Source organism: Rhinoraja longicauda, chromosome 1, assembly GCF_053455715.1.
Source record: "Rhinoraja longicauda isolate Sanriku21f chromosome 1, sRhiLon1.1, whole genome shotgun sequence".
NCBI lineage: Eukaryota > Metazoa > Chordata > Chondrichthyes > Rajiformes > Arhynchobatidae > Rhinoraja > Rhinoraja longicauda.
Window position 1 is genome coordinate 45,320,891 of NC_135953.1, and position 576,716 is coordinate 45,897,606.

Sequence of the window (576,716 nt, forward strand, 5' to 3'; positions counted from 1 at the left end):
CAGGTGATTTTTATTCAAAGAGAAGCACAGAATACCCCCACCACAGCATTTCATATCTACAGGGTATTGCTGTTTCATTGCGAGAATAATTTTCTTCTGTGGAGAAAAATAGCTTGAACCCACACATTCAACAGTGAAATAATTCACATTCACAAGGTTTTCAGTTGCATTGAAGCAATTCCGTGCAAAGTGCATTTCTAAATTTGGCTCGATACCTCATTAATTTTTTAACATGTGGTGTGAAGGAAGTAGTTCATGATGACACACGGTGGATAATTAATATTCCATTCACAGCATTGGTCATAACTAGCACATATCTTTATTTCTAGAGTTATCACTATTCGAAAATATTCGGCTGGTGGCTGGTGTACGTAGAGATTTGGTTTTTGTTTCTAAAATACGGGTCATTCATTGTTGTTCTTGAGACAATTGTGGTGAGATGCCTTCTTGAACTGCAGTAGAAGTACTTGCTATGAATTCCAGGATTGTGTCCCAATAACAAAGCATAAAAGCATTTTTCCGAGTGAAAATTATACGCGCTTTGGAGATTTATATTGTCCCTAAGGCCCTACCACTAGAGGTAACAGAATTAACTGCCTGTTATAAAAGAAGCCCTGGCAGGTTTTGGCAATACACCTTAAGCACATAGAGGTGCAATATGTCAATAGAAAAATGAGTGAATGCTTCAGATGGATCATGCAGTGGGTTGCTTAGCCTAGGTTGATATTAAGTTTCTTGAGTGTTGGTGGAGATACACACATTCAGCCAAGGGGAGATATCCAATACGGTGTACATTCCTGATACTACCTTCACAGATGACAAATAGATTCAGGGGAGTCTTGGGCGACACAATGGCACAGCAGTAGAGTTGCTGGCTTACAGCACCAGAGACCCGGGTTTGACCCTGACCTCGGGTGCTGTCTGTACGGAGTTTGTACATTCTCCCTGTGGGGTTTTTCCTGGCGCTCCAGTTTCCTCCCCCACTCCAAAGATGTACAAGTTTGTAAGTTAATTTGGTAATAATAAGGCTTTGGTAATAATTGTAAATTGCCCTAGTGTGTAGGGTTGTGCTAGTGTAATGAATGAATGAATGAATGAATGAATGAATGAATGAATGAATGAATCAATAAATAAGTTTATTGGCCAAGTATGTGCATATACAAGGAATGTGCCTTGGTGCTCCATTCACAAATGACAACACAAACATACAGTTAACAATTAAGAATAAAGCATAAATACATCAAAACAATAAGGATACAACATTACGGTGTAAACATGTGGGTGAAAATAAACCAGAACAAAAAAGAGACTACAGACTTTGATTATTGAGTAGAACTACTACTCATGGAAAAAAGCTGTTTTTATGTCTGGCTGTGGCTCCTTTGACAGTCCGGAGTCGCCTTCCAGCGGGAAGTGCTTCAAAGATCTTGTGGCCAGGGTGAGAAAGGTCAGAGATTATCTTTCCCACTCGGTTCCTGGCCCTTGCAGTGTACAGTTCATCAATGGGGGGAAGGTTGCAGCCAACAACCTTTTCAGCTGTGCGAACGATCCGTTGCAGTCTTCGGATGTCGTGCTTGGTGGCTGAGCCAAACCAGACCATGATGGAGAAGGTGAGGATGGACTCAATGATAGCAGTATCGAATTGAACCATCATTGCCTGTGGCAGATTGTGTTTCCTCAGTTGCCGCAGGAAGTACATCCTCTGTTGGGCCTTTTTGACTGTGGAGTCGATGGTGGCCCCCCATTTGAGGTCCCTGGAGATGATGGTTCCAAGGAACTTAAATGACTCCACAGATGCGACTGTGGTGTTGTTGATGGTGAGTGGGGGGAGTGGAGGGGGAGATCTTCGAAAGTCTACAATTAGTTCCACTGTCTTAAGAGCATTGAGTTCCAGGTTGTTGCGATGGCACCAGGACGCCAGCTGTGTTACTTCCCGTCTGTAGGCAGATTCCTCCCCATCCTGGATTGGTCCAATCAGGGTTGTGTCATCCACAAACCTGAGGAGCTTGACAGAGGAGTCTGTGGAGGTGCAGTCATTGGTGTAGAGAGAATAAAGGAGAGGGGGGAGTACGCAGCCTTATGCCTATGCTGAGGGTCTACGGGTCCGAGATGTGCTTTCCCAGCCTCTCATGCTGCTTCCTGTCTGTCAGGAAGTTGATGATCCACTGATAGAGGGGTTCAGGCACAGTCAGCTGGGAGAGTTTGTAGTGTAGTAACTCTGGCACAATGGTGTTAAAAGCAGAGCTAAAGTCCACAAACAGAATCCTGGCATCGGTCCCCTTTCGGTCTAGGTGCTGGAGGATGAAGTGCAGGCTTTGGTTGACTGCGTCGTCCACCGATCTATTGGCCCTATATGCAAACTGCAGTGGGTCCAGCAGGGGGTTTGTGATGTTTTTCAGCTGGGCCAGCACAAGTCTTTCGAAGGTCTTCATGACTACAGAGGTAAGTGTGACAGGCCTGTAGTCATTAAGACCAGTGATTCTTGTCGTTTTGGGTACAGGGACAATAATGGAGACCTTGAAGCAGGCAGGGACAGTGCAGGTTTGCAGGGACTGGTTGAAAATGTCTGTGTAGATTGGTGCCAGTTGTTCGGCACAGAGCTTGAGAGTAGAGGGGGAAACATTGTCCAGTCCTGGAGATTTCCGGCTTTTCTGTTTCCTGAATAGCCTCTCCACCTCCACAATTGTTATTGTTGGAGATGGAGAAGTGGTCAGCCAGACTGATGTTGGGCAGTGGACGAGGGAGGGCCCAGTCTGGAATCAGGCTGTGAGTATGTGCAAATTTGTGTTTGCAGAGGGATGATCATTGGTCACTGCAGACTCTGTCGGCCAAAGGGCCTGTTTCCACGCTGTATCTCGAAAGTCTAAAGGATCAGAACGTGAGACCCTTGCCAAGAATATCCTCCCCATTGCCTTCTTTTCCAGAATTTAAGTGAGGGGTCCAGTTAATCAATAGTGATCCCCTCAGGCTCTTGTTGTTGATGATGATGTTAATGCCATTAAACGCCAACAAAACATGGTTATCTATATACTAAAACTCTCATTTGTTTGTTTGTTTGTTCCTGAACTACAGCCAAAACGGTACACGATAGTGCAACAATTTTAGGCCCACCTTACTCACCGTCGTCCCTTTGGTGCTAATGGAAGAAGTTTCATTGAAATCCGTGTTATATTTTTTAAGTTATTCACATTTTAAAGTTTAAATCTATCTCCTAGGGCGGGAGGGGGGAGGGAGAGAGGGAGGGGGTGGAGGGAGGGGGGAGGGATGGGGGACGAGGGAGGATAAGGGGGATGGAGTGGGGGGAGAGGGGATGGAGGAGGGGGAGGGGGGGTGGAGGGAGGGGGGTGGAGGGAGGGGGGGAGGGGAGGAGGGCGAGGGGGGAAGGGGAGGAGGGCGAGGGGGAAGGGGAGGGGAGGAGGGCAAGGGGGGAAGGGGAGGAGGGCGAGAGGGGGAGGGGAGGAGGGCGAGGGGGGCAAGCGGGGGGGGGGAGGAGAGGGTGCTGCACCAATGAGAGGGTCCTTCACTGTTTTCCGGGCGGACAGAACGAAAGAATCTGGGAAATCCAAGGGCGGAGGAGTCTGCTTCTTGACCAATAATAACTGGTGTAATCCTGGGAATATTAAGACGCTTTCTCGTTCCTGCTCGCCGGACCTGGAACATCTAACTATCCTATGCCGACCATTCTACCTACCCCGGGAGTTCAGCTCGGTGATCATCACAGCCGTCTATATCCCACCGCATGCGGACACCGACGTGGCACTGTCCACCCTACACGATGTGTTGTGTCAACACCAAAACAAGAACCCTGATGCGGCTGTGCTGGTGGCTGGAGACTTCAATAGGGGAAATCTCAAAAAGGTCATGCCCAACTTCTACCAACACATCACGTGTGTCACCAGGGGGGAAAGAACTTTGGACCACTGCTACACGCCGTTCAGGAAAGGCTACAAGGCCGTTTCTCTCCCTCCTTTTGGGAAATCTGACCACGCTGCCATTTTCCTGCTGCCGGAGTACAAACAACGGATAGTACGGGAAGCGACAGTGACGAGGGACGTAAAGCGGTGGGCTGACCATTCAGAGGCCATGCTGCAGGATGCACTGAGCGAAGTCGACTGGAACATGTTCCAAGCAAGTTCCAGAGACGTAAATGAGTTTGCGGAAGCGGTTACGGACTTCATTGCCACAATAGCCGATACCATCATCCCCACGGTAAGGGTCAGTATCTTCCCTAACCAAAAACCCTGGGTGGACAGGTCTATTCGCGTGGCCTTGAATGCTCGCACCGCTGCTTACAACTCCGGCCTGGCATCCGGCAACATGGACGACTACAAGGGAGAGTCCTACCGACTGCGAAGGGCAGTGAAGGATGCAAAAAAGAGGTACCGGGACAAGATGGAGTCACAGATGGAGCAGCAGGACACCAGGCGCCTTTGGCAGGGGCTACGGACTATAACTAGCTACAGGTCCAGCACCCCCTCAACCGGAAGTGCCGGCTCCTCCTTAGCTGATGACCTGAACTCTTTTTACGCACGGTTTGAGACGGGTAACACCACCAGCTCGCCGTCTAAAAACAGCACCGAAGGGGCGCTGGCTAGCGAGGCTGGAGGGGGATCCACCGCCGGGGATGTGCACACATTCTCGGTGTCCGAGCATGAGGTGAGGTGGGCTCTGACGCGTGTGAACACGAGGAAAGCTGGAGGCCCAGATGGTATATCTGGGCGAGTACTAAAGTCTTGTGCTACTCAGCTTGCTCCAGTGCTCACCACAATATTCAACCTCTCCTTGGCAAAGTCCGTGGTCCTTGCATGCTTCAAAAGATCCATCATTGTACCGGTGCCAAAGAATGCCTCTCCAGCATGTTTAAATGACTACCGACCGGTGGCCCTCACCTCGGTTGTCATGAAATGCTTGGAGAGGCTAGTCAAGAAGCACATCTGCGCCCTCCTTCCTCGCAACATGGACCCACTACAGTTCGCATACCGTCCGAACAGGTCCACGGATGATGCGGTCTCCCAGGTTCTACACACCGCTCTCTCTCATCTGGACAGCCAGGGGGGCTATATGAGGATGCTGTTCATTGACTTTAGTTCAGCATTCAACACAATAGTCCCCAGCAGACTGGTTGAGAAGCTGCTGGAACTGGGGCTTAGCACCCCTCTGTGTGCCTGGGTCCTGGACTTTCTCACTGCCAGGCCCCAAGTGGTCAGGATGGGGGAACACACATCTAGCTCCCTCACCCTGAACATAGGATCCCCCCAGGGCTGCGTCCTTAGCCCCCTACTGTACTCCCTGTACACACATGACTGTAGGGCCAGGTTCAGCTCAAACTCCATCATCAAGTTTGCTGATGACACTGTGGTGGTGGGCCGGATCTCCAACAACGATGAGAAGGCCTACCGGGAGGAGGTGGCTGATCTGGCACTCTGGTGTCAGGACAATAGCCTCCTCTTGAATGTCACTAAAACAAAGGAGCTGATTGTGGACTTCAGAAGGGCTAAACATCCAAGGACGTACACGCCACTGGAGATAAATGGGTCTATTGTGGATAGGGTGAGCAGCTTCAAATACTTGGGAGTCCGCATCGCAGAGGATCTGACGTGGGCAACGCACATTGCCGCACTGGTGGGTAAGGCTAAGCAGCGCCTTTACCACCTTAGACAACTGAGGAAATTCAGAGTGTCGCTGAGGATCCTTCATTGCTTCTACTCTGGGGCTGTAGAGAGCATCCTGTCCGGCAACATTACAGTCTGGTTTGGGAACAGCTCTGCCCAGGACAGGATGGCCCTGCAGAGAGTAGTGCGTTCGGCAGAACGCACCATGGGAACTACACTCGTCCCCCTGCAGGACCTATACATCAGGAGGTGCAGATCCAGAGCAAGCAAGATCATGAGGGACCCCTGCCACCCCAGTAACGGACTGTTCCAGATGCTACGGTCAGGCAAACGCCTCCGCTGTCACGCTGTGAAAACGGAGAGGATGAGACGGAGCTTCTTCCCACAGGCCATCAGGACTGTCAACTTTGATAACCCCAGAGACTAAATTTTTGTCGACACTTTTTGTGCTATGTTTAGTAACTTATTAACTTTATTTATATGCTGTAACTGTAATTATTTTTGTGCACAACCCGCAGGCATTGCCACTTTCATTTCACTGCACATCGAGTATGTGTATGTGACAAATAAATTTGACTTGACTTGACTTGACAATGCAGGAGAGGTTTGGGCCCAACAATTTTAGGCCCACCTTACTCACCGTCGTCCCTTTGGTGCTAATGGAAGAAGTTTCATTGAAATCCGTGTTATATTTTTTAAGTTATTCACATTTTAAAGTTTAAATCTATCTCCTAGGGTGGGAGGGGGGAGGGAGGATACTTGGGCTAATATCATTTATTTTTCACATTTTTTTAGTGGTGGTCAAAGCTTAGCAATTGTTATGTGTTACTTATTAGCCATTGCCTGAGTGTAGTTAAAGTCCTAGTATGTGTTGGGCACGGAATACTTCCTTGTTTGAGGCATTGGGAATAGAATTAAACATTGGACAATCATCAGCAAATGTCCAACTTCTGACTCATCGATGAAGGGCATTGATGAAGCAGTTGAAGTTGACTGGGCCTCAGTCACTGCCCTGAGGACACCTGCAGTGATGTCTGGGGGTTGGATTAATCGCCCACCAAAAATGGCAACAACCTTTGTGCAAACTTCGACTCCAACCTGTGAAGAGGTTTCCGCATCAATTGCAAATTTAGTAGGAATTCTTATTTCCACATTCAATTAAAGACTGCCTTAAACTCAAGGACAATCATTCTGACCTCTCCATTGAGCTTCAGTTCTTTTGTCTGTGTTTAGACAAGACTGTAATGAAATCTGGAATTGACTGGTCATGATAGATGCTCTGAGCATCAGTAAGCAGACTACTGGTGAATCAGTGCCACTTGATAACATTGACAGTGCCTTCTATCACTGACCTAATTAGTGAGTGTAGACTAACAAGGGCAGTAATTAGCCTGGCTCAACTTGTCCTGCTTTCTGTGGACCGACCATACCTAAGCAATTTTCTATTAGTCATGTAAATGCCAGTTTTGTAGACCTACTGAAATAGTTTGGTCAGAAGTGTGACTATTTCAAGAGTCAAGCGTCAAGAGTGTTTTATTGTCATGTGTCCCAGATAGAACAATGAAATTCTTACTTGCTGCAGCACAACAGAATATGTAAACAAAGTACACTGAACACAATATAATAAACGAGAGAAACAAAAATTCAGTGTGTATATTTACACGTACACACACACACACATATATATATATGGAAAACAAACAATAGTAGCATAATAATAATAATAATAATAATAATAATAATAATAATAATAATAATAATAATAATAATAATAATAATAATAATAATAATAATAATAATAATAATAATAATAATAATAATAATAATAATAATAATAATAATAATAATAATAATAATAATAATAATAATAATAATAATAATAATAATAATAATAATAATAATAATAATAATAATAATAATAATAATAATAATAATAATAATAATAATAATAATAATAATAATAATAATAATAATAATAATAATAATAATAATAATAATAATAATAGTAGTAGTAGTAGTAGTAGTAGTAGTAGTAGTAGTAGTAGTAGTAGTAGTAGTAGTAGTAGTAGTAGTAGTAGTAGTAGTAGTAGTAGTAGTAGTAGTAGTAGTAGTAGTAGTCTATTGAAGTTAAGAGCTTATTTGAGGTTATAGTGTTTAATAGCCTGATGGCTGTAGGGAAGAATCTGTTCCTGAACTGTGACGTTACAGTTTTCAGGCTCCTGTACCTTCTTCCCGATGGCAGTGGTGAAATGAGTGTGTGGCCAGGGTGGTGAGGGTCTCTGATGATGATGGCTGCCTTTTAGAGGCAGCGACTCCGATAAATCCCTTCAATTGGGGGGGGAGATCAGAGCCAGTGATTGGCTGGGCAATGTTCACAACTTTTTGCACTCTTTTTCGCTCCAGGGCGTTCAAGTTGCCGAACCAGGCCGTGATGCAACCAGTCAATATGCTCTCTACTGTACACCTGTAGAAGTTCAAGAGAATCCTCTCTGACATACCGAATCTCCATAATCTTCTCAGGAAGTAGAGGCGTTGATGTGCTTTATTTATAATTGCTTCAGTGTGCTGGGTCCAGGAAAGATATTCAGACATATGCACGCTCAGTAATTTGATGTTTTTTTACTCTTTTCACCAAGGTATAAACAGGATTGTGGGTCCTCATCCTTCCTCTTCCAAAGTCCACAATCATTTCATTAGTTTTTAGAGGAATCTTGGTCGGCATGGACGAGTTACTCTGAAGGACCTATTTCCATGATGTAGTACTGCCTCTGCAGTACAAAGCTGATTCCATGTCAGTGAACAGAAAATTAATTTACATGAACAGAAAGTTACTGACCGGACGGAAGTCCACAATTTTCTGAGATGTCATCCATCTGAAAATTAATTTAGGCCAGGATTTCCTGCATTAAATCTCATCTTTGCTTTTAATCTTCATAACGTATACCAAATTCACTCCTATATTTTCAAAGAAAACAGAAGAAAAACTTAAATGTGTTCTGTAAAACCTTTAATATTTACTGTATATTATAAGATGCAAATATCGGTTATGTAAATATTAGTTTAATATTCTAACATTTTGATAAGTTCAGAGCAGAACTGATTTTAATTCACTATTTAATAGTGCAGATCTATTGGAGGAGATGGAATAGGGGAATATTTGAAGCTGTGATATATACATTGATGATCACAAGGAATAACCAGATCGTAATCATTAGTTTTACTAGCTATCCATGACGGCAGGCTCCGTCACTGTGATTTGTGAATAGGGGTCACCCCTCCTGGCTACGAAAAATGCAAAGAGAAAAATACCCCTTGAGTCTGCGAGAGCGGGGGCGGAAGATGACTCATCGGATGATAACCCGGTAAACGACCCTGGCTTGAACATGACGACGAATAAGATAATCGGCACGACACTTATAACATCAGCGGCAGGACAAAAACTCCAAGTGTGTAGCTGCGGCTGGTCCAAGGTGACATCCATAAGAGGACTGAAAATGCATCGAGGGCGGATGAAGTGCTTGAAGGAGGTGAGGCCGGGACCTCGCATTGAGCAGTATTTCCTGAGGAAAAGGTCAAATCAGTCGAGTGAAGCTCAGCGGAAGGATACAACCCACAGTCCAACTAGCATCAATACCCCAGTGGCCAAGGAGAGTAATTCAAGCACAACATCTGAGAACCCAGAACCCAGGCCGAAGCCGCCTGTCTTGGAGAAGAACATGCAAGGCCGCAGACATCATGTGAAGTGGCCAAAGTCCAGCAGCAAGAAAGAGTGGGCAACAATCGACGCAGACCTGAGTATGATCCTAGACGGACTTAAAGGAACAGTGGAGAAGAAACTGGAGAAAATGTGTGATCTAATCTACTTCTATGGGGCAGAAAGGTTCGGAACCAAAAAGAAGGAAACAACAACCCATCCCAAGCTCGGAAGGCAGCGAGAAATCGAGCGTCTAATCAAAGAGAGAAGGGACCTGAGGAAACGGTGGAGGAATTCCTCAGTGGAGGAAAGAATGGGCATCAACCTCCTGCAAGCAGATCTAAAGGGACGCCTGGGAAGACTTAGGAGAGCAGAAAACCTCAGAACTCAACGGAAAGGGAAGGAGAGGGCAAGAACATCATTCTACAAGGATCCCCTCAGATTTGTGAAAGGACTCTTCACAAAGGAAAAGAGCGGGACACTTAAGGTGTCAAAGAGGGAGTTGGAGGACCACCTGAAATCAACGCACAGAGACATCCAAAGATTTGAGCAGAGGGGGATACCCACTAGACATGCCACCCATTCCTCGACCGGAACACCAGTTGGCCGACAGCCTCCCAAAGTGGAACGAAGTCGAGAAAACCGTAAGGAAGGCAAGAGCAGCTTCAGCTCCAGGACCAAACGGAGTTCCATACCGGCTGTACAAAAATGCTCCAAATGTCCTACGATTCCTATGGAGGCAAATGAAGGTGGCATGGAAAATACAAACCATCCCAAAAGCATGGCGAAGAGCAGTGGGGTGGTAATCCCCAAGGAAAAGGATGCCTCAAACATCGACCAATTCCGGCAAATCTATCTCTTGAATGTTGAAGGGAAGATCTTCTTTAGCATTGTAGCTCAAAGGATGATAACCTACCTGAAACAGAACAACTTGATTGACACGTCGGTACAGAAAGCTGGTATACCAGGCTTCTCTGGATGCTTAGAACACACAAGCATGATATGCCATCAAATCCAGTCTGCAAGAAGGGAAGGAAGAGATCTGCACGTCTTATTTCTGGACCTAGCCAATGCTTTTGGATCTGTTCCCCATTCTCTCCTCTGGACAGCCTTCGAGTTCTTCCATGTGCCAAAGACCTTTACAAACCTTGTCAGAAACTACTTCCAAGATTTGCAATTCTATATTACAACAACAGAATGCACAACATTATGGCAATCACTGGAAGTGGGAATAATGGCAGGTTGCACCATCTCCCCGCTAGCCTTCACCATGGCGATGGAAGTGATCATCCGAGCTTCCAAGTGGGTCGTAGGAGGAGAGCGGCTGCAGTCTGGGCAGCGGCTACTTCCTATTCGCGCATACATGGATGACATGACCACCCTGACCTCAACCATTGCATGTACCAAGCGCCTGCTGGAAAAGCTTCATGCGAACATAACATGGGCCCGGATGAAGTTGGATAGTGTTAATGTATGGGGATCACTGGGCGGCACGGACTTGGTGGGCCGAAAAGGCCTGTTTCCGGCTGTATATATATGATATGATATGATATGATATGAAACCGAGCAAATCCCGGAGCATATCCATCATTAGAGGAAAATCGTAGACCACAGATTCCTCATTGATGAAACACCCATTCCGATGTTGTCAGAGCTGCCAGTCAAGAGTTTAGGGCGATGGTACAATGCAAGCCTCAAAGACTCACACCAGTGTGACCAACTGAGGGAAGAAACCATCAAAGGCCTTGCCAGCATAGACAAGAATACAGATACAGAATACAGAGCCTTTAATTGTCATTCGGTACCGAGGTACCGAACGAAATTACGTTACCAGCAGTCACACAAAAAAAGAAACACACGACACATAACCCCAACACAAGCACCCATCACAGTGACTCCAAACACCCCCTCACTGTGATGGAGGCAACAAAACTTCCGCTCTCTTCCCCACGCCCAAGTCCCCGCGGCCGAGCTGCACCGGGCGCTGAAACATCCCACGGCCGAGCCGTGCTTGAAGACCTTGCTTCCTGGCAAGCTGAAACTGTGGTGCCTGCAGTTTGGATTGCTCCCCCGTCTGATGTGGCCTCTGACGGTCTACGAGGTCCCCATCACCAAAGTCGAGAAGCTGGAGAGAACTGTCAGTTCATACATCAAGAAGTGGATTGGACTCCCGCGTTGCCTCAGCAATATCGGCTTGTATGGACACGGCGCTCTGGAATTGCCTGTCTCTGGCCTCACAGAAGAATACAAATGCACCAAAGTGAGGCAGGACATGACCCTGACCGAGTCTCAAGATGATGCGGTACGAGCGGCTGCTCCCACACTGGCAACTGGGAGGAAGTGGACCCCATTGGAGGCTGTACAACAAGCAAAATCTGCTCTCAGGCACAGAGACATTGTAGGACAGGTGCAGCAGGGAAGAGGTGGGATTGGACTCGGGACAAGTCGACCCGCATGGCATAAGGCAACATCCATCCAGAGAAGAAAGCTGGTAGTTGCTGAGATCCGTCAGCAAGATGAGGCAAAGAGATGCACAAAGGCAGTCTCACAGTCCAAACAGGGCCAGTGGACTACCTGGGAAAACCTGGAGCATCATAGGCTTAACTGGAAGGATCTGTGGGAAATGGAAGGAAGCTGTCTTAGCTTCATCATCAGAGCCACCTATGATGTTCTTCCCACACCCAAGAACCTGAACCAGTGGTTTGGAGAAGATCCATCATGTTCTCTCTGCCAAACCCCAGCAACATTAAGGCACATCCTCACTGGTTGCAAAACCAATCTTTCACAAGGCCGCTACACATGGAGGCACAATCAGGTCCTGCGACAACTGGCGATTACCTTGGAAGGAAGGAGAACTACCACCAATGCCCACCCTCCCCCAAAGCCTGGTTTCTTGAAAACCACCCATTTTGTAAGAGCAGGACAACTTCCAGAGAAGCCATTTGCAAGAAAGGAACCAACCCTCCTGGACACTGCCCAGGGCTGGAAAATGCAGGCTGATCTAGACCAGAAGCTCGTATTTCCACCAGAGATCATCACAACTAATCTCAGGCTGGACCTGATCTTGTGGTCAACCTCACAGAAGTCCCTGTACATCGTGGAGTTAACTGTGCCTTTGGGAGGCTGCAGTTGGTGAAGGAAGCGCATGAACGAAAATGCCTGAAGTATCCAGACTTAGCAGCCGAGGCAAAACAACGCGGCTGGCGTGCCCATGTGCTCCCTGTAGAGGTTGGTTATAGAGGGTTTGTAGCCATGTCAACAACCAGACTCCTGAAGGGAATGGGAGTTCGAGGACAGGCCTTCCGGCAAGGTCGCTGTCAGAGGCTGCTGAGCGAAGCAGCAACTGGCTGTGGCTGAAGAGGAAAGACTCCAACTGGGCTGCAAAATGACCAGCAACAGGGGTAAAAACGGAGGGGAGCGCACCTGGGACGCCAGGTATCGCTGTTGAGCCCTCTGGGGGTGTCGTGGGCCTATCAACGAAACACCAAGGAAGGAGGGTGCCCACCTGATGACCCCAATTAAGTCTTTACCCCTATCCCCACTCAGGAGATTAAGAAGGTGCCGATTACAGTAGGGATTGTAATACCAAGTCCTATAAGCTCAACTAAGACTGAGAAGGAAGTTAAGATTTTTCACTTCAGTGCCGTTTTCCTGCTTTTTCACCATATTTATCGATCTCTGTTTTGAATAAACTCATGACTGAACTTCCACAGGCCTCTGTGATAGAGTTCCAAAGATTCCTCACCTTCTCAGTGAAGAAATATATTCTCATTTCAGTTCCAATGCCCTTCCTCAACACTGCCCACATTCTCCACCAGTTTAATAACAGCTGAAAACTTTGAAATGTCACGTTTGTTCCCCTCAGCCAAATCAATGACACAGATTGTGAATAGTGGGAACACAAATGTTGATCACAGTGTATTCCACATCACAACTTGCCACCATGAGAAAGGCTAATGTATTCCTACTCTCTCTTTTCCATCTCATCCACACAGGCCTACTATCCCAAATTCCTATACGTACTTACCTTGTTCACCATCTTCCTACAAAAAGCTTTCTGACAATCCAAATGCACTTCATCCACTTGTTCCCCTTTATCTGGATTGCGAGATGCATCTTCAATGAATTCCAATAGATCAGTTAAACAGTCAAAAGAGAGCTGGATAGAGCTCTTAAGGATAGCGGAGTCAGGGGGTATGGGGAGAAGGCAGGAACAGGGTACTGATTGAGAATGATCCGCCATGATCACATTGAATGGCGGTGCTGGCTCGAAGGGCCGAATGGCCTCCTCCTGCACCTATTGTCTATTGTCTATTGTATTGTAATACCCTTTCATACATCCATATTAATTTTGTTCAATCCTATTATTATTTTTATTTTCTGTGTATCTTGATACCACATTCATGATGATAGATTTTTCCAACTACCAAAGTCACAATAAACATTGGAATCCTTTTTCTCCTTATCTCCTTGCATCAAGAAGGCATTTCATTTTCTCCAACTCAAAGTGGAAGCCCTGACACCTTTCCACAGTGGCGGCATGGTGGAGCAGCGGTAGAGTTGCCATCTTACAGCGCTTGCAACACTGGAGACCCGGGTTCGATCCCGACTACGGTTGCCGACTGTACGGAGTTTGTACGTTCACCCGTGACCTGCGTGGGTATTCTCCAAGATCAGTTTCCTCTCATACTTCAAAGACGTAGGTAAATTGGCTTGGTATGAGTGTAAATTGGCCCTAGTGCGTGTAGGACAGTGTTAATATGCGGGGATTGCTGGTCGGTGCAGACTCGGTGGGTCAAAGGACTTGTTTCCGTGCTATATCTCTAAACTAAACTAAACTAAACTGTCAGCCTTAGTTTTAATCACTCACTTAATCTCCTCCTTTTGTAACTTTCTGCTCCTGCACAGAAAACACACTATGCTTCTTACGTTGTCTCATTTTGATGGAGGGCCTCCAACCTAAAACATTAACTCTGCTCCTCTTCCCACGGATGCGGGCTGATTGACAGAATATTTCCAGTGTTTCCTTTTATTTATCTCATCGCTCACTTTATTGACTGCATGGCATTGAGGTCACCTTCCTCCCATTGCTTGCTGTGAATCCGCAAACCTTGTCCTCACGCTCTTCCCACACATTGTTCACCTTGCAATGAGGTTTGCTTGAATGCTCATTTTCTAAAAACATGCAGCACATAATGATGGAGGAAATTGTTATTCGTTCAGGAAGCCCTCGAATGCCTTGAATGCATCAACTCTGAAAAGCAGGTGATTAAAATGCCATGGGGTAAGAGCATTGCAGGTATGCAGTAGTGAGTACACTATTGTTATTCTAGCCATCCCGAGCCCTCTTCCTGCTGAGTGGTTTACATTGAAATTCTGGTTTAAATTCCTATATGGGTCGTAAGAATAGAACCAAAATGTATTCAATTTTATACATTTTTTTAAAATTTAATTGTTATATATGGTTTATTATATTAATATTTTTCCAGAAGTGCTACATTACTGAATCCAGTAATGGTCCTATTTTTCATTAACACTACAAATCTGATATAGCTATAAAATAATGATGGAAACTGTATGTGACCTAAATGAATCTTAAAAGAATTGCTGTCCACAAGGAATGAGAAATACTTTCAGATTAATCTGTCAACATTTTGAGTCATTCACTAAATCACAAGGTGGACCAGACAAATGAGTAGTGACCAAGAAGAAATTAAATGTCATGTAGGATTTGGTTTACATGTGCAACCAACCAAAACTGAAGCTACTGGTAGACCTAACGTGATTATTTACATTTTTGCTTTAGTTTTGTTGTGGTTGATTTAGCATTGTAAGTCTTACATATATTTTTCAGCTATTAAATACTATTTAGAAAAGCAAATCTCTTGCAACTAATATTTTAAAGTAGGGTACCGTTTACACAATCTGCTCGAGTCTTAGGTTCAGTTTTCAAGGAAAAACTAAATTAATGAGACATTTCTTGATGTTATCACATTTCTGCCGAAGAATCTGTATTTGTTTCAAATTATATTCCTTCTGAAAAGGTTTTGGTCTGTTAGGCTGCTCTCTTTCTATGGAATCCTTGGAGGAATTCACACCCGGAACCTCTTTCTATTCGGTAGAAAGAGAAAATTAATCAGTTTCAGCATAGCAAATGGAAGCTGAACTTGCAGCCAACAGTCACTGAAGGCAGATTAAACTGGTGAAACTTTCTGCTATATAAACAGAAAATGCTGGAAACACTCGGCAACTTAGGCTGTATCTGTAAAAAGTGAAACAGTTCACATTCAGTTTATGTAAGAAAGAACTGCAGATGCTGGTTTAAATCGAAGGTAGACACAAAATGCTGGAGTAACTCAGCGGGACAGGCAGCATCTCTGGAAAGAAGGAATAGGTGATGTTTCGGGTCGAGACTCTGAAGAAGGGTCTCGACCCAAAACGTCACCCATTCCTCTTCTCCAGAGATGCTGCCTGTCCCGCTGAGTTTACTCCAGCATTTTGTGTCTACTTTGACATTCAGTTTAGTTTAGTTTAGCTTATTGTCACGTGTACCGAGGTACAATGAAAAGCTTTTTGTTATGTGCTAACCAGTCAGCAGAAAGACTATACATGACTACAATTGAGCTGTCCACATTGTGCAAGGGAGTAACATTTAGTGCCAGTAAAGTCTGATTAAAGATAGTCCAAGGGTGTTCAATAAAATAGATAGTAGCCCAGGACTGTCCTCTAGTTATTGGTAGGAAAGTTCAGTTGCCCGATAGGAGCTGGGAAGAAACTGTCTCTGAATTTGGAGATATGTGCTTTCAAAATTCTGTACCTCTTGCCTGATGGGAGAGGAGAGAAGAGGGAATGACCGGGATGAGATTCGTTCTTGATTATGCTGGTGGCCTTGCCAAGGCAGTATGAAAGGGCTCTTCCTTTGTGGTAAAATGTCTTTGACCTGATGTATTAACTCTGTTTCTTTTTTTCACAAATGCCGCTTGATCTGCTATGCATTTCCATCATTTTCTCGTTTTGTTTCAGATTTCCAGTATCTGGATTTATATTTATTTTCAGAAGCTTTCAACATATATGCTCACTGTTCCAAGTAATCTGTAGGCATCTTTATCAAGTAAGCTGCAAGCTGTGGCAAAATCCATGACTGTCCTGGAACCTCGGTGCTTCTTACACTACTGGTGCGTGTCCTACAATCTTGGTCAATACCCCCTCTCATTTTGTGCTTTTTCTCATGCTGAGAAAAGAAAAAGAAACAAAAAATATTGAATAGTTCTTGGGAGCATAAATTGAGTTGTGAGTGTTGTGAATTTAGTGCATAGCTTGGCATAGCAGAAGGAAGATAACGTTTGGGAACAATAAATGGAAAATCAAGTGTGCGTGTAATATGAAGGGAAGAAAGATGATTGGGTGAAAGTCAATTTGTGAAGAGAACAAAAGGATCTGTTGAGATGCTTGGAATAAAAGGATCGCATGTGAAACATTGTGATATAGAGGGATGGATTTGAAAGTAGTGTGGAGGGGGGATTAAAAGGATTCTGATGTGAGAGCTGCAGAGCTGATAAGCCGTTCTCACCTTATGAGACGTTCCTAATTTTTCTGACTGCAAAAATTGTGATGCTGTGATGGTGCTAACCCTTTGGTCATTGTTGTCTAGCCTGGTTCACAGCAGAAGCAAGGAACTGCAGATGCTGGTTTACAGAAAGAGACGCAAAGTGCCGCAGTAACTCAGTGGGTCAGGCAGCATCTCTGGAGAACATGGAAAGATTAAGCTTTGGGCCAGAACCCTTCTTCATACTGGTTCACAGTGGTTTGCATTAACTGGGAAACTTTTGTTCCTTAGACACAAAACGCTGGAGTAAATCAGCGGGATAGGCAGCATCTCTGGAGAGAAGGAATGGGTGACGTTTCGCGTCGAGACCCTTATTCAGACCCTTCTGAAGAAGGGTCTAGACCCAAAACGTCACCTATTCCTTTCACTCCAGAGATGCTGCCTGTCCCGCTGAGTTACTCCAGCATTTTGTGTCTATCTTCAGTTTAAACAGGCATCTGCAGTTCCTTCCTACACAAATTTTGTTCCTTTCATGACCCATCCTGTTTGCTTTGCAAAATCAAAAAGCAGACTACAAGATGCCACAATATTTTCTGCAGTGCATCATAAATGATGACAGGACATGCCACATGACTTTAAGCGGCAAATCATCCTCTAAACAGCTCCCAGGCAGACCACAAAATATTGGTCTTCAGCCTGATTCCCTGTTGGATCTCAATGGCAGCCTGTCAACCAGATAGGAATGACACACAGGGAATTACATCATGTAGTCCTCAAGCTTATTTGACTGCATGAACATTCCTGTCTTCCTGACATGCCAACTTATAACCTGTCCAACTGAATCCCAGGATGGATTCTGAAGGCTTATTGGTGTTGCCTTATTACAAAAACATCATTAAAATTTTTGGTTAACAAATTAAATGCTAGACTGATCAATCAAATGTGAATGTTTCTCTGACAGTTCAAATTCATCTTATAATTACAATCTGTTTCTCCATTTCTCAGGATACTGCTGTATTTCAATGATTATGTAATAAATCTGGATATTATTTAAATTTAGTTTAGTTTAAGTGATGGACAAAGGATTATTGGAACTCTAGAATAATTTGGTGCTACTTTTAAATTCAGGTACATTCAACAATCAATGAAGAGAAGTAAATCACACCTGAAATAATTGTTTGCAGTGTGGTTGCCTCCTTCACCCATGCAAAACTCGTTGATTTCATTAAGCTTACCACCAACTTCCACCCTGCCCTCAAATTAGCTAGCAATATCTCTAGCATCTCTCTCCTCTTTCTTGATCTCTCTGTCTCCATCACAGGTGACAGACTATCGACTGACGCCTACTACAAACCTACTGACTCCCACAGTTATCTGGGCTATACTTCCTCCCACCCTACATCTTGCAAAGACCCCATTCCTTTACTATCAATTTCTCCATCTCCACCACAACTGATCCTAAGATGAGGCTTTCCACTCTAGAACATCTGAGATGTTCTCTATCTTTAGTAAACCTGTTTGCCACGTTGATGTCATAGATTGACCCCTCACCCACATATCCTTTCTATCCCACAGTTCAGCTCTCACGCCCCTTCCATCCAGATGAAACAAGGAGTTTGAGTTCCCCTGGTCCTTGCCTTTCAATTCACCAGACTCCGCATCCAACACTCTGACATTTCTGCCATCTTTAATGTGATCCCGCTACTAGTCCCATCTTCCCATCTCCACCCCTTTCTGCCGGGACTGTACCTCCTTGGTTCACTCATCCCTTCCCACCCAAACCACCCCCTTCTAACATACTTTCCTCTGCAACTGCAGGAGATGTACCACCTGTTCCAATATCTCCGCAGACTTTCCTGTTGAGACAAAGATTCACATGCACCTCCTCTAACCTCACCTATTGTATTTGGTGCATCGAATGTAGCCTCCCGTACATTAGTAAAAACAAGCATAGACTAAGTGACCGTTTCGCCGAACACTTGCGCTTGGTCGGTCAAGGCATGCTGGATCTTTAAGTTGCTAATCATTTTTACTCCCCTTTGCATTCCAATACTGACTTTTCTGTCATGCACCTCCTCCATTGCCTGAATGAAGTTACACGCAAACTCAAGGAACAGCACCTCATATTCGCTTGGGTAACTTACAACCTAATGGCATGAACATTGAACTCTCCAATTTTAAGTGACTAACCTCCAATATCCCTTTTCCCTCCTTTTTCACCTTTTCTTCCCAATGCACTTCCTGGAAATGCACTCAATAGTCAATTTATAGTCAATAGTCAATTTATTTGTCACATACACATAAATGTGCAGTGAAATGAAAAATTACCCGCAGTTCAACAATAAGACCAATAAGAATAATCAATAAAAATGCAATAACACATACAATCATAAACCAACCAAACAAAAGAAACATCCATCACAGTGAGTCTCCTCCAGTCACCGTGATGGATGTTTCTCCTCACTGTGATGGAAGGCCAGAATGTCTTTTTCTCTTCCCTGCCGTTTTCTCCCACGGTCAGGCTGTTGAAGTTGCCATGTCGGGGCGGTCAGGGCTCCCGACATTGAAGCCAACGCCGGGCGGAGAAAACCCACGGCCTATTTCAGGCCGCGCCAGACGGTGAAAGGTCCGCGGCGGGCCGACCCAAGCCCCACGATTCGGGGCGGGCGAAGACACTGTCGCTGCCACTGCCGGAGCTCCCGATGTCGGCCCCCACCCAGAGAAGGGGCCTGTGGGCTTCCGACGTCAGTGCCGCAGGTGGTGAGTCCGGGCCGCGGACTCTGCGAACCAGAGCCCAGGTGGTCCCAGCCGAAGGCTGCCAGCTCCAGGTGCATGGCCGATGGTAGGCCGCAGCAGGAACGGAGACACAACACAGAAAACAAAGGTCGGGTCTCCGTTCGGGAGAGAAAATGTTACAGTCCCCCCCCCCCCCCCCCACATAACACACAACCGTAAACACTACATCATATTTAAGCTACACTTAAGACAAAAACAACAAAAAAACATAAAAGACAACGGACTGCAGGCAAGCCGCAGCTGCGAGGGCAGCGCTGGCTCCTCTTTTTCCCTTTTCACTTCTCCCTTTCCCTTTCCACTGGTCCTCTCCCACCTTTATTCTGTCCTCTGGCTTCGTATTTCACACGTTATCTACTCTTATCACTTTACATCACGCTCTTTGTCTTTTCATCTCTGGCCTTTGTCCAAACCACCTGCCAATTAACCCCCCCCCCCTCATCTTTATCCACCTATCACTTGCCAGTCTTTGTCCTGCCCTCACCTCTTTTCCAGCTTACTTCCCCCTACTACAGTGAGTCTGAAGAAGCATCCCAACCTGAATCGTTGTCTATCCATGTTCTCGGGGCATGCTGCCTGACCTGCTGAGTTACTCCAATATTTTGTGTCCTATTATAATTTGATTTTGACTCCTTCCTCTCCATTAATTTATTTTCCAATTAAAAAGATGTCCTCAACCATTTTTGTAACTTTACTTTCATCAAATATTCTAGCCAAAAGCCTGTATCCGTGTGTTCATTTTACACAGATGTTAATGTGGTGCCTTGGAGGCAATGGCAATAAGATGGTTACTTCAAATTGCTATTCTTAAAGTTGAAGCAGAGATATCCTACCCATCATTATAACGCACACCATTAAATTGTCTTTATTGCAAAGAGCAATAACATCTTTGTATGTGTGGTGTGTCCAATATATGGCAGCGCATTAATCAAAGTTCTAGAGCAAGTGTCATATCCAAATAATGGAAGAATGATGTACAAATAAACGGTAAAGCCCAGCAGAATGAATAGCTGGGATTGGTATTGATTTATTATTGTCACGTGTGCCAAGAAACAGTGAAAAACTTGCACCCGGCTAGGAAACCAGACAGTCAAATCAAACAATGTGCTTTACAGAATCTTCAAGAAGACTTCGAATTTTCAGGAAAAAGTTTTAAAACAAGTTGTTCCTCTGCTAATATAAATTTATCCCCACAGTCCAGCACACATAGAAATCCAAGGGAGGCATCAAAAACACAACTATCATTCTGTTAACAGTCTTGGGAAATCAGGCTAATTTAACTTCACAGATTGTACTTCAGATACATAAATATTCAATATTCACAACTTTTGCACCAAGGCCTGCACTTCAATCTGCCTCTTCAATGCACTTAGCAGACTTTGGAAATTGTACAATGATACACCTGTGGCACATGGATACCTCTGGCAGGTCCCTACAGTTTTGTGTTCATAAGTGATAGGAACAGAAGTAGGCCATTCATCCCATCAAATCTACACCACCATTCTATCTTGGCTGATTTATCTTTCCCTCCTTACCCCATTTTCCTGCCTTCTCCCCATAACCCCTGACACCCCTGCTAATCCAGAATCTGTCAATCTTCGCCTTAAAAATATACATTGACTTGGCCTCCACAGCCCTCTGTGGCAATGAATTCCACAGATTTACCACCCTCCGAGACATAGAGGGAACATGAAGTTAAAAATGTTTAGACATGTAATAGAAGAGTCAAGTCGGGTATATGCCCAGGTACGATGAATCTGCCTCAACCATCAAGATGAGCTGCAATAACCTATTTATATCTTTCTTTCGAATCTTCAAATTATAGTTTATGTCTGGAATTGGTATGACCTTGAGTTTTGGTTTTTGTGCTTCACTTCCCATTGCATGAAGTTATATGGCATGATTCTGATAGGGAAAAAATTGATAAATGTCACATTTGATTCCAATAATCTTAATTCTGAATAAGCCTAATGCTGAGATTTCTTGGCATGATGCTAAAATTACCTAAAAATAAAAATGTAAATATTATCACTCTTGATTATAGGGTGCTAAAGTGACTAATGATGGCAACAAAATGGTTGTTGTCGGAGAATGATATTCAAAAGATCTGAAAAGTCTTGTGGTATATTGCAGTAACATGAGACCAATCTTCAGTGCATGGTAATATCTTTTGCCAATATGAAAATGTTTTGAAATTTATGGTAGAAAACAGAGTTTGCTAAGCTATATCAGTACTTTGTAGGTTTATTAATGGTGACGAAAAAATTATAGTTCATGCTCCAAAGACATAGTAACAGCTCAGATGTTAATCTATTGAATAATTCTTAGCATAACACCATTCTCGCCATTACGTATCAAGGGAGGAGGATACTTAACAGAAAAAAACAATGTAAAATAGGACTCCTTTGGTAAGCAATGATTCCTAAATATGTAGTCATTTACAAACCATTTTATTTAATATGACATCTTTTTTCATTGTACTTGTACCTCAACTTACTTGGGCATATGATAAGAAATTCATCTTGACTTGACTCGACTGGAATAGAAACATAGAAACATAGAAAATAGATGCAGGAGTAGGTCTTTCGGCCCTTCGAGCCATTCAATATGACTCAATTGAATTCCATTCAATTGAATGGTCAATTGGAAACTGTTTCACTAACATTGGATATGCTTTTCATACAATTCTTATAGGTTTAGGTTTATTATTGTTATGTGTACCAAAGTACAATGATCAGTACAGTGATCAGTCTGAAGAAGGGTCTCGACTGATGTCAAGGGAGGCGTTTCGGTTCGAGAGCCTTCTTCAGACTGATGTCAGGGGAAACGTTTCGGGTCAAGACCCTTCTTCAGACTGATGTCCCCTGACATCAGTCTGAAGAAGGGTCTCGACCCGAAAAGTCACCCATTCCTTCTCTCCTGAAATGCTGCCTGACCCGCTGAGTTACTCCAGCATTTTGTGTCTACCTTTAGAATATTGTTTTCAGTTCTAGGCACCATGTTATAGGAAAGATATTGTCAAGCTTGAAACGGTTCAGAAAAGATTTATGAAGATGTTGCCAGGAGTAGAGGGTGTGAGCTATAGGGAGAGGTTGAGTAGGCTGGGTCTCTATTCCATGGAGCGCTAGAGGATGAGGGGGAATCTTATAGAGGTATACAAAATCATGAGAGGAATAGATCAGGTAGATGCACAAAATCTCTTGCCCAGAGTAGGGAAATCGAGGATCTGAGGACAGAGGTTCAAGGTGAAGGGGAAAAGATTAAATAGGAATCCGAGGGGTACCTTTTTCACACAAATGGTGGCGGAACAAGAGGAGGTAGTTGAGGCTGGGAATATCCCATCCTTTAAGAAGCAGTTAAGACAGGTTCAGACATGGATAGGAAAGGTTTGGAGGGATATGGACCAAGAGCAGGCAAGTGGGACTAGTGTAACTGGGACATTGTTGGCCGGTGTGGGTAAGTTGGGTTGAAAGGCCTGTTTCCACACAGTATCACTCTATGACTCTATATCTCTCTGACTCTATGACACATGGATAGGAAATATTTAGAGGAACAAGCCAAATTTAAGCAATGGGACGAGCTTAGATGGTGGATTTTGGTCGGCATGGATGTGTTGGGCCATAAGGTCTGTTTCTGTGCTCAAGGACTCTATGAGGCTCATTAAACCAGTCAGATCAATCGAAGGTCAGTGCAAGTTTATCTGCCATAGGTGTTTTCTTAATCACCTTCATTAACTTCCCATGTTGCTGAAGATCAAATTATTTCATTCTAACTATTCCCTGTTGTAAATAGCTTCATATTTGGGGGGGACTATGTATAAACACAGCTGTAATTTCTACATGGTGAAACCAAAATGTTTAAAAATAGCCTTTATTAAAATCTGACAATGTTCTCTTTAACCACATGTGATTTTTTCTATTACAAATTTCAAATTGTGGAGTAGAGAGGCAAATAAATAAATGATGGGCCTTTGTCCCAAACATTATGGAGGGTACTGTATTCTCCAAAGTCGTCAAGTGGCTAATTCTTGTGCTATTTAAGGGATAGTTTGGCTGCTCTGAAACCAGAAGAGCCAAACAATGCAGTTTTCCATGAAGGTCGGAGAGCAGCAGCAGCAAGAGTGAGTATAGGCGGCAAGTAGGTGAGTCTCAGGCAAAAAGGATTTTAAAAGCGCGCCAAAGGCCCAGTTGAAGTGTTTTCCGTGAAGGTCGGAAAGAAGCAGGGGCGAGAAGCAGTGAGGGCGAGTATTGACTGGAAATAGGTGAGTCACAGGCAAAGCAGATTTAAGACATACCTTCAAGTTCGGCAGAGGAGCGGCAGGTGAAGGAGTGAGTGCGGGGATTGGCTGAGCAATTATATTAGCAAATTGGTAAGTCAGCTAATTAGTCAATTTAACAGCTAATATAAGCAAGGCTTGCTCAAGGGGAGCGACCTGTCAGGGAGCAGCCTTGTCGAGGGAAGTGCGAGCCTTTGGCGTGTGAATCTTCGACGAGGAGGCCACGCCAAAAGGTGGAGAGGGTGAGACGCTGCAAGGAAATGACAGGTAATCTGAGTCACTGTGATGTTTGCAGTATGTGGGAGGTCAGGGACACTGCTGGTGCCTCTGGCTGCTACACATGTGGAAAGTATGTCCAGGTTTAGCTCCTGAAGGACCATTTTGGGGAACTGGAGGGGCAACTGGATGACCTTAGGATCATCAAAGAAGGTGAGACATTCCTAGACAAGACCTTCAGCGAGATTGTTACACCAAAGGTACCGGAAAAGAGAAGGTGGGTGACGGTGAGGAAGGGAAGGAAGCTTGGAGTACAAGAGACCCCAGGGATTGTACCTCTTGAAAACAGGTGCACCCTCTTGGAAGTAGTCAAGACAGAAGATACAGCCAGTCCGAGCGGCGGACAAGTCTGCGAGGCAAAACGTGGCGCTGAGGCAAAGCCGAGGAGACCGACTCCATCGTGAGAGGTACAGACAGGGATTTCTGCGGCAACAGGTGTGATTCAAGGAAGGTGTGTTACCCCCCTGGTGCCAGGATCCAGGACGTCACGGACCGAGTGCAAAGCATCCTCAAGGGTGAAGGTGAACAGCTGGAAGTGGTAGTGCATGTCAGCACAAACGACATCAGGAAGAAGAGGAAAGAGATTCTGCAGCGTGACTTTGGAGAGCTCGGAAGAGGGCTGAAAATCAGGACCTCCAGGGTGGTTATCTCTGGTTTGCTTCCAGTTCCTCGTGCTGGTGACGGCAGGAACAGGGAAATAGAGGATCTGAATGTGTGGCTGAGGAGCTGGCGCAGGGGGCAGGGAATTAGATTCTTAGACCAATGGGATCTGTTTTGGGGTAAGGGAGAATTGTACAAAAGGCACGGGTTGCACCTCAACAGGCGGGGAACCAGGATTCTGGCAGGCAGGTTTGCCACTGCTACACGGGTGGTTTCAAACTAAATAGTGGGGGAGTGTGTCAAATGGGATAGTCAAGGATGGAGTTAAAGGGAAAGAGAGTATAGGAAAAGTTAAGAAAGACCCCATAATTAACGGAACAGAAAGTTCACGAAGGGATAGGAGAGTATGGCCAAGTGTAATAGGAATCGATGTGAAAGGTGAGATGTAATGGATTAAAAGTATTATATATGAATGCACGAAGTATAAGAAGTAAAGTGGATGAGCTTGAGGCTCAGATAGAGATTGGTAGATATGACATTGTGGGGATTACAGAGACGTGGCTGCAGGAGGATTGGGACTGGGAACTGAATATTCAGGGTTATACATCCAAAGGAAAGGACAGGCAGGTGGGCAAAAGAGGTGGGGTAGCTCTGTTGGTGAGGGATGAAATTCAGTCCCTTGCGAGGGGTGACATAGGGACTGCCAATGCAGATTCATTGTGGATAGAATTAAGGAATTCTAATGGGAGTTATCTACAGCAGTTATCTACAGCCCCCCAAACAGTAGCCCGGATATAGGGTGGAAGTTACAGCAGGTTAAAACTAGCATGTAACAAAGGTAATGCCACTGTGCTTTTGGGGGATTTCAATATGCAGGTAGACTGGGAAAATCAGGTTGGTTCTGGATCCCAAGAAAGGGAGTTTGTAGAGTGCCTCTGAGATGGATTCTTAGACCAGCTTGTACTGGAGCCTACCAGAGAGAAGGCAATTCTGGATTTAGTGTTGTCCAATGAACTAGATTTAATAAGGGAACTCAAGGTAAATGAACCACTTGGTGGTAGTGAACATAATATGATTAGTTTTAATCTGCAATTTGAGAGGGAGAAGGTTAAATCAGAAGTGTCAGTGTTGCAGTTGAACAAAGGGGACTATGAAGGCATGAGAGAGGAACTGGCCAAGGTCGACTGGAAAAGGATCCTAGCAGGAATGACGGTGGAACAGCAATGGCAGGAATGTCTGAACATAATCCAGAAGATGCAGGATCATTTCATTCCAAAGAGGAAGAAAGATGCTAAGGAGAGTAAGATGCAACTGTGGCTGACAAGAGATGTTAGGGATGTAATAAAACTAAAAGAAAAGATGAATAACATAATAAAGATTAGCGGAAAGCCAGCGAATTGGGTAACTTTCAAAGGACAACAGAAGGTAACAAATCGGGCAATATGGGCTGAAAAGATAAAGTACGAGGGGAAGCTGACCAAGAATATAAAGAAGGACAGTGAAAGCTTCTTTAGGTATGTTAAGAGAAAAAGATTAGTAAAGACAAATATGGGTTACTTGAAGGCAGAAACGGGTGAAATTATTATGGGTAACAAGGAAATGGCAGAAGAGTTGAACAGGTACTTCGGATCTGTCAGGAAGACACAATCTCCCAGATGTACTAGAGGACATAGGATCTAGAGAGAGAGGAACAGAAAGAAATTTGCATTAGGCGAGAAATAGCATTGGGTAGAATGATGGGATGGAAGGCTGATAAATCCCCATGGTCTGCATCCCATGGTACTCAAGGAGGTGGCTTTAGAAAGTGTGGATGCATTGGTGATCATTTTCCAATGTTCTGTAGATTCAGGATCAGTTCCTGTGGATTGGAGGGTAGCTAATGTTATCCCACTTTTCAAGAAAGGAGCGAGAGAGAAAATGGGGAATTATAAACCAATTAGCCTGACATCGGTGGTGGGGAAGATGCTGGAGTCAATTATTAAAGAGGTAATAACGGCGCATTTGGATAGCAGTAAAAGGATTGGTCCAAGTCAGCATGGATTTATGAAGGTGAAATCCTGCTTGACTAATCTTCTGGAATTTTTTGATGATGTGACAAGTAAAATGGTGCAAGGAGAGCCAATGGATGTAGTGTATCTAGACTTTCAGAAAGCCTTTGATAAGGTTCTACACGGGAGATTGGTGAGCAAAATTAGAGCATATGATATTAGGGGTAGGGTGTTGACATGGATAGAGAATTGGTTGGCAGACAGGAAGCAAAGAGTAGAAATAAATGGGTCCATTTCAGAATGGCAGGCAGTGGAGAGTGGAGTGCTGCTCGGTGCTGCGGCCGCAACTATTTACAATATATATTGATGATTTCGATGATGGAATTAGAAGTAACACTAGAAAGTTTGCAGGTGACACAAAGCTGGGTGGCAGTGTGAACTGCGAAGATGATGTTAGGAGGTTGCAGTGTGACTTGGACAGGTTGAGTAAGTGGGCAGATGCATGGCAGATGCAGTATAATGTAGATAAATGTAAGGTTATCCACTTTGGCAGCAAATACAAAGAGGCAGATTATTATTTCAATGGTGTCAGATTAGGTAAAGGGGAAAGGCAACGATACTTGGTTGTCCTTGTACACCAGTCACTGAAAGTAAGCATGCAGGTACAGCAGGCAGTGAAGAAAGCTAATGGCAGGTTGGCCTTCATCACGAGAGGATTTGAGCATAGGAGCAAAGAGGTCCTTCTGCAGTTGTATTGGGCCCTGGTGAGACCATATCTGGAGTATTGTGTGCAGTTTTGGTCTCTTAATTTGAGGACAAACGTCCTTGCTATTGAGGCAGTACAGCGTTGGTTCACGAGGTTAATCCCTGGGATGGCGGGACAGTCATATGAGGAAAGATTGGAAAGAGTAGGCTTGTATTCACTGGAGTTTAGAAGGATGAGAGGAGATCTTATAGAGACGTATGAAATTATAAAAGAACTGGACAAGCTAGATGCAGGAAAAATGTTCCAAATGTTGGGGGAGTCCAGAACCAGGGGCCACAGTCTAAGAATAAAGGGAAGGCCATTTAAAACTGAGGTGAGAAGAAACCTTTTCACCCAGAGAGTTGTGAATTTGTGGTATTCTCTGCCACTGCCACAGAAGGCAGTGGAGGCCAATTCACTGGATGAATTTAAAAGAGAGTTTGATAGAGCTCCAGGGGCAAGTGGAATCAAGGGATAAGGCGAGAAGCCAGGCACAGGTTACTGATTGTGGATGATCAGGCATGATCACAATGCTGGCTCGAAGGGCCTAATCGCCTCCTCCTCTACCTATCTGCTATGTTTCTACATTTCTAGTATACCCTCCTCCATATCTCCCTCTTAGATATACTTAATCACAATCACTACTCTCATTCAGTGGGAATGGAGAATTAATTCAGTGCTATGTTCCTGTATGTAATTGTTGTATTTCATCCCTGGAGCTTAAAGGGAAGATTTGCTCTTGCAATTTGTATTGCAAAATATGCTTATTATTTTGCACTACATTTGTACAATGAAAATCATTACTGTCATTTTAAGAAGGTATGTTTCATTCATGTTGCTCACAAAGGAACAGCTTTTATTGTTCTCTGCATAAACTTTTACAATCTCTTCGCAATCAATTATGTTCCCCTTTCTTATACCTGCTTAAGTATTCAGGTTGCAAGGCAGAATGAAGCTTCAGAAAATAAACAAGTGTTACAATAGACAATAGACAATAGGTGCAGGAGTAGGCCATTCAGCCCTTCGAGCCAGCACCGCCATTCAATGCGATCATGGCTGATCACTCTCAATCAGTACCCCGTTCCTGCCTTCTCCCCACACCCCCTCACTCCGCTATCCTTAAGAGCTCTATCCAGCTCTCTCTTGAAAGCATCCAACGAACTGGCCTCCACTGCCTTCTGAGGCAGAGAATTCCACACCTTCACCACTCTCTGACTGAAAAAGTTCTTCCTCATCTCCGTTCTAAATGGCCTACCCCTTATTCTTAAACTGTGGCCCCTTGTTCTGGACTCCCCCAACATTGGGAACATGTTTCCTGCCTCTAATGTGTCCAATCCCCTAATTATCTTATATGTTTCAATAAGATCCCCCCTCATCCTTCTAAGTTCCAGTGTATACAAGCCTAATTGCTCCAGCCTTTCAACATACGACAGTCCTGCCATCCCGACATTTTTGTTTTTTCCTTCTCAATTTGGTTTCCATCTGTGGGATGGTATCTCTCATATCATTTCAACCCTGACCATTCTCTCTTGTCCCCTCTCCTGTCGGGCAGAAGATATGTAACCTTAAAAGCACATACCACCAGATTGGGGAACAGATTTTTCCCCCCTGTTACCGGACCACTGAATGATCCTCCCATAAGGAAAGAGTGAAGTCCCGATTCCCTATCCTACCTCATTGCAGTCTTGGACATTATTTTATCTGCACTTTCTCTTTAGCTGCCATGCTATAAGACTGTAACACTATTTTCTGCAGTCTGGTATTTTTCTTTTTGATCGACCTATAGAACTTGTGTGTGGCTTAATTGTGTTCTTGTACAGCATAAATGAACTAAATAGCACAAAAACAAAGTTTTTCACTGTATCTTGGTAGCATACTTAACAATTACATACCAATGAAAGGAAATTCAGTTTAGTTTACTTTCAAGAAACAGTCCCATTGGCCCAACATGACCACGTTGACCATTGATCACCTGTTCACACTAGTTCTGTGTTATCTCACTTTCTCATCCATTCCCCACACATTAGGGGCATATTATCATGGCTGATTAACCTACAAACCCACACATCTTTGGGAAGTGGGAAGAAACCGGAGCACCTGGCCGAAATCCATGCGGTCACAAAGAGAACATGCAAACTCCACACAGACAACACCCAAGGTCATAATTGAACGCAGGTTTCTGACGCCGTGAGGCAACAACTCAACTAGCCGCACATACTGTGCCACCTTGATGTGTTGAAGAAGTATACCAAATGTAAATTGAAGTTCAGAATGAATACGAGAGTTACTGTATCCACCAATGTGTCATCAAAATGAGAATGGTTATAATTCACCAGTGAGCACAACATGAAGCTTTCTCTTCTGTCAGTTTTCAAAATAGCCAAGGAGCTATAATTTACCAAAGAGGTCTCTTCAATTACACTCAACCGCAGCTACACCCTGTATTAGTGTTTGTACCTTCAGGAACAATAGACAATAGACAATAGACAATAGGTGCAGGAGTAGGCCATTCAGCCCTTCGAGCCAGCACCGCCATTCAATGCGATCATGGCTGATCACTCTCAATCAGTACCCCATTCCGGCCTTCTCCCCATACCCCCTCACTCCACTATCCTTAAGAGCTCTATCCAGCTCTCTCTTGAAAGCATCCAACGAACTGGCCTCCACTGCCTTCTGAGGCAGAGAATTCCACACCTTCACCACTCTCTGACTGAAAACGTTCTTCCTCATCTCCGTTCTAAATGGCCTACCCCTTATTCTTAAACTGTGACCCCTTGTTCTGGATTCCCCCAACATTGGGAACTGCATGTACCATGTAGTATGGCATTTCAAGTATTTTTGGAACTTGATGTTTTAACTGCTTTAAATAAAGGACATCAGTTTAATATCTTTCTCCTTTACATTTGCCTCAGTGGACAACAAACAACAGAACTTACTGACAACACATTACATTTCATAACATATGGGAGGGGTGGGGGGAGACATTTTGTATACATGAATTAAAAGAAGGGAAAAATGAAAGAAAGACATTAACACAGGAGATATGTTATGAGATAGCTTTTCTCGAACTGGATTTGGTGCAAGTTTAATATTTTGGAGTGAATAGTAAACAAAGAGAAATGATTATAACCAAGGCATTTGGAATTTTATTTTCTGAGGACAAATATATATTCCATTTTAGTCTCCATAATAACGGTGGGTCCACTCCCAGTTACAGGAAGAAAACATTCATTTTTAGTTCTGTATTTACAAATAACAAACAGGAGATTCACATTCAGTGGTCTCATCATTTCAGTTATTACTAAAGATAGCACTCTCACGTCATTCTTATATTCATTCCAAATGTTCTCCTACTTTAACGTCAATTGAACTGGCCAACATCATGCTCTTCTATAATATGTTTGCATAAATACATTGAAAATGATCTGTAAATGTTAGTGCTAAATTCTATTCAAATTCGCAATTGAGAGATTTTTAGGAGACAAAACATTGGCATTTTGGGGTTTGATCAGGGATTTCATGACAACACAGATCAAAATGATGCTTGAATTGTAATTCTACTCAGAGATGAAAAAAAAAACTGTGGGAACAATGTGTCTTTCTCCTCAATTATTGCCACAACTTTTAAGTTATGCTACAGTCGCCAAAAACTGCACAGGGCACTCTAACTGGGACCTAACCAATGATTCGCAGTAATCTATTGTTGTTTGCTACTACTTAGTTGATTATTAACAATCAAGGGTTCTGAATTTGTCTTGGAGAAAACATATGATTAGACACAATCAATGAAGGTATACCACACAATCAGTCCTCGAGCCAGCCTTCTTCAATATAAATACCAATGACTTCTGACCAACAATGTCTATCATTTAGCATTTGCTAATGAGCCAGTCTTGGCAGCGGAGGGTAAAATCCAGCTGGTATCAAACCACTACACGATGACGATCTACATTCCATTGAGTCCTCTTTCCAAATCCAATTAAAGCCTTAATGTAGTTTAGTTTAGAGATACCACGTGGAAACAAACCCTTCGGCCCACCGAGTCCGCACCGACCAATGATCCCCACAAATTAACACCATCCTACACACATTAGGGACAATTTACACTTATAACAAGCCAATTCATCTACAAACTTGTATGCCTTTGGATTGTGGGAGGAAACCGAAGATCTTGGAGAAAACCCTGGCGGTCACGGGGAGAACGTACAAACTCCGTACAAACAGCACCCGTAGTCAGGATCAAATCCGCATCTCGTGCACTGCAAGCTTTGTAAGGCAGCAACATTACCACCACCATGCTGCCCCAAATGATCCAAAAGAGTAATCTTAGTCTTCCATTTGAGCAATGGTAAAATCTGAGAAAATCTCATTGTCAAGTCAAGTCAAGTCAATTTTATTTGTATAGCACATTTAAAAACAACCCACATTGACCAAAGTGCTGTACATTTGATTAGGTTCCAATAGAAAAAAAATGAAAACATACAGTAGCACGCAAACAGTTCACAGCGCCTCCTCAATGAGCCTCAAACGCTAGGGAGTAGAAATATGTTTTGAGCCTGGACTTAAAGGAGTCGATGGAGGGGGCAGTTCTGATGGGGAGAGGGATGCTGTTCCACAGTCTAGGAGCTGCAACCGCAAAAGCGCGGTCACCCCTGAGTTTAAGCCTAGACCGCGGGATAGTGAATAGCCCCAAGTCGGCCGATCTGAGGGACCTGGAGTTAGAGAGGGGGGTTAGAAGATTTTTGATGTAGGGGCAGTGTCCATTTAGGGCTTTATACATGAATAGGAGGAGCTTGAAGTTGATTCTGTACCGTACAGGGAGCCAGTGGAGAGAGGCCAGAATCGGGGTGATGTGGTCCCTTTTACGGGTACCCGTCAGGAGTCTCGCTGCGGCGTTTTGGACCAGTTGCAGGCGGGACAGGGAAGATTGGCTGATCCCAGTGTATAGGGAGTTGCAGTAGTCTAGGCGGGAGGAAATGAAAGCGTGAATTATTTTTTCTGTGTCGTCGAATTGGAGGAAAGATTTGATTTTAGCTATGGTTCGAAGTTGGAAGAAGCTGGCTTTTACCACAGCGTTGACTTGCTTATCAAATTTTAATGCAGAGTCAAATATCATGCCGAGGTTTTTGACATGCGGTTTGACTAGGCAGGATAGGCTTCCAAGACTGCCTGTTATCCCAATCTCGTTGTACCCCTGGGTACAATGACAATAAAGATATATTGTATTGTATTGTATTGTATCAATTTGATGGAATCGGGGGGGCCGAATAGGATGACCTCAGACTTGCTCTCATTTAACTGGAGGAAGTTCTGTGCCATCCAACATTTTATGTCCTCAAGGCAGTGTGAGAGGCTGTTTAAATTTGACAGGGGGAGGTAAAGCTGAGTGTCATCGGCATAGCAGTGGAAAGAAATGCCGTGCCTTTGAATGATTTGGCCAAGGGGGAGCATGTATAGAGAGAAGAGAATGGGGCCTAGGATGGAGCCTTGTGGAACTCCGCAGGAGAGGCTAGCTGGAGCAGAGGAATAACTGCCTATGTTGATGGCGAAACTCCTATCTTTGAGGTACGAAGCGAACCAGCTCAGGGCAGTGCCATCAATGCCAACCGCGTACCGGAGACGGTCAATAAGGATGGTGTGGTCCACTGTATTGAACGCTGTGCTGAGGTCGAGAAGGAGCAGGATTGCACAGTCGCCGGTGTCGATGGCGAGAAGCAGGTCGTTGTGTACCTTCAGCAAGGCAGACTCTGTGCTGTGGTGGGCTCTGAAACCTGACTGGAAACTTTCCAGGATGGTGTTTTGGTGCAGGTAGGGCACTAATTGGTTTAGGATTGCCTTTTCAAGGACTTTTGACAGGAATGGCAGTTTGGAAATGGGTCTGTAGTTGCTAGGCAAGGTGGGGTCTAGGTTAGTTTTTTTCAGTAGGGGCTGGACCACCGCGTGCTTGAAACTGGTTGGAACAGTGCCAGTGGCCAGAGAACTGTTGATAATAGAGAGGATGCTGGGACCGGCTATTGCAATGACATCCTTCAGAAGGGCAGTGGGAGCAGGATCAAGGGGGCAGGTTGCAGGTTTCATAGCGGAGACAAGCTTTGCAAGGGAGGATAGAGTGACGGGTTGGAAGCAGTCCAATTTAGATGAACAGACTAGTGAGACAGCTAGGTCACGGGTGGGAGGGGAAATGTTCATTCTAATATTCTCAACTTTGTTGGTGCAAAATTTAGCGAATTCTTCGCACTTAGCAGGGGACCCAACTAAGCTGGTACTGGGGGCGGAACATATGACAGAGGTAATTGTTCTAAATAGGACCTTGGAGTTATGAGAGTTTTTGGAAATAAGGTCGGAGAAGTATTGTGCTCTAGCAGACTTTACTGCTTCCTGGTATTTGAGAAGATTGTTTCTCAGAATTTCGAGTGTGAGTGTGAGACACTGTCAGTGTGAGACACTGTTAAGAAATGACAGGTGATGAGTCAGTGTGATGTTTGCAGGATGTGGGAGGTCAGGATCACCACTGGTGCCTCTGGCTGCGACAACTGTGGAAAGTGCGTCCAGGTTCAGCTCCTAAAGGACCGTGTTAGGGAACTGGAGAGGCAACTGGATAACCTCAGGATCATCCGAGAAACGTTCCTGGACAGGACCTTCAACAAGATTGTCACACCGAAGGTACCGGAAGAGAGAAGGTGGGTGACGGTGAGGAAGTGAAGGAAGCTTGGAGTACAAGAGACCCTGGGGGTTGTACCTCTTGAAAACAGGTTCACCCTCTTGGAAGCTGTCGGGAAACAGAAGACACTGCGAGTCCGAGCGACGGACAAGTCTGCGAGGCAAAACGTGGCGCTGAGGCAAAGCCGAGGAGACCGACGTCAGGCAGAGCCGTGGTAATAGGGGACTCCATTGTGAGAGGTACAGACAGGGGTTTCTGTGGCAACAAGCGGGATTCAACGATGGTGTGTTGCCTCCCTGGTGCCAGGATCCAGGACGTCACAGATCGATTGCAGAGCATCCTCAAGGGTGAATGTGAGCAGCTGGAAGTGGTAGTGCATGTCGGCACAAACGACATCGGGAAGAAAAGGAAAGAGATTCTGCTGCGTGACTTTAGAGAGCTCGGTAGAGGGCTGAAAATCAGGACTTCCAGGGTGGTTATCTCTGGTTTGCTTCCAGTTCCTCGTGCTGGTGAGGGCAGGAACAGGGAGATAGGGAATCTGAATGTGTGGTTGAGGAACTGGTGCAGGGGGCAGGTATTTAGATTCTTAGACCACTGGGATCTGTTTGGGATAAGGGTAAATTGTACAAAAGGGACGGGTTGCACCTCAACAGGTGGGGGACCAACATTCTGGCCGGCAGGTTTGCCACTGCTACACGAGTGGGTTTAAACTAAATGGGGAGGGGGGGTGACAAATGGGATAGACAAGGATGGAGTTAAAGGGAAAGAGAGTATAGGAAAAGTTAAGAAAGACCCCAGAATTAATGGGACAGAAAGCTCACGAAGGGATAGGAGAGTATGGCCAAATGTAATAGGAATCGATGTGAAAGGTGAGGTGAGTAATGGATTAAAAGTATTATATATGAATGCACAAAGTATAAGAAGTATAGTGGTTGAACGAGGCTCAGTTAGAGATTGGTAGATATGACATTGTGGGGATTACAGAGACGTGGCTGCAGGAGGATCGGGACGGAGAACTGAATATTCAGAATTATACGTCCTATAGAAAGGACAGGCAGGTGGGCAGAGAGCTGGGGTAGCTATTGATGAGGATGAAATTCAGTCCCTTGCGAGGGGTGACATTGGGACAGACGATGTAGAGTCACTGTGGATAGGATTGAGGAATTGTAAAGATAAGAAGACACTAATGGGAGTTATCTACAGAACCCCAAACAGATGATGTCAGGAGGTTGCAGGGTGAATTAGACAGGTTGCCGGAGTGGGCAGGTACATGGCAGATGCAGTACAATGCAGATAAATGTGAGGTTATCCATTTTGGCGGCAAAATCATTATCTCAATGGTGTCAGAATAGGTAAAGGGTAAGAGCAATGAAACCTGGGTGTCCTTGTACACCAGTCACTGAAATTAAGCATGCAGGTAAAGCAGGCAGTGAAGAAAGCTAATGCCATGTTGGCCTCCATAATGAGAGGATTTGAGTATAGGAGTAAAGAGGACCTTCTGCAGTTGTACAGGGCCCTGGTGAAACCACATCTGGAGTATTGTGTGCAGTTTTGATCTCCTAATTTGAGGAAGGACGTCCTTGCTATTGAGGCAGTGAAGCGTAGGTTCACGAGGTTAATCCCCGGCATGGCGGGGCTGTCATATGAGGAAAGACTGGGCTTGTATTCACTGGAGTTTAGAAGGATGAGAGGGGATCTTATAGAGATGTATAACATTATGAAGGGACTGGACAAGCTAGATGCAGGAAAAATATTCCCAATGTTGGGGGAGTCCAGAACCAGGGGGCACAGTCCAAGAATAAAGGGGAGGCCATTTAAAACTGAGGTGATAAGAAACTTTTTCACCCCGAGAGTTGTGAATTTGTGGAATTCTCTGCCACAGAGGGCAGTGGAGGACAATTCACTGGATGAATTTAAAGCCGGATAGAACTCTAGGGACTAGTGGAATCAAGGGATATGGGGAGAAAGCAGGCACGGGTTACTGACTGTGGATGATCAGCCATGATCACAATGAATGGTGGTGCTGGCTCAAAGGGACAAATGGCCTCCTCCTGCACCTATTTTCTATGTTTCTTATCTAAAAGACTGGGTGTTCTGTTTTCTTGACAGCGATGTATGTTGTTCAACCTGGTTTCAGTGTTTCCATATAATTACGATGGATGTACAACTACAGGGAACCACTAGGACAGTTTGTGAATATCAATCCGGCTTGTGCCTTCAATATTAGACAACAGACAATAGACAATAGGTGCAGGAGTAGGCCATTCGGCCCTTCGAGCCAGCATCGCCATTCAATGTGATCATGGCTGATCATTCTCAATCAGTACCCCGTTCCTGCCTTCTCCCCATACCCCCTGACTCCGCTATCCTTAAGAGCTCTATCTAGCTCTCTCTTGAATGCATTCAGAGAATTGGCCTCCACTGCCTTCTGTGGCAGAGAATTCCACAGATTCAAAACTCTCTGACTGAAAAGGATTTTCCTCATCTCAGTTCTAAATGGCCTACCCCTTATTCTTAAACTGTGGCCCCTGGTTCTGGACTCCCCCAACATTGGGAACATATTTCCTGCCTCTAACGTGTCCAAACCCTTAATAATCTTATATGTTTCGATAAAATCCCCTCTCATCCTTCTAAATTCCAGTGTATACAAGCCTAGTCGCTCCAGTCTTTCAACATACGACAGTCCCGCCATTCCGGGAATTAACCTAGTAAACCTACGTTGCACGCCCTCAATAGCAAGAATATCCTTCCTTAAATCTAGAGACCAAAACTGCACACAGTACTCCAGGTGCGGTCTCACTAGGGCCCTGTACAACTGCAGAAAGATATCCATGCTGACTCCTTTCTTAAAAAGTAGGATAACATTAGCTGCCCTTCAATCCACAGGAATTGATCCTGAATCTATAGAACATTGGAAAATGATCATCAATGCGTCCACAATTTCTAGAGCCACGTCCTTAAGTACCCTGGGATGCAGACCATCAGGCCCTGGGGATTTATCAGCCTTCAGTCCCATCAATCTACCCAACACCATTTCCTGCCTAATGTGGATTTCCTTCAGTTCCTCCGTCACACTAGGACCTCTGGCCACTAGAACATCTGGGAGATTGTTTGTATCTTCCTTAGTGAAGACAGATCCAAAGTACCGGTTCAACTCGTCTGCCATTTCCTTGTTCCCCATAATAAATTCCCCCGCTTCTGTCTTCAAGGGACCCACGTTTGCCTTGATTATTTTTTTCCTCTTCACATACCTAAAAAAGTTTTTACTATCCTCCTTTATATTATTGGCTAGCTTACCCTCGTACCTCATCTTTTCTCCCCGTATTGCCTTTTTAGTTATCTTCTGTTGCTCTTTAAAAGAGTCCCAATAAACTGGCTTCCCACTCTTCTTTGCTATGTCTTGTCTTTTATTTTTATGCTGTACTTGACTTCCCTTGTCAGCCACGGGTGCCTCTTAGAATCTTTCCTCCTCTTTGGGATAAATTGATCCAGCAACTTCTGCATGATTCACAGGAATTCCTGCCATTGTTATTCCACCGTCTTCCCTGCTAGGGCCTCCTTCCTGTCAATACCCGGGGCGGCGGCGGCGGCGGAGAAGAGACACACCAGGGGGAGGCGCCGGGGACGCACCCAGGCCCCGCTGCTGCTGCCGAGTGAGTGCGGGGAGTGAGGGGGGGTGGGGGAGGGATGGAGGGGGGCATGATGGAGGGAGGGGAGGGGAGGGGGGGAGGGAGAAGCATCGTCACGTTCACTGAGTCATTCAATGGAGGAGGGGGGGCATGAGGGATGGTAGGGAGGGGGGGGCATGATGGAGGAGGGGAAGAAGCTTCGTCATGTTCACACTGAGACGTTCAATGGAGGAGGGGGGGGGGGGATGGAGGGAGGGGAAGAAGCCTCGTCATGTTCACTGATGGAGGGGGAAGGATGGAGAGAGAGAAAGATGGAGGGGGTCATGAGGGGGGGAGGGGGTCATGAGGGGGGGAGGGGGGGGTGATGGAGGAGGGGAAGAAGCCTCGTCATGTTCGCACTGAGTCATTCAATGGAGGAGGGGGGGGATGGAGGGAGGGGAAGAAGCCTCGTCATGTTCACTGATGGAGGGGGAAGGATGGAGAGAGAGAAAGATGGAGGGGGTCATGAGGGGGGGAGGGGGGGGGGTGATGGAGGGGGTCATGTGGGATGGAGGGGGGGATGATGATGGAGGAGGGGAAGAAGCCTCGTCATGTTCGCACTGAGTCATTCAATGGAGGAGGAGGGAGAAAGAGGGGGGCATGAGCAATGGAGGGGAGGGGGTGTGATGGAGGAGGGGAAGAAGCCTCATCACGTTCACACTGAGTCATTCAATGGAGGAGGGGGGGGGTGGAGGGAGAGAAAGAGGGGGGGAGAGACGGACGTGGTCATGAGGGATGGAGGGGAGGGGGACATGATGGAGGGAGGGGAGGGGAGGGGGGGATGATGGAGAGGAGAAGAAGCCTCGTCATGTTCACTAATGGAGGGGGATGGATGGAGGGAGATGAGGGAGAAGGGGGCATGAGGGAGGGAGGGGGGATGATGGAGGAGGGGAAGAAGCCTCGTCACGTTCACTGAGTCAATGGAGGAGGGGGGGTGGAGGGAGAGAAAGGGGGAGGGGGACATGATGGAGGGAGGGGAGGGGGGGATGATGGAGGAGGGGAAGAAGCCTCGTCATGTTCGCATTGAGTCATTCAATGGAGGGGGGGTGGAGGGAGAGAAAGAGGGAGGGGGACATGATGGAGGGAGGGGAGGGGGGGGATGATGGAGGAGGGGAAGAAGCCTCGTCATGTTCACACTGAGATAGTGTTAATGTACAGGGATCACTGGGCGGCACGGACTTGGAGGGCCGAAAAGGCCTGTTTCCGGCTGTATATATATGATATGATATGATATGATAATATTGTCACGCCTTCTAGCTTCCTGGCAGTCACCCAAAATAAATCTTGCATGAAGTGTATTATTGGGTGGGTGCAAATGGGGAATTTCCAGTTCAAAATAGATGTATCATATTGTGGTCAATACTATTTAGATACTTGATGACACAAGAAACTGCAGATGCTGGAATTTTGCATGGAACACAAAATGCTGGAGTAATTCAGCAGGTCAGGCAGGATCTCTGCAGTACATGACATTTCAGATTGTGACCCTTAAAATGTAGTGATGTACACACGTGACTACATCTCCACCTGATGTACAACATGTGGCCGAGTGCCAAGACCGCAATCCATAATCTGGTACTCGGTCCAAGTGTTGAAATTATTCAGTGTGAGCATTAAAAATATTAGTCTGCCTTAAACTTCCAGAGAATGATTCATGGGTGCAATTAGAGTTATAGAATACACAGCACAAAAACAGGCTCCTTTTGGCCCACCTTGTCCACGCCAACGAGGTTGGCATTACTGGGCAAATATTGTCGGCAACACCAAGATTGCTGGAGTTGCGGACTGTGAGAAAAACTGTCAACGTTTTCCGTGGTTATGGATTAGCTACATCAATGGTTGGAGAAAATACAGATGGAGTTTAATCTGTGTAAGTAAGAGGTATTTCAGTTTGGGAGGTTGAATGGAAGGGGAATGTATACAGTTAATGGCAAGACCCTGAACAGCGTTAATGTACAGAGGTATCTTGGGGTCCAAGTCCATTGCTCTCTGAAAATGGCAATGCAAGTATACAGAATGGTAAAGAAGGCGTATGATATGCTTACCAACATTGGTCGGCCATTGAGTCAGGAAGTCATGCTGCAGCTTCGTAGGACTTTAGTTTGGCCGCATTTGGAGTATTGCGTGCATTCTAGTCACCCCATGATGGAAAGGATGTGGAGGCTTTGGAGATTTACCAGAATGCTGCCTGGGTTAGAGGGAGACAGATATGATAGTGACATTTGAGACTTTTTGAATAGGCACATGGATATGCATGGATCGGAGAGGTATGGATCATGAGCTGTCCGATGAGATTAGTTGAGTTTGGCTTCATGTTTGGCACAGGCAATATGGGCCAAAAGGCCTGTTCTAATGCTATACTATCCTATTGAGAAACACAAAAAGCTGAAGTAACTCACCGGGGTCAGGCAGCATCTCTGGAGAAAAGGAATAGGTGACGTTACAGATCAAGACCTTTCTTCTGTACTTTTCTATGTTTTTCTGGCAATTTATTCCAGATATGAACTACTCTCTGAGTGAAAAAGTTGCTACTGAGCTCACGTTTAAATCTCTTCCCTCTCCTCGAGTCATAGAGTCATAGAGTCTTGGTTCTTGGTTCTTGGTCCTCCAAAATATCCCAAATGGAATTTAAACTGGAGGTGGTGTCATAGAATCATCGAGTCATAGTCATAGAGTGATACAGTGTGGAAACAGGCCCTTTGGCCCAACTCGGCCACACCTGCCAACAATGTCCCAGCTACATTAGTCCCACTTGCCTGCGCTTGGTCCATATCCCTCCAAACCTGTCCTATCCATGTTCCTATCTAACTGTTTCATAAACAATGGGATAGTCCCAGCCTCAACTATCTCCTCTGGCAGCTTGTCCATACACCCACCACCCTCTGTGTGAAAAAGTTACCCCTCGGATTCCTGTTAAATCTTTTCCCCTTCACCTTGGACCTACGTCCTCTGGTCCTCGATTTCCCTACTATGGGCAAAAGACTGTGTATCTACCCGATCTATTCCTCTCATGATTTTGTATACCTCTATAAGATCTCCCCTCATTCTCCTGCGCTCCATGGAATAGAGACACAGCCTACTCAACCTCTCCCAAAAGCTCACGCCCTCTAGTCCTGGCAACATCCTCGTAATTTCTTTCCAAAACCTTTCATGCTTGACAATATCTTTCCTACAACATGGTGTCCAGAATTGAACATAATATTCTAAATGCAGTCTCACCAACATCTTATACATCTGCAACATGACCTCCCAACTTCTATACTCAATACTCTGCCTGATGAAGGCCCAAGTGGCAAAAAAAATTTTTTGACATCTTATCTATCTGCGACTCGACCTCCAAGGAATCATGCACCTGTACTGCTGGATCCCTCTGCTCTACAACACTCCCCAGAGGCCGACCATTTACTGTGTAGGTCCTGCCCTAGTTCGACGTCCCAAAGTGCAACACCTCAAACTTCTCTTTATTAAACTCCATCAACCATTCCTCCGCCCACCTGGCCAATTGATCCAGATCCTGCTGCAATCGTTCACAACCATCTTCACTATCTGCAAAACCACTCACTTTTGTATCATCAGCAAACTTGCTAATCTTGCCCTGTATGTTCTCATCTAAATCATTGATGTAGATGACAAACAGTAACGGACCCAGCACCGAACCCTGAGGCACACCACTAGTCACAGGCATCCAGTCTGAGAAGCAACCTTCCACCTGTGTTGTTAGGTTTGTGTGCTATTGTACGTTCTTTTTTAGTACCTGCACTGACATACAGCACTTTGATCAACGTGGGTTGTGTTTAAATGTGCTATACAAATAAAATTGACTTAACTTGACTTGACCATTACCATGGAGCCAATTTGCTATCCATTCAGTTATCTCTCCTTAGATGCCATGCGATCTAACCTTCCAGAGCAGACTACCATGCCAAACCTTGTGGAAGGCCTTACTGAAGCCTATGTACACAACATCTACAGCTCTGTCCTCGTCAACCTTTTTGGTCACATCTTTAAAAAAATCGATCAGATATGTGAGACAAGACCTACCACGACATCCGAAAACCATGCTGACTATCCCTAATCAACCCTTGCCCATCCAAATGTCTGTATATCTTATCCCTCAGAATACTCTCCAGTAACTTACCAACTACAGATGTTAAGCTCACCGGCCTATAGTTCCCAGCATTTTCCCAGCAGCCTTTCTTGAAAAGAGCCAGAACATTTGCCACCCTCCAGTCTTACGACACCTCTCTTATATTTAAGGACGACTCATAAATTTCAACCAGGTCTCCCACAATTTCCACCTCCAGTTTCCAACAATGTCCTCGGATATATCAGATCAGGGCCCCGGTGATTTGTCCACCTTCAAACACGATAGTACCTTCAGTACTTCTTCGACAGTAACCCTGACTGCTCCCAAGACACTTCCAGTGACAGCTCCAATTTCCTCGGTCCTAGTCTTTCTCCTTGGTAAATGCAGAGGAGAAATACTCATTTAGGACCTCCACACAGAGGTGACCACTTTGATTCCTGAGTGGTCCCACTCTCTCCCTAGTTACCCTTTTCTCCCTTTATGTATTTATGTATTTTTATGTATTTATAAAATCTTTTGGAATTGTCCTTAATGCTACCCGCCAGAGCTATCTCCTGGCCACTTTTTGCCCTTCCGATTTCCTTTTTAAGTTTACTCCTTAATTCCCGAAATTCCTCCTGGGATACACTTGATCCCAGCTGCCTATACTTGTCCCATGCAACCATCTTGTTTTTGACTAACGTCTCAATTTCCCTCGTCAGCCAAGCTTCCTTACGTTTGCCTGCTTTGCCCTTCACTCTAATGGGGGCGTACACATCCTGAGCTTTCTTCAGTACACTTTTAAAAACATCCCACTTAGCCGATGTTCCTTTTCCCTCAAATAACCTGCTCCAGTCAACTTGAGCGAGACCTTCTCTCATATCCTCAAAGTTAGTCTTACCCCAGTTGAGCATTTTAACACATGGACCCTCTTTATCCCTATCCATAACTGTCTTGAACCTAATCGAACTGTGGTCACTGGTCCCAAAAGGCTCCTCCACACACACAACTCATTAACTTGCCTGTCCTAATTTCCTAATACTCGATCCAGAGTTGCCCTCTCACATGTGGGGGCCTCCACATACTGGTTAAGAAAACTCTCCTGAACACTTTTGAGGAATTGCACCCCATCTCAACCCTTCACGCTATGATTTTCCCAGTCTATATTGATAAAGTTAAAATCCCCAACGACAACAACCTTATTTGACCTGCAGCTGTTGGCAATCTCCCAGCACACTTCTTCTAATACCCATTGACTATTCGGGGGTCTGTAGTACACTCCCACAAGGTGTAGGAAAATAACTGCAGATGCTGGTACAAAAAATCGATGGTATTACAAAATGCTGGAGTAACTCAGCAGGTCAGGCAGCATCTAGGAGCGATGGAATGGGTGATGCTTTGGGTCGAGACCCTTCTATTAGGAGGGCAGAAATCCCAGAGGGGGAGCAGCGAGAGAGCATGTTGCTAAACTCTCGTCGAAGAGAGGAGAACTTCTTCAAAGTAGACATACTTTGAGGAGAAATTGTAGTGGATTCTTTTTATTTTGTCCTTTCTTTGTCCTTCCTTGAACCTTTCTTTGTTCCATCCCCCTGACGTCAATCTGAAGAAGGGTCTCGACCCGAAACGTCACCCATTCCCTCTCTCCTAGATGCCGCCTGACCTGCTGAGTTACTCCAGCATTTTGTGATACCCCCAACAAGGTGATCAACCCTTTCTTGTTCCTCAGCTCCAGTCATAACAGCCTCACTAGACAAACCATCCGTAATGTCACCTCTGAACACAGCCATGACATCCTTCTTCACCAACAAAGCAACCCCCTCTCCTCTTTTTCCCTCATCCCTGTCTCTCCTGAAGCTCCTGTACCCCGGAACATTGTGCTGCCAGTCCTGCCCCTCCCTTAACCAGGTTAAACTAACTCTTCTTCCTCACTCTCTGCCTTTCAGCTGCCTATTCTGTCCACTAACCTTTCCCACACCACCTCCGTACCAACTTCTAGCCTCTCACGTGTCTCTGTCCTGCATGAGATCCCACCCCTCTGCTAATCTAGTTTAAACCCTTCCGTGTAGCATTAAATCTTGTCCCTCTCACCTTAAACCTATGTCCTCTGGTTCTTGATTCCCCTATGGGTAAAAGATTGTTGAATTCACCCTATTTATTCCACTCACGATATTATACACCTCGATAAGATCACCCCTCATCCTCCTGCGCTTCAAAGAATAAAGTCCTAGTCGACCTAACCTCTCCCTACATCCCAAGCTCTTAAGTACTGGTAACATCCTCGTCCAAGGTCAAATAATAAGTATAAATAATAGTAAGATGTATTGCATCAAAAATAGATGGTTTTCCACCATCCAAACATCTTACTGTTCAGAGATGCAGTATGTACATATCATATCATATCATATATATACAGCCGGAAACAGGCCTTTTCGGCCCTCCAAGTCCGTGCCGCCCAGTGATCCCCGTACATTAACACTATCCTACACCCACTAGGGACAATTTTTACATTTTACCCAGCCAATTAACCTACATACCTGTACGTCTTTGGAGTGTGGGAGGAAACCGAAGATCTCGGAGAAAACCCACGCAGGTCACGGGGAGAACGTACAAACTCCTTACAGTGCAGCACCCGTAGTCAGGATCGAACCTGAGTCTCCGGCGCTGCATTCGCTGTAAAGCAGCAACTCTACCGCTGCGCTACCGTGCCGCCCGTACCGTACACTTTGGGAGAATTATTGGAATTGCAGGGATCACATAAAAAAAGTTGGTGCAAAAAAGAGAATCAGAATTCTGAACAAAATGACGAGCTTGATAACCTCAGAGAAAGCACAAGGCTCATTTCATTCATTACTTCTGATACATGTATTATAACATCTAACTGCAATCTGTTTATCTAGTGTGTGATTTACATAGGCAAGCACACCTTTCAAATCAAGTTTTATGGTATTTCACTGGTAATGACAAATGGATTGCTTCACTGTGGGTGTAGCTGTGTAGGAAAAAACTGCAGATGCTGATTTAAATCGAAGGTAGACACAAAATACTGGAATAACTCACGGGGCAGGCAGCATCTCTGGAGAGGGAAGGAGGAATCACAGAGGGGAGCAGTGAGAGAGGATGTTGCTGAACTCTCGTCAGAGAGAGGAGGAGAACATCTTCAACGTTGACATACCTAAAGGAGATTTCGCAGTGGAGCGGCAAAATGTGTAGGAAAAAACTGCAGATGCTGATTTAAATCGAAGGTAGACATCAGATTGTGTCCATGTATGCATAAACATTGAATGGAGCCACATTCTAACAATGAGTAAATATCACACCTTGCAGACCTTTGAAATTTAGTCACTGTTGCATTGCCATGCAGCACAGTGGAGCAGCCCACACTCCAAAGACGTACAGGTTTGTAGGTTAATTGGCTTCGGTAAAATTGTAAATTGTCCCTTGTGTGTAAGATAGTGTTAGTATGCAGGGACCACTGGTCGGCACGGACTTGGTGGGCCGAAGGGCCTGTTTCCGTGCTATATCTCTAAACTAAATTAAACTAAACTTTGGCACATAATTTATGCACAGCAAACTCCCAATAGCAACAAAACAGTAAAGTAGGTGGTGTAGAAGGTTATGAAGCGTTACGGTGGGAACTTGATCTGCTGAGAAAGTGGCCTGAGGAATGATAAATGGGGTTTAATTCCAATAAGTGCAAAGTATTGCAATTTAGGAAGTCCAACCAGGGTAGGACTCATAGTCAATGGTAAGGCCCTGGGAGTCTTGTAGTGCAGACAGACCTCAGAGTACAAGTACGTGACCGGAGCCTCTGGGTGCAACCGACAAGTTTCATTCACTGCAGAAAAGAGACACAAGGCATTGTTGCTTTGCTACTGTACAATGACGAATGTGCTGTGCATTTGTGTGCATTCAAGGAAACCAAGCGCACATCAGGGAACGTGGCGACAAATTTAGTACTACTGCGAACTGATTGAACACCTTCCAAAACTCACAGAATGTGCTGCGACTAACAGGAAGTGTGTTCAACATGCTCAATAGTGATATTACTGGCAACATTCCAGTAACACCCTTTATGGCCAGCGCCTGGCTTGGCCACTTGCAGTGCCAGCAGCTGCTGTACTACTGTGAATTATCTGTGCATAATGAAGGATGATTTTTAATCCTATAAGGGGCACACTCTGAAGATGCTAATGAGTTCAAAATAACATAACATGCTAAGAATCAAACAAACACGAGCATTGATTTTTCAGTAAAATAGCATAACCTTTGGGCAAATAACGCATGGTCTTTGTTACATTACTTTGTATACGGGTTTGATGTCGTTATGCCAAATTATATTGCCCCTCCTTTCGTCTCCCTCTTTCCCAACCCCGAATCCCCCCCCCCCCCCCCACCTACCCCCCACCCCCTCTCCCCAACCCCACAGCTGTAGTCTGACTGCTCCTTCACCTTTGATTCTAGACAGATGGCTTTCATGGCCCACAACGTGCTTTCACCAGAGATGGTCCTGATTCAGGCTCCTGCCCAGGAACAAATGGGAAGCCAGTTGGTTGGCTGTTGGGAAAGGGTGAGTGTTTGTAACGTTTCTGAGGTGGGATATCAATGTCTGAACTTGCACATCAGACAGCCAATCGAGGGACTATGCAACCAATGGACCAAAGATCTACTGAAGCTTTGAGTGCTTTGTATTCTTTCAACCTCTAGATCTGGAGTTGACTCAGTTCATGAACCCCAAATCAAAATTGTCTTAACCCTACTATCTATACCCTATGTGCTCTTACCAGGACCCTGTGATGAAAAGGTGTTTGAATAGAGAAAGATGATGTCTTTGTTTGTAGAATAGAGAAGAGTTCCTGTGAGGCTACCTCTTTGCTCTGTTGCAGATTGGTCTGCTCATATGCAGCATTTTGTTCTTCATGGAGAACAACTACTTTCTGACATGTTGAATGTGTTCCTCACATGTTCTCCCAAGCAGAGTATCAAACTTCAATTGATGCTCAGTGAAGAAAAAATAATGCTTCCTGTTGGTGTGTAGCTGTTACTACAGAATGTTTTCCTGTTCCTACAGAAACTGTACAGTATTTTAAAAATCCCAAACCAGAAACCATCTGTCCTACACTACCTATCACTGGACACTGGAATTTAGAAGGATGAGAGGGGACCTGATAGAAACATTTAAAATTCTTAAAGGATTGGACAGGCTAGATGCAGGAAAAATGTTCGCGATGTTGGGGGAGTCCAGAACTAGGGGGTCACAGTTTAAGAATAAGGGGTAGGCCATTTGGGACTGAGGTGAGAAAAAACCTTTTCACTCAGAGAGTTGTGAATCTGTGGGATTTGCCACAGAAGGCAGTGGAGGCCAATTCACTGGATGTTTTCAAAAGAGATTTAAATTTAGCTCTTCGGGCTAAAGGAATCAAGGGATATGGGGAAAAAGCAGGAACGGCGCACTGATTTTAGATGATCAGCCATGGTCATATTGAATAGCAGTGCTGGCTCGAAGGGCTGAATGGCCTACTCCTGCACCTATTTTTCTATGTTTCTATGTTTCTATCATGTGTTTCATTCATTTGCGCAGCTTCTGATATTTTTGTCCAACACACAGACAGAAAATTTGTCAGAGCTCCTGGCATTTGAGAATGTAAGAGTAGGAGGACCAAAGAGAAAAACATGTACATTCAATGATAAACATTGATGAGAAACATTCAGTATATTTCAAGAAATGATTTAAAAAAATAGGTAATGTTAATACCTTCATCGTTAATTATCCCTATGCTGTCATATGTTTTCTCACTTGATATAAAATGATAAATTAATGAAGGTAAATAACCAATATATTTTTCAGCAATAGAATATCTCACTCTCAACTGCCTTTCCTAAGTCAAACTGGGGTAAACCTGCTCTCGTAAAGTGAGAGCAACTGGTTTTAGGCACTTGAAGACATGATTTTGCTCCAGAGCAGTACAATATATTTTTTAAATCATTTAAATGCAACACTGGAGTTAACCAAGTTTAAAAGTCTCTGAGGACCCCTCCTTGTATAAAGCAGCTGAGCCTTTAAAAGTATTAAGTAAAAGATAAATGTCTACAAATTGATTCCCAACTGGTAGCGATATAGTCGAGTCAGACATTGGACCTCCAAAATTCATTGCATTCAACTGACAAGGAATGAATTTCCATTTGTAGGGTTTTTTCAACTGCTGCCATATTTAATATTACAAATAGCACTTATTTTGTTGATTTCTATAGCTATAGGAAAGATTTAGATTTATTTAGATTTAGAGATACAGCACGGAAACAGGCCCTTCGGCCCACCGGGTCCACGCCGCCCAGCGATCCCCGCACATTAACACTATCCTACACACACTAGGGACAATTTTCACATTTTGCCCAGCCAATTAATCTACATACCTGTACGTCTTTGGAGTGTGGGAGGAAACCGAAGATCTCGGAGAAAACCCACGCAGGTCACGGGGAGAACGTACAAACTCCGTACAGACGGCGCCCGTAGTCAGGATCGAACCCGAGTCTCCGGCGCTGCATTCGCTGTAAGGCAGCAACTCTACCGCTGCGCCACTGTGCCACCGTGCAAGATTGGATCACACAACACAGAAAGAGGTCCATCAATCCACTGTGTCCATGACTATCATTAGGCATCCATCTGCAATAACCCTACACAAAAATCACATTTTTATTCTCATTTTCCCATCAACTCGGCCTGTATGCTCCTGACAATAAACTGAACTAAACCTTCAATTCACAGGAATTCACAGGAGTCACTTAAGCGAACAACCAACACATCTTTGTAATGTTGGGGGAAAGTGGAGCACCTTGCGAAGGAGTCTACACATTAATTGAGAGAAAATACAAATTCCACAAAATCAACACCCAAAGTTGAAGTGAGTCAAGTAGATGACTGGTAAATGCTTATCAGCTGTCAGTAAAGGTGAGTGCCACTTTAACAGGGTGTTATGGGTGTTAACAAAATAAATTAGGTCCAGTTCCCCCCTTCTATTTTAAACAATAGACAATAGACAATAGGTGCAGGAGGAGGCCCTTCGAACCAGCACCGCCATTCAATGTGATCATGGCTGATCATTCTCAATCAGTACCCCGATCCTGCCTTCTCCCCATACCCCATGACTTCTGAAGAAGGGTTCTGACCTGAAACTTCACTCATCTTTTCTTTCCAGAGATGCTGCCTGACCCGTTGAGTTACTCCAGCATTTTGTGTCTTTCTTCGGTATAAACCAGCATCTGCAGTTCCTTCCAACACACGAGAATAGGTCTGTGGTGAGTATCTGATAGGTTATGAAGGGCACTTCTCTCTGTAGGTTTTAAATGACGCAGAAGTGCTGTTGACACAATAAAAGTGTACACAATGGATAATAGCAAATTGTATGGAACAATTAAACTGTATATAATGTATGGATGAACTGGTGATGCATCATGGCTGCTGCATGGAGGAGCTCCTAGTGCAATCCAGAGCAGACATGATTACTGTAATTTAGATGAGCTAACAACCAGCAAATTCTTGCTCAGAGCCACTGAGCTGGAGACCAGGGTGAAAGCTCTGCACCAGATCAGGGAGGAACAGAGTTACTTGGATGCTTTATACTGGGGATCACAGCCTGTGAGGATGGTGGTCAGGAACAGGGGAATGTGACAGTAAGTGAACACGCGAGGAAACCCCTAAGGGTATGAGTGCAGAACATTGGCCTTTATAGTAGCTCAATGGATGTAAGTTTGAACAGCTGCTGCCTCACTGCTACAAAGCCAAAGGTTCAATCCTGATGTTAAGTATCGTCTATGTGGAGTTTGCACATTTACCTTGGGGATTTCCTTCAGGTGCTCGAAGTTCCTCACACATCCCAAAGATTCACGAGATGGTAGGTTAATTGTCCACTGTAAATTGTCTTCAGTGTGTGGGTCAATAGTGGAATCTGGGGGAGTTGTTGAAAATATAGGCAGAATAAAAATAAAATGATTAACGTAGAATTAATGTGGTTGACAGTCTTGGTGGGACAAAGGGTCTGTTTCCATGCAGTATCTCTATATGAATCTAAAGGGCCTGTCACACTTAGGCGATTTTAAGGGGACTGCCGGCGACTAGGCTGTCGCCGACAGTTCGCCGGAGTGTCGCGGGCATGATCGTGAGGAGTCTTCCAAGAATCGTAGTGGATTTCAGCGCGTCGCTGAGAAATCAACTGGAATGACATTTCTCAGCAACAGCTGGCTTGTCGCCAGGTATCGTTGCTTATTGCGGGCGCTGTCGCATGTTGTCCGCAGGTTTGCTAGGTTCTCTTAGATGCATTTAGAAGCACATAATATTAAAATAAGTAAAGTCATTTCAAGATACCATAAAATACTTGTGTTTAACCAATTTGTTTACCGTCAGGACATTTGACAGGTAGATTGGAGGTGACAGTTTGACGGTCAGGTAAGCGTGAGAATTTTTGTAATGTTTATGGCCATCAGCGATCATATTTAAAGTAGGCTCCCAACCCAGATATGCAACCCAGAAACAAGATATGCATCTCCTGTACATTTTCAAAGAATGCCCAAACACTTTTCACAAAAATCCATTTAACCACTTTAAAAATTAAATTTCTTAATGCTCCTATTAGTAAACTGGAAGTCAATCCAGTTTATGCCTTTTTACCGTGAAGCTTGGTTTTCATGTAACCCGGGCAAGATGTTATATTTCAAAACTCTCAAGTACTTAACGACTTGTCAGTGTCAGGATTGGCTATTTTTTAATTTCGTTGTACTCGTTGCAATGACAATAAATGAATATTATTATTATTATTATTATTATTATTATTATTTCAGCGAAAATTAGGACGCCGGAGAAGCATTGACAGCGTGGGAATTTTGCGATGTTTCCGAAGACGGTGTAATCTTGACCTGACTCAGCATTGTTGTGGTCATTGTCGTGGTCATTGTCGTGGTCATTGTCGTGGTCATTGTCGTGGTCATTGTCGTGGTCATTGTTGTGGTCATTGTCGTAGGGTAAAAGAAAATTTTGGCGATCTACTATGACTTTGACAGTCGCCTAATAAATCGCCTAAGTGGGACAGGCCCTTCAGACTCTAACTGACCATGAGAATATGGTACAGGAGATCAATCAAATAGTGGGGAGCATTCAGGAATGTGGTAGTCCAATAGGTTGCATGCAAAAACATTGCATCAGTGATCAAAGGGTTGCATAATTAGGAAATCAGAAAGGGGTTTAAGCTAAATGGTGGCTTCAAAAATAAAAGCTACAGTTATGTTTAAATAAAGGAGAAAGGGAAACGATAAACAGCCTGTGACAAGGACAGAGAAAGAAAACCAAAGATTAGGTTGGAGATGACAATAAAAAAGATGAAATGACAAAATGAAAAGCTCTATATCTAAATGTGCCTAACATTCAAAATATAAAACAAAACTAGGAAGAGGTGTAGGTGTGCCTTTATTAATTAATGATGTTCTTGGAGAGAAGGAATGATTTGAGCTCAGGAACAGAGTGTGGGGCGCTTGGATGGAGATAAGAAATGATAAAGACAAAAGGTCACTTATGGGACCAGTGTAGAGACCCTCTGACTGTAACCACATGGTAACACAGAGTTTTAAGGAAAAAATAATGGGATCTTGTCAGAAATGGACTGCAATAACCATGAGGTGTTTCTATGTGTATCATGGAAAAGTCAGATGGGTAAAGTAGCCAAAATGAAGAGTTTACAGGGTTTGTGGGGGCTAGTTACTCAGCATAGCACTTTCTGGAACTAACCACACAACATAGTTGAGGTTAGGGCTATATTAGATCTGGCATTGTGTAATGAGATAGGAATAATTATTGGCCTCATCATGTCACTACTCCTATATCATCAGCATTAAAATATGATTGAATTTGACATTCAGTTTGATAGAGAGAGAGTGGGTTCAAGATTTGTACTTTACATTTAAACAAGGGCAACCGTGAGGGCACGAAAGCAGAGCGAGCTAAAGTGAACTGGCAAATTAGCTTAAGGAATCTATCAGTCAGTCAAGATGCAGTGGCAGAAGGAATCTTTCACAATGCACCAAATGATGCATTCCAAAGATAAAGAAAAACTCCAAGGGGAGGCCATGATCTGTAGTTAATTAAAAACATTAAAGATTGTATCAAACTGAAGGAAAAGGCATAGAATTGTGCAAAGGTAGGAGGCAAGTGAAAAGATCAAGATCTATAAAAAAGGATTTAGATGCAAAGAGAGTGCTAAATAAAGAGAGCTAGAAACATAAAATAAAGATGGTAAGAATTTTAAAATATGTTTAAAGAAACATTAGCAATATGAGTGTTGGTCCGAGGGAAAGTAAGGCTGGGGAATTAACTTGAAAACATGGAGATGACAAGTGGCAAATATTTAGCATGTGTTGATTATAGAGAACATGAGTAACAACCTGACAATAACTGCAAATTAGGAATTAAAAAGGAGGGAGGAACTCAGGAATATTGTTGTTCCACAGAAGGCTGTGGAGGCCAAGTCAGTGGATATATTTAAGGCAGAGATAGATAGATTCTTGATTAGTACGGGTGCCAGAGGTTATGGGGAGAAGGCAGGAGAATGGGGTTAGGAGGGAGAGATCCATGATTGATTGGCGGAGTAGACTTGATGGGCTGAATGGCCTAATTCTGTGCCTATCACATAATTTTATGATTACAATCACTGTGAGATGGTGCTGATGGCAATTGATCTGACGATTTTTCTAAAGTGGTTATATGTCATTGGTATTGACACTGGAACAATGAAATTCCTACTTACAGGAGCATAACAGGCATGCAGCACAACACTCTGCTGACATTAGTCTCTGATCCTGATGAACTTTACCTTTGAATCTTAAAATTAGCAATGTATTGATTTTACTTTTCCAAAGTTCCCTAGATTTTGGATTGGTAAATAGTAAATGTAACTTTATTCAAAAAGAGATCTACAGACCTGATAGCTTAAGATTTAACATGTGAAAATACTACAAGCTATTACTAAAGAAGATATGGTCAGATATGTTTAAAAATTTAAGATTATCAATCAAAATGATTAATGTATTGAGGTTTTTTGTAGAAGTAACACGTTGAAGTATTAGTATTTCCATGGCATTTGATAAGGTGTCCCATCAAATGTTATTGTGAAAAATGGACGTTTAAAGTGTCGGAATTCAAATATTAGCAGGGATGGAAGTATAGCTGGTGAACAGAAAGCATGCTTAAATATATTGTTTATTGGTCAGCAAAATGTAACCGTGATATGCCACAGAATTTTGTGCTCTTGCCTCCGCATTTTACAATTTTGATAAATGACTTGGAAAAGGTCGCCAGAGGTATTTGCAGACAGCACAAAAATTGGCAAGAAAATAATTTGTTAAGAGGGCATAACAAAGCTGAAAAGGAATATAGATGTTTAAGTGATAAGGTGAACACATGGCAAATGGAGTATAAAAAAAGCGTATCTAAATGGCAAGAGATTGCAGAGCTTTGAGACACAGAAATGTCCTAGTACATCATTTGCACCACTATTGTGGTTCTGCAACTAATTCTGAAAACTAACAGAATGTTATATATACTTTCTTGTGAGTGGAAATGTTCTCTTAGGAAGGCCATTTATTCACAAAATGCTGGAGTAACTCAGCAGGTCAGGCAGCATCTCAGGAGAGAAGGAATGGGTGACTTTTCGGGTCGAGACCCTTCTGCATGCTTCTTTTATATTGGATATTCATAAGATTGTATTTGGCAAATTAAATCCTACATTTAACCTATTTAAGGAAGGAAGCTAATATGTTGGAAGCAGTTCAGAGGAAGGTTTACTGGGTTAATACCAAGAATGTCTTAAAAGGAAAAATTAAGGCTTGAATCTATTAGAATTTTAAAGAATGAGTGGGCACTTGATGGAAACATAGAAAATCTTCAGCGGTTTTAATAGGGTTAAAAACAGAGAGAGATGGTTCCTTTTGTGGGGAATCTAAAACTTAGAAACAATGTTCAGAATAAGTGGTCTCCCATTTAAGATGGAGAAGCTCAACCTACTAATTACTCCAGCAATATTTTGGCTCCAGATTCCGGCATCTGCAGTCACTTGTAAATCTGTGAGGCTGGGTTGTTTTTTTTCCCCTCATTGGGTCTTGAATCATAGTCATGGAGACATATGCTCATACAGAGTGGAAACAGGCCCTTCAGCCCAAATTTCCCACACCAACCAACATGCCCCATCTACATTAGTCCCACCTGCCTGCGTTTGGCCCATATCCCTCTAAACCTATCCTATCCATGTACCTGTGCAAATGTATTTTAAACGTTGTGATAGTACCTGCCTCAACTACCTCCTCCAGCAGCTTAATCCATATACCCACCACTGTGTGAAAAAGTTGCCTCTCGGGTTCCTATTAAATCTTTCCCCCCTCATCTTAATCCTGCGTTCTCTGATTCCCCTATTCTGGACAAATAATTCTGTGCAGTTACCCTATCTACTCCTCTCATGATCTTATACACCTCTATATGATCACCCTTCATCCTCCTGCACTCCAAGCAATAAAGTCCTAGCCTGCTCAGCTAGAGCTCAGGCTCTTTCCGGGTTAACAAAATCTTTCCGACAACAGGGGGACCAAAACTGAACACAATTTCTTGTTCAACTGTAAAATGACCTCCCAACTTCTGTACTCAAAACTGTTGAAGGTCAATGTGCAGAAAGTCTTCTTGACCAGCCTAAATATCTGTGATACCACAGTCAAAGAACAATGTACCTGCACTCCTAGGTCTCTCTGTCCCATAACACCCCCCAAGCCCCTCCATTTGCCCTTGTTAGACTTCCCAAAAAATGCAACACTTCTCTATATTAAATTCTCTGTTTGTTATATATTATCGGCATGTATTGCAGTTTCAGGTCTGTTATGCTGCTGCAAGTAAGAATTTAATTATTCCGTTGTTGTAACATCTGACACTTAAACACTCTTGACTCTTTGTCATTGAATGTCAAAGGTAAGTGGTTAGAGTTCCTCTTGTTGGAGATGATGGTCGTATACCACTTCTGTTGTGTGCATATTTCTTGCTATTTAGAACCTATGCCTCAACATTGTATAGATCTTGTTGTATGTCGGCTTAAACTGTTTCAATAGACAATAGGTGCAGGAGTAGGCCATTCGGACCTTCGAACCAGCACCACCATTCAATGTGATCATGGCTGATCATTCTCAATCAGTATCCCGTTCCTGCCTTCTCCCCATACTCTCTGACTCTGCTATCCTTAAGAGCTCTATCAAGCTCTCTCTTGAATGCACTCAGAGAATTGGCCTCCACCGCCTTCTGAGGCAGAGAATTCCACAGATTTATAACTCTCTGACTGAAAAAGTTTTTCCTCATCTCCGTTCTAAATGGCCTACCCCTTACTCTTAAACTGTGGCCCCTGGTTCTGGACTCCCCCAACATTGGGAATTTTCCTGCCTCTACCCCTTAATAATCTTATATGTTTCGATAAGATCCCCTCTCATCCATCTAAATTTCAGTGTATACAAGCCTAGCCGCTCCAGTCTTTCAACATAGGACAGTCACGCCATTCCGGGAATTAACCTAGTAAACCTACGCTGCATGCCCTCAATAGCAAGAATATCCTTCCTCAAATTTGGAGACCAAAACTGCACACAGTACTCCAGGTGCGGTCTCACTAGGGCCCTGTACAACTGCAGAAGGACCTCTTTGCTCCTATACTCAACTCCTCTTGTTATGAAGGCCAACATTCCATTGGCTTTCTTCACTACCTGCTGTACGTGCAAGCTTCCTTTCAGTGACTGATGCATAAGGACACCCAGATATCGTTGTACTCCCCTTTTCCTAACTTGACACCATTCAGATAATAATCTGCCTTCCTATTCTTACCACCAAAGTGGATAACCTCACACTTATCCACATTAAACTGCATCTGCCATGCATCCGCCCACTCACACAACCTGTCCAAGTCACCCTGCAACCTCATAGCATCTTCCTCACAGTTCACACTGCCACCCAGCCTTGTATGGAGCTGCTGAGATGCAAGAAAAAATTTAGACTTGATCTGACAATAAAGTATTATCGTATCGTATTATTTGTGTTCTTTCAAAAATCACTAGAGGCAGGAGTGGTCCCGGAGGATTGGAAAATTGAAAATGTCACTCTGCTGTTCAAGAGGACGTGAGACAAAAGAGGGAAAACTATAGGCTGGTTAGCCTGACTTCAGTGGTTGGTAAGATTTTAGAGCCAATTATTTAGGATGAAGTTTCTAAATACCTCGAAGCACATGATAAAATAGGCTGGCAGTCAACATGGTTTTCTGAAGGGGAGATCTTGCCTGACAAATATGTTGGAATTCTTTGAGAACAGAAATAGCAGGATAGACAAAGGTGAGTCAGTGCATGTTTTTTTTGTGATTTTTAGGCCTTTGAAAAGGTGCCGCACATGAGGCTGCTAAACAAGTTGAGAGCCCATGGTATTGAAAGGAGGTTACTAGCATGGATAGAAGGTTGGCTGAATGGTAGAAGGCAAAGAGTACAAATAAAGGCAGTTTTTTCCAGTTGGTTGCCAGTGACTAGTAGTGTTCCACAGGGAGCCGTTGCTGGGGCCACTACTATTCACGTTGTACTTAAATTATTTACATGGTGGAATTGATGGCTTTGTGGCCAGTTTTGCAGATAATACGAAGTTAGGTGGAGGGGTGGGTAGTGTTGAGGAAATAGGGAGGCTGCAGAAGGAATTGTTCAGGTTGGGAGAATGGGCAAAGAAGTGGCAGATGGAATACAGCATAGCAAAGAGTGCAGTAATGTATTTGGGTAGCAGGAATAAAGACGTGGACTATTTTCTAAATGGGGAGTGGATTCAGAAATCGGAGGTGCAAAAGGACGGCAGTGCTGGTGCAGGATTGCCATAAAGGTTAATTTGCAGGTTGAATTGGTACTAAAGAAGGCAAATGCAATGTTAGCATTCATTTCGAGAGGACTAGAATATAAAAGGAGGCATGTAATGCCGAGGTTTTATCAGGTGCTGGTCAATCCGCATTAGGGGTATTGTGAGCAGTTTCCAGCCCCATATCTGAGGAGGAATGTGCTGGCATTGGAGAGGGTCCCGAGGCGGTTTATGAGAATGCACCCTGGGAAGATTGGATTAAATATGATGAGTGTTTGAAGGCACTGGGCCCGCACTCGCTGAGGTTTAGAAAGATGAGGGGATCTCAAACTTACCAAATAGTGAAAGGCCTGGATAGAGTAGATATGGAGATGATGTTCCCACTAGCAGGAGAGTCTAGGACCAGAGGCCACAGCATCAGAATAAAAGGACGTACCTTTAGAAAAGAGATGTGGAGGTATTTTGTAAGCCAGACTTCGGTGAATCTGTGGAATTCATTGCTACAAACAGCTGTGGAGGTCGTCTTTCGGTATTTTTAAAGCGAAGATTGATAGGTTCTTGATTAGTAATGGGGACAAGGCAGGAGAATGGGGATGAGAGGGAAAGTCAGATCAGCCATGATTGAATGGCAGGGTAGACACAATGGGCTGAACGGCCTAATTCTACTCCTATGACTTATGAACATGAATTGAACACAAACAGGGAGAAGAACACGGAAACAGCTGTAACTGGAGAGCGAGCTGACAGGTGAAGGGCAGACCGCTCAGTGAGTGAGTCTGATCGAGTCTAGGCAGAGGTCCCAGCTCTGCTTGTTGCAACATGTTCATACATACATGAGTCCATAAGTCAGGTGTTTGTAACCCAGGGAGTGCTTGCAAGGGGAGATCAGATAAGCTGGGTTTATTCTCACTGGATCGTAGGAGGCTGCGGGTGACTTTATAGAGATATATACAATTAGTCATAGAGTCAAACAAGGTGGAAACAAGCCCTTCGACCAAACTTGTTCATGCTGACCAAAGTGCGCCATCTAAGCAAGTCCTATTTGCCTGCGTTTGGCCCATATCCCTCTAAACATTACTTATCCATGTACATGCCCAGATGTCTTTAATGCCCTTGCACCTGCCTCAACTACCTCCTCTGGCAACTTATACCAATGACCCTCCGAGTGAAAAAGTTGTCCCTCAGTTTTCTATTAACTCTTTCCCCTCCCACCTTAAACCTATGTCTGCTGGTTTTTGATTCCCCTAGTCTAGATAAGAGACTGTGCATTTACTCTATTTAGTCCAATCGTGGAGTATTTATGAGGATGTTGCCAGGTCTAGAGGGTCTGAGCTATAGGGAGAGGTTGAGCAGGCTGGGACTCCATTCCTTGGAGTGCAGAAGGATGAGGGGTGATCTTATAGAGGTGTATAAAATCATGAGAGGAATAGATCAGGTAGGTACACAGTCTCTTGACCAAAGTAGGTGAATCAAGGACCATAGGACATAGGTTTAAGGTGAAGGGGGAAAGATTTAATAGGAATCTGAGGAGTAACGTTTTCACACAAAGGGTGGTGGGTGTATGGAACAAGCTGCCAGAGAGGGTAGTTGAGGCTGGTACTATCCCAACGTTTAAGAAGCATTTAGACAGGTACATGGATAGGACAGGTTTGGAGGGATACGGACCAAACATAGGCATTTCCAGGTATGGGCAAGTTGGGCCGAAGGGCCCATTTCCACACTGTATCAATCTGTAACTTTATCCACTTCCATAAGATCAACCTTTGCCAAAAGCCCAGGCCCTTTAAAATTATCCCTGGCAATATCCTCAAAAATGATCTCTGCACTCTTTCCAGCTTAACAACATTTTTTCCTATAACAGAGTGACCAAAACCAGGAACACAATACTGCACCCTCTCCAACCTCTTTTGCAACTGCATCACAATTTCTCTATACTCAGTACCCTGATTAAGGCCAATGTACCAAAAGCCTTCTTTACCATCCTATCTATCTATGATGCCACTTTCAGAGAATTATGCACATGCATCCCCAGATCCCTCTGCTCCACCACTATCTCCAGGGCCCTGTTATTCACTGTGAATGTCCTGCCCTGGTTTGACTTCCGAAAATACAGCACCCTGAACCCACCTGCATTAAACTCCATCAGCCAATGTTAGTCTACTTGCCCAGCCGATCAAGATGCTGTTGTCATTTTTGATAATCACCGTCACTATGTGTGATATCAGCTACATTAATGTCATCAGCAAACTTATCTAGCATGCCTTATACATTCTCATCGAAATTATTGATATAAACCACCAGCATAGGGCCCAGCATCAATTCCTGAGGTACGGCACGAGTCTCAGGCCTCCAGTCCGAAAAAAAGATCTTCCACCATCACCCTCTGCTTCCTACCATGAAGCCAATTGGGTATCCTGTTATAAGGATCATTGATAAGGTAGATAAATAAAGTATTTTCCCCTGGGTAGGGAGTCTAAAACTGGAGGGCAAAGATTTAAGGTGGCAGGGGTGAAATTTAGAGGAGATATGAGAGTCCGGTTTTTCACACTTTAGAAGATGGTTATATGGAACAAGCTGCCACAGGAAGTGGCAGAGGCAGATAAAATTACAATGTCGAAAGGGCATTTGGACAAGTGCTTGGATAAGAGATGATTATGGGCCCAATGCAGGCAAACAGTATTAACAGAGACAAGCATTACGATCAGCATGAAGGAGTTGGGTCGAAGGGGTTTTTCCATGCTGCATCATTCTATAATTCTACAACTCTATTGATTTATCTTCCTCGCATTCAGCTTTTAGTTTTGTATTTGTATCCACTTTCTCTGTTTTGATTCACTGTTTGGTTTAGAAGATTGAGGTTTTACTCCTTGAGTAAATTTAAATATGTATTCAGTAAGCCACCGCCAAGTTTTCAATCATCAAGTCTGGGCAGGCAGCAACATTTTAAAATGACCCTGCTTGCAATTCTTCACAAGGATTGCTTCGAAAGGACCAACTGGGATATTTTTGAGGATCATGACTTGGAGGAGTACACATCAACTGTACTTTGCTACATCAAAAACTGTGTTGACAATGTCACCGTCGACAAACGCATCCGGTTGTATCCCAATCAAAAACCCTGGATGACAAAGGATGTCAGGTCTCTCCTCAAGGACCGTAACACCGCCTTCAGGTCTAGTGATAGAGCTCTATACAGTGCTGCTAGAACCAACCTGAAGAGAGGCATCAAGGATGCCAAAGCGTCCTACAAGAGGAAGATTGAGGACCACTTTTCCAACAATGACCCACGGCGGGTATGGCAAGGCATCCAGCACATCACCAACTACAAGACCAGCAACCGCACGACTGCCGACGGCGACGCCTCGCTGGCAGAGGAACTTAACTGTTTCTTTGCTCGTTTCGAGGTGAAAGCTACAGTGGCAGACATAACACCCTCTCCAGCACCTGACAGCAACACCTTCACTGTGCAGGAGTATGATGTTAAGCGCGTGCTCAGAGCAGTGAATCCCAGGAAAGCTGCAGGCCCCGATGGTGTGACGGGCAGAGTGCTGAGGGAATGTGCAGACCAATTATCTGAGGTCTTCACAAAAATCTTCAACCTGTCCCTTTTAAAATCCACCATCCCTCCCTGCCTGAAGTCCGCCACAATCATCCCACTGCCGAAAAAGTCTGTCATCAGCGGTCTTAACGACTACCGTCCGGTAGCACTCACACCGGTCATCACAAAGTGCTTCGAGAGACTGGTCCTGCAGCACATCAAAGCCAGCCTCCCACCCACCTTCGACCCACACCAGTTTGCCTACAGAGCAAATAGGTCTACAGGGGATGCCATCGACACTGCTCTTCACACTGCACTGACCCACCTTGAACACCAGGGGAGCTATGTGAGGATGCTCTTCCTCGACTTCAGCTCTGCCTTTAACACGGTCATCCCGAGCAGACTGGTCACCAAACTTTCCGACCTTGGATTTTCCCAAACCATCTGCCAATGGATCAAGGACTTCCTGACCAACCGCCCCCAGACCGTCAAAATAGGCTCTCACCTCTCCTCCACCATTACACTGAGCACCGGCTCACCACAGGGCTGTGTGTTGAGCCCCATCCTTTACTCCCTCTACACTCACGACTGCGCCCCCACCCATCCCACCAACACCATCATCAAGTTCGCGGATGACACGACTGTGATTGGACTCATCTCAGAAGGAGATGAGACAGCCTATAGGGATGAAATCCAAAGGCTGGCAGCATGGTGTTCAGTGAACAATCTGGTCCTGAACTCCTCCAAAACAAAGGAACTTATAATTGACTTTAGAAAAACCAGTGGAGATTACGACCCACTCTACATCAATGGGGTCTGTGTGGAAAGGGTACCAGCTTTCAGGTTCCTGGGTACGCACATCGCAGAGGATCTTACCTGGTCTACCAACACCATCACCACAGTAAAGAAGGCACAGCAGAGACTCCACTTCCTGAGGATCCTCAGGAAAACCAACCTGCAGGAGAAGCTCATGTTGTCCTTCTATCGCTGCTCCATCGAGAGTGTGCTGGCATACTGTATAACCACATGGTATGCCAGCTGCTCAGAAAAGGACAGGAAGGCCCTTCAGAGGGTCATCACGACGGCCCAGAAGATCATCGGCTGCTCACTGCCCTCCCTGGAGCACCTGTTCAGACTACGCTGCCTCAGTAGAGCAGGCAAAATAATAAAAGATCCATCCCACCCCGGCCACCGTCTGTTTGTTCATCTGCCCTCTGGTCGACGTTTCAGGTCGATCAAATCCCGAACAAACAGACTTAAGAACAGTTTTTACCCCAGGGCCATACGAGAACTGAACACTACCTTTGCACTAGGCAACACCGTTAAAAAATCTTGTACTTAATATAATTGTATTTAATTGTATTTATGTATTTATTTGTTTTTGCATTTATTGCATATATGTTTGTACGCACCGTCAGGATTGGCTATTTTTTAATTTCGTTGTACTCGTTGCAATGACAATAAATGAATATTATTAATTAAAGAATAGTTTTACATATCTAATAGTTGTGCCTGGCACTGTGGCTGAACAGAGAAAGACTCTCGTGGCAACGTTGCTCTCCTCATTTTGAACATCCAGTGGTATGTGCAAGCATTTATTTCGAGAGAGCTTGTATACAAAACCTGGGTTGTAATGCGCTGGTCAGGCCGCATTTGGAATATTGATGAGCGTTTAACGGCACTGGGCCTTTACGCGATGGAGTTCAGAAGAATGAGGGGGAACCTCATTCAAGCATACAAGATAGTGAAAGGCTTGGATAGAGTGGATGTAGAGAGGATGTTTCCACTAGTGGGAGAGTCGAGGACTCGAGGTCATAAACTCAGAATTAAAGGGCATTCTTTTAGGAAGATGAGGAGGACTTTCTTTAGTCAGAGGGTGGTGAATCTGTGGAGGCCATGTCAGTGGATATATTTAAGGCAGAGAGAGATATATTCTTGATTAGTACAGGTGTCCGAGGTTAAGGGGAGGCAGGAGAATGGGGTTAGGAGGGAGAGATAGATCAGCCATGATTGAATGGCGGAGTAGACTCGATGGTCTAATTTTGCTCCTATCACTTATGAACTAATGTGGGAATGGCCATGCTTGTTCTCACAAGCATCAGGACAATTACTTGTAATGCAGCAGTTGCTGTAACCATGAATATCAATGTAGTAGGTCAAGTCAGGTCAGGTTTATTGCCTCACAATTAAATTGACACTGAAAGGCTGAGATCCCTTGTTTCTGGAACCATATTTGTTCTTTAGCAGATAGTGAGAGTTTATGTGGAGCAGAAGAAGAATAAGGGTTGCCTTGCTACAGATGCTCAAAACTGGCTTGTAACAGCATCGCATTGACTGAACAAAAAAGGAACCAGCAAACAACTGAAAACAAAATATCAATCTGCAATCTGTAAGATGTGGCCCTTTTGACAACATTTAGACTCTATTAAATTGTAAGCATTTAACAACTACTGGAGATAGTGTTCCAAAGTTCACTGTGCAGAATTATTTTTGAGATACAATGTGGAAACAAGGTCTTTGGCCCAACAAGTCTATATCAACCAGCGATTACCCATACACTAGGTCTATCCCACACATCAGGAACTATTTACAGAAGCCAATTAAACTACAAACCTGCATATTTTTGGAATGTGGGTGGAAACCGGAGCAGCCGGAGAAAACCCACATGGTCACAGTAAGAACGTAAAAACTCTGTACAGACAGCACCCATGGTCAGGATCGAACCAGTGTAAGGCAGCAACTCTACTTGGTGATACAATTCACTGGAATTTAGAAGGATGAAAGGGGATCTTATAGAGACATATAAAATTATAAAAGGACTGGACAAACTAGATGCAGGAAAAATGTTCCCAATGTTGGGGGAGTCCAGAACCAGGGCCACAGTCTTAGAATAAAGGGGAGGCCATTTAAAACTGAGGTGAGAAGGAACTTTTTCACCCAGAGAGTTGTGAATTTGTGGAATTCTCTGCCATAGAGGGCAATGGAGGCCAAATCACTGGATGAATTTAAGAGAGAGTTAGATAGAGCTCTGGCGGCTAGTGGAATCAAGGGATGGGGGAGAAGTTGGGCACAGGTTACTGATTGTGGATGATCAGCCATGATCACAATGAATGGCAGTGCTGGCTCAAAGGGCCGAATGGCCTCCTCCTGCACCTATTTTCTATGTTTCTAATTAATAGACCTGGTGCACAAGCTCAACTTTGCCCCTGTCTCTTCATCCTTGAGCATCTGTAACAAGGCGTACCTTGATCTTAAGCTCCACATAAACCCTCACCAAAGAACAATACGAACCAATATGGTTCCAGACTACAAGGTAGCTGAACTATTTAAAAATACTAATAAATGGAGAACATCTCAATGGATGTAGTATTGTTATGCACCATCTTCCAGGCTGACTATCAATCCATATCCAATTACATTTGTCCTGTCTGTCTGTGGGTCCCACAAGGGCCTCATCGGTTACTTTAGAACCCACAGAGCTGGGATGGAACATTTCATTCTCAACCCCAAGGGACCATTTATGCGCTGTTTATTGTAGGTCTCCATTATTTCTATTTAGACAAATATGTTGCCACTCGCTATATTAAATTCCACAACATCTGCTCAAAACAGCAGTCCCAGACACATTGGAAACTGTGCACAGATGGGAGTATAATAAGGTTTAAACCCATGAAATAAAAGTGATGCTCCACAAGTCACTACTGTAAATCCTCGATGGTTTGTATCTGTTTGTTGTACACGTTTGCTTACCAATTAGAAGAGTCGGAAATAGAAACATGGAAAAATAGGTGCAGGAGTAGGCCATTCGGCCCCTCGAGCCAGCACCACCATTCAATATAATCATGGCTGATCATCCAAAATCAGTACCCCGTTCCTGCTTTTTCCACATATCCCTTGATTCCTTTAGCCCTAAGAGCTAAATCTAACTCTCTCTTGAAAACATCCAGTGAATTGGCCTCTGCCTTCTGTGGCAGAGAATTCCACAGATTCACAACTGCGTGAGTGAAGACGTTTTTCCTCAACTCAGTCCTAAATGGCCTACCCCTTATTCTTAAACTGTGACCCCTGGTTTGGACTCCCCTGACATCAGGAACCTTTATTCCTGCATCTAGCCTGTCCTAACCCTCAAGAATTATATATCTTTCTATAAGATCCCCTCTCATCCTTCTAAATTCTACTGAATACATGCCTAGTCGATCCATTCTTTCATCATGTCAGTCCCACAATCCCGGGAATTAACCTGGTTAATTAACTAAGCTTCACTCTCTCAATAGTAATAATGTCCTTCCTCAAATTATGAGACCAAAATTGCACACAATACTCCAGTTGCGGTCTCACCAGGACCCTGTACAACTGCAGTAGGATCTCCTTGCTCCTAAACTCAAATCCTCTTGCCATGAAGGCCAACATGTCATTAGCTTTCTTCACTGCCTGCTGTACCTGCATGCTTACTTTCAGTGACTGATGCACAAGCACATCCAGGTCTCGTTGCATCTTCCCCTTTCCTAATCTGACACCATTCTGATAATAATCTGCCTTCCTGTTCTTGCCACCAAAGTGTTTAACCTCACATTTATCCACATTATACTGCATCTGCCATGCACCTGCCCACTCACCCAACCTATCCAAGTCACCCTGCAGCCTCAGAGCATCCTCACCGCAGCTCATACTGCCACCCAGCTTTGTATCATCCGCAAACTTGGAGATGTCACATTTCATTCCCTCATCTAAATCGGTAATAAATATTGTAAACAACTGGGGTCCCAGCACCGTGCCTTGCGGCACTCCACTAGACAAGGCCTGCCATTCTGAAAAGGACCCGTTATTTCCTATTCTTTGCTTCCTGTCTGCCAACCAGTTCTCTATCCATGTCAATACCCTACCCCTAATACCATGTGCTCTAATTGTGCACAATAATCTCTTGTGTGGGACCTTGTCAAAGGCTCTTTGAAAGTTCAGATACACCACATCCACTGGCTTTTCCCTTATCCATTCTACTAGTTCCATCCTCAAAAAATTCCAGATGATTAGTCAAGCTTGATTTCCCCCTTCATTAATCCATACCTACTTTGACCGATCCTGTCACTGCTTTGAATTATTGAGAACCACTAATCTTTCTGTTATTAACTATCTGCCATCACTGTATTAAAAACGAGGCAAGGTTGATTAATTGTCAACAGTAACTTGAAATTCAAAACAGGAAAGCAGAGTTCTGTTGATAACTAAATTCCAATAAGAAACAGTTTGTATATTACCCAGAATAAAAGGAGACCAATTTGAAGACAACAATCGGATAATGCAGAATACTGTCTCTTATACAATTACACAGCTACCCCCCCCCCAAAAAAAGAATAGGTGAAACAACAGTGACCATCGGGAGGGGAACGTGGGGAGTGGGGAGTGGGGGAGAACGTGAGAGTGGCTGGGGGTTGACTCCATTCCCGGAAGCTTACTTTGAACCCCAATGATGCAGCTGTAAAAGATCTGATCAGACCTGACCGTAAAATTGAATCCTGTAATGTTTTCAACACTCCATTCAATTCAGTTCACGCAACAACAACAAAAATGAAAACCCTGAACGAATGGAGGAGGGTGAACATAATGAGAATTAAACTGCAGGTCGCGCATTCAATTTCACAATGGCAATTCCCTGGAAAGGGAACCCGTTCCACGTGACTCCAGAAGCAGGATGTGATTTTGAATGAATGCTTTTGTGCACCTGAAGTGAATCGTTTATTCGGAGCTTCAAGCGATCCACCAGCGAAGAACAAGGCAGGCAGGCAGCCCGCTGGCGCTGCTCCTGTTCCCAGCCCTAACAGGTCCCTTCCCAGCTATTTATTGTATGGCATCTCTGATAAGTCTATTATCGACTGCCTTTTAATTCACATCCTTGCACAGAATAGGCATTTCTAGATTTGGGTTGCCGGTAAAATTCCCTCAAGGTAACGATAGAGGGTTAAAACAAAATCCCATTACGCTAAAATTTAAAGGCTGTTAAATGGATCACATAGTGTTTTCAGAATGCTATCGATGAAGTAAGATGCATTCTGCCACCTTGCTACACGATTTGTGTGTGGCTACGTTGGGGGGTTTTAATGATTGCTTTCAGAATAGACATTAGAAAAGAAATAGTGCAATTAATACGACGCGTTAATTGAATCAGACCACCCACTTTCACTTTCACTCCCCTCCACGCAAACCCCCTCCTCGCCGATACCCCACCCTCTCGCTCTCCCACACACACACACACACACACAACCCCCGCAACTGTTATTTATTGGTCCCGAGTTCTGTCAGATCCGCGCTGGGCATTAGATATCTTGGTAAGAGTGACGCTGTCACATTTCACCCCATGAACTGATGTGTGGCATCTTTTGAATTCCTGCGTTCAGTCTAACACTGGGTAAGAATACCGTGCGGCTTGCACGCTCGCCTGGACCGACACACACACACAGACAGACAGACTGACTGCCCACGGGTCGGATGTTGCCGTCCTCGAAGGAAGAACAGAATAAAAGGCAGAAGGAGTAATTGATGAAGAAATCGGATTGAAAAAAAAAAAGGAAGCAGCAGCGGGCTGACGTTTTTTTCTGGTAGCTTTCGAAATCGCGAAGCCTTGTGGAGCAGGGTGTGTGCATGTGTGTGTATGTATGTATGTATGTGTGTGTGGAGGCTGCGGCGCCCCGTAGCACACAGCACATCCCCAGTCGGAAGAGCAGCTGGATTGCTATTGTCATCTCGGACCAGCTGAGATAAAGCAGCTGCGGCATCGTCCCTGGGATAGAAGCAGCAGACCCATCCATCCAGCCATCCACCCACCCATCTCCCGGCCACAGCAACCCCGCACCGTCTCCCAGTCGCACCACACTGGGGACTCTGACCTTGGGCTGGCAAGCGGCTCGGTTCGCAGGTTTGCTTTTTTACTGGAAAAGCGGGGACGACAAAAGGGAAGCCAAACATTTCTCTCTCTGTTTACACTTCATGGGGATGTGTTCAAGGCAGGAGCGGATACAGACAGACATAGACAGCGTACTCCAGAGGTGCAAGGCGGACAAGGACTGCGTGTTTTCCGGTAAGAATTGTTACAAATAAAAATAAATGCATTCTAAATTATATTTTGCTGCGTTATGTTAGTGTTAAAATGTCCACAGGAGCTGTCATTTGGATTTACAATGGGTGCATTGATATAACACCTGGGAAATGTGAAGTCAATTCTTCTGTTGTGTATTTATTGTATTAATTTTCAGCATTTGGGATGGGTTTGAGACAGTCGTGACTAGATATGTGAGCGCGGCTGTAGCTGGTTTTTTTCCCCTGTTAATTTCCATTGATCTGTCCATTTGCATCGAAAATTTTGTTGTCGCTATGGAAACACTTGTTGCAGAAAAACGTACTCTACTGTAAATGGCCCGCTCCACGAAGTGCTCCCTTCGTAGACTCGGAACTGCAATGTGATTGTTTCACTGAAACTGGATTATCTCATTAATCCACATTGGGCCGATTTCGCCTAACAGTATACAATCCTCTGGTTCGTTTGTTCATTTCCTGTTGACGCTGATTTTGTTCTGCTCTTAGATTTCAGATATTCCGATTCCACGTTCACCTATACATACACAAGAGGCTCGAAGAGGTAGGGGTAGAACTTTTTTATTTTACAGCCACTTTCCCTACTTAACATCCGTTTTTGTGTGCGGTGCTATTAAAGTAGTTCCCCAAACTTGCACAGTAGCTTCCGCATCCCCAGGCTATTTCTTTCAGTTCAGTTAAGTTGAAGAACAATGAAAGGTGGATGGTTTTGGTCAATAAATCTTCATGACAGTACAAGGAGTGTTCTGATTTGCAGAGTCAGCCTTGCTTTTAAATACAAAAAAATAATAAATACAGAAGGAAGTGTATGTGCATCTATTATGCAAAATGTAATAAAAAAAATACCAGATATGACATTATAAACATAATGTTAATATTGTATCAATGTTCTAGTATTGGGGCTATTCATTTATTGATTTGCGTTTATGATGCTATCTTTGAGTAGGATTTATAGGCCTGTTATGCTGTGCAAGTAAGAATTTCATTGTTCGGTACATGTGATAATCAAACACCGCAGCATGCGAGTCCAGATGCAGAGGGGAGCCCGCCATTCATTTTAATGACAAATCGATACAAATGCCTGGGCCAACAAGACAATTTTTGAAACCAGTGAAAACCTATGTTGTGATATTTGTACCTGGTTCCTCTGTACAACTTTTCAACATTGCATCAAAACGATACAGAATTGCTGTAGAATTTTGAGAACTGGAAGACCAGGGCTTGCAAGTCTTGCAGTTTTAACCCACACTGCATGCCCTATGTTGGAGCTCGTCATTTACCTCTATAGTTGTTGTTATTATGTGCCCGGAAGCCCAATGTGATGATCGAGCAAAATCTCCGTTCTCGTGATGGACGCAGAAACCAAAAGTTGGGAGAGAATTTGCTTAGGGTCGGGATTTCGTTTCGGTTTAATGTAGGATAAGAAGCTGCGTTGTTGTTTTTGAAGGGATTATTTGCGATTGGTTTTCGACTTCAAGTTGTGCAACCGCAGAGAGGAAACCAGCTGAGGTCAAAGCGCAAATAGATTTTGAAACACCCACGTTTTAACACTGAAATTGGCTTTAGACAATGTGCCAGTAGCGTCAAAGAGTGCGCAATCAAACGAAACAAGAATGAAGCAAAAAGCGCTGAATCCTCGTATTTGCTTGTATCTTCCTGAAGGTAAATAAGCTATAAAGGCTTATTTTAATGAATATGATGCCAACTCTTCCAATGCATTGTGCCTTTCGGTCAGACAATGGCTGATCGATGTCGCGGTTCCATTTACCCTTTTCTCTTCCCCATCCGTCGGGGGTGACTATCAAGCAAAAATACCCATTGAGCTCAGTCTTTAGAGTTTCAATTCCTCCAAAACATTTTTAGGAGGGAGTTTCCAGAGCACACTCCTCTTTCCACCAAACATTGCTTCTCAATGTTGCTTCCAAATAATCTAATTCAATTTGGGATTCCCTCACCAGTGGAAATAGTTTCCCTGCTTCTCCTCTATCAAATTCCTTTATTTTCAAGGCCTTGGATCACTATTTCGCAAATTTAAAATAGGATAAACTTCACCACACTTTACATTTTCAGCCAATATATCATTCAAATATATTTACATCAAAAAATAAGTATATTTCTTCCAAGAAGGGTCTAGATGTGAAACATCATCTATCCACGTTCTCCAGAGATGCTCGACACAAAAAGCTGGAGTAACTCAGCGGGACAGGCAGCATCTCTGGAGAGAAGGAATGGGTGTCGTTTTGGGTCGAGATCCTTCCTGCCTGTGTAGCTGATTTACTCCTGTACTTTGTGTTCTTTTGTGTATTAACCAGCATCTGCAGTTCTTTGCTTCGACATCTCTAGTGGGATCAAAGTTGTGCCGTCTTTCTTGAAGTTGCTCAATAGATATACAAAAGAAGTATATTCACTTTTCCTTTAACAGTTTTCTTGGGATAAAAGGAAACATTCCAATTAGAGAATTATATACAAACCTAATTTCTTGCCTCCTAACTAATATCTTTATGAATTTTCTTTTGTGTATAATGTTTTGAAATGCCTTCTGGAAGTACATGTAGGGTGGGAAACACACCAAACTTTTCTCCAGCTATTGGAGTAGATCAAATCAAATTGACCTTAATGTCCATGCACAAATCCGTATTGACTTTGATCAGCTTTTGTTTCTGAAAATCTGCAGGCAGAAGCCTTTTATCTTCAGCATTTTTCTCACAGTTTACGTTAAGCTGACTGGACTTGGTTTCTCACATTGGCTATTTTTAAGTTGCCGAGTGATAGTTGTAATTTTAAACGCTAGTTGTAGGCATGGTGTTCTGCTCCTGGTAGGTAAAGACGGGTTGAAGATATAAAATTATGAGAACTTAACTTTGCTGCCCATTGTGGTGTTACCTGCATGGCTTTAATAGGTCCATTGTCTTTGTCATGTAGAGAGAATGAAAATGTTGCAGCTTTGTACAGCCGAGTAACCCAGTGAACACAAAACTCCTTTGTAAAATAAAATGCTATTCGGATTAACTAATTTCGACCTAAACGGGTATATATTGTCCATTGAATGTTTATTTAAAAAGATAATTTCAATAACTAAATAGAAACTATTCACATTCCAGACTGGCAACTGATTAAAATTTTAATTATAACTGAATTGATAAAAGCAGTATCACAGGTCACAGAAGCAATTAAAGAAAGGCTGACATCGCCCTGGGATTTATTTCTGGGGGCAAAGGATATAGAATTCAAAAGTAATGAAGTTATGTTACATTTACATAGGACATTTGCAAGGTGATGATTAGAGTACTGTGCACAGTGTGGTCTATAATTTAATAAAAGGATGCTTGTGATAGAATCCAAAACCAATGGGTCAAATTGTTGCTCATAACCCAACAGGAAATAAGGGAGAATAATTTTGTTTCACAGTGATTGTAATGCGGAGCTCGCTACCACCAAAATTGGCTGAGGAATATAGTTTAAATACTTTAAAAAAGAAATTAGTGAGTACACAATAGAATAAAATATAGAAAGATAACCTGAAGGAGTAAATTTGTCCAATAGAATGGGAAGAGACTTGCGTTGATAATTGAGACCAGCACAGACAGACCTGTAGAGCTGAATTACTTGCTTTTGTGCTGCATATTTAATGCAATGTATTGTGCTGAAGATCACTTACCCAGTTCACTGTACAGCATAGAGTTCATTATAACCGAAATTAGTGCCAGCTTTTCCTCCTTTGCAGCACCCTCACTTCTTCCTGTAGCAGGTCCTAAATATGTTCCTCTTTGGGGAATGATATGTCATAACAATTCTGAGGGAGTGTTGTAATGCCAAAGTTGAAGATGTAAGCCCCCCTCTGTGCTCTGGGTAGATGTAAATGCTTATATGGTTCTATTTCAAAGATGTGCAAAATTATCCTTTCTGTGCCCATTTAATTATTCTTTTTTGCCAATTGCATTGTTAAATCTAATAACCAATCATGAATCTCCCTGCTGTTTGTGGATAGGGAGGCACAGTGGTGCAGAGATAGAGCTGCTGCTTCACAGCGTCGAAGACCCGGGTTAGATCCTGACCTTCAGTGCCGTCTGTGTGGAGTTTGCACATTCTCCCTGTGATTGGGTGGATTTTCTCTGGGTGCTCCGGTTTCTTCCCATGCCCTAAAGACGTGCAGGTTTGTAGGTTAATTGGCTTCTGTAAATTATCCCTCGTGTGTCGGGTATGAAAGTGAGATAACAGAATTAGCATGAAGGGTGATCATTAGCATGATTAGCATGAAGGCGTGATCTTAGTAGGCTGAAAGGCCTGTTTCCATGCGACATTACTGAACTAAATTACAATATTGTATTTTTGCTGTAAAGCTCACAAACAGCCTGAAGTGCTATAAAATGTTTTTGTTCCTTAAAGATTACCTTAAGCTGCTTGTGTGAAATAGTGTGGACCTGCTCTGGAAATGCATGTGTTTGGCTAAATAATGAATAATCCCAATGGCTATAGGGAGCAAGTTCAATATTTTAAAGGATTTGGTGTAAAACCATGAATAGAAAGTTAAAATTATATTTATACAATATGTATTTTCATAGTGTGTTCGGTGTCAGCCAAGGAATTGGCGGCAAAAATGGGCATATAATTCAGTTCAAACCAGCCAACTACAGAGCAAAGACAATTTACATAGAGAAAATAAGTCTATTTAAAGAGCAGAGTGGAAAAAGCAAACATTGGGCATTTTCTTTGTACGTACTAATTTATTTGTTCGAAGAGTGATTTTGCATCCTATAGATTTGGATCCAAAGCATAAATATATTTGTAGCTTGTCGGATGAATCAGAGTTGTAACTTAAGAATGCAGAAAACACTTAGGAAGGAAATAATGGATTTAAGGTATTCTTGTGCAGAGTGTAGGGAGAAATCTATTATGTAGTGGAAACAGAAATTGCTGTAAATGTTGTACAGGGCAGGTTGCATGTGTGGAAAAAGATGGAAATAAAGTTTCCTGGTGAAGACTGTTTATCAGAACTGCAAAAGAAGGAAGTTTTAAAATCATTTTTATCTGCATCTGATTTGGTTGATAAATACGTAGTGTGAGAATTTGAAATAATATCGCTTGGTCCAGTGCTGACAAATTGATGCAGACTAAATTTACACACAAAAAACCCTCCATTTTCTTTTTGTGAAAGGCAAAAAAAATACCGAGTTGGCTTTTACATGGGTTTTTGATTTAGTTAATGGAAATGAGAATGCTTTAACCTGTAAGTAATAGATTTTTTTTTTAAAGGTTTGTTATGAGGAGAAAATTATAGGACATGGGACTAAAAATACATTAGATTAAAATGACTTTGTAGTAAAATGTAATTTGGTGCAACAGGCCCTTGTTGGCTCTTGCATGAAACTGGGGATCCGCGTTACTTCATCAATCCCCACCCACTCTCCACTATCATATTCTTTCATTTATTCTCCTTCCTTTACTTATTTAACTACCCTTTAAGTATATTTATGCTATTTAACTTTGGATTTCCACAGAAAAGGAGCAGTACTTGAACCATTACCACAAAGAGAGGGTGAGGTCACAGCTTTGGAATAATTTAGGGAATTACCTTAAGCAATGCTGGGAAATCAGAAGTGTTTGTATTTTGGATGGGCGAAGTCAAAATAAGCTGTAGTTCCCCTGATGTTATCTAGTGACAAAATTCTTTGGCCATGTTTGACCTCTAGCCTTTGAAGTCTTCAATTTGGTGTAATCCCTTGATCTGAATGAATTTGGTTTGTGCTGCTGTTGAGAATAAGCTGATGACTTCTGTTAGCTTGTTTTCAATTTTAATTGGATTGGAATCCTTTGTATATGTTGTTCCACACAGATATTGCTAATAAAACCTGGCTCACTTTATGGATCAAATGTATTTGGTGGTTATCAGGTTAGAAGCTATCCCACCTCTGAGTCACTAGGTTGTGGATTCTAGTTCCCATCCAGAGACCTGAACGCCAAAGTTTGGACTGGCAGTTCAGTTGACTGGTGAATAAGTGTTACATTTGTACTGTCAGTGGGAGAACTAAAGATCCCACATCACAGAGTTTGAAAGAGGCTTGGCAGATGGTAGCTACTCCTGTGATTTAACTTACAAAGTATTGTACATTTTTGTCTTGTTTCTTTCGGGTTGGATGGGAGTAAATGCAGCCCCAATATTTAAGGAGGGAGAGGGAAAAACAGGAACCTAGTGATATGTTAGCCTACTGTTAATGGTAGGAAAATTGCCAGAAGCTACAATGGAAATTGTAATAACAAAACACCTTGGTGGGGGTAAAAAACTATTTCATGGAACCAATATGGACTTATGACCAAAAAAAATGTTTGACAAGTCTGACCTTTTTTGAGAATGCTAGAATAAATGAGGGGACATCAACAGATATCGTGCATTTGAATTTTCAGAAGGCATTTGGTAAAGTCTGCTCTGCTGGTTGGTCAACAAGGTCAGAGCTTGTGAAATTGGGGGTAATCTATTACATGGATTGAGAATTGATTATCAGACAGAAAGCAAAGTGTGGGCATTAATCTATCTCGAGTTGATAGGCTTTGACTAGGGGAGTTGTGCAGGGATGAATTGCTGGGGCAATTCACAAACTATGTTGATGGTTTGGCTGAGAGGAGAATAATGTTGCAATTTCGCATTTGATGACTATATTAAACTAGATGGGACATGGAGGAAAATGTAAAAGGGGCTTCAAGAAGAAATGGGCAAACAAAAAAAGTAGGTGATACCAGCCAGGACAGTGTGGAAGAAGAAAAATTACTCAGTTCAGGACACATAACAGAAAAGCAGAGTATTTATTAAATGGTCAGATTGGGTATTGTTGATGATGTTAGGAACATGGGTATACTTAGTCATAGATAGTCATAAAGTGATACAGCGTGGAAATGGGCCCTTTGGTCCAACTTACCCATAGTGTTCAACATGTCCCAGCTACACTAGTCCCACCAGCCCACATTTGATCCATACCCCTCCAAACCTTTTCTGTTCATGTACCTGTCTAACTAATTCTTAAATGTTGGGATTGTCCCAGCCTCAACTACCTCCTCTGGCAGCTTGTTCCATACGCTCACCACCCATTGTATTGAAAAAGTTACTCCTCAGATTCCTATTAAATTGTTTCCCCTTCACCTTGAACCTATACCCTCTAGTCCTCGATTCACCTATGTGCATCTACTTGATCTATTCCTCTCATGATTTTATCCACCTCTATTAGATAACCCCTCATCCTCCTGTGCTCCAAGGAATAGAATCCCAGCCAACTCAACCTCTCCCTATAGCTCAGTCCCTCGAGTCCTGGTACCATCCTCGTAAATCTTTTCTGTACCCTTTTCAGCTTGACAACATTTTTCCTATAACATGGTGCCCAGAACTGAACGCAATGCATCCTCACTTTTACATTAGCCACTGAAGGCAAATGTGCAGATAGAGCAAATGGTTACGAGGACATGTATACATGGATTAGCAAACATGCATGCACATATTGGTGAATTGAATGAAGTTCTGGTCTTTTTTTCGAAGGAAAATATATACTTGTCAAATAAATAGTGCAGTGAAAATGCACCTGAATGGTTTCAGGGATGGCAGATTTTCCAAATGAGAAGAGATTGATTAGACGGACTGGAGTGTCTAGTGATTTGAAGAATAAAAGGATCTCACAGAAAATTCAAAATCCTGAAGATCTTGACAGGATAAATGCTGAGAGGATATTTTTCTTGGCAGAACTGCTGAGGAAGAACCAGCACAATTTCAAAAGTTAGTGGTCGGCCATTTCATGTCAATTCCAAAATGAGGATACATTTTTATACTCAAGAGTGGTAAGCCTTTGGAATTGTCCACACAGAACACTGTGGAGACTCGGTAATTTTGTTCATTCAAAGTAGATCATTACATTTGTGCAGTTGAGAATCAAGAGTAATTTGGATATTGCTGCAAACGGTATCAAGATGGAAGATCAACCACCATCTTAATGATCGGTGAAGCAGACTCAAAGATCCAGAGGACCAATTTCATGTATGTTCCTGATGCTATTGCAAAGAAGAGTAGGAGAATTGTCATGGAAAAATTACTTTCTCTAAATCTCTACTTTTAAAACACCAGTGCTTTTTGTGGCACTCACCGTGTAAATATTGGTTAAATTTTTCCTCGCAGTACGACAATGCACTTAATTGTTGAAAAAACACATTAAGGTGTTATAAAATGCACGTCTTTCCAAAGCTGATTATCCAAAGCTCGTGGAAAATTTGTTAATTATTGATATACTTTCTGCATATGAATAGTAGAAATAACTTTCCAAAGTATGAGAAATCAAGCTACCTTTTTATAGTAATCGTTTTCAAAGGACAAAATAATAATCTTGCAGCAATTCTTGTGTTAAAGTTGAATAATGACAAGTTCTTTGCTTGTTTGAGAGTAGCCTTCATTTTCCTGTCTTTTGGGGAAGCCACACATCTTAGTTTTCAGTGAATACTTTTAGTTTAATTTAGGTTTATTCTTATGTGTACCATGGTACACTGAAAAGCTTTTGTACATACTATTCCATTGGATTAGATAATACAATCAAGCCAAACGAGTACAATACAAATAAAAGTACAAATTGAAGTATTGTGTTAGTTTAGTTTAGGGATACAACGCAGAAATTAGCCCTTCGGACCACCGAGTCCGCGCTGACCAGTGATTCCCACACACTAACGCTGTCCTACACACACTAGGGACAATTTTAAATTTATACCAAGCTCATTAACCTACAAACCAGTATGTCTTTGGAGAGTAGTTCATTAAAAAAAAATTAAGTCTGCAATAAAATGTTCTGAGAACAATCTATATGACAAAATTTCTACTAGGTCTGCACTGTCTCCCCCATCTTTTTGATTTTACTCTTTCAAAATTATTTATAAATTATTTCTTATGAGCAAATTCTATTAAATCTCCTCATCTCCATTTGATACAGCTGAGTTATCTTGGTCTCTCTTCATAATTAGAGCTTTTCTCCCCTTGCTCTCCAAACTCTCTGGAAATCATCCAACTGTCTCTGCAATACATATTCTCCATGGTTTCTCTTTCACCGTACCAAAGAAGGACCTTCAACCTGAGACAATAACTGGTCTCTTTCCCCAGATGCTGCTTGGCTGGCCCAGTTTGGCCAACATTTGTGTTTGCTCCATAGCTTTAATGCACTTTCTATAATAGAACCCTCACAATTTGTACAGAATACATCGTGAAGAAATGTTTCATGACAATTATTTTGATAACTTGTCTTTGTTTCTGGACCCAGTAATAGTCTTTGGCGTTCACTACGTTATTCCAGCAACATAAAATTTCCTAACTCTTGTTTACTCTTGTACATCAATTAATCGTCAACAGATACAGTTACATTACATGCTTGAATTTTCTTTTAAGGGTCTTCTGGGACACCTTATTGATCGTCTTGTGGAGTGCCCTATAAACCAGACTATTTTTTCTTTCTCCAGTCAACCAGACTTGTAAATGCATTCTTCTTTATTCTTTTGTTCTTTGTAATACTATACATCAATTTTGTTTTCTTCTATTCTAATTGACCCCCTTTACTTTTTTTAATCCTTTTGGCATTTGGCCTTTTCAGTAATTTTAAGAAATGTAATATTGAAGATAGGATTTCCAATAATAGACATGTATCCATCCATGAACTGAAGAATAAAAATAAAGCTGGCTAAATGTTTAAGACTTTGTTTATTTAGATCATGCCATGCCATTTTCCATCAAATCATGAATAACATGGTGTGGCCTACACAACACTGAACTTTATGTGAGCTTTCTGCACTTAATCTAAAGACATCTTAAAATTATGACTAGATTTTTATTTACAGCATAAACTAGTCATGGTTATCGTATTGCATTTCAGGTTTTTGGGTGTTTAAACCCTGCCCGTGAAACCTGCTCCACATTTTGTTTCTTTGAATGCATTGTCCCTACAAAAGTCACATTCAAATTTGAGAAACAGTCCCTGATTGTAGGTTGCTGAATGTTTCCGATGTTTCCGACAGGCAATGACTAGATGGAATGAAATTTTAATTGTTGTGTTCAAAGATACTAGAGGAACAAGATAGACCACTCGACCCTAAAAACCGTAGTACGTCATGGCGCCATTTTAGTAAGCAGAAACTTGCAGAAACATTTAAAAATAAAAATAACAAAAATCTGTGAATTGATAGATGAGATATATTCTGCATTGTAATGGTATCATCACACATACTGTTCCCCCAAAACACTGATTACACTGCGAGAGGCATGGCGAACGGCGGGTTTTGCCTGCTAAAATGGCAGACGTTATGCTCCTTTGCGTACTACACTTCAGTATAGGCGATTTCAATGGAGTGATCCATCTTGTCCCTCTAGTATCTTTGGTTGTGTTTAAGGAAGAAAGCCTGGGCTAGTGAAAGTGAGTTACCTGAACTTGTTTTATAAAAAAAACTCTAATTAGGCCACAAATGAAGGCGAACATGTATTTCTGGTCAACTAACTGAAGCAAAGATTTTCGTGTATGATTCCAGGCTTGGCAGATTTCAGCTGTATATTCCAAATGGAGAAGTTGGAGTAAATTTCCTGGTGGCAAAAAAAGATGAGTTAACAGGTGCACATGATCATGGCTTGTTTAGACAGAGTAGATAGATGGAAGCCTTAAAGAATGTTAGAGTAACTCAATGGGTCGAGCATCATCTATACGGAGGAAATAAATTGTTGCTGATTTGGGCCAAATGGAAGCTGTATGCTTTATGCATGGTTGAAGGGTTAGGAATACTTTTAAAATTATTGATTTAAAAAAAAAGGTACATGTAAGGAAAATGTTTTAATGTAAAGATTGATCATTATCATGAACTTGCATCCTGCAGGAGTGGTGGAAACAGAATGAAAAGGGGTTTGGATAAGCACTTCAAGAATAATTTGCAAGGCTATAGAGAAATAGTAGGGTAAAAGGAATTATTTGAATTAGTATTTTAATCTAATATGGAAGGTTGGCTAAATGTCCTCTCTCTATACCGTAACATAAGCTAATAGAGTATAGAAACAGGCTGTTCATCCAACCATAGGCCAACCTGTAGGCATGCATCCATATTAATCCCGTCTATCAGCACTTAGCCCATAAGCTTCCCTGACTAGGTAATTTAAGAGCTAGTCAGGACCCTCAAATGCTGTCAGCCGCTGCCCCCACCACTCTAGAATGAACATTTCCCCTCCCACCCGTGACCTAGCTGTCTCACTAGTCTGTTCATCTAAATTGGACTGCTTCCAACCCGTTACTCTATCCTCCCTTGCAAAGCTTGTCTCCGCTATGAAACCTGCAACCTGCCCCCTTGATCCTGCCCCCACTGCCCTTCTGAAGGATGTCATTGCAATAGCCGGTCCCAGCATCCTCTCTATTATCAACAGTTCTCTGGCCACTGGCACTGTTCCAACCAGTTTCAAGCACGCGGTGGTCCAGCCACTACTGAAAAAACCTAACCTAGACCCCACCTTGCCTAGCAACTACAGACCCATTTCCAAACTGCCATTCCTGTCAAAAGTCCTTGAAAAGGCAATTCTAAACCAATTAGTGCCCTACCTGCACCAATACACCATCCTGGAAAGTTTCCAGTCAGGTTTCAGAGCCCACCACAGCACAGAGTCTGCCTTGTTGAAGGTACACAACGACCTGCTTCTCGCCATCGACACCGGCGACTGTGCAATCCTGCTCCTTCTCGACCTCAGCGCAGCGTTCGATACAGTGGACCACACCATCCTTACTGACCGTCTCCGGTACGCGGTTGGCATTGATGGCACTGCCCTGAGCTGGTTCGCTTCGTACCTCAAAGATAGGAGTTTCGCCATCAACATAGGTAGTTATTCCTCTGCTCCAGCTAGCCTCTCCTGCGGAGTTCCACAAGGCTCCATCCTAGGCCCCATTCTCTTCTCTCTATACATGCTCCCCCTTGGCCAAATCATTCAAAGGCACGGCATTTCTTTCCACTGCTATGCCGATGACACTCAGCTTTACCTCCCCCTGAAACCCAACAACCAGTCAAATTTAAACAGCCTCTTACACTGCCTTGAGGACATAAAATGTTGGATGGCACAGAACTTCCTCCAATTAAATGAGAGCAAGTCTGAGGTCATCCTATTCGGCCCCCCCCCGACTCCATCAAATTGATAACAGGCAGTCTTGGAAGCCTATCCTGCCTAGTCAAACCGCATGTCAAAAACCTCGGCATGATATTTGACTCTGCATTAAAATTTGATAAGCAAGTCAACGCTGTGGTAAAAGCCAGCTTCTTCCAACTTCGAACCATAGCTAAAATCAAACCTTTCCTCCAATTCGACGATTCACGTATAAAGCCCTAAATGGACATTCCCCCCCCTACATCAAAAATCTTCTAACCCCCCTCTCTAACTCCAGGTCCCTCAGGTCGGCCGACTTGGGGCTACTCACTATCCCGCGGTCTAGGCTTAAGCTCAGGGGTGACCGCGCTTTTGCGGTTGCAGCTCCTAGACTGTGGAACAGCATCCCTCTCCCCATCAGAACTGCCCCCTCCATCGACTCCTTTAAGTCCAGGCTCAAAACCTATTTCTACTCCCTAGCGTTTGAGGCTCATTGAGGAGGCGCTGTGAACTGTTTGCGTGCTACTGTATGTTTCTTTTTTTTCCTTAGTACCTAATCAGATGTACAGCACTTTGGTCAACGTGGGGTTGTTTTTAAATGTGCTATACAAATAAAATTGACTTGACTTGACTTGACTATCAGGCAGCTTGTTCCCATGAGAAAGGTTGCCCTCGGATCCCGTTTACATCACTTGTCCCTTGCCCCAAAGCTATGTCCTCTAGTTTTATCCACTTCTGATTTGGAGAAAAGTTCTTCCAGCTTAACCTATCTATATCCTTCATAATTTTATGTACCTCTGTCACCTCCACTGCAGAGAAAACAGATCTAGCCATTTTGTCTCTTCATAACCAAAACGCTTTATCCCTGGCAACATCCTGGTGAATCTCCTCTGCATCCTCTCCAGCAATGACAGTTTTCCCACAGTAAAGTGACCAGAACTGCATGAGCTGAGATCTAACCAATTTTTGATTAAGTTGGAGTATAAGTGTGGTGCAGTGGGTGGAGCCCCGGGTTCGATCTTGATTATGGGTGCTATCTGTGCGGAGTTTGTACATTCTCCCTGTAACTGTGTGGGTTTTCTCCAGGTGCTCTGGTTTCCTGCCACATTCCAAAGATATGCAGGTTTGTAGGTTAATTGGTTTCTGTAAACTTATTCCAACTTGGTGTGTAGGATAGAACTAGTGTATGGGTGATCACTGGTCAGCGTGGACTTGGTGGGTCGAAAGACCAATTTCCACGCTGTATCCCTAAATTAAACCTCCCTTCCCTTATAGCCTGTGTCTTAACTAATGAAGGCCAGTATCCCATATGCCGAATTAACCCCATTACTGACTGGCACTGCCAGCATCTTTGACCTTGAACACCAATATATCTATATTCCTCAATCCTCCTTATGATCCTACTATTCGTGATGCGTTTCCTAGCCTCAGTTGTCACAGTCTGTCCTGTTAACTCACCTGCCAGCCACGCCCACCACATTAAGCCAACTCCCCTCACCTGTTCACTCACCTGCTCCAGATCACCAATCAAGCCAGTATATAAACCCTTCCTGCACACACACTCTTTGCCAGATTGTTCTTAGCCCTGATGCAAGAATCTCCAGCATTCTCTCTCGGACTGATTTCCCGTTGCCGACCCTGCCTGCTCCTGGCCTTCATGCTCTTCGTCGCCCTGGTCAACGCCTCAGTCTTCTGTCCTCGAGTGGACGGGGGGGGGGATTAGGTCACTTCCTGGGTCATTTCCCTTGGGTCAGGTGGTCTGGGGCTATAAAGGGCTTTGGGTGTTTCGACTCACGAGTTTTAGCGCGGTGTGAGTGTTCGTTGCAGAATAAAGTATTGTTACTACTTACCTGGCGTCTGGCCTGATTTCTGTGGCGACCGCGCCCACTACACTGGTGACCCCGACTTTCCTTCGCAAGTCGCGATGGACCTGAACGCTCCACTACCCGACTCTGCCAGTCAGCCGCCTCTGGACCCTGCCGACCGCGCCGCTCTCCACGCCGTGGCGGTGAGGCTGCCTCCCTTGTGGACCGACGACCCCGACTTCTGGTTTGACCAGGCCGAGGCGCAGTTCGCCCTGCGGGGCGTAACTGCCGACGACACCAAGTATTTTCATGTAGTCGGCGCCCTCGACTCGGCCACCGCGCGCCTGGTCCGACCCTTCCTCCGCGCCCCCCCGGCGACCGATAAGTACGGGGCCCTCAAGACCCTTCTCCTTCAGCAGTTCGGCCTCTGCGAGGCCAAGCGGGCAGCCCGGATCCTCCGGATGCCGGGCCTGGGTGACCGCCGCCCGTCGGTACTACTGGCCGACATGTTGGTGCTGCTGGGCGAGCACAAGCCCGACTTTCTATTCAAACACGTCTACCTGATGCAGCTGCCGTCTGATCTCCGCCAGCAGCTCCTCCACGACCCGTTCACCAACATGCAGGCGGTGGGGAGGCGCGCCGATGAACTCTTGATGGCCCGTCAGCTGGCCCTCGACGCGCTGGAAGTCCCTCCGACGGCCGACGATGATCCGCAGGTAGGGGCCTCGATCACCCGCATCTCCACCGCTCCCCGACAGCCTTCCCGACGGTATCCGGCTTCAGCAGCTCACCCTGCCGGCGGCGCTTCTTTTTCGCACGGCCCGCCTGCAGTAACAGTTGCCTTTAAGGTCTGGCTGGGAAACACATGGAAGGCCTTGAAACTGAACAAGCCTCCTGTCAGGAAGCAGAAGCCAATAGTGTTTCTCAATGTTCTTCAACCTGAAGATGATTCGAATTGGGGTAATTTGGGAGTCTGTTTTGGTGCAAGATTTATCGATTTTATTAAATTACCTGAAGATAGGCAGAGGAAGCACGATTATAAAATTGCAGATGACACAAAATCTGACTCGGTTCAGCTTCTCAGTTTTGTAGATAGTCACAGTTGACTTCAATGTGATGCAGATTGGATGTTGAAAAAAAGACAGAAGTATGACAGATGAATTTAATTTGAGGAATAGAGTGAAGCATTGCATATTGGGAACACCAAAAGAGATAATCGTTAAACCATAAATAGGATGATTATGAAAAGTGCAAATGATCACTTTTTTGGACAAAGTCCAATTCTGGGCAACACCCATCCTTTACCCACCCCTTTTCTTTCCTGTGCCCTCATCCCAATCCACACCCAATTGTCCCACCATCTTCCTACAAACAGTCTCCAACCCCTCCCCCAATCCCCTTCAACCTATATTCCTCCCTCTGGCTTCATATTTCACTCCTTGACACCTTTTTGTCTCCATTTCATCTCTCTAACTTTTGTTCACCCATGTGCTAATTGTTTTAAATTTTAATCTCACTGGCTTCCACCTCTCACTGGCCAGACTGTGTCCTGCCCCATCTCTTTTCCAGGTTTCTCCTCACATTACGATTAGTCTAAAAAAGGGTCCTGACCCAAGGCATCGCCTATCTTTTCCCTCCACAATTGATGCCTGAACTGCTGAGTTACTCTGGCACTTTGTGTTCTACTCAAGATTCCATCATCTGCAGTTCCTTGCATCACCTCAACATTCTTGATGGCCAAAGCACAGATTTTAAGTTGATAATGTGGACTTAAAAGGACATTATAAATAAATAGAGGTCGAGGGGGATATAGACTGAAATATCATTATTTTCTAAATAATTGGTTGGACCCGAGCTAGAATGATATGGACGATTCTAGGCAGTACACCAGCAAAAGTTGTGAAAGGTTAACTGGGTGATTGACAAAATCGTCAGGAGATGTCGGGCAGGCATGGACTTTCCTTTTTGGTGCGCAGGAGGCAGAGGGGTGATCTTATAACATCATGACGGGAATAGATAGGGTGAATGTACAGTCTTCAACCTGCAGTAGGGGAATCAAGAGATAGAGGACATGGGTTTAGGTGAGAGGGGAAAGATTTAATATGATTCTGAGGGGCAACATTTTCACACAGAGGGTGGTGGGGTTATGGAATGAGATGCCTGATGTGGTTGAGGCAAGTTCTATAAGAATATTTAAAAGATATTTGAGCAGGTACATGGATAGAATAAGTTTGGAGGGATATTGCTGAATGTGGCAAGTGGCACAAGTATGGAGACAGCATCTTGGATGGCATAGGAGTGACTGGAATGAGGATGAGCCAATTGGAATATGAAATTGGAAATCAATGGTGGAGGGCATTTGTGGATTCATGGATGTAAATGGGAAGGGACTGCGTGGGATACAATGGAGTTGAGATAGGAAGAAATACGTTTGATGGGACAAATCGAAGGTATCACAAAATGCTGGAGTAACTCAGCAGGTTAGGCAGCATCTAGGCGAGAAGGAATGGGTGACGTTTTGGGTCGAGACCCTTCTTTGATTGGGGAAAAAGGTACACTGAAACAATGGCTGTGCTTGGATGATCTAGGCTGGGTGAATGCAGTGGATTGAGCATGTGCAAATGCGCACATGGGAATGGGTGTTTCTGAATGGGCAATGGTGGGCCCATTGACTCTGTGCACTTGCTTGGACAGGATAGAAGGGCTCTTGCTGGAATGGCTGTACCAGAATGGATGCATGTCGATGGGTGGCATGATGGAGCAGCAGTAAAGTTGCTGCCTTACAACACTTTCAGCGCCAGAGTCACTGGTTCGATTCCGACTATGGATGTTGGCTGTATGGAGTTTGTACGTTCTCCTCGTGACCATGTGGGTTTTCTCTAAGATCTTTGGTTTCCTCCCATACTCTAAAGACATACAGGTTTGTATGTTAATTGGCTTGGTATGAATGTCAATTGTCCCTAGTGTGTGAGGCAGTGTAAATATGCGGGGGTCGGTGGGGACTCGGTGGGCCAAAGGACCTGTTTCCGCCCTGTATCACTAAACTAAACAATGACAAACTGGTATATGTGTACCAGAAGGAGCACAACAAATTGGGTGTTGCAGATGGGCCAAGAGAATGGGGAAGCGGGAATGAGAGCACTGAAATTATACATCAGCATGAGTGCATTAGAATGGGCATGTTTCAGTCGAACACTGGAAAACATGCACAGAAATGGGTGCATACTTGGGTCTAATCATCTATTGCATCTGAGGATCTTATTTTTGGTTATATGGAAAAATAGTTAGGCCAGATTTTGTGTAGTAAAACATCTATCCAATGTGATCCATGTGAGTTTCTCAGGTTTCTTCTTTTCCATCACTCATTGAATGCTTGCCCTGGCCAAGTCTCAATCTAGTTCACATGCTTTGATATTGACATTGCCTTCCTGAGTGAGATGTGATGGGCAGGAGAGGTCACTTTAAAGAACATGTCAAGCTGCTTCTATGAAGCGTAAACCAGATGAGGAATTCTGTTTTCATAACGTCAGCTTTGCTATGCAAAATGAGCTCGACTGGCTATCTCAGTGACTCACTCTGAGGAATTAATGAATGCTACAGTTATTAAAGGGAAAGTAGGCGTATAGATTGCTTGCCTTTAACATTGGGGGCATTGAACATGAGTCATGAAATCACAATGCAGCTTTGTAAAACTTTGGTTTGGTTGCTTTTGGAGTATTTTGTGTGGTTCTGGCCACAATGTTTAAAGGACTTTTAGAAGGCACACTTAGATACAGGGAATGAAAGGATATAGATAATCTGCAGGTAGAAGGAATTAGTTTAATGTGGCATCGTATACAACACAGATATTAAGAGCTAAAGGGCCATTTGCTCTGCTGTGGCATTGTATGTTCTGTTCTATTGCAAGAATTATCCGAAGGTTATTGGCTTGATAGGTAGGGTGAGGACATAGAGACACTCATCAGAGTGGGTGAGTAGTCAAGGTGGCATACAATGGGGGAATGTGAGTCAGTATAGCTCAAAGATGAGAGCACTTCTACAGTTAACTGAATACTGAAATGTTAATTGTATGCTAGCCAACCACTAATTTTACAGGGAACAAAGATCCCAATGGATTGCTCTGCACAAGGAGCTGGCATGGATTTGATGAGCAAATGGCTTCCTTCCACATGGTATGATGTTATAACTTGTAATTTATTCACTCGTAAAATGACAAACTCTTGACACACTTAGTACAATGAAATTCCCTTTTTTCTTACAGTTCAGTAAACATCTTACTATACGCAGGCACAATCATAGGAGTGTAAGAGTGGTGGAATAGTGGATTAGACTGAGAAAGTCTACGAGAGTTTACATCAGATATTTCTGAAAGTGAGCAATTCTGTCCCGAACGCAGCGCCATGTCAGCCTGAAATGACGAGCATCCCTTTTTGCCTCCACAGATGCTGCCGGACCCATTAAACTCCTCCACTTTTTTTCTTTTTTTTTTTTGCTCGTTGATAAGCTAAACTAATTAGTTGCTGTATTTTCGAGGATCTTGCTGTGCACGGGTGGGTGCCTCGTTTGTCTGCACCAAAGTAATTGCTGTAATTCAGAACGATCCATGTGAAATAATTTAGGATGCCTCTGAGATTCGATAGGGTGAAGTTTTACAATAATTAATCTTTTATTTCCAGAGATGATAGTTAATGGTAGGAGAAAGAAAACTGCAGATGCTGGTTTAAATTGAAGGTGAAGAAGGGTCTCGACCCGAAACGTCACCCATTCTTTCTCACCCAAGATGCAGCCTGACCCGCTGAGTTACTCCAGCATTTTGTGTCTACCTTTGATACTTAATGGTTGTATGTTGGAGCCATGGTTCACAATACCAATTGGAGTTCCTGTGAAAGGTTAGTCGTTGTTTTGAGAGCAATTGGGCCCACTAGGATAAGTTAGAAGCCAAAGATGTAGGAAAACCAAAATGGTGGCTTAAATTGCTGCAAACACTCAGTGGGTTAGGCAGGTTCTGCAGAGAGAAGCAGACTTAACAATGCAGGTCAATAAGTTCAAACTGATGAGTATGTGTACCAATATTTGCTTTTTGTCCTGAGGAAGCACTGTATTTTGAATCTTCTGCTTGCATGATGACAGAAAGTACCACTTGAATTTGTTGATTTTTTAATTGATTTTATTGCCCCCCCCCCTCCCAAGTTCCTTTTAAAATATGTTTTCTGCCTGTTAGGATTAATACACTGAAGGGAGTAGTGGGTTTTATTACTGAGTAGCCCTCAGTTTGCTGTGATGATAATTAGTTACATTATTTCAAGGATTCTTGAATATTCTGTTTACAAGAGTGGTACAATTGGATACACAAGTGTGCAATTGGCATAATGTGCTTATTCCCATCTGGGGCCCAATTAGCAGTCAGTTAATATTTTAATTAACATGCAACATTGAGAGCTAACCTTCAATTTACCTGAATAATAGTTTAGTTTGGAAATACAGCATGGCTACAGGCCCTTGGGCCCACCGTTTCCACACTGACCTAACGATCACCCATACCCTGGTTCTATGTTGTCCCAGTTTCACATCCTGCACACTAGGGGCAGTTTACAGAACCCAATTGCTTTATTTGTTTTGCTTTGAGTATTGGTACAGTAGGCAATACCAGCATTTGCTGATCATTGCTCATTGTCTCCCTAAAGGTAGCATTGGCTAACTTCCTGCACCACTGTAGTGGGTGTGGTGAAGATATTCCCAGTGTGCCGTCAGGGAAATCTCGTGATTTTGATGAAGTGGGAACATGGATATGCAGGGAATGGATAGGGATGTATCATGTGCAGGCAGAGTAGATTTGTTTAATTTGGCATCATGTTTGGAACAGCCATTATGGGTAGAAGGGCCTGTTCATGTACGGTACTGTTGTGTTTTATGTTGTCAAACAGTGATTAATTTCCAAGATAGGTTGGCGTCCAAATGGAAGCTTTTTGTTCCCATGTGGCTTCTGCCTTTTCCCTTCTGAGACGTTGTATGTTTGAAGGGTAGGTCCTGTTGCTGAAACTTAACGTATGCAGAGTGTGCCACAGATGAAAGGATTGAATGTTTAGAGTGGTGGATGGGGTGCTTCTCTGACCTGGTTCATAGATCTTAACTTTGGTGGAAAAACCTAATAAAATTGTGCCCATGACAATTTGCTCAAACATGTACTGCATGGGTACCATATGCGGATTCGTTTTTTTTCAGTTTTGATAATGCACCTCCATTGAAAAGCTATTTGAACCATATGAAATCCATATGTAAATATAGAAAATAGGTGCAGGAGTAGGCCCTTCGGCCCTTCAAGCCAGCACCGCCATTCATTGTGATCATGGCTGATCATCCAAAATCAGTGGCCGTTCCTGCTTTTCCCCCCATATCCCTTGATTCTATTAGTCCTAAGAGCTCTATCTAACTCTCTCTTGAAAACATTCAGTGGATTGGCCTCCACTGCCTTCTGTGGCAGAGAATTCCACAGATTCACAACTCTCTGGGTGATGAAGTTTTTCCTCATCTCCGCCCTAAATGGCCTACCAGTTATTCTTAAACTGTGACCCCTGGTTCTAGACTCCCAAAATCGGGAACATTTTCCCTGCATCGAGCCTGTCTAATCCTTTAAGAATTTTATGTTTGTGTAAGATTCACTTTGGCGGCAAGAACAGGAAAGCAGAGTATTACCTGAATGGTGGCCAATTAGGAAAAGGGGAGATGCAACGTGACCTGGGTGTCATGGTGCACCAGTCATTGAAAGCAAGCGTGCAGGTGCAGCAGGTAGTGAGAAAGCGAATGGTATGTTAGCATTCATAGCAAGAGGATTTGAGTATAGGAGCAGGGAGGTTCTGCTGCAGTTGTACAGGGCCTTGGTGAGACCGCACCTGGAGTATTGTGTACAGTTTTGGTCTCCTAATCTGAGGAAAGACATTCTAGCCTTAGAGGGAGTACAGAGAAGGTTCACCAGATTGATCCCTGGGATGGCAGGACTTTCATATGAAGAAAGACTGGATAGACTAGGCTTATACTCGCTGGAATTTAGGAGACTGAGGGGGGATCTTATTGAAACATATAAAATTCTTAAGGGGTTGGAGAGGCTAGATGCGGGAAGATTGTTCCCGATGTTGGGGAAGTCCAGAACCAAGGGTCACAGCTTAAGGATAAGGGGGAAGTCTTTTAGGACCGAGATGAGAAAACATTTCTTCACATAGAGAGTGGTGAGTCTGTGGAATTCTCTGCCACAGAAGGTAGTTGAGGCCAGTTCATTGGCTATATTTAAGAGGGAGTTAGATGTGGCCCTTATGGCTAAAGGGATCAGGGGGTATGGAGAGAAGGCAGGTACAGGTTACTGAGCTGGATGATCAGCCATGATCATATTGAATGGCAGTGCAGGCTCGAAGGGCCGAATGGCCTACTCCTGCACTTATTTTCTATGTTTCTATTCCCTCTCATCCTTCTAAATTCCAGTGAATACAAGCCCAGTCGACCCATTCTTTCATCATCTTTCAGTCCCGTTTTGACCAGAAAGCATCAATAATGAACTTGCAACAGCAAAATCACACACATTTAGTCAGAGGGTGGTGAATCTGTGGAATTCTTTGCCACAGAAGGCTGTGGAGGCCATCAGTGGATATTATTAAGGCATAGATAAATAGATTCTTGATTAGTATAGGTGTCAGCGGTTATTTATTCACAAAATGCTAGAGTAACTCAGCAGGTCAGGCAGCATCTCAGGAGAGAAGGAATGGGTGACGTTTCGGGTCGAGACCCTTCTTCAGACTGTGTCAGAGATTATGGGGAGAAGGCAGGAGAATGGGGTTAGGAGGGAGAGATAGATCAGCCATGATTGGATGGCAGAGCAGACTTGATGGGCCAAATTACCTAATTCTACTCCTATTCCTTATGACTTTATTTACTACCATATTGATAGTATGTTAGCTTTTATTTGGAGTGGATTGAAGTACAAGAACAAAGATGTCTGTGCAATTTATAGAATCTTGGATTCGTAGACAGAGTTGCACAGCATAGAAATGGACCCTTCAGTACACCAGGTTCACACTGATGTTTTTCTCATCTATGTTAATCCCATTTGCCTCTATTAGGACTATATTCTTCAATACCTTGCCTCTTTGTCCCCATTTAGACATTTCCTAAGCATAGTGATTATATTTGAATCCCACTTTCTCTGGCAGTGCAATCTGTGTTGATTTAAAAAAAAAAAGTTTTATCCCTCAGATCCCCTTTAAAACGCTTTCTTCTCACCTTAAACTGCCCTCTTGCATTTGATCTGCCCTCGATGAAATGAACTGAAGTATTGTGCATGGTTTAGGTCTTTTTTGTGAAAAATTAGTATACTTACCATAGAGGGAGCATTGGAAAAACTCATTAGACCAAATCCAACGATGGTGGCTTTGAAATGAGGAGAGATTGAAAGAATAGGCCAGGCTGTTTTTTTCTAGAATTAAGAGATCATATAGCATGGAAGCGGGCTATTCGGCCCAACTTGCCCACACCGACCAAGGTACCCCATTTACACTAGTCCCATTTTCCTGTGTTTGCCCTATATTACACTAAATCTTTCCGATCCATGTACCTGTCTTTTAACTGTTGTTATAATACCTGCTGCACCTACCCCCTTTGCCTCAACCCCCTTTGCCTCAGTGGTGGGGAAGATGCTGGAGTCAATTATAAAAGACGAAATTGCTGAGCATTTGGATAGCAGTAACGGGATCATTCCGAGTCAGCATGGATTTACGAAGGGGAAATCATGCTCGACAAATCTACTGGAATTTTTTGAGGATGTAACTAGGAAAATTGACAGGGGAGAGTCAGTGGATGTGGTGTACCTCGACTTTCAGAAAGCCTTCGACAAGGTCCCACATAGGAGATTAGTGGGCAAAATTAGAGCACATGGTAGGGTACTGACATGGATAGAAAATTGGTTGACAGACAGAAAGCAAAGAGTGGGGATAAATGGGTCCCTTTCGGAATGGCAGGCAGTGACCAGTGGGGTACCGCAAGGTTCGGTGCTGGGACCCCAGCTATTTACGATATACATTAATGACTTAGATGAAGGGATTAAAAGTACCATTAGCAAATTTGCAGATGATACTAAGTTGGGGGGTAGTGTGAATTGTGAGGAAGATGCAATAAGGCTGCAGGGTGACTTGGACAGGTTGTGTGAGTGGGCGGATACATGGCAGATGCAGTTTAATGTAGATAAGTGTGAGGTTATTCACTTTGGAAGTAAGAATAGAAAGGCAGATTATTATCTGAATGGTGTCAAGTTAGGAGGAGGGGGAGTTCAACGAGATCTGGGTGTCCTAGTGCATCAGTCAATGAAAGGAAGCATGCAGGTTCAGCAGGCAGTGAAGAAAGCCAATGGAATGTTGGCCTTCGTAACAAGAGGAGTTGAGTATAGGAGCAAAGAGGTCCTTCTACAGTTGTACCGGGCCCTGGTGAGACCGCACCTGGAGTACTGTGTGCAGTTTTGGTCTCCAAATTTGAGGAAGGATATTCTTGCTATGGAGGGCGTGCAGCGTAGGTTCACTAGGTTAATTCCCGGAATGGCGGGACTGTCGTATGTTGAAAGGCTGGAGCGATTGGGCTTGTATACACTGGAATTTAGAAGGATGAGGGGGGATCTTATTGAATCATATAAGATAATTAGGGGATTGGACACATTAGAGGCAGATAACATGTTCCCAATGTTGGGGGAGTCCAGAACAAGGGGCCACAGTTTGAGAATAAGGGGTAGGCCATTTAGAACGGAGATGAGGAAGAACTTTTTCAGTCAGAGGGTGGTGAAGGTGTGGAATTCTCTGCCTCAGAAGGCAGTGGAGGCCAGTTCGTTGGATGCTTTCAAGAGGGAGCTGGATAGAGCTCTTAAGGATAGCGGAGTGAGGGGGTATGGGGAGAAGGCAGGAACGGGGTACTGATTGAGAGTGATCAGCCATGATCGCATTGAATGGCGGTGCTGGCTCGAAGGGCTGAATGGCCTACTCCTGCACCTATTGTCTATTGTCTATTGTCTATTAACAGCAAATCTGAGGCACTTTTGCCCTGCTGACTACCAGCCTTGGGAATGGTAATGTTATTGCTTGCTCAAGAGAGAGTTAGCTTTAGCTTTCAAGAGAGAGTTAGATTTAGCTCTTGGGGCTAAAGGAATCAAGGGATATTGGGAAAAAGCAGGAATAGGGTACTGATTTTAGATGATCAGCCATGATCATATTCAATGGTGGTGCTGGCTCAAAGGGCCAAATGGCCAACTCCTGCATCTATTCTTCTATGTTTCTATGTCTATGCTCCTTTGTCTAATGTTATTTCTTGGCCCTAAATGAGTGCTGTGATAATCTGAGGGATTGAGCATTCCCAAAATATTTGAATGAGTACTGACCTGGAAAATTACAGCAAGATCCTTGCTCTTTATTTCAGGAGTAATCAGTGTTTTGCCTTGTCACTATCAATCAGAAAATCATAGCTGTGTCTTGCACATATGTACAGAATGTTGTACCTCACCGAGTGAACTGGTATCTTTTGAATGCCAGGCAGAGTATGTTATTCATGGTATTACAGAACACATCCCCTGTAATCTTTTGATCATTTAGCTTGTTTGTTACAGACAAAGAAAACTGGAGTTCAGAGACTGAGCATGCATGATACTAGAGCAGGGGCATTTACTGGCTGTGACAGTAAAAAAAAAACAAATGGTATCGATTGACAATGAGGAATGGTTTCCTTTGGGCATAGACTTTCAACCAACCTGAAATATGGATGTCACTGTTGTGGCCTGCATATGTCATCCTGCATCAAAGACACCGAGCTGTTGAGAGTTGATGTTTATACTAATAGCTGAAAAACTGAGCAGAACAAAATAAAACTGTTGTGTACCGTAGGATGGGAATGGCGCATGTTCAATATTCTTTTGGATGCCATTGTGTGAATTTAAGACTCTAATTCAATTGTGGGATTTATTTTGTTGTGTGTTGTGGATCATGATTTTAAAACATTGAATCTAATGCCTAGATTACTGCCTTCTAGGCTCTCAGCTGTTCATAATTCTTTATAAAACATAAACTTTAATATAATGAAGGACCTTGCAATCCCATATGGGTTGTCTTCCTGAGAAAGGGAAAGCTCTGATTTATTTTAATTTTATATTCACAAGTGTAATATTTCTGCAGCAATATCTGTTTTGCTATCCAGTCTCCTCTGTTTATTGCTTTGTGGGATCTTGTTAGTTTCTTTCTTCACATCAGAAGCAATGCTTTGACTATAAATCCATTTTGTCTCCCTGAAGCACTGAGGTCCTTAGATTGTAAACTCAGTTTGTGAACGGGACTATGTAACCTCCACGTGTATAAGATCATGAGAGGAATAGATTGGGTAGATGCACTGAGTCTCTTTCCCAGAATAGGTGAATCGTGGACCAAAGGACATAGATTTATGTTGAAGGGGAAAAGATTTAATAGGATTCTGAGGGGTAATTTTTTCACGCCAAAGGGTGGTGGATGTATGGGAAAAGCTGCCAGAGGTGGTAGTTCTGGGACTATCCCAACATTTAAGAAGCAGTTAGACAGATTTTTTTTTAGATTTAGAGATACAGCGCGGAAACTGGCCCGTCGGCCCAGCGATCCCCGCACATTAACACTATCCTACACGCACTAGGAACAATTTTTTTACATTTGCCCAGCCAATAACTGTACGTCTTTGGAGTGTGGGAGGAAAACGAAGATCTCGGAGAAAACCCACGCAGGTCACGGGGAGAACGTACAAACTCCGTACAGACGGCGCCCGTAGTCAGGATCGAACCTGAGTCTCCGGCGCTGCATTCGCTGTAAGGCAGCATCTCTACCGCTGTGCCACCGTGCCGCCCTGGTACATGGATAGGACAGGTACATGGATAGGACATGTTTGAAGGGATATGGGCCAAATGGTAGCAGGTGGGACTAGTCTAGCTGGGACATGTTGGCCGGTGTGGGCAAGTTGGGCCAAAGGGTCTGTTTCCACACTGTATCAATCTATGACCCTATGTAATCCTGCATTCAATTGAGATTTTGAGGATTACCTTAAACAATGGCCTGGATGTTCCACTGCTTTTGGAACAATACAACCTCGGGATACTTTTTGAACTACTTTCTGTTCATGCAACCTCTATTTTGAACAGTTTTGATCAATGTTAGTGGGAATCATTGAAGCAGTGGTGATGCTTTCTCACCATTTCTTTGTCAAAAGACACTAAGTCAATGGAATAGGTTATTTGGTGATGGCATCCTGTTGATGCATCACCAATGTGGACTTCTCCTTTTTGGGCCCAAATATTTGCCTGCAATGTTGCTGATAATAGACAATAGACAATAGGTGCAGGAGTAGGCCATTCAGCCCTTCGAGCCAGCACCGCCATTCAATGCGATCATGGCTGATCACTCTCAATCAGTACCCCGTTCCTGCCTTCTCCCCATACCCCCTCACTCCGCTATCCTTAAGAGCTCTATCCAGCTCTCTCTTGAAAGCATCCAACGAACTGGCCTCCACTGCCTTCTGAGGCAGAGAATTCCACACCTTCACCACTCTCTGACTGAAAAAGTTCTTCCTCATCTCCGTTCTAAATGGCCTACCCCTTATTCTTAAACTGTGGCCCCTTGTTCTGGACTCCTCCAACATTGGGAACATGTTTCCTGCCTCTAATGTGTCCAATCCCCTAATTATCTTATACGTTTCAATAAGATCCCCCCTCATCCTTCTAAATTCCAGTGTATACAAGCCTAATTGCTCCAGCCTTTCAACATACGACAGTCCCGCCATTCCGGGAATCAACCTAGCGAACCTACGCTGCACGCCCTCAGTAGCAAGAATATCCTTCCTCAAATTTGGAGACCAAAACTGCACACAGTACTCCAGGTGCGGTCTCACCAGGGCCCGGTACAACTGTAGAAGGACCTCTTTGCTCCTATACTCAACTCCTCTTGTTATGAAGGCCAACATTCACTGCCTGCTGTACCTTCATGCTTCCTTTCAATGACTGATGCACTAGGACACCCAGATCTCGTTGAACATCCCCTCTTCCTAACTTGACACCATTCAGATAATAATCTGCCTTTCTATTCTTACTTCCAAAGTGAATAACCTCACACTTATCTACATTAAACTGCATCTGCCATGTATCCGCCCACTCACACAACCTGTCCAAGTCACCCTGCAGCCTTACTGCATCTTCCTCACAATTCACACTACCCCCCAGCTTAGTATCATCTGCAAATTTGCTAATGGTACTTTTAATCCCTTCATCTAAGTCATTAATGTATATCGTAAATAGCTGGGGTCCCAGCACCGAACCTTGCGGTACCCCACTGGTCACTGCCTGCCATTCCGAAAGGGACCCATTTATCCCCACTCTTTGCTTTCTGTCTGTCAACCAATTTTCTATCCATGTCAGTACCCTACCCCCAATACCATGTGCTCTAATTTTGCCCACTAATCTCCTATGTGGGACCTTATCGAAGGCTTTCTGAAAGTCGAGCTCCACTGACTCTCCCCTGTCAATTTTCCTAGTTACATCCTCAAAAAATTCCAGTAGATTTGTCAAGCATGATTTCCCCTTCGTAAATCCATGCTGACTCGGAATGATCCCGTTACTGCTATCCAAATGCTCAGCAATTTCGTCTTTTATAATTGACTCCAGCATCTTCCCCACCACTGATGTCAGACTAACTGGTCTATAATTACCCGTTTTCTCTCTCCCTCCTTTCTTAAAAAGTGGGATAACATTTGCTATCCTCCAATCCACAGGAACTGATCCTGAATCTATAGAACATAATGGAGACTAAGATTGTGATTTTCTGGTATCTGCACAGCAGTGAGTTAGATCACGTGAAGATAATTGTCTTATGTATAAGTACAGTTCAGGCAAAGGGTGGTTGGGTAAATGGAACAAACTGTCAGAGGAAGTAATTGAGGCAGGTACAATCTATATATTACTAAAACTCTCATCTTGGATGTATGTTACTTCCTCCCGTGGTGTAGCGTGGCGGAAGAAGAGAAGGTGAAAGTAGGTGGCCGCCAACAGGATGAACATATGGCAGCAGCGCCTTGCGGCCGCTCTCCTCCTGCTGGCTGCTACGAAGGCTGCCCGGGGTCGGGGTCAGTGGCTCCCTCTCCTCTCCCCTTTCCTCTCCTCCCCCTCCCGCTCCTCACAGACCGGTGCCCGCATCCGCCCGTTGCCGTGCCCCCCCGGCCTTCGGCGAGGGGGTTGAGTCGGCGGCCATAGGCGTGCAGGGCTTCCAGGAGTACATGGAGAAACACTGTGCCAGCGCCGTGGTGCCGGTGGAACTGCAGAAGCCAGCCCGTGGCAGCCTGGTGGGTGGAGGCCGCAACCTGCCGCCGCACAGCCCGCTCCGCCTGCTGCTCAGTTACTAGTGCCTTTCGTAACATCAGGACCCAACGGGTCCACGGGCCCTCTAGTGACATTTAAAAGTCATTTGGACAGGTACATAGATCTGAAATATTCAAGGAGATTGGGCTAAATGTAGGAAAATGGAACTACATTAGGTGAGACATCTTAGTCGGCATGGATGAATTGGACCAGTTTCCGTGTAAGACTCTTAAGTACGTTGAGGTGACAGAAACAATTAACTTGGTCGTAGAGTTCAAACTATAGCGACTTATGGCATGCAAACAGGCCATCGAGTCTACATCAACCATCAAATGCCCATTTTTATGCTAATCCTACCCTAACCAAACTTATTCTCCCATATTCCCATAAATTTTTGCCTAAATTCCACCACTTATCTACACAGTTGGGGCAATTTGAAAAGTCTAATCTATAAACTGCACATTTTAGGATGTGGTAGGAAACTGCAGCAGTTAAAGGAGATATGTGTTACATGGAGAACATGTGAATTCCGCACAGACCACACCGGAGGTCTGGTTTGAAAATGAGTTGCTATCACTACGAGGCATCAGCTCTTAGTGTTGTCGCCCATCATTTTCATTTATTCTCATCCGAACAGAATGAAGCCCAAGTTCTTTCAATTTGGCTAATTTGTCCTAATTCTCCATATGACTCAACACCACATCTCAAAGTTTTACCTTTATATGGGTCATCTCAGTCAATCCTTTGGGATCAAGGGTTACCTTCTACAAGCAGATGAGGTGCCGGAAGACTGGAGGGTGGCAAATGTTGTGCCTCATTTCACGGTGGGCTGCAGGGAAAATGATGAACTACAGGCTGGTGAGCTTAACATCTGTAGTTGAAAAGTTACTAGAGTGTATTCTGAGGGATAGGTTATACAGGCATTTGGATGGGCAAGGGCTGATTCATCATCATATCATATATATACAGCCGGAAACAGGCCTTTTCGGCCCACCAAGTCCGTGCCGCCCAGCGATCCCCGTACATTAACACTATCCTACACCCACTAGGGACAATTTTTACATTTACCCAGCCAATTAACCTACATACCTGTACGTCTTTGGAGTGTGGGAGGAAACCGAAGATCTCGGAGAAAACCCACGCAGGTCACGGGGAGAACGTACAAACTCCTTACAGTGCAGCACCCGTAGTCAGGATCGAACCTGAGTCTCCGGCGCTGCATTCGCTGTAAAGCAGCAACTACCGCTGTGCTACCGATTAGAGATAGTCAGCATGGTTTTGAACATGGGAGGTCGTGTCTCACAAATCTGATTGACCTTTTTGAAGACGTGACCCAAAAGACTGAGGTCAGAGCTGTAAATATTGTGTACATGAATTTCAGTAAGGCATTCGACAAGCTTCCGCATGGTAGCCTGCTCTGGAAGATTAGATCGCATGGGATCCAAGGAGAGATAGCTGAATGGATAGCAAATTGGCTCCATGGAAGGAAGGCCTGTGACGAGTTGTGTGCCTCAGGGTTCGGTGCTGGGCCTGTTACTGTTTGTCATCGACATCAATGATTTGGATGAGAACATACAGGACGAGATTAGCAAGTTTGCTGATGATACAAAAGTGAGTGGTTTTGCAGATAGTGAAGATGGTTGTGAAAGATTGCAGCAGGATCTGGATCGATTGGCCAGGTGGCATGAGGAATGGTTGATGGAATTTAATGCAGGGAAGTATTAGGTGGTGCATTTTGGGACGTCTAACAAGGGCAGGACCTGCACAGTAAATGCTAGGCCTCTGGGGAGTGTTGTAGAGCAGAGGGATCTAGGAATGCAGGTGCACGGTTCCTTGAAGATTGCGTCACAGGTAAATAAGGTGGTCAAAAAGGCTTTTGGCACATTGGCCTTCATTAGTCAGAGTATTAAGTATAGGTCATGTTGCAGTTGTATACGACATTGGTAAGTCCGCATATAGAATATTGTGTTCAATTCTGGGCACCATGTTATAGGAAATATGTTGTCAAGCTTGAAAGGGTTCAGAAAAGATTTATGAGGATGTTGCCAGGACTAGAGGATGAGCTGTAGGGAGAGGTTGAATAGGCTGGGTCTCTATTCCTTGAAGTGCGGGTGAATGAGGGGTACAAAATCATGAGAAGAATAAATCGGGTAGATGCACAGTCTCTTGCCAAGATGTAGGGGAATCAAGGACATGGGTTCAAGGTGAAGGAGAAAAGATTTAGTAGGAATCCGAGGGGTAACTTTTTCACACGAGGATGGTGGGTGTATGGAACAAGCTGCCAGAGGTTGTTGAGGCTGGGACTATCCCATCGTTTAAGATGTAGTTGAACAGGTACATGGATAGGACAGATGTGGAGGAATATGGACCAGGTGCAGGCAGGTGGCTGGGACATGTTGGCCTGTGTGGGCAAGTTGGGCCGAAGGGCCCGTTTCCACACTGTATCACTCTATGACTCAATGACTCTCTAAGCAGCTTTTTGGCTTCTGAGGTGGTTGATGAGGCTACATCTTTCATAAACGTGGCAGGAGTTTCCCGATGAGGCAGACAAGTGACAGATGGTGCAGCGGTAGTGTTGCTGCCTTAAAGCACCAGAGACCCAGGTTCGATCCTGACGATGGGTGCTGTCTGCACAGAGTTTATACATTCTCCCTGTGCCAGTGTTGGTTTTCTCCTGGTACTCCAGTTTCCTGCCACACAACAAAGATGTACAGGTTTGTAGGGTTAATTTGGCTTCGGTAAAAATTGTAAATTTTCCATAGTCTGTAGGATAGTGCTTGTGTAAAGAGATCGCTGATCGGCATGGACTCAGTGGGCCAAACGGCCTGTTTCTGCACTGTACCTCTTATCTAAACTAAAGATAATTTTCGAGGTAGGTTTGCTTCTGCTTCTCTCTGCACTCTCTCTCTCTGTACATGGCCTCCAGACTCTCAATACCACCCGAATGGTCTTTCTCCACTTTGAGTGGCTGTATGCCAGAATTTTGCAGGAAGCAGTGGGGAAGTTGCATTTCTTCAGTGCAGCTTTGAACGCAACTTTGAATCCTCTGCCTGATTCACCTCCCAAGACGGAACTTGGAACCGTTTATTTTGAAAATCTGGTAAAAGACAAACCTCTCCAGTGTAGCTGCCTGAGAGAATTTTTGGGCATGGAAGGTGGCACTGAAGAATATTTCATTACGCTTCCAGCGAACCTGGAGGCTTTAGATAGTATTAGTAATATTTTCCCATGTCTTGAGATGCCTGCTGTAAATAATCCAGCTCTTGAAAGCATCTTGTAGGACATGAATCATTGTTGCGCAGCAGAACATTTAATTTAGTGTCAGGTCTGAGATCCTGATCTTCTTGTCCAGTTTTCCACGATCAAAAAAGGCTGTGCTGATGCATTGAAGGGGTTGTGATTTTTTTTCATCGATGTCAACCTTTTCTTTGAAGTGGCTCCCAAGATGATAAATGGGCCAGGTTCCAGGTTTTCCAGAGTCTCATTGTGTGATTTTTATGACTAGACTTTGTGCTAAAACAGGGCCAGGTTAGTCAAACATAGAACATTGAACAGAACAGGAACAGGCCCTTCTGTCCAGTATCTGTGCCCAAACATGGCTGCAAGATAATCTCCTCTGCCAGCATGCCATGCCTATCTTTCCCTATGAGCCTCTTGAACCTCTATTTAAATCTTATATTGAGTTATAGTACCGCCTCACTTATCCCCTCTGCCTCAACAGCAAACCTGAGGCACCTTTTGTCCTGTTGACTACCAGCCTTGGAAAAGATAATGTTATTCGTTACTCCTTTGTCTAGGTTTGTCTAACATGGTGTTTCTTGGCCCCAAATGAATGCTATGATAATCTGGGGGATTGAGCATTCCCAAAATATTTGAATGAGTACTGACCTGGAAAATTACAGCAAGGTCATTGCTCTTCATGTCAGGAGTAGTCAGTGTTCTGCTTTGCCACTATTAATCCAAAAATCATAGCTGTGTCTTGCACATATACGTACAGAATGTCATACCTCACTGAGTGAACTGGTATCTTTTGAATGCCCTTGACCGAGTACTAGTTTTCCCTCTCTGACCTTATAGCTATGCCCTCCACTCTAGGACATTTCCACCCTGAGAAATAGGTTCTGACTATCTACCCCTCAATCTCTGACACTCCAGAAAAAATAATCGAAATTTGTCCAACTCTGGCTAATGGTCTCTAATGCAGGTAGCATTTCTGTAAATGACTTCTGCACCTTCTCCAAAGCCTCCACATCCTTCCAGTAATCAGGTGACCAATACTGCATACAATACCATAAATGCTGCCTATCCACATTTTTATATAGGTGCAACATGACTCCCTGGCTCTTATACTCAATACCTCCACCAATGAATGCAAGCATACCATATTCCATCCTTATCACTCCGTCCATTTATATTGCCACTTTTTGGTAGCCATGGACTTGGTCCACAAGATCCCTCTGTACATTAATATGCTGTTAACTCCTCAATACTTCCTCTGAAAGTTGCCCTCTGAAGCTGCCCGCAGTGTGGATTCCTTCCATTTACAAGGATCTGAGCAAAGAGTTTCTTCGTGGAAGATCGAAGAGAGATCACTATCTTGTTGCCATGGTCAAACCTGTCTACTTTCCTAAATGATAATGAGAAATTTCCATAGTATAGAATGTTAATACCAGATGCTAGTTTACAAATAAAAGACACAATGTTCTGGAGTAACTCAACAAGTCAGGCAGTATCTCTGGAGAGCATGGATAACTGACATTTTGGGTGAGGAACCCTCTTCGATTGATTGTGGTGATGGGGGGGGGGGGGGGGGGGTGAGGTGGGGGGGGGGGGTCAAGGGGGAAGAAAGCTGGAAGAGAAGTGAAATTTGATCTTCATTGTGTATTGGACTCAATGGGTGCAGAGAACAGCACTGGACCATGCATTTTTAACAAATCTCGCAAATGTCTTTAACTCCATTAATTGGGATTTAGAGTGAGAGAGTGAGGGTGGGGTAGGAGACTGTGGAACACACGCCTCCAATTTGGGTCTCGCTAAATACCTGTCTCCATTTTATGCTTGCACCATGATGCCATTACTTGCATACCATTAAGGCACTACAACAGGGTAAATCTCTGAAGACAAATGTCAAATGGGTCTCATAAAGCAATTACATGGAAACACCTTTTTGTTTGATAGTAAAGGTCAATGTGCTTTTAAAGCAGCATCTTCAAGCAGCACAGTGGCGCAGCGGTAGTAGGGTTGTTACCTTACAGTGCCAGAGACTCCGGTAGGATCCTGACTACGAGTGCTGTCTGCACAAAGTTTGTACGTTCTCCCTATGACAGCATCGGTTTTCTCCGGGTGCTCCAGTTTCCTCCCACACTCCAAAAACATATAGGCTTGTAGGTTAATTGGCTTCTGTAAAATTGTAAATTGTCCCCAGTGTCTAGGATAGTGCTAGTGTATAGGGTGATCGCTGGTCGGCATGGGCTGAAGGGCCTGTTTTCATGCTGTATCTCTTAAGTCTAAATTAAAGTCTAGCATGCTTGTCTTTGACTAATCAATAGAGAATGTGCTCAGCAAGTTGCACAGTATCCAGTAGGTACAAGGGAGAATGGCTGAAAACCCAGTTTCCTCTATTCTTGAGGAAAGTTATTCACAAATGTTAAGACCAGAATTTATTATATTGTTTAAACACTCTTTAGCCTATTGAACAAGAACTCAGTGAGCACTTTTACTCCCATTTTCCTTCTTTGTCTTTAGCCCAGCTATTTGGGTGTGGTGGTAGAAGCAGATATGATACTGGCATTTAAGAGGCTTTTAGATAGACACATGTATATGCAGAGAAGGGAGCCGGGTGAGATTAGTTTATCTTGGCATCATGTACGACACAGACATTGTAGGCTGCAATTGCTGTATCAGGTTTATTTTGCCATTGACCAACACTGAGGTAATTAGCAATAGACATTGTTCCTAACATCTTAATTCTCAGGATGTGGGAGGTAACCGACACAGTCACAGGGAGAAGGTACAAAGTTTGTACAAACAACACCCAAGGTCGGAAATGAGCCCAAATTTGTGTTTGTGGAGTTTGTATGTTCTCCCGGTGACCATGTGGGTTTTCTCTGGGGCTCCTGTTTCTTCCCACATTCAACAGATGCGCTGGTTTGTAGGTAAATTGGTCTCTCTAAATTGCCCCTGGTGTGTAGGATGCAAAAGTGGGATGATATTGAAATAGTTTATGATAATCGCTGGTCAGCATGGACTCAGTGGGTCAAAGGCCCTGTTTCCATGCTGTATGTCCAAACTAAACATATGCAGGTTTACACCAAAGATAGACACACATGCTGGAGTAACTAAGTGGAAAAGCAACGTCTCTGGATAGAAGTAATGGGTGATGTTTCGGGTGGAGACCCTTCTTCAGAAGGAGTCAGTACCTTTTTGATTATAATTTATTTCTACACAGTCACCTCTAGAGTATTGAAGGATTCATTGTTGTTCACTGCTTTAGTTTATTGTTTATTGTCACGTGTAAGGTACAGTGAAAAGTTTTTTTGTTGTGTGCTAACCAGTTAGCGGAAGACTATACATGATTACAATCGAGCCGTCCACAGTGTACAGATACGTGATAAAGGGAATAACGTTTAGTGCAAATTAAAGTCTGATTAAAGATAGTCCAAGGGTCTCCAATGAGGTAGATAGTAGCTCAGTACTTCTCTCTAGTTGGTGTCAAGTGGGTTCAGTTGCCTGATAACAGCTGGGCCAAAACTGTCCCTGAATTGGGAGGTATGCGTTTTCACACTTCTGTAACTCATGCCTGATGGGAGAGGGGGGAAAAAGGGAGTGATCGGGGTGAGAATCATCCTTGATTATGCTGGTGGACTTGTCGCGGCAGCGTGAAGTGCAGATGTAGTCAATGGAAAGGAGGTTGATTTGTGTGATGGTTTGGGCTGCGTCTGCAATTCTCTTCATCTCCATTTAGCTCTTGTTAACAACAACAAGCAATCGATCAGCACCCACTCCATTTCCCTTCGTCTGCCTCGAACCATCAGGTTGGCTGCCCACCAAACAAGCGCTGAATTGATCATAGTCGTCTGCAACTCTGCTTCGTAAAGATTTCAGTACCAGATTTGAGGCCAGAAATTCTGATCTCTTGCCACTGATTTCGACTCCTTCCCAGCCACATTGAAAAGCAAAATCAGACCATGGTATCGATTTTGACAATGAGATGAACCGTATGATCCTCTGTATCAATCTCTTTGTTTAAACCTTTGCAAAATTATTCACTCCTGCCCCACTTCATCCTATTACTGCAGAAATCCATATTTTTTTTGTTGCCTCTAGGCTGCATTCCAATTTGTCCTTAACTAAAGAGTGCTCCTGCTGCATTAACTGCCGCATGCCCACCCAAGTTTACCACAACATAGATTATCCATGTTGGCTTGTTGATTTCCAATGTATTGAACTCTTGTCTCCAAGTTACCACTAAGCCCTCCAGTTCATCCTATTACCATAACCTTGTATTCTCTCACACTCTCTTTAGTTGTCTGTTCCTCGCTTTTGTTTATTTGTCTTTCTTCCCTACCGCTGTTGATATAGCCTGTGCCCAACTCTCCACCTATATGTGTAGGAAAGAACTGCAGATGCTGGTTTAAATCGAAGGTAGACACAAAATGCTGGAGTAACTCAGCGGGACAGGCAGCATCTCTGGAGAGAAGGAATGGGTGACTTTTCGGGTCGAGACCCTTCAGAGCTTCTCTCTCCAGAGATGCTGCCTGTCCCGCTGAGTTACTCCAGCATTTTGTGTCTACCCACTCTGCTATAGCGTCTGAGTATTTAATCAAAGGGCTATATGGGTCTGAAATTTAATTTTTAAAGAAAAGAATTGTCCATTGTACAAAATAATAATAAATAATTTTAAACTGAATTATTCTGTGGCATGTAGCTGGCCATTCCTGGTGGAAGGTTAGAAGCTTGGGGATGTATATCTATTATGCGGCATTTCTGCCTTTTGATTTTCTTTTGGTTTCTCCCACCCAATAATTTAAGACCATTTATTCCACTGTCCAATTATTTAGTTTAGTTTGGAGAAACAGCATGGAAACAGTCTCTTCGGCCTCCCGAGTCCACACCAAACAGTACACTTGTTCTATCTCACAGTCTGTGGATAGTTTTCAGAAGCCAATTAACTTACAAATCTGAATGTCTTTGGAATGTGGGAGGAAACCGGAGCACCCGGACAAAACCCACCTGGTCACAGGGCAAACGTTCAAACTCCGTACAGATGGCACCTGTAGTCAGGATCAAACCCGGGTCTTTCTCGCTGTAAGGCATCAACTCTGCCCCTGTCACTGTGCTACTCTAAGGACCACAAAAAGTTTTGATTTCCATTAAGTTTCTGCGCAGTAGAAAACGATTAGACCTCAAACTACTTAGGCAAAAATTGAGTATATTCAGAGAATTGATTCTGAAACTGCTCAGCTATTCCCAAAATCTGCATGATTGTTAATGCATTCAATTGTATCATCATTGAATTTTGTTTTGTGTTACAAGCTGTGGTAGTGATTCCATGCAGGGATTTGGAAGGGAGGGGAAAAATACAGCCATCATAGAGATTGTTGAGCTGTACATTCCCCCCACCCCTCTTCCTCCACTAAAAGTCAGTTAACCAGTTCCACCGTTTGCAATTGTTTCTCACCATTCACAGCCAACAATTGACCAAATCGGGGAACCTGCCTGCTCATCTGTTGCTGGCCATGATTTGTCCAGGTCTTTTCATGCTTCCAGTTCTTTCCCCTCCCCCCTACAATCAGTCTGAAGAAGGGTCCCGACCCGAAACATCACCAGTCCATTTTCTGAGGAGACGCTGCCTGAAATGCTGTGTTACTCCAGCACTATGTGCCGAAGTAAGCTCACTAGTTGCTTGCCCTTCTTCCAGTGTGGTCCAGAGTGGATTTCACCTATCGAAGGCCAGCTGCCAACTTATTGACAAGGCCTGTAGGGGATTATTTCAATATTAGAATCATCTGCCAATACAAAGGAAGAGGAAGAGTTGAAGCCCAACAATGTGGAGTGTAGATGATGCGATGAATGAGCGAGCAACAACTGTGATCTGCTGATAAGAAAAGGGAAATAAGTTGGTGATAACAATGGTGATTGAGAAGTCGTTGACTCATAAGCAAGAAGGATCATATCATAGAGTCATAGTCATACAGCATGGATCTATTGTGATCAGGAGCTGTTTTCCTTTTGCTCTCCAACCACTTTTTTTGTTTTCTGCACTAATATATTTGATTACTACAGTTGTTACCATCCACAGGACTTCCAAATGTAAGAAACAATAGCTAAATTGGCATTCTCATTGAGACAAACCATTAGGGGTCTGGTTGATATCAGATTTGGACTGAGGCACAATGGCGATAAAATATTTAGTTTTACAAAGGTCATATGCCTCACTGTATCTGACCAATGAGTCCTTGATATTCTCAAAGGATTGAAAACGTTTGGATAATATTTCTCTAAATGGTTGAACACAAAGCATATAAACTTGTTTACACTTACTTTGATTGCCTTTGGTTGCCTTTACCCATCACCAGCAAGCCACTGTGTTTTCTTACATTTTATGAAATTAAGTTCTAAATGAAAGGACAGTATTACAGGTTAGGCACTAGTTTACTGAAAAAAAAATAGAGCAGTGATAAAGAAACAAACAGTGAAACAACAGACAGGCAAAGTCATAAATGAAAATGTGACCAGTTCAGATTTTATGTACTTTAGGGTCAAAACTTGATAACTCTACATCTTTAGTTCGAGGTGTCCACATATTTGCTTTATCTTATACCAGCCTGAAGGATGGATTTTTTCAATAAACAAATTGGTGGAGATCATTTCCATTATCTTGCCCAAGCTGGCATTTTGCAGAGATCTAGTTTATTCATTTCCACTGCAAACTGAACCTCCCAAATTTACCTGCAAACTTTGATATTTACTCGTTATTCTCCTTTGGTTGAGTTTAGAAATATAGTGCAGAAATGGGCCCTTCAGCCCACCGAGTCCAGGCAGTGACCCCTGCACACTAACACTATCCCGGATCTCTGGAGCTGTAAGACAGCAACTCTGCCACTGCACCATTGTGCTGCTATCAAGTCATGGTTGAAATATCTAGTCGGACAAAAAATTGTATTAAATTCCTTACCGAGCAAAACTGTAGGGCCGTTCTTTCACCACACTGATGTTGAAAAATAAAGGGCCAATTGAACCTTTCAGAACTGAAGTCAATACATTTGGTTTTTTGACTTTGATCTCATTGAATTATACAATGGGAATAGTGTGTTCCTCTTCCTATCCCATATTTGAAAGCAAAATTGCCAATGGGTTTGCTATGCTCACTCAGTTCTATATAATGCATGGACTGTGTATTTTAAATCTAATTTACTCTTGAATCAGTGGATAGAACACTATGTTCTAACACCAATATTACTGAAGCTTTTTTCAGCTTTGGAATTTCTGCAAATATTATCAGATTTTGAATAGTTGTACATTTTCTACATTGTTTTTATGATTTAACTTCTGGAAATGCAATCCATGAAATGTAAGTGGGTTTGACTATATTTATAACTCCTTGCATTCTATCATTGTCAAAAACAATTACATTGCTGAGAGCGCATTGTGTACCATTTCTGCACACGCTTCATATTTACTCACTGACTCCATGATTTCAAGCTGCATTTTTTAAATTTGGAATTTGGTGTTATTAAAAAAAATTGATTTGTTATGAAATATGTCAACTATTGAGCAGATTTGTTGAAACCTTACTGAGTGATTAAGGTCGCTGCCTCATTTAAGATGCTCATTAAAATAGTTGAAGAAGGAATCTCTTGAATCAGTAACCAGCTCATTTAGGCGGTAGATTAAATTTCAAATAGAAAATGTTTTGATTCTCATTGACAGTATCAGGCCGAGCTAAAGAACATAAGTTACAATACGGAGCTACATTCACGATAAACACTAGGAATGGCTCGCTATAGACAGTGAAATTATCCCACCACCAACAAATCTGGCAAATGCTTTTCAGGGCCTGCTGCATTAAGTTGTGAATGATAGTTGAAATTTAAACAAATAATAAGGAAAGAGGAGGCTCTTTGAACATCTTCAGTCTGAATCAAGGCACCATTCAATGCACAATGCACAATGCACAATGCACAAGTCACAGATGATTGTGGTGATAATAGACAATAGGTGCAGGAGTAGGCCATTCAGCCCTTCGAGCCAGCACCGCCATTCAATGCGATCATGGCTGATCACTCTCAATCAGTACCCCGTTCCTGCCTTCTCCCCATACCCCCTCACTCCGCCATCCTTAAGAGCTCTATCCAGCTCTCTCTTGAAAGCATCCAACGAACTGGCCTCCACTGCCTTCTGAGGCAGAGAATTCCACACCTTCACCACTCTGACCGAAAAAGTTCGTCCTCATCTCCGTTCTAAATGGCCTACCCCTTATTCTTAAACTGTAGCCCCTTGTTCTGGACTCCCCCAACATTGGGAACATGCTTCCTGCCTCTAATGTGTCCAATCCCCTAATTATCTTATATGTTTCAATAAGATCCCCCCTCATCCTTCTAAATTCCAGTGTATACAAGCCTAATTGCTCCAGCCTTTCAACATACGACAGTCCCGCCATTCCGGGAGTCAACCTAGTGAACCTATGCTGCACGCCTTCAACAGCAAGATTATCCTTCCTCAAATTTGGAGACCAAAACTGCACACAGTACTCCAGGTGCGGTCTCACCAGGGCCCGGTACAACTGTAGAAGGACCTCTTTGCTCCTATACTCAACTCCTCTTGTTATGAAGGCCAACATTCCATTGGCTTTCTTCACTACCTGCTGTACCTGCATGCTTCCTTTCAGTGACTGATGCACTAGGACACCCAGATCTCGTTGAACATCCCCTCTTCCTAACTTGACACCATTCAGATAATAATCTGCCTTTCTATTCTTACTTCCAAAGTGAATAACCTCACACTTATCTACATTAAACTGCATCTGCCATGTATCCGCCCACTCACACAACCTGTCCAAGTCACCCTGCAGCCTTATTGCATCTTCCTCACAATTCACACTCCCCCCCAGCTTAGTATCATCTGCAAATTTGCTAATGGTACTTTTAATCCCTTCATCTAAGTCATTAATGTATATCGTAAATAGCTGGGGTCCCAGCACCGAACCTTGCGGTACCCCACTGGTCACTGCCTGCCATTCCGAAAGGGACCCATTTATCCCCACTCTTTGCTTTCTGTCTGTCAACCAATTTTCTATCCATGTCAGTACCCTACCCCCAATACCATGTGCTCTAATTTTGCCCACTAATCTCCTATGTGGGACCTTGTCGAAGGCTTTCTGAAAGTCGAGGTACACCACATCCACTGACTCTCCCCTGTCAATTTTCCTAGTTACATCCTCAAAAAATTCCAGTAGATTTGTCAAGCATGATTTCCCCTTCGTAAATCCATGCTGACTCGGAATGATCCTGTTACTGCTATCCAAATGCTCAGCAATTTCGTCTTTTATAATTGACTCCAGCATCTTCCCCACCACTGATGTCAGACTAACTGGTCTATAATTACCCGTTTTCTCTCTCCCTCCTTTCTTAAAAAGTGGGGTGACATTTGCTATCCTCCAATCCACAGGAACTGATCCTGAATCTATAGAACATTGAAAAATGATCTCCAATGCTTCCACTATTTCTAGAGCCACCTCCTTAAGTACCCTGGGATGCAGACCATCAGGCCCTGGGGATTTATCAGCCTTCAGTCCCATCAGTCTACCCAAAACCATTTCCTGCCTAATGTGGATTTCCTTCAGTTCCTCCATCACCCTAGGTTCTCCGGCCCCTAGAACATTTGGGAGATTGTGTGTATCTTCCTCAGTGAAGACAGATCCAAAGTAACGGTTTAACTCGTCTGCCATTTCTTTGTTCCCCATAATAAATTCCCCTGCTTCTGTCTTCAAGGGACCCACATTTGCCTTGACTATTTTTTTCCTCTTCACGCACCTAAAAAAACTTTTGCTATCCTCCTTTATATTATTGGCTAGTTTACCCTCGTACCTCATCTTTTCTCCCCGTATTGCCTTTTTAGTTAACTTTTGTTGCTCTTTAAAAGAGTCCCAATCCTCTGTCTTCCCACTCTTCTTTGCTATGTTATACTTCCTCTCCTTAATTTTTATGCTGTCCTTGACTTCCCTTGTCAGCCACAGGTGTCTCTTACTCCCCTTAGAGTCTTTCCGCCTCTTTGGGTTAAATTGATCCTGCAACCTCTGCATTATTCCCAGGAATACCTGCCATTGCTGTTCTACCATCTTCCCTGCTAGGGCCTCCTTCCAGTCAATTTTGGCCAGCTCCTGCCTCATGCCTCTGTAATCCCCTTTGCTATACTGTAATACTGACACTTCCGATTTTCCCTTCTGCCTTTCCATTTGCAGAGTAAAACTTATCATGTTGTGATCACTGCCTCCTAATGGCTCTTTTATCTCTAGTCCCCTTATCAGATCAGGATCATTACACAACACTAAATCCAGAATTGTCTTCTCCCTGGTAGGCTCCAGTACAAGCTGTTCTAAGAATCCATCTCGAAGGCACTCTACAAACACTCTTTCCTGGGGTCCATTTCCAACCTGATTTTCCCAGTCTACCTGCATGTTGAAATCTCCCATAACCACCGTAGCATTACATTTGTGACACGCCAATTTTATCTCCTGATTCAACTTGCACCCTATGTCGAGGCTACTGTTTGGGGGCCTATAGATAACTCCCATTAGGGTCTTTTTACCCTTACAATTCCTCATTTCTATCCATACTGATTCAACATCTGATTCTATGTCACCCCTTGCAAGGGAATGAATATCATTCCTTACCAGCAGAGCAACCCCACCCCCTCTGCCCACCTGTCTGTCTTTTCTATACGTTGTGTACCCCTGAATATTCAGTTCCCAGCCCTGGTCCTCTTGTAGCCATGTCTCAGTGATCCCTACAACATCATACTTGCCCATGTATGTCTTCGGCTAATTTGATTAAATTTGCAAGATAGTAAGAAATGTGTAAAGATTTTTACAGAGCAAAAAGCTGTGGGTCTTAACTTGAGCTTGGGGTTATGTTGAAGATTTGAGCACCAGAACTACTCGGCCAAACCATTTGAGCACAATCAAAATACTAGCACCTACCTGGCAATCGAAGTTGCTTAAAAATATATTTTCCATAAAGCACCAAAAAAAAATCCAACCTAACGATTATTTGTCTGACAATCATACCCACAATTAGTAGCAAATTCATGGTAGCTATTATCTTCATTCTTGCCTTGTGTGATATTCAGGGAAATAATATGTGTTCATCAGGTCGTGCAAAAAAAACCCAAGGCAGAATATAGTAATGCTGATTTTTAAAAGTGCAAAGATGACATTGGGGTAGATTGCGAATATATATCAGTGGGTCCATTCAGTAATGTGAACAGAGTTTTTCAAGAAGCTGTTCTTGAATCTGCTGGTACAAGCTTTCAAGTTTTTGTATCCTCGTCCTAATGAATGATGGGAGAAGAGAGAATGACTAGGGTGTGAGTGGGCTTTGGTTGTTGGCCACTTTCTGAGGCAGTGTTAAGTGCAGATGGAATCCATTGATGGTGGGGTGGGGTGGGGGTGGGAGGGTGTGGGGGGGGGGGAGGAAGGGATGGAGAAACAGCAGTTTTCTAATTGAACTGGCCTGAATTCAGAACTCTCAATTTCTTACCATCTTGAGCAGAGCAGTTGCTGTACCAAACTGTAATACATCCAGATAGAATGCTTTTTCTGGTGCGATGGTAGAAATTGGTAAGTGTATTTGGAGACGGGCTGAATTTCCTTAGTCTTGAGGGGAAGTGGCAGTGTTGGTATGCTTTCCTGCCCAGAGCACAATGTTGTTGGATCTGGACAACTTGTTGGTGATATTTACACCTGAGAATTTGTTTCTCTAAGTCATCTCCATTTCAGCACCATTGATTATAGACTGAGATATGTTACCTACCCTTCTATGTGTAATTATTGACCAACCCCTTCATTTTACTGGTGTTGAGGTAGAGGTTGGTGTCTTGACATTATGTTAATAAGCCCTCTCTTTACTTCTAGTGCTTCATTTCATTGTTTGAGACCTGGCCCACATCACTGATGTCATCTACAATCCTGTAAATGAAATTCAAGCATAATTTGGCACCACAGTCATAAGTGTATACAGAGTATAATAAAGGGCACTGAGAATTAACACAGAGTATGTTTTACCATCTACCTTACTGATTGCAGTTATGGGTCACAAATTCGAGGAGGTGCTGAATCCTTGTGTGCAGGAATTGGAGAAGAGTTTGAAATTTGGTGTCAAGGGGCAGTTACACGTAAAACAACTCACCAATGCAGAAGTTAGGTTTGCCAACCAAACAACACCACAGCAAATGAAAATAAATATAAAATGACAATGTCACTAATGTAGACTTGGTGAAGTAGACTAGAGATAGTGAAAATTACTGTTCTTAATGTCAAGACTGTTTGACTGAGTGTGAGATTAATGATCCCAAATAATTAGTTAATTGGGATCTGTTGCAAGTCTTCAGTGGTCAGAGAGATTGCAACCAGCCATCTTAACATTCACAGACATTACCATAAACAAGTTCCTGAAGATGTGCCAACAACCTAACAGTCAATAGGAACAGTGACATGGCTACCAGGAGCAGGTCAAAGCCTAAAACTATTGTGGTGGCTATAGTCATTGCCTTGTTTTCAAAACATTCCTCCACTAGTGAGGAATACGAAATAATATTTTTCATGGATGTTGAGAGGACGTTTCCCTCTTTGGGAAATATGGAACTGGAGAGCATGGTTTCAGAATAAGTAATCACCTAAAATGCTATAATGCTGTAACATGATTCTCTGCACGCTGTTATTTTTATTTCTGCTCTACCTGCTGTATGGCTTGATCGTATTGGTGTTGCATCCATGCAACATTTTTCAATGTTTCTCTATGTACCCTGACAATAATATACCAATATCAATACCTATTTATCAATGAAATGGCAGAGTCTTAAATCATCCAAGTTGAAGTTTTGGTCAACAATGACTGAAATTAGTATCATGTCAAAATGGACGGACACTAATTACATGGGTTTAGGCTTATTAGTGTAACATGTGTTGAGGTGCAGTGAAAAACTGTTTTGCATTCTATCCATATAGAATATATATAAATTCAAGTTAGATGTACACCGTCTATAAATAAAGTCAAGTCAGACATGTATATATAAACACAATCGTCAAATTCAAATACAATAGATGGAGCTAAGGAGAAGATACAGGGCACAGAATATAATTATCAGCGTTTCCATAGACAAATGACGAGTGTAAAAATACGTTTGATTTTGGGTGCTTTTCCAAGGCAGTGTGAAGTGTAGATGGAGTCAATGGTGGGATGTCTGGTCTGCATGATGGACTCGGCTACATCCACAACTCTGTAATTTCTTGCTATCATGGACAGAGCTCTTCCCAAACCAAGTGGTGGTGCAATCCAACAGTATGCTTTCCATTCTGAAGAAGGGTCTCGACCCGAAACGTCACCCATTCCTTCTCTCCCGAGATGCTGCCTGACCTGCTGAGTTACTCCAGCATTTTGTGAATAAATCGATTTGTACCAGCATCTGCAGTTATTTTCTTATACTACCAGTATGCTTTCCATGGTGCTTCTGTAGATGTTTGTGGTAGTCACTTGACACATGTTGAATTTCCTCAGGAAGCAGAGGCGTTGGTGTGTTGCCTTGGTTGTCGCATCATTGTGGTTGGTCAATGAACACTTCCTTGGTAATATTACCACCAAGGAACTTGAAGCTCTCAACCATTTCCACTTCGGCACCATTGATGCTGATTGGGGCATGTACTCCACCATTCTTGCTGATGTCGAAAACTTGCTCCTTCATCCTGACATCATGTTGTTAAGTTCTCTATCTCTATCTCATTATAGATTGTGATTTAGCGCATCACACTGGTGTCATCTGCAAACTTGTTGGAGTTAGAGATGAGGAACTCCCTGCGGAGTTCCACAGGGCTCGGTGCTCTTCACGTTGTATATTAATGATTTGGATGAGGGGATTGAAGGCTTTGTGGCCTATCAGCACTCCCAAGTCCATTGGCAATTCTGATGTCTGGATTCTCTCCCCATTTAGAAAATAATCTACGCCTTTATTCATACAACCAAAATGCACGACTCCACACTTTGCTGCACTCTATTCCATCTGCCACTTCTCTGCCCACTCCTCCAACCTTTCCCAAATCCTTCTGCAGAGTCCCTGCTTTCTCCACACCACCTGCCCCTCCACCTATTTTCGTATCATCCGCAAACTTGGCCACAAAGCCTTCAATCTCCTCGTCCAAATCATTAATAGACGACATGAAGAGCACCGAGGGGAGTTCGGTGACGAAGGGAGGGAGTTCCTCATCTCTAACTCCTACAGGTTTACTGATGACACCACTGTCAGGACAATCACCCCTCCTTCAATGTCAGCAGGTTGGAGGACCCGGTGTGGGAGGACCCGGTGTAGGAGGACCACCGTGAAGAACAATGGAGGACCCGGCATGGGGGGAACCGCTGTGAAGGACGGTGGGAGAACAAAGGGGGACCCGGGGAGGGGGGGGGGGAGCACTCTAGTTTTAGAATCCTCTGCCCAGGGGATAAGCCTGTGTTCGTTCATTATGGTTAAGGCACTGTGCACACGTCAGCCAGCCAACAGTCCCTTGTCTTTTTTCTTCTTTTCATTTTTAGTTTAATATTAATTTCAAGTTTTCTTGTACCTTGCTGTGTGTTATGACTGTTGGCAGACCAACTTCCCTCCTGGGATGAATAAAGTTCTATCGTATCGTATTGTGCTGGTGCAGGATTTCAAAAAAGTTGATCTGCAAGTCTAATCGGTAGTAAAGAAAGCAAATGCAATGCTAGCATTTATTTCGAGAGGGCTTGTATACAAAAACAGAGATGTAATGCTGAGGCACTATAAGGCGTTTGTCAGGCTGCATTTGGAATATTGTGAGCAATTTTTAGACACCATATCTGAGGAAGGATGAGCTGTCGCTGGAATATATTTCACCAGATGGTGGTGAATCTGTGGAATTATTTGCCACAGAAGGCTGTGGAGGCCAAGTCAGTGGATATATTTAATGCAGAGATAGATAGATAGATTCTTGATTAGTACAGGTGTCCGAGGTTATGGGCAGAAGGCAGGAGAATGGGGTTAGGAGGGAGAGATAGATCAGCCATAATTGAATGGCGGACTAGACTTGATGGGCCAAATGACCAAATTCTGCTCCTATCACTTATGATCTTATGATGAATTTGGCCGTACAGTCCTGAGTGTACAGGGAGTATAGTAGGGACCGAGAACGCATTCTTGTGGGGCACGAGAATTATTGTGGAGGAGGTTTTGTCATCTGTCCTCACTGATTGTGGTCTGTGGGTCAAAAAGTCGAGGCTTCAGTGAGAGGGGGTTCTGATTCCTATATCCAAGAGTAAAAGTGTTGAAGGCAGAGCTATGGTCGATAAATAAGAATGCTGCTCGTATAGGTGTGCCAGAGCTGCGTTTAGTGCCAGGATGGAATTATGTGCTGACCGTGAGGCATCTGTTGCTTAATCTTTCCACATTTGTGATATTGCCACTGACAAAGATAAATTCATGGCTTATTTTATTCACCCTTTGTGTACATAATTGGACATGTCCTCCAGAGGGCCAAGCTTCTTGCCATGTACTGTATATTATACACATGAATAATGTACAAGAAGGGACCATCTTCATGATCTGCAGAGAAAAAAACAATAGGCCGTGCACAATTTTAGCAGTGGTGCAAAAATTAACGTGGTAATTGAAATGATTGTTGTAATATTGGAGACCAAGCTTATTTCTTTAAAGTGACCACTCCTCCTTTCACTAAATTATTTGGACTATAGGAAACTGTTGACAGCACAGGAAGCCTTCCTACTCCATTGTGTTCAGTCTGCAGCCATTGCTTCACTTGTGACACACAACTTTCTCAATTATCTGATTTACTCAGAGATGTTTAAAGAAGCAATACTTATAAACAAAATCGGCAGGTATGACTGAAATCCATTTCAATCAACTCACCTGGGTATCATAATAGCATTTGAGAGTTCTATTGTTTTTGCTGTTTTAGTAAGGAAGGCACCAGCTATATCTCAGCAGTCAATGATCCTGCCTCTGAATCAGACGACTTTTGGGTTCAGATAGCTCTCCAATGCACCAGTTCATGTAATGGCCAGTGAGCTGGTTTGCTGAAGTTTTGCTGGTCTCCTGTACTGAGATGAGATTGTTTACTTTAGAAATACAGCATGAAAACGGGCCCTTCGGCCCACCAAGTCTTCGCCAACCAACGATCACCCGTACACTAGTTCTACCTTGCAAACCTACAAACCTGCACATCTTTAGGATGTGGGAAGAAACTGGAGCACCCGGAGAAAACCCACATGGTCACTGGGAGAATGTACAAACACCGTACAGAAAGCACCCGCAGTCTGGATCGAATCCGGATCTCTAATGCGATATAAGGCGGCAACTCTACTGCTACGCTACTGTGCATGATGAACAAATAGATATTCTTCTCAGCTTGGTTCTGGACTCAGTTTTCCATGGGGACTTTGGTTCACAGTTCCACTGTGAGACTCAGCACAGTGTAGGTTCTCTCAGTGACCAGCTCTACCCCTAAACGACTTTGACAGCCAGTGAGGCCTTGTCCCAGGTTCACCAGCTGTCCACTGCCTCGGTCGGGCAATGTGATTTAAAGCAAATGCCTAAATTGTCCATTTATATTAATTAGCAGCAGTGAGAAATTGTGAAGGTAATCCAAATAAAAGGCTCATTCTTCTTTCACATTCACATTTTCTCCCCCCAAGAGACAAGAAGGGAACAATGCTATTTTTTTAAAAAGACTTTTTGTTTGGAACCTATTTATTTGACAGTTATCTTGAATATAGTGGGCCAACATTCTAAGACAAAGTGGAGACTAGCTCAATGGGTCAGGCAGCATCTCTGAAGAATATGGCTACGTGAAGTTTTGGGTTGGGACCCTTCAATCAGAAGAGAGGAGGGGCAGAACAAAGCGTGACAGGCAATAGGTGAACGTGGATGGGGGGGGGGGAGTTGATAGGCAAATTGTGAAGCCAGTGAGGGATGTAGGGGGGGAGGTAAAATGTGTGCAAGTGCAGGTGGAGGGGGGGGGGGGGGGGAATAGAGGTATGTGGGGGAGGAGGGGAGGTTGTTGGAGGTTATCTAAAATTGTGGACAATATTCATACCATGGGATTGTAAGCTACCCAAGCGGAATATGAGGTGCCATTCCTCCAGTTTGTGTGTGGCCTCACTCTGGTAATGGAGAGCCCCAGGACAGAAAAATCAGTATGGAAAGGAGAGTTCAACAGCATGTTGGACCAACATTCGGTCTGGTTTTATTAGCACTGTGTATTGCATCTCAATAAGACCCACAGAGTGGCATCGTGTAACATTCCTCAATGTGGCCTTTCACATGTTATACCTACGGCTCTTGATGATTGAAACATTGCCCTTTAGCTTAACTAAGTGGAAGTGGACACATACTAGATCATCTGAGCGCTTGTATTTACTGGGAGAATGATACGTGATTGTGATACTTGCACATTTTCCTATGTCCTGATCAGAGAACAATTGTGAACCTGCAGCGGACTTGTCACGTTAGATTAACTGAACACAGCTCTTTTAAGATCTATCACTATTTTTGAGGTGACTGGAGTAATACTGAGCAAAGCCTGAGTAATTAGTGACAGTGACAAAAGTGTATTGATCCATATAAACACTTAACTGTGTGTTCCACCTTCAGTCCTGTTTTCCCACTGTCCCTCGTGTGTCTTGTGGTCATTGTGCTGTCTGGAGCATGTAACAGCTCCCTGGAAGATGCACTATTGGAGTTATGGTAAAGTGGAAACAAACTGTTTTGTATATGTTTGTTTATTTCCTGCTGTCTAAATATTTTAACACAACTATACTTAGCCCAGTTCATTTCATGGGTAATAGAAGTACTCAAGGAGAAGGTTGTCAAATAGGTTTAGGTTTATTATTGCCGGGTGTACAGAGTGCAGTGAAAAACTCTGCTTTTCATGCTATCCAATCAAATCAGATAAGACGATGCATAAATACAATCAGGCCAAACTAGAGTATGATAGGTAGAGCAATGGGAAAGATACAGAGTAATGAATATAGTTCTCAGCACTGTAGCACACCAGTTCCAGAGACCGTCCAATGGGATAGAGGTGAATCAGACAATACCCTAGTATACTGAAGGTCTATTCAGAAGCCTGATAAGGGAGGGAAGAAATTGTTCCTGAGGCAGGTGGTGCATAGAAAGATATAGAAAAATAGGTGCAGGAGTAGGCCATACGGCCCTTCGAGCCAGCACCGGCATTCAATATGATCATGGCTAATCATCTAAAATCAGTACCCCGTTCCTGCTTTTTCCCCATATCCCTTCATTCCTTTAGCCCTTGGAGCTAAATCTAACTCTCTCTTGAAAACATCCATTGAATTGGCCTCCACTGCCTTCTGTGGCAGAGAACTCCACAGATATGCTTTCAAACCTCTATCTTCTGGCTGACAGGGAGAGGGAGAGGAAGGAATGACTGGTGGGATGTGATATGTTGGCTGCTTTTCTGAGGCAGCATGAAGTACAGATGGAGTCAGTGATGTGGCGTCTGATCTGTGTGATGGACTGGACTGCATCCACTCCTCTTTGCTATATCTTGTAGTCTTGGACAGATCTGTTCCCAATGATGCAACCCGGCAGAATGTAGAAGTTTGTAAAAAATCTCTGGGTAAATTATGAATTTCCTCAGTCTCCTGAGGACATAGAGGTGTCTGTGTGCCTTCTTGGCTGTTGCTTGAGTGTGTTTGGTCCATGACAGATCATTGGTAATATTAGCATCAAGGAACCTGAAGCGCTCAAACGTTCTCCCTTTGGCACCACTGATGCTGATTGGGGCATGTGCTCCACCATGCTACCTCAGGTTTCACTAGTTCATTCATCTTGCTGAAGTTGAGGGAGAGATTGTTGTTCTGACACAATGTTACTTAAGCTCACCATCTTCCTATACTCAGGCATATGAATTTTCCGCGGATTTTCACGCTTTTAAAATCCATTTTCTGCACTTTTTGCACTATTTCCGCGTTTTTCACTTTGCCAAATAAATAGAGAAATCGTATCGAATAAATGAAAGAAAAAATAAATAAACGATGTATAAACTTGTAATGAACACTAGGGCTCCGCTAGAGGTCGTTAGGGGTTCCGCGAGAAATCCTCCCGCGCGCCCTGGAAGTCTCCCTGAAAATGTGGCACCTAGGCCGGGCAAGGCAGCCAATCTCAACCTCATCGGGACTTCCACGGCCGATCGGTGAGTTGAATTTGCAACCTGCGGCCGGGGCTCTGGAACTCCAGCCCAGCTAGAGCCAGAATATCTATCCCCATAGCCGACTTCCTTAGCCAGCTGGATAAACCAGCAAAGCTCTGGAACCAAGAGTGCCAGAAAATCAGTGGTGGAACTATAATGAGTAAATATTAAATTTAAGTGCAAGATTATATAACTAAATTAATTAAGACAGGGTTAAAATATAAAACACAGCAGAAGGGCCAATTAACACCTTTTTGGGCTGATTACCAATTAATGTGCGAATTTACTTCAAAATGTTATTAGTATACCATGACATATTCACATTATTTTGTAATGTTTTTACTTTGAAATTAACTAAAAGAAGCTTGAAACTGTTAATTTTGTGTGTAAATTTTCCAATTTTTTGACCCCCGCTGAACACCTCACGTAAGCGCTCGTCTCTTTTCCTCTTTCTTTACCTCACTCACATGCCTGTATACTCCATCTCATAATTGTTCATGATTTGGCCCACTGCAGTAGTAACATTTTCAAACTTGTAGATGGAGTTGGAGCTGAATTAAGCCACACTGTTGTGAGTGTATGGGGAGTATAGTAAGGGGCTGATAAGGCATCCGTGCTGTGTTGAGAATTATTGTGGAGAAGGTGTTGTCACTTATCCCCACTGATTTCGGGCTTGAGGATTAAGAAGAGCAGTTCTGAATGGCACCAACCATAATTTATCTGTGAGCTTGAGGAACTTCATTGTATCCTGGTGTTTATGACGAGATACTAAGCTGAAGAAAAATCTAAATTTGAAAGCTCAGATTTCAGAAAATGTCTTCCCTACTTCTATCAGACTTCTGTACTAATTACCTTGTGCACTCTCCCTTCCTGAAGATGCTGCCATATACTCTCACTCTTAACACTACAGGTGCCTCATTGTTATTCTGTTATTGTCCTGTGCTATTTCTTGCAATGTCTCAGATTGCACTGCAAGTTTGCACCATTCATCTGTTCTGCATTTAGACACAAAAAGCTGGAATAACTCAGCAAGACAGGCAACATCACTGGAGAGAACCCGAAACTTCACCCATTCCTTCTCTCCAGAGATGCTGCCTGTCCCGCTGAGTTACTCCAGCTTTTTATGTCTATCTTCGGTTCAAACCAGCATCTGTAGTTCCTTCCTATACATCTGTTCTACGTTTGTTGCATTTATGTTTACTGTGAATTTTCATGTGAACAAAGAATTTAATTGAACCTTGGTGTATATGACAATCCAATCCAAATGTGAACTGTAAATACTACTCTAGTTGTAACAAGTTTGATTTCCAATAGTCCACCCTTCACCTGATGACCTTTTTAAATTCTAACTCTAAGCTGCAAGAAACTCCCTGAAACTAGTGATGTTACAATAATGGTCACAATAATGTTTTACCATGTACTCTACCCACAAGACCTATTCATGCAAATAAACGACACTGACAATGCTTTCGATGACGTTGGTTCAAGGCAAATTGGTGATGTTGGGAAATACCGCTGGTAATTTAAGAGGTCTGGTCAGGCAAGCAACACGGCACTAATGAAGTCAACAATTTTATGATATTGTCTTGAGCATAAATGCTGGCCATTACAAGGGGCGAAAAGTAATTTCCTTTTACTTTGAGTATCAGGAAGTTTGCGCAGCCTATCACAATAGCTAGCTTTTTGTCAGAACCCACAAACAGCTGTAATTTGAACACCAAATTCAACTTGTGTGATGGTATTACAGGGGAAGGAGGAAATTTACAATGCAAGTAAGAAAATTTAATACTTTGAGCTACTGACTTGACGAGAGCAGACAGGAGAAATTATCAAAGACCGAATTTAAAATGTCTGATTTTAACTATTGATGACAGGCGGAAATAAGATAACTGCAAGGGTGTGTGTGTGTGTGTGTGTGTATAAATGTGTGTGTGTGTATATATATATATATTTTTTTTTAAATTCCCTGTTAACGAAAGGGTTCCTTTACAAATGTCCATAAACTGATTTTGACCGTCAGTGGGAAAATACACATCACTTGATCAGGTAACCATACCTCCACTGTAGTGTAATGAATGGCATCATAGGACATAGAACAGCATAGAAACAGGCTCTTCGACCCACAATGTTTAACACAACGTCAGGTTAAGCTAAACTCCTCTACATACACATGATCCATATTCCTCTATTGCTTCATATCCATGTGCCTACCTAAAAGTGTCTTGAATGCCACTCAGTCTCCAGTGCTCAGAAAAGACAACCCAAGTTTTATCAAACCTCGTATAGCTAATACCCTCTAATCCAGGCATCATTTTGATAAATCTTCTCCAAAGACTTCACATCCTTCATGTAATGGGACAACCAGAACTGCACGCAATACTCCAAATGCGGCCTAACCAAAGTCCTATAAGGCTTCATCATGACTTCCTGACCCTGACACTCAATATCCCAACCAATGAAGGCAAGCATATCATATGCCTTCTTTACCACTCTAACTACTTGTGTTGCTGCTTTCAGGGACCTGCGGACTTGGACCCCAAGGTCCCCCACCACGTCAATGCGGTTAAGGGTCTTGCCATTAATTGTATTTTTTGTCTTGCATTTGACCTCGAGTGCAGCACTTCGCACTTGCTTGGATTAAGCTCCATTTGTCCCTTTTCCACCCATTTTGTAACTTATCTATATCCTGCTGAACCCTTCCACAACTTCCAAAACTTGCCAACTAATCCAACTACATTTACATCCAAGTCATTGTAAACAGCAACGGTCCCAGCACAGACCCCTGTAGAACTTCACTGGTCACAGACCGCCAGCCTCAATATTGTCCTTACACCAGAACCCTCTGTCTCCTATCGTAAGACAGTTTTGAATCCATACGACTAAGTCACTATTCATCCGGTGCATCTTAATCTTCTGGGTCAGCCTACCATGGTGGACTTTATCAAATGCCTTACAAAAATCCAAAAATCCACTGATCCAGTGGATCAGTGGACAAGATCCACTGCCCTACCTTCATTGTTCACCTTCATCACCTCCTCAAACACAGACTGTTAGCCATGATAACTGTGCACTTTTCGGAACAAGAAGGAATGAAAATGAACCTTAACCCATGGAGGAATGTTCCGGCCTGCACAGATCCATGGTGTAGAGGCACTTCCAATCCTACATTAAATGTATTGCTTCTCCCCAATCCATGTGTGAGCCATATGAATTATTCATATCTCAGGCGCTACACTGTAGATTCAAAGGCATGCATTGTTCAGCAGCTGGCAAGTCAGGGATATTAAATTGTGTTTGTATTCTTATTATGGACTTATTATGAACAGTGGGTATATTTGTTGTTCCCAATGCCAGGAAGAACAAAACATTAATTTTAAAGACGGAAGGAAGCAAATTCAACTTTTTGATTTAAAAGGGAGATAGGACCATTGAAACAGATATAATAAACTAGTTCATCTAGAATTAGTGGAGAATAAAGTATTGGGTGATGTGCTGATTAGATAAGTTTGTAGGGAGAGTTATTTTAACAAAACAGATTTGTCTGGTCTTAATGGCATTTCCCCCTCTCCTAACTTATTATGTGCAGGATGCTTTGATGGTTGATCACTAGCCTTTCTCAGCTTATGACTGATTCACAAATTGGGAGATTAAATAGGTCAACAATCTATTAGAAAAATGTTAATCACAAATCTTTATTGAAATCTAGTCAAGCGGTAAGGAAGGTTAGAAGGGAAGAATTGAAATGTCGTATCTTGGGGTGACTTTGCATATAGATAGGAATGTGCAAACAATCCAATTAATCATGCTGGATATCCGTGCAGTATATATCAACAATTGTATCTCCTTCCATAACTGCAGCAATAATTGAATTTATATAATGCGTTACCACACTGAAATGTTGAAAGTATAATTGAAATGCAAAGATTTTTGTTAAGTAACTTTCCAGCATGTAACTTGCAGGGATTAAAAATCTTAACTTTCAAAGGTATTTATTCACAAAATGCTGGAGTAACTCAGCAGGTCAGGCAGCATCTCGGGAGAGAAGGAATGGGCGACGTTTCGGGTCGAGACCCTTCTTCAGAAACGTCACCCATTCCTTCTCTCCCGAGATGCTGCCTGACCGGCTGAGTTACTCCAGCATTTTGTGAATAAATACCTTCGATTTGTACCAGCATCTGCAGTTATTTTCTTATATTAACTTTCAAAGGACTCTTCTATAAAATAATAGTTATTGCTGTGATGCTATATGTACATACGGAGTTTAAAATATACAATGTTTTGTAAGTGACTGAGCTTGGAGATGCCAATGGAAATAAAATCATAAAGTTATATGGCAGGGGAACGAGTCCTTCAACCCGACCTATCCATGGTGAGAGTGGTGAATCTGTGGAATTCTCTGCCACATAAGATAGTTGAGGCTAGTTCATTGGCTATATTTAAGAGGGAGTTAGATGTGGCCCTTGTGGCTAAAGGGATCAGGGGGTATGGAGCGAAGGCAGGTACGGGATACTGAGTTGGATGATCAGCCATGATCATATTGAATGGCGGTGCAGGCTCGAAGGGCCGAATGACCTACTCCTGCACCTATTTTCTATGTTTCTATGGTGATCTAAGTACCTGCACCCCAAAAACTCTATTCATTAACACACCACAGGGTCTTGTCATTCACTGTACATGTTCTGGTCGAGCTTAACTTCTTAAAATGCATCACTTCAAACTTGTCAGAGTTAAATTCTGTCTGCAATTCTTTGTCCATTTTCTTGTTGATTTGTGATCCAGTTGTACATGGAGGCAACCTCCTTCACTGTCCGCTGTGCCACTAATTATGGTGTCATCCGTAAACCTACCAACCATCCAACTTACAATCTCATGCAAAATGTTAATATATATGACAAACGGGGTACTTAGCACTGTTCCTTGTGGCACACTACTAATCATAGGCTTTCAATCCTCCACTAACATTAAAAAGACATGTGGATAGATGACATTGGGCTGGGACCCTTCATTGGTAACCCAGGTTCTGCAGCTCCTTGTGTCAACATTGCCTATCAATGTTCTCCAGAGATGCTACCTGACTCTGGGTTACTCCATCACTTTGTGTGTTTGGTGGTAATCTGCAGTTCCTTATGTTTCAACTAACATTCTCTGACTCCGAACACCAAGTCAAACCCATTCTAGATTCTATGGGATCTAACCTTCCAGATCAGCCTAACATACAGGGCCTTGTCAAAGGCCTTGCTGAAGTCCATGGAGATAACAGCTACTGCCCTGCCTTAGTTTATCCTCTTGTCACCATTTCAAAAATAATTTTATCAAATTTGAGAGACACTATTTCCCACAAACAAAGCTATGCTGACTATCCCCAATCAGCTTTACAAATGATAACTTTCCCACCGGAGATTCTGCCTGTCCCGCTGAGTTACTCCAGCATTTTGTGTCTACTTCCCGTGTAAACCAGTAGGGGTTCCTTCCTACCATTGATGTTAGACTCATTGGCCTGTAGTTCCCTGGCTTGCAGCCCTTGTAAAATAAAAGCACAATGTTTGTCACCCTCTGGTCTTCTGGAATACAAAAAGCTGAATTCCTGAGTTAATGCCTGCATTCAGCTAGTAAAATGTCCCCCCTATACACATGGGAAATTGCCAGCCCACGTAAGCACAGCTTTTGGGAGAGGTGGAAATTAAATCAACAATGAATTATATATGCCTTTATTGGTCAGAGTGGGTGGATGCACATAATAATTCAAATTTCCTTCACAGTATGAAATAAAATGTGGGATGCCTGAAATAATGTCAAAGAAGATTGAAAGTAGTCAGCCAGTCAGGTAGCATCTCTCAACAGAATGATACATGTCTGCTGAAAGAACATTTACCTAAAATATTAATGGTTTCTATTTAGTGGGCAAAATTAGAAATTACCATCCATGCCAACAAGGCTTACTTTAGAGACACATCATGGATACATTGCTGAATGGCCTCCTCCTGCACCTATTGTCTATTGAAACAGGCACGTTGGCAACCAGGTCTGCAGTGACCAGTGATCATCCCGTACACTAGCACTATCCTATACGCTATGGACAATTTACAACTTCCATAAGCCAATTAATAATCTACAAACCTGTACGTCTTTGGAACATAGAGCACCCGGAGAAAACCCCTCGCCATCACCGGGAGAATGTACAAACTCCGTACAGATGGCACCTGTAGTCAGGGTAGAACCTGGGGCTATGGTGCTATAAGGCATCAACTCTAGCACTGCGCCACCGTGCTGTTACATAATTCTTAGTTACACACCTAATAATTCAGCTGCGAACTCCAAGAGAACTGCAACGCATTTGGAAGTGCATAAATATGCATTGTTTTCCTGTGGTCTCGACAATAATTTGTGTTACAATACTTTGGCTGCTGAGTTCAGTATTTTGTCAATACGTTTTGATGCCAATTTTATATGTTGATGCGAAGGATTCGATTCCAGAACTGTAAGAGACAATAACTATTAGCCATCACCCCACAGAAACACAACACTAATGCCTTTCTGGTCTTTGGGGGGGGGGGGGGGGGGAAGACAGAGACAAAACATTTAGGGTCAATGAGCCATGCAGCTTAAAAACCAGCATGGGCACTCCATCATATTAATCCCATCTTCCAATAGTTGATCCATGGCCTTCTATGACTAGGCAGCTCACAAGTTTGTCTAGATACTATTAAATGTTGTAAGTCGCTCTGCATCCACCACTCTTATCTTGGCTGTGCATTCCAAGTGCTCTCAACAATACAAGTGGAAATGTCCCCTGAGGATCTCCTCTGAAACTATTGCCCCTTGAACTAAATCTAGTTTTATTCATCTTTGAGGAGGACACTCTCCTGCAGAATACCCTTTCAATATCCCTCATAACTTTATATACCACAATCTTGTCCTCTCTTAACTTCCGCTGCTCCAGGGAAAACAGACCTAGCCTCTCCAGTGTCTCTTCATGTTTGTGGCCATGTGACCAATTTCCTTTCTACATTCTCCAACACTTAATTTTAACAAAAACTTCCTGCGTTGCACCTTGTCAAATAGCTCAAAGCTACATTCAGGATCTACTTCCTCAACACATTTATAGTCATTGTTATACAGTGTGGAAACAGGCCCTCCTGCCCAACTTGCCCAGACCGATCAGCACGCCCCATCTACAAGAGTTCCAGCTGCCTGCGTTTGGCCCATATCCCTCTAAATAAATCCTATCCATATACCAGTCTAAATGTATCATCATTGTTGCAATAATATCTGTCACAAATATCTCCACTGGCAGCTCATTCCATACACACACCACCCTTTTGTGTAAAGAAAGTTACCCTGCAGGTTTCTATTAAATTCTTCCCCCCTCACCTTAAACCCTCTGCCTCTGGTCCTCAATTCCCCTACTCTGGGCAACAGACTGTGTGCATTTATTTGATCTATTGCTCTCATGATTTGTTCACTTTTATAAGATCACCCCTCCTCTTTCTGCACTCCAAGGAATAAAATCCGGGCCTGTTCAACCTCTCCGTATAGCACATACCCTCCAGTCCTGGCAACATCCTTGTAAATCTTCCCTGCACCTTTTCCAGATTGACAACATGGTTCCTTAACAAGGTGACTAAAATGGAACACAATACTCTAGATGTGCAAGAAGGAACTGCAGATGCTGGTTCAAACCAAAGATAGACACAAAAAGTTGGAGCAACTCAGCAGAGCAGGCAACGTCTCTGGAGAGAAGGAATGGGTGATGTTTCAGGTCGAGACTGAAGAAGGGTATCTACCCGAAAAGTCACCCATTCCTTCTCTCCAGAGATGCTGCCTGTCCCGCTGACAATACTCTATATGTGGTCTCCCCAACATCGTAAATAACTGCAACATGACCTCCCAGTCTGAAGGGGTCTCGACCCGAAACGTCACCCAATCCTTCTCTCCAGAGATGCTGCCTGTCCTGCTGAGTTACTCTATTTTGTGTCGACCTCCCAATTTCTATTCTCAGTACTCTGACTGATGAAGGCCAATGTGCCAAAAACCTTTTTGATCACCCTGTCCAACTGTGGCATCACTTTCTAGAAACATATTCTTTGATCATGCTGCTGAAACTAAGGTTTTCAATATGTATCAAGAGAAACCAAATTGGTAGAACCAGCTCTGAGGAAATTCCTGGTGAAAGGATCTGACAAACACCATGAGCAATGACAGAGGAAATGTGCTGACTTTATAAACAACATGTGGCTAATTTCTGTGGTAATTATATTTAACATGGAACTAGGAGAATGTTAGAAATTGTTGAATTCCTAATTGTATTCCTTTCTTATCTGGGCAATCAGCAGCTGCAATATGACCAATTTTATTCTGATAGCTTTTGAATCAAAATCTTAGCACATTGATATTGATAATATTGGAAATGTTAAAATGAATGAGTTAGGAAGGTTTTTTCCTTGAACGATTTTATGGTATGGGTCTTTGGGTGGCCACAACATATATTGGAGACAAGACAAAAAAGAATTGTTTTCTGCAATTATTCTAAAATGTATCAACATTGTCCCACCCCCACGGGGTATGATTTTAATAGTCCAAGGAGATGTTATGCTTTGTTCATGGCACCGTAATGTGAAAGCTTTCTTGGTGTTGAGGTCAGAGAGATATGAATATAGTTGTATCCTGACCGAAGGAAATGTTGTCTTCCAGTCAAAGCACCGTTTCGTTGAACACTAGTTATCGGTCCACCAAGGGCTACAGGATCTCTTGGTTGCTAGCTATTTTATCTCCTCTTCCCATTCCCATACGGTGCTTTCTGTACTGGGGCTTGTCCATTGCTAGAATGAGGTCACACGCAAACTGCAGGACCAAGACCTCGTTTTCCGCTTGGGTAGCTTACAATCCAATGGTATGAACATTGAATTATCCAATTTTAAGTAACTACAAACTTTCCCTTCTTCCCCACCCCAATGGTTACTCCCCTGTGCTCCACCTTGACTTACACCTGTCACCCTTACACATGGGTGATCATGTTCGGTGGGATGCTAAATCTGTTTCCATGCTGTATCTCTAAACCTGCCAGGCTTTGACCTGTCCCTCCTCTCGTCTAGCTTTCCTTTCCCACCCCTACAATGTCTGAAAGGTCCGGACCCAATGTTACCTATCAATGTTTTCCTGAGATGCTGCCTGACCTGGTGAGCTACTCCAGGTCTTTATTTGTAAACCAAAAACTGGAGTTCCTTGTTTCTCCAGAATATTAGTCCTTTAATCCTTAATGCTGAGTTTAACTTCGTTCTCAAACATCTCAAAGATTTTTATCATTCAAGTTTTGGAATGTTGTTGCGAATGGCAGGATCGATTTCTTCATACTGTTATATTTACTGTACCCTCCTCTGAATTCTATATTATCACTGACTGCTCCAGCCAGAAGTCAATGAGGAGAGATTAAAATGAGACCAGTGCATCAAAATGTGCCAGGCCTCCCAGTCAAGGAATAGATCAATTCATCTTGAATGAATGAATGAATGAATGAATGAATGAATGAATAAGTGTATTGGCCAAGTATGTGCATGTACCAGGAATGTGCCTTGGTGCACTGCTCACAAATGACAACACAAACATACAGTTAACAATTAAGAATAAAGCATAAACACATCAAAACAATAAGGATACAACATTACGGTCTAATCATGTGGGTGAAAATAAATCAGAGCAATAAAGAGACTACAGACTTTGGTTATTGAGTAGAACTACTACTCGTGGAAAAAAGCTGTTTTTATGTTTGGCTGTGGCTGCTTTGACAGTCCGGAGTCGCCTTCCAGAGGGAAATGCTTCAAAGATTTTACGGCCAGGGTGAGAGGGGTCAGAGATGATCTTGCCTGCTCGCTTCCTGGCCCTTGCAGTGTGCAGTTCGTCAATGCAGCCAACAACCTTCTCAGCAGATCGAACGATCCGTTGCAGCCTCCAAATGTCGTGCTTGGTGGCTGAGCCAAACCAGACCATGATGGAGATGGTGAGGACGGACTCAATGATAGCAGTATAGAATTGAACCATCATTGCCTGTGGCAGATTGTGTTTCCTCAGTTGCCGCAGGAAGTACATCCTCTGTTGGGCCTTTTTGACTGTGGAGTCAATGGTGGCAACCCATTTAAGGTCCCTTTCACTCCCATCCTGCCTCACTCTGACAGTGAAGGAGGCCCAGGACAGAAAGGTCAGTATGGGAAGGCGAGTTAAAATGTTTGGCAACTGGCAGGTTGTAAGGGCCAAGGTGGACTGAGCCTGTGTTCAGCGAAGCATTTGCCACGTCTACACTTGGCCATCTTGGAATCTTGGCAATATTTGTGATAAATGAGGAGCAGTGTCCACAAAACTTTAATTTTTCATGTCCACAAAAAAACTGTTGCAGGAAATAGCGTGGATCAGTCATATTGACTGACTTGATCGTGTCTGTGCTCTATGATGTATACCTAGTTCCTGATCCAGTCTGGGTTTTTCTATATGCTAACCAGCTGTTGGTTGGGTGGGATTTAGTCACCAGGGGGTCAGAGGGAACTAGGAGCGGAGACGTCAGCACGATGTATTGTATCCTCTGAGCATTCACGCAATAATGAATTTATGCTTCAGCTTGACTCATGGTGATTGAATTGGACAAGAACATGATGTCAGAAGTGGGATTCGAACCCATGCCTCCAGTTGGAGACCAGAACGTGTCTTCGAGGAAGAATACGATTTGTACATGGATGCAGCGCATCATGATAAAGCCCCACGGATCCAGGCATCTATTTTCCTTAACTTGGCTGGCTTGGAGGCCATTGGTCGTGCAAAGCTGTTCGTTTATGCAGCAGCTGTAAATGATGTCACGGGTGGTGTGGTCACCCCAGCAGAGTTTAACCAAGATCCGGTATTTTTTTAAAACAAGTTCAGACAACTTTGTGACCCACAAACCAATCGCATTATGGAGCGCCACAAGTTTTTTTGTGCGTAGCCAAAACCAAGAAGAGCCTGTTGAGGCTTACATAAACTCGCTGAAACACATTGTCAGCAAGTGCAGGTTTGGTGATCTTTGTGACGAGTTCATAAGAGACATTCTCAATGACAAGGTGAGAATGGGACTTCTGCGTGATTCGGAGCTGACTCTGCTCACTCGGCTGTGCAACATTGTCGTATCCACGGGGCAACGCATACACACTTTAAGGCTGAGTTTGGTACTGCATACCACTTATGATGTGGATGCTGCGGGCACGTATTTCAGGATGCAACGCCAGCCAACGAATGTGCCTGGTAGGTTTGGTGCTCCATTTATTAACAGATGTGCTAACTGTGGAGGCTTGCACGCGGCCATCTGTGAACAGTGCCCGGCATTTGAGGAAATTTGCCACGGTTGTAAGCGTAAAAATCATTTCTTCAGATGCTGCCGTTCCCGTGTGAGACAATGAGGTCGGAGACTAAACAAGCTGTGCACCTGCTTCAATCCGAGTCTTTCCACGAAGCCTCTGACAACTCTCCTGTAAACACTGAGGAATATCTGCCTGCAGTAGATGGAATTAGTCTAAACATACATTCCTTACTGGAGCTGTCGAATAAACACCGCGATCCCATTGTCACTCTTCACGTCAACAATCGGGCTGTTGTTGCCAAAATCGGTACTGGTGCTCGCTGCAATGTTTTATCATTGTCTGATTTTAAGGGGCTTCGGAATGCAGCGACTATCAAAGCAACCTCTGCCACGCTCCTTCCCTATGGAGGTGGCGAGGTGCTCCCCATCAGAAGAGTGGAGTTACAGTGCCGCCTGGCTGCAAGGCCCAACAAATTGAATTTCTTTATCATCGGGGAAAGGTCGTCCCTTTATCGTCACTTACTCAATCTCCGCCACGTTTCCCGGGGCTCTGTGTTGGGGTCGCATGCACAACGCCTTGTGTCTAGGCAGACACGCGTGACGCTTCCCGTTGCCAAACAACTATTAGAACCATAGGTTCGTGAACCGTGTGCAGGCCAGGTTACAGCAGAAACGCGCCATTCAAAAGCAGTGAAGACCAGCAAATTCCTCCAGCCACTGTCTGAGGGTTGGGTGGTTCGTCTGCAAACGGTGAAGGGCCACATTCGCCTGGGTGTGGTGGGTGAGACCTGTCCAGAACCGCGGTCCTACCCGGTCAAGGTGGATGATGGTGTTTACAGACGCAACAGGAGGCATATCCTTCCAGTGCACGAGCCGGCACCCTCTCAACAGTATCCACAGGACTTCACTTTATGGCCCAGTGGTGGCAGTTCGTGGAAAGCCAGCTTCCAGCTGACCCCCGAGTTGGCTCAGCTACCAGCACTCGCGCCGCCAGGTTTAGTGACACAATCACCAGCGAAGCCCGTGGTGTCGTCACCTGTGAAGTCCCCAATTAAACCACTATCATCTATACCTGTACCGGCGGTAAAGTCTCCTGAGAAGGGAGAGAATGTGGGTTTGCACCGTACACGTGCGGGGCACACCTGCAGGCCTAACCCCAAGTACAGGGACTTTGTCAAACATTGACAGCGGACATTGACATTTAACTGGTTCACTGATTAATGCTACACATTCTAGTTGCTTGTTATATGTGTATCTTCCGGTGCGTAATTGTAGTTTCTAGTGCTTACATCTGTATATTATGATGTTGTAGTTTATATATAAACATAGCACAAAAAGTAAGGAAATTTGTGTTTGGTAGATTATTTCTTTGTTGTAACAATGCTTCTTGGCAATAAATCTTATACCGTTGGAAAGCCTGTTTATTTCCCTTTTAAATGGTGCCACATTTGTAAGAAACATGCAATTGTGGGATGAGCAGCAGAGCTGAGTATGTGGGTTGCGCCCATGAAATATCTGCCAAATCTTCTCTGCCAATGCCAAACAGCTTATTCTGCCATTGACTCTTGTTCGGTGTTGTTTGGTGGATTGGATGATTGAAGTCTGAAGAAACAAGACATATTGGCAATTTAACAATTTATTCATTTAATAAACAGGAGCCTCAGTAGCGTGTGGAAGAACCATACACAGCCACAACAGCCTGGCACCTCCTCCTCATGCTGGTCACCAGCCTGGTCACACACTGTTGTGGGATGGCATCCCATTCTTCAACCAGCATTTGTCGCAAGTCAGCCAATGTGGTTGTGTTGGTCACTCTGGAACGAACAGCACGCCCAAGCTGATCCCACAAGTGTTCAATGGGGTTGAGGTCAGGACTGCTGGCAGGCCATTCCATCCTCTCCACTCCCAAATTCTGGAGGTAGTCTCTGAGAAACCCTGCTCTGTGGGGGAGAGCATTGTCATCTTGGAGGATAGAGTTCGGTCCCAGACTGTGGAGATATGGGATTGCCACTGGTTGCAGAATCTCATCTCGATATCTCTCTGCGTTGAGATTGCCTTCAATGATGACAAGCCTCGTTTTTCCAGTGAGGGAGATGCCGCCCCACACCATCACACTGCCTCCACCAAAAGATGTTACTCTATCGGTGCAGCAATCAGCATAGCGTTCTCCGCGTCTTCTCCACACTTTGACCCTATGATCCAACTGCCGTAGGCAGAATCTGGACTCATCACTGAACATAACGTTCCTCCACATGTGGGACGCCCACTTCGCGGCCTGTCTCTGACATCCCCCGTTATATGGAACTTGGCCTTCACTTTGGAGATGGTACTAGGGCTCACTCCAAATAATGACGCAACTTGGTTTTGCGGAACACCAGCTTGAAGTTGCCCTATCGCACGGGCCCTATCCAGATCAGTCAAATGTGGCATGCCGATTCTTGGAGCAGACACCTACTGACCACTGTAGCAGGGCCCATGCTCACAGATGCTGCCAATCAGGTGCCAATCAGGCACCTGATTGTCAGCACCTGGGGGTACCAGAAGCTCAAAACAAGAGTCAATAGCAACAGCAGAATAAGCTGTTTGGCATTGGCAGAGAAGATTTGGCAAATTTTTCACGGGCGCAACCCATATACTCAGCTCTGCTGCTCATCCCACAAATGCATGTTCCTTACAAATGTGGCACCATTTAAAAGGGAAATAAACAGGCTTTCCAACAGTATAAGATTTATTGCCAAGAAGCATTGTTACAACAAAGAAATAATCTACCAAACACAAATTTCCTTACTTTTTGTGCTATGTTTATATATATATCGTTAATCGTAAGCTTAATTCTAAGAGGGAGGATGTGGATCAATCATATTAACTGACTTCATCGTGTCTGTGTTCTATGATGTATATCCGGTTCCTGATCCAGTCCGGGTTTTTCTATATTCTAACCAGCTGTGGTCGGGTGGGATTCAGCCACCAGGAGGTCAGAGGGAACTAGGAGCGGAGACGACAGCATGATGTATTGTATCCTCTGAGCATTCACGCAATAAAGAATTTATGCTTCAGCTTGGCTCCCGGTGATTGAATGGGACAAGAACAAATAGTAGAAGGACATTTGGGAAAGATTAAAAAAATAAGAACATTGTTATGAATTTAAACTTGAAAAGGTAACATTCCAAGGTGTAGGCTGGAATCTGGTCCACAGCAACTACCACATTTAAAAAAATGTAGGTGTGCAAGGCATGAGTAGAAATTCTTCAAACATGAGGTGTTTTGGGTTCAAAATGAAAGGGTCTGATTGGAAAGGTAAACATACCACAGTTAATATCGTTAATAGGGATTTTTGGAAGGAATTTAAATTGGATGAGGCGCTGGAAAAAACTAGGTGTCATGTTGTATGCATTTAAAGAAGCTGGGATGGAGGAAATTATCAACACGCGAGTCTATTCCATATGCAATGCTGCTGCAAGGTTTTGGTTGTGTTCAGAGAGGCCTAATGGAGACCATCACCCCCAGGCATTGGTTGACACTTTTGGGTCCTGACCTGAATTGTGGCTGCCCTACTGATCTCCTGGGTGCATTTTGTTGCACCTGCCAAATTTTTCTTAAAATAGCTAATATTTCCTTTTAATAATAATAATATGCCTTTATTGTCATTGTACGCAAGGTACAACAAAATTAGAAGTGCTACAGCTGATAACAGTGCGACAGTGCATATCTTTCAAAGACAATTGCACAGACATACGAACCAACACAACAAATACCAGTATCAATAAAAAAACAATTTAAAAACCTAATAAATAATGAATGAGTTTTACACCTAAAATTCTAAAAAATGTTTCTTTTTAAAATATGTGACGAAAATGAGAGTAGTCAAGTCATGTGCTTCCATTCACTGTTCTTATGGCCCAGGGAAAGAAACTGTTTTTGAGTCGATTTGTTCTGGCCCTTAGGCTCCTGTAGCGCCTCCCAGAGGGCAGGAGAGCAAACAGTTCGTGTCCTGGGTGAGTGTTGTCCTTGATTATGTTTCTGGCCCTGTTCAGACAGCGCGAGCTGGTGATGTCCTTTAGAGAAGGTAGTGGACAGCCGATGATTTTCTCTGCTGTATTGATGATTACACATTGAATTAAATGTGTAAAAATGTATTGTAATAGTGGGAAACCATTTTCTCTGCTTTCGTATAAAGATGAAAACAAATGTGTTTAATATCTCCAAAGGATACGTGTTTATCTTTGTGACAAGCCCATAACTGTTTCCTAGATTATTGATTCCACAATAGTTTAAAATATGATTTATGGCATTTGTTATCAGTTACAAGCATCCACAAATTGTTTTTATAATTTATTCCTGTAACTACAGTGGAAAGAAAGGGAATAGCATGATGGAATAGTTCATTCAAGGCTGACCACTACTGTACTCCATCCAGTACAGTATGATTCTATGATAATGCAATGTGTTTTTATAAAGGAAGAAATTATCTTGTGAGCAAGCTGATTTTCAGTCATTTTGTGCCTCAGCTTGCTTGCTGACGTGTGGATCTTAGAGAAACATAAGATTCTTAAAGGTTGGACAGGCTAGATGCAGGAAAAACGTTCCCGATGTTGGGGAATCCAGAAGCAGGGGGTCACAGTTTAAGAATAAGGGGTAGATCATTTAGGACTGAGATGAGGAAAAACTTTTTTACCCAGAGAGTTGTGAATCTGTGGAATTCTCTGCCACAGAAGGCAGTGGAAGCCAATTCACTGGATGTTTTGAAGAGAGTTAGATTTGGGTCTTAGGGCTAACAGAATCGAGGGATATGGGGAGAAAGTAGGAACGGGGTACTGATTTTGGATGATCAGCTATGATCATGTTGAATGGCGGTGCTGGCTCAAAGGGCTGAATGGCCTACTCCTGCACCTATTTTCTATTTCTAATTACTATTCTAAACGAATACCAAAGACACTTAAGCAATGAACCCTGTGAAGGAAAATGATTTCAGGCGGGTGCGAGTCTTGCTTATGAATATTGATAGGTTGGTATCAGTGCTCTCTGCCTTCAACCTTAGTTATGTGAAGGCCTTAGTTATGTGAAGGCCAACTGTGCAATGTTCCTGATTCACTGTTTAGTTATCAAATAGCTGATTCACTGTTTAGTTAGAGTATCAGACTGAAACCTTCCTGTTCTGTCACACACCATTCAACATGCTTCTTCTCTGAACTGTTCAGAAAGTTCAATCTGCTTCTGTCGACTTAAACCTGTCAACCAGAGATGCAGATAGGCATGGATCTCTTGCGCAGATAAAGGATGGTTAATGAACTAAGTTGACATAGTGTACCCCAAGCGTTTAATCTATTATTTAGACCACTGTTGAAATCTGCCAACACATTATGCGATTAAGATGATTGTAGGGTCTCTCAGGCTTCATCTTGAGAAATCTGAGATGACATTCTGGTGGGTCGTTAAATTAAATGAAGTGATCAACTTGTACTTCCATACAATATACATTTGTTATTTTGAAAATGTATCGTTTCATCTCTGTTTTGGCCAGTGATTTGACTGTGAAATGAAGCAAAGGAACAGTTTCTCTGGACTTTGCTCATTAGCCTTTACCTGCTTCTCCTTCCAAGTGACTTGGGAAACACAGATGTGAAAATACAATATGACAATTTTTGCTTCTGCAGACTCCTTGTGAAATTTGTAGTAAATCCCATATATCTCACATTGGACTACATTGCATTTAATTCAATGCGAGTAGACTGATCGGTAAAGCCAATGAACACGAAGTGTGGATAGGTACGTGTGACTGGGATGTTATAACTATTCCTGAAACCTGGCTAAGGGAGGAACAGGGTTATATTACAGCTTAACATTACAGGGGCTGCAAGCGAGATAGAGGTGGGGTAAAAGAAGGGAAGAAATTGCTTTACTGATTAAAAAGAACGGCATGCCGATCGTCCAAGATGATATTACTGAAGGTTTATCTAGGAGGCTATATGGGTGGAAATGAAAAGGGGATGATCACCTTGTTGGGTGTTAACTACAGGTCCTTAAATAGTCAATGGGAATTAGAACAATATCCTAGGAGATTGTAGGCAGCTGTCAGACTAATAGGGCTGTCATGGAAGGGGATTTTAACTTTCCCAATAAAGACTGCGACTGCCATAGTGTCAAAGACTTGGATGTGGTAGAATTTGTTAAATATGTTCAGGAATGTTTGCTTAGCCAATATGTAGAGGGTCCTACAAGGGAGAGGGCAAAGCCTGACCGATGCTCAGGAAATTGGGAAGGACAAGTGACTGAGTGTCGGTAGGTGACCCTCTTGGGACCAGTGACCACAATTCTATTCGCTTTATGGTAGTTATGGATAAGGACTGGGCTGGTCCTCGAGTTAAATGACATAGAGGATAGCTCTGGCAGATTAGAATTCAAAGATTATTTTGTACATTAAGGGAAAGAGGGTAACTAGGCAGAGATTGGGGCCCGTCAGAAACCAAAGTGGCCATCTATGTGAGGAGCTGCAGGAGATGGGCAAGGGCTTCATGTATTTCTCCACAGTAAAACAGGAGAAATACTCATTGAAGATGGGGGGAACTTTGGGCAAGCAGTGGAGATGTCTTGCTGACAGTCCGTATTATGGTCGAGGAGGTGCTGGATGTCCGAAGGAATATGAAGGTAAATAATTCTCCCAGGCCTGATCAGAGATTTCGAGGACTCTGTGGGAAGCTAGCGAAGAAATCGCAGGAGCTTTGACTGATATATATGAAACATTGCAACACATGGTGAGGTGCAAGATGACTAGGGGGTGGCTGATGTTGTTCCTCCATTTAAGAAACCTGGGAACGCTATATCAGTGAGCCTAACATCTGTCATGACCGTTAATGGAGAGTATTCTGAGGGATAAAATACAAATGCATTTTGATAAACAGGCTGATTAGGGATAGTTGGCATGGTTTTGTACGTGGGAGATTTGTCACATGAATTTCACTTTTTTTAAGTAACCAGGAAAGTTGACGAGGGGTTGGTCGAAAATATTGTCTTCAGGGGCAATATTTTAGGGAAATATGGACTTTAACAAGGCTTTTGATAAAGTTCTGCATGGTAGGCTGTCCTGGAAGGTTGGATCACATGGCATCCAGGGAGAGCTAATGAATTGGATACAGAATTACTTTCAAGGATGGAATTAGAGGATGGTGGCAGTAGGATGTTTTTTTAGATTGGAGGCCTGTGACTAGTGGTGTGCCTTGGGGATCGGTTCTGGGCCCATTGCTGTTTGCATTTTATATTAATGATTTAGACAAGGCATGATTAATAAGTTTGCAGATGATACGAAAGTAGATGGTACCTAGGAGTGCCAACTATCTCACTCCCAAATAAGGGATAAGGTGGCATCACCGCCCCACACCCCAAGTGACCTCACCCAGCCAGCGGCCACGTGCTCCTACTCCACTAATGATGGTCGCCCGGCTGGGAGGTGGGGTGCAAAGCAACCTCTGTTAGGCGGCTCCCGGGCCTCCGGACCTACACGGTGCGGACCGACACTGTCCCGAAGGTAGACACAGATTTTAACCAGCAGTTTTTTTTCTACTACACTGTGCGGACCTACACTGTCCGGGCCTAATATGGGACAAGGGCGGTCCTCTACGGGATAAACCAATTTAGCCCAAAATATGGGATGTCCCGGCTAATACGGGACAGTTGGCAACCCTAGTGGTATCATAGACAGTAAAGTAAAGATGGTTATCAAAAATTACAGCGGGATCTTGAGAAGCTGGGCAAGTTGGCTGAGAAGTTTAATGTAGACAGGTGTTGCTTTTTAGGAAGTCAAATCGGGGCAGGCCTTTCACGGTGATGGTGGGGCCCTGGGGAGCATTGTAAACCAGGGATCTAGGAGTGCAGGCACACAGTTCCCTGAAAGTGGCATCACAGGTAGATAGATTGGTAAAGAAAGCTTTGGTACATTGACCTTCATGAGTCAGAGATACTGCATATAGAAGTTGGGACGTTGTCTTTCAATTGTACAAAACTCTGGGGATGCCATGCATGGAACAAGCTACCAGATTGTGCACTGTACGCGATGACTCTGACTATCTCGTGGCCAAGAAAATAGAGAGCTGTCCTCATCTCAAGGATCCATCCTTCATGGTGTGCTGGCCATTAGCAATGCCTGACAATAAGGACTCATCATATTCAGGAGTCTCATCATATTTCTCCCTTATGGTCCAATGGTTAAATTACTGGATAAGTAACCCAGAAGGATGAGTTCAAATCCCCTCATAGGAGCTGGGGAATTCAATGACAACCGTAATTAGAGACTCATAATCATACAGCACAGAAACAGGCCCTTTAGCCCAACTTGTCAATGCTGACCACGATTATCTATCTGCACATGTCCCACCTGCCTGTGTTTGGCCCATCTCCTTTAAAACCTTTCTTATGCACAAACCTGACGTTCATGGAGGAAATATGAAAACTACTATCTTTATTTGGCCTGCCTCAATGTGGCTCCAGGTCCACAACAATATGAATGGTTGAGTAGGTCACTCTGGGATGGACAGTAAATGCTGGGCTCACCAGCAATGTCCACACCCAGAAAAAATGAAAAAACAAAGTGCTGATTTGTTGTGTCTTTGGCAAATATGCCATTAACTAGGCGATGGGTTTTGTGATTCATAACAATCTGCACTGAGGGATTAGAATGCTTTGTTGATCATAAAATGGTGTATGTTATTAAGGAGGATCTTCATGGACATGTAAGTGAGCAATATCGGAATCCTCGTCTCCTTTGATCTCTCGTTTTCACACCTTACCCTTCCTTATCACACGTTTCCCTCCCCCCTGACTCTCAGTCTGACGCAGTATCTCGACCCAAAGCATCACCCATTCCATCTATCCAGAAATGTTGCCTGTTCTGCTGTGTTACTCCAGCATTTTGTGTCTATCTTTAATATTGGAAAGTCTCAGTGCCCAAGATAGACAATAGACAATAGGTGCAGGAGTAGGCCATTCAGCCCTTCGAGCCAGCACCGCCATTCAATGCGATCATGGCTGATCATGGAAGATCAGATGCCATCTGAGCTTCACCAAAACTGTCCCTGAATCTGGAGGAGTGCGGTTTCACATTTCAGGCGTGTACAGAAGTGTGAAATTGTACACCTCCAGATTCATGGACAGTTTCTTCCCAGCTGTTATCTAGCAACTGAACCATCTTATTAACTAGGGAGTGGACGAGCTACCATCTACCTCATTGGAGACCCTTGGACTATCTTTGATCGGACTTTACTGGACTTTATCATGCATTAAACATTATTACTTTTATCATGTATCTATACAATGTGGATGGCTCGATTGCAATCATCTTTAGTCCTTCCGTTGACTTTGAATATAAGCCCAGTACTTTAAAAAAAATTCTCTTTTGGCGTGTGGCCATCACTGGCAAGGCAAGTACTTGTCCATCCCTAGAGGGAAGGGGACTACCGCTAAATGGATTGCTAGGACATTCAGAGAGCATTTAAGAGTTAACCATGTAGGATAGGCTTGGAGTCGCATTTGGTTCATATCCTGTAAGGATAGTAGCCATCAAAGACATTTAATGAATCTGATGGATATTTAATGATAATCTAGTTCATGGCTGCCCCACACGTTTTTAGCAGAGATTTTGAAGATTTATTTTCTCTCTGACAGAAGACAATCCCTGGAATTCTCTGCCACTGGGATGTTGGTGGTCAGGTTAGCAAAAATATTTAAGGTAGAAATAAATACATTTTTGAAAGATCGTGGGATTGAGGCTTTCGGAGATCTGACACAGATGAGGCCAAGATAGATAAGCCGTTATAATTTTGAAAGGGGGAGCAGACTTGAGGGGTTTTGTGGTCAACTCCGGCTCCTTTTCTTGTGGTTTGTGGTAGTATGCATGGGTGTCATATTTAAGACTGTCATTGTTCCCATTGTTCCACCTGCCAATGTGTCCCATCTACACTAGTCCCACCTGCCTGCAATCGGCCTATATCCTTCTAAACCTGGCCTATCCATGTACCTGTCTAAATTCTTCTTGAACGTTGCGTTTGTACCTTCCTTAACTACCTTCTCCAGCAAGTCATTCCATATACCTAAAACCCTTTGCGTGCAAAAGTTACCCCTCTGGTTTTTATTAAATATTTCCCCCTCACGTTAAACCTATGTCCTCTGGTTTGCTATTTCTCACACTCTGGGCAAGAGACTCTGTGCGTCTACCTGATCTATTTCTCTCATAATTCTGTATACCTCGATGAGATCACCCATCCTCCTGCACTCCAAGGAATAGAGTCCTAGCCTGCTCGAGTCCTGGTAATGTCCCCATAAATCTTCTCTCCACCCTTTCCAGCTAGGCAACACCTTTCCAATAACTTGGTGCCCAAAACTGAACAGAATACTCTAAATGCAGCCTCACCAACATCTTACACAACTGCAACATGACCTCCCAACTTCTATACTCAATGCTCTAACTGATGAAGGCCAATGTGCCAAAAGCCTTTTTGACCCCCTATCTACCTGAGATGCCACTTTCAACAAATTATGTACCTGTACTCCTAGATCCTTCTGCTCTGCAACATTCACCAGAGCCCGACCGTTTACTATGTACGTTGTGCCCGTGTTAGTGCTCCTAAAATGCAACACCTCACATTTCTCTATTCTCAAGCCTCTAGATTATTAACCCTGAGCAGTGGAAAGCTGCTCTGGCAACTTGATCGCTGCCTTGTCACCATGCACAGGGCACCAGTCATGCAGCATCAAAGTGAATTGTGAGGCAGGTCTGATGTTGTGACTGATTGAGGACATATTATAGTGAAGAAGAATGGCCGATATGCTCTTGACCTTCCTGATGGGAGAGGTCCTAGCCTGAGATTGTGGGCAAATGTCTTCCTACAAAATGTCATTGACCTCGGTGATGACAATGTTGGGGACATATTGTTCATCAGGGAAGGCCAGACAAGGTGTGTTGGTTCTTAAGGCTCTTTGATATAGGTTATTTATGTGAGAGGGGTGTCTTGAGTTTCTCTGACATCTTGGGTGCCTTCCAATGACATGTCTATTCATGGAGTGGGTTACCACAGAGGAACTATTGAATGATATCTCGGTTACTTATTAGCACACTGTGTGTCCGAGCAGGCAACAATGCCTTTAGTTTATTGTCACATGTACCGAGGTACAGTGAAAAGCTTTTGTTGCATGTTAATAAGTCAGCAGAAAGACAATACATGATTACAATCGTGCCATCCACTGTGCACACAAATACATAATCAAGGGAATAATGTTTAGTGAAAGGTAAAGTCCGATTAAAAGATAGTCCAAGGGTCTCCAATGAGGTAGATAGTAGCTCAGGACCACTCTCTGGTTACAAAGCTGCCCAGCCAGGTGACCTGGTATCTGCAGAGTGTAAATAAACACCTGGTGAGCACAATGTTCTCCTACTTCCACTGGGACTAATGATCCGGTTTATATTAGTACGGGCAGAAGGGCATCATTGGAAATAATTAGGTAATTTGCTGTTTACCCGGCTGCAGGATAATGAAACAAATGAAGTGCATAGTTCATTTGTGAACCGTGTACTGTTTCACCCGGAAATTATCTCCAGTGCAATCTACTTCAAGCAAAATCAAAATTAGATCACATTGCACCTTAAAATCCACACCATGTAATTCAACATCTGCGCTTTAGATTTTTTTTTGTGTGGGAGTAACTAATATGATCAGCTCTATGAACGCACTTGTGAGGAAATCTGTACACAAGATTTCAGATAACAAACTGGTCATTGGCCACTCTGCTTATTGGGATTTGCTTATTTTTTAAAAATTCAGTCTGGAAGTGTTACTTATGAAATCAAATTCACATTGAAAGTACGAAACAAAGACTAAAGGGATTTCAGCAACCGGAACCTATGTAGTAGTCGCTTCCTGGGATTGTCATCTACCCCTTGACAGGAATTGAAACTAAATGAGGGTGAAGTGAAAGCTACCGAGCAACAGACCATACTTTAGACAATCTCTCATTTTTAAAACTAGTCAAAACAATTGATTACATGGCAGATGAATGAAGAAACTCAGTGAATGTCATCTCCCTGGTCCTAAACTCATCTTTGAAACACCTAGTCAACAAGGATTTCTATATTGGACTATATCGTCTATATCGACTATAGCTCCACCTTCAATGCCAAAATCCTATACATACTTCTGGACCCAGAAATCAGCACCTTCACACCCCTCACCCACTAACACTGGATCACTGATGTTGTGACCCACAGACTGCAATCTCGGAGCATAGATGACAACATCATCTCCACAACCATTCTCAACACTGGCGCCCCGCAAGGATGTGTTTTCAGTCCCCCGTTACATTCTCTGTAAACTCGGGACTTTGTGGCCAAATTTGGCTCTTCCTCCATCGACATGTTTGCAGATGACACTACTGTGGTGGTCTGCATCATGAATAATTAAGAGACGGTGTACAGAAAGGAGACAGAGAATTTAGTAATGTAATGTTAGAAAATAAGCTTTCCCAGCACCTCCATTTCTTGAGGAGAATGAGGAGATCTGGCATGTGTCCAATGACTCTGACAGACTTCTACAGATGCACCATAGAAAGGATACTGTCAAGTTGCATCACAGCTTGGTTTGGGAACAACTCTGCCCAAGACTACAGGAAATTGCAGAAAGTTGTAGATACAGCCCAGTCCATCTCACGGACCAAACTCCTCACCATTGACTCCATCTACACTTCATGCTGCCTTGACAAAGCTGCCAACATAATCAAAGATTTGTCTTGCTCCGGTCATTCCTTCTCCTGCTTCTATCTGACAGAAGCTACAGTAACTTGAAAGCATAAACCCCTCGACTACAAACTTGAAAGCGTCCACAACCAGACTCTGGAACAGCTTTTTTACCTCCGTGTTATCAGGCTTCTTAAAGGTTCTTCCATAAGTTCTGGTGCTGTCCAATTCACCTCTACCCCATTATGGACATTGTACTATGTCTACGGAACTGTTGTGCTACGATTTCAGTATAGGAGTAAAGAGGTTCTTCTGCAGTTGTGTTGGGCCCTGGTAAGACCACATCTGGGGTATTGTGTACAGTTTTGGTCTCCTAATTTGATGAAGGACATACTTGTAATTGAGGCAGTGCAGCGTAGGTTCACGAGATTGATCCCTGGGATGGCGGGACTTTAGTATGAGGAAAGATTGAAAAGACTAGGCTTGTATTCACTGGAGTTTAGAAGGATGAGAGGGGATCTTATAGCGACATATAAAATTATAAAAGGACTGGACAAGCTAGATGCAGGAAAAATGTTCCCAATGTTGGGCGAGTCTAGAACCAGGGGCCACAGTCTTAGAATAAAGGGGAGGTCATTTAAAACTGAGGTGAGAAGGAACTTTTTCACCCAGAGAGTTGTGAGTTTGTGGAATTCCCTGCCACAGAGGGCAGTGGAGGCCAAATCACTGGATGAATTTAAGAGAGAGTTAGATAGAGCTCTGGGGACTAGTGGAATCAAGGGATATGGGGAGAAGTTGGGCACAGGTTACTGATTGTGGATGATCAGCCATGATCACAATGAATGGCGGTGCTGGCTCGAAGGGCTGAATGGCCTCTTCCACCTATTTTATATGTTTCTATGATGCTGACAACTATATTCTGCACTCTGCATCTTCCCCCTTGCTCTATCTATTATTCTTGTGTTTGACATAATGGTATTTATGTATAATATATCTGATCTGGTTGGATGGGCATGAAAGAGGAAGCTTTTACTGTATCTCCGTACACGTGAAAATAATAATCCTAAACAAGTGCAAATTCTAGAGTGAGCCACTCGGCATTCATATGAAGACATAAGAGTCTGCAGATGCTGGAATCCTGAGTGAAAAACAAACAGCTGTAGAAACACAATGGGTCAGGTAGCATCGCTGTTCGTCCAGAAGATTTTAAAAAATTTGCTTGGCATGAATTTGCGGTCAGAAGTGAAAATTACACAATCACCAGATTGTTTTTCAATTCTTGCTAGCTAGAGTGACTACAGTTTTTTATCCTGCACCATCAACCTTGTTATATTTAATATTTTGTTTCTTTTATCGAAACTTACAGATAAATGTGATGTGTTGCATTTTGAGAAGTCTAACATGAGTAAGACCTACACAATGAACGGTTGGGCTCTGTGGGGTGTTGTAGAGCAGAGGGATCTCGGAGTACGGGTGCATAGTTCCTTGATGGTCGAGTCGCAGGTATATAAGGTGGTCACAAAAGGCTTTTGGCACATTGGCCTTCATCTGTCAGAATATTGAGTATAAACGTTGGGAGGTCATGTTGCAGTTGTAGAAGACGATGGTGAGACTGCATTTAGAGTATTGTGGGCACCATTTTATAGGAAAGATGTTGTCAAGCTGAAAAGGGTGCAGAGAAGATTTACAAGGATGTTGCCAGGACTAGCGGGTCTGAGCCATAAGGAGTGGTTGAGTAGGTTGGGACTCTATTCCTTGGAGCGCAGGAGGATGAGAGGTGACAATAGACAATAGGTGCAGGAGGAGGCCATTCGGCCCTTCGAGCCAGCACCGCCATTCAATGTGATCATGGCTGATCATTCTCAATCAGTACCCTTATTGTGGATTATAAAATCATGAGAGGAATAGATCAGGTAGATGCACAGAGTCTCTTGCCCAGAGTAGGTGAATCGAGGATCAAAGGACATAGGTTTATGGTGAAGGGGAAAAGATTTAATCGGAATCTGAGGAGTAGATTTTTCACACAATGTGTGTATGGAACAAGCTGCCAGAGGAGCATTCAGATCAGTAAGATTATTTCATACATCGGACAAACTCCGGTTAAGTACCGGATGTATCGAACCAGCCCACTGAGTGTATATGCAAGTGTCACCAACTATTGGCACCAGTTGACAGTCCCTACTGCAGCTAGCCATAAAAGCCCATTGCAGCCATCACCTCCATTTGATCATGTAGAGTATTCCATCTCCAAACGTTTTCAAGAGAGAGTTAAATTTAGCTCTTGGGGCTAAAGGAATCAAGGGATATGGGGAAAACGCAAGAACAGGGTACTGATTTTAGATGATCAGCCATGATCATATTGAATGGTGGTGCCGGCTCGATGGGCTGAATGGCCTACTCTTGCACCTATTTTTCTAGTGTAAGAAAATAACTACAGATGCTGGTACAAATCGAAGGTATTCAACACCTGTCCCTTGACCTCTCCCCTCAACTCCATCCAAGGACCCAAACAGTCTTTCCAGGTGAGACAGAGGTTCACCTGCACCTCCTCCAACCTCATCTATTGCATCCGCTGCTCTAGATGTCAACTTCTTTACATCACAAGACACATAGAAACATTTTTCTATGTTTCTGTGTGTCTTGTGGAGGTTGGAAAGGCTTTGGAGTGTCAGAAGGTGAGTCACTCGCCACAGGCTAACCAGCTTTTGACTTGTTCTTGCTACATTTATGTAACTGGTCCAGTTAACATTCTGATCAATGGTGACTCATGGACAGGTGAGTATGAGGCTCAGCTATGCCAATGCTATTGAATGTCTCTTTTGGGAGAAGGACATTGTCCAGCAGGTGTGTGTTGAAATGCTATTTGCCGCTTATTGATTGCTACTCGAATGTTGTTTAGATGTTTCTGCATACAGGTATGGTCTGCTTCCTCTGCTGTCGATTCATCGGTAAATATCCTCAGTTTTGAAAGTATCATGGAAGGGAGGTCATTTATAAAGCAGCAGAAGATGGTTTGGGCAGAGGAATTATCCTGAGGACCTCGTGCAGAGATATCCGAAAGAACGTCCGCACTCGTCTCCAACAACTACAACCATCTTTGTACAAAGCGTAATTCTAATTGTTGGAGTATTTCTACTTTGCACACTTAACTTCATGTTTACTGGAGCTCCTTCAAGCCACATTGGATTACATACTGTGTAGAAGGAACTACAGATGAAGGTTTACATTGAATATAGACACAAAAGGCTGGGGAAACTCAGTGGGCCAGACAGCATCTCTGGAGAAAAGGAATAGGCGAGGTTTCTGGTCAAGACCCCTTGTCAGATGGAGTCAGGGGAGAGGGAAACTAGAGGTATGAAAAGGTACAGAACAAATCAAAGCCTATACCGTTGACTCAGGATTCTCAGCGTAATGAATATTGATTTCTGTTTTTAAAGTTTGCTTCTCTCTCTGTGTCTCTCCCTGTCTCTCCCTCCCTGTCTCTCTCTCCCTCCCTGTCCCTCATTCCCCCCTCCCTGTCCCTCATTCCCCCCTCCCTGTCCCTCACTCCCCCCCTCCCTGTCCCTCATCCCCCCTCCCTGTCCCTCATTCCCCCCTCCCTGTCCCTCATTCCCCCCTCCCTGTCCCTCACTCCCCCCCTCCCTGTCCCTCACTCCCCCCCTCCCTGTCCCTCACTCCCCTCCTCCCTGTCCCTCATTCCCCCCCTCCCTGTCCCTCACTCCCCTCCTCCCTGTCCCTCACTCCCCCCCTCCCTGTCCCTCACTCCCCTCCCTGTCCCTCACTCCCCTCCTCCCTGTCCCTCATTCCCCCCCTCCCTGTCCCTCACTCCCCTCCTCCCTGTCCCTCACTCCCCCCCTCCCTGTCCCTCACTCCCCTCCCTGTCCCTCACTCCCCCCCTCCCTGTCCCTCACTCCCCTCCTCCCTGTCCCTCACTCCCTCCCTCCCTGTCCCTCACTCCCTCCGTCCCTGTCCCTCACTCCCCCCCTCCCTGTCCCTCACTCCCCCTCTCCCTGTCCCTCACTCCCCCCCTCCCTGTCCCTCACTCCCCTCCTCCCTGTCCCTCATTCCCCCCCTCCCTGTCCCTCACTCCCCTCCTCCCTGTCCCTCACTCCCCCCCTCCCTGTCCCTCACTCCCCTCCCTGTCCCTCACTCCCCTCCTCCCTGTCCCTCACTCCCCCCTCCCTGTCCCTCACTCCCCCTCCCTGTCCCTCACTCCCCCCTCCCTGTCCCTCACTCCCCCCTCCCTGTCCCTCACTCCCTCCCTGTCCCTCACTCCCCCCTCCCTGTCCCTCACTCCCCCCTCCCTGTCCCTCACTCCCCCCTCCCTGTCCGTCACTCCCCCCTCCCTGTCCCTCACTCCCCCCCTCCCTGTCCCTCACTCCCTCCCTGTCCCTCACTCCCCCCTCCCTGTCCCTCACTCCCCCCCTCCCTGTCCCTCACTCCCCTCCCTGTCCCTCACTCCCCCCCTCCCTGTCCCTCATTCCCCCCTCCCTGTCCCTCACTCCCCCCCTCCCTGTCCCTCACTCCCCCCTCCCTGTCCCTCACTCCCCCCCTCCCTGTCCCTCACCCCCCCCTCCCTGTCCCTCATTCCCCCCTCCCTGTCCCTCACTCCCCCCCTCCCTGTCCCTCACTCCCTCCCTCCATGTCCATCACTCCCCCCCTCCCTGTCCCTCACTCCCTCCCTGTCCCTCACTCCCTCTCTCCTTGTCCCTCACTCCCTCCCTCCTTCCCTGTCCCTCACTCTCTGTCTTAATGCCTCTGCCTCTGCCTCTCTTCTCCCCCACCCTATCATATCATATCATATCATATATATACAGCCGGAAACAGGCCTTTTCGGCCCTCCAAGTCCGTGCCGCCCAGTGATCCCCGCACATTAACACTATCCTACACCCACTAGGGACAATTTTTACATTTACCCAGCCAATTAACCTACATACCTGTACGTCTTTGGAGTGTGGGAGGAAACCGAAGATCTCGGAGAAAACCCACGCAGGTCACGGGGAGAACGTACAAACTCCTTACAGTGCAGCACCCGTAGTCAGGATCGAACCTGAGTCTCCGGCGCTGCATTCGCTGTAAAGCAGCAACTCTACCGCTGCGCCACCGTGCCGCCCTAAGTTATTCTATCTCTTCCACAGCCATGTGGAATGGCGGGACTGTGGTATGTTGAAAGACTGGAGCGACTAGGCTTGTATACACTGGAATTTAGAAGGAAGAGAGGGGATCTTATTGAAACATATAAGATTATTAAGGGACCTAACAGTGCCCGGCGGGACCTAACAGTGCCCGGCGCGGCTCGGCCGCGGGGCCTTCCACCGCCCGGTACGGCCGCGGGACGGTTCAGCGCTCGGTGCGGCTCGGCCGCGGGGCCTTCCATCGCCCGGTGCGGCTCGGCCGCGGAACGGTTCAGAGCCCGACGCGGCCGCGGGGCCTTCCATTGCCCGGCGCGGCTCGGCTGCGGGACTTAACATCGCCGGCTCGGCCGCGGGACGTTTCAGTGCCCGGTGCGGCTCGGCCGCGGGACGTTTCAGTGCCCGGCGCGGCTTGGCCGCTGGACTTAACATCGCCAGCGCGGCTCGGCCGCGGGACGTTTCGGTGCCCGGTGCGGCTCGGCCGCTGGACTTAACATCGCCCAGTGCGGCCGCGGGACATTTCGGTGCCCGGGGCGGCTCGGCCGCGGGGCCTTCCATCCTCTTGCAGGAGCTGTGCGTGTCGGTTGCCTCGGTAGGGGTCGAGCTGCCTGTCCGTGGGCGCGGGGGGAAGAGATGGGAAGTTTTGTTGCCTCCATCACAGTGAGGGGGTGTTTGGAGTCACTGTGATGGATGTTTGTGTTGGGGTCGTGTGTCCTGTGTTCTTTTCTTTTCTGCTGTGTCTTGTGACTGCTGAAATTTTGTTCGGTATTTATACCGAATGACAATAAAGTTTTGTTATACTGTTATACTGTTATAGAGGCAGGAAACATGTTCCCAATGTTGTGGGAGTCCAGAATCAGGGGCCACAGTTTAAGAATAAGGGGTAAGCCATTTAGAACAGAGGTGAGGAAAAACTTTTTCAGTCAGAGAGTTGTAAATCTGTGGAATTCTCTGCCTCAGAAGGCAGTGGAGGCCAGTTCTCTGAATGCTTTCAAGAGAGAGCTAGATAGAGCTCTTAAGGATAGCGGAGTCAGGGGGTATGGGGAGAAAGCAGGAATGGGGTACTGATTGAGAATGATCAGCCATGATCACATTGAATAGTGGTGCTGCCTCAAATGGCCTCCTCCTGCACCTATTGTCTATTGTTTAACAATGGATTTGTTCTGTACCATTTCATACCTCTAGTTTCCCTCTGCCCTGACTCTCAGTCTGAAGAAAGGTCTCGATCCGAAATGTTACCTATTACTTTACTCCAGACATTCTGCCTGACCCGCTGAATTGCCCCAGCATTTTGTGTCTATCTTGGGTTACATACTGCAATTCTCGCCTTCCCTCTGGAATTGAGGTCTTTGGTCCATATCTCGATTAAGGTTGTGATGAGATCTGTAGCTACGTGATCACAATGAGCAGGGTAAGTGGCACTTGTTAGTTCCCATTATACTGCTATATTGCTGATGATTGAGAGGTGACTGATAAGGCAGTAATTGGCGGAGGTGGAGGAGTTGGCTGCGCCTAACGGCTGCGGATCTCTGGCAGTCTGTTTGTCTTTTTTTCTTTTTTTTTGTTTGTGTCGGTGTTGGTTTTTGTTTCTGTTTTTGGCTGTGTATGTGTGGTGGGGGGGTAGGGTTGGGGTGTGGGGGTGGGGTGTGGGGTGTGGGGGTGGGGTGTGGGGGTGGGGTGGGGCGGGGGAAACCTTTCTTTTATAAGGTCTCTTCCCCGGGGCGCAGCTCGCCCGCGGGGCCTTCCATCGCCGGCGCGGCTCGGCTGCGGGACTTAACATCGCCAGCGCTGCTCGGCCGCGGGACGTTTCAGTGCCCGGTGCGGCTCGGCCGCTGGACTTAACATCGACAGCGCGGCTCGGCCGCGGGACGTTTCGGTGCCCGGCGCGGCTTGGCCGCTGAACTTAACATCGCCAGCGCGGCTCGGCCGCGGGACGTTTCAGTGCCCGGTGCGGCTCGGCCGCTGGACTTAACATCGCCCGGTGCGGCTCGGCTGCGGGACGTTTCGGTGCCCGGTGCGGCTCGGCCGCGGGACGTTTCAGTGCCCGGTGCGGCTCGGCCGCTGGACTTAACATCGCCCGGTGCGGCTCGGCCGCGGGACGTTTCAGTGCCCGGTGCGGCTCGGCCGCGGGACGTTTCAGTGCCCGGCGCGGCTTGGCCGCTGGACTTAACATCGCCCGGTGCGGCTCGGCCGCGGGACATTTCGGTGCCCGGTGCGGCTCGGCCGCTGGACTTAACATCGCCCGGTGCGGCCGCGGGACGTTTCGGTGCCCAGGGCGGCTTGGCCGCGGGGCCTTGCGGGGGCTGTGCGTGTCGTTTCCCTCGGTAGGGGTCGAGCTGCCTGTCCGTGGGTGCAGGGGGAAGAGAGGGGAAGTTTTGTTGCCTCCATCACAGTGAGGGGGTGTTTGGAGTCACTGTGATGGATGTTTGTGTTGGGGTCGGGTGTCCTGTGTTCTTTTCTTTTTTGCTGTGTTTTGTGTGACTGCTGAAATTTCGTTCGGTGTAAAAAGCCGAGTGACAATAAAGTGTTGTTATGTTATGTTATGTTATGTTATGTTATGTTATGTTATGTTATGTTATGTTATGTTATGTTATGTTATGTTATGTTATCCAATGTTTTGGCCTGTGCTTGTGCACAGGATGTGCTTTGGCAATTTAGCTTTCCTCATTTCCTTATGGTGTATGGATTTTCAACTTCGGTATTTTGCTTACTTCCTGCATGAAAACATTTTTGTCAGTTACTATCCTTTTCGTAGTTTGAACCCATGACCATGACTATTAACTGCCTTGAAAACCTCCCCAAAGAGCTACAGTGCCCTCCATAATGTTTGGGATAAAGACCCAGCATCTATTTATTTGCCTTTGTACTCCACAATTTAAGATTTGTAATAGAAAAAAACACATGTGGTTAAAGTGCACATTGTCAGATTTTATTAAAGGCCATTTTTATACATTTTGGTTTCACCATGTAGAAATTACAGCTGTGTTTATAATTGATCGCCCCATTTCAGGGCACCATAATGTTTGGGACACATGGCTTCACAGGCGTTTGTAATTGCTCAGGTGTGTTTAAATGCTTCCTTAATGCAGGTATAAGAGAACTCTCAGCACCTAGTCTTTCCTCCAGCCTTTCCATCACCTTTGGAAACTTTTATTGCTGTTTACAACATGAGGACCAAAGTTGTGCCAATGAAAGTCAACGAAACCATTATGAGACTGAGAACCAAGAATAAAACTGTTAGAGACATCAGCCAAACCTTAGCCTTACCAAACTCAACTGTTTGGTACATCATTACGAACAAAGAGAGCACTGGTGACCTTACTAATCGCAAAGGGACTGGCAGGCCAAGGAAGACCTCCACAGCTGATGACAGAAGAATTCTCTCTATAATAAACAAAAATCACCAAACACCTGCCCAACAGATCAGAAAAATTCTTCAGGGGTCGGGTGTGGATTTGTCAATGACCACTGTCTGCAGAAGACCATGAACAGAAATACAGAGGCTACACTGCAAGATGCAAAACTGATTAGCTGCAAAAATAGGATGGCCAGGTTACAGCTTGCCAAGAAGTACTTAAAAGAGCAACCACAGTTCTGGAAAAAGGTCTTGTGGATAGATGAGATGACGATGAACTTATATCAGAGTGATAGCAAGAGCAAAGTATGGAGGAGAGAAGTAACTGCCCAAGATCCAATGCATACCACCTCATCTGTGAAACACGGTGGTGGGGGTGTTATGGCCTGGGCATGTATGGCTGCTGAAGGTACTGGCTCACTTATCTTCATTGATGATAGAACCGCTGATGTAGTAGCATAATGAATTCTGAAGTGTATAGACATATCCTATCTGCTCAAGTTCAAACAAATGCCTCAAAACTCATTGGCCGGCGGTTCATTCTACAGCAAGACAATGATTCCAAACATACTGCGAAAGCAACAAAGGAGCTTTTCAAAGCTAAAAATTTGTAAATTCTTGAGTGGCCAAGTCAATCACCTGATCTGAACCCAATTGAGCATGCCTTTATATGCTGTAGAGAAACAAGCATAAGCTAAAGATGGTTGTAATACAGGCCTGGCAGAGCATCACCAGAGATGACACCCAGCAATTGATGATGTCCATGAATTGCAGACTTCAAGCAGTCATTGCATGCAAAGGATATGCAACAAAATACTAAGCATGACTACTTTCGTTTACATGACATTGCTGTGTCCCAAACATTATGGTGCCCTGAAATGGGGGGACTATGTATAAACACAGCTGTAATTTCTACATGGTGAAACCGTAATGTATAAAAATGGCTTTTATTAAAATCTGACAATGTGCACTTCAACCACATGTGATTTTTTTTCTATTACAAATCTCAAATTGTGCAGTACAGAGGCAAATAAATAAATGATGTCCCAAACATTATGGAGGCACTGTATTCTATCCAAAGTCCAGTTTCTGCAATATTTTCATAGAGTTCATGCACTGAACATGTGGAACAACAGCATTGTTGAAGAGAAAAGTATCATAGAAGTCTGCACCTGAATGAAAGTATAACTCAAATTAAAACCTTGATTGTGCAGGAGTAACCAACTCGTGACACTGAACAGCAGGCTGTTTCTTTTGTTATCGCACAATATTATTCAGGTCATATTGCAGACAGCATTTCCATTTATTTTCAAGCCAGGTCTGCTTTCCCGTGGCATTCAAAGAAAACCCCAAAGTCCAATACAATGCCAAAATTATTACCTTAATGTAAGAATAATTAACTCAATAACTGTAGATTGTTTTTTTAATGAACAACAAGCACTAAAATATAAAATCAGTTAAAAGAGGAAATAGTAGCCTTGAAGCAGGCAATTCGGTAACAAACTAAAACTGCAGTTGTTGGAAATCTCATTATTATTAATTTATTTTTCTTTTTTGATCTTCTGATGCTGTGCAAGTATCCGAGCAGATGGCCTCCTCCCAGGCTTCTGTCAATATCACTAAGAGTCATTGTCCAATCTTTCATCTCTTTCCAGCCATGGGAACATTCCTCACCTCCGTTCACCGTCTCTAATCCTGACTCTGCTATGCTGAGTTGACTCATTTCGATTTTCTCAGCATACATACAATTTTCATATTTTTCTGCTGCGATCCCAGTGAACCTGTGGTGGGAATGCACCAGAAGGCTCCGTAATGTACGATAACGCAGGAGGAGTCGATGATGCCACTTTCAAAAATAAATTAGTTAGACACAACCCCTCACTCTTTCCCTTCATCCCTGCATTTTTCTTCATCTTTTGAAGTCGTTTTCTGTTTGTAATTCGCGAATAAAGGGTATAAAGTGGGATGATTTTAAAGGTGTGATAGTGAGAATTCAAGTTATGCATCTTCCTGATAGTTAAGGCCAAGGCAGATTGAGGTTCTGTTCAGGAAAAAGGAGGCGTGGGTTGGGTATAGGCAGTTGGGATCCTCCCTGGAGGAATATAGGGAAATGAGGAATATATTGAAAAAAGAAATCTGGAGGGCAAAAAAGGGGCAATAGACAACTGGCAGATAAGACAGGAGTATCCAAAGAGATATCAGTATATTATATGGGGAAAAGGGTAACAAGGGAGAGAATAGGGCCCCTCAGAAACCAAAGTGGTCGTCTGTGTGTGGAGCTGCAGGAAATGGGTAAGGTCCTCAATGAACATTTCTGTTTTCACCATGGAGAAGAACGTAAAGAATAGGGATTTATTCACAAAATGCTAGAGTAACTCAGCAGGTCAGGCAGCATCTCGGGAGAGAAGGAATGGGTGACGTTTCGGGTCGAGACCCTTCTTCAGACTAATGTCAGGGGGGCGGGACAAAGGAAGGATATAGGTGGAGGCAGGAAGATAGAGGGAGATCTGGGAAGGGGGAGGGGAAGGGAGGGACAGAGGGACTATCTAAAGTTGGAGAAGTCAGACGTTCATACCACTGGGTAAAGAATAGGGAACCTGGGAAACTTAAGGGCTATGACTTGAGGGCAGACTGTATGCAGTTAAGGAGATGCTGGACATCCTAAGAGATATGAAGGAGGCTAAATCTCCTGGTCCTGATCAGATAGATCTAAAGAAACTGGGAAGCTAGAGAAGAAATTGCAGAAGTCGTAGCTAAGATATATGAATCATTGTTAGACGCAGCTATGATGCTAGAAACTAGAGGGTGTCTAATGCTGTGCCTCTATTTGGAAAGGACTGCAAAGAAAATTTGGGAACTATAAATCCGTGAACCTCACATCTGTGGTAGGTAAGTTGCTAGAGAGGATTCTAAGGGATAAGATAGACATGCATTTTGAAAGGTAGAGGTTGATTAGGTGTAGTTATCTTTATAGAAGGCTGCCCTTGACTCTGTATTCATCCCATGCAACACATTCCAAATGTTAAACAGTGAAGGATGTCCATCTTCATCAAATGACCCTTGTCATTTTGTCCAGTGCCAACCAGGCATCAAACATCTAAACATTGGGTACCTGTTTGTTTCAATTGACCAGATCATGAACCTTTCATGATTTGAAATGGGTCAATCGAATGTACTCCTGCCTATTCTGCTCCATGGAGAAAATTGTATTTTCTCCCTTTTGTAACTAATTCCTTATTTCTAACATTGCTGGTAATTGTAGTCTCTCAAGTTTTAATGATTTTTCTAAGAAATGTTGTACTGAATTGAGCCCAGTATTTTAGCTTTAGTATCATAACCTGCTGATAAAGCCCAGGAGATCGCACCCTTTTCAACTGCTTTGGTAAACTGTTCCTCAAACCATCTCCAAATCTTCCTCTTCTTTCCTTGCCTATAATATTGTACCATTTATGACGGTACAATATTATAGTACAAAATTTATCATATCACAGATTTGTGCATTGAATTTCATCTGCCTGTGTCTCTTTTTCCATCTTTCTTTTTGAAGTCAATTATTGGGTTTCTTATTGTTGACCGCAACTCCAGCTTTTATGCTATCTCTGGGTTTCCCTTGTGCTTGCAACTTCACATAATTTGTACATATATAGTGCCCTGCATATGTTTGGGACAAAGACCCATCATTTATTTATTTGCCTCTGTACTCCACAATTTGAGATTTGTAGTAGAAAAAATCACATGTGGTTAAAGTGCACATTGTCAGATTATAATAAAGGCCATTTTTATACATTTTGGTTTCACCATGTAGAAATTACAGCAATGTTTATACATAGTCCCCCCATTTTGAGGCACCATAATGTTTGGGACACAGCAATGTCATGTAAATGAAAGTAGTCATGTTTAGTATTTTGTTGCATATCCTTTGCATGCAATGACTGCTTGAAGTCTGTGATTCGTGGACATCACCAGTTGCTGGGTGTCTTCTCTGATGATGCTCTGCCAGGCCTGTATTGCAGCCATCTTTCTCTTATGCTTGTTTTGGGGGCTAGTCCCCTTTAGTTTTCTCTTCAGCATATAACAGACATGCTCAATTGGGTTCAGATCGGGTGATTAGCCATTTCTTATCTTTGAAAAACTCCTTTGTTACTTTAGCAGTATGTTTGGGCCCATTGTCTTGCTGTAGAATGAACTGCCGGCCAATGAGTTTTGAGGCATTTGTTTGAACTTGAGCAGATAGGAGGTGTCTATACACCTCAGAATTCATTATGCTACTACCATCAGCATTTGTATCGTCAATGAAGATTAGTGACCCAGTACCTTCAGCAGCCATACATGCCCAGGCCATAACACCCCCACCACCGTGTTTCACAGATGAGGTAGTATGCTTTGGATCTTGGGCAGTTCCTTCTCTCCTCCATACTTTGCTCTTAGAAACATAGAAACATAGAAAATAGGTGCAGGAGGAGGCCATTCGGCCCTTCAAGCCAGCACAGCCATTCATTGTGATCATAGACAATAGACAATAGGTGCAGGAGGAGGCCATTCGGCCCTTCGAGCCAGCACCGCCATTCAATGTGATCATGGCTGGTCATCCCCAATCAATAACCCATGCCTGCCTTCTCCCCATAGCCCTTGATTACACTAGCCCCTAGAGCTCTATCTAACTCTCTCTTAAATCCATCCAGTGATTTGGCTTCCACTGCCCTCTGTGGCAGAGAATTCCACAAATTCACAACTCTCTGGGTGAAAAAGTTTTTTCTCACCTCAGTTTTAAATGACCTCCCCTTTATTCTAAGACTGTGGCCTCTGGTTCTGGACTCGCCCAACATTGGGAACATTTTTCCTGCATCTAGCTTGTCCAATCCTTTTATAATTTTATATGTTTCTATAAGATCCCCTCTCATCCTTCTAAACTCCAGTGAATACAAGCCTAGTCTTTTCAATCTTTCCTCATATGTCAGTCCCGCCATCCAGGGATCAATCTCGTGAACCTTCGCTGCACTGCCTCAATTACAAGGATGTCCTTCCTCAAATTAGGAGACCAAAACTGTACACAATAATCCAGATGTGGTCTTACCAAGGCCCTATACAACTGCAGAAGAACCTTTTTACTCCTATACTAAAATCCTCTTGTTATGAAGGCCAACATTCCATTAGCTTTCTTCACTGCCTGCTGTACCTGCACGCCAACTTTCAGTGACTGGTGTACAAGGACACCCAGGTCTCGCTGCACCTCCCCCTTACCTAACCTAACTCCATTGAGATAATAATCTGCCTCCTTGTTTCTGCCGCCAAAGTGGAAAACCTCTTGCCATCACTCTGATATAAGTTCATCTTCGTCTCATCTGTCCACAAGAACTGTGGTTACTCTTTTAAGTACTTCTTGGCAAACTGTAACTTGGCAATCCTATTTTTGCGGCTCACCAGTGCTTTGCATCTTGCAATGTAGCCTCTGTATTTCTGTTCATAAAGTCTTCTGCGGGCAGTGATCATTGACAAATCCGCTCCTGAAGAGTGTTTCTGATCTGTCGGACAGGTGTTTGGGGATTTTTTTAAATATAGAGAGAATTCTTCGGTCTGCAAAGTAGTTGTTATTGTTGCTATTTATTCAGTCCTGGGATGTGGACATCACTGGTCATGACAGCATTTATTATCCATCTCAAGTTATTGCTGGACAAATGAAGTGAAGATCCAGCCATACTGGTGGTTAGGAGGCACTGTGGCAGCGGTGGAGTTACTGCCTTACAGCGCCAGATATCCGGGTTCAATCCTGACTTCGGGTGCTGTATGTACAGAATTTATGCTTTTTCCCTGTGACCGAATGGGTTTTCTCCGGGTGCTCCAGTTTCTTCCCACACTCAAGAGATTCAAGATTCAAGAGATTCAAGATAGCTTTATTTGTCATCCAAAAATGTTTTTTGGACGAAATTCAGTCACCCACAGTCCAACAATAAAAGCACTAAAATAGGCAGATTACACAATAAAGCATTAAAATAGGCAAATTACACAACCCCAAAAACACACAAAAAAAGAAACATCCATCACAGTGAGTCTCCTCCAGTCCTCTCCTCACTGTGATGGAAAGCCACAATGTCTTTTCCCTTCCCCTGCCGTCTTCTCCCGCGGTCAGGCTGTTGTGGTTCCAGGCCGCGCCGGACGGTCCGCAGCGGGCCGACCCAAGCCCCGCGATCCGGGGCATGCGAACACGCTGCCGCTGTTGCTGCACGTCGGGGCGGTCGTGGCTCCCGCCATTGAAGCCCCCGCCCAGCAGAGAAATATCCCGCGGCCTATCTTAGGCCGCGCCGGACGGTGAAATGTCCGCGACCCAAGCCCCGCGATCCGGGGCAGGCGAACACGCTGCCGCTGCCGGAGCTCCCGATGTCGGCATCCACGCGGCCCGAGCCTAAGGCAAGTCGCAGCCGCTCCCGCAGCTTCCGAAGACGGCCGGCTCAGCTGATGGTAAGTCCGATCCGCGGGCTCTGCGAACCAGAGCCCTGGAGGCCGCCAGCTCCAGGAGTTGGGCCGATGGTAGGCCGCAGCAGGAACGGAGACAACACCCAGAAAACAAAGGTCGGGTCTCCGTTCGGAAGGGACACATATTTACAATTTTACAGTTCCCCCCACACCCACACATAGTACACAAACACAGAAACACGACATCACATCGACAATTAAGACACAAAAAAACAACAAAACACAAAGACAAATGGACCGCAGGTAAGCCGCAGCTGCTATGGCAGCGCCGCCATTTTACGTGTGGGTTTGTAGGCGAATTGGCTTTGGTAAGTTGTTTCCACACTTTATCGCTAAAGTCCAAAGTAAAGTCTAAAGAGTCACATAGTCTACACCAGATCAGCATGGCAGATTTATTTCCTCAAATGATAATGGGGAAACAGTTGGGAATTTATAACAAGTAAAGACTTCATGGTTATTAATACTGAATAATCTTTTTAATTCCCAATTATTTAATTCCTTGAATTCAAATTCTTCAGTTGTTATAGTAGGATTTGGACTCATGTCTCTGGATCAACAATACCGGCCTCTAATGCCAGTCCTGTAACTTAACCATACCCAACCTGTCATCATACCCAACTTTCTCTTATTTTCTGTTTAAATATTCCTCCAGTACCACAGTTGAACATACTGCCATTTTCAAATCCAAGTTTATACATCTTAAGCTTAATAGGAACCTGAGGGGTAATTTTTTCACAGAGGGTGGTAGGTGTATGGAACGAGCTGCCCGAGGAGGTAGTTGAGACAGGTAGTATCGCAACATTTAGGAAAAGTCTGGATAGGTACATGGAAAAGGATGGTTTGGAGGGATATGGGCCAAATGCAGGCAGGTGAGACTAGTGTGGATGGGGCATGTCAGTCGGTATGGGCAAGTTGGGCAGAAGGACCTGTTTCTAAACTATGACTCTATCAGATTTATAATTTGTCAACTGAGATATTGATTGTAAAAATGCATATTCATGTTTCGATGTCCATTACAATGTAATTAAAGCATTTTTTTGTCCTTTCTAGTAATTAAATCCATAAATTACAGTAAAGACTGAAAAGATTTAAAAATGGTAGTGCCTTTCAACTGAAACAATTATAAAGATTAAGCGGATTATTAAAAGTCCGCTCACATCTGTACGTCTGAATAATTATGAAATAACAAATATATTCAACTATCGTGGTCCCATGGAGTGGTAAAAATGAAATGCTTCATTGGGCAACATTTACTATACTATTAAATATAAGATTATATTAAACTAATATTGAATGTTTCCTGTGAGAATGAAGATGAAATGAAACAATATTCTGGTATGCTACATATGCTCAGGTCCATCATTTATATCACTTTCACACATTGTCTTAGTGTTGGCTGTGAGAATGTCTGTTCATTTAACCTTTAATAAACCGCCAAATGTGTGACTCTGATTTGAACTCATTCTTGGCACATAATCAGAGCTGCAGCCTTTGCCTGTTATTACAATGCATTCCCAGTATGCCTGCCTGCAATTTTCTCAGTCTGAATTTCAGCAATGATCACATTTCTTTGCTTGGGTCTTTGAGAGAAAAACAGGATTTTGGTTAGAGTGGTATAATGATAATGGGATATGCAGCAGGTGATTCATATGTTTTGATGCGTTTTTGAGGACACCTATGTGTGTATGTATTATGTGTTTGCAATTGTGTGTGCATGTCTGTGTTTGCTCAAGTGTGTGCGCACCATTTTAATGGGAACCTTTCTCTCACCTGGCGAAGCTCTAGATTTGATCTATGGTAAGCTTTCCTCCGATAGAGAAGTTGGGTTTAATAATGTTATTCAAGCCCCAACAATGTTTTAATGCTGACACAAGGAATTGCAGATGCTGGTTTACAAAAAAAGTGCTGGAGTCATTCAGCGGGTTAGGCAGCATCTATTGGGACCGTGAATGGGCGACGTTTTAGGTTGGGACCCTTCTTCAGAATCGGGTCCCAACCCGAAAAATCGCCTATCCATGTACTTCAGGGATGCTGACCAACCCGCTGAATTACTTTTAATGCTCAGGACTGAGAGGGAAGAGGATGGATTCTCAAATATAGCAGTCCGAGACCCTCCAGAGACCCGGGTTCAATCCTGACTGCAGGTGCTGTCCATATGGAGTTTGTACATTCTCCCTGTGACTGAGTGAGTTTTCTCCAGGTGCTCTGGTTTTCTCCCATATTCCAAAGACGTGCAGGTTTGTAGGTGAATTGGCTTCTGTAAACACTTCCTAGTGTGTCAGATAGAACTAGTGCATGGGTGCACTCTTTCCAGCGTACTCTTGGGTGCACTCTTTCCTATAACACAGTGAGCAGAACTGAACACAATGCTCCAAATGTGTCATCACCCACATCTCGTACATCTATAAAATGTTTGTTTTAATGAGGATCAGGCCTTGTGACTGACCTTGTATTAGTAAACTGGGGGTGACCTAACCCTCATTCCATTGGATTCATACTTGACCACCAGTTCCCAGCGACAATTATTTAGTTTATGCAAGAGTTACAGCGTGGAAACTGGCCCACCGAGTCCATGCCGACCAGTGTCATTTGAGATATGGTTATCAGCAGGGAGACCGGTATTCATAGAAACATAGAAAATAGGTGCAGGAGGAGGCTATTTTACAGAAGCCACTTAACCTACAAACCAGCAGGTGTATGGAATGTGGGAGGACATGAAGAAAACCAACGAGGAGAACATACAAACTCCATACAGCCAGCACCTGTAGTCAGCATCAAATCTGGGCCTCTGTTGCTGTAAAGCTGCAACTCTACCACTGCACCACTGTGCCCGTATTTTGTTTCCAGAGAGGAAACATCTGTCATTATTGACAGGTGAGTGTAAATACTGACTTCAGCTTGTTAAAACCTTGTTGTGTTATTAAAGATGATCTCACTGCTGTGATCAGCAATATGTCTGTGGCCCTGAGCTTCCTCAGGGTTTCAAGGCTATCATGCTATCAGGGGACCCCAGAAGAGTTCCTGTGATTTGGGTATTTGTATAACCATGTGCAACGAATGATGCAGCCAAAACATCTAATGAATGGGCTGATGCAACTGGATCCACAGGAAAATCGGAATCTTTCTCTTATCTTCAGCGAATTAACAAAAATCCTGGGAAAGTTTTAAAAAAATCAATTAACTTTAACAGGATTAATTGATATGCCGGTCCCAACCAGCAGGGTCCCAACCCAAAATGTTGCATATCCATGTTCGCCTGATCCACAGAGGTACTCCAGCACTCTCTTCTGTAAATGAGCATCTGCAGTTCCTTGTTTATTTTTCTTAATTGATATATCCTTATCTAAACACTGTATTTCCCAGCCAATTTGCTGTGACATTGCTCCAGGAATTCAGGAGAAATGGGGGTTTTAGAATTGTTGAATTAGTTTAGTTTTAGTTTAGTTTAGAGATACAGGTAGGAAGTAGGCCCCTCGGCCAACCGAGTCCGTGCTGACCTGCACACGAACACTATCCTAGACACACAAGGGAAAGTGTAAAATTTTACCAAGCCAATTGGTCTACAAACCTGTACATTTTGGATTGTGGGGGGAAACCGGAGCTCCTCGTGGAAACCCACGGGGAGAACATACAAACTCCGTGCAGACAGCACCTGTAGTCAGGATCAAACCCGGGTCTCTACTGCAGCGCTAACGTGCCATCCAAATTATGTTTCCAACATCAGTCAACCCTACAGCTCAGCTGCTTACCACTTTGAAATTTAGATTGGTGAAGAGGTTTGTATCCTGCTTCGCCAGTCCCATTAGTATCTGGGTGATCAGGCTTCAAACCCTTGTGGTTCCCCAGATTTATTTCGTTTCTGAAAAATTAAGATGGAAGACAAAAAATTTAACACAATTTGAAAAGACAGTCATTTTGCATTGAATTAGATGTATTTAAGTGGAATCCTTTGCAGTTGAATGCACGTTCTATTTAGAGGTTGCCTTAGGATAAAACATTTTGAGACATCTTTAGATATCTGCATTCTGAGACTAAGCAATGTATTTGTCACATCTGTTGGAATGTAGTTCCAGTAACTCCATACTTCTGAAGGAGGATCCTGACCCGAAACATCACCTATCATTTTTCTCCAGAGATGTTGCCTGACGTGCTGTGTTATTCCACCATTTTGTTTACCTCCAGTATCTCCATCTTATTTATGGGATGAGACCCACTCAAATGAGATTGATTTTTTTTCCCTGTTTTTTTTAATGTTGGTTGAGAAGTGTCCCTTTGACAATGGCTTGTTTTGTTATTTTTTCAAAAAAAGTCATTTGAGATATGGTTATCAGCATCTAGCTTGTCCAGTCCTTTTATAATTTTATACGTTTCTATAAGATCCCCTCTCATCCTAAATTGCAGTGAATACAAGCCCTGTCTTTCCAATCTTTCCTCATATGACAGTCCTGCCATCCTGGGGATTAACCTCGTGAACCTACACTGCACTGCCTCAATAGCAAATATGTCCTTCCTCAAATTAGGAGACCAAAACTGCACACGATGCTCCAGATGTGGTCTCACCAGGGCCCTATACAACTGCAGAAGAACCTCTTTACTCCTATACTCAAATCCTCTCGTTATGAAGGCCAGCATGCCATGAGCTTTCTTCACTGCCTGCTGGACCTGCATGTTTACTTTCAGTGACTGGTGTACAAGGACACCCAGGTCTCGTTGCATTTCCCTTTTTCCTAATCTGACACCATTGAGATAATAATCTGCCTCCTTGCTCTTGCCGCCAAAGTGGATAACGTCACATTTATCTACATTATACTGAATCTGCCATGCATCTGCCCACTCACTCATCCTGTCCAAGTCACCCTGCAACCTCCTAGTATCTTCTTCGCAGTTCACACTGCCACCCCAGCTTTGTGTCATATCTTCATCTTCAATCCCTAATTCCTCATGTGAAGCCAATAGTGAGCTGTCATCTTGAACTGCTGCATTATTTCTGATGAAGTAACTCTTTTATGGGTGGCACAGTGGCGCAGTGGTATTGCTACTGCCTTACAGCGCCAGAGACCCGAGTCCGATCCTGACTATGGGTGCTTGTCTGTACGGAAATTGTATGTTCTCCCCATAATCTGCATGGAATTTAGAGTCACCGAGTGATATAGCGTGGAAAGAGTCCTTTCGGCCTAACTTGCCCACATCGGCCAAAATGTCCCAGCTACAATAGTCCCACCTGCCTGCATTTGGTCCATATCCCTCCAAACCTGTCCTATCCATGTACTTGTCTAACTGTTCCTTAAACATTGGGACTGTCCCAGCCTCAACTATCTTCTCTGGAAGCTTGTTCCATACTCCACCCACCACCCTCGGTGTGAAATAGGTACCCCTCGGATTCCTACTAAATCTTTTCCTCTTCATCTTGAACCTATGTCCTCTGATCCTCGACTCCCCTACTCTGGGCAAGAGACTCTGTGCATCTACCCGATCTATTCTCATGGTGACCAATCATCTCAAATTACTTTTCCATAACGGTGCTTTGAAGCATTCAGTTAATGGACAATTCATGTTTAAGTGAAATCAATGGAATAGAAATTGGCATGTCCGTAAGTTGTAAAATGAGTATGGGGACGCTAATTTGTCAGCAGAATGGGCAGTTATCAATTTTAATGGATATTGGTTCTACTGCTAATTTCAGGGATGCTATTTTCGAGACATCTGAAATAAAGGTTCAGGACATGAAGATGCAAATTAGGTTCCTCTTAATGGCTCCTTTTTGGTAATCTTTCATGAATGAATGCACCAAGTGGCCGTACCATTCTCACAATTACTCAGCAGCTCCATCTGTCACCGGGAAATAATGAATTAAAATCTGGTTTTGAATATACCCTTTCTCCTAACAGCTGGGCAAAGCAGTGACACAACTCTCTCTCTCCCCCACCCCCACCAAGAGAAACACAGTTTGCTCCAATTTCCCTGCTGCCTTCTCTCCCCCACTCCTGCTTGTTGGATGTAGATAGCATCACAATAACCTAATATTGATTTTCCTTCAACATAAGAAGACAGGATACTTGAGCAGGTCAGGCAGCATCTCAGGAGAATATGAATGGACGATGTTTCAGGTCAGGACTCCTTCAGATTCTGAGAAGGGCCCTGACCCAAAATGTCACCTATCCATGTTACATTGGTAGGAGTGCCAAGGACAAGAGGTCATAGCCTCAGAGTTAAAGGACATTCTTTTAGGAAAATGAGGAGAACTTTCTTTAGTCAGAGGGTGGTGAATCTGTGGAATTCTTTGATATTTTTAAGGCAGAGATAGATAGATTCTTGATTAGTACAAGTGTCCGGGGTTATCGGGAGAAGGCAGGAGAATGGCGTAAGGAAGGAGAGATAGATCAGCCATGATTGAATGGTGCAGTAAACTTGATGGGCCGAATGGCCTAATTCTACTCCTATTCCTCATGACCTACTGAGATGCTGCCTGACCAGCTGCGCTACTCTAGCATTCTGTTGTCTTTTGTAAACCAGCATCTGCAGTTCCTCGTTTCACCAACAGTAAGCCTGAACACATGTAATTTACCCATCTCATTTAAAAAATGGATGCCTGAGGTCTAATCTTGATCACGCCTACATGTTTCAGCTCAGGGATAGTTCCTCCTGCCCTGTCATTCCTCCTGTCATGATGTTGGAAGGCCTGCTCTATATGATTTTCACTCCTGCGACATTGGACAAATCTGGAATCTAATCCTGAAGTGAGGTGCACATGCCGTAGATTTGCTGAACAGCTATCTTTATTCAGCTGCTTGCATTTTCTTTTGTAATCCCCATGCATCTGCCAACTGCTCTCATCCTTGCCCACCAGCTTCTTCACTCAGGACCATGCACGTACACTTCTTTGACAGATAATGACAGATACTCTGTGTGAAGCCAGCAGGATGATCTTTCTCTGATGAGGAGCTGATCTGTTTCCTATTCCTAGCACTGACTAGTATGTTCTGTGAGTCAAGTGTTCCACTCTTTAGATTGCCTGGGGGTGGGTATGGAGGTGGATGTTGTGGCAAAGGAAAATGTCATGATAGTGAAGTGAATGAAGGGAGATTTCACCGAATGCAAGTTGTCAAATATAACACTTTACTTGTACTTGCTATTTCCTGTACAAGTACACTTGCCAATGCTTTTAATAAATGTAATAATACTTCACATTGTTAAATTCATGATTAATTCCCTGATGCAGATTGCAATTTTATGGAAACGCTATTTTGCATCAGATATAATTACTGTCTTCCTATCACTGCAGTCTGCTGGGGAAAAAAATAAAATAGACAATCATTTTGCCAAAGTGTCCAGCAAAACCAAGTTCCCTATGTTAATATTCCCATGTTAAAATCAATCATGCCTTTCTGCCTCTTGGACTGCATAGAAATAAATTGTGACTACTTGATTTTAAGATGCTTTTATGGGTATGTTGCAAGCGTAAAACTCGGAACTGTCTTGGAGAAATGACAAAGTGTGAATGTATTGGAGAGCCTTGTTTGCATTTTTTTTTCCTGGCTTTGGAAAAAAATTCAGTACTCAAAATTTCAGGCTCATTCTGGGATATGGGGCACAAAAAAGGAATAGAACTGATTCATAAAATTTGGGCTTAGTGCCCTTTCATCTTAAAAAGAAAATAGGAGTACCTGCATGGGCACACCACTACATGAAGTTTCTCCTCCAAATTGCAGACTGTCTGCACTTGGAAATGTAACACTATTCCTCCATTGTCTCCAAATCAAAACGTTGAATTCTGTCTCCAACAGGACTGCAAAGGATCAAGAATATGCGTCACCATCACATCCTCAAGGACAATTAGCAGTTGGCAATAGTTTAATTTAGAGGTATAGCGTTGAAACATTCCCTTCGGCCTACTATGTCCATGCCGACCTTTGATCATCCTTTCACACTAGTTCCATGTTATCTCACATTTGAATCCATTCCTTACACACTCGGAGCAATTTACAGAGGCCGATTAACCTACATTACCGCACATCTTTGGGTTGTGGGAGGAAACCAGAGCACCTGAAGAAAACCCATGTGGTCACAGGGAGAATTTGCAAAGTCCACACAGACAGCACCCGAGGTCAGGATTGAACCAGGTTCTCTGCTGCTGTGAGGTTGCAAATCTACTAGCTGTGCCACCTTGGAAAGATTCAGTGCTCTAAAATAGCTGCTGGTCTTGCCAGCAATGACCACATCCAGTAAATAAGAACATATGGGGCAAAATCAGTTCATCTAGAATTTGATCTTGGTAAGAAGTTGGAGAATGCAGTAATTAGTTGAGAGTAATACTGATGAGAAAAACATGGACATTTTTAACATCCATATGAAGAACAGTCTTTTGCTTGGGTGTTTCTGCAGACTATAATGGGCGCTTGGCTTTTTTATTGTTGGCCTCTTCTCAATTTCTCTTCCTTTAATGAAGGTCGAACCTGCTGAAAGATGACAATAAAACAAAAAATGCTGGAAATGTTCAGCAGGTCAGATAGCAACTGTGGAAAGAGAAACTGGAGTTAATTTTCCAGTCCTAGATCATCCATCAGAATTTGGACAGAGGTAAAACTGAAGATAACTGCAGGTTGCAGAGAAAGTGGAGGAGGGTGGAGATGGGTAGAACAAAGGGACTATCACTGGTAAGGAGAGACGAAATATGTTAATGTGGCAAACACAGGCAGATTATGCTTTGTCTGTGTGCCGTTAATGTAGAGGTACAGGAAATGTCTAGCAGAGCAGGCTGCACAAAAGGAGAGGGAGAGAATTTTGTGTAAGAAGGAACTGCGGATGCTGGTTTATACTGAAGATAGACACAGAGTGCTGGAGCAACTCAGCGCGTCAGGCAGCATCTCTGGAGAAAAAGAAAAGGTTAAGGTTTGGGTCGGAACCCTTCTTCAGACCTGAAGAAGTGTTCTGACCTGAAACGTCACCTGTTCTTTTTCTACAGAGTTGCTGCCTGACCCGCTGAGTTGCTCCAGCACTCTGTGAGAGTTTTGCCTTCTAATGACCTTCAGAATATTGGAACTATAAAGTAAAAATAAAAGATGCAGCAAAGAAGGCCATCATTGGCTCATCCAACTTGTGCTTGCTCTCAAACAGCCCGATTTATTTTATTTTTCTCCATTCGCTGGCTCCTATCATGACGATTTGGCCTGACAACTGGGGAATTGAGTTCTGGTTTCTGAACACTGGGCTTGTATCCAACTGGCATCAAAGTGGAGTGGAGTGATGACATCAGACTGATTCAACCGATCAAGCTGGTGCACTGGGAGTTATCCAATGGAATTCAACAATTAATAAAATGGAAAAAAACCCAGAACTGCTGGGAAAGGTTGGGGATTGAGAATAATTGTGTAGCTCCAGATCAAAGATCCAGGCCTGACAAAATGGGTCATTGACATTTATGTGCTGCGGGTTTCAATGCATCTCTGGCTAGTTTACTGAGCCAATATCGTGCATATATTCCAGATTTTATTGGAGATCTAATATAATGAATGCACTTGTACATGGCTTGTTTATTTTTAGGCTTGATATGCTACTGGCCAGTTACATCACTCACCTACTTTATTTTTTCGTTTAAGAGATACAGAGCGGAAACAGGCCCTTCGGCCCACCAAGTCCGTGCCCACCAGCGATCCCTGCACGTTGACACTATCCTGCACACACACTGGGGATAATTTACAATTTTACCAAAGCCAATTAACCTGCAAACCTGTACGTCTTTGGAGTGTGGGAGGAAACTGGAGCACCCACAGAAAAACAACGCAGGTCATGGGGAGAGCATACAAACTCCGTACAGGCAGCACCCGGGTCTCTGGTGCTGCAAGGCAGCAATTCTACTGCTGCGCTAACATGCCGCCCTATTGACCAGAGAGCCCGATGCTTAGATTTTTTTTAGATTTAGAGATACAGCGCGGAAACAGGCCCTTCGGCCCACCGAGTCCGCGCCGCCCAGCGATCCCTGCACATTAACACTATCCTACACACACTAGGGACAATTTTTTACATTTTACCCAGTCAATTACATTTTACCCAGTCAATTAACCTACATACCTGTACGTCTTTGGAGTGTGGGAGGAAACCGAAGATCTCGGAGAAAACCCACGCAGGTCACGGGGAGAACGTACAAACTCCGTACAGACGGCGCCCGTAGTCAGGAACGAACCTGAGTCTCCGGCGCTGCATTCGCTGTAAGGCAGCAACTCTACCGCTGCGCCACCGTGCCGCCCTTAAACCAGCCCCTCTCTTCCTCCAGGTGCAGTTTTAGACCTAGAGGTACAATTCCATTGTAAAAACATGCAGTAGCTTTCAGCAGCGCCCATGATCATGGGCCTGCAGGGCCAGGCTCACGGTGGCAAACCTGCTTCCACTTTGACCATCATGTACACTTTTTGGAATACAGTAAAGCCGCTCTCTAGTTCAGGTACTTTATTCAGAGATTGAGTACCGTATTTATAATGTTATTTAATCAATGCTCAGTGATTGCATTCCCAACAATATTGTGATTATTTATTTTCGGATCCTTACCCAGGTTTTTTTTTGGTCTTTACAACGCTTATGACTGAGAGGATGTTGGCAGATCTGCAGACTTTTTTTTACCATGTTCTACAGCTGTGTTGCCAATGGCAACAGTTCATGCTGTTATTAATCACTCTCCCCTTCGCTCTTCCCAGTGGGACAGCAGTGCCCTTATAATAGGATGCTTTTATTTTTATTTTTTTGCCCTCATTTTATTTTTGCTCGCTGATATCGCAACCATGTGGCTTTTCTCTCAGTGGATAATCAAGTTGAGAGCAGAGGTGCCAACAGTGATGCTAAGTGACTGCCTATTGAGAGATGTGGAGTCATGTGGTTGAAGGAAGTATCAGCTCGCTCTCTCGTTGAAGTGGGTGGATTTTGAATGTTTCATGGTGTGGCTCAGAGGAGTGGAAGTTTTACAAATGCACTTAACAGTGGAAAAAGATACAAAGTGCTGGAGTAACTTAGTGGGTCAGGCAGCATCTGTGGAGGTAATGGATAGGCGACATTTCGGGTCTTTAGACTGGTGGTGGGGGAGGGGAGAAGGTTGGAAAATGGGTGTGGGCAGGACAAAGCCTGGCAAGTGATCCTGACCCAATCTCTCTTCCAAACCGTCGTCTATCTATGTTCAGGAAGGAACTGCAGATGCTGGTTTAAACCAAAGAGAGACACAAAATGCTCGAGTAGGGTCTTGACCCAAAACATCACCCATTCCTTCTCTCCAGAGATGCTGCCGGTCCTGCTGAATTCACCATTTTGTGTCTGTCTCTCCATGATCTCTACTGGAGAGCCCGCCTGACCTTTTGAGTTACCACAGCACTTTGTGTCTGTATTTGAAAACCAGCATCTACAGTTCCTTGTGTTCAAAATTAAACCCGAGGATTGATTTAATATGGTTTTGAGATGCACTATGGCACACCTTGTCCATGCCGGACATTGATCACCCGTTCACACTAGTTCTGTGTTATCCCACTATCTCATCCACTCCCGACACATTAGCGGCAATTTTACAGAGGCTAATTAACCTGCAAACCTGCACATCCCTGGGATGTGGGACAAACCCGGAGCACTTGGAGGAAACCCACACAGTCACAGGGAGGACATGTAAACTCCACACAGACGGCACCCGAGGTCAGGATCGAACCTGGGTCTCTGGCGTTGTGAGGCAATGGCTCTACCAGCTGCACAACTGTGCTGCTCAAACTTGTTTTTGTTTTAAAGTCGTTTGTTTTAGTTTTCCCTTCCGATATCAGAAAAGAGGCTGAAGTTTCACCCGCTATTGGAAAGGGCTCCAATTGTTGGCTGTCTTGCATATTCTTAGAGTAACGTAGGGAAATAGGAACACCTGGTCTCCGAAGTCTGCTCTGCCATTAAGTGGTTGATCTGATAAGGTTTGGGCCATATTTCTGGCAATCCCTGCAACCCTTCATTTGAGACCAATATCAAGCTATAACAGCCTTGAATATAATTACTGAAGCGATATTCACAGTTCCCTGTGAAAGAGAATTACAAGGATTCATGTCCCTATGAGAGAGGAAGCTCCTCTTTTAATCTCCATCTTAAATTGGGTAACCCTTAAACCCGAGACTATGCATCCTTAACGTAGATTCCCCTATTAGAGGAAAGATCATCTCTGCATCTACCCTTACCAAGTGAGTTCAGAATCTTGTATCACCTCTAATGCCTTTAAACTCTTTAGCAGGCATTCCTATTTATTGACTATAGCTCTGCCTCCAACACCACTATCCCACCAAACCTGACTTCCAAAGTTTTGGACCTAGGAATCAGCTCTCCCACCCCTGTGCCACTGGATAATCTATTTTCCTCACCCACATACTTCATCAGTGAGAATAAATGACAATGCCCGCCTCCACAACAACTCTCAACAAGAATGCATTCTCGGTCTCCTACTATACTTTACACTCTTAAAAGGCCAGTCCCACTTAGGCGATTTTAAGTCGACTGCCGGGGACTAGGCTGTCGCCGACAGTTCGCCGGGGTGTCGCGGGCATGATCGTGAGGAGTCTTCAAAGAATCGTAGTGGATCTCGGCGCGTCGCTGAGAAATCAACCGGTTTGAAATTTCTCTGTGACAGCTGGCTTGTCATCAGGTATCGTTGCTTATTGCGGGCGCTGTCGCATGCTGTCACATACTGTTTGCTAGGTTGTCTTAGATGCATTTAGAAGCACGTTATATGAAATTAAGTAAAGTAGTTTGAAGATACCATAAAATACTCGTGTTTAACCAATTTATTTACCGTCAGGACATTTGACAAGTAGATTGGAGGCGACAGTTTGACGGTCGGGTAAGCGTGGGAATTTTCGCGATGTTTATGGCCAGCAGCGATTACATTTAAAGTAGGCTCCCAGCCCAGAAATGCAACCCAGAAACCAGCTATGCATCTCCCGTACATTTTCAAACAATGTCCACACTCCGCACAAATATCTATTTAACCACTTTTAGAATCACATTTCTTAATACTGCTATTAGTAAACTGGAAGTCAATCCAGTTTATGCCTTGTTACCGTGAAGCTTGGTTTTCAAGTAATCCGGGCAAGATGTTATATTTCAAAACTCTCAAGTAATTACAGACGTCAGTGATTTCAGCGAAAATTAGGACGCCGGAGAAGCATTGATAAGCGTGAGAATTTCGCGATATTTTCGAAGACGGTGTAATCTCGACCTGACTCGGCATTGTCGTGGTCATTGTCGTAGGGTAAAAGAAAATTTTGGCGATCTGCTACGACTTCACCTAAAAAATTGCCTAAGTGGGACAGACCCTTAACTGTATGGTCAAGTTCAGCTCTAATTCCAGCTACAAGTTTGCAGAACCCTCAACGGCAAGATGGAGTACAGAAGGTAGAAAGATAACTTAGTGACATGATTTCAGGCCAATAATCTCTCCCTCAACATCAGCAAGATGAAGGGGCTAGTTGTTGACTTTGGGAAGCATGGTGGAGTACATGCCCCAATCAGCATCAATGAAAATGGTTCAGAACTTTAAGTTCCTTGGTTTTAATGTTACTGATAAATCTGTCATGGACCAACTACATTGAAGTGAAGTCAAAGAAGGCTTCACCAATGCCTCAAATTTTTGAGGAGACTGAGAAAATTCAGCATATCTCCAGTGACTCTCACAAACTTCTAAAGATGCACCATAGAAAGCATACTGTTGGGGTGCATCACAGCTTTGTTTGGGAGCAGCACTGTCCAAGACTGCAGGAAATTTGCAATGTCGTGGATATCGCCCAGTCCATCATTTTGACCAAATTTCCCACCATTGAAAAGCATTTCGGAAAAGCATCCAACAGAATCAAAGACTAGTCCCACTTGTCTTTCTTTCTCCTCCCTGCTCCTGTCCAGCAGAAGATACAGAAGTTTGGAAGTGCACACTGCCAGACTTGGGAACAGCTTTTTCCCCTGCTGCAATGTTTGACAACCATCTTCACTATCTACAGCACCACCCACTTTTGCATAATAAATGGTAAGGTCCTAAGAAATGTTGATAAACTGAAGGGCTTTGAATTTGAGTCTTTTGTTCCCTGAAAGCAGTACATGGGGTGATGAAGATGACGTATGTCCAGCTTGTCGTCCGAGATAAGGATATAAAATATAAAAGTCAGAATATTATATTACAACTTCTGACCGGTCCTTCCATAAGCTACAGTCCTGTCCCACTGTGACATTGGGCTTTGTCTACGTAACTGATGCTCTATAACGCTGAAAACTATATTCTGCACTTGCATCCCCCCATCACTTGAGTCTTGTGTGCAGTTCTGGTCACCATGGAAACAATGTGGTTACGCTGGAAGAGTGCAGAAGAGATTCATTGGGATTGGAGAACTTTAGTCATAGAGAGAGATTGCACAGGCCGAGTTTATTGTTCCTGAAGTGACCTGACAGATGAATAGATTTGAGGCACAGATAGGCAGATGGTCAGATTTTTTTCCCCAGGGTAACAGTATCAAGAATAATAGGACATGGAAGTAAAATGAAAGTAAAGAATTTTAAGAGGATTTGAAGAGAATGATTTTTGCAGAGTGGTTGATATCTGGATCTTGCTGCAGAGGAAGTGGTGGAGTTAGATATAATCACTTTGTCTAAAATAATTTAGTTCAGTTCAGTTTAGTTTATTGTCACGTGTGCCGATGTACAGTGATAAGTTTTTTGTTGCGTGCTAACCAGTCAGCAGAAAGACAATACATGATTACAATCAATCCATTTACAGTGGATAGATACATGATAAGGGAATAATGTTAAGGGCAAGGTAACGCCAGCAAAGTCCAGTCAAGGATAGTCCAAGGGACATCAAAGAGGTAGACAGTAGTTCAGTACTGCTCTCTGGTTGTGGTAGGATGATTCAGTTGCTTGATAACAAGTGGGAAGAAACTGTCCCAGAATCTTCTAATGTGCGTTTTCACACTTCTATACATTTTTGCCTGATAGGAGAAGGGAGAAGAGGGAGTGGCCTGGGTGCGACTCATCCTTGATTACACTGCCGGCCTTGCCGAGGCAGCGTGAGGTATAAATGGAGTCAATAGAAGGGAGGTTGGTTTGTGATGGCCTGGGCTGTGTACACAATTTGCTGCAATTATGAAGCAGTTCCCAAACCAAGCTGATGCATCCTGATAAAATGCTTTCTATGGTGCATCTGTAGAAGTTGGTGAGAGTTGTAGAGTTTAGTTTCATAAGCCTTCCAAGGAAGTAGAGGCGTCTTGGTCGTTGCTTCAATATGGGTGGTCCAGGAGAAGTTGTTGGTGATATTAATTCCGAGCAATTTGAAGTTTTCGATAATCCCTACTTCGGCACCGTCAATGCAAACTGGGGTATATGCTTCCTGACAAGCATTGGACAAGCGTTGAACTACGCAAGCCTTGGTAAGAAACAGAGTTGATGCAGGCAAATGGGATGAGTATAAATGGGCACAAAGGTTGTCATGGAATGGTGGTCTGAAGGGCCCATTTCTGTGCAGAGCAATTCTATGATGCTATCACTCTATAAATGCTTGTTGTACTTGCATGCTAAATTAGTTTCCTGTATGAGGCCATCCAGATCTTTCTGAATATCAGCATTATTCAGACCCACATTTAAATAATATTTTTTATTATTATTGCCAAAGTACATAACGAGAGCCAGGATGTATAGGTGCTAAAAGTCTCTGAAATAGGCAGGCAAATAGGCATAATAAAATTACAAAAAAGGCACGAAAAAGGGATTTATTGACATAAAACAGCATGTATTTCCACCACCAAAATATGGTTAAAAATGATAATATAAAGGTATACTACATCAAATCACCAAAGTTGGTCATTTAATGACAAAGTAACTGACGATATTCGTAAAGTTCGAATATCGAACTCATCCTTGATTACACTGCCGGCCTTGCCGAGGCAACGTGAGGCCTGGTTGCACATAATTACTAGCATTTTTTTCAAATTATCTATTGTTAAACTATGCCGTCTGTCAGACAGAATATGCTTCAGTTGTGAAAAACTTCTTCCTACCCCAGCTGAGGTCACTGATGCATACTCGAAACAAGATACAGACTCTATATTCATGTCGATATCTTGTGCATAACAATTACCTATGAGAACTTTAGCTATGTTTTGTATTTCTTCAAGATCTTTGTTACCTAAAATCACTCTCTCACATTTTCCTTGGATGTTTTTACCTACATCGCCAGGAACTTTACGAATATCGTCAGTTACTTTGTTGAAAACCTGCAAGTTATTCACTAATGTTTCGTCACATTTCTCAAGGGAAGTGATAGCTTGTGGGAAGTTTGCAAAATTGGAAGCAATAAACACAAGATCGCGGTGGAGGGACTTTTTCTGCATGATTTCACTGACGATCCTGACTGCAGCAGATTCTTCTTCAAAACAGCTGACGATTTCTTTTATCTTTTCAAAATTTGCAGCATAGTAGAGTACAGCAGAGAGCCACGTACCCCACCTAGTCAAAACGGGCTGAGGTAGTGGAATCTTGGGTGCCATTTCCTTGAACAACTGCACAATCTTGAGGAAGATTTTCTTGACATTGGAAACTAGACGATCGACATATGGAAACAAGCTACGTATGTGCTCGGCAATTCTATGGAGTCCGTGAGCTAAGCATGTCAAATGCAACATTTTGGGGAATAAAACTTTAAGAGCACGAGCAGCTTTTTTCATGTACTCAGCTGCATCAGTCACAACCAGAAGACCATTCTCATGTTTTATACCTTCTGTCCAAATACAGCAAGTGAAGATGTAAACAACTGAGCAATAGTTGAGCTGTTTGACTTCTCCAATACTTCCGATGTCAACAAATACTCCTTTGATGGTTGACCTGCCTCCAGTGTACTGATGACCACATTGGCAACATATATCCCCACAGCATCGGTTATCTCATCTATTGAGATCCATATTTTGTTGCATGCAACTTCATCTCTAGTTTTCTGTACAACAATGTTGAAGTTGCTGTCAACATCTTTTTTTCTGTAATGATGGCTCGCTCGGTATATGTTCCTCTGTGTATTTCTCTAAAAAACCTCTGAGAGATTTGTTTTCCAATTTCCACAGTGGAATTCCAGCATCAATGAATGCCTTGCACAGATCACTCGAAAACTCAGATTTGCGACTGGATCCAGCAGTAAATGTAGTGAGGAGACAAGCTTGCGTATTTCCCGCCTTCAGTTTCTCTACCGCCGACTTGTGTTCAGCTGACTGCATGCTGGGAGACAAAATATTTCTTCTCGTGATTTACTGCATTCTCACATGCTTTGCAAAACAGCACACAGTGGAGAATATATCACTCCTGTACACTCTCACTAATTCGTTCAGTTTTTTACAAGGCGTTGACTTGACTTTAGGCATTTTGACGCTTGCAGAGGTAGATCCTACAGGAGTGGGGATGCAGAACTCTACATGCAGGCCAAGTAAAAGCAGAGAAGAGGAATCAGAGCTGCCAAGGAAATATACTCTGCGAAGCTTGAGCAAGTTCTCAGCTAATGACTCCTTCAGTTTGGAAGGGCTTGCAAGAAATCACAAGCTACAAGAGGAAAACCCCCTGCTCCCTGGACAATCGTCAGCTGACCAATGACCTGAACGAGTTCTACTGCAGGTTCGATAAACAGAAACTTAACCCTGGTACCTCCTCCCACCCTCCCCAACCAACACTTCACACCTACTCACAGCCTGACTCCAGTTTGAAAAGACTGGACCCTTCCCCATCCACCCCTCTCCAATCGCCACTTAACAGCTACTTACAGCCTGACTGCAAAAGACTGGGGCCTCCTCCACTACCCACGAATGAACGACCGACGGTGGCACCCCCGTTTTCGCCCCGGTGGTGGAAATTTTCTTGTAAGTTACGTTAACACGGCAAAAAAAGGCTGATTTAGGCACTCGATCGTGAAAAGGGCATTATCTTGCTGAAATCATCAAAAAAGGCATGGAAAGGCACTTATGACACTTATGGCAAAATCCTCGCTCTATACATAACCATACAGTTCTCCTTATAATACCTTATCTGCCATTATTTTTCCAGCCCATTTAACCTGAATACATCTCTTTGTGGAATTATTTGCATGGAAATTGGACCCATTGCACAAACTTTTTGTCATAAATTGCACATAAAAGTCATTTTATACATTTTAAATTGTGCTGTTTACCATTTCCAAGCTGATTAGTGCCGATCAGGAAATTGGCCTGGGTGATCCAAGGCACAATCCACCTCAGTAAAATTAATACGTTCTGAGCAATTTCCATGTTTAGTTCAGTTTAGAGATGCAGCATGGAAATATTTAGTTTAGTTTAGAGATACAGCGTGTATAAATGTAAATTGTCGCAAGTGTGTGTAGGATAGTGTAAATATGTGGGGATCACTGGTCGGCACAGACTCGGTGGGCCGAAGGGCCTTTTGCCGCACCATATCTCTAAAACTAAAACTAAAACTAGAAACACAAAATATTTTTGTTGGGTACTCTGGATATGGTCCCACTAATCCCCAATATAACCAATTTTTTAATTTTTATTTTCTTAGCGATAAATTACAACCCGTTAGAATTCCTAATTACCTGCTGTATATTAATGCTAATCTTTTGTAAATCATGCACTTGGACCTGTTCTGTGCCCCGAAGCTCTGCAATCTTTCAGCATTTTGATCATATGCTTCTTGTTCACTTTTCCTGCCAAGATGAGCAAAGTTGCATTTGCCAGCACACTGCATCAATCCACATCCATTTGCAGCCTTATGCCCTCTTCGCAACTTACTTTCTTAACTACTTTAGTATCACGAGCAGACTTGGTGATCACATCATGCAGTGCCATCATGCAGTCAGCGATGTAAATTACACAGGCCTCTCCTTGTGGCCCACCAATGATTACATCATACAATTACTAATCCAATTATGCCTATTTTGTTTCCTGTTAGTCAGTTAAGCCACTGGTTTTCCTTCATTTAGAACATGCTGCTTTAAAAAAACTCCAATAAATTGGCCAAACATGAATTCCCCTTCGCAAAATGATGTTGACGTTGTCCAATTATTTTGATCAGTTTTTTTCTAAATGCCCTGCAAACGCATTGTCTTTAGTATTAGTTTCAAACATGTTTTAATGATGCATATGAAGCAAATTTACCTGTAGTTTCCAGCTCTCCGTCAGTTTTTGAATAGGAATGTTAATTTGCCAACTCCAATCTAATGGAATTTTCCCCAAGTCGAGGGAATTTTGATAATAAAAGCCCCATGCCTCAACTACCTCACCAGCCAATTTTAGGGCATGTCAACACGCAAAGACTTGTTAGCCCACAGCTCCAATAATTTGCTTTGTACCATTTCCCTGATGACTGTAATGTTCCTGAGTCTCTTTATTCTGATTTTGCCCCTCAAACTGAATATAGAATGTCATCGTATTATGTTCACCGTGCAGGGATGCCTTCACAGTGAGCCCATTAATCCTATGCCCTTGAACAATATACGATTTGATGTGGCCAGCTCTCTGGCTGGGTCCAGGAAGTGTTGTTCTAGAAACATAGAAACATAGAAAATAGGTTCAGGAGGAGGCCATTCGGCCCTTTGAGCCAGCACCGCCATTCATTCTGTTCATGGCTGATCGTCCACAATCAATAACCCGTGCCTGACTTCTCCCCATATTCCTTGATTCCACTAGCCCCGAGAGCTCTATCTAACTCTCTCTTAAATCCATCCAGTGATTTGGCCTCCACTACCCTCTGTGGCAGAGAATTCCACAAATTCACAACTCTCTGGGTGAAAAAGTTCCTTCTCTCCTCAGTTTTAAATGGCCTCCCGTTTATTCTAAAACCTTATCCTGAAAACGCTCAACACAAACTCCATTTAGCTCCTTTTGCCCATCAGATCCCCCGAAATATCTCTGCTCTGTCCTATTATTTCTTTCTTTATACTCTGTCCTGCCATGTGGTTACTATTAGTGGCCTATACTCCAATCGCACAAGTGATTTCTTGCCTTTTTATCATTTCTTATCTGCACCTAACTTGTATATCTTCATTTCCTGAACTTCAGTTACCCCTCTCAATTTCTTTTAGGCCATCATGAATTAACAGAGCCACTTCCTGTCATGGAGCTGTGCAGCAAGACACAGGCCCTTTGGCACACCTTGTCCACGCCAACCAAGTTGGCATTCTCGGCTAGTCAAAATGGCCCATATACTTGTCCTTCCTAAATTTCATATCCTTAAATATTTAGGCCTCTATCCATGTCATCGCGCAGCCACATCTCTATATTGGCTATCAGATAATACTCAGTTCAAATTGCAATCTCACTTCACCTGTTTTATTTTAAATGCTACATCCACTCAGACACTGTCTTGTTTTCCCCTTTTGTATTTGTAACCTCCAGCCTTATTTACTGACTTACTTTTTGCAACATTAATGGGAAATATTTGAAATTAATCTGCACGGCAACTTTTCCATTCAGAGGGTGGTGGGTAAATGGAATGAGCTGCCAGAGGAGTAGTTGAGGCATGTACTATAACAGCATTTAAAATAGAATTAGATGGCTGCATGAATAGGAAAGGTTCTGAGGGAAATGGCCAAATGAAGACAAATGGAACTAGTTTAGATGGGGCACCTTGGTCGGCATGGACAAATTGGACTGGGGCCTGTTTCTGTGCTGCATGGCTCTGACTATGTGACTGGTATAAAGCAATCAAGTAACTTTCCTCCTCCCTGATGCACTGCGATATCTACAGCTTAAGCTCCAGCTCGGTATAGGATGGCACAATGGTGTAGCAGGTAGAGCTACTGCCTCACAACGCCAGAGACCTGGGTTTGATCCTGAACTCGGGTACTGTCTGTATAGACTTTATCCTTTCTCTCTGTGACATTGTGGGTTTCCTTGCATATTTCCAGCCCACATTCCAATGATGTATGTTTGTAGGTTAATTGCCCACTGTTAATTGCCCTGAGTGTGTAGGGAGTTGATGACAAAGTGGGATAAAATAGATCTAGTATGAATGGGTGACTGGTGGCCGGTATGGGCTTGGAGGGCCGAAGGGCCTGTTTCCATGCTGTATCTCTAAATCTAAAATTATCTCTGAGCTGTAGTTTCTTAAGCTGCAACTATTTATTGCAGTAATGTCGAGGAACTCCCACAACCATGAAAGATCACATTATATTTTTATTCGCTTACCACAAGTTGTGCAAAGGTTTAAGATGTATCGATAGAATAAACCTTAACTTATTCGTCAGGTATTTTAGAGTACGTAAATACCGTGAGCCCATAGCCATTTCTGCTAGTGATGAGTTGAGCAATAGAATGTCTGGGGCAATATTATCGTTTCAAACTGCTGAAGTGCATTACTATTTGAAATATCATAATCATTGCTCATTTCCCTGTCACCATTGATTGGATCAGTTTTTGCTGGTACCAACTGTTCAAAACTGCTCTGGAATATGATCAATCTTTTAAAATACTGAATGATCGACCTCTGGGTGCAAACAGCATTAATTTTCATTGTTTTGAAATAAATGGGAACTTTTAGGACCGAGATGAGAAAACATTTCTTCACACAGAGAGTGGTGAGTCTGTGGAATTCTCTGCCACAGAAGGTAGTTGAGGCCAGTTCATTGGCTATATTTAAGAGGGAGTTAGATGTGGCCCTTTTTGCTAAAGGGATCAGGGGGTATGGAGAGAAGGCAGGTACAGGTTACTGAGTTGGATGATCAGCCATGATCATATTGAATGGCGGTGCAGGCTCGAAGGGCCGAATGGCCTACTCCTGCACCTATTTTCTATGTTTCTATATTAAATTTTCAATCTTTCAAATAAAAGCACAATTGGAATCACTCTCGTATTTAAATGTTCTGGTTCTATGCCAGAATGCCTGAAAAACAACACAAATGCCCTCTTGGTGTAAATGATTTTGGGCACCTGCCTGTGATTTGCTGATAGTTTCTAGCCCCACAAAATGTCCCAGGCTGGGTTCAACTGGCTATGCCTTTGGCAAATTCCACATTGTTTGCGGTAATTGGCATGCAGTCAAAGCCACATGCCCTGTCCCCATGTGTGCCAGTGGTTCTGGATTTCTTCTTCCCAGGTGATAGGGAAATCCTTGGATTCATTTCCCATTTTTGTCCTGGGTATATATTCACACCCACGCCAAATAAGGACAATGCTGAGAAAAGTAAGCATGCAGGTACAGCAGGCAGTGAAGAAAGCAAATGACATGGCCTTCACAGCGAGACGATTTGAGTACAGGAGCAAGGAGGTCCTACTGCAATTGTACAGGGTCCTGGTGAGACCACACCTGGAATATTGTGTGCAGTTTTGGTCTCCTAATTTGAGGAAGGACATTCTTGCTATTGAGGGAGTGCAGCGTAGGTTCACCAGGTTAATTCCCGGGATAGCAGGACTGTCATATGATAAAAGAATCGATCGACTAGGCTTGTATTCACTGGAGATTAGAAGGATGAGAGGGGATCTGATAGAAAAATATAAAATTCTTAAAGGATAGGTCGGGCTAGATGCAGGAATAAATGTTCCCGATGTTGTGGGAGCCCAAACCAGGGGTCACAGTTTAGGATTAAGGAAGGGGTAGGCCATTTAGGACTGAGATGAGGAAAAACCTTTTCACCCAGAAAGTTGTGAATCTGTGGTCCTACTGCAATTGTACAGGGTCCTGCTGCAGAAGGCAGTGGTGGCCAATTCACTATGATGTTTTCAAGAGAGAGTTGTATAGAGGTCTTAGGGCTAACAGAATCAAGGAATATGGGAAAAAAGTAGGTACTGATTTTAGATCACAAAATGCTGGAGTAACTCAGCAGGTCAGGCAGCATCTAGGAGAGAAGGAATGGGTGACATTTCGGGTCAAGACCCAAAACGTCACCCATTCCTTTTCTCCTAGATGCTGCATGACCTGCTGAGTTACTCCAACATTTTGTGATACCTTCGATTTGTACCAGCAGTAGGTTATTTTCCTACTGATTTTGGATGATCGGCCATGATCATATTGAATGGCGGTGCTGGCTCAAAGGGCCGAATGGCCCACTCCTGCACCTATTTTCTATGTCTCCAGGACAATCTGTCCATCACCTGAGTGGAAATAAATATTGAATCATACAATTTACTTTCTTTTAAAATGATCGGTATCTTTTCCTTCATGAAACCAACATTCATTGCTTGTGTAAGAAGGAACTGCAGATGCTGGTTTAAATCGAAGATAGACACAAAAAGCTGGAGTAACTCAGCGGGGCAGGCAGCATCTCTGGAGAGAAGGAATGGGTGACATATTGGGTCGAGGCCCTTCTTCAGACTTCATTGCTTGTATTCTTACCCTCCATCCTTCCCCAATTCTTCTCCTGTGCCAGCACCTCATTCCCCTGGAATAGTCCCACTTTCTCCTTGATTACAGAGACCACAATCTTTCTCAGGATCTTGCACACCAGAAGCATCTTGCCACCCAGAGATTCAAGAGCATTAGAGGATAAGAGCAGAGCCCAGATACTGAATGGCTCAACAGCCCACCAATGCACAGGCTAATTCACTAAGCTCCCAGTAAGGTGATGAAGGATCCAGCAGAGGAAAGGCAGCAGTGCAACCATTCTGGTGATCCAGCCACCTTCTGACCAGAAATGAAGGGACGTTTTGGACTTTCATGCAGCTAGGTGTGAGGTATTGGATTTTGGGAAGCTAAACCAGGGCAGGACCTTCACAGTAAATGGCAGAGCATTGGGGAGTGTTGTAGAACAGAGTACAAAGTACAAGTACAGCATTCCCTGAAAGTGACGTCACAGGTAGTTAGGCTGGTAAAGAAGGCTTTTGCTACATTGGCCTTCGTAAATCAGGGTACTGAGTGTAAAGGTTGGGACATTATGTTACAGTTGTACAAGACATTGGTGAGGCTGCATTCTGTGTTCAGATTTGGTCATCACGCTGCTACAGGAAGGACGTCATTAAGCTGGAAAGAGTGCAGAGAAGATTTACGAGGACGTTGCTGGGACTGGAGCACCTGGGCGGAAGGGAGATGTTGGGCAGGCTGGGAGTTTAATCCTTGGCGTGCAGGAGGCTGAGGGTGATATAAAATCATGAGGGGAATAGTTGCGGTGAATGCAGAGTTTTTTACCTGGGGTAGGGGAAACTATTGGACATAGATTTATGGTGAGAGGACAAGATTTAACAGGAATCTGAGGGGCAACATTTTCACTCAGTAAGTAGTGGGTATATGCAACGAGCTGCCAGAGGAGGTGGTTAAGGCAGGTACTATAACAGTATTTAAAAGACACTTGGGGCAAATACAGGCAAATGGGAGTTGCTGAGATGGGGCAACTTGGTCAGCATAGGACTGAATGGACTAATTCCGTGTTGTATGACTCCAGGCCTCATTTTACTGCCAGTTTGCATGTCAGGCAATCCAGCCCCACAAACCGGATGTGCTGAAGGCTGGTTTTAAATTCACTGCTGGGCAAAAGATGACATCAATGGAATTAAATTTGCACCAGATATTGTAAATCATTGTGACATGAGGCATAGAGATTTAATTCAAATCAAAGTTCAAAGTGAACTAATGAAGTGCAATGACACATTAATATTAACACATGAGACTATAAATCATTTACACGACAAAGTTATACAGTGTAGGTTTACCATTTACAATTATGTTTTAAATTTAAAAATGACAAAGTGCGCTTGCCTTAATAATTCTATAATTTTAATCATGCCAAGCTGTTGAAGTAATGTTCTGGGAAAAATGACATCAAGCAAAATGCTGTAGGTGCAGTAAATCGGAAACAAAACCAGAAAGTGCTGAAAATACTCAAACTCTGCCAGGATTTGTTATGATTACAGAAGAGTTAATGTTTCAGAAACTTTATGATTTACCAAAGCTGTTCCCTTCATTAAATTGCTCTCTCAGACACCCCAAGCTCTATAGAAACTGCATAGAAGGAAATGCAAGTCCTTTCCACCTCCAAAGCATTCCTTTTTGGCCTATTTCTGTTCAATTTAAGGTTCTTGGTTGTTATTGCTTAATTTCTTTGTTGGAATGACTCAAATGTGCAGCAGATTTATATTTCCTGGGCCATTTGTTTTACTTTCCAAAAACAAAACCAATCTGGTATTCCCATGTTTCCTTGCAACAGAAAAAGTCGGTTCGGACTTTTGACTTTTTGCCAGCAGACGGGGCAATCCATTTCTCTCACTCATTTTCCCTGCAATCTACCACCTCACATTCTCCTCAAAATTCTACCCACCTAGTCCAAGAGCAACTGTCAGTAGCCATGTTGCTGCACCAGCCCTGGTTAGTATAGAAGCATATTCCTCCACCTCTTGATTTCCTCGCTGCTTCCGCTTTGCAGTCCGCTCTGCGTAGTTGAAAGCCAGCCAGTTGCAGCGCATTGTCCGGGGTGGACTCGCACAGCCAGATCTCGGTGAATCACGGGAAAGCGGCTTGAGAGAAGTCCTTGTTTGTCTGGCACAAGAGTTCCAGTTCATCCACTTTGTTGTTGAGAGAATATAGATTTGCAAGGAATATACTCAGGAGCGGTGTGTGTAATCCGAGTGCTCCGGAGAGCTTCCCCTGGGTCCTCCTCCGTCTCAAGAACTTGAACACAGCCACAGCCCCGCCGACAAGTGTGCCCAAATAATCCAGCGAGTGAGAGAAACCCGGAACAATGTTTGGAGGTACCGAATATCTGATGTTAACGAGTACCTCTCATGAAAGTGATAATAGACAATAGGTGCAGGAGGAGGCCATTCAGCCCTTCGAGCCAGCACCGCCATTCAATGCGATCATGGCTGATCTTTGTGGGATTTTCACAGACGACACAAAGGAACAAACACAAACAAAACAGCAAGGAGCAGTACACCGTGGCAGCCATCGTCGGCACCCTCATGTTCCCCTAATGTACTAATGTGACAGGTTGATGTTTATTAAATGTATTCATTTTTTTCCCAAAGGATTTGAACACCACTGGCAAGGGAAGCATTTGTTGACTAATTTTCATGTATAACAATGTCTTTAAGAAGTAGGGCGGCACACTAGCGCGGTAGTAGAGCTGTGTTTTACAGCACCAGGGACCAGTTTTCAATCCTGACGGCGAGTTTTTACATTCTCCCTGGACTGTGCAGGTTTTCTCCAGGTGCTCCAGTTTCTTTCCACTCTACAAAAGTGTAAAGGTTTGTAGGTTAATTGGCTCCGGTAAAAATTGTAAATTGTCCCTAGTGTGTAGGATAGTACTTGTGTATGGGTGTTTGCTGGTTGGCGTGGACTCGATGGGCTGAAGGGCCCGTTTCCACACTGTATCTTTAAAGTAAAGTCCAACAAAGTCATGTTGTGTACTGTGTACACATTGTAGAATATGTAACAATTGTAAGATTCACTTCCACTTTGAAGGAATAAGTACTTTTTAGAGATTTTGACCAGGAGAAAGTGCATTTGGAGGAAGACCTGGTCAGGTGAAGAAAATCAATGGCATGGAAGGAGCAATAGAGAAAGGAAGAGGCACAATATTGGATTGCTGTGAGAGCCAGAGAATACTGAACTGGTGTCTTTCAGTGAAAGTGCTGGTCAGTTTAAGATTTTCAGCCATCATCTCCAACTGCTGAAAGAATAGATTTGAGCTCTTGTTTTGTGAAACGTATCGACACCTTGACCTTCATTGCGTTTTAAACTCATTTAGCCAAGTCATCGCCATGGAAAAACAATTAGCCTCTGCTGAAAGTCAATGCCTTTTGAAGTTAGAGATATGTAAGAGAACTTGTGTTTATTTATATTGAATATTTGCATGACTAAAACATGACAGGTGCAGGGAACAAATCACAAGTGTTGACTTATTTTTTCCGTTCTGTGTTATTTGCATAATACAGAGACATTTGAAATCCTTCCCTGCACTTCTGGTCTGAGCGTGGTACATTCAACAGTTCAACAGTTCAACAGTTCAACAGAGCTTTATTTGTCATTCGGTACCAAGGTACCGAACGAAACTACATAGCAGTCACACACAAAAAAGAACACAAGACACATGACCCCAACACAAACGTCCATCACAGTGACTCCAAACACCCCCTCACTGTGATGGAGGCAACAAAACTTCCACTCTCTTCCCCACGCCCACGGACAGACAGCTCGTCCCCGACCGACCCGCACAGTCCCCGCAAGGGGATGGAAGTCCCCACGGCCGAGTCGCACCGGGCGCTGAGACGTCTCGCGGCCAAACCGGGCGATGGAAGGCCCCGCGACCGAGCCGTGCGCAGCTAAGTCCCGCGGCCGAGCCGCACCGGGCGATGTTAGGCCCCGCGGCCGAGCCGCACCGGGCGATGGAAAGCCCCGCGGCCAAGCCGCACCGGGCGATGTTAAGTCCAGCGGCCGAGCAGCACCGGGCGATGGAAGGCCCCGCGGCCAAGCCGCACCGGGCGATGTTAAGTCCAGCGGCCGAGCCGCACCAGCGATGAAAAGTCCCGCGGCCGAGCCGCGCCGGGCGATGTTAGGCCCCGCGGCCCGGGCACTGTTAAGTCCAGCGGCCGAGCCGCACCAGCGATGTTAGGCCCCGCGGCCGAGCCGCACCGGGCGATGGAAGGCCCCGTGGCCTTGGAACATGGAGGGTTCTGTAGTTTTTCTGTAATTCCTGATTTTGAGAGGCTAGTTTGCATCAACTTGCTCTATGAGAAGAAGTTTGGACTGGAGATTCTTTAATGTACATGTTCACTCATTGCAGAAGTTAATGTAGAGGCGCACCTCAACTTGTTGCATCTTGCATTCTTAGGTGCATAATGTGCAAAATATTGAGTGCATTAGAATGGCATTTCCCAAATGTTACACACATTTGTTGTATCATATCATATCATATCATATATATACAGCCGGAAACAGGCCTTTTCGGCCCTCCAAGTCCATGCCGCCCAGCGATCCCCGTACATTAACACTATCCTACACCCACTAGGGACAATTTTTTACATTTACCCAGCCAATTAACCTACATAGTTTGGTGGTGGACGTTTCCTTGGCTGCGTCCTAGCCTGGTGAAGGGAGGAACACAAGAATACGAGTGAGACAGCAAATGGTAGAATAAGGAGGAGAGGAAAATGGATAGTTAGTGTTGTGGGACAGGGGTTTTCATCTAGTCTGAAAGAGTGGATGTGGAGTAACCTGAATAGAAGTTGGGGGGGGGGGGTGGGGTGAGGTAGTAACCAATAGGTGGATGCAAGTGAAGAGGGGTTGATTAGCAGATGAGTCGGATAGGGGAAGGAAAAGTGGAGATAGCAAACAAGGCTGGGGGGTGATCAATGGTGAAGAAAAGGCTGCTGATTCTGGAATCTCTTCAGAGAAGAAGGTGAAGAGTGGAACCATGTGGAAAAGATGAGTAGCAGATTGGAACAATGGTGGGAGGGAAGAGGGGAAGGAACCCGGTAGGTTTTGGTAGGAGTGTCTGGTCAAGAGTAATAGAGGGTTGGGGGCTGATCTTGTTCTTGAATATATTTAATTAGTTGGTCTCCACAGCTCGCTGTCATACAGAATTCCAGATTCATGAGCTTCGAAGAAATGAAATTACATCTTAAATCTGCACAACTCCATTATCTGAAACGGTTTGCTGATTTCAGATTCACTATCAGCATTATCTCAATTAAAAGTTAAGCACCTATCGCCCTCTACTAAATCCTTTATTTTTAATAAAATCACTGCTCATTCTTCAAAACATTGCCAACGTCCTTGATTGTTTCTCCCAGGAATGTATCAAGTACACTAACCCTGTATTGTCTGCAGTATAAGAATGTTTGTCATTAAATTAGGAAAGCAAAATTATATGTAATACTCCATGTGGAGTCACACCAATGCTCTGCACAGTTTAGACTTTAGAGATACATCATGGAAACATAGTCTATGCTAACCAGTGATCACTCTGCACACTAGCACTATCGACACGAGGAATATTTTACAATTTACAGAAGCCAATTAAATCTACAAACCTGTACGTCTTTGCTGTGGGAGGGAACTGGAGCACCCAGAGAAAACCTACGTGGTGACAGGGAGATTGTACAAACTTCATACAGACCATGCCCGTAGTCAGGTTGATGTTTATTGAATGTATTTATATTTTCCTGGCGTTGTAAGGCAGCAACTCTACCACTGTGCTGCCCCTAATAAAGGTGCCGCCATCCTTATTGAAGAACTTCCTTACTTTTATACTCTAACTATTTTGCAATTAAGGCCAACATTTCATTTTCATCCTAACTTCGTGCAATGCTACAAGCTAACTTTCTGTAGGCACAAAAAGCTGCAGATGCTAGAATCTCGAGCAAAAACCAAACTACAGGGGAACTCCAATCTGAAGAAACTTCCAGTAGGTCCCAACCCAAATCATTCATATCATATCATATCATATCTATACAGCCGGAAACAGGCCTTTTCGGCCCTCCAAGTCCGTGCCGCCCAGCGATCCCCATACATTAACACTATCCTACACCCACTAGGGACAATTTTTACATTTACCCAGCCAATTAACCTACATACCTGTACGTCTTTGGAGTTGTCTGTCCATTTATCTCTACAGATGCTGTCCGACCCACTGAGTTCCGCCAGCAGGTTGTTTTTGTTCAGTTAACTCTGTTCATGCATAAGGCCATCCAAATCGTTCTAAACACCAGCCCCACACCAGCACTTGGCCCCACACCATTTAAATGATATTCTGTTTTTCTATTCTTCAAGATGAACAATCGTCTATTTTCCCATGTGGTATTCCATAAGCAAAGTTTTTTTGCTTCCTGCTTTCTACAGACCCATGCCCCCTACAACATGATATCACCTCTGTGTATCATAATAGAATTTGGCAAAAAAACATACACATTTCTTTTTGGTCAGGCAATGTCGGGTGGTGACGTGATAGGCCAAGGGCCTGTTTCTGTGCTGTATGATTCTATAAAGATAGATATAAAATATTTGGTAGACACAAAATGCTGGAGTAACTCAGCGGGTCAGGCAGCATCTCAGGAGAGAAGGAATGGGTGACGTTTCGGGTCGAGACCCTTCTTCAGACTGATGTCAGGGGAGGGGGCGGGACAAAGAAAAGATGTAGGAGACAGGAAGACTGGGAAAACTGGGAAGGGGGAGAGGAAAGAGAGGGACAAAGGAACTATCTGAAGTAACTTCCTGACTTCAGGTGCTGTCTATGTGGTGCTCGTACATTTGCCCTGTGACCACATGGGTTTCTTCCGGGTGCTTTGGTTTCCTCCAATGTTGACATCTGCAATTTGCCCCTTTTGTGTAGGGTAAAAGTGGTAAAACATAGTAGTGTGGACAGGTGTTCGATGGTTGGTGTGGACTCGGTGAGCTAAAAGGCCTGTTTCCAATCTATAATTTTCATTCAATCAAATCGGTTTGCCCATTATCCACCTTGCTCGTTGCATCCTTAAAACATTCAAATAAATTTGTCAAACATCATTTCCGTCCCAGTAAGACGTGATGATTTTGCTGACTGTCCTGTGATTTTCTTGTTCTCTTGTTACTACTCCTGTGTAATGGAACCAATTTTTTTTCCCCCAATGAGTTTGGCTAACTGGCATATTTTGAATGTGGGCATTACAAGTAATGTTTTCCTAATATCTGGCAATTTCCTGAAATCAAAGGAGCAATACCTTTGCATCCAATTCATTTAAAACTCCAGGATGTTTAGTTTAGTTTAGAGATACAGCACTGAAACAGGTCCTTCGGCCCACCGAGTCACACTGACCAGCCATCCCCGCACACTAACACTATCCTACACACACTACGAACAATTTACAATTTTACCAAGCCAATTAACCTGCAAACCTGAATGTCTTTGGGGTGTCAGAGGAAACCGGAAATCCCGGAGAAAACCCACTCAGGTCACGGGGAGAATGCACAAACTCGACAGACAGCACCTGTGGTCAGGATCGAACCCAGGTCTCTGGTGCTGTCAGGCAGCAACTCTACTACTTCCCCACCGTGGTGCCCTTGTTACGATGTACTCAGATTCAAAGGCCATATATGTCTGCCAAGAACCTTTTCTCCTGTCATTATTTTAAGCAATCCAGCTATCTTCTTACTTTCTCCTATGGTTAGGATTTTTACTTGGTGTCTTCTACCAAGTTGCCCCTCTAGGAGACCTGATGCCTCAGCATTCCTGCAACTGGGTTCAATCCTGATCCCTGGTGTTGTCATTGCGCTGCTTGCATATTTCCATGCGCCGGTATGGATTTGCTTTGGATACTCTAGTTTCCTCCATTTCCCCAAAATGTGTGTGGGTCGATTAATTGGCTACTGTATATTGCCCCTTGGGTGTAGGTGAGTGGTAGAATCTGGAGGTGGGGAGACCGGGGAGTTGATGGGAATGTGAAGAGAAGAAAATCAAATTCGTGTAAATGGGTCTTTGATGGGAGGTGTGACCTCAATATGTCGAAGGCTTGCCTCGGTGCTGCATGACTCGGTGCTGCATGATTTAGTTTATTGGTTCAAAGTCTCTTACACTTCACTGCCAATGTTTAATTCACCAGTCTTAACCTCAACATTTACCTGAGCTACTCTTTTCCTTTTGGGTACTTGCAAAAGCTCTTTCTTATTCACCTATTCCTTTTCTCCAGAGATGCTGTCTGACCCGCTGAATTACTCCAGCTCTTTGTGTCTATCTTAAGAAAAATATGTTTTCTCTTTTGGTCATGATTTACTGGTTTCTAAAAATTTCCCCAGGTAAACAAAAATCAAAAAATTGCAGATGTTGTACATCTAGGATAAATACGGAAGATGCTGGAAAGATTGCATCGATGGGAAGAGAAGATTCTCCCAATCTTTCAGCCTATTACAAATCCTTAACATTTTTGTTTAAAATTTTATGCCACCTTTAACTGCCTTAATTAGCCATGAATGGATCACCCATTTCATTATCATAATTTCTCAAGGGAATATATCTACTAAAAAAAACCTGTCACTGCTTATTTACTGACTTGCCTTTCAGTCTTTTTCATTCACTTTAGCTAACTTTGCCTTCGTATCTTTGTAATCACATTTATTAAGTTTAGGACCCGAGTTTTAGACATAGTTTCTCACTCTCAAAATGAATGTGAAATTGTATTGTATTCCGATCACTTCCCCAGAGAATCCTTTCCATATCGTCATTAATTAATCTGTTTTATAACATGTTACCAGCTCTGAACTAGCCTATTCCCTAGTTGGCTCCACAACATATTGTTCTCAGAAATTATTCCAAACACACTCGATATACTTTTCCTCAAGACTACCATTGTCACTTAATTATTGGTGTATCTTTCTTACAAGCTCCAATATTTATTTTTGATATACTCCATCCCACATATATTGCCAGTCTGTAGGCCTTTAGGTTACTCTTGTCAGTAATTTTTCCTTTCTATTACTGATTATGCATTTTGAACTTCTGAGTCAACATCATTACTCACTAATTAACTGTTCATCCTTCATTAATAGAGCTAGCCCACCTCTATCCTTCTAAATGCCATGCATCCCAGAATATTTGGTTCTTCGGCTGAGTCACCTTGAAACCATGGTGTCTGGAAGAGATGATCAAGGGTGGTGGGAGAGGGAGGGAGGGGGAAGGAAGGAGAGGGGTTGGGAAGATCAATGGAATATGATCAACAATGGGATGTAGTGGGTAAGATTGATGGATGTGAGAGAATATTGCAAACGGGGAAATGATCATGAAAGCTCTTAAAGAAGGCTGTGCATTGATGTAAAAGGATCTTGATGGGTAAGATAATAATCAGGGATGGGGTGAATGCAAAGGATGGAACATGATGTGCTTGGGGGAAAATATAGAGTGTTTGTAGATGATCAACGGGAAATGAAGTGTAGTCCAAAGGAGAAGATGGTGGAAGGGTTTGGGAAATAAATCAAGGAGCTGAAAGAAGATTGTGGCCACCGAGCCAAAAGAGTTTGATGTCCAGCCAGGGAGATAGGATGGAGCTTTGTTAAAGACTGAGTGGAGTGATCAGCATGGAAGACATCAGAAGGTAAAGGAACCAGGTGAGAAGGGTGAGGACAATCAATGTGGATGCAAAGAGGACATTGGAACTTTGTTCTTATTCATAGTGTGTTTGGTATGGCAAGCCCATATTCATCAAAGAAAGCAAGGCACCTCTAGGAGATAATAGACAATAGACAATAGGTGCAGGAGTAGGCCATTCAGCCCTTCGAGCCAGCACCGCCATTCAATGCGATCATGGCTGATCACTCTCAATCAGTACCCCGTTCCTGCCTTCTCCCCATACCCCCTCACTCCGCTATCCTTAAGAGCTCTATCCAGCTCTCTCTTGAAAGCATCCAACGAACTGGCCTCCACTGCCTTCTGAGGCAGAGAATTCCACACCTTCACCACTCTCTGACTGAAAAAGTTCTTCCTCATCTCCGTTCTAAATGGCCTACCCCTTATTCTTAAACTGTGGCCCCTTGTTCTGGACTCCCCCAACATTGGGAACATGTTTCCTGCCTCTAATATGTCCAATCCCCTAATTATCTTATGTTTCAATAAGATCCCCCCTCATCCTTCTAAATTCCAGTATCCCTTGCAAGAAAAGGAATCAACATTATTCACACTTTCTCAGAGCTAAGTTCTTAATGAAACATCTCCATTCTGATCAATAGATCGTTCACTACTAAGGTATTTAAAGTATGTGGGTGTTGGACTTGACTTAAAGCACAGGATCAACAAAGATTACACCAAATAATAAATAAGGTGTAGCATGGTCACATTCCAAATCCTTTTCCCATTTTTTAAATTGCCTTTTCACTCCATGCCCAGAGAAGTATGCACATCTGACAATGGGACTGATGATGTAGAGTCACTGTGGATGGAGTTGAGGAATTGTAAAGGTAAGAGGACACTAATGGGAGTTATCTACAGGCCCCCAAACAGTACCCTGGATATAGAGTGTAATTTGCAGCAGGAGATAAAATTGGCATGTAACAAAGGTAATGCCACTGTAGTTATGGGGGATTTCAATATGCAGGTAGCCTGGGAAAATCAGGTTGGATCTGGACTCCAAGAAAGGAAGTTTGTAGAGTGCCTCCGAGATGGATTCTTAGAGCAGCTTGTACTGGAGCCTACCAGAGAGAAGGCAATTCTGGATTTAGTGTTGTCCAATGAATCAGAATTAATAAGGGAACTCAAGGTAAAGGAACCATTTGGAGGTAGTGACCATAATATGATTAGTTTTAATCTGCAATTTGAGAGGGAGAAGGTTAAACCAGGAATGTCAGTGTTGTAGTTGAACAAAGGGGATTATGAAGGCATGAGAGAGGAGCTGGCCAAGGTCGAATGGAAAGGGATCCTAATAGGAATGACGGTGGAACAGCAATGGCAGGAATTTCAGGGCATAATCCAGAAGATGCAGGATCATATCTTTCCAAAGAGGAAGAAAGATGCTAAGGGGAGTAAGAGAGAACTGTGGCTGACAAGGGAAGTTAGAAATGGACAAGGGAAGTTAGAATGTTCAACAGATTCAGGATCAGTTCCTGTGGATTGGAGGGTAGCTAATGTTATCCCACTTTTCAAGAAAGGAGTGAGAGAGAAAACGGGGAATTATAGACCAGTTAGTCTGACGTCGGTGGTGGGGAAGATGCTGGAGTCAATTTATTAAAGAGGTAATAATGGCGCAGTAAAAGGATTTGTCCAAGTCAGCATGGATTTATGAAGGGGAAATCCTGCTTGACTAATCTGGAATTTTTTGACGATTGTAGATGATCAGCCATGACCACAATGAATGGTGGTGCTGGCTCGAAGGGCCAAATGGCCTCCTCCTGCACCTATTTTCTATGTTTCTATCATTTGTTGATGAATGTGAGTCAGCAGAGGAAAAACCAGGGGCTGTGGTGAAGATCTAGATTGTCTTGTTAAATTTTCAAATTAAGATAACTGACTATATCTTTGCAGCAGCTTCCATTCTTTTATTGATGGTGGGTGTAGTAATGTTAACCTGTAGGGCTAACTGGTTGATGGGAGATGCAGCAGATCCCTCATCTCCCCGAATTACTTTATCCAAAGGAAAACTGCCAACAGGCTGGTCCGCACCCAAAATGTTGCACTGCTTTTCTTTATCCCATCAGATTCCCACTTGACCAAAGCCTGATCTGTTGTGCCAGTTTTATCCAATTCCTTTCTGCCGAGCATTCTTTTAGATATTCATTCCTTCTTTTATGTTTCTTGTTTTTTTCTCTGCTTTTTCCTCCTTTTCTCTCATTTGAATACCACTCCACCATTAACTATATTCTGAAGATATGTCACTTTGTTTGCGTTCAATTTTTTAAAATCCATTCCCCACTCCGTAATTATTTTTCATCTGTAATATCTTTCAGTTCTGAGAATAATTTATCCCCTACATTTGATTTCTGCACAGATGTTTGAGTTTCTGAGGGTTTGTAACTTATTTAGAAGTTCTGGTATCTACAGTTTGCTTTACGTTCAGCCCAAACTCATTGCTGCTGTTCATTTAAGGTACAGCTTCCTTGCGTTGATGAATGGCGGACTGTAGTTAATCAATTCCAAAGGTTTGTCGGCTAATACTGAGATGAAATAATGCAGTGTATGGTATCCAGTTAGAAAAGGTCATTTTCAAAAACAGCTTGCTGTTGTTGATCAAGTAAACACATCGTTCATCACTCAATCTTAGCATTTCTGCTGTCTCTGCTAATTGTCTTCTGAAGTGATCTTATAAAAAGCATTCTTTCCTTAAGTTATTTACGTCATTCTCTCTAATGGAGAAGTTTAGTCATTCTCTTAATCCAGATTGAAAATGAATGATTATTGAATACAGTTAGGAAAATACCATTTTTGTTTAAGACTGATAAATTAGATGCAAGCCTGCATTTTATTCTTTGAAAAATAAAGAGTTATTAATATATCATTAATACATCATGTTCATGAGCCCATAACTTCTCCCTACCTTATTCAAAGTTTGTGTATTTGTTGCAAACCAAATATAAGCCTCCACTATCTGGATGCCCTGATTAGAGTCCTTTCATCGGTTGCAATTAATAATAATAATAATAATAATAATAATAATAGTGGGGTGCCTCAAGCTTCGGTGCTGGGCCCGTTACTGTTTGTCATCTACATCAATGATTTGGATGAGAACATACAGGGCAAGATTAGCAAGATTGCTGATGATACAAAAGTGGGTGGTTTTGCAGATAGTGAAGATGGTTGTGAAAAATTGCAGCTGGATCTTGATCGATTGGCCAGGTGGGCTGAGGTATGGTTGATGGAATTTAATACAGTGAAATGTGAGGTGTTGCATTTTGGGATGTCTAACAAGGGCAGGACCAACAGAGTGAATGGTAGCCTCTGGGGAGTGTTGTAGGATGTAGGAGTTCAGGTGCATGGTTCCTTGAAGGTCGAGTCGCAGGTAGATAAGGTGGTCATAAAGGCTTTTGGCACATTGCTCTGCATCAGTCAGAGTATTGAGTAAAGAAGTTGGGAGGTCATGTTGCAGTTGTATAAGATGTAGGTGAGCCTGCATTTAGAGTATTGTGTTCAGTTCTGGGCACCATGTTATAGGAAAGATATTGTCAAGCTTGAAAGGATTCAGAGAAGATTTATGAGGATGTTGCAAGGACTCGAGGGTCTGAGCTACAGGGTGAGGTGGAGTAGGCTGGGTCTCTTTTCCTTGGAGTGCAGGAGGATGAGGGGTATAAACTCATGAGAGGAATAAATCAGGTAGAAGCCCAGAATCTCTTGCTCAGAGTGGGGGAATCGAGGACCATAGGGCATGGGTTCAAGGTGAAGGAAAAAGTTTTAATAAGAATCTGAGGGGTAACTTTTTCACACAAAGGGTGGTAGGTGTATGGAACAAGCTGCCAGAGTAGGTAGTTGAGGCTGGGACTATCCTAATGTTTAAGAAACAGTTAGACAGGCATATGGATAGGACAAGTTTGGAGGGATATGTACCAAAGGAAGACAGGTGGGACTAGTGTAGCTGGGACTTGTTGGCCGGTGTGGGCAAGTTGGATCAAAGGGCCTGTTTCCACACAATATGACTCTATGGCTAATAATATCTGTCAAAGTTGACTATGAACGTCCAGTGAGAGTATGCCCAGACGGTATCATGAGTTTTCAAACAAAAGAAACATCATTTAAATGTATTTTTTATATTTGGAATTTTGAGTGAGATTGCTTCAAGTGACACAAAATAAGCAATCCTGCTTTTGTGATGTCTCAAAGTCAGGTTGTCCATGCATGAGAGACTTGAGCTGCCATATTCTAAATCAAGCAAAGAACATTTTACCATCTTTTTTGAACAAAGCTTGCACCTAGATTTCATTGACTTATTTTGCAGAATATCATTCAAAGTGAACAAACGTTTCCACATTCTTCTTTCCTTTGACTGATTTGAATGTAGAAATTCACTTCAGAGATGTACAGTTCCCAAGTATTACGTTTAACATTTCTGTCTCTCAAATGTTAATAGGACAAGATTCAGAAGATAGATACACTGTGCTGGAGTAACTCAGTGGATCAGGCAGCATCATTGGAGAAAAAAGATAGGTGAAGTTTTGGGTTCGGTCCTTCCTTCAGTTATGGGAACTGTCATCATAATTTCCTGAAACTTAGAATGGCTCAGGGAAATAATATAAATTCATCCAAGATAAAATGAGTCAACTCAAAGGATAATTTTCTGTGGGGTGAAAATGAATCTGATAAATCAGAATCAAAGCTTGGAAAACAAAACTGCATTTGAACAATGAGACCTATAAATTGGAGATGTTTCAGCTACAGTGTAGGTACATTCTCAAGAAGGAGTTGATGCAGAAATTAAGATCAGCACCTGATCGAAAAAGGAGAATTAAAGTAGAAAAAAATACACATGACAGATGGCAATTTAATAGAAGTGAGACTAGGCTGCTCAAAGGCATATATCAGAGGGGAAATAAAAAAGGAAATAAGAAAAGAAAAACAAAGAGTAGGAAAGAAAGACTTTTGGTAAATTTAGAAAAAAGGAATCCAAAAATATTTGATAAGTAACTAAATAGGAAGAAGGCTGTTAGAGTCAGAGTTCGACTGATTTAAAATTTTAAAATAAATCTACACATGGAGACGAAGCAAGGCTGAAGCAGTGAATGAGTACAATATATTAGTCTTCACCCTTGCAACTCTAACCCAGAAATGCCTCCGGGACAATGAGCAGTTATGATCAAGATTCTACATTTTTAACAACGATACGGTCGTACTTGGCGCAGAGGTAGAGTTGCTGCCTTACAGCGCTTACAGCGCCAGAGACCCGGGTTCAATCCCGACTGTGGGTGCTGTCTGTATGGTGTTTGTACGTTCCCCCCGTGACCGCGTGGGTTTTCTCCGATATCTTCGGTTTCCTCCCACACTCCAAAGATGTACAGGTTTGTAGGTTAATTGGCTTGGTAAAATTGTAAATTGTCTCTCGTGCGTGTAAGATAGTGCTAATGTGCAGGGATTGCTGGGTGGTGCGAACTCGATGGGCCGAAGGGCCTGTTTCTACGCTGTATCTATAAACTAAACTGGTACTTGAATCATACAAAATAGCACAATAAATGTGAAGACTCTTGTGTACTGTCTCAGTGTAATCTGCTCCCACATTCTCGTACCAAATCTGAATGTGCTAAGATTCTTACTGAATTCTATGCACCACAGAATTTCACTGTGACCTAGGTACATGAGTTATTTTTTGAAGAAGTAACCAAAAAGGTGGTTGATTGCAAAGCTGTAGATGTTGCCGGTATCGACTTCAGCAAGCAAGGCAGAAGGATAAGTTTCCGCTGCGTAGATTGCTCTGGAAGGTTAGATCACATGGGATCCAGGGAGAGTTGGCTGACTAGATAAGAATTGGCTTTGTGGAAAGAAAATGCAGGGTGATGGTGAAAGGTTTGTTTATTGGACTGGAGGCCTGTGACTAGTGCTGTGCCTCAGGTGTCGCTGCTGGTCCCATCTTTGTTTGTGGTTCATGTCAACGATTTGGTGACAGTGTAGAAGGCATGATTAGTAAGTTTGCAGATGACACTAAAGTGGGTGGTATGGTAGATGGTAAATGTGATTATCAGAAATGACAACAGGCTCATGATCAGCTGGGCAAGTGGGCGTTGATGGAGTTTAATGCAGATGTGTGAGGTGTTGCATTTTGGGAAGTCAAACCAGGGCAGGACCTACACAGTAAATTGCAGGCCCCTTTGGAGTGTTGTAGAGCAGAAGGATCTAGGAGTGCAGGCATCTAGTTCCCTGAAAGAGGAGTCACAGGTAGATAGGGTGATCAGGAAGACTTTTGGTACATTGGACTTCATCAGTCTGGGTATGAAGTATAGAAGTTGGGATGTTACATTTGTACAAGATGTTGATGAGGCCATATTTGGAATATTGTGTTTAGATTTGACCACCTTGCTGTCGAAAGAATGTTGTTAAGCTTGAAAGAGTTTTGAGAAGATTTTACGAGGATGTTGCCCGGACTTGATGGCTTGAGATGTAGGAAGAAATTGGGCAGGCTAAGACTTTATTCCTTGGGGTGCAAGAGGATGAGGGATGATCGTATAGTGGTGTACAAAATCATGATGGGAATAGATTGGGTGAATGCACAGTGTTTTACCATAGTAGAGGAATAAAAAACCAGAGGACATAGGTTTAAGGGAGAGGGGAAAGGTTTAATAGGAGCCTAAGAGGCAACTTTTTCCACATAGAAGGTGGTAGGTATATGTAATGAACTACCGGAGGAGATAGTTGAGGAAGGTACTATAAATATCAATTAAAAGGCATTTGGACAGGTACAAGGTTAGGAAAGGTTTAGAGAAATATGGGCCAATAGTGGGCAGGTGGGACTTGTGTAAATGGGACATCTTGATCAGCAAGAACCAATCGCAGAATGGGACTGTGACAGTTGTAACAATGCCTGACCTCTGGCTGGTGTTGTACAAGCCAGAACCCCCACTGGTGGATTGGGGACTCCGAGCAGGAATAAATTGAGCATCCACACAAGCAGATGGGCTGAGTTCTCTCCTATGTTAATAATTAACAAGAGCAACTCATCATGCATGACAGGTGATAGTTAAGCCACAAAGCTACTGCCCATAGCAACCACACACTTGTTCTTGGCTCACTCAAGCCAAACTGAAATATGCAGTTAATTGCCGATCCTTTAATTGATACAGTTGTCATTGGAAATTTACTAATATCAAATACAAACAAAATTTTAAGAACGATGTTTCAAGCAAATTGATTGCATGATAGTTATGATTCTTGATTTGTACAGGTGTCAGAGGTTATGGGGAGAAGGCAGGAGAATGGGGTTAGGAAGGAGAGATAGATCAGCCATGATTGAATGGTGGAGTAGACTTGATGGGCCAAATGGCCTAATTCTGCTCTTATCGCATGATCTTATGATATTTTAAGCAGAGCAGACTGCAGCAACCAAGTCAGATCTCACAAGACAACAGAGGAAGTATGAGGGATGTGATCAGCTTACAATTTACCTGTTCGTTTAGCTGGCATGGAAAGAGGCAGAGCATGGCTTGAAGCAACTAACAAACATAAATAATGTTAAAATGCATTTCCAGTAAAATGAAGTTCCGGTACATTGCATTTTCAAAACATATAAATTTAAGCATTTTTTAACAGTAAACATGAAAGTAATCTTTGAAGTAGTCAGTCCATTGTGCTGTATTAAGCATTGGAGGTTGTAGATAGATACTTTAGATAGATAGATACTTTAATGTCACACGTACCGTGACGGTAGAGTGAAATTCTTTGTTTTTGCATACAAGGTACACAAAAGAGTCGCCACAAGGTGCAGACAAAGTTGCAAAGTACCCTTAAATATTTTTGGTCCCTTCTTCGGCCCCCCCACGCCGGGTCCTCTTTGTTCTCAGTGACCTCGGCCCCCAGGGATTCCGACCTCATGTTCCACGTCCCTCCTTATTCTTGGTCAATGCTGGTGGCTTGGGCCCTGAGTTTGGAGTCCGCAGTGTGCGGGCCTACCAGTCCTTCCAGTAGGTCGTCCATGGCAAGAGATTGTAGGTCCGTGGCAGGGGGTCCTCCACTGTCGACGGTCCTCCAAGCAGGGCCTGACTGCCGATACTCTCCCGTCGTCAGTCCATGCCGGTGGTGAGCCAGGCCTGCCTACCGAGACCTTCCTGTTGCCGCCCCGACTCGGCTGCCCTGAAGGCACCGGCGCCCTCCATTTGATCATCACTGTTCTTACACCCGTGTCCATTTCTGATGGTAAACTCCAACACTGGTAATTCCAGGTCATTGTCTTCACTGCATGTTCATCATCAAATAGGATAGAACATATGGCTAAAGAAAAAATAATAATAATTTGTCACGCCAAAAGCTTTGCATATTCTGGGCTCAGTCAATGAATTATTTTTGAAGTGCAGTCAGATTATTCTGTAGGGAAACACAGTAGTTAATTTCTGCACAACGAGGCCCCACAAAGAGCAGCCAGGTAAATACCAGTTTTTTGTCATGATGATTGAAGATTGCTACCAGCCAGACAGTGGGGAACATCTCTTTAATATTCCTATCGTGGCATGGAATCCTTTCATCCATCTGATGTCTAGATGTATACTCGTCTATCAACTGTTGCAAGAAACTCACACACAGTGGTATTAATATTTTGGACACATTTTCCTGGAGTGTTGCTTGAAGATTTGGAACTTACCAAAGAGAGCGAGAGTACCATCAATGGCCCCAAAGTGCACTCTGTGAAAGTATTTTATATTGTGCAGAGTCTTTCACATCCCTGACTATTTCAGTTTCTGAATATACAGTGCCCTCCATAATGTTTGGCACAAAGCCCCATCATTTATTTATTTGCCTCTGTATTCCACAATTTGAGATTTGTCATAGAAAAAAATCATATGTGGTTAAAGTGCACATTGTCAGATTTTATTAAAGGCCATTTTTATACATTTTGGTTTCACCATGTAGAAATTACAGTTGTGTTTACACATAGTCCCCCCATTTCAGGGCACCATAATGTTTGGGACACATGGCTTCACAGGTGTGTAATTGCTCAGGTGTGTTTAATTGCCTCCTTAATGCAGGCATAAGAGAGCACCGAGTCTTTCCTCCAGTCTTTCCATCATCACCTTTGGAAACTTTTATTGCTGTTTATCATCATGAGGATCAAAGTTGTGCCAATGGAAGTCAAAGAAGCCATTATGAGACTGAGAAACAAGAATAAAACTGTTGGAGACATCAGCCAAACCTTAGGCTTATCAAAATCAACTGTGTGGAACATCATTAAGAAGAAAGAGAGCACTGGTGAGCTTACTAATCGCAAAGGGACTGGCAGGTCAAGGAAGATCTCCACAGCTGGTGACAGAAGAATTCTCTCTGTAATAAAGGAAAATCCCCAAACACCTGCCCGACAGATCAGAAACGTTCTTTTGGAGTCAGGTGTGGATTTGTCAATGACCACTGTCTGCAGAAGACTTCATGAACAGAAATACAGAGGCTACACTGCAAGATGCAAACCACTGGTTAGCTGCAAAAATAGGATGGCCAGGTTACAGTTTGCCTAGAAGTACTTAAAAGAGCAACCACAGTTCTGCAAAAAGTCTTGTGGACAGATGAGACGAAGATTAACTTATATCAGAGTGATGGCAAGAGCAACGTATGGAAGAGAGAAGGAACTGCCCAAGATCCAATGCATACTACCTCATCTGTGAAACACAGTGGAGGGAATGTTATGGCCTGGGCATGTATGGCTGCTGAAGGTACTAGCTCACTTATCTTCATTGACGATACTTCATTGACGATACTTCATTGACAATACAACTGCTGATGATCTCTCCTGAGATGCTGCCTGACCAGCTGAGTTTCTCCAGCATTTTGTGAAATAAATACCTTCGATTTGTACCAGCACCTGCAGTTATTTTCTTACACCAACTGCTGATGGTAGTAGCATAATGAATTCTAAAGTGTATAGACACATCCTATCTGCTCAAGTTCAAACAAATGCCTCAAAACTCATTGGCCGGCGGTTCATTCTAAAGCAAGACAATAATCCTAAACATACTGCTAAAGCAACAAAGGAGTTTTTCAAAGCTAAAAAATGGTAAATTCTTGAGTGGCCAAATCAATCACCTGACCTGAACCCAATTGAGCATGCCTTTATATGCTGAAGATAAAACTGAAGGGGACGAGCCCCCAAAACAAGCATAAGCTAAGGATGGCTGTAACAGAGGCCTGGCAGAGCATCACCAGAGAAGAAACCCAGCAACTGGTGATGTCCATGAATCACAGACTTCAAGCAGTCATTGCATGCAAAGGATATGCAACATAGAAATATAGAAACATAGAAAATAGGTGCAGGAGTAGGCCATTCGGCCCTTCGAGCCTGCACCGCCATTCAATATGATCATGACTGATCATCCAGCTCAGTAACCTGTACCTGCCTTCTCTCCATACCCCCTGATCCCTTTAGCAAAAAGGGCCACATCTAACTCCCTCTTAAATATAGCCAATGAACTGGCCTCAACTACCTTCAGTGGCAGAGAATTCCACAGACTCACCACTCTCTGTGTGAAGAAATGTTTTCTCATCTCGGTCCTAAAAGACTTCCCTCTTATCCTTAAGCTGTGACCCCTGGTTCTGGACTCCCCCAACATCGGGAACAATCTTCCCGCATCTAGCCTCTCCAACCCCTTAAGAATTTTACATGTTTCTATAAGATCCCCTCTCAGTCTTCTAAATTCCAGTGAGTAAAAGCCTAGTCTATCCAGTCTTTCTTCATATGAAAGTCCCGCCATCCCAGGGATCAATCTAGTGAACCTTCTCTGTACTCCCTCTAAGGCAAAAACGTCTTTCCTCAGATTAGGAGACCAAAACTGCACACAATACTCCAGGTGCGGTCTCACCAAGGCCCTGTACAACTGCAGTAGAACCTCCCTGCTCCTAATCTCAAATCCTCTTGCTATGAATGCCAACATACCATTCGCTTTCTTCACTGCCTGCTGCACCTGCACGCTTGCTTTCAATGACTGGTGCACCATGACACCCAGGTCACGTTGCATCTCCCCTTCTCCTAATCGTTCACCATTCAGGTAATACTCTGCTTTCCTGTTCTTGCCGCCAAAGTGGATAACCTCACATTTATCCACATTATATTGCATCTGCCATGCATTTGCCCACTCGCCTAACTATCCAAGTCACTCTGCAGCCTCCTAGCATCCTCCTCGCAGCTAACACTGCCACCCAGCTTCGTGTCATCCGCAAACTTAGAGATGTTGCATTCAATTCCTTCGTCCAAATCATTAATATACACTGTAAATAACTGGGGTCCCAGCACTGAGCCTTGCAGTACCCCACTAGTCACTGCCTGCCATTCCGAAAAGGACCCGTTTATTTCTACTCTTTGCTTCCTGTCCGCCAACCAATTTTCTATCCACCTCAACACTGAACCCTCAATACCGTGTGCTTTAAGTTTGTACAGCAATCTCCTATGTGGGACCTTGTCGAAGGCCTTCTGAAAGTCCAGATATAACACATCGACTGGTTCTCCCTTATCCACTCTACTAGTTACATCCTCGAAAAATTCTATAAGATTCGTCAGACATGATTTGCCTTTTGTAAATCCATGCTGACTTTGTCCGATGATTTCACCACTTTCCAAATGTGATGCTATCACATCTTTAATAACTGACTCTAGCATTTTCCCCACTACCGATGTTAGGCTAACTGGTCTATAATTCCCCGTTTTCTCTCTCCCTCCCTTTTTAAAAAGTGGGGTTACATTAGCTACCCTCCAATCCTCAGGAACTACTCCAGAATCTAAAGAGTTTTGAAAAATTATCACTAATGCATCCATTATTTCTGAGGCTACTTCCTTAAGCACTCTGGGATGCAGCCTATCTGGCCCTGGGGATTTATCTGCCTTTAATCCATTTCATTTACCTAACACCACTTCCCGACTAACCTGGATTTCCCTCAGTTCCTCCATGTCATTTGACCCCCGGTCCCCCGCTATTTCCGGCAGACGGTTTATGTCTTCCTTAGTGAAGACAGAACCAAAGTATTTGTTCAATTGGTCTGCCATCTCCTTGTTCCCTATGATCAATTCACCTGTTTCCGACTGCAAGGGACCTACATTTGTCTTAACTAATCTTTTTCTCTTCACATATCTATAAAAGCTTTTGCAGTCAGTTTTTATGTTCCTTGCCAGTTTTCCCCTCATAATCTATTTTCCCTTTCCTAATTAAGCCATTTGTCCTCCTCTGCTGGACTCTGAATTTCTCCCAGTCCTCTGGTATGCTACTTTTTCTGGCTAATCTGTATGCTTCATCTTTTGTTTTAATACTATCCTTGATTTCCCTTGTTAGCCACGGATGCACTACCTTTCCTGGTTTGTTCTTTTGCCAAACTGGGATGAACACTTGTTGTAGTTCATCCATGCGACCTTTAAATGCCTTCCATTGCATGTCCACCGTCAACCCTTTCAGCATCAATTGCCAGTCTATCTTGGACAATTCACGCCTCATACCCTCAAAGTTACCTTTCTTTAAGTTCAGAACACTTGTTTCTGTATTGACTTTGTCACTCTCCATCCTAATGAAGAACTCCACCATATTATGATCACTCTTGCCCAAGGGGCCTCGCACAACAAGACTGCTAACTAACCCTTCCTCATTACTCAATACCCAGTCTAGAATGGCCTGCTCTCTCGTTGGTTCCTCGACATGTTGGTTTAGAAAACCATCTCGCAAACATTCCAAGAAATCCTCTTCCTCAGCACCCCTGCCAGTTTGGTTCACCCAATCTATATGTAGATTGAAGTCACCCATTATAACTGCTGCACCTTTGGTGCATACATTTCTAATTTCCTGCTTGATGCCACCCCCAACCTCACTACTGCTGTTAGGTGGCCTGTACACAACTCCCACTAGCGTTTTCTGCCCCTTAGTGTTTCGCAGCACTACCCATATCGATTCCACATCCTCCGAGCTAGTGTCCTTCCTTTCCATTGCGTTAATCTCCTGTCTAACCAGCAACGCTACCCCACCTCCTTTTCCTTTCTGTCTATCCCGCCTGAATATAGAATATCCCTGGATGTTGAGCTCCCAGCCCTGGTCACCCTGGAGCCATGTCTCCGTAATCCCAACTACATCATAATCATTAACAACAATCTCCACATTTAATTCATCCACCTTATTCCGAATACTCCTTGCATTGAGACACAAAGCCTTCAGGCTTGTTTTTATAACGCTCTTGCCCCTTATATAATTATGTTGCAAAGTGGTCCTTTTTGATTTTTGCCCTGGATTTGTCTGCCTGCCACTTTTACTTTTCACCTTGCTACCTATTGTTTCTACCCTCACTTTATACCCCTCTGTCTCTCTGCTCTTGTTCCCATCCCCCTGCCATATTAATTTAAATCCTCCCCGACAAACACTCCCCCAAGGACATTGGTTCCATTCCAGCCCAGGTGCAGACCGTCCTGTTTGTACTGGTCCCAACTCCCCCAGAACTGGTTCCAATGTCCTATAAATTTGAATCCCTCCCCCTTGCACCATTTTTCAAGCCACGTATTCATCTGTAATATCCTCCTATTTCTACTCTGACTAGCACGTGGCACTGGTAGTAATCCAGAGATTATTACCTTTGAGGTCCTACTTTTAAGTTTATCTCCTAGCTCCCTAAATTCACCTTGTAGGACCTCATCCCGTTTTGTACCTATATCATTGGTGCCAATGTGCACCACGACAACTGGCTGTTCACCCTCCCCCTCCAGAATGTTCTGCAGCCGCTCTGAGACATCCCTGACCCTTGCACCAGGGAGGCAACATACCATCCTGGAATCTCGTTTGCGACCGCAGAAACGCCTATCTATTCCCCTTACAATCGAATCCCCTATCACTATAGCCCTTCCACTCATTTTCCTCCCCTCTTTTGCCGCAGAGCCACCCACGGTGCCATGAACTTGGCTGCTGCTGCCTTCCCCTGATGAGGCATCTCCCCCAACAGTATCCAAAATGGTATATCTGTTTAGGAGGGAGGTGACCGCAGGGGACTCCTACACTACCTTCTTTATGCTACGCTGGCTAGTGGCCACCCTTTCCCTTTTTGTCTGCTTAACCTTTACCTGTGGTGTGGCCAACTCATTAAACGTGCTATTCACGACTTTCTCAGCATCGCGGATGCTCCAGAATGAATCCAACCGCAGCTCCAACTGTTCAATGCGGTCTACCATGAGCTGCAGCTGGACACACTTCCTGCACACGTAGTCATCAGGGACACTGTCAGTATCCCTGATTTCCCACATGCTACAGGATGAGCAAACCACGGGGCCGATCTCAGCTGACATGGCTTACCCTTTATATTAACTCAAATCCCTTAAATTAAATCAAATTAAATCAGCACACTCACTATTTAAAAATCGTGATCCTTTTAAGCGGTACCTTTAACTTTAAAAAAAAAAAAAAAAACCCCCAGAACCCGTAACTCAAAGTGCTTTCAGAAAGCAGAAATACAAACCTGGGGTTACTCACCAATCAGCTGCTCCCTCCCGCTTACTCACCATCAGCTGCTCCCTTTTTCAAGTTACTTTTTCAAGTGTGACGCGCTAATGGAACGTTGCAGAGAGTGGTCGCTCCCACCTCACCAACGGCTCCTGGGCCTCTGTGGAACAAAGCCTCGCGCTCGATTTTAAACTCACCACACGGACGCTGTACCAGTCGCTCCCACCTCACCAACGGCTCCTGGGCCTCTGTGGAACAAAGCCTCGCGCTCGATTTTAAACTCACCGCACGGACGCTGTCCCAGTCGCTCCCACCTCTCCAACGGCTCCTGGTCCAACAAAATACTAAACATGACTACATTCATTTACATGACATTGCTGTGTCCCACACATTATGGTGCCCTGCAATAGGGGGACTATGTATAAACACTGCTGTAATTTCTACATGGTGAAACCAAAATGTATAAAAATGGCCTTTGTTAAAATCTGACAATGTGCACTTTAACCACATGCAATTTTTTCTGTTACAAATCTCAATTTGTGGAGTAGAGAGGCAAATAATTAAATGATGGGTCTTTGTCCCAAACATTATGGAGAGCACTGTATGTCATATTCAGTTTAAAGTCCCTGTGTTGCTTCTATATTCACTACCCCCAAAACAAATACTGTACCCAGAATTCCATTTATTATTTTTATTGTTCTTTTAACACGATTTTGAACTATTAAGGCTCTGTGATCTCTAGACTTGATACCTTTGAAACATGCAGTGCTCAAATCTTCTCGTATAACTTCTAGTATTTTTTTCACTTCCCTATATTGTTTTAATCATATTTCACTGCATTGAATTGTATTTCCCACTTTCTTTCCCGTTCTTCTAAGAAAAACTGATTTTATCATCTCCTGCATTTATTCTTAAACTTTGTCAAATATGGAATTATCACAACGTCTCAAGTATTCATCTGAAGGCAGTTCAACACATTTATACCAGCAATGTCATGTAACAAGTCCAAGCAAAGTCTATTTTGCTACTTGCTCATGTTCAATCCACTACTCACTCATGTTCATCCACAACACAGCAGCCTCTCTGTACAACTATATTGCCATTAGCACTGACATTCATGAATAAATTAGTTTGTGAATGAAGATGTACACATTCCAGTTTGATGTGCAATGGATGAATAGCTTGCAATTCTCATGCATAATCTCATCTGCAAAAATAAAATCTCGTTGGTAAAATATTCTGAGTGCACAGATGGCTATTTTCATTGGTGGCTTAGACTTTTTTGGTGCAGATTAATTTGGTATGTCTTTGCAGCAATTGACATTACACTTTGGCTCACTCTCTTTTGATTCAGGAATTGCCAAGCAATAAAAGAGACAAAATGCTGGAGTAACTCAGTGAGTCAGGTAGCATCTCTGCAGAACATGGATAGGTGGCGTTTTGGGTTGGGACCCTTCTTCACACCCTTCTTCGTTAATCAATTCCTGTTTCTATTTTTGCAAAATGATCAACTGAAGTTTCAACCAATCAATGTATACTCATTCTTAGTTTAGAGATACAGTGTGGAAACAGGCCCTTCAGCCCACCGGGTCCACGCCGACCAGCGATCACCACACATTAACACTATCCTACACCTACTAGGGACAAATTTTACATTTACCAAGTCAATTAACCTACAAACCTGTACATCTTTGGAGCGTGGGAGGAAACCGAAGATCTCAGAGAAAACCCACGCAGGTCACAGGGAGAACGTACAAACTCCGTACAGACAGCACCCGTAGTCGGGATCAAAGGCAGCAACTCTACCACTGCGCCACCGTGACCGTTCTAAATTACACTGAAATGTTTTCTTATGTGCAGTCCTTCTGAATTAGTGTAATTGGAATGCATCTGGCATTCAGTTCTATGGTTAGTGAATTCTTCAGCTAAATGTGTGCCTTTTGTTCTGCTATTGCTATCTTCCTTGGGCTCAAACCCTCAACCAAATTTTCGTGGAATTATTGGCATGTTATAAAAACCACAGAGAAATGAAATTAGCTGAACAATTGAACGATTGCTAAGTGTTCACAAAAAGTCAGCAGAAATTAGCAAAGCAAGTTCAAAGACTGTCTGGTACCATAAGAATAATCCCTCCTCTATTAGTATTGGAATTTCATTAGTTATTCTTCCCACCCATTTTTTTTTTTGTCGGGAGGAATAAACAATAGGTAAGAATTAGAAAAAAAAATCCATTTGTGCCACAAGATTAGAAAGTTATAACAAGTCAAAATTTGCTCACTTGTCCCACAGTATTTTCATTGAAAATTTCCATATGTCATTTATGGAATAACTTCAGAAAACCGATGGAGATAAATGGGTCTCCAGGGTGAAATTTACATGTTGAAGAAACTGAATTATTTACACATTCACGGATGGAACATTGACAAATTTACATTTGTATAAGTAGCCTCTATGTAACTTAATCTTTAACCCTCAATGCCACACAGAAACACTGCTTTTTATCAAGTGCAGCAGCTCTGATGTGCATCTTCACAATTGTTCCACATTGCTTTTCAACAATTTACTCTTTTTGTGAACTGAAACAGAACAATGAATTAGACAGTTCACTAATTGGCATTTTCATAAATTGCCATTCATAATAATCTCATGTTTAAAATGCAATGTTGGGGGAGTCCAGAACCAGGGGACACAGTCTAAGAATAAATGGGAGGCCATTTAAAACTGAGGTGAGAAGAAACTTTTTCACCCAGAGAGTTGTGAATTTGTGGAATTCTCTGCCACAGAAGGCAGTGGAGGCCAATTCACTGGATGAATTTAAAAAAGAGTTAGATAGAGCTCTAGGGACTAGTGGAATCAAGGGATATGGGGAGAAGGCAAGCACAGGTTACTGTTTGTGGATGATCAGCCATGATCACAATGAATGGCGGTGCTGGCTCGAAGGGCCAAATGGCCTCCTCCTGCACCTGTTTTCTATGTGTCTATGAACAAAATTGAACCTTTTGGGTTACTTTAGAAGAGAAATTAATATCAATAATTATGCTTTTAATCTTCAGTTGTCTTCATTTATATTGTTTATGTTCAGATTAGCTATTTGCTGCAAACAAAATGTCCTTTCTTCTGAGTTACTCCCTGTTTCCTCAGTATTTCCTCAGTATTTCATCTATGTACTCAGTTCCATCTTGAAATTGGCACAATGAGATTGCCATACTGTATAAAGGGATTATTTCCTCATACCTCTTTGCATGACTGTGTTATGTGTATTATTATTCAAAACTTGCATTTAAAATAGTTCAAAATTTCAAGCCTGGAAACAGGTGTTGAATTATATATCAGCTTCAACTTTAACTACTGAGAACTTGAGCAGTGATGCATACAAGGTGGAAGGAATTGAATTAGTTTGTCATTTACTTCAGGTATCGGTTTAGATAAAGATCAATCTTTATTATATTTTTAGTATGGTAATCAGCTGAAACCCCTAATAAAAGCTTAAATTCAGAGCTGGAACATGCTACACAGAACGTTTCACTTTCACTAACTTGGAGGCCATGCCATGTCCCTAACAAAAATACATAGGTACAATTTTTGAAAGGTATTTAAAGGACATAAATCACACTGCATTCTGAAGATCCAAGGTCAATAAATATTCCTTAATTTTCAATTACTTTCTCTTTTTCAGTGGATATTTTTAAGGCAGAGATAGATAGATTCTTGATTAGTACAGGTGTCTGAGGTTATGGGGAAAAGGCAGAAAATTGGGGTTAGGAGGGAGAGATAGATCAGCCACGATTGAATGACGGAGTAGACTTGATGAGCCAAATGGCCTAATTCTACTCCCATCACTTATGACCTTATGATCTTATGGCCTTTTGTGATTCCACTTACTCTGCCTCCCAAATATGTTATTTTCCATTTATTAATTCACATGATGAGGTTAGCATTTACTCTATATTCCTGGTTGTCCCTTGAACAGAGTATGCTGCATACTATACCAGAGAACATTTCAAGTCAATTAAGTTTTGGCTAGGCCAGGTAAGAGTGGCAGATTTCCTTTGTTGAAAGATATTAGTAAACCATGGTTTTCTTTCTTCTGTGCTCATCCTTTTCCCAAGTGGACTCTGAGCACTCGTCCACTTGACATTGTTGTCTAATCATGGTGTGCCATTGGGATCCTGGCACTTCTTGTTTGTGATGGTGAGCTGCTGTGAGGTTCTTCTGTGGAACCATTCCTTGTTAGCCCAGAGTGCTGCTTGAGCTTGCCTCAGAGAGGGAAGGCTGGGTACTCGCTTGTACAGCTTTTGTAAGAGATAACAGCACCGTGCAATTTGTATCCAAACACATTTCTTCTGGGGCTGTGAGCTTTCTGTCAATAAATTGATATGATAGCCCATCTATAATGATGGGCAATCACTTCTCAGGGTTCCATGCCTCATCCTTCAGTGTCCAAAATCTAAGTGGAATTCAGTAATTCGATTTTTAATCAGAGCAGGGAAGCCACTCAACAGATTAATTCACTCACCCAATCCATTGATATCTTCAGTGAAGGGAATGATTTTTTCCATTGTCAAAATGAGTGAAACCTTTACACTCTGGAATTACAACCAGCAGCACTACAAAGTCCTTGGGGGTGGAGACTCAAGGAACTGCAGATGCTGCAATTTTGTGTGGAACAGTGTTGGAATAACTCAGTGGGTCAGGCAACATCTCTGGGGCACATGGATAGGCACGCTTTGGTCAAGATTCTTCTTCAGACCTGGAGATGGGCCTTCTTTCCAGATCAGTGCATTGCGTTGAATCCACATCGCTTCTATCAGTAGATGTTTCATGGTCTAATTGTTACTCACTATTCCCATTACCTCAATGCCTATTAACCATCAGATGTCATGTCTCATTTCCTATTTACATCTGGGCAGCATAAACATAAATGAGATCATTATTGTCAGAGCACTCCAATCATTCCTCCTTTGCCCCACTCCCGTCAGGCAGATATAGAAGCTTGAAAGCATGTACTACCAGATTCAGGAGAAGTTTTCTCCCTTCTGTAATCTGACATCTGAATAGTCCTTCCAATAGATAGGCTACAGTCTGATTCACCTGGCCGACATTGGACTTCGTCTGTGGAACACGTGCACTATAATACTGAGAAATATATTCTGCACTCTGCACCTTCACCTTTGTTCAACCTATTGTATGAGAGTTTGACTTGATTGTATTTATGTATAGTATTATCTGAATTGATTGGATAGCATGCAAAATAAAGCTTTCCACTGTACCTCGGGACTCATGACAATAATAAAACTGAGCCCTAGATCTAAAACCTAAAGCATTAATAGGAAAATACAATAAGTTATTGGAAGCCTAAAATCATCTGACAGGATGGATATGCAATTACCAAATTAATGTCATAAGGACTAACTGAGATGGTATACTTTGTTAGGAAATCCACTTGCTGGATAAGGAACAAAGATATATGTGTATAAAGATATGAAAATAATGATATGAAACGGCAAGATTGTTGAAAAAACCCACCTATTTAACTGTTGTCCTGTTCTAGAAGAATGTTTTGGCATAAACCATCCTTGACTAATGTTGCCAATTCCAATTTTGGTCATAGTCATACAGGGCATTAACAGGTCCTTTGGTCCAACTTGCCCATGCTGACCAAGATACCCCATCTACATGGGGTCCCACCAGCCCACACTTGATCCATATCCCTTTAAACGTTTACTATCCATGTACCTGTCCAAATGTCTTTTATGTTATAGTACCTGCCTCAGCTACATCTCCTGGCAGCTTGTTCCATATACTCACCACCCTCTATGTGAAAATGTTGCACTCAGTTTCCTATTAAATATTTCCTCTCTCACCTTAAACCTCTGTCCTCTGATTCTTGATTACCCTACTCTGGGTAGAATTCTCTGAGTATTCACCCTATCTACTCTTGTCAAGATCTGCTCTAGAAGATCTACATCTCTTAGATCACCCCTCATCCTCCGCCCTACAAGGAATAAAATCCTAGCCTGCCCAACCTCTCCCTTTAGCTCAGGCCCTCAAGTCTTGGCAACATACGTGTAAATCTTCGCTGCAATCTTTCAAGTTTAACCACATCCTTCCTTATAACAGGGTGACCAAAATGGAACACAATATTCCAAATGCAGCCCCACTTACATCTTGTACAAATTCACCAGTGTCTTGGTCCTGAACAATATGGTTGATAATTAATTACCTTCTTAATCACTTTTTAACGGGGAACTAGGAATGGAAAGTAAATACCTGGCATGTCAACAATATTTACCTCGTGAAAGTTTAAAAAAAATACAGTTTGTACAAATCAGTGAAACTGTTTAATAAAGCTTTACAAATGCAAACACAGCTGGGATTTTTTGACAGTGCTTCTGAAAATGAAGGCGTGCAAAGGTTATATAGAATCTAAGTTACCTTAAATCTGGATAACAAATCTGATTCCTGATGAGTATATATTTTAAGAAAGAATGAAGAACTGATGATAGTGTCAAGAAATCGAAACTAAGATTGGACCTTTCAGAAGCTTTCCTCTGGAGAATAGAATGTTGAGTGAGTAGCCTGGTAGCGGTTTCATCCCACTAACGGTGATATATAGACATTATATGTTGTTGATGAGGATTGTGTTTAAAAAAAAAGATAAAATTAGACACAGTTAAGTTGTTTTCATTGCAAAGGAAGGCCAAAATGAGAGACCAATAATATCATGGTTATTATGTTAAATCCTGGAGGGAATTCGAGAAAATTATTTTTATCTAAAGTGTATGAAGTACGTGAAATACATAGCTATAAAGTGATAGTTAAAGCCAATAACATAACACATATGAAGGGACACTGGACCAGTTGGTGAAGGAAAAGCTAATGAGAAAAAATGCTGTTTACATTAAATGAAGAGTCAGGGAGTATCGCTCGTGTGGAACTGTTTTTGATCAGTCTGGATCAATTCAGCAAAAAAAGATCAGCTTGAGGAACTTGATGGTACAAGCATGGACCACCTTCGTCAGTTTTACACTTCACCTTCCTTTCCTATTGCCTTATCACCTCCTCAGCCTCTATCCCCATATGGCTGTTAGCTGCCAAGCAACCCCTTCTTGTTTGTATCCACCTATCCCTTGCTAGCTCTTCCCTCAACCCTCCCCCAATTTTTTACCTCAGCTGGAACAAATTGATTATTTCTTTGCTGTAAGTGATGTGAAATATCTCAATTGACTGGGATGGGAATAAGGAAGTAAAATCTGCAAGTAGCAATAGAAAAAAAAACAAGGAAAAGATCTTTCTCCGTGAACATTTGTGTTGCATTTTTCTCAGCATAATATAACATATAACATATAACAACTACAGCATGGAAACAGGCCTGTCCGGCCCTACCAGTCCACGCCGACCATTCTCCCTGACCTAGTCTCATCTACCTGCACTCAGACCATAACCCTCCAATCCCCTCCTATCCATATACCTATCCAATTTACTCTTAAATAATAAAATCGAGCCAGTCTCCACCACTTCCACCGGAAGCCCATTCCATACAGCCACAACCCTCTGAGTAAAGAAGTTCCCCCTCATGTTACCCCTAAACCTTTGTCCCTCAATTCTGAAGCTATGTCCCCTTGTTGGAATCTTCCCCACTCTCAAAGGGAAAAGCCTACCCACGTCAACTCTGTCCGTCCCTCTCAAAATTTAAAAAACCTCTATCAAGTCCCCCCTCAACCTTCTACGCTCCAAAGAATAAAGACCCAACCTATTCAACCTCTCTCTGTAGCCTAAGTGCTGAAACCCAGGCAACATTCTAGTAAATCTCCTCTGTACCCTCTCCAGTTTGTCGACATCCTTCCTATAATTTGGCGACCAGAACTGCACACCATACTCCAGATTCGGCCTCACCAATGCCCTGTACAATTTCAACATTACATCCCAACTTCTATACTCGATGCTCTGATTTATAAAGGCAAGCATACCAAACGCCTTCTTCACCACCCTATCCACATGAGATTCCACCTTCAGGGAACAATGCACAGTTATTCCCAGATCTCTCTGTTCCACTGCATTCCTCAATTCCCTACCATTTACCCTGTACGTCCTATTTTGATTTGTCCTACCAAAATGCAGCACCTCACACTTATCAGCATTAAACTCCATCTGCCATCTTTCAGCCCACCCTTCCAAAAGGCCCAAGTCTCTCTGTAGACTTTGAAAATCTACCTCACTATCAACTACTCCACCTATCTTAGTATCATCTGCATATTTACTAATCCAATTTGCCACACCATCATCCAGATCATTAATGTAAATGACAAACAACAGTGGACCCAACACAGATCCTTGGGGCACTCCACTAGACACTGGCCTCCAACCTGACATACAATTGTCAACCATTACCCTCTGGTATCTCCCATTCAGCCATTGTTGAATCCATCTTGCAACCTCACTATTAATACCCAACGATTTAACCTTCTTAATCAACCTTCCATGTGGAACCTTGTCAAATGCCTTACTGAAGTCCATATAGACAACATCCACAGCCTTGCCCTTATCAATTTCCCTGGTAACCTCTTCAAAAAATTCAAGAAGATTAGTCAAACATGACCTTCCAGGCACAAATCCATGTTGACTGTTTCTAATCAGGCCTTGATTATCCAAATAATTATATATATTGTCCCTAAGTATCTTTTCCATTAATTTTTCCCACCACAGACGTCAAACTAATAGGTCTATAATTGCTAGGTTTACTTTTAGAACCTTTTTTAAACAAAGGCACAACATGCGCAATGCGCCAATCTTCCGGCACCATCCCTGTTTCTAATGACGTTTGAAATATTTCCGTCATAGCCCCTGCTATTTCTGCACTAACTTCCCTCAATGTCCTAGGGAATATCCTATCAGGACCTGGAGACTTATCCACTTTTATATTCTTCAAAAGTGTCCGTACCTCCTCTTCTTTAATCCTCCTAATTTCCATCACTACTCTACTTGTTTCGCTTACCTCACATAATTCAATATCCTTCTCCTCGGTAAATACCGAAGAAAAGAAATTGTTTAATATCTCCCCCATTTCTTCCGGCTCAGCAACTCCTGATCACCATCCACAATCTAATATTGTCACAGATGAGAAAGGAGAAATTTATGTCCAACAGATGCTTCTCATCATCGTCATCACAAACATTATTCTTTACCTTGGCTGTTATAGTTGTTTTGCAGGAAAGAGTAGCAGAGGCTAAGAATGGATAAACTTAACACAAATGTTGACTGGTTTTGTTAATTTTGTGTTAAAGGTTTATTTACACAGACACAGGCTGCTATTTGCGCTGAAGGTATTTTTTACACAGTGGTTGATATCTGAATGCAGAGGGGGATGTAGAATTGGATGCAATTATTATGTTTAAGTGCATTTAAACAGGCACTTGAATAAGCAAGGCTATAGAAGGATGTAGTCCTAATGCTGGCATAGAGATGCCATAGTGGTGCAGCTAATAGATTCAACCCTGACCTCTGATGCTGCCTGTTCAATTTGCATGTTCTATCTGTGACTGCATGGGTTCCCTCTGGGTGCTGCAGTTCCCTCCTACATCCCAAAGACGTGCGTGCAAGTGGGTTAATTGGCCGCTGTAAATTGTGTAGGGAGTGGATGAGAAAGTGGAATAATGTAAAACTAGTGTGAACAGGTTAACGAGCAGCAAGATGGCGCAGTAGTACATTTGCTGTCTCACCGCACCAGAGACCCAAGTTTGATCCTGACTGCGGGTGCTTATCTGTATGGGGTTTGTACGTTCTCCCTGTGACCTGGGTGGGTTTTCTCCGGTTTCTTCCTACACTCCAAAGATGTACAGGTTTGTAGGTTAATTGGCTTGGTATAATTGTAAATTGTCCCTAGTGTGTGTAGATAGTGTTATTGAGCGGGGATCGTTGGTCGGCGTGGCAAAGGGCCTGTTTCCGCACTGTATGTTTAAACTAAACTAAAATTAATCTAAAGTTGATCAATGGTCAGTCAGCGTGAACTCGATAGGCTGAAAGGCCTCTTTCCATGTTGTATGACTCTATGCAATAGATGTGGTGAGCCGAAGGACCCGTTTCTGCAATGTACAACTCTGACTCTTTGGAGATCAATCTATTTTAAACCTTTCATCCTGGCTTATTACTTCATGAGTTATGAACTAAATCTACACTCATTTAGCCAAGAAGGATCAAAGAGAAAACTAGAAATAGTGGAATATTCACTCCTCTGTAAATTCTTTACGTGATTGGGAAGAATTTTTGGAACAAAAATATTTTTCTAATATTGAAATGAACACTCACTGCTTTATCCAAGAAATTCCTGAGGAATTGCTATGCTTGTTTGGGCGATGAGATATTAATCAGTTTCTCAGAATGTGTTGTGCTTCACTTGCTAGCTCGATGAGTTGGTGAATTGGCAAGATAAAGTGCTTTGTGCCCCTGTGTGATATTCTGGCTGGAGATAGCTGAAAATATATATACAGGAATCTCCACGGAAAACCAAATTGATGATTCCTATCACTTTCTGGGAGTTTTGATGAAGTTGTGTTTCATCTTTGACATAGTTCTGAGGGACTGCGATGAGAATGAGTGAGCAGCTCTTTGATCTCCTCATCCTTCATCTATGACAACAAAACTAAATGCAGACATTCAAACCATTCATGTTCCTGAAACTCGAGACAAGCACCAGAAGGGCTGCATTCGACCTCCGAATGAGATGCAGGAGATGGATTTATCAAGATGAGGAGTCAACTGATTGGGGAGCTGTCGAGAGAGAGGGCAGAAACGGGGTACTGATTGTGAATGATCAGCCATGATCACATTGAATGGTGGTGCTGGCTCGAAGGACCGAATGGCCCACTCCTGCACCTATTGTCTATTGTCTATTGAGAGGATGAAAACAAAAAAAATATATACAAATATATTAGTCCTCCAGAGACTTGGTTTCTTCTGTTGCAGATTTCATAGAGCATTAATGTGGCTCCATTCTTTCATAGTTGCTGTCATATCTGAGGTCTCCCCAGGTATGAATTGATTGCGTGCTAATTGATCAATTTGTGATAATGGTGCAGCCTGGGAGATGGACAAGATCTCTTTCTGGTGGACCTTCCTCCAGAGTATTGTAGACATGTTGTGGAGTCAATTTTATGAGATGAGGCAAATCAAAACATAAACCAGAGAAAATATGCAGTAGTCCAAATGATCCTGGTGAAACCTGGTGTGGGAGAGCTGTTACTGGGGATCCTGATCATTTTGACACTCAATAAACCCAATAAACAGACTAGTTTTTTTTAATTGAGTTGGTAGTAGAAACTCACTAGTGCTTTCTAATGGTTTTAGCATAGTTAAATTACAATATCACTACGATGAGTTTTTGGTTGGAATAACAAGCTTTGGAACTTGCCAGTCTCTGATTAGATTCCATTTGCTATTAAGTTTGCTTTTTACAATTATCTATATACTAAAACTCTCATTTGTTTGTTTGTTTGTTCCTGAACTACAGCCAAAACGGTACACGATAGCGCGGCAATTTTAGGCCCACCTTACTCACCGTCGTCTCTGGTGCTAATGGAAGAAGTTTCATTGAAATCGGTGTTATATTTTTAGTTATTCACATTTTAAAGTTTAAATCTATCTCTTAGGGAGGGAGGATAATGGGGGTTGAGGGGGATGGAGTGGGGGGGAGGGGAGGTAGGAGGGAAGGGGAGGGGGGGCGAGGGGATGGAGGGAGGAGAGGGTGCTGCACCAATGCAAGCAAGGTTTGGGCCCAACGGGTCCACTTGGTCTAGTAGGTTTCTAAATATGTTTAGTTCAGTTTATTATTGTCACGTGTCCCACGGTAGAATGAGAAGCTTTTTTGTTGCCTGCGATCCAATCAGGACTGTTGGCTGATCAATAACAAATATAGAAAGTGCTCTATGCTCATACATTTATAAGAATATTACTGTTCTAATTAAAACGTTCCTTGTTTTATAATAGCAGGTAAACCCGTCTTTGCTGTAATGTGTTTGATTCTAAATGCCCAATTTCACAGATTTTTAAAAAATCTTTCTCTTTTAACATTCGTTATTATACTAATGGTACAATTAGAGAACAGAGACAAGGTAGTATTTCTAATCGGGGGTGGCGGGAGGGGGGTGGTGGAGGGTCGGGTCGGTATCAGTACAGTACAGTAGTCAGTGGTGATATAGATGCAATAGATTCTGATATGGAATCATTTTGGGTAGAAATAATGAACAGCAGGGGAAAGGAGGTATAGGTGGGAATTGTCAATGGGGCCCAAAGTGGAAATATCAAGAGCTTGGCAGAAGGTAACTGCAATTATCAAGGGCTTTTAAATCTGCATATTGATTGGACTAATCAAACTAACAAGGGTACCTCAGTAGAGGAATTTGTGGATTGCATTAGGGCTGTTTCTTAATGTAACATATCCCAGAACCAATCTGCATAAGATTTCATCAAGTATAATGAAGTAAGACGAATAAGAGATTTTGCGGTCAAGAATCCTATTGAGAATCGTGATCGAGCCGGGTAGAATTCCTGATATGGTTTGAGGATAAACACCTTGGATTCAAAACAAGTGTCAAAACAAGTTCAAAACAAAACAAAGGCAAATACAAAAGTATCAAGAAAGAGTTCTCTCAAGTGAAATGGGAAAATAGGCTAAAGGAAAGGTCAGTAGTGGGAGATATTTAAACAGCTATTTCATTGAGCTGACCAGAAATTTATCCTAATTACAAGGATTCAATGAGAAAGATGAAACAACAAAGGTCAAGCAAACCATTAGATCAAAAAATCTAGAGCAGTCATAGTGGCAACAATTACTGGTAGACCAAAGTTAAAACCTTTTCATAAACAAGTAGTGAGCGATTAATACTGATGGGCGAAAATTAATCAGAAGGGAACATTGGCAGGTAATATTAAAACTAACAGCAAGAACTTCCTATCTATACAAAAAAAAGAAGGGGATAGCTAAGGGAATATCAGATCCCTGGAGGTGGAATTTTGGAATTAATAGCAAGTATCCATGTTTGCCGGTAACACAGAATGAGGACATTTAGTCAGTGCAAAAGAAATGAATAATCTGAGTGAACGGGTGAAAATTTATTAATTGAGTTTTTATCTGGGGAAATTGTGGTACCAAGCTCTTTGGAAAATTGAATCACAAGGCAGATTATTATCTAAATGGAGAGTCGCATATGACTAAAATGCAAAGAGATGCTCTTGTGCATGGACCACAAAATGTTAGCATGCAGGTGCAGTAATTAGTTATTAAAACAAAAGGCTAATTTGCCTTTATTGCTAGAGTTCAAGTATAAAAATTGTACAGGATTTTGGTGAGGTTGCACCTAGAATGCCGTCTGTAATTTTGCTCCCCTTGTTTGAGAAAGGATACATTAGTATTGAAGGTAATCCAGAAGAGAGACACTGAGAGAATAGACAATAGACAATAGGTGCAGGAGGAGGCCATTCGGCCCTTCGAGCCAGCACCGCCATTCAATGTGATCATGGCTAATCATTCTTAATCAGTACCCCATTCCTACCTTCTCCCCATACCCCCTGACTCCGCTATCCTTAAGAGCTCTATCTAGCTCTCACTTGAATGCATTCAGAGAATTGGCCTCCACTGCCTTCTGAGGCAGAGAATTCCACAGATTCACAACTCTCTGACTGAGAAAGTTTTTCCTCATCTCATGCCTGGGATGAGTAGTTTGACCTACCATGAATGGCTACAAATGATCAATCCATATTTTCTTGCGTTTAGAGGAATGAGGGGTGATTTTAATAAAACATTTGAGATTCTAAGTTGGAATGACAATGTCAAAGTTGAAACGAAGAACTGCAGATGCTGGTTTATACCAAAGATAGACATAATGGTGGAATAACTCAACAGGTCAGACAGCATCTCTGGGGATAAAGGATAGGTGACATTTTGGGTTAGGACCCTTCTGCAGACTGAAAGTAAAGGGGGGGGGGGGGGGGGAGACCAGGACAAATCAGGGCCAGCAACAGATGACCTCAGGCAGGGTGGTTCCCTGATAGGCCATTTGTTGGCAAGGGACAATAGACAATAGAAAATAGACAATAGGTGCAGGAGTAGGCCATTCAGCCCTTCGAGCCAGCACCGCCATTCAATGCAATCATGGCTGATCACTCTCAATCAGTACCCCGTTCCTGCTTTCTCCCCATACCCCCTCACTCCGCTATCCTTAAGAGCTCTATCCAGCTCTCTCTTGAAAGCATCCAACGAACTGGCCTCCACTGCCTTCTGAGGCAGAGAATTCCACACCTTCACCACTCTCTGACTGAAAAAGTTCTTCCTCATCTCCGTTCTAAATGGCCTACCCCTTATTCTTAAACTGTGGCCCCTTGTTCTGGACTCCCCCAACATTGGGAACATGTTTCCTGCCTCTAATGTGTCCAATCCCCTAATTATCTTATATGTTTCAATAAGATCCCCCCTCATCCTTCTAAATTCCAGTGTATACATGGGGTGATCATGGTATGGATGGTGTGATCTCAAGCGGGATACGTTGTTGTGAACTGTGGAACTGGTTAAATGACTAGAGTGGAGGAATGGAGGGAGAGGAGGGTTAGTAGAAGTTACTTAAAATGAGTGAAATCAAAGTTCATACCACTGGGTTGGAAGCGAAAGATACCCAAGCAAAAACAAGGTGCTGTTCCACCAATTTGTGATTTTAAGATTTGGATGTTGGGATGTTCCCAGTGGTGGGAGAGTCTTGAGGGAGGAGACGTAGTTAAAAAGTAAAGAGATGGTCATTTAAAACTCAGGTGCTTAGGAGTTTCTTACCCCAGAAGGTGGTGAATCTCTGAGATTTTCAATACCAGAGGGTTTTAGAGGGTTTATTATCACAAGAGGTATTTCAAGAGGAGGCATATCAATTTTTGAAAGATCATGGAAGTGATGGCAACATGAAATTGCAAAAGGAGACTTAAGGCCTGGGGGCAAATCAACCATAATCATATTGAATGATGGGATAGGTTTGAAGGGTCAGGTAGCCTCCTCCCATTCCTGTTGTGAGCTGGTTCTTTCCATTAATGCTCATTTAGTAATGCATTCATTTCAAAAGAAAAATAAGATTAATTGTATTCATGGAATATATTTGTCAGTATAATCTATAATTGAAAGAAATAAGCTTAATATTTAGGAATTTACCATTCTTAACAAAATGCCTCACAGAATAAAATGTATTTTGTCTTCTCGACCATATATAGGGATTAAAGTTATCCTTCAAAAAAGAATATAGTCAAAAAAAGTTCAAGATTAGAAAGGAGAGGTAAATTAAAGATGGTTTGAAGGGATGGATCAAAACAAGCAATTACAAATGAAATTATGTGTTCATGTGCAAGATAAAATGTACTGACTGGACTGAAAAGTCACTATCCATATTATAATTTGCATATGCCTAAAAATTGGAGCTTGCCCTTTTTGGATGCTATGATTAATACTAACATCCATTCTCTTCCACTCATGAAAGAGTTTGCTTGAAAAGTAGCACAGTGGCATGAAGCACACCTGTTCATGTGCTGAAATGGGACCTCGACAGTTTCCATCAACGTCTCTATTCAGAGCATGTAGCTGTTGTGACAATGTAACCGTGTATGTTGGGACAAGGCTTATAAAACGTGGGGGAGAGGGCACATGGAACTGTTGCTCCCTCCACTCACTTGAAGGCCATTCCCTTCTCCTGCTTCGTGACCCCAATCCACTGTGAGGTTTAGGCTAATCATCAGGCCAGCGAGTGGTTATTATAAAAAGGCTGCAGTCGATGAAGGGAGTTTCAAAATGATACTGCATAATCTTTAGTTTCTGTCTCATTCTTGTAACATACTCCTGTTTCTCTTTGTGAATGAATAATGAATATCCAGCATTCCCCCAAACCTCAACCAGCTGTGAGGAGAGTGTACATTGGCTGCCTAAGAAATAATTAGTTGTCCTACTGACACTAGGCAGACATGAACCATGATGTGGTGAATTATAATGCCTGGGCTAAAACCCTAATCAACCCACCGGGTGATTGCTACCATGATCAAAGGTGCAAAAATAGCACTGATGTACAAACAACATGTAAATAATTTGCTAATTTCTAGGCTATGCATTTTTATGAATGATGACAAAATGCTGCGATTTTGGTTTGTGATAACGGAATTTGATGAGGATCATTAACAACAAATAATGTGACTGGATGATTGATGTGTTCATTTTCAAAAACCGGTTCTAATTATTGCTGTTCTTCTCCTCAACAGGGTGTCTTATTCTGTTCACGTCTCCGAGGATTATCCAGGTACTCTGTTCTCTGAAACTCCTAGTGCTAAGGGCAAGATTGATGTGTGACACTTTAGAGTGATGCTACACTTGTCTGAACTGACTGTCTGTGCGTGTGCTGATTAGATTAAATGACTGGCCTCAACCAGAGCGGTTTGTAGCTTGTTGTATTCACATGGAAGATTCACATCAGGGTGGTGGAATTGCTTAATAATGCAAGTGTATAATCAAAAGTCAATTGGCACATTGAGCAGATAAGAATGATAGCTTGTACACATGAACTGATGCAGGCCAACTCCATCTGTATATTATCAATTCATCCATACCCAAATTGAATCTGAGAACTAGGGCAGAAAATATCCTTTGGATTTGTAAGTAAATTTCCAAGAATATTTAATATGTCCGTTGAGCAAAAATCTCGTTTCACAAAGCAAGAGCAGTATTTTCATGTCAAACTTATTGCTAGACAACACTCATCATTATACAAAGCTTTGGTACATAATCAACCAGTTTATTTTAAAAATGATCATCAATTTGCTTTGTTTCTTTCCGCCTATCTGATGATACTTTTTGAATGTAGTCATTAGCTTTACAGAATGCTTTGGGGTTTTTTTTGTGCAGTCATTTCTCCAAGTCAATGAAGTCATCAGCAAAAATAGTCACAAGCAATCAACAGATGCCTGGTATCATGATCATATTTGTGGTACAACCTGATATTTTAAAAGGGAAACCTAATCTTGAATGGTTTTCTGTTTAAGTTATTGATTTACTGATTCTTTTAAAGTAATGACACAGATTTCTGATGGCATCCAGCCAGCTATGATTCATAAACAGACAAACTATACTGGCTTATTTGGAAGTGAGAAAAATCATCATATTGAAGCTGAGTTGTGACAATATAATTTTATAGGCTGAACTGTAACCTTTGTTAACACTACCTTTCACTGTTAGTTCAAAGAAACAAGCACGTTACAATTTGGATAGCTAAGAGGAGACTGGTTCACCACTGAAAAACATTTTAGATCTGCAGGATGACTTAAGATGCAAGTGTTGCTGGCTAGGCTGGCGTTTATTTCCCAATCAAACCCATCACTTTGAAATACTGGAGTCTATTTAGTGAAGATTAGTAGACCATTTAGCAACATTTAAGCAACATTTAGACAGGCTCATGGATAGGATAGGTTTAGAAGGATATGGGTCAAATTCAGGCAGGTGGGACGAGTGTAGCTGGGACATGTTGGTTCGTGTGGGCAAGTTTTGGGCCACAGGGTCTGTTTCCATGTTGTATGACTCTGATTCTAAGATACTTCCCTGGCACATTCCAAACAACAAAGAAGTGACAATGCATTTCCTCCCCCCAACCCCAATCACCACTTCACACATATTCAAAGACTGACTCCAGTTTGCAAAGACTTATCTGTCCCCACCCACTCCTCCCCAAGCAGCAATTCACATCTACTCAGAGACTGGCTGGAGTTTGCAAAGACTGGCCCAACCCACATGGCTGCAACCTTCCCCCCATTGATGAACTGTACATTGCAAGGGCCAGGAAGCGAGTGGGCAAGATCATCTCTGACCCCTCTCACCCTGGCCACAAACTCTTCGAAGCACTTCCCTCTGGAAGGTGACTCCGGACTGTCAAAGTAGCCATAGCCAGACATAAAAACAGCTTTTTTCCACGAGTGACAGTTCTACTCAATAACCAAAGTCTGTGGTCTCTTTTTTGCTCTGGTTTATTTTCACCCACATGTTTAAGCCGTAATGTTGTATCATTATTGTTTTGATGTGGTTGTGCTTTATTCTTAATTGTTAACTGTATGTTTGTGTTGTCATTTGTGAGCGGAGCACCAAGGCACATTCCTTGTATATGCACATACTTGGCCAATATACTTATTCATTCATTCATTCATTCATTCATTCATTCATTCATTCATAGTGTATGACTGGAAGAAAAATTATAAGGAATTGAAAGTCCCTCACAATTGCAATAGACAATAGACAATAGGTGCAGGAATAGGCCATTCAGCCCTTCGAGCCAGCACCGCCATTCAATGCGATCATGGCTGATCACTCTCAATCAGTACCCCGTTCCTGCCTTCTCCCCATACCCCCTCACTCCGCTATCCTTAAGAGCTCTATCCAGCTCTCTCTTAAAAGCATCCAACGAACTGGCCTCCACTGCCTTCTGAGGCAGAGAATTCCACACCTTCACCACTCTCTGACTGAAAAAGTTCTTCCTCATCTCCGTTCTAAATGGCCTACCCCTTATTCTTAAACTGTGGCCCCTTGTGCTGGACTCCCCCAACATTGGGAACATGTTTCCTGCCTCTAATGTGTCCAATCCCCTAATTATCTTATATGTTTCAATAAGATCCCCCCTCATCCTTCTAATTGCTCTCCTTATCTAAGACAATGGAGATTTTGAATTGTGAATAGTTGTTACTGCTTTGCATTTTGCAGATTGTCATAGTCCTACAGCATGGAAACACGCCTTTTTGGCCCAATTTTTTTTTCTCTTTCACTACCTGTTGTACTTGTGTATGGCTTGGTTGTACTCATGTACAGTATGATTTGACTGGATAGCACACAAACATCATTTTGCACTCTATCTCAATGCTCTTGATCATAATAAACCAAACCAAACCAAAGTTAATGGACCTGCATTGTGGCTATTATCACTTATTCTCACTATAATATCACTAACCAGTGAGCTCAGACTGTACGCCTGTCTTGTGGAATTGGATCTTTCACTAGCCTGAGGTCATTTTGGCCAACCTTCCAATGATGCCCAGCTCCCTGTTCTGAGAAATTGCTTGGCACAACAATTCTGTACATTCGGGCAATGGGATGCTCTGAACCCCAGTAAAATCTCCCAAGTTCGTAACCAAAGAGTTGCAGGAGGACAGTCATTTTTTTAGGAATCCTATTAAATTTATGAGGCCCATGACTCCTGTTAATCGCTGGTCAAGGAGAAAGAGATGATTAGAGATGGTTTCCTTGAGCAGAGAGCACCCATGAATGAATGAAGCAGCAAGCTCCAAATAGAAATTATACCATCTGTCATCTGTCACTTTCTGTGATGTTCCCGAGGTTGAGGTTCAGAGTGACCTTCACCTTCACCTTGATAGCAGAGATGTCCACACACTTGTCTGTGTTCAGGGATCTGCCTGAAGGAGGTGACATATTTCCATCACCGTAAGAAGAGTGCGAGGGGACTTGACTGAAACAGATAAGATCCTAATAGTTCTTGACAGGATGGAGGTGGATAAGATATTTCTCTTTGGCGAGTCCAGCCAGAAATGAACCTGTTTAAATGTAAGGGCTTAGAGATGAGACAATCCTTTTCCTTCTCAGGGTTGTGAGTTTGTAAGATTATAAGAAATATTTACAGGTGTTGATTGTTCAGTCTCTTGAGTATGCTCCATCTTTCAATAAAACCATTACTGACCCAACTTTCCTCATGTAGGCTTCTCCTCCTTATCCCCATAGCCTTCATTGATTGCCAACCTATCACAACTTTGAATGCATTCTCAGACTCATCCTGCAGACATTTCTGGATGAAGAAATCCCTTAGACTTGCACCCAGTTGACAGCAGAAATTTTAGACTCTCCCAGGAGGGGAAACATCCTTAAGAATCTTTCATATTTCAATCATATTACCACTCCTTCTTCAAAATGCAATGAGGCCAGATCCAATCTATTCAATTGTTTCTCATAATAGAATCCCTCAGTACCAGGGATCATCCCAGTAGACCTCCTATGTGTTGCCTCCAATGAAAATACATAGAACAGGAACGGGCCCTTCGGCCCACAATGTTTGTGCCGAGCATGATGCCACGTTAAATTGATCTCATCTGCCCGTACAGGATCCATACCCCTCTATGTTTTCAAGAGAGAGTTAGATTTAGCAATTAGGGCTAATGGAATCAAGGATATGGGGAGAAAGCAGGAACGAGGTACTGATTTTGGATGATCAGCCATGATCATATTGTATGGCAGTACTGGCCTGAAGGGCCGAATGGCCTACTGCACCTATTTTCTATTTTTCTATTCCATGAGCATATATAAAAGGCTCTTTCTTACACGCAACTATCGTATCTGCCTCCAAAGCAGAGGCAAATAGATTCTTGATTGTAAATTGTAAAAACCTTTATTGTTACTACACAAAGTACAGCGAAATTAAAGCAGTCCAGATGATGCAATCACACACAGCAGACAGTACAAAGGATAAACCCCCATCCATAACAAGCTAAATCTAATCTACTGAATTAAACAAACTGACCTCTAATACAATATAGACAAAACAATTACAATACGGTCGAGGCAGTGTACAGTACAATCAAGACAGCAAGTTATTACACAGCAATGAGAGCTAACATATTGCAAATGCCGTTTAAAAAAAATAAAATAATAATAATGTAATTAAGTATAAGGTGCGGTCGGTTGTAACATGTAATAAGTTTAGCAAATGTTAAGCAATATAAGTGCAGTAGAATGTAAACTTGTATTAAATTGAGGCTTATGTTTTCTGACAAGTAACTGACAGTGTTCCGATCAGTTCCGTTCCTTCCATTCAGTTTTATGTGAGTGTCTGGCAGTGTTCAGCTCACGTATGACGCTGGGGTAGAAACTGTTCTTGAGTCTATTAGTCCGTGATGTAATAGACCTGAACCGTCTACCAGAGGGCAGCAGTTGGAGCAGCTGATGACCAGGGTGGGAAGGATCCCTCAGGATGTTGGCTGCTCTGCTGAGGCAGCGGACGGAGTAAAGTTCCTCTAGAGAAGGCAGTGGGCAACCAATGATTTTCTTTGCAGAGTTGATGACCCTCTGAAGGACTTTCTTGTCTGCCTCTGAGCTGCTGGTGTACCACATAGAAATACAGTACGTCAGCACACTCTCGATGGTGCAACGGTAGAAAGTCACTAGCAGCTGCTCTTGCAGGTTGTTCTTCCTGAGGATCCTCAGAAAGTAGAGCCGCTGCTGTGCCTTTATGACTGCCACTATGGTGTTTGTGGTTCAGGAGAGATCCTCAGCAATATGCGTGCCCAGGAACTTGAAGGGAGGGACCCTTTCCACAGAAACCCCACTGATATGCAGTGGTGTGTAGCCCGTATTGTGTCTTCGGAAGTCTATTATGAGTTCTTTTGTCTTGGAAGGATTCAGAGCCAGATTGTTTTCCGCACACCATCCTATCAGTTTTTGGACTTCATCTCTGTAGGCTGTCTCGTCATCTCCTGAGACGAGTCCAACCACAGTCGTGTCATCCGCAAACTTGATGATGGTGTTGGTAGGATGAGTGGGGGTGCAGTCATGGGTGTAAAGGGCGTAGAGAAGAGGGCTCAACACGCATCCTTGTGGGCAGCCGGTGCTGATTGTGAGAGTGGAGGATGTGTGAGGGCTTAATCTGACCATCTGGGGCCGATTGGTCAGGAAGTCCTTAATCCAGTTACAGATAGATTGGGAGAGTCCTAAATCAGTTAGTTTAGAAACCAGTCTGTCCGTGATGACCGTGTTAAATGCTGAACTATAATCTATGAAGAGCATCCTCACGTAACTACCCTGCCGCTCAAGATGGGTCAGTGCGGTGTGTAGGGCAGTAGTAATGGCGTCCTCTGTGGACCTGTTTGATCTGTAACGATATACGATGGACTGAAAGTTTACCATGGATGTGCAATTGAAGTTACATTCAGATTGATTGTGCTCTTATTAAATGGCAGAGAAGGTTTGAGAGGTCTAGTTTCCTTTTCCTGCTCCTAATACATAGGTTTGTATGTTTGTGTCACAAACAAAATATTAGTCGAAGCACTTTTCTTCATCCTCCTATGGGCTATTTAAACAAGTTTGTTTTGTCTTTCTCCTGGACTGGTCATGTAGGGAGCTAAAGCTTCTATTGTGAACAGTGTAATGATCCATAAAGGATCTAATTGCTTACCTGGATTGCGATTGACTCCCAAAAAGACCTCCAGATGGCAGAAAGTCCCTTTAAATAGCACAGATGCAAGCCATTGTCCTGCTGTTAAGATTTGTTTCCTTGTTTTGACTGCACAGAGTGTTAATATATTTCTATGATTCATTTTCACAACTTGGTGTCACCCATAAGCCCTTTATTTTCTCTGTGATATGCACAAAATGGTTACATGTTATGCTTGAGGAATGCTGTTAATTCTTAACTACATTTTGCAATTGATGGCACATAAAAGACAACCATTTCAGTGTTAAATTTCTAGGTTACTTTTGCACATTTTCCAAGCACTATTTGCAAATAATTACAAAAGAGAAGAATTTTCTGCATGTGTGGTTAAGTAAATCCGAAACATCTTGTGTTGTGCTGCCCCCAAATTATGCTAACCTCAAATCTGGAGGTTACTGAAAGCCTTTATAACAGTTTCATTTGTTTGTTTCTGACACATGAATGAATGCCCACAGACAGGAAGTGATGTTAGGTAATTTGCAGACTTACAAACTGGAAAGACATGAGAACACCACCAACCCCTGTAAATATTTTCAATTTATCTACGTTATTTGGCCTTGCCTTTATTCATTTATATAGATTAAGATCATGAAATCATTAGTGATAGGCGTAGAATTAGGCCATTCGGCCCATCAAGTCTACTCTGCCATTCAATCATGGCTGATCTATCACTCCCTCCCTCCTAACCCCATTCCCCTGTCTTCTCCCCATAACCTCTGACACCCATAGTAATCAAGAATCTATCTATCTCTGCTTTAAATATATCCACTGACTGCCTCTACAGCCTTCTCTGGCAAAGAATTCCACTGATTCACTACTCTCTGACTGAAGAATTTCCTCCTCTCCATCTTCCTAAAAGAATGTCTTTTAATTCGGAGGCTATGACTCTCCCACCAGTGGAAACATCCTCTCCACATCCACTCTATCCAAGATTAAGTGAAACTCTAACCTAACCCAAATGGTGTACAGCATGTGAATCACTGTCCTTAAATTCATCTTAGTCTTTTAGACTGCAGAATGACATGGATAGGTTGGCAGAGTGGGCAGAGAATTGGCAGATAAAATTCAGTAAAGCAAAGTAGGGAGTTATGCGTTTTGGTAATAAGAATAAAGCAGTAGATTATTTTCTAAAAGGAGAGAGTATCCAGAAATCGGAGGTGCAAAGGGACTTGGGAGTGCTGGTGCAGAATTCTGAAAAGCTAATTTGCAAGTCATCGGTAGTAAGGAAGGCAAATTCAATGCTAGCATTATATCAAGAGAATTGGAATACAAAACCAGAGATGTATTCCCGAGGCTCTATAAGGCACTGCTGGTCAGGCCGCATTTGGAATACTGTGAGTAAATTTGGGCCTCATATCTGAAGAAGGATGTGTTGGCACCAGAGGAGGTTTACAAAAATGATTCCATGAATTTAGTAGGTTAGCGTATGATGAACATTTGGCAGCACTGGGCCTCTACTCACTGGAGTTTAGAAGGTTGAGGGAGAACCTCATTGAACCTTACAGAACAATGAAAGGCATAGATAGGGTGGATGTGGAGTGGATGTGGTGGGAGAGTCTAGGACCAGAGGTCATAGCCTCAGAATTAAAGGACGGTCTTTTAGAAAGGAGGTGAGGAGGAACTTCTTTAGTCAGAGGGTAGTTAATCTGTGGAACACATTGCCACAGAGGGCTGTGGAGCCCAAGTCAGTAGATATTTTTAAGGCAGAGATAGACAAGTTCTTGATTAGAATGGGTGTCAATGGTTATGGGGAGAAGGCAGGAAAATGGGATTAGGAGGCGGATATCAGCCTTGATTGAATGGCAGAGTAGACTCGATGGGCCAAGTGGCCTAATTCTACTCCTTGAATTTATGAACAATGGCGATACAGTACAGAAACAGGCCCTTCAGCCCACCGAGTCCGTGCCGACTAGCGATCACCTCATAACCTGGCACTATCCGACACACTGAGGACAACTTAGAATTTTTTGAAGCTAATTAACCTACATACCTGTACACCTTTGGAATGTAGGAGGAAACCGGAGCACTAAGCAAACACCCACGCAGTCACAGGGAGAATGGACAAACTCCATGCAGACAGCACCCACAGTCAGGATTGAATCCGGGTGTCTTACGCTGTAAGGCAGCAGCTCTACTGCTGCGTCACTGTGCCACCCTTTTTTTAATAAGTCCTTACAATCCCAGCAGTTATGTCATTGCTTTATAAATGGATTATAAAATGACAGTGGTTCTAAACTCTTTGCAGGGATGATGTGGAAACATCCTCTCTGCAAAGCCTCTTTCAAGCCCTTTCAAAAAAAGTGTTGGTTTCAATGAGATCTCCTTTCATTCTTCTAAATTTCACAGAATAAAAGCCTAGTTTATGCAATCTTTCTTCATATGACAGATCCACTGTCTCGGGAACCATTAATTTATGATAAATATATGTCATTTCTCACTATACTTTTGCAGCAGGATATTTTTTATTCCTGTACTCAAATTCTCTTGTAATAAAGGCTAACATTCCATTTGCCTTCATGATCGCTTACTGTGCCTGGCCTGTTGACTTTCAGTGATTTGTATACAAGATTATTTTGGCCCTGTTGAACACCAGCATTACACAATTGCTCAACGTTTTAAGAAAAATCTGGTTTTCTGTTTTGTGCAGAAACGTAGATAACTTCATATTGTTCCATGTTATATTGCATCTACCATATTTTGCCTACTCACTGCCACCATCTTCCCTGTCTTCCCTGTGCCCCACACTTACTCCCATTTCTCACCTCCCCCTTCCACCAACATTCCTTCTTCGGCTTCACAATTTGTAACTCTTCTATCCTTATCTCACAGATTTAGTCTTTCATCTCTGGTCCTTGTGCAATCATGTGCCATCCAAAAGCCCCTCGCCTGTATCCACCTATCACTTGCCAGACTTGGTCCTGCCCCTCCTCTCTTTCACCTTTCTTTCCCCCCTCTGCCACAATGAGTCTGACGAAGGATCCCACCCAAGATGTCGCCAACCTATGTTCTTCAGAGAGCCACTCCAGCATTTTGATTTTTTTTTAAACCAGTATCTGCAATTCCTTGTTTCTACTTAAAAAAACATGCAATTGGTTGTTGTGGTATGATGGTTTTGTTAAAATGAAAAATAAATCTCTGCAGATTTATGTAGCCCGGGGGGGAAGAGAAGCTATGGAAGAATGTCCTCAACGTGGATTCAGAATTAGATTAGCTCAATAGATTTCAGCACCACTGACATAAATGAACAGCATGAAGAAGTGTTCAGGGTCACAATGTTCATGGGTATAGTAACAATGGTAATTTTGTTGATAAGTAAATTGGAAATTAGGTAAATAATCTGGAGGTGCAATTTAAAATTCCCAACATGGCAGTTTCTGCATCTGAATCTAATTAATGCAGTAAATCTGGAATAAAAGGATGAGAATCAGTAATGGTCACTGGGAAGTTTCAGAACAGGTACATGGATAGGACAAGTTTACAGGGATATGGGGCAAACTCAGGCAGGTGGGACTGGTGTAGATGGAACATGGTGGTTGGCCGAAGGGCCTGATTCCATGCTGTATGAATGTGATTTGTTTGATTATCATAATAACACAACAGGTTCCAAAATGTTCTTCAGATAAGGAAACGTGCTCTTCCTGTCCAAAGATAGACACAATGTGCTGGAGTAACTCAAGGGGTCAGGCTGCATCTCTGGAGAAAACTGAAGAGGTTATTAAGAGGCAACAGTAGTGGTGGATCTGGCATCACAGTTGGCCAACTTGGTTAAAGAGAGCAGATTTATTTTCCTGAGTCAATCAAATGTGTTTACAACAATAGGGCTCTCTTGTGGTTTTCGTTTCTGAGACTGGCTTTGTCCTTTATTTTAACTACTAGATTTATTCAATTACTTCAGCTCCGTTTCCCAGTGCCATGATGGGATTCAAACTTGGGTCTTTGGATCAGTGGTCCTGGACATTGGATGTTGGTTCAGGAACCACTGTTCCCTTGTCTCAGGTTTAACAAATACTTGATCATTGATGTCTAAGCAGAAGGGGTCCTCAAACACTATGAATAGGTAGGAACTGCTGCCGAAACTCCTATATCAATATTGTGCTCCCTCTTTTAATTTTGTTTTCTTTTTTTTGTTTAGCCTTGTCCTGCTCTATATACCTTTAGTCCTGCTGCACGTATATCACAGAAACGTTGAAATTGGCTGGCAGTTCCTTCAGTATTTTCCACGCATTTCTCTGTAAATTTTAGAACTTTGGGCAGCTATGGAAGCCATCAATCTCTTGCGGAATTGAATCAATAGCCCAAAATATAATCAGCCTTAAAGTCGCTGCTGCTCCTCGCTCCATACCCATGATTGTGCAGCCAGACACGGTTCCAACGTTGTCTTTAAATTCAGTGATAACGTCACCGTTGCTGCACAAATAATGGGTAATGATGAGTCAGTGTACAGGAGGGAGGTTACTAATCTGATTGATTGATGCCTGAACAACAATCTTTCTCTCAGTCTGCAAGACCAAGAGGCTGATTGTTGATGAAAACTGCCGATCCAAGAACTTGTCTTCATCGATGGGTTAGCGGTAGAGTGAGTCAACAACTTGAAGTTGCTGGGCAGGCATATCTCTGATGATTGTCTTGGGCCCAGCACATGGATGTAATTGCAAAGAAAGCCCATCAACCCTTTACTTTAGAGATACAGCATGTAAACAGGCCCTTCGGCACACCGAGTCCACAGTGGTACGGTTGTCCACTAGCACTATCCTACACCTTAGGGACAATTTACAGAAGCCAATTTACCTACAAACCTGTATGTCTTTAGAGTGCAGGGGGAAACCGATGCACCCGGAGAAAACCCACATGGTCACAGCAAGAACGTACAAACTCTGTACAGACAGCACCTGTAGTCAGGATCAAACTCTGGTCTCTAGCGCTGTAAGACAGCAACTCTACCTTTGTGCCACTGTGCCAACTTTTTCTTCCTTAGAAGATTGAGGAGATTCAGGATGTGGACAAATACTCTCTAGAATTCTAGAGGCATATGGTAGAGACCATATTGATGGGTTGCATCACGACTTGGTTTGGCAACTCAAATGCACAGGAATAAAAGAGATTGCAGAAAGTGGTAGACACTGCCTGGTCCAACACAGGTACTGACCTCCCCACCATTGAAAGCATCTATAAGAGGCACTGCCTCAAAAAGGCAGCCTATATCATCTGAGATCCACACCACCCTGGTCACTCTCTCATTTCTCTCCTACCATTACGAAGAAGGTACCGGAGTCTGAAAACCATCACCAGCAGGTTCAAGAATATCTTCTTCCGAACAACCATCATACTCTTGAATGCCACACAAAACTAACCTCAACCAAGAACTTACATAGACAGTCTTTGTGTTTTTTTGCACTGGCATTGGGACAATTATTATGTTGATTTTTTATTATGTTTACAGGCCTGTTATGCTGCTGCAAGTAAACATTTCATTGTGCCAATGTCAGTGCATATGATAATTAAACACTCTAGTCTTAATCTTTTTAAATATCATTTCTAGGCATTCCTTTCCATTGCTATCAGTGTGTGGCTTGGTGTTGAGGTGAAAAATGGCAGTACTTGTCATTTGCTGGTTCACAGTAATTGACTTCATCTGCCTGCACCAGATTTCTGCACTCATGTTGATATCCTTCCATGGTTTGTATTTACAATTCTTTGCAGTTTGAGGTGAAGACTATTTTTGCCTTTTTTTCTTTAACACAAAAGGGCAGTCCTTCAGATGATTTCCAGTGTCTCATTTACCATTGGAATGATGTAAACTTTAAATATGTTAACGGCTTTCAGAGCAAGTTTTAAAATCTTGAAAGACAGGTTTTAGACAGGTGCAGGGATAGGAAAGGTTAAGAGAAATCTGGTCCAAATGCAGGTAAATGAGACTAGCTTAGTTGGGGCATCTTGGTCAGCAGGAACCAAGATGTTTATTTATGTGCTATATGATTCTGCAAATCCAACTCTAACACTGTCAGCTACATGTTCTAGATCACAAAGCTGACCAAGCTCATCAGTTATAGGAGCAGAATTAGGCCCTTCTGCCCATTACGTCTACTCTGCCATTCAATCATGGCTGATCAATCTTTCCCTGTCAACCCCATTCGTTTGCCTTCTCCCCATATCCCCTCCACCTTAGTAATATCCATCGGCTTGGCCGCCACACCCTTCTGCGGCAATGAATTCCACAGATTCACCACCCTCACCAGGACTAAAGATATTCCTCCTTATCCCCTTTCCAAATGTACATCCTTGTAATCTGAGGCTATGGTCTTTGGTCCTAGACTCTCCCACAAGTTCCACAAAAAGGCATTCATATGTTTCATTAAACTTGGTGCAACAGTTTCCTCTACTGTGACCTTCTTTAGCTTTATAATGTTTGTTTTGTCTGCGCACTTCATCATCATCAGTGATGTCTTCTAATCATTCATTCCCCTCCTTTTGGTTCAAGAGGATTTTTACAGACAAAGTAGTTTCAAACCTTGTTCTCTGGACTCCATTCCCTTATACTGCCAGCATGTCAGAACCCTTGAATTTTGTCTAATTAGCACTGAAGCACAGAGCAGACTTGAACATCATGTAAATACCACAGGAAAGTAAGTGTGGTTCAAGAGTCACTCAGCAGCCATGGGAGTTATTGGTTGTGGTTTCATGAAAGATGCTGCGTCATCATCAACACCTTGAGTATTGTCCTGAGTGCTTTGCAATGCCTTATCAGAGTGTAACAGCTTGTGCTTTCATGAAGGGAATTTATCTGGGGTTTGGGGGCTGTTATTCTGACAATCGACTCGTGCTCATTTTGTGAAGGCAACAGATACAGCAAAATAACTTGCCAGATGCTTGAAGCTAGCTGTCAGGAGAATACATTTATTTTCTTCCAGATATTTCTGGCAGCCAAACGCAGTCAATATGTTATAGTCACTCTGTGGTGCATGGGGCAGATACATTGGGAACCAAGTGACCTTGTATCACAATAGATAGAATTGTATGGAGTCATACAACACAGAAACAGGCCCTTCAGCCCAACTTGCCCATGCACATCAAGATGCCCCATCTACACTATTCCCACCTGTCAGCATTTGGCACCTTCTGGTTTCCATTAATATTGTCCTCTCGCACCTTAAACCGATGACCCCTTATTGTTGATTTCCCTATTCTGCGTAAGAGAGAATGCATTTACTCTTTTTCCCCCTCATAATCTTATACTTTTCTTTAAGATCACCTCTCATCCTCCAGCGCACCAAGCTATAAAGTCCTAGCCTGCATGACCTCTCCCATGTTCTCTGTGCATATTGTTCAGACTCCCAAGTCCTGGCAACATCCTTGTAAATCTTCTCTGAACTCTTTCCAGTTTAATTCCAGTATGGCAGGGTAACTAAAACTGAACAAGATATTCCAAATGTGGCCTCACCAACATATTGTACTGCTGTAAGATAACATCCCAACTCCTCGATCCCTCTGCTCTATAACATTCCGTAGGGCCCTGCTATTCATTGTGAAGGTGCTCACCTGGTTTTACTTCCCAAAATGCAACACCTTGCACTCTTTACATTCAACTCCATTAACCATTCCTCAGTCACTTGTCCAACTGATTAAGATCCGACTGCGATTTATCATTTTCCCTCTTAATACCACCCATTTTAGTGTAATCTACAAACTTACTAATCATACCTACTCCATTCGCATCCAAATCGTTGATATAAACCACAAACAGTAATGGTCCCAGCACTGATCCCTGGGGCACACCACCAGTCAGAGGTCTTCATTCTGAAAAACAGCCTTCCACCATCATCCTCTGCATCCTTTCACAGTCAATTCTCTATCCAGTCCTTGGCTCCCAAGCGTTCTAACCTTTCATAGCAGCCTACCATGTGGAACCTTATCAAATACCTTACTGAAGTCAACATAGACTATGTCTATGGTTTTGCACTCGTCAATTGTTTTGGTTACTTCTTCAAAAAACCCAAACTGATTCGTAAGACACTATCTCCCACCATACTAACTATAGCTAATCAGCCCGAGTCTATCAAAATACATATATATTATATCCCACAAAATATTTTACAGTAACTTGCCTAACACAGATGTTGAGCTCACTGGTCTATACGTCCCAGGATTTGCCTTGCAGCCCTTCATAAATACAGGCACAACATTGGCCACCTACCAGTCTTCTGGCACCTCACCTATGCCTACTGATGATTCATATATCTTCATCAGGGTGCCTGCAATTTCTTCTACAGCTTCCCACAGAATCCGCGGATATATCAGATCAAGCTTGGGAAATGTATCTACATTCATGTGCCTTAGGGTGTTCAGCTATTCCTGACCCATAAAGAGGATTGTCCTCCAACTATTTCCAGTAAATGATCCAAGATCCCCAGTCTTCATGTCATTCTTCATGGTAAAAACAGAAGAGAAATACTCATTGAGGACTTTGCTCATCTCCTGTGGCTCCACACAGAGAAAACCAAATGTAATAAAAAGAAATATTCAAGGAATTTAACTAAACTTTATTTAACACGTGCTTTTCAATCAGGGGTCACACTAGATACTCGTTGGAGGTGATATAAAGCTGAGGGACTAGATTGGAAATTTCTAAATAAGAACCTCTCAGCTCAGCAACTTGCAGAATGACCTTGGCAATAGTGATGAGTTCGGGTGGCAAAGGGAGAATCTGATGCACCTGCATCTGATCACTAGAACGCTCCCAACATCAACACAAGTAGTGTTTAAATGTGAAACAGAGTTAGCACAAGCATGAGCACTGTTGCCTATTTGCATTGTTCTGTGGTCTGGAACAGTAATTCCGGTGCACATGAATGTAAGAACTGCAGAAAGTGATGGACCCAGCCCAGTTTATTATGGGCTAGTCTTCTTCGCCATCTCTAGCAACCTCATGACGTTCTGCCTCAAGAAGACGGGATCAATTATTAATAATCCACATTACCAGGTCCATGCCTTTTCAATATTACCATTGAGCAGGAAGCATGGAAGCTTTAAGTTCCATGCCAGCTAATTCAAGGATAGCTACTTTCCTACTACTTTCCTCAGGTTCTTGAACCAACCTCCACAATGTGAAACCTATCTCAGCAAGGAAACAATGTAGACAACCTCTTGCACTACCATGATTTGTTTTCTAATTGTGATTTTGAACACTAATGTATTTTTTTGCACAATGTTTTTCATGTCTTGCCAAAGTATGTAATTTCTAAATAATTTATCTTTGTGCATATTGACTGAGTCTATGTGCCTGTTATGTTGCTGCAAGCAACATTTTCATTTTACCTGTATCTTATCTTATTTGCACCTTACCTACCTGTACCTTACTTGTGCATGTGACATTAAACACCACGCGATTTGATCAGTCAACCAGTTGTCAGTGTGTTCCGGCACATTGGATGTTTTAGTTTTGCCTGAGAGGGCAGACAACTTACCTGAAAGTAAATAACAAATTTGACAGTGCAGTGCTCTTTCAGTGTATGACTGAAGTGTATACACCCTGGAGTGCTACTTGAACGTTTAACCTTCTGAAATTGAGCAGAATTGCTGCAACCCACAGCCAAAGCTAGGCTAATATGGTTTTGTGCTAGGTTTGTATAAATACAGGGGGATTTCCTTCACAGATGAACTTTTGGGAATATCAAGAACAGTCCTATTGCTAGAGAGAAGCCCATTAATGAAGGTAATTGGACTGCATACAATTCCCTGAAGAAATCCTATTGTAAGGTCTTGTGCCCTGCTAGGTTTTGGTTTAGAGATACAGCGTGAAAACAGGCCCTTCGGAACACTCAGTTCGCGTTGACCAATGATCTCCGCACATTAACACTACCCTACTAGGGACAATTTTACACCAAACCAATTAATCCACAAACCTGTAAAGTCTTTGGAGTGTGGGAGGAAGCCGATGATGTCAGAAAACCCACGCAGGTCACGGAGAGAATGTACAAACTCCATAGTTGGGATCAAACCCGGGTCTGGCGCTCTAAGGCAATAGCTCTGCCATGCCACCTTGCCACCATATCAACTACAGTTGCTCATCAACTACAATAATTGTGCTGTGACCTTGAGATTTGCTGGGCCACTTAATCTCACGAATTTGCATGCTGCATTAATATCATGGCAGATAATATCAACTCTCTGACATTCAGCTATTGGTCTCCGTTTTGGAATAAACTGTGAGTGTCCATCCATTCTGAGTTTAATCTAGTGGGTCATTAATAGCTTAATTCACTTTGATTGATAACTAAGGGTGGCATGATGGCGCAGCGGTAGAGTTGTTGCCACACAATAGACAATAGACAATAGGTGCAGGAGGAGGCCATTCGGCCCTTCGAGCCAGCACCGCCATTCAATGTGATCATGGCTGATCATTCTCAATCAGTACCCCGTTACTGCCTTCACCCCATACCCCCTGACTCCACTATCCTTAAGAGCTCTATCACACAGCATCAGAGACTCGGTTTGATCCTGACTACAGGTGCTGTCTGTGTGGATGGAGATGGTACATTATCCCCGTGACCGTGTGGGTTTTCTCCAGGTGCTCCGGTTTCCTCTCACACTCCATAGACATACAGGTTTGTAAGTTAAGTGTAGGAAAGAACTGTAGATGCTGGTTTAAACCGAAGATAGACACAAAATGCTGAAGCAACTCAACGAGACGGGCAACATCATTGGAGAGAAGGAATGGGTGAGAAGAAGGGTCTCAACCCGAAATGTCACCCATACCTTCTCTCCATAGATGCTGCCTGTCCCGCTGAGTTGCTCCAGTACTTTGTGTCTTTTTCAGGTTTGTAGATTCATTGTCTTTGGTAAAGATTATCCCTCATGTGTAGGATAGTATTAGTGAATGGGAATCGCTGGTCAGTGCAGACGGTGGAACCAGGGGCCTATTTCAGCACTGTATCTTCAAACTAAACTACTTTGTAGGTCAAATTTTGTCTATCCTGTTTAATAATAATAATATATTCCTTTATTTGTCCCACACCGGGGAAATTTACAGTGTTACAGCAGCAAAGTGGATTGCAAGAGATCATTCATTATAAATAAAAGTAAAGACAAGGATAAATCGATAATTTTTTGGTGAAGAGTGTGTCTGATCAACATTATGAATAATAGGATGCAAGAAATAGAAAAAGCAGGAATCCAGCCTTTAATTCAATAATAGTATTGTTCATCTGATCTCTGAGCTGAATCCCACCTTCCTGCCCAATTACTACAACCATAATTTAAAAAAACCTGTCTCTCTCTTGAATACGTTTACAAACATGTCCTCCATAGTTCCCTGGGCTGGGCAATGACTGTATGCTGGGACACAGCACAATTATATTTCCTTTCTCCTAAACCTTTGGAAATTTAATGTCTGTGTTGGGAGAATTCTTTGAACACGGGGAACAATAATTTGTTTTGTATGTCTGCTATTCCTTCCAGTTTATCTAAGGTTCAAGTGACTTTAAATCTTTCTGCAACTCACTATTTATATTCCATCTATTGACTGGAATATTTGACTTTTCTATAAATAAACATAGCACAAAAAGTAAGGAAATTTGTGTTTGGTAGATTATTTCTTTGTTGTAACAATGCTTCTTGGCAATAAATCTTATACCGTTGGAAAGCCTGTTTATTTCCCTTTTAAATGGTGCCACATTTGTAAGGAACATGCATTTGTGGGATGAGCAGCAGCTTATTCTGCCATTGACTCTTGTTCGGTGTTGTTTGGTGGATTGGATGATTGAAGTCTGAAGAAACAAGACATATTGGCAATTTAACAATTTATTCATTTAATAAACAGGAGCCACAGTAGCGTGTGGAAGAACCATACATACACAGCCATAACAGCCTGGCACCTCCTCCTCATGCTGGTCACCAGCCTGGTCACACACTGTTGTGGGATGGCATCCCATTCTTGTCAGCACCTGGGGGTACCAGAAGCTCAAAACAAGAGTCAATAGCAACAGCAGAATAAGCTGTTTGGCATTGGCAGAGAAGATTTGGCAAATTTTTCATGGGCGCAACCCATATACTCAGCTCTGCTGCTCATCCCACAAATGCATGTTCCTTACAAATGTGGCACCATTTAAAAGGGAAATAAACAGGCTTTCCAACGGTATAAGATTTATTGCCAAGAAGCATTGTTACAACAAAGAAATAATCTACCAAACACAAATTTCCTTACTTTTTGTGCTATGTTTATATTGTTATTGTAATTTTCTTTACTTTACAAGCTGACATGACATTTCTTACTCACCTTAATTTTGTTATATTTCCCTCAGTCCGGTAAAATAAATTGAAATATGAGGCTGTTGTGTAATAAGCGGCTAAAAAACTGGCACCTGCTTTGGACTCTTAACTTTTGTTTAAATCTACACATTTGTTTAAATCAATCTTCTCTATGTGTTATATGTTTTTGTGGTTAGCTTGTGTGCAGCATTTCACAAAACGTGACTCCCTTTCTTCCATCTGTTATCTTTACTAGAGTGCCATTCCTGGCAATTTCCTTTCTTCATCACAAATATTTGTTCTTGGATTATACAGCCAGAGAGTCATACAGCATGGAAACCAGGCCCTTTGCCCCAATTAGTCCACGCCTACCTACAAATTTACACTGATCCTATTTGTTATTCTCCCTGCATTTTCATCAACTCCTCCCAGATCATATCGCTCAATGACACATCAACGGCAATTTACAGTGGCCAATTAACATACCCACTGTCATGTCTTTGAATTGTGGCTGATGTGACAACACGTCCCCTTTAAGATCAGCTTCTCCCTCGGCCACGGGCAAAGGAGCCACAACCAAGTCCAATTAAGGGTCATTGGACCAATTAACCAACAGACCTGCCCCATATAAACCTGGGAGTCCAGAGAAGGGTAGGGTGAGAGATCACAGAAGGATTGGGAGAGAAGGTTAATTGAGAGACTACTGTAGAAACTGGAATAGAAGGAACAAACAGAAGTGTAGGAGACAGCAAAAATAAATAATTTTAGATATAGGAAAATAGGTGCAGAAGTAGGCCATTTGGCCCTTCGAACCAGCACCGCCATTCAATATGTTCATGGATGATCATATAAAATCAGTAACCCATTCCTGCTTTTTCCCCATATCACTTGATTCCTTTTGCCCTAAGAGCTGAATCTAACTCTCTCTTGAAAACATCCAGTGAATTTGAACATCTCTAACAAGAATAGATTAAAATTGTTTTGTTTCTGGGCTGGAGGTTGATGGGACCTTTATGCAATTCTGAATTGAAAGTAAAAGCATTGTTTATCTTTCTATGTTTCTCCACAATCTCTTTTTGATTTTCTGAACTGATTTATTTGTTCCAGCTCTCCTCCAATACAAGGATATTAACTGACTCAATGAATATTAACTGACCCATCTGACTCAACTAAAGCCTACCAATTTTAAACTTTATTCTGTCTTTGAACGTCATTTTGATAGAAATCTTTCAAATATTATTTCTTTTTGTTCTTGGCATTTTGGTATTGCTGGGGGCTTACATTTATTATTAATCTCGAGCTATCCTTGAGAAGATGATGACAAATTTGCAGTCTTAAATGCCTTGCAGCTTTTGCAGTGAAAGTACTTTTGCAATACTGTGAAATAGAGAAAACCATGATCATGACCTAGTACCAATTAGGAAATGGCAGTATGACATCCATGTTACATTGGCATTTGACTTGAAGATGAACTTAAATGTGGTGGTGTTCTCAGGCATGCAATCTTTGTCATTGTCCCATTGGTGGAGGTTATAGGTTTGGGAACGTTGCCATCCTAATATTTCTTCAATCAAATGCTGGAAAGTTTATGGGCAGCAGTTAATATTTTCCTATGCAAGTGCCAGCATGGGAAAACACAGATGTACCAAACAGCTGTTCACAGGCAACTCCACTCTTAACACTGGACTCCTCAGTAAATAGCAAGTTGGAATAACATCCAGCTCCACTTAGTGTGGGGAACCCACTAGATTAACCTGCAGTATGTTAAGGAAGTCTGTGGGTTCCAATGGACCAGAAGGGCTATGAGGGACTATATTAGTGTTGTACCACAGGACATGGGTTCAAGGTGAAGGGGAAAAGATATAGTAGGAATCCGAGGGATAACTTTTTCACAGGTGGCTGTATGGAAAAAAGCTGCCAGAGGAGGTAGTTGAGGCTGGGACTATCCCATTGTTTAAGAAGGAGTTGGACAGGTACATGGATAGGAAAGGTTTGGAGGGATATTGATCAGGTACAGGCAGGTGGGACTATTGTAGCTGCGACGTGTTGGCTGGTGTGGGCAAGTTGGGCCGAAAGGCCTGTTTTCACATTGTATCATTGTATGACTGAGCTACTAGACCAAGTGAACCCGTTGGGCCCAAACCTCTCCTGCATTGGTGTACCACCCTCTCCTCCCCCCCTCCCATCTCCCCCCTCCTCCCTCCCACTACCCCCCCTCCCCTCCCCCCTCCCCCCTCCCTGTTCCCTCCCTGTCCCCTCCCTACCGCCCCCCCTCCTCCATTGTCCTTTAAAAGTTGTAAATGTGTCTGTTTCTATCGCTTCCTCCAGTAGCTCATTCTGGATGTGCACTACCCTCTGAGTGGAAAAAGTCACCCCTTCATAAATATCTCTCCTCTCACCTTAAGCCTGTGCCCTCCCATTATTAATCCTCCACCCTGGAAACATGGTTCATGCCTCTCGTGATCTTGTGCATCTCACTAAGGTCACCCCTTAGCCTCCTACACTCCAAAGAAAAAAAGTCCCACCATATCCAAACTCCCCCTATAACTCAAGCCTGCAAGCTTGGGTAATGTTCTGATGAATATTTTCTGCATCCTCTGAAAATTTATGACATCTATATACTAAAACTCTCGTTTGTTTGTTTGTTTGATTGTTCCTGAACTACTGCCAAAACGGTACACGATAGCGCGACAATTTTGGGCCCACCTTACTCACCGTCATCCCTTTGGTGCCAATGGAAGAAGTTTAATTGAAATCGGTGTTATATTTTTTAAGTTATTCACATTTTAAAGTTTACATCTATCTCCTAGGGAGGGAGGGGGATGGAGGGAGGGGGGAGGAGGGAAGATAAGGGGGGTTGAGGGGGATGGAGTAGGGGGGAGGGGAAGAGGGGAGTGAGGGGGGAGGGAGGGAGGAGGGAGGGAGAGGGGAGGGGGGGAGGAGAAGGTGCTGTACCAATGCAGGAGAGGTTTGGGCCCAACAGGTCCACTTGGTCTAGTCCTCTCTATAGCTGGACAACCAGAATGGCACACAGTACTCCAAGTGTGGTCCCACCACCACATGTGCAGCTGTATCATGATGTCTGCACATTTGTATTCTATAGCCTTCCCAATGAAGTTAAGCGTGCCAATTGCCACCTTCACCATTTGTCTAAAGATAGACACAAAAAGCTGGAGTAACTCAGCGGGACAGGCTGCGTCTCTGGAGAGAAGGAATGGGTGATGTTTCGGTTCGAGACCCATCTTCAGACTGAGAGTTGGGGAAACGAGAGATATGGATGGGATGTAGAGAGATAAAAAACAAATGAATGAAAGATATGCAAAAAAGTAGCACTGATAAAGCAAACTGGCCATTGTTAGTTGTTTGCTAGGTGAGAACGAAAGGCCAGTGTGACGGGTGGGGGAGGGATGCAGGGAGAGGGAATGCCGGGGTTGCTGGAAGTTAGAGAAATCAATGTCCATACCACTGGGTTCTAAGCTGCCCAAATGAAATATGAGATGCTGTTCCTCCAATTTGCATTTAGCCTCAATCTGGCAATGTAGGAGGCCTAGGAAAGAAAGGCCAGTGTGGGAATGGGAATGGGAATGGGAATTAAGGTGTTTGGCAACTAGGAGATTAGGTAGGTCCAGGCAGACTGAGCAAACCGATTGCCCAGTGTACATTTGGTTTTGCCGTTGTATAAGAGTCCACATCTTGAACAATGGATACATTAGATGAGGTTGGAGGATGTGTAAGTGAACCTCTGCCTAACCTGGAAGGACTGTCAGGGTCCCTGGACAGAGTCGAGGGAGGAGGTATAGGGACAGGTGTTGCCTCTTCTGCGATTGCAGGGGAAGGTATCTGGGGAGGGGGTGGTTTGGGTGCGAAGGGGTGAGTTAACCAGGGATTTGCGGAGGGACGGACTCTGCGAAAGGCGGAAAGGGGTGGAGATGGGAAAATGTGGCTAATGGTGGGATCCTGTTGGACACACTGCAAAAATGGCAATGGATTATGTATTGTATGCGATGGCTGATGGGGTGAAAGGTAAGGACTAGGGCGACTCTGTCCCTGTTGCGACTAGGGGGAGGGGGAGCAAGAACGGGGCTGCCGGGCACTGAGGAGACATGAGTGAAGGCTGCATCTGTGATGGAAGAGGGGAACCCCCCCCCCCGTTCCCTGAAGTATAAGGACTTCTCGGATGTCCTGGTATCGAACACCACATCCTGGGCGCAGATGCGGCGTAGACAGAGGAATTGGGAGTAGGGGGATAGAGTCTTTGCAGGAAGCAGGGTGGAAGAAGTGCAGCCAAGATAGTTGTTGGAGTCAGTAGGTTTGTAATAGACATATTACAAGTTGATAGTCTATCTGCTGTGATTGTGATAGTGGGTCGAAGAAAGAGGAGGGAGGTGTCCGAGATGGTCCAAGTAAATTTTAGTGCAGGATGGAAATCGGTGATGAAGTTAATGAAGTCCATGAGTTCTATATGGGTGCTGGAGGTAGCACCGATGCAGTCGTCAATGTAACAGAGATAGAGTTTGGGGATAAGGCAGATATGTGCAGGGATACAGTGTAGAGTGCAACATGGATTGTTCAACATATCCTACAAAGAGGCAGGCATAGCTGGGGCCTATGTGAGTGCCCACTGCTTTGGCTTTGATTTGGAGGAAGTGGGAGGAGTCAAAAGATAAGTTGTTGAGGGTGAGGGCCAGCCAGCTCTGCTAGGTGGAGGAGAGTGTGTCTATCTGACTCACCACTTTCAGGGAACATGGTGAATCAGGTAGACATATGGTGAAGGCTGCATGCCATTCCAGATCACTCCATTCTACAACACTCTCCAGGGCTCCACCATTGACCTGATTTGAAGTACCAGTGCAACACCTTGCCTTCTTTTAAGAGATAAGTTCCATTTGCCATTCCATGGCCCTCCGCCCAAACTAATCTAGATCAGTTTGAAACATATTTTAGATTTTTAGGTCAAGGGAGCCTAAATGTGTCCCAAGATCTTTCCAACGCATTGATTTGATGAGTATCATACAACCATCCCTGTTTGTATCAACAGTTACCATCTGCATATCAATCAACAATATTCATCCTGCACAATGAACATTAGACGTCCCAATGCAAGACTATTTCAACACATGCCAGGATGCATCCCACAGCGGTGGAACCTCCACACTATATTTCCTGCCTGTTGTTGTAAACTTGCGAATAACTGGCTTGGTAATACTTGAGAGGTTGATTTGCATAAATATAATTTTTAAAAAGCAAAGTATCTTTGTATGCAGATCAATTTGGCTGGGTATTTCCTTTGTGTGCGTTTGCAAGTCTTTGTTCATGCTGGCTTTGCATTGTTGTTTAGCAGATGTTGCAGATCTTTGCAGATGTTGTTTAGCAGTTCCATCATAATGAAGAAGCAAAGCTGCACCAGCAAATATGTGCTGTCCTATTAGCAGGAATTGTTTCTTCCACGGATTTGCTGGCAGGGCATTTTGTTTGTGCAGGGCAGGAGTTGAAATTCGGTTTCTACAATTTATTAATGATCTCTTTTTCACACAGAGAGTTGTAAATTTGTGGAATTCTGTGCCTCAGAGGGCAGTGGAGGCCGATTCACTGGATGCATTCAAAAGAGAGTTAGATTGAGCTCTTAGGGCTAGCGGAATCAAGGGGTATGGGAGAAGGCAGGAACGGGGTACTGATTGTGGATGATCAGCCATGATCACATTGAATGGCGGTGCTGGCTCGAAGGGCCGAATGGCCTCCTCCTGCACCTATTGTCCATGTATCTTATAACAATCAAGGGTGCATAGTGTTTGGTTCCTTGCTAATGACTGGATATTGTTTTTATTTTCCCTGTGAAATATCCTACCACAACCAGAGAACAGTGCTGAACTACTATCGACCTCTTTGATGACCCTCAGACCATCCATGATCGGACTTTGCAGGCTTTACCTTGCACTAAATGTTATTCCCTTATCATGTACAGTATCTATACACTGTAAATGGATCAATTGTAATCATGTATTGTCTTTCTGCTGACTGGTTAGCACGCAACAAAAAGCTATTCACTGTACCTTGGTACACTTGACAAAAAAAAATTTACTGAATATTTACTACCTATTTACTGAAACTAAATAAGTTCATAAGTGATTAGGAGCAAAATTAGGCCATTTGGCCCATCAAGTCTACTCCGACATTCAATCACGACTGATCGATCTCTCCCCTCAACCCCATTCTCCTGCCTTCTCCCCATAACCCCTGACACCCGTACTAATCAATTATTACTTCCCAGTTTCAGGATTATATTTCTTGTCTAATTTTCCCACCCCTTCGGTGGGTTCTGATGCATACGGTGATGTGAATTTTGCGAAACAGGAGGTGACTAATCCACTTGGATGAAAAAGAAAATTGAGCAACCTGTACTGCAATCACAAAATTGCAATTGCCTATCTTGTCTTCCTACCAAGACTAATATATATCCCACTGATCCATGCTGCCATCTGCACACTGGAAATCCTCCAGTATCAAAATCAAATAGTCAACCTTCAAGGCTGAGCTGATGGGTGACTGAAGCAGAAATCATAGTCAGATCCAACCGGGTCATTAATTTCAAGATACATTTCACATTATGTAAATAGATAGATAAACAGGAAGATAGATTCAAAGTGCTGGAGTAACTCAATGGGTCAGGCAGCAACATTGGAGAAAAAGGATGAGTGAATTTTCGGGTTGGAACTCTTTTTCAGACTGAAGGTAGAGGTGGAGGAGGGGGAACTGGAGGTAGGAAAAGGCAGAACAAATCAAGGTTGGCAATAGATGACCAAGGTTGGAGCCCACATGGTCCATTGTTAGCTGGACTAGAGGGCATAGATTTAAAGTAGTTGTTGGAAAGATTAACTTGTGGGCAGGGGAGGTGAGGATTTTTTGTTTGCCCAGAGGGCAATAGGTTCTAGGAACATTGCCTGGCAGGGTGGTAGAGACAGAAACGTTCATCATTTTTAAGCAATGTTTGGAAGTATGCAGGGCTACAAACCCTGGAGTGTGGGCTTGACCTGGAGAACTCTCTTTCTACCAACATGCACATGACAGACGGAATGACCTCCTGTGTCATAAATTTCTTATGATTCTACTTGAATTTATCCTTGGCACTGAGGCCAGCTGGATCCAATGTTTGTCCAGGTTGAACTCTGTTAATTCTGACTTAATTGAGCCTTAAATTGAGCCTTAATTCTGAGCCTTAATTTTTTTCACATATAATGAATAGTTAATTATCTTTTACACACACACACACATATTGGGGAGTTCTTTAATTGCCGAATATGTGCGTTACAAAAATGGTTGTTTGCTAGGTTTAATAGAGATGGGTCAGGAGAGCAAACAACCAATCAATCTTATTTGGGAAAAGATATCTTTCCAATTTTTCAACTAGGAATACATATAATACAGAACAGTACATCAGTGGAACAGGCCCCTCAGCCCATGATGTCTGTGCTGAACACAATGCCAAGTTAAACTAATCTCCCCAGCCTGCATGTGGTCCTTATCCCTCCATTCCCTGCAGATATATGTGCCTGTCCACAGGCATTTTAAATGCAACTCTGCCTGCACCACCATCCCTGGAATTGCATTGCAGGCATTCACCACTCTTCTGCTTGTAAGTTTAGCACTAGTACATGTCTGGGTACTATTTCCTCTTATTTCCTGGGTTTCGATACAGGCTGACGTAATGAGGGCAATAAATTATTTATTGGATTATTCATTAGAAAATAGAACAGTAAGTACCGCAAGGCACAGGCCCTTCAGCCCACTGTGTCTACGCTGAACATGATGCCAATTTAAACTAACCCCGTCTTCTTGCACATGGTCTATATTCCTCCACTATCTACCTGTTCATGTGCCTGCCTAAATGCCTCTTAAACATTGTGATTGTATCTGCATCCACTGTCTCCCCTGGCAGCACATTCCAAAATGGCGTCATTGATACCACTTCAAGATTTGGAAAACAAAATAAGGTGCTGGTTTACAAGTCTGTCATAGGATTCTACGGCAGGACACAATGCACATAACAACCTGAAGATATATCACACAATTATTTGTTAATAACGTTATTCACATGACTATTATTTGATGCTCTGTTTCAGTATGGTTCTGCTCACTCTCTGGTTCCTTTGGAGAAATTTGTATCCAGAGAAAATAAAATCACTGTCAGCAAGAATGGTCACAGATTACATCTTTTTGTGTAGCACATCAATACGACGCCAAGAATCCTCTTAGTGGATCACTCAAGCTGCTTCACTTTGTGTGATTGGTAATACTAATCGGCCACGGTTGGGGCGGCCATGGTGGCGCAGCAGTAAAATTACTGCCTTACTGTGCTTGCGGCGCCGGAGACTCAAGTTCGATCCCGACTACGGGTGCTGTCTGTACAGAGTTTGTACGTTCTCCCCATGACCACGTGGGTTTTCTCCGAGATCTTCAGTTTCCTCCCACATTCCAAAGACATACAGGTATGTAGGTTAATTGGCTTGGTGTATGTGTAAAATTGTCCCTAGAGTGTGTAGGATAGTGTTAATGTGCGGGGATCGCTGGTCGGTGCGGACTCGGTGGACTGAATGACCTGTTTCCGTGCTGTATCTCTTAAACTAAAAATAAAAAAACTAATCAAGATACAAATCTAGTTTGGCAGAAGTCATACAAGTTGAGGAATGGAAACATATGATTTCATCCAGTTATTCAGGACATGCAGCCCCATCACCCACCTGCAGTGGCAGTTAAAAGTAACACCCTTTTAAAAAGTAGTTATAGATTGCTATCCACATTGTATTAAGAGTGGAACTGCTACTTTTACTTTAGCTCATTTGAAGTGTCCTTGGTAAACATTTGGCAGTGTGAAAACGAGAAGCATTACAAAATATTGATTTGAATTGCATTGCTGTCAGGTAGCAAATACAAAACAATTTTTATGTGAATACATGGGCTACAGATATGCCCCACTGGGGAAATTATATTGAAAACCATAATAATTGCTCAATGCCAGTTTGTAACATCCAGCTTTTCTTTCTCGCCAGCAACAGTTCTGGTCTAGTTTCGTTATTCTGTGTACTGTTGTGCTGATTATTAAGCTACAGTTTCCAACAGAAATCCCATCCAAGATTGTATTGTGGAAAGTATGAATTAAAGGGCAATAGTGTTTTTGACGACAAGGAAATAAAGTGTTTCATGTGCACTTTGTTTTATTGGAGGGCATCTTTGGAAGCATGATCTTTCGTTTCAAAATATACCAGCACAGAAGTCTTCCTACTAACCAGTAAAAAAGATGAAAGGAGCCTCGGCAAGGAATCTGCTGATATAAGAATCAGAACACTTTTTGAGTGTTCAGTCTTTTAAGTAGAGACTGGCACATTTATCTGACATTCCTGCTGTTCTTGGATTATCTAATTTTATTTGTCAGGCATGAAAAGAAACTAGCACATGTATTTCAGATATAAAAGATTCTACTTGTGTTGCAAAAAGAGCAAACAAGTGATTTACAGTAATTGGAAGATGTGGAACACTGTGTTTCATTACAGTGTAAAATGTATTGTGTTCACTCTGTTCACAGCCTTGTAATTTGTCACTCTGTAAAGTAGCTTAAACATTCGCTTGTTTATGCAGGGTATATCCTGCTGCACAATAAGCTAGCTGTAATTACTTTATCTTCATGAATTACATAATGTAAACCCTAACCACTATATGGCAGGCAAAAAAAAAGGCTCATATCTCATGAGCATTTCCTGTCGTTATGTAACATATTGGTGCAGGGTAGGTAACTCAGTCTTTCAAGCTGACTTTACAACTCAATAAGACAGTGATTGATTTTCTATGCCTAAACCTTGCCACACTTTTTCGTCAAATTTCCACTCAATTTCACTAGTTCTGTTGAAATACATGCTTCCATACCGTGAATTGGAGATAATGAAAGTGATGAATTGTGAAATACTACTTGTATTATCTGGGCCAAATTGGTTATTACGCAATTTTGATCAGGAACTATAGAACTACTTAAAAGTTACTTCGAAAATTGACAAGCAGAAAAGTCTGTCTTCGGGGAAGAAAAAGCCCTTGGGGTTAAAAAATCTGCACGAGTCTACCCACAGTAATCAGACATCATTATCTCTTAAGAAAACAGTGTGTCAATTTCACCACAGGTGGCCATTAAAATTGACAGGCAATGGCTTCTGTTGACACTGTGCAATGATTTTCTGTTAAATAATGTAATGTACAGCCTTTAGTATTTCTAACTTGCCGTAACGAGAATAAACTTATTGGTATTGAAAAGACCGTTAGTTTTGAAAATGCTGCAGGGGAAAAAAACTGTTTTATTGCAAGCCTGAAATTCTCTAGCTCTCAACTTGTTTTCTAATTGACATAATTATTGGATAATATAATTTTCTAGAACATGAGATTTCTTAGGTAAACGACTATTGCATTATAGCAGAACTACCTGTACTCAAAGGTAGAGTGATCTCTGCTTTCACAACTCTCTGGAGGAGATGTTGCCAGAGTCTTGAAGTCTTTCTTGGAGTGAAGTTGTCTCACTGGTTGGTCAGTTATTCTGAGTTATATTGGATCTTGCTTGGATTATATCTTTCCGTGATCCTTCTCCCAAAATCCACCTTTTGCAAATTGCCATATATCATTCACTTAATGATTTAATGCTTTTACAAAAGACAAAGTCTGGCTCATCATCTGCCAATCAAAATGTTAATGTGGATAAATGTGAGGTTATCCATTTTGATGGAAAGAACAGGAAGGCAGATTATTATCTGAATGGTGTCAAGTTAGGGAATGGGGAAGTACAAAGAGATCTGGATGTCCTTGTTCATCAGTCACTTACAGTCAGCATGCAGGTACAGCAGGCAGTGAAGAAAGCTAATGGTATGTTGGCCTTTATGACAAGAGGAGTTGAGTATAGGAGCAGAGGTCCTTCTGCAGTTGTACAGGGCCCTAGTGAGACCGCACCTGGAGTACTGTGTGCAGTTTTGGTCTCCAAATTTGAGGAAGAATATTCTTGCTATTGAGGGCGTGCAGTGTAGGTTCACTAGGTTAATTCCCGGAATGGCAGGACTGTGGTATGTTGAAAGACTGGAGCGACTAGGCTTGTATACACTGGAATTTAGAAGGATGAGAGGGGATCTTATTGAAACATATAAGATTATTAAGGGGTTGGACACGTTAGAGGCAGGAAACATGTTCCCAATGTTGGGGGAGTCCAGAACCAGGGGCCACAGTTTAAGAATAAGGGGTAGGCCATTCAGAACGGAGATGAGGAAAAACATTTTCAGTCAGAGAGTTGTAAATCTGTGGAATTCTCTGCCTCAGAAGGCAGTGGAGGCCAATTCTCTGGATGCTTTCAAAAGAGTGCTAGATAGAGCTCTTAAAGGTAGCGGAGTCAGGGGGTATGAATGAATGAATGAATAAGTTTATTGGCCAAGTATGCATATTCAAGGAATGTGTCTTGGTGCTCCGCTCACAAATGACAACACAAACATACAGTTAACAATTAAGAATAAAGCATAACCACATCCAAACAATAAGGATACAACATTACGGACTAAACATGTGGGTGAAAATAAACCAGGGCAAAAAAGAGACTACAGACTTTCGTTATTGAGTAGAACTATCACTTGTGGGAAAAAAAAGCTATTTTTATGTCCGGCTGTGGCTACTTTGACAGTCCGGAGTCGCCTTCCAGAGGGAAGTGCTTCAACGAGTTTGTGGCCAGGGTGAGAAGGGTCAGAGATGATCTTGCCCTCTCGCTTCCTGGCCCTTGCAGTGTACAGTTCGTCAATGGGGGGAAGGTTGCAGCCAACAACCTTTTCAGCTGTGCGAACGATCCATTGCAGCCTCTGGATGTTGTGCTTCGTGGCTGAGCCAAACCAGACCTTGACGGAGAAGGTGAGGATGGACTCAATGATAGCAGTATAGAATTGGACCACCATTGCCTGTGGCAGATTGTGTTTCTTCAGTTGCTGCAGGAAGTACATCCTCTGTTGGGCCTTTTTGACTGTGGAGTAGGTGGTGGCCCCCCATTTAAGGTCCCTGGAGATGATGGTTCCAAGTAACTTAAATGACTCCACAGATGCAACTATGGTGTTGTTGATGGTGAGTGGGGGGAAGGGGAGGGGGATCTCTTCGAAAGTCTACAATTAGTTGCACTGTCTTGAGAGCATTGTGGTCCATGGGGAGAAGGGTTACTGATTGTGAATGATCAGCCATGATCACATTGAATGGCGGTGCTGGCTCGAAGGGCCAAATGGCCTCCTCCTGCACCTATTGTCTATTATCTATTCTCTATAAATCTGCAAACTCATTAACACTGCGAGGAAACATTTTTCAATCATGAATATGTTCAACACGTCTCTCAATTCATAGAGTTAAGTTCAATGTTGAAAACCTACTCTTTAGTATGAAGACTGTATTTATTGAAAGTTCTATTACCTGTGTTTATTAATAGACCCATATTAATTTGAATTCCATTTTACTTTTATTTAAAGGCTGTATTTCCCCAAAGAAGGGAAGAGCTAATCACTGCACCTCTTTCTTACAATACATTACTAAAGGCATAGCTGATGCCTTACGTTTGCATTTATTCTGTCCCTGCGATTATCATCTTAAATATGGGAACCTAGATTTGGCCTGTGATTCCAGAGGTAAATTCCAGAAATTAATATATCAGAATACAAATCAGAAATACTGCCCAACAGTTAAAAGAAAGAGAGGGAGAGATTGCTCTATACCTTCCTGAGGATAGATGGTCGAAAAAGAGCTTGGGTGAATGTGCGTGAAGTACCACTGCTTTTGCAGGGACTGAATTGTTCCAGTAAACATTTTGGTGCAACTCTGCTGTTTTATGAATGTAAATTATAAATTATGTAGAAAAATAAGGAACTAAAAATATAATTTGATTTGTGTTGTTTTTCATCCCTTCCAGATAATACATATGTGTCAAATTCAGAGAATGAAGATGATGTGCTAGTCACAAGGGATCCCATTCCAGTAATTTTCCAAAGAATAGCAACAGGTAAGAGCCTGGAACATAGGCAAGGTTTTGTCATTGCCAAAAGTTACCAACATTTACATTTAAGAAGAAATAAGAAAAGCACTTGAATCATCTGACCAAAGAAGGCTGCAAAATGGGATTGATACAGATGAGTTAGGGTGGACTTGTTGGGCCGAACGGCCTGTTTCCATGCTGACTCTCCTACTTTAACTGTTCAATTTGAAAAAAAAGGGATGGTTAAAATAGTCTAATTTGATAAGAAATTGGACAAATGCATGGCCAATGAAGGAAAATAACGTTTTCCCCATAAAATATGTTTTCACAAGATGTTTTGCAGTGGGCCAAAGAATGTCTATATCATTGGCCATTGGTGATGGAGACTGGCTTGTGGCAGAGGGAGGAAGTTGGGAAATGGTAGATATATCGAGATTCAGCGATGAACAGCAAGAATTTAAAGTTAAGAGTGTTTAATTATCATATATGCCGACAATGGAAGACTTCAATTCTTACTTACAGCCACTTAATAGGTCCATAAATGTAATAACATACAGACAATACATAATCAAAAATACAATAAATCAATAACTATTACATTAGGTAACCATAATAGTGCAAAAGCTGAACCATGGTGCAATGAGAAACAAAGACCATAATTGCAGAGGTTGTTGTTGCATAATGTTTAAGAGCATGATGGTTGCCAGGAAGAATCTGTTCTTGAACCTGGTGGTCAGGGTTTTCAGGGTTCAGTACCTTCTTCCCAATGGTAGTCGCGAGATGAGTGTGTGGCCAGAGTGGTGTGAGTCTTTGTCAATATTAGCTGCCTTTTTGAGGCAGCATCTCCTACAATTTCCTTCAATATTCCTAGGATTTCTACAAAATTCCTGAGGGATCTCCTAACCAGACTGTCTAAATTCTAAGTTACCCTTGGGTCTCCTGGTTGGAATGTGATCAAAACAGTCAGTAATTAGTTTATGTGGTGGATCTGGGATTAGATACCATCCTAGATTAAGAATTAAAGTGTTGACCTTAACTTTCAAATGTTATTGAATTTCAGTTTATTTTTAAATTATTTTATTTTGTTTCAACCTGGAAAGTTGGCATTGCACCAAATAAAAGGTAATAATTGAGTAACGTTGTTGTTGATAATAAAGCTTTAATATAAAACATGGATGCGCCTTCCAAAAGTGACAGCACAGATGAGGAAAACTATATTCAGCTGTACACCCCTTGGCCATGCAAGGCTTAGCCCAGAGCACGTGTGTAGCTATCAGGGGGAGAATCAGGCAAAACAACATCTGGCCGAGCAGCTGAAGGCACTGGCTGCTACAAACATAAGGGCAGGTACTGACAATAAAACAATGGAAACGGAAACTTCAGGTTCATTGTTGTTTTAATATCAAACCAGCTGCTTCATTAGTTTTGCTATCGCCAGTGGCAAAGCTTAGAGTTGGCACTGACTTATAAAATATTTTGGGCTGTTTTGCAAGAGGTCACAAGCAAATTTTCCAGAACCTCACCATCCTTTGCCCTCCCTCGCCAACCAGTGTTCCGCAGAACTCTACTTTTTTGTTTGTGGCCCTTTAGCAATAAAACCTGGAAAGGCTAGAGATTCAAAATCAATGCAGGGCATTTGCTATGTGCCATCAGAAAAAAAACATTGCCAAAAATGAGAAAACTCATCAGTACTAGGCAATAAAGTTTGCTTAGTACTGACGAGTTTTCTCATTTTTGACAATGAGTTTGTATTTTCCAGTTTAAAAAAAATATCTAAATATAGAATCAGGATAGATTAATGTAAGAAAATAACTGCAGATGCTAGTACAAATCGAAGGTATTTATTCACAAAATGCTGGAGTAACTCAGCAGGTCAGGCAGCATCTCAGGAGAGAAGGAATGGGTGACGTTTCGGGTCGAGACCCTTCTTCAGACTGAATTAATGAATCACTCAGAGTGATTGAGTGTGATGTTTTTATAAATGTGCCATTATTGGCAAACTGTTTCATATGTTAAAACATCTGAAAGGAATTGCATCACATAGAAAATCTTAAGTTCAAAGTATGTATGTAAAAAGTATGTTAAAATTGCTTAACGGATTTTAGAATGAAGTTAAAGTAGTAACATCCATCATAAATGGATAGTGGGGCATCACATTGGCGCAGCGGTAGTGTTACTTACTGCCTTGCAGCACCAGAGACCTCGGTTCGATTCTGACTATTGATGCTGCTTGTATGGAGTTTGTACGTTCTCCCTGTGATGGCATGGGTTTTCTCCGTTTGCTCCGGTTTCCTCCCACACCCCAAAGATGTATAGGTTTTTGGTTAATTGGCTTTGGTAGAAAAAATTGTAAATTGTCCCCAGTGTGTAGGGTAGTGCTAGCATACTGTTCGGTGCAGACTCAGTGGGTCGATGGGCCAGTTTCCATGCTGGAACTCTAAAGTGTAAAATATAAGTAAACAATATACTATTAATTTCTAACCAGGTTGTCGATACTCAAGAATGTAGGAATTATGAGCCATAAATTAATAAGGCTGCCTTCCGCCAGTATTTTAGTCACAATTAATAATGCTGATGAATTCATCTGGTGACCATCCCCAGTGCTGGATCATGGTGGGAACATTTTATCCCCGTTCTTCAGTAAATTATAAATTTTAACACCACGTTGAAAAATCAGCTTTATAGACTATCAATATATAGCCATCCAATCGATATGTTAAAGGTAGACACAAAATGCTGGAGTAACTCAGCAGGACAGGCAGCATCTCTGGAGAGAAGGAATGGGTGACATTTCAGGTCAAGACCCTTCTTCAGACAACCGATATGTTACTTCCTTTGAACGTCTGTGGGTGGGAAGATTGGGCTGTTAGGTTAGACAAGTTAGGTTAGCAATTCATGTACAGATCTACACACCTCGTGGTTTGGAAGAAGATGCTTACCACACACCAGACATCTTTCAATTGGTTAGAATACTCTAATTTCATATTTGAATTATTTACTGGAGCAAAGAAATTGAAGAGAGTAATAAACTGAATAGAAAATGTATGTTTTCATTCATGAAGCAGCTGCAATGGACTAACTTCCCTTTATCAGTTTTCACTTTCTTCAGTTAAGACAGTGTGGCAAGCTGTAAAAAAATGTGTTTCTATTATGCCGACGGTACAATAATAAACATGACATAAGGTTTGCCTTGGAGCACTTGGTACTTGTTATCTCAGACTGAGAATATTGCGACCAAACTAGGGAGCTCCTTCAAGTTGAGGAATGATTTGAAGATTGGACTCTCTATCAGCTGTGATTGATGATATAGAATTTTAAACCTCTCTAACATGGACAGTGCAATGCAATATTAATGGCAAGATGAATGGATATTTTCAGCAATCTATTACCTATCATCTCATCACTTTTCAATGTAAAGGCCACTAATTCAATATAAGAACAGTTACTTAGTATATCTTCAACAAACACTTACCAAGCAAGCTTTCATTTTTAGGACATTGTAACTTAAATTGCCACAAAGGCATTAGTATGGCTTTTGAAATGTTAAAAAGTATCTTGCTGAAAACAGCCAGTGACTTTTTTTAAAAACACAAGCCTTCTCCTGCAAGACAGTAATAACTTGATGCTAGACAGATGCTGCAGGGCAGAAATGCTACTGATATGTTTTACTTTCAGTATAAATTTGACACTGTAACTCCCCTTTATTTTTCAGAATTGAGGTTCAGTAATGATGCCACGAGTTGCTTGTCTATCAGAACCAAACTGCACAATGAGAGGTGCCAGGTAAATGCAGTTTGATTCCATTTATCCACTCACTTTTATCACCTTTTGCAACATTTAAATGAAATAGTCTAAATATTTATCTTGCACACCATGCCATTCTCTGTAAACAATAATAATAAGAGATATAAGAAATAAGAAGAGGATGGCATGGTGGCGCAGCAGTAGAGTTGTTGCCTTATGTCGCTAAAGCCCAGGTTCGATTCTGACCACAGGTGCTTGTCTGTACGGAGTTTGTACGTTTTCAACCGTGACCTGTGTGCGTTTTCTTCAGAAGCTCAGGTTTCCTCCCACATTCCAACGACGTTAGGTTTGTAGGCTAATTGGCTTGGTAAAATTGTAAATTGTTCCTCGTGTGGTAAGGATCGTGATAATGTGCGGGGGATTACTGGTCTGCGCCGAAGGGCCTGTTGCTGTGCTGTATCGCAAAACTAAACAAGCTATTACATGGTGTGGCTGGAAACTGTGCCAGTTCGCTTCATCTGCTAACTAACAATTAGGAGAGCCCTGATTCATAATTTATTAAACCAGCAGCTGCGCATTCTACTCCTCCGCATTATTTGTTAATATTAAAACATGAATTGAATCTCTTTAGACAGACCAAAAGAAAGGTTTGATCTGGCAGGGTATCTTTTTGACTGATTGCCTGAAAACATTATCCATATGGGAAACTAATTGTCCAGAATATAATGAACCATTGATTTATTCAGTAGTCTGTTTTCTTTTCAATTACTATCTTTTATTCTTTTATTTAATGTGGAAGTTACTGTGCTTAGAAATGAAATTGTGTGCTGCAATATTTTTGTACAACCTGAGATACAATGTTGAAATTAAAAACTAATTGGTAATCGGAGTTTACTGCAAAGATTATAATTTTCATTCCTGATGCTGCCAGCTGTGCAAACTAATGTCCGAAATTGTTCACCTGTTTGTCAGTTACTTCACTAATTTTCATAGGTGTATGTGTGACCTGTGACACTTGACTGTCCATCCTACCTATGCCTCTCATAATTTAATATACTTCTATCAGGTCTCCCGTCAATCTCTGACGTTCCACAGAAAACAATCTAAGTTCAATTAAAACTCTCCTTATAACTAATAACATAACTAATAACTTCTAATCCAGGCAGCATTCTAGTAAACCTCCTGCTGTTCCTGAGTCGTATGTGCTTTCGAGGTTTTGTGCCTTCTGCCCGACGGAAGAGAGGAAAAGAAGCTGCTCTCCCGATGTAGCATGAAGTGGAGATGGACTCGATGGTGGAGAGGGTGTGGGATAGACTGGGCTACATTCAGTAGACTGGGCTACATCCACACCTCTGCTATTTCTTGTGGTCTTGGACAGAGCTGTGCTCAAACCAAGCTGTGATACAGTCCAGTAGCATGTTTTCTATGGTGCTTCTGTAGAAGTTTGGGACGTGCCAAACTTCCCTCATCTCCTGAGGAAGTAGAGGCTTTGGGTGATTTTGTGGCTGCAGCTTCAATACAGATTGTTGGTGATATTTACATCAAGAAACGTGAAGCTGTCAACAATTTCCACTTTGGCATCATTGACGCTGATTAGGGCATGTATTCCACCACGCTTCCTGAAGTCAATAACAAGCTCCTTTGCCTTGTTGACATTGAGGGAGAAGCTGCTGTTAGGCCACCATGTCGCTATGCGCCCTATCTCCTTCTTGTTCTCCATCCCATCATTATTCGAGATCCGGACCACTACTATGGTGCCATTTGCAAACCTGTAGATGGTGTTTGAACAGAATTTGGCTGCATAGTCATGGGAGTATAGAAAGGAACTGAGAACACATCCTCGTTGGGCACTGGTGTTGACAATTTGTACGATTTTAATCTACTTCGAACATTTTTATTTTCACAGGAATATCTTTGTTGTTACAAATTTCATGTGGTACTTCGCTATATTGCAACTGCAGCTATTTTCCACCTCACACGTTCAGTTAGATTTGATTATAACATTGAACTTGTGCATAGTCAAAAATAAGGCTGAATTTTGTGAATTAAGGCTGAGAGTGTCAATGGTATGTTATTTCTTCCCGCACGATCACTGCAACTCCAATGGTTTGGCACCAGAGCAATCCCATCTTTATTATTCAGCTTATGTAGTTTGTGAAAAATAACTTATGTTTCTAGTTTTAGTAAAATATTGTTGGTTTTATTTGTGCACAGGAGACCAGGCATACTTGCACAATAGAGGAGGATTCCGAAGGAGACAATGATTCAGAAGAATTTTATTATGTTGGCCAGGTGAGTAAGTTTCCAGTTTTCTATTAGTTGATGGCTTCGATTTCCAGAGTTACAAAATGTCCAATATTATCCCCAAGTAGATATGGATTTATTTTGAATTTTATCATTAATATGGATACTGTTTATTATATGAAATGGAGCAAGTATCCTATATGTGGAAAATAAAAGAAAATAATCATCTTAACATCTTGGTTGATTAAAGTCAAAGTCTCCAACACCTTAAAGTTGATTCAGCCAATTACTGACAGAGAAATCTGTATAATCTCAATGTCGTCTGTTTTCTTTTGTGGACGTTAGTTTCAGATCTGTTTCATGAAACAAGGTGCTGAGGAAAAGCCACTCACTATCTGTCTGAGCCTTTTTTCTTAAACACTCGCCACACACTGGTAAATAATTCCCAAAGTTTAACACAGTTCTGTGGCAGTGTCCCTGATGACACAAGAACACGATCAATCATGTTGCTGATAATCCTGTTCTGGTTTGTACCATTTGCTGCGTTTGTGAAGTTAACTTGATTAGTTTATCAGTGGTGCTTCTATGTGTTGTCTCAAACACCGTGATTAATTGAAATGTTTTGGATTGAGTTAATAATGGAAGATGCTATCTAGACTATGAACGATTAAAAAAATTGAAATGACACTTTACCAAATTTGAATTTGTAGAATATTACAATACTTGTGTTGAGTAAAATGTTCGTATTCCCCCAGATGTTCCAGTTTCCCCACACATCCCAATGATGTGCTTGAAGGTTAATTGGCCTCGGTCAAATGCCCCGAGTGTGGGTGAATTTGGGAGAAGTTAATGGATATGTGAGAGAATGCATCACAGGGAAATGAGTGAAGGAATGGGATTGATGGATTGTTCTGTGAACTGAAAATGCGATAAATGTCTTCTTTCTTTATCATTTAAAAGTAGTGACTAATGGAGTCACTAGCACATGGATTAAAATTTGTCTGAAGGACAAAAGGTTGCAATGCACTTTGATAATTTTGGGTACCATATCCTAGGAAGAATGTGCTGGCTCAGGAGAGAGTCCAGAGGAGGTTTAGATGAATGATCCCAGGAATGAGTGGGTTATGAGCATTTGACAGCACTGGGCCTGTACTCACTGGAGTTTAGAAAGATGAGGGGGGACCTCATTGAAACTTACCGAATAGTGAAAGGCTTGGATAGAGTGGGTGTGGAGAAGATGTTTCCACTAGTGGGAGAGTCTAGGACCAGAGGTCATAGACTCAGAATTAAAAGACATTCCTTTCGGAAGGAGATGAGGAGGAATTTCTTTAGTGGTGGTGAATCTGTGGAATTATTTGCAACAGAAGGCCGTGGAGGCCATGTCAATGGATATTTTTAAGGCAGAGATAGATAGATTCTTGATTAGTATGGGAGGCAAGGGTTATCGGGAGAAGGCAGGAGAATGGGCTTGGGAGGAAGAGATAGATCAGCCATGATTGAATGGCGGAGTAGACTTGATGGGCCGAATGGCCTAATTCTGATCTTTTCACTTATGACCATATGACCTTATGGTTGCTTTTCAGTTTAGGATTTAGGACTGATACTCTCCAGAGGGCAGAGTTAGGATCAGTTCATTTACTGTTCGATATTAATGACTTTCATATTATTATACAAACTTTGCAGGTTACATTAAACATAGGTGTGACCCACAGTAAACAACAAGATAGAATAGACTGCATCAGGATGTAAATATATTACAGTAGACGAGGCAGCCAGGAGGCAGACGAAGTTTAATAGAGAGATGTGAAGAGGAATTCTTTGAGAGAACAAGCAAGACAATGGCATAATTATTTTATGATATCTAATATGGATTTGCCTGCAGAAATGCACAAGAATGGGTGCTTCCTGAGCAGTGCCTGAAGCACAGCCTTTCACTTAGCAGAGAATCAGTTGTGGGATTTCTGTGTTGCCCTGCTCGACTTCGCAAAGGAGCAGCACTTTTGTAAATGTCCAAGGTTAGCCTGACGCAAGCCAAACAATTCTTCAGTGAGAAATAGTTGCACGGTGAAAGAGGTGCAAGGGTTTGCTGACTGGGTTGGCACGCAACAAAAGCTTTTCACTGTACCTCAGTACAAGTGGCAATAAACTAAATTGAACTGAATTAAATTCCAACTCCTACGATTCAAATAAATTAACTTAAATATTTTAAATGTATGTGTGTTTACATTTAAACATGTATAATTTTTTTTAAGTATGTTTCATAATTTTAATGTTTAACACTTCCAATGTGAATTTTTACAGAGAGTGGTGAAGGTGTGGAATTCTCTGCCTCAGAAGGCAGTGGAGGCCAGTTCGTTGGATGCTTTCAAGAGAGAGCTGGATAGAGCTCTTAAGGATAGCGGAGTGAGGGGGTATGGGGAGAAGGCAGGAACGGGGTACTGATTGAGAGTGATCAGCCATGATCGCATTGAATGGCGGTGCTGGCTCGAAGGGCTGAATGGCCTACTCCTGCACCTATTGTCTATTGTCTATTAATGCACATTCAATTTTAATTGTTTTCTTGTCAGCCAATAGATAGTGGGAGAAAGTGGATGCTGGTGTGCATAGGAAAGGGGGAAATTTGAGATATGAACTGACAGATTTCATGCTGGACAGGCTGGTACATCTCGAATATGGTATTTAATTCTGGGTTCTTCATTCCAGCAAAGGAAAAAGACCCTGAGAAAAGAGACAAAGTGCTGGGAGGGAGTGGGGGATAAAGGGGGGAGAGTGAGGGGGGTGGAACCACAGCCATGAATAAAGGCCCTGAAGTACCTTTGCTATAATGGTTCTGGAAACAAATGATTTCAGTTGCAAAGTTGCAAAGTTGCAAAGAGAAGCTTCTGGGATCAAATAGGTTTGATGGAGATTGAACAGAGATGCTAAATAGCGTGCAAATATGGTAGATGATGGGAAACTGCAGCTATTGGTGGATGGTTCAAGGTAGGGAATAAGATTCAATGTAATCATCAAAAATGTAGGAGTGACGTGTTGGCAGCATATCTTTGCTGACGTTGATTAAGATCTGTAGTTCACAGGCAACAGGGGCAGTGGGTCGAAACACTGTGATCTGGGTGGACAATTGAAGGGAAATAATTTACAGGCTATATGAGGACAGTATTTGGGAACGGGATTGACTAGATTGCTCTACGATGGGCTGGCGTGGAATTGAGAGGACAAGTTACATCCTTCCATGCCCCAATGATTCTGCCATTCCTGTTCTTCCAATCTGTAACCACTGAGGGGACACCAATGGCTGGTGTGTGATAGCATCGTGTAGTTTTATGTTTGTATGCTATGTGGGATGTTCTTTAAATGAGCACCTCTGACCTTCATGCACAATTGTCCATTGACAATTCTCATTGGTGCTACTGCTCTAGGAAATGGAGAAAGATGGGTCGGAATAGTACATTTTTTTGATATTGACTATGTGAAAATTTGACAAATGAGAATGCCGTTGAGGACAGCGAAAACCTTGCACCTGCACATGTGAAGCAGTTGGTGAGTGAGAGTTAACTGGGAACTGGTGTGAATTGGCAGAAACTGTAGGCAGACTACAGCTGAGATAAGTGATATTGCAATGAAAGGTATGTTTACACAAGGAACAGGCTGGAAGCAAATTAATTGAAAGTGACAAATTATGCAATCTTTGGCCAATCTCGAAACTCGTGTGGGATGCCATGAACCTACAGTTAGATGCTAATAAATGTTTGCCACAAGTATTTATCAATGGGGATAGGACACAGGTGGCTAACTAAAAGGCTTGCAATAATTTAAGTTACAACGTCAGAGTGAGTTTCTTATTTAAATGAATTACAATGAGGATTCAATAATACTGGGGGTTAAATAAATGTATTATTTTATCCTGAGACCTGCACTTAAAGTGCAGTCCAGGTTAATCCAGTGAAGATAGACACAAAATGCTGGAGTAACTCAACAGGTCAGGCAGCATCTCTGGGGAAATGGAATAAGTGACATTTCAGTTCGAGACCCTTCTTCAGATTGAGAGTGAAGTTCACTCTCCTGGATGTAAGGTTGTTGGATGAAATGCATGTCAACACTTGGTAGAAGGCACTTGCAGCAAGGGGTGCTGTAATTATAGCTGTTTGGTGCTATCTTAAAATTATTGAGAGAAGATGTAGATTATGATTGAATGAGTGGTTTCCAGAATGTATTCCCCTGTTGACTGTAGAACTTGATTAAACTCCACGTAGAACACTGTATACTCAAACATGTTTAAGTATTTGTAGAAAATGCCACTGCAGTGTTACATAATGATCCAGTTATTGAAAGAACACTTTTAACTGGTGGCTAGTGATCTTGCATAGCAACAAGCTACACAGATGGAGTAAGAGAATTTTATTTCTGTTTAACATTCAATGTAGTTTTATCAATATAATCAAGGTATTAGGCTAAATTATAGCAGTGGTGCTTCAGCACCTGACACAGGAATAAAATGTGCCAGTTTTGATTTTAACGTTTAGCTGTGAATATTTCTATAATTGCAATGAAGACATGTGTACCTAAATCTGCAGTAGTCATGTGGAAGTCATACAGGGCTATTATACAGCATTATTCGGGCATGGCTGAGTTTTAAATTTGAATCTTTCATTCATTCTCAGTGGTCAGGAGGCTTCTTCACCTCATTGAGGGACACTGCTAACAAATACTGTCTGTGACCAATTTTAAATAAAACATTCCTGCACAAACGCAATAGCTATTTAAATCATATAAATGGGGTAAAAGACTTTGTGATTCAACTGTAACTTTTCTGTTCACCACAAGGATGGAGAGTTTTGCTTAGACCTGTGGCTTCGAATATCAGGAGATGAAGAAATAAATGCAGGCTCAATCTAGAAAATAATTAAGTCAAAATGTTTGCTAACAGAAAAGAGAAAAAAAAGTTGTTTATAGAATTGAATAATATATCTGGATAAGAATTAATTGTTGTTCTATTAACCCTCGGGGTAAGATAAAAATGTGAATAGCATATTTTGTGATGAAATTAAGGTAAATATTAATAACAAAACAAGGTTTTTAAGAATTCAAGGAACATCCGCGAAGTAGTGAGCTAAGTATGGAATAATTTGGAAATTAGAACTTAAGGAACTGCTCAAAAACCTGTTTTTTAAAATTTTTAAATATCAAGTTGGAAAGTTTTGTAGGGTTTGATTTTAACTCTTGGGCCCTGTCTAGGATAATGTGTTGGCAGCCAGCTCATTACAGGGCAAGGAATTTCAAGATTTCAAGATCAATTTATCGTCACATGTACCAATTAAGGTACAGTGAAATTTGAGTTACCATACAGCCATACTAAGTGAAAAGCAACAAGACTCACAGCCACATAAAATAACATTTAACATAAACATCCACCACAGCGGATTCCACATTCCTCACTGTGATGGAAGGTAATAAAGTTCATGCATCTTCCTCTTTGTTCTCCCGCGGCCGGGGTTGTTGAACCATCCGCAGTCGGGGTCCCCGATCAAAGCCCCCGCAGCCGACTGTCCGAAGCCCTCGCGTCGGGATCATCGAAACTCCCGCTTTGGGATGGTTGAAACTCTCCGCGGCATGGAGAGTTGGCCTCTTCTTACTAGAGAAAGAAGTGGCTTCACGACGTTAAAGTCCACAGGCCCCATGGTTGGAGCACTCCACAGTTGATCCCCAGCAAAGTGATCACAAACTCTGCTATGTTAAAGTCCACGCCTCGCCCGCGGCAGGAAGTGCTGGGCCGGTCGCCAGGAAAGACCACCAACTCCTCGATGTTAGGCCGCAGTGGGGACAGTGATACGATATGGAAAAAAATTGCATCTCTGTCGAGGTAAGAGATTGAAAAAAGGTTTCCCCCAACTCCCCCCCACCATCTCCAACATAAAACAAACCAAGGAACACTAAAACATACTTTTAACACATTCTAAAAATAACAAAAATGAAAGAATAGACAGGCAGACTGTTGGCGAGGCAGCCATTGCTGGTGGCGCCACACGGTGCTTACCTGGAATCTGGAGCCACTCTGGGGAATGCAACTCTCCCACTTTTTCCCTTTCAAACTTGACAAGTGCACGATTGCTGGCTTAATGTTTCTCAAAAGGTTCTGCTGGTGAAATATATTCTGGAATTCGCTATAGGGATTGTTTATTTAATCAGTAACTAATTCAAACTTTTATTTGAGCTCAAAACCACTGGTGTCTGAGGTTGGATTTGTGACTAGATTTGGCATCTGTGGGATGGGTATTTTCACATTGGGAGTAGCATGATGTCCCCAGTGTCAGAACACTGTTATTTTACTTGATTTGTACAGAAATAACCTGCCATCAAAAATGAGATAGGCACTAAGACAGAGAGAGCAAAAGGACACAGACCACAGATGAGTACTTGCAAAACCACCTAATTTACTTATGCAAATGAATAGACAGATGGAAAATAGCAGCTTGCAGCCCAGTGGTATGAACATCGACTTCTCCAACTTTAGATAGTTCTTCTGTCCCTCTCTTCCCCTCCTCCTTCCCAGATCTCCCTCTATCTTCCTGTCTCCACCTATATCCTTCCTTTGTCCCGCCCCCCTGACATCAGTCTGAAGAAGGGTCTCGACCCGAAACGTCACCCATTCCTTCTCTCCTGAGATGCTGCCTGACCTGCTGAGTTACACCAGCATTTTGTGAATAAATACCTTCGATGGAAAATAGGCATCTGTCTATTTAATCTAATATGCAGGCAGATCATAAATTATTATTTTACCTTTCATATTCTTGAGCAGTTTTTCTTTCTTGATAGCGTTGAAATACCTGTAAACCGTTGTTGGGGTGAAGCATTATGGTGCAGGACTCGTGGTCTAAACTAAATTAAATAAACTAGTGCTTTTCAGAATCTGTCCATTGCATTCAGCAAACTACCAATCTGATACTATTGGAGGAACAGCGTCTCATATTTCGCTTGGGCAGCTTACACCCCAGCAGTATGAACATTGATTTCTCTAACTTCAGATGGCTCCTCTGTCCCTCTCTTTCCCCTCCCCCTTCCCAGTTCTCCCATTGTCTTATTCACAAAATGCTGGAGTAACTCAGCAGGTCGGGCAGCATCTCGGGAGAGAAGGAATGGGTGACGTTTCGGGTCGAGACCCTTCTTCAGACTCCCATTGTCTTCCTGTCTCCAACTACATCCTATCTTTGTCCCGCCCTCTTCTCTGACATCAGTCTGAAGAAGGGTCTCGAAACGTCACCCTCCTTCTCTCCTGAGATGCTGCCTGACCCGCTGAGTTACTCCAGCATTTTGTGATACCATGATCCAATGTGAATTACTCCACCACTTTTTGTCTGCCTTTGTTCTTATTCAAATGGAATAGTATATTGCTGGATCCAGGCTTACTGTCAGAGTCATTGCCTGCAATTCTGACCAATCTGCACTTACCGGATCCCAGTTTTGAGGGCCGGTCTCACAGCACTTAGCATCCGCAGGTTGTGTGGTTGGGGTTGTCAGTGCCTGGGCCTTGGCTGGCTTGGTTCAAAGACCCCACAATCCATTATCTCAGACCACCTATTCTTTTTCTGCATCTGCACAGTTGTCCGAGCTCAACTAAAGTTCAAGTTCTGATCAGAACCACCATCTCCGGATAGTAAGTTTTACCACAGGATCTGCTGTGCACATTTAATATTTGGATCGGCTTCATAAAATGTGAGAAATATGTTCTTCAAGATAATGTAAAAACTAAAGTAGTGCAAATAAACCCAGACGTAATGACTATGAAGTGACACACCAATCAAATATACTGATTATGCAGTTTAAAATAATGGGCTAACGAGTCCATTAAAACGGAGAATACTGAGACGAATTCATCACAATCTCATCTTCACCAACATTAGAATTTCAAGTGCATTCTGCAACTAGAGCATGTATTCAACATATGAAAATTGTTAATTAAATGCAATCAACTCGGGCAAGAAGAATCTTGAGGGGTAAAATAATTAAAAGCGCAGGACATTGCAGATTTTAATTGGACTGAATCTGCTATTTTACTGCATTGTTATGGGCAATTGCTTCACTACAAATCATGCTAATACTTCAGTAAAATGTGTGGCTCAGAGCATTGCATGATGAATTTCTGAATCTAGAATATGAATTGTGGTGCACTGAGCAAAAAATCAAAATCTTGCTATTCTTTGGAGAATCTGTGCCCTGCTGGCTGAGGACAGCAAGGAATTTAAGTGGCCCAGCAAGTTGCGCTCGAATGATTGAATTCTTTGATGAAATGACAAAGAGAATCAATAGGGGACTGACTGTAGCCGAAATTGTTTACACAGACCTCTAAAAGCCATTTAATTAAGTTGCACTTGCGACTTGCTCTGGAGTCTGTGAAACTGAAGGGGTTTTGGATACAAAGAAAGAAACTTGGCTGGAGGCAGAAAAAGAAACACAGTTTGGGAAATTATATTCAACTATCTTGCCTGGAGTCACTTTTAGAATTACCGCCCATTCCCCTTGTATATTAGATGCACGTAACAACAAGAATATTCAATTATAGCTGTTGGAGAGAATTAGAATTTGTTTGAAAATGAAAAGAAAATCCTCACTGGAGGAGTGGAGGACTAGTTCTATTTGGTTAGCTCTTTCAAATCTCTAGCATTGAAACAATAAATTGCCCTCAAAAGTCTGCTCTCCATGGGGACTGAAAGTTCTGCTGAATGTTCCCAGCATTTTTTAGCTGCGGTTTTTCTATTTTATTGAATCTAAACTTGCTAGGCTTTTAATTATATAAGAATACAGTAAGTTGCCAATGGGATGCGGAATCTCAGAGCTTCGTATAAGAAACAATATTGTTGGTGTAACATTATTAATTTTAAGCGCTGTCAGAGATTATTGCATGTGCAAGACTGGTTAAATAAACTTCATTATAATGTGAATCATCCGTTCACCTTTGTATTAATATATGAAAAAACAAAATTGGAAAACAGCTCACAGTCATATTTAGTACTAAATATCCTTAGTACTAGGAAACTAAGTGGCGCTGAATGCAAAAATGTAGAAATTGGAATGCATTATATTTAATTTCCAAAATTCAGTTATGTTGAATGAGAAAAAGCTGTTTGCAGATTTTATTCTGTCTCAGAACCATACTTAAAGATGAAGCCCAACTATGTACTCTGATTCTCATGCTCAATCAATATAACTGAGCAGTAAGTGGAGTGAAGACCAAGTGGTTGTACGTAAAAGGGATTTAAACCCTTCTTCCAGTGAAGTTATAATGGCAGAGCTGCCACCAGGGTGACTTGGACAGGTTGTGTGAGTGGGCGGATACATGGCAGATGCAGTTTAATGTAGATAAGTGTGAGGTTATTCACTTTGGAAGTAAGAATAGAAAGGCAGATTATTATCTGAATGGTGTCAAGTTAGGAAGAGGGGATGTTCAACGAGATCTGGGTGTCCTAGTGCATCAGTCACTGAAAGGAAGCATGCAGGTACAGCAGCCAGTGAAGAAAGCCAATGGAATGTTGACCTTCATAACAAGAGGAGTTGAGTATAGGGGCAAAGAGGTCCTTCTACAGTTGTACCGGGCCCTGGTGAGACCGCACCTGGAGTACTGTGTGCAGTTTTGGTCTCCAAATTTGAGGAAGGATATTCTTGCTATTGAGGGTGTGCAGCGTAGGTTCACTAGGTTAATTCCCGGAATGGCGGGACTGTCGTATGTTGAAAGGCTGGAGCAATTAGGCTTGTATACACTGGAATTTAGAAGGATGAGGTGGGATCTTATTGAAACATATAAGATAATTAGGGGATTGGACACATTAGAGGCAGGAAACATGTTCCCAATGTTGGGGGAGTCCAGCACAAGGGGCCACAGTTTAAGAATAAGGGGTAGGCCATTTAGAACGGAGATGAGGAAGAACTTTTTCAGTCAGAGAGTGGTGACGGTGTGGAATTCTCTGCCTCAGAAGGCAGTGGAGGCCAGTTCGTTGGATGCTTTCAAGAGAGAGCTGGATAGAGCTCTTAAGGATAGCGGAGTGAGGGGGTATGGGGAGAAGGCAGGAACGGGGTACTGATTGAGAGTGATCAGCCATGATTGCATTGAATGGCGGTGCTGGCTCGAAGGGCTGAATGGCCTACTCATGCACCTATTGTCTATTATCTATTATCTATTATCATTTCAAATATTCCATGTTAGATTATATCTACTTGAGCATAAAACAAGCTACTCAGCAAAATAAGGCCTCATTGACAAGGAAATACTGCTAATGCACAGCAGAGCAGGCGAACTCTGTGATGAGAGAAACAGGGAAAGGTTTGAATATTCTTGTTGTTACGTGCGCCTATTTTCAAAGTTCGTAATGAACACAGGAACACCTTATGGGAATTAGACAGTGTGCCGCTCACAATCTTCCATCCCCAAGGTTGAATGAATTTACAGAACCAAGCTGTGGTTAAAAATATCTCTGTTTTGTGGCTCACACCTTGTTATAATGGCAATATTTTACAACAGTACAGTGCTTTAATGGTTGCAAATGTTGCTTCTATCAGCGATCCTGGAATTTATTTACCAAAAATGAATTTGTTCAGTACTCGAATGGCGACATGCCTGAAACACACATTGATAAGTTGTTAACTGACTGGTTAGGTGCTTAATATCCCATAGCTGCAAGTGTGGCAGCAGATTGAGTTTGTCACAATTCCGACAATAAACACAGCGCTTGAATTATTCCGTTTTTAGCTTTAGTTGAGGTTAGGGCTTTTTGTTCATTATTATTACCATTTAATGGCAAATTTGGTATTTTTGGCTATTTAATTATAAACAATTTCTATTTTTGATTTATTTAATAAATTATAACGAAATGAATAATAATAACTAGACTACCTCTACATTCAAAGTAATCGTGACACATTTTATCTTACAATCCTAAGGGTTTTTGTTAAATTATCCCCCAACATACCACTGCTTACTGTATTAGTGTTAAATATCCTTCAATAAATGTGATTGATCAGCAATTAATCTTCATAAGGATCTGAACGCCCCAGACTTGAAACAAAATGTATGGTCATGGGTACATATGGTCATTGAGTCATACAACGTGGAAAGAGGTCCTTCAGACCAACTTGCCAACCACAAGCTACACTAGTCGCACCTGCCTTTGTTTGGCCCATATCCTAAACCTATCCTATCTATTAAATATCTAAAGACAAAATTAACGTTGTGATAGTACTTACCTCAACTACCTCCTCCAGCAGCTCGTTCCATATACCTACCATCTTTTGTGTAAAAAGGTTGCCCCTCTGGTTCCTATTAAATCTATCTCCCAACACCTTACACCTACTATATGTACTTAGGTTCTTGATTTCCCCAACTCTGGGAAATGACTCTGTGCATTTACCCTCTCTATTCCTTTCATGATCTTATACACCTACAGTATATAAGATCACTCTCATCCACCTACACTCCAAGGAATAGTCCTTGCCTGCTCAACCTCTCCCTGTAGTTCATGCCCTTGAGTCCTGGCAATATCCTCGTAAATCTTCTCTGCATCATTTCCAGCTTAACAATATTATTCAGGGTGATCAAAACTGAACATACTCTAAATGTGGCCTTGCCAATGTCTTGTACAACTGTAACATGACCTCCCAAATACGATAATTAATATTCTAACTGATGAAGACCAATGTGCCAAAGGCCTTCTTGATCACCTGGATACATGTGAGGCCACTTTCAAGGAACTATGTACCTGCACTCCTAGATCCCTCTGCTCTACATCACTCCTCAGAGCCCTGCTATTCACTGTGGAGGTAAAGCCCTGGTTAGACTTCATAGGATGCAACACCTCACATGTATCTGTATTAAACGCCATTAAACATTCTTCAGCTTACCTGCCCAACTGATCAAGATCCTGCTGCAATTTTTGACAACCATCTTTGCTTTGGTCCTCAATCAATTATATAGTAAACAAAATAAGAATCAGTTTCGATAAGTAGTCTTTGCAGGGTGTTTACTAAGACACTGGTTGAACCAATAAATCCTTAATTAAGAATTGTTCTATTTGTTTTAAATTTGTGAAATCAAGTTGCTTTACCGGATGTCCAGTCTTGTCATAGAGTTAAACTGCCCCTCAACCAAACTCGTCTGTGGCAACCAACATTTCCACCTGTTCTCATCCTATTTGCCCATATCCCTCTAAGCATTCCCTATTCATGTACCTATCTTCTCCCCTCTCCCATCAGGCAAGAGTAATAGAAGTGTGAAGATGCACACCGCCAGATTCGGGGACAGTTTCTTCCCAGTTGTTATCAGGCAACTGAACCATCCTATCAACAACTAGAGAGCGGTCCTGAGCTATTATCTGTCTCACTGGAGACTATCTTTAATCGGACTTTACTGGACTTCACCCTGCATTAAACATTATTCCCTTTATCAGTTGTACAGGGCCTTGGTGAGACCGCACCTGGAGTATTGTGTACAGTTTTGGTCTCCTAATCTGAGGAAAGACATTCTAGCTTTAGAGGGAGTACAGAGAAGGTTCACCAGATTGATCCCTGGGATGGCAGGACTTTCATATGAAGAAAGACTGGATAGACTAGGCTTATACTCGCTGGAATTTAGAAGATTGAGGGGGATCTTATAGAAACATATAAAATTCTTAAGGGGTTGGAGAGGCTAGATGCGGGAAGATTGTTCCCGATGTTGGGGAAGTCCAGAACCAGGGGTCACAGCTTAAGGATAAGGGGGAAGTCTTTTAGGACCGAGATGAGAAAACATTTCTTCTCACAGAGAGTGGTGAGTCTGTGGAATTCTCTGCCACAGAAGGTAGTTGAGGCCAGTTCATTGGCTATATTTAAGAGGGAGTTAGATGTGGCCCTTATGGCTAAAGGGATCAGGGGGTGTGGAGAGAAGGCAGGTACGGGATACTGAGTTGGATGATCAGCCATGATCATATTGAATGGCGGTGCAGGCTCGATGGGCCGAATGGCCTACTCCTGCACCTATTGTCTATGTTTCTATAACAATAAACTAAACTAAAATCAATATTAAAATATTTCAATATAAGTCGATATAATAAACTAAACTGAACAAAAAATATCTAAATGTCTTTTCAACATTTTAATTAAATGTGCTTCTATAGCTTCATCTGGCAGGTCGCTCCATCTACCCACCAACCTGGGTAGAAAAGTTGCCCCTCGGGTCCCTTTTAAATCTTTCTCCACTCACCTTAAATTTATGCTGCCTGTGCTGGGGAGAAAACTGTGACCATTCACCTTATCTATACCCCTCATCATATACATTTCTATAAGCTTACGCTTCAACTTTCTACGCTACAGGGGAAAATAGCCCAAGCCTTTTCAAGGTATCCTTATCACTCGAGCCTTGTGGAGATGGCAGGAGAATGGTGCTGCGAGGGAAAGATATAAGGGAAAGTACGGGTGTCAGGGGTTATGGGGAGAAGGCAGGAGAATGGAGTTAGGAGGGAGAGATAGATCAGCCATGGTTGAATGGCGGAGTAGACTTGATGGGCCGAATAGCCTAATTCTGCTCCTATCACTTATGACCTTATGACTTAGTCTCGAAGGGCTGAATGGCCTCATTCTGCTCTTGTGACACAAAAGCCTTCCAATTCCAGCAACATCCTTGTGAATCCCTCTGCTCCTTTTTCAGCTTAATGCTATATTTCCGGTAACTAGATGAATAGAACTGCAAACCATACTCCAAGTGCAGTCTCACCAATGACGTACAGTTGTAGCATGGTCTCAACTCTTGGACTCAATATATTTACTGATGATGCAAGTGTGCCAAATGCTGCCTTCACCATCCTGTCTGTTGCCACTTTCAAGGAACCATGTACCTCTACCCCAGTCTCCCTGTTCTAATACACTCTCAAGTGCCCTACCTTGTCATTCTGTGTAAGACCTACTTTGGTTTACTTACCGTAATTCAACACTTCACACTTTTCTGAGTTAAATTCCATCTCCCATTCCTTGTCCCAATTCCCCAGTTTATCGAGACCCTTTTGTAAAGTTACTCCAAGTTTTTTGTGTAATCTTAAATGACCTTCTTTCCTGTCCACTGCAACACCCATGTTGATGTTATCCACAAATGTACTAACCATGCCAACTACTTTCTCATTCAAATCGTTAAATTTGTAAATGTGGGAAAACTAAATGAGCCTACCAATCTTTCATTTGACTTTATTCAACATTAAAAAGAATATTTTCTTCATTGCATCAATTGGGAAATACTTAGAAATACCTACATCGTGAGAAACATAGGAGAATAGGTAAATGCATATAGAACATAGAAAGTTACAGTACAGGGAACTGGCCGTTCGGCCCACATCATCGGCTGTCACTCAAAGTGAGTATGACTGTCCTTTAAAGAAGCCTGTGCATGCCTTTGTTCAATGTAGGGAGACTGGTGCACAGACAGCCACCACACAGTCCTTGACAGATCTGCTTCAGAATCCAGTGGCATGGAGTCCAAGATGACCGGGCACCCTTTTCTGCTGCAGCCTTTGTCCACCTTCCCAGCTGTTGTGACGCTCCACTAAAGTCAGCCATCATCCTCCGCCTGTTCCACCGTTGAGGTCTTGGTTGGATTGCTCTTTGTCAGGGACCTCCTCCTCGACCTTCCCGCCGTGGGTGACCCGACTAGGAGCATAGCTCCAGAGGGCATCACTCTCAGGATCTCAGGACCACACAAGCTTCTCCACCACGACAAGGTGACAATCCACAGAGAAGTGGATCCTTCGGCCCACAATGCTTGTGCCTAACATGATACCGAGTTAAACTGATCTCATTGGCCTGCACATGATCCATATTGCTCTATTCCCTACACTTCCATGCACCTATCTAAAAGCCTCTTAAACACCACTATCGTATGCCACCGCCACCATCCCTGGTAATGTGTACCGGGCGCCCACCACTCTGTGCAAAAAAACAACTTGTCCTGCTCATGTTCATTAAACTTTCCCCCTTTCATTTTATTACTATGCCCTCTAGTGCAGGACATTTCCACCCTGTGGAAAAATATTTTGACTCTCTACCCTATCAATGCCTCTCATCATTTTACGTACTTCCGTCAAGTCACCTGTCCTTCTCCGAAGGTACGGGTTATTCTACTGATGTTGGGAACATTACCCCTGCTGAAAAAATGTTTCAGTTTAGATAGACTGTTTTCACCTCTGATTTGGCTGCACCAGTGCAAGGTTATCATTAGCACACTGGTAATAAACCACCACTTGCACAACTAATGGCTGTGGCAGTCCAATCTTTATAACGTTTTTCTTTCTTCATTTACTCAGTTTACAATCACATTTCACTGGGGTTTTTGGTTTCATTTCGTTATATTTTCAGCTTTTTTAATTCCCTTTCATCCCCTGATCAATCAGAAGCAATCTGCTGTGAATTGCCACAGCCCCACAACCTGTATCAGGATTGTTTCTGAGATTCTTTTCATCAGGAGATAAGGTAGATGTTTATCCACTAGCCAGGCAGGCGGGTCCACTCCCTTGAGCAGGTCAAAGGAAAAGCTTTCTTCCACCTTTAGGACTCTTGCTTTTTCTCCTCCAGAGGGAAAGGTACATGTTGAACAGGTACATGGATATAAAGGTTTAGAAGGATATATGCCACATGCATGCTGATGGGATTAGTGTACATGGAGCATCATGATCGACATGGGCAAGTTGGGCCAAAGGGCCTGTTTCCATGCTAGATGACTGACTGTATGACTCGACCTTGTATCTTGTAACAATATTAATAAACTGGTGTCTTTGGAAGCATATGGTGATAGACATGCTCAGAGCTGTAACCCAATAGCTAACTGTGCATCATGCAGCTAAATTTCTTGAATAAATTGTGGATTTTCGTCTTGAAAAAAATTGGCGTTTGACATAGTTCTCAATTATAGGTTTCATCTTGATGTGCCTCAGGCAAAGTAAAAGCAGTAAGTCTGTGTGAGGGCTTGGTGCAAGTGAGAAATCGATTGAAACTTTGGAAGTAAGAATAGAAAGGCAGATTATTATCTGAATGGTGTCAAGTTAGGAGGAGGGGGAGTTCAACGAGATCTGGGTGTCCTAGTGCATCAGTCAATGAAAGGAAGCATGCAGGTACAGCAGGCAGTGAAGAAAGCCAATGGAATGTTGGCCTTCATAACAAGAGGAGTTGAGTATAGGAGCAAAGAGGTCCTTCTACAGTTGTACCGGGCCCTGGTGAGACCGCACCTGGAGTACTGTGTGCAGTTTTGGTCTCCAAATTTGAGGAAGGATATTCTTGCTATGGAGGGCGTGCAGCGTAGGTTCACTAGGTTAATTCCCGGAATGGCGGGACTGTCGTATGTTGAAAGGCTGGAGCGATTGGGCTTGTATACACTGGAATTTAGAAGGATGAGGGGGGATCTTATTGAAACATATAAGATAATTAGGGGATTGGACACATTAGAGGCAGGAAACATGTTCCCAATGTTGGGGGAGTCCAGAACAAGGGGCCACAGTTTAAGAATAAGGGGTAGGCCATTTAGAACGGAGATGAGGAAGAACCTTTTCAGTCAGAGAGTGGTGAAGGTGTGGAATTCTCTGCCTCAGAAGGCATTGGAGGCCAGTTCGTTGGATGCTTTCAAGAGAGAGCTGGATAGAGCTCTTAAGGATAGCGGAGTGAGGGGGTATGGGGAGAAGGCAGGAACGGGGTACTGATTGAGAGTGATCAGCCATGATCGCATTGAATGGCGGTGCTGGCTCGAAGGGTTGAATGGCCTACTCCTGCACCTATTGTCTATTGTCTATTGAAACTGGAGATACTTTCTGACAGGTAATATTTGGGTTTACCATGAATGGCTTAATACAGGTGCTCCTCAGCGGTTACGTTCCGAGAAACCCATCGGAAACTGAAAATATCGTAAGTGGAAATGCATTGAATACACGTGATCACATGGGTCGCTGTCGTTTGCACCATCACAAAGTTGAAATATCATAAGTGGAAGCATCATAAGGCACCTGTACTGATAATTTTTCATCTTATCACAGAGTTTTGCATGACTGGCCAGGGAACTTATTTTAGTAAAAAGCATTTTATCGGGATGCATTACAGCATGGTTTGGGAACAGCCCCATCCAAGACCGCACAAAACTGCAGAGAATTATGGACCCAGCGCAGACCGTCACATAAACCGACCTTCCTACCATTCACTTCACGCTGCCTCAGCAAGGTCATGGACATGTCTCACCCTGGTCACCCTCATCTCCTCTCTCACAACAGGCAATCGGTGCAGAAGGGAGAAAACATACCTCGAGTTTCAGAAACTGCTTCTTCCCAGCGGCAGTGTGAACTGTGAGGAAGATGCTATTAGGTTGCAGGGTGACTTGGACAGGTTGTGTGAGTGGGCGGATGCAGTTTAATGTGGATAAGTGTGAGGTTATCCACTTTGGTGATAAGAATAGGAAGGCAGAGTATTATCTGAATGGTGTCAAGTTAGGAAAAGGGGACGTACAACGAGATCTGGGTGTCCTAGTGCATCAGTCACTGAAAGGAAGCATGCAGGTACAGCAGGCAGTGAAGAAAGCCAATGGAATGTTGGTCTTCATAACAAGAGGAGTTGTGTATAGGAGCAAAGAGGTCCTTCTGCAGTTGTACCGGGCCCTAGTGAGACCGCACCTGGAGTACTATGTGCAGATTTTGGTCTCCAAATTTAAGGAAGGATATTCTTGCTATTGAGGGCATGCAGCGTAGGTTTACTAGGTTAATTCCCGGAATGGCGGGACTGTCATATGTTGAAAGACTGGAGCGACTAGGCTTGTATACACTGGAATTTAGAAGGATGAGGTGAGATCTTATCGAAACGTATAAGATTATTAGTGGGTTGGACAGGTTAGAGGCAGGAAACATGTTCCCAATGTTGGGGGAGTCCAGAACAAGGGGCCCCAGTTTAAGAATAAGGGGTAGGCCATTTAGAACTGAGATGAGGAAAAACTTTTTCAGTCAGAGAGTTGTGAATCTGTGGAATTCTCTGCCTCAGAAGGCAGTGGAGGCCAATTCTCTGAATGCATTCAAGAGAGAGCTAGATAGAGCTCTTGAGGATAGCGGAGTCAGGGGGTATGGGGAGAAGGCAGGAACGGGGTACTGATAGAGAATGATCAGCCATGATCACATTGAATGGCGGTGCTGGCTCGAAGGGCCGAATGGCCTCCACCTGCACCTATTGTCTATTGTCTATTATCAACCGTCCTATCAAAAATTAGAGATAGGTTCTGAGCTACCATCTACCTCACTGGAGACCCTCGGACTATCTTTAATCGGACTTTACTGTACTTTATCTTAGACTAAATATTATTCCCTTTATTCTGATCTGTATAGTGTGGTCAGCTTGATTGTAAGCATATATAGTCTTTCCGCTGACTGGATAGCACACAACAAAAAGCTCTCCACTGAACCTCGGTACACTTGACAATAAACTGAACTAAACTAACAAATTATTCTGGTTAAATTGGCATTAATAAAGCAGTAAAAGCCACAAAATTGTATCAATGGGCTCATCATGGGCATAGTCAACACTCCATCTAACCACTGTCATGTCTCCATGGGACCTTCCCCTGGACATCAAGCCTATCAGACCTTTCAGGCTTTCAACATTTTGATTAATGCACAAATCAGTCATCAGAAAGGTAGTTGACCTAGAATTCTTAAGGGGTTGGACAGGCTAGACGCAGGAAGATTGTTCCCGATGTTGGGAAAGTCCAGAACAAGGGGTCACCAGGATAAGGGGGAAGTCTTTTAGGACCGAGATGAGAACGTTTTTTTCACACAGAGAGTGGTGAATCTGTGGAATTCTCTGCCACAGAGGGTAGTTGAGGCCAGTTTATTGGCTATATTTAAGAGGGAGTTAGATGTGGCCCTTGGCTAAAGGGATCAGGAGGTATGGAGAGAAGGCAGGTACGGGATACTGAGTTGGATGATCAGCCATGATCATATTGAATGGCGGTGCAGGCTCGAAGGGCCGAATGGCCTACTCCTGCACCTATTTTCTATGTTTCTATGAATGTGAAATCTGCCTCTTTGCTCCACAGTTCCAAACTGACCAGCTGAGTATTTCCAGTATTTTCCGTCCTTCTTGCTACGTCCACCTACTGCTGCATTTATGAGAACAAGTAGGCACAGCATGCACTGCACATACTCTGCCCTCACACCCTGCCATTAAGTAACCCAAGCAGCAGTCTTTAAAAGTACAGCTGCAGGACATTGTAGAAAAGATCGAACAGATCCAGGTTTTATTTTGTGAAATTGGAAGGAGCAGGGTTGTGGTTTTTTTTCTGATTCAATCAAAAGTCTGGACCGTCCTCTCACCAGCTAGAGTGCGGTCCTGACCTTCCATCTACCTCATTGGAGATGTTTGAACTATCGTTAATAGGACTTTATCAGACGTTATCTTGCACTAAATGTTGTTTCCTTTATCTGTACAGGTGGACAGCTTGAATGTAATCTTTTATAGCCTTTTTTGACTGGATAGCACGCAACAAAAGCTTTTCACTGTACATTAGTATTTGTGATAATAAACTAAACTAAACTGAACCATTTTATCTCTCCTTCTCCCTTCACACAAAAGGCTGTGCTGGTGCACTGAATGTAATAGTAATGTAAGGCTGGAATCTGTTAGAGCTGTACATGGAAAAGTACAGCACAGGAACAAGTCCTGCAGCCCACAATGTCTGTGCCAAACATGATGCCAAGATGAACTAATCTCTTCTGTCTACACATGATTCTTACCCCTCCATTCCCTGCATGTGGCTTTCTAAAAGTCCCTGAAACACTACTATCATATCTATCTCCACACCACCCCTGGTTCCACTTACCCACCACACTTGGTGGAAAAAAACTTGCCCCGCATATCATCTTTAAACTTTGCCCATTTCCCCTTAAAGCTGTGCCCTTTGGTATTTGGCAATTTTCCCCTGGGGGAAAAAGGATCTGCCTAAATTGTATTAATCTGGAGTTGCAAATTGCAGCAAGACGTCCATTTGTAACATGCAGCCGGACAGCAAGACTGACTCGAGATCGGATCATAAAATGGTTCACAATAACTTACTCTTCAGTCTCTTGTTATGTCCTTCTGGAATATCCTCTTTGTATCCATGGAATTGGTGAGAAAGGATTCCCTGTGATTTAAGGTCCAGTTAGTTTTGTGAGGAATTTTTTAGCTGTGAAGATATATTTTTTACTGGAAAATTGAATGGAGTATTCTCTTCATGGAATTTAACCTGACATCTACACCTAAAACCAGATGATCTGGACGGCATTGCAGTGATAATTCAGGGTGTTTGTTACACAGCAATTGTTTGCTGCTTCTCGCATGAGGACTGTGGCTCTTTTGCAACAATCCTCTTTCTAAGGTGGTTCCCTGGGATTGAGGATCACTTGCTTCCATTCTATTTTGAGGGGAGATGAGAGGTGAAGATGGGATCTGTTGCCCATTTCACGTGCTGGGCAAAAGGTGCTTGCTGAGGCAGTTGTTTTGAAGGTGGTAAGGACTTGAGGTTCTCAAATCTGTCCTTTAAATTTCCATCACCATTTTGAATGCTAAGAGACTACGGATTCCCGTTAGACAATAGACAATAGGCGCAGGATTAGGCCATTCAGCCCTTCGAGCCAGCACCGCCATTCACTGTGATCATGGCTGATCATTCACAATCAGTACCCCGTTCCTGACTTCTCCTTATATCCCTTGACTCCGCTATGTTTAAGAGCTCTATCTAACTCTCTCTTGAATGCATCCAGAGAATCGGCTTCCACAGCCTTCTGAGGCAGAGAATTCCCCAGATTCACAACTCTCTGGGTAAAAAAGTTTTTCCTCATCTCTATTCTAAATAGCCTACCCCAGTGGGGTGTTGGACTTTTCCCAGAGATTTTGAGAACATCCCTTCCATATCTTGTTGAAATGCATCGCAGAAAAAAGTTTCTGTTTCGGGAGTTTGGTGGGAATGATTTGAGCAGAAATGGCTGAGTTTGAGCCTGGCCTCTGTTTTTGATACTTGTTCTCAGATGACTCTTGCTTATAGTGACAGTGGAATTGGAGTGGTTTGTCATTAACTAGTATCACGTCAGTGCTCTGTGTGTCAAGAGTCACAGAGGTACATGGCAGAGTAAGGTTAGTGTTGCCCAGCAGATCATGAACTTTATGGTATGTTCTTGATTATGACATGTTTGTTTCCTGTGTTGACCAAAGGCTGTGCTGGTGCACTGAATGTAATAGTAAATTTCATCACTGATCTCTGCCGTTATTAAAAATTGGCTCCTAAGAAATGAGAAATGATCCACGTCTTTCAGGATCTTGTGGATTTTTATTGTCGGGGTTGTTATTGTGTAAGTGGGGACAAGTTATTAGAAAATCTTTATGTTGCTGATTTCTAAATACCTGGCCCATTCTCCCATATATTTCAGCAAGTAATTTGGAGTCTCCAAAGATGGAAATGTTGTCTGCCTGCTGACTTGGTTCTGGTGTAAAGAGAACATGTTGTCCTGTAAACCAGCTTCTCTCTAGTAGGAAGCTTGTTTGACGTGTGTTGCAATGTTGAGATGGGAATAATTGCATAAAATTGGGGTAATGATGCAGCCAAGCTTGACAGCGGTGAGACTTGGAATGTTTGCTCTTGTTTGAAATCATGATTTACTTGGCATCTTGCTGCAGATATTCAGACTTTAGGGATACAGGGTGGAAACAGTCCCATTCAGCCCAGCGGGTCCGTGCCAACCTGCATCACCCTGTACACTAGCACTATCCTACATACTAGGGACAATTTGCAATTTACAGAAGCCAATTAACCTAAAAACCTGCATGTCTTCAGAGTGTGGGAGGAAACTGAAACACCCCGAGAAAACCCACGAAGTCACAGGGAGAATGTACAAACTTTGTACAGGCAGTACCTGTAATGAGGATCGAATTCGGGTCTCTGGCGATGTACAGTGCCCTCCATAATATTTGGGACAAAGACCCATCATATATCTATTTGCCTCTGTATTCCACAATTTGAGATTTGTAATAGAAATTATCACATGGTTAAAGTGCACATTGTCAGATTTTATTAAAGGCCATTTTTATACATTTTGGTTTCACCATGTAGAAATTACAGCTGTGTTTATACATAGTCCCCCCATTTCAGGGCACCAGAATGTTTGGGACACATGGCTTCACAGGCGTTTGTAATTGCTCAGGGGTGTTTAATTGCCTCCTTAAGGCAGGTATAAGAGAGCACCTAATCTTTCCTCCAGTCTTTCCATCACCTTTGGAAACTGTTATTGGTGCTTATCAAAATGAGGACCAAAGTTGTGCCAATGAAACTCAAAGAAGTCAAGTCAAGTCAAGTCAATTTATTTGTATAGCACATTTAAAAACAACCCACGTTGACCAAAGTGCTGCACATCTGACTAGGAAAAAAAAAGAAACATACAGTGGCAGGCAGCCAAACACAACGGCGCGGCCATCTTGAACAAAATGTTAATTCAATCACCCACAGTCCAACAACAAAAGCATTAAATAAGCATCAAAATTACACCCCCAAAAAACCCCCAAAAACACAGTCCAACAATAAAAGCACTAAACAGGCACCCAAATTACCCAACCCCAAAAACCCCCAAAAACACAGTCCAACAATAAAAGCATTAAATAGGCATTCAAATCACACAACCCCAAAACCCCCAAAAACACAGTCCAACAATAAAAGCGCTAAACAGGCATTCAAATTACACAACCCCAAAAAACCCCCAAAAACACAGTCCAACAATAAAAGCATCAAACAGGCACTCAAACCACCCAACCCCAAAAACACACAAAAAAAGAAACATCCATCAAAGAAACATCCATCACAGTGAGTCTCCTCCAGTCCTCTCCTCACTGTGATGGAAGGCCACAATGTCTTTCCCTTCTCCCGCTGTCCTCGCCCGCAGTCAGGTTGTTGTGGTTGCAGGCCGCACCGGACGGTCCACAGCGGGCCAAGCCCAAGGCGCGTCGCGTCGCAGCCGCTCCCACAGCCTCCGAAGACGGCCGGCTCCGCCGATGATAAGTCCGATCCGGGGCGGGCGAACACGCTGCTGCCGCTGTTGCTGCACGTCGGGGCGGTCGTAGCTCCCGACATTGAAGCCCCCGCCCAGCAGAGAAATATCCCGCGGCATATCTTGGGCCGCGCCGGACGGTGAAATGTCCGCGACCCAAGCCCCGCGATTCGGGGCGGGCGAACCCGCTGCCGCTGCCGGAGCTCCCGATGTCGGCATCCACGCGGCCCGAGCCTAAGGCGAGTCGCAGCCGCTCCCGCAGCCTCCGAAGACGGCCGGCTCCGGTGGTGGTAAGTCCGATCCGCGGGCTCTGCGAACCAGAGCCCTGGAGGCCGCCAGCTCCAGGAGTTGGGCCGATGGTAGGCCGCAGCAGGAACGGAGACAACACCCAGAAAACAAAGGTCGGGTCTCCGTTCGGAAGGGACACATATTTACAATGTTACAGTTTCCCCCTCCTCCCCACATACACACATAGTACACAAACACAAAAACACCACATCACAACTACAATTAAGACCAAAAAAAACCAACAAAAACACAAAAACAAATGGACCGCAGGTGAGCGGCAGCTGCTAGGGCAGTGCCGCCATTTTGTGTAGCCATTTAAAGAAGCCATTATGAGACTGAGAAACAAGAATAAAACTGTTGGAGACATCAGCCAAACCTTTGGCTTACCAAAACCTTCATTGATGATAGAACCGCTGATGGTAGGTAATAGCATAATGAATTCTGAAGTGTATAGACATATCCTATCTGCTCAAGTTCAAACAAATGCCTCAAAGTTCATTGGCTGGCAGTTAACATAGAAACATAGAAAATAGGTGCAGGAGTAGGCCATTCGGCCCTTCGAGTCTGCACCGCCATTCAATATGATCATGGCTGATCATCCAGCTCAGTAACCTGTACCTGCCTTCTCTCCATACCCCCTGATCCCTTTAGCAAAAAGGGCCAAATCTAACTCCCTCTTAAATATAGCCAATGAACTGGCCTCAACTACCTTCTGTGGCAGAGAATTCCACAGACTCACCACTCTCTGTGTGAAGAAATGTTTTCTCATCTCGGTCCTAAAAGACTTCCCCCTTATCCTTAAGCTGTGACCCCTGGTTCTGGACTCCCCCAACATCGGGAACAATCTTCCCGCATCTAGCCTCTCCAACCCCTTAAGAATTTTATATGTTTCTATAAGATCCCCCCTCAGTCTTCTAAATTCCAGCGAGTACAAGCCTAGTCTATCCAGTCTTTCTTCATATGAAAGTCCCGCCATCCCAGGGATCAATCTAGTGAACCTTCTCTGTACTCCCTCTAAGGCAAGAACGTCTTTCCTCAGATTAGGAGCCCAAAACTGCACACAATACTCCAGGTGCGGTCTCACCAAGGCCCTGTACAGCTGCAGTAGAACCTCCCTGCTCCTAAACTCAAATCCTCTTGCTATGAATGCCAACTTACCATTCGCTTTCTTCACTGCCTGCTGCACCTGCACGCTTGCTTTCAATGACTGGTGCACCATGACACCCAGGTCACGTTGCATCTCCCCTTCTCCTAATCGTTCACCATTCAGGTAATACTCTGCTTTCCTGTTCTTGCCGCCAAAGTGGATAACCTCACATTTATCCACATTATATTGCATCTGCCATGCATTTGCCCACTCGCCTAATCTATCCAAGTCACTCTGCAGCCTCCTAGCATCCTCCTCGCAGCTAACACTGCCACCCAGCTTCGTGTCATCCGCAAACTTAGAGATGTTGCATTCAATTCCCTCGTCCAAATCATTAATATACACTGTAAATAACTGGGGTCCCAGCACTGAGCCTTGCGGTACCCCACTAGTCACTGCCTGCCATTCCGAAAAGGACCCGTTTATTCCTACTCTTTGTTCATTCGACACCGAGACAATGATCCCAAACATACTGCAAAAGCAACAAAGGAGTTTTTCAAAGCTAAAAATGGTCAATTCGTGAGTGGCCAAGTCAATCACCCGATCTGAACCCAATTGAGCATGCCTTTTATATGCTGAAGAGTAAACTGAAGGGGACCAGCCCCCAAAACAAGCATAAGCTAAAGATGGCTGCAATACAGGCCTGGCAGAGCATCACCAGAGAAGGCACCCAGCAACTGGTGATGTCCATGAATCACAGACCTGAAGCAGTCATTACATGCAAAGGATATTCAACAAAATACTAAACATGACTACTTTCATTTACATGACATTGCTGTGTCCCAAACATTATGGTGCCCTAAAATGGGGGGACTATATATAAACATGGCTGTAATTTCTACATGGCGAAACCAAAATGTATAAAAATGGCCTTTAATAAAATCTGACCATGTGCACTTTAACCACCTGTGATTTTTTTTCTATTACAAATCTCAAATTGTGGAGTACAGAGGCAAATAAATAAATGATGGGTCCTTGTCCCAAACATTATGGAGGGCACTGGAAGGCAGCAACTCTACCACTGCACCACCCTGCTGCCCATGTAGATAAGTGGTCAAGTAGAGGGCCATGTTCAGGTATACAATTCTTTGATAGAAACAGAAAATAGATGCAGTAGGCCATTCGGCCCTTTGAGCCAGCACTGCTGTTCAATATGATCATGACTGATCATCCAAAATCAGCATCCCGTTCCTGCTTTTTCCCCATATCCCTTGATTCCGTTAGCCCGAAGAGCTACATCTAACTCTCTCTTGAAAACATCCAATGAATTGGCCTCCACTGCCTTCTGTTGCAGAGAATACTACAGATTCACAACTCTCTGGGTGAAAAGGTTTTTCCTCTTCTCAGACCTAAATGGTTTACCCCTTATTCTTAAACTGTGACCCCTGGTTCTAGATTCCCCCAACATTGGGAACATTTTTCTTGCATCTAGCCTGTCCAATCCATTAAGATTTATATATGTTTCTATAAGATCGTCTCTCTAAATTCCAGTGAATACTAGCCCAGTCGACCCATTCTTTCATTATATGTCAGTCCCGCCATCCCAGGAATTAACCTAGTGAACCTACACTGCACTCACTCAATAGCAAGAATGTCCTTCCTCAAATTAGTAGAACAAAATTGCACACAATCCTCCAAGTGTGGTCTCACCAGGGCCTTGTACAACTGCAGTCGGACCTCCTTGCTCCTATATTCAAATCCTCTCGCTATGAAGGCCAATATGCCATTTGCTTTCTTCACTGCCTGCTGTACCTGCATGCTTACTTTCAGTGACTGATGTACAAGGACACCCAGGTTTCATAGCATCTCCCCTTTTCCTAATTTGACACAATTCAAATAATAATCTGCCTTCTTGTTCTTGCCACTCTTTTATCCACATTATACTGCATCTGCCATGCATCTGCCCACTCAACCAACCTATCCAAGTCACCCTGCAGCCTCATAGCATCCTCCTCGCAGCTCACACTGCCAGCCAGCTTTGTGTTATCCGCAAACTTGGAGATGTTACAATTAATTCCCTCGTCTACAGTGTTAATATATATTGTAAATAACTGGTGTCCCAGCACTTGCGGCACCCCACTAGTCACTGCCTGCCACTCTGTAAAGGACCGTTTAATTCCTACTCTTTGCTTCCTGTCTGCCAATCAGTTCTCGATCCATGTCAATACCCTATCCCCAATACCATGTGCTCTAATTTTGCAAACTAATCTCTTGGTACTATGAAATTATTGCATGTGTCAAATGTGTGAAGGATATTCGCTCTCAAGCCCCTGTTATGCGAAGAAGGACATGATACTGTTGCCTGAATACCCTTTGCAGTTGTCGCATGTGAAGATCATGTGCACTGTGTCTCTAAATGGATGGAATCCATGCTGTGATTCAGGGAGCTGTTCATCTATCAGGAGAAGGATTGGGGAGATCTGGTGATGACTTTGCTTGTGGCAGACCACGGGGTGATAATTTGTAGGTACTGTGTTCGGAGGTATCCCATTTAAAGTCATAGATTGAGTCACTGAGTCATACAGTGTGGAAACAGGCCCTTTGACCAAAATTACCCATACTGGTCAACATGTCCCATCTACACTAGTCCCACCTGCCTGCATTTGGCCCATATCCCTCAAAACCTATCCTATCCATGTACCTGTCTAATTGTTTCTCAAATGTTACAATAGTCTCTGCCTCAACTACCTCCTCTGCCAACTAGCTCCATACACCCACCACCCTTCATGTGAAAAATTACCCCTCAGATTCCTATTATACCTTTCCCCGTCACCTTAAATCTACGTCCTCTGGTTCTCGATTCCCCTACTCTGGGCAAGAGTCTCTGTGCGTCGACCTGATTTATTCCTCTCATGATTTCATACACCTCCATAAGATCACCCCTCATCCTCCTGCGCTCCAAGGAATAGAGTCACAGCCTGCTCAACCTCTCCCTGCAGCTCAAACCCTCGAGTCCTGGCAACATCCTCGTAAATCTTCTCTGTATCTATTCCAGCTTGATTTCTGGAAGCCGGTCACCACTATAGCATTTCTAAGCTCCCTGACCAGTCCTCCTCTTCCCAGACATAGGAAGCGGGTTCGTGAATTTGTGACTGAAATCACAAATGGTGTGTTTCAGCCGGAGCACCATCTGCTTCTGAGGCCTTGTTGTTTTCTTGTTGGCATGTGGCCTTTTCAACTCTTGCAGCTTTTATCAATCTGGAGTGGGTTAACAGTGGAGCATTAGTTGAAAATTGATTTGTGGCATCCTCAGGCTGTGAAAGGAGCAATCTAAACACAATGTTATTAACGGATGCCACAGGTGGCATACTCACCCATTCTCTTGTGGATATAATATATATAATTACAGGCATGTTTATTTCGGCTTTGTAATTTGATTAACCAACAGAAAATGTTGGGACATAAAGATACAAAGTGTTGGAGTAACTCAACCGGTCAGGCATCCTATCTGGAGAACATGGATAGCTGACGTTTCGTCTCGGGACCCTTCTGCAGATTGATTGTGGTGGGAGGGGAGGGGGGGTATGAAAGCTGGAAGAGATGTGGGAGCAGGACAAGCCTTACCAATTGATGGGTGGATGCAGGTGAGAGGGTCCTTGATAGGCAGATGGTTGGACCAACACTAGAGATAAAAAGAAATAAGGTGTGAGATAAGGATAGAAGAGTTGTGAATTGTGATGCCAGAGGAAGGAACAGGGGGAGGGGGGAAATGGGTGCCAGTCCAGTTGGGGTACAGCTCAAGTCTAAGAGGGAGATGAAAGGGGAAACGGGGGTGGGAAATAAAGGGGGAGGGGTGGTATTCCCATACTGACCTTTCTATCCTGGGCTGCCTCCACCACCAGAGTGAGGCCACACTCAAACTGGAGAAACAACACCTGATTGGGTAACTTACAATCCAACAGTATGAACATTGAAAATTCATATTTTAGATGACAAAAATCCCCTCTCCCCATCTCTCTAGTTCCCAACCCCCCTCTTCCCTCCCCTCCCCCCAACCCCCCTCTTGCTTGTGCCCTATGTGGACTCACAGCCATTTCTCCCCACCCCTTTCCCTACTTTCCTTCCTCTGACTCCACAATTCACAACTCTTCTATCATTACCTCACCTAGTTTATTTTCATCTCTGGCCTTTGTCCAACCATCTACCTATAACCCCCCCCCCCCTCCTCCCCCCACCCCTCCTCACCTGCATCCACCTATCACTTGCCAGGCTTTGACTTGCCCCTCCTCTTTTCCAACTTTCTACATCCACCCCCACAACAAACAGTCTGAAGAAATGGCCTCGAGCCGAAGTGTCATTTCTTTTTGTAAACCTGCATCTGCAGTTCCTTGTTTCTAAAAAAAAAATACTGGAAAGTGGCTTGTAGAGACAATTGACTTTTCATCATAATTATGCTGTCAAAATGTAATTGACCTGAAATATTAACTTTTTTTTATCTCCGCAGATTATGCCTGACCCCTTTTTATTTGAGATTTCCAGTATCTAAGGTTTTATTTTGTTGCTTTTCATGATTTGGTTTCTAGTTTTACCTCCTATTTACATTTACATTTCTGTAGACTGTGATTAGGTGGACCCAGTTAGATGGGCAAATGCCAGAATCACAACCATGTGAGACCTCTTCCTGGATGAGGTGGCTTCTTCTATCATGTGTGTTCAAATGTTGCCATGGAAACTAGACAAGAGCTGCAAGCAGTAATTATTATTGCCATTTTCTCCAGAAGTTCATCTGTGTTCACTGGATAGTGTCTCAACATTCACTGTATTGGGCAGCACGGTAGCACAATGGTAGAGTTGCTGCCCTACAGCACCAGAAACCCGGGTTCCATCCTGACTGCTATCTCTATGGTTTGTATGTTTCCCCCGTGACCTGTGTGGGTTCCTCTGGATGCTCCGGTTTCCTCCCAAACTCCAAAGACATACAGGATTGTAGGTTAATTGGCTTCAGTAAAAATTGTAAATTGTCCCTTGTGTATGTGTGGGATAGTGCTAGTGTAATGTGGATCGCTGGTTGGCATGGACTCGGTGGGTCGAAGGGCCTGTTTCCGTGCTGTATCTAATTAAAAAAACGAAACTAAATATTCTCTCAAGCCAGAAAATTAAAGCACTGACCAATACAATAGAATACAATACAATATATCTTTATTGACATTGTACAGGGGTATAACGAGATTGGGAATGCGCCTCCCATACGATGCAATAATTTAATTAATTTAAACAACAACAACCCAAAGAAAAAAATGGTAACAGTTCTAAGACAGAATAAAGTGCAAGTAGATCTGTGCCGGATCACTGTGCATTGTGACCATCCGGCTCAGCAGGACCGGTTCATAGCAGCTATGGCTCTGGGGATGAAGCTGTTCCTGAGTCTAGAGGTGCGGGCGTAGAAGGCCTTGTATCGTCTGCCCGATGGAAGGAGTTCGAACAGACTGTTGCAGGGGTGTGAAGAGTCTTTGTGGATGCTGGTGGCTTTTCTGAGGCATCGTGTGTTGTAGATGCCCTCCAAGGCTGGTAGATGTGTTACCAGTTGGATTTGTTGAAGAATAAAATCATCACTACTCTGGATAGACTTTTGAAAGAAGATGGACTGAAGAATGGTTCCAACCCAAAACGTCACCTATTCCTTTTCTCCAGAGATGCTGCCTGACCCGTTGAGTTACTCCAGCATTTTGTGTCTATAAACAGTTGGCCTTTTCTGTTGCCTCTGTTCATTTGTTACTGTGTACAGTTCCTCAGGTTAAGAGCACATTAACTAAGTTGTGATTGTGATTTCAGGGAAATTATGATGGTGAACTTCATAAGCACCCCCAGCTTGAAGCTGACCTGGCAGCCGTGAGAGAGATCTATGGACCTGGTGCAGTATCCCTCAGGTACACTCTCCTATCATGTAGTTTGATTAAGAATGAACAGCCTTGCAGTAGAGGTGATGGGAATGTTTTCGACTCATTGGGTGCTTTTAATATCTGTTCGCTTGTGGTCCCCTTAAGATTTTAGATTTTTTTAGATTTTTTAGATTTAGAGATACAGCGCAGAAACAGGCCCTTCGGCCCACCGGGTCCGCACCGCCCAGCGATCCCCGCACATTAACACTATCCTACACTCACTAGGGACAATTTTTACATTTGCCCAGCCAATTAACCTACAAACCTGTACGTCTTTGGAGTGTGGGAGGAAACCGAAGATCTCGGAGAAAACCCACGAAGGTCACGGGGAGAACGTACAAACTCCGTACAGTACAGCACCCGTAGTCAGGATCGAACCTGAGTCTCCGGCGCTGCATTCGTTGTAAGGCAGCAACTCTACCGCTGCGCCACCGTGCCGCAAATTTAGATTTAATTTAGATTTAATTGGAAATCTAAAACTATTCTGGTGGTCAGTTTTATTTTTCCAATCTTTCAGCAGCTTTGAGGCAAAGTTAGAAAGAAGAACAGAAGAAATTGCAATCGTGAAGTTTAGATCAGAAATCTATTTGGTAGATAACTAAACAGAACCAAGTATGAAGAATACCGACCTCTGAGTGCTCCTGATATATTCATCACTGCTTGTGAACTGTATTCAATAGTTCAATATTCCTTTATTGTCATGTGTACCCTGAGGTACAGAGAAATTTGATTTTCCCATAGTCATACCAAAAAAAAAGCAACAAGATACAAAATTAAATAAAAATTAAACATCAACAGCCACTAGCACTGTGTGTGAGAATCCCTAGGGCACACAGCAAAAGTGAAGACCCACAGCCATCAGCCCAATGTCCGAGTCACACACATGCTCTTCACCGTGATGTGGCCAGAGTTGTACCGACCGCTTGTCGCTCTTACTGCAGTCTCTGAACAGTCAGAAAGCCGTCTGCACTTGCACCAGACTCCAGGACGCTCCCGTGGCACGACGTCCCCGCAACACTGAGGCCACCGCACTCACGGCAATCCCTCCGAGTCCCCACCATCTTGCTTTCGGTGACCTTGCACTCCTCACTGTGATGGAAGGTGAATAACTTTTACCTTCTTCCTCCTTTTCTCCCGTGGTCGGGGAGATCGAAACATCCGCAGTCAGGCGATCGAAGCTCCCACAGTCGGCGATCGAAGGCCCTGCAATGAGACGATCGAGGTTCCCGCGATCGGGATGGTCGAATCTCCTACAGCTGGAGTTCCCGAAGCCGATCCCTAACAAAGGGACTGCCAGCTCCACGGTGTTAGGCCACAGTGCGGATGGAGATGCAACACGGAAAAAGTCGCATCTCCGTCGAGGAAAGAGATTAAAAAAGTTTCCCCCAGTCCCCCACATCATACAAAAATTAAAGATTAACTAAAACATACAAATAAAACACACTAAAAACAACAAAGAAGAAAGGGACAAGACAGCCTGTTGGCGAAGCTGCCACTCACGGCAGAACCAAGTACGGAGAATATCATTGTGAACTATTAAAGATAAATATATTGGCTGAATAAGGGGTTTATTCATACATGTCAGAAGCACTTTTAAGCATGTCAAAATGAATGAATGTTCTAAGTGTTGAAAATTGCAGCGTAGGGACAGTGTTGACATCTCTGTTCTCTACTGCACTCTTTGTGGCTATTATTCTCCCCTGTTGTCAGGCAAGATGATGGCATCGTGGAAATGTTCACACTGTAAGTACACATAAGCTGCTAGCAGAGAGTATCATGATGACCGTTTGTTCAAGTGATTTCTATTTGTTTATGCGCGCAGCCAAATATCTTGACCGTTCCCCACACCAAGATAATCCTAACATTTGCGAATCTCAGTGTCTAGCCATCTGGTCCACATAACTCCTGTGGCTCACTCACCTGAGCTCAGACCTGAATTTAAAGAAGCACATTCAAGGAATAATGCCAGATTTGAAAAGCAAGTTTTTGTTAATTTCAATGCAGGAATGATAGAGACAGTTTTAATTGCAGGAATTTACTTTTAAGTCTGTGAATAATACACAATTTCAGATATTCATTATGTTGCAATTCCTAAATGTAATCCATAAAGATACATGATGGCCATCAAGGAGATAACATTGGGATAGTTTCTTCATATTCAGCGTGATTTCTGTTTTTTCATAAAGGATTATAACATGGACGCCATTTTAAACATATAATGCATATAAAAATAGTACATTTTGTTTCTGTAGAATGCAAAATCACTAAATGGAAGTTTTTTGTTCTGAATTAATAAACATCAATTGTTTGTGAGAGAAAGGGAGAAGGCAGGAAAATGGGGTTTAGGAGGGAGAGAAAGATCAGCCATGATTGAATGGCGGATTAGACTTGATGGGCCGAATGCCCTAATTCTGCTCCTATCACTTATGAATTGTTTCTTTTGACATTCCGAGACAAACAACTTCTGAATATTACATAAATGAATTTTAAGATATCTGTAATCTTGTTTACCTTGTATATATTATATATATATATTAACAGATTCTAAAGAATAATGAGAGAATAAGCATGAGTGCCCGTATTCCTTGTAGTTGACAAAACTTTCAGGATTTGTGGATATGCCTGTGTATTTCTGAGAGGTTTATTGTGTATATGCCTGTGGATTTGTGGATATGCCTGTGTATATCTGGGAGGTTTATTGTGTATATGCCTGTGGATTTGTGGATATGCCTGTGTAAATCTCGAGGGTTTCTTTCCAATTTTCCAAATGCACGTGTTGCTGGCAAAGGCTACGTTTTATTGCCCATCCCTAATTGTCCTTGCGAAGATAGAGATAAGCCACATTTTTGAACAGTTGCAGTCCATCTAGCAAAGGTATACACACAATCAATAGATACAGTTCTGGGATTTAGACCCATTGACAATGGAGGAACACGTTTCCAAGGTGGGCTGTGTATGTGTGTGTGTCTGTGAATTGGAGGAAAGCAAGCAGATGTGGCATTTCCATACGTCTAAAACCTTGTCGCAGGTTTGTGAGGTGCTGTTACAGCAGCCTGTTAAGTAACTGGTGCACTGATGCTGCATAGCATAAATCTTTGGAGTAGTGTATGAGATATGATTGTATTTTCTTGAATGCTGTCAAGCTTTTTGTATGTTGTTGGACCTTGCAGATGGTGAAAAGACTTTAGCTTGTCAGGTCAATAATCAATCAATAGTCTATAGTCATTTATTTGTCACATACACATAAATGTGCAGTGAAATGAAAAATTACCCGCAGTTCAACAATAAGACCAATAAGAATAATCAATAAAAATGCAATAACACATACAATCATAAACTAACACCAAACAAAAGAAACATCCATCACAGTGAGTCTCCTCTAGTCCCCTTCTCACTGTGATGGAAGGCCAGAATGTATTTTTCTCTTCCCCTGCCGTCTTCTCCCGCGGTCAGGCTGTTGGAGTTGCCACGTCGGGGCGGTCGGGGCTCCCGACATTGAAGCCCCCGCCGGGCGGAGAAAATCCCGCGGCCTATTTCAGGCCATGCCGGACGGTGAAAGGTCCGCGGCGGGCCGACCCAAGCCCCGCGATCCAGGGCGGGCGAAGACGCTGCCGCTGCTGGAGTTCCCGATGTCGGCCCCCACCCAGGGCCCTGCGGGCTTCCAACGTCCGGAGCCTCCGGAGACGAGTCGCAGCCGCTCCCGCAGCATCCGAAGGCAGCCAGCGCCGCAGGTGGTGAGTCCGGGCCGCGGGCTCTGCGAACCAGAGCCCAGGTGGTCCCAGCCGGAGGCCGCCAGCTCCAGGTGCATGGCCGGTGGTAGGCCGCAGCGGGAACGGAGAAACGACACAGAAAACAAAGGTCGGGTCTCCGATCGGGAGAGACAATGTTACAGTTCCCCCCTTCCCCCCACCCCCCACATAACACACAACCGCAAACACTACATCATATTTAAACTACAATTAAGACAAAAACAACAAAAAACACAAAAGACAAACGGACTGCAGGCAAGCCGCAGCTGCGAGGGCAGCGCTGGCTCCTCGTAATGTGTGAATCAGTACCCACGGTACACAGTATATTTGTGATTAATGCCCCCCCCCCCCCCCCCCAACAATGTTCATGGTGGGGAACTGAGCAATCACAGTGCTACTCAATATTAAGAGGAAGTGGTTAGACTATCTGTTGTCGAAGACACATTGCTGGTACTATTGAGGAACGAATGTTACTTCCTACTTATTAGCTAATTTCACTATGCTCCAAGCTGTGCTCCAATAGTGGAGTCTTCATGTATTTCAGCACAGGTGAGAGAATTGCCCAATATTAATATACCGTACTCAGGAGAAAATATCGCACTTGATCCAAGGAATTGCAAAATATATTCTCTGTATGGTCTGAATGGAAAGGAAGGACCCCTATTGGGCGAAAGACAGTTAATTTGAAAAGATTTTCCATGAAGTTTTAAATATTTTAAATCTTACCATTTTTTCCCCTCAAATCTTTAGCATTTTGTTTATTAACTTTGAAGTGTTCAAAGTTTTTTGGAAACACTTGGAAGAATATTTTAAAAAATACAAATGTTTGAAATTGTTTTATTATTTTCTAAGATGTTTTCTAATAAAAGTCTATATTTATTTAAGTTTGATGATTAATTGTATTTAATGGTTTCAAAATAGTCTTGAATGGCTCTGAAAAATTGAATGTTTTACAAAAGTAAGTTCTGGGCAAGTCTGGTGCATGAATAGGCTGGCAGTTATTTTTTTAATTCATATTGTGGGTGGACGATTTGGCTACCACAAGAGATGTCCTATATGGCAAGGAAGGCTGTTTGGAGTCACACTGCTTATCGGGAAGATTCCTCCTGGCAATTTCCATGTTCATCCTAGAAAGGGCATGTGGTTAGACTATCTGTGGTCGAAGACACATTGGTGGTACTATTGAGGAACAAATGTTATTTCATTGCGCTTACCCATTGAGGGCAAGTTCATTGGCTTTTCCCAAGGTCAGCAGCAATGTGGCTTATTGATCTCTGCAAAAATGGGCCCCATTATGAATAATTTTGGAATTTAATTGACTATGTCTAAAAATCTGAACACACTTGTACAGAGATTTCCCTTAAGACATTAAATTAGGCTTCCTCATTTATGATCGCAATATGCATCCATGCATGAATGGATGAACAAGCAGTTTATCACTTATGGAATCAGAGATATACAGTTATATTATTAAGTCTACTTCGCAATGGCAAAAAAATAATATCATTCTCAGCCACAGGACACAATACGCAAGATAGATTTTGTGAACGGGTACTTTGGCATGGTTATGAAAATATGACTTCATGAGGAGTCTAGAGAAGCAATCTTAGAGGAAGATAATGTGATGGTACTAAGTACTGGTGTATACTGAACAAGTCTTGTAACAGTACCTTAGGAGGAGTGAAGGGAGTATCAACAAAAGTATTGTACAAAAGACAGCCAAATTAACTACCTTCTTGCACGATTCAAAATGAAAGGTGAAGGTCTTAAAATTATTTACTTGCCGAAAGAGTAAGCTAAAATAAGCCAATCTACCCATCCTACAGTAAAGCCAATCTACCCACCCTACAGTAAAGCAATTAAAGTGAAATAATATAGGTATGCATTACTGCAAAATGCAACAGCAATTTACCCAGGCACTGGAACACTCACAGTGCTGAGAAAGATTAAATTAATTAAATAATGTTTGTGCTCAATACATAGAATTGCTAGTGTCTTTGCAGTTTTCATTAGGGCTTTCACTAGTATGCAAGCAGAAATGAACTCAAATGTTTGTGGGTTCAAAGGTATTCCTTTCAAATCAGTTTTATTTTTTTATTTTTATATATTTCCATGTCCTGTCACAAAGAGTACATCACTGATGGAGCCTTTAGGCATTGAGCTCATATCAACATTTGCCTTCCAGTGACTGAAGTAAAACTCAATGTAATTGAATACATTTCAGAAATTTTAAGGGTTGTACAGAGGGGATATGACTTAAGAATGTGCAGAATCTATACATCAGTGAGTAAAAAGATTTCCCTACCAGAGGATCATATTTGGGTTGTTATTTTACTTGGGAGAGCAAACTGTCCCGTGCCCACACGTTCAAGCCCAACAACTATGAAAATGATTTCCCCCCCTGATTTCACAGCCTGCCTTTGGGGCCAACCTATGCTTACTCTTACTCCCCTCCCCTCGAGTTTCAGTCTGACGAATGGTCCTTACCTGAAACATCACCCATCATTTTTCTCCAGAGATACTGCCTGACCTGCTGAGTTACTCCAACACTTTGTGTCTATCTTACTCTTAGTCCTTTGGGGCCCAACCAATGTTAGGTCTACTCTTGACTTCCACCAATTTTGGACATGTATCCTCTGTATAATGCTGGACCTCAAGGTCCTCCTCCCCCCCCCCCCCCCCCCTTTCTTCTTTTGGTCTCAATAGTGGACTTGATATTAAATCACCTAACCTGCTACTGAATTCTGTATGGGGATGGTAAGTGGCTGAGAGAAGAATAAAGTTATGGCAGTGAGAAACAATTGAAGGATGCAAGAGAGAGGCACTAGACGAAGGGGTGAGACAAACGTGGAGTGAGAGACAGAGGTGCACTGTCCCTCAAACAGAGCACGTAACTGATTTATTGCACCTTTGCCCCTTGTAGTTTTGCAGCACCTAATTCTCTGAGCTGATCCACCCTAACCATCGCTATAATGATCAGGGCTGTTTTTACAGCATTATGGGCCCCCGGGCAAAGCAGTGTACTGGGGCCCCTACCGTTACTCTCCCCACCCCCCTTTCCCTACCAGCCCCCCCCTGTCGTGCCGGCGAAAAGCACTTACCGAAAAGCACTTAGCGATGGACTTAGGGTGCTACATTGTTGCGTAAAGCACTTACAGATCGCTGTGAGAAGCACTTAGTGACTGAAAATGTTGGGAAAAAAGCACTTATTGAACCTACATTTTTAAAGTAGTATTTATTTATTGCAAGTCACTTAACATACACAGATCAGCATGGGGCCCCTATGCTCGTGGGGCCCCGGGCAAGTGCCCATCAGGCCCATGCATTAAGACGACCCTGATAATGATAGCCCATGATACTTACAAGTGCTTAGTGTACTTCTCTTGTACACTAAGGAAAAAGTACAAAATTCAAGTTTTGCTTTGCAAACTATTCAAATCCATGATCTGAGCCTTAAATTACACCAAACCATGTGCCTTCTGAAAAGTACTCTCGAAACTATTTTTAATCGGACTTTGCTGGACCTTAACTTGCACCATACATTATGAAACAAGACAATAAACTAAACAAAAGTGAACAAGTAGCTCGAGGTCACATAGAAAGGGAACAGATTGCCAAAGATGCTATGGATTTTTCAAGAAATGTGTCCTAAAGATTCCCTAAAAAGCAGAACAGTTTATTCAAAATCCCAATGTTTTGGTAATCCCATTCCCTATAGAACAGAGAACACAGAGCAGTTATAGCTAAAGAACAGGCCGTTCAGCCCACAATGATCGTGCCGAACATGATGCCAAGACCAACTCTTATCTGCCTACACATAATCCATATCCTTCCAGCAGACGAGTCAACAATAACAGCTAAGAACACACAGAAAACTGATGACAATTTATGTATCTTTCATTTATAATGAATGATCTCTTGCTATCCACTTTGCTGCTGTAACACTGTAAATTTCCCCGGTATGGGACGAATAAAGGAATATATTATTATTCTTCCCTGTATATCCAAAAGTCTCTTTAATGTCACTATCATATCTGTCTTAACCACCTTCCACAGTAGTGTGCTCCAGGCACTCTTCACCTTCTGTGTGTTTAAAATATCTGCCCTGAACATCTCGTTTAAACTTTGCCCCTGTTTAGCTTAGTTTAGTTTAGTTTATTGTCACGTGTACTAAGGTACAGTGAAAAGCTTTGGATGCATGCTATCCAGTCAGCAGAAGGACAATACATGATTACAATCAAGCCATTCACAGTGTACAGATACATGATCCTGGGAAAAAGGTTCTGACTGTCTACCCTACCTATGTCTATCATAATTTCATTTACATAATTACTATAATCTATATGAAAATGTACAGTTTCTTCATGATAGGTGCTGCCTTGCACAGTGCAGCTAGTCTCAGGTTGCTGATGAGATTTGCGCTAGTTTTTGTTTTAATATATTCTAAGGAAATGAAGACTGTTGGTATGCGGAACTTGTGAGTGAATGGTGAGGCTGAAGGGGGCAGTAAAACAAATGTGAAGCACATATTGGAAGAACACAAAGTGGCAGCGAAATAAACAACCAATTTATCAGCCTCCCATTAGCATCGGAAGCTCGACCAGAATAAATCCTGCAAGAGACTAAAAGATCAACAGTGCACGTCAGTTCATTTGAATCATTCAGCAGTGATTAAAAGAAGCCTAATAATCAGATCACGACACGAGGTGAAAAATTAAATAAATGCCCAAAGGCATAAATCTAAGCTCCTGTCCATTTCAAAGCTTTCAGTCAGATGAAAGATGTAAAGCATTATAAAATCTCACTTGCATTGGATATGGATGGGGCTATTCATCCAGTGCCAGCTCCCAATATGGCTATCCCATCAATCCCATTCTCTATTGCCTTATTTCCCTGCAGCTCTGCAATGCATCCCTCTCTCGCTGCCCATTACGTTTCCTTTGCTTCTCTGCCTCTTTCCTATATTGAGCGTGACATCTCCAAGTTTGCAGATGACACAAAGCTGGGTGGCTGTGTGAGCTGCAAGGAGGATGCTATGAGGCTGCAGGGAGACTTGGATAGGTTGGGTGAGTGGGCAGATGCATGGCAGATGCAGTATAATGTGGATAAATGTGAGGTTATGACAAGACTGGGCTTGTATTCACTGGAATATAGGAGGATGAGAGGGGATCTTATAGAAACATATAGAATTATAAAAGATCTGGACAAGCGAGATGCAGGAAAAATGTTCCCAATGTTGGGGGAGTCCAGAACCAGGGGCCACAGTCTTAGAATAAAGGGAAGGCCATTTAAAACTGAGATGAGAAAAAACTTTTTCACCCAGAGAGTTGTGAATTTGTGGAATTATCTGCCGCAGAAGGCAGTAGAGGCCAATTCACTGGATGAATTTAAAAGAGAGTTAGATAGAGCTCCAGGGGCTAATGGAATCAAGTGATATGGGGAGAAGGCTGGAATGGGTGACTGATTGTGGATGATCAGCCATGATCACAATGTATGGCGGTGCTGGCTCGAAGGGGCAAATGGTCTCCTCCTGCACCTATTTTCTATGTTTTTATGTTTCTATTATTGTTGAGAGATTATTGTTGATGATAGACATCTTTTAGGGTATACTAAGATTATTATCACTGTAATTAAAATCATTTTCATCATTGTGAAAAGATAATATAGATATGTGCATGCGTTTAGATAAATATCTTCTTAATGCGTCATACTAAAGGTATTCGTTGTTTTCAGTTGTGCCCAATTCTTTCCACATTACATCCTCTGTCCCAACAATGCTCCGTAGATACAATGGTGGTGTTTAAGAAGCTTTGAGATCAGCACATGGAAGTGCAGGGAATAGAGGGATATGGATCATGCACAAACATTGTTGGCTGATGGACCCATTCTTGTGCTTTACCGTTCTATGTTCTAAGTCCCAAGTTTCTCCAAATCTGGATGTTTGCGACTCCCCGAATGCTTTGCTCCACACTTGACAGACCTACCTTATACCGAGAGTCGGTAATTCCTTCTGCAAACCACTCTTTGTGGTTGCAATAACAAGGAGAGACATTACTTGGATGCTGTAGAATCGGTATGGGTGGAACTGCGAAATAGCCAAGGGCAGAAAATGCTTGTTGGAGTGGTATACAGACCACCAAACAGCAGTAGGGAGGTTGGGGATAGCATCAAGGAGGAAATTAGGGATCCAAAGGTACAGCGATTATCATGGTGACTTTGATCTACATATAGATTGAGCCAACCAAATTGGTAACAGTGCTGAGGAGGAGGATTTCCTGGGATGTATACGGGATGTGTTTTTAAACCATTATACAAAGAGGAACCGACTAGGAGGCAGGCTAGGCTGTGGTATCTTAGACTGGGTATTGTGTAATGAGGAAGGATTAGTTAGCGATCTTGTTGTGCAAGGCCCCGGGCAATAGTGACCATAATATGGTGGAATTGTGCATTAGGATGGAGAGTGACTATTTCAGAGGTTAATTCAGAGATTAGGGTCCTGAACTTGAATAAAGGAGACTTTGAAGGTATGAGACAGGAATTGGCTAGGATAGACTGGCAAATTATATTTAAAGAGTTGAGAGTGGAGATGCAATGGCGAAGATTTAAAGACCGCATGGATGAACTCCAGAAATTGTTCATCCCTGTCTGGCAAAAAAATGAAACTGGGAAGGCGGCTCAACCATTGCTGATGAGGGAAGTCAAGGATAGTGTTAAATCCAAGGAAGAGGCATATAGATTGGCTAGAAGAAGTGGCAAACCAGAAGTCTGGGAGAAATTTAGTAGAGGAGGACAAAGGGGTTAATTAAGAGGGGGGGAAAGAGCATGAAAGAAAGCTTGGTGAGGTGCAACGAGACCTGGATGTGCATCAGTCACTGAAAGAAGCATGCAGGTACAGCAGGCAGTGAAGAAAGCCAATGGCATGTTGGCCTTCATTGCGAGAGGATTTGAGTTTAGGAGCAAGGAGGTTCTACTGCAGTTGTACAGGGCCCTGGTGAGACCGCACCTGGAGCAATTTTGGTCTCTTAATTTGAGGAAGGACGATATTTGCTATTGAGGGAGTGCAGCGTATGTTCACCAGGTTAATTCCCAGAATGGCGGGACTGACGTATAATGAAAGAATGGGTAGATTGGGCTTGTATTCGCTGGAATTTAGAAGGATGAGAGGGTTTCTTAAGGAAACCATATAAAATTCTTGGAGGATTGGACAGGGTAGATACAGGAAAAATGTTCCCGATGTTGTAGGAGTCCAGAACCAGGAGTTACAGTTTAAGAATAAGGGGTAGGCCATTTATGACAGATGAGGAAAACCTTTTTCACCCAGGGAGTTGTGAATCTGTGGAATTCTCTGCCACAAAAGGTAGTGGAGGCCAATTCACTGGATGTTTTCAAGAGAGAGTTAGATTTAGCTCTTCGGGCTAAAGGAATCAAGGGATATGGAGAAATAGCAGGGACGGGATACTGATTTACGATGATCAGCCATGATCTTATTGAATGGCGGTGCTGGCTCAAAGGACTGAATGGCCTACCCCTGCACCTATTTTCTATGTTTCTATATCGACCCCCCATGAATCTGATAGTTTAATAAAGATAAGTTTAATTGGAAATTCCTGGAACTAGTGCCAGCACAATTTAATGATTGTTGTAATGAAAGAATTCTGCAGATTATGATTTGTGTTGCATAAATAATATTTATAATGCATGTTGGACAAAGATTTCAATGATGATGCAATTGCTATTAGTACATAGTGGATTATAAAACCAAACATTCAGAACCGTCTACGGATACATTTTACAGATTGGCAGAAGACAACTCAAGATAAATTAGATTTGATACAAGTTTTAATGATTGGCAATTGTTCAAAAGCTTCAAGTGGGTATTTTTTAATTGATAGCAATTAAAATTCGAATAGGATATATGAATGGCAATTGTGAAAGTGGTTGTGGAAGGTGACGAATCTCAGCAATGCCATGAATGCAAGTGATTTTAGTACATTTTCTGGTAGGCCAGAAAAATGACCATCAAACCCACATGAAGCCGAAGGGAAGATATTTCGTTATGCAGATAAGGATCTAACACTGATTGTGGAATAGAATAGAATAGAAGAATAGAATACTTTATTGTCACATGTGACGTCACAGTGAAATTCTTTGCTTACATACCTTGCCAAGGTATGCAAATCGTCGCCCATAAAGGGCGCTTAAAGTTGCATTTCCCTCCCCCCCCCCCGCACTCATTCCCCCTTTGTTCTTCCCCCCCTCCCCCTCCCTCACAGCAGTTCCCCCCATGCTGGGTTCCCATTGTCCATTGTTCTACCCCCCCCCACCCTGGGTCCTCCTTTGGCAGTCCCCCCACTCTGGGTCCTCCTTTATTTGTTCCCTCGGCAGTGGCGTCCTCACTTCCGCGTGTCCATCCCTTGTCTGTCGGACGAGTGCCATCATCGCCCACCGCACCGACCTCTCCACTAACGCTGCCGGGTTGTGAGGTCGCGAGACTGGTTGAAATTTTAAATGGGCAGACTGCGGACCTAAATGTACCAGAAAGCAAGCTGCCCAATCTACAACCCTTAAAGGAACCACTGGCGGCGACATAAAATGATAGGGTAATTACAGGATAGACTATCTGGGAAAGGTGAAGGAATATGATTAAAGGTAAATTAGCCAAAGTAATATTTTAATGCCTATTAGATTTAAATAAAGAAGGCCCATGGTGAACAGTTAGTGTGGATTAGTTTCCTCGGGGGGCAAAGTTATGATTACTCTTGTGTTTGATCTTCATTATTGATTTAGACATGGGAATGTTAATCATACTTCAAAGGTTATAAATGCCAGCGAGACGGTAAGGAAGATAATGACAGACTTCAGAAGAAGCATAGATAGATTGATGAAGTAAAGAAAGGGCAGGCAGATGAAATTCAACACAATAGTTTTTGTTTTGACAGGGTGAATAAGGAAAGTTAATATAATATAAATTAAATGGTAAATCAGTATTGAAGGATGCAGGGACTGAGGGATTTCACTATATAAATACCTTTGGGAAGATATGACTCGTGGTGGAATCACAATAGAGGTGGCGGAAATGTCTTGAAAATGATTTGTCGGATACAGAGTGTGATGGGGTGAAAGGTTAAGACCAGGGGAACTCTATACTTGGTCCATCTGGGCAGTGGGGGAATGAGAGCTGATCTACGGGTCACAGGAGACGCACGTGAAGGACACACGCACAGCAGACGGGAATTCGACATTTACTAAAGAAAACGGACATCTTGCATGCCCTAGAATGGAAAGCCTGATCTTGGGAGCAGATGCGGTGGAGACAGAGAAATTGAGACTAAGCACAAGATGCTTGGCCGAGCAGATGGTTATTGCAAGGAGGTGGGCTTCTGTATGTTCCAACAATAAAGCTCAGTGACTTTCCAGATGCGCTGTCACTTTTGATCAGTGATGGCCCAGGTATTCCCACAATTTGATGATTAAGGTACATTGTTACCAATGGATAGGATCCTCCATGTTTTCTTTTTGTTCCTTTGGAAATCTATTGTCATGACAGAGTTTGGAGCAGATTGCCCGGCAACATAGCTCATGTGAACAACGATCATGAATGAAAGAATGAATGAATGAGTATATTGGCCAAGTATGCATATACAAGGAATGTGCCTTGGTGCTCCGCTCACAAATGACAACACAAACATACAGTTAACAATTAAGAATAAAGCATAAACACATCAAAACGATAAGGTTACACCATTACGGTGTAAACATGTGGGTGAAAATAAACCAGAGCAAAAAAGAGACTACAGACTTTGGTTATTGAGTAGAAATATCACTCGTCGAAGAAAGCTGTTGTTTGGCTGTGGCTGCTTTGACAGTCCGGAGTCACCTTCCAAAGGGAAGTGCTTCGAAGAGTTTGTGGCCAGGGTGAGAGGGGTCAGAGATGATCTTGCCCGCTCGCTTCCTGGCCGTTGCAGTGTACAGTTCGTCAATGGGGGGAAGGTTGCAGCCAACAACCTTCTCAGCTGTGCGAACGATCCATTGCAGCCTCCGGATGTCGTGCTTGGTGGTTGAGCCAAACCAGACCATGATGGAGAAGGTGAGGACGGACTCAATGATAGCAGTATAGAATTGGACCATCATTGCCTGTGGCAGATTGTGTTTCCTCAGCTGCCGCAGGAAGTATATCCTCTGTTGGGCTTTTTTGACTGTGGAGTCAATGGTGGCCCCCCATTTAAGGTCCCTGGAGATAGTGGTTCCAAGGAACTTAAATGACTCCACAGATGTGACTGTGGTGTTGTTGATGGTGAGTGGGGGGAGGGGAGGGGGATCTCTTCGAAAGTCTACAATTAGTTCCACTGACTTGAGAGCATTGTGGTCCAGGTTGTTGCGATGGCACCAGGACACCACCTTCCTCCCCATCCTGGATCAGTCCAATCAGGGTAGTGTCATCCGCAAACTTGAGGAGATTGACAGAGAAATCTGTGGAGGCGCAGTCGTTGCTGTAAAGAGAGTAAAGGAGAGGGGAGAGTACGCAGCCTTGCGATGTGTCATTGAGATGGATATGGGATGAAATGTAGACACAAAGAACTGCACATGCTGGTCTATACATCAATATTGATGGTCTCCCAATATCCACCTCCCCTCACATCCGGAATCTTGGAATCATCTTTGATCAAACCCTCTCCTTCGACAAACACATCAAACACATCACAAAGACAGCCTTCTTCCACCTCAAAAACATTGCCCGTCTCCGTCCATCCCTCTCCTTCACAGCTGCAGAAACCCTCATCCACGCCTTCATCACCTCCCGTCTGGACTACTGCAACAGCCTCCTCTATGGCGCACCCTCAAAAATCATCAGTAAACTTCAATACATTCAAAACTCCGCTGCCCGTCTACTCACCCACTCCCCGATCCGTGACCATATCACCCCCGTCCTTTACAAGCTCCACTGGCTCCCCATCCCCCAGAGAATCCAATGCAAAATCCTCCTCAGGACCTACAAAGCCCTCCATAACCTGGCCCCATCCTACCTGACTGACCTCCTCCACAGACACACTCCCACCTGCACCCTCCGCTCTGCTGCTGCCAATCTCCTGTCCCCTCCCATCCGGACCAAACTCAGATCCTGGTGGGACAGGGCTTTCTCCATCGCTGCTTCCACCCTCTGGAACTCACTACCCCAAACCGTCAGAGACTCCTCCTCACTCACCACATTCAAAACATCACTGAAGTCTCACCTCTTCAGCACTGCCTTCAACCACTGAAGATCACCTCACCTTCTGTCTCCTTTCTCTGTTCGTTTACTTATTTATCTATTTATTCACTTCTCTATGTTCTAGAAATCCCTGTAAAGCGTCTTTGAGTGTTTGAAAAGCGCTATATAAATGTAATGCATTATTATTATTATTATTATACCAAAGATAGACACACAGTGCTGGAGTAAGTCAGGGGGTCAAGCAGCAGTTCTGAAGAAAATGAATAAGAGACATTTTTGGTGGGGACCCAGCTTCAGACTGAAAGTAGGAATGGTGGTGGGGGAGGGGGCTGGTGAGCATGAGCTGGAGGCGAGAAAAGATCAGGGCCAGCCACAAATAATCTCGGACATTGTGGTGCCTGGTAGCTCCATTATTAGCTAAGAAAGGTGTGATATCCATTCCCATACTGAATTTTATGTCCTGGGCCTCCTCCATCGCCATAGTGAGGCCACATGCAAATTGGAAGAACGGCGGCACGGTGGCGCAGCGGTACAGTTGCTGCCTTACAGCGAATGCAGCGCTGGAGACTCATGTTCGATCCTGACAACGGGCGCCGTCTGTATGGAGCTTGTACATTCTCCCCGTGACCTGCGTGGGTTTTCTCCGAGATCTTCGGTTTCCTCCCACACTCCTCCCACACTCCAAAGACGTACAGGTATGTAGGTTAATTGACTGGGTAAATGTAAAAATTGTCCCTAGTGTGTGTTGGATAGTGTTAATGTGTTAATAGAGGTGAAGACTGCACCCTGATTGATGGCAGCTCTATTCAGAGGCCTGATGACAGAAGGAAAGATGTTGTTCCTGAGTCTGGTGGTGCGAGCTATCAAGCTTCTGTACTTTCTGCCAGATGGGAGCAGGGAGAAGAGGGTTTGCCAGGTTTCTAGGAGGAATCGGATAGGGATTTACATAGAAACATATTTTAGAGGAATATAAATAAAGGAAGAAATAATTGAAGCAAACGATTAGAAGGGTGAAAAAGAGCCACAAAGTAGATTTGGCGAGTCAGATTAAAGAAAATCCCAAAGCTTTTTATACCTACATTAAGAACAAAAGAGTAACCAAGGAAAAGGTAGGACTGCTCAAGATAAAGGAGGGAATTTATGTTTGGAGTCAAGAAGATCTCGGTGAGGTACTAAACTCGTAATTTGCATATATTTACATTGAGGAGAAGTAGGACTGTGAGATCAGTGAGGAGAATACTAATATGGAAGGGCAGTTTGAGATAAAGGACAAGATGCTGGGGCCCCTGTAGAGCATTAGGGCCCCAGGGCCTGAATGGGATCTGTTCCAGGTTATTGAGAGAGGCAAGTGGGGAGATTTCAGGAGAGTTGACATAGATCTTTGCATCTTCCCCAGCCACAGGTGTGGTGCTGGAGGACTGGAGAGTAGCTAATGTTGTTCCTTTGTTAACGAAGGGAAGTAGGGAGAATCTGGGGAACGATAGGCCAGTGAGTCTCCTGTCAGTGGTAGGGAACTATTGGAAAAGTAACATAGGGATAGAAGTTACTCCCATTTGGAAGAAAATTGGTTAATTAGGGATAGTCAGCATAGCTTTACGCACAGTAGGTCATGTTTTACTAACTTGTTTTTTAAGGAGGTGACAAAGGTGATTTATGTGTGTAGAATGATTTTAGCCAGGCATTTGATAAAGTCTTTCATGGTAAGCTGATCCAGATGATTAAAATACCATTTGGTCGTATGAATTCAGAACTGCCATTCTGATAGAAAGAGATGTCTTACTGATAGAAGACAGAAGGTTGTCATTGAAGGACAATATTCTGGCTTGTGGTCTGTGACTAGTGGGGTTCTGTGCTGGGTCCTTTATAGTTGCGATATATTTAACTGACTTAGACATAAATGTAGACTGGTTGGTTCGTAAGTTTGCAGATGACACCAAGATTGCTGGGGTCGCTGACTGCGAGGAAGGCTTTCAAAGTATACAGCAGGAAACAGGTCAGCTACAGAAATAGTTGGAGAAATGACTGATGGCTGAGCAAGTGTGAGATGTTACACTTTGGCAGGTCGAATGGTAAGGGGAAAATATATAATTAATGGCATGGCCCTTAACAGCATTGAGTACAGAGGGATCTTGGGATTCATCAATAATTCCCTAAAAGTGACCAAACAAGTAGATAGAGTGGCGAAGACAGCATTTGTTACGCTTGCTTGGAAGTTCCAAGGATACCTGAGAGCAGCATATAAAATAATGAGAGGTATAAATAGGGTAAACAGTCAGAACCTGCTTCCCAGGATGGGAATATGAAATATTAGAGGGCGTAGCTTTAAGGTAAGAGGGGCAGAGTCTAAGGGGGATGTGCAAGACAAGTGCTTTACACAGAGGGTGGTGAAAACCGGGAAAGCGCAGTCAAGAATGGTGGTGGAGCACTCATGACAGTGGCATTTACGAGACCTTTGGATAAGCACAAGGATGTGCATGCAATGGAGGGATATGGATTATTCATGGGCAGATAAGTGTTGGTCTTGACATCATGTTTGTCCAGACATTGTTGGCTAAAGGGACTGTTCCTGTGCTGTACTGTTCAATGTTCTAAGGAATGACTGGGGTGAGGAAGGACAAATCTTTGATTACGTAGCCTGCTTTTCCGAAGCAATGTTAAATGTAGATGGAGTCAATGGTGGGAAGTCTGATCTGTGCAATGGACTGGGCTACATTGACAACTCTGCAATTTCTTGCAATCTTGAATTGAATACTTTATTTTCACATGTGACAATTCAGAGTGAAATTCTTTTGGTTGGAGGTGTTATTATATTTGACCTACAAAAAACCGCAAGACTCCTAAAATGAGAGTGGCATCCTTTTCTTAAAAACTGCACAACAGAATAATATCCTCATCCACTTCCTTTCTTACCATTTAAAAATGTCAAGTAAGCACAGTTCAATATGTGCAGTCCAAGCATGTATCTCAGAGCAGTTTTATTCCCGAGCTCAATGTTATCAGCAGTAAAATGCATTTTGCAGTTAATCTGTTTCAGATCTCCAATATACTGTAATCGCAAAGAAAATGGAAAACAACATCTACCTTTTGAATGTCATTTTACCCATTTCCTTTTCAAGAAAAATAAATTATTTCAAATATTATCTATTTTCAAACCACATCAATGAAAGATCCCAAAAGACAGTAAGGAAATAATTAAATCAGTGAGATTTTATTTTTTATAAGATCCTTAAAGTTAAGATGTTAAAATGTCCACTCCCATGAATACTTGCCTAACTTGCTCAGGTGGGGCAATGAAATTTGTAAACTGAAGGAAGATTGTGTACTAATCAATGTCCACTCCCATGAAATTTTGTCCGATTTTTAGAATAACAGAACTCTATGAAATTTCATTTATGTGATCAGAAATAATAAATAATAATAATGAAAAGAAACCGTTAAGTTGAGTATTGATGCATTAGCCATTTGGACTTTCTAAAGTAATTTGTTTCTATGCTTCTCTCTGAAGAAGGGTCCCTATCTGTACAAACTCCGTACAGACAGCACCCGTAATGATCGAACCCGGGTCCCTGGTGCTGCAAACGCTGTAAGGCAAATGCTGCTGCAGAATATCTACTCGAATCAGTGTCAACACTTAGTCAGTGTCAGTGACCATATCTACTCGAATCAGTGTCAACATGAAGTTTTTGATATTGTTTGCTTTGAAATTATTTTTTGTCATATTTCCTGAAGATGGGTACAGATCTTAGGACAGTTTCTTCATGCTAATTCAAGCTGAGATTTAACACGATTTAAGTAGCTTAAGATTTGCATCCCATCTGTTGAAATGTTTGCTTAACAGGTTTAGAATGATTAAGAATTGTCCTTTTAAATCAGAAGCAAATATATGGTGGAATTAATGGATGAAGCATTTGCAGACGAATTAATAAAACTAACTTGCTCAGATGGAGCAGTGAGATTGTAAGTTAGATTTAGCTCTTCGGGCTAAAGGAATCAAGGGATAAGGGGGAAAATGGAGGAAAGGGGTACTGATTTTAGATGATCAGCCATGATCATATTGAATGGCGGTGCTGGCTCGAAGGACTGAATGGCCTACTCCTGTACCTATTTTTCTATGTTTCTATGGTCTATGTAAAGTGAGGAAGATTGTATTGGCATGGTGTAAATACTTATCTTCAATCAGCAGGGATATGGATTGAAAATTTCAAAATCTGAAGGAAATAGAGATGGGAAATGGAGTTGATCCTATGTTTTTTCCATAAAGAAATCCCGATGAAGCCTCTTAATATGGAGTTTCCCTTATTATACGCTACTAATTTGCCATAACAGATCACCAGGGGATACGATCTCGCTGACAATGCACTCTGCACTGGACCACTTGGACAATAAAAACATGTAGGTCAGGCAGTTGTTCATTGACTGCAGTTTGACGTTGAACACCATCATCCCCTCTAAACTTATCATCAAATCCAGAGAACTGGATCTCTATTTGTCACTGTGGAGTTGGATTCTTGACTTCCTCATCGACTGTTCACAATCAGTTGGAATTGGCAACCACAATTCCTCCTCGATAACCATCAATACAGGAGCACCTCAAGGTTGTGTGCTCAGTCCCCTGCTCTCTTCTCTTATACCCATGACTGTAAACTAGACACAGTTCCAACGTCATCTTTAAATTTTCTGACAATATCACCATTGTTGAATGAACAAAGGGTAACGATGAGTCAGAGTTTCGGAGGGAAACAGATTATTTGGTTAAATGGTTCTAGAACTACAATTGTGCTCTCAATGTCAGCAAGATCAAGGAGCTCAGGAAGGGAGATCCATGAACTTCATCGACTGGATAGCTTAGAGAGAGGAAACAGTTTCAAGTTCCTGAGTGTGCTTATCTTTGTAAATCTTTCCAGGGCTCGGCACATTAATACAATCACATAAAAAGCCCACCAATGTCACCACTTCCATTGAAGATTGGGAAGATTCGTTATGGCACTGGCTAATCTGTCACCACTACTCCCCTGAAATCACAATTCTTAGTCTATGTAGGAAGGAACAGCAGATGCTGGTTTACACCGAAGACAGATACAAAATGCTGGATTAACTCAGCGGGACAGGCAGCATCTGTTACACTTTATTGGCAACCAAAGTACAATCAATAGGTTGCACCAATAACAATGATTCATGTCTGTATCTAGATGATATCCTAAAAATTGGGTCTGATCAAAAATATAGGATTCCAGCATTATCTCCTCTGAGTGAAGAAAAGCTTTGCTACTTCACAAAAGCATTCTTTGCAAAAGTATAAATTTTGGGTTCAACATTGAATAGACTAACAACAGGAATGTCGGATTGTACAAAATGATCTGTGCTAGTGATAAACATTTGCTCGGTAACTCCTTTGTCTTCTATCTCTCACCACTTCTATATCTTCCCTGGACGTTTAACACTAGGAAATTGGCCAGTGTCCCAATATTCAATGGGTAGATATAGTAATTGTGGGTGAGAACTAAGAAGTGTGAGGTAAGATGAGTATAAAGGAAGACAAATTGTCTAAATGGAGGAAGATTGCAAATGAGCAAAATCAAGGGATCCAGGTGTTCTTAGTTAGTGATTTGTGCACAAGAACACTCGGAAAATGACATTTTTGCCTTAATTGTAAAAGGCTTGGAGTTTAGAATTAGGGTAGGGAGTGTTGTCACAATTGTGGAGAGGATGGTAATGCCACACTTGGAATACTGTGCTCAGTTTTGATCCCCTTATTTGACAAAGGTTTTACAGGTATTGGAGGCAGTCCAAAAAGTGATTCATTGGATTAATTCTTGGGTTGAGAAGGTTGTCCTGTTGCAAGCAGTTAAAGAAATTTGAATCTGTAGGCATTTTGGAATTTAGAAGAATGAGTAAACTTAGTGAAATGTGTAAAATCTTAAGAGGCCATGACAGTGTAGATGTCAAGACATTTTCACCAGTGGGAGAATCTGAAATAAGGGAACAGAGTTACTAAATTATGTGCCAGACATTTAAAACTGAGTTGCATAGAAATATGTTCTTGCAGAAACTGGGGAACTTCTGGATACTTTTCTCCAGAGTGTAGTGGAAGCTGAATCATTAGGCTGTTTAAAATATTTGTGATATGAAGGAATTGAGAGCAATGTGGGAAAAGGACAGAGGAGGAGGTTAGGACTGGGGCATATCTGCCATGATCACATGGAATGATAAAGCAGGCCTGAGGGGCTGTGGAGTACTCCTGCTCCTATTTCATTATGTTATTATGTTCCTCCACTTACGGTCATGTGAGTGTGGGGGAATGGTCGATCAATAACCTAAATTTACCCGGAATTTCTGAAGAACCTTGGCCCCCAAGGCACAACTGGCTGGCTACTTTTTTTCACACATGTCCATTGTAGAGGAATTATCCCTAAGGCCTGGCGAGAGTCTAAGGTCATAGCCATCCTCAAGCCTGGGAAATCTGCTGATGATCCAGCTGGTTACCGACCCATCTCCCTCTTGTGTACATCGTACAAGCTGTTTGAGTGCCTCCTGCTTGGCAGGATTTCTCCACAGGTAGAACCTGTTCTGCCCAGGGAGCAAGCTGGCTTTAGACCTGGTAGGATCTGCGCAGATCAAGTCCTAGCCGTCTCTACCAATATAGAGGCTGGCTTCCAACGTGCCCTGAAAACTGGTGTTGCTCTCATCGATCTGTCATCAGCTTATGACACCGTGTGGAGACATGGTCTGTTGCTGAAAACTTCCAGAATCTAGAAGTGCCAAACCACCATGTGTGCCCTCTCATCCATCCTCAGCAACCGTAGAGTTAGGGTCTCACTTGGGGACCAGACCAGCTCTGTGAGGACCCTGAATGATGGCCTCCCCAGGGCCCTGTCCTAGCTCCCCTACTCTTCAACATCTATGTGAGTGACATGCCAACTACCTCGTCCAGGAAGTTTGCGTATGCAGATGACCTTGCCCTTGTCTACCAGGGAGCTGCCCTCGAGGACATCAGCAGAGTGCTAACCCAAGACTTGAAGGGGATGGTGGAATATTTCACCTTCTGGCGACTTTGCCCCAACCCATCTAAGACAACTCACTGCCTTTTACCTCAGCAATCGGCTCGCCAATGCAAAGCTCCGAGTGTCCTTATGTGGTAAGCCGGTGAAGAATGAGGAATTCCCCAAGTACCTCGAAGTCACCCTGGACCGCACCCTCACCTATCGTGAACACCTGAAGAGGGTGGCTGATAAACTGAAAGCGAGGGTCAACATCATCAGGAAACTTGCAGGCAACAGCTGGGGATCTAATGAACACACCCTCCATACCGCAAGCTTAGCCCTAGTCTACTCACCAGCCGAGTTTTGCTCAGCAGCTTGGGCTAATAGCTGCCACACCAAACGAGTTGACACTGTCCTTAACTCTGCAATGCGGGTCATCACAGGGATATCATATCATATCATATCATATATATACAGCGCGGAAACAGGCCTTTTCGGCCCACCAAGTCCGCGCCGCCCAGCGATCCCCGCACATCAACACTATCCTACACACATTAGGGACAATTTTTTACATTTACCCCGTCAAATTAACCTACATACCTGTACGTCTTTGGAGTGTGGGAGGAAACCGAAGATCTTGGAGAAAACCCACGCAGGTCACGGGGAGAACGTACAAACTCCTTACAGTACAGCACCCGTAGTCAGGATCGAACCCCTTTGCAGTGGCTTCCTGTCCTCTCTCACATCGCCCCTCCCAGCATACGCTGAAGGGAGAGGATGTTGAAAGATTGGTGCACCATCGAGGCTAACCCTGACCTTCCCATCCATGCTGACTTGAACAATCTGCCCAACATGCGCCTGAAGTCCCGCAAACACTTCTGGTCTTCAGCCAAATCCCTGGAAGACTTTGACCCCAAGACTGAGTGGTGTAGAGCCTGGAAAGATGCCAACACCAACAACGGAGAGGACATCACAGACCCCACAGTTAAACCACCGGGATTTGACCTCTGTCATGAGCAATGGCAAACCCGGAACAGAATCCGCATTCCCCATGCAAGAACAGCCCATCACATGCACAAGTGGGGGGTGACAGACAGCCCTGCTTGTGGATATCCAGACCAGACCATCCCACACATCATGAATGACTGCTCACTGAGGCTTTTCCCTGGTGGCATCAAGGCCATCCACCCAGCAACTGATGCTGCCCTGGCCTGGATGTCTACCCTTGACCTACAACTTTAGGCAGTGCACGCCATACGCAAAAAGAAGAATAACCTTGCCAGTAAGAAGAGTTCATAAATTTTAAGAGTAGAATTAAGCCATACAGCCCATCAAGTCTACTCTGCCTTTCAATCATGCCATTTCCCCATAACCCCTGACACCGGAAGAGAACCAAACTTCTTGGGTCAGGCAGACAGTTCAGCATTTGAGCAAATTTCCAGCACCTGTTTATTTTTGCATTGCTCTAGGACCAGCCAAATAAAAGGACTTAAGTGCAAAATCCAAGCCAGTATGCGTTTCTAAACTAAATAATGAGGGAAATCACACCAGCGCACTATCTTGTACAGAGCCCTTCTTGCTCTAACATTTGCAATCTGTGTGCAATCCTTGTTCTGTAGGCCATGATGTTGTGTAGAGGACTCTTGAAGGCCAACATGTCATTTGCTTTCTTCAGCAAACAGTGAAGAAAGCAAATGGCATGTTGGCCTTCATAAAGAGAGGATTTATGTATAGGAGCAAATTGTACAGGGCCCTGGTGAGACCACACCTGGAGTATTGTGTGCAGTTTTAGTTTCCTAATTTGAGGAAGGACATTCATACTATTGCAGCATAGGTTCACCAGGTTAATTCCCAGTATGGCGGGACTGACATATGATGAAAGAATGGGTCGACTGGTCTTATATTCACTGGAATTTAGAAGGACGAGAGGGAACCTTATAGAAACATATAAAAAGCAGGAATGGGGCACTGATTTTGGATGATCAGCCATGATCATATTGAATGGCGGTGTTGGCTCGAAGGGCCGGATGGCCTACTCCTGTACTTATTTTCTATGTTTCTATGACCGCACCTCATCTACAGAACTGCTGAAAATTTGCCATGCAACAAAGCTACACCTCTTGCCCTAACCAACAGCCAAAGTCATCAAATATTATGAATGCCTTTGTTTCAGATATTTTTTTAAAAGTAAAATTATTAAAAACATTAATCAAACCATAAGTAATTCTGAAAGGATATGGCTGCAAGCTAACACAAGAAACCAATTCAAATCATTTAAAAAAATCAAATAGTCAGCAAAAATAAAAAAATACTACCATTTAAGCCCTCACATTTGGTCTTCCTCAATGAAATCAATGGGGGAAAATTCCCTTTGCCAGCTCCAGCTTAGTCCAGGTGGTTTACTGTAGGTTCCCCAGTGCTTGAGCACAGTCAGGAAATTACCAGCAACTTGATGCCAGCTAGTGCCTAACGTCCACATTCATTCATGTGCAAAAATCCCTGATGTGTTGGCACTAACGCAGGAAAGTACCAGCAGTTCCATGTGGAACAATTGGCAATTCCCCATGAAATGAGGTGCAGTCATTATCATCCGAGGGTTTTGGGTGTCACGACTTGTCAAGGGATCTGAGACCAGGTGTAAACACTCCCATTCGCCGCTATGTTTGAAATCGGCTAACCACCCCAAAAGCTAGAAATTAAATGGCCAATAACTCCATCAGATGTTGTTATATATTAGGTAATTTGAGCCACACTTTCACTATCTTCTTCAATAAGAACCAGTTTATTTTATCATTTGCATCATAGCAATCATCAGACCATTGCCACTATTACAGTAAATGGTGCCAAATCTCTGGGGATTCGCATTTCTTGTAATCGGGGAGCATGGAAAGATTGCTGCTTCCAATCATTTTCAGGTAATGTAATTTTGTTCCCTTGGCATAAGTGAGGTTGGTAACATTTATATTTCTAAAGCTGTTTAATAAGACAAAGAAGAGCAGGGTTACCAAGACTTAAAGCCAAAATTGATTAATACACAGATTAAACAATACACGCAGTCATTTTTATTTTCTGAAAAATGTCATTTCTATCGATGCCTATAAGCAGTTTAGATGTCCTCGTCTTCAGTACAGCTATCCAGTGTGGTCCTGCTGGAAAATCAATTCAGGATGTTTTGGAATGGCTGAACGATACAGGGCAATACTTCAGCAGATCCTGTTTAAGGTTCCACAGTTTTTTATATCATGATGAATGAGTTGATCAGTGGCAAACTATTTTCTTTTATATGTAGAATGAGCATTCATTTCAGATCTCCCTCTGCCTTTTGTCATGGCTGTTTTACTGCTTTTAAAAGTGTAATGACTAGAGTTCAGGGCATGCATGTTCTTGTTAGAGTGAAAGCCAAGGGAGGTTGGTGCAAGGAAACTTGGACAATGAGTGAAATTGAGGCTCAGGTCAAGAGAAGGAAGGAGGCATGGGACAGGTTTAGGCAGCTGGGATCAAAAATATCCCTGGAGGAATTTCAAGAACCAAGGAGCACGCTAATGAAGGAAATCAGGAGGGCAAAAAGTGAGCGGGAGATGGCTCTGGCAGATAATATTAAGGATAATCAAAAGAGATATTCTAAGTACATTAAGGGAAAGAGGGAGACCAGAGAGAGAATAGGGCCCCTCAGATATCAAGGTGGTCATCTGTGTGGAGCCACAGGAGATGGGCGAGTTCCTCAATTAGTATTTCTCTCTGGTTTTACCAAGCAGAAAGACTAAGTGGAAGTATCTTGAGGACCGTCTGTATTACGGTTGAGGAGATGCATATAGTCCTAACATGTATGAAGATAGACAAAATCTCCCGGGCCTGGTCAGATATCTCAGAGAGCACTGTGGGAAGCTAGAGAAGAAATGGCAGGTATACTGAGATATACGAGTCATCATTTGGATGAGAATGTACCAGGCATGATTAGTAAATATGCAAATGACAAAGTGGGTGGTATTGCACATAGCAAAGACGGTTATCAAAGGTTACAGCAGGATATACATTGGTTGGGCAAGTGGGCAGAGAAATGGTTAATGGAGTTTAATACAGATAAATGTGGGGTGTTGTATTTTGGGAAGTCTAACCAGCACAGTAAATGGCAGAACTCTCGGAAGTGGTGAAGAGCAGAGGGATCCAGGAGTGCAGGTAAATAGTTCCATGAAAGTGGAATCACAGGTAGATAAGGTGGTCCAGAAGGCTTTTGGCATCACTCAGGGTGCTGAGTCTATAAGTTGGGGTGTTACTGTCTGTTACAGCTGTGCCAGGTGCTGGTGAGGCCATGATTGGAGTAATGTGTTCAGTTTTGGTCACCCTGCAATAGAAAAGATGTTGTTACGCTGGAAATATTGCAGAGAAGATTTACGAGGATGTTGCCACGAGTCGAGGGCCTGAGCTTTTGGGAGAGGTTGGGTAAACTAGGAATGTAATCCTTAAAGTTGAGAAGAATGAGGGGTAATCTTAGAGAGGTATATAAGATCATATAGGGTATAGATAGGGTAGATGCACAGTCTTTTATCCAGAGTAGGGGGATTCAAGAACCAGAGGACATCGGTTTACGGTGCAAGGGGAAGGATTTAATAGGAATCTGAACGGCAACTTTTTTACACTCAGGTTTGTGGGTATGTGGAATGAACTGCCAGAGTAAGAGGTTGAGGCAGAAACTATAACAACATTTAAGACATTTGGACAAGTGCATGGATAGGAACGTTTTAGAGAGATGTGAGTGAAACACGGGCAAGTGGGTCTAGTGTAGATGGGGCGCTTTCATCGGCTTGGGCAAGCTGGGCTGAAGGAACTGTCTCTGATTTGTACAAGACTTTGGTGAAGCCACGCTTGACGTACTATGTTCTGTTTTGGTCACCCTGCTATTGGAAGGATGTAATTTAGCTGGAAAGAGTGCAGAGAAGATTTCCAAGGATGTTGCCAGGACTCGAGGGGTTGCGCTATGGGGAGAGGCTGTGTAGGCTTTATTCCTTGGAGTGCAGGAGGCTGAGAGGTGATTTTATAGAGGTGTCAAGGTGTATAAAAGGTATTTAGAAGGGAATAGATAGGGTAAGTCGTTTACCCAAGGCAGGGAAATCAATATAGACAATAGACAATAGGTGCAGGAGTAGGCCATTCGGCCCTTCGGGCCAGCACCGCCATTCAATGTGATCATGGCTGATCATTCTCAATCAGTACCCCGTTCCTGCCTTCTCTCCATACCCCCTGACTCCGCTACCCTTAAGAGCTCTATCTAGCTCTCTCTTGAATGCATTCAGAGAATTGGCCTCCACTGCCTTCTGAGGCAGAGAATTCCACAGATTCACAACTCTCTGACTGAAAATGTTTTTCCTCATCCCCGTTCTAAATTCTTAAACTGTGGACTCTGGTTCTGGACTCCCCCAACATTGGGAACATGTTTCCTGCCTCTAACGTGTCCAACCCCTTAATAATCTTATACGTTTCAATAAGAAACATATGTTTAGGGTGGGAGGCAAGTTTAAAAAAAAACCTGAAGTGCAACTTTTTCACTTGGAGGCTAGTGGGTGTGTGGAATGAGCTGCTAGAGGAGATAGTTGAGGCAGTCTTTAACTCATTTAAAATGCACTTAGACAGGTGCATGGATAGGAAAGTTTTAGAGGGATATCTGCCGGGCGTGAACCCGTTGAGTCCAAACCTCTCCTGCGGGCCCGGCAACCCTCCGTGCAAACCTCTCCTGCAGGCGTGGCAACCCCCGTTGGGTGCAAGCCTTTCCTGCGGGCCCAGTAACCCTCCCCCAACTGACGATCCATAGACCTGTTGCAGGCCGGGGAGTGTCCCCCAGGGCCTTGGGCGGGCGCCACTCCCCAGGACTCTCGGGCCAATCACCCCGGCCCTGGGCGGCCAACGCTGCGACCAGAGCAAGCCGTGGACCCGTTGGAAGCGGCAGCTCGACGGCAACGGCCATCTTCATTGACCCTCCGCCGCCACGTTGCACCACGGGAGGAAAGTCAGGCGCGGGTAACGCCGGGACGGGCACCAGTCCTCTCGGTGGGGGGGGGGGGGGTTGGCATTAATTAAAGTCTATTAAGTTAATTGCTTTTAAAATGTAACAAAACTTGTTCAATCAAGACCGCAAGGGAATGGTGAGTAGGGTGGGCATAAAATTGTTACGCTATCGTGCACCGTTTTGGCTGTATTTCAGGAACAAATCTATCCACAAACCCACAAATATACAAGATGAGAGTTTTAGTAATATATATATATAGATGAGTCAAATGTTGGCAAATTGAACTAGCTTAGATGGAACATCATGATGGTCGTGGCATGTTCAACACAGACATTGTGGGCAGAAGGGCCCATTCTCGTGCTGTATGATCATGAAGCAATTCTTGTTCTCGTTATTCATTAAATATATCCCAGACTTTTAACTCATCTTTTTTACTTACTATTTGAGTAACTAACTTGATCTCCATAACCTTCTGTTTTGTTTCAGTTTTTGTTTAGTTTCATTATCTACTTTTGATGGTAAATTGGTCACTGTTTCATTGTGTGATTCAGGGCATTATTATGAATTCATTTAAGCTTCTTTCCCCAGTAGCTATTATTTATCAATATTGCCAGATACAAAACTTCCCAACGCTGCTGCCTGTCTACCTGCAGAGAGAAAGGGTAATATTGAACAAAATGAGTCGTTCCTCATTTATTGCGATTCCTGTGAGTGCATGTACCAGTGTTTGAAGTTATGTTTCTGTCAATTCACAAGGCCCTTCACGAGTCTGGCACTTTGCGCCATGGTCAGATATTTAGAACAGTTTACGCTTAGTCAAATTGTAACTTTGATTTGTAATTTTGATTTGTAAATATTTTCAAATGGATAAGACTCTCTTACAGAAATAAAATGTCTTTTGGTGGCAAGCTACTGCATTTTGATTATTTTTTATGTCTCCAGTGATTTATCACTAATTCATCAAAGGCTGTACCAATGTTCATCTTGAAATTATATTCAAGTGGGGTTTTTCGGTAAATAGTACAGATATATTGCTGTACCCTGTCTAAGCAGCTGTGTGTGGGTGTGCATAATGAATAACTCTAATTCTAGCAATGTTGTTTTGTGTGACACCTAGAACAAGCTCCATTAATATTTATAGCTGTGAATCATTTGATGCAGTCCGATATCATCAATCAATTCCACGTAACCATTGTAATGATAGTGGACGTGGATAAATGAGCCATTTCAGTCCATGTGACAGAATAAAGGTGCATCTTTGCAGAGTGGTTTCTCTTTCCCACTGTGCAAATATGAAAGCATAACTCTGCAATCAAATCCCTTAATTGCTTAAAATACAAAGTGTTGGATGAACTCAGCAGTTTAGATAGCTTCTAAGGGTGGAATGGACAGATGATATTTCGAGTCAAGATCCTTCTACAAACTCTGAAGGAGGTCTCCGTGCCAAAGTCCCTCCACGGATTTTGTCTGACCCATTGAGTTCCTCAACCACTTTGTATTTTGCTCAAGTTTCCAGCATCTGCAGTTCTTTGTGTCTTGAAATCCCGTCATTTTACGCTGTTTGGCTTTCTGACCTTCAATCCAATTAACTCCGATATTTTATCAAAGAAACATTACAAAGTCTTCTGTGATCCCTCAACCTCTTGCAGACTTGTATACTTTTAGTTGTGGGCAATTTTTTAAATGGTCAAAAATTTGGTATTGATCAGTAGTGTCAGGTATCAAGAGTCAAGTCAAGAGCATTTAATTTGTATCTGTACAGAAAACAGAATAATGGATTTTATACTTGCAGCTGCATAACAGGCCTGTAAACACAATACACATTAATAATATATAATAAACATAAAATTAATAAATTAAGAATCTCAGAACTAGTGCAAAAAGGCTCTTGGTCCTTAGTGGAACCGAGGACAGTCCAAAGTTCATAGTTGAGGTTATTGTTGTGTAGTATTCAAGCGCCTGATGGTTGTTTGGAAGAAGCAATTCTTTTGTTTAAAATTACTGATATAATTCTATGCGATAGCAGAAATGTAAATGTTGTAGATTTTTTTAGATGGCTTAAGTGAACTCTGTTGGCAAATAGTTCTGTGAAACAATACAATCCATTGTGCTGCGCCATCATTTGCATTTGCAACCACTGCAGACAGTTAGTTCCATTGAGGGGCATTAATCAAATTGAATGTATAAAAAGAATGTTTGTATTAAGTTAATTTGCAAATGCTGATGCAATTGAGACTTAGAATAATTGTGGTTGTATCCATAGGCTATTAAACATTTTTATTCCTTCTTTATCAGTGATTACTGCCGTGAAATGTAGTATTTCCAATTCAATGTTCAAAGCTATTATCAGAAATAACAGTGCATTGCTCACAGTTTCTGCAACAGTTTTGGATGTTTAACTGGCAGGAGAGTAGGAAGCCCTGAATGACAAGAGATATTGGGGTGCTGGTCAAGAAAAAACAGATGTATATTAAGTATAAGCTGCTAAGCTCATGTGAATCCTCTGAGGAGTTTAGGTAGTGTAGTAGTACAGGAGGTGAATCAGGTGGGCAAACAGGGGACATGAAGTAGCTTTGGCATACAGGGTAAAGAAAATCTGAATTGATTCAATAAGTATATTGAGGGCAAAATAGTAACAGAGGAGAGAATAAGGCCCTATTATGGTCAACAAGGTGATTTATGTGAGGAGCCACAGGAGATGGGCGAGATAAAAATGAATATTTGTTGTTTGCATTTACTGTGCACAAATATATGAACATTAAAGAACTTGGGGAATTTAATAGTGATGCATTGAAGAGGGTCGACACTGCTGAGAGGTGGTGCCTCAGGTCTTAATATACATTAAGATAGATGAATCGCCGGGACCTGATCAAGTGCGTTCTAAGTCACTGTGGGAAGCCAGAGAAGAAACTACAGGTTCCCCAGCAGAGATATTTGTATCAATGATCTTGGGTGAGGTGCCAGAAGGCTGGAGAATGGTTAATGTTGTGCTTTTGTTTGGAACGGTTGCAAAGAAAAACTTGGGAACTCCAGACCAGTGAGTCTATCATCAGTAGTGGGTAATTTATTGGAGGGGATTCTGAAGGTCAGTATCTGCATGAATTTGGAAAATCAAATTGCGGATTATCAACATGGATTTGTGTGTGGGAAATCATGTCACACCAATTTGATTGGGTTTTTTTTAGAAAAGGTGACCAAGAACATTGTAGGTAGTGCAGTAGATGTTGTATACATGGACCTTAACAAGGCCTTTGATGAGGTTCTGCATAGTAGAGTTATCTGGACGATTAGATCACATGGGATCCAGGGCAAGCTAGACAACTAGACTTAAAATTGGCTTGAAGTCGGGTGGTTGTTTTTCATACTGGAGGCTAGTAATAAATGGTGTGCCACAGGGATCAGTGCTGGGTTCACAGTTGTTGGGGGTCAATAAATTTGTAGATGACACTAAAATTGGTGGGACAGTGCACAATGAAGAAAGCTATATATAATTACAATAGGATCTCGAACAAACAAATGAGCTGCTGGGCTGAGGAATGGCATGTGGAGGTTAATTTAGATAAATGTAAGGTGCTGCATTTTGTTCTTGCGCAGTAAATGGTGGTGCCCTGGGGAGTATTGTGGATCACAGTGTCCTTCAATGATTGCCCTAATTGTGCTGGTACATAGTTCCTTGAAAGTGGTAGACTAGGTTGTGAAGAAAGCATTTGGCGTGCTTGCCTTCATCAATACAATACAATACAATACAATACAATATATCTTTATTGTCATTGTACCTAGTGGTACAACGAGATTGGGAATGCGCCTCCCATACGATGCAATAATTTAAGTAATTAACAGCAACCCAACGAAACGAAACAATTGTAACAGTTTTTTAGACAGGGTAAAGTGCAAGTTGATCTATGCGTTGTGGCCATCCGGCTCAGCAGGACCGGTTCATAGCAGCTATGGCCCTGGGGATGAAGCTGTTCCTGAGTCTGGAGGTGCGGGCGTAGAAGGCCTTGTATCGTCTGCCCGATGGAAGGAGTTCGAACAGACTGTTGCAGGGGTGTGAAGAGTCTTTGTGGATGCTGGTGGCTTTTCTGAGGCATCGTGTGTTGTAGATGCCCTCCAAGTCTGGTAGCTGTGTTCCGATGGCCCTCTGAGCTCTATGGACTACCCGCTGTAGAGCTTTCCTTTCTGCCTCAGGCAGGGTACTGAGTACAAGAGTTGGAACATCATGTTACGGTTGTGCCAAAAGTGGATAAGGCCACATTTGGAGTACTGTGTACAGTTCTGGATGTCCTGCTATTGCAAGGATGCCATTAAACTTGAGCGGGTGCAAAAAAGGTTTGAGGATGTTACAAGGACTGTAAGGTTAGTTATAAGGAGAAGCTGGATATGCTTGGCCTTTTTTTCCCTGGAGTGCAGGAAGATAAGAGGTGACCTGTTAGAGAGGTATAAAAATCATGAGGTGAACCGATAATGTGACTAGCTGCAGTCTTTTCCCTCGGGTAGAAAAATGTAAGACTAGATGCAAGGAGCTGCCAGAGGAAACTCTAGTGGGCAGGAACAGCTATGACATGTGGACAGGTATATGGTTGGGAAGAGTTTAGAGGGTTATAGGCTAAATGCAGGCAAGTGGGACTCACTCAAATAGGCAACTTGGATGGCATGGACGTGTTGAGCTGAAGGGGCTGCTTTCCAGCTATGTAGCTCAGAATCTATAAAGTGAAGTTCAACTGTTGGTGTGTTTTTTTGTTTATTAATAAATCACTTTTGGAGCAGCAATGTGGCACCGCAGTGAATGGTTAGACCCCAAATAAAAATAAAACATTAGGATATGTGGTTAAAGGTGAAGAGCTAGTTTTTAAAATTAAGTATTAAATGGAAAGATAGACACAAAGTGCTGGAGTAACTCAGCAGGTTAGGCAGCATCTCTGGAAAGAAAAGGATGGGTGACTCTTTGGGTCGGGAAAGAGGGTCCCGCCCCGAAACATCACCTGTCCTTTTCCTCAAGAGATGCTGCCTGACCTGCTGAGTTACTCCAGCATTTTGTGTCTAACTTAGGTGTAAACCAGCATCTCCGGTTCATTTCTTTATTAAATGGAAAGGTTGGACAAGTGAAGAGAGTTAGGATACACGTTGTGTGGGATGGAATACAGACGATGGAGGTCTTGGTAAAGTGGAACGAGGTTAGCATGGAAAACCTGAAAATGTTTGTAGCTGAAAAAACAGCTTCAGAAGTTGTGAGAGCAAGGAGGGAGCAGAGAGAAATTATATTTGGAAAATAATCAATGGATTGTGTGATGTGCAGCTCATCTCACTGTCAAAAAGATGGATAATGGCAGCTTGAGTTTGACTGAAAAGCTGAAACGGTAATTAACATCTGGATGGACAAGTAAGAGCCTTCAGTTCTGAAAGTGACAGACTGTGGATTCAGAAGCAAACCTTTCGACTAAAATTTAGTTCAATTTATTATTGTCACGTGTATAGAGGTGTAGAGAAAATACATTTTTGTTGCATGCTATCCAGTCTGGGTAAAGCCTATGTCAGTCAGTCAGTCAAACTGTTCACAGTGTACAGCTACAGGATAAAAGGTATATCATTTAATGCAAGATAAAGTGCGATAAAGTCCAATTAAAGATATTTCAAAGGTTTCCAATGAGGTAGATGGGAGGTCAGGGCCACACTCTAATTAGTGAGAGGACGCCTGTTAACAGCTGGAAAGAAACTGGACTTTGTTATAACATCAATGGAAAGATGCAAATGGTTGTCATTGCCCACATATAAATGCTGGCACATCGTGTTGCAGAGGGGCAGCATAATAATGATCAATAGAAAGATCAAAGGATGGTACTTCAAGAGGTGATCAAACATAGAACATAGAATAGTACAGCACAGGAATAGGCCCACGATGTCTGTGCTGAACATGATGTCAAGATAAACAGATCTCAATTGCCTGCACATGATCCAAAGCCCTCCATTCTCTGCATATCCATGTGCCCATCTAAAAGTCTCTTAAAAGTCACTATCATAGCTGCCTACACCATCACCCCTGGCAGTGCGTTCCAGGCACCTACCCCCATGTCCTTGCCTGGAATCTCCTTTAAACTTTGAACTCAACCCATCTCATCTTAAAGATATGTCATCTAGTCTTTGACATTTCCACCCTGGAAATGTCAAAGACTGGGGAGAAAAGGTTTAGTTTATTATTATCACATGTGTAGAGGTATAGTAAAAAGAAAGAAGGATCTTGAATTACATCAGTCTGAAGAAGGGTCTCGACCCGAAACGTCACCCATTCCTTCTCTCCAGAGATGCTGCCTGACTCGCTGAATTACTCCAGCATTTTGTGCCTACCTATAGTAAAAAGCTTTTGTTTGTATGTTATACAGTCAGAGAAAACTATACATGACCACAATCCAGCCATCCACAGTGTACAGATACAGTCAGAAGATGGGATCATGACTCAAAATGTCACCCATTCCTTCTCTCCAGAGATGCTGCTTGTCCCGCTGAGTTACTCTAGCATTTTGTGTCGATCTTCAGTGTAAATCAGCATCTGCAGTTCCCTCCTACACATAAAGGGTACAACATTTAATGTAAGATAAAGTCCAATTAAAGATGGTTCAAAGGTCTTCAATGAGGTCCACCCTCTAGCCAATGAAAGGGCTGTTCTGTTGCCTGATAAACAGCTGGGAAGAAGTTATCCCTGAATTTGGAGCAATGCAATTTCAAACTTCTGTACCTCTTGCCTGATGGGAGAGTGGAGAAGAGGGAGTGACCAGGGTGACCAGCAAGAGGTTTAGATGGTTTAAATTGGAAGGGAGGTGGGTTTGGGTGACGGTCTGGGCTACATCCACAACTCTGCAATTTCTTGTGGTCTTGGATGGAGCTGTTCCCAAAGCATACTGTGATGCATCCTGATAAAAGGCTTTCTATGGCTCATCTTTAGAAGTTGGTGTGGGTTGCTGGGACTTGCTGAACTTCCTAAGCCCTCGAAGGAAGTAGAAGGGTTGGTTTGCTTTCTTGGCCATTGCTTCAATGTGACTATTTCAGGACAAATTGCTGGTGATATTTATTCCTAATAACGAGAAGCTTTCGACCATCTCTACATTGACGTCATCCATGTCTGCGAACTTGTAAATAAAGTTGGATTGGTATTTGGCTGTATAGTCAATATGTCAATATAAGGAGTATTGGAGGGGGTTGAGAGGGCATCCTTGTGGGGCATTAGCATTGAGGAGTATCATGAAGAATGATTTGTCGCCTATCCTCACTGATTTTTTGTTTTGAGTTTTGTTTAGAGATACAGTGCAGAAACAGGCCTTTCGGCCCACCGCGTCTGCACCGGCCAGTGATCCCCGCATATTAACACTGTCCTACACACACTAGGGACATTTTTTACACTTATACCAAGCCAATTAACCTACAAACCTGTACGTATTTGGATTGTGGGAGGAAATCAAAGATTTAGGAGAAAACCCACGCGGTCACGGAGAGAGCGTACAGACTCCATACTGACAGCTCCCTTAGTTGGGATTGAACCGGGGTCTCTGGCGCTGCAAGTGCTATAAGGCAGCAACTCTACTGCTGCGCCACCGTGCCACCTATTGTGGTCAGTTGGTCAGGAAATCAAGGATCCAGTTACAAAGGGTAGTGCTGACTACAAGTTCCACGAGTTTGAAGATGACTTGGTTGGGATAATGGTATTGAGAGCAGACCTATGGTCGATGAAAAGGAGTCTGACCCCAGTGTCCTCCTTATCCAGGTGTTCCAGGGATGAGTGTAGGGCTAAGGAGATGGAATCAGTCTGAAGAAGGGTCTCGACCCGAAACGTCACCCATTCCTTCTCTCCCGAGATGCTGCCTGACCTGCTGAGTTACTCCAGCATTTTGTGAATAAATGGAATCAGCATGGACCAGTTGCGGTGGATAGGTGAAATGCAGAGGATCACGGCTGCTTGATAGGCTGGAGCTAATGTATGCCATAGCAGCCTCTTTTAAAGTTCTGTAAAAGTTTTCAAGTTAGAAGGTAGACGTTCTGACTGTCTGCCTATCTATGCCTCTCACAAATTTATATACTTGCAGAGAAAACAATCCAAGTTTGTCGAATCTCTCCTTGCAGCTGTCCTTACATCCCCAAATCCAGGCAGCATTCAGGTGAACCTCTTCTGCGCCCACTTCAAAGCCTCCACATCCTTCCTGTAATGGAGTGATCAGAACTACATGCAACACTGCAAATGCAGTCGAACCAAAGACTTTTAGAATTGGGCATCATGACTTCCAGACTCTCGTACTCAATGGATTGACCAATAAAGGAAAGCATATAATACGTGTATGAAGGAACTGCAGATGCTGGTTTAAACCAATGATAGACACAAAATCTTATAAACATTGAAACTTCTTAAAGGATTGGACAGGCTAGATGCAGGAAAAATGTTCCCGGTGTTGGGGGAGCCCAGAACCAGGGGCCGCAGTTTAAAAATGAGGGCTAGGCCATTTAGGATTGAGATGAGGAATACCCTTTTCACCCAGAGAGTTATGAATCTGTAGAATTCTCTGTCACAGAAGGCAATGGAGGCCAATTCACTGGATGTTTTCAACAGAAAGTTAGGTTTAGCTCTTAGGGCTAAAGGAATCAAAGGATACGGGGAAAAAGCAGGAACGGGGTACTAATTTTGGATGATCAGCCATGATCATATTGAATGGTGGTGCTGGCTCAAAAGGCCAAATGGCCTACTCAACCTATTTTTCTATGTTTCTAAAATGCTGGAGTAACTCTGGGGGACACTCTGAATTACTCTAGCATTTTGTGTCTATTTAAAGCATAACATATGCCTTCTTTACCACTCGATCTACTTGTGTTGTCCCTCTCAGGGAGCTCTGTACTTGGGTCCCAAGATCCTTTTGCACATTAATACTGCTAAGGATCCCAACCCGAAACATCACCTATCCATGTTCTCCAGAGATGCTGCCTGACCCGCTGAGTTACTCCAGCACTTTTTGTCTCTTTTTTAAACCAGGATTTGTAGTTCCTTGTTTCTACTTCTCTTTGTTAAGGATCCTGCCATTTACTTTCCCTTTATATTCAAACTCCCAACATGCAACGGCCTGAAGAAGGTACTGACCCGAAGCATCACCCATCCTTTTTTTGTCAGAGATGCTGGCTGACCCGCTGAATTACTCCACCACTTTGTGTCTATCTTCAGCATAGGAACATAGAAAATAGGTGCAGGAGGAGGCCATTTGGTCCTTCGAGCCAGCACCGCCATTCATCATGATCATGGCTGATCATCTACAATCAATAAGCCGTGCCTGCCTTCTCACCATATCCCTTGATTCCACTAGCCCCTAGAGCTCTATCTAACTCTCTTTTAAATTCATCCAGTGAATTGACCTCCCCTGCCTTCTGTGGCAGAGAATTCCACAAATTCACAACTCTCTGGGTGAATACCAGCATCTGCAGTTCCTTTCTACACTTTTAAGTAAGAAGTCAGAAAAGGACGTTTGGGTAATAATATGATGGGTAAGAGTGCAATAAAACAGTTCAACAGAGGTAGACTAGATAGGAAAGCAGGTGGACAATTGTTAATTGTAATCTCCATGGGTAGCATGAGAAAAATGATAATGCAACTATAAACTATTGAGTTTCTCACAATTTTCAATCTTGTACAAAGCATGCAAATCTGAAGCACAAAGCAGATTTCTCACATCACTTTCATCAGAGTGCTCCTTCAAAGCACATTTGAATAATCAACTGACTTCGGACTTTGTTTTGAAATAATCTAATTACTGCACGGACAACATTTCACTAGAAGCATTGTGCTTCTAATCTTATTTTAACTTTAACCAAATTGTTCCAGATAATATAGTGATCAGGACTCAATTGTAATTAAAAAGCTTTGGATCTTGGTACACAACTTGCTTCTGAAAAGTGTAATCACATTTCAGAAGCAACCACACTGTCTGGCATACAAACAATGGAATGAATACCTTTCTGTGTCATAAATTCTCTGTCACCTGTGGTAATTTTTGGCTCCAAAGCCTGAATAGCAATAAGCTAGATTGCTTTTAAGGAACCTTTGATGTCAATTAGATGTACACAGGACATGTTCTATAATTGGAGGACAATCTGCACAGCCACACTATCACTCAGTTCCAAAGATGAAAATGACACCTTTACTGATAGTGAAAAGCCTGAGCTTGAATCATAGAGTAATACAGTGTTGAAACTTGCCCATACCGGCCAATAATGTCCAAGCTACACCAGTCCCACCTGCCTGCGCTTGGTCCATATCCCTCCAAACTTGTCCTATCCATGTATCTGTCTAATTGTTTTTTAAACAATGTACAAACAGCACATGTAGTCAGGAACCCGATTCTCGGGTGCTGTGAGGTAGCAACTCTACTGCTGCGCCACTGTGCCACTCTGATCAAAAAGGATGGGTGACATTTCGGGTCGGAACCCTTCTTCAGATTCAGTGTCTGGAGAAGGGTATCTGACCCAAAATGTTGCCCATCCTTTTACTCCAAAGTTATTGCCTAATCCGCTGGGTTATTCCAGCTCTTTGTGTCTGTCTTCAATGTGGAATAATTCCCTGTGTGTGTTTGACCTAGAGCCAGACACCATGGATTGGGGCAAGCCAACCATGAAATTGCTTCAAAGCTCCTGGGAAAGCTCTTGCCAATACTTGAGGAAATGTCATAAAACTTGATATGTCATTAAACTCACCAAGTATGTGCATAATGCTTCTACTCTAGCATTCCAGGTTTGCCAATTAATCAACTCTTCCAGAATACAGTCCAATAATATTTCTAAACACTCTCATCAAGTGCAAGTTTAGTGTCATACAGCATGGAAACAGGCCCTTTGGCCCAACGTCAGTCCATGTACCTGTCCAAATGCTTCTTAAAGGTTATGATAGTACCTGCCTCAACTACCTCCTCCGGCAGCTCGTTCCATGTAACCACCACCATTCGTGTAAAAAAAGGTTCCCCGTGAGCTGCCTATTAAATCTTTCCCCCCTCAACTTAAACCTATGTCCTCTGGATTCCCCTACTCTGGGTAAAAGGCAGGCAGGTGAGACGAGTGTAAATGGGGCGTCTTGGTTGGCATTGGCAAGTTGGGCCAGAGGTGCCTAGTGGATGATCTATCCCAGCTCCCCTGCTCATTTACCCCATCTATTCCTCTCATGATCTTGTACACCTCTATAAGATTCCCCCTCATCCTCCTGCACTCCAAGGAATAAAGTCCGAGCCTGCTTTATCTCTCCAAATAGCTCAGGCCCTCACGACCTGGCACTATCCTCGTAAATCTTCTCTGCAGCCTTTCCAGCTCGACAACATCTTTCCTATAACATGGTGACCAAAACTGAACATAATATTTTAAATGTGGCCTCACCAATGTTTTACCTAACATTACCTCCCAACTTCTATACTTAATACTCTGATTGATGAAGGTCAAAGTACTGAAAGCATTTTTGAACACCCTTTCTATCCGTAATGCCACTTTCAAGGAACTATGTATCTGCAGTCCCAGATCTCTCTGCTGTACAGCACTGCTATTCACTATGTAGGTCCTGCCCAAAATACACTGTATTAAATTCCATAAACTATTCCTCAGCCCACCTGCCCAACTAATCAAGTTCCTGCTGCAAATTTTGACAACCATCTTCACTATCTGCAATACCACCCACTGTAGTTATATTAATAGCTCATTGATAGATAGTGACATTGGTGATATACTGCCATGATTGTTGTTGGTAGAGTTTGTGACGGCACAACAAGTCATTGTTGTTTGCATGCAAACACATTTCAGTGTCATATAACAATGCCACTAGAAAAGCAGCTCAAGCGCATGAAAGCTGCCTCTGTGGGGAACAGTCGGCCCAGTCACGTATTGAGCAGAACAAATGCAGCAAGGCTGAATTGTTGGTTTCTGGCAGCAGTCATGTTTCCACAATAGACCTTGCTTTGAAAATACATGTCCTGCTTAAAATAGATAATGTCAGAAAAGTAACATTTGGACGCATGCTGCTTTTATCCCATGACAATGCACTCTTATTCAAACTCATTGATTTATATTAATAGGCAACTGAAAACCTCAGACAAGCTAGTGCAAATCTGTACAATATTAAATTTGTGTATACATCAGCATTTTCTTTCATTAACTGTGAGGATTTCTATGTTACTTTGGTCAAAATGTAGGATTATCCATTTTTTTAAAGAGCCAATTTTCATGCATTTCCCACTTGATGACACTATAGAACAGATTTCTTAACCACTGCCCAATTTAAATCCTCCATATCTTTCTTGCTAAGTCACAGTCATAGCACAGAAAGAGGCCCTGTGGCCCAACTAGTCCATGCCCACCATGATGCCCGATCTAACCTCGTCCCATTTGCCCGCTTTCACCCATGTCCCTCTAAATCTTTCCTACCGACGTACCTGTCCAAATTTTCATTGTTATTGCGCTTGCCTTAATACTTCCTTTGGCAGCTTGTTCCATATACGTACCACCCACTGTGTGAAAAAGTTGCCATTCCATTCCCCTTCATGATTTTATACACCTCTTTAGGATGACCTATACTTCTAGCCCTCAAGTCATGATAGCATACTTGTAAATATTCTCTGCACTTTTCCCCGCTAAATGGCATCTTTCCTAGAGCAGGAAGACCAAAACGGAAGACGATACTCCAATTGCAGCCACACCACTGCCTTGTACAACTGTAATTTAATACTCAATTCCCTGAATGATGAAGGTCAGCATGACAGAGGACTTTTTTGTCACCTTATCTACCAATGCTGCCACTTTCAGTGAACTATGTACTTGTACTCCTAGATCCCTCTGGTCTGTGGCATGCCACATGGCCCTGCCATTCACTGTGAAGGTTTACCCTAGTTTGTCTTCTCAACGTGCAACATTCATACTTATCTGAATGAAACTCCATTAGCCATTCCTCAGCCCTCTTGCACAGCTGCTCAAGATTCCGCTGAAATTCTTGATAACCATCTTCACTGTCTTTGATATCACCTGCAAGTTATGATCTCTCTACAAACATACTAATCGTGCCTTGAACATTCTCATGTAAATCGTTGATGTGGATGCCAAACAGCCATGGGCCAGCACTGATCCCTGAGGTACGCCACTAGCCACAGGCCCTCAGTCTAAAAAGATACTTCCACCAACACCCGCTGCTTCCTACCATAGCTCTGCATCAGGATGGATTCCCTTTCATATTGCACCACCATTTCATTCTGAGTAATACCACTAGAGAGTTACTGTTCCAGGTTAAAATTAAAACTGTAATGACTGTCATCAAGTCTTGTAGACTTTATTTTCATTTACATTTCTTCCCATAAGGGCAGTGTGGAATTTTAAGGTTAAACCATCCTTGAGAACAAATAAATTGAAGTAAAAGTCCATGATTAATTAGTTTCTATTCTCAATGCAGTTTGTGATCTCAGTCTATGACCATTATAAACGTTCACATCTTTGCTGCCTCATCAATCAGGAGCGAGGAAGCAGGAAAATGTTCCCTTGTTCTTGAAATGAAGAAACAACAATGCATAGGATGTGAAATATATTCACTGAAGAACTAATACAATTAGACGGACGAGTAATAGTAAGATTGTGATGGGGGACCAGCAAACTGTACGAGACCATAAATGAGCAACTGCAGAATTGAAAAAAATATAGAGCTTGGTAAAGTGGTAGCAGAGAATTGATGGATGAACAGACAACAATATTGCACAGGCCTTTAGGCCCACAATGTATGTGCTGAACATGGTACCAAATTACATTCATCACCCCTCCCTGCACATGATTCATATCCCTCCATTCCCTGCATATCCATGTGTATAAGTAAAAACCTCTAAAAAAACACTATTATATCTGCTTCCACCACAACTCTGTGTGTGTGTGTGTGTGTAAAACAAAAGCACATGCTCCACAAATCTTTCCTCTGTGACATTAGAGCTATGCCCTCTAGTCTTTGACATTCCTAACCTGGGTAAAAGGTTCTATCTGTCTACCCAATCTATGCTTCTCATAATTTTATAAACTTCTCTCGGGTCTCCCTTTCAGCCTCCAATGCTCCAGAAAACACAATTCAAGTTTGTCCAACCTTTCCCTATAACTAATATTTTCTAATGCAGACAGTGTCCTGGCAAACCTCTTCCTCACCCTCTCTAAAGCCTGCACATCCTTCCTGTAATGGGAGTATCAGAATTGTGTAGCCCCTTTACAGGAAGGATGCAGTTTTTCATCCTTTTTGCAAACCGTGAACAGTTTTGTATAACGGTTTTGTTTTGTACAGTGATTATGTTTTGTGTAGCAATTTCTAAAATGTTACAATTAATTTAGCAACTCATGAATTGTTTAATTTGCAATTGAGTAATGAAGTAAGGGTGTCTTCATGGAATTGTGGAGGTTCATTGCACAGATGAAAGCCATTTGGCCCATGCTGTGTGAAAAAGGGCAATTGTGACAAATCCCCCTCATAAGCATTTGACCTGTAGCCTTGTGGGTTTCTTAATTGTGAATGAAAATTCATTCTGTATGTAATAGTACTCTGCTTAGTTTTATTATTATCAAGTGTATAGTTATTAAATTAGTTAATTAACAAAATTAACTTTTCTTTCAAGAATGAATACTATTATAAACGCTGAGGGAACTTTAATGATCTAGAATAAGCCATCCAGGTGCCTTTGTCCAGAGAAGAGTGACCACCATCATTCACAAAAGTATATGTGAAATCGTCTCAGCATTAGATAGAAGTTATTGCAATTGTAGATCCAGAAAGGATTTAATATTTGAGATTCGGTGAAGAGCAATAAAAATGATGCAGCATCATTTTAATGTGTCTGGAATTTAATATGTAGAGGCAAGATTACCTTAGCTGTGAAATACACATTGTTAAATAGCCTGCTAACAGTTTTGTGAAATCCTCTTGGATGAAGTGGTGCAAAGGGGAGTTAGAGATGTTGGATAGGATACAATTAGGTGGAAAACAAGTGCTAAGTTGTGTCATCACTCAATTAGCACATTACTAGATCCACACAGCAAGCTACCTTGGTTACTGAGGGAACTTTAGATAGAGAAAGGAGAAGCTCTTAAAGGAGAAGATTTTAAATGTTAAAATCCTATTTGTATATGGTGGATAGACACAAAATTTGTACATGGTGGATAGACACATATTGATAACAAAAAAGGTTGCCTTGGAGTAATCAGTGAGCATGGTGGTGTTAGACCCGAGGAGCATGAATGGGTTTCTATAATGGGCAGATACGGGGGAGTTGGAGAGTAATGTGGCAGTGCATGACATTGTGCATCTTGAGAAGAATATGCTGAGAGAGCATACCCTGCATCTAAAACTGTGGGAGAAAGCAAAAACGGAGAAAATTGTGTGTGTATGCGCAAGATCTTAAGGGGGAAAGGTTGCAATAAAAAAGAGTGTAAGATGCAGCATGATGAAAAAGATTTTGAATTATAAAATGAAGGATTCATGAGAAATGTCACCTATTCCTTTTCTCCAGAGATGCTGCCAGACACACTGAGTTACTCCAGCATTTTGTGTTTATCTTCGGTATATACCAGCCACTGCAGTTCCTTCCTGCAAAAAAAAAAATCAAAATGTATGGATGATATGGATGTACGAATGATAACAAAAATGTTTGCAATGTATTAAATAGTGTACAGGGTAATGATAGATTTCGGAGTGTGAATGGGCGTATAATGGACAGACACATGGGATATGAACTAGAATGTGGCAGTGTGTGAAATGTTGCATCCTGGGAGGTACATGGTGGGTGAGTGATCTCTATTCGCCACTGTGAGCAGGAAGCACGAGCAGAAGAGATTTGGTGTGCATATGCAGGTGGTAGTGTGTGAAAGTCTGAAGAAGTGACCCGACCCAAAACGTCACCTCTCCGTTCCCTCCACAAATGCTGCCCGACCCACTGAGTTGCTCCAGCACTTTGTGTAGTGACCATGCAATGCTATTTCACATTTCCTCCTGAGGCCTGGACAAATCACAGTCAACAAGGGAAAGTGTAGCATATTATCCTACATAATTCATCTGCTAGGAAATACCCGAGGGGAGAATAACAATTTTTACTTGTAAGATACATTGAGATATGATGATATGTTATATGATCTTGCTTAAAGTTATTTCACGTGTAGTTCATTATTTTCCATTTCAGAAACATAATTAATTATTTTGAGGTACAGCGACTGTTCTGTAAACAGCTGGATCCCATGAGTAGTTGTGAGAATGACAGATTGATCTGTTTTGGTAGAGCTTGTTCGCAAAGCACTGTTGGCATGCTACAAGAAGCTTTCCAACTGAAGAACAGCTGAATTTTAATATTGTCATCACTCAGATGCTCCTTGATTATACATATCACTTGAAATGTGATCCTGCAATGGTTCTCCGGAGTTTTTCCATACATAGGATATGGGTCTGGCTGGCAAGGTTGACATTGAATGAACATCTGTAAATGGCCTTAATTGAGCAACTTGCTGGGCTGCTTTGAAAGATAATTAAGAACCAACCACATTGCCGATGATCCAGACTCATAGTAAGGACAGCAAATTTCACTCACTCAAGGACAGCACAGTGGCGCAGCGGTGCTGCTGCTTTACACAGCCAGAGCCTGTGTTTCGATCCTGACCACAGGTGCTGTCTGTATGGAGTTTGTATGTTCTCACTGACCTGTGTGGGTTTTCTCTGGGTACTCCCGTTTTCTCTTGCATTCCAAGGACATACAGGTTTGTAGGTTAACTGGCTTTGGTAAAAATTGTAAATCACTAAACTAAACTAAAGTTTAAGAAGGGTCTCGCCCCGAAACATCACCCATTTCTTCTTTCCGGAGATGCTCCCTGTCCCGCTGAGTTACTCCAGCATTTTATAGAAACATAGAAACATAGAAAATAGGTGCATTCGGCCCTTCGAGCCTGCACCGCCATTCAATATGATCATGGCTGATCATCCAACTCAGTATCCCGTATCTGCCATCTCTCCATACCCCCTGATCCCTTTAGCCACAAGGGCCACATCTAACTCCCTCTTAAATATAGCCAATGAACTGGCCTCAACTACCTTCTGTGGCAGAGAATTCCACAGATTCACCACTCTCTGTGTGAAAAAAAACGTTCTCATCTCGGTCCTAAAAGACTTCCCCCTTATCCTTAAACTGTGACCCCTTGTTCTGGACTTCCCCAACATCGGGAACAATCTTCCTGCATCTAGCCTGTCCAACCCCTTAAGAATTTTGTAAGTTTCTATAAGATCCCCCCTCAATCTTCTAAATTCCAGCGAGTACAAGCCGAGTCCTATCTTTGGTGTAAAAATCAGCATCTGCAGTTTGTTTCCCGCACTAAACTAAAGTTGCTGTCAGCTGAGATGACAAGCTCAAGCAGAGCTACTACCCATGCCCTTCTGGCATAAAGATGCTGCCATTTTCCTAGAAGCAATCTGCAGAAGCCAATTAACCTACAAACCCGCATGTCTTTGGGATGTGAAAGGAAACCAAAGCACCCGGAGGAAACCCATATGGTCAAAGGGAGAAGGTGCAAACTTCACACAGGCAACGGTTGAGGTGACTGTGAGGCAGCAGTACTACCAGCTGTGCCGCTATCCTATGCAAAGATCGCTCCAAAGCCTAGGCACAAAGCAACAGCTCTCCATTCCAGTGAATCACATTGTTATCACAAAATTAAAAAAGGTTTATTGACAGCTTTTTATGAGATTAGATGTTTTAATTACTGTAAATTCCTGGTAGCACTCATTTCAAATAATGTTTTTTTTCTTTTCAGGGAGTATGGAGCAATTGATGATGTGGACATCGACTTGCATATCGATGTCAGCTTTCTCGATGTGAGTAAACAAATTTGCCGTTTGTTCATCACTGCATGATTTGTCAAACATGGAACCTATGTGCAAATTAATTGATTGATGCTCCAAATCTTCTACTGAAGGGCACTTTATCTAAGGCTCATTAGATTCTATTACTGAATTGAGAAATTGAAATTGTACATACTGCTGAGGCATTTAGGGGTAATAACGCAGATCTCTGAGCTAATTCAGCACTTGGTTAACTCATCCAAGACATCAATTGACAGGTTGAAAAGTACCAGTCCAATCAGCAATAGCAAAGAGTGGTGTATTTTGAGTTTGTCCTTGCGGTAAATAAATTCTGATTTCCTGGCTTATGAAAACTAATGCAAAAGCATTTTCTTCCCATTTGGAATTAAGAGGAGAAGGCGGAGAATTAAATACTCTAGTCTTAAATACTCCAATTAAAAACTTCACAGGGAACTGCAGATTTTGAAATCTTGGGCAAAACATAGTCCTGGAGGAATTCAGTGGATCGAGCAGCAACTGTGGAGGGGATAGTCAGGCGATGTTTCGAGTTCGGACCTTTCTTCAGACATTGTAGTAGTGGGAAGAAAGTTGAAAGTGGGCGTCGGACAAAGCCTGCCAAGTGATAGGTGGATACAGGTCACGTGGGTTGGAATGACATGTTGGTGCGGTAACTGACAGAGACAAAAGGACGTCAGATAAGGAGAGAAGAGAAATGGAAAGTAGATACAGGGATGGAGATGGAAAAGGAAGGGGGTGGAGTAGAGGGAGAATAAAAGGGAAATGAATGACTCTGGGATGGGAAGTTTAAGAAAACTGCAGATGCTGGTACAAATCGAAGGTATTTATTCACAAAATGTTGGAGTAACTCAGCAGGTCAGGCAGCATCTCAGGAGAGAAGAAATGGGCGACGTTTCGGGTCGAGACCCTTCTTCAGACTGATGGTCGGGGGGGGGGATTAAGAGATAGCGGGGGAATAGGGCTGGGGGTCACCCATAGGGTTGAGGATCATTACTTCAAATTAGAGAATTTAATTTTCATACCGTTGGGTTGTAATCCACCCTTGTGGAATATGAGCTGCTGTGTTTCCAGTTTGCATGTGGCCTCATTCTGGAAATGGAGGAGGCCAAGGAGAGAGAGAGACCAGTATGGGAAGGGGAGTTAAAATGGATGGAACCCGGACGTTCAAGCAGCCTTGGATCAAGCATTCAGCGAAATAGTCACCTCGTCTAAGCTAGATTTTGCTACATTCAGAGCACTGAATGCAGTTGACAAGATTCAAAGAAGTGCATGTTAACCTCTGTGTTGTACCAGCTGGAGTCTCTGGATAGATGTAGAGGGGTTGCATCTCCTGCAGATGCAGGTGAAAACATGTCTTGATGAAACCAGAAATGACTGAGTTATGGATACAAAAGGAACTACATTTTGAGCAAAACACAGTGCTGGAGTAACTCAGCTGGTCAGGCAGCATCTGTCGAGGGAATAGATCGACAACAATTTGGGTCAGGACCCTTCTTCAGAATGATTGTATTCATTCAGGCTGGATGATCTGGTCTCGAACAGGTTCCAGTCCATCAGTTTGACAATCCTGAAATGGACCCTTAGCCTCCATAGACCACTATAGTCTATGGACCAATAAGACCAATTGTTATATTGGTCTTATAACAATAAGACCACCTTACTCTTATTGTTGGTGCTTTGGATTTCAGTCTCTGTTTGTCATTCAGTCTGTAAGAAATATTTATTGCAGTAAAATAAGGGAGGATTACACAGTGAATGGTAGGGCTCTGGGTAATGTTGTAGAGCAGAGGGATCTAGGAGAGCAGGGGCATGGTTCCTTGCAGGTGGAGTTGCAGGTAGATTGGTCATAAAGGCTTTTGACACATTGGCCTTCATCAGCCAGGGTATTGAGTATAGAAGTTGGCAGGTCACGTTTTAGTTGTATAAGACGTTAGTGAGACCGCATTTATCATAGAGTCATAGAGTGATACAGGGTGGAAACAGGCCCTTCGGCCCAACTTGCCCACACCGGCCAACAAATCCCTGCATTTGGTCCATATTGCTCCAAACCTGTCCTATCCATGTACCTGTCCAACTGTTTATTAAATGTTGGGATAGTCCCTACCTCAACTACCTCCTCTGGCAATTTGTTCCATACACCCAGCACCCTTTGTATGAAAAAGGTTACCTTCTCAGATTCCTATTAAATCTTTTCACCTTCACCTTAAACTAATGTCCTCTGGTCCTCGATTTATCTACTCTGGACAAGAGACTCTGTACATCTACCCAATCTATTCCTCTCATGATTTTATACACCGATCTATTCCTCTCATGATTTTCCAGTGTTGTGTTCAGTTCTGGATACCATGATGTAGAAAAGATGTTGTCAAGCTGGAAAGAGTGCAGAGAAGATTTACACGGATGGTGCCAGGAATAGAGGGTCTGAACTAAGGCAGAGGTTGAGTAGGCTGGACTACTTGGATCCCTTGGAGCGCAGGAGGGTGAGGGATCTTATAGAGGTGTATAAGATCATGAGATTAATAGATCAGATAGATGCACAGAATCTCTTGCCCAGAGTAGGTGAATTGAAAACCAGAAGACAGTGGTTTGAGGTGAAGGGGAAAAGATTTAATAGGAATCTGAGGGGTAACTTTTTCACACAAAGGGTGGTGGATGTATAGAACAAGCTGCCAGAGTAGGTAGTTGAGGCATGGACTATCGCAACATTTAATAAACAGACTGGTAAATGGATAGGATAGGTTTGGGGGATAGGGACCAAATGCGGGCAGGTGGGACTAGTGTAGATGGGACCTGTTGGCCGGTTTGGGCAGGTCGGGCCAAAGGGCCTGTTTCTACACTTTATCACTCTATGACTTTAAGCAACAGATGTTGTCCAGAAATTCATTAATTACTGTATGGTGAAACACTCACTGCCTTATGAATGAAATCCCTAAATGTATTCTCTGCAACTGCTTGCGATTGCTTAGCTACATATGACATTGAGATGAAGTCTCCGCTATTTGCATGCAACATAGATGATTTACTTAAAATCAATGACACAGATGTAATACTTCTCCCACAGATAGTTAATGGAAAATAGTGAAGTAAACAGAAAAGAATATTTCTTGATTCATGCTGAAGCCAATTTTCCTTTCACTGAAATTATCAAGAGGGAAGCTTCGTCATCAAACTCCAATTTGGCTTTTGCAGTGTTTCTTCCCCACTGGAGCATCCTCTTCCTTGCAGTAGATGGCGATGATGAATGAAAACAATTTCAGAGGAGCTAAGCATGATTGAGCTGTTGGAATGACAACCAGAGCACTGTCAAGTTTAGCACATAACGGAGATGTGAAAGTGTGTTTTTGTTATAATATATTGTAAAGTGAATGAAGTGTGTACTTAGTGTGATCATTCATTATACAGTTCTGATAGATCTTGTTACTTTTATATTTCTGAATAAATTGCTTTCTTTCTGCTTGCCTGGCTTTTTGACAGGAGGAGATTGCTATTGCATGGGATGTTATTCGCACAGAACCTGTGATCGTGCGACTGCATTGCTCTCTCACGCAGTATTTAAATGGCCCAGGTTAGTATGGGTTCATTCCTTTAGGCTGGTTAATGTGAAGCATCGCTTCTTGTTAAGTTATCCATACCTCTTCATGCTTTATAAATGCAGGTGGTAAAAGTGTAGTTTTGCCATCTAATCACCTTTTAGATTCTAATATAAAGCACAAAAATGCTAGGGGGGGGGGGTATTTTCTGAGTTTGGACTCCCAAGAGGAAAGTGTCATTGTAGGGAACACAACCCAAACATTGGACATACTTTCTAACCATTTAGAATCACAGGTTTTGTGCTCAACTTAAGAGAGGTTTATCGCTGGGACCTCAATGCCAAAAGATTAATGGAATTGATGGATTCCTTAATGTCATCAGTTACATTTTCTTCAGTTTCTTCATGAGTATCCCCTACTTGTGTAGATCTGAGGCCGAGACCTTGATTCCGGATTGCATGATGCTGCCAATAAAATTGAGAGAAGCCTTCTTATTCATGCCTGGCTACTAGTCTCCTTGTACACAACATCCTCATGGGAAACTGTAAAAATAAGCTTTTTTAATTCTTCACAGTGAAACCATCCTCTTTCTTCTGTAGTTTTGTGAACTTGCTTATAAGATTGCAATATCCGCCCGTTTCTTTAGCTGCGGGGAATTTTTTTGAGTATGCTGGATTTTTTTAATGATTGAAATTATGTCCTCTATTTGTACTTTGCATATATTTTCACTCACAAATGATCATAATCAAACAATGCAGTGCTGAAGACCTACCCATAAGCAGGCTCTCTGGGAACACGGGTCAGCAGCAAAGGCACAAATTTATGCAGCCCATGAGTTGAAAGAATTCCTGAGGATAAATTGCAAGTAAACAATTATTTTGGAATGCATCAGCCTCAGACTGTCAGTGGTGAAGTTCACAGTTGTTCTGATTTTTGGAACCGGCTCTGCATGCCAATGTGGAGCTTGATGTATTAATGTTTGCTGTAGGCAAATTAGGTCTGGTCGCTCACTAACACTATGCCGGGTGATGAGTACTTCTGGCTGGTAATAGTTGATCAGTTGATTAGAAGAAGTATTGAAGAGTAGTCCACGACATCCACGTTTTAATAAACGCATTGGGGAATAAACACAGTGGTGCAGCAGCTGCCTTACAGCGCCAGGGACTCGAGATCAATCCTGACTACGGAGGCTGTCTCTACACAATTTGTACAGTTTTTTCTCATCCAGATGGTCATCAAAGTGCCAGAAAATAGTTCAGTGAGGGGTGTTGTGTTGGACAATATACCATGAAAAGCACATGTATAGCTTGGGATCTGGCGGGGTCCCATGAAAAAACAACTCCCGCAATGTCAGCACGACAAAGGATCTGGTTATCAACATCAGGCAACGTAGTCGAGTACATGCCTCAATCAGCATGGATGGTGCTGAAGTAGAAATAGTTGAGGGCCTCAAGTTCCTTGAGATGAATAATACCAATAATCTGTTGTGGACCAACCACATTGATTCGCCAGCCAATAAGCCACACAATTGCCTCAACTTCCTTCGGACTGAGAAAATGAGGCATGTCTCCAATGACCTTTACAAAGGGTGGTGCAGCGGTAGAGTTGCTGCCTTACAGCACGCAGTGCCAGAGACCCAGGTTCGATCCTGACTACGGATGCTGTTTGTACGGAGTTTGTACGTTCTCCCTGTGGGTTTTCTCCAAGATCTTCAATTTCCTCCCACTCCAATGACATACAGGTTTGTAGGTTAATTAGCTTGGGTAAGTGTAAATTGTCCCTAGTGTGTGTAGGATAGTGTTAGTGTATGGGGATCGCTGGTCAGCGTGGACTCAGTCGGTCGAAGGGCCTGTTTCTGCACCGTATCTCAAAACTAAAACATCTCTACAGATGCACCATAGAAATCATGTTGTCGAGTTGCACCGCAGTTTGTTTTGGGAACAGCCAAACCCGACCAACTAAATTACAGAGAGTTGTAGATGTAGTTGAGTCCATCAGGCAGAATAGACACCGCATCAATGACTCCACGTACACTTCACGCTGCCTTGAAAAAGTAGCCATAATCAGAACTTATCCCAACCTTATCCCTTCCTCCTTTTCCCTGCTCTTGTTATGCAGAAGGTACAGAAGCTGGAAAATGCACACCATCAGACTTGGGAGTACCTTCTTTCAACTTTTATTATCAGACTTCTGAATGGTCCTGCCAGAAACTAGGATCTGATTCATTGCTACCCATTGCAGACATTGGACTTTGTCAATGGAACTGAAGCACTACAATGCTGAGAACTATATTTTGCACTCTGTTTCTTCTCCTTCACTCTACCTATTGTACTTGAGTTTGACTTGATTGAATTTATGTATCGTATTATCTGATTTGATTGGATAGTATGCAAACTAAGACTTTTCACTATATCTTGGTAAACATGACAATAATAAACCTAAATCAAGACCTAAACCTAGGGCTGTGTTGGATGGGGTAAATGTAGGCTGAAGCAATGGGTCTGTCTGGAGGTACTCTTGAACTTGTATGTTACTTGTATGTGATCTGTAATGGTGCATTGCATGAAGGAACGTGTGTAAGTGCTTTTCAGTAGTATTGAACATCTTGGAGTTTGACCCACAACTAAAATTATAGCCTCTGAAAATTTGACATAGAAGTAACAGGGACATCGGCAGATCTGGCACCACCCCTGGTGAGCAGAAATTGGGATTCATGTTACCAGTCCGATACATTAAAGTTGTATCGGACCGGAAACATTAAAGTTGTTTTAAAGGCTGAATATATTCCTCATTAAAAGCTGAGCAATGCTGATCATTGGCAATAATTTCTGTTTTATAGTATTCTTTGGTGCATTGTTTAACCTGGGTAATTTCTTGTTGAAACTATATTTTTCTGGGTGGTCGATGTATGGAACAAGCTTCCAGATGAGGTAGTTGAGGCAGGAACTATCCCAACATTTAAGAAACAGTTAGACAGATACATGGATAGGACAGGTTTAGAGGGATATGGGTCAAATGCGGGCAGGTGGGACTAGTGTAACTAGGACATGTGGGCAAGTTGGGCCGAAGGGCCTGTTTCAACATTGTATCACTTCATGACTCTATTCTATTCCATCAGATGAACCACTAATTTATTCCAAATACCTCACATTAGTTCCATAAGAAAAGGTCCTCCGTTATTTCCTAAAAGATCTGAGACCTGATTCTCCTCTTGACATCCCACAAAGTGTCGGAGGTTTCCAAAAACTGAGGGGTGCTTCCTGTGATCATCAGGCAGTAACTTCTTAATGCAATCACTGAAATATGTTCAGACAAACAAGACCTGACAGCCATTTGAGCTTTTCATTCCAGCATACCAACTATTCTGCATTCCCATAATAACTGGTAATCTTTCAAAGAAGCTTGCTGTCTCTGGGAATCTGCTCTGACCTTTGATCACTTTTCTGCATTGATTAAAATAAACATTCACAATGTTCTGTTTGCTTTTCTAGGAAAGCGCTGCCTTTAAAGCCTCCCATCTACTGTCTGATAATAGGAGACAATATCCATCACTTTTGCAAGACCAACAATGCTTCATTGCTTAAAAAGTTGATATCTGTGCCAAATATTCCATTGAAACTATTATTGGATGCACAATTCAGCATTATAATTTCCAATTACCACGTACAGTGATAGATTTAGCTGCTTGGTCTTCAGTGAAGTTTTGACAGCAAGAGGCACATACTGAGAATTCAATCATGTACACAATTAAAAATTTCTTCTGTTAAAACTAGTAATTCTTGCAAGCTCGTGCATGTTAGAAGTGATAAGTGGAAGCAACAAAGGGCTGCACGTGATGAAATCTGACAAGATAGAAAGGTGAAGCATAGAGCCTCATAAAGAGATGTGGGGTGGGCAGATGGGAAGAGCGGAGGGTGGCTAGGTACCCTGTGGGAGGAGAGCGTAGGTGACGGGCAGATGTAGTGGAGGAGGGTAATAAACTGTAATAGAGCGCTGGGAGTGGGCTTGAAAAGAGGTGTGTGTGTGATTGGACAAGTGTAGATCAGAAGGAGGAAAAAAAGGACTGAAAGGGAGCAGGTTACCTGAAATTGGAAAATTCAATTTTTTGATACCTTCATGTTGTAGACCATGAAGGCGGAACACGAGGTGCTGTTCCTCTAGTTTACGTTTGTAGAGGGGACCACATCATGGGAACCGAAGTTGGAGGAGGTCCACATTAATCTCTTGGATTAGCTGATTAGGTCCCAGATGGTGGCGAGGAGGAAGATGTAAGGATAGGTGTTACATCTCCTGTGATCGCTGGGAAAGGTGCCTGGGATAGGAAGAGTGGATGGGGAGGTATGTATGAATCGGGGAATCAGGGAGAGTGTGTGGAATGCAAAAAAAGTAGTGGGTAGTGGGATCATTTTGTAACTGGCAGAAATGTTGGCAAATGATGTCTTGGATGCAGAGGCTTGGAGGGTGATTGGTAACGACCAAGGGGCTCGTCCTCTGTAGGGTACGTGTGGTCAGAGCAGAAGTGTGCAAATGGAGGAGACGGAGGTGAAGGCTCCTTCAACCACAATGAAGTGAAACCACTTTTCCTGAAAAAGGAAAATATCGAATCATGGAGTGATACATTGTGGAAACAGGCCCTTCGGCTCAACTTGCCCACATCGGCCAACATGTCCCAGCTACACTAGTCCCACCTGCCCGCATTTGGTCCACGTCCCTCCAAACCTGTCCTATCCACATACTTATCTAACTGTTTTTTAAATGTAGGGATAGTCCCTGCCTCAACTACCTCATCTGGCAGCTTGTTCCATACACCCACCACCCTTTGTGTGAGAAAGTTACCCCTCAGATTCCTATTAAATCTTTTCCCCTTTACCTTAAACTTATGTCCTCTGGTCCTTGATTCACCTACTCTAGGCAAGAGACTCTGTGCACCTACCCGATCTATTCCTTTCATGATTTTGTACACCTCAATAAGATCACTCCTCATCCTCCTGCGCTCCAATGTCGCAGGAATCCAAGCCTACTCAACCACTCCTTATAGCTCAGACCCTCTACCCTGGCAATATCCTTGTAAATCTTTTCTGTACCCTTTCCAGCTTGACAGCATCTTACCTATAACATGGTGTCCAGAACTGAACACAATACTCTGAATGCGGCCTCACCAACGTCTTATACAACTGCAAAATGACCTCTCAACTTCATTGAGTATAGAAGTTGGCACACTAATTTGGCACACTAATGTGCCAAACGCCTTTTTGACCGTCCCATCTACCTGCGACTCTAACTTCAAGGAACCATGCGCCTGCACTCCTACAATCACTCTGCTCTACAACACTCCCCAGAGCCCTACCTTTCACTGAGTAGGTCAGTTGACCTGGAGTTAAAAGCCTTGCCTCAAGAACAGATGCAGCGGAGATGGAGAATCTGAGAGTAATGCCCATACAAGAATCAGGGTGAGAGGAGTTGTAGTATAGGTGGCTGTGGGAGTCAGTGGGTTTGCAGTAAACATCAGTGCATAGTTTGTCTCCTGAGTTGGAAGCAGATAGTTCAAGAAACATGGGTAGCCGTGTCAGATATAGTACATATGAATATGAGGGCAAGGTGGAAATTGGCAGCAAAGTTGATAAAAATGGCCACACGGTAGACAGGGTGGTGAAGAAGGCATTTGGTTTGCTTGCCATTATTAGTCAGAGCAAGTGTAAAGTGATTCATTTTGGGAAGTCAAACCATTGTAGGATGTACACAGTCAATGTCAGGGCCTTCGGAAGTGTTTTTGAATAGTGAGAACTAGGAATACAAGTACATTGTTCCCTGAAAGCGATTAAAAAAACAGGTAGACAGGGGAGGAAGAAGGCAAATGCCAAATATGTCTTCATCAGCTGAGGGATTGATTACAAGAGATGAGACATCATGTTACAGATGCACAAGATGTTGGTTATGCTGCATCTGTAGTATTCTGGCCACGACACTTCAAGAAAGATCTGATTAAGTGAGAGAGCATGCAGAAAAGATTCACAAGGATGTTGCCTGGATAGGAGGGTTTAAGTTGTCAGAAGATTGGACAGGCCAGGTTGTTTTCTTGGAAGCAGAAGAGGCTGAGAGGTAACATGGTAGAGGTGTACGGAATAATGAGAGGCATAGGATAGATTGCCAGAGTATGTTTCCCATGGGATCAGTGTTCAAAACTAGAGGACATAGGTTTAATGTGAGAGGTGTTTAAAAGGGTATCTGAGGGGGAAATATTTCACGCGATGAGTGATTGGTATCTGGAATGGGCTGCCTGAGGAGATGGTGGAGGCAGGAACAGCAAGAACCTTTAGGATACATCTGGTCCGGTACTTGTAGAGAGGCATGATGGTCTGCATGTACATGGTGGGCCAAAGGGCCTTGTTTGTAGGTTATACAACTCTATAACTATAATGTTTCCTATAATTCATCTTATGTATGAAATTGCAATTATACTTCTGTTTTTCACTCTGTTTTCACAGCCTTTGCAGTGTTTTATTGGTAGTTAAAAAATATTCAAACCTGATTTAAATACGATTGCAATTAACATTGTTGATTTTGAAAATGTGAATTTGTTTGAATTTTGTAAGATCCATGATGTGTTGTGGGTAACAAGAAAGGCAATATCATCGCATCAGTGGTACAGAGAAAATGTTTTAATGTTTTAAATTATATGCTAATTCCCATTCACTTGAAATTATGAAAGATATGCCTTTTCCTTTTTTACATTTCACCTTCCCTTAATCTTCCAGAAATCCCAGAAAGTGTAGATTTGAGCAACTGTGCCATGCTGAGCAGATAAGGCACAATACCCCCTCCCCACCCCCCCAATCAGCTGACCACATAGGCGGTGGATATTTAAAATGGTGGTGGGCATTAATTAAATGTACCATTTCATAGAAACATAGAAAATAGGTGCAGGAGGAGGCCATTTGGTCCTTCGAGCCAGCACCACCATTCATTGTGACCATGGCTGATCAGTAACCTGAGCCTAACTTCTCCCCATATCCCTTGATTCCACTAGCCCCCAGAGCTCTAACTCTCTTAATCCAGTGATTTGGCCTCCACTGCCCTCTGTGGCAGAGAATTCCACAACTTCACAACTCTCTGGGTGAAAAAGTTTCTTCTCACCTCAGTTTTAAATGGCCTCCCCTTTATTCATCTTGGGTAAAGTCAAACTGGAATCTTACCTGCAGCTATGAAATGTGCACCTTTAAACATCTTCTTAGTTGTCAGTGATTAACAAGATCTTAACAAATAGAAGTAAGTTTCACTTTTTATTTCTAGGTTTTTTTATTAATATTTATGCATTGTGATTGGACTCTGTACCTGCAGTAAAATATGGAAAAAATAATCCATCCATACTTTCTACCAATATTGTTGACACTTATGCTTTCTCATTAAAATTAATGAACTGGGAGGTATTACCCCATAACACTCAATGATCAGTTTGTAAGCTTGTTTCCATAGAGACAAAGAGGCAGTGCAGGCTTTTGCAAGAAAGCAAGGAGAGGATAGATATTTACATTTCTGGTCATGATGAATACAGCGGATTACGTTGTATCCCATTTTGAGATGTGCTCATGGTATTTTCTGTTATTTATGAATGAGGCTTTGCTGACCTATAAACTCTGAATGAATGAGCATTAGCCTACTTCCCTGTGTGTCAAAGCTGGTGTCCCACAGCTCATAATCCAGGACCATTTCCATTAAACTACTGTATTTAACAAATTCATTCCCTTGGTCCCCAATTTATTGTAATTGAAGCAGTGACACATTAATCACTCAAACCCAGTCCGTAGACAATTAAACCTGTCAGTGAATATAAATAATTTACAGACTCAAGATATCCATAGCTGCAGATTTCGAAATCTCCTTAATTGGAACATGTTCAGCAATATTATGATTTTCTTATTATTTCCTAATAATATCTTTCTTGTTCTCTCCCTCATATAATTTTACAGTTCCAACAGTTGATGTTTTCCAAACATCGACGAAGGATCGATTTGGATTGGGGCATCAATTGAAAAAGTAAGTTATTTTGGAAAGTATTTAAAGACTTTAGACTTTCACACTTTAGAGATATAGTGCGGAAGAAGGCTCTTTGGCCCACTAAGTCTGCACCGACCAGCAATCACCTCGTACACTAACACTATCCTACACACAATGGACAACTTACAATTTTACAGAAGCCAATTAACCTACAAACCTGTACACTTTTGGAGTGTGGGAGGAAACCGTAGCACCCAGAGAAAACCCACGTTGTCACAGGGAGAACGTACAAACTCTGTTAAGACTGATCCCGTAGTCAGGATTGAACCCAGGTGTCTGGCGCTGTAAGGCAGCAACTCTGCCACTGTGCCACTGTGTCGCCTCGTGATTTGGAAGAAAAATACAATATGGATTCCCATGGCACCATCCGCAGTTGGAAATAAGCTTATTCATTCTGCTTATTCGGGTAGAAATAAAAGATCCCATGTTATTATTTCAAAAATAACCAAACAGTCGCCTGGACAATAGTTTCCCTCATCCGGTAGTTCTAAAACAGATTATCTACATGTTATGATGTAGACGTTTATACGACCATACCACATGAAAATTCATTCCAAAGTTCTACGCATTTCCACAGTGCTTTCACATCAAGGGGAGTTAATTGGCTGAATATATGCTGTGATATAAATAAGAAAATATTAACAGATATCACCGACAGATGTGAATTTTCATGCATCTGATCGCACCATAAATATACGGCACTTTCTAAGTCTATCTGGTTTAGTTGCCAATTTATATAGAAACCACTGAGTTGCGGTTCAATTGCATCATTGTTGTGACTGTGCTCCAAATGCTAGGCCGCAGCAGCTTTACTTACTGCAGAGCTGCAAACGAGATGCCAAACAGCAGAGTGCCGGATTGCTGAAGGGGTCCTCAGCACCCAGAGGAGAGTCAATCCCTTTAACTCTCAAGCCAAGGCAACTGTGGAGGCTCAATCCCAGAGTATCTCAAAGAGAGATCAAGAGATTTTCAGATGTCAAGGGGATAAAAGGGATGGAGGGTTAGATCAGGAGGATGAGGTAAAAGATCAGCCAGGGTCTTATTGAATGATGGCGAATGTGCGAGGGTCCAAATGGTTTGCTTCTTCTTCTGTTCCTTATGTTCTTATCTTCAGTCTTTCAGCAGATTTGACATTTCCATTTTATTACTCCCTCAGAATTATGCAGACTTTTGTCACACACCAGTGGAAGCAGAACAGCAAGGAGAAACTTAACTGCCCCCACGGCAAAAAAATCAGTGAGAAGAAGGTGAAATCACCGCTGCACATATTTTCATCTTTGCGCAGGTAATGTGGCAAGTTTCAGCAAAGAACTCTGCTGGTTAATCAGTCTCTGAACTGAACCTCTTAATTCATTATGTTCCATTTAGTGCCCATTTTGCCAGCATGTGAGAATTATGGCCTCAGAAAGCACATGTAAATATTAATGAGATTTTTGGGTCATTGTTGTACCTGTGCTCTCAAAACATGTGATTGAAGTATTGGGCTCCTGCCCCTTTGACATTTCTTTCCTTTGTAGGTTTCCCTTCAGGTTTCTAAACCATTTTGAACCACACTGGGTTAAACAGAGAACCAGAAGCCCTTCAATGCTTAATAGGTGTGCACCACTTCATACTAAAAGATACAGATAATTGTAGCAATCATTTTTCTGGTTATTATATGCCAGTAGGATTTCAATGATGTTGAATGTATCATTTACCTTTCTAATTGTTTGCTGCACTTGCATGTTGACCTTTGATAATTCATGTAAAAGGCCCCCAAATTTTTTATTTCTATCAAAGTCAACAATTTCACATTTTCCCAGATTATTTTCCATCTGTAGCTTTCTTGTCTAATCACCCTTAATGAAGAAAAACAACCCTCTCTCTGTTTTGAAAGCCTCCATTATCCCAGCACCATCTGCTTTCAGGAGAGTGTTACAAATTTCTACCATCTTTTAGTGAACTGCTTTGCTTTCTGATTTCCCTCGAGCAGTATTTTTAAGATTGTGAAGCCTCACTCGGCAGTTGCATTTCTAATGTATTAATTTCAATGCCACAATAACATTTATAACCTTGTACACTCTTAAAGAATATCCCTGATTTATGCAAACTGTCCAAGGAATTTAACTTGCTCACCCTCCAGCCAGATTATGTGTAAACTCAAGGTAGTATAGGATGGAAGTCTGAAGAAGGGTCTCAACCGAAACATCACCTATTCCTTTTCTCCAGAGATGCTGGCTGACCCACTGAGTTACTCCAGCTTTTTATGTCTATCTTCGATTTAAACTAGCATCTGCAGTTCCTTCCTACACATAGTAGAGGAAGGACTTATTTAAAACAATGAATATCGGGATATCTTGTGGCTGAGACCAGGAGGTTTCACCAAAATGTAGATCCAGTGAAGTTTTAATTCCACGGTTAATATTAATTTCAAGCTAAATCTAATCTGTTTGACAGCAATCATGGAATCAAAAATATTTATGACATTGAAATAGCCATCTGGCCAATTGAATTTGTTTAAGAGGACTATTGGCCTCATTGAACCTTCCAGGAAGTAGTAATTTATCCTGTAGGACACAGTATTTCAAGCACATATCCAAGTACTGTTTTTTGTGGTGATAGTTCCTGCCTGTATCACCCTCTTGGCCAGTAAGTTAAAAAACTTCTATCAATATCTAGGTGTAAACCACCCTTTCTCATCATCCCTCTAATCCTTGTACCAATTACCTTAAATCCTGAGTTTCTAACCTATCTGTGAAGGAAACTAGTCCATCTTTATTAAGCTGCCCCGCAGCCTCTTCTCCCAATCTTTCCTCAAAGATAAAAATGTTCCTGTCTTGACATCACCTCTGCATCCTCCCCAGTGGAAAGGCATCTTTCATAATCATAATCATAATCATACTTTATTAGCCAAGTATGTTTTGCAACATACGAGGAATTTGTTTTACAATATATTCATACCAATAAAAAGCAACAAAACACACAAAATACATTTTAACATAAACATCCACCACAGCGACTCCTCCACATTCCTCGTTGTGATGGAAGGCGAAAAAAAAGTTCAATCTCTTCCTTTCTTTGTTCTCCCGCGGTTGGGGTCCTCGAGCGTTCCGTTGACGGGACGATCTTGACTCCCATAGTCGGTGCTCAAGCCCTCCTTGTCGGGGCGATCAAGCTCCCGCATCGGGGCGAATCTCAACTCCCCCGCACCGGGCGATCTACCCCGGGTTGGGGCTGGTCGAAAACTTCTGCATCTTTGGAGCTTCCCAACATCGGTCTCTCACCGAGACTGCGAGCCCCTCGATGTTGAAATCCACAGGCCGCGGTTGGAGCCTCGATCCCAGGCAAGGGTTCGAAAGCTCCAATAGTAAGTCCACGTCCCTGCGGTGGGGCTCAAAGCCAGTCCCGAGCAAGGCCTAAGGTCCATGATGTTAGGTTGCAGAGCGACCAGAGATACGATCCGGAAAACATTCGCATCTCCGGCAAGGTAAGAGATTGAAAAAAAAGTTTCCCTCGCCCACCCCCCACACAAAACAAACCAGAGAACATTAGCATGTATTATTGAAACACACTAAAAATAACAAAAAAGATGAAAAAACAGACAGACCATTGGCGAGGCTGTCATCGCTGACACCGCCATCCAGTGGATACATTCTATGTATATAAACATCTACTGCACTGCTCTCATCAATCTCATAATTTTCCATTATATTCATTGATGCTCCTTACAATTTGAAGTAAAGCACAGAATCTCTTCAATTCTAGGTCGCCAAGTTATCCTCCACCTGGATGTGGCAAAAGCAAATCAAAACTGAAACCAGAGCAAGATGGAACTCCCAAATCTCAGAAACTGCTCAAGAGGAACTGTTCCAATTCTGCAAAAGTGGAAGATGGTTGTGATTCCAAACCTCACAAACCTCTTGGCCGTGTTTTTTCCAGTGATCCTAGAACTGATCAGACTAATTCGTCAAAGCCACATAAACTTTTAAGTCGATCATGTTCTGCCACCATGAGACTGGATGAAAATCTTCCTTTGAAGTCCCACAAATTACTGAGCAGGACATGTTCTGGTGACAACAGATGCGAGCACAACAGTGCACCCAAGCCACATAAACTGCTGAGCAAGTCTTGTTCCAGCACTCTGAAGACAGAGGACACAGATGGATTGAAACACCACAAACTGCTGAGCAGATCTTACTCCAGCAATGCCAAAGTGGGTAAAACAGAGCTGTACAAAGAGCCCACTTCTGAGGGTAGAAGACTCTCACTTACCTCAGGTCTCATTGGCATTTTAGCACCTTCCTCTTCATCACAGCCCACAGTACGTACTTACCTAATTGTGATTTCTCTATTTTCCCTTGGTGTGAATTCAGTGAAGTGATTCCATATGTTCCCGAGATTAGGATTAACAAAAATCTGGAGGAATTTAGAAAATGAGTTAGCCGAGTCTGAAACATTTAGATTCAGGACAACACCACATTGTCTTGATGAGTTGCAGTATTAAAGTTGGATTTGAAGATCAAGATTGTTTTGGATATCTAATTTAGATCAATACTGCAGATACATTTAATATTTTCAATTTAACATAAGATCTTGATCTTATAGTAACAATAGTGTAGGCATGTTTAAAATCACATACAGTGCCCTCCATAATGTTTGGGACATAGACCCATCATTTATTTATTTGCCTCTGTACTCCACAATTTCAGATTTGTAATATAAAAAAATTACGTGTGGTTAAAGAGCACATTGTCAGATTTTATTAAAGGCCATTTTTATGTATTTTGGTTTCACCATGTAGAAATTACAGCTGTATTTATACATAGAAATACAGAGGCTACACTTCAAGATGCAAACCACTGGTTAGTTGCAAAAATAGGATGGCCAGGTTACAGTTTGCCAAGAAGTACTTAAAAGAGCAACCACAGTTCTGGAAAAAAAGGTCTTGTGGACAGATGAGGTAAAGATTAACTTATGTCAGAGTGATGGCACGAGCAAAGTATGGAGGTGAGAAGGAACTGCCCAAGATCCAAAGAATAACACCTCATCTGTGAAACACGGTGGTGGGGGTGTTATGGCCTGGACATTTTAAGGCTGCTGTAGGTACTGGCTCACTTATCTTCATTGATGATACAACTGCTGATGGTAGTAGCATAATGAATTCTGAAGTGTATAGACACATCCTATCTGCTCAAGTTCAAACAAATGCCTCAAAACTCATTGGCCTGCGGTTCATTCTGCAGCAAGACAATGATCACAAACATACTGCTAAAGCAACAAAGGAGTTTTTCAAAGCTAAAAAATGGTCAATTCTTGAGTGGCCAAATCAATCACCCGATCTGAACCCAAATGATCATGTCTTTTATATGCTGAAGAGAAAACTGAAGGGGACTGGGCCCCAAAACAAGCATAAGCTGAAGATGGCTGCAATACAGGCCTGGCAGAGCATCACCAGAGAAGACACCCAGCAACTAGTGATGTCCATGAATCACAGACTTCAAAAAAAGCAGTCATTGCATGCAAAGGATATGTAACAAAATTCTAAACATGACTACTTTCATTTTACATGACATTGCTGTGTCCCAAACATTATGGTGCCCTGAAATGGGAGGACTATCTTTAAACACTGCTGTAATTTCTACATGGTGAAACCAAAATGTATATAAATGGCCCTTATTTAAATCTGACAATGTGCACTTTAACCACATGTGCTTTTTTTCTATTACAAATCTCAAATTGTGGAGTACAGAGGCAAATAAATAAATGATAGGTATTTGTCCCAAACATTATGGAGGGCACTGTAGTATCTCAATAATACAGCAGTGTGAAGCAAGGTTTTGGACTGTCACAGATATATGTATTGAATTTTTAGGGGGTTTAGCGGGTTGATATTTTGGATATCATTGTGATACACTCTCTGGAGAAAAAATGGTCTCAATAATTTCCCCTATTTGACAACATACTTTCTATTGACTCAGAAATAAACAGCTCATACAGCAGCATTCAATGATTACTTTGGTAAAAGGAGGTAAGAAGAAAAGGGCACCAATGTAGTTTTCAGCCATTCTGTGTTTCTTTGCTCAATAATGGTTATCAGCATTCTGATGATTACTGATTAACGTTTAGCTGAGACATCAAGTGCTGTCCCTGGAAGGGGGTTTCAAATTTCTACCTCCCTCTTTCTGTGGAAGTAATTACTAACTTCGCTCCTGAAAAAGGTTTTAACTTTGCAACTTTTCCTTGGAAATAAAAATAGATTCTATCTATCCTCTCAGTGAAAATAGTCTCTCTCTACTCCACCTGTTTCTCTTAAAGACCCCAAATTTGTGATCAGTAGCAGGGTAGAAATGCTGCACAGTAAGTGGATTACTTTCCTTATTCCAACACATTAACCTACATTGACTGAGGGATAAGATATACATGCATTTTCTGAAGGATAAGATATATGTGCATTTCTGAGGGATAAGATGTAAGATATTCATTTGTATAGACATGGGCTGATTAGGGATATCCAACAAGGTTTTGTACAAGATCGTGTCTCACGAGTCTTATTGCGTTTTCTTTTTGAAGATGTGACCAGAAAGCTTGATGAAGGCAGAGCTGTAGATGTCAATATGGATTTCAGCAAGGCACTTGACAAGGTTCAGCATGGTAGGCTGCTCTGGAAGGTTAGATCACATAGGATCCAAGGAGAGATAGCCGATTGGATAGAACATTGGCTTAATGGAAGGAAGCAGTGGGTGATGGTGGAAGATTGTTTTTTTTGGACTGGAGGCCAAGTGGTGTGCCTCAGGGTTTGGTGCTGGGCCCATTGCTGTTTGTCATCTACATCAATGATTTGGATGAGAATGTTCGGCATGATTAGCAATTTTGCAGATGACACTCAAGTGTGTGGTATTGTAGGTTGTGAGGATGGTTCTCAGAAATTGCAGCAGGATCTTGCCACTGGTAAGTGGGCTGAGGAATGTTTGATGGAATTTAATACAGAGAAGTGTTAGGTGTTGCATATGGGGCGTTTAACCAGGGCAAGACCTATACAGTGAATGGCAGGGCTCTGGGAAGTGTTGTCAAGCAGAGGAATCTAGGAGAGCAGGTACATATTTCCTTAAAAGTGGTGTCAATAGACAATAGACAATAGGTGCAGGAGTAGGCCATTCAGCCCTTCGAGCCAGCACCGCCATTCAATGCGATCATGGCTGATCACTCTCAATCAGTACCCCGTTCCTGCCTTCTCCCCATACCCCCTCACTCCGCTATCCTTAAGAGCTCTATCCAGCTCTCTCTCTTGAAAGCATCCAACAAACTGGCCTCCACTGCCTTCTGAGGCAGAGAATTCCACACCTTCACCACTCTCTGACTGAAAAAGTTCTTCCTCATCTCCGTTCTAAATGGCCTACCCCTTATTCTTAAACTGTGGCCCCTTGTTCTGGACTCCCCCAACATTGGGAACATGTTTCCTGCCTCTAATGTGTCCAATCCCCTAATTATCTTATATGTTTCAATAAGATCCCCCCTCATCCTTCTAAATTCCAGTGTATACAAGCCCAATCGCTCCAGCCTTTCAACATACGACAGTCCCGCCATTCCGGGAATTAACCTAGTTCCCTAGTTAACAGATAGATAATATGGTCATGAAGGCATTCAGCACATTGGCCTTCATCAGTCAGAATATTAAGTATAGAAGTTGAGAGGTTAAGTTGCAGTTGCATAAGACATTGGTGAGTCCACATTTAGAGTATTATGTTAGGTTTCGGTCACCCTATAATAGGAACGATGTGGTTAAGCGGGAAATGGTGCAGAGACAATTTACGAGAATATTGCTCGGAGTCAAGGGCCTGAACTTTTGGGAGTGGTTAGCAGACTACAACTTTATTCTTTGGATCAGGGGGGAATGAGGGGATATTCTTATAGAGGTGTATTAAGTCATGAGAGGGAAAATGCACAGAATCTTTTATCCAGAGTAGGGGAATCAAGAACCAGAGGACGTAGGTTTTAGGTGAGAGGGGAAAGATTTCATAGGAACCTATGGACATTTGGACAGGTGCATGGTTTTGAAAGATATGGGCCAAACGCAGGCAGATGGTACTCGTGTAGATGGGGCATGTTAGTCAGCATGGACAAGTTGGACTGAAGGGCCTGTTTCCACGCTATAAGACAATATTAGTCTATGATAGTAATTTCAACCCCAGAGTATCATGACCAAACCGCCCAAAGCCTTTCACCATCTACAAGGTTAAATTAAACATCTGTTAAAGATTGATTTTTAAAACTCTCAACATTGTTTATAAACTCCTGTGAGGTCTCCCTTCACCCTCTATAACCACCTTCCACACAACAACCCACCTCTTCCAGCAGGCCGATCATCTGCCTTAGTTTCTCTTTTAGGCACAGTGTCAAATTTTGATTGATTATATCCATGTGAATCACTTTGGGCTATTTTGCTACCTTAAAGCTACTACATAACTACAAATGATGGTTGTTGTTCCACAGCAGCTTCTTCATTGGTAGGTCTCATGGAAACCACTGTGTAAAATGCTGTGTACACAGCCAGCATCGTTGCAAATTCTTGCTGACTCAGCAGGGCACATGTTTACAGCTATGAGTAACACGCTGACTGAGGGACTAAAACATCAAATTTCCATCTGCTCAGCCTTGGACCAGATAGTTTCGCTCTGAGTTCTACACAGCTGATGTATCTATATATTTGTTTAAATATAGTTTTAAAAGAACCATGTTGATTAAGTGTTATTGCAGCTGTCTTTTCATGTTGAATCTTTAATGTGAAGGGATTTTTTTTCATCTACTTTCACCATTGCAAAATTTAAAGGAAACAGGCAATTTTTGGTAAATTGGTTAGTGGAAAATGAGATTGTTACTAATAATAATTTCAACAGTGTCGTCCACTAGCCACCCCAAAGCCTTTCACTCTTTATTAGGGCACGTCAGCAGTGTGCTGGATTGCTTGCTGCTTCCTTGAGTGCTCCATTATCTGTCAAAATGTGCGGCACAGCACAAGGTAAAGAAAGCCCAATTGATTTGGTACACCATAAATAACCATAAACATTCACTTCCTACATGATAATGCATAATGGCTGCAGTGTGCATCATCTAAAAATTCACTGCAGTTAGTCACTCAAGCTACTCCAACAGCATCGAGAGGGAGATGATGAGCAGGCGAGGACTCTATTCCGTGGAGCGCAGGAGGATGAAGGGTGATCTTAGACAATAGACAATAGACAATAGGTGCAGGAGTAGGCCATTCAGCCCTTCGAGCCAGCACCGCCATTCAATGCGATCATGGCTGATCACTCTCAATCAGTACCCCGTTCCTGCCTTCTCCCCATACCCCCTCACTCCGCTATCCTTAAGAGCTCTATCCAGCTCTCTCTTGAAAGCATCCAACGAACTGGCCTCCACTGCCTTCTGAGGCAGAGAATTCCACACCTTCACCACTCTCTGACTGAAAAAGTTCTTCCTCATCTCCGTTCTAAATGGCCTACCCCTTATTCTTAAACTGTGGCCCCTTGTTCTGGACTCCCCCAACATTGGGAACGTGTTTCCTGCCTCTAATGTGTCCAATCCCCTAATTATCTTATATGTTTCAATAATCTTAAAGAGGTGTACAAAGTCATGAGAGGAATAGATAGGGTAGATGCACAGAGACTGTTGCCCAGAGTAATGTAATTGAGAACCAGGTGAAATATGTTTAAGGTCAGGGGGGAAAGATTTAATAGGAACCTCAGGGGTAACTTTTTCACACAAAGTGTGGTAGGTGTAGGGAACGAGCTGCCGGAGGAGGTAGTTGAGGCAAGTACTATTGCAACTTTTAAAGGACTAGTGCACATGGGGCATGTTGGCCGGTGTGGGCAAGTTGGGCCACGCTGTATGACTCTATGACCTCCAAAACCACCAACCTCTCTCTACCTGCAAGAGGGACAAATTCAGCAGGTGCATGGAACATTGCACCTGTAGGTTTCTTTTCAAGTCACTGACCTGACTTAGAAATAAAATTGCTGTTTCTTTATCAATGCTGGGTGTAAATCTTTGACTTCCTTCCCCAAAATGACTGTGGGTGTACCTTCACCCACAGGTCAAAAGGACTATGAATCATAGAGTCGTGGGCAGACAGCACAGTGGTACAGCTTGTGGAGTTGTTGCCTCAGTGCTCCAGTGACTCGGGTTCAACCCTGACCTCCAGTGCTTTCTGTAAAGAATTTGTACATTCTTCCTTTTACTTCATTGGTTTCCTCAGGATGCTCTGGTTTTCTCCCACATTTCAAATGCATGCAGGTTGGTGGGTTGATTGGCCACTTTAAATTGTACTTACAGTGTAGGTGAGCATTGGAAGCTGGGGAGGGAGCTGATGGGAATGTTCGGCAAGTAAACATGGTGTGAATGTAGGTTTGGTGGAGATGTGTGCTTGATGGCCAGTGCAGATTTAATAGGCCGAAGAGTTTGTTCAGCAGCTGTCTGACACTCTGTGACTGCAGTCGATCAAAAGCCAGCTCACTACTCAGTGCAATGGACAGAGCCACTAAATTTGGCCTTGCAAGTAATGCACAGATGCACAGAAAAAAGACACTCAAATAATGCAATATTGTGATTACCTATTAATTATATTGTTTTATATATTTGATAAATCTCATCTGTTGACACAGGCAATTGTATCAGAAATATTATGGACATTTCAGTGAGTAAAAGGCAGATTTTAAAAGATCAAACAGTTGAAGAGTATAGAAAGCTACTGAGAGATATGGCTGAATTTACCTCTGGACCTGTAATGGAGGGTGAACTGTTGCTCTGTCGCTTCTTATGATCCTTGAGGAGGAAAGCCGTGAGTCTGGCACTCCTCGTGAGCCTTACCTTTTTAAATCTAGAACAGAAGTTATGAACTTTCTTAGCAGATTAGAGTTCATAAATTCATAAGTTATAGCAGCAGAGTTAGGCCATTTGGCCCATCGTCTACCCCACCATTCAATCATGGCTGACCTATCTTTCCCTCTCAACCCTATTCTCCTTCCTTCTCCCCATAACCCCTGACACTCGTACTAATCAAGAATCTATCAATCTCCGCCTTAAAAATATCCATTGACTTGGCCTCCACAGTCTTCTTTGGCAAAGAATTCCACAGAATCACCACCCTCTGACTAAAGAAATTCCTCCTTGTCTCCTTTCTAAAGATACATCCTATTATTCTGAGGCTTTGGTTGGATCACAAGAGGCTGCTTTTGGCAGATCTTTTTTGAAAAACCTTCAAGTGCTTCAGGTGCTTCTGAACAGCAACTGAATGTTTGGATGGGATGCGAGTGCAAAAATGTTTGCTCCCTCACCAAAGGCTATTGTTTTGCCAGAAACCTCGTGCTTTTGTTGCATTAATAAACATCTCCTGCCCATCCCAAAGCATTGTTCCAATTTTACCTCTAACTGTAAATGTTTGATCCTATATCTATTACAGCAACATTAAGCTTCTAGATGTGTAGGAAAATAATTGCAGATGCTGGTACAAATCGAAGGTATCACAAAATGCTGGAGTAACTCAGCAGGTCAAGCAGCATCTAGGAGAGAGGGAATGGGTGACCTTTTGGATGGAGACCCTTCTTCAGTCTGAAGAAGGGTCTCGACCCAAAACGTCACTCAATTCCCTCTCTCCTAGATGCTGCCTGACCTGCTGAGTTACTCCAGCATTTTGTGATACCTTAGGCTTTCTAGATAACTTTTTCACACAAAGGGTGGTGGGTGTATGAAATAAGGTGCTAGAAGAGTTAGTTGAGGTAGAGACTATCACAGTATCACAAATTAGACAGGTACATGGATAGGACAGGTTTCGAGGGATATGAGCCAAATGCAGGCAGGTGGGACTAATGAAGATGGGACATGTTGGTCGGTGTGGGCAAGTTGTGCTGAAGGGCCTGTTTCCAAGCTGTATGACTGACTCTATGTAGGGGAAAGAAAGGTTTTAAAAAATGTTGTTTTGAGTCAGATCAGGGTTGTGAGAGAGTATCCATGTGGCTTCAGGAATAGCTTTGCATTTGGAAAGCAAAATATTTCATGTCATCGGAATAAAAAAATTCAAGATATTGAGTATACTTTTTTATATAAAATGCTGGGAACCGTATTGGTGCCTTAGCTAACATAGTTTCTTCATGAGATTGAAAATGTTACATCAGAAAACATGATGGCTCAGTTGGGGTTTGATCAGGAGCTCTCCCTAATCCAAGTAACTTGCTTCAGATGAAAATCTGTCTGCAGGTGAAATGGTTCCTCCAATTATGACAGAATCGGCAAACTCTGGATCTTTCCTGATGAATTGAGAAATGTAATTTGCTGTTAGCATGACCACTGTTGGATTTAATGGTTATATTTATTATTCTCTTTTCATTCCTTTTTCCCTTTAGTCTGGCTTTAATGTGAAAACACTGGTATCAAGGGAGCATGGATTTCTCGTGCAGGTAAGGAGCTTATCAGCATTATTTCTTCCAACCATTAACACGGCTGTTACTTTCTTCTAATTAACAAGACCTTATTCTGTTCAGACAATTGAATATGCAGAGCAGCGCATACCAGTCCTCAACGAATACTGTGTCGTGTGTGATGAGCCTCATGTCTTTCAGAATGGACCAATGCTCCGGGTGAGTGGAACTTCACTTCCATTTACTTTAAACATAATTGTGTGTTTTGATGCAGTATACACTCAGAGATGAAAATGTAGATGAATGAGAAAAGAAACAAATTAAATGGGTGTTGACATTTTTTTGCTCAGCAGCTGAAAATCAGAAATGTTTTTGAATGACTTCACTTGCCTGCTTCTCATCGAAACATAGAAAAATAGGTGCAGGAGTAGGACATTCGGCCCTTCGAGCCAGCACCGCCATTCAAAATGATCATGGCTGATCATCCAAAATCAGTACCCCATTCCTGCTTTTTCCCCATATCCCTTGATCCCTTTAGACCTAAGAGCTAAATCTAACTCTCTCTTGAAAACATCCTGTGAATTGGTCTCCACTGCCTTCTGTGGCAGAAAGTACTACAGATTCTGAACTCTCTGGGTGAAAAAGTTTTTTCTCATCTCAGTCCTAAATGGCCTACCCCTTATTCTTAAACTATGACCCCTGGTTCTGGACTCCCCCAACATCGGGAAATTTTTTGCTGCATCTTGCCTGTCCAATCCTTTAAGAATTTTATGTTTCCATAAGATCCCCTCTCATCTTTCTAAATTCCAGTGAATACAAGCCCAGTCGATTCATTCTTTCATCAAATGTCAGTCCTGCCATCCCGGGAACTAACCTGGTGAACCTACGCTGCACTCCCTCATTAGCAATAATGTCCTTCCTCAAATTAGGGACCAAAATTGCACACAGTACTTAGGTGCGGTCTCACCAGGGCCCTGTACTACTGCAGTAGGACCTCCTTGCTCCCAAACCCTTATCCTCTCGCGAGGAAGGCCAACATGCCATTAGCTTTCTTCACTGCCTGCTGTACCTGCAGGCTTACTTTCAGTGACTGATGTATAAACATACCCAGGTCTCGTTGCACCTCCCCTTTTCCTAATCTGACACCATTCAGATAATAATCTGCCTTCCTTTTCTTGCCACCAAATTGGATAATCTCACATTTATCCACATTATATTGCATTTGCCATACATCTGTCCACTCACCCAACCTATCCAAGTCACCCTGCAGCCTCATAGCATCCTCCTCGCAGCTCACACTGCCACCCAGCTTTGTGTCATTCGTAAACTTGGAGATATTACATTTAATTCCCTCGTGTAAATTGTTAATATATATTATAAATAAATGGGGTCCCAGCACCGAGCCTTGCAGCACCCCATTAGTCACTGTCTGCCATTCTGAAAAGCACCCACGAATTCATACTCTTTGCTTCCTGTCTGCCAACCAGTTCTCCATCCATGTCAATACCGTTCCCCCATTACCATGTGCTCTAATTTTGCACACAAATCTCTTGTGTGGGACCTTGTCAAAGGCTTTTTGAAAGTCCAGATACACCACATCCACTGGCTCTCCCTTATCCATTCTACTTGTTCTCTGTTCATTTATGCAATCTGCTTTGATGTATTTTATGGGTTTCAAGTGGGGTAGCACTGCCACGTGAAAGGCGGGATGATGGCAGATTTACAACACTATATGGCACAGATGGAGATAACTCAACTCATCGTACTTGTGCCACTCTTTGGTAAAGACATGCGATCTTTAGATCTTGAAACGCTATCTTTAAATTTGCTGGTGACACAACCACTGCCGTTGAACAAGTAACATGTAATGACGAGTCAGTGCATCGGAGGGAGATTGGTAATGTGATTGAATGGTGCCAGATCAACAACCGTGCTCTCAACACGAGATGCTGGACTAACACAGCGGGTCAGACAGCAACCATGGAGAACATGGCCAGGTGATGTTTCGTGTTGAAACCTATCTTTAGATTGATGGGAGGGAGGGGGGGGGGGGGTGGAGGACAAAGCAAGCCAGGTTATAGGTGAACACAGATGAAGGGGTTTTGATAGGTAGATGGTTGTACAAACGACAGAACTGACCACACACAATTGGTGTGAGACAAAAGGAAAGTTGTGAATTGTGCAGCTGGAGGATTGACGAGGTGCGAATACTTTAGGAGCGTTAGTGGAGGGGGGGGGGGGGGGGAGGGAGATATAGGTGCAAGGACAGCCAAGGTTCAGGGGAGGGGTGGCATGAGGGAAAAGAAAAGGGGGGGTTTAATGTGAAAAAAGGGGAGGGGTGCGTTTGTAGATGTTATTTAATGTTGGAGTATTCAATGTTCATACCATTGGACTTGTAAGCGACCCAACTAAAGATGCAGTGCTGTTCCTCCAGTTTCCTTTTGGCCTCTCACTCAGGCAATGGGGGTGGCCCAGGACACAAGGGTCTGTATGGAAAGGGGAATTAAAATAGTTAGAAACCGAGAGTTCCCACGGGCCTTGGCGAACAAAGTGCAAATGTTGGGCAAAATGTTCACTGGGCCTACGCTTTGGTCTCGCCAATGAACAGGAGGGCACTTTGGGAACAGCGGATGCAGGTAGATGAGGTCCACGTGAACCTCTGTCTTGCCTGGAAGAACTGCTGGCATCCCTGGATGGAGGTGAGAGAGGAGGTATAAGGACGGACCAAAGGAAATGTCTCCTGCATTTGCAGGGGGGGAGTACCTGGTGAGGGGTGGGTTGGGTGGGAAAGGATGAGTGAACCAAAGAGTTGCAGAAAGTTAGGAAAGAGAGTTGTAAAGGGGTGCAGATGGGATTACTTGCGTATGTTGTTAAATTTCAACAGAGGGTTTTGCCAAATGTACCAGCTCGTGTACAACTGCAGGATGCACATACTGTGTGAGCCACCAGATACCCAGGTTTGATTCTGATTATGGGTGCTGTCTGTGCAGTGTTTGTTCATTCTCCCTGTGATTGCGTGGGTTTTCTATGGGTCCTCTGGTTTCCTCCCACATTCCAAAGACGTTCAGGTCCGTAGGTTAATTACCTTCTGTACATTGTGCCTGGTATGCAGGATATAACGTGTTCTGGTGATAGACACAAAGTGCCGGAGTAAGGCAACATCTCTGGAGAAAACATAGAAACATAGAAAATAGGTGCAGGAGGAGGACATTTGGCCCTTCGAGCCTGCACCGCCATTCATTGTGATCATGGCTGATCATCCACAATCAGTAACTTGTGACTGCCTTCTCCCCATATCCCTTGATTCCACTAGCCCCTGGAGCTCTATCTAACTCTCTTTTAAATTCATCCAGTGAAGTGGCCTCCTGCCTTTTGTGGCAGATAATTCCACAAATTCACAACTCTCTGGGTGAAAAAGTTTACTTCTCACCTCAGTTTTAAATGACCTCCCCTTTATTCTTAGACTGTGGCTCCTGGTTCTGGACTCCCCCAACATTGGGAAAAAATTTCCTGCTTCTAGCTTGTCCAGTCCTTTTATAATTTTATACATCTCTATAAGATCCCCTCTCATCCTTCTAAACTCCAGTGAATACAAGCCCAGTCTTTCCAATCTTTCCTCATAAGACAGTCCCGCCATCCCGGGGATTAACCTCGTGAACCTATGCTGCACTGCCTCAATAGCAAAGATGGCCTTCCTCAAATTAGGAGACCAAAACTGCACACAATACTCCAGATGTGATCTCACCAGGGCCCTATACAACTGCAGAAGGACCACTTTTACTTCACCTCTTACCGTCTCCTCTTACTTCACCTTCTATGCAAGTTCTTTAAATCTCAGCGCTTTGGCTAAACTATGGCAACATCTTTGGTTCAGCAGTCACTTTTACCAGGATTATTTATTCCACACAATTCACAAAATCAAGGCATCTTCGTCTGTAGGTTCTTGGCATTCTATTTTAATCTTAGCCATTAGTATTTTTTAAATTATACTACTATTACACATACATTTTCATTAAAGTTGGATCATTTCTGCAGACATTTTCACTGTTTTGCTTGGCACCATGAAATGGAAACAGATACAAAATGTTGAACATCTAGGTGTTGGGAAACAGTGACCTTCAGAGCAACACCTAAGCCAAGCTCCCTGTGTTTACAGTACAGAGCAGTTTCACTGATGGCATAGCCGTTGGAGAACAGATAACACCTTGTGCTCAATCTATCGTGGATATATCACTGTAATAGAGGTAGGGCAAGGGTAACAAACATAACAGCTGTGGTTGCAACTCAAATTAGTTATTTCCAGCTCGTAGTTGTATTTCATACATCAAATAAAACAAAGAGGCTTCTAGTCTCACAATAATCATCTTAAATAGAAATGGTATTTGTACGAGACAGATTTATGTTGCGTTTTGTAATTAAAACGGATTTTTTTGTTTAATCTTAATTACAACCATGGGGCTTTAAGATGCTGTCTCAATTTAATCCTTTCAGATTTGTTAACTCATCTGAGAGAACTATTCCTGATGGTAATGGAAAGACTTCATACATTTTCTATCCTTAAGTAAATCATAAAAGCATTCAAAAAGAATATGTCACAATTTTGCTCGGGCCTATTAAGGGAAATCTTCTTACTATTTTTATCAATTGCTAAACACTTGCCGAGCAAAGGAAATCTGTCCTCAAAATGTCAGTATGTTTTCACTGTTGCTTTGCAATCTCTAATACTTCTATCAGGAAATCACTCCTGTGCTGACATAACTAGTTCAAAAGAACTTAAAAGTAAGATATTAAACGCCTTGGAATTATTCAAATACTGTTGAAAAGTTTGAAACTTAACTGTCAGTTGAGCATAATTCCAAAAGTGTGGTCCCAATCCATGGGTCATCATTGTGGTATATGCATTTTTGCAAAGAGTGCAGAATGTTGTTTAAGTGCAGATTTCCATTCAACTCGTTTTTTTAAAATCTTTATTGGGTTGTCTCAGGAAACAGGGTTGGAGTAGCTGAACAGTTTTGGAGCCCAGGGCAGGACCATGATTTGGGAAAGTTTGGGAAATAAGACTCAACTCTGCAAGGAAGGTTTAAATGGGTGATTGATGTTAGCCTGGACTCGGTGGGTAAAAAGGCCTGTTTCCATGCTGTATTTCCAAACTAAACTAAGCTTGCTAATTACATCAGCCAAAAACGACTGTAAATAACTTGTATGCTTTCTGAATTACTGCTCCATCAGTGCTTTGGTTATGCCGTTGGTGCAAATAACGGCGAATTAGCTCATTTAGGCCATGCTTTGCTGAATCACCTAACTAAGCTAAATGTCCCATCCCTAACCACCCACCACTCCTCCAATCTTGATTTAGTCCCAATCAAGATTGTTCCTAAAAATAGTTAGCTTTGTAATACTCAATTCTGTTTAACTTTGTTCAGATTTCTTTCTCATCCCGAAAAAATGCAACAGTGCATGAGATGTATGACATTAAAAAAAACTCATGATGGGAAGGTGTAAATTATTATTTTTATCAAAGTTAAAGACAGAGTATGAAAGAACTAATCATCCACTTTGTCATGTGTCATCACAGTGTACAATGATTTTCTGAAAAAGTGCAGGATTAGTTTATTGATTCCATTTATTTGGTTAGTAGGAGTGGGGGAGGAGCATTGTTAGCTAACTAATTAAAAAATCCAAATCAGGAAACTTTGCCTCTGTTTTCGTCACCCTAGGATCTCTGGCCACTAGAACATCTGGGAGAAGGAAGATACAAACAATCTCCCAGATGTTCTAGTAGCCAGAGATCCTAGGGTGACGGAGGAACTGAAGGAAATTCACATTAGGCAGGAAATAGTGTTGGGTAGACTGATGGGACTGAAGGCTGATAAATCCTCAGGGCCTGATGGTCTGCATCCCAGAGTACTTAAGGAGGTGGCTCGCGAAATTGTGGACGCAAAGGTGATCATTTTGCAATGTTCTATAGATTCAGGATCAGTTCCTGTGGATTGGAGGATAGCTAATGTTATCCCACTTTTTAAGAAAGGAGGGAGAGAGAAAAAGGGAAATTATAGACCAGTTAGTCTGACATCAGTGGTGGGGAAGATGCTGGAGTCAATTATAAAAGACGAAATTGCTGAGCATTTGGATAGCAATAACAGGATCGTTCCGAGTCAGCATGGATTTACGAAGGGGAAATCATGCTTGACTATTCTTCTGGAATTTTTTGAGGATGTAACTAGGAAAATTGACCGGAGAGAGCCGGTGGATGTGGTGTACCTCGACTTTCAGAAAGCCTTCGACAAGGTCCCACATAGGAGATTAGTGGGCAAAATTAGAGCACATGGTATAGACAATAGACAATAGGTGCAGGAGGAGGTCATTCGGCCCTTCGAGCCAGCACCGCCATTCAATGTGATCATGGCTGATCATTCTCAATCAGTACCCCGTTCCTGCCTTCTCCCCATACCCCCTGACTCCACTATCCTTAAGAGCTCTATCTAGCTCTCTCTTGAATGCATTCAGAGAATTGGCCTCCAGTGCCATCTGAGGCAGAGAATTCCACAGATTCACAAATCTCTGACTGAAAAAGTTCTTCCTCATCTCAGTTCTAAATGGCCTACCCCTTATTCTTAAACTGTGGCCCCTTGTGCTGGATTCCCCCAACATTGGGAACATGTTTCCTCCCTCTAACGTGTCCAACCCCTTAATAATCTTATACGTTTCGATAAGATCTCCTCTCATCCTTCTAAATTCCAATGTATACAAGCCTAGTCGCTCCAGTCTTTCAACATATGACAGTCCCGCCATTCCGGGAATTAACCTAGTAAACCCACGCTGCACGCCCTCAATAGCAAGAATATCCTTCCTCAAATTTGGAGACCAAAACTGCACACAGTACTCCAGGTGCGGTCTCACTAGGGCCTTGTACAACTGCAGAAGAACCTCTTTGCTCCTATACTCAACTCCTCTTGTTATGAAGGTCAACATTCCATTGGCTTTCTTCACTGCCTGCTGTACCTGCATGCTTCCTTTCAGTGACTGATGCACTAGGACACCCAGATCTCGTTGTACGTCCCCTTTTCCTAACTTGACACCATTTCAGATAATACTCTGCCTTCCTCACACTTATCCACATTAATACTGCATCTGCCATGCATCCGCCCACTCACACAACCTGTCCAAGTCACCCTGCAACCTCATAGCATCTTCCTCACAGTTCACACTACCACCCAGCTTTGTATCATCTGCAAATTTGCTAATGGTACTTTTAATCCCTTCATCCAAGTCATTAATGTATATTGTAAATAGCTGCGGTCCCAGCACCGAGCCTTGCGGTACCCCACTAGTTACTGCCTGCCATTCTGAAAGGGACCCATTTATCCCCACTCTTTGCTTTCTGTCTGTCAACCAATTTTCTATCCATGTCAGTACCCTACCTCCAACACCATGTGCTCTAATTTTGCCCACTAATCTCCTATGTGGAACCTTGTCAAAGGCTTTCTGAAAGTCAAGGTACACCACATCCACCAGCTCACCCCTGTCAATTTTCCTGGTTACATCCTCAAAGAATTCCAGTTGATTAGTCAAGCATGATTTCCCCTTCGTAAATCCATGCTGACTCGGAACAATCCTGTTACTGCTATCCAAATGCTCCGCAATTTCATCTTTTATAATTGACTCCAGCATTTTCCCCACCACTGATGTCAGACTAACTGGTCTATAATTTCCCGTTTTCTCTCCCTCCTTTCTTAAAAAATGAGACAACATTCTGAAAGGGACCCATTTATCCCCACTCTTTGCCCCACTCAATGTATTGGGTGGATGCTGCCTGATCTGGTATATAGGAAAGATGAAGAGGGATATTGGCCAAACACAACCATATGGGACTAGCTTAGATGGGGCATCTTGGTTGGCATGGTCGTGTTGGGCCAAATGGCCTGTTTCTGTGCTGTATGATTATGACATCCTGGAGGTATCACAAAATGCTGGAGTAACTCAGCAGGTCAGGCAGCATCTAGGAGAGAGGGAATGGGTGACGTTTCGGGTCGAGACCCTTCTTCAGACTGATGTCGGGGGGACGGGACAAAGACAGGATATAGGTGGAGACAGGAAGACAGTGGAAGATCTGGGAAGGGGGAGGGGGGGGAAGAGAGGGACAGAGGGACTATCTAAAGTTGGAGAAGTCAATGTTCATACCGCTGGGCTGCAAGCTGCCCAAGCGAAATATGAGGTGCTGTTCCTCCAATTTCCGGTGGGCCTCACAATTTGCGCTGAGCCTCACTCTGACAATGGAGGAGGCCCATGACAGAAAGGTCAGGCTGGGAGTGTGAATGGGAGTTGAAGTGCTCAGTTGAAGTGGTTAAGGCGGACTGAGCGAAGGTGTTGAGCGTAACGATCGCCGAGCCTGCGTTTGGTCTCGCCGATGTAGAGAAGTTGACATCTAGAGCAGCGGATACAATAGATGAGGTTGGAGGAGGTGCAGGTGAACCTCTCTGTCTCACCTGGAAAGAATGTTTGGGTCCTTGGATGGAGTTGAGGGGGGAGGTAAAGGGACAGGTGTTGCATCTCCTGCGGATGCAGGGGAAAGTGCCTGGGGAGGGGGTGGATTGGATAGGAAGGGATGAGTGGACCAGGGAGTTACGGAGGGAATAGTCTCTGCGGAATGCAGAAAGGGGAGGAGATGGGAAGATGTGGCCAGTAGTGGGGTCCTGTTGGAGGTGACGGAAATATTGGAGGATGATTTGTTGGATCCGCTGGCTGATGGGGTGGAAGGTGAGAACGAGGGGGATTCTGTCCTTGTTACGAATGGAGGGAGGGGGAGCAAGAGCGGAGCTGCGGGATATAGAGGAGGCCCTAGTGATAGCCTCATCTATAATGGAGGAGGGGAAGCCCCGTTTCCTAAAGAATGAGGACATCTCTGATGCCCAAGTGTGAAACACCTCATCCTGGGCACAGATGGGGCGTAGACGTAGGAATTGGGAGTAGGGGATAGACTTTTTGCAGGAGACAGGGTGGGAAGAAGTGTAGTCCAGATAGCTGTGCGAGTCAGTGGGTTTATAGTAGATGTCAGTCACTAGTCTGTCTCCTGTGATGGAGATGGTGAGGTCCAGAAACGGGAGGGAGATGTCAGAGATAGTCCAAGTATATTTAAGAGCAGGATGGAAATTGGTGGTGAAATGTATGAAGCCAGTGAGTTCTGCATGGGTACAAGAGGTAGCACCAATGCAGTCGTCAATGTATTTGTGATACCTTCGATTTGTGATACCTGCATCTGCAGTTATTTTCCTACATGACATCCTGGAGTATGGCTTTATCTAGGTGAATTATTCACAATTAATAACTGAATCCCTGTTTCAAATACTTTAATTTCCTCATGTGGCACCTCTTAAACAAGCCAGATTTGTGCATCGTGCATGGTTTTTGTCAGTATATCTCGTCAATTGTAATTCTTGATGTGCAGATTATTTTGACATCTCTGTTAGGATCATGATATTTTCTTTTTGCTTTGCTCCATTGTGTGGGATTCTTGCTCCCATTGGAAACCTCTGTAACCACCTTCTGCCAGACTTTTGGGTATGGTACAGTAAGCATACAAGGTTCTGTGGCCTCTAGAGCACACAAGCCCTTCCCTCTCTGCAGCCCTTTGAGATAACAATTATCTCCTCCACGATATGTGTTCATACATTGAGGAATGTGCCTTTGTGTGTGAAGTGTCAAAAGACGCATTACATTGAGTCGTGTCTTCATGGTGATCCCATTCTTTTTTCGAGGGTGACCTGATATGCCATTGGTGATATATGCAATTATGTTTCAGTACACCTAACATTGGTGAAGTTTGACCTCTGGGAAAAGAAAAAAAGGATTGAATAAACGTATCAAGATGGTTTTACCTTTAAATTAAAATATGTTCTTCATTCTTTAATCGAGTTGAAGGCCTGAGCATTTAATTGGCAAATTATTTCTAAATTTCCTTGCATGTTAATAAATGTATAAAATTGCACAGTTGGCCTTTAGCCAATCTGGAGTTCTAATTGTTCAATATCACCTTAAAAATACAGGGCAATTAAGCTGAAGATGACATAAATCTTGCTATTCTCAAGAAGGAAATGCGCTGGATTTTATTTTAATGTCCCCTGTGAAAAGAAAACTTTGCACATTAGTTAATTGCTGTCACAGCACCTTTTAGTCCCATTTACCCAGTATATTCATAATTGATGTGAATTTTGCAGTTGATGTCTTTACATCAGCATAAACAAGAAAGAATGATTTGGATATATATATATAAAGCCCTTCACTATGTCACAATTTTGCAAACATTACAACAAAGCACTGGTATTGAACAGTCTCTGTTAATTTGCTGAAATGAACACAAGGTGTGCAGTCCAATCTCACATCTGGCAGAAGCTCATCTTGTCCTTAGTCCATAGCTGATGCCTGAAGTCAGATTCGTGCCACATTGATTTGACTAGCTTCTCATAAAATCTGTGTGACTATCTTCCTTGGTTAAATCTAATCAAGCAGGAAACTCCAGCACAATCTCTCATAAGTCTTAGATAGACACAAAATGCTTGGGTAACTCAGCGGGACAGGCAGCATCTCTGGAGAAAAGGAATGGGTGACGTTTCGGGTTGAGATCCCTCTTCAGACTGCCTGCCAGGATGAACTATCCTGAGTTAGTTTGAACTTGAGCATGCATAAGAGATATTTGTGGGTTGATTTTCACCCCTTCTTATCCAAACAAGGCCACAGGCTGTTAAATTATTGATGAATAAATATTGCAGTGTTCACATCAGTAACCATTTAGCCAAGTGTCTGACATGCCCCATGTACATCACCGTCCTATAAAGTAATTCTAATCTCAAAAGTATTTTTATGCAAAATCTCAGAAGCCCCAAATATCCACCTCTCAACCCCCCCCCCCACCCCCACACACACACGCACATTTAAGATTGGTTCTGCTCTTGTGTGTAGGAAGGAACTTCCTAGAGAATAAACATTGGTGACATTTCGGGTCAGCAGAACCCTTCTTCAAACTTTGCAATAAAGGGTCTTTGATCTGTCACCTCTTCTTTTTCTGCAGAGATGCTGCCTGACTCACTGAGGTATTCCAACTTTTTGTGTCTATCTTTGGTTCGGATCTTGTTGGATTGGGACTTTACACAATTTAGATTTCCAAGGACGTTCCTTGCTTTTAATTGACTTCATTCTCTTGTCTTAAGTCGATTTTGTCTGGTTATTGGATGTGCTAATCTTGACAATTTCATGTGGATTTGAGACTATCTGGAAGAAGAGCTGGACGTTGAGGTTTACCAGGCTTCAATAATAGCAGTGTGTGCCAGATGGCAGCAGATGAGGAGTGCTGCTGGTGAAGGCCACATACAGCGGGGTATACAGTGCAAGGCAGGAGTCAGCTCAGCAAAACACAAAGTGCTGGAGTAACTCAGCAGGTCAGGTAGCATCTATGGAGGGAATGGATAGGCAACATTCAGAAGGGGGAGAGAAAACAGAAGGGAAGAGAAAACTGTAAAAGAGACGTGGGGGTGGGATAAAGACATGCAAGTGATAGGTGGATACAGATGAGGGGATGTGGTTTGATTGTCAGAAGGGTGGGTAAGTTTAGTTTAGAGATACAGTATGGAAACAGCCCCGTCGTCACACCAAGTCCACGCCGACCAGTGATTCCCGGAAACAAGTTCTAGTCTACAGTCTAGGGACAATTTGCGGAAACCAATTAACCTGCAAATCTGCACGTCTTTTGAATGCGGGAGGAAACCGAAGCATCCGGGGAAAACCCATGCGGTCACAAGGAGATGTTCAAAATCCATACAGACAGCACCCATAGTCTGGATCAAACCCAGGTTTCTTGTTTTGTAAGGCAGTAATTCTACTGCTGCACCACTGTGCTGCCGTTTATTTAAGGAGCAGTGCTTCAGGACATTGCACTGAAGTGTTTTACAGCAAGGGTTGTTGATTCCCAGGCCAGAATCAAGCTTTGCCTCCAACTGTAAGAGTCACTGCATTTCTCAAACACATTCAACCTGTAGCAGTGGACATTGTTGGCATCTTCCATTTAGCAATTTCAGATATTTTTATTGGTGTTAGCTGCTCATTAAAATGTACTCTCACCTTACTGCAAGGCATTATCATGGAGAGACCTGGCAACCTCAGGAGCAGAAATTATAGTTCTCAGAAGATAGGAAGATAGGAACATAATTTCCACATCCACTCTATCGATGCCTTTCATTATTGTATAAGTTTCAAATAGAAGCTGCCCTCTAGTGGGCATATTTTCAGTTTCCCACACTTGACAGTACCTGGGAAGCAGAGCCTTTATTTAGTGGATAAAATGCTCACGTGGATCAAAATCTCAGTCATAAAGGTAAAAGTGTACTTATCACTAGGAATTTGAAAAGTTGATAGACCTCCTTGAAAATTAGTCAGGAATCCAGTATCATAATGTGCGGCATTATCTAAGCATGTCTGCAAGATAACTGAAATTTCTTGCATTGTTCAAATGTCTCCATAATAGGAATTAAACATTGCTGGAGAGGATTTGGAGCCCATCCAACTTTTTATACCCCCTGCTGTGTAGAAAAGTGTCTTGGAATGTGACATTTTAATTGATCCATTAAATAATTTAACAGAATTGAAAGAAGTATAACATTGACAGAAGGTATTTTAAAACCCACATGGGTACATTATATCATAAGAAAATAACTGCAGATGAAGGTATTTATTCACAAAATGCTGGAGTCAGCAGGTCAGGCAGCATCTCAGGAGAGAAGGAATGGGTGACGTTTCAGAAGAAGGATCTCGACCCGAAACGTCACCCATTCCCTCTCTCCTGAGATGCTGCCTGACCTGCTGAGTTACTCCAGCATTTTGTGAATAAATACCTTCGATGGGTACATTATATCTATCACTTATGTAATATGGCGCAACAATTAAAAGGTGGCGATGTTAGTCGTATTCTGCCTGCCTTTTTTCCTTTGTTTCATCAAAATTTAATGGTTCAAGGGATTCAAAGGACAGTAAGCAGCAATTTGTCACAACCCTGGAATATTGTTACATTTTCTAATGCAGCCGTGGATGTGATAGATCTTTATCATTATTTCACCAACCTCCTGTGTGTATTTTGACAAAATGAGGCTGAATTCATTTCTTGGATTGACGTGATATTCAAGTCAAATATCAATGAAGCAACAAGAAATTCCATTGTAATTTGGAAATGGAATAAGAAGTAGGTTGAAAGGTAGGAGTCGTGATGCTGAATAACTAGAAAAGCTGATTAGATTGTTGAATAGATCGCTTGGGCATCCATTCTTTTTAATATATATTTATGAACTCTGTTCGGAACCTCAGTGCAAATGCTTTAAATTATCAATGATTGAAGAAGTGGATGGGCAGTCTGTCAAGTTTCAAAAGGTACTCACTGACTGACACAGTGTGTGAGATAAATTGTGTGAGTGGAGGAGAAGTGACTGAATTTCAGTGCAGTTAAGTGTAAGGCAAGTAGCAGTAAAAAATGGAATGGCATGTATTATGTCAAAATAATTAAGCATGAAGTGAAAATATACCAGTAGGCTTGGATTATGGCATACCCTGTTAATAAGAGCAGTATATTTAATTACATTGCAAAAATCTACCCGGGGTGAGTTGAAATCAGGTTAGACTGCTTGAACATCACTTGGAATGTGTTTGAGACCAGTAGACCTTCAGAATAGGGCAATCACCATTGAAGTTAAAGGTGAAACTTGAATCCACAGGAGTAGATGATGAGAAAAGGTGGTAATGATAAGCTGCCCATTTTCGAAAGAAGTCAGCAACAGATATATTTTTACTATGGATCAGTCTGAAGAAGTGTTTCGACCCGAAACATCACCCATTCCTTCTCTCCAGTGATGCTGCCTGTCCAGCATTTTGAGTTTACCTTTGATTTGAACCAGCATCTGCAGTTCTTTCCTACACATTTATACGATGGTTATTTCTGAGAACTGTTTTAAGTAGTTTTTTTGTACACCTTTCCTCTAATTGGGAGTTTTCTACCCAGGCAACAATCATGTAGAAACAAGGAACCGCAGATGCTGGTTTACAAAAAAAGACACAATGTGCTGGGTAACTCATTGGGCAGCATCCCTAGAGAACATGGATAGGTGACATTTTTAGTGGGGATCTTTCTTCGGAATGATTGTAACGGGTGGGGGGAAGAAAACTAGAAGAGAGGAGGGGCAGAACAAAGTGTAGCAGATAATCTTGTTCATATATTTTAATTGCCATGCTGAACTCTCTCCACCTACTCCCCAACAGCTACATTTTAAATAAACTGTTCCATGTGAAATATTGAACAAAACACAAAGTGCTGGAGGAACTCAACGCTCAGGCACAATCTGTGGAGGCAACAGACATGATGTTTTGGGATGGAACCCTTCTTTGGACCCATTTACCAAATTTAACTTGTTTACATGCATAGACATGTTGGCACTGATAAGTAACCAGAAATAACCATCTTTATCCTGTTCCATTTCTGAATATTACTGGTGCGCGATTACTTTAAGAACAAGAAAGAACATAGCTAGTGATTTTAATCAGGAATCAGTGAACCATTCTGTATATCATATCTCCAGAAGGAGCAACAAAACTATTATTAAATATTCATTGTGAACAACAACTGAGGATTGAAGTCAGTGAGGTATGCAATGAATATCACTTAGCTTCTGTTAATAGCAACACATCTTCAACCCGTAGATAGCTGAGCTAGTTTTAAATTTTAATTGAAATTAAATCCTAATCAAATTATCTGTCTTCCATCACCAATTCCAGAAGGACAGTGAGAATCTCTCTAAAAAGTAGTGTAGATTAATTGGGAGTGAATTGAATTTGTTTTCAGCTTCAGTTTTAGTTTTAGAGAGACAACGCAGAAATTTATCTGTCTTCCATCACAATTCCAGGAGGACAGTAGGAATCTCTCTAAAAAGTAGTATCGATTAATTGGAAATGAATTGAATTTGTTTTCAGCTTCAGTTTTAGTTTTAGTGATACAGCACAGAAACAGGATCTTCGGCCCACCGAGTCTGCCCCCACCAGCGATTCCCGTACACACTGGGGATAATTTACAATTTTTACCAAAGCCAAATTAACCTACAAACTTGTACGTCTTAAGGGTGTGGCACCCAGGGAAAACCCACACGGTCACAGGGAGAGCATACGAACTCCGTACAGACAGCACCCGCAGTCAGGATTGAACCCGGGACTCTGGCCCTGTCAGGCAGTAACTCTACCTCTGTGCCACTATGCCACCGCAACCAATCAACATGGAAATGCATGAGGTTCATCAAAGGATATTCATGTGCTGCTTATTAAAGCAAATATGGAACTCATGCAGAGTTCCTATACCTATCGTGGATGATAATGGCCTCTTTCCAGAATGGGAAACCAATAATGGATTCTGGTCAAATGTCGGTTTACACCAATCTCTCTTTGGTCTTGTATTCTACCCCTGACTAATGGCATTGAACTATCAGGCACAACATGGTCTGGAAAGGAAAGCTGGAATTAGGGAAGTCCTCTTGATTTTCACTAAATTTGATGTGATCTTGAAAGCACATAGGTCAAAAAAAGAGGACATGGGAAATATATAAAAATATACCTTCATGTGCATTTAGTACTTGCAAATGTAACTCTGATGCACATAGGTCAGTTGAACATAAAATATGTATAAATTATGTGTAGGAAAGAACTGCAGATGCTGGTTTAAATCAAAGGTAGACACAAAACGCTGCCGTAATGCAGCGGGACAGGCAGCATCTCCGTAGAGAATGAATGGGTGACGTTTCAGGTCGAGACCCTTCAGACTGATGTCAGGGGAGTGGGCGGGACAAAGATAGAATGTAATCAGAGACAGTAAGACTGGCGGGGAACTGGGAAGGGGGAGGGTTGGAGAGAGAGGGAAAGCAAGGACTATTTGAAGTTAGAGAAGTCAATGTTCATACCTCTGGGATGTAAGCTACCTCAGCGAAATATGAGGTGCTGTTCCTCCAATTTGCCCTGGGCCTCACTCTGACTATGGAGGAGGCCCAGGATAGATAGGTCAGATTGGGAATGGGAGGGGGAGTTGAAATGCTGAGCCACCAGGAGATCAGGTAGGTTAAGGGGGACTGAGCGGAGGTGTTCAGCAAAACGATCGCCGAGCCTGCGCTTAGTCTCGCCGATATACAGAAGATGTATATATTAAGCAAGTGTACATGCTCTATGCTTGTGAGTGAAAGAAAAACCTGGATTTCCAAAGCAGTGCTAAATGAATTTTCAGAACCAAGTAAAACAAGCATGAGTGTTGACAACTCATCCTTTATTTGTCCCTCACGTGTTAGGTTCGTGTTGATGTGAGAATTTTGAAATGTTCAAGAGAAGGTACCTGGAAGGAAGCCCATCCTGCACAAATACGATTTCAGTGATCTTCCATTACTGATACAGAGCAAGATAATGCAGTTATTAGTGTTAGACTATAGCTTTCTACTTACTCCATTCAGAGAGATGGGGTGCTTTGTTCCAGAAAAGATTGGTATTTGAAGACATTTAAGATTGTTAAAATAATTCTATATGGTCCACATAAATGACATGGTTGAGAAGGGTAGTATACAAGGATAGACACAAAATGCTGGAGACACTCAGCTGGACAGGCAGCATCTCTGGAAAGAAGGAATGGGTGACGTTTTTTGGTCGAGACCCTACTTCAGGCTGAGGTACCCAAGGGTTTCATAAGAAAGATTATCCTTTTCTAAGTGGAAACTACGTGTAAATTCACATAAAATATTCAAATGGGAGCTTAAGGGATTGCTGAAGGTAGCCAACTCTGTCAAATAAAGTTGCCGAATGTTTTGGGAGGATTTTCTTCAAGGGCTGGGCAAGAATTAATAAACATTATAGGCAAGAACAGCATATTTTCATCAGAAAACACTGTTAAACACCAGCATTTAGACCTTAGTGAATAAGCATTGAAACAGGCTCTTCGACCCACTGAGTCTGTGCCGACCAGTAATCATCCCGTACACTAGCACTGTTCTACACAATAGGGATATTTTACAATTTATAGAAGCCAATTAACCTACAAACCAGTACGTCTTTGAAGTGTGGGAGGAAACCAGAAAATGACACTGTCACAGGGAGAATGTACAAACGTTGTACAGGCAGCAGGATCAAACCTGGGTCTCTGGCACTGCAGAGCAGCAATTCTAATGCTGTGCCACTGTGCCGGCCATTTAAGAAGTTTTTGGATGAGTACTTAAATTGCCTTAGCTGGGTCAAATAATGAGCAATGGGATTATTACGGAAAGGTGTCCACTGATCAACATGGACAGGTTGGACCAAGCAGTTTCCATGTGTATCTTGTTCCTGAACTACAGCCAAAACGGTACACGATAGCGCAACAATTTTAGGCCCACCTTACTCACACCTCTCAAGTTTCATTGAAATTGGTGTTATATTTTTAGTTATTCACATTTTAAAGTTTAAATCTATCTCCTAGGGAGGGAGTGGGGAGGGATGGTGGGGGGGGGGAGGAGGGAGGATAAGGGGGGTTGAGGGGAATGGAGTGGGGGAGAGGGGAATGGGGAGGGGGTGGGGGGAGGGGGAAGGAGAAGGGAGGATAAGGGGGGTTGAGGAGGATGGAGCTGCACCAATGCATGAGGTATGGGCCCAACGGGTCTACTTGGTCTAGTATGATTCTATTATTGTCTGGAAATATAACAGCATCAAGGGCCTGGGGTACAATAGCACTGGCACTGGAGGGAGATAGGGTGAGAAAATAGCCTCTGCATGATGGTCGGACTGCCTGTGATCCTGAATGTCATTGACTGCAGAAAATAGCCTCTGCATGATGGTCGGACTGCCTGTGATCCTGAATGTCATTGACTGCAGAAAATGATTTCTGAATGTACATATCAGCTCTGAATTCTACCACAGCAGAAAGTAATCAGTGACCAGGTGGCAGGCGACTTTAGCCAGAACATCATATGGGTCAATGCCTTGGTATCCTGGCTGCAGTAAAGATGCCTTCATTCTGTGACAGGATGTTGTACCATCTGCTTTTGAACCATTATTAAAAAAATCAAAGGAAGGACACTAAACAACAAAGGCCAGGAGCTGACAACATTGCTCTTGAAACTGATGTTCACATTGTGTATGGTGGGCAAGATATATTCAAGAATGGCACATTGCCATCACATAATGTGATGGAGTAGGCCACCTCCATTTTCCTGGATAAGGCTGGAAGATTTGTTTATGGTTTTGTCTGCTGTATGCTGGAGAACCTGTGTGCTGCGGGATTTGGATGAAAATGTATGAGGGTTGATTGGTATGTTGCGCAGATGACACAAATATTGGCAGAGTTGTGGATTATGAGGAAGGTTGTCAAAGGATTCAGCAGGATATGGACCAGTTGGAAATATGGGCAGATAAATGGCAGATGGAGTTTATCAAGACAAGACAAAGTGAGCTGTTGCACTTTGGGAGGTCAAATGTCAAAGGAAAGTACACAGATAATAGCAGGATGCTTAGGAGCATTTATGTATGGAGGGATCTTGGGTGCAATTCACAGCTCACTGGAAGTTGTAAAACAAGTAGATAGCGTGGTAAAGATGGTGTATGGCATATTTACCCTGGGTATAAAAGTTGGTACGTCATGAGACTGTGGTAGGTACATGGAATGTGCTGCCTGGGGAAATGTCAGAGCAGATATGATAGCATTACTTTAAAGGAGATTAGACAGGGACATAAACAGATAGGATTGCAGGGATATGGATTAAATGCAGGCAGAAGAGATTAGGCAATGGTTACAGCACAGACACTGTGGGCTGGTGGGCCTGCTACTGTACTGTTCTGCGTTCCAAGTTAAGTGAATGTGCAAGGACGTGGCAGATGCAATATCATGTGAAAACAAGGGAGGTCATCCACTGCCATGGAAAACTGCTCATTTTTTAAATGATGAGAGATTGAAAGGTGAACCCAGAATTAATTACTCAAAGTTAACATGCAGGTACACCAAGCAATTAGGAAGGCAAATAATATGTTGGTTTCTGTCATTGACGAATTTAAGTGCAAAAGTAAGACTCTGATTGCAGTTATATCAGGCCTTGTTGAACATACCCAGGATATGTCACGGTCTGGTCTCACTAATGAAAGAAAAAGTCACTATGGATAGAGAGTACACCTGTCCGACAGATTCAGTGGTGGTACTATGAAGGCACTGTTAGTGATGGTCATTTTAGCCCATCGGGCAGAGTTGATTCTGTGTCCTTCCAACAAAAGAATGTAAAAACATATATAGAAACTGCAGAAGACTCTTTTTCACATGTGTCCACACCTCCATTCAATAAGATCATGGATGATCTTGCACATTAGCACACTTCTCTGCTCGTAGCTTCTACATCTCAATTCCCTTATCACTTCTATAGTCCTCTTGGGAAGAGAATTCTGTTGGTTTCACCAGATTGATTTCTGAGATGAGGGAACTGTTCTATGAGGAGTTCCTAAGCAGACTGGGTCTATACTCTTAACAGTTTTGTACGAGGTTTGACCGAGTAATGGTCAGAATGATGCTTCTTTAGATTGGTACATTTAGGAAGAAGGATCACAGATCCAAATTCAAGGGCTGAGTTAGGTAGTAAACTAATGAAATTCTCCACCCAAGAGGTAGCCAGTGAATCACACAAGGTATGAATCAGTTTAGGCTGTCCTCGCCTTCTGTGGGTTCCGCACCATCAATATCCTGGGGATCACCTTTGACCTGAAACGCAACTCCATCAGCCGCGTAAGACTGAGGCTGGAAGACCAGGTCAGAGGCTGGTACGTTGTGACAACTGACTCACTTCCTAAAGCTTTTCCACTCTCTAAAAAGGCACAAGTACGGAGCACGATGGAATACCTTCTATTAGGACTTCCAGCGACACTCAAGAAACGGGGCACGATCAGGACAAAGTAGCCTGCTTGATTTGCATCCTATCCCGAACTTAGCTATCTTTTTTCCCCTCCACCAGGATGGTGGCTGAAGTCTACAAGATTAAGTCCTCAACCACATGTATTGATTTCCGCTGACTGGCGGAAGCTCTTCACTCTTCACTGTACCTCGGTACACAGGACAATAAACTAAACTCAACGAAACTCTCCGAACAGCCCGTAATCTCTAACAGTGAGGACGTCAAGGGCACCAGGCTCATAGGAACATCCCCAACTGCAGGTTCCCCTTCAAGGCGCGCAACATCATGGCCTGGAAATATACGTCGGTTCATTCATCGTTATTGCTCTAAATCCAGGAACTCCCCACCCTACAGGATTTGTGAGAGTTCGCCTGAGCTCCAGGACTGCAGTGGTTCAAGAAGACAACTCGCCACCCACCATCCCAAGAACAACTAGGGATGAATACTGACCTTGCCTCTGGTGCCCACATCCCAGGAAATGACGAAGTTAAAAGAAGCTGCGGGCCACTCAACATTAATGACTCATCACACATGCAGAATTCTGATGCTGGAAAATAAACGAGGTGTGCATCAAGATCAATCTTCAGTGTGTGGGTGAGCAGTCGAGCTGGCTTCAACAGGAAGGAGCCTTGTCACAGCAATGCCTACATGAACAGTGAAACATTTTAGATTTTAGATTTAGATTTAGAGATACAGCGCGGAAACAGGCCCTTCGGCCCACCGGGTCCGCGCCGCCCAGCGATCCCCGCACATTAACACTATCCTACACCCACTAGGGACAATTTTTACATTTGCCCAGCCAATTAACCTACAAACCTGTACGTCTTTGGAGTGTGGGAGGAAACGGAAGATCGTCGATAAAACCCACGCAGGTCACGGAGAGAACGTACAAACTCCGTACAGTACAGCGCCGGTAGTCAGGATCGAACCTGAGTCTCCGGCGCTGCATTCGCTGTAAGGCAGCAACTCTACCGCTGCGCCACCGTGCCGCCACATTGCTCTATTTAAAAGATCAAATCTGTTGATGCAATAATAAATTTGTCAGTTTTGCTGATTACTGTGCTGATACCATACTTAAATACTTATTTCAAAATACAATAGTTGCTCAAGGATGAGGAAAGACAATTTGTCCACTGCTTCTTATCTCCCTAGCCCTTCAATCCTTCCTGCCTGCAACCAGCCACAGCATTAATATCCCCAACATCTTTAATTTTATTAGCCTGCCTGAAATATTCCTCTGCTTTATTATATTTGTCAGATTTAATTAATTGTTCAGGCTTAAATTAGTTTTTTTTCACTAATTCAGCTGTATGTTTCACATTCTGCTGTCTTGCATTGTTCTGAAATCATCATTTATTTTCATTTAATAATAGTGTATATATTTCAATGTGCACTCTACCTCAGTAGCATCTCTAATGCAAGGGATTTAATTTTCTCTGATCTTTTCTCATTTTCACTAAAATTGATTTTATTGACCTCTGCAATCTTTCCATTGCAAGTATATTGTTTTTGTACAAAATGTGTACACGAGTGCAACTGTATTCTTATCTGCATATTATACTGCTTTGGCGTAACATGTAAACATATGCTATTCTTGTAACATAGCCCAGCTATGCTTGCTTTATTTAAGACAGGGATCAATAGGTTTTTTTTTTACAAACATTAGGGCAAACAAAAGATATGAGTTTGGTGCAGGAATGTGGCAATGAGGTTAAAAAAAAGTCAGCCCTGATCTTATTGGAAGGTAACGCATCCAGAAGAGTCTAAATGGCTAACTACTGCTCATGTAGAGACATAGACCAATACAGCACAGAAACAGGCCCTTTAGCCCAACTTTCCACTCCTGCAACATGTCCCATCTGCACTAGTCCCGCCTGCCTGTGTTTGGCCCCATAGCACTCTAACCCTATCCTGTCCATATACCTGTCTAAATGTCTCTTAAACATTGTGATGTACTTACATTCCACATTATTCACAATGTTGCAAGAGCTATCCATCTTTACTTCTAATGTTCTTAAATCTCTTTGACTAATTCTGTGCTATAATTACTGGAGTTTGCCATGTGACTAAATTATCCACAAATTGATCACAGTACAGGGATGCTTAAATATTTCTCTCATATTTGCTTCTTATACAGACGGAGGCCATTCATCCCACTGAGTACATGCTGGCTCTTGGAGCAATCCTATCAATCCCATTCCCCCACTTACCTTCACTCACACACCCATCAACTCCTGCCATTCTCCTGATAGAGGTAGTTTACAGTAGTAAAATAGTTTGCTGGCTCACCTGTTTGTTGGTAGTTTACAGTAGAGGTAGTTTGCTGGCTCACCTGTAGTTTACAGGTGGGCCAGAAAACCATGAGCCAGCACACATTTTGGGATGTGGGAGGAGAGTGGAATACTCAGGAAGAAACCCATGTGGTCACCGGAAAAACATGCAAGCTCCATAAAGACAACAATGGAGTTCATATCTGTGGAATTCACTGCCTCAGAAGGCAGTGGAGGCCAAGTCTCTGAATGCATTCAAGAGAGAAGTAGATAGAGCTCTTAAGGATAGCGGAGTCAGGGGGTATGGGGAGAAGGCAGGAACGGGGTACTGATTGAGAATGATCAGCCATGATCACATTGAATGACAGTGCTGGTTCGAAGGGCCGAATGGCCTACTCCTGCACCTATTGTCTATAATCAAACCAAATTGTTGGACTTGTGAGGCGTGTTTGTGCCCAGCTGCTTACTGGTGTAGTCTATCAATCAATTTCAAATGTATTTGAGTAAGCTCTCAGTGTAACTTGAAACTCTGTCGGACATTTCTTGACTCTCAGCATGTCAGTTAACTTATGTTGAAGATAGACACAAAATGCTGGAGTAACTCAGCACTTATCTTGGCATGTTGTCAAGCAGCTTCTATGGGGGGAAGATACAAGGAACTGCACATGCAGCTTTATGAAAAAAAAACTTGTTTTAATGGCCAGATTGATCTTTTATTGAAAACATTGAACCAGAAGAAAAGTAAGTTGGTACCTGCTTGAAAACAGACGAATATTATACCCAGTCACTGATGAAAATCACTGGCAATAATTTATTTGACATGTCTCCACTCCCTCAGCCATGAAACAAATGGAGAAATATTTGACTTTTTTTGCAGTGTTGTTCTTTGGAAAGGGCAAAGTGGAGATTGACAGATTCTTGATTAGCAAGGGTGTCACAGGGAGAAGGCAGGAGAATGGGGTTGAGAGAGAAAGATAGATCAGCCCTGATTGAAAGGCAGAGTAGACTTGAAGGGCTGAATGGTCGAAATCTGCTCTGACTGATGAACTTATGTGGCATTCATTAAAACTGTGAAATAATATAGGTGAACAGAACTTAAAATAGAACAGGATTAAGTGAAAAGGGAGGGAAACATGCATTTGCCGAAGTGATTAATAGTGGATCAGTAAATGGTGGAATGTCTTGGAGCAATAGATAATAGGTGCAAGAAGGTGAGAGACATTTACAAAACACGGTTGTAGTTGGGAATATGTGAGGATACAGGTGATAAAGCAGATAGTTGATATGATCCAGTATGTTTGAGATTAATTAATCAGTGCAGGGGCAAATGGTTGAGACAATGCAATTGATCTCAATAACGCAGAGTGGGACCAGCGAGGGAGAAATCACTTTGGTTCTTGCCTCTGACGATTTTCTGAGCCATCTTTTTGAAAACTGCATACACCAATCGGTTGAGATGTCCTGGTAATGGTGAGTTACCTGTGCTTGCCGCTAGAGTAAATGGTGTGAATGCACCTGCGAATCTACCAACCGTGTGGCTCTTACTCCTTTCTGACAACACTTCTGTCTCAGCCAGCTGTCAATCCTGCTGAAAACAATCAATATTTCTGATCTTTTCAACGTTAGGAAACAGAAACAAAATCACAAACTATTAAAAACAAAAACAATCAAAAAGATGAAGAATAATTTTAATCCTTAAATAAAAATATCTAAAACACATAGAATCTTGATGGCAATTTTTAAACAATTAAAAATACGTTTATAGAATTAAAGGGATTAAATTAATCTTAATTTATTAAAAAGTCGTTTTCATATTTATATTGTTTCCGTGCAGCTCTGCTTCATTATTCATAGTAACTGATTTGCTGTTCTTACATCAGGTCTAATCTGCTGGCATTTCCCCAGTGTAAATGCAGGGGAATTAGGGCAAATTTTGCTCTTTATCACTGGAATCCATGAAGCGCTGAATATCAGAGCACAGCAGGTAAATTAGCAGTTGTAGTAGTGGCCAGCACATTCAGGACTTCCACATTTGCACAGGAACCCCAAGTACGGTGGGATTCCTGTGGAAAACGTCAGCAGTTCCCTGCAGGCAAACCCCACCATTTTGTTTTTTATTTTGTTATTCTTAATCTCGAGCTATTGAATCCTAAACTTCAGGTGTGTTTCTCTTGAGTAGATTGATGGAGATGATCAAATTATAAAGAGCGTGGGATGATAAATTCATTCCAAAGGAAACAAATTGAATCATGAAAAATAATTGAAAGGAAAGTTGAATATTTTTGCGGAGTATGTTATTGCAATCTTTCGTCTTTAAAAATTAAATTATCTCTACCCTTGAAGCTTAAAACTTCTGAGGTTTAATAGTTTGGCATTTACTTTTAGACTTGAAAGAGATATAATGCGAAAACAGGCCCTTCGGCCCACCGAGTCTGTGCAAACCAGCGATCACTATGTGCTATACGCACAAGGGGCAATTTATAATTTTTACTGAAGCCAATTACCTACAAACCTGTACGTCTTTGGAGTGTGGGAGGAAACTGAAGCACTCAGAGAAAACCCACGTGGTCACAGGGAGAACGTACAAATTCTGTACAGACAACACCTGTCGTCAGGATCAAACCCGGGTCTCTGGTGCTGCGAGGCAGCAACTCTACCACTGCGCCACTGACGCCCTACTATCCTTGTTCTCCATGCAGACCAAAACAGACTGTGCTGCATTTTCTTTATTTCGCAAACTATCCTCTAACTGTTGTTCTGCGGATTGTCTGAACTTGTTTTATTCCTGTAACCTATAAGCATTTTCATATTTGCAATTCAATATTGTGGCATGTCTGATCTTACCTTACAATAGAACCACAAAACAAGACGGCAGGGAAGAGAAAAAGACATTTTTGGCCTTCCATCACAGTGAGGAGGGACTGGAGGAGACTCACTGTGATGGATGTTTATTTTTGTTTGGTGTTAGTTGTGATTGTATGTGTTATTGCATTTTTATTGATTAATCTTATTGGTCTTATTGTTCAACTGCGGGTAATGTTTCACTTTACTACACATTTATGTGTATGTAACAAATAAACGACTATTGACTATTGATTGACTAGTTATTTCAGGCACCTCCTAAAATTTGGAAATAGAAACGAATTTATTAGGCCTCTTTCTTTATTAAGCTGTAGAAAGTTGTGTGAAACTCTGGGATCATGAAGGAATCTTTAGTACAAGGGCTCTCTCAAATGTACATATATATATATAGGTGTAGGAAAGAGCTGCAGATGCCGAAGAAGGGTCTCGACCCGAAACATCACCCATTCCTTCTCTCCAGAGATGCTGCATGATCCGCTAGTTTGCTCCAGCATTTTGTGACAACCTATACACTGATGAGCCAAAACATTATGACCACCGACAGGTGAAGTGAATAACATTGATTATCTTGTTACAATGGCACCTGTCAAGGGGTGGGATATATTAGGCAGTAAATGAACAGTTAGTTCTTGAAGTTGATGTGTTATAGACAATAGACAATAGGTGCAGGAGGAGGCCATTTGGCCCTTCGAGCCAGCACCGCCATTCAATGTGATCATGGCTGATCATTCTCAATCAGTACCCCGTTCCTGCCTTCTCCCCATACCCCCTGACTCCGCTATCCTTAAGAGCCCTATCCATCTCTCCAATATAAATATATATGGATTTATTATTGTCACTTACTGAGAGATGGTGAAAAATCTTGATTTGTATGGTACACAGACAAGTTTCAGTACAATCAAATTACACAAGAGAACCACAGGTAGTGTAAATGAGAAAAAAACAGTGCAGATATTGTGTCCTAAGTTTCTGCCCTTGAGTCAAGAAAATGCTGAAAATTAAATACTGCACAGTATAATCTATTACTGAGGCTTTGCCTGACGTTATAATCATTTTCAGGCTTTTATTGTTCTCAGATGTGCATTTAACATGGATTTATCCAATACCTCGACAACAGTTTATTTAATTATTGCTGCTTCTGACATTGCTGAGGCAAGTAAGGCTATCCATTTCATTCATCAACATCTTTCAGATAGTACATGTTAAATGATTTTTCTCTCTGCAGTTTGAACAAGGGTTATTCCACAGGGCATAATGCATTGTTTGTAAATCTGAAACCCAAGAACAGATTGTTAGGGTAATAAATTAATTTCCCCCATTTTATGCCCCCCCAGCCTTTCATATATCAGTATCAGTTTAGTTAATTGTCACTTGTACCAAGGTACAGTGAAAAGCTTTTGTTGCGTGCCAACCAGTCAGCGGAATGACAATACAAGATTACAATCGAGACATTCACAGTGTACATGATAAGGGAATAGCATTTAGCGAAAGATAAAGCCAGTAAAGTCCAATCAGAGATAGGCAGTAGGATGGTTCAGTTGCATGATAACAGCTGGGAAGAAATTGTCCCTGAATCTGGAGGTGTGCATTTGTCCTCTTTTCTACTTTTAGCCCATTGGGAGAGGGGAGAAGAGGAAGTACTCAGGATGCGACTCATCCTTGATTATGCTGCTGGCTTTGCCAAGACAGCGTGAGGTATAAATGGAGTCAATGGAAGGGTTTGTGCGATGGTCGGGGCAGCATCAACAATTTGCTGCTATTTCTTTCAAACCAAGCTGTTTGGGAGCATAAAATCCTTTCTTTGGTGCATCTGTAAACGTTGGTGAGGCCTATTGGGGACATGCCAAACTTCCGGAGACTTGTGAGAAAGTTTAAGCATTGATGTGCTTTCTTGGTCGTTCCTTCAATGTGGGTGGTCCAGGAGAAGTTGTTAGTTATATTTACTCCAAGGAATTTGAAGTTTTCAAGCATCTCTACTTTGGTGCCATCATTGCACCCTGGGGTATGCTTCCTGAAGTCGATCACCATCTCCTTTGTCTCACTGACATTGAGAGAAATGTTGTTGTATCGACAGCAGGACATGAGTTTCTCAATCTCCTTTCTGTACTCCGACTCATTAATTGATATCAAGCCCACAATGGTGGTGTTGTCTGTGAATTTGTAAATTGAGTTAGATTTGTACAGTCGTGATTGTACAAAGAGTAAAGAATGGGGCTGAGAACGCATTCTTGTGGAGCACCAGTGTTGAGGATTATCGTAGGGGATGATTTGTCCCCTGTCCTCATTGATTGGGGTCTGTTGGTCAGGAAGTCGAGGATCCAGTTGCAGAGATGAGTGCTGCCTCCAAGTCCCGCGAGTTGGTGATACTAAAATGTGTATGAATTTGGAAAAAAAATTACATTTGGTGAGATAATTCAAAATAAAGAACCCAAAGTTGACATTTGTGTATATGTTTCTGTATTCAAGATATTTTGCATGGCTATTCCAAGTAAATGTTGAGTTATATGAACTAAGTTATACTTGAGGGTGTAATTACAGTCTGTGTATCAGGAGAACATTTTAAGCGGTGGGTCAAATTTGCTCCCTATGGCCAGGGCTCTGGAGCTCCAGCCCAGCCAGAGCCTGAAGATCCCATAGCTGCTGAGCTTCCGAGGACTACTGTGCAAACTGGTTTCTCAGCCTCTGGGCGGCCTTTGGTAACGTTGGACTCCTCTCGGAGGCCGTGACCTCTGTTGGCCCAGCAAAATGGTTAATCCAGAAAGGTGCCGGAAATCAGTGGTGGACACTGATTTCAATGCCAGCTCAAAGGTGACAATAGAATTGTATAGGAAGGAACTGCAGATGCTGGTTTACACCGAAGATAGACACAAAATGCTGGAGGAACTCAGCGGGACAGGCAGCAGCTCTGGATAGAAGGAATGGGTGACGTTTCGGGTCGAGACCCTTCTTCAGACTGGGAATCAGGGGAGAGGGAGACATAGAGATATGGAAGGGTAGAATTGTATAATTTACTGTAGAATTTCAGCTTTGCATAACAAAGATTTGTTTTTAGTTTACAAATGACAAATGAGCTTGTATCTTACGTAAGATGGGAATAAACATCATGGCAAGTGTCATTGATGCCAGTAAGTACAAGCGTTTCCTCATTCAACCAACATAATAGTTGTAAGTCGCTGCAGCCTGCTGTGCTCACAGGTTAGCACAGTGTAATAAGTCAGTCACTGAAACATGCTGCAACTTTCTCTGACAATGTAGCCTGGGGTGTGTGGTGAGCAACATTCCTTACTTGTCAGAGAGAGTGTAGAAAGAGATTATGTATGAACTGTGGCTGCACATCCTGAAACCATACCAAAGTATTTCAAGGCAGAATACTATCCAGATTTGCTAAAGTATTGATTCATGCAGTAATGTGCTTTTCTTAATGTTCAAGTTGTGCCTGTTACGAAAAGGATTAAAATGTTAATGGATGCTCATTAATTATTTTCTGTTAGAAGGTGAATAAGAGATGGAGATGAATAATGTGCGTGCAAATGCTATGTTAAACATAAACTGGACACTGTAAAGGCATAAAAATAAGAAGATCAATTCGTGGTCAGAATTTACGATGTGTTCAAGCTTTGATAGTTGCTATGAAAATGTATCCCCAGAAATTTCCTTTCGCACTCTGCCAACATAGTACACATCTGATCTTTACACACAGGCACTTGTTAGCAGATCTCAACAGCAATTAGGAGTAAGAGTGAAACCGAGTTCTCTTTCTGTCTAGCCAAAGTAAATAATGAAGGTTTGCCACTCAAAATAAATATAACCAAATAAAAGAACCAAAACATCAATCTAATAATAATGTTGCCTACATCATTGCAAAATATCCTAAGGTGTTTTGTAGAAGCTTTATTAAATGAAATTTGCAGCTTTTACAAACATTTTTCCAAATACAGTTTTTTGAGAGAACTAATACAATAAAAAAAATATATCAGAATTTGTCAAAGGAGTTGACCTTATTCATGATTTGGTTATTAACAGATATATTTCAGCAGTGTGCAAAACGTATGGATTAAAAACGTGATGCAAAGTTGATATGCAGTACCCAGCAGAACTTAAAATCTGATTCAACATATTCTGGTCCTAAATCGCAGGTCACATGGTGGCTGCTTGGCAACTGCGGTGACATCAGCTGGCATTAACTTTCAAAAAGTTGACTTTCATATGTAAAGCCCATGACGTACATAGGCCACCTCAGCAATGACCTTAACTGGAGGATGGAGTCCTGCTTCACCATTAATGTAATAGGACCAGGAGTATCTAGCATATTGCTGGAGATCCTCACAGTTAGGTTTTAAGTATTTTACTTGGTGTTTGCTCCTATCAATTCCCCCACTGCTAATCCCAATCACACCTTTCTTCAGGGCGCTCAGGGATGCATTCCTTTCTTCATCAAATCTGGTGCTTGACTTTTAATATTTTTTCCTTTAATGTATTCCTGATCATCACAGCTCCCAACTTCAGGTGCAATCCTCTCCACACAATAGACAATAGACAATAGACAATAGGTGCAGGAGTAGGCCATTCAGCCCTTCAAGCCAGCACCGCCATTCAATGCGATCATGGCTGATCATTCTCAATCAGTACCCCGTTCCTGCCTTCTCCCCATACCCCCTCACTCCGCTATCCTTAAGAGCTCTATCCAGCTCTCTCTTGAAAGCATCCAACGAACTGGCCTCCACTGCCTTCTGAGGCAGAGAATTCCACACCTTCACCACCCTCTGACTGAAAAAGTTCTTCCTCATCTCCGTTCTAAATGGCCTACCCCTTATTCTTAAACTGTGGCCCCTTGTTCTGGACTCCCCCAACATTGGGAACATGTTATCTGCCTCTAATGTGTCCAATCCCCTAATTATCTTATATGTTTCAATAAGATCCCCCCTCATCCTTCTAAATTCCAGTGTATACAAGCCCAATCGCTCCAGCCTTTCAACATACGACAGCCCCGCCATTCCGGGAATTAACCTAGTGAACCTACGCTGCACACCCTCCATAGCAAGAATATCCTTCCTCAAATTTGGAGACCAAAACTGCACACAGTACTCCAGGTGCGGTCTCACCAGGGCCCGGTACAACTGTAGAAGGACCTCTTTGCTCCTATACTCAACTCCTCTTGTTACGAAGGCCAACATTCCATTGGCTTTCTTCACTGCCTGCTGTACCTGCATGCTTCCTTTCATTGACTGATGCACTAGGACACCCAGATCTCGTTGAACTCCCCCTCCTCCTAACTTGACACCATTCAGATAATAATCTGCCTTTCTATTCTTACTTCCAAAGTGAATAACCTCACACTTATCTACATTAAACTGCATCTGCCATGTATCCGCCCACTCACACAACCTGTCCAAGTCACCCTGCAGCCTTATTGCATCTTCCTCACAATTCACACTACCCCCCAACTTAGTATCATCTGCAAATTTGCTAATGGTACTTTTAATCCCTTCGTCTAAGTCATTAATGTATATCGTAAATAGCTGGGGTCCCAGCACCGAACCTTGCGGTACCCCACTGGTCACTGCCTGCCATTCCGAAAGGGACCCATTTATCCCCACTCTTTGCTTTCTGTCTGTCAACCAATTTTCTATCCATGTCAGTACCCTACCCCCAATACCATGTGCCCTAATTTTGCCCACTAATCTCCTATGTGGAACCTTGTCGAAGGCTTTCTGAAAGTCGAGGTACACCACATCCACTGACTCTCCCTTGTCAATTTTCCTAGTTACATCCTCAAAAAATTCCAGTAGATTTGTCAAGCATGATTTCCCCTTCGTAAATCCATGCTGACTCGGAATGATCCCGTTACTGCTATCCAAATGCTCAGCAATTTCGTCTTTTATAATTGACTCCAGCATCTTCCCCACCACTGATGTCAGACTAACTGGTCTATAATTACCCGTTTTCTCTCTCCCTCCTTTCTTAAAAAGTGGGATAACATTTGCTATCCTCCAATCCACAGGAACAGTCCTGAATCTATAGAACATTGAAAAATGATCTCCAATGCTTCCACTATTTCTAGAGCCACCTCCTTAAGTACTCTGGGATGCAGACCATCAGGCCCTGGGGATTTATCAGCCTTCAGTCCCATCAGTCTACCCAAAACCATTTCCTGCCTAATGTGGATTTCCTTCAGTTCCTCCATCACCCTAGGTTCTCCGGCCCCTAGAACATTTGGGAGATTGTGTGTATCTTCCTCAGTGAAGACAGATCCAAAGTAACGGTTTAACTCGTCTGCCATTTCTTTGTTCCCCATAATAAATTCCCCTGCTTCTGTCTTCAAGGGACTATTGACTATTTTTTTCCTCTTCACGTACCTAAAAAAACTTTTGCTATCCTCCTTTATATTATTGGCTAGTTTACCCTCGTACCTCATCTTTTCTCCCCGTATTGCCTTTTTAGTTAACTTTTGTTGCTCTTTAAAAGAGTCCCAATCCTCTGTCTTCCCACTCTTCTTTGCTATGTTATAGTTCCTCTCATTAATTTTTATGCTGTCCCTGACTTCCCTTGTCAGCCACAGGTGTCTCTTACTCCCCTTAGAGTCTTTCCACCTCTTTGGAATAAATTGATCCTGCAACCTCTGCATTATTCCCAGGAATACCTGCCATTGTTGTTCTACCGTCTTCCCTGCTAGGGCCTCCTTCCAATCAATTTTGGCCAGCTCCTGCCTCATGCCTCTGTAATCCCCTTTGCTATACTGTAATACCGACACTTCCGATTTTCCCTTCTGCCTTTCCATTTGCAGAGTAAAACTTATCATGTTGTGATCACTGCCTCCTAATGGCTCTTTTACCTCTAGTCCCCTTATCAGATCAGGATCATTACACAACACTAAATCCAGAATTGCCTTCTCCCTGGTAGGCTCCAGTACAAGCTGTTCTAAGAATCCATCTCGAAGGCACTCTACAAACTCTCTTTCCTGGGGTCCATTTCCAACCTGATTTTCCCAGTCTACCTGCATGTTGAAATCTCCCATAACCACCGTAGCATTACATTTTTGACACGCCAATTTTATCTCCTGATTCAACTCGCACCCTATGTCGAGGCTACTGTTTGGGGGCATATAGATAACTCCCATTAGGGTCTTTTTACCCTTACAATTTCTCATTTCTATCCATACTGATTCAACATCTCCTGATTCTATGTCACCCCTTGCAAGGGAATGAATATCATTCCTTACCATCAGAGCAACCCCACCCCCTCTGCCCACCTGTCTGTCTTTTCTATACGTTGTGTACCCCTGAATATTCAGTTCCCAGCCCTGGTCCTCTTGTAGCCATGTCTCAGTCCTCTTACAATAACCCCATTGTGTCAATTTCCAGAATATACCTGTTCTCTTTTCTTGGGCCATGTTCTAGAGAACCTAACCACTTCTACCTTGTCTGCAATGGAAATTGCTGCCCTCTGCAAATTTGGTACAAATGCAGCACAACTTTAATGACAGTATTATAGAAAGCTGCACTGAAGATGTTTTTTGTTCACCCCTCCCACCCCCCTCCACCCTGCCCTGTATCTCTGCAAGCTCAATGCAACAGCAACCAACTAGTCACACTCTTGTTCCTGGGACCGTTCTAGGAAACCTTTCTTTCTGGGACAGTTTCTTCCTAGCTGTTATCAAGTAACTAAACCATCCTATCAACAACTAGAGAGTAGTCCTGAGCTACTATCTATCTCATTGGAGACCCTTGGACCATCTTTAATTGAACTTTACTGGACTTTATCATGAACTAAATGTTATTTCCATTATCATGTATCGGTGCACTGTGGATGGTTCGATTGCAAATCATTTATAGTCTTTCCACTGACTGGTTAGCACACGACAAAAATGTTTTTACTGAACCTTGGTACACGTAACAATAAGGTAAACAAACCAACAAATTAACCAACTACTTATTGTAAGTACTCAACCAGGTCTCCCAGCTTCCAAACCATTGGTTTTGTCCAGATTAAAACCACTTGCTGCATAAATAAGATTCTTCATCATTCCTCTGGTTCATTTGTCAAGGAATGAACAAATGAACATTCCTGTTGTAAATGACTTTCACTTCACTCACTTTCCCCTGATTCTTGGCTTTTAGTTTAGTTCAGAAACGGATCACGGAAATGGGCCCTTCAGCCCACCGTGTCCACACTGACCAGCGATACCCGCACACTAACACTATCCTACACACTCGGAACAATTTACAATTTTGCCGAAGCCAATTAACTAAAAAACCTGTACGTCTTTCAATGTGGGAGGAAACTGGAGCACCCGGAGAAAATCCAGCCAGGTCACGGGGAGAACGTACATACTGTACAGGCAGCACCCATAGTCAGGATCGAACCTGGATCCCTGGCGCTGTAAGGCTGTACCTGCTGCACCACCATGCTGCCCTTTTCTGCCAATGCACACAGTTTCTCTCTAATTAGTTTGTATTATAAAATATACAGAAGATTTTTAGATTTATAAAAAATAAATAAACAAGTGAAAACATGAGTTGTCTTTCCACTCATTCTAATAATTCTTATCACATAATTGTGTGTTTCATTATTGGAAAGAATAACAACACAGTCCATTGGCATTTTATAAAGGTCACAAGTAGATAAAATATTTTATATTTGTGTATTGTGATTAATGACATTAAGTTAACAACATGTGAGAAATATTGCAATGCATTATAGAGATCAGTAATATTTTCAAAGTAAAATATCTGAAGTATCAACACAAGTTTGAAAGATGCTAAACAGGCACATGATAAGAGAAAACAGTGAATCAAAAAGAATATTTTTTTAAAAGGACAAGTACAAGCCTGATCAAATCGGTTGGATTCAAGAAGCATCATAAAGAATGAGAGGCAAACCTTAATTGTGGAAGGTTTTGGACTTCTCAAGGCCTGACCAGCAGAGGCGTGGCAAAGTGAACAGGAGTAAAGAATAGGGCAAATGTAAAGCAATCTTTTGCTGTTGTCAGGCTGCAAAATGTGCAGAAATAATCATGGTAGAGTAATCTGACATGCTGAACCTTGTCAGGCCTACATTCTAGAAGGGCCACATCATTGTATTGGTATTGTATTAGTTTATTATCGTCACATGTACCGAGATACAGTGCAAAGCTTTTGTTTGTGTGCTATCCAATCATATCAGAGAATACTATGCATGAATACAACCAAGCTAAACATATGTCACAAATGCCCTTGGACCCTAGGATTAGGTGTATTTAATTATTTTCGTGGGGGGAAAAACTTTATTGGAGAAGATAAAGCAACACAACAATGAATAAATACTCCTATATATCTTAAAATGTTATTTATTGCTGAATGATTGCCACCCTTTAGTTGGTGCTGCCACCAGCTGGGCTTGCATGGTATTGCAGTGAATACTCTGGGGTTTTCATGAAAGCAACTGATTGAATGATTGAGGGATTCAGCCAAGCCGTTCTGTGAGTGTTGAACTAGTTTTGGAAAGGAGTATGTATAGATTTATTTGACTTAATTTACAAAAACTCTCAGATTATTAGGCTGATTTGGATGTACCATCATCCATTTTCAGTAATAAGGCAGCAAAACTAAAATAGACGAGCCTTTTTATGTGCACAATCCAGGTCAGGAGACTGATGATAAGGAGTAAATAAGTGTCTTGCAATTCCATGCTAAATTCCATATGTTCTAAATGGAAAGTTTCTTAATCGGTCTTGCCTTGGTATTAGGAATCATTATAGATTTCCCATTGGTGGTAAAAGTTCATTAATCACTGCAACAAAGTTATATTATTTGGATGTTTAGGGAGGAACTGCAGATGCTGATTTATACCGAAGATAGACACAAATGCTGGAGTAACTCAGTAGGTCAGGCAGCATCTCTGGAGAAAAAGAATAGGTTACGTATTGGGTCGGAACCCTTCAGTCTGAAACGTTGCCTATTCTTTATCTCCAGAGATACTGCCTGACCCGCTGAGTTACTCCAGCATTTTGTGTTTATCTTCTTTGGAGTTGTTTGAATATTTTTGCATATTCTTCATGACTGACTTGGTGGGCAGCTCAGAATTAACCCTGTTTACACCAGACCAGATAAGATCAGTCATTCCCTAGATGACTTTAATAGACCAGCAAGATTTCTGCACTAATTCAAATAATTATCCCACTGATGCCAGCTATCTTTCAAAAAATAATTTGCAATGTTTTTTAAATGTCTTTTCCAATTCCTCGGATGCAATGGTGGGATTTAAAATTTCACGTTAAGTTTGTTGCTAACCCAGTGATATAATCACGAGAAGAACTAAAACTGAATATAAATAGAAATTGCACAAAATATAAAACCTGTCAAGGAGCAACACTACAAAGTGAAAAAAAAGTTAAAATTTCAGGTTAATGGCATTTATCAATACAGTTTAAGCTTCATTAGTATTTTTTCATGAAAAAAAAGATTCCAATTTACCTTTCTCAGTTTTAAGTTATTTTTGTACTTTTGTAGCTCCTTCCTCTTATATTTCACTTTATATTCTTTGTTCAACAGATCTGAAAAGGCCTTGACCAATGCCATTCTGTTAGTGACCAGCAGAAGGCAGTATAGCAGTGTTTATTGATAAGCTCAATTCTTCTTTTTCTTCTTTAGTTTGTTCATTGGAAGAGACTATATGGAGTTAAAATGAATAAAAAACTGGGGAATTGAAATCATCACTCACTAACTTATAAGGACTGGCCTACAAGTAGCTCTGTTACCCCATAAAGATGGCCTAGTAGAAATGTATCATCTTAATAAACTTAAGAAAACATATATTGAATTGATTTGAATACATTTTATTAGCCAAATATATATACATACAAGGAATTTGCCTTGGTGCTTTGCTCGTAAGTAACAACACGATATACAGTAGGCAATTAAAAATAAAACATTAGAATTTAAATATGAGAAGAATGAAATAAAATACCAGAGCAAAAGGAGGCTACAGACTTTTGGCTGTTGAGTAGAGCTACTGCTCGTGGATAAAAGCTGTTTTTATGTCTGGCTTTGACAGTCCAGAGTCGCCTTCCAGAGGGAAGCGCTTCAATGAGTTTTTGGCCAGGGTGAGAGGGGTCTGAGATGATCTTGCCCGCTCGCTTACTGGCCTTTGCAGTGTACAGTTCGTCAATGGGGGGAAGGTTGCAGCCATCAACCTTCTCGGCTGATCGAACGATGCGCTGCAGACTCCGGATATCATGCTTGGTGGCTGAGCCAAACCAGACCATGATGGAGAAGGTGAGGACAGACTCTGTGATGGCAGTATAAAACTGGACCATCATTGCCTGTGGCAGATTGTGTTTTCTCAGTTGCCGCAGCAAGTACATCCTCTGTTGGGCCTTTTTGACTGTGGAGTCGATGGTGGCCCCCCATTTAAGGTCCCTGGAGATGATGGTTCCAAGGAACTTAAATGACTCCACAGATGTGACTATGGTGTTGTTGATGGAGAGTGGGGGGAGGGGAGGGGGAGCTCTCCTAAAATATGCAACTGAAATTGAGTAAAATGATGGATTAGCATCCTATTCATTTACTGTTGACGTATTTATGTAGTTTATAATATGTCCATATCAGCTTTCTGAATTAACCATGCTTTGTTTTCTGTATTACAGCCCACAGTTTGTGAACGGGAGCTGTGCGTTTTTGCCTTCCAGACTTTGGGAGTAATGAATGATGCTGCAGATGAAATAGCAACAGGAGCCCAGGTATGCGCCTTTCACTGACTTCACCATTTACAGTATTTGACAATCTGTGGAATTCTCTGCCTCAGAAGGAAGTGGAGGCCAATTCTCTGGATGGTTTCAAGAGAGAATTAAATAGAGCTCTTAAAGATAGCAGAGTCAAGGGCTATGGGGAGAAGGCAGGAACGGGGTACTGATGGTGGATGATCAGCCATGATCACAGTGAATGGTGGTGCTGGCTCGAAGGGTCGAATGGCCTTCTCCTGCACCTATTGTCTATTGACAGTTACAAAAGGCAGGTTGCAATGAAGGATTGGGTGGCACAGAACAATCAGGTACTCTCCCTTTACACATAGAATCCAGATTATAACAAAGTCATCAGTGGTGGGGAAGATGCTGGAGTCAATTATAAAAGAAGAAATTGCGGAACATTTGGGTAGCAGTAACAGGATCATTCCGTTTACGAAGGGGAAACCATGCTTGACTAATCTTCTGGAATTTTTTGAGGATGTAACTAGGAAAATGGTCAAGGGAGAGCCAGTGGATGTGGTGTACCTGGACTTTCAGAAAGCCTTTGATAAGGTCCCACATAGGAGATTAGTGGGCAAAATTAGAGCACATGGTATTGGGGGTAGGGTACTGACATGGATAGAAAATTGGTTGGCAGACAGGAAACAAAGAATAGGGATTAATGGGTCCCTTTCAGAATGGCAGGCAGTGTCTAGTGGGGTACTGCAAGGCTCGGTGCTGGGATCGCAGCTATTTACAATATACATTAATGACTTAGATGAAGGGATTAAAAGTAACTTTAGCAAATTTGCAGATGATACAAAGCTGGGTGGCAGTGTGAACGGTGAGAAGGATGCTATGAGGTTGCAGGGTGTCTTGGACAGGTTGTGTGAGTGGGCAGATGCACGGCAGATGCTGTTTAATGTGGATAAATGTGAGGTTATCCACTTTGGTGGTAAGAACAGGAAGGCAGATTATTATCTGAATGGTGTCAAATTAGGAAATGGGGAAGTACAAATAGATCTGGGTGTCTTTGTTCATCAATCACATAAAGTTAGCTTGCAGGTGCAATGAAGGCAATGAAGAAAGTTAATGGCATGTTGGCTTTTAAGACATGAGGAGTAGAGTATTGGAGCAAAGAGGTCCTTCTGCAGTTGTACAGGGCCATAGTGAGACCGCACCTGGAGTACTGTGTGCAGTTTTGGTCTCCACATTTGAGGAAGGACATTCTTGCTATTGAGGAAGTGCAGTGTAGGTTCACTAGGTTAATTCCCGGAATGGCGGGACTGTCATATGTTGAAAGATTGGAGCGACTAGGCTTGTATACACTGGAATTTAGAAGGATGAGAGGGGATCTTATTGAAACATATAAGATTATCAAGGGATTGGACACGCTAGAGGCAGGAAACATGTTCCCAATGTTGGGGGAATCCAGAACCAGGGGCCATAATTTAAGAATAAGGGGTAGGCCATTTAGAACGGAGATGAGGAAAAACTTTTTCTGTCAGAGAGTTGTAAATATGTGTAATTCTCTGCCTCAGAAGGCCAATTCTCTGGATGCTTTCAAGAGAGAGTTAGATAGAGCTCTTAATGATAGCGGAGTCAGGGGGTATGGGGAGGGGGCAGGAATGGGGTACAGCCATGATCACATTGAATGGCGGTGCTGGCTCGAAAGGCCGAATGGCCTACTCCAGCGTCTATTGTCTAAAGCCAGGAGCCAAAAGTCTATGAAATTAGTCTGGACATTGAGGTACCAGGTTTCCGTTTTAAATGTAAAATTCCTTATGGTATTCTGGTGAACTAGAACCAGCCTCGCAAAAGCACATTAATTAGCCATTTATAATGTTTTTATAGAAACATAGGTTTAGGAGGAGGCCATTTGGCCCTTCGAGCCAGCACCGCCATTTATTGTGATCATGGCTGATCATCTACAATCAGTAACCCGTGCCTGCCTTCTTCCCATATCCCTTGATTCTGCTAGCCCCGAGAGCTCTATCTAACTCTCTTTTAAATTCATCCAGTGAATTGGCCTCTACTGCCTTCTGTGGCAGAGAATTCCACAAATTCACAACTCTCTGGGTGAAAAGGTTTTTTTCTCATCTCAGTTCTAAATGGCCTTCCCTTCATTTAATAGACTGTGGCCCCTGGTTCTGGACTCTCCCAAAATTGGCAAAATTTTTCCTGCATCTAGCTTGTCCAGCCCTTTTATAATTTTATACGTTTCTAAACGATTCCCTCTCATCCTTCTAAATTCCAGTGAATACAAGCCCAGTCTTTCCATTCTTTCCTCATATGACAGTCCCGCCATCCCGGGGATTCACTTCGTAAACCTACACTGCTCTGCCTCAATAGCAAGGATGTCCTTCCTCAAATTGGGAGACCAAAACTGCACACAATACTCCAGATGTTGTCTCACCAGGGCCCTGTACTGCAGAAGGGCCTCTTTACTCTGAAACTCAAATCCTCTCGTTATGAAAGCCAACATGCCATTAGCTTTCTTCACTGCCTGCTGTACCTGCATGTTTACTTTCAGTGACTGGTGTACAAGGACACCCAGGTCTCGTCACCCACTTCCCTTTTTCCTAATCTGACACCATTGAGATAATAATCTGCCTCCTTGTTCTTGCCGCCAAAGTGGATAACCGCACATTTATCTACATTATACTGCATCTGCCATGCATCTGCCCACTCACTCAACCTGTCCAAGTCACCCTGCAACCTCCTAGCATCCTCTTCGCAGTTCACACTGCCACTTAGCTTTGTGTCATCTGCAAATTTGCTAGTGTTACTTTTAATTCCATCATCTAAATCATTAATATATATTGAAAATAGTTGTGGTCCCAGCACCGAGCCTTGCGGCACTCCACACGCCACTGCCTGCCATTCTGACAGAGACACCGTTGATTCCTACTCTTTGTTTCCTGTCTGCCAATCAATTCTCTATCCATGCTGATACACTTCCCCCAATGCTGTATGCTCTAATTTTGGCCACTAATCTTCTGTGTGGGACCTTTTCAAAGGCATTTTCATTACTCAGTAAGCTATCCACGAGGAGACTGAGATGTGCAGACTTTAATACTCTTGTGTTCAAAGGTGTTAGTTGGTCTTAACAGGGCCGACAGCTGAGGAACTTCAACTGCCTTCTGCTTCCATAACAATCAATTATGGTTCCTGTAATCACAGTTAACTTTTCCAGCCCTATGTCTCCCGACACACAGCCGGTGTTGCTGCGATATTCATTCCTTGAGGTGCAGCAGGCTGCAAGCGACAACTAGCCCAGAAGCTCCAGACATCTCTTACTGTCTTTTAGCAGCTTATTTTGGAAAAATATTTTGGAATGAAAATTTATTAATAAAAGATAAAATAATGAGTCAAGTTAAAACTTTAAAGGTTATCAATTAATTTAAAATATTAGCTTTTGTAAAAATAACAGTAAACATCCTTCATCTACCTATTTAATGAATATCTGCAACCCATTCCAACAAATGGAGCTACACTAGATCTGCCACCCATTATGGTTGGTGTAAAACCAAAGGGCTGAATGTGGAGCATATCCAGTTCTCTAGTTCATTATGTTTTTCCATTAAGTACATAAGTTATAAGAGCAGAATTAAGCCATCAAGTCTACTCCGCCATTCAATCATGGCTGATCTACCTTTCCCTCTCAACCCCATTTGGGGGTCTTTGCATCAGCATGACCTGGTCCATTTATTGTCTAGAAAGTGAATGTGCATGGAGCAAATCTTAGCCTAACTGCGTTGCATTTGCAAACAATACATTCTATCAATGGTCAAGGGTACTTAACTGTCACATGTGCAAATGCACAGTGATTTTTTTTTTACATAGTAAATTATTGCCATACCTAAGCACAATCCCCGAGTGGGAAAGTGGACAAAGTGAGTCCACTGAGACCGCATGCAAGAGGCGCCAGATTTTTGCGCCATTCCAAAGTCCGGTCAACGCTCGAGATCATATACAATACAATACAATACAATATATCTTTATTGTCATTGTACCCAGGGGTACAACGAGATTGGGAATGCGCCTCCCATACGATGCAATAATTTAAGTAATTAACAGCAACCCAACTAAACAAAACAATTGTAACAGTTTTTAGACAGGGTAAAGTGCAAGTTGATCTATGCGTTGTGGCCATCCGGCTCAGCAGGACCGGTTCATAGCAGCTATGGCCCTGGGGATGAAGCTGTTCCTGAGTCTGGAGGTGCGGGCGTAGAAGGCCTTGTATCGTCTGCCCGATGGAAGGAGTTCGAACAGACTGTTGCAGGGGTGTGAAGAGTCTTTGTGGATGCTGGTGGCTTTTCTGAGGCATCGTGTGTTGTAGATGCCCTCCAAGTCTGGTAGCTGTGTTCCGATGGCCCTCTGAGCTCTATGGACTACCCGCTGTAGAGCTTTCCTTTCTGCCTCCGTGCAGCTGAGGTACCACACAGGGATGCCATGCGTTAGGATGCTCTCTATGGTGCAGCGGTAGAAGGTCGTCAGCAGCTGTTGGGGTAGACCAGACTTTTTCAGTGTTCTTAAGTAGAACAGTCTTTGTTGTGCCTTCTTGACCAGCGCAGCAGTGTTATTGGACCATGTTAGGTCCTCCGAAATGTGAGTGCCCAGAAACTTGAAGCTGGACACTCTCTCCACACTGTCCCCGTTGATAGAGATCGGGGCATATTCCCCGTTATGTGACCTACGGAAGTTGATGATCAGCTCCTTGGTCTTGGTGGTATTTAGGGACAGGTTGTTATCCGAGCACCAGTCCGCCAGGTTCTGCACCTCCGCTCTATAGTTTGTTTCATCCCCGTTGGTGATAAGTTGGATCCTGATCCAAGAAAGCCCCAGGCTGCTGCAAGCCCTTCAGCCATTGTGTTCATCTACCGAACTGATGTCCCTCTCCACACCTGTCCGCCCGTCCATGTTTGTGTTCCGGGGGTGCCTCCCGAAGCCGACCTTGAAGGTGCAGAAGATAAAGACTTCTATCGGTTTTGCTCCTCGTCCATCATTGCCGGCTGGAAAATAGGTGCTGGAATAGGCCATTGGGCCCTTCGAGCCAACAGCGACATTCAATATGATCATGGCTGATCATCCAAAATCAGTAGCCTGTTCCACCTTTTTCCCCATATCACTTAATTCCATTAGCCCCAAGAGCTAAATCTAACTCTCTCTTGAAAACATCCAGTGAATTGGCTTCCACTGCCTTCTGTGGCAGAGAATTCCACAGAATCACAACTCTCTGGGTAAAAATATTTTTCCTCATCTCAGTCGTAAATACCCTACCCCTTATTCTTAAACTATGGGGAACATTAAAAAATGGGGAACATTGGCTTGGCTGCCTCTCCCTACATTCCGAAGCAGGAGTGAGGCAGGTGAGAGGCTGGAAGTCAGTACAGAAGGCGATGAAAGTAAGTTCAGTCAACAGGGTAGGCAGAAGCATGCAGGAGTGGGGAAGGACTGGTAGATTAAATTACATTTACTTCAATGCGAGGAGCCTGACAAGTAAGGCAGATGAACTCTGCATGGATAGGTACATGTGACTGGGACATTATAGCTGTTATGAAAATCTGGCTAAGGGAGAGGCAAGTTTGGTGGCTTAATGTTCCAGGGTACAATGTTGCAGGCGAGGTAGAGGTGGGGTAAAAGAGGAAGGGGGGGGGGGTTGCTTTATGGATTCAGGAGAACATCATGGCATTAGTTTGAGGTAGAGGCAAAACAATCAACTAGGGAAATTGAGAAGGGCAAGTACTGAGGTGTGGGTAGGTGAGCCTTTTAGGACCAGCAACCATAGCTCTATCAGCTTTAAAATATGGATCAGGATAGGGTGGGCCCTTAAAATATAGTTCTGAATTGGAGCAAGACCAACTTTGATGGTATTAAACAGGAACGTAAAAATTGATGAACAGGATGTTTACAGGCAAAGGGACGTTCGGAAAGTGGGATGATTTTAAAAGGGTGATAGTTAGAGTTCATGGTATGCCTGTTGCTGTTGGAGTGAAGGGTAAGGCAGCTGGGAAAAAGGAAGCTTGGATGATGAGAGAATTGTATGCACTTTTGGTCACTCAGCTATAGAAGGATGTCATTAAGATGGAAAGGGTGCAAAAGGATCTTACCTTGAATTATAGGTAAGATCCTTGGGCTTGAATTATAGTTCGAGATTGGATTGACTGGGACTTTTTTATTTGGAGCGTAGGAAGCTAAGAGGTGACTTTGGAAGATCATGACAGGCATGGATAAAGTAAATGGTCACAGATTTTTTTCCCCAGTGTAGAGGATTCTAAAACTAGAGGGCATTGGCTAAAGGTGAGAGAGGAGAGAGTTAAGATTGACCTCGGAGGTTAGTCCACATCTGAAATGAGCTGCCGGTGGAAGCTACAGAAGCAATTCTGACTTTTAAATGATATTTAGACAGATATATGGATATGAAATGTTTAGAGGGCTATGTCTAAATGAAGGCAAATGGAACTAGCCCAGTTTTCCAATTTGGTCAGCATGGACAAAGTGGGTTAAAAGGCCTGTTTCTGGACTCTATGACCCTGGATACAATATTGAGATAAATATAACCTAGACTGCTTTTACTTACTTTGATTGGGAGATGTTAGATCGGGGACATCTCATTCTGCTACATTCCACACTACATCATTATGGACAGAAGTATCTTGCTGCATTCTGCAACAAAGTCTGGAAACGTGTTGCTGAAACTAGTGATCTGATGCAGAACAAAATTGTTGCCCTCTGAACCAAATTGGCATTAACCACATTAGTCTCTATATTGATTAGGCAAGAGATCTTTGTGATTATAGACAATGGTGCTTCTGATTGCACCCTGTAGCAGCATAAATCAGAAATCTGGGCTCTACGGATGTATATGGGATGCAGTTTTGAGTTCCACAACCTTCCAACTGATTTTCTTCTTTCACTGCAGGTGGTGGATTTGTTGGTGTCCATGTGCCGATCTGCTTTGGAATCTCCAAGAAAAGTGGTCATTTTTGAGCCATATCCATCTGTGGTGGACCCTCTTGATCATCGGAGCTTGGCATTTAACCCAAGGGTATTTTACTTTCTTGTTAATTAAGCAGCGATATTAACATGTAATATATTTGGGATGAAGAATTTTAGATGGCCACAAAGATAAACTGAAAGTTCCTCTCATGATGCTGTTAGGGAGGGAGTTCTAGGATTTAGACATAGCAACAATGAAGGGCGGTGATACATTTCCAGATCAGACTGCTATTTGGTATTGGCTTGTTATCATCATGTGTACTGAGATACAGTGAAGAACTTTGCGTTACGTGCTATGCAGACAAAGTTTACCATGCGCAATCACAAGTACAACAGGTAGTGCAAACCTGGTAATCTCAAACCAGTGTATAGTGCTAGTATACAGGGCCAGAATATAGTACTGCAACATTACAACACTACAGCTACAGAGAAAACTGATTTAAAAAAAGACAAAGTGCAAAAGTGGTAATGAGGTGGATTAGAAGATAGGGACTATGCCATTAGCTTATGAAAGGTACAGTCAGTAGTCTGACAACAGCAGGGAAGATAACAGTACAACATAACAGTATAACAGAGCTTTATTTGTCATTCGGTACCGAGGTACCGAACGAAACTACATAGCAGTCATAGAAAAAAAAGAACACAAGACACATAACCCCAACACAAACGTCCATCACAGTGACTCCAAACACCCCCTCACTGTGATGGAGGCAACAAAACTTCCACTCTCTTCCCCACGCCCACGGACAGACAGCTCGTCCCCGACCGACCCGCACAGTCCCCGCAAGGGGATGGAAGTCCCCGCGGCCGAATCGCACCGGGCGCTGAAACGTCTCGCGGCCGAGCCGGGCGATGAAAGGCCCGCGACCAAGCCTTGTGCAGCTAAGTCCCGTGGCCGAGCCGCACCGGGCGATGTTAAGTCCCGCGGCCGAGCCGCACCAGCGACGTAAAGTCCCGCGGCCGAGCCGCACCGGGCGATGTTAAGTCCCGCGGCCGAGCCGCACCGGGCACTGTTAAGTCCAGCGGCCAAGCCGCACCGGGCGATGTAAAGTCCAGCGGCCGAGCCACACCGGGCGATGTTAGGCCCCGCAGCCGAGCCGCACCCCGCGCCATGAGGAAGAGAAAAGTTTCCCCCACCCACACCACCACCACCTCCCACACATACACAACCAAAAAAAAATACAAAAACCATCCCAACACCGACACACAACAAAAAAAAAAGGAAAAAAGACGAACAGACTGCTAGCGAGCCGCTGCCGTTAGGCGCCGCCACTTCCGCTTATGGTGGTACGCGCTTTCAAGCTTTTGTATCTTCTCATGATGCATCCCTAATAGATGCTATCTATGGTATTCCTCTTCTTCTTCTTCTTAAGCCCTTGGCTCCTCTAGGGAGCATAGGCCATTGACAAATGTCCTCCACCTCACTCGGTTGTTGGCGGTTCTTTCGAGATCTCCCCAGTTAAGCCCACTCCCAGACATTTCTGCCTGGACACCTCTTCTCCAGCTGTTCCTGAGGCGACCTCTTTTCCTTTTTCCTTGGGGGTTCCATTTCAGGGCTTGCCGGGTGATGTTTGTGGCAGGTTTTCTGAGGGTGTGTCCAATCCAACCCCATTTTCTCTTTCGAATTTGTAAGTCAATGGGATCCTGGCTTGTTCTTTTCCACAGGTCCACATTGCTTACTTTGTCTCTCCTCCAGATGTTTAGTATTCTCCTGAGACAGGTGTTAATGAATGTTTGCAGCCTGTTTGTTGTGTGTTTTGTTGTTTTCCATGTCTCTAATCCAAACAGCATTACCTGCTTCACATTTGAATTAAAGATGCGTATTTTGGTGTTGATTGAGATGTATTTTGAACTCCAGATCTTCCTGAGCATGTTAAATACCACCCTAGCCTTATTGATTCTGTTTTTTATGTCTGGTATATCTACAGAAGATTTTCAAAGTCGTTGGAAACAAGCTAGATTTCATAGATAGAAATAGATAGGACCTCTTTGGTTCACAATGTCTGTGCCGAACATAATGCCAAGACCATCTCGTATCTGCCTGCACATAGTCCATATCCCTCGATACCCTGGATATTCATATGCCTATCCAAAACTCACTTAAATGCCACAATTGTATCTGCCTCAACCACCATCTCTGGCAGTGCGTTCTCGGCACTCACCATTCTCCATGAAAAAAAACGTGCCCCACACATCTATATACTAAAACTCTCGTTTGTCTGTTTGTTTGTTCCTGAACTACAGCCAAAATGGTACACGATAGCTCGACAACTTTAGGCCCACCTTACTCACCGTCGTTCCTTTGGTGCCAATGGAAGAAGTTTCATTGAAATCGGTGTTATATTTTTAAAGTTATTCACATTTTAAAGTTTAGATCTATCTCCTAGGGAGGGAGGGAGGGAGAAAGGGGGGGGAGGAGGGAGGATAAGGGGGGTTGAGGGGGATGGAGTGGGGGAGAGAGGAAGGGTTTTTGGGGAGGGGGGGGAGGGAGGAGAGGGGAGGGATAGGGGAGGGGGGGGAGAGGATGCTGCACCAATGCCGGAGAGGTTCGGGCCCAACAAGTCCACTTGGTCTAGTTTCCTTTAAACTTTCACCCTCTTACCTTAAGAGTATGCCTTCTAATATTTGATTTTTTTCATCCTGTGAAAATGGTTCGGACTGTATGCCTCATAATGTTATATAATTCCATCAGGTCTCCCCACAACCTCTGGCGTTCCAAAGAAAACAATCCAAGTCATTTGAACCTCCACCTGTATCTAATACTCCCTAATCCAGATATAGTTCTGCTGAACCTCTTCTGCACCCTTTACAAAGCCTCCACATCCTTCCTGTAATGGGGCGACATAAACTGCACACAGTCCTCCAAATGCAATCTAACCAAAGCCCCAAGATCCCTCTGTACATCAATGTTGTGAAGGGCCATGCTATTGATTGTATATTTTCTCCTTACATTACATCGCTCAAAGTACAACATCTCACACTTGCTCAGATTAAACTTCATCTGTCATTTCTCCACCAATTTTGAAGCTGATCTATATCCCATTGCATACTTTAACAATCTTCCTCAAAGTCTGCTACCTTGGCAATCTTAGTGTCATCTGCAAACTTGCTAACGACCCATTCTACATTTACGTCCCAGTCATTTATAGACAGTATATGTAACAAACAGCAAAGGTCCCAGCACAGATAACTGGAACTCCACTGGTCACAGAGCTCCAGCCTGATTATTGTCTTTCCACCTCAACCTTCTGACTTATATCAGTAAGACAGTTTTGAATCCATACGACCAATTTACTGTTAATCTTATGCATTGTAATCTTCTGAATCAGCCTACCTTGGGGGATTTCATCCTTAATTTTCTGAGGAAGTAGAGGCATTGGTGTACTTCCTTGCCCCTAGAATCCTCAGATTCCTATTAAATCTTTTCCCCTTCACCTTAAACCTACAGTGCCCTCCATAATGTTTGGGACAAAGACATCATTTATTTATTTAGTAAGCTCACCAGTGCTTTCTTTTTTCTTAATGATGTTCCAAACAGTTGATTTTGGTAAGCCTAAGGTTTGGCTAATGTCAGTTTTATCCGTGTTTCTCACTCTCATAATGGCTTTGTTGACTTTCATTGGCACAACTTTGGTCCTCCTGTTGATAAACAGCAATAAAAGTTTCCAAAGGTGATAGAAAGACTGGAGGAAAGACTAGGTGCTGAGAGCTCTCTTATACCTGCATTAAGGAGACAATTAAACACACCTGAGCAATTACAGACACCTGTGAGGCCATGTGTCCCAAACATTATGGTGCCCTGAAATGGGGGGACTATGTATAAACACAGCTGTAATTTCTACATGGTGAAACCAAAATGTATAAAAATGGCCTTTAATAAAATCTGACAATGTGCACTTTAACCACGTGTGATTTTTTTAAATTACAAATCTCAAATTGTGGAGTACAGAGGCAAATAAATAAATGATGGGTCTTTGTCCCAAATATTATGGAGGGCACTATATGTCCTCTAGTTGTCAATTCAACTACTCTGGGCAAGAGACTGTGCATCCACCCGATCTATTCCTCTCATGATCTTATACTCCTCTAGAGGATCACCCCTCATCCTCCTGCGCTCCAAGGAATAGAGTCCCAGCCTATTCAATCCCTGCATATAGCTCAGACCCTCTAGTCCTGGCAACATTCTTGTAAACATTTATTTGAAAGATTAATTGAAAGATACCGCATGGAAATAGGCCCTTCAGCCTCTCAAGTCCACACCGCTCACCCTTTCACACTATTTCTATAATATTCTACCTTTTATATCCACTGCCTACACACTAGGAGCAATTTGCAGAGGGCAATTGACCTACAAACCTAGATCATAAATGTGGAAAGAGCAAATGGAACTGTCCAGATGACTCACTGCAGTGCATTTTATAGATAGTACACACAGCAGCCACCCTGCACCAGTGGTGGAGGGAATGACTGTTTATGGTGGTTAAAGGTTGCCAGTCAAATCGGCTGTTTCATACTAGATTGTCCTTCTTCAAAATTGTTGGAGCTGAACTTATTTAGCCATCGTATTTCTCATTTGTGCCTTTAAAATAAGGTAGAAAGGCCTTGGAGTCAATGTGAAGCTCTTGCAGCCACTGAATTTAAATGGCTAATCCATTTGAGTTTCTAATCAATGGACGAGGAACTCAGCCTTGAGAAGTCCAAAAGTTGGCGGTTAGACTCGCTCGCTGGAGATGTTCATTACCTGACATTTTGTTGATATGTTACCTGGCCATTGTCAGGCCATGTCTCAATTGACACCATCCATGATAACCCATTATGGATAACAAGATAAAATTAGGTAAATCGTGATGATTCAATGTTCCAGTAGCAAAGCTATGGTACACAAAATATATACATAGTTATATAAAATGGATTTTCCTATAAAAATGAATCATAACACATCATGATGTATTATGCAGCAGCAAGAGGTGCAACTGGTAGAGCACTTGAGGCCCAGGGTCAATTCTGAACTTGTGTGCTGCCTGTGCGGAGTTTGCACGTTCTCCCAGTGACTGCATGGGTTTCCATCAGGAGCTCCAGTTTTCTCCCACTTCTCACTTCCCAAAGACGTGCGGGTTTGTAGGTTAATCGGCCTATATTAAGTGCCCCTGGTGTGTGTAAAGTGGATGAGAAAGTGGGATAACAGAAATGGTGTGAATGGGTGATCGACTGTCAGCATGGACTCAGTGGGCTGATGGGCCTGCTTCCATGCTGTACCTTTAAAATATATATATAGTTCAACGGTGATTGTGCAATTTAAATTGACATCGTGGTCAGCATAGAAACTATGGGCTCAAGAGCCTGTTTAATTTAGTTTTTAGTTTAGAGATACAGCGCCAAAATAGGCCCTGCGGCCCACCGAGTCCACTCCGACCTGCGATCCCCGCACACTCACATTATCCTACACACACTAGGGACAATTCACAATTATACCAACCCAATTAACCTAACAACATATACGTCATTGGAGTGTGGGAGGAAACTGGAGATCCTGGAGAAAACCCACACAAGTCACGGTGGAGAACGTACAAACTTCATAGCCACGATCGAACCCGGGTCTCTGGCACTGTAAGGCAGTAACTCTACCACTGCGCCACCATGCTTCTCCTCTTAACTGTGCTGTATCTCTAAACTAAAAGCCTGTTCCTGTGCTGTACTATTCAATCTGCTGTGTTTTCTGACAGATTTTTCTTATTGCAATAATTTCAACAATGACTGTGAACTCTAAAGCAGGTACCATGCAGTGTCTTCTTGTCGATGCTGTTAGTTAGTGTCCCCAGTGCTATTAGTGTTAGTAGAACCAATCCAATTAGATATGAACGGCAGCACAGTGGTACAGCAGTAGAGCTGCTGCCTCACAGTGCCAGAGACCCAGGTTCGATCCTGCTTGCAATTGCTGTCTGTACGTCTGGTGCATGTTCTCCCTGTGACTGCATATGTTTTCTCTGGCTGCACTAGTTTAATTCCACATTCCAAAGACATGCAGGTTTACAGGTTAATTGCTTCTGTAAATTATCTCTAGTGTGTACTCCACACTGTATCTTTAAACTAAAGTATGACAGAAATGATAATCTTTTCTTTTTAAATCAGTATTGTGAGCCTGAACTGGAGTCAGGAGTAAGAAGTGAATGTCAACATTTATATCTGATTGTTAACGTAACCTTAGGTGAGGAAGATCATAATTGCTTTGGAGGTAGTGGAGCATAGATTAACCAGCTCTGACACTATGGGCTGAAGACCCAACCCAAAACCAGATAAAGGGGTTATCCTTCAGGTGGAGGCCAAGTAAGATCATATTATACTCAATGGAGTTCAGGAAAAAAATAGATGATCCTGGAGAATATTTTCTCTGGTGGAGACCCAATAATTTAAGGGCATAGTTTCAAGATTAGGTGCTGGCCATTTAACTCTGAAATACAAATTTTCCTTTTTGGAGATTTGTGATTTAGAATCCCTACCTCAGAGAGCAATATGTGCCTCATTCAAGATTGAATTGCATTGATTTTCTGACATTTGGGAACAATGAGATTGAACTGGCCTTGAAATTCCATTAAGTCGCACATTCTGTTTAATGGTATGAATGTAATCAAAGATGATTGGGTACTTAGTGCACCGGTATTGAACTTTCCTTGTTTAGATGCAAGACCTCCGTGAGTTGGGAGTAGAAGCCACAGGTGCAGTGATGACAGGCTGAATGAAACACTTACTTTGACTCTCTGTAGCAAAACTTCCCAATTTATAGAAGTCCAGTGATTATCATTGATTTTACACACCGAACCAGGCTTTACTTACATGGTTGAACTTGTCTTTAGCTTTTTAGTGAGCCTAACCCCATACCTGGATCATATCAAGGGAGCCCAGGTGTCTGAATTTCTTCAGATAGTTTCTTCTTTAAATTCTCTTCCTTTGTGATAACTTGTCTAGCACTCTTGGAAGCCATGCTCCTCATTCCCCTTCTTACTGTGCTCCCCCTCCCACCCCAAAGATCTCTCTGAAAGCCCTCCGGTAGCAAGGCACACATATCTGAATGTGCTCGTCGAGCGCAAATATGTGGAAGTTAAATCAAGTCACAGGAAAAGTTAATAGAATCCTTAGATTTTAGTTCTTTAGTTACAGAACTTAAAAGCCAAAGAGTAAACTCATTGATTGATACCAAAATAAGAATTTATTCAGAAGGCCTTAGGTTCCACATTTTTGGAAGAAGTAGAAGTAAGAATAGGCTAATTTGTGACTAAAACCCCAATATTTTATTAGAAGCTGCATGAAACCCTAACCTGTTACACACCAGGGGCTTTGGGTCAATAGCCAGGCTCCACCATAATGAAACACAAAAACAAAACTATCTTAAAACAGAATGTTTTTTCCTCACTGAAACAGCGCAGATTGTGAGACCGACTCTTCAATTTCCCATTAGATGGGAGAGCCTAGCGGTTTTAGCTTCAATTAAAGAGCCATAATTGCAAAATTGAATATAAATTCTTAAAACAACATCCAGCATCCAGAGAAAGTTATTTCCACAGAGTCCGAGTCAATTGAACTCTCTTCCAGTGTTAATGTTTGGTGCAGAAACTATGAAAACATTCAAGATAAGCTTGAAAAGGAGTGGAAAAAAAACAGATTTAAAAGTTTCAGGTTGAATAAATACGATTAGAATTTGTGCTCATTTTGAGGACAAATTAATTAGTTGAATGACTTTATTTGGGGATTGGGCTTTGTTGCAATTATTTTTCACTAGATTGCATTTATTGTAAAATTCTCATGGTGTTTTCCTTCCCCCCCCTTCCCATTCCACAAGAAAAAAGACTATGAACGATTAGTTAAAGCACTGGACAGCATAACATCCATCAGGGAAATGACCCAGGTAAGGACCACAGTTTGGCAGCAAGCTTTCTGCATTCACTGACGACTATCACCCCATTTTAAAAAAATCAGCTTCAAGTGAATGTCGGCCATTTTCTGTTCAAATTAATCCCTTCTGCTGAGGAAAAAAATAGATTTATCAATTGTTGTAAGATAATATTTATAGCTCTGTGGTTCCAATTGAGCTCAATGCTTTGGTGCTGCAACCAGGTGTGAGTGGAACTAGGTCTCAGTGGCATATCTTCAGGCCACATTCTCCAAAGGTAGGCACAAAAAGCTGGAGTAACTCAGCAGGACAGGCAGCATCTCTAGAGTGAAGGAATGGGTGACGTTTTGGGTTGAGACCCTTCTTCAGACCCATTCTCCAAACACCCTTACGTCCTTTTAATAGCTCACAGCTGTCAAATGAAAGACATTTCGAAATAGATCAAATATATTGAAATAATTTAGGAAAAAATAACAATTAAAAAGTTCAGATTTGATAAAGTAATAAAATGTATTCAATAAAATGCATTCAGTCCTTCAGCTTGGGTTGCTGGTGCACCACTCATATACTCAGTGTCAAGTCCAATGGCCATACATTACAATCGGCTGGCATGAAAGTCCAAGACAAGCTGAGTGTAAGGAGGACATCATTGACAATTCTCCATAAAACCACTCGTCAGTGGTGTGTACATTTTAGTGCACTATCCAACAACTTGTTTTTATTAAGGTTGATTATTTTGCTTTGGATTAACACGTGAGTTTGTGATATACAGAATCATAGAAAATATACCCTGGGAAATCTCTTGACCCACAGTGTGCTGACTGATTGAGAAGATCTCTCCAGTTTAATCCATATCTATAGCAAAGAAACATAGAAAATAGGTGCAGGAGTCGGCCATTCGGCCCTTCAGGCCAGCACCACCATTCAAATGACCATGGCTGATCATCAGAATCAGTACCCTGTTCCTGCTTTCTCCCCATATCCCTTGATTCCATTAGCCCTAAGAGCTATATCTAACTCTGTCTTGAAAACATCCAATGAATTGGCCTCCACTGCCTCCTGCGGCAGAGAATTCCACAGATTCCCAACTCTCTGTTGAAAAGGTTTTTCCTCATCTCAGTCCTAAATGGCCTGCCCATTATTCTTAAACTGTGTCCTGGTTCTGGACTCCCCCAACATGGGGAATTTTTTTCCTGCTTGTTTCTATAAGATCCCCTCTCATCATTCTAAATTCCAGTGAATATAGGCCCAGTCGATCCATTCTTTCATCCTATGTCAGTCCTGCCATCCCGGGAATTAACCTGGTGAACCTACGCTGCACTCCCTCAATAGCAAGAATATCCTTCCTCAAATTAGGAGACCAAAACAACTCCAGGTGCAGTCTCACCAGGGCCCTGTACAACTGCAGTAGGACCCCCTTGCTCCTCTACTCAAATCCTATCGCAATGTAGGCCAACATGCCATTAGCTTTCTTCACTTCCTGCTCGACCTGCATGCTTACTTTCAGTGACTGAAGTACCAGCACAGCCAGGTCTCGTTACACCTCCCCTTTTCCGAATCAGACCATTCAGATAATAATCTGCCTTCTTGTTCTTGCCACCAAAGTGGATAACCTCACATTTATCCACATTATACTGCATCTGCCATGCACCCAACCTATCCAAGTCACCCAGCAGCCTCATAGCATCCTCTTCGCAGCTCACACTGCCACCCAGCTTTGTGTCATCCACAAACGTGGAGATGTTACACTTAATTCCGTCGTCTAAATCGTTAGCCCTGCAGGGTCATGTGTCCTCAAGCACACATCCAGTACTGTTTAAATGTGTTTAGATTTTTTTCATCTCTGACCTTTTCAGACCCCTCTCCATGGTTAATCGTTATCACCTCTCAAAATGTTCTAATTATCATTTCAAATCAATTGCCCATTTGAATATTTTTTTGTGTTTCAATTGTTTGTTAATAGGCAACCTTATCCATCATCACTTTGGTCCTGAAACATTAGTTTATGATTTATCACCTCAATATTTCTGCAGGTGAGACCTAATTCATAGACTCTAATGTTACAGAAGATCTTAAAAGTTTTTTCAGACACATTAAAATAATGATTAAGTTATGTGACATTAAGCAGAACATATCACAGTTATATGTGAACTAATAAGTTGACTTCTATGCCAGAAGTTGACCCAGTTATTCTTTGCACTGCAGCTGTCAAGACCTTTACATGTCACAAAAAAAGATTGATGGCTGCTAACATGGATAGCAAAAGGAAAGATAGCATAAATTTTTTAATTAAAAGTAGAAAACATTATATGAGCACCTTATCTGAATATAGGAAAATAACTGCAGATGCTGGTACAAATCGAAGGTATTTATTCATAAAATGCTGGAGTAACTCAGCAGGTCAGGCAGCATCTCGGGAGAGAAGGAATGGGTGACCTTTCGGGTCGAGACCCTTCTTCAGACTGATGTCAGGGGGGCGAGACAAAGGAAGGATATAGGTGGAGACAGGAACTTAGAGGGAGATCTGGGAAGGGGGAGGGGAAGAGAGGGACAGAGGAACTATCTAAAGTTGGAGAAGTCGATGTTCCGGTGGGCCTCACTGTGGCACTGGAGGAGGCCCATGAGACCTATCTGACTAAGTGTCTATGGAACATGGATAGGCGATGTTTCAGGTTGGGACCCTTCTTTGGTCTGAAGAAGGTTTCTGACCAATATTTATCCAGCCATGTTCTCCAGCGATGCTGCCTGACCCACTGAGCTTTGTGTCATTTTATTATATAAACCTGCATCTGCAGTTCCTTGTATCTGAATAAGTCTGCCAGTTTCTGAAAAGTGATAGATAAATGTTGTGGGGAGGAAAATGCTTAATTTGTTCACCTTGCTAGGCACCATACTTGGAAATCAAGAAGCAGATGGACAAGCAGGATCCGCTGGCGCATCCCCTGTTACAATGGTACTTCTACAATAATATTGAACAATGGAATTGTAAAGTAGGAACATGATTGATTTCTGTGGCTCATTCAAATCCATCTCCTCAGTTTGGTCCTGGCACTCAATTTATTTTCTCCTTTGTTTGGCATAGTGACGTCTGTTCAAGTTTATACATTAGGCTTGTTTTTCTTTACACTTGATGCAGATAGGAATGTATTAATTTCTGTGCACAATTATTACTATCCTATGTTACACTAAACCAATTAGTGCCCTACCTGCACCAAAACACCATCCTGGAAAGTTTCCAGTCAGGTTTCAGAGCCCACCACAGCACAGAGTCTGCCTTGTTGAAGGTACACAACGACCTGCTTCTCGTCATCGACACCGGCGACTGTGCAATCCTGCTCCTTCTCGACCTCAGCGCAGCGTTCGATACAGTGGACCACACCATCCTTATTGACCGTCTCCGGTACGCGGTTGGCATTGATGGCACTGCCCTGAGCTGGTTCGCTTCGTACCTCAAAGATAGGAGTTTCGCCATCAACATAGGCAGTTATTCCTCTGCTCAAGCTAGCCTCTCCTGCGGAGTTCCACAAGACTCCATCCTAGGCCCCATTCTCTTCTCTCTATACATGCTCCCCCTTGGCCAAATCATTCAAAGGCACGGCATTTCTTTCCACTGCTAAGCCGATGACACTCAGCTTTACCTCCCCCTGAAACCCAACAACCAGTCAAATTTAAACAGCCTCTTACACTGCCTTGAGGACATAAAATGTTGGATGGCACAGAACTTCCTCCAATTAAATGAGAGCAAGTCTGAGGTCATCCTATTCCCCCCCCCCCCCCCCCCCCCCCCCCGACTCCATCAAATCGATAACAGGCAGTCTTGGAAGTCTATCCTGCCTAGTCAAACCGCATGTCAAAAACCTCGGCATGATATTTGACTCTGCATTAAAATTTGAGAAGCAAGTCAACGCTGTGGTAAAAGCCAGCTTCTTCCAACTTCGAACCATAGCTAAAATCAAACCTTTCCTCCAATTCGACGACACAGAAAAAATCATTCACGCTTTCATTTCCTCCCGCCTAGACTACTGCAACTCCCTATACACTGGGATCAGCCAATCTTCCCTGTCCCGCCTGCAACTGGTCCAAAAAGCCGCAGCGAGACTCCTGACGGGTACCCGTAAAAGGGACCACATCACCCCGATTCTGGCCTCTCTCCACTGGCTCCCTGTACGGTACAGAATCAACTTCAAGCTCCTCCTATTCACGTATAAAGCCCTAAATGGACACTCCCCTCCCTACATCAAAAATCTTCTAACCCCCCTCTCTAACTCCAGGTCCCTCAGGTCGGCCGACTTGGGGCTATTCACTATCCCGCGGTCTAGGCTTAAGCTCAGGGGTGACCGCGCTTTTGCGGTTGCAGCTCCTAGACTGTGGAACAGCATCCCTCTCCCCATCAGAACTGCCCCCTCCATCGACTCCTTTAAGTCCAGGCTCAAAACCTATTTCTACTCCCTAGCGTTTGAGGCTCATTGAGGAGGCGCTGTGAACTGTTTGCGTGCTACTGTATGTTTTCATTTTTTTTCTATTGGAACCTAATCAGATGTACAGCACTTTGGTCAATGTGGGTTGTTTTTAAATGTGCTATACAAATAAAATTGACTTGACTTGACTTGACCTCTCCCTAGCCAGGAGATACGTTGATCTGCTTCTGTTGAGCATCACCTGTTCAATCTGTACTTCGTTCCCCATTAGGAGTAGTAATGTCTGTATTTCCAGAAATAAAGAAATGTTTGACCATGGCGTTATGATTACTCAACCATTTGTTTTTATGTAATTTGGAAAGATAACCACACAAACTATATTGTTTAAAGTTGTAATTGCTGACTTTCTTCATCAAGGGAATGAAGTAATGCTGTGTTTGTCTTTACCAGGATTATTTCCAGTAACAGATCGCATATTGTAAAATTGCCTGCAAATAGGGTAAGTAGTTTGATCACTGCATTTTTGCAAGAAAACTAGGTTGCAATGTACTGGTGTTGCCATTGTGCAGTTTCCACTCACACCAATATCATGCAAATTGCACCTGTTATTAATTTCACTCATATAGCAGTTCAACTTTTGATCTGCATATTTCCTCTTGATATTTTGTTTGTGTGGCCTCAAAATATGACCTGCATTATTGCTCAGTGCCACAGTGAACCTTGCAACTGCACAGAAACAATCTGCAGTATACCAGAAACAGTGCTACTTCATTGAGATTGTGAATTAGTTCCCTGCCTTTCTGCACCATTGAGTTTCAAGCACAGTGAATTGGAACCAAGCTATCTAAATGATCCCCTGATTAGATGTCAGTGCCTCGATAACTGACGCTTACCAGAAATGTACATTCAAGTCGCTGCAAGGTTCTGTTTTGGAGAATTTAATATGGCCTTTAACAGTGAACCAGAGGATGTAAGCAATAGATATATTGGAGGCAGTGTCATGTCACAATATGTTTGTGAACTGATTTGTTGACTGCAGTATAATACTTGTCACTTTATTCTTCCATATAGCAACTAAAGTTCATGCATACGCCACACCAGTTCCTGCTCCTCAGCAGTCCACCGGCCAAAGAATCCAATTTCAGGGCAGCAAAGAAACTTTATGGGAGCACTTTTGCATTTCAGTGAGTTGATATTTGTTAAATCCTTAATCTTGCATACTTCCTAATTTAAAAAAAAACGTATGAAATAATGAGCAAATAAATGTTTCCCTTGTTCTATTTGAATATGTCCACGTTAATTTTTATCACAGTAGTTACTGAATATATCTCTGAGATATTGAAAAAGGAGAATTCCTTCTATTCTTAAAGTCAGTAATAACATTTTATGATGGTAAATATTTCAAGATAGGTGGAACTGTTGAAGGACTAAGTTTTCAGGTACATTTACCTTGAAAATTGGTAAAAATGATCAGTGATAAAATAACAGTGCTGCAAATGGATGGAAAGCAATAGAAAGTGTGTGTTGTCGTTCCTGATATCTATATATCTTATCTATTACTAAAACTCTCATCTTATATGAATGTTCCTGAAATACAGCCAAAACGGTACACGATAGCACAACAATTTTAGGGGCACCTTCCTCACCATTCGCCTGTGGTGTGCATTATCAAGTTTCGTTATATTTTAAAAGAAATTCACTTTATAAACTTTAATAAACAGGAACTGTCCAAAGAAAACAGTTGAAATGAAAATTATTGTTTTGCACTTTTGAGCAGTACCAAATGTATTTTCCAGCAATTTCTCCTTTTCTCCCAGTATTACTTTGGTGGAGGTTGGTCAAAAACTTCATTTATGCCTCAAACGTGCACCAAAGTAACAAGTGTTAAAGGGATAGAAATGCTAAGGACAATGGTGGTGACTGATTATGTTACATAATGTACCACAATGGTACTGAAATTGTTTATGTTTTATATCTAGTGGCTCACATATAGAGAACTGGCACTCCATTTTAAGGAATGGTTTGATTGTTGCATCTAACACACGATTACAGGTAAGGGCAGTTGCAGAAAAAACCCCCATATTGAGAGTTATTCTGTAACCCAACATCACCCCCAGTACGATTGTTATCTGATAACCACAATCAGCAGTTTGCTATTATCATTTGTTCCACATAGAACAGACAGCACAGAAACGGGCCCTTTGGCCCACAATGCTTGTGCTGAACATAATGCCTAACTGAACTTATCTCATCTGCCTGCACATGATCCATATCCCTCTATTCCCTGCATACCATGTGCCTATACCAGAGCCTCTTAAACTCCACCTGCCTCGTATCCATCGTATCTGCCACCACCACTAACCCTGGCAATGCATTCCAGACCACCCTTTATGTAAAAAACCTTGCTCCGCCCATCTCCATTAAACTTTCCCCCTCTCACCTCATAACTGTGCCCTCTAGTGTTCAACATTTCCACCCTGGGAATAGGTTATGTCTGCCTACCCTATCTATGCTTCTCATATTTTTATATACTTCGATCAAGTATCAATGTTCAGATATCCACAGGCAGCACAACCAGTTTCCTGAAATATGCATATGGTGGCTGCTACCTCCATCAAGAGTCTCATTTTCCATATATATAAAATATATATAGCCAGGTTTGTTTTCCAAGGATAGGGAAGTCTAAGATTAGAGGGTGTAGGTTTACAGTGAGTGGGGCAACCTTTACACATACAGGGAGATGCATTAATTGAAGAAGTTGCCAGAGGATGTGGTAGAGGTGGATACAATTACAATACTTAAAAGACACTTGGACAGGCACATGTATGGAAAAGATTTGGAGGGATATGGGCAGGGTGCAGGCAAGTAGGCATAGATTCTGTGCCCATTAGATTTGAAACATTCGTGCATAGGATATTCTTCCTGCAAGGGTTGGTGAATCTCCGGAATTCCCTTCGACAGAAGTATTTATGTGCAAAGGGTGCCGTCACAGATCAAAGTACTGCGTACAAAAATTTGTATATCATGGTGCAGTTATACAAAACATTGGTCAGGTCTCACGTGGAGTATTGTGCACAGTTCTGTTTGCCAAATTACTGGAAGGACGTGGTAACATTACAAAAGAGTGCAGAAGAGATTCACCAGGATGTTGCCTGAAAACTGGGCTTTACGCATAAAACGAGATTGGATAGGCTGAATTTCTGCTCATTGGGATGTAGGTGGCTGAGGAGTGACCTTAGAGAGGTTTATAAAATTGAGGAGTATCGACAGGGTAGATGGTCAGAGCCTTTTCCCAAGGGCGGGTAGTATAAAGCCAAAGGGCATGGGTGAGAGGGGAGAACTTTAAAGATCTGTGGGGCAAGTTTTTCATTCAGAGGGTGATGGTTATATGGAACAAGCTGGCAGAAACAATTGGAACATATAAAAGGCATTTGTACAGGTAATTGCACGGGGAAGGAGTAAAAGGATACAGACAGATGCAAATGGGACATGCATAAATGGGCATCATGGCATGGATGAGCTGGGCTGAAGAGGTTATAACTCTATGACTCTAAAGAAGAGGTAAAACTTTTTTTAAAGATTGGCAGATTGCAGATAATAGGAACCGGCACACAGAAGCAGATGAGACCTGGATCAAATTGGCCATAATCATATTGTAAGGCAGGCCAGGTTTTAACGGCCAGGTGGCTTACTCTTGCCCCTGTTTGATTGTGATCTTGCGTTCAAAAGAAATTTTGAAACACTCTGAGCAAAGAAATGAATTGCCAGTGTTATGAGAAATTGGGCAGCCCAATGGTGCAGTGGTATAGTTGCAGCCTCACATCGCCAGAGACCTGAATTCGATCCTGACCACAGGTGCTGTCTGTGCGGAGTTTGAACGTTCTCCCTGTGACCACGTGGGTTTCCATCCACATTCCAAAGGCATGCAGTTTTATAGGTCAACTGTCTTCAATAAATTGTCCCTTGTATGTGGGATAACATAGAACTAGCGTATGGGTGATCGATAGTTTGTGTGAACTCCACGAGCCAAAGGGCCTGTTTCCGCGCTGTATCTTTAAACTAAATTAAACTAAATTACTCCATTGTCATGCCAATTACACTGATCATTACATCTGATATGTAATGGAGATGTAAAACCTGTACAACATAGACTAGAATGGGCCATGATTTGTGCTTTGAAGTTATTCATTTGATTTTTCCCCCCTCTGTTTTCCCCAGCTACATGGAGCAGTGTATGGGAATGGCATTTATCTTAGTCCATTGTCAAGTATTTCTTTTGGTTACTCAGGCAAGTATATTTAATCTTAAACATAAAATTCAAACTTTTACTCAGTAGTTAAAAAAAATATGCCTTTTATTTTCTTGAATTATTTGACTTGAATTATTTCTCTCTAAACCTTTTATTCACTTTCTAAGCAGGATGCTTCATAATATATTGTAGAAATGTAAAGAACCATAATACATCAAATCAGGAACTATAATTACCAATGTTATCCATTAGAGAATATTTCTGACTAATTGCAAAGGTCCTGAAAATTAATGAATGAATAAGGTTGTTCCTCCAATCATGAGTGACCAATGTTACTTGCCAGAATATCTTCCTCTATGCTCATTGAAGTTGTATTTGGGAGAGATGAAAGTGCTGGAGTAACTCAACAGGTCATACAGCATTTCTGGAGAACATTCTGAAGAGTTCCGATCTGCAAAATCACCTATCCATGTTCTCCAGAGATGCTGCCTGACCGGTTGAACAACTTGAGCACTTTGTGTCTAAAATTAACTCCAACATATTCTATCACAGCAAAGGATATTCTATCTAGGATAGAATGGATATTCCATTATATGTAGTAATGGAACATTTTTTCTAAATTCTACTGATCCAAATGTGTCTGGGTTTTTACCCAAGTTCCTGCACATCCTTTAAATGAGCCCCGTGGCATCCACGTCTGGTGTACCTCCACCATTTACATGCCAGATCACACTAAATGTCTGATCTGTGCCACCCCAAGATTTTCAGTCCCTAGCCACATCTCACAGACATCAGTAACCATCTACTAATGGCACCTCAAATTTCGCCACATCTTACACACAGCAGCAGCCATCTACCGACGGCACCCCAGTGGTATGAATATTGACTTCTCTAACTTCAAGTAACCTTTGCTTTCCCTCTCTCTCCATCCCTCCCGCTTCCCAGTTCTCTGAGCGGTCTGACGTGTTGACTTTCCCTCTGATTAAATGTTATCTCTGTATGCTTCATTGCCCCCTTTGTCTCGTTTTCACACATTACACTTCCTTATCTCTCAGTTTCCCTCTCCCTTGACTCTCAGTCTGAAGAAGGGTGTTGACCCAAAACATCACCCATTCCTTCTATCCAGAGATGCTGCCTGTCCCACTGAGTTACTCCAGCATTTTGTTTCTATCTTTGGTGTAAACCAGTATCTGCAGTTCCTTCCAACACACCAGTGGCCATGTTTGAGTCAAGTGGAAGCATTATGGGTGCATACATGAAAGGCTGCTGAATTTTAAAGCCAGTTTTAAATTACATTATGGTTAATATTTGCTGAATAAAATCCTTATTTTTCTGTTATTTACAATTTATAGCAAAAAATATTAATGAAATAATGAATTCCCTATTATATCAATGCTCCCATTAATTTTTTCAAATTTCAGCCTAACTGCGCAATTCCAAATGGAGATATAAAGAATAGACTATTCGTTAAGGAATTATGTTGGAGATGCTGATGGCACAAGCAACGCTGAAGGCAACATGAGAAAGCAAATAAACCATGGTAGAAATCAGTAACCTCAAATTCCCCTGGGAGTGACTTCAATATGTACTTCTTGATAGGAAATTCAATGTAAGCAACTCAATGGGGCCACTCAGTGATGCAGTGTTGCTTGCTGCTGCATAGCTCTAGCAGCCCTGGTTCAATCCTGATCTTGGGAACGGCCTGTGTAGAGTGTGCACACTCTCCCCATGACTATGTGGGCACGTGGGTACCCTAATTTCTTCCAAAATCCCGAAATGTGGCATCAATAGCCAATGGAAATTATCCTAGTGCAGGTGGTCAGTGGAACAATCAGAGAAGATCTGATGGCCATGGCAAGAGAATAGATTGCCAGGAAGTAAATTAGGGATTGGGACTGAGGGGATTGCTCTGTGGGCCAGCTCAGACATGGTGCAAATAGCCACTTTCTGCTTTGTAAGAAAATACAAAAGTAAGAAAAGTAAAAATACAGTCATTGGTGACAGTTAACTTATGTCTTATTATTCTTGTCTGCCAGTGACAGACTGAGCTTTAAAGTGCAGCAATAGATTCTCTACAATGCTCAGTACCAGGGGAAAAAGAAGCTCGGCTAATACACTGATGCTTGCATTTTCTGAACAATTGATCATTTGTGAAACCTTTCGATTAATATTATATTCGGCCAAAATATAAACAAGGCAATAAAGGAAACTACTTATTGCAATGGGACATTTCAGCCCAGAAATCAGCACTCTCTTTGTATGTTCTCATAAAAAATGTGCTTCCGATATATTTGAATTAGATTTTGATATGTTACATTCTTTCTAAAACTGTGACAGGGAGTTTGACTGAAGGGTCCTGTTAATGCAATCACTATGAATAATCAGATTCTCCTTTATGATATTCAAAACGCTTGCTTACCCTTGTTTACCCTCTAGGGATGAATAAAAAGCAGCAGAAGGTGGCAACCAAGGATGAACAGCCTTCAAACAATAAAGCGGCCACTTTGCAGGTATTGGAATGCTGTCAAGATGATTTGCATTGCGCGCTATTCATCACATAGTTGTGACAAGTAGGGTGCATAAAGATGCAGTACAGTGTGCCAGCACCAAAGCAGTCTGTATTTAATCAGCCCACTCCGAACATTGTGTTTAAAGAGGTTTCCAGGGGAATATCCCATTTGGTCCCTTATGTTCGGCCAATCTGGCACATGGTCAGTCATTTCCTGAGCATTTACCTGAGGCCAGAGGACAATTTGAGAGGGCTGTGGAATTGGCGAGGCCCACATTTAGGAACCCTTAGGTGTATACAAGGAGCCACTCTACATGATAAAGAATATAGATCATCTGCAACAACTTGCATGTATATGATGGCTTTGCTGCTATAATATATCCCAAGACATTTTAGCACAGAATACTTTCTTTGGATGAGGCACGAGAGTTGATGTATCAAAGGCCCTTGGTATACTAGGAGCTGCCTGATTTGCTTGCCATGCGGGACTGACCTGGTTCCATTCTCCCAATACTGGCATATCCTAACTCGAACCCAAGTTACCTGCTGCCATTCAAAATCATAATTGCGAGACCATAGAAAAGACCTGAAATTAAATTCTGCAGGTGGCACAATGAGTTGGTGCACATGACACATTTCTCCAGTTTTTCTTTTACTATTGAAGTCTACATAGGTAAAAAATGGAAGAAGTGAAATGGACTGCCAACTCTCTACCACCAACATTACATACCACACAATGTCAAAGGTTATTTCCTTGGTTATTCTCTTTGATAAGAGAATTTCCTTAGTTATTCCTTGGTTATTCTCTTTGATTTCTACATTCTTGATAGAATACCTTTGGGCTTTGCTTGCTGCCTCCCTACAGGTTAGGAAAAGAACTGAGCAGGGGTGAGAAATTGGGCAGAAGAGCACAGGGTTTTGTTCTGATACACTTCCTTAATAAAGTGCACTGTATGCCAAATGGTGGCATATGAGACTGCAGGTATTGCAGTCTTGAGCAACAAACAAATTGACAGAGGAAGTCAACAGGTTAGGCAACATCTGAGGGGGAAAATGGACAAAGTTTTGAGTTGGTGCCCTTCTTCGGACACCAAATGCCACCTTGGCAAAGCTGCACATAGATAGATATTGTTCACAGGAAACATCATGACATCTAAATAAAATAGGTTAATAAATTAAATTATAAAGTATTGAAGTCAAAGATGAATTTAACCTTCCACGTACAGTAACTAATGACCTTTGAGTTTAGAGTTTTGCTTATCCTTGAACACCTTTTCAATATTGAGTCCATGGCTACAACATAGCTGGTGAGGGCTTGCAAAGGGGAATTAAAGACTATAGACAATTTTGGAGATCTCTGTACCTAGAAGACTCTCACATCTCAAACTGAGTGAAAGAAATCAGGGCTGATGGCTCAACTGGTATGCAGCCACATGCTGTGTAAAAAGAAAACTTTTTCCTCATGACACTTTTAATACTCTTCCCCATTATCTTATACCTGCAGCCTTTTGTCCTCAGACCTCCACCCAAGGGAATAGCTTCTCACTTATCTACACTGTCCTGACCCTTCATCATTTTATATTCTTCTGTGAAGTCTACTCTTAGCATTCTCCATAAAAAGAAATATTCCCATCATGATCATAAGAGATAGGAGCAGAATTAGGCCATTCGGCCCATCAAGCCTACTCCACCATTCAATCATGGCTGATCTATCTCTCCCTCCTAACCCCATTCTCCTGCCTTCACCCCATAATCTCTGACACCCGTACTAATCAAGAATCTATCTATCTCTGCCTTAAATACATCCACTGACTTTGCCTCCACAGCCTTCTGTGGCAAACAAAATCCACAGATTCACTACCCTCTGACTAAAGAAGTTACCCCCATCTTCTATAACCATTCTTGTAATGGTATTCCCCCCCCCCCCCACCCCCAATCATTCTTGTGCATAGTTTCTGGACCTTCCCTGATGCTTCATGCCCATCCTGATGACCAGAAATGAACACAGTGCTTCAAAGAAGGCCAGACCAGTGTTTCACAAAGGATCAGCATAATGAACCCACTTTTATACTCAAAGCCTATTGATGAAACTCAGAACCATGTCATAAAATTAACCCATTTTATTTCTTCCAGTCACAGAAGAAAGGACAGCAACCCCAGTTTTTGCAGAGTCGTAACCTGAAGTGTATAGCCTTATGTGAAGGTATGTTCCCCATTTTGCCAAACCTTCAAACGTAAGGATAAAGGATATATATATTGAAAAACATTGTAAAATCTAACAATAGGTCATTTTAATTCTTAATGAGAGCTGTGACTCGGGAGAGAATCGGCCGATAACTGGCAGCTGATCCAGTTTTGAAGCACTTTCATCACGTGTAAAAAGTACATTTAATATTGTGGTCAAGAGGCTAGATGAACTTTATGATTCATAATCAGCATGGATTTATGAAAGGCAAAGCATGCCTGACGAATCTTATAGAATTTTTCGAGGATGTAACTAGTAGAGTGGATAAGGGAGAACCAGTCGATGTGTTATATCTGGACTTTCAGAAGGCCTTCGACAAGGTCCCACATAGGAGATTAGTGTACAAACTTAAAGCACACGGTATTGGGGGTTCAGTGTTGAGGTGGATAGAGAATTGGTTGGCGGACAGGAAGCAAAGAGTAGGAATAAACGGGTCCTTTTCGGAATAGCAGGCAGTGACTAGTGGGGTACCGCAAGGCTCAGTGCTGGGACCCCAGTTATTTACAATATATATTAATGATTTGGACAAGGGAATTGAATGCAACATCTCTAAGTTTGCGGATGACACGAAGCTGGGTGGCAGTGTTAGCTGCGAGGAGGATGCTAGGAGGCTGCAGAGTGACTTGGATAGATTAGGAGAGTGGGCAAATGCATGGCAGATGCAATATAATGTGGATAAATGTGAGGTTATCCACTTTGGCGGCAAGAACAGGAAACCAGAGTATTACCTGAATGGTGGCCAATTAGGAAAAGGGGAGATGCAACGTGACCTGGGTGTCATGGTGCACCAGTCATTGAAAGCAAGCGTGCAGGTGATGAAAGCGAATGGTATGTTAGCATTCATAGCAAGAGGATTTGAGTATAGGAGCAGGGAGGTTCTGCTGCAGTTGTACAGGGCCTTGGTGAGACCGCACCTGGAGTATTGTGTACAGTTTTGGTCTCCTAATCTGAGGAAAGACATTCTAGCCTTAGAGGGAGTACAGAGAAGGTTCACCAGATTGATCCTTGGGATGGCAGGACTTTCATATGAAGAAAGACTGGATAGACTAGGCTTATACACGCTGGAATTTAGAAGACTTAGGGGGGATCTTATTGAAACATATAGAATTCTTAAGGGGTTGGAGAGGCTAGATGCGGGAAGATTGTTCCCGATGTTGGGGGAGTCCAGAACCAGGGGTCACAGCTTAAGGATAAGGGGGAAGTCTTTTAGGACCGAGATGAGAAAACATTTCTTCACACAGAGAGTGGTGAGTCTGTGGAATTCTCTGCCACAGAAGGTAGTTGAGGCCAGTTCATTGGCTATATTTAAGAGGGAGTTAGATGTGGCCCTTGTGGCTAAAGGGATCAGGGGGTATGGAGAGAAGGCAGGTACAGGTTACTGAGCTGGATGATCAGCCATGATCATATTGAATGGCGGTGCAGGCTCGAAGGGCCGAATGGCCTACTCCTGCACCTATTTTCTATGTTTCTATGTTGCAGAACTTCCAACGCCTTGGCATTCTCACATTGTTCTCTGGTCTGGTACAGCAGACAGTGAAGAACACTAATGGCATGTTGGCCTTCATAACGAGAGGATTTCAGTATAGTAGTAAAGAGGTTCTTCTGCAGTTGTATAGGGCCCTGGTAAGACCACATCTGGAGTATTGTGTACAGTTTTGGTCTCCTAATTTGAGGAAGGACATCCTTGTAATTGAGGCAGTGCAGCGTAGGTTCACGAGATTGATCCCTGGGATGGCGGGACTGACATATGAGGAAAGATTGAAAAGACAAGGCTTGTATTCACTGGAGTTTAGAAGGATGAGAGGGGATCTTATAGAAACATATAAAATTATAGAAGGACCGGACAAGCTAGATGCAGAAAAAATGTTCTCAATGTTGGGCGAGTCCAGAACCAAGGGCCATAGTCTTAGAATAAAAGGGAGGCCATTTAAAACTGAGGTGAGAAGAAACTTTTTCACCCAGAGAGTTCTGAATTTGTGGAATTCTCTGCAACAGAGGGCAGTGGAAGCCAAATCACTGGATGGATTTAAGAGAGAGTTAGATAGAGCTCTAGGTGCTAGTGGAATCAAGGGATACGGGGAGAAGGCAGGCACGGGCTATTGAATGTGGGCGATCATCCATGATCATAATGAATGGCGGTGCTGGCTCGAAGGACCAAATGGCCTCCTCCTGCACCTATTTTCTATGTTTCTATGTCATGTGGAAAGCTAATTAGGATATCTGACATACAGCAATTCTTGAGAGATTAAAATATTCTCTTATGTTGTTAAAGTTCCATTGGAAGATACAAGCCACAAGTTTGGATACATGGTGTCAGCACTCCAATGACTGACCAGAATATGTGAAAGATTTAATTTACAAGCTCAAGCTGGATATCACTTTTAAAATGGATATGTTTTAGGTTTACGTTTATTATTGTCATGTTTTCCCAAGGTACAGGGAAAAGCTTTGTTTTACAAGCTATCCAAACAGAACAGATATACCATAACAAAGATAGAAATAGAGCACAAATATGACATTGTAGCGAAGCAATTTAGACCATAACCATCAATATGCAAAATCTGAAGTGTAATAAAGATCTTAATAAATTGTTTATACGCGCCACTGGTTTGTGAATAACTGAGAAAGTGCAATATAACTTTAGAAAACAGGAGGAGGAGGAGGAGGAGGAATCAGCCACTGAGCCCTTCAAGCCTGCCCTACCATTCCATATGGCCATAATTGATCTGTCCCAGGCCTCGTCTCCTCTTTTGTGCCACTTCTTTGTTGTCCACAATTTCAGAACTGTATTGACTTCTTTAAATACCTTTCAACCAGGTTTTTCACTTTTTCTTGGTACCTGTGACAGTAATAGACCAATACCAATGATCTAGCCTTCACCTCCCTCTGGGGTAAAGAAGTCCAAAGATTCGCCATCCTTTGCAAGAAGTTCCTGCAAACTCCAGCTTAAAAGACCACCTCTAATCTTATAACTATAATCCCTTGTTTGAGATGTCCTCACAAGTGGAATCAACATGTCACACACCTTGTCATGTCCCCCCTCTCCCCCCCCCCCCCCCCAAGGATCGAGTATAAGTTCATAAGACATAGGAGCAGAATTAGGCCAATCGGCCTATCTAGCCTCCTCCGCCATTCAATCAATGCTAATGTATCTTTCATCGCCCTTGAGTTTTCTAAACTTCAAAGAATATAGATTTAAGTTTGGGTCACCATTTGGTCCTATTATTGCAAAAGGCCAACCCTCTCATTCCTGAAATTAGTTTAGTAAATCTCTTTTGGACTGCCTCCAATGGCAGCCTATCCTATCTTGATTAAGGGGACCAAAACTGTCCACACAGGACACCAGGTACAGCTTCAACATACTCTCTACAATTATAACAATATTCCCTATTTCTAAACTCTCTTGCTATAAAAGCCAAAATGCCATCTGTCTTCCTAACCACTTGCTGCTCTTGTCCAACAGTTTTGTACGAATGGTACACAAGAATATATAGATGCCTTTATATTTTGCTCATCTGCTATCTTTCTCCATGTAGATACTAATCTCCCCTTACTGAAGTCCATGATCTCGCACTTTCCATCATTAAACTCCCAAGTTTTTTCCTAATCACTCAAGGTTCAAGTAACCACTTTGCAACATACGCTCCTCCTTATTTTGTGTCATCAGCAAACTCAAATTGGTGCTCTGCTTCCACCTCCAGGTCGTTAATATAAATATGTAATAAAGGGCCAATAATTAATCTTTGGGGCACGCCACTAAGAAACATCCGTCCAACCTAAAAGATCACATTTATATTTATCCTTTATCTTTGCTGTGATAACCAATTTTAAATATATGCTCCACACTTCCGCTAATACAATGAACTCTTATCTTGTGAACCTGCCTTTTCGTGTGACATCTTGTCAATTCTTTTCTGAAATAACATCTGGCCCTGGAAATACTGGCAACTGTAAGGTTTTTACACACCATCATGGCAAGTTTCCCATGGAAGGGATGGTAGATTGGGGGAGGGGGTTAGGAATTGATGAAGATGACAGTGCAGAAATTGCAGATCTCTTTATGATAGATTTGCAGAATGTTGGGAGTGGACCAGACAACTGCTCTGCCAAGAATAGTGTGTGGAAACATTTCTTGGTTTAAAAAAAGAAAAATACAATGTTCAGTAATTATATAAAAAACTTGTATTTTGGCAAAGCAAACGGTACCAACCAGTCAGGAAGGGAAATCTTCAGCCATTGAATTGAGAGGCCGGGTAAGAGTGATGGGCAGAAAACTGTTGGTGTGTAAATGTATCACTGGTTTAAATGGCCAATAAATTCAAATTCAGAATTACCCTTGGAAAATGGCTAAGAGCACAGAACCAAGAGGTTGATGGTATTGACACAACTGCTTTCAAGAAATGAGGAAAGATAAAGAAACATTATTAGAGAGAAAATTTTTACAAAAATAACTGACAGATGAAAAAACAATTGTGACTGTTTCTTTTTGTAGTGATTACTTCACCAGATTTGCACAAACACGGAGAAATTTGGGTAGTTCCGCAAACAGATCACGTCTGCACAAGATTCTTCTTTGTGTAAGTGCCATTAGATTTCTGTTCCCTATTCATATGACAAGATTTTTAAAAATGGAATTATCTAACAGATTCCAACAATTGTCTGACGGATTGCAGCTGAATGGTGGAAGCCAAGTTCTCTTCAATGTAAAATCTTAACTGTGATTTCTAAAGTTATATTCTACCTTCAGGATTTTACCTCCATTTTGTATCCAATGTTTTATAATAACAAAGTGTGGATCCAGGAAAGGAACTTACACTTAAACAATGGGTTATTGTGTTTAAGAGTACGATATAAGCATACAAATGTATGAATTAGGATCGCAGAGGGCTATTGCCCTCTCAAGCCTGTGCCACTACTTAAGATAATAGCTAATATGATTATAACCTCAACACTACATTCCCATCTGTGCATGGTATCTTTTCACCCCTTCCTTATCACTTACTTTGCAAATACTCAAAATCACTGGTTTCACTACCCTTTGAGGAAGACAGTTCCAACTCATGACCTTCAAAGAAAATGGTCGCATCTCTTTCTTTAACAGGATATTCATTGTTCTATATACGGTAGCGCAGCGGTAGAGTTGCTGCTTTATAGCGAATGCAGCGCCGGAGACTCAGGTTCGATCCTGACTACGGGTGCTGCACTGTAAGGAGTTTGTACGTTCTCCCCGTGACCTGCGTGGGTTTTCTCCGAGATCTTCGGTTTCCTCCCACACTCCAAAGACGTACAGGTATGTAGGTTAATTGGCTGGGTAAATGTAAAAATTGTCCCTAGTGGGTGTAGGATAGTGTTAATGTATGGGGATCGCTGGGCGGCACGGACTTGGTGGGCCGAAAAGGCCTGTTTCCGGCTGTATATATATGATATGATATATGATATTCTCTGAATAAACATCACCTCCACATCCACCTGATTGGACCTTATAAATTCTTTCATTTTGATCAATTCCTTCTCACTCTTCCAAACTTTAGTAGAATTTTAATACAATCCAAGGTCTTGAATATTTTGACTAAAGCAAAGCATCTGATAAAATACAGCACCGTATACTTAATGTGAATGAAACAAAAGGTACAGGAAAAAGTTTAGAACCATTTGGTTAGTCAATTAATGAGGGTAGAAGGAGAGAGAAAAAAAAGGGACATGATAAAGTTCTATTGATCTATTGTTTAAATCTAATACCAAAAAGAGAATGCTGATATGTCTGCCAAATAAAAGAGTGTTTGTGGAAGGGGGGAGAGGGGAGATGAATAATCTTAGAGTAAAACTCATAGTTGCAGAAAAAGCAATATAAAGCAATAAATTGCTGAATTTGATACTGAGACCAGAAGATTTTGATATGCCCTGACAGAAGATGTGGTCTTACTTCTGAATCTAATATGGGGCCTTGTTAGAACAATGCAGGATGCCACATTTAGATAAGTCTAAGTAGGAATGTCTTGCAAAGTCCTGATCTTCTATTTGGGCAAACTGTGTTATTTAGGACTCAACATCAAATTCGTCAATTTCCAATAACTCACTTTATCTGCTTGTATCCCAACTGATCAGTTCTATTGTAATATCCATAATAGCAACTCAGTGTTTTTGCTGTCTCACTATTTGTCTCACTGTCCCACAGTCACCCTAGTCTGCTGGGTATTTCCAACTTTCTCCTTTTGGTTTCAGGTCTCATCTATAGCTCCAACCTGCATTTCACAGCTTTAACATGTACCTTCATTTATTTCTCTCTCTCCCACTCTCTCTCTCTCTCCCCCCCCCTCTCCAACTCTTCCCCTCTTATTCAGCCCTCAACCTGAAACTATTTTTCTAATGGTGCAGTATTTCCAGTAGTTTACATTTATGGTTAGGTTTATTACTGTCACGTGTACTGAGGTACAGTGAAAAGCTTTGTTGTGCATGCGATCCAAACAGATCAAATATACAAGACATAAAAACAATGAATTCAAACTCAAGTACAATGAAAAGAGCAAAGGGAGAAGATATAGAGGGCAGCGTATAATTCTCAGCATCTTGGTGCATTAGTTCCACACACAAAGTCCAATGTCCAGAATGAGGTAGAGGTGAATCAGACAGTACCTTAACTAATGGAAGAACCGTTCAGAAGCATAAAGACAGAGGGGAAAAATCTGTTCCGTTTTAGATTTTAGTCCCTCAAGTTCTGTTGTCCAAAAGATACAATTGAGTATTTTGAGCTGGGATTTAAGACAGTCATCCAGTCCATTTTCCTTAGTTGATCACTTAAACAATGAACAGAGGCTTGAATTTGCTTGTCCTTATAATCATTATTTGTTATGATTGTCTCATTTGACATGATTGCATTATTCTTTGTTTATGAACAATTTATTCCCAACAAAATTACCACAGCCTGGAATTAAAATAAAACAGTGCAAAAAATTTTTTAATTTGCAATTCACTGTTCTTATTAGTCTTTGGAATTAAAAAATCAATTGTTTTACAGAGTTAAAAGCAATGTTGCTTCATTTGGGGGGGTTTTGTATCACTCCAGAAATGTAATCAGGCATTTCAAGGTCAAAGTTACCAATAGACAATAGACAATGGGTGCAGGAGTCGGCCATTTGGCCCTTCGAGCCAGCACTGCTATTCAATGTGATCATGGCTGATCAGCCACAATCAGTACCCCGTTCCCGCCCTCTCCCCATACCCCCTGACTCCACTATCATTAAGAGCTCTATCTAACTCTCTCTTGAAAGCATCCAGAGAATTGGCCTCCACTGCTTTCTGAGGCAGAGAATTCCACAGATTTACAACTCTGAGTGAAAACGTTTTTCCTCATCTCTGTTCTAAATGGCCTACCCCTTATTCTTAAACTGTGGCCCCTGGTTCTGGACTACCCTAACATTGGGAACATGTTTCCTACATCTAGCGTATCCAATCCCTTAATAATCTTATATGTTTCAATAAAATCCCCTCTCAGACTTCTAAATTCCAGTGTATACAAGCCCTGTCGCTCCAGTCTTTCAACATACCACAGTCTCGCCATTCCGGGAATTAACCTAGTGAACCTACACTGCACTCCCTCAATAGCAAGAATGTCCTTGCAACTTTAACATCCTTTCTGCATGGTATACATGGGGGAATGTCTTCATTTCTCATGTAACATTTTGGAACAACGCTGGGAACTTGGGTTACATTGTCATGGGGAGACCTATCATTGGGCATTCCTGAGACACCATGAACCTCTAAGTGCAATGCTGGACTAGATGACCTGTTAGAGATGTAAATTACTTGTATTCATCCACCCTTCAACTCCCTCCACCCTTTCCTCCCCAGCCCCATTACCCATTACATCACCCTACCTTCAGACTTTAGAAATACAACATGCAAAAAGGCCCTTCTGCTCACCGTATCCACTCCAAACAGCAATCATCCCATATACTAGTTCTATCCTACATACTAGGGACAATTTATAATTTACAGAAGCCAATTAACTAAAAAAACCTGTATGTCTTTCATAGACTCATTCATTGAGTCATAGATACAGTGTGGAAACAGGCCCTTCAGCCCAACTCTCCCACACCGCCAACAATGTCCCAGCTAGACTAGTCTCACTTGCCTGCGCTTGGTCCGTATCCCTCCAAACCTGTCCTATCCGTGTCCCTGTCTAACTGTTACTTAAACAATGGGATAGTCCCAGCCTCAACTACCTCCTCTGGCAGCTTGATCCATACACCCACCACCCTTTGTGTGCAAAATGTACCCCTCGGATTCTTTTTAAATCTTTTACCCTTCACCTTGAACCTATTTCCTCTGGTCCTCGATTCCCCTACTCTGGGCAAAAGACTGTGCATCTACCCGATCTAATCCACTCATGATTTTGTACAACTCTATAAGATCTCCCCTCATCCTCCTGCGCTCCATGGAAAAGAGACCTTGCCTTCTCAACCTCTCCCTATAGTTCACACCTTCTAGTCCTGGCAACATCCTTGTAAATCTTTTCTGAACCCTTTCAAGCTTGACAATATCTTTCCTATAACATGGTGCCCAGAACTGAACATAATATTCTAAATGCGGTCTCACCAACGTCTTATGCAACTGCAACATGACCCCCCAACTTCTATACTCAATACTCTGATGAAGGCCAAAGTGCCAAAAGTCTTTTTGACCACCTTATCTACCTGCGACTGAACATTCAAGGAAACATGCACCTGTACTCCTAGATCCCTCTGCTCTACAACACTACCCAGAGGCCTACCATTTACTGTATAGGTCCTGCCTTTGTTCGACGTCCCAAGATGCAACACCTCACACATTTCTGTATTAAATTCCATCAACCGTTCCTCCGCCCACCTGGCCATTCGATCTAGATCCTGCTGCAATCTTTCATAACCATCTTCACTATCTGCAAAACCACTAACTTTTGTGTCATCAGCAAACTTGCTAATCTTACCCTGCAGGTTCTCATCCAAATCATTGATGTAGATGACAAACAGTAACGAGTCCAACATCAAACCCTGAGGCACACCACTAATTACAGTCCTCCAGTCCGAGAAGCAGCCTTCCACCATCACCTTCTGCTTCCTTCCATGGAGCCAATTTGCTATCCATTCAGCTATCTCTCCTTGGATCCCATGCAATCTAACCTTCCAGAGCAGCCTACCATGCGGCACCTTGTCGAGCACCTTACTGAAGTCCATGTACACAACATCTACAGTTCTACCCTCATCAACCTTTTTGGTCATGTCTTGAAAAAAGTCAATCAGATTTGTGAGACACAACATTCCACATACAAAACCATGCTGACTATCCTTATTCAGCCCCTGCCATCCAAATGCCTGTATAACCTATCCCTCAGAATACTCTCCAGTAACTTACCAACTACAGATGTTAAGCTCACCGGCCTATAGTTCCCAGCATTTTCCCTGCAGCCCTTCTTGAAGAGAGGCACTACATTTGCCACCAGTCTTCCGGCACCTCTCCTTAAGAATGACTCATAAATTTCAACCAGGGCTCCCGTAATTTCCACTCTAGTTTCCCGCAATGTCCTCGGATATATCCGACCAGGTCCTGGCTTGAAACACGACAGTACCTTCAATACTTCTTTGACGGTAACCCTGACTGCTCTCAAGACACTTCCAGTGTCCTTGGAGTGTGGGAGGAAACCGGAGCACCCGGAGAAAACCCAAGCATACCTGCCGAAGCAACTTCCCTCTTAATCTGCAGCCTCAACCCATTTTTCCAACCCCTGTAACATCCTCACGTATGTTGGCCCAATTGGGAAATGTGTGTTTCTAATGGTAATTATTCATATAAATATAACTGCTGAGTACCCATCCTCCATAAGGAACACTGATTTGTTGTTTATTTCAGATATGAAGATGGCCAAGTGGGTGATATCAGTACAAATACACAGGATGCCAGCATTCATAAAGAAATTCTTCGGGTCATTGGAAACCAGACAGCTACAGGTTAAACGAATCACACATCATCACTGACTGGATCAGAATGCCTTTTCTGGCTTTTAAGCTGCAGTGCAGTTATGAACTAAAATATTAACCACCTAATTTCAAATGCACACAATGTTAAGATTTAAATAACGCACTTTAATTTCAAGATTTCTTATTTGAACCTTGCATATTGGTAATGCCAAGTCCGAAGTATTGTCAGACATCAAGTTGGCATTATTGCAGTAGGTTTTCCTGGAAAAGTTGTACAGTATTATGTATTGGCCCTGATTTTTATTCGGCTTTGGCAATGGTGGAAGATTGCGTGTGCGATTGTGCGTTGCGACTGGGTTATACTCAGTGCTGATTAGTTAAGCTGTGAATCTTGGCAAAGTGTAGAACTGTGTAGAATCTGCAATGCGTGATACATATGGGATTGTGCCCCATAGTGTCTCAAGATGCCATGTAGGAATTCTGAGCAGGAAAGCTCTGCCTCAGGCATCAGTTGAATCAAGGGGCTGTTTCCTTCCAGGTTTATCAATTGTTTCTCTTTACTCAAAAAATACCGCAGAGTTTTAGGAATGTTGATATAATCCTGTCCCATTAAGAACAGGAATTGTTTTTAAAGAACAAGTCAGATTGTCCTACACCAGCCAAACCATCATTTTATTTATGTTTTGAAAAAGATCATTGTGAAGACAAAAATAAATATTAAAAAAAATACTGCCTGGGGTGCTTTGATTGCAGGCCTTAGTGAAGAACCCAAACCCCTTATCCTTCCAATGCGCCATGATAATGCCAACTTTTTATATAACAAAGAGCCTTTTTTTTAAAACTCTTGGTGGTGATGGATATTGGTGCTGGCAGCCACTACAAATTCCTTTTAGACCAGAATAAAAATAATATGATATCAGAGCCTTGAAAAATGGTACATTGAAATGTACATTTTTTAAAATAGAGGTGTAGTGCAGGATTTTAGCATATTGAGACAATAAAGGGCAGTCATTTTGATATTTGGACTGGTCCTAAAATAGAATACCATTCTTTTCTATAAAAAGGGCACATTTACGTTTAAAATTAGGATTGGTCTTCAATGTTATGATTAAAATAAGTAATTCACTCTACGACTGAGCATTGGACCTGGTTGATTTTTTTTCTTTACAGACAGCATCTAATTTCTGGATAGAATTTATCCATTCAAGAAAACTGTTACACTTAAACCTTTTAATTCTGTCCAATTTCAACTCTCTACTAATAAGATTTTTATGGGAAGGGTTGCTAGATATTGATATCTTATTTTAAAGAAAGGTTTTTAAAAATGTTAATCCAATATTATATAGTCTTTGCATAAAGCAATTGGAAGTGACCACATGAAATTAAACTGATAGTGTCATCTTTACAAAATACGTCTATTTATTGGCAAATTTAAAGTTGCAATTAATGTTAGTAATATTGTTTTTTTGTTCATTTACAGCACAATCCTCTCTACACAGTTAGAATAATTCTATTCTCAAATTCATTTCAACCTTTTGAAATAGCTTAAAAAGTTTTTGTTTTTTTTAGTCACTTGGTGAATTGTGAGGGAGTGGGTCCACTTTGGAGAAAGTCATACAGACTATGTATGTAACAAATGTGCAGATTAGGAAGCAGTAGCCCAAACATAGCATTGCAATATCTGTACTCTTTATAAAGCTCTTGAAAGTTACAGACTTAATCTAGATTCAAGCACAAAACACTTTACAATGCCTATTCCACTCTTCTGTATCAGATATAATTAAAATTAGCATTCAATTTGAAACTCTTTAATTGCAAAGAGTTTAGAATTGCAACTCTTCAGAAAGGTCAACCTGATTCATTCTTTGCCCTCTCACATTATGTTGGTGGTACTGATTTCAGCTTAAATAGTAATAAAAATTAAAATATCAGGTATGAAAAAAGTTTACAGATCAAACTTTCTTTGGACTTGTTTGAAATATAGAAATCACATCTTTTGAACATACTATACATCAATATTGTACACTATCATAATATTTCTTATGTATAAGTTAAAATAATCATTTTGGTAACACATTTCAGTGTTGAAAGATGCAGATTGTAAGCACGTTTGTAACAAGGTGTGCAATGTGAACTAATTCAAAATAAGTACCAAGATTTTCAACATATTTTTAATTTATATTTACTTGACAAATTTGTGACGGTTTGACGAAACTTCCCATTTTTGCCTTTTGATGTGACACCTCACCAGTTCATTGTTATGAAGTATAGTTTATACTGTCCTTTTAAGTTACATTTCTGTTCTGCATTTTAGCGCACATTGCTTCTTTCACCAAAGCACTTGTTCATACTTTCCTCAGCTTATTTTTACTGTAATATCAAATCACAACAGGTTCTCAGTCAGGATTTGAGGATTACTATTAAAGTAACCAACATTGTATTTTTACATTTATTCATGCAAATAACCCAAGGACACACAGGTTTATATTGAAAAGGTTGAGTATTGCATTTTACTATTTGTAATTTACATTATTTGGAATAAACTCCAATTCTGGAGCAAAATCAATTCGAGATCAAATGGAAATGAAAATTAGGGAGGGGGTACAATAGGAGCTTAATTGTTTTGTGGTACAATGACAACAGCCCTCCATCCTGTCATCAAAATGAACCATAATCTTTTCCTTGTGTCTTAATCAGTATTTATTCCTTCTACCCCCAAATTATGACAAAATATTGGTTTTAATATGGAGTAGCACGAGCGGAATATGTGTATTTTCATTTCATGGAGCATCATTCTTTTGACTCGGATATCTGTTTTGTACCTTCACGGTAATAATAAATTGGTCACGTTTATTTGGAAGTATATATTTTTAACCATTGAAATAAATGGTCAAGATGTTTGTCCTGATTGATGTAAATCACAATTGTCACCAGGCCATGTTTGATACTTGAGCCATTCAAAATAAGGCACGTAGGATATGTTTACCTGCTCTAATATTTCTAATAACATTGCCCAGTATAGCAGCAGAGCCCATATTGACACACTAAGATGTCTTTCTTTATGATTGTAAAAGAGCTTTAAGTTATGAGCACCACATTTGTGAAGGGGTAATGGTGGTCTTTTGCAAGCTAAGCACAAACTGATGCATTGGCAATGGTTGATTGCATAAATTATTAAAGAGATGTCTTTTGAGATGGGTTTTTGGAATGTGTTATGCAATTTAGGTTCACTGTAAGAATAATTTTAATAATACTTGCTATTTTGTAAGCCCAGCAGATGAGCACATTCTCTTGGAATGCTCTATTATTGGAGGTGCCATCAATCAGACGAAGTTTAAAATGAAGGCTTCATCTGCCAGTCCTTTACATGCAAATAGATGCAAAACATTTGATATTATAAGAAAAGTCATAATTCCTCCCAGCACGGGAGAAAGCAGTCATTCCTCTAAAACACTATCAAAGCACATTGAGTCTAATAATGCTGGGTGTGATGTGCAGTATCAATCAGAACCACCAACATTAGTCATTCAAACTGAACTAAGTCCCAAGGCTTTTGTGCACATACTTTGGAATGCAGAAATCTGGGTGCGACTGACATAGAGATGGTGAAACCAGTCAATCAGCCTGCTTCATTACTGGACTCTCCAGGGAGCATAATGGTAGGGTCCATAGACCTGGCAGTGGCTCAGAAACCCCACTGATTTCATTGGGGTTTGCAGAGATGTTAAACAGGAAGGATTTTAAAAAAATACTTAAAATACTTGTCCTTGGATAGGTTGCCAACCTTGCTTATATTATTTTGGTTGAATTTTAAAAGAATTATATGGTAGTGAAACATTTGAAATATATTGAAGATATAATAAGCCCATATAAATGCATTAAGATTTTAGAAAACTGCCTCATCACAGAATCACGGAGCACAGAAGCAGGGCCCGCAGCCCACCATATCCATGCCAACCATGAAGAACCCGTCTACACAAATCCCATTTTTCCCCTCACATCTACCTGAACTCTTCCCTTTCCCCCTCACCAGACCTATACTACACTAAGAGCAATTTGCAGGGCCAATCTACATGCTTGCAGGATGGGGGAGGATACTGGAGCACCTAAGGGAAACAGCAACGAATACATGCAGACTCCACATAGAGAACATCCATGTTCAGGAACAAAACTGGGTCTCTAATCACGACCTGTAAGAAGGAACTGCAGATGCTGATTCATACTGAAGATGGACGCAAAATGCTGGAGTTACTCCTGCATTATGTATGTATCTTCGGTCTCTAACCACAATGCCAACCATATTGACAACTCTCAATGCATTTCATGTCATGATCTTTTTCTTAAACGTGAGCCTGCCTCAATCTTAGAAGTAGATAACTGATTGTAAAATCCTCATGTTTTGCTGGGTACCAAGCAAGTAACTTACAAATAATTTTAGGCTTTAGGTGATGATTTTGTGAAACGTGAAAAGAGCATCCATTAAAATGGATCAATAAAAGTCTCCGCACAGATTTGGCCAAGTAAACCTTTATCTTAATGGGTGAAAATAGTCCTTTGTACCCTCTATTGCATTTTTTTCCACCCAATAAGACCCATGCAAGCAGTAATTTTCCAGACAAGCTCCCTGATGAACTCTCGAGTGTGGTTGTGCACAATATTCCTACACGTTGTAATTGAAAATGCACGCAAAACCTATTGGGATTTCTGTGATTCGCGCTTTACATATTACATGACGGGGCTTTGTTCCTCATCAGGAGCACAGAGTCAAAAGTAACATGTAATGTTCCCCATGGATGGCGAGTTCACAAACACATTATGCGAGAAGTCACAGGAAGTTAGGATTCCCTGTTCCATTGCACATGCCTCCAGGCATAATGCATTTCAAAGGTCTGCATTTGCTTGGGCCAACGCCATTGTGTCCAAAATCAAGGGTAGGATGGTTGTAAGGAAAACCTTTTTTCTTGCCCCATTTTATTCTTCCACAGCTATTTTGACATTCACAAGTTTGTTGAGCCTCTGGCAGAAAGCTCAGAATCGATACAATTCCCTATTTTCCATGAAAAATCTGTTTGAGACCAGATTTGCATCTGCTCCAATCTAAGTCACGCAAGTCACAGAATTTGTAATTTGGTGGGAGAAACTCCAAGGCTGTCTTGGGTTGTCTGAACTACAGTTAATGAAGCACCTCAGCTGCTAGTGTTTCCACACCGAGGGACATCTTTGGTGCAGGGAGGGTGGGTTAATGCCTGAATACATTGGCCTGTGGTATTTTGCCTCAAATTGCAAATAGATTTTTTTGCCGCTATTTTGTTTCTTAGAGCCACTTTTAAAGACCAATTGTTGTGTTTTGAAATATTGCTGGGAAATCTTAGACATTCCTTCCCATCCAGACAACAGACTGCATTGGTTTGCTTATTTTTCTGGGTGCCCAAGATTCTATCCCATGTGCACAGCTGTACTTCTGCCACAGTCATGATCTGTAGACTGAACGGCAAAATGCTTACTGGAGCGTGTACCCTCTGTGCATGAAATAGTAGCCACTGGTAGATGGGAGAAAATGTTCCATCCAAATAAACAGATGTGCCCGGAAAGATTGCTTTCATATCCATGTTTTGTTCATTTCACTTGTCCTCTACACTGCATGGACAATCTGATAACTGTAATTGCAATGTAAGTGTTTAAGGATATATATTTGGCCTACAAGCAGTGTTCCATTACGGAACTCACTACCCCAAACCGTTAGAGACTCCTCCACACTCACCACATTCAAAACATCACTGAAGTCTCACCTGTTCAGTACTGCCTTCAACCACTGAAGGTCACCTCACCTTCTGTCTCCTTTCTCTGTTCGTTTACTTATTTACTTATTTATCTATTTATGCATTTCCCTATGTTCTCTAAATCCCTGTAAAGCGTCTTTGAGTATATGAAAAGCGCTATATAAATGTAATGCATTATTATTATTATTATTATTATTATTATTATTATAAGTATATATATTTATGGTATAGTTGCTAAGAAAATATATTTTTTCAAAACCAATTGAATTTAATGATGTACAATGTCAAATTGTTTTATCACTAAAGTTATAATTCTAATTAAACATAGAAACATAGAAAATAGGTGCAGGAGAAGGCCATTTGGCCCTTCGAGCTAGCACCGCCATTCATTGTGATCATGGCTGATCATCCATAATCAGTAACCTGTGCCTGCCTTCTCCCCACATCCCTTGATTCCACTAGGCCCTAGACCTCTATCTAACTCTCTTTTAAATTCATCCAGTGAATTGGCCTCCATTGCCTTCTGTGGCAGAGAACTCCACAAATTCACAACTCTCTGGGCGAAAAAGTTTCTTCTCACCTCAGTTTTAAATGGCCTCCCCTTTATTCTTAGACTGTGTCCCCTGGTTCTAGACTCCCCCAACATTGGGAACATTTTTCCTGCATCTAGCTTGTCTAGTCCTTTTATAATTTTATACATCTCTATAAGATCCCCTCTCATCCTTCTAAACTCCAGTGAATACAAGCCTAGTCTTTCCAATCTTTCCTCATATGACAGTCCCACCATCCCAGGGATTAACCTCGTGAACCCACGCTGCCTCAAGAGCAAGGACGTCCTTCCTCAAATTAGGAGACCAAAACTGCACACAATACTCCAGATATGGTCTCACCAGGGCCCAATACAACTGCAGAAGAACTTCTTTGCTCCTGTACTCAAATCCTCTCGTTATGGAGGCCAACATGCCATTAGCTTTCTTCACAGTCTGCTCGCTTACTTTCAATGACTGGTGTACAAGGACACCAATGTCTCGTTGCAGTTCCCCTTTACCTAATCTGACACCATTGAGATAATAATCTGCCTCCTTATTTTTGCCGCCAAAGTGGATACCCTCACATTTATCTACATTATACTGCATCTGCCATGCATCTGCCCACTCACTCAACCTGTCCAGGTCACCCTGCAACCTCCTAATATCATCTCTGCAGTTCATGCTGCCACCCAGCTTTGTGTCAACTGCAAACTTGCTATTGTTACTTCTAATTCCATCATCCAAATCATTAATATATATTGTAAATAGTTGCGGCCCCAGCACCGAGCCTTGCGGCACTCCACCCTCCACTGCCTGCCATTCCGAAAAGGATCTGTTTATTCCCACTCTTTGCTTCCTGTCTGCCAATCAATTTTCTATCCATGTCAACACCCTACCCCCAATACCATGTGCTCTAATTTTGCTCACCAACCTCTCGTGTGGTACCTTATCAAAGGCTTTCTGAAAGTCTAGATACACTACATCCACTGGCTCTCCTTCATCCATTTTACTTGTCACATCCTCAAAAAATTTCAGGAGATTAGTCAAGCAGGATTTCCCCTTCATAAATCCATGCTGACTTGAACCAATCCTCTTACCGCTATCCAAATGCGCCGTTATTATCTCTTTAATAATTGACTCCAGCATCTTCACCACCACCGATTTCAGGCTAACAGGTCTATAATTCCCCATTTCCTCTCTCGCTCCTTTCTTGAAAAGTGGAATAACATTAGCTACCCTCCAATCCACAGGAACTGATCCTGAATCTGTTGAACATTGGAGAATGATCACCAGTGCGTCCACAATTTCTTGAGTCACCTCCTTGAGTACCCTGGGATGCAGGCCATCAGGCCCTGGGGATTTATCAGCCCTCAGTCTACCCAATATTATTTCTCGCCTAATGCAAATTTCTTTCAGTTCCTCTGTCTCCTTTGATCCTCTGTCCACTAGTACATCTGGGAGATTGTCTGTGTCTTTGTTAGTGAAGACAGATCCGAAGTACCTGTTCAACTCTTCCATCATTTCCTTGTTACCCATAATAATTTCACCTGTTTCTGCCCTCAAGGGACCCACTTTGTGTTTACTAATCTTTTTCTCTGAACATACCTAAAGGAGCTTTTACTGTCCTTCTTTATATTCTTGGCCAGCTTCGTTTCGTACCTCATCTTTTCAGCCCGTATTGCCCTTTTTGCTATCTCCTGTTGTCCTTTGGAAGGTGCCCACTCCTCTGGCTTCCTGCTACTTACAAACTCCCTTTCTTAGGGTCCAAAACCAACCTGATTTTCCCAGTCTACCTGCATATTGAAATTTCCCATAACAACAGTGGCATTACCTTTGTTAGATGTCAATTTTAACTCCTGCTGCAACTTACACCCTATATCCAGGCTGCTGTTTGGGGGTCTGTAGATAACTCCCATTAGTGTCTTCTTACCTTTACAATTCCTCAACTCTATCCACAGTGACTCTACATTGTCAGTCCCAATGTCACCCCTCGAAGGGTCTGAATTCCATCCCTCACCAACAAAGTTACCCCACCTCCTCTGCCCACCTGCCTGTCCTTTCTATTGAACGTATAACCCTGAATATTCAGTTCCCAGTCCTTCTACAGCCACGTCTCTGTAATCCTCACAATGTCATACCTACCAATCTCTAACTGAGCCTCAAGCTCATCCACTTTTCTTCTTATACTTTGCTCATTCATATATAGTACTTTTAATCCTTTGCTCATCTCAGCCTCCACATCGACTCCTATTACACTTGGCCATTCTCTTCTATTGCTTCGTGAGCTTTCTCTCCCGTTAATTCTGGGGTGTTTTTAAATTATTCCTATACTCTCTTTCCCTTTAACTCCATCCTTGTCTATCCCATTTGAACCCCCCCCCCCCCCACTATTTAGTTTAAAACCACCCGTGTAGCAGTGGCAAATCTGCCTGCAGAATGTGGGTCCCCCGCGTGTGGAGGTGCAACCCGTCCCTTTTGTACAATCCACCCTTACCTCAAAACAGATCCCAGTGGTCTAAGAATCTAAATCCCTGCCCCCTGCACCAGCTCCTCAGCCACACATTGAATCAGTTGACTGTTCTATCGTACCTGTTTTAGCTCCCTTTGGTCTGCTTTCCCTCTGGTATTATGGAATGGTGTTAAGGGTGTGTTGTTCAAATGAATAGTGTGTTCAAAGAATTTACCTTGCATCTGCTAATAATCAGGGCTGACTTTCAGTCTCAGCTTTACTGCAATTTGGTAATTTAATTCTTTATAAAATGGTGAAAGGCTGCTGTTACAAAATAGGGACTGTGGGCCCACTTCCACTATTTGCATATCAGTCTGTTGCTTTAAATAGTTTGTAATTAAATCAAAATCATTTAGGGGGGTGTAAACTGTTTTTGGCAGAAGCGCAAAATAAATGATAACAAATTGGTGGCCAGTTGTAAACCATGCGCTATTTTCTTTTCCATTGTGGAGTCAGGAAGGACATTAAATTCTGCTGAACTGTTCACAAGGTCATAAGTGATAGGAGCAGGATTAGGCCACTCGGCCCATCAAGCCTACCTACTCTGCCATTCAATCATGGCTGATCTATTTCTCCCTCCTAACCCCATTCTCCTGCCTTCTCCCCATAACCCCTGACACTCTTACCAACTGTTACCACACAGTTCTGCATAATTGCCAAACTAGAGTTTTATCCCCTATTATTTAAGCCTTGATCTAACTGAATGGTGGTACTGGTTCAAATGACCGAAAGGCCGAATACTGTTTTGGTCATTAAATGAGCCATACTCACTCATGATGTTCAAAACAATCCAATATTTTACTTACCAATTAATTATTCAGTGGATGTAGCATGTGCTCAGGAGCATACTACAGTTGCATATAAAAAATCAGACTGGAAGCTGCCATGCTATTAATAATATAAAGGATAGGTGTTTGTAAAAAAGAGCAAGGGAAGGACCTGAATATTGTGTACTAAGTTTGGGTTTATTTGCATTTGAAGTTAAAATAATTCCCACATTGACAATGCCATACGAAAGGACACAACTAATTTCAAGTGATCTAAATGAAAAATCAATCAGAAAAACCACCAGAGAATCTTGCAAACATTTTGAATATTAACTATCTTGCCCTTTTAATTGCAGGGAATGGACATTGTGGTAATTAATTCACGTCCGACAGCTAAACCTGCTTAGAAAATTATTCTGACTAAGAACACAACCTTGTTTTATTTTTGTCAATTCTTTTAACATTTTTGATATTTTAACTGTAAGATGTTTGTACAAGGTTTTGAAATGAACCAATGGTGGTTATCAACCATAAAAGAGGGGCATGTTGAACTTTAAGCCCCTTTATTAAAAGGTTAAAGATATACATGAAACAGGAACGCATCTTTCTGTCATTTAGATTCCTATCAACTATCATCTTTAGAGATGAAATAGGCCTTTGGTAGACACATAAATTGAGTGACCAGTAATTGGCAGCTCATTTATACCATATAAAAATAGAAAAATGCCGAAAATATCCATCACTTCAGGCAGGATCTGTGAAGCAGGAAACTGGATTAGCAATATTTCAGAAACATCTGCTGAAAATGCATTACACAAAACAGTTAACTGGTTATCCTTCCACAAATGCTGCCTCATTAGCCATGTATTTCCAAAAGTTTACGTTTTATTTCAGATTTCCGGGCCCACTTCCATTCGTTTGCGTTTTTGTAAAATAGTAGTTGATTTGCCTTCACCCACTGTGCACCACTACCAAAGACCAGTTTCACTCCCCCTTTTCCTCTCTCATGATTTCAGCTCACTTGTTAATTGACCGGCATTCAACCAGAACAGACACAAATAGTGACATTGCTGTATGAGACAATTAGTCGAGCTGTAAAACAAGACTGCTGAACCACAGCAGTTTTTTTAAGCTGCCACCATTGACCTTTTTCATCACCACTTTATTCTCAACACAGTTATTTTGTCCTTTTCATGCTTTTATTTAAAATTTGATGCAAAATTGTCATCACACAAAAATGTTGAGCAGCTGTCAAAAGCAGATGTAATTGTAATTCAGTACCTTAGCTTTCAGTGCCTTAGAAATATAAGATACTGTCAACAATGACATCAATGTACATGATGTAAATATCGCCAAAAAATACAGAGGCCAAATATTTTCTGTACTTGGTTCACATTGCTTTTAATTAGAATTGTAGCTCCTTTTGCTGTCTGAATTTCCTCAATTTGGAATTTTGTTTGCTGTTTGATCAGTACATGAACTGTTTTGATCAATCATTGATGTAAATGCTTCATTAAAAAGGTAATCAATTCTTTCTGGTGCGTTTCCTTTGTCAGTAGAATTGTGGAACTGTGATTCGGGGTGAAGTTCGATACATTAAATAAATGAGCTGTGTCAGTTGAGATTATATATTTATAACTATAACATATGTGCAGAAAACCATACTTTAGTTTTGCAATAAAAATTATATCACTCTAAAATGTTGCAGAATTAAAATTTAGATAAATCAAAAGTCAAAAGAAATTTCTCATCGATATTTTTTAAATGTGTCCTTAAAACTTAGAAGGGTGCCAACCAATGTCCTGCAAGAAGTGTAGGAAAATAACTGCAGATGCTGGTACAAATTGAAGGTGTCACAAAATGCTGGAGTAACTCAGCAGGTCAGGCAGCATCTCAGGCGAGAAGGAATGGGTGACGTTTCGGGTCGAGACCCTTCTTCAGACTGATGTCAGGGGGACGATGACAAAGGAAGGATATAGGTGGAGACAGGAAGATAGAGGGAGAACTGGGAAGGAGGAGGGGAAGGGAGGGACAGAGGAGCTATCTAAAGTTGGAAAAGTCAATGTTCATACCGCTGGGCTGCAAGCTGCCAAGCAAAATATGAGGTGCTGTTCCTCCAATTTCCGGTGGGCCTCACTATGGCACTGGAGAAGGCCCATAACAAAAAGGTCAGACTGGGAGTGGGAGGGGGAGTTGAAGCACTCAGCCACCGGGAGATCAGGTTGGTTGAGGCGGACTGAGCGAAGGTGTTGAGCGAAACGATCGCCGAGCCTGCGCTTGGTTTCGCCGATGTAAAGAAGTTGACATCTAGAGCAGCGGATGCAATAGATGAGGTTGGAGGAGGTACAGGTGAACCTCTGTCTCACCTGGAAAGACTGTTTGGTTCCCTGGATGGAGTTGAGGGGGGAGGTAAAGGGACAGGTGTGGCATCTCGTGCGGTTGCAGGGGAAAGTGCCCGGGGATGGGATGGTTTGGGTTGGAAGGGACGAGTGGACCAGGGAGTTACGGAGGGAACGGTCTCTGCGGAATGCAGAAAGGGGAGGGGATGGGGGGTGGGGTGGAAGGTCAGGACAAGGGGGATTCCACCACCTCCCCGGGGCCGCGGCCGCCGCTGCAGCCGACATCCAGGGCCTACTTGAGGCTTCCTCCGCCGCCTCCCTGGGGCCGCTGCCGCCGACTTTCCAGACCTCTTTGCCGCCGCTGCCGCCGACGTCCAAGGCCTCCTCACCATCGCCGCCGACGACCTTCCAGACTTCTTTGCCGCCGCTGACGTCCTCCCCGGCCATCTGCTGCTCACCCGGGCTCCAGTTCCCCGCGGGCCTCCACCAGCGACTGTGTTGACCCGCACCGCTCCAACGCCCAGCAGCAAGTCGCAGCCGTCTCTGTACCGGGCGCCCAAGCTCAGCAACAGGTCGCAGCTTCACCCGGCTCCCAGACACCGCGCTGGGCCCACAGTCCCCACGAGGCAGAGTCCCACAGCGCGGGGTCTGACTCTGCTGGGTCCTACTGCCCACCCCCTCCTACAGGGAACCACAGCAGGTGTTCCACTGGGTTTCCCCCTTCCCCCTCTAGCCAGGCGACCCTAACTACTACCCGCATCGGTCCTCATGCCCCCCTCTGCTCTGTTAACCCACCACCCCCTCACCATACATCCCCTCCACGTCCGCCTGCCCCCCTGCCTTCATCCAACCCCAACCCCCACACTTGCCGGGTGTTCACCATCCCCTCTGACCTCCTCTTTTCAGACACCGAACGGTCTGTCCTCAGCAGAGGCCTCACCTTTGTTCCCCTCCGCCCCCACATCAACGAGTTCCGCGTCCGCCATGATGTGGAGCTCTTCTTCCGCCGCCTCCGCCTCCGAGCCTTTTTCCATGGGAAGGAGTCCTCACCCCCCACTGATGACCCCTTCTCCCATTTCCAGGGGACCCCCTCCTCTTGGACTCCCCCGGTTGGCCAACTACCCTCACTAGAACTATTCATCTCCAACTGCCGGTGTGAAATTAACCGCCTCAAATTCTCCACTCCCCTGACTCACTCTAACCTCTCCCCTCCTGAATGTGCAGCCCTCCACTCACTCTGCAACAACCCTTAGTCATCAAACCCGCTGACAAGGGAGGTGCTGTGGTAGTCTGGCGTGCTGACCTCTACCGGACCGAGGCCAGACGACAACTCTCAGACACCTCCTCCTACTTATCCTTGGACCATGACCCCACCGACGAGCACCAGACCTTAATCATCAACACCATCACGGACCTCACCATTTCCGGCGCTCTACCCTCTAATGCCTCTAACCTTATCGTTCCCCAGCCCCGCACGGCACGATTTTACCTTCTACCTAAAATCCATAAACAGAACTGTCCCGGCAGACCCATTGTTTCTGCCAGTTCTTGTCCCACCTAACTTATTTCCACCTACCTCGACTCCATCCTATCCCCCCTGGTCAAATCCCTCTCCACCTACATCCAAGCCACCTCACACGCTCTCCATCTCCTCGATAACTTCCAGTTCCCAGGCCCCCACTCACTCATCTTTACCATGGATGCCCAGTCACTCTACACTTCCATCCCCCATAAGGATGGTCTTGAAGCCCTCCGTTTCTTCCTCGACCGTAGAACCAGTCATTCCCCATCTACTAACACTCTCCTCCGCCTAGCAGAGCTGGTTCTTACCCGTCACAACTTCTAATTTGACTCCTTCCACTTCCTCCAAACCAGAGACGTAGCTATGGGCACTCGCTTGGGCCCTAGCTATGCCTACCTCTTTGTCGGGTACGTCGAACAATCCCTGTTCCGGACGTACACTGGCCCCATCCCCGAACTCTATCTCGGATACATCGACGACTGCATTGGTGCTACCTCTTGTACCCATGCAGAACTCACTGACTTCATACACGTCACTACCAATTTCCATCCTGCTCTTAAATATACTTGGACTATCTCCGACATCTCCCTACTGTTTCTGGACCTTACCATCTCCATCACAGGAGACAGACTAGTGACTGACATCTACTATAAACCCACTGACTCGCACAGGTATCTGGACTACACTTCTTCCCACCCTGTCCCCTGCAAAAAGTCTATCCCCTACTCCCAATTCCTCCGTCTACGCCGCATCTGCGCCCGGGATGAGGTGTTTCACACTAGGGCATCAGAGATGTCCTCATTCTTCAGGAAACGGGGCTTCCCCTCTTCCATTATAGCTGAGGCTCTTATTAGGGCCTCTTCTATATCCCGCAGCTCCGCTCTTGCTCCCCCTCCCCCCATTCATAACAAGGGCAGAATCCCCCTCGTTCTCACCTTCCACCCCACCAGCCAGCGTATCCAACAAATCATCCGCCAACATTTCCGTCACCACCAACGGGACCCCTCTAACGGCCGCATTTTCCCATCCCCTCCCCTTTCTGCGTTCCGCAGAGACTGTTCCCTCCGTAACTCCCTGGGCACTTTCCCCCAAACCACCCCATCCCCGGGCACTTTCCCCTGCAACAGCAGGAGATGCAACACCTGTCCCTTTACCTCCCCCCTCAACTCCATCCAGGGAACCAAACAGTCTTTCCAGGTGAGACAGAGGTTCACCTGTACCTCCTCCAACCTCATCTATTGTATCCGCTGCTCTAGATGTCAACTTCTTTACATCGGCGAAACCAAGCGCAGGCTCGGCGATCGTTTCGCTCAACACCTTTGCTCAGTCCGCCTCAACCAACCTGATCTCCCGGTGGCTGAGCACTTCAACTCCCCCTCGCACTCCCAGTCTGACCTTTCTGTCATGGGCCTCCTCCAGTGCCATACTGAGGCCCACCGGAAATTGGAGGAACAGCACCTCATATTTCGCTTGGGCAGCTTGCAGCCCAGCGGTATGAACATTGACTTCTCCAACTTTAGATAGTTCCTCTGTCCCTCTCTTCCCCTCCCCCTTCCCAGTTCTCCCTCTATCTTCCTGCCTCCACCTATATCCTTCCTTTGTCCCGCCTCCCTGACATCAGTTTGAAGAAGGGTCTCGACCCGAAACGTCACCCATTCCTTCTCTCCTGAGATGCTGCCTGACCTGCTGAGTTACTCCAGCATTTTGTAATGTCCTGCAAGAAGGTTGATTTATTTGCTCAGCCTTGTGTTCATATGCTAAGAAGAAATAGTAGCAGGAGTAGGACGTTTGAATCCTTGGACCCTTTCCACCATCAGACATGATATTGCCAGATCTTCTGTCTCAACATCATGTGGCAGACATTGGATTGTCTAGTAGAGCTACTGCCCACAGCACCAAGAGACCTGGATTCAATCTTCATCTTGAGTGCTGTCTGTATGGTGTTTGTGCATTCTTCCTGTGACTGCATGGGTTCTTCCGAGTGCTTTGGTTGTCCTCTCACATTTCAAACATGTGTAGGTTGGTAGGTTAATTGGCCTCTGTAAATTGCCCCTATTACGTAGATAAATGGTTGAATAGGAAAGTGGTGGAGGGGTTAATGGGTATGTATAAATAATAAAAAATGGAATTAGTGTAGGGGTAGTGGAAATGGGTAGCTGATGGTTGGCGTGGACTTGGCAGACCGAGGACCCCTTTCTCTGTTATATGACTGTGACCATTTTGCTGCTCTATTCCCATATTCTATGGATACTCAAACTTCAAAAAAATCTATCAATCATATCCTTGAACAAAATCAATGACTGCACCACAAAAAAAATCATTTTTGCTTTTGTAATCAAATCCTCTAACAACAAGACCAAGATATTATTTGCACATTTGGCTCCCGTAATTTATGTTCCAGGACACAGAGGTCCATTTGAATAATTGCACTTCCAATTTTTCACCACTTAACAAAATATCAACCAGCTGTTTACCTGAAACAGCCACAAATGGACTGCTAACCTAACATAGGTAGAAAAAAATCAGATAACATGGCTAGCCTCGACTAGTAGATTTGTAATACACAGGTGATCCTTCACACAGGTTGTGTAGATAAAAAGTGTGGGTATCAGGGGGAGGCAGGGTCATCCCATAAATTTTATACGTGCAAGTTTGAAGCCAATTGCTGATTGTAATATATTTATTCCACATTCAGCAGTGATTAGGCAGATGTTGTTATGGATGCATGAAAGCTCAAATGTTCACTGCCAACAATGATGTGGAGTGGGATTGCCAGTGTGCACTTCAGAATAGTTTAGGGATAGAGGGGCAGGCTGCACAGATTTGCACTGGTCAGGAGGGATTTCTTTTATATTTTACATCTTCAGGGTTTTACACAGGAACTTTTCAACAGACTACAAGCAACGATGAAAACACAAGAGACTGCAGATGCTATAATCTGAAGCAAAACAAAAAAAAAGTACTGGAGGAAGTCAATGGGTCAAACATTATCTATGGAGACAAAGAGATGGTCAACATGTCAGGTTGAGACTTTACATCAGGATAGTCCTGATGCGGGGTCTCGTCCCAAGATGTCGACCATCTCTTTGCTTCCACATATGCTGTTTGATCAGCTGAGATCCTCTAATGTTTTTTTTTTTTGCTATAGGAACAATGGAATATGTTGTAAATTGGTAATGAATGATGTAGAATTTCACATACCTGGAATGTATGTAATAATTTTTTGCTTTCATTCATGCCACTGTATGTGTTTTCTAAATGAAGATCTGACACTTCACTGCAGTCACAGAAAAAAATCTCTTGGTAAGTGTGTGGTGATTTATTTGACCATTTGGGTTCCAGAATGAACCTCCAACCTAAAACTAGTAAATCTTAAATCTATTTTCAGGGTTGGAGCTCATGCCATGTTAGGGAGATTAAGGCAGCATCGTGGTGCAGTTGATGGAGCTACTGCCTCACAGTACTAGAGACCCGGGTTCAATCCTGATGTTGCCTGTGTGGAGTTTGCACATTCTTCCTGTGACTGTGTGGGTTTCCTCTGGATGCTCCAGTTTCCCCCACATCCCAAAGATGTGCAGATTTGTAGGTTAATTGGCTCTCTGTAAATTGTCCCTCGTGTGTAGGGATCAGATGCAAAAGTGGGATAACATAGATCTAGTGTGAACGGGTGATCAATGGTTGGCGTGGGCTGAGGGCCTGTTTCCAAGCTGTATCTCTAAACTAAACAATTGGAATATTTCCCGAAGGGAATTCTGCAATTGGTGCGAGTAAATAAACAAGAACAGTGCTGCATCAGTAATAGTGTAACACCCAGAGCAGTGGCACAAAACACCGAGGTAGGTAATCTCAAAGGAAAGCTTTGCATTTGATCTCAGATCAGGTATGATGGGCCAGATTCTTACTGTAGATCCCCTTGTATAAGTTTAATCCTCTACTTTGCTAAATTCTCATGCTCTCTTTTCACCAAAGTATTCCCAATTTATTCTACTACTCGAAGAGCACTATTTCATTAATAGTGCTCTTGACCAGGAATATATTACTAACAATTCCCCCCCAAAATAATTTTAAGAATCAAAACGTAACAATTGATCAATACCTCTTGCTGAATGTGGCCATCTTGTTCATAGCATTTTGGCCAATGAGCACTCAACATTATTGATAACAAAGCTATTTTCTGAGAGTGCTACAATACAGTGCAGGGATTTATTTCTTGACACTATCTCCTGGCTCCAGGAAAATGTTCCATGGGAGGAATCAATGTTCAATGAGAGGAAAGAAGTTAGTTAATCCTAGATTTATTTTTCAAAACGATTCACAATCTGGCTTATTTCCCCATAGCCTCAGTTAAGTTCGTTCCCAGCTCTAGTTTCTTCCACTTTATATCCTGTTGCAGCTTTGATGTGTTTATTTCAATTTACATCATAATTTGTATTAAATCTCATTATAGGTTAATTGTTTAATAAATAATATTCTGATACAAGATCTTATGCTTAACAAAAATCTTCATTTATAGCTAAATACAGTATACTAACTACATATAAAAGTATCAGTATACATTTCTGTGTGTGTGTAATGATATAATTATCTCATTTGAAGCTGATTCAGCAAGCACTCCTGTGTGAGGGAATGCATTGCACATACTAAATGTGGTATTATCTGTGTGCACGTACTTCCCACATCAATGGAATGAAGACAGACGAGCACTTAAAATGAAGTGATTCCATTGCATAATATGCTCCACTAATTTCCCCATTTTAATGGAGTCATTCATCAAACACAACTCTATTAGCTGCTGTTGCAGAGCAAGGCCAAACTAAGTAGAGTTGAAAATCCTTACTTTATGGGGCATTCCTACTTTCCAGTGGTTTGATTTAACTTTTTCTGGATTGACTTACATAATTTAATGTTTTGGTTTAATAAATAGTGGTGCAACAGTAGAATTCGTGCCTTACAGTACCAGAGATCCGGGTTCGATCCTGATTGCGGGTGCTGTCCATATGGAGTCTACCCGCCATTCAATCATGGCTGATCTATCTCTCCCTCCCAACCCCATTCTCCTGCCTTCTCCCAATAACCTCCAACACCCATACTAATCAAGAATAAGTCTACCTCTGCCTTAAAAACATACATTGACGGTCTCCACAGCCGTTTGTGGCAAAACATTCCACAGATTCACCACCCTTTGACTAAAGAAATTCCTCCTCATCTCCTTCCTAAAAGAACGTCCTTTGACTCTGAGGCTATGACCTCTAGTCCTAGACTCTCCCATTAATGGAAATATCCTCTCCACTCTATCCAAGCCTTTCACTATTCTGTATGTTTCAATTAGGTCCCCCCTCATTCTTCTAAACTCCAACGAGTACAGGCCCAATGCTGTCAAACGCTCATCATATGTTAACCTACTCATTCTTGGGATCATTCTTGTAATCCTCCTCTGGACCCTCTCCAGAGCCAACACATCCTTCCTCAGATATGGTGCCCAAAATTGCTCACAATATTCCAAATGCAGCCTGACCATCGCCATGTAGAGCCTCAGCATTACACCCCTGCTTTGTATACAAACCTTCTTGAAATAAATGCTAGCATTGCATTTGCTTTCTTTACTACCGATTCGACTTGCAGATTAACTTTTTGGGAATCCTGCACCAGCACTCCCAAGTCCCTTTGTATCGCCGATTTCTGGATTCTCTCCCTAGTTAGAACAGTCTACGCAAATAAGTTGCAGGATGACAGTGAAATAAAGAGGGGAGGGTGATGGGGACTGGGATTGTTCTGATGACCTGGTTCTGATATGGTGAGTGGCATGCCGCTGTGCTATAATAAAGTTAATGTTTAAAGAAGGCAGTAAAAAAGAAGCAGTTAATGCTAGTACCTCAAAGCACCAGTAACCCAAGTTTGATCCTTACCTCAGGTCATGTATGGAGTTTATAGGTTCTCCCTGTCATTACATGGGCTTTCCCTGAATGTTCACTCCACCACCCTTACACCACCCCTCCCCCCATTGACACGTTGGTCGGATATAGTGGATGAGAACGTGCCAGATAAGTTATTTTAAATTTATATATTTTTAAAATTGTACAAGGCATGTTTATTAGAAAGTTTGAGAATGTACAAGGCATCAATAGTAAGTTTGCAGATGACACAAAAATAGATGGTAGAGACCAAGTGGATCTGTTGGGCCCAAACCTCTCCTGCATTGGTGCAGCACCCTCTCCTCCCCCCTCCCCTACCCCCCTCCCTCCCTCCCCCCTCCTTCCCTAGGAGATAGATGAAAACTTTTAAATGTGAATAACGTAAAAAATATTACACCAATTTCAATGAAACTTCTTCCATTAGCACCAAAGGGATGACGGTGAGTAAGGTGGGCCTAAAATTATCGCGCTATCGTGTACTGTTTTGGCTGTAAACGGGAGCTTACAGGAACAAACAAACAAACAAACGAGAGTTTTAGTATATAGATTGTGTACAGAGAGGATTGTTCTCAAGACCTAAATTGACAGGGGGGGGGGGGGGGGTGTAGGATCCAATGCAGAGCTGAGGCAGGTGCTAGATTGGAAGTCGATATGGAAAGTGATGAAAGCAAGTTGAGTGGACAGGAGAGGCAGAAGCACGCAGGGAGCAGGGAAGGACTGATGGACTGAATTGCATTTATTTTCTTTCGAGAGGCATGACGGGTAAGGCCGATGAACTCAGCGTCTTGAAACTTGTTTTTTGGATGACAAAGATATCTTGAATTATGTGCGATTGGGGCATTCTAGCCATTACCAAACCTGGCTAAGAGACAGACAGGTCTGGCTGCTTAATGTTCCAGGATACAGGTGTTACAGGGTAGAAAGAGACGGGGGTAAAAGAGGAGGAAGTATTGTTGCTTAATTGATCAGGGACAGTGTCATGGCAGTAGTCCGAGGTGACATTACTGATGGTTTTTCCACTGAAGCTATATTGGTGGAGCTGAGAAATAAAAAGGGGATGATCGCCTTGTTGGGAGTGTACTATAGGCCTCAAATAGTGAACGTGAATTTGAAGAACAAATATGCTGGGAGATTGCAGGCAACTGCAAGACTAACTGTAGACTCGAAAAGCTGGAATAACTCAGCGGGACAGGCAGCATCTCAGGAGAGAAGGAATGGGTGACGTTTCGGGTCAAGACCCTTCATCAGACTGGTTAGGGATAAGGGAAACGAGAGATATAGATGGTGATGTGGAGAGATAAAGAACAATGAATCAAAGATTTGCAAAAAAGTAATGATGATTAAAGGAAACAGGCCATTGTAAGCTGTTTGTTGGGTGAAAATGACAAGCTAGTGCGACTTGGATGGGGAAGGGAGAGAGAGAGAGGGAATGCCTGGGCTACCTGAAGTGAGAGAAATCAATATTCATACCACTGGGCTGTAAGTTGCCCAAGCGAAATATGAGATGCTGTTCCTCCAATTTGCATTTAGCCTCACTCTGACAATGGAGGAGACCCAGGACAGAAAGGTCTATGTAAGAATGGGAAGGAGAATTAAAGTGTCCAGCAACCGAGAGATCAGGTAGGTTCAGGAGGGCTGAGTGAAGGTGTTCCGTGAAACAATTGCCCAGTCTGCGTTTGGTCTCGCCGATGTATAAGAGTCCACATCTAGAACAACGGATACAGCAGATGAGGTTGGAGGAGGTGCAAATGAACCTCTGCCTAACCTGAAAGGACTGTTGGAGTACCTGGACAGAGTCAAGGAAGGCAGTATAGCGACAGGTGTTACATCTTCTGCACTTGCAAGGGAAGGTACCTGGGGAGGGGGTGGTTTGGGTGGGAAGGGATGAGTTAACCAGGGGGTTGCGGAGGGAATGGTCTCTGCGGAAAGCGAAAAAGGGTGGAGATGGGAAAATGTGGCTAGTGGTGGGATCCTGTTGGAAATTGCAGAAATTACGGAGGATGATGTGTTGTATGCAACTGCTATTGGGGTGGAAGGCGAGGACGAGGGGGACTCTGTTGCGACTAGGGCGAGCGGGAGCAAGGGCGAAGCTGCGGGGTACAGAGGAGACACGAGTGAGGGCCTCATCTATGATGGAAGGGGAAACCATCATCCCTTAAAGCATGAGGACACATCTCAGATGTCCTAGTCTGGAACACCTCATCTTGGGCGCAGATACGGCATAGACAGAGGGTAAGGACTAGGGGGACTCATCTGCAGTTCATTCTTACGCAAGACTAATAGAGTTGTCATAGGGGATTTTAATTTTCCCAATATAGGCTGGGACTGTCATAGTGCCATGGGCTTAAATGGAGTGGAATTTGTCAAATGTGTTCAAGGTTTCCCCAAGCAATGGAGATTGGGCCCTACAAGAAAGAAAGTAAAGCTCGATGTACACTTAGAAAATTGAGACGGGCAAATAACTGAAGAGTCAGTGGGCGAGCCTTTTTGGACACAACCATAGTTCTATTAGCTTTAAAATAGTAATGGATAAAGACAGGGCAGGCCTCTCCAAAAATTCTGAATTGGCACAAAGCCGACTTTGATGGTATTGGACAGAAACTTGATCAAGTTGTTTGGAGTAGGTTGTTCACGGACAAGAGAAAATCCAAAGATTGGGACGCTAACTAGAGAGAGAATAGGGTTCCTCAGAAATCAAAGCTGTCATCTCTGTGTGGAACCACAGGAGTTAGGTAAGGTAGTCAGTGAATATTTCTCTCTTTTTACTGTGGAGAAAGACATGAAGACTGGGGAAATTGGGACAGTTAATGGCGTTTGAGCACAGTACACATTACGGTCGAGGAAGTGCTGGATGTCCTCAGGCATGTGAAGGTAGATAAATCTCCCAGTCATGATCAGATTTCTTCAAGTGGGAAGCTAGAAGAAATTGCAGGAGCCCCAGCTGAGATATACGAATTATATTTAGACACGGATGAGATGCCTGAAGACTGGAGGGTATCTAATTTTAAAGACTGCAAGGATAAGCCTGGGAACAATAGACCAGTGAGCCCAATATCTCTGGTTGACGAGTTACTGGAGATAATTTTGAGGGATAAGATATATGCGCATTTGGATAGAAATGGGCTGAATAGGAATAGTCTGTCGTTTTTTACATTGGAGATTATGTCTTACAAATCTGAGTTTTTTGAAGAAGTAACCAAAAAGCTTAATCTAGGCAAAACCATTGACATCGTCTGTACGGAGTTCAGCAAAGCATTTGATAAGGTTCCGCATGGTGGACTGCTCTGGAAGGTTAGATCGCATTGGATCCAGGGAGAACTAGCTGACATGTGGAAAGAATTGGCTTCATGGAAGGAAGCAGAGGGTGATGGTGCAAAGTTGTTTTTTGGATTGGAGGCCTGTAACTAATGGTGTGCCTCAGGGATTAGTGTTGGGCCCAATGGTGTTTATGGTTCATATCCACGATTTGGATGACAATGATTAGTAAGTTTGCAGGTGACACTAAAGTGGGTGGTATGATAGTGAAGACAGTTATCAAAAATTACTGCAGGAACTTGATCAGCTGGGCAAGTGGACTGAAGAATAGTAAATAGAGTTTAATGCAGATACGTATGCGGTATTGCATTTTGGGAAGTCAAATCAGTGAATGGCAGGGCTTTGGGGAGTGTTGTAGAACAGAGGGATCTATGAGTGCTGATACATATTTTCCTGAAAGTGGTGTCACCGGTAGATAGGGTGGTCAAGAAGGCTTTTGAAATATTGGGTTCCATCATAGTCATAGAGTGATACAGTGTGGAAACAGGCCCTTCGGCCCAACTTGCCCGCACCGGCCAACATGTCCCAGCTACATTAGACCCAACTGCCTGCGCTTGGTCCATATCCCTCGAAAACTGTCCTATCAATGTACCTGTCTGTTTCTTAAACGTTGGGATAGTCCCAGCCTCAACTAACTCCTCTGGCAGCTTGTTCCATACACCCACCACCCTTTGTGTGAAAAAGTTACCCCTCAGATTCCTATTAAATCTTTTCCCCTTAAACCTCTGAGCTATGGTCCTCGATTCCCCTACTCTGGGCAAGAGACTCTGTGCATCTACCCGATCTATTCCTCTCATGATTTTATACACCTCTATAAGATCATCCCTCATCCTCCTGCTTTCCAAGGAATAGAGACTAAGCCTACTCAATCTCTCCCTATAGCTTACACCCTCTAATCCTGGCAACATCCTTGTAAATCTTCTTTGAACCCTTTCAAGCTTGACAGTATCTTTCATATAACATGGTGCCCAGAACTGAACACAATATTCGTAATGCGGTCTCACCAATGTCTTATACAATTGCAACATGACCTCCCAACTTCTACACTCAATACTCTGGCTGATGAAGGCCAATGTACCAAAACCCTTTTTGACCACCTTATCTACCTGTAACTCGACCTTCAAGGAACTATGCACCTGCACTCCTAGAACCCTCTGCTCTACAACATTCCCCAGACGCCTACCATTCACTATGTAGGTCCTGCCCTTGTTAGACATCCCAAAATGCAAAACCTCACATTTCTCTGTATTAAATTCCATCAACCATTCCTCACCCCACCTGGCCAATTAATCCAGATCCTGCTACAATCTTTCACAACCATCTTCACTATCTGTAAAATTGCCCACTTTTGTATCATCAGCAAACTTGTTAATCTTGCCCTGTGTACTCTCATCCAAATCATTGATGTAGATGACAAACAGTAACGGGCCCAGCACCGAACCCTGCGGCACACCACTAGTCACTAGGCCTCCAGTCCGAGAAGCATCCTTCCATTATCACCCTCTGCTTCCTTGCATGAAGCTAATTTGTGATCCATTCAGCTATCTTTCCTTGGATCCCATGAGATCTAACCTTCCAGAGCAGCCTACAATGCATTAGTTATTATACTGAGTGTAGAATATGAGATATACTGTTACAGTTGTACAAGACATTGCTGAGGTCATATTTGGAGTATTGTGTTCAGTTTTGGTCACCCTGCTATAGGAAGGATGTCATTAAGCTAGAAAGAGTGCAGAGGTGATTTATGACTATGTTGTCAGCACTCGAAGATTTGAGCGATAGGGATTGAGCAGAATAGGACTATATTCCTTGAAAACCAAAGGGTTGATGGGTGATATTATAGAGGTGTATAACGTCATGAGGGGAAGACAGGATCAGAGTAGAGGAGTCTTTCTGTTTTTCTGCTTTCTACCGCACAACTGCCAACAGCTGGGCTATCTCATACAGGTTGCAAAAGGGTTATTTAGATTTTTATGTGGGCAAGTTATGTGGGAGTCAAGAACATAGGTTTAAGGTGAAAGATTTAATAGGAACCTGTGGGGCAACTTTTTCAGTGTCGTGGGTATATGGGTATATATCATATATATATATCATGGGTATATGGACCTGCCAGATGTATTTGAGAGAGGTACTATCACAACATTTAAAATACACTTGGCCAGGTATACAGATAGGAAAGGTTTAGAGGGATATGGGCTAAATGTGGGCAGGTGGAACTGAAATAGAGGGCGCATCTTAGGTGGCAGGGAAAAGTTTGGCCAGTGGGCCTTATTCTTGCTGTATGACTCTATGATTAATTACAGCAAGATCTTGATCAGCTTGCCAGGGAACAACTAATAGAGTTTAATTCAGATTAGTGTAACGTCTTGCATTTTGGAAAGTCAAACTTGGGCAGAACCTCCACAATGAATGGTCGAGCCCTGGGGCATGCTGTGCAAGTACTGCTAGCGCAGTAGATCTTACTGAAAGTGACATCGCAGGTAGCTAGGGTGGTGAAGGCAGCTTTTGGCATGTTGACCTTTGTCAGTCAGGGAATTCTGTATAGCAGATGGGACATGATGTTACAGTTGCAGCAGATGTCAATGACACACTTGAAATATTGATTTCAGTTTTACTCATCCTCCAATAGGAAAAAGTGAAGAGAAAATTTGTGAGGATGTTGCCAGGATCCAAGGTCCTGTGCTACGTGGAGAGGTTGTGCAAACAATTCCTTAGAGTGCAGGAGGCCGAGGGTGATTTTTGGAGGTATACAAAATCGTAACAAAAGTAGACAGGGTGAATATAGTGCCTTTGGGTTAATGGAACGAGTGCCCAAGCAGGTAGTGGAGACAGGTACAACAACAATTAAAATACAGGAACATGGATAGAAGGGCTTTGGAAGGATATGAGCCAAACAGTGGTAAATGGGACTTGCTTAGATGGGGCATCTTTGTCACCATGGACAAGTTGGGCCGAAGGGCCTGGTTTCATGCAATATGCCTTAATGACTCAAATTCAAAGACAAGAATGTGAAAACTGCATCTTAACAATCTGGCATGATGAATTGTCTGTACCTATCAACTAATGTACGATGTCAAGAAATTTTGATTGCCATCTTTTCTTTGAAATGAGTGGCTGGCAGTTAATGACAGACTTCTGAGGTAGAAAACAGAAAATATTTTGTGCACAATTTGTCCAAAACTTCCGGCCTAATAAGCCATAAAATCTCCTTTGGTGGACTGGTTTGGCTGCTTATTCATTTTGTTAGCAAGATTGAGATGCGCACATGATAAAATTCTCACTAAATTGCAAAGGTTGATTTTTGAACTTACAGCATTACTTTTGTGTTTTTTGAAACATTGCAAGCATTTGCTGCAATAATACAAAATACACACTAACAGGTGATAGCAAATTTATTTTGATGCACAACACTATAAAAGTAAAATATCTCACATTGGTAGAGATGTTATTTTCGTATCAATATCTTTAGAGTTGAGCTGCTCTTTCAGCTACAAAGCAAATTTCAACATCATGCTCACTACTGCAATATTAAGTGGGAAATGCCTACATAAGATATCACACTTATGCATCATGATAACTTCACTCTTTAAAGCCATAGGCTAACACCGCAGGTAAAACAGCAGACAGGAGAGTTTTGAAATTGGTTTAAGTGTTTATTTGCTAATACACAGCGTAATTTCAATTACTTTCTAACACTGAACATCTTTCTAGCAGTCATATATATGTTCGAAGAGTATATTCATGGGAATAATTCAAAGCAGAAGTACAGAATCATTCAGAAACCAAAAGAGAAAATTGATAGTTTGGAGTCTCCGTACTCTAACGGCTAACTATTGTTCTAATTCTGTTTTATCACCAAAGCAGTGGTGGGAAATATGCAATGCATTCTCAATATGGAACTGAGAAACAGGCTACAAAACCCAAGTAAAGTTGTTTCAGACTTCTCATAAATTCAGGGTACATAACTGAGTAAAGGAAATGAATCATTAAACTATTGAATAGCAACTTCCGGATTATAATTTTACCTCCTGGAGGCAGCGATTTTACTAAATTGAGGCATCAGAGTAGTTCAATCTGCATTACAAATACACAATAGTAACATGAAATTAATTTGGGAAATGCATTAAAGTGACTGTTTTAAGCCATTCCTATTATTAGAAAGCAATTTTCCTTCATTTTTGTTAATGCATTCCTAATCTGATTTTTGCGCTTCTTTGCCATATCTTTGTATTGTTACTGGCAACAGGCCGTTTCAAAGAGTCAGCATTCTGTTCTGTATCGCATCTTTTTTACAAATTCTTGGGATAATCTAGCAAGAGGTGAAGAATTGCTGACGCACTGAGATCGGGAAGCAAGTGCATTTCCAATTTTATTTTTCTCTTAATTTTATTTTCTCCACCACTTTTGTTTGCCTGCCTTCATTTCCCTTTCTATACTAAATTATGACTGATCATAATTACAAAATTGAGGGATGATGTTTTTCTATGTTTGGGATCAGAACAGAGCAACGCCTTTATGGGTGGGAAATATAACATATTAGCCACTACAGCTCCATTTGTTCCAGTAGCTGTAATGCTATTGAATACATATCTGTAAATATAATCTAATACATGGAAACAAAGTAATTGGCACAGACATACACAAAGAATTTACAGCCTCTATTTGACAACAGCAAACTGTAATTCTGTACGAGATTATTGCTATTTATGCTTTCTGTGAAGCACATACATAAATCTACTTACATAAAGCAGACAAATTATGGTTGTTAGGAAGCAATATACATGACCTTAATTCAAGTGTTTTCAAACAAGCTGCAACACCGACAACACACCAGTTAGTATCTTACTTAATTGTTGCATTTGCTACACATTTCAGTAAATTCCTTTGGCTTTCAACTCATCCTGCACTCTTGCCAGATAGGTTGGATCTGGATATCCAAACCTAAAATATAACAGAAAATTGTTCAGACATTGTGACCACAGAATGTAAACACCTAAAATGATATAATTCTTCCTAGATTGTTTTTATTTATTAATTTTTCAGGATTGTATGAGAATTTTTTGCTCATCCCTAATTGCCCCAGGAGGTGGTGCAATGAGCCACCTACAACAAAGTCACTTGCTTGACCATTTCTGTGGTATTTAAGTGTCAACCACATGGGTAGATCTGAGTTGATATACAACCCACACCAGGTAACAATGACAGATTTCCTTTCTGGAGAGACAGTAATGAACCAGAGAGGTTTTCACAACAACCTGATCATTTTGTGGTTTCATTTGTCAGGAGAACAGAACCATTTGCACATAGCAAAATACAATGCTTCTGCATTATCACATCCCTCCAATTCTATGCCCTCTGACCAGGCACTTATTACCATTTTGAAACCTGTATCTCGAGCACACATCTGGAACTTTGACACTCGATCCGTGTGAATTGTGAAGAGGATACAATGAGGATGCAGGGCGACTTGGATAGGTTGGGTGAGTGGGCAGATACATGGCAGATGCAGTCTAATGTGGATTACTGTGACGTTATCCACTGGTAGCAAGAACAAGAAGGCAGATTATTATCTGAATGGTGTTAGATGAGGAGAAGGGGAAGTGCAACGAGACCTGGGTGTCCTTGTACATCAGTCACTGAAAGTAAGCATGCAGGTACAGCAGGCAGTGAAGAAAGCTAATGGCACGTTGGCCTTCAAAACGAGAGGACTTGAGTATAGGAGCAAATAGGTCCTTCTGCAGTTGTACAGGGCCCTGGTGAGACCACATCTGGAGTATTGTGTGCAGTTTTGGTCTCCTAATTTGAGGAAGGACATTTTTGCTATTGAGGGAGTGCAGCGTACGTTCACGAGGTTAATTCCAGGGATGGCGGGACTGACATATGATGAAAGCATGGAACGACTGGGCTTGCATTCACTGGAATTTAAAAAGGAGAGGGGATCTTATTGAAACATATAAAATTATTAAGGGATTGGACGTGCTAGATGCAGGAAACATGTTCCCAACATTGGGGGAGTCCAGAACCAGGGGCCACAGTTTAAGAATAAGGGGTAGGCCATTTAGAGCTGAGATCAGGAAAAACCTTCTCACCCAGAGAGTTGTGAATTTATGGAATTCTCAGCCTCAAAAGGCAGTGGAGGCCAATTCACTGGATGCATTCAAAAGAGAGTTAGATAGAGCTCTTAGGGCTAGTGGAATCAGGGATATGGGGAGAAGGCAGGAACGGGGTACTGACAGTGGATGAACAGCCATGCTCACATTGAATGGCGGCGTTGGCTCGAAGGGCCGAATGGCCTACTCCTGCACCCATTTTCTATGTATCTATGATCCGAGAAGTAGTGGCTCGCACTTCCTCCAAAGCTACATTTGAAGGCTCCGGAAGTTAATAAAATCCTTTAAAAACTTTGGATGCTCATACACATGCAACTCTGCTGTCCAGCATTTACTGCAGGAAAAGCTTGGGAATTGTTCCAGTTGTATACATTTCTTTGCTTTTGGGTTAAGGAAGCAAGAAAGAACAAGGTGCAAAAAGATGTCAGACTGTGACCCGGTTCTGGTCTTTCATGTGCTATCATTTTGCTTCTGTCTTCTGTTCCGCAGCTGTAATTCTTCTATTAAGGATCTTTGCATTTTGTCTTTTGGTCAAACACTTCAGAGGGCTCATGCATTCAGTTATATTGCATTTTCTGTTTTTTTCCATTTTTCAGATTGCTGCAACCATTTGTGAAAAACTCCTGTCCTTCTCAATAACTGTAAGTGACACCCTCATACCTTGAAGATATATGGTTGTGGTGAGAAGATATGAGAAAGTAGGCTAATTCTAGTCTTCGTAAAAATCACAAATCCATGAAGGAATACTGCCTACAGTGAGCCAAGGAGAAGTTTGTTCCCTACTGTTAAAAAGGACCGACAAACGCTCATCATAGGTTAACCTACTTATTCTTCTAAACCTCCTCTGGACCCTCTCCAGAGCCAGCACATCCTTCCTCAGATATGGTGCCCAAAATTGCTTACAATATTCCAAATGCGGCCTTACCAGCGCTTTATAGAGCCTCGGCATTACATCCCTGTTTTTGTATACAAGCCCTCTTGAAATAAATGCAGGCATTGAGTTTACTTTCTTTACTACCGATTCGACTTGCAGATTAACTTTTTGGGAATCTGCACCAGCACCCTCAAGTCCCTATGCATCTCCGATTTCTGGATTCTCTCTCCATTTAGAAAATAGTCTATGCCTCTATTCCTGCACACTTTGCTACACTATATTTCATCTGCCCACTCTCCCAACTTGTCCAAGTCCTTCTGCAGAGTCTATAGTCCTTACTCTCAACAATCTTTTCGACTCCTCCCACTTCCTCAAAATCCAAGGTGTAGCCATGGGCATTCATATGGCCCCATGGCTATGCCTGCCTCTTTGTTGGGTACGTCGAACAATCCCTGTTCCAGGTGCACTGGCCCTATCACCGAACTCTATCTCTGCTACATTGACGTCTGATCGTGGCTACATCCTGCACCCATGCAGAATTCGCTGACTTCATTAATTTCACTACCAATTTCCATCCTGCACTCAAATTCCAACATCTTCCTTCCGTCTTTAAAAAAAGTCTAAAGAAGTCTCGACCCAAAACATCAACCATTCCTTATCTCCAGAGATGCTGCCAGTCCTGCTGAGTTACTCCAGCATTTTGTGGCTACCTATGAAGTATATCCATCAGTTTGGTAAAGTAGAGTTCAAAAACATTAATGAGGGAAGGAAAAATTGCAGATGATGGAAGCCTGTAATAAAAATTAAACATAAAATGGTCTAGTTAGACCTGTCAGAACCTGTAGGCAAAAGGGAGGTATTTCAGGTGAAAAGTGATCATCTGGTACAGGTTTCTTACCCATTCCAAATACTATAGACAAGCTTCAACAATTTCTGCATTTAATGATGAAACCAAAACATAAATGTTATAAAATCAAGCATTCTGTTTACTTTCTGCCACAATTTTATATAGTCCCCAAACATTCATTAGAATAATGATGCTACAACGTGTGCCTTAAAATGCCTTTGATTTCTAGTAGATTTTTTTGAAAGAATACCCCAGTTAAATGCAGAACTAAACCTGCTATCCAAAAACATAGGCGAGATTTGACCTCTTCATGGAATTAACAAATGGAGAGTTAAGGGTACTATTGCACTGAATTAATGCAAGCCGATAAAACCTTAGCAAGACAGATTAAAACTGTGAGATGGAAGCTAACCAGCTATATTTGATGCTCAAAATCAAGCAACCAGAACCGGTGTCCAGCAGCAGTAAAACAGCTGACACCGAAAAAGATAAATGTGCAAGTGCATCAGTTGAGAGGTCAGCTATTCAATCAGCTTTTGTTTTGCAAAGTGCTACACTGATTTAAACACGAAGAGTAGCTGAGTAGAAAAAAGTGAAGACTCCAGTTAAATCAAGTCAGCAATTTTAAATGCAACTATGTGCGGTTCCTAACACTCTGACAGTAAAACCGAGGCGAGGGAAGCCTCCATTGGTGCTTCACTGCTGTGCAAAACCTTCATTTTGTAAACAAAATGGAACTTATCAAATATTTTCACAATGTGCAATCTATATTCTGGTCATCTATTGGACAAATACAAGGGATGAATGATGAAAGGGATGGGTGGCACCGTGGCCTAGCTGGTAGAGCTGCTGCCTTACAGCGTTAGAGATATGGGTTCAATAGTCACCTCTGCTGTTGTGTACGTGGAATTGTACGTTCTCCCTGTGACTGCATGGGTTTCGTCTCGCATCCCAAGGACGTGCGAGTTTATATTTAGCCTGTGCAAATTGCTCCTAGTGTGTAGGGAGTGTGTAGAACCAACATGCGGACAGGTGATTGATGTTCGGTGAGGACATAGTGGAGCGAAGGGCCTGTTTCCGTGCTGTATCTCTAAACTAAACATGTAATAAACCATGCTTTTCATTAGTCCAATTAAAGATACCGCTTCTTTCAATTAAACGAACTATCCAACATACACGAGCGATTTGGCAATGGTGGAAAACGAGCAGTGCTTGGCCGATCCTATCGCTGCCCCCAAATTTCCCTTGGATTAACGGAAGAGGGGAAATACCCTCAGCCATTTAAAGTGAATAGGCTCCAGCAGGTCACAAATGACATTCCTTAAACCCACCCAAGACTATTTGTTAAACATGTGAATGCCAGATAGATGATAAATGAATGCACTTTGATACCATCCTTACCCTGATGCCCCTCCATTTGTGCTCGTTTTATGATGAATATCATTCCATGTTACCACATTGTTCCTTCCAGTGGTACTAGATGTTCCAACAGTGAAGATCAGTCTTTGATTGAAAGCTCGTTGCAGGAGTTTGAGTACCTTTTTCCCCTCAGGATTGTTTGGTAAATAAGCAGTACGTGTTGTACCATGATACTTCTGGCCGGGCTGCGGATGCTCTTTCTGCGAGTTGTACAAAAAAAATATGACAAAATTAATAATGTCATCATAAAAATAAAACACAACTCCAGTTCCAAATCATTAAACACCTCGACAAGTTTATTCGGTGAATAATCAAACCAAACGATTCTGGAGATCTCAAGTTTGGTTCCTGGTTTGTAATGACTTAGTTAACCTTAACTGGCAAACATGATAATGTTAATTGATAGCTAAGTAATCAACAAATACACCCCCCCCCTTTACCTCCCCCCGCCCCCTTCTCTATGTTCCAGCTGGATGCTCATCCTTTTCTACCATATCCCAAGCCCTTTTCTCCCTACTTCCACCCATATCTATTTCTCTGGCTTCACTTTTCGCACTTCATAAGGTCATCAGTGATAGGAGTAGAATTATGCCATTCGGCCCATCAAGTCTATGCCATTCAATCATGGATGATCTATCTCTCCCTCCTAACCCCAGTCTCCTGCCTTCTCCCCATAACATCTGACATCTGTACTAATCAAGAATCTATCTACCTCTGCCTTAAAAATATCCACTGACTTGGCCTCCACAGCATTCTGTGGCAAAGAATTCCATAGATTCACCACCCTCCGACTAAAGAAATGTCCCCTCATCTCCTTCCTAAAAGAACGTACTTTCATTCTGAGGCTCTGACCTCTAGTCCTAGACTCTCCCACTAGTGGAAACATCCTCTCCACATCCACTCTATCCAAGCCTTTCACTATTCTGTATGTTTCAATGAGGTCCCCCCTCATTTTTCAAAACCAGTGAGTACAGGCCCAATGCCGACAAACGCTCATCATTGGTTAACCTCTCCTCTCCTATCTCACAGCCTTTTGTCTTTTCATCTCTGGCCTTAGTCCAGTGATCTGAACCCCCTTCACCTGCATCCACTTATCTATCACTAGCCAGGCTTTGTCCTGCATGCACCACTTCTCGTTCAGCTTTCGTCCACTATTACAATCTACCCGAAACATCGCCTATCGGTGTTCTCCAGAGATGCTGCCTGACCCGCTGAGTTACTCCAGCAATTTTTGTTCGTTTTTGTAACCTGCATTTGCAGTTCCTCAGTCCATAAAAATGCCACACACTTGTCCAGAATATTTTGTTCACCAGTGTCACTCTGGTTTGTGCAGTCCTGGTCCAATAATGGTAAAATAACTTAAAACTAACTCATCTTTTCCAATTGCTGTGATCCAAATGTCAAGGTTATGAGCTGTATCCGTGGGAGTCACTGAGTAAAATTAATAAAATTTGTCCAATTTCAGGCACTGTACTTTAGGTAGGACAAGGTGAATTTGGGGAAAAAAGATAAGACTTTGATGTACAAGAGAAGATAGAAAGAAGAATGGAAAAACATTGAATTTCTTCAAATAGCAAAGGCCAAGATAAGATGTTTAAACATTCAAGATGTTTAAACAACTATTTATTTATACAATACCTTTAATATGCCCAAAACATAATAAAATGGGAACATTATAAAACCAAATAAAGTCAAATGACGCACGAGAATAAATGACCAAAGGTAAGTTCACATAACTAAATTTTAAGGACCTTCATTAATCTGGAAAGAGTGACACAGAGGTTAGGTTTTAGGAGAGATGTCCAGAATGTAAGGCCTTGGCACCTGAAGACACAGCCTTCTCAATATCTCTCATTTCCCTTGCCCGTGACTTTCAGTCTGAAGAAGGGTCTCAACCCATTCGTTCTCTCTAGTGATGCTGCCTGTCCCGCTGAGTTACTCCAGCTTTTTGTGTCTATCTTTGGTTTAAATCAGCATTTGCAGTTCCTTCCTACACAAAGGATTGAAGATTGCATAGAAATGCAGACATGACACAGTGGAGAAATCTGAATGTATGGAGTATGCAGTATGAAATATGAATGTATGAAATATGCAGTGTAATATATAAATCTGGAAGTTATAAAGATTTGGATGATGAATAGTTGAGGCTGATCCTCAACTGTGAGAAGGTGTAACAGTGGAAAGTAAGCAGTTTCGAGACGATGTGGATATGAAGGGTTAAAACTGAAATCAAAGCAAAATGCAACAAGCAACATTACAAACTGCAAAATGCAACAAGCAACATTACAAACAGTTCAATTCAGTTTCAGAAAATTATTAAATACAGATATGAAGTCAGTGGAAAGGAGGTCAGAGTTTGCTATGGCATCCTAAGACATTGGTTTCAGTGTTTCCAATTTGGACGAAAATTCTGATCATCCATCCTTGACCAATTAGTGAAAGTGGAGCATTCAAGGTGGTGACACGAGGCAGGATTTCACTAATGTACATGTAAAAACCAATGTCATTTTTGTGATGTCCTTTCTAAGGGAAAGTATGTATGTGTTAAGGACTGACTTGAGTGCATATTGGCTAAGGAAAAGGGAGCCTCTAAAGGTAATTCAAATGTCCACGATCGGGAAATAAGTGGTGAAGAAGTGACATTCATTGCTTGACAGAGCTCTGGAAACCAAATCTAATAGCAATTGTCAAAGAGGGTTGTTAACTGCTTGGAAGAAGGAAACAATTCCAGAGATCTTGGTAAATACAGATGAGTGTGTCTGAATGGATTGTTGTTCAATTTAACTAAAGCAGACTTGATAAGGCAAATTATCTGTCTGCTCTGTCCTACTCCATAATTCTGTAATTCCACCTTTAGCTCAGAATGATGTTGCCATAGCAGATCAGCTACTCACCCCCTGAATGCCTTCTGGTATTACATAGTGTATCTCAATGGAGTCAAATTTCTCATAACCAGGAAGGTGTATCGACATCCTCCTCTGGATCATCTGGCCACCCTCAGGTTGGTTACCCTTTAACTCGCCATACACCTCTCCACACACAGGGCAGGCAGACTTATTTTTAAAAGCCTGATCTATGCAGTCCTTACAAAATGAATGTTTACATTTCAAGGTTTCTCTTATTTCAATTTCTTCCAAGCAAATCGGACAGGTTTTGTCCTCATCCTTTGGTTTACTTGTCATGGCATCTGAATTTGAGGCGGGTTTGCATTCTGGCAGTAAAGGCTGCCTTCTGTTCGAATCTGCTGCAGTGCCTTCAGATAGGCTTGATTGTAAATTCTCTTGCTTTTTATTACGATCCAAGGCAGCTTCTGCTTTCTTAATATCCATAGGATTTCCAATTAAGGTAAGTTCTGCATCCTTATGAATAACCAAGATGTTTGGAAATTGATTTTGGAGAAATGCTTCAACATGTTTAATTGTTGTTCCTCTTCCTTGAAGATAAGGCTCTACAGTTTTCATGTTTAGATTTGTAGCAATTTTTTGATAGAGATCGATAAATTTTTCTGTTGCATTACGACATGGTGATTTACTGGTATTTTGTATGAACTGTAGAGTTGTCTGTTTTCCAGATAGGGTTGTTTTTTTGTGGACATCAAATTCTCGCTCTATGTTTTGCAAATGGCTGCTGAAAATCACTTCAATGTAATTCAGAATCATTGTGTTCACTGTTACCGTTGCTTCTTGATATGTAGAATTCACTGATGCATAAGGCATCGCAGTTTCTGTTTCGGGAAACCTTGCAGATCCTATGCCAGTACACTTTGCAGCTCCAGAGAGCTTTGTAGATTTTGCACCAGAAGATCTTGTAGACACTGTTCCAGAGGATCTGGTAGATTCTATGTGAGCGGAACTTGGAAACTTGGGAACAGGTACCCTTGCAGATTTCAATTCAGAGGACATTGCGGTCTCCGCTTCAGAGGATGCACCAGATTCTGCACCAGAGGACTTTGAAATGCCTGTTCCAGACAGCCCAATTTTAAGCTTCATCAATTCAGTATGAATTTTATCAATCTTCTCAAATGAATCAATAACTTCATAACTTTTTACACCTCTTTGACACTTTCCAAATCTTTTGCTTAGTTTAATGATGCCCAATGCCTCATTTTCCTTGTCCTTAAAGATACTTAAATCAATGATTGCGCTGACTTCAGGAAACACCTGCAAGAAGTAAAAAAACCCAATAATAAATATAGAATTTTAATTATTGGACCATTTCTAAAGTTACCTTGAGCATGTGTAAATAAATGTGTAAAAAACGCCCCATGGAATCCTTCTTCCCATATGACACTTCCTACAGTTCACCAGAATTGAAGAGAGAAAACAAAATATATGGCCCCTTATCTAATTTAGAACTAACTACCAGTAATGAGTTACCACTAAAACAATCTATCCATTTGCCTTCAGTATGTTCACAAAATGTTCAGATATTGCACATGTGTTCATTCATTCAGTAGCTTTACTGGCAAGTGCAGTTTACATTGTCCTTTCCAAATTGCCTTTGAGGTAAGGGCAGCTATTTTAAACCACTGCCGTCTATGTAACAAAGGTATTCGCAATGATGCTGGGGAGAAATGACAAGATTTAGGATCAGTGATAGTGAAGGAAGTTAGGATGGTGCACAACTTGGAAGAGACTTGTAAGTGATGGAGTTTCCTCATACCTGATGATGACGATGATAGTGATGACATGTATAAAGTTACTGGATTGATGCCTCAATTAAAGTCTCATGGGTCCAAATTTAAATCCAGATAATTTAAATGATCTGTAATCTCTACACCTCTAAATTGTTAGATGGAAACAATCTGAGTCAAAAATGACATTTGGGAAGAAAATTGCAATGGCCTCTATTATAACTCCAAACCCACAGTAAAGTGGTTTCTTCTTCATTACCCTCCAAAATGGTTTTACGAGTTATCCTGCTGTCCTAAACCACTACAACATCTGCAGAGATTTTGGCTGCCGGATCCCCACAGGTGCTCAAGAGGAGAAATTAAAATGATGTGACTTCAGCAGTGACATCCACATCCTGTGAAAAAATAAGTGATTTGTATTGATCAAAATGAAAGTTTGTTACACAATTGGATAAGAACTGATTCTCTTCCACTTCAAGGTAAACAGAACAGAGACAAAAGAGAAATAAATGCACATCTAAGCAGGTGGAGCAGTCAAGCGTCATAAAAATAAACCACAATAACATTGGTTCAACTGACTTCTGTAACCAGTTTTCCTATCTGTGATTACTGCAAATTAGACTAAACAAGAGTCAAATAGTCTTCTGAAGAAGGGTCTCGACCCGAAACATCACCCATTCCTTCTCTCCAGAGATGCTGCCTGTCCCAGCTTTTTGTGTCTACTTTCAACTATAGTCCCATCTGTACGTGAATCCTACATTTTCATTGCTGCCCAGTTCCCCAACCGTACCGGCACAAGAACAGGAAGCAAAAACTCTCATTTGGCTAATATTCTACGAGTCTTGTTAGATATGTCTCTGCATATTCAAAAAATACACATTTTTTATCTACTAAACATTCTGCTTTCACTGCCTCGAAAGAAAAATATTCTTTCGAGGCAGTGAAAGCAAAATGTTTAGACAAAAAATGTGTATTTTTTTAATATGAATACACAAATCATTAATTCAAAGACTTGCATGCGACCTAACACTTTCAGCCGACAAACAAAACTACTTGGACTCCTAAATGATCATATTTAGATATATATATATATATATATATATATATATATACACACACATATATATATATATAATTTCAATTTCTTTCTTTCGGGGTAGTGAAAGCAAATTGATAAAGAGAAATATATAAACAAAACTACTTGGACTCCTAAATGATCATATTTATATATATATATATATCCTAAATAATCATATATATATATATATGATCATTTAGGAATCCAAGTAGTTTTGTTTGTATATATTTCTCTTTATCAATTTGCTTTCTACTTATATATATATATATATATATATACATATATATATACATATATATATATATATACATATATACAGAAAGTGTAAGAAATAATCCAGACAATCCACAGACAGGTTCAACGAACATTCAGTGCAGGTCAAAATTGGCAAAGGTGCCATGTTAGAATGATAATTTATGAGTCCAAGTAATTTCGTTTGTCGGCTGAAAGTGTTGGGTAGCATAGCATGCAGGTCTTTGAATTAAGGACAAGCATTCGTGTGGTCTTTTACCATTGAAGGACATTTTTAAATTGACATTATAGCACAGTAGCGGGAAGGTTGACCAAAGGATATGAGAGCGGGACGGCCAGTCCGCAGTAGGGTGGTGGGTGGGTGGTCAGGCCCGGCCAGGCCCGGCCAGGCCCGGCCCCGGGGCCTACACTAAAGAGGCTGAGGGTAAGAGATGTGTCTGCGGCTGGGAATACTGGAACAACAACAACAACAGCAGCAGCAGCAGCAGCACAACAACGTCAAACAAATCATAAAGGCGAAAACAACAACACGAAGGGCGTCTTAAATAAAAACTATTTGATCGCAATTATCACGAGTTATCAAAACCGCAACCGTCAGAAAAACTGCATATCGACATTGTGGCCATTATTGTGGGGCTTAACAGTGACAAAAGCCAGCGCACCTCCATCTGAAGCCCTCGGATTGAGCAGGACTCCATTGACAACACGCAGCCCCGCACCCCGGCCTCTTCCGCCTCCCGCCCCGCCGCCCCGCCCCCCCGCACCGCACCGCCTCCCGCCCCGCCCTCCTCTCCTCTCCAGCCGAGGATTGGACCTCGCCGCTCTGCGCCTTCCCCCACTCGACAATGAATGGTGCATTTGCCCATCAGTCACACCAGACTCCAGGGCCAGAGAAACTGATGCATGGTTCAAAGAGCGCTGCTTTTGCTTTCGCTTTCAATTCCTGGAATGTGAGAAATCATTTCATTGCAGATATTGAAAGTTGAGAAACACCTTCTTTAAAAATGCTGAATAATTCAGTCTCTCAACGGGTTAACATATCTCAAATACAAAAGATAGACCCAAAATGCTGGAGTAACTCAGCGGGACAGCCAGCATCTCTTTTCGGGTCTCAATAGACAATAGGTGCAGGAGGAGGCCATTCTGCCCTTCGAGCCAGCACCGCCATTCAATGTGATCATGGCTGATCATTCTCAATCAGTACCCCGTTCCTGCCTTCTCCCCTTACCCCCTGACTCCGCTATCCTTAAGAGCTCTACCCAGCTCTCTCTTGAATGCATTCAGAGAATTGGCCTCCACTGCCTTCTGAGGCAGAGAATTCCACAGATTCACAACTCTCTGACTGAAAACGTTTTCCTCATCTCAGTTCTAAATGGCCTACCCCTTATTCTTATAGTTCTAAATGGCCTCAGTTCTAAATGGCCTACCCCGAAATGTCACCCATTCCTTCTCTCCAGAGATGCTGCCTGTCCCGCTAAGTTACTCCAGCTTTTTGTGTATATCTTCGGTGTAAACTAGCATCTGCAGTTCCTTCCGACACGAGATAAATACAAAGACTCAAGTGTAAAAAATCACGAGAAGAATAGATCATATAGATGCACAGAGTCTCTTGCCCAGGGTAGGTGAATCGAGGACCAGAGGACATAGGTTTAAGGTGAAGGGAAAATGATTTAATAGAAATACGAGGGGTCACTTTTTCACATAAATGGTGGTAGGTGTAAGTAACAAGCTGCCAGAGGAGGTAGTTGAGGCAGGGACTATCCCAACATTTAAGAAACAGGTACATGGGTAGGACAGGTTTGGAGGGATATGGACCAAAAGCAGGCAGGTGGGATCAGTGCAGATGGGACATGTTGGCTGCTGTTGCCAACTGTCCCATATTAGCTGGGACATCCTGTATTTTAGGCTAAATTGGTTTGTCCCATACGGGACCGCCCTTGTCCCGTATTGGTAGGGTTACCAACTTCCTCACTCCCAAATAAGGGACAAAGGGTGATGTCACTGCCCCGCGCCCCATGTGACCTCACCCAGCCAGCGGCCACATGCTCCCGCTCCACCAATGGCGGCCGCCCAGGTTCCCAGAAATCACAACAAAATGTAATAATAATCAGCGAGGTCTTAAAATCCCGGGTTTAAGTGTACAGGTTTGGGCTAACTCGGTGTAAAATTTAACAGAAATGCCGCGGGGGAAAAGCTCAGCGTGTCAGAAAGAGAAACAGTTAATGTTTCCAGTTGGCGACCGGTCGTCATTCCCAAATCGCTTTAAGTCGGATGGTGGAGCATTGGGACTCCTTGTCTAAAGGTCGGAAGGTGGTTCCTAAAGTCCAAGTGGGGATCTCTGCAGAGTATGGGCAGGAAATACCTCACGCCCTTGCATTGTGTGAAGATTGCAGTGTAAGCGAGTGTGGCCAGCGCCTGCTCCATATATATAATGGCACTGGAGACATCAAGGGCAGCTCTCAGTGTTAATAATGCCGGCTGCACACCATGTTCCCATTGGGGCAGCTCTGCCCCCTGTTCCTCCTTATGGCCGGCGCCTCCCTCACTTGCGAGCCGGGCTCGCCCGCTTCAACCACAAACTCCACAGCCAATGTGTGCAGGTTTACCAAGATCGCTGCCTTAGTCTGTAAGTTCTGGGGAGGGGAAAGGAATCAAAAAACCCGTCGACTTCCCGCCCATCCAACCAACCAACCAACACATGTCCTCCAAGACAGCAGTCTGGCTCTGTTTACCGGCATTTCTGTTAAATTTTACACTGAGTTAGCCCAAAGCTGTACATTTAAACCCAGGATTTTAAGACCTCGCTGATTATTACTACATTTTGTTGTGATTTCTGGGAGCCCTGAACAGAGGTTGCGTAGCAACCCACTTCCCGGCCGGGGCGGCCGCCATTGGTGGAGCGGGAGCACGTGGCTGCTGGCGAGGTGAGGTCATGTGGGGCGCGGGGCGGTGACGATAACTTGTCCCATATTTGGGAGTGAGATTGTTGGCAACCCCAGCAGTGGGCAAGTTGGGCCGAAGGGCCTAATTTCCACACTATCACTATGACTCTCTGACAAGCCTGAAGCTCGGAGAATATTTTCACTGTAATTAAGGAAAGGCCAGGAGATTGGACAGCAAAAACTATCCACCAACAGTGCACATTGGTACATATGGTGTACAAAGATCCTGAATCTGTCTGTGAATCTCTGCCTTTTCACAGCTCTAAATTTCCACGCTGACAGGAATATTTGTCAAATGTTGAATTGATGAGAAATCCAACTTTATTTTTATACACAAAGTGCTGAAATAATTCAATGGGTTACTCCACCTGAATTACTCTAGCACTTTGTGTATTTTTTTCTAAACCAGCACCTGCAGTTCCTTGTGTCCATGACGTATTTGTGTACACCGTAGTCATTGTTTAAATGCTCAGAGAAAGTGAAGTCTTATTGTATGCAATGCGGCTGATCCTGTAGTTACTGCAAAACACCACCATGGTCTTAAAATATGTAGACAGTTTCATACCCTCAGGATAATAATATCAAAATTCCTCATTCATTAAATATTTAGAGATTAAAATGTTTATAATGTTTCACTTATTACAATTGTGTGTTGATTCCACTTGCTGTAAAGATACTGATTTACAAAAAAACACAAAGTCCTGTAGTAACTCAACGGGTCAGGGAGCACCTTAAGAGAACATGGACTGCTGTTTGTTTGAGGTCAGGACTCTTCTTCAGACTGATTGGGGGGAGGAGGGTGAAAGCTGGAAGAGAGGAGGGGTAGGTCAAAGCCTGAAGAGTGATTAGTAGATACAAGTCGGGGGGGGGGGGGGGGGGGGTTGATTGATAGGCAAATGGTTCAACAAAGGGCCAGAGATGAAAAGAGAAAAGATGTGAGATAAGGAAAGTGCAAATTGTGAAGCTAGAAGAAGGAATTAGGTAGAAGGAGAGTGAAGAAATAGGTGCGGACTCAGGTGAAGTGAGAGGGAGTGGATAAAAGCATCAGGGGAGAGGGTGGGGGTGTTTGTGGGTTAGTTAACTAAAATTGGAAAATTCTATATTCATACCGTTAGACTTTAGACTTTACTTTAGACTTTAGAGATAGAGCGTGCAAACAATCCATTCTGCCACCGAGTCCATGCCGACTAGCGATAGCCCCACTAGCACTATCCTACACCAAGAGCCAGTTTTACAATTTTTAAAATTAACCTATAAACCTGTACGTCTTTGGAGTGTGGGAGGAAACCTGAGCAACCGGAGAAAACCCACACGGTCACAGGGAGAACGTACAAACTCCGTACAGACAGCGCCCATAGTCAGGTTCGAACCTAGGTCTCTGGCATTGCAAAGCAGCAGCTCTACCGCTGTGCCGCTGTGCCACCCAAAAGGTTAGGTTGCAAGCTATATAAACGGAATATGAAGTGCTGTTCCTTCAGTTTGCATGTGGTCTCACTCTGGCAATGGAGAAGACCCAGGACAGAAAGGTCAGTATGGGAATGGGAAAGGGTTTAAAATGGTTAATAACTGGGAGATCCGGTAGGCCTTAGCAGACGGAGTGCAAGTGTTCAGCGAAGGGTCGCCTGGTTGTAAGGGGTTTCTGCGCCGAGCTTTCGCCCGACCTAAGGTCCCCGTGCCTTGCTCTGATCCCTTGACCAGGCCGTGCACACTGGTCCCCTGTGAGTGGTTCGACCCACTCACCCCTTATGGTTCTAGACACTGGGCTTAGATGCAGGAGCTCTTATAGTGCAGAAAAAATTCAACCAGACCAGATTTCAAAACCAGGGTTTAAATGAAAAGGGCTTTTATTCAGCACTTGGGACTATTGTCCATGAATACTTATTATACAGTTCGATAAGACATATCTATAATACACATACCGAATACATGAATATCTTTTATTTATTAATCACAAAACGCACAGTTCACAAGACATATACCCGAATACCCCTTTTCGCTGAAAACTTAAAAGCACACAGTTCCACGAGACATATATCCGAATACCTTCTTCGCTGAATTCTTGAAACACACACAGTTCCACAAAACATATACACGAATACCCTTTTACTTATGAATTCTTAAACACAGTTCTGCAAGACACATACACGACTGTCAGATGGGGAACGCACGACGCATCGCAACCTTGACCAACCCATATTTTAATACACACCCAACATTTATTCACAACCACCCTCCTCTCTACACTAAACTATGTCCAGGATATGTAGGATTTGAAGTGCATGCTCACCATGGGGCTATTACTGGGGTTACTGGCTGTTCGGTTTTTGCAGTATTTCTTTTCGAGTTGCGTGCCTGTTCCTCTCTCTTGCATCCGTTCTTCTTTCCGACTTTCTTCTTGACTTCAGTTGACTTCGAACCCGGTTTTCTCTGCGCTTCTTGCCTCCTGTCCGTCTTAACTTTTTCACCCAAAGTAGTGGCCAGTTATACTGTTTCTGACCCGTCCTATCTCCCGCCAGATCTTGGAATCTCTTTGTTCAAAAGATATGTATGAGGTTTTTCTTCTGATCTGCCTTATGTTCGGGGATACCGGGGATGGCCAGACGGTGTAAATTGGGATTTCATTGTGAGGTGATGGGTGTTAACTGGTTTCCCATCACCTACCAGGTAGTTTTCTATGGGCTATTGTGCCCCCTCACTGAGATGAACTGTTTAGGTCGGCTTGGGGCATTGTAAGTATGCTGATGTCAGCGCCCCAGTGTCTGGACTCCGACCTGGTTTCGTGGGTTTCTGCATGGCCAATACCCATCCTTTGTTCTGGCCATGGCTTTGCAGAAAACCTAGAGACTGGGATGTAAGGTTTTTACCTTTTGTGGCTGGTCACGAGGTCCTGCAGCCATTTTAGGACCCACAGATTGTGACATCCTTTGTTAATCTGACCGCAGCCTTTCTCCGCTATCAGCCCCAGTCTCTTGTTTAAACTGTCCAAACTGCAGCTCTTTGGTATTGCGTTGCTTTTCAAATGAGGGAAAACTTCTCAAATCTTACATGGTTTACCCTTGGTCTTGCCAATGTAAAGGAGACCACATGCGGAACACCGGAAGCAATAGATTTGGTTAGACAAGGTGCATGTGGGCAAGTGCATCTTCTGCTGCTTGGTACCCAGGAGAGATGGAAGGGGCATCTTCAACGGCAGAAACTATAATGACATGAGATACTGTGACTGTAGAATGTAGTGATATGATACTGTGACTGTAGAATGTAGTGATATGAGTAATTCACATGCTCTGCTTCCCTTTGGAAGCCAATGGAATGCTGAAGCTGGGTGGTAGTGTGAACTGTGAGGAAGATGCTATGAGGTTGCAGGGTGCCTTGGACAGGTTGTGTGAGTGGGTGGATGCATGGCAGTTTAAAGCAGTTTAATGTGGATCAGTGTGAGGTTATCCACTTTGGTGGTAAGAATAGGAAGGTAGATTATTATCTGAATGGTGTCAAGTTAGGAAAAGGGGACGTACAACGAGATCTGGGTGTCCTAGTGCATCAGTCACTGAAAGGAAGCATGCAGGTACAGCAGGCAGTGAAGAAAGCCAATGGAATGTTGGCCTTCATAACAAGAGGAGTTGAGTATAGGAGCAAAGAGGTCCTTCTACAGTTGTACCGGGCCCTGGTGAGACCGCACCTGGAGTACTGTGTGCAGCTTTGGTCTCCAAATTTGAGGAAGGATATCCTTGCTATTGAGGGCGTGCAGCGTAGGTTCACTAGGTTGATTCCCGGAATGGCGGGACTGTCGTATGTTGAAAGGCTGGAGCAATTAGGCTTGTATACACTGGAATTTAGAAGGATGAGGGGGGATCTTATTGAAACATATAAGATAATTAGGGGATTGGACACATTAGAGGCAGGAAACATGTTCCCAATGTTGGGGGAGTCCAGAACAAGGGGCCACAGTTTAAGAATAAGGGGTAGGCCATTTAGAACGGAGATGAGGAAGAACTTTTTCAGTCAGAGAGTGGTGAAGGTGTGGAATTCTCTGCCTCAGAAGGCAGTGGAGGCCAGTTCGTCGGATGCTTTCAAGAGAGAGCTGGATAGAGCTCTTAAGGATAGCGGAGTGAGGGGGTATGGGGAGAAGGCAGGAACGGGGTACTGATTGAGAGTGATCAGCCATGATCGCATTGAATGGCGGTGCTGGCTCAAAGGGCTGAATGGCCTACTCCTGCACCTATTGTCTATTGTCTATTGTCTATTTACCCTAAATCCCTTGCACAAATGGTGTAGGAGTGCATCTCTTATATCTCATCCTGCTGACAGTCACCTTACCTTTGTGATTTTCTAATTTCATATGATCAACATGTACCATTTGGTCAGCCGGACTGGGCTGCCATTTGGCAAGATAGAAAATGGCACATTATCACTTCGTTTGACACACACACCATCAACAGATAAGACATTAAAAGCGTGTAAAATATACCTTTCCTCTTAGAAGTGAGATCAGGGTGTGATGAAATCACTAGGCCTGAGTGAATTACAACCAAGCTAAAGAGATAGTAACCGAGATGTAAACCAGGTGGGGGGGTATTATGAAAGATGGCTGATGGATATGCACATTGAGATGCTTAGTGCATTATCATTTCAAGGTTTTCTGGTGGACAAGGATGGTTAATGTTGGAGGTCAGACAACTACGTTTTTGTATTAATATATATATTTTTTTAAAGTACGTGCATTTAATTATTTTTAAAAACGATAGCATTGTGGCTCCAGTAACAAACTAAAGAAGTAAACTGAATCATTCATTTAAATGAATGTGTGAATTGCTGTTATACTATAATCACATTACTCAGTCATGCCAAGGTTTCAAAGATAGTGGAGTAGTTTAAAAACATAATCCAGTGTGAATTTATTTCATTTAATTTGTTTAGCAGATTTCTATTCAGCATATTATTAGGATAGTCATCTTATCTGTCTGTTACAAGCTGTTCATGAGCTAACATGAGCTGACAGCAGATAAAGTGGTGTAATCAGTGGCAAAATTTGAGGCCAGCTATATTGTCCATACTTCATGTCAGTGCTGTTTCCCAGTCACAATATCATCCCTTGATTTCTGATGATGCATTGAAATCTGAAATGTGAAAGTATGCCTAATAATAAATTGGCTATGTGAGGTTATTTTTCCTTAATATAGATGACCACAAAGTAATCTCAGAGAATAGAAGCCTGATGAGTTGAATGGAACTGCTCAGTGATTGACCATCATGCCCGGGACATTATCTGATGCAGCAGAATGTTCCATTTTGAAAGGCTAAATTCTGTTGTTGTTCCAAGAGTGCATAATCCTGCAGATGGGGTAGTAAGTCATTGCCCTTTCACAGAGCATTATATCAATCAGGCCTGAGGAGAAAACTGCAAATTTAAAGTAGGTCACAAAATGACTGAGAAAGAAAGGAATATAGACTGGGAGTATAAGTCCATAGGATGTAACTAGTTTTCTAGGTCTCTTTGAACCTATTTTGTATGAATTTTGCTTCCATCATTTGAAATATGCTGATGAAGTTGATGACATATGGGTGTTAACTAAATTTCTTAGTGTGGGTCGCTGAAATGCCAGACGAGCTCATTCTTCATGGTAAAACCGCTTCCATACACTTGACATTCCTCTTCACTCATACCGACCTCCCCACCATCGAAGGGACCTATTGTAAATCATCCCTAGTGTGTAGGATAGTGCTAGTGTATGGGGTGCTCGCTGGTCGGTGCGGACTCAGTGGGCCGAAGGGCCTGTTTCTATTCTGTATCTCTAAAGTCTAAAGTAAAGTCTAAAACAGAGACCCTCAGTCACATCCATAGAATCTTCACTGATATCAATCTTTACCACTTTGTGGACATTGGACTTTGTCTATGGAACTGTTGCACTACAATGCTAAGAACTATATACTGCACTCTGCATCTTGCACTTTGCCTAACCTATAGTACTTGAGCTTGACTTGATTGGATTTATGTGTATTATCTTAATAGGAACAACTTAAAGAACAGGGACTACTTTGGGTCTATAGGTAATTACATATCAGAGCGGACAAATATGATATGCGGATTTCCCCAGGGCTCCATTCTGGGGCCTCTTCTGTTTAATATCTACATGCTTCCACTGGCTCAGATTATGGAAAACAACAAAATAAGTTACCATAATTATGCAGCCAACACACAAATTTACATAACCATATCACCAGGGACTATGGTCCAATACAAACACTGAGTAAGTGCATTGAACAAATCAACGATTGAATGTGCCAAAACTTTCTTCAATTAAACGAAGACAAAACTGAGGTAGTTGTTTGTGGAGCCAAAGAGAAACGATCAAAAGTCAGTGCTCAGCTTCAATCGGCAATGTTAAAAACCACGGACAAAGCCAGAAATCTTGGTGTAGTCATGGACTCGGACCTGAATTTCAACAGCCACATTAAGCCAATTACAAAGTCAGCCTACTATCACCTTAAGAATATATCAAGGGTTAAAGGACTTATGGCTCAGCAGGATTTGGAAAACTTGTCCATTTATCTTCAGTAGACTTGACTACTGTAATGCTGTCTTTACAGCTGATTCAGAATGCTGCTGCTTGAGTCCTCACTAAAACCAAGAAAGTGGATCACATCACTCCAGTTCTGAGGTCTTTACACTGGCTTCCAGTCTGTCAAAGAATTGATTTCAAAATACCACTGTTGGTTTACAAAGCACTGAATGGTTTAGGGCCAAAATATATTTCTGATCTTCTGCTGCATTATGAACCATCCAGACCTCTCAGGTCGTCTGGGACAGGTCTGCTCTCTGTCCCCAGAGTCAGAACTAAACATGGAGAAGTAGCGTTTAGATTTTATGCACCACATATATGGAACAAACTCCCAGAAAATTGCAGGACCGCTGCAACTCTCAGTTCTTTGAAATCGAGGCTGAAAACTATTCTGTTTGACGCTGCCTTTTATTAAATTAAATAATTATTCATTTCTTGCACTGCACTGTAACTTTAAATTTTGTATATTATACGTCTTTTTCGATTTTAGCTTGTTTTTATCTTCTACTCTCTTTAATGACTGTTTTTATTTGCTTTTAACTGCTCTTTAATGTTTTATGTAAAGCACTTTGAATTGCCTTGTTGCTGAAATGTGCTATATAAATAAACTTGCCTTACCCTTGCTCTGCCTATCATCAGATAGGTTAGATAGTATGTAAAACAAAGATTTTCACTGTACCACGTTACACATGACAATAATAATCATAAACAAATCTTTGTCAAGACCTTGCAGTCTCTCTCTTCTCTCTCTTAATAACCAAGGATAGATCCCATCAAGTCCTGAAGATTTATCCACCTTAATGCTCTACGAGATCCAACATCACTTCCTATTTGATCTCAAAGTGCTCTAGCATATTAGTATTGCCCATTCTGATCTTACTATCCTCCATCACCTTCTGCTTGGTGAACACCAAGAGTATATTTTGAAATATATTCATCTAGTACCTTGCCTTCCTTCTTTGACTGTAAGTGTAAATTTCTTCCTTTGTCCTTGTGGTCCTACCCTCTCCCAATTTACCCTCTTATTTTCTGTTGTTTTTAATATATGTAAATGACTTTAATGAAAACATATATGGGTTGGTTCGTAAGTTAACAGACAAAACAAAAATTATAAGAGTTGCAGAGAGTGGAGAGGATTGTCAAAGGAGGGAGCAGGATACAGATCAGTTACAGATATGGGCAAAGAAATGACAGCTGGAGTTCAACCTGGCCAAGATATTTCCTTTTGGGAGTCATATGTAAGGTGAAAGTGTACAATTAAAGGCAGGATCCCTAACAGCATTATTGTACAGAGGGATATTGGGGTCCAAGTCCAGTTCCTTGAAAGTAGCAACACAGATGGCAAATATTTATTGTCATATAGGGCCCTAGCACGGCAGGCGAGGTCATGACCCCTGACCCGTACTGTTGCCACGCAACGCCTTCTGGAGGACAAGCCGTGTACTGGAGGCAAGCACTTACTATGGCTGCCAGTAAACCGGGACTGTCTTCGGTCCCAGCAGCCGTTGAATTGTTGCAGTTTTTTGCCAGAATTCTGCCACAGACTCTGAAGCCAAAATTGCCACTAAACTTGTAACACCTCAGTCCCAACCAAAAGTCTTTATGAATGGCACCACATAATTACAGTGCTTATCACATCAGGCCACTTAACTTCATCCCAATAAACTTAGTACAGCTGCAAACCTCACACTACATACCACAACATGCATGCACTGCCTGTTGAACCATGTCAATCTCACCACCCCAGTATAATCCACAACACTTCTTCATTCTTGTATGACAAGTTTCTGCAATTAGAGGTAGCAAGAACTAATGAAAATGGGAGAGACTTTCCTGCAGGGCCTGACCCCCATGATGGATACAATGTTGGTCATTGTCAGAGAGGCATTAGACAGGACTGGATGAACATTTGAATTGCCAAGGCATAAAAGACTATAAATAGAGTTCTGTAGATCAGATTAATATAGCTAGGTTGTTGATGATTGGTGGGACATGAGGTGCCAAAGGGCCTGTTTGGTGCTATATTCCTCTATGATTTAAAAAATATATATATTTTTTTTATCAAGAAATATGACACATGAAAATGAAAAACAATGTCAGTTCAATGATGAGAATCACAGTCAAAGGATATAAACAAAAATGGTAATACTACAATCAAAGTGCTGTGTATCTCAATAGATTGAAATAAAAACTAGTCATACTTTCTGTGTTTCAAAGATATAATAAAACAAAACAAAACAAAGCAAAACAAAAGACAAAAAAAATCCGTTACTCAGGAGACAGAGATTGCAGAGAATGGAAAAACGGTAAAAAAGATTGCCACTTATTATAAAATTTATCAGAATTGCCACTCACTGAATATCTAATCTTCTCTAACTTTAGAAAGGACATGATATCACTGAGCCACTGAGAGCTGGAGGGAGCTTTAGTAGACTTCCAGTGAAGAAGAAGATGCCGTCTTGCCAGTAGGGAAGTGAAAGCAAGAATGTCTAATTGCATGGAGGTGTAACGGTTGTAGTCTTCTGGAAGCCCAAATATGGCAATATGGGGAGAGATGTTTATAGTTATCGAAAGTATTTTTGACATAGTATTGAAATAGTTCTGCCAAAAGCAAAATAATAATGGACAAGAATAGAACATATGGGTTAAATTGCAGGATGAAGCATGACATCTGTCACAGCTGTCGGTGATATTGGGATAAATTTGTGACAGTCGAGCTTTGGAAAAATGAATTCTAAAGAGTACCTTAAACTGTATGAGAGTGAGACGAGCACAAGTCGAGCTTGTGTGAAATTTATTAAGAGCAGCGTCCCACCAGTTATCCTCCAGGTTCAACCCCATTTCACGCTCCCAGGCAGTCTTGACTTTGGTAGCTGGCAAACCGTCATAAGGCAAGAGTTTGCTATAGACCTTCGAGATGAGTGACTTTTGAAAGGGGTCAAAAGTGAGAAACTCATCCCACAGTTGACTCGGAGGCAAGGAAGGAAAAGATGGAAACAAAGATTTAACGCAATGTCTCATTTGAAAATATCGAAAGAGATGCGACGGTGGGAGATGAAATTCACTTGACAAGTCTGCAAAGCTACGAAAAATGCCATCCTTATACAGGTCCTTAAAATATGTCAGGTCCTTAAAATATGTCAGGCCCTTATCATGCCAATCAATACAGGTGGAATCTATAAATGTAGGTTTAAATAAATGATTCCTCAGTAAAGGGGCTAAAGTAGATGGTGAAATAAAATTTAAATGCTTCCTGAATTGGTACCAGATTTTAAGAGTGGAATTTACCACTTGGTTATTTGTAAAGCCAGATGGGTTAGTTGGAATAGAAGAAGTAAGTAGAGCCATTAGGGAAGATGAAACACATGATTGTGCCTCTAACTTACACCTCTATGATTCTACAGTGCATTCAGAAAGTATTCAGATCCCTTCACCTTTTCCACATTTTGCTATGTTACAGCCTTATTTAAAAATGTATTAAATTCATTTTTTTAATCATCAATCTACACACAATACCCCATAAAAAAAACGAATTAAATTTTTTAAAAAATGTTAAATAATTTTTTTTGTTGAAATATCACATTTACATAAGTATTCAGTCCCTTTGCAATGACACTCAAAATTGCGCTTATGTTCATCCTGTTTCTATTGATTATCCTTGAGATGTATCTACAACTTGATTGGAGTTCACCAGTGGTAAATTAAATAGATTGGACATGATTTGGAAAGGCACACACCTGTCTATATAAGGTCCCACAGTTGACAGTGCATGTCAGAGCAAAAACCAAGCCATGAAGATGAAGGAATTGTCCATAGACCTCCGAGACAGGATTGTGTCGGGACACAGATCTGGGGAAGGGTATAAAACAAAACAGAGCACAGTGGCTTTTGTCATTCTTAAATGGAATAACTTTGGAACTACCAGGACTCTTCATAGAGCTGGCCGCCCGGCCAAACTGAGCAATCGGCGGAGAAGGGCCTTGGTCAAGGAGGTGACCAAGAACCCGATGGTCACTCTGACAGAGCTCCAGAATTCCTCTGTGAAGATGGGAGAACCTTTCAGAAGGGCAACTATATCCGCAGCACTCCACCAATCAGGCCTTTATGGCAGAGTGACCGGACGGCCGCCACTCCTCAGTAAAAGGCACCTGACAGTCCGCTTGGAGTTTGCCAAAAGGCACCTAAAGGACTCTCAGACCATGAGAAACAACATTCTCTGGCCTGATGAAACCAAGATTGTATTCTTTGGCCAGAATGCCAAGCGTCACCGCTCATCACCTGGCCAATACCATACCTACGGTGAAGCATGGCGGTGGCAACATCATGCTGTGGGCATGTTTTTCAGCGGCAGGAACTGGGAGACTAGTCAGGATCGAGGGAAAGATGAACGGAGCAAAGTACAGAGAGATCCTTGATGAAAACCTGATCCAGAGCGTTCTGGACCTCAGAATGGGGTAGAGGTTCACCGTCCAACAGGACAACGATCCTAAGCACACAGCCAAGACAACGCAGGAGTGGCTTCGTGACAAGTCTGTGTATGTCTTTGAGTGGCCCAGCCAGAGCCTGGACTTGAACCCGATCAATTATCTCTGGAGGGACCTGAAAATAGCTTTGCATCGACACTCCCCATCCAACCTGACAGATCTTGAGAGGTTCTGCTGCGAAGAATGGGAGAAATTACCCATATACAGGTATGCCAAGCTTGAAGCGTCATACCCAAGAAGACTTGAGGCTCTAATCGCTGCCAAAGGTGCCTCAACAAAATACTGAGTAAAGGGTCTGAATACTTATGTAAATTGATATTTCAGTTATTTCTTTTTAATTACTTTGCAAAAATTTCTAAACACCTAACATATAACATATAACAACTACAGCATGGAAACAGGCCTGTCCGGCCCTACCAGTCCACGCTGACCATTCTCCCTGACCTAGTCTCATCTACTTGCACTCAGACCATAACCCTCCAATCCCCTCCTATCCATATACCTATCCAATTTACTCTTAAATAATAAAATCGAGCCAGCCTCCACCACTTCCACCGGAAGCCCATTCCATACAGCCACAACCCTCTGAGTAAAGAAGTTCCCCCTCATGTTACCCCTAAACCTTTGTCCCTCAATTCTGAAGCTATGTCCCCTTGTTGGAATCTTCCCCACTCTCAAAGGGAAAAGCCTACCCACGTCAACTCTGTCCGTCCCTCTCAAAATTTTAAAAACCTCTATCAAGTCCCCCCTCAACCTTCTACGCTCCAAAGAATAAAGACCCAACCTGTTCAACCTCTCTCTGTAGCCTAAGTGCTGAAACCCAGGCAACATTCTAGTAAATCTCCTCTGTACCCTCTCCATTTTGTCGACATCCTTCCTATAATTTGGAAGGTGAAAATAATTCACCTGTTTTCGCTTTTTTATTATGGGGTATTGTGTGTAGATTGATGATAAAAAATGAATTTAATCGATTTTAAAACAAGGCTGTAACGTAGCAAAATGTGGTAAAAGTGAAGGGGTCTGAATACTTTCTGATTGCACTGTATGAAATGCTACTTGATTGCTGAGTGTTCTCACTATTCTTTATCTTTTGTTTCAAATTCTGTTTTTCTTCTTTTTCCTTTTGGAAATAAAGGCCAAAACACTATTTGACGTACAGTATTTTAATTTTCTATGTTTTATGCATCAGCACTCTTGTAACTCTTTACAGTGATATTTAGCAGAATGTTAACATTTTTCTAAAAAAATCTGTTTTTGTTTTAATTCTTCGTATCAAAGAAAATAATTCATATCATAGCTGAAAATAATTCATATCATAGCTGAAGCTGGGTGGTAGTGTGAACTGTGAGGAAGATGCTATGAGGTTGCAGGGTGCCTTGGACAGGTTGTGTGAGTGGGTGGATGCATGGCAGTTTAAAGCAGTTTAATGTGGATCAGTGTGAGGTTATCCACTTTGGTGGTAAGAATAGGAAGGTAGATTATTATCTGAATGGTGTCAAGTTAGGAAAAGGGGACGTACAACGAGATCTGGGTGTCCTAGTGCATCAGTCACTGAAAGGAAGCATGCAGGTACAGCAGGCAGTGAAGAAAGCCAATGGAATGTTGGCCTTCATAACAAGAGGAGTTGAGTATAGGAGCAAAGAGGTCCTTCTGCAGTTGTACAGGGCCCTAGTGAGACCGCACCTGGAGTACTGTGTGCAGTTTTGGTCTCCAAATTTGAGGAAGGATATTCTTGCTATTGAGGGCGTGCAGCGTAGGTTTACTAGGTTAATTCCTGGAATGGCGGGACTGTCATATGTTGAAAGACTGGAGCGACTAGGCTTGTATACACTGGAATTTAGAAGGATGAGGGAGGATCTTATCGAAACATATATGATTATTAAGGGGTTGGACACGTTAGAGGCAGGAAACATGTTCCCAATGTTGGGAGAGTCCAGAACCAGCGGCCATAGTTTAAGAATAAGGGGTAGGCCATTTAGAACGGAGATAAGGAAAAACTTTTTCAGTCAGAGAGTTGTAAATCTGTGGAATTCTCTGCCTCAGAAGGCAGTGGAGGCCAATTCTCTGAATGCATTCAAGAGAGAGCTAGATAGAGCTCTTAAGGATAGCGGAGTCAGGGGGTATGGAGAGAAGGCAGGAATGGGGTACTGATTGAGAATGATCAGCCATGATCACATTGAATGGTGGTGCTGGCTCGAAGGGCCGAATGGCCTACTCCTGCACCTATTGTCTATTGTCTATTGTCTAAAATAGACACGATATATTTCTCTCCTTGTAAAGCAGACTTTTTTAAATTCCATTTTCCGATTTAGTTTCCACCTTTCTGGAAATATCTTATGGAATTTGGTTCTCTTTGCTCTGGTTCTGAGCTCTGGCTCTGAGCTCTGGTATTTTCTCCACAACCCCCAGCAACTTCTTTCCTACATTCTCCCTACCTTTACTCATTGATTGGGTGGACTAGTTTGTTCTTGTGTTATTTTGTGCCATTTGTTGTAGCCTTCTTTGGGCCTTTTTTTTATGGTGAAGATGATATTTAAGTTTAAGATGCTCTTTTGATGACAGATGATAAGCCAGATACCAGTTGCAGAACTCACAAATCACTGTTCCTTGGGCCTTGCAATAACAAGGAATTGCAGATGCTGGTTTATACCAGAGAAAGACACGTATGCCAGAATAATTCAGCAGGTCAGGTAGCATCCCTGTAGAACGTGGATAGGCGACATTTCGGGTTAGAACCCTTCTTCAGATTATTCTGAAGGAGGGTCCTGGCTCCAAACCTCACCTGTCCATGTTTTCCAGGGTTGCTGCCTGATCTGCAGAGTTACTCCAGCACTTTGTGTCTTTCCTTGGGGCTTAATGAAAAAGAGCTAATTTATATTTTACAGTTCCTTTTTCTTGCTTTGGTACACAGGAGACCGATTGCAGTGGCTCTGGTTAGATTTCAAAAGATATTCCTGCAAAGCCTTTAAGGTTATGGATACCAGTGGTGGAGGGATTTAAATCAGCTCACTTAAATGCTGGAATTGGAAGGCAATGGAGACAGGGAGCGTAGCCAGACTGGATGATGTTAAGGAGAAAAGGATGGCCAAAGGTTTGGCCTGACAAAATAATATAGTGGGATCACAGAGGGGGAGCAGTGAGGGAGGATGTTCCTGAACTCTCGTCGGAGAGAGGAGGAGAACTTCTTCAAAGTGGACATACCTTGAGGAGATTTGGCAGTGGAACGGACAAAATGTGTATGAAAGAGGTGCAGATGCTGGTTTAAATCGAAGATAGACAAAATGCTGGAGTAACTCAGCAGGACGTACCTGTTGCATGTGTGACGAGTGCATGCCGGAGGCTTGCTTATCCTCCAGAACAGCTTGAGCGACTCCGTGCGTCACGCCCTTTGACCTTATGACCTACTGTGCAAGGGCCCTATACACATGTGTGGTGAGGTACAGGTATAATGCAAATCATGTTTGTGTCAGCATCAAAGGCACATCAAATCATACAACGCATAAAAATGTAAATCATACCTAAATCATCCAAGCAGCAAAAAGAAAAAGGCTGTGCCAAAAAAAGTGATTATTGCAAAAACATGATTAGAAAACAAATTAATGGTGGTGCAAGAAATAGTCTGTGGTGTTACATTGGTGTGTGAGGATCAGAGTGTAGAGGTCAGTGCAAGAATCTGGTGCTCTGTCTCTCTGCTGTACGTTGACTCATTGCCACCCACAATTCAGCCAATAACTGTGGTGTCAACTGCAAATTTGTAGATGGCAATGGATGATGTGGTAAAGAAGAAATAAGCTATACTTGCCTTCATTGGTTTGGGCATTGACTTTAAAAGTTTTTTGTAAAGTCATGATACAGCTTTACAAATCTTTGGTTAAGCCACATTTGGGGTATTACGTACATTTCTGGTCGCCCTGTTACAGGAAGTATGTTGAGGTATTGGAAAGGGTACAGAAGAGGTTCGCAATGATGCTGCCTGCATTAGAGGGCATTAGCCATAAGGAGAGGTTGAATAAATTTGGTTTGCTTTCTCTGGAGGCTTGGAGGCTGAGGGGACACTTGACAACAGAAAGTTATGAAATTCTGAGAGGCAGAGATAGGGTCGACAGTCAGAAACTTTTTCCCAGAGTAGAAATATCAAAAACTGGAAGACATGGTTTTAAGGTGAGAGGGTGAAGTTATAAAGGAGACTAGACCAAGTGGACCCGTTGGGCCCAAACCTCTCCTGCATTGGTGCAGCACCCTCTCCTCCCCCCCCCTCCCCTCACCCCCCTCCCTCCCTCCCCTCCACCCCCTTTCCCTCCCCCTCCCTCCTTCCCCTCCCCCTCCCCCCCACTCCATCCCCCTCAACCCCCTTATCCTCCCTCCTCCCCACTCCCTCCCTCCCTCCCTCCCTCCCTCCCTCCCTCCCTCCCTCCCTCCCTCCCTCCCTCCCAGGAGATAGATTTAAACTTTAAAATGTGAATAACTTTAAAAATATAATACCAATTTCAATGAAACTTCTTCCATTGGCACCAAAGGGACGACGGTGAGTAAGGTGGGCCTAAAATTATCACGCTATCGTGTACCGTTTTGGCTGTAGTTCAGGAACAAACAAACAAACAAATAAGAGTTTTAGTATACAGATGTGCAGGGCTAGGTTTTTATACAGAGAATGGTGGGTGCTTGTAATACACTGCCAGGGATGGTGGTGAATGCAGATTCGATAGTGACATTTAGAAGAGACATTTAGAAAGGAACAAATTTGCAGTGAATGGAGGAATATCGGTCATGTGCAGGTAGTTTAATTTTAATAAAAATAAGCTGCAGAATCTAGTTTATACCAAAAATAGATATAAAATGCTGGAGTAGCTCACCAGATCAGGCAGCATCTCGGAATAAAATGGATAAGTGACTTTTTGGGTCGGAACTCTTCTTCAGGCTGAATGTTGTAGGGAGAGTGAGAATAAATCTGGAAGTGAAAATAAACAGGAAAAATCAGGGCCGGCAACAAATTACCTCAGGCTAGGAGATTCCCTGTTAGACCTATTTTTTTGCATAAAGGCTGTTGTGAGCCCAAGAGGGATACATTATTGTGAACTGTAGAGCTGGTTAACAGACTTTTAGTGAAGGAAGGAGGGGAAGAGGGAGGAGTGGGGAGGGGAGGAAGATGTTTGTTGAAGTTACCTAAAATTGGAGAGATGTTCATATCATTGGGTTGCATGGGAAAGTACCTGGAAAGGGGGTGGTTTGTGTGGGAATCATCATGAGTGAACCAAGAGATTGCAGAGGGAGCAATCTCTGAGGAAGGCAGAAAGGGGTGAAGATGGGAAGATGTGATTAATGATGGGATCATGTTAAAGGCGATGGGAATGTTGGAGGATAATGTGTTGGATGCAAAGGCTGGTAGGTTAGTTTAATTTCACTTTGTGCTTGGCACAATCTTCGTGAGCTGAATGGCCTGTTCTATGTACTATGAAACCTGAAAGCCATGCAGTGGGAACACACAGACGCGCTGCATCAGTAGCCAAAGGAGCAGATCACTTCAGTACCATCACTTGTCTCATCTGTGGAAGAGTCTACCATTCCCACAATAGCCTCATTCCGGAATAACTTGGATGGAAATTCAGCTAGTTCTCGAGCAACATTCTGCAGTACTGAAGATACACACAAATTGGTGGAGTAACTCAGCAGGGCAAGCAGCATCTCTGGCACTTCTTCAGACTGAGACTGAGATTCACTCTGAAGAAGGGTCTCGACCAGAAACGACCCCCATTCCTTATATCCAGGGATGCTGCCTGTCCCGCTGTCTTACTCCAGCGTTTTGTGTCTATATTCAGTGTAAGCCAGCATCTGCAGTTCCTTCCTACATATTTCTTCAGCACTGAGCTTGATCCCACTGTGTTTCCAGAATCCGGTGTTGTCAGCCATAGAAACACAGAAACATAGAAAATAGGTGCAGGAGTAGGCCATTCGGCCCTTCGAGCCTGCACCGCCATTCAATATGATCATGGCTGATCATCCAGCTCAGTAGCCTGTACCTGCCTTCTCTCCATACCCCCTGATCCCTTTAGCCACAAGAGCCACATCTAACTCCCTCTTAAATATAACATTTCTTCAAGTCACTTGCAGTGAATCAAATTGGCTAAATCTTGGCTTCTGCGATGAGACTCACACTCTTCTCCCCCAAGGCACTTCTCTCGACAAGGCTGCTCCCCGAAAGGCCGCTCCCTTAGAGCAAACCTTGCTGATATTAGTTGATAAATTGACTAATTCGCTAACTTACTGATTTGCTAATTAAATTCCTCAGCCAATCGTCGCACTCACTCCTTCACCTGTCGCTCCTCTGCTGACCTAAGCACTCATGTCAATAGCACATTGGCTTCTGCACCAAATGTTCTGTGAGGCAAGGACCAGATATGTAACATTAATCAACTTTATGTCACACCACAAAAACAAATAAATCATGAAAGATGATTTTCACTAACTTACATAGAAACATAGAAAATAGGTGCAGGAGTAGGCCATTCGGCCCTTCGAGCCTGCACCGCCATTCAATATGATCATGGCTGATCATCCAGCTCAGTAGCCTGTACCTGCCTTCTCTCCATACCCCCTGATCCCTTTAGCAAAAAGGGCCACATCTAACTCCCTCTTAAATATAGCCAATGAACTGGCCTCAACTACCTTCTGTGGCAGAGAATTCCACAGACTCACCACTCTCTGTGTGAAGAAATGTTTTCTCATCTCGGTCCTAAAAGACTTCCCCCTTATCCTTAAGCTGTGACCCCTGGTTCTGGACTCCCCCAACATCGGGAACAATCTTCCCGCATCTAGCCTCTCCAACCCCTTAAGAATTTTATATGTTTCTATAAGATCCCCCCTCAGTCTTCTAAATTCCAGCGAGTACAAGCCCAGTCTATCCAGTCTTTCCTCATATGCAAGTCCCGCCATCCCAGGGATTAATCTGGTGAACCTTCTCTGTACTCCCTCTAAGGCAAGAACGTCTTTCCTCAGGTTAGGAGACCAAAACTGCACACAATACTCCAGGTGCGGTCTCACCAAGGCCCTGTACAACTGCAGCAGAACCTCCCTGCTCCTAAACTCAAATCCTCTTGCTATGAATGCCAACATACCATTCGCTTTCTTCACTGCCTGCTGCATCTGCATGCTTGCTTTCAATGACTGGTGCACCATGACACCCAGGTCACGTTGCATCTCCCCTTCTCCCAATCGGTCACCATTCAGGTAATACTCTGCTTTCCTGTTCTTGCCGCCAAAGTGGATAACCTCACATTTATCCACATTATATTGCATCTGCCATGCATTTGCCCACTCGCCTAATCTATCCAAGTCACTCTGCAGCCTCCTAGCATCCTCCTCGCAGCTAACACTGCCACCCAGCTTCGTGTCATCCGCAAACTTAGAGATGTTGCATTCAATTCCCTCGTCCAAATCAAACTTCAATTAATAGTTTGTATTCATGTAATTTTCATAGATAGTTACTTACAGTGAAGATCCCAACTCCTCCATTTTAAACTTCTTGCAGCTCTTGCTAGGTTTCCGATGACATCTGAATGACTTTTAGAATTACAGAAGTTTTTGGCAAAAAAGAAAGCCATTCAGTCCATTATGTTCCATAATGGAGCTATTTAGGTTACTTCCGCTTCCTAGCTCTTGATCCATAAATGAGAAGAAGAATATTCTTTACGTGTTTATCCAACTACATTTCAAAACTGTCGAGGGTTTCTGCCTCCATCACAATTTAGTTGAGGAAGTTTTTCTTCACCTTCCCTCTAATCCTATTGCCAATTAACCAGGAAGTATCTATTTTTCTGACTCTTTCTCTACCCCCTACTGTACATGGCCATTCAGTGGAGTATAGAACGTACACTCATGTGTGCCAGTATTAGAACTTCCCTTTCTATCATGAAAACAATATGTTGCCTGATAACAATTAACTCCAGAGTACCTTTCCTGATTGAGACATCCTATATTAGGCTTCTCCGGGGATGGTGGGGCTGGTGATGGCTGGTTGGCATTGCAAACCAAAACCAATTAGATAGGAAAGTCACCCTGTGAACTGCCTCTAAAACATCCCATCGTCCCCTTTTGTCGTGATTATGAACCCGTGATGCTCTCAAACCAATTCTGAGGCTGCAACTTACCTTATTAAGCTTCAGAATACAGAAATGAAAATTAACCCTCCATGTTTTATCTTTCCTTGTTCAGAGCAAGAAAAGATCAAAGATTTTCCAATGCAATGGATTTTTGGTTATATATGGATTAGTTTAGTTTAGACAAATTGTCATGTGTACCGAGATATAGTGAAAAGCTTTTGTTGCATGCTATCCAGTCAAAGAAAAATCTGTACATGATTACAATCAAGCCATCCACAGTGTACAGATAAAGGATAAAGGGTACAACTTTCAAAAGTTGATGAAATATTACAGTATATTAAACATTTTTTTACAACTGCACGAATACTGGAGTGGGGGGGGGGTGTTAAATATTGTCCTTATTTGATCGTTAAAATGCATTACACAGGCAGCTGTGTCTTGTTCTCCATTTCCAAAATTTGACTCCATTGAATTTCAGAGGAAGGAAAACCATTGCAGCCACTATAATGTGTGTTTGGTGCAAGCAATGAAGCATTAATTTCTTTTCATGCCTTGCATCTGCAGAGTAAACATGACTCTATAACCAAAACTGTTTATAAAATTGGCCCGATAAAGTAAAACTCGCAGAGTTTTATTGAATGTTATGCAATAAGCATGGCTGCTCGTGTTACCACTTAGCACCGAGCATCTCATATTGCAACAAGAGGCTAGCATCGAATTTCCCAGCACCATCTGGTGCAACAGATCACAGAGCTTAAATATTTTGCTTGATTAGGTGGATTTAACACAGGCAGAAGGCAGTTGTTGGATGGTTTCTTGCTGAACTACCACGTGGTTTATCACATGTGAAGAGGGGAAGCATTGAGATCAGGCTTTAGTCATCACTGTTACGTAGTGTTTTATGTTATTATCAGTCATGGACATTGCATGTTGAATCTGTGCGTAGTAAAGGAGTCAGCACTAAAGGCGATTGTAGCATTCCTTTCTTTCCACAGTTGTATCAAAGAAATAGATCCAAAGATTTACTGGTAATAGAAAACCTACAGCCAGCAGGCACTTGAAACCTGAAATAAAGGTTCTGAAGGAAAGATCAATCACGTGAAAATGATTGAAAGATATAACATGGAAATAGGCCATTCAGACCATCAAGTCCACACTGGCCATCGTTCAATCATTCACATTAGTTCAATGCGATTCCATTTTCACATCCACTTCCTACAAATGAAGGGCAATGTACAGAGGCCGATTAACTTATTAACACGCCATCTTTGGGATGTGGGAGGAAATCGGAAACCCACGTGTTCACAGGGAGAATGTGCAAACTTCACACGGACAGCACCTGAGATCAGGATCGAACCTGGGTCCCTGACTCAGCAAGACTGCTGCTTTACCAGCTGTGCCACTGTGCTGCCTCAATGTTAATACTTTTGCACTCTCCTCATATTCTGCCTAACCAGTTATATCCTTCATTTTCTTGCTTCATTCCAATGTGTTAACATTTGTGGCAGTGCATGTATTAGGGTTAATGTACATTTCGCAGGGAAATAAATTTCTGTTCAAAACAAGCTTTGGTTGTACAAAGCCTGCTTGTGATTCTTTATACTTATCTTAGCTGGGTTGTTATTTCATATGCTTGTTTAGTATATTTCAGATCACTTTACACATCCTTCTTTATCTTCCCAGCACTGCAAAAGCTCTTGAAAGTCCTAACACCATTGTGCTTTAGGTCAGCGTATATATGGATGCTATGGAGACATAATAAAATGGACATGTAATTCACAATAATTGCTTGTCCCATAGGGTTGGCTTGTGTGCGAGATAATGGGTGCATCCAGCATCTACCTTACAACAGGGTCATTCTATCTGATTCACATTATCCTTCGTGTGTATTTTATTTTGGTATAAAGTCTGCCTTTGAAATAGTTCAATCTCTACCTTTCCATTCTGGGCAAATATTATTTGTCAAAGAGATATTCTCTTGTGTTTTTCATCAATGCATAGCATAGAAATTGAGTTAAAATTCAATTTTATCTGTTTTTTAAGAACCCAGTATTTTACTTTTTTTTCTTTTAGAGAAAGCAATGCAGACTTTCAAGTATGAAAGGCATTTAGCTTGGATATTGCAATTTCCTGAGATTTTCTTGCACAATAGCAATAACTTTCACAAAGGACTGGTAGCATGAATTGTGGACATTACATTGACTAAGAGACAGAAAGTAGAACGTAATAGTGCACTTTGTATTTTCAGACGATAGAAGCATAGACAGATTTCTCTCAGTGATCAAAAATGGGACCACTATTAATTTTAATATTGATATATGCGCAGCCCTCATAAGGAAGTGAATAATGTTCATGATCACAGGTAAACAGTTAGTCCAGTCATAAAGTAGTTAAACAACAGGTGTGGGACAGGGACTACTCTTATTTGTATTGATAACCTGAACATGAAGATAATTTCACGGTTTGCAGGTGACACAAGGGTCAGGGCTTCACATAGCTGATGATGTCTACCTATGTGCATTAAACAATCTAATAGCTTGTTAGCTTGCTAGATACTTTTGAAACAAACCTTACATTACATTCTATTCATCATCCCATCTTTGACTCGTTTCTATATACGATGAAGTAGTAACATTTAGTAAAATTTACTAAGATTTTAAAAGCAATGCAAAAATGCATATGTTGATCACACAAAGTGGAGGTGCTAGCTATACCAGAGTTTGCATATATGGACAGAATGAGTGTGGATGAACGTTGTGTTGGAGCTAATTCAACATAAGTAGAAATCAATCACTACAGTAATTCATATTTCATATCATCATCATCATCATATATATACAGCCGGAAACAGGCCTTTTCGGCCCACCAAGTCCATGCCGCCCAGCGATCCCCGTACATTAACTCTATCCTACACCCACTAGGGACAATTTTTACATTTACCCAGCCAATTAACCTACATACCTATACGTCTTTGGAGTGTGGGAGGAAACCGAAGATCTCGGAGAAAACCCACGCAGGTCACGGGGAGAACGTACAAACTCCTTACAGTGCAGCACCTGTAGTCAGGATCGAACCTGAGTCTCCGGCGCTGCATTCGCTGTAAAGCAGCAACTCTACCGCTGCGCTACCGTGCCGCCCTCATAGACACCACATGGCATGAAAGATATTAACAATAGTAGTTAATGAACTCACACAATAATAAGAGAATAATAATTCTATAGAATCAGGGAACAGAAAATTTGAAGTGGAATAATGGGTTTTAGGAAGTTAAAATGGGAACCGCTGATCATGGAAAGCGGAGGGGAATCTGGTCTTCCAGATTTCGCTAATCCTCATTACCTCACTCACTACTGGTCACATCTTCCCATCCCCTCCCCTTTCTGCATTCCGCAGAGACCGTTCCCTCCGTAACTCCCTGGTCCACTCGTCCCTTCCTACCCAAACCACCCAATCCCCGGGCACTTTCCCCTGCAGGAGATGCAACACCTGTCCCTATACCTCCCCCCTCAACTCCATCCAAGGACCCAAACAGTCTTTCCAGGTGAGACAGTTCACCTGCACCTCCTCCAACCTCATCTATTGTATCCGCTGCTCTAGATGTCAACTTCTTTACATTGGCGAAACCAAACGCAGGTTCGGCGATCGTTTCGCTCAACACCTTCGCTCAAATCCGCCTTGACCAACCTGATCTCCCGGTGGCTGAGCACTTCAACTCCCCCTCCCAAGCCCAGTCTGAACTTTCTGTCATGGGCCTCCTCCAGTGCCATAGTGAGGCCCACCGGAAATTGGAGGAACAGCACCTCATATTTCGCTTGGGCAGCTTACAGCCCAGTGGTATAAACATTGACTTCTCCAACTTTAGATAATTCCTCTGTCCCTCACTTCCCCTCCCCCTTCCCAGTTCTCCCTCTATCTTCCTGTCTCCACCTATATCCTTCCTTTGTCCCACCCCCGACATCATTCTGAAGAAGGGTCTCGACCCGAAACGTCACCCATTCCTTCTCTCCTGAGATGCTGCCTGACCTGCTGAGTTACTCCAGCATTTTGTGAATAAATACCTCACTTGCATTCTATCTGTAAAACTCCCTAGTGCACTTGAGTTGCTGCAACTTGGGCTCGTTGGCTGAAAAGTTATTCATTTTTAGCCTGTCAAAATAGTCTCTGTCAGTTTCATTTTAGTTTATTGTCACATGCACCGAGGTACAGTGAAAAGCTTTGGTTGCGTGCTAACCAGTCAGCAGAAAGACAATATATGATTACATTGACATTCACAAAACCAAAAAGAGATTGGATTCTGTTTGGCTCTTCTCTCTATGTGAAGTCAGACTCACACCCTTTCAGCAATATTAGGTCATGTCCTCTGATACGATCATATATCTGACCAGTAGCATGTTGTTTCCTGTTGAATTCATAGCTCTCAAACAGGACATTATTGAAAGAAAAATACACAAATTGCTAGAGTAACACAACGGGTCAGGCAGCATCTCTGGAGAACATGGATAGGTGACATTGGGGGTCGGAATCCATCCTCAGATGGGTGGATTCGGCAGAGAATAAATTAAAGTAGAGGTCCATTGCAGATCTGGATGAGTGAGGCCAGAAGCTATGAGAGAGACAAAGCGAAGGCCTGCTCATGCTGGTGCATTGCGGCCAGTGCAGAATGCAGGGTTTGGGAGAAGTGTAGTGTAGTGCATTGAGGGTAGGTCCTTAAAATCCTGGTTAGTTCCGAACTGGGAGGCCTGAAAACAGAGCTGGAAGCCGTGTGGCACAAGATGGCCATGTGACGTGTTGAGAAAACGCACGTGACTGTGGTAGCAAGTCCAGGTCAGAACATGGTCATTGAGCAGAAGAGCAGCAGGAATCACAGAGGAAGGGCAGGGAGAGAGGGTTTCACGTAACCTCTTCAGAGAGGAGAACTTCGTCAAAGTAGGCATACAGTGAGGTGATTTCCCAGAGGAGCAGTAAAATGTAGAAACAAGCAACAGCAGATGCACATTTACAGAAAAAAGTTAGTCCAGCAATTTGTGTCATTTTTTTGCAGTTACTTGTTTCTATGTTTTAGATTAGTTTAGTTTAGAGATACAGTGCGGAAAAAGGCCCTTCGGCCCACCGATCTCTGTACATAACACTATCCTGCACACACTAGGGACAATTTTACATTTATTTTTACATTTATCCCGGGTCTCTGGAGCTGTAAGTTCTGTAAGGCAGCAACTCTACCGCTGCTCCACCATGCTGCCCAAATGGTCATTGAATGGTTGGCACTACTGACAAACCTTTGTCAACGCTGATATCACCCTGTCACCATCATCATTTGTGGTCCCATCTGCCTGGGAGGAGTTAACTTCACGAGCTTCTTCTTTTCTTCTTTTCCCCATTCACTGTGAAATATGTTACCATGCACAATAAACCTATCGCTGGTTAAGGAGACAGGTATTTCCAGGCTCACCCATACCTCCTGCATTTATTTGCAGCATCTATAGTGAACATGTTGAGAATGTACAGCTCTAATGGAGCATCTCTATTTGCTATGGGGAACACTCTTTGGAAGTTATGTAACTTTAAAAGTCGTGCCAGCTGCCATGATGCCCAGCAGGATAATGACAATCACTCCATTCGATCTGTATTGTGGATTCCATTACAGCTGAGAATTTTGAGATAGAGGGGGGAAACAGGCTCTTTGGCCCATTGAGTCCGTGCCAACCAATGATCACTCGTACACTAGTTCTATCCTACACACGAGGGGCAATTTACAGAAGTCAATTAATATACAAACCTGCACGTCTTTAGAATGTGGGAGGAAACTGGAGAACCTGAAGAAAATCCACGCGGTCACAGGGAGAATGTACAAATTCCATACAAACAGAACCCGTCACCAGGATCGAACCTGGGTCTCTGGCGCTGTAAGGCAGCAACTCTGCTGCTTCCTCACTGTGTCGCCCTATCTCCTAAATTGTCAGTAGTGAGTTGTTATAACTGTACCAACATTCTGTTTAAAGTAATAATTGGCATACAGAATTTCAGGAGTTGCAAGATTTAGGTACATGCAATCGAAAGGGAAAACAAAAGAATCCAGTGATTTATTGCAGGCACAAGGAGCTGCCCATGGTAATTTACAATAAAAGACACAAAGTGCTGTAACTCAATGGGTCTGGCAGCATCTCTGGAAAACATGGACAGGTGAGGACCTTTTTTTAACTGGCAGATGGTTGAACGTAGTAAGCCAGAGATAAAAAGACAAAAAGTGTGAGATAAGGTGATAAGAATAGAAGATGCATAAAATATGAAGCCAGAGGAAGGATTATAGAGGGATGGTGGGAAAAGGGTAAAATTGGTGTGCATCTTGGAAGTGCATAAGGAAGAGAGGGGGGGGGGGGTGGAATGGGGAGGCTATGTTTGTTCCAAGAGGTTGGTTCTAATGCCTACAGCTTACAGCCAATATGCATTTCACATCATGATAAATACCTTACAAAATTAAAGGTAAAAATCTTACAAGTGTTAGAAATGTCAAATAAAAGGGGAGAATGCTGGAATCATACAGCAAGGCAGGCAGGCTGTATATGCAGAGAAATAAATGTTAGGTTTTGTGATCTTTCATCAAAACTGGAAAAGTGAGGAAACAGATGTGTTTTAAGTTGCAGTGAGGTTGGAGTGGTGGATAGAACAGAACAAATGTCTCTGTGACAGTGGGCCCAAGGGAGTCATTCTGAATGACATGGATAGTGTCATTGGAAAGAAATCAATTAGGGTGTGTTAACCATTGTAGATCTGTCTATAGAAGATATAACTGAAAGAAGATAAATGGTGGCAGAGGTAAAAAAAATGGTATTTGAAATCCAAACACAACTGTTGTCGAAAATCTGAAATAAAAGATAAAACACCTAGATGGCAATAAAATGACCATGAGGGTAGTGATCATGAACTATGCTAAACATTTCAAACAACGTATGACTTGAGTTAATGCTGCATTAGTTTTTATCATATTAAAAAAAAATTAAAATTACAAATATTAATATTATCACTTGGGTTTAAATGTACTCAATATCATATTATTCACAGCACCTTGTGCATGAAATCCCTTTGATTCACACCTTAAGTAAACAAATTACTCGTAGCTCAGTCCTATATTTGATCAAGAGGCTCCATCCCCAGTCTGGGCTCCCCAGCCTCAATCCTATTAAATAATTCCTTTTAGAATTTTGCATGTTCACTGTTTTCACTGTTCTTTAAAAAACAATTCCATGCTTTCTACCAATGTGAATAACCTTACATTCCTCAACGCCATTAGTCTTCTATTTGCCATAATGTTGTTCAGTCGCTGAGCCGGTCTATATCTGTTGGTAGCCAATTTAGGACCAATGCAACATTATACCATTAGAACACAGAACCATTATACCATTACCATTAGAACAGCAAACAGTATAACACAGCAACAGGTCCTTCATCCCACAATGTCCATGCTGAACATAATGCTAAATTAAACTAATCTCCCCACTGCTTGGATATATTATTGCATTGAATTTCATTATTAACTCTAATTATGAATTACTCTAAACATTGAGTGTAATTCATATTCATTTTTCTTTTACTGATCATCTTTTTATTCTTACAAATCCAGATTTTGCGACAATCCTGTGTCCATATTCCACATACAAAATCTTTGTCACCCTTCTAACTAAAATAGCCAATTAATTGCACTTCTCCTGTGACCAATATTGCATTTGGGTTGCCATTGTTCAGGGGATTTAAAGAAAAATCACACTTATATTACCCCTTTCATAATTACAGCACAGGAATAGGTCCTTTGGCCAAAATATCTGTTTTGAACGTAATATCAAAACCAAGTCTTATCTGCCTGCATATAATCCATACCCCTCTTGTCCCTGCATATCCATGTGCCAAAAGTCTCTTAAATGCCACTATGGTATTTCCCCCACCATCACACTGGCAGCACATTCCAGACACTAACCATCCTCTATCTCTCCTGTAATGGGGCAACCAGAACTGCACACAATATTCCAAATGCAGCTGAAACAAAGTCCTACATTCAACCTCCCAAAGTGCACCATCTCACACCTGCCATTAAACTCCATCTGCCATTTCTCTACCCATTTCTGTGGCTGATCTATATCCCACTGTATACTTTGACAGCCTTCCTCACAGTTTGTGACCCTAGAAATCTTGGTATCATCCAAGATTTCTGACCAACACATCTATGTTTATGTCTATATCACAAACAACAGAGGTCATGGCACAGATCCCTGCAGAATTCCACTGGTCACATCCTCCAGCCAGAACATTGTCCTTCCACCACTATCCTAAACTAGTTATGAATCCATATGACCAAGTTACTGCTAATCCCTTATAATCTTCTGGATCGGCCTACCATGGGGGACTTTATCAAATGTCTTACTAAAATCCACATAGACAACATCCACCACACTACCCTTATAGATCACCTTTGTTATCTCCTCAAAATACTTGATCAAGTTAGTAAGACAACACCTGCCACGTACAAAGCCTTACTGACTGTCCCGACTTAACCTATTTTCTTTCAAATGGGAGTAAATCCTATCCTGAAGAATGCTCCCCAATAGCTTCCCTACCTATGACATGAGGCTCACCAGCCTATAATTCCCTGGATTCTCTCCATTTCTTAAATAAAATAACAACGTTAGCTACTCTCCAGTCCTCTGAGAACTTGCCTGTGGCTAGAGAAGATGCAAAGATCCCTGTCAAAATGGCGGCGCTGCCCTAGCAGCTGCGGCTTACCTGCGGTCCGTTTGTCTTTGTGTTTTTTGTTGTTTTCTGTCTTCATTGTAGTGTTTAGATGTGATGTAGTGTTTTTTGTGGTTGTGTACTATGTGTGGGGGGGGGGGGGGGGTGGGGGGGGGGAACTAAAATTGTCTCTTCCGAACGGAGACCCAACCTTTGTTTTCTGGCCCGTGTCTCCGTTCCCGCTGGGGCCTACCATCGGCCAAACACATGGAGCTGGTGGCCTCCAGCTGGGACCACCTGGGGCTCTGCTTCGCAGAGCTCGTGGACTGGACTTACCATCTGCGGCGCTGGCTGCCTTCGGAGGCTGCGGGAGCGGCTGCGACTCGCCTTTGGAGGCTTCGGCGCGGGCCACGTGGATATCGGAAACTTGCAGCCCCCTGGGTGGGGGCCGACATCGGGAGCTCCAGCAGCGGCAGCGTCTTCGCCCACCCCGGATCACGGGGCTTGGGTCGGCCCACCGTGGACCTTTCACCGTCCGGCGTGGCCTGAAATAGGCCGCAGGATTTTCTCCATCTGGCGGGGGCTTCAATGTCGGGAGCCACGACCGCCCCGACGTGCAGTGGCAGCGTCTTTGCCCGCCCCGAATCACGGGGCTTGGGTCGGCCCGCTGCGGACCTTTCACCATCCGGCGCGGCCTGGAAAGTGGCAACTACAACAGCCTGACCGTGGGAGAAGATGGCAGGGGAAGAGGAAAGACATTCTGGCCTTCCATCACAGTGAGGAGGTGACTGGAGGAGACTCACTGTGATGGATGTTTCTTTTTTTGTTTTGTGTTGGTTTGTGGTTGTGTGTGTAATTGCTTATTTTATTGCTCTTATTGTTGGACCGTGGGTGACGAAATCTCGTCTAAAAGACTTGATTTTTTTGGATGACAATAAAGGTAATTCTGATTCTGATTCTGATTCTGAACAATCACCTCTCCACTGCTCAATAGTGTAATTTCCATTACTCCAACTTCACACAAGCTCTAGACATCCATTTTTTAAAAAATCTTCAGAATTTATGGAGTTGTCATCTCTATCCCCAAAATGCTTTTCCACTGGGACATCAGGCACCTGGTCAGGTTGACAAACCAACATCTGCAGTTTTCTTTCCAAGTCACCTGGTCAGGCTCATTTCACAACATAAAGTTCATTATGGGTTGAACTATCCACATACCATTACAAGAAACCCTCTTGGATACTCCTCACAAATTCTGCCCTAACTAGTCATTTGGCACTGAGCAAGTCCCAGTGAATATTTGGGGAATTAAAGACACTCACTAAGACAACTCTGTTGCTTTGGCATCTTTTGGTAATCTGTCTACATATCTGTTCCTCCATCTCCTGCAGCTATTGGGGAAACCAATAGTACAATCCCATTAGAGTGCATGCATTTTTATTATTTTTAAGCTCTACCCATATCATCTCAGCAGATGAAACCTCCAGTATATGCTCTATGAATGCTGTTATGACAGTTTCCTGATTAGTAGAACAACTCCTCCACTACTTTTCACTCCCTCTCTATCACGTCTGAAATGTCAAAACTCTGGAATATTGAGCTACCAGTTGTGTCCCTCCTACAACCATGTTTCTGCAATGGCCACAACATCATAGTCCCAGGAATTGATACAAGCTCTAAATTCATCTGCTTTCCCCATGGTACTTCATGCATTGAAATAAATACACTTCAGCCTATCACCTTCACCATATTTCTTCACTTCTACCTGCCTGCCCCTACTTTGAGATAACCTCAACCTTCAATCACTCCTTACAATTTCTGATCTACTATTTTGGTTCCCCCCCCCCCCCCCCCCCCTCTGCTTTTTGAGTTTAAACCCTTTCCGAGTAACACTAGGGGATCTTCCTGGAAGAATGTTGGTCCCTCTCCAATTCAGGCACAACCTATCCCTCTTGTACAGATCACTTCTGCCCCAGAAAAGATCCCAATGGTCTGAAAATCTGAATCCCTGCAACCTGTACCATCTCCTGAGCCATTCATTCATCTGCCCTGTGTTCCTATTCCTACCCTGTAACTAATCTGCAGATTATTATTTTAATTTTTCCCATGCACCCTATAGTCACTCCGCAGGATCTCATCACTTTTCTTACCCATATCATTAGTGCCAATATGCACAACGACTTCTGGCTGCTCGTCCTCCTTCTTGAGAATGTTCTGCATGCGCCTGGAGACATCATCGACCTTGGCACCAGGGAGGTATCGCATCATCCTTGAGTCTCAGTTGCTGCCACAGAATCTCCTGTCTGACTAACACCTGTCCCATCACTATGACTCTGACTGACTTTTCCTTCCCCTGTTGTGTCTCAGAGCCAGGCCTGACTGCAAAAAACTGACTGCTGCTGCTGCTGCTGCTGCTCTGCTCTCCTCTGGCCTATCATTCCCCTCAGCAGTATACAACAGAGCATACCTGTTGTTCAGGGGGATTGCCCCAGAGGACTCCAGCACTCTCTGCTTGCTCCCATTCCTGATGGTCACTATCTACTTTCTGCCTGTACGTTAAGCGTGACCTCCTCAGTACAACTCCTGTATATGACACTCTCAAATGCTTCATACACAATTAGATATTTTGAACGGTGGTCATTGTTGTCAGGTAGGAAAGCACAATGGTTTATTTATACACAATTATGTCCCACAATCATACATATGCTTTAATAATTCTGCATGAGGCATAAATCATAGACTGCAGCTCTGCCTTTAATACCATTATACTATCCAAGCATCACCGAACTCGTGGGACTTGGGGTCAGCACTGAATTCGAAATGTTCAAATTTGGACTTGGCACCAACATTGTGGGCCGGATATCAATTAATGATGAGACGGAGTACAGGAAGGAGATTCAGAGCCTCGTGTCCTGGTGTCGAGACAACAATCTTTCTCTCAACATCAGCAAGACAAAGGAGATAGTGATCGACTTCAGGAAGTGAAGTGGTATATATACCCCAGTTTGCAATGTTGGTGCCAAAGTATAGATGGTCGAAAACTTCAAATTCCTAGGAGTCAATATCACCAACAATTTCTCTTGGACCACCCAAATTGAAGCAATGGCCAAAAAGGCACACCAAAGCCTCTACTTTCTTAGAAAGCTAGGAGGAAATATGGCATGTCCTCCACAACTATCACCAATTTCTACAGATGCACCATAGAAAGCATTTTATCAGGATGCATCACAGCTTGGTTTGGGAAAAGCTCCAGCCAGGACTGCAAGAAATTGCAGCGAATTGTGGACGCAACCCAGGCCATCACACAAACCAACCTCCCTTCTATTGACACCATTTATATCTCATACTGCCTTAGCAAGGCCAGCAGTGTAAACAAGGATGAGTGGCACCTTGGCCACTCCTTCTTCTCCCCTCTCCCATCAGGCAAATGTGTAGAAGTGTGAAAATGCACACCACCAGATTCAGAGACAGTTTCTTCCCAGCTGTTATCAGGCAACTGAATCATCCTACCACAACCGGAGAGCAGTGCTGAACTACTACAGTATCTACCTCTTTGATGACCCTCGGAATATCCTTGATCGGACTTTACTGGCTTCACCTTGCATAAACGTTATTCCCTTATCATGCATCGTTCACTGTAAATGGCTCGATTGTAATCATGTATTGTCTTTCCACTGACGGGATAGTACACAACAAAAGCTTTTCACTGTACCTCAGTACACACGACAAGAAACTAAACTGAAATCACTAGCAGCAGCAATCAGCAGTAGCAGCAGCAGCAGCAGCAGCAATCAGCAGTAGCAGCAGCAGCAAGCAGCAGCAGTAGCAAGCAGCAGCAAGCAGCACCAAGCTGTGTTGCTTGGGAAGTAGTGTGTGGGGATTGTGTGGGGATAGTAAGGAGTAAGACCTGTGTGATCTCCCGGACTAGTTTCGATCGCCTAGCTTGGGGTCGGAGAGGAATTTCCCGGATTTTTTCCCAAATTGGCCTGGGTTTTTTATCCGGTTTTTCGCCTCTCCCAGGAGATCACTCAGTTCTTTTGGGTGGGCGGTTGGAGCGGTTGGAGTAGCGGCCGGGCGGTAGGTTTAGTAACCGAGCGCGGGGCTTTGTTTGGAGAGTATGACTGCCAGGGCAGTTTTTTGTTCTGGGTGTCAGATGTGGGGAATCTGGGAGTCTGATAGTCTTCCAGACATCCACATCTGCGCCAGGTGTGACGAGATGGGGCTCCTAAGGGACCGTATTAGGAACCTGGAGCGGCAGATTGATGACTTCCGTCTGATCAGGGAGAGTGAGGAGGTTATAGATAGGAGTTACAGGGAGGTGGTCACTCCTAGACCACGGGAGGTAGACAAGTGGGTCACTGTTAGGGGGGGCAAGGAACAGAGGCAGGGACTAGGGAGTACCCCGGTGGCTGTACCCCTTGGAAATAAGTACTCCTGTTTAAGTACTGTTGGGGGGGACAGCCTACCTGGGGGCAACGACGGTGCCCGGGCCTCTGGCAAGGAGTCCGGCCCTGTTGCTCAGAAGGGTAGGGAAAGGAAGAGGAGAGCAGTAGTAATAGGGGACTCTATAGTGAGGGGGTCAGATAGGCGTTTCTGTGGACGCAGTCGGGAGACCCGGATGGTGGTTTGCCTCCCTGGTGCCGGTGTCCGGGATGTGTCTGAGCGTGTCCAGGATATCCTGAAAGGGGAGGGAGAGGAGCCAGAGGTCGTGGTACATATAGGTACCAACAATATAGGTAGGATAAGGGAAGAGGTCCTGAAAGGAGAATTCAGGGGGCTAGGAAGAGAGTTAAAAAAAAGGACTTCCAAAGTAATAATCTCAGGCTTACTGCCTGTGCCACGCGATAGTGAGAATAGGAATGGAGTGAGGTGGAGGATAAATACGTGGCTGAGGAACTGGTGCAGGGAGCAGGGTTTCAAGTTTCTGGATCATTGGGACCTCTTCTGGGGGAAGTATGACCTGTACAAAAAGGACGGGTTGCATCTGAACCCGAGGGGAACCAATATCCTGGCGGGGAGATTTGCTAAAATAACTGCGGAGACTTTAAACTAGTACGGTTGGGGGGAGGGACTCAAACACAGATAGCTAATAGGCAGTGTGTGAGGCAGGAGGCAGAAAAGGGAAACAGTCAGACCCAATATGTAGGAGAGAAAGAAGGGAAAAGAAATAAACTGAGAATAAGAAATGATGGGTCCCTTAAATGTGTATATTTTAATGCTAGGAGCATTGTAAGAAAGGTGGATGAGCTTAGAGCCTGGATTGACATCTGGAAGTATGATGTTGTGGCGATCAGTGAAACATGGTTGCAGGAGGGTTGCGATTGGCAATTAAATATTCCAGGATTTCATTGTTTCAGATGTGATAGAATTGGAGGGGCAAGAGGTGGGGGTGTTGCATTGCTTGTCAGGGAGGATATCACAGCAGTGCTTTGGCAGGACAGACTAGAAGGCTCGATTAAGGAGGCTGTTTGGGTGGAACTCAGAAATGAGAAAGGTTTAGCAACACTTATAGGGGTGTATTATAGACCGCCAAATAGGGAACGAGAATTGGAAGAGCAAATATGTAAGGAGATAGCAGATATTAGTAGTAAGCACAGAGTGGTGATTGTGGGTGATTTCAATTTTCCGTATATAGACTGGGAATCACATTCTGTTAAAGGGCTGGATGGTTTGGAGTTTGTAAAATGTGTGCAGGATAGTTTTTTGCAGCAATACGTAGAGGTGCCTACCAGAGAAGGGGCAGTGTTCGACCTCCTGTTAGGAAATGAGATGGGTCAGGTGACGGAGGTATGTGTTGAGGAGTACTTTGGGTCTAGTGATCATAATGCCATTAGTTTCAATATCATTATGGAGAAGGTCAAATCTGGACCAAGGGTTGAGATTTTGGATTGGAGAAAGGCTAATTTTGAGGAGATGAGAAAGGATTTAAAAGGAGTGAAATGGAAATTGTTGTTTTATGAAAAGGATATAATAGAGAAATGGAGGATATTTAAAGGTGAAATTTTGAGAGTACAGAGTCTTTATGTCCCTGTTCGGTGGAAAGGAAAGAATAATAATTTGAAAGAGCCGTGGTTTTCCAGGGAAATTGGACACTTGGTTCGGAAAAAGAGGGAGATATACAATAAATATAAGCGGCAGGGAGTAAATGAGGTTCTTGAGGAATATAAAGAATGTAAAAGGAATCTTAAAAAGGAAATTAGAAAAGCGAAAAAAAGATATGAGGCTGCTTTGGCAAGTAATGTAAAAGTAAACCCCAAGGGGTTCTACAGATATGTCAATAGCAAAAGGATAGTGAGGGATAAAATTGGTCCATTAGAGAGTCAGAGTGGACAGCTATGTGCTGAGCCGGAAGAAATGGGGGAGATATTAAACAATTTCTTTTCTTCGGTATTTACCGAGGAGAAGGATATTGAATTATGTGAGGTAAGCGAAACAAGTAGAGTAGTGATGGAAATTAGGAGGATTAAAGAAGAGGAGGTACGGACACTTTTGAAGAATATAAAAGTGGATAAGTCTCCAGGTCCTGATAGGATATTCCCTAGGACATTGAGGGAAGTTAGTGCAGAAATAGCAGGGGCTATGACGGAAATATTTCAAACGTCATTAGAAACAGGGATGGTGCCGGAAGATTGGCGCATTGCGCATGTTGTGCCTTTGTTTAAAAAAGGTTCTAAAAGTAAACCTAGCAATTATAGACCTATTAGTTTGATGTCTGTGGTGGGAAAATTAATGGAAAAGATACTTAGGGACAATATATATAATTATTTGGATAATCAAGGCCTGATTAGAAACAGTCAACATGGATTTGTGCCTGGAAGGTCATGTTTGACTAATCTTCTTGAATTTTTTGAAGAGGTTACCAGGGAAATTGATAAGGGCAAGGCTGTGGATGTTGTCTATATGGACTTCAGTAAGGCATTTGACAAGGTTCCACATGGAAGGTTGATTAAGAAGGTTAAATCGTTGGGTATTAATAGTGAGGTTGCAAGATGGATTCAACAATGGCTGAATGGGAGATACCAGAGGGTAACGGTTGACAATTGTATGTCAGGTTGGAGGCCAGTGTCTAGTGGAGTGCCCCAAGGATCTGTGTTGGGTCCACTGTTGTTTGTCATTTACATTAATGATCTGGATGATGGTGTGGCAAATTGGATTAGTAAATATGCAGATGATACTAAGATAGGTGGAGTAGTTGATAGTGAGGTAGATTTTCAAAGTCTACAGAGAGACTTGGGCCTTTTGGAAGGGTGGGCTGAAAGATGGCAGATGGAGTTTAATGCTGATAAGTGTGAGGTGCTGCATTTTGGTAGGACAAATCAAAATAGGACGTACAGGGTAAATGGTAGGAATTGAGGAATGCAGTGGAACAGAGGGATCTGGGAATAACTGTGCATTGTTCCCTGAAGGTGGAATCTCATGTGGATAGGGTGGTGAAGAAGGCATTTGGTATGCTTGCCTTTATAAATCAGAGCATCGAGTATAGAAGTTGGGATGTAATGTTGAAATTGTACAGGGCATTGGTGAGGCCAAATCTGGAGTATGGTGTGCAGTTCTGGTCGCCAAATTATAGGAAGGATGTCGACAAAATGGAGAGGGTACAGAGGAGATTTACTAGAATGTTGCCTGGGTTTCAGCACTTAGGCTACAGAGAGAGGTTGAACAGGTTGGGTCTTTATTCTTTGGAGCGTAGAAGGTTGAGGGGGGACTTGATAGAGGTTTTTAAAATTTTGAGAGGGACGGACAGAGTTGACGTGGGTAGGCTTTTCCCTTTGAGAGTGGGGAAGATTCCAACAAGGGGACATAGCTTCAGAATTGAGGGACAAAGGTTTAGGGGTAACATGAGGGGGAACTTCTTTACTCAGAGGGTTGTGGCTGTATGGAATGGGCTTCCGGTGGAAGTGGTGGAGGCTGGCTCGATTTTATTATTTAAGAGTAAATTGGATAGGTATATGGATAGGAGGGGATTGGAGGGTTATGGTCTGAGTGCAGGTAGATGAGACTAGGTCAGGGAGAATGGTCGGCGTGGACTGGTAGGGCCGGACAGGCCTGTTTCCATGCTGTAGTTGTTATATGTTATATGTTATATATATAAATCAGAATCAGACTGCGTTTTGTGTGATCTTCCTATATTACTAGTCTTTGACCACCTTAGTGTTTCCACTGTCTACAAAGTGCTGGAGTAACTTAGCAGGTCAGGCAACATGTCTGCAGGACATGAATAGGTAGCATATTGGGTCCTGACCTAAAACATCACCTATTCATGTTCCCTAGAAATACTGCCTGACGACTGAGTTACTCCAGCACTTTGCATTTTTTTTGTATATACTGCCTGACCATCTGCAGTTCCCTGTGTCTCAAGTATTTATTTCATAAGCACAACAAACAGTGAGGAATAGGTACACTGAAATTCGTTACTTGCAGCAGCATCATAAGCACATTGTTTCAGACAACACACTAAAAATCAAAGACAGCAAAATGACTGCAAAAAGTACTGCGAGATAAAGGTCATGATGCAACCAGTCAGAATACTTTACACAGTGCATCTGTAGATATTTGTTAGAGTATTTGGTAACATGCAGAATCTCTTCAAACTTCTAAGGAAGTGGACCTTCTTAGAGATGACATCTATATGCTGGACTTAGCACAGGTGGAGATGTTAATGTGCCAGGAATTTGGAACTGCTAACTTTCTTCACTGCCAATCAATGCAACAATGAAAACTGACACATATTCTCCTGACATTCCCTTTCTGAAGTTAACAGTGTACTTTTATAACCATTTTTTAATGTTGCTATGGTCCTTTGCTTATAAGAGACGAAGTATTTGAAGGTAAGACAGTCAAAGTTAAAGGTGGGAACTTTTAATATATGTAGGACCGACACAGAGAATGGTAGGGCTTTGGGGAGTATTATAGAGCAGAGAGATCTGGGAGTGCTGGAGACAAAAAATGCAGGATTAACTCAGCAGGTCAGGCAGCACCTCTGGAGAGAAGGAGTGGGTGACGTTTCGGGTCGAGACCCTTCTTCAGGTACATAGTTCCTTGAAGGTCACAGATAGATAGGATGGTCAAAAATGCTTTTGGCACATTGGCCTTCATCAGTCAGAGTATTAAAAGTATAGAAGTTGGGAGATCATGTTACAGTTATATAAGATGTTGGTGAAGCCGCATTTAGAGTATTTTGTTCAGTTCTGGCACCATGTTATAGGAAAGATGTTGTCAAGCTGGAAAAGGTACAGAGAAGAGCTACGAGGATGTTGCCAGGATACAAGGGTCTGAGGTAGGGTTGCCAACTGTCCCGTATTAGCCGAGACATCCCGTATATTGGGCTAAATTGGTTTGTCTTATATTAGGCCCAGGGGGCTATGTAGGCCCGGACACTGTAGGCCCAGGGGGCGCTGTAGGCCCGGACCCTGTAGGGCCGGGCAATGTAGGCCCGGACACTGTAGGCCTGAAGACCCGGGAATGCCTAACGGAGGTTGAGTGGCAACCCGCCTCCCGGCCCGGGCGGCCGCCATTGGTGGAGCAGGAGTACGTGGACGCTGGCTGGGTGAGGTCACGTGGGGCGCGGGGTGCGGGGCGGTGATGTCACCTTTTGTCCCTTATTTGGGAGTGAGAAAGCTGGCAACCGTAGTCTGAGGTATAGAGAGAACTTGAGTAGGTTGGGACTCTATTCCTTGAAGCGCAGGAGGATGAGGGGTGATCATATAGAGATGCATAAAATCATGAGAGGAATAGATCGGTTAGATCCACAGTGTCTCTTGCCTAGAGTAGGGGAGTCGAGGACTAGAGGTCACAGGTTCAAGATGAAGGGGAAAAGATTTAACAGGAATCGGTGGGTAGCATTTTCACACAGAGGGTGGTGGGTGTATGGAACGAGCTGCCAGGGGACGTAGTTGAGGCAAGGACTATCACGAATGTTTAAGAAGCACTTAGACAAGTACACGGTAGGACAGGTTTGGAGGGATATGGGCCAAATGCAGACAGGTAGGACTAGTGTAGCTGGGACATGTTGGCTGGCCAGTGTGGGCATGTTGGGCCAAAGAGCCTGTTTCCACACTGTATCACTCTATGGCACGATGACAGTATTCTAGCTGGTAGGACCACTGCCCCCAAGCAGGATTCACTTCAAGTGCTGTCCCTATCTGAAGAAGGGTCTCGACCCGAAATGTCACCCATTCCTTCTCTCCCGAGATGCTGCCTGACCTGCTGAGTTACTCCAGCACTTTGTGAATAAATCGATTTGTACCAGCATCTGCAGTTATTTTCTTATACTAGCTGTCCCTATAGAGTTCGCTCCTTCTCCCCGTGATTGTGTGCGTTTCCTCTGTATCCTTGAGCTTCCTCCCATTTTTCATAGATATGCTGGTTGGTAGGTCATGGGGCCACTTTAATTGCCCCTGGTGTGTATTTGAGTGCTAGAGTGGAGGTGGGGATGTGAATGTGGGGAGAATAAGACATGCGAGAATGAATGTAAATAGATGTTTGATCGTCGTGCCGAGTTAGTCAGCGGAAGGATCAGTTTCTGTGCTCTGTCTGCCTGAATTTTTAACTTAGCATTTCTACTTTAATAATTAAACATTTAATTTATACGACAAACCATGCCGTTCAACCCTTTATTTTACTGTTAGGTGCTTCCGAAAGCTATAATTTCCTGCCGTGTAAAAAATGCTTTCAGAGTCGCAATACCGAGCTTGTCCTGCAGAAGGAACAAAACCAAATAATTAACCGTCGACTCCAATCACAAGTTAAACTGTCAACGAAGTTCATTTATAAAATGTTCAATGCAACTGCAGAAAAAAATGGAGGTAATATCGAAAATAGAATGTAGAAATCGAAGACAAAAAAATGCTTGATAAATGAAATGTAGTCGACTCTTGTGTAAAATACGTAGCACATTTGCAATGTTCTGAACGAATCCTTTAGAATGTATCAAAATGCACAACACTATAAAGCCAGAAGATAGACACGAAATGCTGGAGTATCTCAGCGGGCCAGGCAGCATCTCTGGAGAAAGGGAATTGGTGATAAATAGGAAACCCTTTTTTCTGACCCGAAACGTCGCCTCTTCCTTCTCTCCAGAGATGCTGCCTGATCCGCTGAGTTACTCCAGCATTTTGTGTCAATCTTCGGAGTAAACCAGCATCTGCAATTCCTTCCTGCACACTATAAAGTTAGAGTTGTTATAAAGTTGTTAGGGATTCGCAATATATTCGCGTCACTAGTATTTTCGGAGCGCCTTCGCATATATGCCACCAAGGGGAGAATCTTTTTTTTTTTAACAGAGCAGCATTAGGGGGCGTCATTAGACCGTAGAAAGTCTCCTTTAGTTGAACACAAGTGTTCAAAACACCTTTTGTTTGGATCACTAGATGGCGAGTTTGTTCCGGTGGAGAGACCCTTTCCGAGAGTGCTTGTGAGCTGTTGAGGTAAAGTTAAATCCAGCAATGTTTTGGAACGAATTGCCTGTTCTAACTCTCGCCCACTGTCAGAAGGGAAATACAAGGCAAGCCTTAGTATGTTTAAGATTAAACCATTAGAATATAGTGTTGTAAGAAAACAACCAAGTCGTGGATGAAAAGATGAGTAAATGTTGCTGTAACTCCCAGATTCGTCTGTCTTTCCATTAAAGATTCTGCAGTCTGGTTAGTAGAGGACGCGACTGTTTTCCTTTTAGAAACGGTCTTGACGGATATATTTTGCAGCTATTAAACATTTGTTTTGTGTTAAATATAGACTTACTAGCTCATGCACATTAACCTGAATGTTTATATTTTGGGATTAAAGCAATGTCCCTTGCAACTGTGCGACAACAAAAGACGAAAAGACTATATGCAAATCACTCCATTTTGACACTGCTTTTTGATTTTGATCTTAATAATACGGTGCGTAGAGTAACTTAAAATTAATTATATGGTACTTGACTATAAGGGAGGCCGCGCTATTGAAAAGACTCAGTGTTGGTGCAGCCGGCCACCTGCACTGGGCCGTATTAGGCAGAAAAGAACAGAATAAATTGCCGAAGATTTCTTAATCAGGGGAAGTTCGAGCTTTTCCCTCCATCACCCCAAATGTTGGGCCCGAGGACGGTTTGGGGCTACGAAGGAAATGTTTATTTTACAGAGAAGGTATGCTGCATATCTGAATTAGTAACCGACAACTTTGCAACAAAATACCTTTATCATTTTTGTAACGTTAGGAACAGTAGTGCACGGAAATAATGTAAATAGTGTTTTTATTCCGCTTTGAATGGGATGTAAATATTAAAAATGAAAATATATTATGAGGTTATTTTTGCTTTAATTTCACTATATTCACTTTTCAAGTTGTGTTAATATCGGAATGAAAAAAACAGTATGTAGAATTGTGTTATTTCGTTACGTTGTCTTCGTGGTATTAAAAGTGAAATACAATTAGACATCTGTAAAATGACAACAGTTTGACATTCATAAGTGAATGCATAGTGTTAGGTTTCTAATCTGACTATTTATTTTCACTATACATTGTGAGAAACGTTTTTGCGTGTAATTGAATTAAAAATATATATTACTGAAATCAATGTTATTGTTTTATTTTTAATTGTGCTGTTGATGCGAGGTTGCTAGAATAGCGGGGACGCTTCATATTTTCTGTTGCTGTTTTGTTTACAAATGTTGGCTGAAACTTTTTAGTGTCCGTTAATGGCAAAAGTCACTGAGCGAAGTGACTGTTTCAGCAACGACGACGGACTTTTCGTTGCTTTCCACGGTGAAATTTCAATGGTGGTGTGCGACTCCAATCCGTGGTTACTGTAACTTGGTCCTCTTTTCATCTGCACAAAAAAAGATTGACAGATGCCGCTCTGAATTCGAAGAGCTAAACGAATGAGTCGCGTAGGAAATAAAATCAGTGAATGTAAAAATCGGGGAGAGAAGGGATTGAAGCTCGATCGCTTTGTTAGCAGTTAACAGTTTACACCGACAATATATGATTTGGAAGTAAATTTTAAGAATGGATACGTTTCTGGCTTTTCCAATTTCAAAAAACTGTTGCTCTATCTATCTATCTATCTATCTATCTATCTATCTATCTATCTATCTATCTATCTATCTATCTATCTATCTATCTATCTATCTATCTATCTATCTATCTATCTACCTATCTATCTATCTATCTATCTATCTATCTATCTAAAATTTCAACTTCTCTCCAGCGTTATCGTGTACAGTTAATCTGTTTTGTTTAGCTGAGGATTACATGATTTGTACACGGCAACAGAATTGTAACAACTGCAGTTTAAGATAGTTGTTATGCAAAATGGAAGAGAAGGATATACGAGTTCCAACATTTTGTCTGATTTATACCTGGACATATCTGTGATTAATGACACATAATTGGCTAATCTCAAAGCAATTTTTCAAGCCTGCGGCTATTGAGTTTTAAGGGAACTCTGAGTGAAGGGGAATCTGGAGCGGGTTGGAGAAGGGGTGGCCCGCTATTAATCCTATGGTAAAAATAAGGGGGTGGGGAGGAAGAATACCTGATTTGACCGCTGCGCAAGTAAAAAACAAACAAAATCAATAACGCGCTGAATTTATTTATTTATTTACACTTCTTTAGAATTTATAAAACACGCTTACTTTAACCCAGAAAGAAGATTTTTATTTAGTGCCGGGCCAATTTATCTGTATTATACGGAATTTATCAATTGAATAATTCGCATTGTTTTGTATTTCCCTTTTTTTTAATTTAAAAAGAGTTTGCAAGACAGTAGGGCTTCGTTGTTTGTCAAGAAACGAGTTCTTTGTTCGATTTCGCCGCCTTAATGTTGTTTAAAAAAAAATTATGGCTAGAAAAAAACTCGGAGCTCGTGGGATGTTTTTGATATCAAAGAGCACATCTTCTCCAATAATACCAACAGCAACTTGTACTCACTAGAGTAAGAACATTAAAATGCTAAATGAGACCACAACCCTTAAATAAGTCAAGCCGCCAGTCCTCTTTGTGAAGGTACGACCGCTGTAGTCGTTTACGAATCGGCGAGTTCTCTATTAAAACACAAAAGCGCAGAATGTTTGGTTTATTTTTGACAAATACAATTAATTTTATGAAGATGACTGCAACAAAATAAATTCCCATGTAAAATATTTCTGATTTATAAGAGTCTAGAATGAGATCAGCATTTCGTTTTATTTGTCTGGGTAGGATTCTAAGCTTTGTCCATTTGCTCGGCAGCCGTCAGCTCCGATATTGTCAGTTCCTTCTCAATTATTAATGGACATCGGATTTTTGATTAGCTCATAATAAAAGCGTGGATTAGATTTATCACAGTACTTGGATTTCAGTTCGGGTGTCTTTAAAGCATCACGTTATGACAGGCGGGCACACACACACAGGGTGCTGTGCGCGGCTGCCCTCCCCACCTTCAATGAAACAAATATATACTTGTTGGAGTCACTTCTACCTTCTGACAAACATTTTCAGAATGTTCTACACATTAAATATCGCCCAATATTTTCGAGAAGCCTAGTAAAGATGTTTATGGGCATCATGTTTACGGCACAATAGAAGAATAATCAAAAATGCACGGAGCTTTGCGTGGAGTTATTTCAAAAGCGGGGAGATCATTATCTCCAATGACAATTTTTGAAAACAGACCAACTCAAATAATCATAATGAAAGAGATATGTGTATGATAGACCGCGTACAAACGTTTCGTAATGAAAATGCATCAGGAGTTAATGTTAATTGCAGACTTAATGAAGGAAGGAATGGTTGTTCAGATGGTCAGCAGGTATCTGTAACAGAAATATCCCTCTCACAAACATACACGTAACACAAACATATATTCACACAGTCATACATCAACACAAATGCTTTCATACACAGGCACACAATTCGCGCTCGCATGAGCGATCCAGGAGACGACTTCTTTAACGATTGTTAGAAAATACATTTGCGAATACGGGTTGTATTCTGCGTTGACCTTTTCCTTTGCGAACATCTGCCATTTCTCTACGACAAATACACCAGATCCTTGATGGTTCGTCTTTGTATCTATGAAGATTAAAACGTACCTCCAATATCTCTACTTCTGTAATGTGGACGTAACAAACTGCAGATTAGTGGTGGGATCTGATAGATTTCTTACTCGATTTTTCAGTGCGACTGGAAATAAACACATCTCTTGAATAATGATTTCAGTTATAATTGCTGGGCGTACTTTATGTGGAAATCCGAAGAGAAAGAAAACGCCATAATATTAATAATACAAATGATTGACAGTAGACTGTTGTAATGCCTGTTATTTTATATGAGATGGTGTTATTTATAATTCTAACAGGTCATTGCACGGAATTTGTTTTACTTTACAATTAGCGGACGGTAATGAACCTGTAAAAATCCAAATCGGTTACAACGTGTTTGTCATATTTTCTGTTGTTTGAAAATAGTTTATTGATTGTAATAACAGACGCGATATTTTGATCTGTGCTGACATAATGGGTGATTTATGGATTCGTTTGATATTGATTTCGCCGCGTTAACTATTCACATGGAAATGACAGATGAAACCTTAATAACTTCTGTTCAGAACAAAAATGCAAAGAAACATAATCCCCGCTGGTTTACCGGGTTTACAATTCCCTGTATCATTTATTTGTCTAAATGTTTAATGCAATGCATGTTAAATAGCTCATTGCTTCTGAAATATTCACTGGAATTTAGAAGGATGAGGGGGGGGGATCTAAAAGAAACATATAAAATTCTTAAAGGATTGGACAGGCTTGATGCAGGAAAAAAATGTTCCCGATGTTAGGGGAGTTCAGAACCAGGGGTCACAGTTTAAGAATAAGGGGTAGGCCATTTAGGACTGAGATGAGGAAAAACGTTTTCACCCAGAGTTGTGAATCTATGGAATTCTCTGCCACAGATGGCAGTGGAGGCAAATTCACTGGATGTTTTCAAGAGAGAGTTAGATTTAGCTCTCAAGGCTAAATGAATTAAGGGATATGGGGAAAGAGCAGGAACGGGGTACTGATTTTAGATGATCAGCCATAATCATTGAATGGCGGTGCTGGCTCGAAGGGCTGAATAGCCTACTCTTGCACCTATTTTTCTATGTTTCTATGTAGTCGATTGAGAATAAAACTGGAAAAAAAGAAACAAATACGATATGATGATTTGAGTTTATTGTTAGCTCACTGTTGCACAAGTGCAAAGGGGGATTGCTGATGTATTAAAAAAGACGGAATATTCTCGTTTGGTTCCCCACTCTAGTGATCAGGCGAGGAGACGTCCAGACAAGTAGTGTGTGGTTTGAGGCAGGACGCTACACAAAGAACCACGGCCGCCTTGCGCCGGGGAACCGCACTGAGCGCAGTCTGTCATCATTCACTTCATCCTCATATTCACATAATCCGAATTTGGAACAATATAACAACAGAAAAGGCGATTAAATAAAGAAAGTCGTGCTTGAAAATCTAGTATCTCATTTGCTAAAACTAAGAAAATCCGTTCAACATTAGCCGAATAAAATCAAACTGATCATCTATCCATCGTCTGCCCTTTTGGTCAACTCCGTGTCTTTTGCATTTTGAAAATAGTATATAAAGTATAACATTTGCTTTGTGTAAACATGATCTATATTTCCATAACATTGGGTTAAATCTGGTTGCCTTGAACAATTTTGACACATCGCATATTTAGGTAATAAACTTTACCTATGAAACTTAATGCGGGATTATTGCGAGCGAAACTGTGTAATTTACAGAGCTGGGAGACGGATATAAGGAAAATAAAGCGGACAGGATTGTGAAACAATTATGCTGTCAACAATGAACAGCGGTTAAAAAAATAAATCGCTACGTCCTGAAATGTTGCGGTTGATGTGAATGTAGTTCTATAAATTGTGAGTGGGTGGAAGTGGTCACCGTGCTTTAGGAAACGAACTGCCAGGATGCTGCTCGGCCGGAGAGCAAAATGAGTTGTTTGCAATTAATGCAAGTGAAAGTATTACTACTACCAGCAATCCGATTTAAGAGGAGGCATCTGTCTAATGCAGCCAATAAGAGCTACGCATTAGTGTTATTGGAGGCGAGAAGCGAGCGCGGCAAATCGCGGTGAGATTAAAGAATTCACAATCGGATCAGAGTATGGCAACTCAAACTCATACATCCAGGACAACAGAATGGCTGACAGACTGCTCCAGATCCACTCCCGGCGTAATCCGATTAAAGTAAAACCAAGCAAGCTACTCTGGTTCGAGTTCACGTGCAACAGATCAATAATATTTCAGGCAAACTGCTGCAGTCGGACTTCCTGTATCAGCATGTCAGTTTGCAAACAGGTAGATTAATTTAGATCGTTCCTGCCCCTATTCTCACCAGTCCAATAAATAGTCTTCCTCCCGATGGGCAAATCAGACTTCGCGTTCAGTAAAAAGAAGGAACGGACTGCAAAAGAGGAAGTGAAATTTCACTCCCTGCAATTAATCCGCCCCTGAGTCCGGCAGCCTAGACCCATCCAGCCTGCGCGCATCGGTCTCCAAATCCAACAGATTGCGATTAGCAACGCACAACTGTCGCTGTTTGACTGACGCTGCTGTTAAAAGCCGGAGCAGCGTCTTTCAGGGTTCTCCTCAACAAGGAAACGAGCGCATTGATTCAGTCTTAACTATTTTCTTTGGAACCACCGTAGAGTTGTTATTAACCTCTTCGAATCAATAAATCGCCGCAGAGAAATATAGGCGGACTCGCTTCCTACCAAAGATTGAAAAATACGGAGCAAAACAAAAAGACCAATTCGTCAGTCTGAAGAAGGCTAAATCGTCTTCTGTCAACTTCCCTCCACAATGCTGCTTGAGCCGCTGAGTTCCTCCAACACTTTTGTGTTTGTTCAATTATATAGTGCCTTTTACCTACCACCTGGAAAGCCCATTCACCCTTTATAGTATATATATATTTAACAATATCTATGGCGAATTTGAGGAAATCTGACTGATGGATGGTTCACGCCAAGGAAGATTCAATAAATGGCAGCACCCAAAGAATGTGTTTTCAGTGTTGCTTGTGAGGGATGAATATTGGCTGAGAAACATAGAAAAACAATAGAAAAATAGGTGCAGGAGAAGGCCATTCGGCCCTTCAAGCCAGCACTGTCATTCAATATCATCATGGTTGATCGTCTAAAATCTGTACCCCGTTCCTGCTTTTTCCCCATATCCATTGATTCCTTTAGCCTGAAGAGCTAAATCTAACTCTTAGTGCCGGTGACCAACTCCCGTGCTCAACTTCAAAAATAGACGCAAAGTGTTAGAAGTGCTGAGTCTGATGAAGGGTCTCGACCCGAAACGTCACCCATTCCTTCACTCCAGAGATGCTGCCTGTCCCGCTGAGTTATTCCTGCATTTTGTGTCTATCTTCGTTGCTGGAATAACTCATTCAGCGGGTCAGGCAGCGTCTTTGGATGGACCCTTTTCCAGTCCCGACCCAAAACGTCACCCATCACATAGTGTCTGTCACTTTCCGTCAATCTCATAAGACACGTTGTGTCTATCTTTGGTACAAACCAGCGCCTGCAGTTCTTTGTTTCTACGTTCTCAATTTCAAAAGCCGTGCATATGACCTTCCTCTGGGGGAAGAGGACGCATTTCATTCGACTCGAAACATTTTTTAAACAGTTTAAGATGCCCTTGGTGTCAGTTTCGGAAAATGTATTAGCATGCTCATTCGTTAGTGGAATACTAAATTAACTATTCTCCCATTTGTTACATTTCGCAGCCACATCATGTTGCAACATTTCAATGATTGCCTGTCCCCATTACTCGTCCTTCAGGACCAAGCTGGACTTTCAATTCGGTTTGAGGTGTGCGCAGAGGGCGGGAAATCCTGCCCGGTGGCAACTTTAAAACTCAAGTCAGTATCATTTTCCAAATGCACATTCTCAGCATTCCAAGTGTACGAATATTCCGCGGCCCCTTTTTAATGTATTTTATTACCTGTGTCTGTTAGGGAAGGTAAGAACATTAAAAACAAAACGTTTTTTTTACAAATAAATCACAATTATTTAACTTGGGCACTGACCAGTAACTCAGGAGCAGCTCAAGGCGGCGTGCTCAGTTCCCTTTTAGACTCTCCTTATACCGATGATGGTGTCATTGTAGCCAGTGACAGCTCCATGGCCAAGTTTAAATTCGCGACGACATCGCCGTCATTGGATGGATAATGTGTAGTGATCAGTAAGAGTATAGGAAGGAAAGTGATTATCTGGTTGAATAATGCTGGACCAACAATCTTGCTCTCAATGTTATTAAGACCAAAGAGCTGAGTGTTGACTTCACGAATGGAAACCTAGGCATCCTTGAACCGATCATCATTGGTGGGACAGTGGTGGAGACAATCAACAGCTTCAATTTCCTGAGTGTAATCATCTCTGAAGGCCATATCCTGGGCCTTGCACAATGATACAATGAAAAAGAAAGCTCACGGTGACCTCTACATCCTCAGACTGGCATGCTACCAAATACTTGGTCAGTGTCAGATCCTCGCCCTGATCTCCTCTCCCATCAGGAAATAGATACAGAGGTTTGAAATCACATACCTCCAGATTTAAGGACAGTTTCTTCCCAGCTGTTATCAGGCAACTGAACAGTCCTCTCATCAGCCATAATGTGGTCCTGACCTTCCATCCATGTCATTGGAGACCTTTGAACTATCATATCATATCATATCATATATATACAGCCAGAAACAGGCCTTTTCGGCCCACCAAGTCCGTGCCGCCCAGCGATCCCCGTACATTAACACTATCCTACACCCACTAGGGACAATTTTTACATTTACCCAGCCAATTAACCTACATACCTGTACGTCTTTGGAGTGTGGGAGGAAACCGAAGATCTCGGAGAAAACCCACGCAGGTCACGGGGAGAACGTACAAACTCCTTACAGTGCAGCACCCGTAGTCAGGATCGAACCTGAGCCTCCGGCGCTGCATTCGCTGTAAAGCAGCAACTCTACCGCTGCGCTACCGTGCCGCCCTTTAATGGGACTTCATTAGACGTCAATGTTATATCTTGTACTAAATGTTGTATCCGTTATTCTTTACCTGTGCAAAGTGGCTGACTTGATTGTATTCATGTATAGTCTTTTCTTTGACTGGATAGCACACAAACAAAAACTTTTCACTGTACCTCAGTACACATGACAATACTATACTAAAGTAAATAATTTCTACATGTGTATGGGGCAGCACAGTAGCGCGGCGGTAGAATTGCTGCCTTACAGCACCAGAGACGGGGGTTCGATCCTGACTCCGGGTGCTGTCTGTATGGAGTTTGTACGTTCTCCCCATGACCTGCGTGGGTTTTCCACGGATGTTCCGGTTACAACACACACTCCAAAGACGTATAGGTTTGTGACATATAGGTTTGTATATTAATTGGCTTTAGTAAAATTGTAAATTGTGTATGTAGGATAGCGTTAGTGTGTGGCAATTGCTGCCCAGAATGGACTCGGTGGGCAGAAGGGCATGTTTTTACATTGTATCTCCAAAACCAAAAATAAAAAGTAAACTAAAGGTGTATCACGAAGAACACATTGACTTGATGTATCACTGCCTGGTTGGCAATTCAAACACTGAAAAATGAAAGCGGTTGCAGAAAGTGGTGGAGATTGTCCTGTCCATCTCAAAGGTTCATATGTGATAGGAGCAGAATTAGGCCATTTGGCACATCAAGTCTACTCCGCCATTCAATCATGGTTGAATTATTTCTCCCTCCGAACCCCATTCTCCTGCCTTCTCCCCATAACTACTGACACCTGCTGGTACTGACTTCCTGACATTGAAGGAATCTACAGGAAATGCTGCCTCAAGAAGTCTGCTAAGATGATCAAAGACAATAGACAATAGACAATAGGTGCAGGAGGAGGCCATTCGGCCCTTCGGCCCTTCGAGCCAGCACCACCATTCAATGTGATCATGGCTGATCATTCACAATCAGTACCCCGTTCCTCCTTCTCCCCATACCCCCTGACTCCACTATCTTTAAGAGCTCTATCTAGCTCAAGATCAAAGACCAGGATCTCATCTCACTGCTACAATTGGAATGAAAGTACAGGAGCGAGAGAACCAAAGATAATAGAGCGGAGCAAGATGGACCACTCCATCGGAATCAGGTATACTGGTGTAGTACGCAACGGAGCCAAACGTCCGCCATTTTAGGAAACAAACCCTGCCATTCGTTATGCCTCTTGCAGTGAAATCTGTGTTGCGGGGGAACAGTATGTGTGATGATACCATAAAAATGCAGAATATATCTCATCTACCAATTCACATTTTTGGGAGTATTTTTCTTTAAAAATGTTTTCCCCTGCTTAATTTGTCTGATTTTATTCTTTCTTACAGTTTCTGCCCATTTCCCTCCCATCCTCCCCAGCCGCCTCTTTTGTGCAGTTTCCCTTGTATTGATCTAACACACACTCTGCACAAATTTAACGTTATATATATATATATATGAATGTGTGTGTGTGTGTGAGGCAAGATAGAGATAAATAGACCTCAAAGTTCCTTCTCATGGATCAGAAGCAACTTTGATGCAAAGCAATGCACTCTTTCTCTCTTCATCTTATTTTTCACATGATGTACATAAACCATAAAGGTGATTCAACCTTTATAGTTTATGTTTATGTTTATGTACATATATATATATATATATATATATATATATATATATATATATATATATATATATATATATATATATATATATACACATATAAATATTTGTTTAGCAATCTCTCTCTCTCTTTTTTTTTCCATTCCAAGGACTTTATTCAACAAATACATAATACAGTGTGCCAAAAAGTAAATAAACACTCAATGGTCACAATACATCAATCAAGGGTCACGTGAGCATGGACATAGGCCCGGTAGGGAAGTAGGCAGCTGACTCTGTTGTGACCATCGACCGCCCGCTGCCTGGACCGGTGAATGGCCATCTTGGCCAGGCCCAGGAGCAAAACGACAGGGAAATCCCACCCTCCCAATCGGCCCTCCCCACTCCCAGCCCTGTGCCCAAACAACAGGATCGTAGGACTGAAATGCAGCCAAAACCTGAGGAGCAACCCCTTCAGATATTCATACAGGGGCAGCGACCTCACACACTCCATATACACGTGGAACACGGACTCTTCCTCGCCGCAGAAAATACAAGCGGCAGCCGAGTCCGTGAACCGGCTCAAAAATTTATTACAAACCACGGCTCTGTGCAACACTCTCCACCCCAGGTCCCCGATGTAAAAGGGGAGGACTCCCTTGTAGAGAGACCTCCACTGGGGACCACCCCTGCCGTCAGGTGGCAACACGGACCACCAAGGCGTATCTGGACGAAAGACAAAGGCGAGCAGGTGCAGTGTGTGTAGGAGCATCCTGTACAGTAAACGTCTGCCTGCATCACGGAACGGCACACTGGGCATCTGGGAGAGGCGGCTCAAGTTGTGTGGGGGCGGCTCCCGGAAAATATTCCGGAGCCTGCGCCCAATGAGCAGTTCCGGCGGAGTGGGGGTAGGTTTGGCCGGAATCCCTCCAAGCACATGCCGCTCCCCGACACCCACCACGACAAGGTGAGGACCGGCCCCCCTCACAGCCGCAACACTCCCATCCCCCTGAGGAGCACCGCGCTGACTGAAGATGACCAAATTCCTCACTCTTAACACATCGCGGTAAAAACTTGGCATGTCCCGTGTGGGGGTTCGACTGATGCCCGCCACCGGGAGCCGCCAAACCCCCCTTAGGCAATGGCCCTGGCGTAAAAAATACGTGGCCAGAGCGTGCCATCTGGGAGGGTGCTCCGCGTACACGTATCTCCGCAGAGTCCTAAGACGGAGGGCCGCCACCTGGGTACGCACGCATACCAAGGACTGGTCACGCTCCTCCATCGGGAGACTCAGGACTGCTGTAGAGACCCAGTGTTTCCTCCCTCCCCAAAGGAAATCCACTAGCCTCTTCTGTACAGCAGTTACAAAGGCAGAGGGCGGGACAAGAGTTGCCAGCGGGTACCATAACATTGAGGCCACCAGCTGGTTTATGACCAGCACCCTACCTTGGAGAGAAATAACCCTAAGCAGGCCTGACCAGCGTCCCAGCCGGGCGACGACTTTTGTCTCTAGCTCATGCCAATTCGCCGGCCAAGCATCTTCAGTGGGACTCAGGTAGACACCCAAGTAGAGGAGGTGCATGGAGCTCCACGCATAATCTTTCATCTGGTCCGGCAGGGAGTCCACCTGCCACTGGCCCACTAGAAGGCAGGTGCACTTACTCCAGTTGATCCTAGCGGACGATGCAGCCGAGAAAACCTGCTGGCATTCGCGCATCCTCCGCAGGTCAACAGGATCAGTAAACGTAAGAAGAACGTCATCGGCATAGGCCGAGAGAACCACCTCCACCCCCGGTCCTGGTAGAACCAGGCCTGCCAACCGCTTCCGAAGAAGACACAGGAATGGCTCCATGCAGACCGAGTACAAATGACCAGACATGGGGCACCCCTGGCGTAACCCCTCCCCCCCACAAAGCGAATGGGAGCCAACAACGCACCGTTAGCCTTCACGAGACACTCTGCTGCGGTGTACAAAAACCGGACCCGGGCCACAAAATGCGGTCCAAATCTAAACACTTGTAGTGTCCCGAAGAGGTAATCATGATCCACCCTGTCAAAGGCCTTCTCCTGATCGAGGGATAGAAAAGCAGCTGACTGACCAGTGCCCTGGGCCAGATGGATCAGGTCCCTAACCAAGTGGATGTTATATTGGACGGACCAGCTAGGGACTGTATTGGACTGGTCCAGGTTGATCAGTTGGCACAGCACAGAGCCCAGGCGATTTGCCATTGCCCGTGCAAAGACTTTATACTCAACAGGCGGAGTTCGCCCTTCTTGGGCAGCAGGCCAAGGACTGCCCTGCGCCACGAGAGGGGCATCTCCCCGGTCGCCAGGCTCTCCCTCAGGACTTTCATGTAGATGCCCCCCAGGACATCCCAGAAGGCTCTAACAAACACAACCGTCAGCCCATCCAGCCCAGGGGACTTACCCCTCCTGAGCTGGTGCAGGGCACCAGTCAACTCCTCCAATGATAAGTGGTCATCAAACTGTTCAAACGCCTCTCTATCTATAGTCGGCAGCCCCTCCCACAGAACCCGCTGAGCCTCCCCGATGAAACCATCTGCGGAGAACAGAGTTCCATAAAAGGACCAAACTAACGCACTAATCCCCTCTGGGTCTGTGACAGAGGAGCCATCGTCCGCGAGCAGCTCGACGAGCTGTTTGCGGGCTCCTCGCCCTTTCTCCAGAGAGAGAAAGAAAGGTGAAGCTCAGTCCAGATCGTGCAGCATCTGGACTCGTGACCTCACGTAAGCACCTCGGGACCGCTCAAGCTGCCGGTCCCTCAGCGCTTCCTTCCTCTCCTGAAACTCTCCCCACTCACAGGAGTCCTCACCGATTCGACCTATCCACTAGCGTCGAGAAACTCCTTCTTGAGTCGCTCAACCACCGCGTCCCGCCTTCTAGTCGACCCTCCCGTGTAGTCCTGTGTAGTCCGTGTAGTCCGCGAAAACGCGTTGGAATCAGGGTGGAGATTCCGCCACGCATCAACCAGCTCGAAAGATTCAATCACACCTCTCAACTTCTTCGCTACTGCAGGGGTACACTGAGTACTTGAGCGATCTCGTGCCTCAAGGGTACAATTGAAATCACCCCCAAGGAAGACGCACTCCCCGCAATCAATAGTGCTCAGCAGAGCAGTCACCTCCTGAAGTAAACGCGCCTGCATTGTGCCGGTGCTGGGGGCGTACACGTTAATGAAATGTAACGGCACGCCATCCAGACTCAGGGCCAGATAGAGCAAACGGCCTGGCACAACTTCCTGCATCTTCACAATCTCTGGCTGGAAAATCGGGGCCAACAGGAAGGCCACCCCACTTGACTTTGTGCTGAGGTGGCTCATGTAGACCCCCCATCCCCCCACTCCAGGACCCAGGTGGGCTCGTCACTAACATCAGTATGCGTCTCTTGCAGAAAACTCACTGCATACTTCCCCTCTCTGAGGACCGATAGATGGTGAAATCGACGAAGGTCCCCCCTTCCGCCGTTTAGGTTTAGGCAAACTACCGTGAACTTGAAGACACACTACGGTTTTTCCACACACTACTTGTGGTAGTGGAGCACCTCCCTCTTAGGAGCTTCAAAAATTCTCCGAATTGACGCTTCTCAGGCTCAAGAAGACCACTATCCTTACTGTGAAGGACAGCACTAAGTGGTTCACGCGGGCTGGTTCCCCCGAGGCCTGGCCACCGTTCGGCAGCTCTTTGGACTTTGCTCCTACTGCGTTGGTGTTGTTTCAAAAACTCTCGAATCTCCCAGATACTGGCCGCTCGAGACACAGCACCGAAATCCGGGCATTCTGCCAACCCACTGACACCTGAAGCAACATCTTCCCCCCCACTGCACTCAAGATCATGGTCCAAGTTCGGCAGACTGCCTGCCGCTGGCTGCCAGCTCGCTCTCCTCACTGTGCAAGCTGGCCACATCACGCTCCCCCCCTCCGGCATGATCCCACCCCCGGGATCAGTGTCGAGGAAGAGTCCTGATGCCTCTGACAGCGATGAGCCAGCCAGTGAATGGCCAGGCTCCTGCACACTCTCTCCCGCCCCCTACAACTGGGCCTGGGGAAGAACAAAAACAGGGCGCCCCCAGGACCCGCAATCCGCATTCACCCCCGCAATCCAACTGAGGGACACGACCCCCAACAGCCCCGTCCCCCTCCGCACCCAGGGAACCCACTACCCCAGCAATACCCAGAGAATCTCCAGCCTCCACCACCAGGGGAGCAACGTCACTGTGGCCCACCGAAGGAGCCGGTGGGCCTCCACCACCAGGGCAGCAACCTCACTGTGGCCCACTGGTGCTTCTGGCGTCTCCCCTACTTCCTCAGCCGGTGGGGCAGCACACCCCTCAGCCACTCTCGTAGCTCTAATGAGGAGCACAGGCTGGGAAACCACCCCTACAACCGAGACTCCCCATTCGGGTTGCCTCTGCTCGTCCTCCATCCCAGGGGACACATTTCCAGGGCAGCCAACCCCAACAACCAGTGAGATAACACCCTCAGAAGGCCACTGGGACGAAGGGGCAACCACCGGCCCAGATGACACTAGTCCTGGACCACCAGCCTCGACAGGAATGGAGGGTCTCGAGGTGGGCAGCCCCCTGACTTTAGGCCCAGGGCCATGCTCTTCCTCATGGGGCCCACGCCTTCTCTTTGTCCCACTGATGTGTGGTGGTACGGTGATCTCCATAAAGGAGGAGTCCTCCACCTCCACACTACCAGCTTCCTCTCTTTCATCCCTTTGTTCGGCCACAGCAGCTCCCAACTGGAACTCCCCCGCCCCCTTCTGAGCCTCCTCAGCTCCTCGCTGAGCCCCGCCAGGTGCCCCTTGGACCTTCAGGGGGCCCAACAGGCACCCTTTGGGTGGGCTCAGGTGTGGGCGTGGGCCCATCCGCTTGCGGGTGACTCGCATTAGGATATTCCTTCTTCCTCCTGGCCTTCCTCCCCCTCTGCATCTGCCATCCCTCCCCGTCCTCCTCGCCCTCCCCCTGCACCTCGCCTTCAAGCTCCGCCGCAGGTACAGGACGTGGGGGCCGGGGGTCAGTGCTGCCCTGGGCCGCAAGGTGGAACCGGCAGCCCCGGCTCGGCCAGCAGTATCACCCCGGGTCACCGAAGCGGATCAGGCAGCCCCGGATGGGCCAGCAGTGCTTTCCTGGGCTGCAGCGTTGGGATTTCTCGCAGCACCCCGGCCATTGGGACAATCCCTGCGGAAGTGCCCGAACTCTTTACACGCATGGCACCGTGCTTCCCCCCAACTCCAATACACGCAGTATTGGAGCCCCGCATTCTTGACGACAAAGCTTCCCTCCGCCCCAACCCCAATCCTACTTCCATGGACACCCGCCGTTTAAAAGTATAACTCCTTTTGAGACGAGTGCTGTTGCGCCAGGACTGTTTAAGCCTAGTCAACCTGGACCGCACCTCCCCAATCTCTGCCAGGTGTGGGCCAAGGAGCGCATCCCGGATGAAAGTGGGAACGTTGCGCAGGAGAACCGGTCGCAAGGCGGACACCCATGGTTCCACTGGTACAAAGGTCCCCCCCACTATAAGCCCCTTCTCCAAAGCTAAGGCCACATCCTGCTGTTCCTTTAGGATGAACTGACATTTACCCCCTCCAACCTCAGCAGAGGCAATTTTGTCCTTCTGGAAAAGATCAAAGACTCTCCGAAATTTCCTCCTTGGACCACCGGTCCCCATTTTGGACCGTGATCCCATGCTCGAGCCCCCCTAAGTCGACATAGGGCTCCTCCTCTAGTGACTCTGGAGCCGCAGCCGAAGCCACACCTGCGTAGCTCCAAGCCCAAGCCCGAGCCGCTGCCATCCTGACAGGGGTACAGAACAACACCAGAGACAACAGCAGGCTTCGCTCAAGAATGATCTCAGAGTCAGTCTCAGTCTAAAGAGCAGCAGAAGCAGTTCTCTCCAGTCGAGCAAGGGAAACCGCCCACGCTTATCCTCACTGCCGAGAGCAGCTTTTGGGGGCTTTCTGAGGCCTTTCGAGCCCCCCCCCCCCCACTCGGAAGCTGCCAGATTCGAAAAGTACCTTCTCTCCGTTGAGCCCGAAGGCCTTGTCCAGGCAAAACGGTATGGAAGCTGGGTTATGGTGTTAGAATCGACACAAACACCACATCTTTCCAACTCCCGGTCTCCAGGTACGATTGGCAATCCGCCAGCCACTGCCGCTCCCACAGCACTGCAGACAAGCGCTGGAATTCCTCACTAAATGGAGAAATCCTTCAACAAACGAAAGTTTCCGAAGTCCAACGTTCAGTCAAACTTCGATCTCCCACTGCCTCTGTCCCTCTTTCTTTGACAAAGACCTTGAAAGGTTGCTTCAAATCTTCTTAGTCGCCGGAGCAGAGAGAAACACAACCTCTCTCTCTCTCTCTTTCTCTCTCTCCATCAGTCATGCACACACTTTTCAGCACATAGTTCTCCCTATCATGATCACTGTTCTCTCACATACATTTCATTCGGGTCTACCCATTCGCAATCAGTGACATCAAACTTATTTCCAGAAATCCTAATATTGTGAATAAAATAACTGAACGCATATCAAGATATTTTTTCTTTCTTTTCATTCTATATTAGTGTAATAAAATGTAATGCATACATACCTACACTGATACAGAAGTGCTAGCTTTAAACATGAATAATGTACATTGCTACCATAGTTTAGTTTTGAATTTAACATATAATTGAGGGGATCGGTGCAATATAGTACTAATCCTCACTTTTGTGAAAAATGAGTTGCATGGATTAACATGAACCTTACCCACTATCCTACAACCTGTAAAAAAATCTTATTTAAATTCAACCGATAAGTTGGTCAAATAACATAGGCACCTTCTTTTTTTTTGTTGTGATTTATGGATTTTTCAAATTTGAATATCTCATAATGACACATTTGTGGGTTAGCAGTATATTGCACCAACCCCCTCAATTTTAAATCATTGAAAAGATGAACTTCATAAACAAGGATAACACTTTTTATTTCTGTCATTCGTGGTAAGATTTACATCATTTTGTGTGTGAGATATACAGAGATATACAGAGTTGCACTGTTTTGCATATCAGCTAACCAATGAAAAGACCAGTTCCTGATTTATACTAGCTCTTCACCTTCCCCTCCTTGTCTGAAGAAGGGTCCCAACCTAAAACATCACCCATCCTTTATCTCCAGAGATGCTGCCTGACCCAGTGATTTACTCCACCACTGTGTCTATTTAAATTGGATTCATGCTTCTGTACGTCAGGCAGCATTGGTCATTTTAGTGGCTGTCAAGTGTTTTTAACTAATCAATTCACCAATTAAAAATTTCTTGGCTCTAAGTATAAAGTTAAATGTCTTTTCAATTATATTGTGGATGCAATAGAATTATATTGTTTGCAAATGCCTAATCTCTGCTTCCATGACTTTTTAAAATGTAGGACAAACAAAAAGCGATACAGCTCGTGGAGGAGAAATTAAAATGAACAGAGAAAGCAAAGAAGAACAGTTTATTAAATATGATCAATTGGTCTGATACAGAGTGGACCTCTGGTGTAAATATTCAATCAGTAACATCCAAAGATCACGAAGCAGCAACTCTTCAAGAAATCGTTATAAATGTCAACTGTCAACTTGCCCAAGAAGTTGAACAAAAATAATTGTTTGCAAACATTTGATATACTGTTTCCGTGCTGCAGTTGTTATATGGTTATATGGTTATACGAAGAAATCGCAGAGAGTTGTGAACACTGCCCAGTCTAACACACAGAATCTGCTTCCTAAAAAGGCGCTGAGATGTATCCATGACCTACTACGGTTTTTAAGGTCGAGTGGTCTACCTTGCTCCTCTATTATCTTTGCTGAGAACCGTTATCTCTAGGTTCAAGAACAGCTTCTTCCATCAGGTCCTTGAACAATCCGAACTCTAACCCGACCTCAGCACTGGACCGCTTTGGACTTTGCTTGACGATGGTCGCTCTACATACTTTTTTTTTTCTTTGTCATGGTCTAGTTTGTGCGGAATAAATGATAATTTATTGTATTACTGTTGTGTCTAATGCGCATGTAACGCTTCAACATGCGAGACATTCATTGTTCCGGTTCATATTCGGTGCATGTAAACAAATGAATAACTCCTGATTCTCATTTCTCTTTATAATACCGTCATTAATAATGTAACTTCAATTTGCTGCGTTTGTATAGTCCCGAAATGTTGAAATGCTCTCTGGATCTCTTCGGGTCGTGTAGTAATCTGATTATGCACATTTCTCCAAGAAAGCAGGAGCAATTAGCCCATCACTCAGCTCTTCATTGCAACACTCTAAAATGTTTTGTGAGATGAATGCCAATAGATGGTAAAGTAAAGTAATTTTAAAGTTATGAAAAAGAAAAGGGATGCGTTTTGTACCTCGCACAATGTGAGATTGAAATAGTAAATCTGCTTTAAGACAGCCTTGCTTTAAGTTGTTTTTATACGCCCTGCAACCCTCATTGAAAAAAAAAGAGAGAAATCCGTATTTCCCATCAGGATATCCCATGGATATCAGATTCCACCCCCCCCCCCCCCCCCCCCCCATGTCAGGTTGGCTTCAACTGTGGCAACCTCATCATTTTATTTTGCTGGATATCTCCCTTTAAACAAACTGGGACAACGGCTCACTCTGCTCGACGAGTGTGGGAAAGTAAAGGGTAGCTCAATGCTCAATGCACTGTGGCTTTCCTCCCAGTTTTATTTTATTTCTTTTTGAACAGGCTTCCTGTTTATAAGTCTCTGTGTTTAGTACAGTTCCGGCCACCACTTTCGCGGTCCAGAAAATGCCACAATTCGACCACTGCATTTACAAAACAAAAAATCATATCTGCATTCTAAATACTTTGCCTCAACTCGGCCGACGCCCAAAATGTTATGCTTTGCAGAGTTGCGATAGTCAGTTGAATTGTCGAGAATAAGGTGAAAGGGGAGAGAAAGTTGGAAGTGGACGGTGTGAAACAGAGCTGGGGTAAGAGGGATTTAATAAAGGGGGTGCGATGTAGCACTGGGGCTGGAAAGACAGAGAGAGACAGTGAGCCCACAGAAGGCAGGAAGGAGCGTGTAGCACCGAGACACAAGGAACTGCAGATGCTGGAACCTCGTGCTAGAAGAACTCAGCGTGCCAGGCAACATCCGTGGAGGGATAGTATTCAATAGTGTTATCACCTATCTTTAAAGGGTTAAAGAAACCACCCTTGGCATATACCCCCCCCCCCCGTGATATTTATTCCCACGTTTGAGGGATGTCCCCACCAGATTCTGCCTCTCAATATCCAGCAGCAGAAGGACCCTGGACTTTGGTCCTCCCCCCACAGAGCCTTGCAGTTGACTGCACCGAGCTTTCAGTTCATCCCAGTCTGGAATGGGCAACATTCCCTGATGGGCTGCTCGCTGTGCTGGCAGATCAACTGTGGAGGGAATGGACAGGCGTGTTTCTGGGTGGGACTCTTCTTCAGACTGTACCAGGGACTGAATGTGGAGAAAGATGAAGCCATTGCATAGGTGAGAGGGGTCGGGATGTGGAGTAGATGCACAGACAGTGAGATGGCAAAAGAGATACGATCCTGCACACAGTCATAGATTCACAGATACAGAACAGGGCTTTCAACCTCTCGAGTCTTTGCCGCCAAAACAACATCCAATTACACTGTTTCTATATTTGTCTAATTTTTATTCTCCCCAGACTCTTCCCATATTCTACCATATCTACAATCACCAATCAACCTGCCAATTGACACAATCTTGGAAGCTGGCAGGAAAGCAGCTAAACCCAGAGGCACCCCACATGTTCACAGGCAGAACCTGCAAATGCCACAAACAAAACACCCAAGTTCGGGTCTGAACCATGGTCTCAGGCAATAGACAATAGACAATATAATGTAGATAAATGTGAGATGCAATATAATGTGGATAAATGTGGATAAATGTGAGGTTATCCACTTTGGCGGCAAGAACAGGAAAGCAGAGTATTACCTGAATGGTGACCGATTGGGAGAAGGGGAGATGCAACGTGACCTGGGTGTCATGGTGCACCAGTCATTGAAAGCAAGCATGCAGGTGCAGCAGGCAGTGAAGAAAGCGAATGGTATGTTGGCATTCATAGCAAGAGGATTTGAGTTTAGGAGCAGGGAGGTTCTGCTGCAGTTGTACAGGGCCTTGGTGAGACCGCACCTGGAGTATTGTGTGCAGTTTTGGTCTCCTAACCTGAGGAAAGACGTTCTTGCCTTAGAGGGAGTACAGAGAAGGTTCACCAGATTGATCCCTGGGATGGCGGGACTTTCATATGAGGAAAGACTGGATAGACTGGGCTTGTACTCGCTGGAATTTAGAAGACTGAGGGGGGATCTTATAGAAACATATAAAATTCTTAAGGGGTTGGAGAGGCTAGATGCGGGAACATTGTTCCCGATGTTGGGGGAATCCAGAACCAGGGGTCACAGCTTAAGGATAAGGGGGAAGTCTTTTAGGACCGAGATGAGAAAACATTTCTTCACACCGAGAGTGGTGAGTCTGTGGAATTCTCTGCCACAGAAGGTAGTTGAGGCCAGTTCATTGGCTATATTTAAGAGGGAATTAGATGTGGCCCTTTTTGCTAAAGGGATCAGGGGGTATGGAGAGAAGGCAGGTACAGGCTACTGAGCTGGATGATCAGCCATGATCATATTGAATGGCGGTGCAGGCTCGAAGGGCCGAATGGCCTACTCCTGCACCTATTTTCTATGATTCTATGTTTCTATGACAATAGGTGCAGGAGTAGGCCATTTGGCCCCTCGAACCAGCACCGCCATTCACTGTGATCATGACTGATCGTCCACAATTAGTACCCCGTTCCTGCCTTCTCCCCATATCCCTTGACTCCGCTACCTTTAAGAGCTCTATCTAACTCTCTCTTGAGAGCATCCAGAGAATCAGCCTCCACTGCCTTCTGAGGCAGAGAATTCCACAGATTCACAACTCTCTGGGTGAAAACATTTTTCCTCATCTCCATTCTAAATGGCCTAACCCTTATTGTTAAACTGTGGCCCCTGGTTCTGGACTCCCCCCAACATCGGGAACATGTTTCCTGCCTCTAGCTTGTCCAATCCCTTCATAATCTTATATGTTTCAATAAGATCCCCTCTCATCCTAATTACAGTGATTACAAGCCCAGTTGCTCCATTCTTTCAACATATGACAGTCCCGCCATCCCGGAAATTAACCTCGCGAACCTACACTGCACTCCCTCAATAGCAAGAATGTCCTTCCGCAAATTTGGAGACCAAAACTGCACACAATACTCCAGGTATGGTCTCACCAGGGCCCTGTACAACTGCAGAATGACCTCTTTGCTCCTATGCTCAACCCCTCTTGTTATGAAGCCCAACATGCCATTAGCTTTCTTCACTGCCTGCTGTACCTGAGTGCTTACTTTCAGTGACTGATGTACAAGGACACCCAGATCTTGTTGTACTTTCTCTTTTCCTAATTTGACACCATTCAGAGAATAATCTGCCTTCCTGTTCTAGCCACCAAAGTGGATAACCTAACATTTATCCACATTAAGCTGCATCTGCCATCTGCCCACTCACCCAACCTGTCCAAGTCCCCCTGCATCATAGCATCCTCCTCATCTTTCACACTGCTACCCAAGCTTTGTGTCATCTGCAAATTTGCTAATGTCACTTTTAATCCCTTTATCTATAAATCATTAATGTATATTATAAATAGCTGCAGTCCCAGCACTGAGCTTTGCGGTACCCCACTAGTCACTGCTTGCCAAGCTGAAAGGGACCTGTTAATCCCTACTCTTTGTTTCCTGCTGCCTTTGTTCTAGTGGGTGAAGATCATGGATTCCGGGGTGAGGGGGGTGGGGGGGGTTAAGAAACCTGGGCAGGAGGTTTTTGTGTATTTTGTAGATGGTTCACATGGCAACCAAGTTGCATTGACAATGGGGGAGTGAATGGGATCCAAAGATTTACATATTTATTAGTATATACATTTCTCCTCATTTCTTTTCAAAGATTCAGGAGCCAAACTCATTAATGTTAAATCACCCAGACTGACAAAACATCTTCACTTGTCAATTGAGCAATGACATGGAGGCACAAGAGACATCAGATGTAGAAATCCTGAGCAAAAAAACAAACTGCTGGAGGAACTCAGTGGATCAGGCAGTATAGGTGGAAGGGAATGGGCAGATGATGTTTGGGATCGGGACCCTTCTTCAGATTGATCATTGTCAATCTATTTCAATATCCTATGAGATATTAACATCTTAATGAGGTCTTCGTTTGGTTTTCTGTGCTGCATCTCACCCAATTTGTTCTTTAAAAACAATTCACTTAACGCAGGGAACAATTATACTGCCTCACCCTCAGAGCAAGCGTATCCTTTCCTGGGTATGTAGACCGTTCTCCAGGTGTAGTCTCAACATAGTCGTGCACAACTGCAGCAAGGCTCCCTTACTTGATTTCTAAACCACTCGTAATAATAACCAAGGCATCATTTAAGGTTGGACTCTCATGAATCCACATATTGTACAGTGTATACTTGCTGTCTTCATTTCTTCTATCATACTCATCATGGTTCATCAATTGGAAGAAAGCGAAGGTGATAATAAATATGAAGTTTCTTGCCACCTTTGACCAGACACCATGTATTATAAACGGGACATAAGATATTGCAGATGCTGGAATCTTGATCAACAAAATAAAGAGCTTGAGCAACTCAGTGGATCAGCCAGCATCTGTGATGCATGGATGTCCTTCAGGCATTAATTTACTGTTGACATGCTTTCACTTAAGAAACAACCACATTATTTCACAAGATAGGAGATTATGACATTGGGGATTATATACAAACAAATTAATAAATGATTAAAAGACAAGAAAAAGGCACTCACAGCTTGAGCCTTTGCCATTTAATAAGATCATGACCGAACTGACGATAACCTCAATTTCTCTTCCCAACCTACCTGTGGTAATGTTACGGCTTGCTTTTAAGAATTTAACTATTCTACCTTACAAAATATTCAAAACCTCTTGACATATTAGCATGGAGAAAGGATTAGGCAACAAACAGAAAAGAGAGGGTGCAGAAACAGAAACAGAAAGGAGAGACTTATTATAAAATGTCATTTTATGCTGGCAAGATGACCAAGGGTCGGATCTGGGGCCTCATTTATTTGTCAACTATATTAACAATATAGATGAAGGGACAAAATGTTTAAATTATAAGTTTTCTAAGAGAATAGAGAGGTGGGAAAGTAAGTTATAAGAAGGACACAGAGTGGACAAAAAAATGATAGATGGGATATATTGTGGGGAAATATGGAGTTGTTCAGTTTGCTGGGAAGAACAGAAGGGTAAGATATTTTTAAGTGGAGAGAGACTACTGAATTCTATTGTACGGAGAGACCTATGTTTCCTTATTTATTTAACAGAAGGTTAGCATGGAGGTCCAGCAAGTACGCTGGAAGGCAAGCAGAATATTGGTCTTTTTATGAGAAGGGATCGAGTACAAGTACTAAAATAAGGACATCTTGGTACAATTGTACAGGATATTGGTGGGATACAATCTGTGCACAGCTCATCCCGAAAATGATGCTTTTGTATTGGAGGCAATTTAGAAATGACTACATGGATGATTGTAGGGGTGGCTAACGAGAAACAAAAGAGATTGAATCACATCCATTCCCATAACACGAATGAGAAGTGATCTCATTGAAACCTTGAAGGCTCTGAAGGGGATTAGTAGGATAATTCCTGTTCCTCTTTGTGGAATCTGGAATTAGGCAGCAAGGTTTTAGAATAATTGCCAACTTAAGACGGAGTTTAATTTTTCTGAACCTTTGGAATTCTCTACCTTAGAGAGTGGTCCTGGCTGACTCATTGAATATAGTAATGACATTGATGGGTAGATTCTCACACTTGAAAGGAGATAATTGTTTTGGGGAACTGGCAAGAAAATGTTAAAGCTACTTCAGAGTGGCAATGATCTTATTGAATGCTGATGAACGTTCAAGGTCCATGTGGCCTACCCCCATTCCTACTTTTTATGTTCTTATCTTCTTATTTGGGCCTTCCTGAAAGGACATTAATTGATTTAATTGACTTTATCAAAATCCATTCTTTCACTGCAATTCTTTAATTGAGGTTATTATCTTTGATTTTTCCCAAATTAATAACTGCAGCAAAGAATCACTGTGAACAAACCTACTATGATTTAGATTTAGATTTGTTTTTTAGATTTAGAGATACAGCGCGGATACAGCCCACCGGGTCCGTGCTGCCCAGCGATCCCCGCACATTAACACTATCCTACACACACTAGGGACAATTTTTTAACATTTGCCCAGCCAATTAATCTACAAACCTGTATGTCTTTGGAGTGTGGGAGGAAACCGAAGATCTCGGAGAAAACCCACGCAGGTCACGGGGAGAACGTACAAACTCCGTACAGACGGCACCCGTAGTCAGGATCGAAACTGAGTCTCCGACGTTGCATTCGCTGTAAGGCAGCAACTCTACCGCTGCACCACCGTGCCGCCCGCATTTAAAGCACCGTGCATTTATGTCTGATTGTCACCAGCTCCACTTGAGTTATTTATTTCAATCCTTGATAAATTAATGCATTACAACAAGTTCTGGTAGTTAGAGTAGAGAACAAACACAGGCAGCCTTTTGAGTCATTGAAACAAAGCAGACCCATCATTTATTACACTACATTCTGTGGACCATTGTGAAGTTGATCCTATTTTCAGAAATATCTTGTATGTGGAAAAAACACAAAATGTCATTGTTTTAAGGTGAGGATACATCAATGTGATAAATAGTCCTTCTTTTGGACATTGAAAAATAAATCAAGGGAAGTTGTGAAGAAAATATTTGGGAGGTTTCCATAGACTTGTAACATTGCATTGGGTTAGGTTTATAAATTAAACACAATGATGACAGCTTTGAAATCACACAACAGATAATAACCATAGCAACCAAAAACTTTAACCATCTACTCACAAAATTACATCAATATCAAGTTGTCCCAAATGACAAGGCCAGATGTTCTATCTTTTTAAAAATAATACATCAAAGATAATATTTTTTGTTGCATAAGAAAAATCCCAATAGATATTTCCAAAATCATTGCATTGTATGTTGTCGATAAACATTATTTTCAAAAACCTATGCAAGCAAATGGTAGCCTGCAAGGGAAGAGTTAAACCTTGATGAACTACTAGTTTCTGGACACTGTGAGTTTCACCTGCACCTGCCAGACACTAGCTGATAAATTCACAGGCTCAGGCACATCACCAGCGGGCCAGGAGGTTAGATAAATACTACATGACATCCGAAGCACTGAAAGTTATTTGATTCACAGCCTTCCCTTCTGAAGCTTTTTCACTGTCTTTGCATAAGAGCAAACACGACTCGAGTTGGGTAAAATACCTCCCCCTCTCCTTTTATATATCTATTTAAACTAAATAAATCCAGTATTTGCAACCTGGAGGAGAAATGCCACTTTTACTGTGTCTGTGTTTGAGAGAAAAGCAGTTTAAAATTTAATACATTTTCCAAATTTAATTGTATACATTTTCCACTGTTTTGATAAATCCTGCTTTAAATACATAAATAGATAATTTTATTTTTCTGGACCATGCACAAATATGCAGATATTTTCCTGCAAGATTTCTCACAAATATTCCAAAGTAAACAGACTTAAAATTGCAGACATTACAAATAGATCCCTTCCACAGCAGCATATATAAATATTGTAAGCAAAATGGGTTTGCTTTGTTGGGTTGTTCGGCTTAATATATAAGAAAACACAAAAAAGTTATGAAAATTACATTTAATGTTAGATGATATGCTTGTTAAAGTGTTACACATAATGATGTGTCATTTGGGAATTCCACTCTCAGAATTGATTAACAATATATGTCCGCAAATTCTCAGCATTTTGGTCAGAAAAAAAAATCATTATTTCCTAAGAGTAAAATGAGCAAGTATGCCAAATCATGCATGTGCTTACTTTGTAAGGATGCTTCTTTTTGCTGCATTCTTTATTCTGCCAAGTTTTTCTCTCTCTTCCAGATTCCGAATACCATATAAATAATATTATCTAAGAAGTATCACCTAAGGGGTTTGCAGTGCTTTCCTCAGTTTTATGTTAAAGTATATTTATGAATCAGATATTAAGACATTGAGGAGTGAGAATTCAAAATTTATCCTGAGTCACATCTGCAAAGCATGGAATATATTAATTTGGTTCTACTGGAGCGGCAGTTACAAGATTGTAACTAAAATCCTGATGACCAACAACAAGGTTTAGGTTTATTATTATTGTCACATGTACTGAGGTACCGTGAAGAGCTTTATTTTACATGCTATAAAATCAGATCAGATCATACTATGCAGAAATACAATGATCAAATTCAAGTATAATTGGTGGAGCAAAAGGAAAGATACAGAGTGCAGAATATATTTCTCAACAATTACTATCCCATAAGTTTCCATATTTCTTGTGAGAGAGGAACAATTATGTTAATTTCTCATTCCAAAGTGCCTTTCTTCCCTATCTCCTATTTCATACTGCGAATAAGATGGGGAGCTGCAAGGGTGAGATATTTAACTGATGGTGATTGAACTGAAACAAAATATATTATATTTCCAGAATGTATTGGGACAAAATTGAATTTAGACACATGGACAGTACTCAATAATGTTCATTCTATTCATTTTGTCGATTGTCAGATGTTCGTACCAGTACCTAGACAGTTTGGTGGCTGCTTCCTATAACAAAGCAAAATAGCCACTCATGATATAATTTTGATATACTATCATTCCTCAATATTTGCCTAGCACATCTTCAAAACTTAGCCACCTTTTCACATGAAAAGGGTCTCAATGAATGCAAATCTTTAAAAACATGTAATGTCGATACTCCATGGCCTTTTCTTGGTTTCTCTTTGCACAGATGCTACCCGACCTACTAATAGTTTTCCAGCATTTTCTCTTTTTATTGTAGTTCCATAGATTGGTTTGGCTCATATCTCCACTTTGTTTACCTCACTGTGAACCATATTATCTGATATCAAATACAATTTTATTCATATGAACAAACACACATTGTATCTTAAATGAGTAATTTCCAGAATTTTATAATTGTGTGAAAATGTACTGCACTACTTAACCTTAAGTGTAACATAATGCAAAGTTGTTTTAAATTCCCCTACTAGAAGATATGTTTCTCCATATCCACCTTACACAATCTGAATGAATGAATGAATGAACACTTTATTGTCATATGTGAGAAGTCACAGTGAAATACGTTGCTTGCATACCAAAGGCATGCAAATAGTCGCCCATAAAGGGCGCTTACAAAGGTACAAAGTACCCCCGTGCCAGGTCCCCCTTTGTTCTTCCCCCCTTCCCCCACCCTCACGGTGGTCCCCCACACACCAGGTTCTCCAATGTCCCTTGTACTCCTCCTACCTCACGGCGGTTCCCCCAAGCCGGGTCCTCCTTTGTTCCATCCCTCGGTAGCGGCGTCCTCACCTCCACATGGTCCGTCCTCATCCGTCGGTTGGCGCCATCATCGACCACCTCACTGAGCTCTCCACAATCACTGCCAGGTCATCTCCGGAAGCCTCCATGCCATCGACCCAGGCCCCAGCCGCGGACTGCACAGACCCAGGGGCCGTCGGTAATTGGGCTTCGTCGACCCACGAGGCTCCACCTCCGACCTGCGAGGCTCCGACCCTGCCAAGCCCATATCCCTTCAAACCTTTCCTGCTCATTAACCTGTCCATGTTTTTTGATGATTACCATAATGATGTACCCAGGGTGTGCTCGAGTGACAAAAGTAGTGACTATTATCACTCGCATCCCATTCTGCACCATCTCCACTTCAATTAGTGGAATGATGCATCGCTCCACTAATTGATGGCTGACCTGTATGCCTCTGCATTCAGGGTCAAGTTTAGGTTTTTGTTTGCTTTGCCACAAAAAAGGCAATTATATATACCTATAACATTAAATATATATTTACAACATTGTAAAGACTAAATGGTCAAGGTGGTAGCAGCAGGATGGGGTAGTTTGGCCCATGGTTAAGATTAAGCAATAAAAAGCTGCTGTTCTCATGTTCTAATCAGAAATACTTCTTTCAAAATTCATATTTTACAAATAATTATCATTTGGCATGATTAGATGGTATCCGCAAACCAGAACGTACAGCTTTAGCATTCTAGTTTTGACGAGCTGTCATTTTTGATGACCTGACGTCTAGCTCTGATATACCCTGTCATAATACATGTGTAGAGAGCTTTGCTAGTACACGACAGTGTACTGCAAGATGCTTCAGGGGCTGCAGGAGAAGGGATAGGATGCAGTTCTGAGGACGAGATCCAGAGAACAAAAGAATGTTGTCTACATTCAGTGCACTGGGTGTGGGAGAGAAGCAATCAGTCTTTATTAATTGTCGGACTCCTGACCCCTTCTCATTCCTTTTCTAGGTCATTTTATTCACAAAATGCTGGAGTAACTCAGCAGGTCAGGCAGCATCTCTGGAGAGAAGGAATGGGTGACGTTTCGGGTTCAGACCCTTCTTCAGACCCGAAACGTCACCCATTCCTTCTCTCTCTCTCGAGATGCTGCCTGACCTGCTGAGTTACTCCAGCATTTTGTGAATAAATCGATTTGGACCAGCATCTGCAGTTATTTTCTTATACCTTTTCTAGGTCATTCTATGTTCAGCATGATACCCACTTCTGGCCATTCAAAAAGGTTTTGGAAATGTGCAGTGATACCGACTAACTCAAAATAGATGGAGTTCTCAGAGAATTTCCAATACAAATGATGCTGAAGTCAGAGTTGTAGAGCCATAGGGTCTTACAGAGTGCAAACACTCTGCCCGAACTTCGGCCCAACTTTCCCATGCTGACCAACATGTCCCATCTACACTAATCCTATCTGCCTGCACTTGACCCATATCCTTCTGAATCTATCCTGTTCATGTCCAAATATCTTATAGTATTGTAAAGTTTTGATAAGCATCCTGGAAAATATTCCTGTGTATTTCTGAGATATATTTTACTGACCCAGAAGCATTGGCTCTGAAATGGTGAGCATCCCTTCAAGGGCTGAGAATCTATTTGTGTAGAGCTTGAAATTGATAACAATGTCATGACTACTTCCAAGTGCCTTGACTCTGTTTGCTGAAGGCATTAGGTAGTGACCTGGCTACTAAAATATTGTGTCACCTTTTGAATGGGCATTACAGACATCTTAAGAGTAAATCAGCTGCTTAACAAAACTAGATGGTCATTTCTAACTGGCTCTAACACCTTAAATAAGCTAGTATCCATAAGCAACAATTTAATTATTATCCATCTTGTTTCTATTCTTGTTTCTACTATTATCCAACTGTGTCACTTTGAATTTACACCCAGGCAGTTTTTCATCACCCTCTGGAGATTTCTGTACATCAGGCCTAACTAACCTGGATTGGAAGTTCATTCATGTTGTGCACATGGAGCAGTTGCACTGAATCAGGCAAGAGACAGGCCAGGTCCGAATTAAGAAAATGAGTCATCAGAATCTCATGTAAAGTATGACTGAAAAATCATCACAATATTAATCAAGATAATGTATAGAGGACCCAGAGGAACCCTACACAGTCACTGTGATAACATGCAAACTCCAAACAGACAGCACCTATGGTCAGGATCCCAAGCTAAACCAAATCACTTCTAACTGCTCCATTCCCTTCACATCCATGTTCACATCCAAAAGCCTTTTAAATGTCACTATTGTATTTGGCTCCACCACCACTGCTGCAGAGGATTCCAGTCACCCACCAGCCTCTGTGTAAAAAGCTTACCCCGCACATCTTCTTTAAACCTTGTCCTTTTCATTTTAAAGTTATGAACTCTAGTCTTTGACATTTTCACCATAGGAAAAAGGTTATGACAGTCTACCCTATCTATGCCTCACATTTCATTTACTTCTATCAGGTCTACCCTCAGCCTCCAATGCTCCAAAGAAAACAATCCAAGTTTGTTCAACCTTATAGCTTATAGTCTCTAATCCATGCATCTTTTTGGTAAAACCTTTTCTGCACCATCTATACCATGGGGATGTATCCATCTTATTGTGCTTTAACAGACCCACCACAACCTCCTTGCATGTTAGTATTCTCCATTCTGATCTCACTGTCCTCCGTCCTTATCCTAGGTGAAAACTATATAAAGTATTTGTTTAATATCTCATCTTTCTCCTTTTCCAAGCACCAATTCCCTCCTTTATCCTTGAATGGTCTTACCTTCTCCCTGGTGACCCTCTTGTTTTTAATGAAGGTGTAAAATGCCGTAAGATTTGTTTTAAAGTGGATTTGTAAAAGCATTTCATGGCCTCATGACCCTCCTAAATGCCTGCTTGAGTTCTTTCCCCCTTGCCTTTTCCTTTTGGCCAAACCTAGAATCTCTTAGATAGGCACAACAAGCTGGAGTAACTCAACGGGTCAGACAGCATCTCTGAAGAAAAGGAAGTCAGGGAGACTTTCATGTCCCTGAGGATTACACCTGCAGGAACTTTCAGACTGCAATAGGAAACTGGAGCTGCCCCAGGCTCACCCAGGGCAGTGAGAGCATCAGACAGAGTTTTTGAGATGTGGTCAAGCCTTTAAGGGCCAGTTGATCAAAGTTCAGGACCAGTATGTTCCAATAAGGAGGAAGGATAAGAATGACAAAGTAAGGGATCCTTGGATGACTGTTGTATCTCCTCCAACCTCATCTACTGTAGCCATTGATCAAGGTGTGGACTCTTGTACATCGATGAGACCAAACATAGACTGGGTGATTGTTTCGCTGAGCACCTTTGCTCGGTCCGCCTGGACCTACCAGATCTCCTGGTTGCCACACTGACCTTTCAGTCCTAGGCCTCCTCCATTGTCAGAGTGAGGACAAACACAAATTGGAGGAGCAGCATGTCATATTTTGCTTGGGCAGCTTACAACCCAGTGGTATGAATATTGGTTTCTCTAACTTCAAATAAACCTTGCATCACCTCTCTCTCCATCCCTCCCCCATCAAAGTCATACCAGCTTCAATGTCATCTTATTGAGTCTCATTGTCTCTGCTCCTTGAAATAAACTGAAATTAAATGAAGTAGTATGATATATTATTCGAGATTGGGAGAATTTTCACTCTTGCTAGGTATTAATAAATTAAGGCAACTTGCACCTTACGTTACTGACATTTGTCTAAAGAAGGACATTTTGTATCAGATTTATCTGTGTATGATCCTTGAGCGTATTGTGCAAAACAATATAATGAATATTTTGGGGTATTAGTGTGCACTCAATGAAGAAAACATCATCATGATTCAAAGAAGGCCCAAAGTGCTGGAGTAACAATGGATTCAGCAGCATCTCTGGAGGTCATAGATAAGTAAAGTTTTGGGTCAGGATCCTTCTTCAGTCTGAAGAAGTTTCCTGACCCAAAATGTCGCCTATCCATTTTTACAGAGCTGCAGTCTGATCTGCTGAGTGACTCCAGCACTTTACATCTTTTATTTATAAACCAGCATCAGCAGTTCCTCGTTTCTACATCATGCTGATTTAAGTTGAAATATTCTCCTTTTACTCAGGCATATTGGATAACATTTACTTCATATTATGTATAAGATTAAATACATTTTATGTAAGTACTTTTAATTTGGTTACAGATTACACATTGCATTAAACATTTCTCTAATTGTTGGAATAGTTTAAAACTCAAGATCTTGCCTTTCGCATACTTAGGCCAATTAAAGGGGATGTGGCATCAGGACCATTACTTATCAGTTAGACACAATTTATTAAAATGAACTTTAAGAGTTTATTGTTGTTAATGGTGAAAACTGGACTGGGTTTTAGTTTCACCAGATGGCATTAATGTAAAGCTTAGCATTACATAATGCCAATTATTTCTTCTTTATTTTGAAAAATATTATTTTCCCCTCTTCTGAAAATGTCAGCACATGGTTGATACATGTTTAAATTAAATTGTTAGATGTTGTATCATGTAAAACTCATTGATATTTGTGAACTGAAACAATAGTTTAAAGTTTCCACTCCCAGCAATAAATATATGGAGTTAATCACGTGGATGGGAGCAGAAAGTGGGACAATTGAAAGAACACCCAGAGAATTCAACTCAGATTTTGAAACAAAAAGAAAAATATGTTTTCAAAAATACATTTGTTACAAATAAATTTGTTTGAAATATCCAAATAGCATTATTTGAATCTACCTCAAATTTCAACATTAAAAGTTGCCATCTCATAAGACCAAAGATGCCGGAGTAACTGAATAGGACAGGCAGCAGCACTGGAGAGAAGAAATGGGTGACGTTTCGGGTCGAGACCCATCTTAGGTCTGAAGAAGGATCATGACCTGAAATGTCACCCATTTCTTCTCTCCAGAGATACTGCCTGTCCGGCTGAGTTACTCCAGCATTTTGTGTATATCTTCGGTGTAAACCAGCATGTGCAATTCCTTCCTACAGTTCTCATAAGACCATATGTGTGCATTTCTAGCTGGAAATACTTTAAATTTAGTTTGACTTTTTGAGGAATATTTGTTCTCTTTATGCTAAGAGAGATATGAAGCCATTTGTTGACTTCATTTCCTTTTAGTTTCCCAGTAGATGGTGGGTGTCCGCACCTTGGCAAAGTGCTAATAAATAACACCGTTAAATGCGTTGTTCCAGACATTCGATGGAAATAACATTTGTGGAACTTAACCTTACTTAGAATTTACCTTCTTCCTTGGGTATTTGAACAGTTAATTTTCAAGACAAATGCTTCTGAGTTTTAATCCAGAGTTTTTATATGAACAATGTAAACTTAAACCTACACCTAATATTGTACACTCTCAAGCAGCTGGGGAATTTATGTAAATGCAATTAAGTCAAACTCAAGTATAATAGATACAGAAAAGGGGAAAATACAGAGTGCATAATATAGTTCTCAGCATTGTAGTGTATTAGTTCCATAGACAAAGTTCAATGTCCACAATGGGGTAAAGGTGATTTGGACAAAACCCTAATTTATGGTAGGACCATTCAGAAGCCTGACAGCAAAAAAGAAGAAGCCGTTCCTGAGTATGATGGTGTGTGCTTTCAAGCTAATGTATCTTCTGCCCAATGGAAGCTGGAAGAATAAATGAGGGACAAGTATTTGATTATGTTGGCAGCTTTTCCAAGGCATCGTAAATGTAAATGTAAATGGAGTCATAGGTTGGGAGTCTGGTCTATGTGATGGATGGTGAATTGGACAGGTTATCTCAATTCTCTGATCAATTGTTTCTCTCTATAGATTAATCTTGTTTGCTATTTGTACATGTTGATATTAACTTCTAAAAATGTAATAATTTGTTCTATAATTGATAGAACATCTTTAATCCTTTTCAATGTGTGAAGAAGGATTAGAAATAAATTATAACATAACTGACATTTCTAAAATCCTTTTTGCATGCTGGCAACTGTGTGAAACACTGTCGGAGTGAGGTTCTAGAAAGCTGTTGGCTCACTGTACTGATCAGAGAGCCAAGATGGGTAACATGCAGGAATGAACAAGCATGGGCTTTATTAAATAACAATCAAGCAACTGCTCAATCTCAAAAACTCTAGGCGGCAAATAGCAAGCCATATTTGTCCTGTACTTGTGAAATTCAATCTGTGGACAAATTTGCATCTTTTGGAATTGGAGGCATACATTGAAATCCTTAACAGGTGAATTTCTGAATAACCGTGATTTTATTAAAGAAATGATTGAATTGAAACTCTTCACCCCTCAAAAGAAAAATTGCATTCCATGAGAAGTTAGGATATCTGAACATATTTCTGAAGATCTTATCATTTGTTACAAGCAAGGAGCAAGCCCTAGAGTTTTTCGGATTAGTTCCTATGGGGTGCGATTCCTCCATTGCAAGTTTAAAATCTCAGAATTTGTCCTTTCCTTTTCTACACAACATCTGAACATGATTACTGGCTTCCTTCCAAATGTTTACATTTTTCCATGATGATTGTGGCCTAGTGCCATTAGGACAGGATGCAGCCAATGATAGGAACAGAAGAATCGTGAAAGATGCTGATATAATTAGTTGGGAATACTATTTCAGGCTCTTGCTTGACAACTCACAATTTGGACGTCACTCCCTTGACATTAATGAACAATATTTTACAGAGTTGTCTGGTCTGGAGTTACCTGAATTTTGTCTTGCGTCTATGTTGAAAAGTTTGTCCAATTTGCTAATGATTGCTAAATTACGGAGTAATTATCTCCAACTGAGTAACTGTCTGAGAAGTTAATAAGAGTCCACCATTATAATGAATGACTAGCAGCAAGTATAATGCAGTGTGGGGAAAGGTGGTTGGCTGTTATCACTGGGGGTTAAGAAGGAGCAAGTGAAATTTTCACACAAAAAAGTAGTTTCTGCTTAGTTTGTCTGGTGCCCACCCATAATTTCCCTGATATATTGAAAACAATTCCATTATTTGCCATGTAGAATGTCTGTCTCTGACTTCGGGGTGAGTTAGCCTTGTATCATAACTCACGATTGCAACATTGATGTTTTACTTCAAAGAATGAACAGTGAATAACGCAGTTGACTTTCAGCTGTCCTCTGAAATGACCGATCAAGTCATTTAGTTCGTGTAGCATTTAGGGATGAACAATAAATGCCTGCGCCATCTACATAACATCAGTGAATGACATTGATTTTGACTCTTCTATTGCAGCTCAAGTGCCCAGCTAAGTGGTCTGGAATTACATTGTCACCTTTGCCTCAGATCACATGTGAAACTACCTGTGCAGCGATATATAAAATGAAAGCTTCTTTCTCTATTGCTCAGAGAAAGGCTCAACATGCCACATTGTCTTTATCTCCAAAGCCCCTAGCTTTTTCAATGAACTTCGCACCAATCATTCCTTTGCCACAGGCATCAATGACGGGTCCCATGTAGCACAGGTTTTTTCACCAGGATAATTTCATTATGGGATCCTTTCCTGAATGCGGGTGGCCACCATCTTACTCTTCTGCCACTCTCTGAGAACTCTGGAGATCTTATCGAAACATATAAGATTATTAAGGGGTTGGACACGTTAGAGGCTGGAAACATGTTCCCAATGTTGGGGGAGTCCAGAACAAGGGGCCACAGCTAAAGAATAAGGGGTAGGCCATTTAGAACTGAGATGAGGAAAAACTTTTTCAGTCAGAGAGTTGTGAATCTGTGGAATTCTCTGCCTCAGAGGGCAGTGGAGGCCAATTCTCTGAATGCATTCAAGAGAGAGCTAGATAGAGCTCTTAAGGATAGCGGAGTCAGGGGGTATGGGGAGAAGGCAGGAACGGGGTACTAATTGAGAATGATCAGCCATGATCACATTGAATGGCGATGCTGGCTCGAAGGGCCGAATAGCCTCCTCCTGCACCTATTGTCTATTTTCTATTGTCTATTGTCAGTTTACTCGTGGGACTTGGGGTCAGCACTCATCACTGCAACTGGGTTCTCGACTTCCTGCCCAATAGACCTCAATCAGTGAGGATCGGGGATGAATCATCTAAGATAATCCTCGACATTGGTGCTCTGTAAGGATGTGTTCTCAGCCCGCTACTTTTCCCCTCGTACATCGACGACTGTGCAGCCATGTGCAAATCTAATTCAATCTACAAATTCGCTGACGACAACACCATTGTGGGCTGGATATCAAATAGTGATGAGATGGAGTACAGGAAGGTGATTGAGAACCTTGTGTCCTGGTGTCGAGACAACAATCTTTCTTTCAAAGGTAGACACAAAATGCTGGAGTAACTCAGCAGGACAGGCAGCATCTATGGAGATAGGGAATGGGTGACATTTCGGGTCAAGACCCTTCTTCAGACTTTCTCTCAATGTCAACAAGGCAAAGGAGATAGTAATCGACTTCAAGAAGCAAAGCAGTACACACACCTCAGTTTGCACTGATAGCGTCGAAGTAGAGATGGTTGAAATCGTCAAATTCCTAGGAATCAATTTCACCAACAACTTTTCCTGGACTACCCATATTGAAGCAACGACCAAGAAAGCACACCAATGCCTCTACTTCCTTGGAAAGCTTAGGAAGTTTGGCATGTCCCCAACAACTCTCACTACCTTCTACAGATGCACTATTGAAAGCATTTTATAGTTATGTATCACAGTCCTCTCACCTCTATCCCTTGCTCGGGCATCACATTGCACACATCTTCTTTCCTTATCTCACAAACTTTTGTCTTCTTCCCATCTCAAACCTTTATCCATCCATTGCCAATCTAACCCCACCCCGTCCCCTCCCTCTTGTATTCACCTGTCACTTGCCTGGCTTTGTCCTGCTCCCACCCCTCTTCCTGATTCCCCCCCCCACTATAATCAGTCTGAAGAAGGGTCTCCATCTGAAATATCGCCTATCCATGTGCTCCAGAGAAGCTGCCTGACCCATTGAGTTTCACCAACACTTGTGTGTCTTTTTTTTGTAAACCAGCATCTGCAGTTCCTTGTGTAGGAAAATAACTGCAGATGCTGGTTCAAATTAAAGGTAGACACAAAATGCTGGAGTAACTCAGCGGGTCAGGCAGCGTCTCAGGAGAGAAGGAATGGGTGACGATTCGGCTCGAGACCCTTCAGTTCCTTGTGTCTGCTAAGTAGGTCAAGCAGCTTCGGTGAGGAGAAAGACCGAGATAACTTTTCATCAGGATCGAATAGTGAGAATACCTACTCCAACACTGTGGACGGCTAGATTGTAATCATGTATAGTTTTTCTGCTGACTGGATATCATGCAACAACAAATGCAAAACAACATAAAGCTTTTCACTGTACCTCTGTACACGTGACAATAAATTAAACTAAACGTCTAAACTAAAAAAAAACCAAGGCGGAAAGGTTTTGATGAAGTATAATTGAAATGAAGCGATCGAAGCTCCCTCTTCGGGGCGATCGAAACTCTCACATCGGGGTGATCGAAACTCTTACGTAGGGACGGTCGAAGCTTCTGTGGCTTGGTGCTCACGAAGTCGGTCTCTAACCAGAAACCGCGAGCTCCACGATGTTAAAGTCCACAGGCTCCCGCGGTTGTTGTTCTGGTACCATTCATTCAGATTTTCAATCTCCCACCTGTACTTTGACTCATCATTACTTGTTACTCATCCAGCAATGGTGGTATTGATGGCAAATTTAAAGATGGAGTTTTGAGCTGTGTCTGGCTACACAGTCAAGGATATAGAGAGAGTAGAGCAAGGGACTGAGCACACAGCCCTGAGGTGCTCCTGTGTTGATAGTTATCAATGAGGAAGTGTTTTTGCTAAATCATACTGATTGTGGGATCATACTGATTGTCGCTGAGGAATCAAAGAGCCAACTACATAGAGATGAGCAGAGACCTCGTTCTCTAAATTTGATTATAAGCTTGGCAGATATCATGGGTTGAATGGCGAGCTGGAGTCGATGAACCACAGCCTGATGTATATGTTTTCATTGTCCAAGTGGAGAAGCAGAGAGATCGCTGTTGACATACTGTAACTGTATGCAAGTTGTAGTGGGCCCAGATCTCTACTAAGGCAGGAGTTGAAACGCATCATAACTGACCTTTCAAAGCACGGATGTTAGTGCCACGAGTTGGTAGTCATTCAGCCTTATTCTTCTTGGGTATTATTAATGTCCTTTTAAAACAGGTGGGGACCTCTTATCTTAGTAATGGCAGGAAGGTGTCTGCAAAAACTCCAAACAGTTAGTGTTGTGGTGTCGAAGATGACGCTGGGTTCGGCAGTGACCGCACCAACACTGGCAGTAGGGTCAACTCACGTGAAATGTTTTATTTACAGTGACAAGAAAGTCAAGACCGCCTGGGATTCCCTGTCATTGGGGATTCTCCTGCCATTGGGAACTCTGTTGCTATTAGGAGAACAGAATAGCCCTCTTGCATTTGAATGGACCAGCAGCCTCCCTGGTAGGCACTGATTTGTGTTGTTTCTTTAATATTTCAAGTTCAAAACGACCATATTTAATCTTGACTTGTTCTGGGTTTTTTTAATTGGGAATTTTGACATGCTTGATGATGCTTGAGTTTCCAGCATCTAGAGTTTTTTTAGATTTGTTACATTGTGGCATTTATGTTGGGAGGGAATGATCTGAATCCTATAATTCTAATAACTTTGCTGGTTGCTAGCCTGACACTCAGTATGATGAAACTCATAAGAATTGTTAAAAAAAATCATAGTAAATGACACGACTCATCCAGGTATTATTTGCTGAAATAAAGCTTTTTTGTGTTTTTGCTAACTATTGCATTTTAATTCAAATACCATTGTGTTCTTTTAAGATCATAATGCCTAATTTATCTACTATATACCCTGTTATTTGATCAGGGAACCATGTAGATAGAAATGTTAACAAACAAGCTGAAGTTTTGAAGCGTAGATCAGGTATATTTTATATTTTGAGACTACTTTGTATCCGTAACGAATTGGCCATATGCTGATGCACCATTTAAAATTTATTGCGAGTGTATTTTCCTTGGCATTGATTAGAGTTTCTATCCCTGATTGTTACTTGCTGTTCTGTACATTTCCTTCCTGTTCAGTTGTAATTCAGAAGTATTTTATGAATATGAAATTTGAGCCAAACAGGTGCAAGTATGACTCAGAAATTTCAAGTATAACAATATATTGCTGAGGTCTGACAGACAAAGTGCACCCATGACCTGGGGGAACACTATTAAAAGCAATCAGGTGGGAGAGTAGTAGGGATTGTGGAAATAGAGAAAAGGGCTCAGAAATGCTTGTTCCTTTCCCAGAAAAGCAGTGAGTGGTGAGTTTCATTTGAAGTTTGGGCACATGAGCTGAAATTCATGAGTGCTGAGGCTGATGAAGAATCTTAGCTCAGCAGCTGCTGACTTTTGATTTATTAATTCTTGGGAGGTAGGTATCATTGGCAAGCTGGCTGTTAATATCCATTCCCAATTAACCAGAGAAAGATGTACTGCATCTTCACCTGAGATACAGCTGGATACAACTAAATGGCTTTCCTGACCATTTTGGAGGGCTGTCAAGAATCAACCACATTAGACAATAGACAATAGACAATAGGTGCAGGAGGAGGCCATTTGGCCCTTCGAGCCAGCACCGCCATTCAATGTGATCATGGCTGATCATTCTCAATCAGTACCCCGTTCCTGCCTTCTCCCCATACCCCCTGACTCCGCTATCCTTAAGAGCTCTATCTAGCTCTATCTCACATTGTTGAGGAATTGGTTAATTAGGAAATGTGGGTTTCCTTTCGTACAGAAGAGAAAATCAGATCAGTTTTTACAATCCTACAGTTTAAAATTTTGCTCAAAGCAATTACGAATTTGTCAACAATTTACATGCAAAGTTTTAGAGGGACGTGAGCACGTGGGACCAGTTTAGATGGGGCATCTTGGTAGGCATGGACGGGTTGGGCCGAAGGGCCCATTGCTGCGCTGTAATGTGTCAATGACTCTATGTACTCTAAAAGCCAAGTCTGTGATTGAAACATATATTTGATAGTTATATATTTGAGAAACAGAACATTCTGACAGCCCTTTCCCAGCTGCCTTGTGATTTGGAAAAGGTGGTGCCTAATTGAGTTTCTAGAACAGGATTGTGGTTTGTTTCAGTTCTTTTTTTAAAATCTGACCTCTCAAAATGGACCTCTCACCTGCGAGCCTGTGTGAAGGTAGTGTGCAGCCTTGCAGCCATCATCTGCTGTAGCTTTTTGGTGAGCACAGAATCTCAGATACTCGTGACAAAATAAAGTGACCAGTTGGCGATCATGTCGTGGCTGGTCAAAAAAATAAGGTGTTTAATTCAGTTTAGTTTGGTTAGAGATACAGTGCGGAAACAAGCACTTCGGCCCACCGGGTCCACACCGACCAGCGATTCCTGCACATTAACACTATCCTACACACACTAGGGACGATTTTTACATTTACCTAACCAATTAACCTACAAACCTGTACATCTTTGGAGTGTGGGAGGAAACCGAAGATCTTGGAGAAAACCCATGCAGGTCACGGGGAGAACGTACAAACTCCGTACAGCCATAGTGGGATCGAACCCGGGTCTCCGGCACTGCAAGCTCTGTAAGGCAGCAACTCTACTGCTGCACCACCATGCCACCCCACTTTAATACAATTTAATCCCACTTCACAGCTCTTGACATTTTTTGGTGTAGCTCTTGGTGTACGGAGATTGCGACCTTTCAAGAACATATCCAGGTATTTTTTAAGAACACATCCAGGTATTTACAAAAATATGATGATGTCTTTTCCCCTCTGTCATCCAACCAGGAAATGACTTTCAAACATCATAATTCTTTAGATAAGTGTTTTCTCAACTCCTCTCTTTTCCTTTCTCTGGTGATAAATGTCCTCTGGTTACTGATCTTTCTGCCAAGGGAAAAATGTCTTCCTGTTTACCCTGTCAGGGTCTCTTGTAATTGCAGATATCTCAATCAAATCTTAGCTAACCACTGTACCAAACAGTATAACTAGGCCAACTTTTCTCACCTCATTAACAAGTGCCAAAAATATGTCATGCACTGGCCTGGGTGTCCGTCTAAAGGTTGCAGGTCAGCTGCAGTTTCAAGGCAATGTCAATGTATTTGCTCCAGCATCTTTGTTCAGTTGCTATAGAGCACCAACATAATGACAACCATAATTATGGAAACATATTTCAGAATTACTACCCATAGAAATGTTACTGATACGGGCTTCCCCTCTTGGCACCATACTATGTTTACTTGCAATGTCCCAAGATGGCTTATAAATGTCAAATAGATCAATGAATCAGTCTGTACATACTACATTTTTGTCCGGGTTCGAATAAAAAGCAAAAACCCATTTAAAAAAAGACTATTATAACCAGCCCATCATGGATAGAACAGTGTGTTCTTTGTAAGAAAGATATCTTTACCATCTGTTGTTTTATTGTCATCACATCCTGTAGAGTTTCTTGATGTAATCTAATTTAGCCCTATGAACAATTCTGTTCATAAATTAGGTCAAACAAGCTAAGAGGGTAAATTTCCAAGAGAGCTCTTCTACTTGCTATAACTTTAGAGGGCGAGCCACAGAAAGTTCAAAAAAGAAAACGAATGGGTGGTAAATGTACTTGTCTTACAGACAGACAGGGAAATCTATAATGGGGTATAAAGAATTGGTAAGAAATCTGCCAGGCCTACTAAAGAACCAAAGAATAGTCTGAGCCCAAACCAGTGAAAATGAAGAAATCATATGTGTGTATACATATGATATAAATAAAATAAAGAAGATGGGACTACAAAGTGATAATCCTCCTTTCAAACGTGACCACCAGGCTCAAGAATAGTAACCACCAGGCTCTTAAACACTGCACAACACTAACCTGAGCAACTATGAACTTCAATGGACTGTGAATTTTGGTTGCACGATGGACTATGGTTTTGCGCTATTATGGCTACCTAGTGTTACGGTTATTAATATATTGTATTTTTTTATTATTATAAATCTGTATGTATTGTGTTTATAGATCTGTCAAGCTGCTGCAAGTTGGAATTGTGTTGTTCCATTGCCAGTATATGATAATTAAACACTTTGGACTCTTCAGAGTTTTGAAAGTGAAGAGATAAGATAGTGAACAGGCGTGAAGATTCTATAGAATCTGAAGTTTATCTGTAGATTGGACTACAGCAAATATGACCCCCATTGTTTAAAAAGGAAGAGAGAAAGAAAATAGGGAAGTGTTAGCCAGCCCTCAGTAGTGATGAAGATGCTGGAACCCATAACAAAGAATGCAACAACAGAAACCCTTGAATAATAGGATTGAGCAGTCAGCATAGATTAATTAAATCAACATTATGTAACACGAAAAACAGAAAATAATGGTAAAATCTCATCAGGTCAGGCAGCATCTGTGAAAAGAGAAACAATTAATGTTTTAAGTCTGGTACCCATTCATGGTTCAACGGTATTGTTTTTGCACCTCAGTACAATTATCACTATACATAAGCACATCTTAGATACAGTACGTGTGTCGGAATAGTACACTGAGATGTATACAGTGGCCAGGTTTGGCGGCATTTTCAAGCCCCAGATGTATAGGCCTAGAGTTCTTAACCTGGGCAAGAAGGCCCATTGTCCTGGTGGCATTGCAGGGCTCGGCCTGGCTAAGCATAGCTGATGGTGTCTTCCAAGAGACTCCTGCAAAATCATTCTCATCTAAATTGTTTATATGCAAGAGAAAATGTCTTATCGTCCAGACTCCCTGCAACCCATTATCCCCACCCTCTCCAACTCTCCGGACACATCCTCAGAAGCAAAAGGTTGGTGGAGATCAAGGTGTCTCCTTTGGTTCAGTAATGCAGTAGTCAAACATATGGCATGAAAGTCCCATTGAGGCCAAATCCCGTGTTACATTTAATAGGTAGTAGAATAGGTACTTGAATGTTGTAATTTAGAAATCCGTGAACTGGGATTAGCTGTGATCATTGTTTAAAATGTACATGGATGCCCGAATGGCAAGAAACAAAGTCTTGAAGGGTTCAATGGGTGAACCAGCATCTGAGGGTGAAGTCCTGCAGCAGGACTGAGAGTGTGGCGGGAGTATAAAGTGAAGGGGGGGTGCGAGGCAGGGACAGGCAGGTGGCAGGTGAAAGCAGTGAGGAGGGGAACAATAAGCAGATGGTTCCAGGTAGTTCTACCCATCATTTGCCAGCCCGTGCCTCACCCCTCCATTTCAGTCCTTTATTCTGGCTATCTCCTCTGCACATTCTCAGTCTTCATGCAGGGTCTCAACTCAAAGCATAGACTATCCTTTTGCCTCCGCAAATGCTGCTTAGCTTACTGAGTTCCTCCAGCTGTTTGTTTTTCTTTTTCTCTCCAGTCCACAGTTTCTGCAGTCTCTTGAGTATCTGTTTGAAGAAGGGTCTCGACCTGAAATGTAATCTATCTGTTTCCTATCACAGATGCTGCTTGACCTGCCATGTACCTCCAATGGTACAATTGAACCATCAGGCAACTGAACCATCCCTACCAACATCTGGAGTGCAATCCTGGGCCACTATCTACCTCACTGGAGACCCTCATACCATCTTTAACTGGACTTTACTGGGCTTTATTTTGCACTAAACGTTATTGCCTTTATCGTGTATCTGTACACTGTGGATGGCTCGATTGTAATCATGTATAGCTTTTCCACTGGCTGGTTGGCACACGACAAAAAGCTTTTCACGGTACACGTGACAATAAACTCAACTGAACTAAGCCAATTAACCTACAAACCTATACATCTTTGGAGTGTGGGAGGAAACTGAAGATCCTGGAGAAAACCCACGCAGGTCATGGGGAGAATGTACATTCAGCACCTGTCGTCGGGATCGAACCCGGGTCTCCGGCGCTGCATTCGCTGTAAGGCAGCAACTCTACTGCTGTGCCACCGTGCCGCCCTGTCTGTCTATCCTAATCATCCAGGCTTTCCTTGGTGCCATTGGGAAGTAATTGCATTTGTTTTGCTAACTCTATAGCTAAGGAAGTACATATAGTAATTTTGTTTATTTATTAACATGTTTACTTAGATATAGAACTTACTCACCAAACAGTTCACAGAAGTTCACAGACGTCCTTGGTTATTCCAACATTTTAGGGTAACATTGTTGTGGTTCGGCTGTTTGCCAGCTTCTTAGCCTTTTGTTTACAGAAGCAAATCAAGAGTGTTCTGTGGCATTGACACAAAATGCTGGAGTAACTCAACGGGTCCGGCAGCATCTCTGGAGAAAGGGAGTTGGCAACGTTTCAGAACTCTGCTTCCTTCGACTTGAAACGTCACCTACTCCTTTTCTCCAGAGATGCTGCCTGACCCGTTGAGCTACTCCAGCATTTTGTGTCTATCTTCAATGTAAACCAGCATCTGCAGTTCCTTCTTACACAGTCTCCTGTGGCACTTTGAATGAAAATTTGGCACAAATAATTCGCCAGAAATCATGGGGAATGAACATTGTTTTCTCTGGTTTCTTCAAAAGCAATACTGTAAACTGCTTTAAAAGAAAAATTGCCACATGGACTCCTTAAGCAGATGTCTTCAAAATAGCACGTAAAGCTGTTAAACCATTCGCCAACATCTTGCATAAGTTGCAAGTAGATCTTTCTCCTTTTGACACCATTAATATCAGATATTTATTTTTAATTAATCTTCTGGATGTAGGCATTAATGACGAGGCCAGCATTTATTATTGATTTCTAATTGCCATGGTTGACACTGTGGCACAACGATAGAGTTGCCTCCTTATAATACTTATAGCGCTAGAGATATGGGGGGAGTCTGTACGGAGTCTGTACGTTCTCCCCATGACCACGTGGGTTTTCACCGAGATCTTCGGTTTATTCCCACACTCCAAAGACGTACAGGTTTGTAGATTAATTGGCTTAGCAGAAATGTAAATTGACCCCAGTGTATGTAGGATCGTGGTAATTTGCGGGGATAGCTGGTCGGCACGGACTCGGTGGGCCGAAGGGCTTGTTTCAGTGTTGTATCTCTAAACTAAACTAAAAACGAAGGCAGTGAGTTGTCTTCGCCAACTGAATGTTTCCAGAGATTCCAGTAAGCATGTTTTGTGCCTCTAAATAACACTTAGGCCAGACTATAGAAAATAGACAATAGGTGCAGGAGTAGGTAATTTGGCACTTCGAGCCAGCACCGCCATTCAATGTGATCATGGCTGATCATTCACAATCAGTACCCCGTTCCTACCTTCTCCCCATATCCCTTGACTCTGCTATCTTTAAGAGCTCTATCTAACTCTCTCTTGAAAGCATCCAGAGAATTGGCCTCCACTGCCTTCTGAGGCAGATAATTCCACAGATTTACAACTCTCTGACTGAAAAAGTTTTTCCTCATCTCCGTTCTAAATGGAGAGACATTTAGACATAGAAACATAGAAACAGAGGTGCAGGAGGAGGCCATTTGGCCCTTGGATCCAGCACCACCATTCAATATGATCATGGCTGATCATCTAAAATCAGTACCCTGTTCCTGCTTTTTCCCCACATCCTCTGATTCAGTTAGCCCTAGGAACTAAATCAAACTCTCTCTTGAAGAGATCATCAAGAGTATTTAATTGTCATATGAACCAAAACGGAACAATGACATTTTTATTTGCAGCAGCATAACAGGTTTCTCAGTAGATGACATAAAAAAACAAACAAGAGTAAAGTTCAAGAAATAAAAAGGCCTCTACAGTGCAAAATATAACAAAGTTCGAAGTCTGTAATGCAACTAAGACAGTTTGTGGTTCAATGTTTAGTTGGAATGCATTGTGGTAATGTTCAATAACCACTAATGGCACTCTTCAAAACTGCTTGCACATCATTAGAATTCTCTAATCCATTGAATACTCCTAATTGTGGATAAAGCAGTGATAGACGAACAGGTGTAACCCCCCTTGCCATAATGCATTGCTATTTATTCAGAAAATGTGTTTTAAGAGCTAAATTTAGATTCTTTTTAGATTGATGCTTCAAACTGAGCTGATACAAGTTATCTTTTATGATATTGGTATTGGTTTGTAATTATTAAATGTATTGAGACACCATGAAATACATTGTTTTGTGTACTCTCTAGGCAAATCAAACCATACATGAGTGCAACAGGTTGTGTAAAAAAAGAAAGAATACAGAGACAGAATGGTCAATAGGATGCTTCCAATAGTGCATCTGTACAAATTATTAAGAGCCAGTGGAGACATGCCATATTTCCTTAGTTCTGTTTCTAAATGTGTTTGATTTGCATGGTCATAGGAGTGGATAACAAGATTGACCCATGAGAATGAAAAGTAATAATGTTTGAAAATCATCATACAACTAATCTCTAAACCCACAAAAGGCCTGAAATAACTTTATGTAATACGAAGTTCATCACTGAGGCAGGGTTAATCAAATACCAAATGTTCATACATAGGCTTGTCATTTAACACCTCTCACTCAGATATTTAAACCATGGTGACAATTATAAAACCTTCAGGGAGGGGAATTACAGCAATTATCAGAGTGATTGCACGTGTGTTGAACAAGAACCAGCTGTGTTTATACCACACATGTGTTGTATAGAGCAACAGCAGATTATTTTCAGAGGTTTATCAGTAGTTTAGAACTATTTTTAAACAATTGATAGTGTCATATGCAGAGAACTTCATCTCAGATGTGACAGTGGGGCATTACTCAAAAAATGTATTAAATATATTGCATCGGTGTCAATAGATGATTAAAATTCTTTAACATCAACTTTTAAATCATAATAAAGGCGACAAGGTCAATATTCGCAAGAAATACACGCTCAACTACCAACAATAGGTTGTCCATTCATGCAAAAAATGTATATTTTGAATATACATCAAATATCTTTGTAATGGTTCAACTGTAGTATAGTTGGTGGAAGATCTGCACGTTAGTTTACCACACACCTTTTCTTCAGATCAGTCTCAGGCTATCAGAAGTGAAACTGAAATTGCTTTCTGAGTGATTATAAATGGGAAGGTGCTGAATACAGAGGTGGAGGAACACAGACATTGCAGCTTAATTGACTAAAACGGTCTCACTCTATCATCTGCAAAAGGAAATAGTTTGCTCCAAACATATTTTGAGAAAGATTCTCAAGTTGCAGCAGGCTTGATGAAAATTAAAAAAATATATATATCAGGCTGTTGGCTAATAGAAAAAAGGGGATTTACTGGGATAGAAAGAGATAAACTATTCTGTAGGTGAGGATGAGAATGGAGTGCATTGGGGGTTGAGGTTTGTAGAGACTTCTAAATCAGAGCCAGGTGGTTCAGGGCAATATCAGGAAGTACTTATTCAAGCTCCTCCTATTCACGTATAAAGCCCTAAATGGACATTCCCCCCCCCCTACATCAAAAATCTTCTAACCCCCCTCTCTAACTCCAGGTCCCTCAGGTCGGCCGACTTGGGGCTACTCACTATCCCGCGGTCTAGGCTTAAGCTCAGGGGTGACCGCGCTTTTGCGGTTGCAGCTCCTAGACTATGGAACAGCATCCCTCTCCCCATCAGAACTGCCCCCTCCATCGACTCCTTTAAGTCCAGGCTCAAAACCTATTTCTACTCCCTAAGGTTTGAGGCTCATTGAGGAGGCGCTGTGAACTGTTTGCGTGCTACTGTATGTTTCATTTTTTTCCTTAGTACCTAATCAGATGTACAGCACTTTGGTCAACGTGGGTTGTTTTTAAATGTGCTATACAAATAAAATTGACTTGACTTGACTTGACTTATTCACAAAAAAAGACCATGGGTGGCACAGAGGGGTGGTTAGTGGAGCTCATTGTTCACATCTCCAGTAACAGGGATTCAATACTGACCTTCAGTACTGTCTGTGTGGAGTCTGCATGTATGTGTGGACATTCCCTGGATGGTCTGAAGAAGGGTCTCGACCTGAAATGTCACCCATTCCTTCTCTCTAGATATGCTGCCTGTCCCGCTGAGTTACTCCAGTATTTTGCGTCTACCCCCATTCCCTGGATGGTATAGTTTCCTCACATATTCCAAACGATGTGGATGTTGATTGAGGAGATGTTGGGAATGTAGGAAAATAATTTGCAGGAGAGACTAGGAGGAACATGGTTTCTCTTTGAGCCAGCAGTAGCTTGATAGGCCAAAATGACCTCTTTGATGTATTATAGAACTCCATACAAGTAGGAAAAACCAAACTATTTATGTTAACTGCACAATAAAGTATGGCATAACTTCATTTAACATCCACTTACTGTTGTTTATTAGCTTGCCTGTGGCTAAAGTCAAGCTGTATTCAAGTTTTTTTGGTAAGTAAGCATGTAGGTACAGAAAGCAGTGAAGAAAGCTAATGGCATGTTGGCCTTCATTGCGAGAGGATTTGAGTTTAGAAGCAAGGAGGTCCTACTGCAGTTGTACGAAGCCCTGGTGAGACCGCACCTGGAGTATTGTGTGCTATTTTGGTCTCCCGATTTGAGGAAGGATATTATTGCTATTGAGGGAGTGCAGTGTAGGTTCACCAGGTTAATTCCTGGGATGGCGGGACTGACATATGATGAAAGAATGGGTCGACTGGATTTGTATTCACTGGAATTTAGATGGATGAGAGGGGATCTTATAGAAACGTATAAAATTCTTAAGGGATTGGACAGACTAGATGCAGGAAAAATGGTCCTGATGTTGGAGGAGTCCAGACCCAGAGATCACAGTTTAAGAACAAGGGGTCAGCCATTTAGGACTGAGATGAGGAGAAATATTTTCACCTAGTGAGTTGTGAATCTGTGGTATTTTTATCTAATCTTCCCATGTATGTTCTCATCCAATTAATTGATTTCGATGACAAACAGTTACGGGCCATGCACCAAATCCTGAGACACACCACGAGTCATATGCTCCAGTCCGAGAAGCAGCCTTCCACCATCACCCTCTGCTTCCTTCCATGAATCCAATTTTCTATCTATTCAGCTATCTCTCCTTGAATTCCACGCGATCTAACCTTCCAGGTGAGATAAATATAAGCATTTTAATCTGTCAATGTTAAGCAATCCAAGTTTCCTAAACTGACTTGAAAATATACAAAACCATTTATTTGATGGTGATTTTATAGTGCACCACATCTTAAATTTAAAATGTAAAAGTCTTTCAAAATGTTTTAAAATATCTCAAGTGGTGGCAAGGAAAGGGCCTAATTACTTAGGGATTTCCAAGAAGGTCTATTCATGAGTGCAATTAGCTGAAACGCGTGCAATCTGGTACATTGGTCAACTGTGACGAAGAGTCTGACTCAAGCAGCAGGCTTTGTGAAACTTGTGAAAAAAAGTTGATTTACATTGAAGATAATTTGTGTTAAATTTGTTCTGTTACACCATTATCAAACATATTGTGGTCTGGCTTCTGATAAACTCAAACAATTGAATGAAAATTTTAGACTTATTTTTTCATTTCTTAATAATGAATTTGATTTTTATTACACAAAGCAATCCTAAATGTAAGTGCAGACCATTGTTAGAGCAACCCAGCGAGAGGTAGGCTGATATAATAGATATACAATCACAGTCGGATATCATTAGTTGTGGGGTTTACTGAGATGAATCTATTTAATGTTATCTCCACCATATTTATCATTCCTTCTGCATTCTAATCTTTCACATTTTTATCAAGTTCCCTTTTGAAGGTAATTTGAATCCATCAATGTATCAGGCAGTGTGTTTCATATGTCATTATGTAAAAATATTTCCTTCAACGTGTTTCAGGTTATTTTGCTGAAAAATATAAACCTACACCCAATGGCCATTGACTGTTCAGACTTCAAAACAATAATTTATCTCAACTTATTGTTTCAAACATTTGGATCACATGTAACCTTTTCTACTCTAAAAAATAATCCAAACGTCTCCAGGTCCAATAATTCGTGGAAGCATTCAAGTACATTCCTTGCAAGTCTTTTCTGGCGTCTTCATTCCCTTTACAAAGTGGACACCTGATATTGAGCATCATCTTGGTTAACATAAAAGGCGTACAAGCTTTTACTAGCAGTGCTGCAAGTTCTGGTTAATAGGTTCATACTGTATGCAACTTAAGGGGATTTCATGATAAATTCTACCATACTCATGCACACCCAACGAAGCTTCATAAATCTAATCTTTCGGTTCTAATCTAAATCTAATTTACTGTTGATCCCTTCAATGGTCGGAAGGTCACTACCACTCTCTGTAATCTCCTTCATTCCTGGGTGTTGGCATTGCTGTACAAGGATGTGATGCAATCTAACATTACCAACAATCATAGACTCCATGCTAAGATGAATCATTGTGTCTAAAGCCAGGTTATTATCTAAGTAGAAAAAGACTGCAGATCAGTGATGTGCAGAGGAATCTACGTGTTTCAATGCATAAACAGGAAATGGCAGATAGGTGGAGCAGGTGATTAGGAAGGCAAATGTTATATTGGCCTTTATAAAAACATAGAAACATAGAAAAATAGGTGCAGGAGTAGGCCATTCGGCCTTTCGAGCCAGTACCACCATTCAATATGATCATGGCTGATCATCTAAAATCAGTACCTCGTTCCTGCTTTTTCCCCATATCCCTTGATTCCTTTAGCCCTAAGAGCTACATTTAACTCCCTCTTGAAAAGATCCAGTCAATTGGCCTCCACTGCCTTCTGTGGCAGAGAATTCCACAGATTCACAACTCGCTGGGTGAAAATGTTTTTCCTCATCTCAGTCCTAAATGGCCTATCCCTTATTCTTAAACTGTGACCCCTGGTTCTGGACTCCCCCAACATCGGGAACATTTTTCCTGCATCTAGCCTGTCCAATCCTTTAAGAATTGTATATGTTTCTAAGAGATCTCTCATCCTTCTAAATTCCAGTGAATACAAGCCCAGTCAACCCATTCATTTCATCATATGTTCGTCTCGTCATCCCAGGAAGTAACCTGGTGAACCCACGCTGCACTTCCTTAATAGCAATAGAATCCTTCCTCAAATTAGGAGTCCAAAATTGCACACAATACTCCTGATGCGGTCTCACCAGGGCCCTGTACAACTGCAGTAGGACCTCCTTGCTCCTAAACTCAAATCCTCTCGCAGTGAAGACCAACATGCCATTAGCTTTCTTCACTGCCTGCTGTACCCGCATGCTTACTTTCAGTGACTGATGTACAAACAGGTCTCGTTGCACCTCCCCTTTTGCTAATCTGACACCACTCAGATAATAATCTGCCTTCCTCTTCTTGCACCAAAGTGGATAACCTCACATTTATCCACATTATACTGCATCTGCCATCTGCCCACTCACCCAACCTATCCAAGTCACCATGCAGCCTTATAGCACCCCCCTCGCAGCTCACACTGCCACCCAGCTTTGTGTCATCCGCAAACTTGGAGATGTCACATTTAATTCCCTTGTCTATATCCTTATTATATATTGCAAATAATTGGGGTCCCAGCACCGAGCCTTGCGGCACTCCACTCGCTACTGCCTGCCATTCTGAAAAGGACCCGTTTATTCCTACTCTTTGTTTCCTGTCTGCCTACCAGTTCTCTATCCATGTCAATACCCTACCCCCAATACCATGTGCTCTAATATTGCACACTTTATTGTAAGTGGGCTGCAGTTTAAAAATAGGAACATATTGTCATAATTTTTCAGGGTACATTTTAAACCACACCTGGAGTACCTTGCACAGTTTTAGTCCTTTTATTTATGAAAGGATATAGTATCAGTGGAAGCAGTCCAAAAGAGATTCGCTCAGCTAATTCCTGGGATGAAGAGTTGCCCTATCGAAAGTAGCTTATGAAATTGACTGATTTATTGAAAGATCCAGCATGGAAAGAGGCCCTTCAGCCTAGTGTGTCCATGCTAATGTCGATCACCTGTTAACATAAATACAATGTTATCCCACTTATGCATCTACTCCCTAAACACTAGGGAAGGAAATTGATCTAAAAAATTGCCAGTTTTAGGCATGTGGGAGGAAACCCATGTGGTCACAGGTAGGATGTGCAAACTCCACATACACAGAACCTGAGATCAGGATCAAACCTGGGTCTCTGGCACTGTGAGGCAGTTGCTCTACCAGATATGCCACTTTGCTGCTCTATTAGATCAGTATTTTTCAGAGTTGAGAAGATTAATCTTGAGGAGACATAACCTTAGGATGTAGGGACATAGGGATTGGCCAGGTAATAGAACCCTCGGATTGGGTTACGGTCACGGGGTGAGGAAGCGCGGGGTATTTAAATGCTTGGCGCCAAACGTTAGGTAGAGATTAGATTAGTAAGTGAAGTTAGTGTTTGTCCAGAAAGAAGTCTGTCGCGTTTGTTACGGGTTTTATACTAATAAAGGATTTAGATAATACCACTCGTCTGGACTCACTACATTGGTGACCTCAAACGTAGGAGCGAGCGCGGGCGAAATCCATCTACCGCCGTTCTGGGCCCATCAGCCGCACCTGTGGTTTGTGCAGGCAGAATCACAGTTCCATCTCAAAAAGGTGGAGGAAGACCAGGAGAAGTACCACCACGTGGTGAGCTGTCTGCAGGCGGAGGTGGCTGCGCGGGTCAGCCGATACCTGACCAGTCCACCCCAAACGAACCAGTACGTGGGGCTCAAGAAGCTCCTGCTGCGGACCTTCGGCTGGGCCCAGAGCCAGCGGGCTCTGAAGCTCCTCCATTTGCCAGACCTGGGGCAGCGGCTGCCGTCGGAGCTGATGTCCGAGATGCTGGCTTTGGCGGGCGACCATCAGCCGTGCATGATATTCGAAGCGGCCTTCCGGGAGAAGCTACCTGGGGACGTCAGGTTGGTGTTGGCAGACGTCCCTTTTGAAAATCCGGTAGCGTTCGCCGAGAAGGCAGACACGCTCGTGAGGGAACGCAACACCCGAGACGGCTCCGTTAACCGGGTCTCGAGGCCCAGCGGCAGTTGGGGGTGCGGCCGGGAGAGTGACGCATCGGCCGCTATTGCGCAGCCGGCCCGCCAAGAGAGGGCGGCGGCGCCTGTTCATTGGCAGCGGGCTCGACCAACAGAGCCGGATAGGCGTGGCTGGTGCTCTTTCCATCGGCGGTGGGGCAGCGAGGCCCGAAGCTGTAGATCCCCGTGTTCGTTTCCGGGAAACGCCTGGGCCGATCGACTGTAGAGGCAGTCTCGGTTGGCCGTAACCACCGCCTCTACGCTACGGATCAGAGTACCGGGATCGTTTTCCTGGTGGATACAGGAGCGGTCGTAAGTATTGTGCCCCCCTATGACTGTGAAGTTCGAGTGGGGGAAAAGGGCCCGCCCCTAATTGCAGTGAATGGTAGCACCATCCGTACATACGGTAAAAGGACCATGTCCCTGTCCTTCGAGTCCAGGACTTACCGTTGGGAATTCATCGTTGCGGATGTGGGCCAGGCCATATTGGGGGCAGATTTCCTATGGGCGTTTTCCTTGGTCGCAGACGTCCGAGGGAGGGGCCTACAACCCTCGGCTGATGTACGGCCTCGGGATACTGGGCCAGAGGCTTCTACAAGCGCCGCCCCACCCAGCCTAGTCATCCAGTCCATTACCATGGCTCCCGGTCAGTTCGATGCGGTCCTGGCCGACTTCCCGCAGCTCCTCGTCCAGCGTTTTGATTCACCTTCGGAGAAGCACGGGGTCGTCCATTTCATTCCAACCGAAGGGCCGCCGGTTTTTGCCCGGGCACGGCGCCTCCCACCCGACAAGCTGGCCAGGGCGCGAGAGGAGTTCCTAAACTTGGAGAGGTTGGGAATTATTCGGCCTTCGAGTAGTCCGTGGGCCTCCCCCTTGCACATGGTTTCCAAAGCATCTGGGGGGTGGAGACCATGTGGTGACTTCCGTCGACTCAACGCGGCAACACGGCCGGACCGCTACCCGATTCCACACATTCAGGACTTTTCAGCTAGCCTGGAGGGGGCGACAATATTTTCAAAAATTGATTTGGTGCGGGGATACCATCAGATCCCGGTCCACCCGCCGGATATTCCGAAAACAGCGACCATCACCCCGTTCGGACTGTTTGAGTGGTTGCGTATGCCTTTCGGCCTTAAAAATGCAGCTCAGGCATTCCAGCGTCTGATGGACCGGGTGGGTCGAGGGTTGCCGTTTGTCTTTATTTATCTAGACGATATTTTGATTGCCAGCCGTTCGGTCCAGGAGCACTTGGTCCACCTCCGCACGGTGTTCCAGAGGCTGCAAGACCATGGCCTGATTCTCCATCCGGACAAGTGCCAATTCGGCCTGTCCGCGGTGGATTTTTTGGGTCACCGGGTTACTCCGGCCGGTGCCACTCCCTTACCAGCTAAGGTGGACGCGGTCCGCTCTTTCCCCCGCCCGACTACCATCAAGGGCTTGCAGGAATTTGTGGGCATGGTCAATTTTTATCATCGGTTCGTGCCTGCAGCAGCTCGGGTTATGCGTCCCCTTTTTCAATGTCTCGCAGGTAACCCTGCGGAGTTGGTATGGTCCGTAGCTGCGGAGACGGCTTTTGTTGCGGTCAAACAGGCCCTCGCCAATGCCACCATGCTGGTGCACCCGCGCTCCTCCGCCCCCACAGCTCTGACGGTGGACGCCTCAGACGTGGCGGTGGGTGGGGTTTTGGAGCAGCAGGTTGACGGTGAATGGCAGCCTCTTGCGTTTTTCAGCAGGCAGCTCTCTCGAGCGGAGCTCAAGTACAGTGCGTTCGATAGGGAGCTCCTGGCCCTTTATTTAGCAGTCCGGCACTTCCGTTACTTTTTAGAAGGCCATTCTTTCGTGGCCTACACGGATCACAAACCTTTGACATTCGCTTTTGCTAAGGTTTCTGATCCGTGGTCGGCTCGCCAGCAGCGGCACCTAACCCTCATTTCGGAGTTTACGACCGATGTCCATCATATTGCGGGTAGGCTGAATGCCGTTGCTGATGCCCTGTCCCGGCCGGCCATTCCCTCCGTAGCCGTGGTTGGTAAACAGGTGGATTTCCAGGAGCTAGCGGAGGCTCAGCGCCTGGAAGGAACTGCCGCGGTGTACGCCTCCACAACCTCGGGACTGCGTTTAGAGCAGGTGGCGTGTGGCCCCACAGGTACCAAGTTGTGGTGCGACGTTACTCTCCCACGCCCTCGCCCGGTGGTGCCTGCCGCTCTGCGGCGTAAGGTTTTTGAGGCCATTCATGGCCTGGCACATCCGTCCATCAGGGCGACTTCAGCCATGGTGGCCGACCGGTTTGTCTGGCATGGCCTGCGAAAGCAGGTGGCAGCCTGGGCACGCGCCTGCATTCCGTGCCAGACCTCCAAAGTCCATCGTCATGTCCAGCCCCCGCACCAGACATTCGAGGTTCCCCCCGCCCGTTTTTTCCACATCCATGTGGATTTGGTGGGTCCATTGCCCTATTCTAGGGGTTACACTCATCTACTGACGGTGGTTGATCGGTTCACTCGTTGGCCGGAGGCGCTCCCGTTGTCGGACACCTCGGCGGCCTCCTGTGCACGGGCCCTGGCGTTGCATTGGGTGGCTCGTTTCGGGGTCCCGGCTATCATTACTACAGATCGGGTAGCCCAGTTCACCTCGTCTCTCTGGGCCGCGCTGGCGCAGCTTTATGGTGCTCGATTACAGCAGACCACCGCCTATCATCCCCAAGCCAATGGGATGGTTGAGCGTTTCCATCGGCAGCTGAAGGCGTCCCTCTGTGCTCGCCTGACTGGCTACGATTGGGCTGACCAGCTGCCTTGGGTCCTCCTCGGCATCTGTACGGCCCCGCGGGCTGAGCTGGGCACATCTTCGGCCGAGCTCGTCTACGGTTCGCCCCTGCGGGTGCCGGGCGACATTCTCCCTTCCACTCCCGCCTTGCCGCCATCCGTCACGTCAGTCTTGGGCTCTCTCCGGGAACGGGTGGGTTCTCTGGCTCCAGTCCCCACCTCTAGTCACGGAAGCACAGCAGTTCACGTTCCTTCGGAATTGCGGAGCTGTGATTTCGTGTTTCTTCGGAAAGATTGCCACCGTCCCCCTCTTCAGCCGGTTTACCAGGACCCGTTCCAGGTGCTCAAAAGAGGGACTGTAACCTTCACCTTGCAGGTAGGAAATCGTCAGGAGCTGGTTTCAGTGTCCCGTCTCAAGCCGGCCCATTTAGACCAGGACCTCCCCGTGTCGGTGGCTCAGCCGCCGCGCCGGGGCCGGCCTGTGGCTGCTCGACTGGTCCCGTCAGCGGCGCCCAGTTTACCACCTCTTGGGCCTCCGCCGCCTATGGTTGGTCCCGGGCTGCCGTTGTTCATCAAGTGCCCCACGTCACCTGCACCCTCCGCTCCAGTGGACCCCCCATCGCCTCCAGCGGCGGCGTCCCCCCCGCCTCCTGTCACGCTGGGGGTATCGGTTTCCCCCATCCGTACACGTTCTGGGCGGGAGGTTCGACCGCCCGTGAGGTATGGTTTCGAGGGTTCTGGGGGGGGTCATGTAGGGACATAGGGATTGGCCAGGTAATAGAACCCTCGGATTGGGTTACGGTCACGGGGTGAGGAAGCGCGGGGTATTTAAATGCTTGGCGCCAAACGTTAGGTAGAGATTAGATTAGTGAGTGAAGTTAGTGTTTGTCCAGAAAGAAGTCTGTCGCGTTTGTTACGGGTTTTATACTAAGAAAGGATTTAGATAATACCACTCGTCTGGACTCACTACAGGAGCACCATAAAACAGATGCTGAAGTATCTCCATCAGTAGGAGAAGCTTGAACGAGGGGACATGAATACAAGAATAAGAGGTAGAGATTTAAAACTGAGTTCTGCAGTAACATCTTCTCACAGGAAGTGATGAATGCCAAGAATTCCCTGAGGGGTTAAGGAGGCAAAATTACTGGGGTTATTTAAAGAGAAAGTAGGTACAGTTTTGAAAGATCAGAGAAATAAGGACCATGGGGAACTGGCATAGAAGAGGAGCCATGATCATTTTGCAAAAGGGGGCAGGCTAGATGGGCCAACTGGCCTATTCCTGGTCTTATGTGCTTATGTTCTATGGCTTTGTTTTTTAGGCATATCTTCCGTAGGAGGATTATGCAGGATGCTGTACCAATTTAATATGACTACCTCATAGAGAAACTGTTAGGTCGGAAAACAAAACTGGGCAATGCTACCAAGAGATTTGTAGATATGAATATGCTTGGATTGCATGTGCTTGAACCTTGGGAGCCAACCTATCACAAGGGACCTTGTTAAATGCCTTACCAAAGTCCTGATAAGACAATGTCTACCACCCTGCCTTCGTCAACCTTCTAGTTTTCTCTCATAAAATAGTCACGACAGTTAGTTCTTGTAAAATTGCAAGGCTTCTGATCTACCAGTAGCCCTTGGCATTGTATAGGGTCTCCTGTTTGATTTAATATTTTCTATGATATCTTATGTTATTTTTCCTGAGATCTCTCTTTCTAATTGGGATAAATTTCTGCCGACCATTATGAACCAGCTGTTGAAATCTCAGCCACTAGTCTTCCATTAACCTATGTCTGAGCCTATTTACACAGATAATTAATTCTACCTTGTAAACCATTGTCATTCTACTTATTTAAGTTGAGGATGTTGGTATTGAACACAGGTATTCACGCTCAAAATGCATCTGGAATTCCACCATGTTGTGATCACTACTCCCTGGAGGATCTGTAAGATTTGAGAAGTTTTCCCTCATTCTGCAAAACAACAAAACCAAAGAGCTGCAGTTTGGACATTTTATACGGGACTGGGGCTGATAGCGGAGAAGGGCTGCGGTCAGTTTTTAACAAGGGATGTCACAATCAGTGGGTCCCAAGATGGCCGCGGGACCTCGTGACCAGCCACAAAAGCAAAAACCCCACAGCCCAGTCTCTAGGTTTCTGCAAAGCCACGGCCAGAACAATGGATGGATATTGGCTGTGCAGAAACCTGTGAAACCAGGTCGAAGTCCAGACACTGGGGCGCTGACATCAGCATACTCACAATGCCCCAAGCCGACCTAGTTAATCTCGTTAAGGGGGCACAATAGCCCATAGAAACCTACCTGGCAGGAGATGGGAAACCAGTTAAACCCATCACCTCTCAACGAGAAACAGATTAACAGACCGTCTGGCCATCACCGGTACCCCCGGACATAACGCAGATCAAAGAGAAATCTCGAATACCCATCTTTGAAACAAAGAGATCCCGAGATCTGGCGGGAGATAGGACGGGTCAGGAATAGTATAACTGGCCACGATTATTGGGTTTTAAACTCAAGCAAGTCAGAAGTCAAGACGCAAGAAGAAGGACGCAACTCGTGCAAGACAGAAGTCAGAGGAGGCAACAAACGACACGGAGAACGGAGACTCACCGAGAAGAACGGAAGGAAGAAACTCACGGAACAAGCACGACCCTCACGGAGAACAGCGGAGAAGCAGCACGAACAGCCAGTAACCCCAGTAATAGCCCCATGGTGAGCATGTACCCCGATCCTGCACATCCTGGACATAGTTTAGTGTAGAGGGGAGGGTGGTTTAATTAACGTGGGTGTAATAAGTAAATATGTGTTGGCCAATTTTGCGATGTATCGTACGTTCCCCATCTTACAGTCATGTATATGTCTTGTAGAACTGTACGTTTTAGAATTCAGAGTCAAAAGTATTCATGTATATGTCTTGTAGAACTGTACGTTTTATGATTCATAGTCAAAAGTATTCATGTATGTCTTGTAGAACTGTACGTTTTATGATTCATAGTCAAAAGTATTCATGTATATGTCTTGTAGAACTGTGCGTTTTATGATTCATAGTCAAAAGTATTCATGTAATTTGATATGTATCTTATAGATATGTCTTATAGAACTGTGAAGAGCATTCATGTACAATAGTCCCGAGTGCTCAATAAAAGCCTTTTCCATTTAAACCCTGGTCTTCAAATCTGGTCTGGTTGAATTTTCCTGCACTATCAACGCTCCTGCATCTAAGTCCAGTGTCTAGAACCGTAGGGGGTGAGTGGGTCGAACCACTCACGGGGAACCAGTGTGCACGGCCTGGTCAAGGGATGAGAGCAAGGCACGGGGACCTTAGGTCGGGCGAAAGCTCGGCGCAGAAAACCCCTTACAGATCCTTAAACTCTAATCTCTATTAATGCTACCTTATTACACACATACAAATCTTAAGTAGCCTGGTCCCAGGTATGTTCTGCAGCATTCTGATCCGAGAAACAGTCCCCAACTAGATTGGGTAAATACAGAGGTAAATATAACAAATAGAAAGGGTAGACAGAAATGCCAAGAGCTAGAGCGCATAGGTTTAAGGTGAGAGGGGCAATGGAAGATATGCGGGGTGAGTTTTTTTACAGAGTGGATGCCTGGAACGCGCTACCACACATGGTGGTGGAGACAAGTATGATATCCAAAAGGTTGTTGGATATGCACATGGATATGCAAGGAATGGAGGGATATGGGTCATGTGCAGGCAGTGGAGATTAGCTTAACTTGGCAGTATGTTTGGCACAGACAATGTGGGCTGAAAGGCTTGTCACTGTGGTGTACTGTGCTATATTATACACTGCAATATTATATTACAAGGCGGCACGGTGGCCCAGTGGTAGAGTTGCTGCCTTACAGCGAATGCAGCGCCGGAGACTCAGGTTCGATCCTGACTACGGGTGCTGTCTGTATGGAGTTTGCACGTTCTCCCCGTGACCTGCATGGGTTTTCTCCGAGATCTTCGGTTTCCTCTCACACTCCAAAGATGTACAGGTATGTGGGTTAATTGGCTGGGCAAATGTAAAAATTGTCCCTAGTGTGTGTAGGATTGTGTTAATGTGCAGGGATCGCTGGGCAGCGCGGACCCGGTGGGCCGAAGGGCCTGTTTCCGCGCTGTATCTCTAAATCTAAATCTAAAAAAAATATGCTCTATGTTCTGACACATCACTAATTTATCTTCTAAGTACCTTTGCCAGTTTGATTAGTCTAATAATTATGTACACTAAAGTCACCTATGGTACTTGAAGTTCCCTTCGTCATCCCTTTGATATTTCCTCGTTTCTGCTTTGCCTTATTCAGAAGCAACTGAGGTCCTGTAGACTACTGCCATCTTCTTTCCCCGCTATTTATTACCCACACAAATGGAGGTAAAATGCACGAGGATGCTTTTTACCTTCCATATAAAACATAGAGACTCTTTAGTTAAAAGGGGAGTTCAACGATAGCAGCCTGGCAGTGGAAGTATCAAGTGAACACCCACTGCATGTGCTAAAACATGTGCATGCTTAAATAAATACACTATTTGTTCAAATGCGCTATAAATGCAGTAAGAAATTATCACAAAAGCAATAGAAGCATGAGTAGGCAGTTCAGCTGCACCTGCTCTGCCATTCACTGAGGTCATGGCTGATCTTTAATCCCAGTGCTACTTAATTTAAAATCCAGCAAATCTGTCAATTTTGAATACACGCAATGATGACGCATATTCACAAGGAATAATGACAAATTTCTTCTTGAGTTGAGAAGTTCAAAGATTCATTGTAATCTGAGTGCAGGAATTTCTTGTTATTTCACTCCTGAGTGGCAATCCTCTTATTTTGAGATGATGACCCCATGTTCTAGATCAGCCAAGGGAAACAATACACCTGTCAGGTCCCATGCACATTGTATACATTTCAATTGGATCACAATTTAGACCCAGTTTAAACCCTGATTGTCCTCTCTTCCAGCTTTCACTCCCCACAATCAGTCTGAAGAAAGGTCCCAACCTGAAATGTCACCTATCCATGTTCTCCTGGAATGCTTCCTGACCCGCTGAGTTGCTCCAATACTTTGTACCTCTCTTAGACCCAGTCTGCTTCATTACTGCTCAAAAGGTCAACCCCGCAGCGACACCCAATACCCCCCTCCTCCCGTGAACAAACCTCGTTAACCTTTGCTGAACATATTTTATCAAAGTATATCATTCCTTTTGTAGAATGCCAGCTCGTAAACAATATTTCAGATGCAGTCTCATCAGACCCCTGTAGAATTGTAAAAAAACATCCTTACTCTTCTACTCAAATTTTCTTGCCATAAATCCTGACACTCCAATATCCAAGGATTCCATATTAATTTCCAACGATTCATTTACAAGGATACTCAGATCCCACTGAACATCAACCCTTTTCAATCCCTCATCCTTTAAAAAAAACATAGCTTTCCTTTTTTCCTCTGGTTAGACTGATTACCTCATATGTTTCTTCGTCATATTCCCAATGCCATGACCTCAGCTATAGGGAGAGGTTGAGTAGGCTGGGACTCCATTCCTTGGAGCGCAGGAGGATGAGGGGTGATCTTATAGAGGTTTTATAAGATCATGAGGGGAATAGATCGGGTAGATGCACAGAGTCTCTTGCCCAGAGTAGATGAATCGAGGACAAGAAGACATAGGTTTCAGGTGAAGGGAAAAAAATTAACAGGAATCTGAGGGGTAAAATCTTCACGCAGAGGGTGGTGGATGTATGGAAAAGGCTGCCAGAGGAGGTAGTTGAGGCAGGGACTATCCCAATCTTTAAGAAGCAGTTAGACAGGCACATGGATAGGACAGGTTTAGAGGGATATGGACTAAATGCTGGCAGGAGCGACTAGTGCAGCTGGGACATGTTGTGTGGGCAAGTTGGACCAAAGGGCCTGTTTCCACACTGTATCACTCTATTGCTCTCTGAATCTGTGACCTCGGCTGTCTCTCTCCATCCACTGCTTGCCAATATCCCCAGGTGGCTTTCCATATCCTCCTTACAATCACATTGCCAAATCAACTTTCACACATCACACAAGTAAGCTGTGCAGTATTTACATGGATGCGGGGCATGTAACGAATGTTTAAAAATCTAAGCCAGGTCTGACAGAGAATACCAGATAGCTTTTTTCTGAATATCAGAAACCCCAGCCATCTCTATACCCTCCGTGATTCTGTATATATTAACTTGGATAACCATGTATTGCAAGTAGATTGTGAATTTCTCTTTGTGGAGGGTGGAATATGTTCTACAGATTCATAGGATGTTTCAAATGTCTATTTGGACATTTTGGTAGATATATCTTCTGACATTGTATTCTCTGCCAACAATAATAAAGGAAGGCCTTGAGAGAGATATTGCACCATTTACAAACTCCATTTGTGCTCTCCTTCATGCATGCTCTAGTATTTTAATTAAATTGAGTTGAATTGCTTCTCAAATAGATTAATTGTCAATCTATGGTGAAAGGGAAGGCTTTTAGTTGCTAAATCACACAAGCAGTGATAAAATTGTCAAGTTAACAAATCAATTGAAAATGTCAGGGAGAACTGTTCTGTATACTGTAATACAAGAATTTAGCCCGTACATTCTGTGACCCATCTGTGAGCTGTGGCCATAGCACTATGTTTAAAGCCCATTGCCCTGCAGCTAGCAGCTCTTTGTTTAACTTCCCAGGCACTAAGCTGAGAGCGCTCTGTTTAAACCTTTGCGCTCTAAACCGACAGTGCTGTGTACATTGATTTGCACGCCAAGTCTGTAGCGCTGTGTATTGCTTTACATGCCAGTCTGCAGCTGATAGCACTTTGTACCCAAAGGGGGAGGGGGGCTGCTTGCTGGGATGCAGTCCCCTGCCATTGGTTATAGTTTAAATTTGGGAGCGGTGCTATTGGCCAGGACTTACCGGCGGTTATTTCAACAACTGATTTCTTACTTTTATAAAGGCAGAAGTTAGTTCATGTACGAGAGGGGTTCACCGATGGGGTGAGTCGCGATCAATGTGCGGACGGAGGCAGAGAGACAGAGAGAGGTGTGCTGCTGTAAACCGGACCCCGCACATACCAAGACAAGTATTGTTTTTGTTCTCACTTGCCAATAAAACTGATTTGTAACTGACCAGATGAGTGAGCTTTTTTCTGTTCTACTGGTCAGATCCTTGAACCTGTTCCCTTGTTACATTGCAAACTGCAAAGTAAGAGACAAATGACAACACTAATATGTGATTGTCCAAAGCTTCAACCTTAACCCTAACCTTTACCTTATGGCGAGTCGTAGGCAAAGTACGTTGAGGTAGACGTTTATTGTAATATTAACAACCGTGACAACCAACGCATCAAACGACAGACAACCATAAATCTTACTGTCTCTCTCGGAGTTCTAAACCAGACTGCTCTGTACCTTTACCTGCGCACCACCTCACCTCTTCTACCAATCAGAGGGTTCGATGGTCTGGACCAATCCCTGTATCCCTACATGACCCCCCCCCCCCCCCCCCCAGAACCCGCGGTGCGGTACCGGGCAGGTGCCCGGACCACCCGACCGGAGCGGGTGCGGAGAGGAGAGGGGGGCTCTGCCGGGGGTGGGGACGGGGAAACCAGCACCGCGGGAGGAGGGGGAACTGACGGAGCCGGAGGCGGCAGTGGCAAGGCGACCGGGGGAAGCGGAGTCCCGAACGGGGGCAGCTGGTAAACTGGCCGGAACGGGGGACGGTGGGCATCGATGCGCCGGAAAACGAACTCGCAGTCGCCCAAGGCCGGCGGGACGTGTGAAGGGGGATCCCCGTGACGAGAAGCAGGGACCGGGGCCAGGGACCCCACCCGCGCTCGGTGAAGCTAAGAGTGC

At 42.9% G+C, this 576,716-nt stretch overlaps 2 protein-coding genes and 1 long non-coding RNA gene across 5 annotated transcripts; 2 read left to right on the plus strand and 1 right to left on the minus strand.

The window, feature by feature from the left end:
* Positions 1-66,664: 66,664 nt before the first annotated feature.
* parp8 (poly (ADP-ribose) polymerase family, member 8) lies at positions 66,665-444,402 on the plus strand. The gene is made up of 26 exons (XM_078396674.1): positions 66,665-67,419; positions 67,923-67,977; positions 220,888-220,925; positions 252,070-252,159; positions 255,845-255,915; positions 258,091-258,168; positions 288,364-288,458; positions 334,212-334,272; positions 337,753-337,843; positions 345,776-345,842; positions 347,020-347,148; positions 349,608-350,163; positions 358,238-358,291; positions 358,376-358,471; positions 394,963-395,055; positions 401,966-402,091; positions 409,877-409,942; positions 412,813-412,880; positions 414,796-414,844; positions 415,417-415,529; positions 416,325-416,397; positions 418,564-418,633; positions 421,031-421,104; positions 423,237-423,306; positions 427,841-427,925; positions 433,234-444,402. The coding sequence occupies exons 1-26, from the start codon at positions 67,329-67,331 to the stop codon at positions 433,334-433,336; spliced, it is 2,562 nt and encodes an 853-aa protein (XP_078252800.1). The 5' UTR covers positions 66,665-67,328; the 3' UTR covers positions 433,337-444,402.
* A 15,220-nt stretch (positions 444,403-459,622) lies between these two features.
* On the minus strand, positions 459,623-471,924 carry LOC144592196 (E3 ubiquitin-protein ligase DTX3L). 3 transcript variants are annotated; one of them, XM_078396697.1, is made up of 5 exons: positions 471,851-471,901; positions 470,118-470,253; positions 468,120-469,385; positions 465,208-465,425; positions 459,623-460,916 (listed from the first exon to the last, which is right to left on the minus strand). In XM_078396697.1, the coding sequence occupies exons 3-5, from the start codon at positions 469,212-469,214 to the stop codon at positions 460,847-460,849; spliced, it is 1,383 nt and encodes a 460-aa protein (XP_078252823.1). In that variant the 5' UTR covers positions 469,215-469,385; positions 470,118-470,253; positions 471,851-471,901; the 3' UTR covers positions 459,623-460,846. The 3 variants fall into 3 exon arrangements, with proteins under 3 accessions (XP_078252823.1, XP_078252814.1, XP_078252833.1); XM_078396688.1 differs by lacking the exon at positions 470,118-470,253 and having other exon boundaries at positions 471,851-471,924; XM_078396707.1 differs by lacking the exons at positions 470,118-470,253; positions 471,851-471,901 and adding an exon at positions 469,888-470,107.
* Positions 471,925-513,937: 42,013 nt separating this feature from the next.
* Positions 513,938-532,018, plus strand: LOC144599246 (uncharacterized). The gene is made up of 3 exons (XR_013547982.1): positions 513,938-514,110; positions 520,741-520,875; positions 531,046-532,018. It is a non-coding gene; the product is annotated as an uncharacterized LOC144599246 (long non-coding RNA).
* The last annotated feature ends 44,698 nt before the right edge of the window (positions 532,019-576,716 follow it).

Coding starts and splice junctions, on each gene's coding strand:
- parp8 (XM_078396674.1), top strand. CDS start 67,329: ATGGGGATGTGTTCAAGGCAGGAGCGGATACAGACAGACATAGACAGC. Junction 402,092..409,876: donor GCTTGGCATTTAACCCAAGG/GTATTTTACTTT, acceptor CCATTCCACAAG/AAAAAAGACTATGAACGATT. Junction 409,943..412,812: donor CCATCAGGGAAATGACCCAG/GTAAGGACCACA, acceptor TCACCTTGCTAG/GCACCATACTTGGAAATCAA.
- LOC144592196 (XM_078396688.1), bottom strand. CDS start 471,886: ATGGAGTCCTGCTCAATCCGAGGGCTTCAGATGGAG. Junction 469,386..471,850: donor TCCGAGGGCTTCAGATGGAG/GTGCGCTGGCTT, acceptor TACTTCTTGCAG/GTGTTTCCTGAAGTCAGCGC. Junction 460,917..465,207: donor ACAAATGGAGGGGCATCAGG/GTAAGGATGGTA, acceptor GTTATATTTTAG/GTTTGGATATCCAGATCCAA.